Source organism: Colius striatus, chromosome 4 (assembly GCF_028858725.1).
Source record: "Colius striatus isolate bColStr4 chromosome 4, bColStr4.1.hap1, whole genome shotgun sequence".
In the NCBI taxonomy this organism is placed as follows: domain Eukaryota; kingdom Metazoa; phylum Chordata; class Aves; order Coliiformes; family Coliidae; genus Colius; species Colius striatus.
The window spans coordinates 56,561,608-57,127,508 of NC_084762.1; the positions used below are offsets into that span (position 1 = coordinate 56,561,608).

The 565,901-nt window shown below is 38.9% G+C and overlaps 5 protein-coding genes across 11 annotated transcripts; 3 read left to right on the forward strand and 2 right to left on the reverse strand.

Annotated features, from left to right (window-relative positions):
• The first annotated feature begins 7,206 nt into the window (after window positions 1-7,206).
• LOC133625347 (lipoxygenase homology domain-containing protein 1-like) lies at window positions 7,207-152,963 on the forward strand. Its single transcript, XM_061995648.1, has 44 exons — window positions 7,207-7,272; window positions 8,422-8,599; window positions 10,011-10,142; window positions 16,238-16,440; window positions 19,173-19,262; window positions 21,171-21,303; window positions 21,660-21,811; window positions 24,023-24,177; window positions 27,058-27,116; window positions 32,013-32,176; window positions 49,011-49,236; window positions 59,940-60,094; window positions 60,737-60,815; window positions 63,380-63,461; window positions 65,254-65,309; window positions 65,505-65,537; window positions 71,425-71,594; window positions 76,429-76,648; window positions 77,922-78,076; window positions 79,942-80,155; window positions 81,523-81,713; window positions 83,579-83,789; window positions 92,916-93,067; window positions 94,832-94,910; window positions 96,420-96,551; window positions 97,017-97,198; window positions 98,055-98,141; window positions 103,351-103,483; window positions 104,828-104,967; window positions 109,712-109,964; window positions 116,275-116,516; window positions 119,029-119,155; window positions 120,671-120,819; window positions 136,129-136,336; window positions 138,030-138,089; window positions 138,366-138,544; window positions 139,409-139,631; window positions 144,092-144,246; window positions 144,378-144,453; window positions 146,650-146,728; window positions 146,948-147,236; window positions 148,792-148,870; window positions 152,052-152,127; window positions 152,882-152,963. Exons 1-44 carry the CDS (start codon window positions 7,207-7,209, stop codon window positions 152,934-152,936), a joined length of 6,279 nt encoding a protein of 2,092 aa, XP_061851632.1. The 3' UTR covers window positions 152,937-152,963.
• Window positions 152,964-162,193: 9,230 nt separating this feature from the next.
• XKR4 (XK related 4) lies at window positions 162,194-394,446 on the forward strand. Its single transcript, XM_061995728.1, has 3 exons — window positions 162,194-163,032; window positions 314,133-314,332; window positions 393,500-394,446. Exons 1-3 carry the CDS (start codon window positions 162,194-162,196, stop codon window positions 394,444-394,446), a joined length of 1,986 nt encoding a protein of 661 aa, XP_061851712.1.
• A 28,556-nt stretch (window positions 394,447-423,002) lies between these two features.
• Window positions 423,003-446,160, reverse strand: LOC104553393 (transmembrane protein 68). 2 transcript variants are annotated; one of them, XM_061995688.1, is made up of 7 exons: window positions 446,024-446,160; window positions 440,863-441,193; window positions 438,495-438,659; window positions 432,700-432,893; window positions 430,577-430,637; window positions 428,613-428,752; window positions 423,003-426,592 (listed from the first exon to the last, which is right to left on the reverse strand). In XM_061995688.1, the coding sequence occupies exons 2-7, from the start codon at window positions 441,188-441,190 to the stop codon at window positions 426,488-426,490; spliced, it is 993 nt and encodes a 330-aa protein (XP_061851672.1). In that variant the 5' UTR covers window positions 441,191-441,193; window positions 446,024-446,160; the 3' UTR covers window positions 423,003-426,487. The 2 variants fall into 2 exon arrangements, with proteins under 2 accessions (XP_061851672.1, XP_061851673.1); XM_061995689.1 differs by lacking the exon at window positions 446,024-446,160 and adding an exon at window positions 445,817-445,988.
• Window positions 446,161-449,594: 3,434 nt separating this feature from the next.
• Window positions 449,595-470,807, reverse strand: LOC104551682 (transmembrane protein 68). 4 transcript variants are annotated; one of them, XM_061995362.1, is made up of 7 exons: window positions 470,734-470,807; window positions 461,793-462,123; window positions 460,424-460,588; window positions 457,077-457,270; window positions 452,134-452,194; window positions 451,613-451,752; window positions 449,595-449,704 (listed from the first exon to the last, which is right to left on the reverse strand). In XM_061995362.1, the coding sequence occupies exons 2-7, from the start codon at window positions 462,118-462,120 to the stop codon at window positions 449,600-449,602; spliced, it is 993 nt and encodes a 330-aa protein (XP_061851346.1). In that variant the 5' UTR covers window positions 462,121-462,123; window positions 470,734-470,807; the 3' UTR covers window positions 449,595-449,599. The 4 variants fall into 4 exon arrangements, with proteins under 4 accessions (XP_061851346.1, XP_061851345.1, XP_061851348.1 ...); XM_061995361.1 differs by lacking the exon at window positions 470,734-470,807 and adding an exon at window positions 470,507-470,597; XM_061995364.1 differs by lacking the exon at window positions 470,734-470,807 and adding an exon at window positions 470,296-470,362.
• Window positions 470,808-508,255: 37,448 nt separating this feature from the next.
• Window positions 508,256-534,556, forward strand: TGS1 (trimethylguanosine synthase 1). 3 transcript variants are annotated; one of them, XM_061995179.1, is made up of 13 exons: window positions 508,256-508,372; window positions 509,401-509,465; window positions 511,249-511,421; window positions 513,442-514,294; window positions 515,601-515,718; window positions 516,603-516,689; window positions 517,753-517,924; window positions 520,206-520,574; window positions 521,439-521,622; window positions 522,557-522,700; window positions 524,495-524,711; window positions 525,874-525,952; window positions 534,346-534,556. In XM_061995179.1, the coding sequence occupies exons 1-13, from the start codon at window positions 508,278-508,280 to the stop codon at window positions 534,460-534,462; spliced, it is 2,673 nt and encodes an 890-aa protein (XP_061851163.1). In that variant the 5' UTR covers window positions 508,256-508,277; the 3' UTR covers window positions 534,463-534,556. The 3 variants fall into 3 exon arrangements, with proteins under 3 accessions (XP_061851163.1, XP_061851165.1, XP_061851166.1); XM_061995181.1 differs by having other exon boundaries at window positions 520,206-520,548; window positions 521,449-521,622; XM_061995182.1 differs by lacking the exon at window positions 534,346-534,556 and adding an exon at window positions 526,156-526,326.
• The last annotated feature ends 31,345 nt before the right edge of the window (window positions 534,557-565,901 follow it).

Here is a 565,901-nt window from a genome sequence, read left to right on the forward strand (position 1 = left end):
GGAGAGAGTCCAGTGGAGGGCTACCAAGATGATCAGGGGACTGGAACATCTCTCTTATGAGGAAAGACTGAGACCTATGACTGTTTAACCTGGAGAAGACTGAAAAGGAACATTATCAGTTCTTATAAATACTTCAAGGGCAAGTGCTGAGACAATGAGGTGAGTATTTTTCTGTAGTGCTTAGTGACAGGACAAGGGTTAACATCCACAGACTGGAACATAGGAAGTTCCACTTGAACATGAAGGTGATGGAGCACTGGAATAGGATGTCAATGGAGGTTGTGGAGTCTCCTCTAGGGGTTTTCAAAACCCACTTGGACTTGTTCATGCATGACCTGATTGAGGTCAACCTGCTTTAGCAGGGCATTAGACTAGATGATCTCTAAAGGTTCCTTCCAACCACTGCCATTCCATGATTCTGTGAAGTGCTTGCTTTACATGTAAAGCACAAAAGGACCTCATACGGTTATTGTCATTAGCTTTCACTTAACAAATCGAAACTTCTTGTCATCTACAGTTTAATGTTGCCATAGGACTGCAATGGCAAGGACAGCTATAGTTTTTTTTGGTAACTAGATCCAGTTAAGCTAACAAGTTCAAATTTCCAGGTATAGTTCATTAATAGAGAATGTGTACTTTACATATATATACACACACACACACACTCACACACATAAAATTCATTTTATTCCACCCTTGTCATCAATTTTAATGATATTCTTCCAGTTCTTCCTCTTAATCTGTGTTACAAACACTTAACTATAAAATCTATCATATTAGGCATACATAGTTTTGGTTTGGGTTTTTTTTTTTGTCTTCATAGTGGTGGAGCTGCTCAGCCTTTCTGGCATTTTGCCAGGGACCTTACACACATCTTTTTTCAAAGTGATAGAACAGAATCTTCTTATCATAGCCTATAAAGGAACCTTAGGAGAGCTGCACTAGAAAATTCAAATGTATAATATAGAAGATCAATAGTATTACAAACACTGAAAGTAGATGTTACACTGTTTTACTAAAGCTCTGTTAGTTAGCAGATTTGGTTCTTGAGTTTGAAGTCTTTAGTGACTCAAATACTGAGTCACACAAATCTCCTATCCTTGGCTTTAGGATTTGCAAACATCTGAAATGTCTGACAGCAGCTGCACAGCATGCTAGTGTCCTTCCTCCAAGGAGACACAATTAGGATCAAAACCTGAGAATTACGTGGTGACAGACCACACTACCAGCTTGTAGGAGGGTGGTCTCTAATCTACACTGATGCAGTAAGCACATCTTTACTGCTTTTTAATGCTGTGACTTCAAATGATGGATTGTATCTGATTTTATGTAGACAAATCAGATCATTTAGACACTGCAGACTTCACAATTTTCTAACATGAAGAACTCAGGTGCATACTATTGAGTGTTATATGAATTCTGCACCTGAAACGTTGCAGACTGCTGAGTTTCATCTAGATGCATTTTCCTTTCTATAAATGAATATACTTTTAATGGTATTTTTTTCTGATATAAAAATGTGACATTTTACTGCATTCTGTACCTTTCTCTTTTTTGTACATTTTTGCATACCAGATGTAAAACTTATAAATGCCATCTTCACAGTTTTAAATGAGTAACATGTGTACTTGTGCAAGTATCAAATCTGATGGACAAGTACTAAATATCAGTAGTTACAGATGATAAATATAATTAAACAGAAAGAAAGATCAAACTAAAATTCATATAAAATGTCTGTTAATTAATTTAGAGTGAAAATCATAAAAATAATTAGTGTGATCTGCAGCATCCCAAGGATTTAGTAATACTTGGGAATTAAACTGTTAATCGAAAAGATTTTGATTTTTCTGAAAGATATGACAAAGTTGCCCTGATATCAGAGGAACAGTTATTGACACAGGAGTAACAATGTATTCCTTTTTTGTGGTTCAGAGTACAAAACAAACTACAAAATTAATGTAGACACCCAGCATGCAGCTCTTCTGCTTTCAGAACAGTACATTTCTCCCTTAAGTTCTTTCAGACTTGTTTGGTTTTCAAAGAATCTAGAATAGACATGTGCAACAGAAGTCCACAAGTGTTGGCTTGGGAATTATTGTTTAAATTTTCATTTAGGAACCCTGCTTCCTTGTGTGTTCTTTGGAAAAAAGTCCTCTCACATAAATTATCTACCTATCTTTCCTAATAGAAAACTACATTTCCAACACTGGTAGAACTGTTTATTTCTCTTCAGCAGATTTGAAACAATATAATTCAAAGGTCTTCAAAGCAGTGATGGCAAATGATATCAGATGATGATGTGGTCTCAGACTTTTTTAATTTCTCAGGAAGATTTATTTCTATCTGAATGCAGTGACAGTTATGTGTCTTCTCTATCTTGCCCAAGGATTAGAAGCAGTTAAGTAGACAGTAATCTCTAGATGCTCTTTCCTGAAGGAATGAGGCAATTCATTCATAAAAGAGGCTAAACTGTTGAGTTAAATACTGGAGTCATCCTTTTCTCTTGAAAATGATAAATCACTGGTGGCAATTAAAAGCAAATATTAATTAATATATTCTCATACCTCTAACTTTTTTTTGTTTCATTTAACTGTTAGGTCTTTTTGATGTAAATGTCAAAGGGAAAAATAAATTTATATTCACCAGTCATCTGATACCACAGCTTGCTCTTGCTCTTGTCAATGGCCGTGCAATTGGAAAGGTAGGAAATGTTGTTACTGATTTCTCCTTCCTAATTACATTTCATTGTCTGATTAAAAATGATGCTGTTTTTAATGTGTCTTATATTTGTCCTTCCAATCAAAGATCGAAGAATTGCAGAACTGAACCCAGGAAATTGCCAATGAACAAGCAACAATGTAGAGCTTTGATTGTTTTATCACAGTTTACTTTTTACATAGAAATGATCAGAGGTGTGGAAAACTTCTCCCATGAGGAAAGGTTGTGAGAGTTGTAGTTGTTCACCAGGGTGAAGAGAAGGCTCCAGGAAGACCTTACTGCAGCGTTTCAGTACTTAAAGAGGGCTTATAAGAAAGATTGGGATAAACATACAGTCAGGTTTGTTGTGGTAGGACAAGGGGTAATGGTTTAAACTAAAGGAGAGTAGATTCAGACTAGATGTAAGGAAGAAATTTTTTACAATGAGTGGTCAAACCCTGGAACAGGTTTCCAGGAGAGGTGGTAGATAACTCATGACTGGAAACATTCAAAGCTAGGTTTGACTGGGCTCTGAGTAACCTGATCTGGTTCAGTAGGTCCCAGCTCACTGTAGAGGGACTGAATCAGATGACTTTTAAAGGTTCCTTCCAATCCAAACTATCCTACAATTGCTATTTTTTGATAAGTAGAAATTCACAGAATCATAGAATGGTAGAGCTTGGAAAGGACCTATAAAGATCATCTAGACCAGCCCCTCTGCAGAAGCAGGTTCACCTAGATCTAGTCACACAGGAATGCATCTAGGTGGGTTTTGAAACCCGCAGAGAAGGAGACTCCGCAACCTCCCTGGGCAGCCTGTGCCAGGGCTCCCTCACCCTCACAGTGAAATAGTTTTTCCTTCTGTTTCAATGGAACTTTTTGTGTTCCAGTTCCATCCCATTACCCCTTGTCCTGTCACTGGATATGACAGAAAAAAGTGATGCCCCAGTCTCTTGACATCCACTCTTTGGATATTTGTAAATACTAATGAGATCACCCCTCAGTCTCCTCTTCTCTAGAATAAACAATTCCAGTTCCCGCAGCCCTTCTTCATATGGAAGATGCTCCAGTCCCCTGATCATCTTGGTGGCCCTGTGCTGGACTCTGTCCAGAAGTTCCCTGTCCCTCTTGAGCTGGGGAGCCCAGAACTGGACACAAGGCTCCAGGTGAGGCCTCACCAGGGCAGAGTAGAGGGGGAGGAGAACCTGCCTCAACCTGCTGGCCACACTCTTCTTAATACACCCCAGGATGCCATCGGTCTTCTTGGCCACAAGGGCACATTGCTGGCTCATGTTCAGTTTATTATCAAGACTCCCACGTCTCTCTCTGCAGAGCTGCTCTCCAGCAGGTCAATCCCCAGCCTGTACTGGTGCATGGGGTTGTTTCTGCTGAGATGCAGGAGTCTGTACTTGCCCTTGCTGAACCTCATGAGGTTCCTCTCTGCCCAACTCTCAAGCTGGTCGAGATCCCACTGAATGTCAGCACAACCTTCTGGGGAATCAGCCAGTCCTCCCAGTTTGGTGTCATCAGCCAACTTGCTGAGGGTACACTCTGTCCCCTCATCCAGGTTACTGATGAAGATGTTGAACAAGACTGGCCCTAATAATGGTCCCTGTGGGACTCCACTGGCCGCAGGCCTCCTATTAGACTTGGTGCCATTAATCACCACCCTCTGGGTTCTGTCATTCAGCCAGCTCTCAATCCACCTCACTGTCCACTCATCCAAGTCACAAGTTGGTCAAGCAGGATTTCTCCTTCCTGGGTCCTCCTTCCTGCCCTTTTTGAAGACTGGAGTGACACTTGCCTTTCTCCAGGCCTCAGGCACCTCACCTGTCCTCCTGAATGTTCAAAAAGGATGGAGAGCAGTTTAGCAACCACATCAACTAGCTCACTCAACACTCTTGGATGCATCCCATCAGGTCCTATTCACTAAGGATTGATTTTAAATTCCCATTTTTCGTTTTCTTTTTCTGACTAACCTGCCTATCATAAGCCAACTGAAATAAGCCAGATTTGTTTTGATCCATTTTGATTTGTTTCATCCCATCTTAAAATTGTTACTGTTGCCCTTCTTTCTCAGCACTTACAGTATATAAGTAGGCAAATGCAGTTGTATAGATTAGGTTTTCTTCTGATTAAACTCTGCTATTGATGAAGGAAGAAATTGTTTCCTTTCACTTCTTCAAGTTCATCCTCTTATTCATCCATTGAATATTTTCATAGTCAAAGCTGGTTTCATTTCTCTTTTACATCATATGCATTAGCATTAGTGGGAATAGAGCACTCTCAGTAGAGTTAGATTTCTCTGCGTGGATAGTGTTAGACTGCCAGACAAACTGCTGGACAAAGCTCCTCCCAGGAATTACTAGTGTCATGTTTTTTGGTATAATTCTGATCCAGAATCTTGTTACGTTGCACTATATCTTACTGTGGAGAGGTTATTAACTAGGTACTTACATTTGAACATTTTCTTTTCTGCTTTACTACTGACATACTTTATGGGTTTGAGCAATCTATAGAAAATCTGGGTCCCAATTTTGTTATTTCTAGTTCTGCAAGTTGTTCCTTCTCCCAGGGCATATGAAAAATGCTATCAGTTAAAACTTTTGGGGGTCCTTGTAATGAAGATATGTAAAACAAAATGACAATACAAATATTGCAATTGACCTTATGATACACAGTTAATTATGCTTTGAGGACGTGTTAACTCACTTGTTTCACAAACACTTCTGAAATCCACATAATTTTTCCTTTAGTTTTAGAAGCATGTTTAGTCTGACGGAAAGGGGTTTTTTTGAGTATGAAGCTCTTCCTTCAGAAGATAGGGCTTTGGAAATGAAAATTTTCCCTTGATTCTTTGAAGTCTTAAAATGCTGAAAAGATGATAGATGATGTAAACTAGAAGCCTTTTAATTAATTGAGCTGATTTTTAGAATTTTACATTTATTAAAATCAAAGCTTTATTTAAATATGAGAATGATGATGGATTTGATAAAATATTTAAATATGTATTTTGTATGTTGTGTCTTTTACACAATGGGATCACACAGTCTGCAAACCTGAACGGACAAGCATGGAAAGTATGTTGCTGTACTCCTTAATGTAAAACTTCTGACTCCTTAAGTGTTTTCTTTGAGAACAGTGTAAGTAAACGAGGAGAAATACTAAGGGAAATGAGGCAAATAGTGAGATGAGTATTTGCTGAGAGTTGCTGCAGTTCAGGTCTTGTCTACATTAGTTTTATACACCAACCTTCTTTGCCGTGTTTGTAGGCCAAGACTCTCGTCCTCTGATTGAGGCACCCAGATATCATCCATGTTATCCTCAGATCTGTATCATCTTGACATGATCTGTTTCTGTGTTTTGAAATTCCGTAGTTCAAAACTTTAGGGCTCTGGTATCAGGACTGCAAATCTGAAAAATATGAAGGCGCTTTCATATTAGACTGGTAAGATTGTGGAAACTTCAACAATACAGAAACTATATTTTGATAATTTCTGATCTGGATTTTGCTATATCTAGTAGTTATGTAATTTATTATTCCTCCTTTGACTTTTTTAGGGCAAAGACAAGGCTTGCTGTGAGCTTTACGTCCACCTTCAACCAAATGGCTGTGCCATTCTTGAGTCGGCCAGGAACCTGGGTCACACTATTGCGTTCAATCTCCAAGGAAAAGTAGCTGATGAAACAACAGGATATGCTGGACTTTCCAAAGAATTTGTTGTGCATGTCAAGGTAAGGTGGTCAAAGGGAAACGAAGAAGACTCTTCTAAAATGACTGTTAAAACCAGATGCCCTAGGATTGCAAGCTAAAGGAGCGATTCTCTTCCACGAGGTGGAGCTAAAGTACAGCTTAACACGTAGGCGGCACTTGAGACGCTTTTCCTAACTGCTTTCCTGGGGCGAGCCGTGCCCATAGTGCAGTTGGTATATGTTATATGCAAACAGAGTGGACTGTTAAGCGGAAAAGATGCATCTCAACTTTTTAGTAAACCTCTGAAAAGTAGGAAGGTAGATACACGCAGGAAAGCTGCATCAGAAATTTCCTAATTTGAAAAAAGAATGAGTTCCTTGCCACTTGTGCTCTGGATGTCCTGCTGTGCTGCTGAACAATGAAAAAGCAGGGAAACTGTGGAGTAGTAAGGGATTTCCACTGCCCAGGTTAGTGTCTGTCCAGCAAATGGCAAGTATTCAAAGGCTAGAGGTACACTTTTATTACCTGGGACTTGTTCTTTTACATTTTATTACATGGAAATGCAGTAATAAGTGCTTAAAGAATCAGTACGGACAGAATAAATGTCAAGGTTTAATATGGAGAAAAGCTGTGCCGTTCAGAACCAACTTCTTGTCTCTGATCTGAAGGGTGTGTTTCACCATGGTGCCATCATCCTGCTCAAAACAAATCTCTGCCAAGCGCTGTCCCTTAGACCTGATGGGAGCTGCAGTGGAGCAGGTCAGCAGCAGCAGGAGTCCTACTGGAAGGTGCATAAAATTGACTCGGGAGTCTGCATGTTTGAAAGTGTGACAAACCCAAGAATGTATCTGAAGATCAAAGATGACCAGTGTAATGGAACAGTAAGCAATTCTTGTTTGTATTTCCCTCTGCAGATAACTTGAATGAACTGTCAGTGATATAAGAGAGTATTTTTTTACTTGCATGGCTAAAAATGGGATAAAACATTTTTCAGATTTAAAATTTCTCTGATCTTTTCTTTCACTTGCCCAAGGAAAGATGGAAAAATATAGCAAGACAGGCTGTCATGTTTATTTAGCACTTGACTGTAAAGACTTGAGTATATTTTTAAACTATTGAGGATACGGATGTAGTTAAAATTTATTTGTTGCTAGCTAGCTGATGACTCTCTGCTAAGATTCTATTATGCTAATTTCTTTTTTATTAAACAAACATGGTTATATTGGTGTCAGTTTGGAAGATGTTGAGGTGATGTTAGCATTCTAGCTTTTACAAATCATTCTGTTTGGTCTGAAATTAAGCACCTGATTATTTTTTTTTTTTAATTTGTCAAACAACCTCATAGGGTTTACTGTTGAAATACCTGCCAGTAGCCTGTACATTTAGTAACAAAACTAGGCTTGGGGTGTGGTTGAAATATACTGATTTCAGGACCCATAACATTCTCCATAGGAGTTTAACAATTGCAGAGTCACATTTGAGAGCAAAAAAAAAAAAAAGAGAATGAGACATTAGTATTTGCTCATCAGACTCAATGTTTACTAATCCTATGTCTGTTTGCTGGTATGAACCGATGTAATTGTTTTGAATGCGACAGAGCACAAACATGTTCAAGGGATTAAAATGGCATTGAGTCTAGATAAATTGATTATAAACTCCAGTAATGAATAATTAAGATGTAAATTGATTACATCAACTTTCCCATTCAAGTGGGAAACTCCTTCAAATAGATCCTAGACTTTGCCTAAATCCTAACAGAAACTGGAATGATTTCATATGAGATCTTTCACTTACTCAAATTATGTGATTGGTCTTTTTGTTCACAAAGGAATAAGCAAGACCAAGATATATATATATATGCATATATAAAAAACGTGTTTGTGTGCAATAATGTAGGACATTGTGAAGAACCTAAAATTAATCTAAAACATTACTAGAAGTTAGTAATATTTGAGTCTTAAGAAACTTTCAACTTGCCTATCTATATAAATTCAGTTGTTGAATTCACATTTCGGTTTGCAATTTCCCAGGGCATAGGTGATGAATACTGTCACTTCAAAATTGAGAAGGATTTGGAAACTGGGTCTGTAAGTCTAGAATCAATGAGAAATAAAGGAATATATGTTGGACTCCTGCCAGACGGCCAGACTAAGCCAGTCATTAACACTGGAGAGAGAAACATTTTTTTCTACCCTCAGGTCATCAAATGTATGTGATTTCATAATATTCTATAGTTATCTTTAGTGATTAGTATTTCTAAATGACAAATTCAAAGTAAAAATGTTGAAACCAGATGAACACTACTCCCTCTGTTGTGTTTCACTAGTTTTAAAGAGGAGGAGCTTAGTGTGCCCATGCTTAATTTCTGTGTACCTAGTTAATTTTCTTAATTTCTTTCTAATAATAAATGAAGCAGAAGAAATCTGGGGGTTTTTTACTGAACAAATAAACTTTTGTGCCTAAGAATTGAAACAGGTGACATGTTAGGGATGGAGTTGACTTCTTGTTCCCCATTCTGGCCACAGGTTATGAGAGCCTAGGAGATGTGATCTTTCTGTCAGCTATACCACAGTCTTTCCTGATTTTATAGGGAAAGTAGTAAACTTTAAAGAGGACCTGCTTGGCAGTGTTCAGTTTCTTTCATTAGTGGTGCAAAATACATTGTACTTCTCCCACTATTATATTGATTATGTGATTCTTCTGTCCCATTGTCAGATTTGAGAGCTATTGCAGTCAGATGGGTTCCATTCTAGGGAGCTGACCTGTTGGAGTCAAGTAGACAGGACTCAGAAATTAAGCTTTCAGCATAACCTGGATCATCATCACTGGATTATCTGCTTGTCTCTTCTCCTTTAAGAGAATGAAGTTTTTAATTTGGTGAACAATTGGTTACCAAACATAGCTAGATTTGCATTGTAACTGCAGAAAATGGTGGAATTACAGTACTGGTATTTTTGTCTGGTGAACACAGTCACAGAGATCAAGAATTAAAGTATCTCATGAAAATGTTAAACTGAACACCAATTCAAAATTGAGAATTCTGTCAGAGTTTTGCCAGACAAGCAGAACAGCATCATCTTGAATCATCATCTTGACTAGCGAAGGAAAAGCAGCAAAATATAAAACCACTCTTATTGTTAAATCTTTTATGTGACCGAGACATTCGGAAGTATTATTAATTCAGTCCTTACTTGCTACAAAGTTACAAGAATATTTTGGTCACTGTTTCCTGTAGAAATGAGGAAAAGAGTTTCCTTTGTTTCCCACTCTGATTAAAGGAAACACTGGGCAGTGGAGAAGCTTATCTTGGGTAAAACTATATTTTAACAAGTAATTTTATCCATGCATCAGTTTTAAATTGTTACTTAGATTCACAAAGCAGTAAATGGGTTTTTATAGGTATACCAGGTTTTTTTCCATTTTTGGTGTCATGCTGCTAACAGTGAAAGCTAACGATATCTACTGGCTGTGTAATACATAGAAAAAAAAATTTTGGTGTCCACTGCATTGAATAGATGTGAGATCTGTATCATTGTTTGTCACTGAACACATGGGAAGCTCTCAAGCAAATAACAAATGATTTTTAGCTAGTGACAGAATTTATATTTCATTGTTTTAGTTGGCCGGGAAAAGCCCATGGGAACATCTGCAGCACCATATCAGGAGAGGAAAAACTTCAAAGAATCTCAGCACCAACCAGCAAAAGCCCAGAAGCCAATATCTGAAAGCCTTTCAACTTTTCTACACTCAAGTAAGCAACAGTTTACAAACAGTTGTAACATAACATTGTGTTGTACTTGCCCTTCAGGCACGTTTGCAGTTACTTGACTTGGGAAGGACAATGAGTAGCTTTTCTAGAGTAATGACTTATGCATACATAAAACTGAAAACATAATATCAATTATTGGTTTTTAACGGGGCTTTGGAACATGATTTATTGATAAGGAAACAATTAGCAATCACATTACCAAAGCTCACTAAAAGTAATGGAATATTTCTCATTTATGCTTTCTTTCACACTTATGTTTTCTATTTTGTAATTCACTGGGGGAAAGAGTAAAGTTTTGGTGCACTGTATGCTGCCTTTATACTTATATTTACTCAGGTAGGAATAGATAAACAACTTTCTGGTCATGCTTCTGGAGCAATGGTCTACCAGATATATTTACTAGACTATACAGCCACTTTCTTCTTTAGCTGCAGAAATTGCATAATTGGTCTAAGATGATTTCCCTAAAATTTAGAATCATAGAATTGTAGAATGGTAGGGGTTGGAAGGGACCTTTAGAGATCATCTAGTCCAACCCCCCTGCAGAAGCAGGGTCACCTAGATCAGGTTGTATAGGAACATGACCAGGCGGGTCTTGAAGACCTCCAAAGAAGGTCCTCCAAAGACTCCACAACCCCTCTGGGCAGCCTGTGCCAGGGCTCCCTCATCCTCACCGTGAAATATTTTTTTGTTATGTTTAAGTGGAACTTTTTGTGTTCCAGCTTCATCCCATTACCCCTTGTCCTGTTGCTAGCTACTATAGAAAAAAGGGATGTCCCAACCTCCTGACACCCACCCTTTAGATATTTGTAAATGTTAATAAGATCCCCCCTCAGTCTTCTCTTTTCCAAACTAAACAACCCCAGTTCCCACAGCCTTTCCTCATATGAAAGATGTTCCATTCCCCCCTGATCATCTTGATGGCCTTGCGTTGGACTCTCTTCAGCAGTTCCCTGTCCCTCTGGAGCTGAGGAGCCCAGAACTGGACACAGGACTCCAGATGAGGCCTCACCAGGGCACAGTAGAGGGGGAGAAGAACCTCCCGCAACCTGCTGGCCACACTCTTCTTGATGCATCCCAGGATGCCATTGGCCTTCTTGGCCACAAGGGCACATTGCTGGCTCATGGTTAGTTTATTATCAATCAGGACTCCCAGGTCGCTCTCTGCAGAGCTGCTCTTCAGCAGTTTGACCCCCAGCCTATACTGGTGCATGGGGTTGCTCCTTCCCAGATGCAGGACTCTGCACTTGTCCTTGTTGAACCTCATGAGGCTCGTCTCTACCCAACTCTCAAGCCAGTCAAGATCCCGCTGAATGGCAGCACAGCCTTCTGGGGAATCAGCCAGTCCTCCCAGTTTGGTGTCATCAGCGAACTACTTGAGGTTACACTCTGTCCCCTCATTCGGGTTGTTGATGAAGATGTTGAACAAGACTGGCCCTAATAATGATCCCTGTGGAACTCCACTGGCCACAAGCCTCCAACTCGATTCTGTGTCATTGATTACCACTCTCTGGGCTCTGTCATTCTGGGCTCTGAATTTGTAAAATTTCTACAAAAATATTCATCATCCCAGTAACCTAAGGTGTTAAAGAAAGCAGGGAATGATCTATGTCCTAAGGAGTGGGGATGATCATGTTTGCTTCCTGCCTTTCTTTTATTTCAATGTTACCCTGTCTGCACAGCCTGAATTATGTCACATTGCCATGAAAAGCAGAGGACATAAACAGAAGCTAGTGAGTTCCACACAGCACACTACGGGACAGTCACATGCTGGAAAAATATGTTGAGGGAGCAATTCATGTAGCAAATAATTCAAGTGAGTTGCTGATTTGGTTTTGAGCTTTGTCCTCAGACCATGATTTCAAAGTGTACATGAAAAGTCTGGCAATGTGAACAAGACATACAAGTTCATAGGATATAATGTGAAGTTTCGGGAGATTTAAAACAAAAACTAAACCAAATTATCCAAACCAAAGTATCCTGGTTAAATTCAAAGCATTGATGTGGGTTATCAATAATTGCTGTTTATTGTTTCTGGCAATGTTGTTTCCATTTTTAGCTTAAAACACCCACTTTCTATTTTTAGTCTGCCAGACTTAATGTTGTATCATTGTGTCATAATGCCCTCCCAAAGTGGTGTGTGTTACCAACAACTGGTGAGATATGCTTTGAAACCCATGGCAACCATACATAAGCCATCAAACCTATTTTCAAAGAAGTTAGATGTTTTCAGGGTTGGATACAAAGGATCCTTTTATAGAAGCAATATCTACTGTGAAATTGGTTACACAGAGTCTAAAACACTTTGTACGAAGTATTTCTGACATCCATAAATGTGGACTCTGCTTATGCAAAATGAATAGAAATATCAAAGTTACTCTGACCTTCAAGGAAGATCCTAATTTTTAGTAAGATATTTTCACTTAGAATACTTTAAAGGAAGCTGACTTTTGACATGTGGATGTGAGCCTTAATTTTCAAAATTATGTTCATTAAATACTGATTTGCTTTTTTCACTCCCAGTTAACATTTTGGAAAAGGGTGATGTTTGTATTAAGCATACAATCCAGCAGTATGCTTAGCGTCCAAACTCAGAGCAGATTAACCCTTAGGCTGACTAATCCATTCTTTTTTTGTGTCTTCATCTGCTAACCAGTAGCAGTGTTTTGGTGGCTCTTTTCAGAAGTAATAATTGATTTAGGATTAAAGTGAAAACTGCTATGGCACAACTCTGTTTGTCAAGAAACTTCTTTCACTGTAGAAGGATGATAGCAGGATCCACCTTCTACCTAACAGCTCACAGGATGGAGATATGAGAGTGAATATCAGAGAGAAGTCAGCTAAAATGCATGCAAGACACCATGTTATAGACTCAAGACCAACTAAATGAGCTGTCAAAAGCAGAAGGAAAGTAGTATATATGGTTAGAGGACCACAAAGTCTAGGAATAAAGGAGATGAAGCAGAAGACACTAAAATCTCAAACCAAAAATTGTGATCTTTTTTTTTAAATCCCTTTTTACTCTTCTGTTACCAGTTGGAAAAGCAAGCCAAAATCAACAGACCTGCTGAAACATAGACTTGTATCATATTATGTATCACCTGGAGACCATATAAAATCTTATGGGATTTCCCAAATGACTTGATACTGATGATTTCCTCTTTGCTTGTTCCTTGTGTTTCTCAAATAAATATTTAAATTTCAATGGTGAAAACTTGTTTATGTGTCCCAGTGAAAGCAAGAGGAGGAAAGTCATTAGCCTCTGTGACATAAAGGAAATCCATGATGTTGAGAACCTCTTTGTGGTTTCGTATTAACAGATTGTATCTCTGAGAAATGATTTCTACACCCTCCACGTTCCTTTTCTGTATATCTAGAATACACTTTTCTACTATTAATTTTTAATACATTTTACTTACAAAAGAAAACAGGATATAGATAAAATCTGATCTCATTTCCATTTGGTTTACATTGGAAATGACAATAAAAAAAGTGTAGTAAAAATGCATGAACTTTATTGTCTAAGCTTCTGTTCTAGACATTACTTTTTCTGATGGTTCATTCAAAGTGTTACTCAATCATTTGATCTTCTGGGATAAGATAATTTTCCTTTTGCTTTAAATTTAGGATAAATAAATAAAAAGATAAAGTTATTTTTATGAAACTGTGCAAAGGATTCTGACTTAATCATTCTTATGCAGGTCTATCAGAATGAATTTTTGTTGCAATAGATTTACAGCATGGTGTCACGAAATGTGTAAACTCCTATGACTAATGCAGGGTAACCATTAAATCCTCTTTTAAGGCTGGAATATTTTTAGCCTGTAGCAAATCAAAGCTGCTGACTTCCATTTGTAAGAAGAGTCAGTGAATTACAAAGCACAAACCATTCCAAACCTGTGTATTTTTTGTGCTTTATAATTGTTTTCAAGAGGTGGTAGTTTGAGGTTGCATTAGCTGCTTTGGGTAGCAGTTGTCTGAGTAGCGAATACGTGTGCTAAGCTTATAAACAGCCTGGGATTTCTTATGCTGCTTGAATACCTGTGCATTTCATGTAATTTTTTTGTCTCCCTGCTTTAAGAAAGAAGTGGTTTTAGATATCTATGAGGTGCCCCAGCTTTCAGAGTTACAGATGAGGAGCTAAGTAACTACAGTTACAGAAAATTATGTAATCAATTTCTCACAGATATTGATTATGTCAAAGTGACTACTTTAGTATAGTTCTGTTATTTCAGTCACTGAATGACAAGAGCAATTAAGTTTTTATCCAGGTAAACATAACATGTTTGCCTTTTACGTTATTTTTGGTGTGTAATTTTTTTTCTTTCAGAATAACTTGTTCTCAATCATGCTAAAGAATATAGTAAACCTAGAGGTATACTGTAAAATACAGTAAACTCAGACTATTATGGCACTGTTGCTTATTTCTACATTACTGTAACCATTCCAAAGTTATACTGCTACTATTAGAAGCACTGCTGCAAAAGACATACTCTTACAATTCTGAAATTCTTAAAAACTAATTAACCAAATTTTAGATTCTTTAGTAGGGTTGCAATTTCCCCTGATTCCAGAAGGTAGTCCTTATTTAGCATAGAATTTCTTACTGGATCCTAATTCCTTTGCAATTCCTTGAGCAATTATTTTACATCGTTAAGGATTCAATGTTAGTGAATCATAATTCAGGCTTGGTGATTTAGTTATCATGTTGATGTAACCTACAGGACAACCTGATGATCCAAGGAACTATGTAATTGATTTTGAGTACAACTTTTAAGAAAAAAAACCACTAATTTGTTATATTATAAGTGAAATTTGAGGAAATTTAAAGGGAAGATCAGGATGTCTCAGTATTGAGTCACCCCTTTTTCACTTACTCAATTTACTTCATCAATATTTCAGCACAACATGATATTTTTACTCATTTATTAAGAAATTGTTTTTCACTTTGCCTTCAAACTTATATTTTAATTCTAGCTCAGATACATTTTGCAAACTTCTGTCATAGGTATTCCTTTATTTTGTTTACTATTTGCACTGGGCTTGACTGGGATGAACTTAATCTTCCTCATGACAGTGCTTCTGTTGCTGTGTTTTAGCCTGGTGACCAAAGCAGTGATGATAACACACCAGTGTTTTAGCTGTTACTGAGCTGTGCTTGAACAGTACTGGGACCATCTCTGTTTCTTATCCTGCTCTCCCAGCAAATTGGGGAGGGGGAACAATGGCAGGAAGCTGGGAGAAGACAGAGCTGGGACAGCTGACTGATAAACCAGAGATATTCCATACCATATATTGTTCTGATTACCAATAAAACATGAGAGTTTTTCCAAAGCAGTCATTCCTTTGGGACTAGCTGGGCATCATTCTGCTGGTAGTGAGGGACTGTTTTTGAGTCACCTGTTTTTCTGTTCAGTTTAGTTTTGATGTTTTGTTGTTGTCCTTTGTTTATTGGTGGGTTTTTATTTTGTCTTTTTTTAAAAAATTTATTCATAAAGTGGTACTGTGCTTCTATTGCCTCATTTGTGCGGAACCAAATGCTACCACCATATGCATAAGCATGGTTGGGCAATGATATATTATAGGGATTTTTTTGGTATTTTACAGTACTTAATTGATATTTAACTTCAAGAAAGTTAATTTCCTGTATATTTTTTGTTTGTTTGACATGAAAATTGTCCCTGTTCTCTGACACGTGATTCTGCTAACAATGTCCCAACATAAGGCATTAGAGGAGTATTTATGACTAATTCTTCTTGTTTCTAAATGTCAGGTTAAGGAGCCAGAAATGTCAATTTAATGACCATAGCTCTTCATCATAGCCTCCTTACACTGTATCAGAATATGACAGTGAATGTGAGGGATATTTATTATTTTCTAGTTGATTCTTGTACCTCAACTAATCAGTACATTTTGGTCTAGACAAGAAACATAAATCAATCTTTTCAAACTATCTCACTTGCCATGAAAAAATACAATCCTCTCTCTGTTATGGTCTCCTTATGTGCTGAAGTTACAACAGCAACTGGCAGTTTCATGTCGATTTTCATCTCTCACTAATGTTCTGTGTTTCACAGAGGAAATGAGAAATCCCCAAGGTGGTGAATACCCCCTTCCTTCAGATGATGAATGGAAAGTGTCAGTGCTGACAGGAAATGCAGGAACTGAAGCAAATGTTGCTCTCTGGATATATGGAGACAAAGGAGTAGATGGACCAGTAACTCTCAGCAAGGACAACAGAAAGCATCTGTTTCTTCCTGGGCAGGAGGATGAATTTCAGGTAGCTAATGAAGGCTATTAACATTATTTTAAATATGTACCCGTGCAGAGATTATTCTGTCCTGGAAAAGAAAATAAATGTTTTTCTCCTACATTTATTGCATACAATAAATATCTAATCTCTACAAGTTCTGCATTAAATCCGCTTGATGCATATAGTTAGCAGTAGAGCTCTTTCTAACTTGTAACTCCCTCTCCCTCATATAGTAGCCCAAATGGGACAGTAAATGGATTTCTTTAAGGTAATCGATTTGAAACTAGCTTTAGAAACTATACACTCCTAAACAAACCGTGTCTGATGTAAGACTTGCATGTCATTTAGGGATCTTCAGTAATGAAATCTTCATGCATACAATTTTCAAAGAATTTATAAAATGTATGCATGGAACTAGTTCAGTTGAGGAAGAAAAGGCTTTTTTAATCTGCTGTATTATAAATAGCTGAAATGCAAGAAGCTTTGCCTATAGAATTACTAAGAGCCCAATAAAACCTACATGTTATCATGTCATGAAAACACAAAGAATTCTGCTATTAAGAACTATTATTAAGAATAACCACACCTCTGCTGTAATAAATAAATTATGTCTAGGTAGGCTGAAAGGAAATTACAGGGATAAAGCTCCTATTTTGTTTAAATTTTTCTGCCTGAGACGCGTATAACACATTTCTGTCTTCAGCTAACTAAGGAAGGACTAACATTTTGTGAAAATTTTTTTACTGCACTCATCAACTCTTCTAAACAATCTTGGCAAAAACAAGATTGTTACCATCAATAATATTAACAAGAATACTCTCTATGAATAGGGCATAAGCCGGAAGATAACCAATGGTAATGTTAGTTTTCTAAGTATGTAGACTATACATTATGATCCATGGGGAATCCTGTTCTCCTAATTAATGAATAATTAATAAGCAACTTTGGGTAATGGCATGTTTGCAATGTTAATCCATATATTCTTGAGAGATGGACCAATTTTTCTTCTCTAAAATAGATATCGCCCATTATGGCTATGTACTCTGGGTATTGATCTTGTGAGAGAGCAGAGTCTTTCTTTCAGCACCTGGGGCTACTACTATGATTCTTTACATCATGCTGACACTATTGCTTTCAGGCAGGAAATGTCACCAAAGTGCTTTTCACCTTTTTGTCTGCAGTAGATAATTTAACAAAGGAAAAGCCTATGAGTAAGAGCTCTTTCTTCTCTCTTTTTCTTTTTTTCTTTTTTCCCCTCCCCCTTTTAAACTTTATCCTGTACTTGTTTAGCAAGGTAAGTCTTGAAAAAAAGGATAGGAATGCAAGATTAAAAATAAATTGCATCTTCTTATAGTTTACATCTTTGAGTTTGATATGGTTTCACTGATATTTTACAGAAGACAATGAATTTTATTTTATAAAGCAATCAACTTAATAATAGGTCTGTCCAGGAGTTTGAGGAAGAAGACTGATTCTGAAAGCTTGTAACAATCAGAAGTCAGTTTTCTTTAACATTTCACTTTATCAGCAATATGCACAACTATGAAAAACTTGAGTAGAACTGTCTTAACAAATGAATAAACAGACAACATGACAGCACTATATATTCAGTGAACACCAGCTCTGTGAATGAACAGACAGTACCTCATATTTCTTGAGAGGTGGGTTGGTTGGTTTGGGAAACATGGGAAATGATAGTAGTTGTTTTTCTCAGTCAAGCTGTATACATGACTTTAATACTTTTTTAATTCCAAAATCTTCAGGTTACTTCTAACAAGGCTACTTGTTAAGTATTACTTGTTATTACTACCACCTGTAATACCTGAAAGTGCAAATGAATGCAAATCATGGTCAGAAAGTGAAAATACTATCAATGATTTTCAAAATTTTGCCAGCTTTTGAGAGCTTATTCTTGAAGATCTCCAAAAGTTTTATATCCTTCACTTCAGTGTGCTAAGGTTTACATTCATGTTGCTGTGCTGCAATGTGAAAAACTTGTGACATGTGGTTTAGTGGGTTTGATTTTGTGTTCCACATTTCTGTTATGAATGGCCCTCATCAACTTTCTTTGCTTTTCAAACTTTGAATAGTTTAAATATCTGCCATATCCCTGGCAAATATTGTGGCTTCAAAAGGCTGTAATCTGATCAAAACTGGGGCTCAGACAGATATCTAATCAGATAAAACAGAAGAAGTCTCTTTGCTGAATCCTATAATCCAAAATCTGCCAATCAAATGTTATGTGCTGTTCCTGTATACTCAGATACTAGAGTGGCTCAGAAAAACCTGGAACCACTTGTAAAGATAGAGATGTAGTTTTACACATCTCTCCCGCCCCTGCACCCATCACCTATGATGTAGCTATATTTTTACCAGAAATATAGCCCAAATTGAATGAATGGTAAAATAAATAAATGAGGATTTTTGAGTAATTTTACATGTGATGACAGAAAATACAGGGAAGAAAATGTTTAGGGTTTATTTGTTTAGTCGTTTTGGCTTCTTTGCAAGGTGTTGTGAAGGCTCTAACAGTTTTAAACACAGAATTTATAGGCCTGTGCTTGCCACTAGGATGCTGCTTCTCCCTTATGTGGGGGAAACTGAGACTGAAATGTCTTAATCATGGAATGGATACAGTGTTAGTTTGCAAGGCATGGCCTTACTTAATCAACATACAGCCTCTACTGCACAAGTTTAAACTGTAAATGATACATGCTTTTTACTGCAGTTATATGTTTTGTTGTTCTGGTTTTATTTAGGTTAAAATAAAAAACATTGGGAGTATCTACAAGATAAGAATTGCACTTGATGAATTACTGAATGAAAAATCAGAGTGGAACTTAGAAAGGGTGAGATTTTTTTATGGTGATATTTTTCTGCTTTAATAATTTTTATATGAACTAAAGGCCCATCTTTTCTTGAAGCAACAACTTCATTAATAAAATATGCTGATTGTGAAACATTTTTATTGCTTTGCTTTCTTAAGTTCCTTTAGAGATGACACAAGCACTGATACAGCGCAGCTCCCAAGAGCTGGAAATCTGTGGCATTATATTACAATTATTCCTAATTCATGTAGTTCACAGATTCTAATTTTAGGGTATTGATGGGTTCTAACAAGTTTTGCTTTCTGAAAGCTTGCCTGTGCTTTTCAGTGTGTGTTAGGGAGATTCTAGATATAAATTTCAGCTACAAAAAATTGAAAACAATGGAACCAATTGATCTTGATATTTAGAAGTGTTCACCAGATTAAATTTATACTCAATTCTTGCTAACACTGACCCCCTTATAAGGTTTCTTTTCAGAATTGCAGATAAGTATTTGCCTTGTGTTTCTGATTTTGAATCTCTAAAACACACAAGCTTGTCCTCTGGCCTGTGATTAATCTTAAAAAGCCTGATTTACTAGAATTACACAGTAATAACAGATTTTTACATTAACACAAAGGCCTCAACTGTAACTACCAAACCTGAATGTAAGTATAAATATTTCAGTTGTTCAAATGGTTGCAAGAATCCTACGTTCCACCCTGGTGGTTACAAAATGTTTCTTTAACATTTTAGTCCAAATTTTGTGGGGTGACCCTGGGATTTCAAATATTTATTTTCACAGAAAGAAATAAACTAGGTTGAAAGTTATATTTTCCTGACAAAGCAGTTAATATTTGCCATTGTGATGAGTCAGCAGGGGGAGCTCCGCCAATAAATATTAGAGATTAAGAATCGATGTTGCAGAAGTATTTTGTGTTAAATACATGCTTTAGTATTAAAAGAAGTGCTTATTTTACTTAAAATAATATTTTATTAGAAAAGTGAGATAAATGCACATATTGTCCCGATTTCCTAAATGTTTACATTTGAATGTGAATATTTGTTTTCGTAATTTTGTTTGCAAGGCTTATGCATATCATGCACACATTCAAAACACAACTGCAAAAAGACTATTGTTTGTCACTGGTATCTTTTTGCTAGTCAGGGCCTATGGGAAAAAACTGTGGTAAGGATTGTTATAATTCAAGACTGAGAATAATTGCTCCCATAAAAGAGAGGAACAACTGCTTTAGTTATAGGAAACAGGTAAGACATGACATAATGTATAGTGGAAAATAAGCTGAGAATTTGAATTCTAACTATATTCAGGGGAATAAATACAGGATGCCATGGCACCCAGACTGTCCTTTACTCTGTTTCAGAATAGCCAAATATGACACAAAATGATTTAATATTCAATATATCCTCTCCTTGCCAAACTTCAGAAGGATATAGATTATGAGTTTCATCTTGTTTTCATTTTAATTTAAAAATGTGCCAATCTTTCCACTTTTTTCAAAAGCTCAAGCTCATCTAACCTCACTTACCAGAAAGTTTTCGGTCTTCTATACGCCATACAGTGTTACATAGAGGTGGTTCACTGACAGAAAACAGAACTGGTGACATTGCTTGTGGAAAAAAAGGAAATTTCAATTACAGATTTGTTTTTTTCCAAGAAAAAGATAATTTTAAAGTCCAAGGCATATTCAAAGAAGAGAGGCTGGCAACTCCAAAGGTGTGAGTAAAGGTCCTCTCTAGTGAAGAGTCAAGTTACAAAGTAGTGTCCAAAATAAAAAGGTTTTCATGCTGCAATTATGTACATCATATTTACTGATTGTGTTATTTATTTCTGAGAGAGAAGAAAAGATATAGAGAACTATGTTTTGTTGTTGACAAGCAACGCACTGGAAAGAGCAAACTGAACCACAGCTGGATTTTCTTCTCTAGGTGACAGTGCAACATCTAAAGAGCAAGAAAACACTGCATTTTCCAACAAACATATGGTTGTCAAAGAATCGTGATGATAGAGATTTTCTCTGTGAACTTCCCGTAGTGGAAGCTGGAAAACCCGTCTATCCAAGTATGTGTGTACTTCACAGTTACGAATGTATCAGTTACCTGGGTATTGGTATTAACGTCAACGGAATTGTATTCTATCAGCTCTATATTCATAAATGTGGTCTTAGCAATCTTAAGACCAGATGGCTAGACTGATTTATGGAGAATATATTCCAGTAAATTAACTGCAAATCAAATCTGCTAAGTGAACCTGCTTCTGCAAGGGGGTTGGACTAGATGATCTCTGGAAGTCAATTCCAACCCTACCATTCTATGATTCTATGACTCTATGACATTGTTTCCATTAAGCTAGAGTGAGTCGTGAGTAAAATGAATTGTGATTACACTTGTATTTTCTTCTTTTGGTTATTTTTTAAGTTGTTTTATACCATGTTTACGTCTACACCGGTGACATGGTGCAAGCTGATACAGATTCTGCAGTATATCTATGCATCTATGGAAAAAGAGGAGATTCTGGTCTAAGACTTCTGCATAAATCTGGTATACCGGTGACATTTCAGAGAGGAATGGTAAGTATGAAAAACAATTTGCCTAGCCAAATATATATAACTTAAGTAAATTTTACTAGTCTCAACAGAGTCCTAACAAAAAATATCACATAGATTTAGAAAAATTATTTTTAAGAACAAAGGAAAAGAATTTTATACTAATCCAGGAATAATTAGAATGAGTAAAAAAGCAGGTCGGAAAAGGGGAGAAAAAAAATATATTAAAAACTCTCCTAGGATAACGGGACGATCTGCCTATGGATATAAAACATATTCTGTTAAGGTTTGATGAGTACAGCCGCTTCCAAAAGACTGCACAGAAATCATACCAGGATTTCAGATCTTAGTAGCACTGCTCATTATGCATTTCTTTTAATGTATAATATTGTGATTAATACAGGGATGATTTAAAATTAAAACCTTTCATTTGGCTACAATCTCCTCCATAAGTAAGACATATATCATCGTCATTTTCTCCAGTAGCATATAGATGAATTTCAGGAAATATTGAATTTAATCTTAGCTCTGCTGCTAGTCACCTTATGACCTTCTATTAAACCTATTTCTTCATTTGTGAGCTATTGAGAATTAACACTTGTATGTATAACAAATGGTATCAAGCTGTTGGTGGAATACCTTATTACAAAATAAGAAGCAGTATCTAAAATGCTAAGCATAAAAATAACCCACTGGGAAACTTAAGAGATATTTATACTATTTTAAAACAGATATTTTATACCACTGCTAACACATTAGATATAAAGTTCTATTCCAATTTGAATTAAGAATTTAAAGGAAGTTTTCTATGGGAATTATTCTAGCCAGACTGAAAGTAAATTCAGCATATTATTTACAGAGGGGCTGAGGAGGGTCGTTCGAAGTGCACTTTGTTAATGGAAATAGGTGAACGAGACAGTGGATTGTGTTGAGCGGCAAGGCAGGGCCTGGAATGGATCATTTTGTGACAGATGCAGTTTGGTGTTGATTTCAACATGTTAGTTTAATCCTTGACACAGATATGCTACACAATATCGAGCAAATCACTTACAGCCTCTCTGAGTGGGAGGATACTTTTTGTATCCTATTGTTTTGCGGCATAACCAGTCAGCTTTTCTGAGTAAGCACAGCTATAACTGAAGTTTGTTTAAAGAAAATTCTGCTCTGGACATAGTAGGCTCTTTGAAATGCTAAACGTGCCAATAAATTAACCCCTCTGTTTCTCAGTTGAGCACTCAAACTACTTTGCATTTTGACAGCTTTTGGCAATAACCTCTCTACGTGACCTATATAGGTAAAATAAAACATTACACAGACAGCTTTTTGAAAAATAGGTTTCAGTGTGTGCAGAAAACTGGGATAGTATGGAAAGAGTGCAGAAGTGAAGTCACTGGGGAAATCAGTTCTGCTTCACTGAACTATTTGTGTAGTTGTGGTAAATAATGCATAGAGTCATCAAGATAATGAAGATAAAAAGAAGTATTAAAAAGCTACATTCCTGCCTGCACACAATTTGAGGCAGAGATCCTTCAGAGAGAATAGCATGTGATCATATATTACATATACACAAGGGATAACTGAAGTTGTACAATCAGTCTCAATTCTGTTGTTTGCTGAGGGCTGAGAACTTCACAGATATCAATTTTCCAATACAGTTCTTTCCTTCATTTTCTTTTTACTGAGAAGTGTGACCTGGGCAGTTACATTTAGAGAGAGAAAGCTATCTGCCTTTTACCATGACAGAAAATTACCAGCCTGAACCTTTCACCTGATCGCTTCATGCTTCTATGAGAACAAACTTTGCCAGCTCTAAGCTCAAGCCTAAATGAATAACAATGGGAGAATGACATGTCAGATTCTAGTCTCTTCCAGCAGAATAAAATGTAAATGGAGGAGGTGAGACCAAAAAGAGAAAAGAATGATAAAGTCTGTATTTGAAATAAATATCAACAGAGGAAAGAATAGCTTTAAGTTGTTCTGACCTAGAGAAGAATAATTGTAAATGGTGAGATACTGAAACAACAGGGAAGAGTTGTATGCAGAGTTTTGGATAATGGATAGTTAAAAGATATTTAACGTTTCAGATCTGAACACTTTGAATACAGTCCAGCTGTCTCATTAAAACAACAGGAATCTTTGTACATTGTAAGAGTTAAACAGGCTTTTAAAATACTTCAACTTCCAGATTGACTTGGTGGTGACAAATGTCCAGGTGCTGTCTTTTCTGTCTTCTAGGTCAATGCTTTTGAAGTGGAAGCTGTATCTCTTGGTAAACTGCAGAAGGTGCTGTTGCGCTGTGAGGCTAATGCCAAGTCACAGTATTGGTACTGTGATAAAGTCATTGTCAGAGAAGCTGAGAACAACTCCGAATATATTTTCAATTGTGAAAGGTAGTTTTTACAACAATATTCTTAAGTATATATAATTAGCCACATTATGCCAGACAATGTACTAAATATGAATTTTCCAGAGAAAGACAAATTTGGATTACTTTGCAGTTTCATAAAATCCACAAAATACGTTGTCCCAAAACAGATTGCTGGAGTCAATGTACTATGTGGTCCGTAGCAAAGCTTAACTGTTAATATTGTGTCTGTTTTACTACAGTGCAAACTTAACATACGAGGATCGGTTATATAAATGTGACTTACCTTTTCAATAAGTGAAGATAAATCATACAGAAAGGTTCTAAATTAAGTGTATTTGTAAATGAATAAGACTTGCCATCCAGAAGTAGCATTTACTCTCTTTCACCAGCATTGCTGCAGAGACAAATGTGTTGCCGAAAAGGTAGAATTATTATGTGCCTTCTCCATTTGGGCTCTCCAACTCAAGAGGGACAGGAAACTTCTGGAGAGAGTCCAGCGCAGGGCCACCAAGATGATGCAGGAACTAGAACATCTTTCATATGAGGAAACCGGGGCTATTTAGTCTAGATAAGAGGAGATTGAGGGAGGACCTCTTTAATATTTACAAATATCTAAGTGTTGGATGTTAGGAGGTTGGGGCACCACTTTTTCTTATTGTATCTAGTGACAGGAGAAGGGGCAGTGGAAAGGAGCTGAAAAACAAAAAGTTCCATTTAAAAATAAGGAAGAACTATTTCACTGTGAGGGTGAGGCAGTCCTGGCACAGGCTGCCCAGGGAGGGTGTGGAGTCTCCTTCCTTGGAGGTTTTCAAAACCCACCTGGACATGTTCCTGTGTGGCCTGATCTAGGTGGACTTGCTTCTGCTGAAAGGTTTGGACTAGATGATCTCTAGGGTTCCTTTCCAACCTCTCCATTCTATGATTCCATAATTCTATGATTAAATGGGAATCTTAAAAGTCAATTGATAAATATTGTGGTTTTGTGTATTTGGAAAAATATTATGGTAATCTCACATTTGGAGTTTCCAATATTGCAGTCTATCTCATTGGTTTGTACATCATTCAAATTGAATGAAGGAATTGTAGAGAAACAATGTGACTATGTAACATGGCACTAGAATGAATAGTATTTAATCAACATTTAAAATTTAATAATATTTAATAAATGCATAAAATGTTTATTTGGTCTGAATTTGTATGGATTGCTTACATAATCATGAGCAATTTTTTCCAACTCTTGTCATAGCCTCAAAACCAGAAATAAAGATGCTCTCTCATCTTGATAAAACTTTAAATTTGAAATCTTTCTTCCATGAGTAAGATATTGTTAAACAGTAGAAAAAGACTGAGGATTTTTCTAGAGTAGATTTGGATGCAGACCAGCTGTTTTTGCTAGCTGTGGTTACTACTGTTCAAAAAAAAAAAAAAAGGTAAATTTCCTAATGGAAATGGAAGAAGTCAGGCCAGCTGCCTACTTCAGTCCTGAAAAATTACCACTGCATCATAACTGTTCTCTGATGGGTTACACAGCTTAGGAACAATGCATGTCAGGAAACTTTGCTGTATTAATTCTGTGATGACTAATACCAGATATTGATCAGCAAAAGTTACTGGCAGACATTGAGAAGAAGAATCAGAGAGGTTTCTTTTTTTTTCGTTTCTAGCTTTTCTACAAGGAAACACTGCCATTGAAACAAATTAAAATAGGCCAGCGGTGGTGGGGGTCAGAGGCAGATTCCGTACTGGCCAAAATGTAAACCTCAAACACTGTGCTCTATTCAATGACGGGGTATTTTAGGCTCTTCACAAAACTAATTTCTTAATCTGCAGCCTCACTGCTTTATTATACATTGATTTTTTTAAGATCCAGAGTATGAACAAAATATTGTATTTTTTCATATTTAGCCAAGGAAACATCAGCATTTTATCTGGCTTAAAAATCTGTTACTAGTTTCTGAGCACCCTACAACTTTCACTGGAATTCAATTATTATTTAGTTATAGCCTGATACTTTTTAGCATTTAAGAATGCAGAAAATACCTGTGTGGTGAGGTTTTAGCAGAAATGATATACACAAGTAGTTGTCTAGTAAGACAAAATTTATTTTTAGAGAGGAACTCATATATGAATTAGCCTGCTAATGTTTTTAAGGAAAAAAAAAAAAGGAACCTTCAAAAGCTCTTCTGGACCCATCCTGCCCAGCTTATACTGGATTCCCAATAGGCTTCATAGGACACTGAATGGTTTAGATTGCTCCTGGAGAGTCCATGGAAGTGGACTGAGTAAATAAACTCAACAGCTCAGAAACCTAACAAATTTTTTGTTTCATGTGAAAAGTTGTCTGGTTTTCTACCAAGCAGGAGGAAGCTAAAAGAGTTGGTAATCCATATTTTGAATGAAAAGGTTGCAAAATTACACATAGCCTAAAGTAACGTAGCTAAGAAACCTAACTGATATTTGCCTTAACTTCTATTTTTTCAGACTTATCTGTATGTCCTCAGTTTGTAGGAGGAATAAGAAAGAGCAGTACTTGGTTCCATCTTTTTTTTTTTTTTTAATTTCACAAAACACTGCATTACGTACATGCAAATTACACTTGGCACTCAATGCATAGAAAAAATGTTCTATGCCATATTCTTCTGTTTAGCTACACAAATAAGTACATGTGTCATATAAGACTTAATCTGACACAGTATCGTACACTTACACAGCTCCTATGTTTGCACAAACAAAATTGTCTGTTAAATAATTTCTACTTTAACATCTATCCAATCAAATGCTAAAATTTTAGAAGTAGAGACTGCTGTTTTATGTATTTATTGTGAAAATAAGATGTCGATCATTTGGTTAAATGGTAATGTAGTGGAGAAAATTTGATTCCTACCTTCTTTCTTATTCTTAGATGGCTTCCATTTATGTCCCAAGGTGTAATTTACTCAGAAATCATGCTGTACCCTCAAGGTAAGGCTTATTATAACTTTCTCAAATAAGATCAGTAATTTTTAATTTTTTCATCTGAGGAAATCTAAGATAAATTTACACTTTTAATTTACATTTTGTTGCTTCCTCTGTTGCATTTCCGAATGTACACACTTTGTGTGTGCATTGTGTAATATGTGTAGATGATAGTGAGAAAGTAATGAGGGAATGAATGCAAAGAAAATTTTCCTGTATTGGCTGTAATCACAGAAAGTCTTTTTAATATCTTCTTTTAAATTTTTCTTTGATGTTTAAGGATAGATCCTTTATTAACTACTTTATTTTTTTCTTTGTCAGAATTTCAAATAAATCAACAGTTGAAAATGCAAGAACAAGCAAATGGTAAATGCTACTCTAGTCTTCTGTCTTTAATGAAAACTCTGTTTCAGAACTAATTGCTTTACACACTTATTGCTGTTTGTGCAATATCTGAATATTTTAGTAAACTCTGAACTCCACATTTTAATTTAAACAATAAATCACTTTGTTCTTTCTTTCTATTCTGTAATGTTTCTTTCACGAATTTTATCAGGGAAACTTTACATGTTTGAAAATTCATATTTTTCTAGTACATAATTATTGGTGATCTGTCTTAATTTCATTTTTTTACAGTGAACATTTTAAACCATGATTCTTTCTCCTAGGCATATAGTTTTATTGTCATCATTGTTTTTTCTTTTTATGCTTTATGCTATAAGTTGAACAGTAACTGAGAAGTTGTTGGGAGAAAGTTTGAAAATGTTTATTCATAATTTATTATATCAATCAGGATATCCACAAAGATTGAATTTTTTTTCTTAAATACTGTCCCTATGACAAGTGGTTGATAAAAGTTGTACACAGTTATTTTACAAGTTATATTCAAATCACACTCTATTATTAACTTTATTTTGAATAACAAGTATTTTTGTCCGTCTTCCTTTCTGTGCCATTTTCAGAAGGCATTCATTTTCTACCCATTCATCACTCTTTCTGCTTTAGCTGTTTGCACAAGGCCTGCCACCTAGAGATCCTCCTTTACATAGTTCAAGTCAGTCTTGTTAGTCCTTTCTCCACATACAGCTGGATTTCTACACTGTTCAAGCTGTGCTTGTCTGGTTATACAGTAAAAGTTGCAGCAGTTAAAAGTTGCCCCATAAACCTAACAAAAGGTGACAAAGAGCATCTTTTGATGACAAAGTTGTATATCCAACTGGCTTATTTTCAGTGGAGATGGGCTTGATCTTGCAGAGAATAATTTGTTCACAGCACTCTCTTCCTGATTCTGTAAGAGAGATGTCTTTGTGCCGTCCAGAAGAGCTAATCGACTTTGTCATTCACAAAACTCACCTTCTGTCAAAACAGATATGTTTAATTGAAAAACAAGGTGGATTTGTGTCAGATATCTAAATCAGAGTTAGTTAGGCAAAAGTATATACACCAAGTAGCCTGTTGTTTGGGACTTACTGAAATATGCAACAGTGTGAAAGAGACTTGAAGATGGGTATCCCACACCTTCAGAGATTGCTCCAATTCTTGGTTGAGTGATTGAGCTGAGATTTTGTTCATTTACTTTTGTCCCATTAGTTTTCAAAATTTCTAATTTTCTTCCTGTACAGTTTTTTCTTTTTAAAGCTGAATTATTTTTTCTGTGATGTAGAACTTCCTAGTGTATTGCATTGTTTCTAATATTCTAGAAGAGAAGAATAAAAAAAAAAAGAAAATTTCTAGAAAGCCATCTGTGGTAAGGTACCTCTTTCTGATATCCCCAGGAATGTATTTCGTGTCAGGTTGTACCTTTCATCCAGGTATGCTAAGTGAAAATCGCCACATTACATATTCTTCTGTGTTCTTTTCTCCTAAATGTTCATTCCTTTTCAGTCATTAAGGAACAATAGCTCTTCTACATCATCAGAATAAACCATAGACTTTTATGCCAAAGAGAATGAGATTTATGCTTTTGTAATACTGTGCCCATTTCTATTTTGAAGATTGCTGGAATGCAATGAGGATTTCTGGCATCAAAGAGGTTAGAATTTATAGGATTATTCTCCTATACCCACATTATCCTCAAATCCTGTCTGTTTCCAGAAAAAGGAAAAGCCTTAACATCAATATAGAGGAGTCCAAACCAAAACTCCTTTTTGTCATGTTTTTGGGGAAGTTTGATTCCCCTTTTTTACTTTGAGAGTTGAACTTGTGTGAAAAATAGTTTAGTGATACTGCATTTATCCTTCGCAGGCAGGAGTTGCGCTAGCTAGAATAAACACTCTCAAGAGTACCAACTGCTTAGTTTTGAAACAGTATGGCTTAGCAAAAGAAAGACTCAGAGAGGATATTAAAATACATTATAAAAGGCCATCCATTTTGTCTGCTTAAAATGAATATTTGTTTCTGAATGACTTCTAAATTTTTAGGAGTAGTAAGTTATATTTTACTCTTTGTCTGCACTGTTCTTCCTAAGGACTTGTAAAATGATTTGTCCTTACTTTCCAGCCAAATGATCCAAAGAAACTTTGTGTTTAAGCAACTAATATTATGTTGTTTGAAAACAGAAGAAGATGGGGTTTTTTGGTAGTTGAGCTCTTCTGTGGGGCAAGTTGCTCCTGCGTTATGGTCTCATAGAATCATAGAATGGTAGGGGTTGAAGGGACCTTTAGATGTCACCAAGTCCAATGCCCCTGCAGAAGCAGGTCCACCTAGATCAGGTCGCATAGGAATGCATCCAGATGGGTCTTGAAGACCTCCAAGGAAGGAGAATCTACAACCTCCCTGGGCAGCCTGTGCCACAGCTCTCTCATAGTGAAATAGTTTTTCCTTATGTTTAAATGGAACTTTTTGTGTTTCAGCTTCTTTCCATTACCCCTTGTGTTATTGCTAGATGCCATTGAAAAAAGTAATGCCCCAACCTCCTGACATCCACCATTCAGATATTTATAAATGTTAATAAGATCTCCTCCCAGTTTCCCCTTCTCCAGACAAAACAGCCCCAGTTCCCACAGCCTGTCCTCATATGAAAGATGTTCCAGTCCCTTGATCATCTCTGTTTCCATCTTCAGTGTACAGAGGCTTTTCACTCTTCTAAATTTTGTTCATCCTTTTGTAGCCTGGTGCTATGGTTCTTTGGTGAATAAAGTGAGTCTATGGAGAAAACTGTGAGGATGCAAATTTTCAAAGGCACAAAAGAGTTTGTTACAAGCTGTAGTCTGCCAATTTTTAGTGGAAATTGAATGGTTCACTTCTCATAGAATTGTAGAATGATTTGAGTTGGAAGAGATCTTTTACAATCATCTAGTCCACCCTCCTCCCATGGAAAAGGACATCTTTCACTACTACAGGTTCATCAAAGCCCCATCCAGCCTGACTTTGAACATTTCCAGTGATGGAACATCTACAACTTCTCTGAGCAACCTGTTTCAGTGTCTTACAACCCGTATTGTAAAAAATGTCTTCCTTATGTCCTACCTAAATCTACCATCTTTCAGTTTAAAACCCTTCGCCCTTGATTTTCACCACAGGCCTTGGTAAAAAGTCTTTGACTTTCTTATAACCCTCCTTTATATATTGAAAAGCTGCAATAAAGTCTCCCTGGAACCTTCTCTTCTCCAGGATCAACAAAAACATTTCTTCACAGGAGTGGTGCTTCATCCTGCTGATTATTTTCATGGCCCTCCTCTGGACCCACTCCAACAGGTCCATGTCTTTCTTGTGAGTTCCCCAGAGCTGGGTGCAGCACTCAAGGTGGGGTCTCACCAGAGCAGAGTGCAAGAGGAGAATTGCCTCCCTTCACCTGCTGGCCAGGTTTGATTGATCAAATCAAATGAACTGTTGTCATTTTTCTGAATTCCCAGCTGTGTAGTCATGTGTATTTAAAAATCTATCACCTTGCAAAACTAGGTGTCATCCAAACCTCAAAAATTTGGAAAATAGGAAAGCAAGCTTCCTGTTCCAGTTCACTCTTATGGGGTAAATTACAGATGGATAATGGGGCTGGCCCAAGATAAATACTCCTGTCAAACAATAGATTTAATTCATGCAGGCATTACCAGACAGCTTTCTATTAATACTACTGCAGTGTACACTGTGGCATTTATTTATAAGATGACCGTGGGCTGGTATTTCATTTGTTTGCCTTGCACAGAATGAATTTAAGCCACTAAATGGAACTTGTTTTGTATAGACAAAAGCTGTGATCAAAAGAGGGGTGGAGAGCATGCAATCCCAGCTTTTCAGATGTAGAAATGTATTTTCCAATTAAGAATTATTCTTTTTTTTAAAATAAGATTTGTATTAAGCCACTTTCAGATATTTAAATAATGTGTGCATTGTATGGAAGCGGAGATGACATTTTAGCATCAGGGAAGCTTTATATAAAATGATTTTCTAAAGAGTCCTTCTCTAGTGTCAGAATTTTCTCCAAAATAATTTTTTTTCATGCTAATCTCAATGTCATGCCTCTATCCAGGCAAACAAAGCTCTTGATGATGTATCACATCAACATCAAATGAAAGGAAATTGTACTCAGTTGAGATGCTTTGATACTTTTTCCTATTGCCTTCGTTGATTATATGTGTTTTTATAATCCAAATTCTAGAGGTTGGGCTTTTTCCATGATGACCCACATGGTTATCACTAGAAATCTTGCTGGGGTTTTATGTGTTCGTATTTCAGCTTTACTATGGTGCAAATCTCCTACATCTTTAAAGTTACACAGCTTGTCTAAGATGAGTTTGAATGATGTACTGTTTATCCAATCTTGTCTCTCCCAGCATCACTATCTGTTAGGTGCATAGTAGTTACAGTTCCTGGGCTAAACTATGCTTTATTTATCCTTCAAGTAACTTACTACATATCAGTAACACTTATAAAAGCATTTAAAGTTTATCTTTTACTTTGCAGAAGGAGACTGGAAGATTACTGTAGTCACTGGGGATTTTGAAACAGCTGGTACAACAGCAACAGTGTCCCTTTATGCTTATGGAGAAAACAAAGCTTCTGGTCCTATCATTTTGGGATCTGGGAAACACCAGCTGTTTAATCCCAGCAGCGAAGATATGTTTAAGGTATAGTATGCTTGTTATATGAACACTGGAGAATTCAAAGCATATGCAAATTAGCTTTTCTCAAAACTAGGTAATGACAGTAATAAAAAGGGTTCAAAGCAATATGTAAGGATCATTAAGTGACGAGTGGCTGACCTTCATGACAGTAAATTTTGAATCAGCAAATATATTCAGAACTACAGCAAGCAGACATGCCTCAGAATCTACTTCATACCTGCATTTGCTTGATGTACTAGTTTTAACTGGATACTGTTCATTTGCAGAGGTAGAATACACTTTGCTCGTTCTTTACTGGCTATGGCTTGTGTAGCATATCCATCTCTGGAACTGTCCACTGTAAATCCTTCCATGGGCTTCCTCAGACTTGTACTAAAACACATGGTGTGTGAACCTTTTCTATGCAACCTGATTTAGGTGGATCTGTTTCTGCAGGGGGGTTGGACTAGATGATCTCTAAAGGTCCAATCCCTACCATTCTATGATTCTATGAAGGTAAGAAGGAAAGGAGAGATATCTAGGGACTAGAGTCAAATCACATCAAATAGGTTAACTCAGGTGATTTAGACTGTTGATGTCCTACTTCTCCAAGCAAATGGGGAGATTTCTTTCTTCTTCAGAGAAACCTGAGAGGTGCTTCAGAAGCATGACATTTCCCAGGGTTTCTCCAAGTTCCTATAAGAGTTCTTCAGGACTGTATCTGTTGCAATTGTTTAATCTACAATATGTCATTTAGATTGAAATAATTTATGCATAATAAACAGAAGATGGGGAATCAGTGACAGGAGAGGAAGTTTCTCAGATTTTTAAAATTTTGTTTTCCAATTTGAAGTATTGTCCTGATTTCTTCTAGGGTAGAGTTAATATTCTTCCTTGTAGCCAGTACAAAGCTGTGTTTTGAGTTTACACTGAAAGAATGATAATAACAGGAATGTTTTGGTTATTACTGAGCAGTTCTTGCACAGTGTCAAGACCTTTTCTGATTCTCACAGTGCCCTGGCAGCAAATGGGCTGGGGGGGGCACAAGAAGATGGAAAGGAACATGGCCTGGAGAGCTGACCCAAACTAGTCAAAAAGCTATTCCATATCACAGAATGTCATGACCAGTGTATAAACTGGGGGGGCCCAGGTAGGGAGGAGTAGATCACTGCTCAGGCATCAGTCAGGAGGTTGTGAGGAATTGCATTGTGTATCAGCTGGTTTGGGACATTTTTCCTTGATTTTTATTTTTCCATCTCTGTGTTATATTTATCTTTGTTACTGTTATTATATTATTATCATAGTTAATAATATAATCATTTATTTTCTTGTTAGTTATCTCAACCCATGAGTTTTACTTTTTTATTCCCCCAATTCTTCTCTCACTAGATGTATGGGGAAAGAGCTGCATAGTGTTTAGTTACTGGGACTAAACCATGACAAATATAAATATGTAAGTTCTTGTGAAGGCAAGTCAATGGTGGCCTTTCCTTCTTACGGGAAATTTAAGTTGGAAATAACTTGGCTAAAGTTTGCAGATAATGTGGATGTAAGATTATTTCATAACAAAACAGGAAGGTAAGATCAATGTTTATCTGAAGACTAGATTTCAATGTTCTTTTTCAAATCATTCTGGCTAGATGAACATGGATATTTATTCAGCTGGTTAATGCTGTCTGACAGCAAGTTTTTACTCATTTATTCAGTTAATTGAGGGAAGTGCTAAGAACATTTTTTTGTTTTCTTTGTCTCTGGAAGGAACACTATGTCTCTGAAAGAATCATTTTTATCCTCCCATCATCAAAGCAAGACTTGGTACCTAATCCAGTAGCTCTGATAATCTATTGCTATCCACACTAGCACCCAGGCTTAGATTTTCTACACCGTACCCAGATCTTTGTTCCTGATGTTTTTCTTTGGTGATATACCACTGAAAGTGTGGAAGAGACTTGGAGGTTAGGCACAGCACTTTGATACAATAAATCTGTACTGAGAAGTCAACAAACATTTAATAAAACTGATTCTGTAATCAAACTTTTAAATTCATGTGCAATAAGTCCTTTAAACTTCAAAGGTGCCTGAGGAAGCTTCTTACTGAATTCTAACCACACCATCAAAGCTTCAAGGTTGACTATTATCCATTATTTCTCAATACTACTTTTCAGTCATTGCTGATCAATGGTAAGAGAAAGAAAAAGTAAAGAAATTATATTTTCTTTTCCCACTTTTTTACTTAAATGTCTCAATTTAAGAAGGTAGTTAAGATTTTCTGTTAATTCAAAAGAGAGTTGAGTCCTACAAATATTCTAGCACTTTGTAACTCTGCTGTTTATAACCACTGTGTATCATAAAATCATGGAATGGTAGGGGTGGGAAGGGACCTTTAGAGATTCCCTAGTCCGATCCCCCTGCAGAAGCAAGTCCACCTAGATCAAGTCACACAAGAACGCATCCAAGCGGGTCTTGAAGACCTCCAAGGAAGGAGAATTCACAACCTCCCTGGGCAGCCTGTGCCACTGCTCCCTCACCTGAACAGTAAAATAGTTTTTCCTTATGTTTAAATGGAACTTTTTGTATTCCAGCTTCATCCCATTACCCCTTGTCCTATCACTAGATACAACAGGAAAAAGTGGTGCCCCAACCTCCTAACATCCAACATTTAGATATTTGTAAATATTAAAGAGATCCTCTCTCAGTCTTCTCTTCTCTAGAATAAACAGCCCCTGTTCCCGCAGCCTTTCCTCATATAGAAGATGTTCCAGTCCCCTGATCATCTTGGTGGCCCTGTGCTGGAGTCTCTCCAGAAGTTCCCTGTCCCTCTTGAACTGAGGAGCCCAGAACTGGACACAGGACTCCAGATGAGGCCTCATCAGGGCAGAGAAGAGGGGGAGCAGAACCTCCTCAACCTGCTGGCCACACTCTTCTTGATACATCCCAGGGTGCCATTGGCCTTCTTGGCCACGAGGGCACATTGCTGGCTCATGCTCAGTTTATTATCAATCAGGACTCCCAGGTCTTTCTCTGCAGAGCTGTTTTCCAGCAGGTCAACCCCCAGCCTGTACTGGTGCATTGGGCTGTTCCTCCCCAGATGCAGGGCTCTGCACTTGTCCTTGTTGAACCTCATGAGGTTCCTCTCTGCCCAACTCTCAAGCTGGTCGAGATCCTGCTGAATGGCAGCACAGTCTTCTGGGAAATCAGCCAGTCCTCCCAGTTTGGTGTCATCAGTGAACTTACTGAGGGTACTCTGTCCCCTCATCCAGGTTGTATTGCTAAAAGCTGATGAGTTTAGAAAAAAACAACAGCCCCTATTGCTTTTTATTACACTAATCTATTAAGTACATTGGGGAAAATCTTGACTAAGTTGTCCTTCATTTGCAGCCTTTGTACAGAAATGTGCTGCATAATTGAAAACTAAACTCCACGTATCCCCCTATTTTTTAAGACAATATTGACTGATGCATGGAGTTGCAAGAGTTCAGCATAATGTAATGGAAAAAACAAAGCACAATCATGTCTCATGGAAATAATTGAAGTACCATCTCATTTCAAAATCCCTTTAGTCACAGATATAAGAAATGGCAGAGAAATGTCCCACAGGAAGAGAATGATGCTGAACTGTACTGGATTATCTTAATAAAAATCAAGAATAGTAGTCTGATAGAAAGTAAAGATAACTGCATAGTAACTGAGATACCTAAAAGTAAATATTAAACATTCAGTAATGATAAAAATAATGAAAAAAGAAAGTTATTAAAACTTGAGTAAATCAATGGTCCTTCTCTATATACTCCTTAGATTTTGTTGCTGTTTTAGAACTGGATTTTGATACTGTTTGCATTGCTGTATACAGCTGGTGTAACTTCATTAAGTTTGGCTATTTTTGATTAAGATTTCTTGGTATTAGATTAAAACCCAGTTTGCCTCCAGTGTAATGCAGATAGAATGTAACAAGACTATTTGCCTTGAAGATTTCCATATGATGGTAGCACATAAAGTTCACCAAATGTGAGGACAGTTCTTAGTTTATGACTAGAGTCTTGAGTTCCAGATTCTCACAAGATAGCTGTATGTAAACTACACTAAGACTGCTTCTGTGGCTCATCAATTTTTCCAACCAGATGAGGAAGTCAGGAATGAACAACATGTGAATGGGAAAGAATAATTTAAATTTTACAGATTTCCCTTTCTGCTCTGTAGTTGTTCTTGTGTGATCAAAGAAACTAGTTCTAGACTATGCTTTTCTGCTTCTGTTACTGTTCAGGCATAGTTTTTAGGGCATAATTTTTCTGCTGAGAGTCATTTCTCCTCCAGTAGAGGGATATCAATCTACCGTAAGTTACAGCTTTCATCACAACTGTGATCTGTTTCCTGCATTTTCCTCTGGTGTCATCACAGTCCCTGAGTATTTCTCAGTATTTCAAAAATACTGATCTTGGCAGTATATCAAGTTGCTCAAGACACTGAAGCTTCAATTATACTGTAAATTATATTCTCCAGAGCCCTATATTCTGCAACATCATTCTTTGAAACATGGTGAATTATCTCTTATGAGTTTACACACTATTTGATAAAGAAATTCTTTTAATAAGTATTCTTTTAATGTTTGGTCATGCTAAATATTCCTTTCTGTGTCAGAGAACTTAGCAGAAGACTGTAAGCCTATTATCTTCCATAAAAGCCAGCTAAAAAGCTCTGGTTTTAATACTTCAATACAGAATAATTCTGTACCTTCGGGTACAAATTCTGCTCTTCTAGTAATAATTAAGTCAGTAAAAGCCTGGTTCAGTAGATCTACTTTCAAAATATTGTATGCTAGCCTTAGTAGGAGTGACAGGACCTAGCAGCTCTTAAACAAGAATTCTTGAATGCTTTGATTTGTGAGTTTGCTTCATTATGAGCTGTGCAATCTTTTTAGGGCAGTGTTGGTCTTACTGATCTCAAAATGTTGTCAAGTTTATCTTAACATGCATTAAGCTATTGAGTGACATTTTTTTCCTAGGAAATCTTCAAAATCGTCAGTTTATCCTTCTGTTATATTTGTAGTTGGTGACTGTCTTTGTAAGGATTATAGTCATTCCATGTTTGCAAGCATGTGACATGGAGTATGCATGTAGTTTAGGAGAACTGGAAACTGGAATCCATCCCTGGTGTGAGTTTTGCTGCATGAGCCCATTTCTCTAACTTGTGAAGCAGGTGCCGTATCCAGTTACACTTGTTAAAGTTTCTTCATGTGTACAAACAGTCCATTAAATGCTGCCATACCTATCAGAACAAAACACCAGAAAATAATATAGGTAGATGAAAAACAGGACTCCCACTAATTCTTGCAGAAGTGCTTGATCATAAAACTTAATAAATATTGTTCCTGTGATGAGATTATTACAGTGTTAAACTCAGCCTTTTTCTTTCCAGTTACATGTACCTTGTTTGTAAAGAATTGCATTCATTGGGTGTGCTTTTTGCTGTATTGCATCACATGGAGGCAAACCACATGATAAAGATTCTCTATTGTTTCTCATCTTGGTTTTCTCCTGTTAAATAAATTTATCATCCATTTTAAATAATCCATACATTAATAATTGACACTCCTTCCTTCTGAATTATCCCTGCACACTCTAAGAATCTGTAATGTTTCTCTGTATGTCTTTCATTCTTTTACTCTGTATCCATATTCATTCTTCCATTGGTCATAACTGAGATCTCTAAAGTGAAATGAGAAGCAGTGGGATGAAAATGAAGTGTAATAAAAATAGGTTGAAGTGAGTGAATCCATTTTCATGCTTTTCCTCCCATTGTTAAAATAAAAGAGCCTGTAATGAGCTCAGTGAGAATTACTCCCAAGTGAGGAGGTTGCAAAAGTGACCACAAACACTAATGCAGCTCTCCACTCTCTTAACCATGGGACTACCAACGCCTAAAAGCTGGGCATACCTTGTGCCCTACTATTTTCCAACTGTTTGTTTGCTGTAACATTTAGGTCCAAAACCATTTGAATAAAACTTAGAGAAACACAAGCTTTAGTCAGACACACTTAAGGCAGCATAAAACAGTCATACTGCTGATTGTCCTTTCAAGATATATGTGATAACATGAACCTCATTACTTACTTGATAGAAGACAGATGTAAACAACCTCTACCAGCTACAGACTTTGTGTGGAGAAAAATTTAGCTAGTTCCAAGAAAACAGAAGATTGAAAAATAGAAGAATTGTAAAAATCTCACAAACAATCTTGGAGAAAAACACAAATCATCTCATTTTCAAGAAATAAAAGAAGATTCTACTTGCTCATTAATTCTACTGTATTGAGTATTGCAGTATGGAGTGTGTGTGTATATATATATATATATGCATATACATTTCTCCCTTTTAAGGTAGTTTCTTGAGAGAACTTTATGTATTCCATTTCAGCCATCTACCTATAAAATTTCTTTTTTTTTTCTATCTGATGGCAACACAAGTCCAAGATGAATACATACTAAAAACTACTGTCTGTACCTCTTGAGTCACTCCTGTCTCACAGATTACCCTGTCAGTTCAGCCCTCTGCTAGGCCTCAAGTGGTTGTTTCTGAAATGTTGTGACAGCAGTTTCATTGTTAAGGGTCTCCCTGTTAAGAGCTCCCTTACCTTCCCATGTCAAATACCTGAATTCACTTTCTGCCTTCACTGATCTATGTTCATGCTTTGCCTTTCCTTCAGCCATTTTCTAGTCTATTCACATTCTTCCATCATCTCAGTATCTAAGCACTTTTCTGAAGTGAGTGGTGTGACTAATGTGAAGTTTTTCCTCCCTTACTTATTAAAAAATATATATATTTTTTTGTTTGGGCTTAGTACAACTCTATAAAAAGAATAGACACTTTATACAGTAGAGGGCTTATGCTTAACAAGATGAGATCAATTTATCTTGAAGATGATAAACTGCGAAATTTTGTTTGTCCTTAACTTTCTATAGCCAGTTATTTTGCAGCACTCTAAGAGTCCTATCTCCTGCAAAAATGTTTTCACTGTTGTAGTGGTTTTGTCTGGGTCAGGTTTTCGTAGCGGGAGGCTACAGGGGTGGCTTCTTTAAACAAAGAGCTACATGAAGCTTCCCCTGTAGCTGACAGGACCACTGCCAGTCAGTTCTAAAATGGACGCCACACCTGACCCAGGCCTGGCCAATTAGTGATTGAGCTAATGCCTCTGTGAATTACATATTTGAGAAGGTGAAGAAGTTGCTGGGCAGTTGGTAAACTGCAACAGCAACAGAACAAAGGAGTGAGAATGCAAGAACAACATCTTCTTAGACACCAAGGTCAGTGGAGAAGGAAGAGGAGATGCTCAGACACTGGAAGAATCCCCCTGTGACCTGTGATGAAGACCATGGTGAGGCAGTTGTCTCCCTGCAGTCCATGGAGGACCATGGGGGAGTAGAGTCCCTAGGAAGGCAATACAAAAAGTCTGATGTACTCACAGTAGCCTGGATTGCTGAGAGAAGATACCACTAGAAAGTTTGGTTTTTTGGATTTTGGTTTTTTTTTTTTTTTTTTTTGCAAAGCTGATGATTTCATGCCTGAATGATAAATACTGCTGTAAATCCATCAGGAGATCACAGATGTATATTGCAGAGGCTGGTTCATAGTCTGTCAGGTTATTATGGAACCAACAGTCAAAAGGAGAGTAATCAGAGACCCAGTCCTACACCTAGGTTGAGGACTGCACTGACTATTCCAGATTTTCTTAAATTAATCTTCATATGTCTTCAGACTCTTTGAAGCACTACTATATGCCCATTAACTTAGTCTTTCTTATTATGCATCATTTCTTCATGCATAACGTGTATTTGTCCAACCACAGGATCCTTCTTTTAGCTTCATGTGCATGCATATAATTCAGGTTTTCTTACATAGACTGACTTTTGCTAACCTTTCATATAGCCAGTGCTAAGCTGCATTCCAGTAAACATCCTCTGTTAGGCAGTGTTTTAGCTCCCCACTTAAGCACTGTAGAAACTTTTAAATCCAGTAAAATACTCCTGGTCTGACTTGGAAAAGTGCATATCGCTCAGAAAAATTGTCACACATGTAAGTGGCTGCATTATCCTAACATCCGAGTTTTGTACTTAACTCCAAGAACTGCCACCCTAGTACTATAAATACTTTGTGTCAGCATAATTTAACTAGCCTCACAGTAAAAGTTCTTCCAGAGCTTTTGTGTTGCTCTTGAAACATTTTCCCATTTGTTGTAGTTGGAGGTGGAAAAAACAAACTCTTGGTATCATTGATTTAGCAGGTGACAACAATGTGACATTTTTCTCTAATTAGCCTGGTAATAGATAAATGGCATTCACTTTGGTGAATAGTAGCACATTGCCAGCCTGTATAGGAAGGTCAAGTGAGTGAGCATTGATATTGAACTAGCCACAAGGATGAAAAGAGCTTGAGTGGACTGGAAAAGAAAGTGTTTAACTGTCACTGTGCAGTGGGCATTACTCAGCTTATTTTTGTGACCAAAGCAATTATGACACAGGAAAAAATAATGCCTATTTTTTGTGTGATCTTTAGTCTTATCCCTTACATGTCTATATCTGCCTTTTTCATAACACTGTTAAATTTCTGTGTGAACACCTGTGACATATTGTAATTCTTTGGTGAATGTGTACCTGTGCCAAGTTTGTTGGCCACACTAAACAAATTGGTTAAATTTGGACATCCTGAAAATACACACACCATAGTTGGCTCTGAGTACCTTACTGGTACATTAGTTACAATATTTTTGGCAAAATTTACCAACTGCATTCTCACAATTCAAAGATATCTTCTACTTCCAAAGATTTCTCAATTATATAAAGATGCCTACTAATGCAAACAGTGATTTCTCTTTCTTTTGGGAATCCAGCTGCTGCACATGATTTCTCTGAAGTTCTGCTAATGAGATGGCCTTTCTTGAAATTAATAACTGTCTGTCAAGCATAGCCCCTAGTGGTTGTGTTAAACATGGGGATTTTACTGTATCTGTTTCTGAAGTGTTGACTTATCTAGATGATTTTCATGCTAGCCTGAGTTTAATTCAAAGAGATTGCAGGATACTTTCTGTACAACAGAAATACGGTGACTTTTTTTGTTTATTCCAATATATAAAAGAGAAATGAAGTCATTACATATATTCTTTCCATCCTTTTACTGAAATATCTTTCCACTGAACAGTCTTTTGTTAAGCTAAGGAAACATTTCTTCACTTTTCACTTAGTTAAACATTTAAGTACCTGAAAATAGGTCATACAGACTCCAATCAAAATATCATAGGTTATGGAAAAATAGCAACTAACTCAATATTTCTGTAGAAAACTTTAGAGAAAATACAGAATTTTGGACTTGTGTCTTCTTCTGAGGATCTCAAAATTTATTGAGGGCTTTGCAGTGTCCGTGTGAGAGACATGTAACTATTTGTTGTATGGTTGAGAAAGTGAAGCAAAAAGGGCTTGTGAATGATGCAATATTTCTCATGAAGCCTAAAGAAGATCCAGGAATACAATCTAGTTGTCTGATTTCCAGAGTGATGCTTTAGTCCTGGGACGTGTCCTTCTTTGCATGGCCATTTATTGCAGTTTTGTCAAAAAGGTTATTTCCATATAAAATTGAAGGATACTCTTGCAGCTATAGTACAAGGATGTAGAACAGCTAGACTAAAGTTTTTGTAAGCATATTGTTTACAAGGGCAGCAAAATCAACTTTGCCCCACAACTTTTTACAGAGTGTTCTGGCTGCAAAAGTAGATTTATAAATGCCAGTTCAAGCTATTGGCAGATTCACAATCGTGAAAAACCTATCTACACAGCAATGCAGATAAGCAGGCACTTCATTATGCAGCACTGGGAAACACAGGGGATAGCTCCTTCAAACGTGATTCGTTATTAGTTACAATTTTCAAGAGTTTTGTACACTTCAAACAAATAGCTACATTTGCCAACAGAAGCATACATAAAATGTCCAACTCTTAATTTGCCCTTTAATTTGATTGGTTCCTAACTATTATAAAATTTCCAATATCATAGTGATTAGTTAAAAAAAATAAATCAGTCTCTTTGTTTTAGTAACAGCTTAGGTAACCTAACAAATACATACACCAGGGTTTTGTCTGAACAGGTCCCAGGGTCTTGTCTCAACAGGTCCTTATCAGGTGTGGTATGTAAGCCTTGCAGTTTGATCCTTATGTGATTCAAATGAATACTCAGTTAATCAATAGGTGATTGAGCTATTTGCAAGTGCTTAGCTAATTTATTAAACTATTACAAAGTGATTAACAAATGATTAACAAGTAATTAACCAGTTATTGTGATGTTAAGTTGTTAACTAAAATAATCCTGTATCTGTAACAAAACCATGCAGAACTTAGGCAATTTAGTCAATAGTGGAAATGAAGGAGCAACCTCTAGATACAGTGTTTATGTCAGTAAAAGAATATCGTTAGCTCTACCATGTTCCGAGAGTATTTTCATCTTCATTTCACTACAAGAACAAAATTTGATGTATATTTGACAGGATTCCGATTGGCAGAAATAACATGTTAGCAAGTCAATACCACTAAGAGACCAATGTGATACCTGATATGACAACAAGATGAATTGTTCCAACATTCAAAACTGCAACAGGACCTGCAACTAAATTTGTAATTATGTCATATTATAGAATCATAGAATGGCAGGGGTTGGAAGGGACCTTTAGAGATCATCCAGTCCAACCCCCCTACAGAAGCAGGTTCACCTAGATCAGGTCACATAAGAACATGTCCAAGTGGGTCTTGAAGACCTCCAAGGAAGGAGACTCCACAACCCCTCTGGACAGCTCATTCCACTGCTTCATCACCCTCACAGTAAAATAGTTTCTTCTTATGTTTAACTAGAACTTTTTGTGTTCCAGCTTCATCCCATTACCCTTTGTCCTGTCGCTAAATACAACAGAAAAAAGGGATGTCAAAAAACCTCCTGACACCCACAGGAACCCATATAGATATTTATAAATGTTAGTAAGATCTCCTGTCAATCTCCTCTTCTCCAGAATAAACAGCCCCAGTTCCCACAGTCTTTCCTCATATGAAAGATGTTCCAGTCCCCTGATCATCTTGGTGGCCTTGTGCTGGACTCTCTCCAGAAGTTCTCTGTCCCTCTTGAGCTGAGGAACCCAGAACTGGACACAGGACTCCAGATGAGGCCTCAGCAGGGCAGAGTAGAAGGGGAGAAGAACCTCCCTCAACCTGCTGGCCACACTCGATGCATCCCAGGATGACATTGGCCTTCTTGGCCACGAGGGCACATTACTGGGTCATGGTTAGTTTATTGTCAACCAGGACTCCCAGGTCTCTCTCTGCAGAGCTGTTCTCCAGCAGGTCAATCCCCAGCCTGTACTGGTGCATGGGGTTGTTCCTCCCCAGATGCAGGACTCTGCACTTGTCCTTGTTGAACCTCATGAGGTTCCTCTCTGCCCAACTCTCAAGCTGGTCGAGATCCCGCTGAATGGCAGTACAGCCTTCTGGGGAATCAGCCAGTCCTCCCAGTTTGGTGTCATCAGCCAACTTTCTGAGGGTACACTCTGTCCTCTCATTCAGGTCATTGATGAAGTTTTTGAACAAGACTGGCCCCAGAACCAATCCCTGTGGAACTCTACTGGCCACAGGCCTCCACCTCGATTCTGTGCCATTGATCATCACCCTCTGTGCTCTGTAATTCAGCCAGCTCTCGATCCACTTCACTGTTCACTCATCCAAGCCACACTACTTGAGCTTTCTGATGAGGATGTTATGGGAGACAGTGTCAAAAGCCTTGCTGAAGTCAAGGTAGATGGCATCCACTGCTCTCCCCTCATCTAGCCAGCTGGCTATGACCTCATAGAAGGCTATCAGGTTGGTCAAACAGGATTTCCCTTTGGTGAAGCCATATTGACTACCCCTGATTACCATCTTATCCTTCATATGTTCAGTGATAACATTCAGGATGAGTTGTTCCATCACTTTTCCAGGGATGGAGGTGAAGCTGACCGGCCTGTAGTTTCCTGGGTCATCCTTCCTGCCCTCTTTGAAGACTGGAGTGACGTTGGCCATTCTCCAGTCCTCAGGCACCTCGCCTGTCCTCTATGATTTCTAAAACATATGCTTTCTAGAACATATGGTTTCTAGAACATATGGTTTCTAGAACATCATATACAGTTGACTTATCTTCTGCCATTGACATTCTTGCCATAATTTCCACCCAAGAATAAACACTTTTTTTTTTTCCCCCAGGAACATCTATAAACAGTCAGAAATGGAAGTGTTATTAGGCATGTTATAAGTTTGTCAGTGTTCTGTGTTTTTAATTATTATTGAGACCTTTCTGTCTCAGAAATATGCCATGATCTGTATGTCCTGCACAACCTAACATTCCAAAAAAGTCATAATTTGGAAATCTATTAGACAATGGCTCTATACTTTTCCTCCCTGATATCAAAAGCAAGCAAATACATTTAACTTGACACTTTGCACAAATTCCCACTCAGCATAAAATTACCTAATTTACTTAATTTCATTATATTAATTTACCTAGTATTGTTATAGTGTCCTCCTTTAAAGAATGAAAGTTAGGGAGGAATAGGAAGTTTAGAAAGATTAAAAAGCAGGAACTTTTTGAGATCCTAAATAGGACTTTAGTGACTCTAATTTAAGTACTTGCAACTAGGAGCATCTCCTGGAGAAACCTAATGGTTTGGACAGTTTCCTGTTCTATACTTCTTTTTCTTGAAACTTCATTTGATTAGGATTGCTGAATTGCTGTGTTGCTTACCAAGTAACAGGAAGTCTCTGCATGGCAAAATGGTGGTGAATGGGTTCAGCATTTCTCTCTCTTTTTCAAAGTGATGTGCTTTTTCAGTTTTTCTTTCTTGGTCAACTATTTTACTTCTGATTTTCCCTGCAGTTGTACCAGTGGTCTGCTAAATATCAGCTACAAAATGGCAAGCATGTGGCCAGAGGTGTTTTTGCCTCTCTGTTCTGCTGAGACTCCAGCTGAAGTGCTGTGTCCAGCTCTGGAGTCCTCAGCACAGGAAAGACATTAACTGATTGGAGCGCAGAGAAAAGCTACAGAGATGATCAAAGGGCTGGAACACCTCTCCTATGAGGACAGGATGAGAGACATGGGGGTTGTTCAGCCTGAAGAAGAGAAAGCTCTAAGACGTTATTGTGGCCTTTTGGTACTAAGAGGGAGCTTATAAGGAAGATAAACATATAGCAGAGACTCTTGTGATAGGACAAGGGGTAATGATTTTAAACTAAAAGAGAATAGATTTAGACTAGGGTCGTGTTTTGGCCCAGCTAGCACAGCAGCACCACGATAGTCTCTCACTCAGTGCCCCCATTCACCCCACCCTCATTAGGATGGCAGAGGCCCCAGCGAAATGGGAGGAAAAAGATAACTAAGGTTGCTGTGGATTGAGACAAGGGCAGGGAGGGCTCACTGCCAATTGCGGTTCTGGGCAAAACAGACTCCAGTACTCGACTTAGAGAGGAAAGTAGGAAAGTTTATTCTACAAGAAACAGAACAGAATAAAAGCAAAAAGGGAGTAGGATGATGAGAAAATGACAACCAGCACTTTAAGATCTCCCTCCCCCATCCCTCCTTTTTTCCTGGGCCCAGCTCACTGCTCCCGATATCTCTACCTCCTCCCCCCTAACGGCTCAGGGGGGCAGGGAGTGGGGGATGTGGTCAGTCTCTTACAGACGGACTCTGCCTCTTCTGTCTTCTCAGATGAGGATGACTCCTGGCATTCTTCCCCTGCTCCAACAAGGGGTTCCTCCCCTGGAACACAGTCCTTAACAAACTTCTCTAGTGTGGGTTGTTCCCAACAGCTGTGGCTTCTGTTGATGCAGGGTCCCTCACATGGGACGCAGTCCTTGGTGAATATCTCTGGCCTGGATTCTTCACCACGGCTGCAGTTTCTGCAGTTACAGGGTCCCTCTCTCGGGACAAGGCCTCTTCTGGGCATAAGTTTAATGAGCTGCTTTGCCATAGGTTCCTCCCCACAGTTACAGCTGTGGATATTGGGTCCCTTCCTCGGGACACAGCCTGCTCCGGCCATAGTGATAAAGAAGAAAATCACTGCCCCTGGCTCGGGGTCTGCAGTGAAGTGGTTGGGTCCCTCCCACGGAACACAGCCTCCTCCAGCCATAGTCACTGTTCTTGGCTTGGGGCCTTTAATGAAGTAAATCGCTGCCCCTGGACTGGGGACAGCTTTATCAAAATGAGTCTCTACTGCTGATGTGGGGTCTTTAAAGAAATGAAAATAAATCTCAGCTTCACTAGTTATCTCCATAGAATGCAGGGGAGTCTCTGCTCCAGCACACCTCCTCCTCTCTTTCATCACTGACCTTGGAGTCCACATGGTTGTTTCTGTCACTGTTCCTACTCCTTGCACCACCAGCAGCCAGAAGAAAAAGAAAGGGCGGAAGATGGAGGAAGAAACCTCCCCTTCTGACTTCTTCTCAAAAAAGTGATCGTGGAGGCATCTAATTGGCTCAGCCCCAGAAGTGGGTCTGGCTCTGAGCTGGGGAGAGTTGTGAGCAACTTCTTACAGGAGCCATCTTACAGCCCCTTCCCCCTTACCAGAAAAGGCTGTCATGTCAAACCATGATAACTACATATAAGGAAGACAATTTTTATGATGAGAGTGGTGAAATATCTGAACAGGTTTCCCAATGCGGTAGTAGGTGCCTCATCCCTGGAAACATTCAAGGTTCAAGCAATCTGATTTGGTTGAAGATGTACCTCCTCATTGGAGGAAAGTTAGACTAGATGACCTTCAAAGGACACTGTCAAACGAAATCATTCTGTGACTCTATGATACAATGTTGAAACCCTTTGCAGGTTCACCTGGAAACATTTCCATATTAGATTTCCTTCTAAAAAAACCCCCCATATTTTAGCATAATATGATACATAAAATTAATATAATTAAGAAAGTTACAGCTTCACTTTTCAGTCAACTCATATGATACCCACTATAGGAATGCAGGATGTTTTATTATCAATAATGTTTCAGTTTGCTTCACGGCCAAATGACTGATTAGATTCTTCAGAAGAAAAAAAGGTGCTCTTTGACAGACTTTCCTGCTCCTGACCAGGAGTCATGGTACTGAATACTGCATGCAAAAATGACTATGCTGCTCTTTAAACAGGGGTTATGCCAAAATTTAATCATGGATTTGAGGTCACAAGATTTCAATGTTTTATTTACTACAATGCTCTTTAACTTCTCTGCACCACAAATAGCAGCCAGTGCCTAGACCTCAAGAGAGCATCACCTTTTTTGTTTACCAGTATTATACTTCATTTGGTTTACAATAAAGAGTGAGAGTTCTAATATATTGTTATATTTCTTTGCAATGCAATCTTAGCAGACACTTGCCTGCTGCAGAGGTCTTTGCCTTTTCTGAGTATCAGTTGTCTTATGGCAACTTAGCCTGTGCCCTGGTTACATTTGTGGTTAATTTCAGAGAGCTTTTTGTCTGTTGCTGTCATTCTTTTGTGAGTATTAGGAGCATATTTTTGATGTATGTGGTTTTATTGCATTATTGTTATAATTATACCTTCAGCTAGCACCTGTTACTTTAACATACTGTTTTAATATAAGAAACCTACTACTTTGGCCATAAGTGTGACACTATTCAGACTTTATACAACTAACACATGTGTCATGATATCACCCTATGAGACTGGTTGCACCAGGCTTGCCTCAGGGATGCAGTGAAATGCTAATCAATTAGGCCTACAAGTCTCTCTTCTGTGATTGTCCTCATGGGCAAGAAATGTCAGTGTGACAATAGCCTGTGTCATTATCTAGGAAAACATTTCAACAAAAGAGCAAAAGTGATATGTCTTTAGCATCTCTGATGTTTTCCAGCTCCATAGAGAAAAGGAACTTTGCCTTGTAGTCTTCCTTAAAAAAAAACAATGTAGGGGAAACACACTCTGGCAGAATCCTTAATATTACCTTCCAGGACAAATTGAATGGGCTTTCAAAGACAAATCTTGACGATTCAAACTACTGGAGCAACATCAGTGTTAAGCGTTTGTCAATCCAATTTTTGTTTGTTGGCTTTTTGGTTTTATGCTAAACAGTACAAAATTGTAAAAGAAACAACTATTTTTTTCCTCTCTTTTTTTTTTTTCCTCATTGATTTTGTTCCCAATACCATGAGCATTTAAACACATCACTGAAAATGAAAGTGATTACCCCCGTTTTTGTGTTTCGGTTCCTGCCATCAGCATTGCTCGAAAAACTTCTGCAGCTCGAAACAAAGCAAAAAAAGGACTGCGGTATTCAATGTGACATAGACATGTTTTATTGTTTAAACTTGCTGCAGTGTGGCGTCAGCACTCAGAGAAACAGTTAACCGTGACACCAATGCACATAAAAATAGAAGATGAAGAGAAAAGTGAGCCATAGAAGACTAATAAGTGGTAGGAATAGTTAATAGGGCTTTGCTGGTGGTAACTCTATGGACTGAAAAGTACATCATGCAGCAATGACTGAAGATAGTTCTACTTGTTAAAGTATTTGTCTAGAAAAAGAGATTTACATATTGGACTGAATTGTTTGAGTCCTTTAGTCACTTTAAATTATACAGTAATGGAGTCAATAAAATTATGCTTGCAGACTACTCCATATGCTTTTACTCAATTGCTCTGGGATTCATTGTATATTAAGGCTTAATTTTCTATAAAAACCCATTATTCTTGGTTATGTTAGCTGCACATTTAACTTGCATGTCCAGTAGAAGAAGGATTGGTAAAAGATAACATTAAAATGTGTTATTAAAATCTGGGAATTTTTTTTTTTTGTCGTTACAGATTGATCTCAGAGATCTTGGGCAGCTATATAAAATCCGTATTGGCCATGACAATGCTGGAAATGATCCCAGTTGGTACCTGGAGGAAATCAGACTTGAAAGAGTAGTTCCTCTTTCTGATGAAGAGATTTGTCTCCCCATAGAGTGCTGGCTTGCAGAAGATAAGGGTGAAGGTGATACGTGGAGAGAAGTGGCAATAAGAAATCCCACAAAGGAGCTTTTGCCATGTACGTGCTCAGTATGTTAGATGATGTGTTCACTAGACATATCCTGTGAGTCTATGACAGCTTTTCATGTTTCCTCCAGGGCAGACTGCCCAAAAACCCACGTAAGCATGAAACAATTGCTTCCAGGTACTTTCTAGTTTCACAAAAGTGGGAAGTGATCATTTTACTCCACTCCTTTCCTCCTCTAAATCAGAAAAATAGCTGTGGCCAAGGCACCTTACCCTTACAAAATACTTAATCTCTGAGAGCGCCCAACAATCGCTGGTGAAAACTGCTCTTTAGAGAAAGACGTCAGCTAGGAAATCAAGGCATATCAAGGTATGCAATATCATGTGATATCCAGCTCTTTTTAACAAGTTTGATATCATACTTTCTTGTGCTGTATAAAATATTCTTGACCAGAAATCCATGATCTGAATCATCACACATCTGCTTTCCAAATTGGCCTCAAGTCACAGACATTCACATAGAAGTTGTTAGCTGCAGAGTGGCACTTTGGTACTTGAAAATTTACCATAGCTTTGGTGCACTTTTTTCTCTTCAAATGAAGCAGGAAATAGCCCATCAAACAAAATTATTATTTAAAAATTCATGGACCTCTATGAAGGTAAAGGGAGACAGTATAATTATTTAGTATAATGGGTTTTTTTTAAATAGAATTCTCTGTATATTAGAATGATAATGGTGCAGCTGATAGACTATGCTGTCTGACAGTGTTATCTGGTGCTATCATTCATGCAAACTATATTCAAAATGAACCAATGAATGTTTCAAGAAATCAGTGATTAAACATAAAAAAGTGTCATCACACATTTAGTGACAATCAAAAAATTTCAGAAGAGAATATCAAACAAATGAAAAACCTCAATTCAAAAGAATAGAATTCTCTGAAAAAAATCAAGATGGGCAATGTTTTTGATGGATTTTAAGGCCAAAGGAAACTACTGGCCTCTATTACAGTGGCCAAAAGATGGTGAGAAACATGTATGATCCAGCTCACATTGCCCCTCTGATCTTTTTCTTAAAAAAATATTCTTCTGCATAATATTTAGTGACTTGAACAAGACATTTCAAAAAACTGGGACCGATAAGGATGAAACAGACTCTATAATCATTACTGTATGACGAGGTAACATATGCCACTTTGTACAGTGACACACATATCATATAGTGGTAACATGCTTAGAAGATGAGGGAAAGGCTGTGGATGTGGTCTTCCTGGACTTTAGTAAAGCCTTCAACATAGTCTCCCACAGCATCTTCCTGGAGAAACTGGCTGCCCATGGCTTGGGTGAATGTATTCTGCATTGGATGGAAAACTGGCTGGATGGCCAGGCCCAGAGAGTGGTGGTGAATGGAGTTAAATCAAGTTGGCAGCCAGACACCAGTGATGTTCCCCAGGTTTGGTTCTGGGGCCTGTTCTGCTTAAAATCTTTATCAATGGTTTGGATGAGGGAATCGAGTTAAGTCTGCAGATGACACAAAACTGGATGGGTGTGTAGATCTGCTTGAGGGCAGGAAGGCTTCAGAGGGACCTGGACAAACTGGATTGATGGGCTGAGGCCATTTGTATGAGGTTTAATAAGCCCAAGTGCCAGGTCCTGAACTTGAGCCACAACAACCCCAGGCAATGCTACAGGCTGGGGGAAGAGTGGCTGGAAAGCTGTCCAGCAGAAAAGGACCTGGGCGTGTTTGTTGAGAGCAGGCTGAACATGAGCCAGCAGTGTGCCCAGGTGGCCAAGAAGGCCAGTGGCATCCTGGCTTGTGTCAGAAGTAGTGTGACAAGCAGGATCAGGGAAGTGATTGTCTTTTCCAGTCAAACAGTTCTATGATTCTATGTTTAAAACATCACATTATTTACCTTTTAACCATTATATCACTGCATCTTTCTTTGCGTTTGCAGAACCATTATTAAAATATATGTCTCAAATTTGTAAGAAAGCATACTTTAGAAAAGATTTGGAAAATTCCTGATCTTGTAAGTTTTACAAATCACTGATCATCAATATAAACTCAGCAAAGCCTCCCAAGGATTTCCTATTTAGTTTCTCAAGAACAAATGAAACTCTGTTCATTTGTATTTCTCATTTAAAAGCTAATTGCTTACATGTGCTGGACAAACCACATCAATTCTCTTTCTCCAACAGGAGAAATATTGTACTTATTACTTACTGATAATCTGATATAATTCATTAATTTGTTTCCTGTACTTTAACTTCAATCTAGTATCTTCTAGCTGTATAAAGTCTCCTGAACTGTAAAAAGGATGTACTGTAAATTTTAAACAAAATAACGTATAAACTAAGCTCAGAAGGCATTGTTTTTCTAAAATTGCTGTTCTTTTAATGCTTATTTTATTGTTCAACTTCTCTCACAGAAGAAAGGGTAGTTTTTTCATTATCTTTTTTCTCCATTTCTCCAGCCAAACTCTTCTATGCACTTAATAGGGACCCAAAACCTCGGATCTGATTTTTGATTCCTTGTCTTTCTTCTAGCTTCTATTAAAATCCTAAGTTATTTCCTGATCCTGACAGTTTTTCTTTACCTTTGTGTCTGAAATCCCTTCTTTTCCATCCAAATTTCTCACCTTGGAAACCCCCTGTAGATTTTCTGACTGTCTCAGCCATTTCAAAAAGCTGACACAGATTAGTGTCAGCTTCAGTTCTTTCACAATCTCTCCATCACAGCAGTCTCAACTTCCATATGTAACCCAAGTTTTTTATGCATCCAATGTATGTCTGTCTTAGTCTCTGCATCCTTTCTTATTTTTTCCCCATTGCCAAGGCTTCTAAGTCTGTGGCTCCTTTTCCACTTCCTATTCCATCTTCTCTCTTGCTTTTCCTGGATATTTTAAAAACTTTACCTGCTTTGTCTTTGAAGTTTTCACTGAATTGAGCATGCTATTGAATGGGATGATCCTTAGATGTCTGCTCCAACCTGGTTTTGGTTTTTTTCCTGTGATTCTTCTGCTCAGTATTTTTTTTTCCAGTTCCAGATATTTTCAGTTTACCAAACTTTAAAAGTCTTAAACTGTTTTTTTATTACTGTTTTGATTTGGTGTCACCCCCTACTTATGTGGTGATGCACATAAGCAAACAAAATTTTTTCAACTATTTTCTAAGCAATAGATGTTGGAAAGAAGTGTTCATGTTCTAACCTGGCTAAATCTTAAGTGAAACTCAGTGAAAATAAGATAGAAACTTAATTCTGAATTCTTTTGGCTTATCTTTATAAAATCATTACAACAGAGGAACATTAGGCGAACCACACCAGATCTGTCAGGTCAGGTGAAACTGCTGCAGCTGCATGGCCCCAGGTCCAAGCAGCAGCAAACTGAGCACATACAGAGAGCTCTTGTGTATGCCACATATATATATGTGTGTAAATGGGAAGCCACTGCACAGATTATTCAGACACACAGAGCAGTTGCATAAACACAGCACCAACAGCCTCATCCCTCTCCCTTCTCTGGCTGAGTAGATTAGAAGTCCACTAGTGGGAATAGATATATATGTGTATGCATATGTACAAAGTGAGTGCTTCCAGAAGCTGGGCTCACACAATCTGTGCCCTTGGCAGCTACTTCTAGATCCGTGCCCCCAGTTGCTGACATCTGGACATAGAGACCCGAGTCTGCAGCACCACTTCAGCTACTGGTACATCTGACACATACAAGTGCACACAGAGCTGGTTTGCCCTTAGAGACACACATAAGCTACAGCAGGTCTCACCCCTAGAGACACCCATACCCCATGGTGTCTCTGGCAGCTGGCCAGGACTGCTGTGGTACTTCCAACAGTCACTGCTGATGTGGTCTTGTACTTAGAGACATGGACCTCTGACTACTGGTCCCATATTCTGACAATTTGACTTCCTGCAGTCTTTACACTTGTTTTCATGCAGGATGCCAGCTGAGTCCCAGTCCACTTCCTGGCACTTAGACCCCATACCCACACATGCATATAGACACAGAGAATAGAGAGTCCTTGACCCCCAAAAAAGAGTTAGAAAACAAATTAATAAGAAAATGAGACAGACTGCACTGATTAAGTGCAGGAAGGAGCCAAACATACTAATGAGAAAATTATTGTGTCCAGCCTTTTAGGTCTCCTGATCCCTCTATTTTCCCTCACTTATTCCTCCTCAAATCTAGATCCAGATCTAAATCTAGATCTCTTTCCCTTGATTCCTCCCTTAAACATCCCATAACAATTCCCGTGCAATCCCCAAATGCTCTTCTCTGTCCCGTATTGTGTTCCACACCCCTAGGCATCAAACCCCAGCAATCCAATAGGTAAGCCAGAATCTTCTTATTGTAACAGGATTCATACCTGGGCACTGGGACTGAGATTCTCCTGGGACAACCCTGCAGGGGCTGGGAGAGTGTCTCCCTTCCTCTGAGTCCTTGATATGGATTCCCACCTGCCTTTGTACCTCTGAAGTTGTGGAGATGGGCTGATGACTCCTGTGATGGGTCTGGGAGAAACCAGAGCAGAGTGTTAGTTGAAGTCTGCCCTGCTAATATCTGTCTAAGTCCAGGGCTGCCCTGCTAATGTTTGAGAGTGTTCAGAAGAGCTTTATCACATATCTTAACATGTATTGTCTTTAGATAAGTTTTGATCTGAAGAGATGCATAATATAAGAAGTGTTGAATTTTTTTTACTTTTCTGTTTCTGTTAACTTAAACTTCAAATAAGAATATAAATGGAGAATTTTGCCCTGGTCTGGTTCACCTCATTGAAGACATGAATGTAGTGATTTGAGATAAAAGAGAAATATTGAAGCTGAGGCAGGAAAAATTCAAGCTCAAAAGATTTCGATTTCTTTTCCACTTGGAGAAATGTGCAGGCAAATATAGAAAAGTTCAAACGTGCTCACTGATAGAAATAGTGCAAAAGACGACCAAAGCAAATAGTAATGACTCAAACATTTTCTCTTAAAAATTTGTATCTCTGTTTAATCATTCGGGAGGCACCAATGACATAGGTAAATAGTCAAGCTTCTATTTCCTGTTGTAAAATTTATTATTAAGTGTGTTTTTTCAAACCTGAGACATTATGCAGAATATTCCAGTATATTTTTTAGACTATTGCTCCAAATAGCAGTAGCAATTGGAAGTGGAGATTAGAAAGCCTGAGAACCATAGTTCCAATTGAAATGTTTTCACCTGATAGTGTTTTTGTATTTATGTCTTCTCAAATAATATATACAGATAGTCCCATTTTACCACAAGCAGACATTAAGAAACTGTTGCCTTTTAGCCTTAATGCCGCACCAGTCTCTATCTTTACTATTTACTATTTACTATTTCTGTCATGGCAAAATGCCAAACACTATTTATGCAACCTGGGTAGTAAATAGCCAGTGATAAAACCATGTGACAAAGATTCCATCTTGCTGTTTAATAAATCAAGCCAAAATGGCAATTTCACTCAAGCAGGCATGTCATACAGAAAAAAGGCAGAACCTGGAGCAATAATGTGTAATGCTGTTCTAATATTTTGGATCGCCATCATTCAGGAAGGACTGAATAACAACAGTTTGACAATTTTAATGTTTTATGTCATTCACTATCTTTCTAGGGTTTGTGTTCTTTGCTCAATTTGCGTGTTTACGCTAGCAGTCTGATGGGAGTGAATTTGAACAGTGAAGCTATTGGTGCTAAAAATCTAATGAGCTAAGAGTCTGATGTCCTCATTATATGCATTTAGAAGGAAGTTACTCTGGGTTTGTTCTAGCCTGTTCCCATGGACTGACTGTCAATTTGTGACAGGATCATCATCATTGTGTTCCTGGAACACATCCTCCTGTTTAGTTTCAACCAAAAAGAATCTAATTTTTTGTCTGTAAAATCACTCCATGTTGCAAATCAGAAAAATTAAGGAGGGCCAAGCAGGAAATTCAGTTTCTTGATTCAAACTAACTTGCTGCTGTAGACACACCGTTGTCTTGAGGCTCAGACAGCTGCAATGCGGAGGAAGCTTATATAATGTACTTTGAGTTATAAGTGATAAATACATTTATCCTGAATTCATCTGCTCTTACCTAAAATTCTAAAATAATGACAATACTTTTAGTAGAATTACTTTGAGTGGACCTGACAATGGGACAGTTGTTTATATTGTCAGCAGGAAAAGACCAATATTTCTCCAGTGAAAACTTAAATTTTATTATTTTCATTAATAAAGAATTCCCTAATTTTATTAGGATTATTTGCACAAAACATCCAAATATTAACTTAGTCTTTAATGCAAAGCAATCTGCGATGCTTGTTTACAGTTTATATTTTCCAACAGAAAATGTCATAAATCACTGAATTCTGTACATTATTTCTTCAATATGAAAAGAGAATTATACACTGTTCTTGCAGCCTGGGGCCAAATTATCTCTTATTATTGGTGAATGATCAGGAACATACTGACTTTCTGTATTGGAAACCCTGATTTGGGTACCCAGTCTGGAAAAAACAGTTCTCTAACTTGCAATCTTTTGCCCTTGGTATGCCCTTAGGTTACCTTTTCTTCATAACTGGAGAAACAAAACTTACTTTCTCTCTCCCCTTTATTCTAATTAGTTCATGCTCTCATGTTATCAATAGATACCAGAAGCTGGAGTTGGGACTTAAACACCTGAAGCCTTACGATAACATCTCAAGTGGTTAGCAGTAGTAGGATTTTTATGGACTGAGCAAGTATAAATTTAGTAATTGTACACTTGATTGCTCAGTGACTCCTATGGTATTTTTTATATATTCTGATATGTCATTTTTTAACAGGGTTGTTATACTGCTTTAATGTCTATCTCTCATGGACTCTTTTAGAAACTCCTCACTTCTGCCTGAAAACATTTTACCTCCCTTTTTCTAACTTTATTTCATGCATCCACATCACAGAGTTTTCTGTTTGATTATAGAGCTTATCTATTTTACCTTGTTAGCAATTTGAAGATTTCTATCACTTATTTTCTGAAAGGCCATTTTCTTCTTTAGTGAGTGCTAGATGAGATTTTTTTCCTGCTACTTTGTATTATTTAATCCCCTTACATCCCTCATCAAAGTTCTATAACTTCTATAACTTTGCTGTGCCCCACATTAGAAAAAGGCCTAAACGTGAGGCTAACACATGACACATAATGCTGAAACAATATTCCCTGATTTCTGTTGAGTGCTTGGTTTTATGACACGGTTTCACTAAATCAGTGTATAGCAAATTGAAATTTGCCATTAGGATCAGGCCATAGAGTTCTAGTTCTCAGAGCTTTGGGATGGCTTTTTCTTACTGCAGTGAAGTAGCCCTCATTTCAAGTGTGGCAGTAGTGGAGGCTTTAGATTAGTTCAGTTTCTCAAACAAAATGAAACCAGAGCCAGACAGGCGGAACATATTTGCTGAGGTCTTTTTATTTTAATCCATATGCAAAACCCTGTGTTTTGTGAAAGATATACAGAAAGCTACAAACAGGCAAGTTTCACATATGGTGAGTCTTGCTGTCTCAACAGTACATTCAACTAGTAGGATCATTCTCCAGATTTGGTTCTATCTGTCCTCTGTGTTCACCTAATCACTAGTGCACCTTGTGTTATCTGTTATAGAGTGGCATCATCTTTCTTGTTCTTGTTTTTATGCAACCTGTAGCTCAGAGGCCATTAACACTAGCACCTTTTGCAGTTGTTCTGAAATCTAAAGGAATTATTTGGCAAAGTTTGAAAAAAATGCATCCATTCAAGCTGGCCTATGCCTAGATTTCCTTTTGTACAGAAAAAGCTTAGCTTCCACAATCTACTTAGTGAATGTTTATACCAATGTCCAAGCATTTCTCCACAATGGCATTCTCAGTAGAGCTGAACAGTGTGTTTTGGAAAATATTTTCGTTGCTTAATTTTTTGGACATTTCCTATAAAATGCTTAGTAACAGATACTCAAGAGAAATGAACATTTTGCTCTTAATATAGCAGCTTGTATTCTTAATTTGTACAAAAAAATTAAAGCACAAACTGGTCTTTTTGTTAAGAAGGTTCATTTATAATAATGCAGACTGTGTAGCCTAAATAAGTGTCAGACCTAATGTTTTCCAGATGGTGAGAGATGTATAGACAGCAGAAGCTATGGAAAATCTTTTCCATTTCTTTATGTTTCAGCATTTGCTTGTTTTCTACTTCAGACTGATTTATGTAGGCTTGTAGTAATAGAAACCTGTAGTCGATTAGATCATTATCATCTCTCTGGTTACCACAGAGATGCACACTGCTATGAAAAGAACTGTAATTTATTTATCTGTTAATATCTTTGTGTTGTGTTATAATAATCTCTTATTCTGTTCCAATGTGTCCCATACTTAATCCATTTGATTTTGTCTCCTTTCAGAAGTGTAAGAACTTCTTGTTGGTATTTTCTTCATATAATTACTTATTGTTAAAGAGTTTCTTTAAAAAGCCTTAAATATAGTTTAAATTTGTACTTATCATTACTCAAATTTTGCAGCTTGGATAATGGAAATTACTTGTAGGTGTAAGTAATACAGATACCAATCTTTGCATATAAACATTCATAACATAAACAGTCTATATGCTTTCCCTAGCTCCCACAGATGTTTCACTTTTCTAAAACTGAGAAGGTAAATAAGAATGTAAAAGCACAGAAGAGACTTCATGTTGATGTGTCCCTGCTGTTACTAATCTGCAGTGTCTTGCTCTCTGGGAAGTCCACTCCTATTGAAATTATCGGTCACAGGTTAATATGATTGTTAGGTTTTCTTTTGGAAATACAACCTCTCTCCTTCCATATTCTGAAAGATTTTTCTTCTTCATGATCAGTGTGGCTCTTTGCTTTGTCACAGGTTTCTTTTCATCATATGCTATTACCCCTTATTCTTTGGCCAATTTCTTGTTTGTCTTATATTCTTCTGCTGCTAATCTGCACACAGTTATGATTATACTAAGAGTTATGATATAAAACGTCATTTAGATATATAGCTCAATTATGCTAATTATCAGGTCCATATATATCTTTATTACTTGACATATCTACCACTTGTTTTAATATGATGTTTTTATATTGAAAACCTTGAAATTAGTTTTTATAAGACTCTCCAAAATTTTTGCAAATGTTTATTACTGAGATCAATTATATGTCACAGGCTGTGTTGGTATGCTAATGCATGGATGTGAGAGCTGCTTGAAGTTACAGAACATGAAACTGATCAAGGGACGCCATTCCTATTTTTGGTGTTCGAGACACTGTCTTTGTCAGTTTAGGATAATTTTATACTGATAAAAAGAGCTATCCTAATTTGTTTAAGCATACAGTCTAACCATCAACACTGTGGGACTGTTTTTTTTCCCTTTAAGTATTTACGGTACTATTTTACTGCTCCTTTACCTTCTCCACTGGGAATCAGAAGTAGCTGCTCTCCGGTTATGGTGGATGATGTGATGTTTGAGTTTTATAAGCTGCCTTAGGGTCCAGTGAATTAAAAATTTGTGGAAATGACAGATTCCACTAGCTATTCAGTGGTTTAAGTGTATTAGTACTTAATATTAGTAATTAGTATTTATTTTAATTTGTTTTTTTTACAATACTGTCCTGTTTCAAGCATTTTGTTATAATTTTGTTTTATTAGTTCCTTCTTAAGAGTAGTGTTTAATTATGTTTCTTAGGTCTTCTACTAGCTTTCTTCACTCCCAGGAACTATTAAAACTACTTGTTGGTGGAAAAGTAATCTCCTCTACTACATAGTGACAGAAATGGCCAGCTGTGATTAGAACAGAAACACTACATGGAAAAAATTGTTATTAAGATGTAAACAGGATTTTTTTTTTTAAGTTATCATATGAAAAACTGAAATGAAATATAGATGTGTGTGCTAGCTACAAATACTTTTATAAAAAAAGAACTTTGCTTATCTGGATAATTATAAAGGTAAAATTACTTTGGTGGAAAATTTGTTAATATAGTAACTCTGAATTATATTCCACAGTTCTTTGAAGATAAGTGTATATTTTTTGTGTGTAAGACTTTGGTCTAGGTGAGGAGAGGCATTAAAAAGTTGTGAATATATTTTGACTGAAGATTTTTTTTAAAAGTGTTACCATGCATTAGTGAAAAATGTTGAAATCTTCAAAAGCAAGTTGAGCGTGTGCTTTTTATATATGAGAGAGCCTATTCATCAACTTCCCCACTATTGTATGTGAGGTGAAGATCTAAACCCCCTAGGATTCATTTTTGCTTATTCTCCTTTTAAGATAAAATGAAGGTTAACCACCCAGAAAATTCTGTTTTGCACAAATACGGAGATTTAAAATGCCTTGCTATCAATGAAATACAACTTTTGTTTGACACCATGGCTAGGCACAGATAGGTGGTGTCCAGATAACTTGCCAAGGAAGACTTTGAAAATTAGATCTCAAAATCATGAATAGTCAACAGGGAGTGAGAGAAGAAAATGGAGCACTAGGGAACCCTTGCTTGATGAGTGCTTTGCTGAGCAATATACAGTTATACTTAACATAATGTAGTCTTATAAGCTTAGTGTTTTCAAATTTTTGTGCAGAGAATGACAAAATTTGAACTTGGAAATGACAAATCCATGGATAGTTGTTGCTACTTCCAAACTTGAAAGTCAGTACAGTCTTCTGACAAAGTATTGTTGGGAAAGTTTTTGAATCTTATATAATTGCAAGGATAATCTCAAGCTTTTTCTTCTTCTAGTGTTGGTGTATGAGGTCCATGTATACACAGGTGCTAAACTTGGTGCTGAAACAAATTCTAATGCTTATATCAACCTCTTTGGGACAAGAGGAGATTCTGGCAAAAGGAAGCTCCATAGATCTAAGAACAATGATGTAAAATTTCGACATGGACAGGTGAAGTAAAAACAATGCTACTTCTGATCTATAGGAGTAGATTATGGCTAGCAAACGGTTTCTTCAACAAGTGTAAACATATTTTTATTTACAAGTTTTATTTAAGCAGTTTACCTTTTTCTCACGTTTTCCTTATTTAAAATTAATTAGATAATTACATCATATGAATAATTTTTCACTGTTGGATCAATCATTTACCGAGTAGACTGGATAGTAGAATTTGAGTGCTCTTGGATATTTACATTGCACATATAGGTAAAATGATAGCAAAGCCGAACAGATCATTGTAAATTTTAGAATCAGATTCTAATTCCTTATTCTCAATATGTTTTCCAGTCTTGGAGAAGCAGATAGGGCTAGAAAATGTAACATAGATATAACCAAATAATTCTTTACAAGTGATCTTTGTGTCATGCCAACAGAATCAATTGTTTTCTCTGTGGAGTAATTTTAAGATATTTCTTACCTTAGAAAACTTCAAAAGGTTCTTACTGACTGACCAGGACCAATATAAGACATCTACATTCATTTTGCAAGAAAAGAATAAAAACCTCACTTTTTTTATGCTGTTATATTCTATTGCTGTTATATAGCAATAGCTGTGCTCAAGACCTTTATAATTTTCCTTGTACGGTTCCACAGATGGATATTTTCTGCATAAAGGCTGTCTCACTGGGGGACTTGGAGAAAGTTCAGATTAGCCATGATGGAGCTGGTCCAGGTAGGATTTAACTTCCTAGAGACCAATCTGTTTTCAAGTCCTTTTTAAGCATAGTGCAATTTATTTATATTGCATCCTTCATACAAAATGTGACAGAAGGTCTTGCAGTGATAAAAAGTCTTCCCGCAGACTGGTCACTGTGATGGGATGGTGAAAAACAGTGTTGGTGGACAGCAAAAAGGACAAGAGTTAAATGTAAAATACTGTAATTCCACTCTTTATTTTCAAGTTTATTTATAAGAAAGCGATATTTATTTGCATATAGAAAACTCGTGAAAAAATTGTTCGCATAGGTAGAACAAGTCTTTCTAAAACAGATTGAAGACTGACCAAAACAGAATTAAAGCTATTCAACACATTGCTACCAAGTTGCTGCATTGCTACCAAACACATTTTGAATTGTAGCATAATGTCCTTACTGCTTTGGGCAACCGTAGAAGATATGGTTATTTATTTAATCTGTGCAAGTCAATGTGGAGTTGTACCAGTGAGTGACATTACATTCAGCTTGTAGGCTTTCAGAGAAAAGAGAGAAATTTGTGATGAGATAATTTTTTGGTACAAGCTTTTAAGGTGAGCATCTTGGGAATGATGTAAGGGAGAATGAAAGTTAACATTTCAAAGTACTGAAGATGTAAATAATGCAAATACATTTGCAGATTAGTAGCTAGATTAGAAGCTAAGTGAAGAGAAGGATTTTTAAAGCATTACAGGGCTACACTTGATACCAGATTAGAAAAATTCTTTTATTGTACTCTGTTCTGAAATGGCCTCAAGCAGCACCCGTCTTGCTGACTGTACTGTCTAAGGTTCTGAGCAGACTTGTGGCTATTACAGAAGTAGCCATATTAGTGCAGCCTTGATGTGGGGTGTAAACTTGATTCTTGTGTCTTCATAGTTCACTAAAGTTTGCTGCCATCAGCAATATGAATGATTGTATACCTGAGAGTTTCGTATCCTACTAGGCCAAGACATAACACAGAAGGTAGTGTGGTGGAGCCTACTTTCCCTCTGTCCTGCAGGACGATATGCCCTCTTCCCATATATCTCCTTTAAAAGGCCACATAGCCGTATGACAGGATCAGCGTATCAAATCTGTAGCCAGATTCAACTATCTTAAGCTATTTTTGACAAAAATCTGTGGTTTTAGACAATTGTCTGAACAGGACAATTATTTTAATTTGCTCTATAATATAAATGTAAAATTTATGCCCTGTAAAGATAATTGTTCACTGTATTCAGCACAGACAGATCTTTCAGACCTTTCCTGAATTGCATCCAAAACTAGCCCCAGATAAGCTTGGCCTGAGGTGATGAGTAAGGCTGATATCTGGAGAAAGATGGTGAGTCAGGAGAGAAGCCATCTAGCGACCCAGTCTTTTTTGGGTTGAAAGGGAGGAAAGAGGATTCCTAATCATATCACTTGCCTGATTGATAACACAGAAGGTCTTTAGACTTGATTTGGAGACTGTCTTGAAAGGATCATGGAATATGTGCTTTCTTTGAGGGTCTTATGCTGCAAGGCACAGAGTTTCTCCCACTGTGAATGAGGAAAGAAAAGGAATTTTGTCCTAGACAGCAGGGTTTTGGCATTAGTCAGGTATGAGTCACTAGATGATGTGCCTTGCTGACAGAATCTCCATAGAAATCTTCCATATACATCTGTACATTTACACAAGCAGCAACTTTCATCTTTTTTGGCCTGTTTCAAAGTGATTTACCTGATTGATGGTAAATCTTGGCCAGGCTAGTAGACATCTTCCAATGAAAAAGCATCTGAGGTATAGGAGGGTGACAGAAGCTTGCAGGCTGTCCTAATATGCCCATGTGCTGTGGGCGTGAAGTCTTGAAGGAAAAATGCTTTTGTACTCCATGCACTGAGTGGGCAAGCCCTCCTTATGGGACATAGACTGCTGCTTTCTAGGGGATTCCAGGCTCAGATGCAGCCAAGGAGGCAGAATATGAGAATTAATAGGCCAATTGACACTTTTGATCAAAACAACTCTCATGCAATTTTGCTACAATGTGCTGATAGACAATGGTGCAAGCCAGGCAAAACCTCATAGGTAACACGACAAGTTGTGAGTGGTGCAGATGCAGTGAGAACAGGATATTTGAAAAGGGCTTTGCAGGAGAACTGTACCAGTCACTAAGATGGTTATTGGAAGTGATATAAGAGATCAGTGTGGATGTGGCAGTGGTTATTGCTGTTAGAGATGAATTCAGCAGACTGACAAAAATGAGGCTTCACAGCTCCATGCCCACTGGCCCAATGACAGCAAGGCTGTGTATGTGTTCGTGGTTTGGCCCAGCTAGCACAGCAGCACCACGACGGTCTCTCACTTGGTGCTCTCATTCACACCCACCCTCATTAGGATGACAGAGGCCCCAGCAAAATGGGAAGAAAAAGATAAGCAAGGTTGTGGATTAAGACAAGGGCAAGGAGGGCTCGCTGCCAATTGCAGTTTCTGCTGGAAAAAAATAGTCTGGTCTTCTTTTCTTTAAATTTATCGAAAAAACTTGCACATTCTTTGACATGATAAACTTTTGCCATTTCAACACAGGCAGTGGATGGTTCCTGGATAAGATTGTCGTCAAACATAAAGAAGGAGAGGAAGCTCAGGAAGTTTTATTTCCTTGCAGTAGGTATGCCATTTATGGAGAAAAAGAATTGTTTGCATCTAAAAAATTTCAGAACAGAACTAGATATATGAGTAATGCCCTCAAATTTTTCAACATACAAAAGATGCAAAATTTTGCCATTGAAGACAAAGTCCAGACTTGAGGCATTGATGTAGAGGAAGCCATAGACTAACAAAAAGAAGCCCAAAACCAAATATTGCACATGAGTAAAGATGTAGTGATCTTTTTATAGTCTAAATTCTACAGAGATCATGTGAAAATAAATAAGCTTTCAGTTCTCAATAGTATTATGAGCATTATGTGCAAAGATCCAACTAAACTGATTTTAGTAATTTTCACTTTCTCAGTCACTAAAAACTTCATATACATCTTGGAAATCTTTGGAAAGGCCTTTAACTTTTCTCCCACAGGAGAGAGCTACGATATTTCCTTACATTTAGTAAATCTCTACTTGTCAGTTTTACTTATGTGGTCTGGAATGTTGCTACCATGAGCAAAAGTTGAAAATGCTCTCTCTCTCAGCTTTAACAAATTACTAAGTAGCCTGCTCTTCCAAATAGGTTTTTGATTTAGTTTTCCTTTCTGGCTATTAGGTTTTAAAATTGGTTTGGTATGCATTAAAGATAGTTATTGGAAGAACAGATGAATAAGAGAATTGTTTCTTTAATTTCAAGGAGATTTTATAAGACTTCTCTAAAGGTTGGGATACTTAATAAAGAAATCGGGCTCTCTATAAACCTGCTTTGTCAAAAGGAAACTGTTAAGCTCTTGGAAAAAAATTAGAAATATTATATATAGAACTAGAGGTGTTCTGTCATTGTTTGCGTGTTGTGTAAGCGTGCTGCCAATGTGTCAAAGTCTGCTTTCTATGTTTAGAAACAGCTAGTGTTCTTTTGTTTCTTGGGAGGGAGTGGGAATATAGGTCATGAAAGTTAATCAAGCTATTTATTGCAACAGTAGTTGAAATACAGTGGAGTTTACACTTCATGCATGAAGGATTTATTCATAGAGTTTTGTTACATACAAGAAGTAAAGTGTACTATGAATACTTGGATCTAAACAAATGCAACATACACATGGAGCCAATAGAATAAAGGCTGATGGTGAGCACATATTTATTTTTAAATAAGTGAGATTTTTAAGGGCTGCAAAGTGTTATTATATCAGCAAACGAAGTAGCATAGATGTGTGTGTGTAGTGAAATAATATTGCAGGAAAGATCCTTAAACTCTCCAGTATAAAACAAAATTAAAAAGAGAAGCTCAATTGCTCTAAGTATACAGAAGATTTAGAAACTTCCACATCTGCAGGCATTCCTATGTGACCTGATCTAGGTGAACCTGCTTCTGCAGGGGGGTTGGACTAGATGATCTCTAAAGGTCCCTTCCAACCCCTACCATTCTATGATTCTATGATTCTATGATTATATATATTTTTAAGTACAATGAATACAACTAATAACTGCAGGTTATGTACACCCCCCCAAATACAGTTGACTGTCTGATCCTGTAAATACTATTTCATATAGTGTACATCATATAGTCTTACAGTACTTCATATAGCTACCATAAAAATTCCTATTTGCCTGGAGCAGTGTGAGCTAAATTCTCCTAATATGAATGAGGCCAACTATGATGAATCCATAAAAGAAAATTCAATCTAGGAAGTAGTTTCAAGGCATAATTCCATTATAAAGTATATAAAAATTACTACTGGAGAGAGAAGTTAATTGTCAGATTACTTGTAATATACTGATAAATTTTATTAATCTTATTTTTTGTTTTTGCAATGAAAGGTGGTTAGATAAATATCAAGATGATGGGAAAACTGAGAGGGAGCTAACTGCCTACAGTAAGTACTTTGTTAAAGAAGATTTGTGTTATAACAATATATAACACACATGTAACATTATTGTGTTATGGCATTATATAACAATTAACTTAATGTCTCATTATTACTGAAGAATCCTTCCAAATAAGACTGTAACTTAAGAAGATAAGTGATAATAATGCTTGCTCACATTTTTTTTTTCTGTTAATATTTTAGAGGATGGCAATTCAATGAAGGCATTCTTCAGAGGTAAGAGTTGTTTTCTATACCATTGTTTTGGCTGTTTGAACTTATTCTACAAATCATTATCAAGTAACAAATATGTGAGCAGGTGACCTCATTATATATGTAAACTATCAATTGTGAGAGAAAATGAAGACAAGTTGATTGGCAATAGTCTACAGAAAGGACTAGGCCTTTATAAGCAATTGAGAAAAACATGCTGTTCATAAACCATTTCAGCTTTTCTTCATATTTCCACTGTTCAGTCCTGAAACTGTGTAGGAATTTCTCTCAGAAGAGATTCAAGTGTTGTTTTATTTCTCCCAATGTCACTGTCATTTAATAAATGGGGACAGGTCCCCTTGCAAATCTCAGAGTTGAAAAATATGTTGTGAAGTGTCATTGGAAGCATATTCAGGTCAAAAACCTTCAAGTATTCCTGAAGTAGTCAGAAATAATGCAGGCTTAAACTCAGTCCATTAGTGAAGCTAAACGTAGTGTATCCCTTCAGTTGATTAAATCTGCTTGAACTAACAAAACAATGTTAATAAAAAACTACCTGCCCAGTTTTTATATCTACAAAGGCAGTTGCATCATTGGAATATGCTAGTACCTCCCAAGTGTTTAAAATTTACTATACCGTCTCTTTATTTCCCTCTAACCAGAAAAGAGAAACACCGACACATGTATCTTTACGCATGTGTAAGTGTGTATTCTGTGTAGCTGTGTCTGACAATGGTATGGGAGAAACTCAGTAAAAAAAGCAACCTTTACATTTGTGTCTGAAAACAATAACTTGCCTTCTGTAAGGTGAGTTCTGATCTTTCAATCTAATTCAATGTTCAGTGAAAATTAAATCATTCACATTAAATCAAAGAGTTTAGCCAACAGCCATGGCAACATAACTCTGACAAAAGGAGACTGATTTACTCGGGGAAGTAAAGGCTTTCCCACAGAAATATTTGATTTTTACAAGAGTGATTTGAATTTGGTTTTTGCACTCTGCTAAGTGCATAGTTCATAATATCTATTTCACCTTATGTTCAGAAAATAGACTATATTTTACTACTAATCTAAGAAGTTTTTTTCCAGTGCAGCTTCATCTTATGCTGTAATAAGCAGACACAGATGCACAGACTGCAGAGAGCCTGTGCATGTCAAGAGCGGTTATTCACAATATATTGCTTATGAAGAGAAAAGAGTGGCTTATTCTTTATCAGTTTGTGAAACATAACACTGTCAAGATGTCCAGGAGGACCCAAAAAGTGTGTGTGTATTTCCTAGGTTTTGATCAGACATTCTGAATAATGAAGATATAAAAGAGAAGAACATTTTTACGAAGTATTCTACCAATTAGTCATGCATCAGTTTAATGTGAATTGCTCTTTAACTATCTTTTTTTTTTTACCCAGGGACTCATTCCAGTGAGGAACTGAGATAGGTGAAAGATTATGCATTTGTGCCTTATTCAAAAAAGATGATGAATAGGACTACTCTCAGGATCTTTCACAGTTTAATTTGTATTGTCATACTGGTTATCTCATAGACTTTGCATATGAAAAAAATGAGCTTGATAGGATGGTAACAATCACAAGAGGTTTGGAAAGGTGTCTTTTACTCAGGTCTGTGTTAATCCATCATGACATAGTACCAGGGTTAGACCTGATAAAAGAAAATTCCAGTGATGTAGAGTCTTGGAAGAAAGAATAATTGCTGTAAATTCTCCCAGTAGCTGTAGCAGAGAAGATTGCATGTGGTAGAGCAGATAGTAGCTATAAACAGTTCCATTCACTATGGAAGTGAAAATGTTCCATATAATACACATTTACTGAAAAAGAGTCAAGCAGCAGTGTTGATGATGCACTTTGCAAGTGGTCTTCAGGGAAAGTCATGAAAAGTTGATTGTCATCATTCAGTGTTTAGTGATTTTCAGGGTCAATATGTTTAGGTCTAATGCAAAGGCTACAAACTAAAACACTTTATAAGTCACTCTAAAGATCTGAAATCTCATTTGCTTTGGATAAGGTTAGTAACCTGTTCAACCACCTAGCCAAAGAAGAGAATTTGAAAGTCATCAAGTTACTTGAGGGAGTCCCTTTTCATCCAGGCAGACATTATTCCAGCTTTAACGAAGCATAAATCTCAGATCTCTGTAAATGCTGCTGCTGATTATAGATTCTGCCAAAATGACTGACAAATCAGGCATAGTAACAGTTTTGTTTGTATTCTCTTGATTCCACCTTGTACGTTTGATGCAAGACAAAAATATGTGTTGTCCTGATAGAGAAGTTCTTCTCAAATGATGGAGTTTTTTAGAGGGAGAATGGGACTTTACAGCACTTTACATTATTATCTAAAAGTGTCCTACATGGGACTTCACTACTTTACTACTTCAACTATGTTCTCTATTTATTTTCCTTTTCTGCTTCAAAATAAGTGGAGTATCATAATAGCACACAGTAAAGAATTTTCTTTCAAATCAAGAAGACATGAGATAGTATATTACAGTGTTGTCTACACTACAGTCAGTTAAAAGGAACTGAGTTCCTGGAACATGATTCCTGTAGGGTGCCCTGTGTTATCGTGGGGAATTGAATAGAATATGGTTCAACATTGATGAAGAGAGCTCAGTTAACAGATATTTCTAGGTTGATTCATGTTGTGAAAGGTTGTTGGTATTAAGATACACAGAAAGTTCATAAGAGAAAATATTCAGTAAATTCTCCCATGATTACTTTTGTTTTTAAATTATTCTCTGCCTTGCAAGCATTTGCTAATGGGGCAAGAATAATCACAGAATTCTCAAATAGTAAATTGATTTGTCCTGCATTTAAAAAACAATGACAGTATAATTTGCTGGGTGGAGGCTGAGTTTCCTAAGAAAATAAAATAAGCAGACTGACTGGCCTGCCTCAAGGCAACACAAGTTTCTACAGTCTCCAGGAAGTAAGCAACCTTCTCCTACGTTTAGCAAAATTTGAATGTCATAGAATCATCACAGAATCACGGAATGGTAGGGTTTTGAAAGGGACCTTTAGAGATCATCTAGTCCAACATCCCTGCCAAAGCAGATCCACCTAGTTCAGGTCATTCTAAGTCCTAAGATGAAAAAACACCAAAGTAAAAAAAATACAATAATGTATTGTAAAAACAATGGCAATAATCCTGTAAAAATATATTAAAAAATCCTGTAAAAATATATAAATTGTTTATATTTTAAAATCAGGGGGAAAAAACCCTTCCTTTTTCATTTTTCTGAATTACATTGCAAAATGTTGACTTTCTACTCTGTGCAGAAGCTGTTGCAGGTTTGATTTTCATAGTTTTACTTCAAGCATCTTTCAGGTTACAAACTAGTTGTTAAAAGACTTTCAGGAAGGAAATTGTTATGACTGATCCCATTTAGATTCTAGAAATCAACAAATGACCACTGCTTCTAACCTATCTCTGGATATGTCTGTAATGTGAAATCAAGACCTTGATTATATTTTTTTAGAAAAGAGAGAATTCTGAGTTTTTTTCCACAGAACTATTTTTTCTCCCTACTATTCATTTTACCATATGGATGTGTCAAAGAAAATGACAATCACTTTACAGGTAGCTAAAAGTTCAGTAACATACTAACACACTAGTCACTCTGAAAAGAAACTAAAGCAATTCAGTAATATCAGGAGAAAAGTCTTCTTTTTAATCTGGTCGTGCACATGAAACATGGAAGACAACCTGCTTAAGCCCATATATCTGATTTCCATAACTTCATCTTGCAAAGAGGTATAGAAATCACTGAACACACTAAGTATTTGTCATCAGTCTCCTGTCTGGTGTAGCCAACCTTACCAAGCAGCTTTCTAAGTTAGTATAATATTAGATAAAATATTTTTTTTCTTTTTCTTGCTCGAGTAGGTTAAATGAATTTGCTGAACTTTGCTGAACTGAGAGAAAATGCAGTCAGTCTGGGTTAGCTCAGCTACCAAACTGTAGGAGCATTAAAAGTAAATGTAGGAGAACAGACACAGATGCTAAGAGGCCTTAAATCTGTTAACCACTGATTTATTTCCTGGAAAACTCATTATCAGTGTCTTGGCCTTTCTTCTGAAATAACAATGAAAACCACAATTATGGATATTAATTAAATTAAATCACCTTGCCTGAAATAGTCCTCTAAATATGCTGCCCCTTCCTTTTAGCAGAAAAAAGGCAGTTATGCATCCTTGCTTTCTCTTAACTTGGGACTTGCTCTCTCCTGAAGAAACTGGATATTACAAAGAGAAAAAAAGCAGCTCACCTGGGAAACAGAGTAATGCAAAATTATCTTAATTTCCTCTCTGCTGTGTTCCTGGGACAGCCTTCAAAATGGGACATAGTTGGAAAGGATAAGAAGTTCAGGGCTATGTTGGATGTCTTTGTAAAAATTTGAAGCTCCTCATAAAGCTTCAGAGTACTCAGGAACAGCAGAAGCTCAAACAATGCTTGACTTCACCAAGTGTGACACCCTGAAGGGTACCACATGCCAACCTGGCACAAGGAGATAAAATTCAAAGTTGGCATAGATATCAAACAACAGAAGTTCCTCATTAGGCAAAGTGTGGATCTTTTACATGCTACATCTGACTCATTCCTGGAAATGACCTCAAAAAAAAGAGTTCAGATGGAGGGATCCTTTCAGCTAGTGCGTTACTCAGCAGACTGGCTGTGAGGTGTATTTGCCTGTTGTGTAGTTGGGCCCAGAAGAGTCAGGGAACAGTCAGATGTAATGCAGAAACAGCTTCTTTAACAAGGGGAAAATGAGAATCAGTTAAAGAAAAAAAAAAGTGAAAAATAGAGGAGAATTGGAAATTGAGAAAAACAGATCAGGTTTTCACCCAGTCTCTACTTCAAGCAGGTGAAGGAAAACAAAAGTTCTGAAAAATGCACACAGTAATGTAAGAGTACAGAAAAATAAGTATATCTACTTTATTTCTGACCATTCCAATTTATTTCAGCACATAGCATTGTAGGCTTACACATAACCATGAAATAATTGTCTTTTATATTAATCCCATTAGCAAATCATCATATTATCACAGTACTAGTCAGTCTAAACATAGGCTTTTGTTTTCCTTTCACTGTGATGTTCCCTGTGCCATGCAGGAACAAGTGTCTTTTATGCAAAGAATTAATTTGAATTCAGGGGAAAATTTACTTTGAAGCAGTTAAGTAACTTTCTAATCTATATTGTCTATCTAAGATACATTTTTTTTCCACACCTGAAATGGCTTTCTGTAGCTTTTCAGTTGCATTCTGAGTTTCAAATATAGGTATGAGTACAGGTTATCTACCACGAAAGAATCTCTGAAAAGCCCAAGCTGTGAGCTGTAGTCAGTCTTTGGAATTCCCTAAATTTTGGGTTCAACTCTAACGAATGATCTCTTATAACATATGAGCAGACTAAACATGACTAATTGGGTTAGGAAAATCTGAGGTAAGAGATTTTATTTTCATTGTTTAACTGGTTATTAAACAATTCATTTTTACAAATGAATCACATACTAGCCTTTCAAAATGTTAGTTTTCTTTTTCATGTTACTTGATAACACTTTAAGAATTGAAATGTAATAATTACTGTAATTAAAGCAACGATTTTGTTATAAAGAATGCAAAAACCTAAGCAAAGAGTCTTTTTCCTTCTTTCTTGGTGTTAAGTTCTGCTTTCATAACCACTCAACAACTGCCTTGTGTTTATCAAGTCTGATTTAAGTTGTAATTATCTTCAAGTGAAGGAATATTTGTCTGTTTTTAAAACCGAGATGTAAATTCATAATAATCTCTAAATTCTTTGTTGTAATAATAATGAAGGCATCCATTGCTCTCTGCCATTGATACTAAAAATGTTTAATTGATACATTGATACTAAAGGTGTTTTTATTTTGTTTAGCACACCAGTGGAGAGTGCAGGTTAAAACAGATGGAGATTCCCCAGAGCCACAAGAGTGTAAAAGGACCCTTGTGATTTATGGCTCAAAGGGCAAAAGTGATGAGCTTCTGCTTTCTCCTCAAAACCCAGGATATGTGTGCTTTCAACCCAGAGCAACAGATGAATTCACTGTAAGTCATAAATATGCAATACTTTACTGAGCTTATCATGACATTCCCCTATAGCCAAAAACAAAACCAAAAAAAGATGGAATGATATATCTTTAGATCTTGGGTCATCTTCTGCTGCAGTCCTTTTCTACTACAGCCAGATGCAGTGTTCGCTCTGAATTTTCAGTGCCTCCAAGTATATGGAGAAAAACAGTCCTGTTGTGTAATTTATTGCATTCGCCAGCTGGCCTTCTATTTTTTCTAGTTCTCTAAATATTCCTGAGTTTCAATTTATCTACAATAGGCAGTGTACAATTATTTGCAAATGCAGAAGTTGAAGGATTGGATAGTATTCCCAGGCGATAGAAGTGGGCTTTTCTTTTTTTCATTTCCGTCTTTGTAAAGCAGTACCCACTCTGCCCCAAAATAGTTCTGTCTCTCAGGCCAACAGGCAGAGGATTTTTGTGGATAATCATAAATCACTGGGGAATGCATTCACGCGTATCAAAGTGTGATGAACCCTGAAGCAAAATTGTCTATATGGTGAGTACTAAAATCAACCCTAACACAGTCCTGACTACCTGTACACCTGACACACATCCTTCTGCTTTGAGAAGATTCATCTGAGGCATCTTCTCAGTGCTCAAATTCTGTCCTGGCTTTCTAGGCTAAGTCACTGCAAATTCTGTTGATTGGCATGAAGTATAGCTTCTAGCCAGTGAGATTAGAGAAATAGCTTGCAATTCAAGGCAATTTTATAAAGCTCAGAAAGACTTTTAAATGGCTGCAATAAATATTCTGAAAACAATGGCCAAACTACATTTAGAAAATGTTGTAAAAGCTTAATTGTAACGACCCGATCCAGGCTGAATTTTTAATTTAAATAACAAGCTAGAGCAATTTAGGAACTTAACAGGGAGTAAATGAAAAGATAAATGGCACTTCTTCAATATAACAAAGCAGCTGCTTATCAGAAAACAGTCAGGACACACACTGAACAGCAGAAGGAGCTTCCTAAGCCATTGACATGAACTGAAGAGGTCAATAGAGGCAGAATCTGTGCATGGAGCAACCACACCTGCTGGCTGATTTTTGGCAAGCATTGTTGCATAAAACAGACCTCTACTACATGCAACTTGTTGGCAATTTCCCAAATGGCATATATGCCTTGTTAAGACTGTCTAATTTAAGTGACTTGGTACCATGCTAGGAAAAATTAGTATTTTTATTTGTCAGGCATGGTTGTCCTTCATAGCCTACTATCCTAGTAGTCTATGCATCATACTGGGCTTCTACCCCAATGACTTTCTGAATGCTTGTTCATACTTTGGATTGGCATTGGGTTAGTGCCTATATTTTTTCCTTAGCTATTTGTGTCCTTTTCTTTTGTCGCTTTGTATGAGGAATTTGATAGTACTTGAGCATTGTTTACTGTGCCTGTAGTTTTGCCTCTTTGCCACATAGTTTAGTGTGTTTTATAGGTTTTGTGACATTCTAAGGAAATCAGAATAGTGAGTCTTGTTACAAGAGAGCATTTAGAGATTCACAGATATCTCTTTAAATATCTTTATATCTTCTCTAGGTGGTTCAGCTAATAGACGTAGTTTCATTTTACTCTCACAGAATCACAGAAGCACAGAATCTTAAGGGTAGGAAGGGACCTCCAAAGATCATCTATCCTAACACCCCTGCCCGAGCAGGACCACCTAGAGTAGGTCACAGAGGAACTCATCCAGATGGGTTTTGAGTGTCTCCAGAGAAGGAGATTCAACAAACCCTCTGGGCAGTCTCTTCCAGTGCTCCATCACCCACACAGTAAAGAAATTCTTCCTTATGTTTCTTTGGAACCTCTTGTGTTTCACTTTATACTTGTTGGCCCTTGTCCTATCTTTGGGCATCATTGAGAAGAGCCTGATTCCATCCTCCTGACACCCATCCTTTACATGTTTGTAAATGTCAATGAGGTTCCTTCCTTTGCTCTTCCTAAGGCTATTCGGGAGAATGCAGAAGCTCTTCTCATGTTCTCCCAGGTTCTCACAAGGAGGACAAGTTGTGAATTCAGCTTTCCAACATGCAGGAGTAAATGAACTCTTAAACCCCATCAAGTTCCTGGTCCTAGACAAATGTACTTACTAATATGGTGCAGTAAAAAGAACAACAGATTATGGGCTATAAGCAGCTCACTTTGTTTTGAAACAGTAAGCCTAATTTGGATCTCAGTTACATTTATTGTACAGTGAGGATAGGAAGGCATGTAAATTCCTAATTTTTCTGTTGCTCTCACACAAATGTGTGCACAGATGTGTATCATATTCAGAATGACTATTTGATCCAAAATATTTCTAACCAATTCCTGTGGAAGAACAGGTGCAGTTTAATTGCACAGAACAAGTGTAAGGAATACACTGCTAAAAGAGACAAAATAGCAGCATGCTATCAGGTACAGTTGTTGGGTTTCAATGGTCTCATGCATTCTTAGTACAGTGGGTGAGCTGTTTAAATGAGAATAAATTTATTTAGAACACCTGAGTTCTAATAAATAAATTGAGAAATAAGTGAATGTGTCAATGTTATTGAATCTGTGAGTTCTAGCACTGAGGAAGAAACCATGCCATCTCCAATGCACAAACACATTGAAAAATAACTGGGAAATTTAAAGTAAACTGGCAGTGCAATGGAAGATTTTTTTTTCTTGATATTCCAATGGTTATAGGAATCAAATGTTGATCTCACATGCAATGAGTGATTTTGTAAAGTGTATATATATATTTTTCTCCTGTTCGTTAGTGTTTCTTGGTTACTTATAGAGTAAGCTTATCAGAGCATGCCTTTGGAGAGTCTTAGTGTATTGTGCACATTCTATTATCCAGATAATCCTGAAATGCGGAGATACAGCTACCCTCCAAAGCACTAGCATGAGTAGTATGAAATGAGCAACAGAGCTCTGCAAGTAGGGCTGTCTGTAAATCCACACAAAATACAGAATGTAAAAATTGTCTGCCACCCTCATAGTCCTCACAAAATGTATTTTGTGTTAAGGACTATGAGGGTGGCAGAAAATTTTCATTCATGTAATGCAGTACTCAGTGTGTTGTCTATAGTATGAGATAATGCTCAAAACAAGACGTAGCAAAATTTCTGGAGTTCCTGACAGAAAGCTATGCAGCTGAATATTAGGATTTTTTTATCACATCCTTTTAATTAAACTCATTTATGCTTTTTTTTTTTTAAATAACAGGGTAGTGATAAAAAATTATTTTAAATTTGCACCTAAACAGTAAATTTTACAAAACTTTAATTATATTAGGCATGATATCTTTGGAGAAGCCCTGTGTGAGTCAAAAGGGAAGAGACTTAAAACATGAAATTCTCTAATCTTATTCATCAATTACCTGTTTCTGAGAGATTCAAAACCCCAGCAGCTCTACCAGAGAGTCCTCTTGATGATAAGAGCTATGTTCCTTCCATCATCTAATGGAAAAAACCAATATGTTGCTTCATATATGACAAATCACATTCAACTCAGCTAAGATTTCAAGTACTGATTATTGCATAAAACTGATGAGAAGAAAGAAATGTGTACACATTCATAGAATGGTTAGGAAGTTGTAATAATGAATGAAAACAAGGTAAAATGTCCTCTTGCAAACATTTTGCAAGTTTAAAACTGATATATTCACTGGATATATATTTTGTCATGGATTATTTATCTGTCTCTACTTTGAAGGTCATGTTACATCAATTAATAGACATTGATGGCTAGAAAAGCCAGTTATGGGATCAAAGATAGTATATTGTATTCCAAAGGGAATCTGATTGTATTAAATTGCTTATAAAAGGATTACAAGAATGATGTAATGGCAATGCTGTGTTACAATTATGGAGCTGAATAGGAAGGCTAATAATGGCCAGAACTGTGAGGGAAAAACACCAAACTCACGAAAAGAAGGGCAATAGCTGTACATTTGACTAAAAAAAAATTGGTGTTACAATTCCACAAATCATAGACAGTATGACTACTAATGCTTGCTGGTCCGAAGGCAGTCATGGAATTAATTCAAAATGTGATTTTGGAAACAAAGAGAAAATAGCAGATTTAAAATAGCCTGTCCTGTGTTCTGAAATTATTTTCCAATATATCTCATCAGTCCATTTCCACAAGGATTATAATATGTGTCTTCATGACAATTTAGAAGCCCAGAGAAATGCAGAATTGGGTAGCAGAAGACAAAGTAAAATATTAGGTGCAACTTACCCTGTCATATATAAATAACCAAGTTCTGTAATGTTACAACTCCACACCAGAGAGATTTATGGAATAAGTTGGGTATGACATTTATAGTAGCTGGTATGATGCAGTCATAAGATCCATCTACAACAAGGAAAATCTTCAGGAAGTAATTTTACAAGTCAGTAAACTGGTTCTGAAAGAGAATAAGCCACAATTTCATTGCCTGTGAGGGTGAGGGAGCACTGGAATAGGCTGCCCAGGTGGGTTGTTGACTCTTCTTCTCTGGGGATATTCAAAACCCACTTGAATGAATTCTTGTGTGACCTACTCTAGGTAGTGACCTACTCACACTGGCAGTGTGGTTGGACTAGGTGATCTTTTGAGGTCCCTTCCAACCCTGAAGATTCTGTGATTCTGTGAACCATGGTGTAGATGGGTTAACAGCCTGTGTGCTCTCCTCTCAGTGAACAAAAATAATTCCTGTTAAGTTTGATAAGAGATGAATGCATATTTTAGGAGGAATTAGGCTGCTTAGTCTACCATAGCTAATGATATCTTTGGTGATATACTCTGCAAAATGAACCAGCCTTGACAGTATGATCTTCCTCACGATATTTGTTGCAGGTTGAGACTGGAGATCTGGGAGATGTATACAAGATTCGGGTCAGCTGTGATGATATGCCAGGCTTTGAGGGTTGGCATTTGAAGTCTTTTCACTTAGAAGACCTACACACAAAACAAGCACTGACCTTTGACTGCAACTGCTGGCTCTATCTTAATAGAGAAGACAAGGAACTGGTGAAAGAATTCCCTGCAGTCAATGAGGACCAGAAAACTTTACCAGGTAAAAAAACATTGAGAAGATATAAACAATATGAACTAACCTCTTGAAAAGATATCAATAGCAGAGATATAATAAAGCACTTTCTCTGACTTTGATATCTTTAATGGCTCTATTGCAACTGTTTTCAAATATGTGCTGTAAAAATGCTGACTACTTCAGAAATTTTCATTTTCCAGTTAACTCACATATGGGGCTTCACAGTTGCTAAATCTTCTGTGTGATTCTAAATGTGCAAAACTGAACAATGCAATTCTACTTTTTAAAGATAAGGCACATGTTCAAAGCCATAGAAATTATTTCAAGTATCCCCTCTATTGAATTATTTGGCTTATAACAGCTTTAGTTGCTAACACAAGTGACAGAAGTAAGCCCCGTTGTGCAAAGAATTTTTTAATGTGATTTCCCTTAAGGACTGTTTTTTGACACATTGAAAGTTTCAGAGATGAACTTGGAACGTGAAGGCCTGTAGAAGTACTACATTTGTTCAGACAGGTTGTTACCCATGAAATAACAATTAGAAATAGAACTGCTTTTCTAAACTGAAGTTCCAGAACTTATGGTCCCTAAATATCTCAAACTTATTCACAACCTTAAAAGAAGCTACAGCATTGCGTTAGTAAAATGTTAACAGGAATGCAGGTGAAAAAAATGACATTTGAAAAATTTTGGTTACTCTTTCTGAATGAATATTAATATACATGAAATTTAATGATCTTCTCAGAAGAAAATACAATCTGATTGTGTAGATATTTATACAGGAGCACTATAGAGGCAAAAAGTTTATATTTTCTGTCATGCACTGTAATGTGCGTTTTGTAAATTTTTATACTTGTCGTGCATCCAGATGCTGCGCCATATCTGTCTCTGCTATTCTAGTTTGTGTAAACATTACATAACGTCTTATTCTTTGATCTGTGATAGTTATTATCAGCTGAAAAAATAATTCCATTTCTAACAGTCCCTGAATAAACTCAGGTAAGGTTTTATTTTCCACGTCTTGGAATTTGTGTTGATTTTAGTAGCTCCAAGCTGCAGAAGTCCAAATTGCCCAAATACAATTTCCATCTAATTTCTAAGGTTAGCATGAAGAGATCAGATTAATAAAGAGTAACTTGACTATTACAATCACTTTTTTATTTTGATTTACTTATCAGGTTTTTTGGTATCTGCAGAAATAAAAACAAGCAGTAATCTCACTAAATATTCTGTGTTGCTCTTATTTCAAGTGTACCTTGTACTTAATCAGATTTATTCAAACTCTCTTTTTGTACAGTCTGTAAGTATGTTGTCTCTGTACACATTGGTGACCGCTGGGGAGCTGAAACTTTTGCAAACGTTTATATCGCTCTTTATGGCAAAAGAGGGGACACAGGTGTGAGGAAACTTCACACATCTTTAACAAAAGGAAGAAAATTTCAAAGGAATAAGGTAATGGCACTAAAATGCTTTCATAGGTGTGCAGGAGTTAGCACTATATTAAGTGTCACTGCCTGCTCAGAATACATCTTGCTACAGGTGGGCAGGAACTTGGAAACAGAATTTATCTCACAGATATTCACAGTAGACCAATGCCAATCTTATTTCCTTCTCATGCAACAACATACTCACATGATAATAAGGGCTCCGCATTAATACATAGAAAGCAGATTACTCGAGAGAACCTCTGTTGTCATGCTTCTTACTTCCATTCCAAATATAGGACAATACAGCTAGCAAAGGACGAAAAATCAGTGATTGAAAAGAAGTCACAGAAATTGCTGTGACACTTGTACTTTCAACGAGGTTTCTGTAACCAGAATCCCACAAGAAACACTAACTGAATGTCTAGTCAGTATGTTTAGACAAGAGACAAGCATTCCACTTAGATAAAAGACTGCATAGAAAAACAGTATTTCTTGATGACCAGTTTCCATAAATTTGTACTCTTTGCTTTCCTATGAGAGGTTCACTCACAGACATTGTTTGAAAAAGCTTGATACCAAGATGCAGATTGTCAAGGAGAGTATTAGATTTCTGTGACAAATACCACATTATTTTACAGGGTAAAATTGGAATTAGTAGCAAACAGAATTTCTACATTTCATTTCTGTGTATATCTCAAGGCTATGCCTATATACAGAAGATAGCACTCTACAATATTTATTTAAATTTACTTTCATGCACAGATTTATTTCTAAAAATATCTCTATTAAAAGATTAATAATTTCTGCTTGCAATCTGATGTTGGGTCTTGACTATTGTTAGAAAAAAACACCAGTATTTTCTTCATATGAAAATATTTTTAATATTAGTAGCAGAAAATCTACTTTACTAATATTTTTTATATAAAAAGTAGGAAGATAACACATAGGACCTTCTAAGTACTGATTTGTTTAGAGAACAGTTTGTTATGTATTAAGAAAAGATCATTTTTGATTGCCCTCACATTTGGTTTAGTAAGTTCCTGCTATTGTTTTATTGTGATTCTGGTGTTATTTATAATCCTAGACATTGCTCTTTAAACTCCATCAGTTCATAACCTTGTTGACCTTTATTAGATATCATTGGGTCCACCTGTCCCTAAACTGGGCCATATACAGCACACCTGGTTTCTTACAAAACAAGTCAGAATTTAGTGGGGCATATAATTTCTTGTTTGCATTTTTTATTCTTCTTTATCTTCCTATTGTTGTTGTCATCCCTATTTTCATGAACCGATGCTTGTGTTGACTTCTTTTGTTTCTGACTTTCATTTTGCTTCCTTTCCTTTTCTTGTCTTTTGCTCAATTTGCTGTTTCCATAATTGTTTTCGTTTTGTAAGAAAAACAAAAAGACAGGCTTTTCTGACTACTGGAGAAGAATTTATAAGCTAGTTTGAAGTGAACACATTCTCTGTAGGATTCCAACTTTTCTTTAGGACTATTAATACATAGGTTTGCATGATAAATGTCAGAAAGTAGAAGTATCCTGAAGACAGATACTTGACTAGAACCAAAATCTTGTTGCAACTGTTTGACTGTCAGAAGGCTGAGATATATGCACTATAATGTAATATAAAACAATTGATGAAATGATCCATATTGTCCAAAGATGATGTGAAGTTATAATGGATTGTTAACGATGAATGTGGGATTCATTGTTAGGTATAATCAGTGTATACTCTCTTAGATTCAGAGGGGAGATGTTATGTTAAATATTACAACAAACCAGACACAATTTAAATCCTCAGCTGAATTCAGGACTACATTTTCCCTGATGTTCATGCATATTCAGGTCCAAACTCTGTTTTAAATTAGTATTTCCCTTGGTTTTAGGTGGATTCCTTTTTAGTAGAAGCTGTTTCTCTAAGTCATTTGCAAAAAGTGGTCATAGGACATGATGGAGAAGGCTATGGGGCTGGGATGTATCTCAAGATGGTAACAGTCAAGGAATCACAAGACTCAGACAAAGAATGGGTCTTCCCATTGTGGAACTGGCTTGATACACATCTGGGACTATGTGAGACTGTTTGTGAGATTTTGACAGTTGGTAAGTTCTTGTGCAAAACTGGCCTGGTGGTTTTATGTGTGTGTGTGTATATATATATATATGTATATCTAGTGACAACTGTTCTCTCAGATCCCTATAGTATCTTTTATTGAAAATGTAAATTTTCAATTTGATTTTACTATTGTAGCAAAACCATATCTGATAAGATCAAAGTTAATAAAATTCTATCTTGTCGATGTCTTGTGTATGGAACACTTGCCTTTCAAATTAAATATAGCCTTGTGAATTAAATAAATGGCAATGAAAGATTTAAGTCAGATGAGAGTTTGAAATACTTGCCTCATGGAGATAAATAGCTTAAGTTTTATTCACTTTTCAGGGAGCTTAGAGTCTCATTTGAAATCCAGAGAAAAGTTACTTTAGTGAAATGAGCATAGGCTTTACCTGTGTGTTGTTCCACAGCACAAAGCAACAGTTCTGACATGCTCACTTTCTGCTCATTTCAAGCCTTTTACACCACAATTTGTGCAAATCTAAACCTGGATATATTTGGTAAAAGAACACTTACAGAAGGAGCTTTAATCATTTAAAATTAGTAGAAAAGATTCCTTCTTTCAATGCTACAAAACAACTCTATGTAAAGTGAATGAGCTATAAAAGTTTGTCTAGAGAAAGTAAGATGGCTTAAAAACATGAAGTGCCCATGATAGATATGCAAATATTCAGTTGTGCAGGCTTGTTTTTTTGAGCTGTAGAAAGTACATATTACTGAGCTGCTTCTTTCTATTAAATCATTTTCATTTCCATAGAATGCTTAAACCAGAATGAAAATGAAGTATAACAGCAATTAATGAAGAAAAAGAAAGGGAAACAGTCATATTGATCTTCTGAGGATCTGGCAAATATTTGTGTGTGTTTATTATAGGTTTATCTGTCAGTCTTGCTCTATTACAGTACATAATATATTGTTAGGTAAGATCTAGTTACAAGCTGAATTCGTTATTATTATTCATTTTGAATTGGGTGCTTACATGCTACAGATGGCTAGTGCTTCTAAATGATAAATTATTTTTAGTAACATTGATTGCTTTTTTAAGAACAATTAATTAGACCTCTAAAAGGTGACTGAATGTTCTCTTGGCAATTACATCTAAACACGACAAGGAAAATATCTTGGCATCAAGAAAATACCTCTGAAATGAAATTTTAACCACAGAAAGAACATTAAGCTCTTAAATTCTTGGCAAAAAGTATAATAAAGGTGTCAATGTGTTTTTCTTAGTGACCTGTTGCTATAGATACAACATAACCTGCAAATAGAGCTTTTTTGTGTACCATAAAGGTAACAGGATCCTGTTACATGACATGCTGTCATTTTTCTTCTTTCTCTTTGATAATTTTTAAAGGTAGAAGATTGACTTGTAGTCCTAAACTGCCTGAAATCAACATGAAATCATCAGGTCTCTGGATCATGGACATAACTGGATCTGACTTGAGTGATGAAGAGGATCCAATACACCTTTCTTTTATCTTCTATGGCAACCTGAGTCACAAAAAGTTGCCAGTTCAAGTTAAAGGAAAGGCAATTCAGATCAAAGTACTTACACCTTTCTCTATTGAAAGAAAACATATGAATAATGGAGCCAATTACTTAATTCTGAGATAAATTATTTCTTTAAACTAAACTACCAAGTTAATTTTGAAGTCCTTTGTGTAGTTTGGCACGGGTCATCATTTTTGTTTGTAGGTAGTAATGCTGTCATTTGAACAATGGTTCAGGATTTTTTTTTAATTTATTTTCAAAATATCTCATACTGGTAATGCTTCAGTGAGTGAATTGGTCCCTTGGTGCATATCATAGTATATAACACTCTGCAGGTACTGATTTACAGGTTTTGAGGATCTCACAAAAGGAAGTAATTTGTAAACATATAATATGTCATGGGATGCTATAGAGCTTCTGGGGCTGATGATGGAGATGGAAGAATCATAAATGAGACAAAACTTACAGAAAGATAATTTTTCTCTTTCATGTAATTTATTCATCCCTGCCACTATGTTTCTCCAAGCTAACTGCCTTCTCTTGCAAGATTTCCCTTTTTTATTCCTGTCATTTTCACTTTCTTTTGTCTTTTGATCAACGCCTTTTTAGTTTTCCCCTTCTTTATTCAGTTCTTTTGCCCTTCCATCATTTGTCTTCCATTCATCCTATTACCTGATAACTGAAACAGCAATAAGCATCTAAGGTCCCCTTTCACTGAATTGTAGCCTGTTTCTTTTCCCAATGTTCTTACTTCCATCTTGTAACTATAATTCCTTCCTAGTACCAACATAGTGTTACTCTTAACACTTTCTGGTTTTGCTCTTCATGAAAGATCAACTCAGTAAAATCTGGAACTGACCTGAAGGTAAACATTCAGACACCTCCTCTGTCTCAGGAAATCCCTGAGCCACAAAGTACCTAGTTTTAACCTTGATCGATTCATCCTGCAACTGCAGAAACAGATAGAAGGCAGGACTGAGGGAATGGGAACAAGTTGGGAAACTTCACAAGCCAGCTTTACATCAAAGAAATATATACACCAAGCCACATCTTGAAAGATGTTTCTTCGCGATTGACTACTGGAACCACAGAATCAGGTAGCAAGAGAAAATCACAGAGAAGAGAAAGAATATGAGTAGCAGATAAAAGGAAGAAGAAAATTTCTGTTTTCAGCCTTTTTTTCCCTTACAGGGGAAACTATTGGTTTAAAAACAATAACAATCACTATCTAACATCTCCTGCACTTTCACCTACTCAGACAATGGCATGTCATATAGATGCTGTACTATCCCCAGTAGAAGATTTTCTTTTCAGGCATGAACACTAGAAGGGAATGATTTTATTGGACAGCTTCTATATAAAAATATGATGTAGAATCTCTTGGGATGTAAGATCTCTCGGATGTTTCCTTAAAATCTGATTAATTCTCCTTAAAATTTATATGTAAATACACCATTTTTACGTGGTGTATTTCTAATAGTGCTCAGAATTTTTAAAATTGACTAGGAAGACATGGTTTAGTGGTAGAAGTGGCAATGTTAGATTAACAGTTGAACTCATTGATCTTAAAGTTCTTTCCCAACCTAAACGATTCTATGATTCTGTGAAAGCTTTTGTACCTGCAAATAGTCTACTGAATCAGTGTAATACGTATGAACACTGTGCCTTATTCTGTATACAAATTTCAACAGTGAATGCCATCACTCTTTCTCTGATATCAAACCTCAAACATTCAATCTCCTCATTCATGTTAGAAAAACAATTTTTTATTGATTAGAATGGGGAAAAAATGTAGCCGTTATAAATCTGCCCCAATTCTTTAACTATTGAAGTTTGTTCAACTGTTGCATACAGCTCTTAACTACATTTGATCTGGCACAATGAGAATGGGATCCATTCATCTCTTTTTCCTCACATAGGATGAACTGGCAGATATTGGCTCAATACACAAAGTTCAGGTAACTGGCCCACATAGCAAGCTAAAACAGCCATGGCACTTAGATTTACTGCATATGAAGCACACAGGCACAAAGGAAGACATGCATTTAGCTTTTGACTGCTGGTTCAACCCTAATGAAGACAAATGTGTGGAACTGCCAGCTATCTACACAGATCAGGATCCTTTGCCTGGTAAGTTAAGTCCTTTTTTTGTTACTGGGGTCAGGATCTGTCACTGGAATACGGTATATCTCTTCTGGACCTGAAATTCCATGTGAGGATTTCCACAAGAATTTGATATTAAGGAATATAACAGTTTTGCACATACATTTATCACAAAAGAAAACAAATGATAAATCATTGGTAGAGGGATTATGATAGATGCTGTAACTGCTGACACCAACATAGGATTTGAATTCTTTCATGTTAGGTGGTGTTCCAGTTTTAGCTCTTCATTATTTATTATCTCTTCAAATTAATGCTATATCAGCTAAAGATATATGCAAAATATCATCTCCTCTGTGATATTATCTACATCTTCCTAATCACAAAGAAACATATGTGACCTAGAAACACGGCAAATTTTTTAAGAATGAAGAATTGCAAAGAATGCTTACAAAATAGATAGAATTTTTAAAATGTGTTGCAATTAGCCAGCAAAGAAATATCCAGGATTTTCAACTGCACTAGTGCTTTATTGATGTTGATGAGAAATTTACAGCACAGCAGGTAATATTCCACAAAAATCTATAATAAGTTGCATGTTTCTCTGCTATTAGTAACACATGAATACTATGAGAGATAATAAAGCAGTTTCTCCAAACTCCTCAGGAATATGGAGAGGAATAACCAATTGCATACTGATAACTTGATCACTAGTTATTTAAGAACAGACTTTCCATCTACCCAGCTCATTAGAATAAAGAGGCTTGATGAGCATAGTAAAGATCATATGTTGAAGCTTTTAGTGACAGTTAAGAGGTTTATTGCTAGAGGCTATGGTACAAAGAGTGTTCTGCTTAAACAGAAACTAACAGAAAAAGATGGAAATGGCCCAGAAAAAGGAATAAAATAGTCCATGTGAACTTTTGCACATATTCTCTAAGGAGATTTTCTTAAATACTTCATCCCATTTAAAGTTGAAACTTGAACAAATAAAACAATAAAGACCTTTTAAATGCCTAGTTTTGTGTGGGATTGCATAATTTTAAACAATTAGTAACCTTGTGGTCATTTACTGAAAAAATCTTACCATTTTAAATAACACCCAAAAAATATTGGATATTGGATGTAATGTGGGTAGGATTTACAGTCATTAATATAGTAAATATAAAGCTTGATAAAAAGCTCTGTTTCTCCAATTTGTTTGTAAAACAAATGGGGAAAATGATAAGCAATTATTTTAAGAATTAAAAATTGCAGAATTTTTAACTACATGTAAAAGTTAGAGAAATGTAAGCAAGAAAAATGTTCTAGAATAATTATCTCAAAGCCTTTATTATACTAAGGACCAAATGGAGTTACTGTCAGACAGCATTATCCTGAATTATAAAGCAGTTCAGTTTTGATGTGCATTAGAAAGCCAAGATGTTCTTCTTGAAAATTTCTAGGAAAAAAATGCATATATATATTCTCCCTAAAAAGTTATTCCATAGATGGGTAGCAACCACTAACCTAGGAACTTTCTCACAAGCCAATTTGTGGAGTCCTGTGATCTACAACTGGAAATAGTAATATCAGTTTCATTCTTTGTAGCCCAAATACTAATTTAATCTAAAATTTCTGTCAGCTTCTTCATTTTGTATTGCAGCTTTATTATCTGAGACAAAACAAAGAAAAAAATATTTTCTCTGTTTGCTCTCACTTTTCTTTTGAAAGAGGTATCCATTTATGGAGATATCTGTAATGAATATCTTGATAGAATAAATTGAAAGAGAACTTCCCCTCCCCCCCATTTCTGAAGGGTATTGATCATTGTTATCCCAAGACAAAGCAAATAACATTTACCTGACTTTACAGGAAGCAAAGTAAAAACGAATGTTTCAAATAAACAGTAACCTTCAATGTCAGTTGCCTGGTTGTAATGAAGACCATACTAATATAATTACTTACTTTCTAAACTGAGTGATTCCGTGAGATTTAGCAAGACAAAAATATATGTCCATGCTAATTTGTATTTTTCATGACAATTTCAGTTCCTTTGTTAAAATAAATGAACTATCCCAATTTTTCTCTGCATCTACAAACATATTTGTTCCATGCTTTTTGATCAGTTTCTGAGCTCTAATGTATCCTCTGTCCATGTCTCCTGCATATCAAAACCCTCTGGTGGGACATGAGGATGATTTTTCATGCCCAGTAAATTCCATCACAATTATTAGGTATCATTGAATCTACTCTTAATAATTAAAAAAACCCAACTCCAAACTAATGAAATAAGCAACACTTAAACATGAAACTCTGAAACTGCTTTTTCTTCCAACTGTGGAATAATATATTCTTAAGAATGCTTGTCCAAGCTTCCCTTGGTAAGTTATTGTAGGTAACTTATAAAATTACTTTAAAAATAAAGGTCAAATAATTCTATTGCATCATTTTTTGTTAGGTTCTGTGGGATTATCTCAGAGCTGAATTTGTGTTCTGGATATTAACTAGTATCACAGAAGCAAATAATTTTTTAAAATTCTTTAATCTCTCTATCCTAGTTTTGTGAGCACAGTATTTTAGTCTATCCCTACCATGGGCAAAATTATTTATCATACACCTTTTTGGATTTAGGATTAAAAGACAATGATTAATTTTTTAAAATTAATTCTGTGATAATTCTGTGCAGGACATTAATTTATATATATACATACTGGAATTAACACACTGTCATTGCACACAATAACAATAACAATAATCATTTTAGAAGTTCCAGTTAGAGTCTATATTTCTTGGTGATTTTTAGAATGCCAGTATTTGTGACTACATTTGAAGGCATGCACCGGAAGTTATATAGCCACAGGAGCTGCTTGAAGCTACAGTAAGAACTTTGCAATATATAGCTGTCAAAGTAACTATTGAAAATCAATGTTGTCCTCCCTTTACTAAAGGATTTTTAATATAATTTGTGAACTGGCCTCTTATAGTTGACCTTAGGCTCCTGTGACACAAATAAAGTTGTGTTCTGGTTTTTTTTCTTCTGGAACCTACTGACATCATGTTCCTATTTCCTTTCCCAGTCAAATCTGTTAACATAAGAATGTGAGGAGTTTTTTTAATATCTGTAGTAAGAAACATCTATATAACCAAACATTGATCATTACTAAAATTCAGACAACTTAATTTTTTAACACTAGATACAGTATAACATTTACACTGCTTTGTTAATCACAATAGATCATTATTCCATAGTACTGTACCGTGACGTGTTTGAGCATGAAGTAGTTGCTTACTACACCAAAACGGCACAAACTAGGCTGACTTAAGTGTAGAGCTGGTGAAGTGAATCATGATGTTCCACTTATTTTTACGGATTCAAATTCCTGCTCACTCAGGCTTTTTTCTATCACACGATTGTGTCAGTTAGATGAAGTCTGTAATTTTGACTAGATTCATAAGATCAGATACTCATCTGGCATAAACTGATACTATTGTTTTGAGCAATTTAGCTCTGTGGCTATACCAACTTGTACTGAATCTTTAATTTCATAGAAAGGGTGATTTTAACTTTTTGAGACCTCTTTTGTTATATGTTAGCAAGATTAGACGTGAAACTTAGTTTTCTACTGTTTTTCAACATAGAACCAAATTGAACATTTAAAAAATAACTCTGCTTACTTGCCTTTGATGCTTAGCTGTGTAATACTCATTAAAAGCCAGAACAGATTCAATGGGTAATTAACGACACAAAACTTATTCCTCATATTGGTTTTTTGTATTAATTTTACTGTTTTGCAGAGTAGAATTTTTGCAGAAGTATTGGAAAAAAAAGTCTCTGTCAACTATATCTACTACCTCTGAGACACAGCACCCTGAACTGCCTCATTTGCATTCTCATCCCTACCATTTTATCTTTCACAGGGGACCTGATAAGACACAAAGGAGAGTAGTAAGAGAAAAGAAGTTGAGAGCTCCAACATGAGAACAATAGTTCATTTGGTAGTCCCCTTCCTCCCCACACAGCTTTTCTTACTGTCTTCTCCCCTATGAAAAAATTACCTACATTACATGTCTTCATTACAAAGTTAAAATAACAACGGTGTAAAAGATTTAACTATGCCGCTGACATTCAGAAAGAATGTAATTGTATCATTTAAATCATTCACTCTTGAAAGGCTGTCAAGAGTTCTGTGGGCCAATATTACTGAATTATCATAACAAATTATATTTAAATACACAGTAAATTCAACCACAACAAAAGGCATATTCAAAGCCATGTCTTCTGTCCATTCTTTAATTCTTTTTTTTCCTCCTTTTTAAAGAGCGTTAGGTGATCACTTTTAGTTTCACTCTGTTCTGGCTTACATCTGAAACAGCTTTTATAACTAGAATGCAAATAATGGCAAGGCTGAACAGAATATATTAGTTTAGTAGATTTTTGTTGAGATATGTTGTTCATCTGTTAATCATAATGGTCCCAAACTCACCCTAAAAGATTCTACTTCATTTCCCTGTATCCCTTTTGCTTTGTGCTTTCCTTCATAGGGGTTACTTAGAATATTTTTATTTTGTTCATACAGTGGAAGACATTTCTGTCATACAAAATCTTTGAGAATGAATGAGAAATATTTTCTGTGACAACAATGAATTTTAAATTAAGTATCAATGGAGTCATCTGATACAACTGAAAATACTCAGCAAAAACATTAGATACTTTTGTAATTTTTTCAATGGGTATGTCGTTTGAATAGCACTTGTGTGATTAAAGCTAAGCTTATGATTAATGATTCTGGACAAAAGCTACAAAGATGACTGTTGAGCACTGTGATTTCTATCTACCCTATATGAGTTATCAGATCTGTAGACCAAACTCTTTCAATTTTATTCACACAAGTAGTCATCTGGTTTCAATGACCTACTAGCTAATATAATTTCAGCTGTGTAGTTTTCCAACAAGAGCAAGTCTGTGTAGTGACGCTAACTTAAATGCAACTGTTGTCTTTCATCGGGTAGTGCATATTTAACTGCCTTGAAGAAAAAGGTGAAATACATTACAGCTTTAGTCTAGGAAAACTCTTGTTTTACTTCTTATCATCAAATGTGAGTGATGTCATCAATTACAAGTACTTCACTAGCTCTTGGTTTAAATGATTTAAAAATAAAATCCCAGAGTAAGCCCCTGAAGTAAAGCAGTGAAAGAAATCTATTTTTCAGAAAACAGAGTTTCTCAGATGTCATCCCCACATGGTAAAAGCTGAAGAGAAACAAAGACATTCCAGAAGTTTATTGCAATGAGCACATCTTTATTAGTGGACTGATACAGCACTTATTATTTAACAAATACTTTTAGATATTATCTTTTCAATCCATATTCAAACCCACTCTTCAGAACCCTTTTTCCATTTATTTCACCTTTTTATTTTAGACATATATAAAGAAATAGCTACATAAGATGTCACAATATTTGAATTCAGGCCTTCTGATTATAACACTCAATATGAATAGCACCAACTTGTGAAAAGAGCTATAAGAAAAGCTTAAAAATAAATATCCTCAGAACACATGCTTTTTTCCTCTCTGTTTTCCCATCACCTACGCATGAAAATAAATGACAACCTTAGCTTCTGAATTCTAACAGTCATTCTCAAACCTACCAGAAATTTCTTATAATTACATCTTTTTAAGGGATGCACAGTTTGGTTAAATTGGGCCATTTCTGTCTTGCAATAAATTTGATTCAAGAAGCAAACAGTACTGAAAATATCAGATCTTTGAAGGACATATTCTTAGATGTAATTTGTGTATGCTGTGATGTGCTTTAGGCTGAAATATGTATTTTAAACTTAAATAATATGTATGTCAGTGCTTTCTGGCTTGTGAACTGTGAGACTGAAAGTGCATCTTAGTTCCTCTTTGGTTTCATGTCTGTGTAAAGCACCATTTTTCTTCTTTGCACTTGTCATGGTTTAGCCCAGCTAGCAGAGAAGCACCACAACAGTCTCTCGCTTGGTGCCCCTCATTCACTTCCACCCTCATTAGGATGGCAGAGGCCCCACTGAAATGGGAGGAAAAAGATAACTAAGGTTGTTGTGGATTAAGACAAGGGCAGGGAGGGCTTGCTGCCAATTACGGTTCAGGGCAAAACAAACTCCAGTACTCGACTTAGAGAGGAAAGTAGGAAAGTTTATTCTACTACCTACAAGAAATAGAATGGAATAAAAGCAAAAAGGGAGTAAGATGATTGAGAAAATTACAACCAGCACTTTAAGATCTCCCTCTCTCATCCCTCCTTTATGGGCCCAGCTCACTGCTCCCAATATCTCTACCTCCTCCCCCCTTAACAGCTCAGGGGGGCAGGGGATAGAGGATGTGATCAATCTCTCATAGATGGGCTCTATCTCTTCTCAGATGAGGACGATTCCTGGCATTCTTCCTTTGCTCCAACATGGGGTCCCTCCCACGGGACACAATCCTTAATGAACTTCTCAGGTGTGGGTTGTTCCCAGCAGCTGCAGCTTCTGTCGATACAGGGTCCCTCACACGGGACACAGTCCTTAGTGACTATCTCTGGCTTGGATTCTTCCCCTCAGTTGCATCTTCTGCAGATACAGGGTTCCTCCCTCGGGACAAGGCCTCTTCTAGGTATAATTTTAATGAGCAGCTTTGGCATGGGTTCCTCCCCACAGTTACAGCTTCTGTGAATATTGGGTCCCTCCCACAGGGTACAGCCTCCTCTGGCCATAGTTTTAATGAAGTGAATCATTGTCCCTGGCTTGGGGTTTTTATCAAAATGAGTGTCTGCCCCTGATATGGGGTCATTATCGAAATACGTCTCTGCCACTGATGTGGGATCTTTAGCAAAATCTCAGCTTCACCAGTTCTCTCTGTAGAATGCAGGGGAGTCTCTGCTCCAGCACACCTCTTCCTCTCTTTCCTCACTGACCTTGGAGTCTGCATGGTTGTTTTTCTCTCTCTTCCCACTCCTTGCACCACCACCAGCTGGGAAAGAATAAGAGATAGAAGAAGGAAGAAACAGGAAGAACCCTCCTCTTCCCACTTCTAAAAAAGTGATTGTGGAGGCATCTAATTGGCTCAGCCCCAGAAGTGGGTCTGGCTAAGAGCAAGGGAGAGTTTTGAGCAACTTCTTACAGGAACCATCTTTACAGCCCCTTCCCCCTTATCAGAAAAGGCTATCATGTCAAACCATGACAGCACTTAAACCCTTTCCTGGTAAAGCAGACATTATCCAGCCAGACAGATCCCATGGGCAAGTGGTGGAGTAGGGCTGGTAGACTTTCTTCAGCATGTAACTGTCACATGGTCCAGATGTTGTCTATGTTAGCCAGTGATGAAAGTTGTGGGAGTTGAGGCTGAAGAGTTTGGAGTAGTCAGAGATAGTTTAGTATTTCTAAAATGTTGGAATTTAAAGGTGCTCAGTCCTTAAAAAAAAAAAAAAAAAAAAAAAATCTTGAAGCTTGTGACAAAAAGGTTCAAGAGAAAATATATACATTATAGAATCATAGAATCATTTTGGTTGGAAAAGACCTTTAAAATCATCAAATCGAACTGCTAACCTAACACTACCACCACTAAACCACGTCCTTGAGCACCTTATCTACACATCTAAATATCTCCACAGATAATGACTCCACCATCTTTCTGGGCAGCCCGTGCCAGTGTTTAACAATTCTTTCAGTGAAGAAATTTCTTAAATATATTCCTCATATGTGTGCCTTGCTTATTACCCACATCTCAAATGTGACTTTGCATTTTACAGTGAATAAAAATGTTTTTCTCCTTCTGAGAAGTATTAGAAGAATGTGTTTTACAAACCTGTGTAGCTGCAAGATGATACCTTTTTTGCTTAAAGTAATGATGCTTATGGTTGGAAGTAGAGAAAGATTTAGATGATCTAAGTTTAGGCTAAATTTTAGTGTCTCTCACTAGAATATATAAGAACCCTTCATAAGTGTTTTCTACAGCACCTGCTGACTGCACAAGGATCATGTTCCTAATATAGCCACCGAAGTTAGTTTCTTAAAGTAACAGGAACAACTGATTTAATATTGTAAGTGTATATTTACAACACTAGGAGCAAAAAAGTCAATTCCCAAAATACTCTTCTTACATTTTCCTGGGCTCCTTCTTGGTAAAATGATGCAAATAACTATGAATATTGAGATTGTGACCTGCTTTTGTTTAAGTGTTTCCTTGTTTCCATAATAAACTCAGGGAATAATATAGGTCATTTAAAAAATGAACATTGGAATTTTTCATTCAGTTTCTTTGGAATTAATGCAATCTGGTCTTGTCTGCATCTTGTCTTCATGCACTCCCATGTGCTTGCATCAGAAAGAACCAAAGTAGCAGAAGATCCATATAGTGGCCATAGGTGTCCCTTCATGGTCTGTACTATAACCACAGCTGAAAAAATCACGAATGTGTTCACTTTAACTCAAATTTCACTTAACTGATCTGTACTTGTTCATTATCATGCAGTACATGGAAGATTTTTTGCAGACTGATACAATAGAGGTTTTCCTATTTATGTGTTAAAGCTGATGTTGGAAGAATTTAATTCATTATTTCTGTTTCACATTAACATGTTTTAACTCAAGAGCATTGTAATGATATTATAGTCTGACTATGAGAATGCTTGATTGTCCTGATGCATTTATTCAATGTGAGATGATTACATGAGTTTAAAACTTGAGTCTGTCAAGTCCCAGTGTTCTTTGAAGCCACTGCATAAGTGTATGCTTCCATTTCATTTTAAGGAGAAAATACTAGACTGAGAGGAAAGAAAGAAACAAAGAAATATCAGTAAGCAATCTTAGAAAGCAGAAGTTAGGCTTTCCAAAGAGCATGCAACATGAAGTATTTCTTAGAAAGGGATTCCGTACCTTAGGGGGAAGGGGGCAGAACATAGAAAGTCCAGGTTACTAAACAGGGAGTTTTACAGTGGGAATGTATTTTGGTTATGCTTGTCACCAGGACTGAAGAGACTTGTGCTCCTTGTTCAGTGGCACAGTATGGAATTCAAATGAAATTTGCAGTGATTTCCCTCAGGGGCTGGTACAGAATGAAATGTTGGGGAAAAAGACAAGAAGCATTTTCTCCTGCTGACTTTCTGTTTTTCTATGTGTTTTTCTTTCTTTTTTTTTTTTTTTTAAGTTGTGGAATACGCTATCCATTTGCACACAGGAGATGTGAAAAAAGCAGATGCCACTGGTGAGGCTTATCTTTGTATACAAGGTGAAAAGACTGACTCTGGAAAACGATGGCTTAACTCAAGAAACAGCCTGATCACTTTTGCTAGAGGACAGGTAAAACAATGAGGAGAAGTGTAATTGAATCTCTGAGTGTCTTTTTGTTAAAACTTATGTTTGTTTAGAACATTTCATGGACAGAGTATCAAAACTAGTAATGTTTTATACTTCACATAGACACAATTTTATCTTGTAACTTAAGAGATGATTGTCTCCATAGGTCATATGCTGCTTTTAAGCATCAGCAGCATTGTGCAACAGTGAAACAGTTAAATGGATGAGGTAATTTTGAGTCAGAGTAAATATATTCTAAAAGTTCTATTTTAATATTCCAGACTTTTAAGGCCAGTGAGGTATAAGTGCTCTGTTAAAATATGCCTGATTGATAAAACTGATAATATTTCTGTAGGATATCTTGCCTTGGTATCTACTTTAAACCATGACCGTTTCTTAACTTTCCTGAACAGTAATGCCAGTGTTCTAAGTTGAGTTTTATTTTTTCATGTTTCAAATGTTTCCTTCCACTTACCATTTTTAAATATGGTAAACGTATTCTTGCTCTTTGAGGCTTAAAGGACTTTTCCTAGAAGAGTAATTCCTAGAGTAGTTATTGGCATAAGAACAAAGTAACTAAAACCAAATTTCAAGTCATAAGGAAATAGCAGTTTCTCATCAAAATGAAAAGTCTAGCTGATATTTACTAGACCGTACAGTTCTGAGTTTAGTTTTCAAAGTTGTTTTTAACATTTTGTTTTAAGGGAATCATAAAATCACTTCAAAGTAGATAGGAATCTTCTTTCGGGGAAGGCAGAAGAAAGTATTTCATTGTCACCAGCCAAACCATAGCGGTTCTCTGATGCAGAAATCTAGAGAAATCTGCTTGCAATATGCTTCATTTATTTTTTAAATGTGCCTCTGTTTATTTTATCTGCTTTTCTTTTCACTTCTAAAGTTTGTAGAAGACAATAATTTTCATATGAAACCAAAACTAAATCTTTATTTGTTCATTATATCCTCTGTATTCCTGTTTTGTTTTGTTTTGTTTTTTTCTGTTGCAGAAAAGACTATGTATGCCCAATATGTTTGTCAAGAACAGATTAAACTGCTAGCTCAGATTTCACAAAATAACTTTGAAAATAATGACAGGACTCATCTGGCTTTAAGGAATAATGTAGGAAATTCTACAGATTAATCTTTTTGGTGATATAGATAATAATTATATATAATATATCCTAAAGATAATACCTTATAGAAATCTCAACAGCAAGATTGCTTGTTACAATGGATAAGGCATCAGTACAAACTGAAAGACATACAGGTTCCTGTTTCTTTCAAAAAATATGAACTGTTCTGAGCTTTTTTTTTCTTTTTTTTCTTTTTTTGGTAAGACTATATGTTAATTTTTCTTTTCAAAGAAAAGCTTGTATAGAAAAATTTGTGAACAGAACAATTGCCTTCTCAGTGGATCAAAATAACTTTCAGCACAAGTAGTAATTCTTCTTATTTAGTTATTTCAGTCCATGAAGGTATGACTTTATTGCTTGCACGTGTATCTGATGATCCCACAATTAGTTTTTATTAAATACAACAGCATTTTGAAATTCCAAATTTGTAATATTAACTAGATCAGAAAATAGCAGTTATAGCATGTAATGTTTAGTTATAAATTCAAAGACAATAGAATGACATAAACAAGATAAATTTGCTTCCATTGAGATAGAAAGCAATGACCAGACATACAAAGCTAAACTGATGGATATTCAAAAGCAGGTACATATTAAGTTTAAAAAAAATATAATTTTGATTGTTTTCATATTGCAGGTGGATGTTTTCAAAATTAAAGCAGTGTACCTTGGCAAGTTGAAACAAGTTCTTGTTGGATTTAAGAGTCTAAAAAAAGGTCAGTTTTTTTTTCAGTTAATGTATGCAAATAATAATGTAGGTTATCAGATTGAGAAGATACTGAAACTTCAGAAATGTCTTAAATTTAGGATTAAAAAAGTCATAAGTGTTTTTTTAAAAGTTCTAGAAAATCTCCATTCTCTACCAGACATTATTTCTATTGGACTACCCAGTTTGATTTTACTAGTGTCCAAAGGATTCCTAGGAAATGATGGTGTAAAATGGTAAAATTATACATTAAACCTTTCTCCATAAAAGTTACTATGTATTTCTGAGTGCAATCAACAAAGCTTTTGTTTTTCAAGAAACAGTTTAACATCATACTTTTGCAGGTTTTGACCTTTTTTTTCCTTCCTGTTTGTTTTTAGATGATGGACCTTTTCATTTTAAAATACTTTTTTTCAGGACTAAATACTTCTAGGTAAAGATAAGAACAGAAAATCAGTTCATCAGATTGGGTAGCAGAACATGGAAGAAAGGCTGCTCTGGCCTCAGAACTTTCTTCTACTAACCCAGGAGAACTATAGGGATTCTGTGTGCACGAGATTGAGTGGCAGATAAAAAGGCTCTGCTTCCTGTGACATTTTTCTTGTCCTCTATCCAACTCCACAGCAGCTATAAGAATTAAAGAAATTCTTAAAAATAAATAGCAACAGCAAAGTGTCATGAATTGACATTTTCTTCAATACTTCGGCTATAATTTTGGCCCATTGTATTTTAGATGCAACAGAACAGAGATTTTACAGATATTCTCCGTCTGCAGATAACGTTTATAATGGAGATAAGATTGTTCCTGGGAATAAGCTGAGTGTCTTATTCTTTCATCTTTTTCAAAAAAGGAAGACTTAAGATGACTCTGTAGGTTAAACACACACTCAGAAAACCTGATTTGGAGACTATTTCCCATCTATTTAGTAGATGGTAACATTAAAATGAGTGCTGAAACTTTCATTATCTTCACCAAGAGCTGGACTATGACCAAAGTTATCAAGTCTCTAAGATCTCTGTCTTCAGTTTGTTTCCAGATAATCAACATAGTGGTCTCAATTAGGAAAAAAGTTTTGTGCCTTGTTACATGGAATAGAACCTCACCAGAAAGAAAGTTGTGTGTTCAGTGGATTTTCTGATGGCTAATGTAGTAGAAATACTGATTCTTTTTCTTTTAGGAAACTGATATCATTTCCTATGGGGAATATCTTGTGTCTACAGATTTCTTAAAGATGTCTTTTCCTCATTTGAGATAGTAATAGATCATGAAATCAAATCTATCCGTATATTTATTTTCAGAGACTTTTTTACTTCGTTGAGTATTTTGGAGTACAGAGGAAGAAATAAAAACACATGCACACACAGAGAGTGTATTTTCAGAAGTCTTATTTCTTTAACAAATCCAGCAAAAGAAAACATTTTATTGATTTTCTAAAGATAGAGACTTATGGCTGTATACACAGAACAATTTGTTGCTTAAAAGGTATAAATTAATAATGTCCTGTTTATTTTCAATCAGATGAATGGTTCTTGGAAAAAATTGTAATAAAAGAAATCCTCTACCCTTTTTCGGCACATATCTTTGTTCACAATGACTGGATCAATAAACGCTCCAAGAAAGATTTTGTAGAAGTATCAATTCCACTCAAAGGTAATACCATCAGAAGTATCCTTCATTGGTATGAATCACTACTTTGTGTCAGGGCAGAGCAGAACAGAACCAGTACAAGTCTACCTCACAATGCAGGCAGAACCAAGCAGTGGTACTCTAATGGTGAGGGGCAGGGACCTGGGCAAAGGTGAATCATGCCTGCTGTAAACAAGGAAAAAAAATTATGCCTGGGATAGAGGACATGGAAATGTCAGTATTGAAAGAGTCTCCTCTGGTGGCATGTATACTCTACTTGGAACAATACAGAGAAGACAGGTATATCTCCAGAAGAAGTGTGACAGGGATTCATGAAGCAGATGGCCTGGTTTTCTATATCTCCACAGGGCTGAAATGAGTTGCTCATGCTGGATCCAGCACTACCACACAAGATAATCTTGTATCTTTTGGCTTATACTGCCATATAACTTAGACATGGGCCTTTATATATGTTTGTTTCCATTGCAGAAACATCTGTAACACCTCTTCTCACAAAAAAAATTGATACCAAAAGCAGAGGACGATGGCAAACATGGGTGCACTGTACACAAGTGCTAGAAGATACTCCTGACATTCAAGTGGTTGCATTTGGAAGAAAAGGGAAATCCCCTGCCCAGAAAGTTCAGAATCTGAATAATAATCCATTTTTGGTCAGTTTCTTTTTTTATTTCAAGTAATTTCAGTAAAGTACGAATTGTAGCAAACACATATGAAGTTGCGTGGAACAGTTTTTTGTCAGTTAACGTTTACACTTCCATATTTTAAATACACAGCACTTGGAGAACTTCTCACACATGGGCTAATACATATAATTTATGAAACTGTTCCTGGACATATGCCAACTATGACATCATTCTCCTTCTTAACTTAAGATTAGTAGACCTTAACAGTAAGGCAATAAACAATGAATCTATTCCATACCTCCTTTAAATTCTAATTCTCAAACCTCAGCTAATCTGTTTGTAGTCTTAAACATGACAACAAAAAAAGTTATTACATATCTCTTGCAAAAAAGCTTAACTACTGAAAGATGGAAAGCTACAAGCAGCAGATGATGACTTATGGAAATCAGCTATCCTTTCTTTTGAGCACTGGAATAACAGAACAGAACCAATAGTGAGGGCTAAAAATCATCCTGATTTCAAAATTTCAGTTCAAGTTTGAGAATAAAGATCCGATGGAGAGGAGGTAAATAGGAAAATGAAGATAAATGAGTAGTATAATGCATTTGTCATTGAAATATAGAATGTATCATGCATTTCATTGCTTTTCATGTGTTGGCCTAGGCCCTGAAGCTAATTCTAACAGTTAGAAATAAAAATAAATTATGATACAAATATGAGTCTAAAATAAACTACAGTCTTAATAGGACTTCCTCATCCTAACATTAATGTCCTTGACTAGTATTTTTACCTATTTTATTATCTTTTTTCCTGGGCTAAAGTATGTAAACCAAACTGTTACATACAATGTATAGTTGTTTTTTTTCCTTTATTTTTCTAACAGTTGACTGTTGGTGATGTTGGAGACATAATGAAAGTTTCCTTTGTGTTATCTGGTCCATGCTTGGGAAGAGGAATTAAACTTCACAAGGTATTTCAAGTACACTACATATAAACTCCTAATATTTTTCATAGTAACAGTATCTTCTGTTAAGAGATAGATTGCTAACTTCACTTTATACCATTCTATCAAGGCTCTGCATCTTTTGTCTCCATTACCTGGCATCTACAGATGATTGCCTACCACTTCCAAATCTCTTTGTAAGCAGATCTAACTTGTTTGTGCTTGATGAAGTACATACAACTATACCTATTCACTGATGTGCAGATCCATTCTGCATAGCTCATCATGACAAGGAAGGTAGAATTTTCTGCTGATGTTAGGAAATGTTAATCCCTGCATGGAAATACCAGCAGTCTCCTGACACAGAGCAACTTACTTGTGGAAAACAGCCAAGCTGATACTTTAGTATTTTTTATTACCACAGTCATCAGTGAGCCTTAAACATCTTATAGTTGTGGTGGTTTAACCCACAATCTGGATGTCAAGGGCCCACAAAAACTGCTCTATTACTCCCTCTCTTAAAATGGATACAAGAGAGAGAATATAATGAAAGGCTCATGGGTTGAGATAGGGAAATCATTTACCAATTACCATTGCTGGCAAAACAGTCTTGACATGAGAAAATTAGTTTTATTTATTGCTAATCAGAACAGAGAAGTGTCACGAGAAATAAAAATTAAATCTTAAAACACTTTCCCTCCATCTCTCCCTTATTCTCAGTTCTCTACCTCCTCTTCCAGTGGTGGTGTGGGACAGGGAATGAGGTTTATGGTTAGTTCATCAGAGACTTTCTCTATCACTCCATCCTCTCAGGGGAAGGATTTCTCACACTTCTCATCTTTCAGGATGTGGTCTCTCTCATAGGAGACACTTCTCCACTAGCTTCTCCAATGTGAGTCCTTCCCGTGGACTACAGTTCTTCCCAACCTGATCCAGCATGGGTTCTTTCCATGGGGTGCAGTCCTTCTAGACTTGAATGCCTCCAAAGAAGAACTAGTCCTTGTGGTTTTGAATGTCTCCAGAGAAGGAGACTACAACTCACCTAGGTAGCCCATTCCAGTGCTCCATCACCCTCACAGTGAAGTTTTTCCTTATGTTTCTTTGGAACTTCTTATATTCTAGCTTGTACCTGTTGCCCCTTGTCCTATTGTTGGACATCATTGAGAAGATCCTGGCTCCATCTCCCTGACTCCTGCCCTTTACATGTTTGTAAACATTAATGAAATAAATTGACAGCAAACCTGCTCCAGCATGGGCTCCTTTCTCCACAGGTCCACAGGTCCTGCCCAAAACTTGCGCCAGTGTGGGCTTTCCACAGGCTCATAGCCTCCTCCAAACATCTATTGCTCTGGTGTGGGGTTCTCCCAGGCTGTGGGTGTATCTCTGCTGCCTCATGGCCTCCATGGTTGCAGGGGCAGGGCCTGCCTCACCATGGGCTGCACCATAAACTGCAGGGGAATCTCTGCTCCAGCACCTGGAGCAACTTGTCCTCTCCCTCTTCACTGACCTTGGTGTCTGAAGAGATGCTCCCACATTCTCACTTCTCTCTCTTGCTGCATTTTGCTCCTTCACAGTAACTTTCTTTCCCTTTCTCAAATATATTAATCACCACCATTTCTCATTGGCTCAGACTTGGCCAGCAGCAGGTCTTCCTTGGAGCTTGCTGGTATTCTAGCAGGTTTTCACAGAAGCCACTCCTGTAGACTCCTGCTATCAAAACCTTGCCACATAAACGGCATAAAAAGGGATGAAGAACTGACTTAATGCTGTCAAGCTTACATTTCAACCGGATTTTAAATGTGTACATTTTCCCCAGATGGTCAGGAAGATGGAATAGAAAGCCATTGGACCTGACTATATTTGAGCTTCAGGAAAATACTTGCAGGTTTATGCAAAGAAAAATTGTGTCAAAGCACTGTGCCTGTAGACCAGGGCTGAAAAGCATTGTGGACATAGCATTGCATTATTCTGAACTTACTAGAAAAATGTTTTACTGAACTGGGCCACACAGTACCTTAACTACTTTATGGTTTTAAAAGATCAAAAGGTGATTTCCTAAGTGAATAAACAGTCCAGAAACTGTTCTGATGGGAAATGCTAGAGACAGATGCATTCCAGGCTAAAATTTGAATGACTTTATGGCACTCAAAGGAACATTAATTCTGAGTTTATGAGATCCTCTGAGGTTAGAGGAAGAGTTTATCTTGTTTGTATTTTCTCCCCAAAGACGTCTGTCAGCTAATTTTGTAGTCTCAGTGTAGGTTACAAGAAAGGAAATAAAAGGTAAGCGAAACTATTTCTCATTTTAAATATGCATCTCCAGGCCATTTGATAAAGGATTCAAAAAAATCTGTTGACGTTACCCTCACTTTATCCACTATGTGATTATGTAAAATAGGATTTCAGTCTCCAGAACCAGTGGCTAAAAGTATGACAGGAAATTCATAATGTAATAATTTTCTTTCTGGTTTCTTTTCACAGTCAACCTTCTACAAATGACTTTTGTTCATAGTTGTAAATAATTCCAAAGTTATTTAATAATTGCTTTATTAGTAGTTATAAATTGTTGCAGTCTATATGTCAGTAAGTTGCTATACTACTAGGTAGTCTCTTTACTAGTGCACTCACAAGCCACAACATAAGCTGCAATAATATATACTGATTGTGCCAGTAATATGCTTATAACATCGATTACTGATTTATTAGTCTGTTTATGAATTATTTAGATATGCAAGAATAATCTAAAATGTAACAAGTTTATCTCACTTTAATAGGACTCTTTACAGTGCAGTAAAAATTAGAGATGCTGTGTAAAAATAGAAAGTCGACAGGAGACAATCAGTATGTGTAAACTCACTATGAACCAATGGTCGAGCCCAGTTCCAATTTAAAAGAATTCCCTTCCTTGCTTTGTCCTTAAAGGAAAGAAATAATAGCCAAAGCCTCAGAAATTTAATGAAAATACTATTGCTAATAAAACCGTGAAGGCTAAAGAGCAGATAAAATCTCACATTCCTTTTGCTACTTGTTTTCTCTACCCTAATAGTTACAGAGTACCAGACTTCTTCTTGTTGATCTGTGATTTTCTATGCACATCTGGAAGAAATGATACAACTTGAGCTGAAATGTATTTCTTTTCTGTAACATTTGAAGATTTATGCACTGTAGAATAAGTAGCTTTTTCTTGCTCAAAAATGTAGTTTCTGACTCTTTCCAAAGTAAAAACCAAAATTATTTTTACTTTTGTATGGAATATAGGAACCCTATATGATTTTGAGATGAAGTTCATACTTAGATGTAATCTTGCAACTAAAAAGAATTTGTCAGATATATTTAAATTTAAGGCTAATGCCTGCATAAAATTACACACCTCATTTTTATTAATCCAGTTTCTGCAGGTCCTCTACCTGCATATGCAGGCAGAACATTTACTCCAATTTTAACAGAAACAGGAGTTTGTGATACTTTATGATATTTAGTTAGGAGTGTTGATAAAATTAAGGAGGATATTTAATAGCAGACATTTACTGTGAGAAAATTCAGTTCTTGCAAGTACAAAAGATGGGTAAACAGCTGTCCGCAATTTTAGTGGAATTTAATAATATGTAACAAAAAACATTGTTTATTCCAGTAATTAATAGTTTGAAAGCCTCGTTGGAGTTGTACCTTGCAAGGGAGGTCAAGGACAAGAAGGACTTCTTCAAATATATTGCAGATAGAATTAATACTAGAGGCAATGTAGGCCCATTACTGAATGAGGCGGGTGCCCTGGTGACAGCAGATGCAGAGAAGGCAGAGTTACTGGATGCTGCCTTTGTCTCTGTCTATACTACTGGAAACTGTCCTCAGGAGCCCAAGACTCCAGAGGAAGTCGGGTCAAATAAGGAGTTTTGTTTAGTTGATGAAGACTGGTTTAAGGATCAGTTGAGCAATCTGGATGTACATAAATCCATGGGCCCCAATGAGATGCACCTGCGGATGCTGAGGGAGCTGGTGGAAGCCATTGCTAGACCACTCTCCATCATCTTCAGTAAGTCATGGAGAACAGGAGAGGTGCCTGAGGACTGGAGGAAAAAAAAAAGTAGAATTGTCAATTTTCTAAAAATTTAAGTTATATAATTAAATTATACAGATACTCATGATTTTCAAAACTTGTACTTGAAGTCTATGTAAGGAAATCTGTACTCAGGATGTTCAAACAGTGGTATGTTTATCCTGTACAATGAGCCACAAACATTTGTTGCTGGTGTCAGTAGTGTAGTAAGTTACCACAGTAATTTTGGGAATCCTTAGCTAAGAATTTCAGTTACCTAATGTCCTGAAGAAAGTAAGTTTTTGTTTCATTTTGTTTTGTTTTTAATATCTTGGATATAATACTTCTATACAGATAGATTCTAAAGGCTGAAGAAACAGTTTCTGCAAATGTGTAGTCATTAGCTATGTGTCAGGTTCAATCCTGCTTATAATAGTTCCCATAAATACTTCTACATATGTTTGATGTTTTGCCATTCTGTAGTTTATAACCTGTCTAGGATAAAGTTAATGATCTGAGTTGCTCTCTTGTGAATCTGATCTCCACATTGACTGTCTCAATAGCTAGAACAGACAGGCTCGCAAGGCTGTGCTTCCTCAGTCGCTTTGGAGAACTCACAAATTTGGAACCTAATTTGTTCAGTCTCCACTGACTATTTAAAGGCAGATGGACTGAAGTTGCACCTGAGCTCACACCTTCTATTAGTATTCTTCAAATGACTTATTCTATACAGGGAGCCCTGAAGGCCACTTAACTTCTGATAACCTAATTCTGACACCCAGTTCCTGACAACTTTGAAAGTCCTAGCTGAGATATAACAAGTCACAAATAAACAAATAAAAAGCGCCAAAATAAATATTTTTGCAAAAAGGATATATGCTATTAAGATTGATATAACTGTATTCATTCATTTGACATTCCAAAATTGCAAGTATATACAGATCAATTTAATCTGCATCCTCCACTGGTACTTCACAAATGGGTCCTACACCTGTGTCAATCTGCAATGAAGGGTACACCTAAAAACATCAGGCTGCAGAATTAGTGGCTTGCAGCAACTACTGTTGGTCTTAAGAAGAACCAGGCAGCTTTTACAAAGTGTACGTAGGTGTTAACAATAGGAAGAACTGTCAAGCTGTTAGGATGGAAATAAGAAATGAAATAATTCAGATAAATGAAATTCTTCTCTGATTTTGCTTGCAGCTTCAGCTAAAAGACCTGGACACTAAACAAGAATTGATCTTTCACACTGAAGACCAATATCTATTTGGAGAAGATGGATCTGAGACTGTGACAGAGTTGCCAGCAATCAGGCCAGACATGCCACCGCTCAGGGGTATGCTGTTGAACTAAAAAATAAAGACATTAAAAATGTACAGTCACACATAAAACTGTGAACACAAAGGACAAGACTGCAAAACGTTTAATAGATATTAAATGTTTTAATCTTATTAATAGTATTTTAAAAGTTATTACAAATTAAAAATATTGAAAGTAATTTAAAAAATTATTAATAATTTCATTATTGATAAAATATTAAGATATCTTTTTTAAATGCTTAAAATTTTGTTTGAAGATTCTTTCAATTTACTTGTGTAAACCGTGTGGGGTCTTTAATAGCATGCATTATTAAAGCATTTTTTTCTGTTTTAAAACAACCAATCTGTATTATTTTCACTAGGCCAATTACCAATTTGAAAGTCCGAACAATGAGTAAAGCCTCAGTAGTATATTTCTGTTGAAATTTTCAAAAAGCGACTGATTTACATGGTGAGGGACTAAATCAGAGATTTAAAAGGCCTGTGCAAAGTCATCATGGCATGAATCACTAAAAGAAAAAATAATTCCTTTGTTCTGATTACATTTTGTAACATATTTAGAAAAGAATTCCCATTCATTATATTCCATGATTTTAAAAGATTGAAAACTTTTTGCATTTAATATTTAACTGAAGGCTAGGATGCAAATGGAAATATATCTTAACAGTCTGTTGTAACATTTAATGCTTCACAGAGCTTACAGACCCATAAAAAAATTCTCTGTCATGCTGCCTCAAGGAATATGTACTGTAAAACTTGTTAGTCAAAAGCCATGGCAAGGCATCCTTTGTGGTGAATAACAATAATAACTATTATTATTATAAACAATTAGCTGAGCCATCTAGCATAAACATTAATTTATATTATCCATAATTATCAAAATGCCTGACTTAAACAGAATTCAGCTAATCCAGAACAATAAGTGGATTTCATCTGTTATATCTGTATTTTTTCTTTAGTAAAGTATTGTTAAAGTTGATAAATCCTAATTCAATTTAAGAGCTTTAATTCCTAAAGAATGTAAGCGTTTTTACAATGTCTGGTAAAATCAGCATGATTCTTTCAGTTGATTTCAGTGACCTCTGGATAAGACTTCAGTACTATGACTTTTTTTTTTTCTGTAATGTAAGCATAGATTGTTGCATTGATTCATAAAGGACATTTAATCTTTACTTTGCTGCTACGAAGTAGCTAGCAATCTATATGAAACTCAGATAGAACATTAATGTCAATTATTATCACTTCATTCCATGGTCTTGAAATTTAACATACTTAAAATACATTGTCTGTAATGTTTTGTAATTACACTGCTAAATAATCTGATTTGCTAATGTCTTCTTGTCACTGATTTTTCATGACAGAAGTTCTTTACTTGATCAGCATTCATACTGGAACATTGCCTGCAGCAGGGACTGATGCAGATGTATTTATCACAGTATTTGGAGAGCAGGGAGATTCCTGTAAAAGGAGAGTAAGATGCTCAAATTTTGAAAGAGGACAGGTTAGTACAGAATTGTTTTCTATAAATGTTTGCTAAATGTGTTTAATCTTATTACTTTCTTCCAATACCATATTTCTTTTCAATTATTGAATATAAACACTGATAGTAATACTGTGGTAATCTGTGGAAAAGGTGTGTTGCTTGTCAGGCAGCTATATTGGGATTATGGTTTAGGAAGAGTTCAAGTACCAATAAATCTAAAACTCACAAACCATCAGTAACTGTTCTTAGAAACTGCAATTGGAGACAATGTAACATAAAAATCTGTGTCTTAATATTCAGTTGTTTGTGAAAACAGCATAGAAGCATCAGGGCTCCTTCTAAAACCTGTATTTTAAAATATATAGTTGAAAAAGAGATCCATTTATACATAGAACTACAAACAAATAAAGCTGCCTGTAAGTGTACTGTGATTGCTCAAGATAAATCTTAGGGGACATTTACTGATCAGTCTTTGCTGATTATCATATTAATTATTATATCTACACAACATGTCCACATATGCCCTAGACTTAGCCTCGATATGACTAGACAGGATTTATAGATAGCTTTTAATTGATTAATTATTCTGTACAAGAAAGCAGGATCTTCTGTAATTACTTCGTACCATTTCTTAAGATCTCTTATGGCCAGATAGCAAACTGTTGTGATGAGCATCAACAATCTCTTGTGGTAGTATGGGTTGTTCTTAGTCTACAACCTGTGTAAAATTTCCACATGCTAGTTTCATCTGATTTCCCTTCTTTTACTGGAAGACACAACAAATGTGGGGTTTGTCTTTGTCAACTTCTCTTTACCATTCTTGCTTTTATAGACCTCTACTCTCTGGCCACTTGTTTTGTCCATGGGTTGTTCATTGTTTCTTGTGTGGAAGAATGTCTTTAATCATCCTATTTATATTTTCCTACAACTTTCTCTGACTCTTCAGTGCTACATTCACAACCTGTTTAAAAATTTGCCATCACCTTCTCTGCTTCTCTTTTTCCTTTACTGGGGCTCTGTTAGTTAAGCTCTAGGTACTATAATCAGGTGACTGTTGCCCTAAATGGTCTGTGTGATAAAATCTATAAAAACCTCACAGGCAGGATGTCTACATTCATTTCTAATCTCAGTCACTGGTTTACCTGATGATCTGAATGTATCATTTTACTTTCCTCATATTCTGCTGTAAAAATTTAGATAACCAATAGTTTAGGCAAGAATGAAAGTAGGTGAGCATATATTTTTTCAATGAAGTTTATAATCCTTTTCATTTACTACTGAGGAAAACTAAAACATCCTTTGAAAATGTGCTTGATCTCTCCTTTTCATAGCAAAAAATCTTGTACTAGATACATGAAAATATTTAGTGTCCTGGTACCTAGTGAAATTGCTATGTATTAGGTGATATTTAATAACATGGCAACAGAATTCTCACTCAACGTATTTAAGCATATTTTTCTTTCCTTTTCATAGTCCAAACTGTGTTATTAAAATATAGGAGAAGGCTTGTGATGTTGATTACCTGGATGATATTATTAAAAATACAAGTTAATTCTTGGCATTTTTGAGGTCAAGTGTTTATAGGCAATTAGAAGAGTTAATAAAAGACATAACGGTACATAGCCTGTGACTTGGAAAAGAGATCCAAAACTGAATAATTTACATGGCAGTTTCAAGCTGAATGTTAAGGCAAAGTCACTGATACAGCTGTTAGTGTTAAAGAAATCAGAGCCACTGTATTGAGCAGCAGAGTGCTGAGTCTCTTCCCAAGCAGATCTTTTGTTTATTGGGAATGTGTTTAGCAGTAAGATGGTGAAACGTTCTGATGATACTAAGTTATTTAAGGAAATGAATATGAAAGCTAGTGGCAGAGATTGCAGAAGGACCTCTTGCAGAGTGACTGAGCATTAAGATGGCAGATGAAATTCACTGTAGTTAAATGAAAAACAATGGCTATGAGAGGGAAGCTCCCTTAAATTTGCATGCCAAATGGTGGGCTCTGAAATAGGAAAGTGACCTTAGCGTCTGTATGATCTGTAATGATATCAGCCCACTGTTCAGAAGAGGCAAAACAGAAGGAAAACAGAACAGATCAAAAGTTTAGGAATTTTTAGAAAGAAGAAAAAAACCCACCAGCCACCTCAAAATAGAAAATACAGCCATACCCTCAGGTAATTTCTGTGGTACAGTTGCAAAATAGATGCTCTGTTTTGTTCTGATTCACTTGTCTTAAAAAGAATGACACTTGACAAGAAGAATGTCAAGTGACATGAAATATCTTCTATACAAGGAACAACTAAACAAACCAGTACTCTCTGGCCTGGAAAAGGGACAATGAGAGGAAGAGAGAGAGAGAGAAGAAATATTAATTAGCATAGATCGGTAATTCCAGTTTCTCATAAAATACAAGGGCTCGAGAGCACTAAATGAAACCTGCAGGTGGCAGAATCAAAACAAAAGGAGTTTGTTTTCTACATAGTGCATAATTAATACATTTTACTTTCTGGCAAAAGATGTGTGGACAGTAAAATGCATGTTGATGCAAAAAGCCATTGCATCATGGAAGATGACTAACTTTCCACTGAGGGCTGTTAAGTGCAAAGACACAACCTCTCTCTCAGGAAATCTGAATGACAAATTGCTAAAGCCTGAGAGGCTTTATAATCAAGAAACATCTCTATAGATTTACCCTGTTTTTCAACTCTTCCCTAGAAATCTGTTATTAGTAGATATTGGCAATGGTATACTGGACTAGATGCATCTACAGTCTGACGTACTGATACCAGTCTTACATTCTATTTACATAGAAGTAGATTAATAAAAAAGTTGGAATAATATTTTAGTGAGAGTGTCTAAGAATAGAAGGTGAAAGGAAAGGATGTAAAGGGTGACCTGTCTTAAGAAACAAGATTGTGTCAGCAATATCTCTGGAAAGTATGGAATGAGTAGAAAAAGGAAACAAAGTTAAAGAAACTTGAGATATGAAAAAAGGGATCTCTCTTGACTGATAAAGGACTGGAATATAAGAAAAAGCTAGTAAAACAGAAATTGCAATGAAGTGTAAGGAAAGAGAGTAAAGTTGATTTAATTACTGCAGAAAGTAAGCCTGGTTTATATTTATTTAAGTAATTCTATGTCTAGCTTTTTCACCAGTTCAATGGGTTAAATAAATTGAGATTGTAAATTTGCCTGGCTAACACTTTCTCTAAAGCAAGAAAATTTAAACAAAATCCTTTTGGCTTTCACATTAATTACACTTCCAGTAGTGTGTTTAACACAATTCCAAATGTCTTTATACTGAGGGTAAGAAAAAAAATAATGTAATGACATCAACCAAAAGTACATTCTTGCTAACACTGAGGGAGTAGGCATTTTAATGTATTATTATAAGAATTCATTGTTAACAATGGGTGATTATGACCACTGTTGTCTAATGACTGTTAATTATTATCACAAAGAATGAGACTAATGATAGGTCCCTTTTCAGACAGAGTTAGCTGTGAAGGAACATGAATATTAGCAATACACACTATTTCCTCTAAGTCAAGGGTCATGTAGACTGACAAGAAAATTATATGTGGCTTGGAACTACAAAGAATAAAATTAAAAAGCAATGAGTGCTCCCAAAAAGTTATTTGCAAGATGTTCCTCAAAGCTAGATCTTATTTTGGGCTACATATGTGTTACACGAAGAGGTATAACTTGCCATGGTAACTGTTTGGGGAGATCATGGATATAACAAGATAAGAATGCTGGAAATCCTAAGGCTGTGATAGGAATAATAACTCTGATGTTTTCTTTTTCTGAGCACATTGTGAAGAATAGTCCAGCACAGACAGGAGAATGGACCAGATGACATAATTCTTTCTAAAAACCATCTCTTCCTTTGTTGCTTTCTGGTCCTCAAGCTTTTTCTGCCTGGTGGCAAATTGGTTGGCAACAAATAAAAATTATAGCATCTGTTTCTGCTATCCATCTGGGTTTTTTTTAATGTCACCCACACACATACCCATGTATCTACCCACCCACTCATATTATCTCTTGCACGGAACACATTCATTCTCTCACTCACATAATTTATTCATCTCAACATGCACTTGTGCAGTTGCCATTTAGCTTTTGTTTACTGGTAGCCGTAGCAATATTTAAACAGATGTCTATTTACATCCAAAGAGCACATCAATTTTTGCCTGTATGCGTGCACAGCCTTAGTTATAGTTTCTAATGTCGGTATCTTCCTTTGTTTGCATAGTCATCAACAGCATCAGTATTTCTGTTCAGAGTAGAACAATATGACATTTCCCATTTGAAAAATAAGATGTCTTAGAATATAAAATACTTTGAAATACTTTCAAAATAAAATGCCTTATTTAAAGCAAAGTTCAATTTACAAGGCCTATTCTGATATTTGAAGCACTCCCTTTGTTTCAGTTATGGGTGATTGGTTGAGCTTAAATTTTCATGAGACTTCTAAGTAAATTAATTATAGGGGGTTTTTTTTCTACACAAAATAGTGGAATGTTTTTCATAATAAAGCCTGGGACCATGAACAAGTTAAAATGTACATATTCAAGGATCCACATATTTTCTGAAGAAGATCTCTAAATATGAATGTCAGCCTATAAGATCTTTCTTTACTATTAGAAAGAAAAATATACTTAAGCATTGAAGGGGATCTGTCCTTCCAAACATAATCTTTAAATCAGACAATAACATATATCGTTTAACAAGTTTGTTATTCACTTTGCCTTTACCTTCTCAGGTTTGTATATTTGAAATGAGATCAATAGACCTTGGACAGTTAAGAGAAGTGCTTGTTGAGCACCATAACGTGGGTTATGGAGCTGGATGGTACCTGGATCAAATCATCATCTGTGAATCAGACAAGATTGATGGCCAATATGCATTTCTTTGCCACCAGTGGTTAGATAGTGGAGTTGGTGATGCACAGATGGGACGAATGCTGAAACTTCTTGGAAAAGTCAGAAATAGAACGCTGACAGGAAAGATTTATGGTAAGGTCCAAAACCATTAAAGTTCCTTCCAGGTGTTGTAATTGTAATTCATATTTTAAGACTAAAACCAAAATATAGAAATAATATAGCTTAAATGTGTTTCATGTCTCACACAAATTGTCTCTCCACTTTCCAGAACTAGTAAATACAATTATAAAGTTCAAGGAAGAAGGACTAAAGCCGAAGTGAGATATTAAATAACAGAGGCAACAAAGAAACTATATTTTCAGTTGAGGCTAGAAAAAAGCTGAGGCAGAAAGAGATAGGTTGTTCCATATGGCACTCAATGCAGAGCAGAAGGCTCCTGCAACAGTGATGAAATCACAAGAAGAGATATAAAAACCGTTTTAGCAGAATGAGATTTTCCCTTATGTTCATATATTTGCAGAAAGCATTTGCTTTTATTTGCACTTTTCTTTTTTACTTACATCAGTGGCACAAGTTCTTGCAAACATCCAGTTGACCTAAGCCCAATATTCTATTCAAATTCTTTAACTAAGAACAGATCATAATTCAGAAACAACTCACACATTGAAAACATATGAAGTCTTCTGTTCTTTGGCAAGGTACTGGATTTCTTAGCTCTCACATATCATTTCTGAAGACGTGTAAAACGTAGATTTGGGTCCATTTATGAAATCTGAATCAGAACTGGTAGACCAAACTATGTGAAGTTTAACTAATCTGAAGGTGTGAATTTGCATTCTATATCAGCAGTTTTGTAAGCTGATCTTTATTAATTTTTTTGCTCATGGATATTTCATTTCGTGCTCAAAGACTTTTATATTATTCATAGTTGCAGACACTCTTAGTAGTGTGTATCCTCTTATTTAGCTACTTGTACTTGGTCCACTAGTGAGTATCTTATATCACCTAAGAAAATAGAAAAATAATGTTGCTGAGACAACAGAATGAAGAATACCATGGAAATACAACCATAGGATGAATAGCTAGAGTAGTGGCAATTTCAGAAGAAGGTGTAGCTGTATTGTACCATTACAAGTATTCCAAGTCTCTAAACAGATTCCATAGGTGCCCTACATAATCCACAGAGCAAGGCAGGCATGTCCTGAGGGTAATTCAGAGCAGAAGCCCATGGTTTGTGAAAGTGTGTTGCATCTTTCTTCATTGATAATATAAAAGGTGACAGAAATCTTGCATCCTTGTTTATGCGCCTTAATTAGTTTCAGAATATGGCTATGTAAAAACATTTTCCTTCCTCTGTTTCCCCTACACACATAGTCCTCAAAAATCTGAGTGCAGACTTTCTAATATTTTCTAGCCTATGATTATTAACACTCAGCTCTGTATCTATTGAAAATCAATTTTGTTCTGGGTGTGTAATAACTTTAGAAAGAATATCACAAGTAAGCAGTGAGTGAGGAAAGGAGAAATAAGAAATGGATCATTGAATCGTAGAATGGTAGGGATTGGAAGGGACCTTTAGAGATCATCTAGTCCAACCCCCCTGCAGAAGCAGGGTCACCTAGATCAGGTCACATAGGAACATGTCCAGGTGGGTCTTGAAGACCTCCAAGGAAGGAGACTCCACAACCCCTCTGGGCAGCCTGTGCCACTGCTCCATCACCCGCACAGTAAAATAGTTTCTTCTTATATTTAAGTGGAACTTTTTCTACCTCAGAGATCAGAAGATATGTAGATACAATGGGATTTATTAAATGTCAGACTGAGTCAGATTTTATAAAATAATTAAAACAAATAATAAAGGTTCTTCAGCCATTTACTTATAAAAAGATTCTGGAAAGATTTGTAATCTGTATAGGGACAATAGAATGCAGACTCAAGGTGATGTAGGTGAAATCCTTAAAGAAATAGAACACTAATAGAATAGCAATAGAACATTAAAGAATCATAATGTTGGCAAAGGAAGCAAAACCAAATTTAATAATGGGAATGATGTTATTGGAAATCACCAAATTTGAAATGCAAATAGAATTTTATGTTTCTTATAGTCAAACATTGACAACCAAGAAGTTGTTAGGCCAGAATATTGAAGGAATTGTTAAATGAAGTGGCAGATCTAGTAGCACAAATTTCAAATAATTTTATGAAGATAAAAGACACAATTTGTAAAGAGCAGAGGTAATACCTCCATATTAAATGTAGGTAACTACAGACCTAGTAGTCACACGCAAACCTCCACAATGCACTTTGAAAAAAAGAAGAGTTAAGGTAATAGAGGTGAATAGGAAACGAGAAGGAATGCATCATGGCTTTACCAAAGACAGGCTGTAAAACAAAGTTGATACTCTCTAGAAATATTTTCAGTATCTAATCTGTCTAAATTTTAGTACAGAATTTTATTTGTTTTATGTGAAGTTATTAGGTAAAAAGAGGAGAGTGATAGTAAAAAGAAGACTTGTAAAGAACTGAAGAAGAGAAAATGACTAAACTGATGAAATCTATTGCTACTAGAAAGCTGAGAGTAATATCTGGAGGTGAAGAGATTGTGTGATAAACTTTGAGAACTGGAGAGAAGCCATGGAACTGAATTTTGTAGTACAAAGCTTGAATACTATTAGCTGTAAACCCAACTAAATATTTGAGCTAGTTATTCTAGTATATGTTCCTAACTTCTGTCAATCTTTTGGGAAGAAATTAGGAATTAAGTAGTAGCTAAGAATCTAAAAACTGTATTGGATCTATATAGTCATTTCTTGAACAAGAGTTTCTCATCAGAATACGACTGAGAGAACACTTGGGTTTGTTATATGACTGCAGGATAATTTTAGAGACAGTAATGTGACATAGCCGTGAGTAAAGTGACTGTGATGCCACAATGTATGTAAGCATTATCAGTGGAAACTGAAAAGAATTAATGCTACTACAGAGAAGCAATGATATTTCACTGGGAATATTGTGTGAAATTGTGGTCACCTCTGCCCAGAAAGACTGGTTCAAGCTGTTATAGCTGTAAAGACATAATAACTGGAAATATAGCAAGTCTTTGTTCTGAAAAGGTACTTAAAAAACCTGATATATTCAGACGTGCAAATTAAATATTCATAATGGATAGACTTGTGATATATCAAACTGATGGTGGCTTACACGTCAAGGCAGGAAAAGAGTTATTTAAGATTACAAAGTTGTCATAAAAATCAATGGATTTCAGCAGTTCGTTAATGTCATTCTGAGAAAATTAAAAGATTTCTGAGAAAGAACAAATTAATTTTTAACATAGCTCTCTTTTAACCAAAGAGAAGGAAAGAAGCTTAATGTAGCTGCTCTTAAATGGGATCTTGACAAATTTATCAGATTATACAATATAGTTAACGTGTAACAGCAGCATATGGTACTGTATGATCCAATAGAGACAGTCCTTCCATTCAGTCTTCCTAGGCAGCTATATATTGATAGTTTAAAGGCTTAATATTTCAGTACTAAAGTGCTAAAAAATCTTGGATTATGTCACAGAGTATATGATAAATTTCCATGTGACTTCTTTTTTTCATTGGTATCACTGGTTTCATTTACATTTAATGTTCATAGACTTTAAAATATTAGCTATTTATTATTATCCATAAAGTCATAATATCTGAAGTTATTTTAGATAACTTATTAAAGATAGTGAGTACTAACTTTTTACCTTCGCCAAGTCCTGAATTTATGGCACAGATCCTCACCTGATCTAAAAAAGCTTTATTCACATTAGTTTATATGAGATAAAGATTTTGTCATTGTGGTTAGGAAGCTGAATTTTACAGGGATATGGACATAAACTCGGAAAATCAGTATTTCTATTACTTAAAATACCTTATTTAAAAAAAAAAAGCTACTTGAGATTATTAAATCCAATATTTTTCCTCACTTTGTATAAACAGAGATAAGTTACCTTAATAAAAATAAGGTCATGCTTAATTCTTACCAGCCAAGGTGACCAAAGCCTCTCTGTAGGAGCAATGATTTTTTTAAATGGAAAACGTAGTTTCGATAGCCCCGAATTTTCCATGTATTCTATGGAACACATTAAATTATTCTAGTATCTAAGTGAATTAAAAATGTTAAAACTAGCTAAATAAGTGGTATTTTTTTGATGGATACAAGTTCCCAATCCTGAAACTGTGTTGTTGATTGAAGGTATAACTAAACATCTCTTCAACATAGGGTTACAGAAGTTAGTCAAGAACCTGTCTGGCAGATGCCCACCAAATTGTTCTGTCACTCCCCCTCCTAAACTAGTCAGGGGAGAGTGGAATCTAATGAGAGGTTTTTGAGCTGAGATAAGGATATTAGGAAGAACTTTTTCACCGGGAGAATTATTAAGCATTGGAACGGGCTTCCCAGGGAGGTGGTGGAGTTACCATCCCTAGAAATATTCAAACAACACATAGATGAGGTGCCGAGGTATATGGTTTAGTTTAATGATGGGCTTGGCACTGTGAGGTCAGTGGTTGGACTTGATGATCTTAAAGGTCTTTTCCAACTGTAACGATTCCATGATTCTATGGCTACTCAGCAATGAGCGTCATGAAAAAAAGACTCAACTTGGGGAGAAATGGTTTGATTTGTTAAGGAACAATAAGAATAGACCAGGGAAGATGAGAAATAAAACCAAATCTTAAAACATTTCCCCTGCTCCTCTTCTTGCCAGCAAATTCTCTCCTCTCCCCACCAGTGGTGCAGGGGATGGGGAGTTATGGTCAGTTCATTACAGTTCATTACAGATGGACTTTGCCACTGCTTCTTCTCAGGGGGAGGCCTCCTCACACTTCCCACTGCCACAGTGTGGGGTCTGTCCCACAGGAGATAGTAGTCCATGAACTTCTCCAACGTGGGTCCTTCCCATGGGCTACAGTTCTTCACAAACTGTTCTGACACAGGCCTTTCTCATGGGGGCAGCTCTTCACATCTTGCCTTATGGTGAAAATAGTCCTTCAGGAACAGGCTGCTCCTGCATGAGTCCCTCATAGGCTCACAAGTCCTGACAGTAAACCTGCTCTGGCATGGGCTCCTTTCCCCACAGGCTCCCATGTCCTGCCAGGAACTTGTTCCAGTGTGAGCTCCCCATGGAGTCACAGCCCCCTTCAGACATCCACCCGCTCTGGTGTGGGTTCCTCCATGGGGTGTTAGTGGATCTCTGCTCCCCAGTGGCCTCCATGGACTGCAGAGGCACAGCTGCCTCACCATGGGCTGCACCAGGACTGCAGAGGCACAGCTGCCTCACCATGGGCTGCACCACAGATCACAGGGAAGACTTTCTTTCAGGGCCTGAGCACTTCCTCCCCCTCCATCTCCACTGACCTTGGTGTCTGCAGAGATATTCTCATATTCTCACTCATTTAGCATCTGTACAGCAACTTCTTCACACTTCTCAAATATTCACAGAGGTGTTACCTCAATCACTAATTGGCCAGGCCTTGGTCAGCTTTGGGTCTTAGAATTGACTAGCACTGGCCCTGTCCGCTACAGGGGAAGCTTCTAGTAGCTTTTTTTAAAGAAGCCACCCCTGTAGCTGTCTGCTACCAAAACCTGGCCCCTGCTACAAGACCTTATGAGCCTTCAGGTGACTGGCAATTCCTCTAAACTCTTGGAGCAGACTAAGTGCTCCAAACCTGATTTTTAGTTTCAGCCCAAGCTAGTTTTATTTTCCAGTATAAATTTTGCATTTAAAAAAAGACATAAAACTGATGGTTTTGAGCATTTTCTGGTTCACTAAAGTAGGCAAATGTGTGCTGTTATGTAGGACTATTTTTAATTTCTCAGGAAATATCACTTCTTCACAGAAGAAATGGATAAAGTTTTGTTCTTTGTGGATATAATTGTAGTGATCTGTGAATAAAATACCACATTTCAAGCTCTGAATGAGTTTGTTACATCAGCATCTTGTTATAGAATACATATAGCCAATTTTATCATGATAGTCTAAGTAGCACCTCAAAATGAACTCCTCTGACCAAAGTCAAACCTAATAACCGATTCTATCTAGTAGAAAAAATGTTGCTTTACAGTAGTGATTAATAAGAAAAAAAATTATCAGAGGAAGCCTTTATGAAGGGAAAAAATCAACAGATTGGCGTGGCTCTTCATAAGACTCTAATACAGAACTGTCAGTCATATCTGCATAGTGCTATTGGACTGGACCCTCTCTAAAGGGTCAGCTATCACTATAGAAGGACTGATGTCCACTTCTCACTAAATCAATGCTAACAAGTGAAACTGTTATGTGCCAATATTTTAGCTCAGTGCAAAGATGGAAATGGGTTATTTGTCACTCACTAACTCAGTCTGCTGTATTATTTTGGATATTCAGCAAACCAAATAATTTTCTTCTACTGTTTTGTTTCATCAGGGACTTGGGATGTCCTTGTCACAACTAGTGATATTTCTTCTAGCTGCGTGAATCCTAAAATGTCTCTGACTGTATGTGGTGAAAAGGGTACCTGTACTTCAGTCATATTCCCCAAAGGATCCCTTAAAAAATCCCAGGTTTATGAGACTTCAATAGAACTAAATAAGAAATTCAGTACTATATTCAAAGTTCGCCTAGAAATTGAAGAAGCTGCAGAAGGAGAGACTTGGCATTGCTGTGAGGTAAAAAATAAAACCTAAATTACTTATTGTGTACTTATTTGTTTCACAATTACTTATATGTTTCCCCATATTCTGTGGTTATTGCTTCCAGTTTCCAGTTCTGTCTGAAATTATATAGTTTTTAATTTACAAAAGTAAAGCATCTGGTAGCAACACCCGTAGCACGATAACTTCAGAGATTGCTCAAAATACTTACTAGGAAAGTATAACAAAATCTTGCAAACTTAGGTGTATTTCTGGGGGGCATATATACAGATTTGCCATCATCTATAGCTTATTCAATGTTGTCTTTTCAGAACTGTACCCACTGGCATACATTGCAGTATTTACGTAACTCCAAATTGACTGTTACATGTTGTAGGCCCAGTGATCCAAGGCAAATAATTAAGCCAGACACTAGAAATGCCTTTTGATGAAAATATCTGCCTTTTAACTTGGCATGTGCAAAAGAGAAGTGAATAGCCAAAGTGACAATATTTCTTCAGATGCCCAAGATGCTGAAGCTAAAATCTGACATCGCACTGAAATTGCTGTGGCACTTCACTGTACAGAAAATATCTTTATCCTCTTATACTAGCAAAATAAAAATAAGTCAAAGAATCATCTTATTTCAAATTGCAGACATGCTTTTGACCATTAATATTTGTATTTTGTTTTTATTAAAAACTGGAGTAAAAAAATAATTTTCCAGTTTGATACATGGTATTAATGATTTTAACTCCCTGGCATTTAAATGGCAGGCAGGTGGTTAATTTTGTCTTCATAGACAGATGAAATAGTTATCTAACAGATCTACTGACAAAATTGAATATTGTAGGAGAAAGTGGATTACAGTATAAAATTCAGAACAGAAACTTGGCAGTTGGAAAGTGACATCTATTAGCCTGTTTTATTTCATTATATCAGAACAATGAGTCAAAGCTGATTTAGAAAAAAATCAACATCACTTATATAAGTAAGGAAAGATGCACACGTACATTAGGTAGGTTTAGAAAGAGAAAGCTCCTTTTCTTGTAAAATTATTGGCATTTTAGGAAGCTATTTCCTCTGTTCTTCCATAGATTCCATAGCAGGGGTCCCTGAATCCATGTATGAAATAACTAGGTTGATATAAGGGGTTGTGGATAAAATCTGTTATTAAAGACAGGTTAGCAGTCTATTTACACTGCTGGTTAGAATCAGGCTGGTAATTTCTGCACTATTTTATTTTTATGTGATTGCACCTCATAGAGAGTCTGAATTTTCCCCCTTCAGTCACGAGAAAATACAGGTGCAGTTGGTTGAATTTCATAATTAGATTCAGAATTAATTTTTATAACCATAACGCAAAATAATTACCTTGATAGTTTTGAGGAAATTTAAATCATTATAAAATAATGTCCAGAACAAAATTAATTAAGATATGCTTTGTTTCTGAAGCATGTAATAGCTAATGTCTTTATTCTTGCTTCTTTCCCTTCTTGAAGAAATAAAGCATGATAAAAGAAATCTAATTTTCAAGAAACTGTTCAGGAACGTAGATGTTAGGATGAGAAAGAAGTTGTATTGACATTACACTGTATTTTGAAAAATCTTTTCAATGTGTCTGTCATAATGAAAAATAATAAGAGTCTTTTGAAGACAAGATAATGATACCATCTCCTAGTGACAATTGCTAACCTAAGATGGTTGAGTTTACTAGGTTAAGGGTTTGGCTATTTTAGTGAGTTATATCATGAAGAAATGCATGAATGAATTCCCTCTGCCCTTTGCAAAGCAGGATTATTTCCTGGAATGTATTTTCAAAGAAGTTGTCTGATCTAGTTTTAAATAATTTAGAAAATTGTACTTTATCTCTTAGTGTAGCTGTTAGTACCATAGCGTAAGGCAACCATATTATTAAAATATGTTTTCTTATAGTAAGACTTAAGCTGCTTAGCTCAGAATCACAGTTTCCCTACTTTATATGCAGAATTTCACAGAGATTCAAAATATTTAGTAATATGCCAACCCTACCATTCTACGATTCTATGCTTTATATGTTTGTATAATACATATGTACAGACATATATATGCCATAAAACACTTTTAATTTCTGATTTTAATTTTTTCCCAAAAACAATTTTCTTTCTTCTGTTACTTAGAATGAGAAAACATTCTGCACTGAAAAATATTGTGGCATATTGACATTTCTTAGAAACTAAAATGAGCTTATCAACACTTCTTTTCCTTCCCTATGCTGGATGAACATGAACATTCCTTTATGCAACCTTTTTGAACCATTAAAAATATTTTTCGCTTACTATAGTGTCTACAGTAATAATATTGACAACATTTTAATTATTTTTAATTACAAAATATATCTATTCCTTCTCTTTTAACAGGCTGCTCACAAAAACATTTTAGAAAAAAGTTATCTCCTTTTTTTAATATTGAGATGATGTGTCATAGCTGTTTAATAGTATATCTTTTGCTATAGTTTCCATTAGAGCACAACTGATGCTGAAAATATTTCTTTTTGCTCTTTACTAAGGTAAAGCTTCAACACAGAGAAAGTAAAAATGTTCTAGAATTTCCATTTTGTCGCAACTTTGCAGATGAAGAAGGAAGAAGAGTGGCTGAGCTTCCAGTTCTCACAGCTGGCTCTGCTTTTCCAGCAGGTTCGTCACAAATCAGAAACACTTTAAAATATGTGGTCAGTGATGATGGCTAATTTTCAGAGCAGTCCAGAGGATTTAGCAGATACTTCTGTTTAATTTTAGCTAATAAAGCATGGCTAGATCCAATCTACTCCAGTGTTTAAAAAAAATAAATGTCAGACCCTGTAACTGAGCATTGTGCATTCAAATCTGATTGGTATTAATTTGGGACAGATAAAGGAGCAAGCACACAGCATTGGAAATACTGTTTAAAGTTCTGAACAGTACTCAGAGTTCACCTTTCACTCAATAATATGATTTGGTTCTCTCCCAGAGGAAATAAGGGAAATCCAGAGGAAATAACTCTTGTACTGTAATTTCAGATAAGAAGGAGACTCGTGTCTCACTCAGAGCAGAAACTCATCTGTTTCTCTTTCTAGAATTTCAGGCATTCTTCTTCTGTGACCTAGCAGTTATATGTCATCAGACTCCACCATGCGACTTGTGCCTTGATCACCTTCAGATTGGATTTTTTTTTAGTTTGCTCTGTGTTTCTGAGAAGGTTTTATAACCAAAGCAAGTGAAAAATGGAAGAGCTCTTGTCCTAAATATCTCAGTCTCCTCCACACATTTCACAGGAGTTAAGGATTTAGGTTGATAGCCCAAATAATATGTGTATTCCTTGTCTTTTCTGCTGTGCTTTCAAAGCTAGTCTCAAAAAAAATGCAGTTGGGCAGGATCTCCTTGAATTTGAATTTGAGAAGTGTACTGCTGGGGTATACTCTGGGAAGATCCTTTGCCTTTTAGGGTTTTTTGTTTTTTTTTTTTTTCCTGCTTTACAAATGCTGCTTCTCTTTCTAGGGAGCAATTAACATGAGAACGGATACTGGTTTTTTTTAAAAATTCTCTAATTATTTTATTATATTTTTCAATTGAATTATTTGGGGATGTGGCTTCCTTCCTATTTTGGGCATCAATTATCTGAGAGATACTCAGTTGAAGAGTTGTAAGCTGACATGTTAGAAAACATGCAATGTTTATGGAAATCCTCTGCTGAGTCCAATAGCTGCAACCAATACAGTGTAGAGCAGCCAGCCACTGTCTGGACCAATAGAAACACAAAAGTTGCCATCTTTCTGACAGCTCATTTTAACTCTGTGAGACTCAGCAGAAGTGTGATTTTTGAGTAATTTAGTGTCATCCATCTCATAGGAATGTTGCATGCAAATATGTGGTAGAGTATTGTTTATATGTTTTTACATCAATTTGTAATGTGCTTATTTTTTTTTCATTTTCTCTTCCGCCTCTGTTTCAGGCTTGCTCACTCACAAACTGTTTAGCTTAATATTCCTTATAATAGCGGTTCTTAAATTTGACTTACAATGCTTCTATGTGGGTTTCTAAACATAATTGTATAGTTTGGCCTTTTGATCACTTTGGACAGTACCAAAAAAGAAAATATAATAACAGTAATTTTAAAATAACATATATTTTAACTGATTAAGCTTTGGTAAACCTTTGATCTCTTCCCAACAGTGAAAAGCTATGTTCTCTATATCACTACGGGAACAGCCCCTGGGTCAGGAACAGATGCAGATGTGTATGTCATGCTTCAAGGCCTTTTGGGAGATACTGGCAGAAGAAAGTTAATCAGAAAAGGAGATGATAATTTCACTAAAGGAAAGGTATACTTTTAATTTCTGCATGATATTTCACATTTTTAGAAGTCAGTCCGATTCTTGTGGACTTACCGGGAGTAGAATAGTTTATGAAGTCCAGTTTGTAATGCTCTGGGACTGTAAGTGCCTGTCTATATTAATATCTCTATCCACCTTATGCAGAAAATACTGATGCTTATATAGCTGATGTTAATAATACTCACAAGTGATAAAGTGGCTGTATTAAGTGCTTTTAGGTTTCATTTTGCAAATATTGAAGGTCTTATGTAACATGTCAGTGGTTTTCCTGAATGTTTGTTTCACAATACAGCTAGAAAGAGACTCAACTACTTTTAATACCTCCTTTCCTTGATTTTGCCTTTCCACAGCCCATCTACCTCTCAGTCCGACTTGATCTTTCTCCAGCCAGCTGCTACCCTCCATATTTTCCTTAGGTCTACAAAGAGTCATTCACTCACTGTGCCGGGATGTGCCTCACAGCTCATAGAGGTAGACCTAAGACTATCAAAACTGCCAGAGAATCATTTGCCCACGGCACTGTCAATATAAATAGAAAATAGAGGGAATTTATTAACTGAATGTGCTGCAGGAACTTGGGCAAATTTACAGAAAAATTGAGATTTTTTGACATAAAACATTGTCCCTATTTGGAAACTCCGTAAAGGGAGTGAAATTTTCAGCTAAAGAGTTTACTAAATTTTTAAAACATAAACTGTTTGTAATTTTTTATGGATCTTTGTCTGAAAATAAACGCGAGGATTAAAACAATTTACTAAATATTCTGAGATAAATTTCTGCTAAAGAAAATTTGAGTTTAAATAATTAAAATTTAGAAAAACAAACACTAGTGGCTCACAATCAGAAATGCTGACCATTTTTTACATTAGACAGTGTTACTTGTCTTTCTTATAGTGTGTGCACTCTTCTACCATTCTACAACCACAGTGACTATCACAATTATGGTATTCTAACCTGTTCCTCTTTTGGAAAGACCAAGCAGTAAATCATTTCCTTCTTCCCAGGTTGGCTGCCAAACAGTTTCTCTAAGGAAACAAGTTTGCAGATCATCTTTGATTGATAACTAAAGCAGAAGCTCAGCTCCTAATTACTCCCAGCCTCAATAATTCAGTGGGAGGTGAAGATGGTCATTATTTTACTGGATTTTACCTACTTGAAATGCATGTTCATAAGAAAAGTGACAGTTCAAGTCTTTATTTTTAAGGGACTAAATACTTGTAGATTAGGGTACTATTTTTGATAAAGGCACATTTGCCTTCCCTAATGTTGACATTCAGACAATGGTTTATCAATAAGCTGATTTAATTGGATTTTAGAGCTGCAATCCTTTTGTCTTCATAGAGTAAAGTTAATGTGAATTTTACCGGATTTCTCCTTAAATCATAATTCCACAAGTGAGCAACCTGATTTCTAGACCGATAGTTTTTAATGAAGAGGCAATGAATATCCAGAAACATTGCCTAAAAGAACAGAAATTAACTACAAATTCAGAAAATGAAAGGTGTTTTTATAGTATTTGTATCTACTTCAGTGTACAGCACAAAATCCCATTTTACAAAGAGACAGAGCTGGCATACATCCATCTCTTCATTACTTATTTGACATTTTATAGGCGCAGTGTGTGAATGTAACACAGTATCTTTATATTTCTAAAAGTAGACACCGGCATAGGAATATTTTATGGCCCTAAAAAGAACTTGCTTGTAGATAAGTAACAGAGAAACACAGAAAAGTCTTGATTTGCTCCCCGTTTGGTGAAAATGAAGGTACTTGGTTAATTGACAAAGTGTAAATTGATTCTGCAAGAAAGACCTCTGCCTTTGCCATAACCCTTCATTCATGACAGGTTTTGGAAATTTCCCAGGATTTTCTTCCCTCTATAAGTAACCTCCAAAAAGACTCTCAAGTTTACAACATCTCTTTCTATACCAACCCAATCACATATTGTGCTGAGCACCCCTGCACTCAAAGAGTGGGAACTTGGTGGTTTGAAGAATTTTGGAGTATTTGCATTCTGAATCCTAACAGTCATTCTGACATTTTAAAATGTGCTTTTCCTTGCAATAATTTTTCCCCTGACTGTACAGTAACAGCTAGTGAACTGGAACAGTGTTTTGGTTAGAAATTATATCAAAATGTGGTGTTAGTCTCACAGAATGTCAGGGCTGCTACAAGCAGTTTAGCAGCAACAGTTTAGCAACGCAGAAATACGTAGAAATGTTTAAGTAGTCAGGAGAAATTGCAGTGGATTGGAAGTATGCTTCTTGCATTTAACAGGTCTTTTATTTACATGACCTGGGTTATGTGATAGTAAAAGACTGAATTAGATTCTTATATCTGAAAGGTTACTTTGTGGCATTCTAAAGTCCTCACATCTGTGAAACCATTAGAGAACTGGTAGATAAAGTAATATGCATGATATTACTAATTAATGAGTAAGCTCCCTGTAGCTCATCCAATGTCTGAGAGAGCACCACTGTCACAGAGGGAGCTGAGTTTCTGATGATCCGCTCAGACAAATGAGTGTTAGGACTAGTGCTGCAAGAACTGTATTCTTTCAAATTGCTATGACATTGATGCTCTGTTTGATGTACTCCTAGAAACTGTAAGGATAGATAAAGCAATCTCAACACACTTCTTCAAGCAGTTCAGCTTTCATGAAATCCTAATAGTATTTATTCATACTTTATGAGTCAGCTTAAGTCTGATAAATGTTACCCACTACAAACACTTTCTTGAACCAAGTATACCTAGCAGAGACATTCTGTAAAAAAAAAGGGCCTGATTTTGTGAAATCCTTACAGTATCTCCATATTGCTTCTGGCAACCAAGATTTTTCAGCAAATTAAATTCTTTGTATGGTCTTTGATAGACTTGCTGTATGCTCTGTCATATGGCTGTGAGTTATCCAGAAATTTCCTCTCTGAAAATGTGTCTTTTTTTCAGATCAGTTCCATCAAAGCCAATAAAACACACTGAATACGTTTTGATGGATACTTAATAGTTTAATTTCAGTATAATGAAAGTGGCCAGTATTTTAAGTACTTTGATTTACTGAATCAGTAAAATCTCTGTGATTTTTTTATTTAATTCTATTAGATCTTGAAAAGATATATCCTTTATCCTGCCCTAAATTTAGACATCAGCTGCTCAGGTTGGTACCATGGTAACTGCAGCACATACAAAAATTGTCAGTGAGAGGTGATTGTTGGTGATAAGTTTCAGTATTCACAGATTAAGCATTGGCAATGTTAAAAAAAAAAAAAAAAACAAAACTTCAGGAAAAATTCCACGTGTACCAGAATCACTAAGGGTTAGAATGTGGGATGGCGTGTTGTTGCCATTAGTAGCAAGGCAATATTTGTCTGTAGTGTCCACATCCCATCACATCTAGAATGCTACTGTTTTGTAATTGCAGATAAACCTTCTCTTATGGAAAACATATCTAGCCTAATAATTAAATAATTACAAAATGCTGATGATCCAAATGTATTAATCATAGTGGTAAGCTGTTGGCCAAGGTATAGGGGTATGGAAGTGAATAGTAAAATGGTCTGAGCATCATAGAATCATAGAATTGTTTAGGTTGGAAAAGACTTTTAAGATCATGGAGTCCAACAGTTAACCTAACACTGCCAAGCCCGCCACTGAAATATGTCCCTAAGCGTTACATGTCTTTTAAAAACCTCCTTTTAAAAACTAACCTAAGTTACATGTCTTTTAGAAACCTCCAGGGACAGCGACTCCACTACCTCCCTGTGCAGCCTGTTCCAATGCTTGACAACTCTTTTGGTGAAGAAATTATTTCTTAATATCAAATCTGTACCTCACCTGGCACAACTTGAAATGAGTGTGCCTTTTCCTCTCATCCTATGACTTGCTACTTGGGAGAAGTGACCAACATCTACCTCACTACAACATCCTTTCAGGTAGTTGCAGAAAGCCATAAAGTCTTCCCCTACCCTCTTCTTCTCCAGGCTAAAACCCAGCGCACTCAGCTGCTTCTCATAAGACTTGTTTTCCAGATCCTTTACCATCTTTGTTACCCTTCACTGGACACTTCCACATCTCAGTGTCTTTCTTATAGTGAGAGGCCCAAAACTGAACCCAATATTTGAGGTACGGCCTCACCAGTGCTCAATGCAGTGGGATGTTCATCCCCCTACTTCTGCTGGCCACAGAATTTCTAGTACAAGCCAGGGTGCTGCTGGCCTTCTTGACTTCTAGACACACTGCTGGCTCACATTCTGCTGGCTGTTAACCAGAACTTCCAGGTGCTTTTCCACCAGGCGTCTTTCCAGCCACTCTACCCCAAGCCTGCAGCATTGTATGGAGTTGTTGTGACCAAAGTGCAGGACCCAGCACTTGGTCTCATTGAATCTCATACCACTGGCCTCAGCCTATCAATCTGTCGGTCCTGAACCCCCAGCAAAACCTTCTGTCCCTCAAGTAGAGGAATGCTCCCACCCAGCTTTGTATTGTCTGCAAACTAACTGAAGGTGCACTTGATCCCCTTGTCCAGATCACACCATTGATGACCACCCACCAACTGGATTTAGCTTCATTTACCATTACCCTTTGAACTTGGCCGTCCAGTCAGTTTTTTATCCAGTGAAGAGCATGCCCATCCAAGCTATGAGCTGCCAGTTTCTACAGGAAAACACTATGAGAAACAGTGTCAAATGCTTTACTAAAGTCTAGAAGACAATGTCCACAGCCTTTCATAGAATCATAGAGTGGTAAGGGTTGGAAGGGACCTTTAGAGATCATCTAGTCCAATCCCCCTGCAGAAGCAGGTCAACCTAGATCAGGTCACACAGGAACATGTCCAGGTGGGTCTTGAAGACCTCCAAGGAAGGAGACATCTTCTTGATGCATCCCAGGATGCCACTGGCCTTCTTGCCCACAAGGGCACATTGCTAGCTCATGTTTAGCTTATTATCAATCAGGACTCCCAGATGTCTCTCTGAAGAGCTGCTCTTCAGCAGTTCAGCCCCCAGCCTGTTGTTCCTTCCCAGGTGTAGGACTCTGCACTTGTCCTTGTTGAACCTCATGAGGTTCCTCTCTGTCCAACTCTGAAGCTGGTTGAGATCCCGCTGAATGGCAGCACAACCTTCTGGGGAATCAGCCAGTCCTCCCAGTTTGGTGTCATCAGCGTACTTGCTGAGGGTACACTCTGTCCCCTCATCCAGGTTGTTGATGAAGATGTTGAACAAGACTGGCCCCAGAACCAATCCCTGTGGAACTCCACTGGCCACAGGCCTCCAACTCGATTCTGTTGGATGCCATTGATCACCACCCTCTGGGCTCTGTCATTCAGCCAGCTCTCGATCCACCTCACTGTCCACTCATTCAAGCCACACTGCTTGAGCTTTCTGATGAGGATGTTATGGGAGACAGTGTCAAAAGCCTTGCTGAAGTCAAGGTAGATGACATCCGCTCCTCTCCCCTCATCTAGCCAGCTGGTTATGCACTCATAGAAAGCTATCAGCTTGGTCAAAAAGGATTTTGCCTTGGTGAATCCATGCTGACTTCCCTTGATAATCATCTTTTCCTTCATGTGCTTAGTGATTACATTCAAGATGAATTGTTCCATCACTTTTCCAGGGATGAGGGTGAGGCTGACCAGCCTGTAGTTTCCTGGGTCGTCCTTCCTTCCCTCTTTGAAGACGGGCCTTTCATAAACTCTCCTATTTCTTCCTAACTTCCAGACAAGCTCTCTGTTCAGCCAAGATTATTTTCTTCCCTATCAGCTTGTGTTACAGCACATGGAAATGGCCTGTTCCTGTACCTTTAAGATTACAAAGTCCAGCCTTTCAGAACTGCCTCCCAGGGGACTCTGTCAAGCAGGCTCCTAAAGAGGCCAAAGTCTGCCCTCCACAAATTCAAAATGCAGCAGTTTTGCTGACTCTCCTTACTTCTCCAAGAATCGAAAATTACCATTTCATAATCACTATATCTGAGACAGCCTCCAACCAATCATATCACCCATGAGTATTTCTCTGTGAACAGGTTTAGCAGGGTACCTTCTCTTGTTGGCTTGCTCACCACCTGTGTCTGTTTTCACTCCTCTGTTGTATTTCTAGCAGACATTTGTCAATTTGAAGTCTCCCATGAGAACAAGGACTAGTGATTGTGAGACTTCTCTCAGCTGCTTATAGAATATTTGGTCTGCATCATCATCCTGGTTGGGTGGTCTGTAACAGACTCCTCTGTAGACCTTTTCCCCTGATTCTTACCCTTAAGCACACAACCTTGCCATTACCATCACCAAGCTGCAGACAATCAAAATGCTTCTGGGCTACCTCACTGTCTCTCCTTCCTTGCCTATCCCTTGTGAAGAGTTTATAGCTATCCATTGCAGCACTCCAGATGTGGCAAGTCATCCCACTATGTTTCTGTGACCACAACCATGCTATCCTTTCCTGCTGCACATTGATTCAAGATCCTTCTGTTTGTAGCCCATGATCCATTCGTGTGGATGCACTTCAGTTGGGCTACTAATTCCACCACATTTTTGACAGGGAGAAGCCCTAATTCCCATGTGACCATTCTCAGGCATCTCTCTGTTTTTTAGCTCATTAATAACCCTTGTGCCTTTGCTGCCACATGGATCTTCATCCCCTACCTGTGAGATGGTAGACAGAAGGACCTGGCTAGCACACCAAACATTATCATGTCTCCCCCAGGCTTATCTCTAGTGAACCTGGTTCTTTCTCCCATTTGAAACAGTTGTTGCCATCAGGGCTGGTGTCATGTAAAACAACCCATGATCAAACCCCCCCAGATTCTGGCACTGACATCAATCTTGCAGCCAGGTATTGATCTGCTGACTCTTCCCATTTCTTCCCTCATCATTCCCTGCAACTGGAAGGATGAAAGGGGACACTCAATTGTGTTCCTGATTTCTTAACCCATTGTCTCAAGGCCCTGAAGTCTCTCTTGACTTTCTTGGACTTTTTGTTGCAACTTCATTGCTACCTGCCTGAAAAATACATAATGGATAATAATCTTATGGCCATACCAAGTTCATGTCTTTGAGCTATGACCCAGGGAGACAGTAGACTTCCCTAAGAAGCAGGTTGGCCCTTCTGTTCCCTTCAGAAGGGAATCTCCTAAGACAACAACTCCTTTTCTTTGTGGAAGCAGTTTCAACAAAGGGCATAGGCTGGCATTACCTCAGCAACACCTCCAAGCTAGATGAACCATTGTCCTCATAATTGTCCAGTTCCACTTGCAGAGCTTCACACCTGTTATGCAGGGGCACCGAGGAAGGTGAAATAATCACAGTGGAGATGTGCTCACTTGTCACCATTGCCCCTGTATCCTTTAGGTCACTGTGTTCTACCATGTGGAGAGAACACAGGAAATCTTCCATATCACGTGTCCTGACCTGTTGGGTCTCTCTCTAGGAAGACAGGATGTGATTTCAGTGTCTCTGTCTCTCACACTCCCTGATACCTCCTCCCAGAGCCCTGTCACCAGCAAAGGAGTTCCTCTCCCTGGGCACATCTCCCACAGTGTGCTCACTGCTGCCCTCTGGTACTGATGTAAGAGCAAGGCAGACCCTGCAACCTGGTACCTGCTTGCCAGCATGTTCCACTGGAGCTCTGTCTGGGCAGCTCTGTCGGTTGTGGTGGGTGCAGAGCTTAGAGAGACCATGTTTTTCTGCTGGATGGATACCATTGTTCCCTGGTTGAGCTGGCAAGGCTTCAGCACCCTTCCTACAAGCCTTTCTGTGCAAAATGCTGCACCATGCCCTGGTCACTTGTATTTCCTAGGGGATTTTATACCTGGGGAGGGACTTGGCTGCTGTTTCTCCTGGCCCTTCCCAAGTCCTGTCAGACATTGTCAAGTGAGATATGGGTTTCTAGTGGGTCTTTTGGCTCCCTCTGATGTTTCCCTCTGTTTGGGAACTCACCTGTGCACCATGCTGGAGCCCTCCACTGTGGATCATGCTGGCAGTGGAGCTGCTTGTCTCAGTGCCTGAGTGCTAGTGTCAGTTACATTGCATTTATATCCATTGAGCAGAAGGATTACTCAAATAGAAACATGGAAAATATGGAAAGTTACAGTGAAGGAAAGACTATAGGACATTGTCAAAAACTGTGAGAAGAAATACAAAAAGAAAGAACCCTGGGAGATAGTGGCAAAACTTGAGTCGTGCAGTTCTCAGTGATAGCTCCAGGATGTTATTGCCCAGTAAGTAGTTACAGTCAGTCGGTAATAGATTTATAGGAGGCAAAGCTATAACATACCATTGCAATCACCTTGTAGCTTGCCTACATAACGCTGGCCAATGGATGAGAGCTGCAGGAAAAATTAATTTTGGTATCCCGACATATTCTTATAGGGCAAGAAAAAAATGTAAAGCTATTGCAAAAAAAATTGGACTGAATTAATAGACATTAAAATTACTTAGTGTTCTGTCCATTTAGAGCTTAAAAATGAGTTACAAAATTATATTTCAAAAGCTCAAATATGTCACAGCTTTAGTTGCTTGTAATGCACATATTTGTTCTAACAGGATGATTTGAGTTTCTTCTGCAGAAAGGGAATGAAGTAAGAGCATCCAGGAGGTCGTTACCCTCTCTTCTTTATTTGGACATTTATCTTAAAATGAAATTAATTATCCTCTAGAGTTCCTGCTATCTTCTCAAAATTTTACAGGGAATGTTATGTGACTGAATTCCATGCCACATTTATTACATTTTTAAATAAATAAGATAATTTTAAAATAAAATGCAGCTGACAATGTTTGCTTGATTTATTAACAATCTTTAAATAGTTATAGTCAAACCAAGTCTGCATTTTTCAACAAATAAAGTATTCAGCTATTTTCCTCAATGCAGCAATAACTGAATTAACTTCAGTTCAAGTTAAATAGTTTAGAAAATGTTTCTAACTTCAGTATGAATGACTTCCAGTGGCAAAGCACCCATTTAGTTGGAAAGCTGTTACAAAGCTTAAATATTCCTTATCTATCTATCTATTTATTTATTTATAATTTATTTATTTATTCACACTATTTTCTGTTTAAATTTGTCAGACCTTAACTTCTAAGAACTATATTTTTGTCATGCTTAAGACTGTTAACCTGGATATCTCTTTAATACAAAATTTCTGCTGCCTTTGACAGTATTTATGCCAATAAGCAAACCAGTATGCCTTTGACAAGATAAATAGATTAAGCTGCTTGACTCATTGGAAGACAGGACTTCCAGTGGTGTATTAACTCTCACAAATCTTTTCGGAGTACTCTTCAATTTAGCACTCTGCTTCTTCAAGTATCATAACTAGCAAATGCTAGTCATCTCTAAAATCTTCTTTCAGTTAACTGATGAAAAAATTAAAGAGCATAAGCTTATTAAGTGCCTCACCACAATGAAATGTGCTTGAAAATACTGTCAGTTTATAGCCCATCTAAAAATTATTTAAATATTAGATTATGATGTTTTAATAAAAATATTACACATATACATTACTAAAGTTGAAGAAAATGATATCCTATTTTCCTTGCCTGTTAAACCAGATCTCAAACTCCAACTGTTATTATTTCAATCAAGCAATCAGATTGCATCAGATGGGTTTGAATTTGTCCAAAATTAAGCCTGGCCTTTTGTTTGGTTTTGGTTTTAATTTATGTCAAGTAATAAAATGCGTGTTTATGAATTTTCATTTGGGTGATGATACTGGTCTCTGAGGCAGTCCTTCTGCATCTTATTAAATACATTTTACTTGAAGTCTGATTGAAATGTCTTTTACAAGTTAGTTGAATGGTCTTAGCTGCTGATTATTATAATGTGCAACTATTCTTCCTTACTCCTGTTGCTGTTCTATGCATACAAATCCTGTTTCAAAAAGATTCTGTTCCAGTTATACTAAGCAAATTAACATAAGGTCAGTTCAAGACAAATATTATTTGAGTTTTCTTACTGCCCTTATTCTTTCATTTATTCTTCACTAATTTTGTTGAAGATGGATGAACCATGATAATTGTAGGTTATCAGAAACCTCTAATTATGCATTCACTGTAATTTAAAGTTGTGGTTTTTTCCATGTAAAGATAAAGTATTTAAATTAATTTCTAGATGAGAATTTAACAAAAACCAAAAATAGGCTTGCAAAAATATATGAATTGAGGAAAAATTTGGAATTGGCTTTTTTAGATGCATGAAAAATACTGTTTTTAAAGAAGCATTTGTGTAGAACAAACGTAACAAGATGCTGAGATCACATTCATATGCACCCTTTGGGCCACCAAGATGATCAGGGGACTGGAACATCTTTCGTACCAGGAAAGGCTGCAGGAACTGGGGCTGTTTAGTCTAAACAAGAGGAGACTGAGGGGAGATCTTATTAGCATTTACAAATATCTAAATGGTGGGTGTTAAGAGGTTGGGACATCCCTTTTTTCTATCGTCGCTAGCAACAGGACAAGGGGTAATGGGATGAAGCTGGAACACAAAAAGTTCCACTTAAATATAAGAAAAAGCTATTTTACTGTGCAGGTGACAGAGCCCTGGCACAGGCTGCCCAGAGGGATTGTGGAGTCTCCTTCCTTGGAGGTCTTCAAGACCCGCCTGGACATGTTCCTATGGGACCTGATCTAGGTGACCCTGCTTCTGCAGGGGGATTGGACTAGATGATCTCTAAAGGTCCCTTCCAACCCCTACCATTCTATGATTCTATGATTCATCTTTCCACTGATCTGGACCAAGACAGTATTGGTATTGGTGCTTGTCATCACTGCCACTTATCATCAAATACTTCACCCCTTAAGTCTGCTGGCACAGTGGCATACATTTCCTCTGTCTAAGTATTTAGTTTAAGCAATTCATACTGTTAAGACTTTGGGGTTTTTTGTTTGGTCTACCTTAATAAAATTTGGCGGGATTGAAGAAGCTGGTTGTGTGGCACAGATAAAAAGGTGACGATCTCTGTCTAAAAGCAGGTAGTGATGTGAAAAGCATTTGCGATAGAGTGGAGCAGTTGAGTTGAGCACAACTGGAAGAGCCTGTAGAACCATGGTCTGAAGAATGATGTCTCAGGAAAAAGTTATTTTTCTTGTTTGTATCCTTCTACAGACATTATTTCTGATTTGGGCTCAGGGTAGGGGCTTTTACTTTGCCTACCAGTGCTGAAACTCTTTTGTTTTCAGTGGCGGTTTTCTGGATTAACAAGTGAGATCAAAATAATCAGGCAGCAAATCAATAGGTTTGCCAAGCTTAATAGAAATGTTCCTTTATCTAGACACATAAACTCCTTTTCCAATAAAAGCCTATTAAAATGATATTAACATTTGCAGTATGGGAAATCACTTGTGCATATAGGTTGATGAAATTAAGCATATGGTGTGTCTTGACTTGCCATTTTCAGTTCTGCTGGGAATATCGTCATTAACCAGCCATCAAGTCTCAATACTGATCCTATAAAATGATTGGCATTTATAAAGGTAAATATTGCACAGTGACTGTTCAAATGCTTCTTCCAGTACAAGAGCTATTACAACTGCTACCGATAGTGATATGTTGCCAGTAGTGACATTGAAGTCAGTGAATAAAGTCAAACTGGGTCATTGATTCAAAGAAAATGCTCAAAACATGGGTCCAAGGACAAAAAGAAACATTTGAAGAAAATCTGAAAGGGAGTTTTAAAAAAATGTAAATAGTTTGAACAGATTGCTGGAATGATTGTTTTTAAGGATTTATTCAGTGCTTATTTTCTTATCCAAGAAACAGGAAAAGTGTCAATAGTGGTTTTGCTAGGGTAGCTCTTCTGGGTTGCGGAGGCTCTGTCCCTCTCACCCCATCAGTCTCAGATGCTCAGATTTTGAGAATATCTTTCATTCTCCAGTCAGTATTAGTTAAGACAATTTAGTGAGCTGTACATAAACATAAATTGTTTCAATACTGTTCAGAGAAAATCTAATATAAGTTCTGCCAAATTAGACAATGTCTATTGTTACCAATATTTAAGGTGACTTTTCTCCAAAAGTTCTACTGAATTAGACAATGTCTATTGTAATCAATATTTAAGGTGACTTTTCTCCATTCAAACTTAATCTGCTAACAGTAACTAAAAAAACAATTATTATTTTTTCCTAAGGGAAAACAAAAATTAAAAAGTTTTATATTCTGTAGATTTATCTATCTTCTGTATGCTTTCTCCATCTTTTTCTCCCTTTTTGCAGAAGAATTAAGCCTCCATTTACTTAAAAAGTCCTTGTTTATAACTCGGATAAGAGATAGAGTATCACATGACATACAAGATATGTCAACAATACCTGAGTATTTCCTTATGTTTTATGACTAATCTATAGTCTGAAATGAATAAAAAAATATTAACTCAATTATCAATAATTATTCTATTTCTGAAAATTATAATAAAATTTATGTCATAATCTATTTGCAGACAGTTTGTGAGGAGAAGAGTGGATTAAATTTTGAAAAATATCTCTAATAAATTGTTCATCTAGCTCTAACAATTATAATTGTTGCTCTTTCTCTACTCTTTTTTGGTCTCTTCACTACAATAAAGCTTATTACATCACATAGATTTTCAAATGTATGCATAAATAGAAAATATAATCTTGACTGTGAATTGAGTTTACCCCGTTGTCACAATTCTTAGTCTAGTTAACAGTTTTTCAACTCACAGCTTATTAGATGGCTGAAATGTCTTCAAATTTGACCATGAATTTCTGAGATTTTACATGCCTGAAAATGGGCTCATTAAAATTGCACATCAACAAATGATGAAGTAGGGTGTCTAATACAAACCAAACATCAACGTTTTCACAAATTATTCAGTCAAAATACACCTGCTTTCAGAGGAAAAAGGATTTGGGAAATCTTTCATGCATTACAAACTTGCTGCTACCTGTGGCTGGGTTACCCAGGTTATGACTAACTCATACTATATGAGGCACCTGAGTTATTAAGTGCTTTCAGAATCACTACCACTAGTGAAGATGGTGTAAAAATACTTTCTCTGATATTGCATGAAGATTTTCTAGCTTAATAGAGACTATTAACTGTCAAGCTTACTGTAAGTCACGCCCAACTATTCCTCTGGAATAGTACAAGTCTAGAAGTCTGCAGAATATTGTCTGTGTTTTTCCTTCATTCTTAAATCTCTCTCCTTTCTAAAAGTGGATCACTGACAACAGATTTTTTGGAGATGTTGATGATAGTTTTACTAAATTAGTCACCTTCTGGAAAACTCTTCTTCTCTGAAAAAGAAATATATTCTAGCAAGTATTCTAATCTGACAAAAGCTTCCTCACACATTTCCAATAAAATAAATCATGCATTAATATAAGCATATCCATTTGCAAGGACAAGCAGTAACTTTAAGGATAAATTTTCCCATTTCAGGAACTGAAAATATTTACTTACTAACAGAGATAGGAGTCTGTATGTTTCTTGCTTGAGTTTATCCATGTTTTTCACTCATGTTCTAGCCCTATGTATTTTTAATACATTTTGATTAATAAGTGTAATAAGCCATCTTATTTTATTCAAGCATGATGCTATAACTTTACCAATTCAATTAAAGGTAGAATAAAGCAATGATGAAACTCATATCATGATTAAGGTAAATTAAAAGTTGAGATTAATGGTATTCATCAAGTCATCAAATCACTCCAATAGGTAATACAATATAATTGTGGCGTTGACAATGTTACTCTTTGACTTAATTACAACCCTTCCAACGTATTCACTCTGCTGCTATAGGGCATTATTCTGAGAACCTTTAGTTTCATTTTATGTTTTTATCAGTCAAGTCACTAAGCAGCTGATAACCTTGAGTCATCATAAGGAAGTATAGCTATTCAAGTGCCTCTTCAACACTTTTTCCTTAAAATCAATGTCAGCTTGCCATTCTCATTTTCTCATTTCACATGGTAACTTAGGTGTGACAGTGCAGATGTAATGGTTAGATGATGCACTATAGCAGTTTTTGAATAATGCTACCTTTCAGTCTAGCGGAAGCCATGGAGTAATTCAATGACAAGTTGGTGAGTATTTTTAGGAAACTGTTAAAGGTGCAGTTCATATCTCACACATTCACATTCATAGGTATATATATTAATGAAAAATGAGAAAAAAAAGTTAAAGAAGAAAAACATTTGGTTTCTTGAAGGTTTTTTTATATGTATGGTCATATATTGTCTGCAATTTCAAGCTCGATATTTCAATTTACAGTGAATCTTATTAAGTTTCAATCTGATCAGGCTGGTCTTGGTGACACAAGACTTTTGTCAGCTCTTATATAACTGTGTCTGGTGGAGCAAGAGAACTGCGCTTTTCTTCATCTGGGCATAATCCTTTGAATGATTGCTGTCTCTTGCAGTGACTGATCAACTTCAGTGTGAATTAGGCAGAGAAGTCTTCTCAGGATTCAAGTGTTTTTGATCATTATTGCAATCCAGTCCCCTCAAAAATATCTTTATTTCTTTAATTCCATCACATATGACACCAGTTTTTACCAGTTATCAAATCTAATAGAAATGAGATAATAATTCATAAATCTATAAAGCAAAGCAGGTGGAAGATCTCTATGCCAAGAAATTAATCTTTGTTTTCCAGCTGAGAAAGTAGCTGTAAGACCCACAAAAAGCTAAAAATCACACATTACAAAAATGTTTAATGTCTGTCACCATTTTCTTTAGGGATCTTACTTCAGTGTTCTAAATGTTTTTAAAATACTGTGGACTTTTAAACTAATGGAGAATAGTAGAATCTATGTAAACATAACTTGATCTAGTATTTTCCTTAAATTCAATTACTCTTATTAAAAAAATCCTATGAGCTATTAAAATCTGGAACTAAGCCTGTCATTCTTCCCTGAGAATAAAACACTCAGGGAAGTGAGTGTTTGGAAGGAAGTTCTGAGATGTTCACTTCTGCCTTCTCCTTCTCTGTATTTCATCCCTCAAATGGAGGCCCTAGGAGTCTATTTTGTTGAGAATAAGAGATGTTTAAAACAGTATCCCTGTAGATTATTAAATGCATGATTTAGTAAGGAAAATCACTCAGGAACTGAGAACAAGCAACTCATTGATCTCTCTGGGGAAACAGGTGGTTTAGTGGTAAGTTGCAGAACCGCAAAGGGAATATTGCTTAATGCAGGAGTTTAGTATCTTTAAAGTTGTCATCTCTGGTTCTGTTCATAGTTATTGAATGAATGAAAAATATCTTGATTTTCTTCTCACTGTCATATTTCAAAACACACTGTTAATTTAGCTCAATGATTCAGTTTCCATATTTTTTTTGATTCTGAATTTTTCAGGTGGACATTTTTCAAGTGGAAGCAGTAGATGTTGGAACTCTGCAAGGGATGGTGGTTGAAAAAGGGAAAGGCTCTGACTGGCTTCTAGAGAAGATTATTGTGAAAGATTCAGTGGCATCAGGGACGGAAATATTGTTTATGGCTCAAACATGGCTAAAAGACAGATATGATGGAAAAAGATCTGCCTCAGTAACTCTGAATGCTACAGGTCAATAATATCTTCAAATATTATCTGCTAAGAAATCCCTTCCTAACTGCGAAATGCAGCTATGTGACTTGCTTCTATAAACAAGTTATGGCTTAAAATATTCCAATAGAACATTGTCATTATAGAGATACTTATTGTGTGTGAACACTGTTGGGTTGTAGTACCATTTAATAACAACTATTTGCCAGAGGAAAATTTCTACTTTGTTACTCCAGATTTACAGTGGCATAAATGGTAACAAATTTGGCTTATTCTCTTTACAAAATTGCTACCTCTCCAAGTCTTACTTCTATGTTTCAATTTGCAAACAATTTTTTTAAGCTTCAAAAATACCTCTTCTGGCTACTTGCTAGGCTTAGTGAAAACAAGATGAACAGTGGGGCAAACGTTGTTTAAGCAGTGGAGAAAATGTCTCCATTGTATTCAAGATGACTGTTTTACGTTATTTATGCCACATTGTCAACCAAAAGTATGTCCAGTTTCTGGCAAAAGCTATCCAGATTGACACTGTGTGGGTAGTCAGTCCACAGAGGATCAATCTGGACCTCACAGCCTGTAACTGCTCTCTTTGTCGAGACAAGAAGGGAATGGGCACCCTCCATCCCTGTGCTATGGTTTCAATAAAAACACAGTATGGTGTGCAAGCTGGGATGCAACGAGAGTACACCCCAATCAGATCAGCAGACAACCTAACCTCCATTTGTTCCTTTAAGATTGATATATTTCTTTTGATCCTGACCTTAGGAGAAGAGAACTGACAGCATAGATACATGTTTAGATTACAGGAAACGTTCTAATTCTTTTCCTCCTAATTCCCAGGGCATTTTTGCTTACTGTAGAAGCATTGGCATGATGGTGCTTGTCCAGCAGTAGCCTATTGAGACTGAGCAGAATTCCAGAGCAAATAATTTGTTCTGCTTCATCATCTCTAACTTTAATCATTTGAAATCCAGAAACGAAAGGAGGAAGCTGTCATTATGTAAAAGCAGATATTTTCAGCTTTGTTTTAGATTGTATGTTGGGACTTTTTATTAATAAAATATAGGAACATTTAGTGTATTTAACATTATATAATATGTTTTTATTAAATTATTATTATTAAGGATAAATATAACAATAATAATAATGTTTTTTGTTTCTACCAGAATGCCTTTATCTAGTGGAAGGAGAAAATGTTCCTGTGAATTTTTCATACAATAGTTGGCAAATCTAAACTTGATTGTGATCTCAAAAAAAGGCCTTCCATCTTTGATTGAGGTCTCTATCTAGTGTTTAGAAGTAGTTTTCATCTCCACCAAATCCCACTGAAATCAATGGGAGCTGATATCAATGGGAGAAACACTAGCTCCTAAAACGGGCATTTAAAACATCCATTAGTTCTCATTCATCCAGCGTGTAAATCACATGAATGAAACAGAAATGCTTTAAAATGAAAAAATACTTGAATCTTCATGTTACAACCATTTCATAGTAAAGAGCTAGCTCTACAGTCAGTTCATTAAATAGAATGGTATGTAGGACATGATGCTTAAGTAGAAAATCACATTATACACTTTCTAGCTAAATCTTTAGTCTAAATGATGTAATAGTCAATTGCCTCACTAGAGATGAATACAGTCATTTATTATCATTTAGATACTGTTCCACAAAGTATTCATTTGGTCTTCAATCTTTTTTTTTTTTTTTTAATTAGAAATTCGGGAGAAGAGGAACACTTCTGCCTGGCCTTTAAAAAAAGAACAAATGAATTCAGGTATAGCTTCAGCCATTACATCAACTGTTTTATGAATCAGTTTCAAAATAATAATGTGAGCATGTTTTCATTATGAAACTTCATTATACTTACTAGTACTGACGATGTTTACCCTTTTATAATAGATCTGATGAGCACCTAGATGAAGTGCTTATATATTAATGCTCCCTATGTAGACTAAGACATGTCTTAGGAATTTTATCTCAGGTACCTGAAAAGAGAAACATCCTTAATCTTTATGTTTTCCTCTTTATTTTCCTTATTTTATTTGTTCAGAAGGCAGATGGAGGATTTATTTCACAAAACAGCAAGAAGAAACAAAAACAGACTTTGAAAAGTTGTCAGAAAATACATCCAAGTTGGTTATGGTTTTTTATGGAAGTAACGGCAAGTCAAATCCAGTTTCCATGGAAAATAAAGTGGAACATCAGGCTAAGAACCAAATAACATATGATGTAAAATAATATATAGATTTCTATATGTTTACATTTTCTTTGTGTTTTCTTTTAGTGAAAAATAACTATGTAGTGTTACAAAGATAACACTTGGAGATATTATTTTTTAAATATTCAAAAAAAAACAACTGGAATTTTCAGTTGCATGCTAGAATTAATTTTTAATGTTTTGGGCTTTCTCAAGTTCATTATCATAGAATCATAGAATGGTAGGGGTTCGAAGGGACCTTTAGACATCATCTAGTCCAACCCCCTTGCAGAACCAGGTCCACCTAGATCAGGTCACACAGGAACACGTCCAGGCGGGACTTGAAGACCTCCAAGGAAGGAGACTCCACAACCCCTCTGGGCAGCCTGTTCCTGTGCTCTGTCATTCTCACAGTAAAATAGGTTTTCCTTATGTTTTAAAGGAATTTTTTGTGTTCCAGTTTCATCCCATTACTCTTTGTTCTGTTGCGAGATACAATAGAAAAAAGGGATGCTCCAACCTCCTGTGATCAAGCATATCCTTGATTTTCTTTTTTCCCCAACAAATAGTCATGGTTAATAATGCGTATCAATGTAAATGACATTAACATTAAGTATTCACATTTAGAAATCAGTGCAGTATGTAATTTGAATTTGATAGAATGATTACAATGAATGCCCATAGAATATAAAGCTAATATTTCTGTAAGTGCTTGGGGTCAACGTGGTGGTTCTGCCTTTGAACTGAATGGGACATTTAGCACAAAAAGTGATGTAAATGGAGCTAGGTCTGTGCTGATCCCTTTAGAGAAAACTTCCACTCTTCCTCTAAATTAACTAAGCATATATGTATATATCTCTGTTTGAATGCTAACTCGTTGTTTTGTTGCTTTCTAGGTATATTTACCATCTGATTTGGGAATGCTTTATAAAGTGAGACTTGGTCTCCAGAGTTTGGAAAACAGCATATCCCAGTTGTCTCTTCATCGCTTTAAAATGCAGAACACATCAACCCTAGATACCTTTAGTCTCACCATAAATAAAACACTTCCTTTTTCTTTTAATGGAGACAGATGGATTGAATTCCCTGTAGAGTGGCCATTAAAAGAAGCACTTTCTGGTAAGTATAAATCCACTTTAAAGCAGTAGAATGGTCCAGGAGGTTAACGTGTCCTAATATTGCAACTGAAACCTTTATCAAAACAGAAAATTTTATTGCCTTTATTTAATGATTCATAAAGTCTGGATAAGAGTTTAAAATGTATGAAGGAAAATACCATCCACTCAGCTTAATTTCTGTACCATAAAGTAGGAAATGTAATATTTGTTTGATTCTACAGAACCATTATTATATGCTAAAAGAACAGTTTATAAGAAATATCCTCTCCTTGCAATATTGTAATACTTCTGCTTTCCTTTATTTAGTCCTCAGCTGCTCACATTACTGACATTAACAACATGATTTTTATAGCTCATTTACTATTAAGCAATTCTTTTTGTTTGCACATTCCAAAGATTCTCCATAAATAACAGCTCAAAACTACGTATAAGCACAGCTTTCTTACCTTTATACACTCCAAATATTTATACCTGTTAAAATCTGCTTAACAATCGCCTTACATATGTCACCTTTGTTAAGCAAAATAAATCTTTTCATCAAAAACCCACCATATCTTCTGTATTCTTATAATGTGTTACTTACTGATTGCCACTACATGATGTAAACCTCCTTAGTTTAGTAAACAGACTAAATAATGATACTTAATATTCCAATCATTTGTGCCTGAGTTTTATGCAGAAAACAAATGAGTTGCCTGGGTAAATAATAAGTCAGTTGATCTGAAGAGAGCTGAAATAGGTGCTAAATGAACAATCCCAATATGCTTCCAAGTAGAAGTTATGGGCCAGTTTCAGTGAGTTGTTTCCAAGTGTCTAAATGTAAGCATACAAGTAACCTTGGTAGAATTAACAGGAGTTGAAAGCTTTTCTGCATATTTTGACTGCAACTGAAAATTTAAATTTTGTATTTAAGCTTTGGATTTTATATTGGTTACAGCTGTTATTTTCACTTGGAAACTTGCACAATATGAGTACAGAACAGAGCTTAATGGCTTTCATCTTCTATACATAAAACTGAAACAAAGAAGACATTTATATTAAATAAACCCCATAAGTAAGCCCTTTGCAAAAGATTGATCACTATGACATGTACAAATATTTAGAATACTTGTACAAGCACACAGAAACTATGAGAGAAAGATGCAACATGAGTGAACAATGAAACTAGAACCCTCATGACCTTGATTCTGATTAGCTCTGTGGCTGACTTCTTGGTTAAAAAAATAATTTCCCCATTCTTTGCCTTTTACTATTTTTTTTAATAACGTTTTCCTTCTTTGTAAAATACTTTGAGATGAAGACATAAAAAAAAATCACAAAAAAGGAATAGGTATTATATTACATATGTGTTTAGGTAAAAGAGCAAACAAACAGAATAGCTCATCTCTGTTGCATTTATTTCTTTCCACACGTGTTTTAGAAGTCTCCAAGGAGGGATTTCTAACCACAGTGAAGTAAAAACTAGGACAGTGAAAAAACATATTCCTCCAATCTTTGTCATTTTATGTCCAAGAGAGCTTTAAGCAGCTCCACAGCAGGTGGCACACATGGAGTTCAAAGTGATCCTTTACACACAAACTTACTTGCAATTTATTGTGCAAAACAATCTGCTTTTCTATCATCTTTCTAAATGTAATTTGTTTTCTTTTTCTCAGCTAAAAGCAAAACTAGTATCATATTAATTGGAATGGAAAGCAGCTGATTATAATCACCTTAACCAGAAGGCATGTGCTCTTAAATTTCAGATACAGCTGTCATTTATAGGGGGCCTTAATATTTCATCTCTTAGTAATCTTTTCCCTTTTTCATTTTGTTCTTGGGACTGTGATGAAGCATATGCTAATGAATAGTTGAAAGCATCAAAACACAGTTGATAAAATATAGTGCAGACCCTCGAGACCTGACCATGCACACATGTATCTCTGGGTATATTAATGGGAGAGGCCTCCAGCAGAGTACATACATAAATAGTTTTTCTTCACTGTACCTTCCTTTGAGATACTTACACTTCAGGAATCCCCATGGATGAAACAGTGCTCTCTCTCACACATACAGGGCTGTACAGAAGCTTAATTTTGCATTATTGTATCTTTTAAGGCAAGACAATTAAATAGTGAAAAGTAAAATAAAAATGTTTATGCTACTTTCAGATAGCTGATTATTTCCACAATGGTAACACAGAGCTATAATTCACACAGATTATTAAATCTATAAAATTTAATAAAATTAAATTAAATGGTTTTATAACATTAATATATATCATCCTTATTGTATGGAACTTCTTTTCAGAGATTTCTTTCACCTTTCCCCTCTCCAATCTATTCACTATACCGCAGAGATAAAAGCTTACTTGCCTTTAGTTGCTCTATGATGATTTGATCCCACTACCTGAACAAAGACCACCATTTAAGCATTTTATCTGTCTTCCCTTACCTACATTACTCTCCTTTAATTGACCTTCTTTGTACAATATACTCTGCCAGTTCTATCCAGTGTATAAGCTGATCCAAAGTTCATTCAACAAAATCTCTAGTTAACTACAATGTGTCAGGCTTATGATGACACACTAGATCATACTTGCCCTGGCCAGACTCACCTGGAACCTTCAGCCAGGATGGGCATAGGATGTTCACTTAAGATCATGCCTGAGCTATGTCTGATGCGTATCTGTTTCTAGTCCTCTCTCTGATGCTGTCTTCTGGCTGGACCTTGGACCTGTGTTGTAGCCTTATTTTCAGTCCTGTATCTGGTCCTTTCTCCTGCTGCGTCCACCTTGACTACCAGGATGGATCCCAGCTTTTTTTCTTTTTTTGCTGCATTTAAGACTGTTGATCACTCTGTCACATATGGATGCTTCAGGACTGTTACCTAGTCAGTGAGGGCACTGCCTGCACTGAGGTTGTGCTCCTGTCTTGTCCGCTATCATAGAGCAGGCCCAATGTTACTACCTTCTGACACAGTGATCCAAGACACAAGACTTCCAAATGCAATCCTTTCACTCTTGTTTTGGGCTGATCCAGCCCCACTTCTCAAGTTTCAGATCTGGGAATCTGTGGCAAAAGAGGGCTCAAGTAAAATAAAAAGACAACACTTAGAAAATCATAGTTATGGCAAAAAACAGCACTGAAAGGATTTCTTTGCTTTGGGTAGTGACTCACTGCATTGCATCCCTGACCAACTATATTGTTTCCTCTTGTAATTCTTCATCTTGGTTGTAACACTACCCATCATATTCCATACAGTCCTTGTATTTAATATTTTTTCTTATGTCTTACTTTGCCATGGTTTGTTTTTCCTTAGGCAGCATCAATTTCTGATTTCCATTTTAAACTTAGCTTTATCCTTTACCACTTAGTCTTTCACAAAATTTTACTTTTATAGGTGAACTAAAAAAGCTTTTTGGCACTACGGATTTCTTTCCATGCAACTCAACAGCAGTAGACATATAAGAAGCATCTGTCCTGTTGTTGATGCTGAGGAAATAGGCAATGCCCACAGAAGAGAGTTGTCTCTTTTACTAAACTCAGTGTTTTAGATGATCTAAAGGCTGATAATAACAGTTTGTTATCTGCTTTACCTGAACTTTGTCTTGTTGACTTCCAAAGGATGGTGATAATCTGTTTATACACACAGTCCTGTATGGGATATGTGTCTCACTGATCTAAGGTCTCAGCCTTCTGCAAGGTCAGGATTCTTCCCCTGCTATCACAGCATCTATAAGGATAAAAAGGAGATGATAAGTAGAGGATTAAAAGAGGTAAATATTCAGGACTGTCCCATAGATGATCCCTAAAGGTCCCTTCCAAACCCAACCATTCTATGATTCTATCATTTGGTTCTATGAGTAAAATATAAATGAATATAAACACATACTCTTGTGTATGTATTTTTTTAAAGGTTTTCAGATATTGTCATCTTGTCTTCAATTAAATAACGATAACCATTGCATAAATCATAAACAGCACAAATTCATGGGTGATAACTTCATCTGAGATAGACTTATGCTCCTGAGCAACCTCAGTGGATATGGTCCTTCAGAGTGAAGTGCAAAGCAGCTCTAAGTCAGATAAGGAGCTCTCTACATCTCTTAGTTGATGAAGTCTGAAGGACTAAAGTTAGTCTGTGTAAAGATCCCCAAAGTGATTGACAAGTCTGAGACTTATTATTTCATTTATTAGGCATTCACCTTTTAAAAGAAAAAAGCAACTGACTGCAGTAATCATTCCATAATGTGCTGTTATTACAAACAGTATAAAGCATAGGTATATTTTTCTATCATTTAATGTGCAGTTGTCAGCATTACCAGTGTTTATAGTTAGAGGAAAAAAATGAAAAATTATACTATCATTTTCAAGTGGTTTAATTTTTAATTACATCTAACTGCACATTGCTATGTTGTCAAATAGCTGTGCAAGATTATGGCATAGTCTTAACAAAATCTCTTTCTGTTTGATATTTCAGTGGTTACATATCATCTAACAGTATTTTCTGGAAATATATTGAGTGAGAGGAATTTAGTGCACATGACTGCGTGTATATATGGCACTTACGGTGACACAGGGGACAGATCCCTTCTCTGGTCCTTGCAGAATGTCCAGCAGGGAGAGAACAATGAGGTACTCTGTCTCAAAGTACTTTAAAATTTATCCTTAATCTATTCTTATGCTTCTCATATATTATTTTCAAATCTTCTTATGCACTTAAGTAATATATTTTAAGATTTAATACTGAAAAAAAAATGTTTTAGTCATTTCTAGTTATCGTGGATGCTGTTGAATTGGGACAGCTGGACAAAGTTATTCTCTCCATCAGCAGTAAAACAGGTAAAGTTCTTTTGCTGCTCTCTAAAGTCAGTGATGTGAATCACACAGCTAGCTTCCTGTTAATGGCAGTGAAATCACTTCCAGAGTTAAGTCTTCATGAATTTCCTTTGACTCTTTTTGATAAAAGGTCATATTTTGTAAAGCAAAGTCCTACATTTTGACACAACAAAATCCTTGGATCTAAAGGCTGTATCATTATTGCATCAAAATAGCAAGCTATTCCTTTCTATACAAGAAAGAAAACCAGAAAATTATGATGAATTATTATATTCTGCAATTAATGTGTAATCTATTAATAAGAAATCTAGTAGACCAATTGCAAATCACATAAGAAATTGGTACTGTTTAATTATCCTTCTGTGATTCCTGTGTTTTCACTGTTTTCTCACCTGTTTTGTTTTCTCCCTGTGACATTCAGGGGGGGATTTTACTCTTATTAGGCAATCAACAGTATTGTCACTGAATTTCTTTAAAATTGTCCATAATTTTAACATCTCTTTGACTCATCTGTGGGATAGCTATCATGCTACTAAGGAATATTTAACAACTTAAAGGTAGTTTTTTAAAGTCCTTGAATGAAATTTGCTTTACAATTGCAAATAATTAATTGCTGTGTATTACAGTTGATCATTTCCAGACAGTTTGCTAGGAAAAAACAAGGATTCTATTACTTTATTTGTTATTTTTGTTTGCCCATCTTTTAGATTCATCACCTAATTGCAACCAAATCTATAAAATGTGTATAGGTGTCAAAGACAATGTAAGTGTGTACATTCTGGTTGGCTGGTCAACACATCCTGTGCCACAGTACAGTCTGCCTTGGACACTGGGGGCTTCAGAGGGGGCACAGTGCAGAGATGCAGTTACTGTAGAAGGGGAAGAGAAGGAGACGGAGAGCCCCACCATGCTGCTGCTGGGGAGCAAGGTGTACAGCTCACTGTTTTTGTTTCCCACAGTTTTGGTTGTGAAAGCTATCTAGAGCCATCTGTCTGACTGGCAATTGCTGAATATAGCAATTGCATGTAGCCAAATGTCACCGCAGAGAGCATGACAGGCAAGATTTTCCTAGTCAGGTTTGAAAACATGATTCACAAAAGAGGGATTTTTGAGGCTCACTGGCTCAGTGTGTGCTATGAAGAGAGGACTGATTGGATGTATGATACGTTTCTTCCAAAGGAGTTAAGTGATAAAGCATTTTAGATGAACAAGGGTGTCTCTATTGTTTTCTAGACTTGTTTGTACTGAAATTAAGTTTGGACCAAGACTTTAAACTAAAATCCCAAAGCACAAAATCACTTTAATATATAAAGTCAGAAGTACCTTGCAGGACTAGTCAACCCAGGCAGAGTGTGACTAATGTATTTATGTTTCTTCCAGCATCTGAGCAGGTTTTTAAGATCATTTGGTTCAAGATTGCTTCCTGAAGCTTCTGACACTCCCCATACTCTAGGCAGGTCGTGAGTTCAATAGGATGTCCTGGATTCCTCCCAGGAGCCCAACCCTGTTAAACTACTATGGATACAATTAAGAGGAACTTGGACAGTAGTAGAAGACATTGGGATGCAGTTTGCTGAACAAGGTTGAAGGGACAAATAACAGTAGAAAAGTGGAAATGAAGAGTCTTCATGATTAACTAGTGACCAGAGATTCAGGCTGGTGTTACAGACAGCATGTAGCTTAAGCCCCCAGCAGAAAATTCAAAAGGAAGTGTAAAGCAGAGAGCCATCTTTCTTAAACAGCAGATGTATACAGTAAATTTCTGAACTTCTTTCATACTTGACACCTAACAAGATCCTCTTTGTCCTGCATGTGGAATGGAGCTCCAAACCTCTTTTTAAACAGTCATGGAGGAGGAATCACAAAATGTGTATTTCTACTCTTCTTCTTCAAATATGCCTCACTGAGTTGTGCTAAGTCTTTTCTGCATGCCTCTCCAAGGACAGTGAGGACAATACTCCTTTTCTTCACTAAAACAAAGGAAATGCTTACTTTTAGATTTCTGAGTTGAGGTTTCAAATAGAAAGAAAATAAGGAATGTTGAAATGATTCCAGGATTTTGAAGACATTTGTTGGTGTTCATAAATGAATTAATAAATTATGTTTTAATATAGTAGGAATTACACTATTATATGAAGAACAGACTCTACCTAATTCTTTGATATGCATTTTCACTATGCTTTGTTTTCTTCTTTGTAGATTGCAAACTGGACATTAAAAAATTGCATCTGAAAGAAGCTGATAAAGAGCACCCTATCTATGTATTTGAAGTGAATGAGTAAGTGTGATATAAAGCTAGTAATTTTTTAGTCATTTTTAGTATAATAGTTGAAAACACTCAGCAGTCACTGAATTAAAATGACTGTCACAGAGTGGCATATTTGGATGTTTTAAAAATAAGTCCATCTCTAGCTATCCTACATAAATTCATGGGATTTTTCTTGATTTAACATATGATTTAGTTAACACAAAAACATATGTGGTTTTTGTTTTCCAGAGCATTTTCCATTCATGCAAATAAGCCAGAAATACGGAGAGAAATCCCAGTATCTTTTGTTATTAGAGGAGGCAACAAAGAAAAGAATAACATAGAAAACAACTTACATAAAGAAGGATGTCAAGCAAGAAATCTGGCAGAGTATACTATTAAAGTATACACAGGTGACAAAAGGGGAGCAGGGACGGATGCCAATGTGCATATTATTTTATTTGGGAATGAAGACAAATCTGAGGTATTTCAACTCTCTCAGTCACTGGAGCATCAAGACCCCTTTGAAAGAGGAAAGGTGTGTACATAGATTTTGTAGGATGTGTCTATTTCTGGATGAGGAAAGCAAGCTTTAAATCTATGTGAGATCTTTATGAAACTTAAGGCATTATCCTGTTTTCCACATCACAAGATGAGATATAGTCTCAGTTACCTCTGTGTTTCGACTTTTCCCCAAAGTAACCAATGGACATTTGACTTCTGTCATATCATAGAATCACAGAATCGTATCTAGCTGACTCTGTTGCTCTTCTGTCTCTTCATCCAAAATACATCTTCATATTGCATCCACTCATCTGCCCAGTTATGCATTTCCCTGACTTGAAATGCACGAAGTACATTGCCCATGCATGTGAATGTACATGCAATATTCCTTGGCGTTGCACAAACTTTGAATATTGTGCTTGACAATACATCAGTCTCTTACATCCCATCATTTTACTTTGCCAAGAATGCTGACGCTGTGAGCCCTACTGAATGTATAAGCCTATAACCAGATATAATGGAACCATGCACATCAACCTGATTCTGGTATCCATCATGCTTTAGGCTATTCAGAGACGCCTATTTCAGATACAGATATTTGCATAAGAATGCTGATTCTCTGCATGATATCCTAGCACTTCAGTAGAATGTTCTCCTATGTTAATAAACATATTACTCGGGTAAACTGCTCCATTTGTTCACTGCCTGTGCAATGGAGTATAATGATGGTTACCCTTATTTAGCAAGAAATAAATATATTTTCCACATCTTTCTCCTATGGATTTCTTGAAAGGTAATGACTGAATAATTAAAAATCTAGTTAAAAAAAATCTTCCTTATGAGATCTACCTCATTATCCCCAGCAGTACTAAACATCTCTTTACTTGCACTTTGTGTGTTTCTTCAGCCAGGACATCTGTGAATATCTTCTAAAAGATCTTTACCCGTGTATTGTCTTCCATACTGAGAAAGTTAATAAATCTAGTTACCTATAGGCACAAAGGGCAAGTAAAAAATTGTCTTGTGCAGTTGTTTGTTTTTTTTTTTTTGCCTAGTACAACACAGGAAGTGTTACTGCTCTGTTAGCAATCCAACTAGGTCAACCAGTGATGTCAAATACCTTATGATAAAAGGATCACACTTTAAATAATCTTTAAAATAAAACTAGACACTATTTTAAATTAAATTACATAACATTTGAGAAATATTACAGTACATATAGTAAAAGGCTTAATGTTTTATGTCCTTGAATATACATTTATGTGTAACATACTGAAGACATTTTAAAAGTCTGTATTGAGACTTCATAAGAGAGTAAAAATATTTTTCTGGTAGATGAAAGTCAGGAAAGCAATAGAGATTGTCCTACTAGAAGTTGAAAAGTGAATCTCTCTTGTTTAAACTGAGACCTAGCAAGGGAGGATCTATACCACAGATAGTCAGCAATAAAAATAAACCATATCAGGTGTCAACCACCTATTTTGAATTGGTATTGTTATATTTGAATAGCCTCAGAACCGACTTTAACAAATGTATACATTTCTGGACATTGGTACATCATTTTTAATTACTGTTTTTTAATGTTAAAGGTTGATACATTCAAGATTAAGACAAAAAAACTAGGCAGCCTTCATTCAATTGAAATTGGTCATGATGGGAAAGGATTTGGTAAGTATACTGCATATATTCAATAGCTTTTTAAAAATCTGCTTAAAGATCTGCCTGACATTTGGAAAGACTTGAAATCCTGCTACTGCTACTGGGAGCTAATAGAAATCTGTATATAAATAGGGTCAGTTTGACTGCTCTTGCGTACACAACCCACTCACCACCACATTTCTCTTGACTTTACCTTGAAGAGATTACCTTAAAGAGATCTAATTAGCACAAACTTCAGAAGGTTTTATCCTTCAAACATTGCTCAGCCAAAACTCCTATTAGATGTCTTAAATAACATAGGATTGAATTTTCAAACTGCAGGCTAAACTTTTCACGCTTTGAATCATGTCTAAGACAAGTTCTGGCAACATTAGGACTCTGGTCAAAGCATGCTGTAGCTTCTTTTGACACATATACAGCTTTTCTTCTTGTGAAAGTTAAATATGTAGAACACTAGTCACAGAGATCATCTACTCCAACCCCCCTGCAGAAGCAGGTTCACCTAGATCAGGTTGCATAGGAACATGTCGAGGCAGGTCTTGAAGACCTCCATGGAAGGAGACTCTGTCACTCTCACAGTGAAACAGTTTTTTCTTATATTTAAGTGGAACCTTTTGTGTTCCAACTTCATCCCGTTACCCCTTGTCCTGTTGCTAGCTACTATAGAAAAAAGGGATGCCCCAACATCCTGACATCCACACTTTAGATATTTATAAATGTTAATAAAATCTCCCCTCAGTCTCCTCTTCTCCAGACTAAACAGCCCCAGTTCTCGCAGCCTTTCCTCATATAAAAGATGTTCCAGTCCCCTGATCATCTTGGTAGCCCTGCGCTGGACTCTGTCCAGCACTTCCCTGTCCCTCTTGAGCAGAGGAGCCCAGAACTGGACACCGTACTCCAGTACATATGACGATGAAAAACATTTTTATGTACAATATTTTACACATAACCTCTAAAACCTGTTTTGTTTGTCTTTTTTTAAAAAATAAAAGAAATGAGACATTAGGGCATATAATACTTTGAGCTTGCATTTAGTGTTGCTAAAAAACCCTAGAGATAGACAAATATATAAACAGAATTTTCAGGCAATGTACAGCTTGAATTGAAAAGGTCCGATTGTGTCGAGATATTCTAGTCAGGTGAATTTTGATTAACCAATCTGAAAGAAATAGGTTTAGGTTTCATAAAACTTGATTTATATAAGTGTATGAGTCACTATAAGGTGTAAAGGGTTTGTCATATTGAGGGTGAACCAAGCAAAATTCTGTAAACAGCAGTTCCTATTTAGGCAAAAAATGAATAGGTTTTGAAAAGGTGAAAAGAAAAAAAAACGAAGCCTGCTGAAATACAATAAATAAAGTCCTCCCACTGACTTTCATCTTCTTCTTGTTAACTGCTGTACATGGACACAATTCAACTTAGAATGGATCTGGGAAGGGAACTCCACACTGACAGACTTATAACACTCTCAGAGTTGCACAGAAGTCTGCAGAGATAATATCAATTGAACATTTATTTCCTGGATCACAAACTATCAACAATATCATTATCTTTCTTCTCAGTGTCGTGATCCATACCACACAGCTGCTAATACTGTCTTCCTGGCACAGCTGGTGTGTGTTGTTTCATCTAACATTCATGACTACCTTCCTCTAAATTTTTCTCTGAAATTATCTCCAAGTGTTTTTTGTCACATCAGCCAATACCCTTTACAAGCATCCTCAAATGTAACACCTCTTTGAAATGTTTCATCTGTTTGCTAATCAGTCCTAGCTGCCTCTAGATTTCTCCCTACCTGGAGATTTCAGTGAGGTCTGTTGGGGTTTTGTCAAAAAAGGATAAAGCATTAAATTTTAAACTTTTCAAGAGAGTAAACATGCCTTTATATTAATTTGCAAAGTGTCGTGTAAATTTGAGAGACTGTAAATTTTTATTGCTCATAATCTTGACTCTGAATTATAGAGATTTTGTGAAAGGTCATATATTCCAAGTAGAGTGTATTATATATTAAATCATTCACAAGAATTCATTAAAGAAGTTCCACAAGTACTTAAAAAGATCAGTAAATTACTCCTGTGAATTGAAGATGAAAAATGTACACACCTTTATGGCCTAGTTATATTAGTTAATTGTTTGAAAATATCCATGAAAAGTGAGAAACACCTATGCTTTTATGTTTTATCTAAAGTGATACAATTTGCAAATATTTTTATGTTACATTTTTAGCCTACTTAGAAATAAAAACATTTTTATTGGTTTTAGCCTACTTAGTACTTTGTCCAAATATTTGAAAACAAAAATAATTTGGCAAAAGACAGTATTTTATCTCCAGGACATGCAAAGAATTCCAAAAGCTTTTCAGCTACCAGCAGTATGATCCTGATTAGTTTTTTAAATGTTGTCATTATGTGCATTGGCATACACAATTAAAGATGTTAGCACAAATATTGTGTATTGATCATAAGGTTTTCTTTTTTTAAATCTTCATATTTTAATATTCCATGAAATAAAATTATATACTGCAAGAATGAAGGTATTTTTCACACAGCAAAATAGGAGATTATAGCAGAACATTAAATACATTAAACCAGATGTGAGTGTTGGCATAAACAGAGATGCTATTCCACATCACCACTGCTGGTTCACGAGAAATATCGATACAGTAAGCATTCAGACTCACTACTTGGTTTATATAACCATAAACATATTAATTAGAAAGGAGTACTAGAATTTCTTGTTTCCTATTGTTTAAGGGCTTGGGTTATTTTAAAAGAAATTACATCTGCTTATAAAGTGTATTTCATTTTATTGTTTTGGTGGATACTGAAGATCAAAGGTACTTGGTTTGCATTTCAGAGGACCAAATACAGCAAAATGTGATTTCAAGAATGTATTCAATATTACCATGCACTCTATTTCACTTGTCTTACTGCATGTTCTGCTCAATATGGAAAATAAGTTAAGTTGTAATAAAAATCTCCCTTTATATTTTCTGTCAAAAACATCAAAGACCTTCTCTGTAAAATTGAGAGAAGTTACTAGTAATTTGAGTCATCTACATTTCAGTTTTATTATTGATATTGAATATGTTTGGAAGTACTGAACCACACAGGATTTGGAAATGAAATCAGAAACTTTTCTTATGCTTTATTTGGGCTTTGGTTATATTAATTTTATTTTCCTTCTACAGCAAGTGGCTGGTTTCTAGAAAAAGTAGAAATCACAGATGCATCTAGGAATTCAGTGTATTGCTTCAAATGTAACAGGTCAGTAGATCAGTTCATAACCATTCCGTAGGTGCTGTTATCTTTTTAACTAGAATTAATAGTAGTGTTTTAATCTCTCAGTAGCATCTCTTCTGGTTTCCAAAAACAGTGAGCTGCTTCAAATGTGAACTACCTTAATGTTACATCAGCTAGAAATCCCTTCCATACTAACTTCTTAGTAGACATCACATCACATCAGATAGTCTATCATAAGCCTTGCAGGTGTCCAATTGTCTTTGGAAATTAGTGTCATCTAAGGTCTCATTTAAAAACAATATACCTGAGCTTTGGGCTCAGGATTTTTTGCCATAGATTCAACAGTAAAATCTCCATAGACTCTTAGAAAGAAAAGCAGGGATTCAGCTCACCATGGAGCTCAGTATTTTATGAACCAATAAGGAGATGTGTGAAACAAAAAGTCCCTGTAATGGAATACTTGGACAATGATCTGCTGTCACTGAACAGGTTTCATTACTCCCTCCTGATTTTCTGCCAGTCAATGAAACAATCTACTTGTCACGTACACGACCAACAAAGAAAATGAATATGTATTTCATAAATATATGTACAAAGTTAATGACACCTAAAAATTAAAAAAAAAAATACTATTTTCTTCAGGTTGGTTACTGCTTCAGTATAAACCAATATAAAACTCTCCAAGAAATCCAGTGGTACAGAATTAGCTTCTAATGATTTGTCTGTTAAGTTTTAAATGTGCTGTGTCTGTAACGAGTTTTTGTCTTTTTCTCTTAAGGTGGCTTGCTGAGGATGAAGGCGATGGCCGCACTGTAGTGCAACTTTATCTATAGCTGCTTGATTTCTGATTCTTTCTGAGTGTGTTGCTTCTCCAAATTCATGCTGATTTGATTTACTTGTATTTTAAAACTCTGAAGGTATTGTAATTACTGTGAAGGAATGTCAAAACAATGCATTAAAAACATCACAGTAAATTAAACATGCCTAATGTGAACACAGCATTCCAATCCTGTTAGAGATGCTCAAAAAACTTTGCAAAACCAAAATTTATAAAAAAAGAAACTTAAATCTGTAACATGACTCTGTGGACTTGATCTGAGCATTCATAATGGTAGACACATGTAGTAACATGCTCACATACTTTTTTTTCAGTAATAATTTGTGGGTAAATTAAATTTAGCTCTTGTGTCAAATCTGACAATATTTATTAATTAGATTAATGTTTCAATTCCAACATTTATTAAAATTTCTATTTTCTCAAAATTATTTTCCAATCAAACTGCACAGCTCTTAAGCCCCAATATATGTTGCTTCCTTTTCCTGTAAGACCATAAAAGAGACTAATAAAGATTTTGTTATTTGGGAGTTCATCCTGTGTCGGTAAGCTTCCATTGACATTTGATTGTAAAATCTTGTAGCTGAGCCAGAACCTCAGCTGAGAACCTTTAAATCCAAAGAGTCCCTTAAGAGAGACTGTTATCAGTAACATTGCAATAGCTACCAGGAAGCTTAGTCCACTCTCTCCTCAGCTTGATGACTTTTCCAGTGCCCACTCTTAGCCATCTGACTGACTTTCTACTGCTATTTGTGTGAACACCTTTACTTCCAACAAAAGCCCAATTCTTCTTGAAAATATGCTAGAAACAGAAACAAATTTAGCTATAAATGCACAAATTCATGTTTGGTTTGGTAAGCTTCGACATTGCCAGAATTGACTCAGGAAGCGTTTAGGATACAGATGAGTCTGAAACAAAATTATGACTTGCATATCAGCAGAAGTTTCATGTGTGTGATCAGAATACAAGTATTGTATATAACCTACATAAGACATCCCTCTGTTTACTCAAAGGCTCCACCTTTGATACCTCCAACATTTAAAGTCTGTATGAAGATCTGAATTTTAGAACCCTTTCATCCTCAAGGCACTACTATGTTTTCTAGCAGCAATGTGCTTTCTATAAGAATTAAATAAGTTTCCAATCTGTGCTGATGAAATGTTGTCTGGCTGTCTTTTTAATATGTTTAATGTTTATTTACTCACATTATTATGTGAATTGAGGAAAGTTGGCCAATATCTGCATGGATGATGAGATTTCAGCTGTTTGATGCAAAAAAAAATAATAAACACATACAATGTGTCTTGGCAGGTAATTTCATTTTTATCTACCTTGTACGTCATCAAAGGCAGAGCTCATGTAAGGTGTGGATGTGATCAGAGTAAGCAATGGAACAGTCAATTTCTTCTAAAAGTGCGTTTTTTGCTCATGCTGCTACCACGCACATTGGAATGGATTTGAAATTGTATCCCCAGAGCACACAGTTCACTTACTTAGTTTCAGTATTCATTACACTGAATCATTTTGTTGTGATCTATTATGTGATTTGTTTCATTATTATGTCTTTTATTAATAGTTTGTAATACTAGCTCTCGTTGATGCCATTTCTGATTTATCAAGTGTAAATGATGCCTTCCTAATCTGTTTTTCATTACTAACAGTGAATACTCTCCTTCTGCAGCTGCCTTCCACATTTGAAAATTATTTTCTCTACCTCTACAGTGTACAAATCAGGTTTTGGATTAACTTCCCTGGATCCAAAGCCACATAAACACCTTAACACTTTCACTAATAGGACCATCACAACAGAGGGCTTCACTCCAAGAGCACCATGAGTGCTCGCAGCCCATATTAACAGGAGATTACACTTTGATGAGAAAACTTGAAATACGATAAGAACCTCCTTCTCAGGTCTTGCTTGGAAGACATGCCAATTAGTGTATTTAGCTTGTGACTAGCGCCAACCCCCAGAAGTGTCTCTTCTGCACAGCACACAGTGTCTGCTGTGTTTGGCACAGAAGTCACTTAATCTCTGTCCCTTGCAAGTGGGACAATTTTCAGTCAAAATTGCTGGCCAAAGACAGAGCTATTACAGAGGTGCCACCTCGTGTGCACTCTGCTGTTGCTGCACAGCAAGGTTGATGCCTTGGTTTTTTGATCCCAGCACTCTGCACTGCCTGTGGAGAGCCTAGGCAGACACTGACACAAATGATGCATCCATTTGGATCTAGACATGCCACATGGAAAAGAGATTGCCTGGGTCAATAAGAAACTCAGGCATTTGGCACCCATGGGAGCCTTTTAAGGAGCAGTGAGATAGCTCTATCAGCTGGAAGAGGTACGACTCTGGCAGAGAGAAGGTTTGACTGCTGCTGCCTCTCCCTGCTGCACTCGGTCCTTGAAGATCTGTGCAAGACAGCAGTGGCTGAAGGATGTTGTTTTTCTTGTTCTTGTTCTTCTTCAGCAGGATTTTGCATTGCAGAGAAAGCCTGGAACTGGGTGCTCAAATAAAGACCCTGAAGACCATAACACATAAAAGTCTGAAAGTGTTCATTAAGTGTCCAGTATTATTTATCTCTTACCTTTTTCCTTATTCACTTCTCCTGATGTGGTTTTATATACATTATTAAGTTGATCTAGGTGACATATTTCTGCCCATTGAAGCCCTTAAACGTTCTAGTTTCTTTTGCCAATGATGTTAAGGTTTTGAAAAATATATGACCATATTCTGACTTGTTCATTGGACCATTTAATATTCTCCCAGCAACTTCAAGTATAGCCTTGCTGAAACTCATAATACAAAGGAGAAGATTCCTTCCTTTTAAGTACATATGAGCTGTTATATTGCGTCTATCCATCTTACAGTTTGTCAGTTGTGGAAACAGAACAAAAATAAGAAAAAAGAACGTAACAAGTGCTCCTCAGAGGTCCTTTAGGAGTCTTGAACAAATATTGCCTAGTTCTGGTGGGTTGTTGGTATTCATAAATGTGTTTGCATATATAAACATTCTCTGCTCACATATCAATTTAAAATGACCCCTTGGACATCTTCTCTGTGAAGAAAACCAGCAGTCTGGAAAAGTCCATAAACCCCTCCATGCTGACCAGTGCAAAGCAGTGTCACATTTTCTGTGCTGTGGCCTATCTTTGGTTTATTCTTTTGCTCAACTTGATTTCATATTAAACAGGTGAATCAAAAACAGGAAAGAATATGGAACTTTTCACTTTCTTCTTCAAACTCTTGAAAATTCTTAATCACATCTTAAATATAGTGTCATAGGGCACGTTAATATGCTCCTGGGCATTAATAAATGCTTTTCCATTTATCAACGTGTATGATTGTTGGCTTGTTTCTGCATGCACAATGGCAGTGAAAGACTTGCCAGCATTGTACAAAGCCTGGTTGCAAGCTTGCTTCCTGTGATGTCTTTCCATGTGTCTATGACTTCTGCTGTCATTCATTATATATTTATGTCTGTCTTTGATTATATTTTAAAATACATGATATGAAGCAACATGGAAAGTAACTGATATCTGTTTCTAAATAATAAATGCAAACTTGAGAAATCCTGACTTAAATCTTTTAAAAAATCTAAGAAATCATTTCTTTCATATATAACACTAAAATCCATACGCTATCATCAAAGCGGGTCTGCTCCCAGTCATTGTGGCTACTTATTTTATTTATTTGTTTGTTTGTTTAGAGTGTATAGTTGAATGTATTTACATGCTTCTAATGTTTAGATGTTCTGGAAACATATTAAAAGAAACTACAGTCACAATTCATCACAAAATTTAAAAATGTGCCTGAAAAGTTAACTAACCTTAGACCTAAACCGTAAGTATATAAACAGTCCCAGCAAGTCTGATTTATAGGCTACTTAGAGTTGTGTAAATCCTGTTACTTTACATCTCCTTCTCAGACCTCATGTAATAGGTGTGTATGTGTTGCCATTTCCACATGAATCTTCACATGCTACAGAAAAGAGATTTAAGTGCACAAAATATAAGTATCAGCATATTATTATTATTATAAAGGAAAATAACTTTTGAAACCAGGGAACATTCCAGAGCATTCTTTAAACTATAAAAGTGGGCTAACATATGGAGATACTTGATTGATGCTGCTTTTCTCAATTTTTAAGGCAAGTTTATAGGTCAAAGATGTTTCTGTGTGAATCTACATGTAGGCCTATAAATAAGATAAAATAATCTCAAGCAAAATTAAGCAAGCATTAGCTATCTATACTCAATACATTTCAAAAATATATTTTAATATTAATTTCCTAAACTGTGTACCAATTTACCAATGTATTTCTGATCTGTGCTTTTGTTAATTTGGTAAAATATTGGCTTCACTGAGAGGAAATCCCTGTTCACTTTGTAATGAAGAATCTTAGTTATCAGAGCATACAGTGGCATGGTACTGTTGTGAATTATGCTATTCTGGTAAAAAGGCAATTAAGTAATTTAGTGCATAAATATAAAACGTACATCCTGTATTACAACTTCCACTAACCTGTGTGTACAGTTTAAACATTAATCTATTGAAAACCTAAAACTTCTGAACAATTTTGTAGAATAATTCTTACTTGTTGCTTCTAAGTAATTGATTACATGTGCATGTGGCCCTGAGGGCACTGTTAAATGGTAAACCAGTTAAAGTCAGATGTATAGAAGACAGTAGTGAGTCTATGTCAGAGTGAATGAGGAAATAGATGTTCATCTTGTGTTCCACCAGGTCACCCCAGCTTTATATCACACTTTTTTTTTTGTTCTGTTCTGGTTTTTTCCTTACTTTCATCTCTAAGTTGAGTAGTCGAGTCTGTTTTGCCCAGAACCGTAATTGGCTGTGAGCCTTCCCTGCCCTTGTCTCAGTCCACCACGTTTTTGGTTATCTTTTTTCCTCCCATCTCGCTGAGGCCTTTTGCCATCCTAATGAGGGTCAGGGTGGATGGGGGGCAGTGAGCAAGAGACTGTTGTGATACTTCATTGCTGGCTGGGCAAAACCATGACACTACTTCATGATGTAGAAGTGCTTCCAAAAGGACTCACTAAGGTAAGAAGGCAAGCTTTTGTTGCAAAGCATTGTCATAAGGGGGCAAACCCAGGTACAATGATCTCATTCTAAAGCTTAGGTTACTCAGAGATAGAAGAAAATGCAGAAACATCAAGCACCAAACTGCAATTGGCAAAAGTATTGCCAAACAAAACTCCATAGATTTAGTAATCATTTGAAATGAATACAGAAATTATTTAGAATATAGTATTCTAATGGCAAAATGAGAGAACTACAAGCAAGAGCTTAAGTGTACTTTGATAAGTTAGTCTATACAATATATCTAAAGAAGACTGGGATAAACATCATTGTTAGGAACCTGACGAAATAAAAAATACTTTCAAGATAAGAGGATTGGAACCCAGAAGCATATTTCCCAGACATTTATGTTTGAGTTGATAACAGCTGACAAGGAAAAAAAAGACAAAAAAAGAGAGAAAGTGTGGACAAAGGTGATATGATATTGCAAGGGAAAAAAAATAGGAACAGGAGTTATAACTCAGAATAAAGCAAAAGCAATACTGGTGATATCCATAAAAATGTTTTCTTTAAAGAAATTTAGAGGAAAAGGAAGACAGGAATAAAATCTTCAGAGAAAAATTAGCTTTACAAGAGAAATGAATGTGCCTGTACTCAGTTTATTAAATATGTATTGATGTCTGTGAACACACTTTTGCCCTTCAATTATATTTTGTAATTAATAATTTCTGAGGTTTAGTAACAACATAGACTTGCTGAATGCATGCTGGTTTGTACACCGGCTGTATACAAACTCCTGTGGCCCTGATACAGCTCCATAGAAGCTATGCCAGCCTAACAAAGGGGAAATTTGGTTCTGTTTCTTGGAAGCAATTTCCTCAGTATCTACATATTCTTTGGGTCCCTTTCCATTTGTTATCTTGTAGGTGAGAAAACAAAACAGAAGACATTCCTCTGGAAGTACCAAACAGCCTTAAATTTAATTTAAGTTTAAATGTTTATCTATTGCACTGTCTTAATTTAACAGACAGCTACTTTTAATATGAAAATCAGTGGGAAAGATTATTATTCCCCTCACAAATGCAACTAGCTGAATCCAAGGAGTGAAAACCAAACCAACAAAATAAAAAAAAATAGGGGTGCGGAGAGGAATGAGGTAGAACAGAAAAAATGTAAGGAAGAAAGTGTAAAATCATAACAAAATGTCCAGCAAACTGAATACCTTTCACTTATGGGTCTGACCTAAAGCCAGCTATAGTGAACTGGAGTCTTTGTGGGCCATGAATCAATCACTTTGGCCAATTCTGACCCTGATTGAAGTGGCTGAGGGTAATATACCAGAAAATTTTTCCCTTATGTGGGGCAGGAAGGGCAAATGTAGGGACACTGTGCCTACTGTGTTACTACCTCCAGACTTGCTAGCAGTGGTACAAGCAGGGCAGCCTCAAGCAGGGTACCATGACACTGAGGATGTACTGCTAGACTGACACCATTTATGTTCTCAAACATCTGCTTCAATGATCGGAGCTACCTTCTGCCTTTTTAGGATCTTGGACCTCATTCCTCTCCATTTCATTCCCTCCATCTTGAATCTGACACTTTTGAATTACTCTCTTATGCCACCTGCAGCCTGAGCAGTTTGCATTAGGATATAGGCTCTAGGAGTAGTATAGTTGTTCCCCCTCCATATCCCCTCATGTGTCATACTGTAACCTCCACTATAAACTTGTAACATCTTTTAGACCTGTAATATGTCAAACAGACTCAATTAAAAGTGCACACTAAACCATTTTATTACAGATGTAACTATAAATAGAATAACACTGGAAACTTGTTGGTACATATAAACCACTAACCTGCAGCTAAATTAGGTTCATTATTAAGCACTTTCTCTGCTGACAAGGTAATGTTAAGTGAATATACTGTATTATACATAGGTGCTGACTGAATTATTAAAAGATACCTTGAGAAAGAAGCAATTTGCATTAAAAGTCTAAGGCAATTAAGATCATATGGATTGTAATGAGAACAAAATTAATATGGGGTTACAAAAGGAATAGAAAGTACAGCTATACTCCTGTAACAGCGATTGCAGAGCAAATGTGCATTATTTAAGAACCATTATGTGATGATGTAATTAAAGACTCTTGTAATGTGTGGTAACATGCAAAATAACAAGCCAAATTAGTTTTATGTGTGCTCTTCACCTTTCAAAGTTTGGGGTTTTTGTGTGCTTACACTCTTTGAATCCCACAGTAACGTGTGCTGTAATCTTTTCTGGAAATCTGGGGTATCTCATCTGTACAAGTTCATTTCCAGAAGTCGACTTTATACTTGTCATGTACATTTAACTGTTGGAAGGCAGATTTTTTTCAGCTGTCAATATGACTTCTTTTTAATTAATGAAGTTGAAGGGGCTATATTTAGTCATATATCTCAACGTAACTATGCCCTATCGTAGCTCACTGGCATTCCTATTAAGATGTTCCAGCAACGAGGCTGAACTATCTCAAAGCTCTACTTAAGGAAGGAGAGGGCACGCTTATAAAATATTCTGGAGGCGAAAAAAAGTCGAAGCGGTCGATCGGCTGCTCATCCCGTACGGCTGGAGATGTAGGAGGGCAGAAGAGCCAAGGATGGGAGGCAAACCACATCGGGGCCCGGGTGACTCCCGAGAGCAAGAGGCTGGTGGCTCTCAGAGACCGGGTAGCCACCCTACATCTGCGCTCCCCGTCGGTCTCCAGGGGCGGCGGAAGCTGGCGCGGAGCCGCCCCGGGGGTTCTGGGCTGCTTGCCAGAGAGCAGCCACCGTATCTCCCCGGGACCGTGCACCCCGGGACGACTCGTCCCGGTCTCAGCCGCCTCCAGTGATAAGTGCAGGCGGGGCCTCCGCTGCCACCGAAATACGCAGGCGGGCTTTGAGGAGCGACAGCGCTCCGGGGGCTGCCGGAGCTGCGGGGAAAGGAGCGGCGGTGAGGGGCGGTGAAAGGCATCGTGAGCTCGCCGAGTGAATTTGATGCACGGAATGCGATTTCTCCGTGTAGCGGAATAAAACGGTGTCTCCTCACCTTCCCCCAAACGCCTCTAATACCGCGTGAGTCACGGCGTAACTGGAGAACTGCACCTCACAGTCTCATTTCACAAAGTTAGGGCAACTACGGCGGCGTTTCCTACGGGACGGACGCGACAGCCTCCGCCCGTCCGGAGTGTGACTTGCCGGGCCGGGAGGGTCAGCGCAGCTCCACGGGTCCCGGCCGGCGGCTCCCGTTCGGCGTGCCGAGCGTTATGGGCGAGCACCACCGCCGGTACCGGCCCACCGAGTCACCGCGCTGGGGCGGCGGCTCTCTCCAGTCCGAGGATCCCCGCTCGCAGCGAGAAGCCCCGAGCGGATTGGGGGGGGGCCGCCACCCTCCTCACCGCCCCGTCTGCCCCCAGCCCCGTCCCCCCACTTGACCTCCACCGCCGACGGGGCGGGCTCAGCCCAGATTGTGCCGAGGACACCGGGGGCCACCAGCGGAGCCGCGGCCCCGGGGGGTCGCCGGACACGCCCCGCCGCCCCGCTTCCTCGCCCCGCGGAGCAGCTGCCTTCACGTCGCCGCCGCGCCCACCTCCCCGGACCGGTCAGCCAAGCCGCTGACCTCCCCGCCGGCTCCGGGCTGCACTCTGTATCCCCGGGCCCGCGCCGGGCGCGTCCCTCCCGGCGGCCGAGCGCCCCCTTCCCCGCCCCTGCGCCAGTGCCGGTGCCGGTGCCGGGCGGGGGGCGGCGGCAGCGAGGGAAGAGGGATGAGGTCATCCTCTTTAGCGGCGTCAGTCAACTGGGTGGTGGCGGCGGCGGGTGCGGGCGGAGGCGGGCGCGGAGGCGGGATGCGCTGCTCGGGGCAGCGCTGCCCTGCCTGCTCCCGGCTCGGGCAGAGCGCGGCGGCGGCGGCCCCGGCACCACCGGCGCCCGCGGAGGCGACGGCGACGAGGCGGGCGGGCTGAGCACGGCTCCCCGCAGGCAGGCGGCGCTGCGGGTGCGGCCGCCGCGGAGGAGCCGCCCGCGGGCGCGCAGCCCCGCGCGGAGCGGGGAGAGGGGACGCGGGGAGCGGCGGGTCCGCGGCGGCTGCGGCGGCGGAGGGCGGGAGACAGGAGGCGGAGGAGGAGGAGCAGGGGGAGGCGCGGGATAAAGGAGCACTCGCCGCTCCCGCTCGCTCTCCGGCGGGGCTGAGCGAGGCATCATGGCCGCGAAGTCGGACGGGCGGCGGAAGATGAAGAAGGGCGGCGAGGTGGCGTTCACGCCGCTGCAGAACTCCGAGCACTCGGGCTCCGTGCAGGCGCTGGCCCCGGGGCTGCCCGCCGGCGCCGGGCCGGGCGGCGGCAGCGACGACGACGAGGCGCCCGGGGGCGGGTGCTGCAGCAGCGGCGGCGGCGGCAGCGGGGACGGCTCGGGCGGTGGCTCCCGTTGCTGTTGCTGCTGCTGCTGCGGCGGCAGAGGAGGAGACGGCGCCGGGGGCGCCGGCGGGGGCTCCCGGGGCTCGGGTGGGGGCTCGTCCTCCTTGTGCCTGCGGCTGGGCAGGGAACAGCGGCGCTACTCGCTGTGGGACTGTCTCTGGATCCTGGCCGCACTGGCCGTGTACTTCGCGGACGTGGGCACCGACATCTGGCTGGCGGTCGACTACTACCTGCGGGGCCAGCGCTGGTGGTTCGGGCTCACGCTCTTCTTCGTGCTGCTGGGCTCCCTCTCCGTGCAAGTCTTCAGCTTCCGCTGGTTCGCGCACGACTTCAGCACCGAGGACAGCGCCGCCGCCGCCGGGCACTGCCCCGCCGCCGAGAGCAAGCTGCTGGTGAGCAGCGGCTCGGCGACCGCGGACATCGACGCCGCTCGCCCCTGCACGCCGCAGCGGCAGGCGTCCACCGCCAGCAAGAGCAACGCCACCAACAGCAGCAGCAACGGCGGCAGCAACGCCGCTGGCACCGCCGGTCCCCGCGCCGGCGGCGGCAGGTCGGCGTCCTGCGCCTTCTGCATCTGGCTCCTGCAGTCGCTCGTCCACATCCTGCAGCTCGGGCAGGTCTGGAGGTGAGCAGCCGGGACGGGGCGACGCGGGGTACGGGTGCGGCGCCCCGTCGCCGCGGGGGAGGGAGGGCGGCCGCGTGCGGGCGCTGCGCACGGCCGGCGGCCTCTCGTCCCATTTGTGGTACCTCCGCGGGACGGCGCTCCCGGGCCCGCCGGGCCGCGAAGGGGCAGGAGGGCGGCCGGACCCCTGCGAGGCTGAGAGTGGCCCCGAGTACGAGGTGTCCCGGCCCTCCAAGGATAGCTCCGACGGATCCCGGAGCGCCCGGTGCCTCAAGGGCGGCCGTCGCCCCCAGGAGGTGCCGGCATGCACGGGTTACCCAGAGTTTCCCGGGAAACCTGTGCCAGGGACTGATAAAACAAGGCATCAGGCTTGGGGAGAAGGGGGATACCCCGGTAATCTGCGGCTCCCGGTCTCTTCACGCGTGGCCAGCTCAGCGTTGCCGCCAGCGGGGAACTTTACCAAGAGCCAAGTTTCTTTCCAGAAGCCGTTGATGAACCCCACCATTACTGTGTTTTGATATTTATGTGTAAATATGATGCGTGCAGTCTGTTCCTCACTATGCCTCTGTGTTTTCTATGTATGCAATGTAGTACAGAAATGTCTTCTAAATCAAACTTTTGAGTAGCTGTTCTCAAAAATGTGCAAGTGATGCAATGTGCATTACAGAAGGAGACTGTGAAAGGCACTTACTGAAAAGGGAGATGACATCATAGTTTGCAAAAGTAATGTTCTCCTTTATTTTAAACACGTTTCCAGGAAAAGGTTTATGTGAAGGCCAAATATCTTGCAAATACATTTATTCCTGCTTGAAAAGTGCAGAGTTCAGAATGCATAATGTATAAGGAGTTGAAATTTTCACCTATAATTGTAGCAGATAGATGCAGTGTTGAAGGTCGTGCATTGGCACATGGCACTAGAGCAACAGCTGAAAATACTTTTGGGGTTTCTTGTGTGATGAGCAGAAATTTTTTCATGTTTCAGTTCTGGAAATAGCAGTTTTTCACAATTACTTCCTTAGAGAGTTTAATTCATTGTTGCTTTAAACTTTTAACTCTCTGGTTTTTAATCTCTGTCTTACCCTTTTGGACCTGGACTTTTGCTTTGTATTGATGTGATATACAACACAGCCCTGTTCTGCTTGTGGCCTTTTAAGTAAAGAATACAAGGAATACAAGTGCTGCTAGATAATAGACCAAAGTATTTGGGACTCAGTAACTAAGTATTTCTCACTTTCCAGATTTTTTTTTTGTTTATTATAAACATCTCTATAAACATCAGCTGTGAGAGAACTTGAGAGTGGAATAGAATTTTGAACAAAAAGCAATGCTTTGTTCTTGATCTTGTATGTTTCTGTGCTCTACCTCCACAGTTGAACAAAAGTTAGATTTAGGACTTTCTGAATGTGATGGTTTCATGTAATATTTAGTCCTGGTCCCGCAGAGGCAGAAAAGTAGGCTCAAACTGTACATAGAAATTCATGTTGATACTCGTCCATATTGGAGCTAAACAGGTTGTATCATGCTGAGTGACACAGAAGAGTTTTACAAAGTCTGGCATCGTGACTCTGTATTGGAAAACACAAAGAGGAGGGCTGTGGGTGGAGCAAGGTGCAATCTGATATTGTACAGCACTTCAGTCAGATGAGGTGGCTGGGGTTTAGAGCTCTCCAGCAGCTTGCTTTTCAATGAAGCACAGTCTCTTTTAACATAAGATTTCCTCCTTGTGAACACACCTAGTCCTCTCAATTTAAAGCTAGCTGAGCCCTTTTTTGTAGTTTTTCTTCGTGTGTTGTCACATAAGACTACCAGAATATTAAACTGACAAAGCCTGATAGAACATCTAGTTCTGTTTTAACCTGCTGTGTTTATAGTTTTTTTTTTCTTCAATGAAATAGAGACATAGAATAGTTTGTCAGTAACGTAGTAGTATTTATTTGCAGTTTTCCACAAACATACAAATTACGTGGTCAGTCTGGCCTATCTGCACTTCATAATTAATGAAAGTGATTTCATTTTCATTCCTTAGGTGTATGCCTCATAAGGGAGAGCCTTTGGAGTTTTCTAAAACTAATAATCATTGGTAAAAAGGAGGTCACGTCAAACTCTGAGAAAATCTGTAGATAAGCATGGTGTCACAACTAACACCATTGAGCACTAGCACAAGCTGACCAAAGAGGGTGTGCAGTTTCCTTCTCTGGAGGTTTTCAAAACCTGCCTGGACGCATTCCTGAGTGACTTGATCAGGCGATCAGGGCGAACTTGCTTTAGCAGAGGGTTGAACTAGGGGATATCTAGAGCTCCCTTCCAACCCCTGCCATTCTGTGTTTCTAAGATTCCATCTGTTGAAATTTTCTGGAAAATAAAGTCTCTATTTGGACACTTAATAGTCTAAAATTTTTGCTCTGCAGTGTAACATCTGCACTAGCCTGAGCAAACGTTTCCTGAGCACTTAGACTGAAGGATGATCTGGTGTTTTCCAGTTGCGTGTGTTTGGAGACTGACCCCTTCTTTGAGCAGCTAAACAGACAGTGCCAGTTGTGCTAGTGCTACAAGTTCCCACATGCTGGAGACACCATCCCCACAGTTGACAAGACTCATGTCACCCTTTATTCTGTGCCCTTCTGTGTATATTTACTCTCAGGTTTCAGTTCTTCCTTTTGTTTTTCTTTTGTCCCTCGTTAAAGTCTTCTGTATCTACATTTAAGTTTTCTGTTACTTACTGTATTGAATCCTGCACAAGTAAAAGTTATAGTAATATTTCTGTCATTTCTCTGATGACAAGGAGCCTTGGATAGGAGAGCTGAGGGCAAGAATATCAGGGAATGAGAAGAAAGGTTTGCTTGTGTCTGGTTCTCAATATACTGAGATTGGTAATCCTGCGGATTCTGCTGTCATTTGGTGTTCATTGACCTCTGTCTTCTCTTAAAATGTTGAATTGATTCGTCAAGTCTTTAATTTTTTGTCCCATTGCCTATGGTTTTGGGGTCCAGTGGGTCAGCTGCTTATTTAAAGAAGCCATCCCAAGGAACAAGAGATACAGCTGGCAATCCCTTGTTCTTGGATTTAAAAAAAAAAAAAGTTTTAAACTAACATTTTAATGATTTGTTCTGTCAGAAAGATTTTTAACAATTCCAAAGCCTTGTCTTACATTTGAGATTAATTTTTGTTTACAAATATATTGAAAGCCAGATCATTAAAAATGATTATGTGTTAATTTTAACTAAAACGTGCTAATGGGAAATGAATGAGATTTTTAATGTGGCATGGAACAGTGCTGGAAATAGGCAATCTAAAATTACTGAAACAATTTTTTTCCTAGAGTGTAAAGAAGAGGAGCTGCAGGAGCAGCTCATCTGCCAATCAATTCTGAATTAAAATGTATCTGTTTTTCTTTTGAAATCAGTGTATCTTTTTTTTCCCCATAAATTTGATAAGGCTGAATTATTTTGAAGAATAAGCTCTTTATTTTGGGTGGGGGAAGGGGGTATTCACAAACTTCCTGATAACACTGTCATTCAGTTAAAATTCCAGTGAAGTCTCTGAGGAGTTGCTTGCCACAGCTGACTGCAGCTACCAGGCCTCTGTTGGCAGCTAATTTAATATTAAAATATGATCACTTATGAGTTTCTGCCTTCAGAGATAGCTACAGATACATTTTCTTATCCATATTTCCAGTGTGTTCTGCCTTTTACCAATATAAGGGCATAGAAACTGCAGTGTGGAGCTCTATTCTCTGAAGTAAGTGCTGTGAGAGACATAGCATTTTATTAGCAGACTCTGGGGAGTATGAGGAGGTTGTAATGCATGGGATCTTTATATGCCATTGAAAGGGGAAAAAAAGGAACTGGATACTTTAATTTATAGTCTATAAGGACTATGTAGAGGTATATGGGCCAGTAGGATTCAGGTAAACTATTGCTCTTTGAGCCTGGCATGAAAGTATGTAAACACTGCCCTTGAGCATCCCTTTGATTCTCTAAGCTTCGTAAGCTTAGCCCTGGCTTTCAGATCTCACAGCAGTTAGAGGGACTAGGTGACTGAATGCTAGAGATAATGGCATCTGTGGAGCTGATTCAATTCCTTTAAAACTTTTTGTTGTTGTTCTGGTTGGGGTTCCTCTGAGCTGTCACGACTGGAGAGCCATGCTCCTGAAGCTGGGCAAAGGAGTCCTGAGAGCCAACCCTGAGGGAGCATGGGCTGTGGGAAACTGAGTAGGTGAGAGAAGGAGACTGGAGAAGTTGATGGTGCCCCTCTTGTAGTGTCTGGAAAGCAAGAAGTAAAATCCCCAGCACAACTGTTGTGATTTGTTGGGGAATTGAGTGAGCAGGCTGCCTTGGTGTTCAAAATGCTTGGAGGTTCCCACAGTGGCTGTCATTTTGTCTGAAAAGCTACAGTCAAAGTGCCTGAAAGGGAACTGTCAAGTTTCTGTAGCCAACAAAGCCAGAGGAAGGGTGAATCACTGGGAAGAAGAACACTGGAAATTACCCTTTAAAATTATTTTTGGGTAACTGAGATGATAGTGAGATGATTAAGTATATCCTCCTAAACACAATGAGATTTGCTAGCTGTGTGAGTACTCACCTAGGGAAACAGGCAGATTAATGCTGGTCGTTCTGAGGCACGTATCTTTTCCCTGAGAAGTTATGGTCTGGTTCTCTGGGAAGTGATGCTATGATTTAGCTATATCTATTTCTGTGTAATACTAAGAAATTGTTATCTTCCTTCTTCCTCCTGGTCCTTATTTGGAAAAAAAAAAAAAAAAAGAGTTAGAGACATGTTGTAGAGGTGATGCTGGATACTGGAAGCAGTGTGAGTTGCAGTCCTTCTGTGGCTACGTGGAAGGATTTTTCACAGGGCTGGATCATCCACCAAGGATATGTCATTGCCTGTGCTCATAAGCTTCACCTCTGCAATCAGTTAATGCTTTTAGAATTAAAAAAAAAAATAGTCAAAGGGTGTCTTCACTGTGTGTGAAAAGTCCTTATGACTTCCTCAGGTGTTTGCCATTAAGCGTGGCTGCACCTCTAAGCTGGAGCTATGAGCCAGGCAGTTCAAATTAAAAATGTCATCAGTCTTTAAACTGTCTCAACTTCACCCTTAAATAGGTTCATTTTCTACTTTTGCTCTACATAGTAGTTTTGACACTTTTGTTCAGTAGGAGTGTAGAAGTTTAGTGTAGTTAGGTGGTCAATAATTCCAGCTGCCATTGGACTTCACACCGGGATGTGATAATATCTCAATCTGACACCAGTTTTTCTCACTGTTTTGAAATCTGTCAGATAATTTGTCACATTGAGTCCAAATTTATGAATCATAGCTGTTTCCTAGACAAGATTATTGCATATCCTCCCCATCTGTCTCAGTGTAGCAAAATGCTGCCACTCAGCAATACCGTATTTCTTTTGTTGAATTACTGCAGTGCTTGAGTTAAAGTCATACTGACTAACTCTTTTGCTTGCTGTGTCTTTAGGACTCAAGGAAGGTGATGGACTGTCAGAAACAGAAGTTAAAGTTTTCTTTTTTCCTCACAAAACAAGATGAAAAGGGGCAGCCCACCCAGTTAGGTGGCCTAACTATGTTTAAACTTTTGCTGATACATTCAGTAGAATAAATAATCGATGTTTTCCCTTTTTTTCCTTTTTTTTTCTGAAGACAGTGATATGTAGATAAAGGCTATGCCTTTCAGAATTTTTTTGGAAACACAAAAGTGAAGCTTTACTATGTTCTTAAAAAGCTCTTACAAGTCTGTACGCAAATCTAATTTGGTATTCAGTTTATTCTAAAAACCTAAGATACATGTAAAAGATGCCGATGTATTTTAAAAGAAAGATACTGTACTTTAATAATTAACAAGTGTTTTCTCTGTAGAGAATATTTATCAGTTACATAAGTTTTCAGATTTTCAAAGGACTGCTTAAGCAGTAAAATTTCTGATTGCTTAACTGGCATAGTAGGACAACTAATATTTTATACACAGAATACTTTCTAGAAACCTATATATGGGAAGAATGTATATTTAGTTTTTTCCAAAACAGTGGAAAATCTGTATGATTTTAAGGGTTTGTGTTTCAGAGGATTTTGTGTCATCATGTATAGATATTACTCTAGAGTTCTCCAATGCCGTAAGGGAATGACTACCTGTATATACCATGAATTCAAAGAAACGTTGCACGTCATAATTTGTTTCTAAATATTGAAAACTTGCAGAAGGTTCTTAAAACAAGGCTTTTCTTTGCTAAAATGTCTGTGCGTCTTACATCAGGGAAAGTATTTAGTGCTGAAAGGTCGTTTGCATGTCTCTCCCATGAGAAAGAAAAATAGTGTAACATCATAGCATGATCTTGCAACTTCAGTTATCCTGGTCTGTTATCTTCAAGTTATTTACATCACAATTTACCTTGATCAGAAGAGGACTCTCGTGGTCGACTGGCTTAGTCCTTAGTAATTGTCTATAAGAACTGAGCTGGCTACAAAGATACAAAAGTTCTAGCAACATTGAAACGCAATCAATTCCTGTGTCACTTATAACAGTGTTAGCTTGTTCTTCCATTTCTGTGTTCCAATTAAGTAGCTTTTAATATACAGCAGATTAATCACAACAGGGACTTACAGTTTCAGTAAGCAGGTTTTTTGGGAGGAATTTATCGGGCACAGACAAAATCAATACCTCTTTTGCTCATGTTTCAAGATACATTAGAAATCTGTGGTTGCTAAAGTATATTTACAAAGTGGTGCCGTTTTCGACCATGTTAGCAGAGCTGTCAGTTATATACATTGTGTCAAGTACAGGTGTGGAAGTGGCAAATAGGCTATAAAAAGAACTGTTTTGATTTACTTGATTTTTAAAATGATAGGAGGCTGATATAAAAGAGGACATGAGGGAGGACTGAGGGAGCATATAAAAGGAAGCAAGTTCTGAAAAGACACAGGAATACCAGTTAATCCTTTTACATTGTGTACCTAACTCCAGTTTGTTTCCAGTCAGCCACTGGCCAAAGAGAGATTATTTGAATAATTTTCTAAGTGAGTGCTTGAGTGACTGGAGAAGGAGGTAGGAAAAAAAAAAAAGTTATATGTCTGGGCAAACTTACAGGAAAAATGTGAGATAAACTCTGATTGCAGTAAGTGGTCATCTGAAAAATAATAAATACAAATATGAAGTATGTTTGCAGGGAAGAGAAGTATCTTTTCAAAAATTTTAGAATTAAAAAATCATGGGTCTTAAGTATATATTTTTCCAAGAGATTTTACCCAAATTTTCTGACAACCATAACCTGAATTATCATCTCTCTGTGAGCCCTGACTGCTGAAGAGGTTTCTTGTCACTCTCACTGTTTTCCTCCCTGAAGGGCTGAAATGGGTGATAATGCTTTTTTTTCCCCCCAGGATAAAATAATTGCTATACTATGCTATTATTTCCCTTATTTTCCTTCGACAACATGCTTGTGGTGTTCACTGTGTTCATGGTACAAGATTTTATGGCAAGCCATATAAATCTTTTTGATTGGTAATGATAATCAGTGTGGGTGGTTAACGTTATCAGTTACAAAGGATTTCATATCACAAGTTGGAGCAAATGGAGCGAGACTTTTGCAGGGTGTTTTCAAATGAAGTTTGGCAGCCAATGATGTGACAACAAAAGTAACTTATTGTTCTTCTAAAATTGGAAGGTGTGACTTAGGCAAGACTAATGTATCAAGGATTAATATCAGCTGGTTTAGAGAAAGGTGCAGGTGTTTTAAGGTGAATAAAAAGTGAATTCATTTACAAATGAAAGGACAGTTGTCCTTACCTCTGTCAGCTGTTATGTATTAGATTGATTTCTGCCCTTAAGAATGAAGGTTAGTGGTGGCACAGTTGCCAACCTTACTCACTTTAATGGGATGGGTTTTTTGTAAATATCTGATCTATTCTAGGATCCTGCCAGCTTCTTTGAGTGGTGTTTTTCCATGTGTGGTGTATAGGATCAGTAGATTAGTTCCAGCAGGTCCAAGGAAAATACCTTGTAATGTCAAGTACTAGACTTGAGTTCTCTGTAGAGGGATCAATACATGCATAGAAAACAACAAAAAGGTGCTGTGCTGATACTTTTATGGTTTAATAGTGGCTGGTGTGTAATAATAAGCTTTGTCATTATAAATGTGAGGTCCTTTTTACCTTAAGGAGGGATATGAGTGGAGTTGTGTTTTCTTCTTATTTTAGTTTATATGAATGCTCACTCTTTATGGAAGTCTTTCTGTGAGGCAGGTATGAAATAAGACTTAGCTCTGAAAAACGGAATTTAGATTTTCTTTAGGCATATAAACCTGAAAATATGATCTAGAAAATTGGTCTCAACAGCCTTGATAGGAAATTTCACAAGGAACTGAAACATAATGGGCATACACATTTGCACTCTAGTTGACATTGTGAAGTTTAATTTTTGTAATATACTTTGAGATACTCAGGTGGTAAATGGAAACATTTCAAAACAAATTATCATTTCACTGTGCCTGCTTAAATATGTTTTAGGTTAAACATGTTGAAAACATGGACATCTATCCACCGTGGACATTATTGGGATACTAAAGCAAGCTTTAATATTTTAAGGATTTATTTTTTCAAGGGTTTATTATACCCATAATTTACTATACAGCTTAAAAAGTTCTGTCCTTCACCCTTCCTTCACCTACCCACTTTTGCTGCTTTAAGTTAGCTCACACCTTTTCCATTCTGTTGTTTTCCTTATTTGTTAGTTTGCTTTGTAAACTGAATCCATTATGCTAAGGAGGAAAAAAAGGCCTAGGGAACAAGGATTAGGAATCTTTTTAGACATAATGGAAATGCTAGAATGAAATTCAGCCTGCAGCTTCCAAGCACTGGACATATCAGCTTCAAAGAAATGACACATATGGGTAACAGTGTAGAGTATTTTCAGTAGTAATGGTGGAAACTACTTTCAACACAGAATTATTGGAAAAAGCATAAAGGTAAACAGAGTTCATAGTATATTTAATGAAGATGTTCTATAAGTAAAGACTGGGCAGTTAAAGAAGATTTACCCATGTGAAGCCAAATACAGCACAGAGGATAATTAATGTGACTGAGATAACTCAATAATAATGGCTTTGAACTTTTACAATAGTGTATTAATGCATGTGTCAAAAGGAGGGATTGCATTTGCCGTCAACAACCATTTGTTAGGTATTTTTACCACACAGGTTAATTAAGAACTCATGATAACAGAGTATAAAAATTACCTTACTGAACTAAGGGCTGTGTTTGGTCCCTAAGTATGCCATCCATTACTTTTTCTGTATCTAAAAAATAAAATTGGAGATGTATGTTTTTCTGTAACCTGTCTTCATTCTGTTAATGTCACTTTTATGGCAGAGCTAGTCCATTGATGGTCCAGCTGACTCTGAGAATTAATGAAATGCTAGATGTGTTCTCTGCATGCCTGGATTAAATCAAGAGGGCTGCTGAGAAAGCTAGAGAAGACTTGAAGCCATCCCACTATGAATCCTCAAGGTTTGCCTCTGAAGAGGATGACTCAGTCCCTTGTAGAGCCTACTATTGGGTTTGGATAAGCAAGGCATAAAAGCCCAGGAGCTGCAACAGCTGTGGTTGAAATGGACCTGTTCACTTAACAGGTTGAACCTGTTAGATGCTGCGTGGTAGATTGAGAACCTTAGAACCTGGGCTTATTTTATGAGTTTGGGGGGTTTTGCACTCATCAGTGTAAAGTATATCTCCTCTAGAGGGAGAATGTTGGTCTCATGACCAACCTGTGATTAGAGCCATGGAAGGTTCTTCATGTGGGACTTGCCTCAAACAGCCTAGAGCATGTCTGTAATATTTGTGTCTCCTTTCCTCTTCCTGTGAAATGCTTTAACAGTTTACAGCTTCACCCACATTAGTAAGGTTTGGAAGGATTTCCTTCCATTCCTTTGAAAACTTCATAGCACAGCAGGATTCATGTTTTGGGATATTTCTGTGCTACAATAGTGTAAAGTTGTTACTACTTGTAGTTTAAGTGCATTTGCAAAACAGAGTGATGTTTCAGAGCAGGTACCTTTCCTAACTCATCTCAAAGTAAATTCCAGACCCGGACTCGGTTCTTCTCCATGAGTCTAGCTATTCCTACACTGCCTAGGCAGTGTAGGGTTCTTGCAAGAGAAGCAACTCCATCTGTGATAAGAACTTTTCTACAGGGCTAACATCTTTTAACGTGGTAGGTACCAGACTTGAGTTATATCCTAAAGCTACAGAATTCATATTAATAAGTTATCAATGTTATTTCGGTTGTTTTACAAAGGAGAGATTTCTATAAAAAAATTTCATGATACACTCATAACTTTCTATTATTAAATATTGGTTTTATTTTCTATTTATTAAATGACTTGGGTTCTTTAAGTGCAGCAAGTATTGTATGAGAAGAACCTTTTGGAAAATGTTGACTGTCAGCTGAAATGAAGTATATTTCAGTAATGACTTTAAAAAAATATTTCTAATGAATTCCCTAGGTAAGAAATAGAAGTGTATTACAAGAAACAGTATAATATTTAAATCTAAAAGATATAATACCATGTCTTAAAGGATTTTAAATTTCCATAAAATGATTAATTGATCTTTGAAACAATTGGAATTTAAATTATCCACTTGTATTAATACAGAATATTTTCAATACCTCAGCAAAACCTATCTCCCTAATTTTTATTTTTATACCAGCACCTAAGTAAGAAAGCTGGCTAGTAGCTTTATTTGACAGCTAGCACTAATGTAGGAGTGCAACTTAAAAGGACACTATTCATAACCATCATCATAAAAAAAACCTTACAAGTATTCTTTTGAAGTTCATTTATGAATTCAGTTTGACTGTGATAATAACTTGTACTGATTTTTTGAGCTTGAGCTTTATTAGTGCAAATACTTATGGAAGGTGTATTTTAAGCTTGAGTGCTAGAATATTAATCAAAACCTTAGTTACATATTCAGTAGTAATATTCACAATTCATATGGGTCTTAATTTCATTACTCATCCAATCAAGGATCAGAAGCAATGACATATGATTTAAATAGCAAATTGTTTTGGATATTTCTAATTAGTAGACACAAAGGATTGGTTATTAAAGACATTACCTTTGGCATCTTGAAAACTGAAGAATAACCTTGAAATAAGAATAAACTCAACATTCAGATCTATTCAGAGAAAGTGTTCAGGAAGATTTTATTTATATCTAGTGTGTATAAACTATTTTCAATTAGAGAAACAATATAAATAAAATAAAAACTTGTCTTCTAATGGCATGCCACAAATCATTCTTTGGAAAATTCTTCATGGCTAGCAACATTAATAGTTGTAGGGAAGGAGAAAGGAAGACAGACATTACTTAGTTTCATTTCAAGTAATTGTTTTGGGTTCAAATATTGCAGCTGTCATTCAAGGGTGTACTTTACTGTAGGAATACCTCTTTGACCAGATAAATTTTAATTTGGTCATAATGCAGACTGTGTCACACTGGATTTATCCTATTATGTGGGAGTCTGCTGCTGCTTCATGTGTTTTTACTTCCTCATCCTCACAAACCTGTGAAGATTCCTGTTGAGGGGGCAAGTGTTTGAAAAAATGTGTCTGAGAACTTGAAGGACCAGTGGGACAACTGTTCCTACTGTCACTCTATGCTCAGTTAAGAATCCCTTATTTCCACTACAACCCAAAACTGATTCTGTGATGTACCACTGTTCATGCCAGGGGAAGGCTGCTCTGCAAGTCCTTTGAAGCTGCGTTTCTATAAGCAGTATTGGATTCTAGAGGCAAGGAAGCACAAAGCCGTAAGAACAGCCTAAGACTCCTATTGATTGCCATCACTGAATGTGTATGTAGTTGTGAGTAGTTGCAAGCAATTTCCTGACACAAACTGACCCACATCTTACTATTTTTTAGCATATAGATTTCATAAAGAGAGGAGATGCATGAAGGAGTCAGGTAAAATCTTGGAATTATCTTTTTTAATTTTCTTTTTCTCTTGGCAACTATTTATATCGGATTCAAGCATTAGCTCTGAGAGAGAAATAATGTTCACATCAAAAGCCACTTCCTCCTCAATAAATAATTCAGAGCCATACATCGTACATGAGGAAATATCAACACACTAGTAGTAATTTAATATACCAAGCAATCACATTCACTTTAGCCTGCATATGATTTAAATAGAATATGACAGTTTAGGGTCTCCAATTGCCCCATGGCATGTTGGGATCAAACTTGGCAAGTGATTGTAGTGTTCTCATATCTTCTGAAGAAGTGAATGAAAGTTGCATAATTCAGAGAGGATTTGTTAATTACATGCTAAATGAGAGTTTGCCTGCATGTGTTCTGAATCCAGATCATTGTAGAGGACCAGCTTTAGAGTATGTGAATATTTTCTGTCCTTTGTTAACTAAGATCTCACAGTCTTGTCTTTTTTAACTTGTTGGACTATTACTTTGAAGCACAGTTTCAGTATATTAGTTGCCTTCACTTTATCCTGTGGGTGAAAGGCTGTCCCTACCCTTCCTAAACTGCCTGACTCATGGGATGCATCTGCTGAGGACAACCTCCACTGCTTTTTAAAACAGTGTCTTCTATGTATTTATTTTCATCGTTTGCCACTAGTAGGCTGATGTCCTACACCATGGAGTATTAGCTACTTGTTGTACTGGGAAGGTTTATGTTTCTTTCTGTCTTAAGTACTTATGGTTAAAAATAGACAAATTCCTCTTTAATATCCTTGCCCTGGTGGTAGGTGAATTCAGTGCTGGGAGTACATCTATGATACAGGTACTGTGTGCTGTGAGAAGAAAGCTACAGATCTGTCATACCAGAGCTCAGGTTAGGACTTCTCTTTCACTGCTTCATTCTTTGTGGAGTGGCTCAGTTGTATTTGTGCTGGCTGTGCTTGCTGCATCACAAATATGGCATAAACTTCTGTTTTGGCTCTACACAAACAAAATTAATCTTAACAGTGAATGAGCATGAACATCCCCATGAAGGATTATGGCTATAATCAATTAATCCATAGCAATTTATCTCTGGTTCACATCTGTGGAAGTGGATTTGCACTGAAAGCAAGGGGTACCTATCATTGGGAGATGTTAAGTGCAATGCATAACTCTATGTATTTGTCCTTTGTGTCCTTTAGGGGGTGTATCTTCTAGCAAGCCTTTTAACCATAACATTGTTTATCCCAAAGATATGTAATGAAATCATGCATTGGGACATGTAGTTGTTTTGGTGATAAGATGCAGTCCAAGGCTGTATTTCTCCAGGAAAAGAGCAGATTGAGATTGAGAATTAACATGTGTTTGTGTGTTCTTGGGAATGAAATGATCATCCTCACTATTTCTATAGCATTCTCCAGTTCATCTGAGTAATAAGGGGAAGAGAGAAGAATCTCCTATACTTTATATATAAAATTTGTGCAAGAAGTGTAAAATGGGGAAAATGAGGACAGAACAGTGCAACAGTAACCTGGTTAGTAAAGAAGACTCTAAACTGCAGAGAGTAAAGTGTCAATGATGCATTGCTACTAGGATTGTGCTTAATCTGTTCAGTGGCTGAGTGCTGTCCCCAGGGAAACAGTGAAACATGGACACAGACCTGCCGAAAACCTCTGTGAGAAAATGGAAAAAATAGGACCATCTGTGCAGAACTTGCATCAGGTGAATTCATAACTGTAAATAGGAAATTGAATGTTGTATGCTACTGATGAAAGAGAACTCAAAGTAGAGACCTGCTGGTCTACTACTAGCAATGATTTAATAATTTGAAAGAGAGGGTTATACGTGTTAAAAAATTTAGGTTCTTTTAAAGATCTGCAAAGGTGCTTTCTCTGGCCTAGCACTGGGGTTTTGTAATGAATTGCTGGACTCCTGTTGTGTGAAAGGAAGGTCAGACATTCCAGAAATCTGTGGAAATGTTATCGTCGTGGGGGATTTTAGCTACTTAAATGGATACTGGAGGACACAGCCTATTATTGATCAGCATAGATGTTTTCATGTTGTAGCTCACAGTCTTCAAGTAGATAATGTATTAATAAGATGTGTTTGTGGTGTTCTGTTTTTCATGAGAATGCTTTGGAATTTTTAGACTTTCTCAGCAAGCAATGAAAACACTATGGAAGGCTGATAACACTGAATAACCTTCTATAGAGTGATCACAGGTATCTTCTGTTTCTTGAGGAAATAATAAAAGTTTTGTTTAGTTTTGGTTTTCTCCCCAAAATAGCAAGATTTCGTAACTGAGGAAAATGGCTAGGAGGAGAAATCTGCGGATATGTGTATGTATATAAATAAAGTCTAAATTTCTTGGAAATTAGTGATGCTAACACTGACAGGAATCTGAACATCAAAAAAAGGGGAAAAAAAGTTGGGTGTGGCTCTAAAACAACATGTATGTGTGCAACACCATTAGGGGTATGCAAGAGACACCTTCTACCCTTGCACTCTTTCTTTTCCAGTTGTCTGATCAGCACTAAGTCTCGGAGGTCAAGAAGTTTGAAGATACAGTCAGAATTTCCAAAGCCAAGCTGAGATGGACTTTACAGAAGAAATAACGAATAGCAAAACACTCTTCAGCTGTGTAATAGGGATAGGAAAAGGAAGAGAGAGGGCTGCTATCTTGTGAGAGTGGATATTAAAGATAATCTAGGTATGGTTCGGTGCTTTCCCTCATTTTTCGGTACAGATGATTATGTTAACGTGGTGGGAAAGGGAAGGCAGATAATGTAAATAATGGTATTAAAATAGGACTAACCACAGCTGTAGTGAAAGCAACAGTGAATGAGATTATCTTTGTAAAATCAAAGGGAATTAATAATTTCCATTCCAGGAAACTGAAAGAACTCGTGAATTACATCTATATTTTGAATCTGTTAAGACTGAGATAGTACCATAGGACCAGAGAACAACTGGATATTTCGGAAGTTGAGAAATATAATTATACAGCAACTATAGATCTGTGAATAAGTGAAGCTATATAAGCCCTTTCCTTTAAAAACTTTTCTCAAGACATACAATTAAAGGGGAGAATGGAATAAAGTGTAAAACATTTTTACTAAAGATCAATATTTCCAGACTGACCTGTGAACTTTATCAATACAGAGGACAACTTTTGATGCACCCTGGATGTCTTCATCAGAGCTAGACATAAAGAGAATTAGCAAGGCAGAGAAGAAAGGAACTGACTTGCTAGCGGGTGTATTGAAGTTCAACCCATACAGTTAAATTACTGTGTGGCCACAGCCATGGCTTCACCTAGTGACCCAAAGCTCATGGTGCACTATAGTGAGAACTTTCATACTTCTTAGCCTCTTCCTTCCATGCAAGAGATATACATTTAAATGTCATTGACATTTTGTCAGAAATTCCAACCTATAATTCCTTTTGTTTTCAAAACTAAGACTTTTATATTAGACAGAAGCCTGCATTTCACAGCCTGGTCTGAGTATGTTGGGATTTTGTTTATTCTCCAGGCATAATCTGACCAGATAAAAAAAATTGCTGGTAGGAATACAGTCAAAACAAATTGAGCCTTTCTGTATCTTGATTTTGCTCCATAGAGATGTATTGTCACATACTATGAAATCAGAGGATTTAAAAACTTCAGAGTCAATGATTTGAACTTCCACTAAATATCTTCTCCTATAGGATTAAAGCTTGTATATCTGTGGCATACCCTGAGACCACAGTTAAATTAGAGCTCTCCATATGTTGCAGCATGACAGAAGATTTTGCTTAGACTTTGCTATGAGGATATATATGTGGGACCAAGATTTTCCAAAAGGTACAGTTTAGGTATGTAATCTTGGTGAGAGTTCACTATCTGCTCAGCAGCCATGAGTATTCGGGTATTCAGTTAGGCGTATCCAAAGTGACAGAGAAAATGAACGGTTAAAGATGAAGACCGTGACTAGTTTTCTATCATTTCTATTCAAAGTGGAGAGATAAACTACTTCAAACAAAAGCTATCTCAGGGTATTTTACTTGATCATGTGCTTTGTACTTTATAAGGCTGCCTGCTTGGAGTTTTTAGAGTAGCAGTAAAAGGACTTTCATCAGTTCATCATCAGTTCCTGCAAATTGAAGTGGTGGTGGCTTTTGTGTTTGTAGTGGTTTGTATTATCCTTAAATCAAAATGTAAAAATAACATCATGTTACCATGGAAATGGCTTTATTTTAATTTTTATACTTTGAAATATTTTCACCTGCTACTGCAGAATAAGCACAACAACCAGAGAATAAGAAACAGAACAGTGTTGCTTGACTAAGCCAGATTATATATTCCTTGTCCAAAATTGTATTGCAACAAGTATGTGTTGAGTAGTGTTGAAGAGCTTTCTTTAGGCAATGTTTAGTAGTGTTTGTTGGTTGGTTCATACTAGAGTTTTTCTAACCTCCAGTGTGGCACTGTCCCTTTTCTTTGGTGTAACATAAATCTAGGCATTTCAGAAGTTAAAGTAGTCTGAAGAAAAAAAAAGAAAAGATGTTTTGGACTGAGTCTGGAATACATCTCCTCTCAGCACTAACTGGTTAAGTAATACTTAATGTTAAACCAGTTTAAAGTGAAAGAGGTAACTGGGCATGTTACCCCGTGTGCCTGTCAGCGGGCAGAGACACCCCTGCTTGAGGATCCACAGGCTTAATCATGTGTCTGGCTCCTTAAATCAGCCTACTGACTCCAGTTCAGAAATTCACAAAAGTAGTATCTTACTCATCCTAGGAAAAAACAAAGCAAAACAAAACAGAATCAGGCCGTTAGGTTGTATTGTAAGTTTGCTAATAATAGTTGCAAAAGGGATTACTCAGTCACTGTGAGCAGCAGCACTTTTTTATTGAAAGAGTTGGGATTTTTGTTGAGTGAGTAGTGCTCCAGCAGCTCTCACGGTAAGGAAACACATAAAGAGCTTCTGCAAGCACCACACCACCTATGTTAAGTACATATACAAGTAACTGAAGAACTAGGTCCAGAGCTTACTAAGCTCAAACAAATGCAGTTATATGAGTGAGCCAGAGAAATAAAAGATTTAATTAATAAAGTATTGTGTGTGCAATACAGGAAAATAGTTTTAGGCTTACATAACTTTTTTTTAAAATTATTTTTTTCACTTAAAAAGTATGTAACTACCATTTATTCAGAGGCAACAAAACACTGTTGAGCCAAATGTTCAATTTCAGCTGCAGATTTGGACTCATGAGAGACACCTTGGACAGCAGATGAACTTGCACTGCTAAAGCATCCAGAGAGATATATTCTGCTGATATTCTGTATTTGCATACTTCTTGAAATTAAATTTTTTTAGAAGTCAGCAAAAATTGTTCTGGTTGCACTTTATGGTACTGAAATTTTTGCTGAAAAACAGGTCACATTTCAATAGTGAGATGAGCTAGACTGTGAAATATTACCCCTCAGGGAATTTATAGGAGACCAGTTGCACGGATCATTTAAATGCAATTAGAAAAAGCAGCAGAGGATGGAGCCAGGCAATTTTCCCCTCCTTTCTTTGCTTCCTCCCCAAATAAGTTTGAAAAATGACATTTTGGGAAAAAAATAACAGATTCAAGTTGCATCTAGCAAATAGTTTTATCTGAAAAAGGGCAAATGAAGTGGTTTATTCCAGTAATTTTGTCAAAACATCTGCATGTTTGGAAAAGAAGTTTCATACTAAAAATGTGTCATTTTGAAATTTGGTACTTTCATTTATCAATTAGATCTTACTTGTTCCACATCGATGCAAAAATAGGTAATTATATTTTTCTTTTCCTGCTTCTGTCTTTCCCCAAGATTACATTTTAATTGAGCTAAACTTTCCTGCCTCCCCCTCACCTCTTCTCACTGAACCAAGGAATCAATTATTTGCACAGTTCTAAAAAATATACTGAGAAGTCAGTTTCAGGCCGATAAGACAGACTTCATGTCTTCTCCTGTGAGTTCTTTCATTTAGAATCTGTGTTTTACAGGTTGAGTTGTCTGCCTCAGTTTAAATAAGTGATGCCTTTAGTAGCTTTCAAGTTTGATTTTTCCAAAAATCTGGTGATGTGTATCACTGACTTCAGTTTCATTACAAGGTACACATTCTCAGCCCCTCTCTAAATTAATGTCTAAGTAGTTCAAATTTGGTGCTTAAAGCTGAAGCAGTTCTAAGTAGAAGTTGAGCAAAGACTAAGAGGAACTTTATTGGTTCATAAATCTTAGATTGCTTTTCTGAACAAAGGTGAATTTTACCCACTGAGCCCTGGAAGATTGTCTCCTATGTAACTTTCACTGTATGCATGTCAAATTCTCTGACAGATGGGGAAGAATTGAAACCAGTGAGGCTTCATAAAAATAAAAGTTTTGGGACTACTGGGATTGACACTGGCAATATTTAGCATTCTATAATAAAGCTACAGATTTATAATTCCATATACATAACTTCATTAATCAGTTTTCTTTCTTAATGCTGATAAAAAATAAATATGTGCTTAGAAATGAAAGTTGTCTACAAAAGCTTGGCTTTGCCTTTAGAAAGGTGGTGTTTTTTCCCCTCTGTTGCTGTCTGTCGGTAATTAGGGAAGTGGAGATGGATGTGTAGAATTAGGCTGCACATAATCTCATCTGAATATTTAATCATAAATGATTAAGATGAAGATTTATAACACAGATTTTGACATTCTGGCTCATATAGCAAGGTTAATAGAGCTATATGTTCCCCAGTTAGAGATTGCCTAGGAAAGGAGAAAAGACAATAGTGTCTACGATTAGAAGGCAATAAAATCTCCCAGAATGTCTTTTGCTTCTTCATTTTTAGAAAAACTTGTGCTGATAGTCTGATGTAACACTGAAAGTTCCATGAGAGAAAATTTAAACAGGAAAAACAAAATTGAAAGGAAAATTATTTTCAAATAAAACATACAGCAGTGATTCTGACAGAAAATTAAAATCAGGTGTGCTTTATCTGAAAGATCTCAGATAGTGTTTGATGGAATAAATAGCTGATGTGATATGGTGTGACCCAGGTCAGAAATTGTCCTGTACTTCCCGGTTGTACCTTTTTGGTTTAGAGACTACTGAGTCACAGGTTATACTAGCTCTGTAGAGTATAAAACTGTTGATATGACCAGGACCACGAGTTACATTCTTTTCGGTTACGTTCTTTAGCTATATAAATAACTGGAAAGTTATTAGGAAGTACAGTAGTACTGCAATTATTAGTACATTATTCATACAATATATTATAATATCCCAAACAAGAAAGAATGATTGATTAGTTGTAACTCTGTTCTGGAGGATATGAACTATCATTGGATAACTCTTGATTTGCTGGAAGAACTGAAAAAGATGCCAGAAAAATTAAAAACCCAAAAGGAAAAAAAAGGCACATATGATGGAAACTGAGTAGCTACACCCCAAATTCAATCTGAAATTCAGTTCAGCCACTGTCTCAATATGGAAATGTTCAAACTGTATCAGTATAATATCTTAGATTGCATTTATGTAGGTGAAAAAAGAATTATGTAGAAACATCTGAGCGTTAATATCAGTGGTCAAGTTGTTGCCTGTGTCAACCCTAGCTCTGAAATCTAAAAATTAAGCAGTGCTCCGTGCATCAGTTGTGGGGATGCACAGAGACAGTCTCCAAGGTTGCAAGTGAGTATTTCTGGGATCAAAACTCTGAAGTTATTAGCTTGGATGTTGTGCTGTTTTCAAGTCCTGTTCCTATGATTCCTACATGGTTCCTCTTGGCTTTGTTCAGGTTTGATACCTGCTACGAATCACTCTTTGTCTCTTTTGTCTGTGTTCACAGTAGGTCTTTGGATAGGGCACTGAACAAGTACTTAAGCATGGGAGAGAGTATATTGCCACTCAAGTCAGTGAAAATTTTTACCAAGGCCTTTGAAAAGAGAGTTAGGAGACTGACAGTTTTAAAAAATCTACATTGTGGGAATTCAAAAAGACTGAATATATCCTAGAAAACCTAATCTTGCATTCAGCTTAAAGGAAGGAGTCTCCACCAGGAGGGGAGTTGACAGCAGAAGACTGGTTATATATAGCTGCTTGGTGCTTTGAATTATTATGCTGGAAGAGCCTGTTTCCTCTGCTGCCCATAGGAGGAACCTAGGGAGTCTGGGAAGAAGTCATCCACTGTAAATATCTCCCCAAGTAGCTTTCCCTTCTGTCCTGCTTACTTCTGTCTTTCTAGCCTTAGGTTGTTACTGTCTGCTTCTTGCATCCTCTGATATTCCCTCTGCCTACCCCTATAATTCTTGATTCCTGTTACCAGTTTTCAGGTGAGAGTGCTACTTTTCCTGTTCACAGATGTCTTCCTTGTAACGTTGACTCACCTCTGGTGGTCGTATCTGTTTGTCTGTGAAATTTATCACGTAATTTGTCTCAAGTATGGAAGTATAACTGTTTGGCACCATAGGTAGCAGTCCTTTTTTCATTTTGTAGGAGATGGGGAGCAGTTTTTTTAACCAGACTTCACAACTTTGAGTAATAAATGAGCTATTTAAACCTTTTTGCAAAAGCCATTGTTCTCTTTCTGTTAAGTCAAAAGAATTGATGTATCTCATTAGTCTGATAAGCAGTACAAAGATAAATGCCATATATATAAGAATGAATACAGATGATTACACCAATTAATTGGTAGGCATCATAAATATAAACTGCAGTGTCTATGAAGGGCTTTTCCTTCTAGATTTTCATAAGGTGTTTTTAAAAAAGATTTCATATATGGTTTAAGTGTTTTCAGTAGACAAATACTAATCTGAGGTCATCATAGACTGTCTGTCTACAGTAAAACGCAGATCTTGTCTGTGCTTGTGTTTAACTCCTATTTGTGTGTGTTTCTTAAACAATTGAAGGTTTTGAATAGAACAGGTTTTCTAATGACTTTGTAAACAAGGCATGAGATAATTGAATTCTCATAGGCAAGTGGTGAGTTGTGATCACTGCTTCTTACTGGCTGTAAATTAATTATGAAGCTAATCCATGCTAAAATGTTTGAGGCTTCTTTCTGTATTGTGTTAAACTGGATAGTTATTTACTAGTGAAAATGAAGCTTGATAAGCAAACAAAATCCTGGTGTTTTTTACTCAAGTATATATGGGTATACATAAGGCAGAAAAATATGTTGTTAGCTCCCACATTGTTTGAAATTCAGCCTTTCTCAGCAAATTTTTCTTTCCTTATGTATTTGTTTCATTTACCTTCTGAGTCTTGCCTTAGAATATGTTTTTGAGGGTAATTACACTAAGTACCCCCATTTAAAAGGCTGCTGAGCAGGGCTGGACCTTTAACATGTAAACTGTCTCAGGCACAGACCATAACTAAGGTGCTTATAAAATTTGTGTCTTGGCAATGATGGCTAATATGCCTGGAATTGGAAAATGATAGCGGTAGCTAATGAAGGGATTTTCAGGAAATTAACACGATCAAGTAGGCCATCTCAGCCCTGATGGGAGAACTGCTCACTTTTGTGGTCAGAGCATCCTTTTGCATGGGAATTATGTGAGGTCTGTTGAAGGGGCAGCATATCTTAATGATTGGCTGCTTTTCTCAGCTGTATCAGCAGGACTAATAAAAGATATTTCCCCTTCCTACAACCCTTCTTCCCTGTTATCCTGAAGCCATCATGCTTACAACAGCACTACCAAATTACAGTCTGAGAGAGATTTGTGATGGTTGCTTGGGAGTGAGTTAACAGCAATGAACTGACAGTGACCTGTAACATAACCCAGGGTTGAAGGTACTGAAAGCAGGCAGAGGTGAATGGTAAATGTGTTAAGATACAATCTTTGTAGCAGCCCTCCCTGTGCAATTCCTAAAGGAGAGGCATAGTAAAACCAGATAATGGATATGCCTTTTTGAATGTACACCACTTTATTCATAAGGGAAAAGTAAACACCTTTTTATTATTTGTTTTCAGTGAGTTTGCAAAGCTGTAGGCAAGGGATAGTGTTGGTAAAAAATAAACAAATTACTCATCTGTGTTTCCAGTGTTAGAAGAGCGGATGTGATGGGTTTTCCTAAAAGAACTTTTCTTTCCTATACTGAAGTCAGGAAGAGCACAGTTGTAAGTTAACTGAAATTAAGAATCAGTTTTCTTATTGGCAGCTGTTGGTAAATGTCAGTACAGCAAAAAATATTTGACCACAACATGTACTTCTAAAATTGCTAGCTGCTAAATTTGCTGAGACTGGTCATGGCATTGTTTTGTGGGTTTTTTGCTACTAATGATTACATTTCCATTTTGAAGTAATTTTTATTGCAATATTTAGAAAATATTAAAAGAAATCTTTACTGATACTATTTGCAGGAAAATGATTTTTTTTTAAAGCCACTCTATTAAATACAGTAGAATTTTCTAATAGCTTTTGATTAAAATAATCTTTTGTAAAATTTCTGCATCCTATAAATGTTTTCTGCCAGTGCTTTATTGCATTATTTCAATTTTACTGCTGTCAGTGCAAAATTTCTCTTTAAGGGATGCATAAGTTTTGCAAATAGGCAACACATGCTCTCCTGTTCTGGATAATAATATAAATGATATTTCTTTTTTTTTTTTTAATTTCAGAGATAATTCTATCCAGAAAAATCTCCCTATAACAAAGTTTTTCAGAAAGGCAGTTTTCTAGCATCTTCTTCATAAGCATATACATATGTATGCCTGCAAACACATACAAACCTCCCATTTTCCATGCTATTTGATTGACATAAGAGATGGCATAAACATAAGGATCTGTGCATAGACCTACAAATGATACTATTAGCCATGTCCCAATCCATCCTTTCCTACTATTTTTGCAGGCACCTTTTTGGTACTTTACAACAACTCAATTTCAGGCACTCTTACAAATGCCATCCCTTTATACTTGGATCAGTTCATGACTGGTATAAATTTCCACCTAGTGATAATTTGAGGCCTAGCAGCAGTTTCCCAGCAGTAATGGCTAAGGTGGCAAGAATTGCTTAATAACTGTATATCATTTCAGTTGATGAAATGGGAATTGAGACGTCTCAGTAAGAATCTTATTAATCCTGTCCAATGTATATGAGGAGGGATGACATGCACATTTGTCATCGCAGAACAGTGTGCACTATGGTTCATGGGACCATCAAACTGAGCAACATCTCCCATAGATAACCTGTCTTTCCTCCTGTCATTTGATACAGCAGGAGGAACTTCACTGGGGCCTGCCTTAAATGAGAAATAAACTCTTTGCAAGATGACCTCTTCTGGTGGTTTCCTGGAGAGCTCTCTGGGACATGCATGCTCATGACAGACTCTGAATACCTTTATAATGAAAACTTTCAGACTATTTACTTTCAGTCAATAGGATCACATGTTTCAGATTGTAATGTCATCACAGTGTTGCGACTGTTGAGCTCTGCCTTGCAGGACCTTTGTGTAAGCAGACAGGGAGCCTGAACCTCCAGTTGCATAGTGAAAAATGACTAGACAAAAAGTGTGTCCAATTAAGTAAACAGTCAAGAATGGGGATGAGCAAAAATCAGCTGAATCTTATATAGCTCTGTTAGTAGTTTGGGTTACTATTGATGCCAGTAATAAATACATTAGTTTCACCTGAATTCAGTTCAAGGTTTTAAATATAATATTTCCATGAAAATGTTTATAAATGACTATACTTTCATTTTAATTCATCGAACTTAACATTTTATAAAAGACAGAAAAAAAAAAGTGAGGGTAGCTTTCTACCATGAATTTTATTTTTGTCACTGGACCATGTTTGATATTTTTAAGTGAAAAATTCTCATCCTCTGAATAGTCTGTCCCAAATCCAGCATCAGAGCTATTTTGTACTGGAACCCTTGAAAAAGGTGATCCAAATTAAATAGAAGAGTGAATCCACAGTGGATTAATTAAATGACATCCAACTCTCATGTGGATACTCTGAATCAGAATTAAAAGTGTCTTGATTCAATTTAACTTAATTTCCAGAGCAAATTAGTTAATTAAGTGTGCTGTAATTTTGAATGAAAGTGTCTACACATAGGTTTAATATGTTTTGACTAATCCACTTTAAAAATTAATTCAGATTAACTTTCTTGCGTAACCCTTGCACTGGCAAACCTTTGGTAAATGAGTAAAAAGTTGAAATGAGCAATGCTGAAAGGCTAGTGCTCAAAAAAGTAGAATGTAATCATGACTAGTAGCTCAGACTTGATTTTTTGTCTTGGAATTCTGTAACATCAAGAAGTGGCTTTATTTCTTGGGCCAGAAATTGTTCTTCATTAATAAAATTTATTCTGTCAAAGAAAGGGAAAACTGAAGTGCACGTGATTGTGCAATTGGAATTACCACAGGAGATTGCTATATGTGATATAGCTAGAAACAGGACGAGGGGCAATGGGATGAAGCTGGAACACAAAAAGTTCCAGCAAAAGACTATTTCACTGCGAGGGTGATGGAGCCCTGGCACAGACTGCCCTGAGGGGTTGTAGAGTCTCCTTTCTTGGAGGTCTTCAAGACCCACCTGGACATGTTCCTATGTGACCTGATCTAGGTGAACCTGCTTCTGCAGGGGGGTTGGACTAGATAATCTCTAAAGGTCCTTTCCAACCTCTACCATCCTATGATTCTATATGTTTTTGAACATCAGAGCAGGTAGATCCCAAGTATTTCTGATATCACAAGAACAGAACAGAGTAATAACATTTCTCAAATGGTAAGGAGGAGAAAGTTATGAAGCGTTAGCTGGACCTGGCAGGACTGAAGCTGAGGAGAAAGATATGCAGAGTGACAAACTTAACCTATGCTCATAAGGGTTTCCCTGAGTCACCATGTTCATCTGTTCCATGCTTCATGGCACTGCTGTGATGACATTTTTGATTTCTTGACCCTCTTAGCTAAATGCATGAAGAAGGAGATGTTTCCTTCTCCTTCATCTTATTATAAGGAACAACATATAAGTAGGAGCCAGCTTGATACTATATGAAACCAAAGCAGTACCAAGCAAAGGGCATGGGCCCCATTGGGATGAATGAGGGGAAAAAATGAGGAGAGAGGATTAAGGACTCAGCTGCTATCTTAAAAAAGTAACGCTTCCTCTATTAACCCAGAGACTAACATATTTATTTTGGTCATCTTTTTTTCTTGATTGATATTTTACTATAGTTTTTGTGGTAATTTGTGGACTTTTTAAGACTTCAGGACTCCATGCTTTGTAATGGTAATGTGATACAAAGAAGCTATAGAACTGAGACAAAATCAAATGCAGGCTTTTTATGCTACTTTCAATATTTGTCTGTGTTATTTATCTACTTTTGTTATACTGTGTCCATTGCAAGAGCCCTTAAGACCAAATATCAGCCTTTAGGCACTTACAGAGATCACAGCAGCTACTGCTAGTAAAACAGAGGAACAGGTGCATAAGAAAATGAGATTTTAAATGCCTGCTTCAATTTTACTGCAAGAATAAACTCTAGAAACAAAACCCTGATTGGAAAAGTGCAGAGAATCAAAAACAAGTTGCATGAGTGTCTTCACTACATCTTTTAATTATGAGGAAATTTTGCCACATTTTCATTCTGCATTATTATCAGAGCACAATTTTCATGCCTTTCATATTCTAAAAACTCCAGAATGACACACACATTTATTTCTAGTATTAAATTGTGCTACTAAAGCACATTCTTTTTGACATGACGTTCTTTCAGTTTAATTTTCTCCAAAAATCCGTTTCATCTTTTCAGAATATAAATGGCATACCATTGACCCTTCAACTTCCTGCTATTCCCTCCTGTCTTCAGTACTCAGATGACTAAGTTGGGAACGTGTTCAAGTGGTGGCATCTGGCTCTTTGGGGAGCTCTGTGAGCAATTATGTTGGCAGATTTACAGATTGCTTTTCATGCATTGTGGGGTGAATCTGAGCTTTTATCTTTTAGATATCTGTAATATGGAAGAACTTGCACACTGGTAAATAACTGCACTCTTCTCTTCTTGAGCACCCATTCAAGGCTAAACTAAATGTTGCCGCATTAAAAGCTCATTGCTTTATGAACCAGACAAAAATAAAAGCCATGCAAGTGGTCATCTAAGAAGTGTTTTTCAGAGGCTTGAATACATGAATAGCATCCTCCTCAAAGACTCTGTTCTTTGTCTTCCAGATAACAGGCATTGTCATGCTAGCCAAGTATTTTCGAACAGGAAATTTAAGTGCTAATCCTTGTAAGAGAAACTGTTAACACTTTCTAAAGAGAGTATTTTCTTAGTTTATAGTCCCCTTGAAAGATAAGTTGGTTCAGATGTGTCTGTTTTTTTAAAAAATCTGTATCTGGTAGATATATTAAAAAATAATCAGAAAACGGCCTTATAGAAAGATTCTGTCTTCTGAGAAAACAGTCAGTTAATCCTGAAGAAAAATATAGGGACAGGCTAGGGATCAAAGGACCACTGCAAAAGAGTGATTGCTTCTAAACTTTACAGATTTTAGTTTTTCAACCCAAGATAAATAAAAGTGTGGAGACCACTTTGGTTTTGTTTTTAGAGCACATCTGACATCTCAAGCAATTTACTTAATTTGGTTGGGGGGGGACATGGAGATGTGTGTAGGTAGGATAAGACTTGAAAATTTGTCAATATGGGTAACAGGATTTGCTTGAGCATATAACAGACATCAGTGTCCAAAGTGAGATGTCTTTAAGTGAAGATACCACATTTCACCGTCTTCCTTTCTTGAGTCCAGAGAACAGCAGATGCACACTTGAGAATGGCATGAGTGCACCTAAGACAGTACGCTCAGGAAATGGTACATGAAATCTGTGTACAGCACTGAGGGAGCAGTATGGCCCAGAGCTTTTCACTTGGTGCCTGTGAAGGGAATTGCTACTAGTGTTAGTCTGCTGATCTGCCTGCTTTCTGTCTGTCTGGAAGAGATGCATTTAAGCAAGCAAGAGGACACGAGAAATCTGGACACTGATTACATTAGTGATTCCAATAGATCGATAGATAATAATTTATTCTCAAAAAACCCCTGTCCTGGGTCACAGAAAAACATTTGATATTTAAGTTACTCTTCTCAGTGACCTACCTGGACACGTTCCTGTGTGACCTACTCTAGGTGGTCCTGCTCTGGCAGGGGGATTGAACTAGATGATCTTAACATTCTGTGGTTCTGTGATTGTTGCCAAGATTATGCATTGTCTGTTGGGATCTGACCTTGGTGAAATCAAGAAGCCTTTTTTTTTTACAGACAACACTTTTTATAGATGCACAGCTCCTCCTGGAGCAAAACTGTGGAATGTGGCAATACAGGAAACAGGCTCCCAGAAGTGCTGAGGAAATGTTTGAGGTGTATGACATAACCTGTAAAATCGTGGCATCGGGATGCTGTGTCATTTGAAAAAGGTCTGTAGAATTTTTACTTTGATTAAAACCACTTGATTATAATATTTGATTATAAAATGTTTTATAATGTATTCTTTATGAAGCATTCCAAGAATGAGGAGTTTTACACAGCATTTCTAATGAGATTGATTTTGAGCAAATGCACCATATCTGAGTTTTTATGAGTTCACAATCTTTTTTAATACTTAGAAAAAGCAACTTCTGTCTAATCTTTTTTCCAGTTGTAAGACTGGAATGTACTCATTTGAAAGATTAGCTGATATTTCGTAAGGATATATGAAGTAAAATGTGAATCAGCTTAAATGATTTAACTGAAAGATGAAATTCTTAAATGTCCTATAGAAGACTGGATTGCAGACTCGGAGGGTCCTGTGTTCACACTCCTCATCACAGCCAAGAAACACTAGAAATTGTTAAGGAACTGTGAAGATCGTATGACTTTCATATGTCTTAGCTGATTTGATGATTGAACTTTACCTGGTTTTAAAGAGTTACTTTCTGCCTGAGGCAAACGGCATGCAGAGGAACATGCCAGTGACCTCAGACAACCCTTCTGCTTGCATTTAAGAGAAAAAGTAGGGACCTAGTTAATACTGACAATGACTACAATCCTCCGTTCTGGCTCTCTGGGGAAAGGAGATGAACAAAACTGGCCAGACTCAGAAGGGCTAGACAGGAGCCTCAGGGAGAATGCTTAAGTTAGGGAAGATAAGATGTAACTTGTTTTTGTGTCAGTGTTTTCTCCACTTGCTTTTTCCTATGTTTTCTAAAGAAAGTGTTCTGAGTTACTGTATTTATCATCCAGAGAGATGTCTCTTGCAGATGTCACTTACTATGACCTATCTGGAATATTGTGTCCAGTTCTGGGGCCCTCAGTTCAAGAAGAACAGGGAGCTGCTGGAGAGAGTTCAGCACAGGGCCACAAAGATGATGGAGTAGAGCCATGTCCCTTGCAATGAAAGGCTGAGGGAGCTGGGGCTGTTCAGCTTGGAGAAGAGACTGATGGATGATCTCATTAATGTTTACAGATATGTAAAGGGTGGGTATCAGGAGGATGGAGCCAGGCTCTTCTCAGTGAAGTCCAGTGATCGAACAATGGGCAGTGGGTACAAGCTGGAACATAAGAGGTTCCAAGGAAATACAAGGAAGAACTTCTTCACAGTGACAGGGAACTGAAACAGGCTGCCCACGTGGGTTTGTAGTCTCCTTCTCTGGAGACATTCAAAACCGACCTGTATGAGTTCCTATGTGACCTACTGTAGGTGCCTTGCTCTGGCAAGGAGATTGGACTAGATGATCTTTCGAGATCCCTTCCAGCCCTTAAGATTCTCTGATTCTGTGACCTGAAAAATGAGGCTAGTATCCAGTGAAAACAGCTTAACTGGTGAACCAAGGGGGTTTGTGTTTAGGTGCACAACCTTGGAACTCTTCCTAATATTATTTTGTAATGGGTACATGTCCCTGGTGTCCCTGAAAATAAACCTATGTATATGAGTAAAAAGAGAAATAGGGTACACACTGGCAGATCACTTGATCTTTGTAAGAGCGGCCAAAACTTCAGTAAGTATTGTGATGTGACCCTGTGTGTTAGAAGCAGTTTGGCACTGTAGCTCAGTGAAAGGAAGATCTGTTGAGATAGGAGAAAAAAATGCATTTTGTACCATTAATAAATAAAATAATGTTTTAAATTAGTGTTTATTTCATCTTTATCTCATCTTTTTCAATTTATATTTTTTGTGTGTGCTTTACAATGTACATAGTATATTAGTATAGTAGTGTGTTAATACAATTCATAAATAAATCAAATTTATTTTGCTGAAAATGTTTTTACTGATAGATGTTCACAGTCAAAAAACCTTGGAGACCACCACTCTGTTTGATGTTTCAGGTGAAGGATTATTCGGACATCCTGCAAAGCAGGAGAAGGTAAACTGTCTGAGAGAGTATCCTTAGGAAGATACTTTCTGTAAACTCAAAGACACACCCTCTCTGCTGTAGATCTGCCAAGAACATGTAAGCCATGTCTAAGGGTAACATGTGACTGGCGACTGAAAAAGGACAATTTTTAGCAGCATGGAATAATCTTTGTTTGCGTAGTTTAACTGTTTATTAGTATAAGGTAGTTAAACTCTCATTATAAAAATTTAAAAATTACTACATTTACAAACAATGAATGACTGACTAAAGAGACGTAAATAGAATAATTAATCCTCTTAAGCAGATAAGTTTCTTGATGGAAATTCAATTCTAAATTCATCATAGTGAAAACCAACAAACTATCATTTTGAGATATTTTGTTGCTGATGCTATGTATTATTCTAGTGTATCTAGCAACAGGACAAGGGGTAATGGGATGAAACTGGAACACAAAAGGTTCGACTTAAACATAAGAAAAAACTGTATCACTGTGAGGGTGATGGAGCAGTGGCACAGGCTGCCCAGGGAGGGTGTGGAGTCTCCTTCCTGGGAGCTCTTCTAGACCCGCCTGGACATGTTCCTATGCGACCTTATCTCGGTGACCCTACTTCTGCAGGGGGATTGGACTAGATGATTTCTAAAGGTCCCTTCCAACCCCTACCATTCTATGATTCTAATTAGAAGTGTACAGTTGGGTTGTTTTTTTCTTAAAAGAATTTCCTAGGCAGATGAAGTCCTATGTTATGCATAGAGTAAGACAAAAACATACCTAGCTTCATGCAGCTTTATCAGTAGAAAAAATAGTATTAAAAACAAATGGGAAAATAAGGAAATCACAGAATCTCAAGGGTTGGAAGTGACCTCGAAAGATCAGCTAGTCCAACCCCCCTGCCAGAGCAGGACCACCTAGAGTAGGTCACAGAGGAACACATCAAGGTGAGTTTTGAATGTCTCCAGAGAAGGAGACTCCACAACTCATCTGGGCAGCCTGTTCCAGTGTTGCCTCACCCTCACAGTCAAGACATTTTTCCTTATGTTTCTTTGGATCCTCTTATGTTCCATCTTGTATCCGTTGCCCTTTGTCCTGTCACTGGATGTCACTGAGAAGAGTCTGGCTCTATCCTCCTGCTACCCACCCTTTACATATTTGTAAACATTAATGAGGTCACCCCTCAGTATTCTCGAAGCTAAAGAGCCCCAGGTCCCTCAGCCTTTCATCATAAGGGAGATGCTCCACTCCTTTAATCATATGTGGCCCTGTGCTGAACAGGGCCACAAGCACAACAGCGCCTTGTCCTTCTTGAACTGAGGCCCCAGAACTGGACACAATATTCCAGATGTTGTCTCACGAGGGCAGAGTAGAGGGGGAGAAGAACCTTTCTTGATCTATTGCCCACAGCCCTTCTAATCCACCCCAGGATGCCATTGACCTTCTTGGCCATGAGGGCACACTGCTGGCTTATGGTCATCCTGCTGTCCACCAGGACCCCCAGGTCCCTTTCCCGTGTACTACTGTCTTAAGAGTTCATTCCCCAACCTGAACTGTCTAGCATTAATCAGGAGGATCAGTATTGCAAGCTATCTCTCTGTACTTGCTTTAGAAAACAGTACAGAATGCCATGAAAATTCTGAAAACTACAAATACTTTGTTAGTGGTTAAAGTACTTCAGGTTCAGAAATTTTGCTTCCTTGCTGCTCCTTGACTAGTGCTGGAAAATGTCCAGTAAAAACTCTCTGTGCTCTGAGGTTTTATTATCTACTTATAAGAAAGAGAAAACGGTGGAATATTCACTTCTCATCTTCTTATTGGGTTTTAATTGTTGAGAAATTGAAATATTTGTAGCTTGTACATTAAAAATAGAGTGACAGTAATACACTAAAGTCTACCATAATATGTGTATATAAAGGCAATCAGAATCAAAGCCTATAGGCAATTAATTTCTAAACTCTCACCTCAATCAGCTCAGCTCAGAGAAAGAGATGCTATAGCCTGCAACATGCCCTGGATTTGGCAGAACCTGACAGAGTGAAAGCCAAGACCACACAGGAACTCCTGAGGGCACAGTTTATGGAAGTAGATGCTTTCAGATTATGCCTTTCATCTGCTCCCAGCTGACACTGAATCATTTGGAGAAGTCCATTTTCTGGTTATTTAGGGCCAAAACAATTCTATAGAAATTTCTATATCTAACTATTTGTATGTGCTATAGTACAAAATTCACATTCTTCATTGTACCAGCTTCATATGAGCGTATATTTGTAATATGCATGGTAAAAGCAAGTCCATGCTTTACTAATTTTTGTTTCCAAAAGACTTTGAGGTATGATGCATTAACTGTTTAGTCTGCAGAGTAATGGCAGGGATAGTTAGAGTAAGATACTTGCTGCTGCTTTGTTTTTAAATTAAGTGAACAGTCACATTAAAAGAGTTCTAGGAAATTAATGGTATCTCTTACCCTACTTGTTCTCAGAACAGTGTCATTGTACAAAGGATGAGTACAGGGATACACACATATTATTCTATTGTGTAGTGTAAACAATTTTGGGAGAAGTAGAGAAGCCTGTGTGGTAAATGCACAGCACAGTAGCAAAACTGCCACTAGCAATATTTGACAGATTCAAACTGCAAAACACTTTAAGTAGTTAGTATTTGCTGTCAGCACTGCTGTGCCCTAGCTCAGCCATGTAATTCTCCTTTGGACAGTTGAGTCAATGATGCTTCTCCCAGACCCCTCAGTGAGTTCTTTCCTGCCTCTTCTCACACTGTCAATCATTTGCTCACATGGCCCTTTCAATGGCTTTCCATGCTATTCTACTGCAGAGGGAAAATAAACACAGCTCTGCAGTCCTTCACTGGTTAGGCAACATCGTATAGTGTCCAGTTAATAATAAAATTAAATAACTCCAATTAAGTCAGGGGCTTGGGTTTTTTTTTCCTTAAAGACACATATTGAACTCAGCTTTTGTACCGAAGATTAACAAACTCTAATCCAGAACCAGTCCTCACAATATGTGGTGGAGAGGTAAGCAGAAAACTTGTACAGGAGTTACGGCTTGGAAATGGGATCATTAACTCTACTGACATTCCTGCAGTATTGCCAACTTGATCTTTAGGTGATCTCCATTGGCATAAAGATTGTGAAATTTTAGCTGTAATGAATTTCAGAATTCATTTCCTTCCATTTGTTGGCTTTTTAAGATCAAGGAGAACTTTAAGATTTTTCCTAAGCATATGGCTCAGAATTGTATTAGTTTTTAAAGATGTATTATTTTTATGTAATCTTATTATACCAGCCTTAGGGAAAATACCAATTATTGTGTGATTTGCATGAGTTGGCAACATTGAAACAGTAGCATGGTATGGTGCAGTGTATCTGCTGTGTTAATTCTCTGTTCTGTGGGGGATAACTTGAGAAAACCCTTCCTTGACAACGATAATCTCACTATTGACCCTTTAAGTATCTTACATTTTCTTAAAAGCTCATAGAGAATAATGTGACACTATTTTCTGTTCTCTATTCTGGATCTAATGAGAAGTGGTGAAAAGAACAGATATACAGCAGACAAAAGAAAACCTACAGGTTAATGCTTCTTTTGGATTACTTCATATTTTACACATTACCACTCTTCACAGCATTCTTTCTAGCAGTCTTTTAAAGATAACATTCATACCCCTAAAATAGGCACTACAATGTATCATTCTTTACTAGTTCTGTTAAAACTCACGAATAATGAGGTAAAACTCATTTTGCCATGTTCATTTAGTGTTTCAATTGCCATGTTGAAGATTTTATGGTTTTAGAACATGTTATGATTTATTGTCCTCATGGATTCATTGTCCAAGATCTAGACTGAGTAAAACAGTGGCATGCAAATTCTGATGGCATTTACCCTCTTGTAAATTTGAGGTAACTTTGCTGATTTTAATTAATAATACTGCAGGTTTACACTGACGTCATGTTCACATTCAAAAAGCTTTCCTGATTAAAGATAAACTGAGAGGGAAAATTATGATTTAATTAATAATCTGTAGTCCAAAAGTTTATAATTCAGCATATGATCTCCAGGAAGACTAATAGTTGAACTGGGTTCCTAGTCCACACAGTGAAAGTATTCATGTCAGCTACTTTGAGACTAGAGTTCAGGGCCTTTGGAATCTCCCACTGGGTTTGTGTTAGTATTAAAGCTTTTGCAAGAAAAGCTTCCAATACCTGGGTATTTTCAAGACAGTGTGAGGGCACATGAGACATTCTGAAGGTGGATATGACATGAAATTGTACCTTGTAATCCTGAGGTTGTTGATCCTGAAACAACAAAATTTGCCCATAATGTATTTGTTAACACATATTACTCTTGCCATGTTTCTGATTTTATTTCAATATTTAGTTCACAGAAATATTCAAGGGCCTTGTCAAATAAAGGAAATAGAAGACTAATAACTGTCTTCCAAATGGCAGAGTAATCACCTATTCTCAGTGGCTGAGTGAACCAAGAAATCTTTAAATTGGGATGCATATTAGGAAAGACTTCATGTGTGGAAGGGAGTGACTGAGTGGATAAGATTGCTTTGTCCAAGAAGTAGTGCATAGCCTTCATGGTGGTGTTATTTTGTGGTAGGGAAGCGGAACAGGAACTAGAACAAGTTAGGTGAACATTTGTTGAGGTGTTTGATCCCCTTGGAAGATCCTCATAGTATTACTGTCAAATAATCGCAATATTCTGATGTCATGATTTTGCCCAGCCAGCAATGAAGCACCACAGCAGTCTCTCACTCAGTGCCCCCCATTCACCCCCACCCTCATTAGGATGGCAGAGGCCCCAGCAAAATGGGAGGAAAAAGATAACCATGGTTGTTGTGGAATAAGACAAGGGCAGGAGAGCTTGCTAACAATTAGGGTTCTGGGCAAAACAGACTCCCGTACTCAGAGAGGAAAGTAAGGAAAGTTTATTTGACTGCCTACAAGAAACAGAACAGAACAAAAAGCAAAAAGAGAGCAGAATGATTGAGAAAATTACAACCAGCACTTTAAGATTTCCCTCCCCTATCCCTCCTTTCTTCCTGGGCCTAGCTCACTGCTCTCAATATCGCTACCTCTTCCCTCCTCAACAGCAATGGGGGACAGGGAATGGGGAATGTGGTCAGTCTCTCACAGATGGGCTCTGCCACTTCTCACTTCTTAGAGGAGGACAACTCCTGGCATTCTTCCCCTGCTCCAATCAGGAGTCCCTCCCATGGGACAAAGTCCTTAATGAACTTCTACGGTATGGGTTCTTCCCAGCAGCTGCAGCTTCTGTGGATACAGGGTCCCTCACACGGGGAATATCTCTGGTGTGGGTTCTTCCCCACAGTGACATCTTCTGTGAATATTGGGTCATACCCTCGGGACACAGCCTCCTCTGGCCATAGTCACTGCCCCTGGCATGGGGTCTTTAGCAAAAATGAGTCTCTGCCCCTAATGCAGGGTCTTTAACAAAATGCAAACAAATCTCAGCTTCACCAGTCCTTTCTGTAGAATGCAGGGGAGTCTGCTCCAGCACATCTCCTCCTGTCTTCCCTCACTGACCTTGGAGTCTGCACAGTCGCTTCTCTCTCTTCCAACTCCTTGCACCACCACCAGCTGGAAAAGAAGGACAGAAGAAGGAACAGAAAGAACCCTCCTGTTCCAGCTTTTTCTTAAAAAGTGATTGTGGAAGCATCTAATTGGCTCAGCCCCAGAAGTGGGTCTGGCTCAGAGCTGGGGAGAGTTGCCAGCAACTTCTTACAGGGCTGTAAAGCCCCTTCCCCATTACCAGAAATGGCTTCATGTCAAACCATGACATCTGATAAAAAGAGCTAGGAAGATGTCTTATTTCAGGCAGCTAGTACAGCAAAATATTTATGAGAAAATAATATACGTATTCCTGCAGTCTCTTTTCAGCTGAAGGAACAGTGATGCTGAATATGTTTAATTGGAAATTGGAATAGTAAGTATTAAAAAAGATATTCTGAATATCGGGATAGTGACAGTTCTAGGAGTATATTAATGAATCTATGTGAAGGAAGATAGGGCTGGAAAATGGCTAATCAAAACACAAGCTATTTTAAAGTTATTCCAATTTTATCTCATGACCTTCACGAAAAATGTGTATCAGTAAATACTGTGCTTTTTTTTTTCCCTTGCTTACTTAGTGCTTCTAAAAATATTTTCTTTATACTCAGGAAATAGAGAATACATAACGTTTTGGAATAAATAATGGTCAAAATACTTTTCTTATCATTACCTGTATTTGCAGAGTTCTGTCAATGGTTGACACCATCCTGATATTTTCCAGAAGGGTAGATTTAAGGTGACTTTAAATATTATAGAGTGGTTTGAGTTGGAAGGGACCTTTAAAGATCATCTAGCTCAAACACCTCTGCCATGTTCTGGGACATATTTTGGTATATCAGGTTGTTCAATGCCCCATATTCATGTTCCATTTATAGGTGATAAAATTAAGAGGGGATAAAGACCCTACATAATGTCTGTTAGAATAATTTTGAAACATCCTAAATAAAACTTTAAATATATTAGAAATTTAGTCTTATTTTATGAGCTTATGAAGCCTAGAATCATCATAATCTCGTGATTGGTGAGATACTGGTTAATATCCTTCTCAGTGTTCTCTAGGGATGGAATAGCAGTATGTTTAAGAGGTAAATTGGCATTTTTTGGTGATCCTAAATATGGTACTTCATGAATCCAAAGAGAAGTAGTGGTCTTCTGAAGCCTTGGAGAGCCTTTACCATAGAATCATAGAATGTTAGGGTTGGAAGGGACCTTTAGAGATCATCTAGTCCAATCCCCCTGCAGAAGCAGGGTCACCTAGATCAGGTCACACAGGAACATGTCCAGACGGGTCTAGAAGACCTCCCAGGAAGGAGAGTCTACAACCCCTCTGGGCAGTCTGTGCCACTGCTCCATCACCCTCACAGTGAAATAGCTTTTTCTTATATTTAAGTGGAACTTTTTGTGTTCCAGCTTCATCCCATTACCTGTTGCTAGCTACAATAGAAAAAAAGGATGCCCCAACCTCCTGACACCCACCATTTAGATATTTGTAAATGTTAATAAGATCTCCCCTCAGTCTCCTCTAAACTAAACAGCCCCAGTTCTTGCAGTCTTTCCTCTTATGAAAGATATTCCAGTCCCCTGATCTGAAATCCATAACTGGAAACTGAGATTGGATTATGCTCATGGTTAAAGGTCTTTATGGTATGCAAGATGGGAAGTTAACATAATTAACACAGATAGATGTTGGCTTTCATTGTCACCTCTCACAGATTCAGAAAACATGTGCCCCATGGAAAGTTTTGTATTCTGCTTAGTGCAATACTTCAAGTTTAAATTAAATTATAGAGGTGTCTGTGAAGAACTTCCTAGCTCATAGGTATTTTTTTTTTCTGTATATCATCGAATTCCATCAGATCCTAGTCAATGCAGTAGAAATTTGAAATATTCAGCACCTTTGAGAAATTCTCATTTCCAGATAGAAATTTCCTGATAGTGCTATTTTTGTTTGATTTGTTTTAATACAGGACTTCCTGGGTTTTTTTTAGTTCTGCTTTGATTTTGGAAATTGATCTTGCTTTGACTATTTGAGTACAACTCCATCAAATTTCTGATACCTTTGTCATTCTGATTATCTTTGTGATTCCATGGACAGCTCCAGAATCAATTGCATACCACAAGTTACAGTCAGGAGGTCTGGTGAATGAAGGACTACAACAAGAGGGAGATCAAATAATCTAAATTTGCTTTTTCTGTCATATAAAGTCAGCTATCAGGGAAAAAAGATCAGTTGCCTTAAGTTGCCTTGTATATATTACCCTCCATTCTGTTATGTCACTATTTTTAAATAAGCCTTGTCAGGAAAGACTTCTCAAAAAGGATTTTGATCTGAAATGCTGTTCTGGGGAAAGCTGGGATATTTTCTCAACCTGTTTGTTTTTTTAAAAAAAATACTCATAGGATTTTTCAATGAAGTCAAGAACAAAATTCCTGATTCAAGAGCAAGAAAGTATAGTAGCAGTAACAGCACAATGATCCAGATTCACTTTGTACATCAGTGTTCAACAGTCTGGCTTGAGTTAAACACATAAAAGGTTTATATACGTTTCCTCAATCAAAAAGAGAACTGAGAAGAGCCGAAGCATGAATCTGAGTCTCCATTATAGTCATATCATAGTATAAATCTCCTTCAGATTGGGTTTTTTTCACCCATTCGAAATTTTTGTTTCACTTAGCTAAATGCTCATAATACTGGGAAAAGGAATGGTGATCCTAGAAGTGGTGGGAAGATCCCACATGTTTGTTTTTGTCCCACTGAAATGTTCGTTTGGTAGTATGAAGCCAAATGGTTCCAACAAGAGTGACTAGGGGAAATTTATATAGTATCAAGTAAAACTCCAGGGAGATTATCACATGTGCCTTCTCCCTTTTCCTACCTCCTCTTGCCCAGCTTTCGTTTAGCAAATTTTTATTGTGTATAGATGTGGAATAAATATAATTTCTGAAATCTTGCATTTTTATGCACTTTTGTTTACCACCTAGTTTTAGATGTTAAGACAACAATGGAAAATATGCATGTGTTCTTGCATATTTTTAAGAAATGAGAATAAAAATAGTACGAAACTGATTTCAGAGTTCATCTCTTTAATGTCTAAGCTGGTTTTGCTAAGGCTGACTTATAAGGCACTTAACGTTTTATAATTCATTCTAATATAGTACTTTGTACTTTTATAACACCTGCTGTAAGGTCTTTATCCAATTCACAGAATGTAACAATTTCTGTCTTGTTCCTTTGAGATAAGTAATAACAAATATTTTCTTGTATAGCTTCCTTTTTCTTTTCCCACTGGAAGGTTGAGAAAAAAAGTGTCTCTCCTTCTCAAAGCGTTCACTCTCTTTGATTTCACAGTGGTTTGGTTCCAATAATTTGTTTCTTCCAGGCAGTGCACAGCAGGATCTTGAGCTTTAGGGTCATAAGCTGGAATAAAATTCAAGATCTTTTTAGCCAGAAACCACGGGTACTTCTCACTTGAAATCAAACAGAATTTCCATTAACATGTAATAAAAGTTTTCTTTTAGACTGAATACTAGGGGGCAGTATAGCTGAACCAAACTCTTAAATTTTACTAACATGGAGTGTAGTAGCCTATTCTCATGGACAAGGCAGAATAAACAGCAGGTCATAGTAGCTTTGCATATTGGGGCTTATTGAAGAGCCAATGAAAGCAGAACTCTTACCTCACCTGAGTAGCTCGCACATTTACGGGTCGCTCTCCCTACAGTGTTACACTCCGTAAGTCTTGAGTGTCCCTCAGAGTGGTCACTGCTGTCCTGGGAAGGCTGGGCAGAAAGTCATGTTGGTTCATGTTGTGTTGCTTCATGCATTCACCTGTTTCAAGTATCACCAGCCAAGGTCCTTGAGCATCCTTCTGCATCCATCTCCTTAAAATGGTCTGGCATTCAGGATCTTCTCTGGCTTCCAGGCTGTCTCTTTCCTCCAGCCAAAATCTTCCCCCTCTTTCCAGATATCCTTCTTCTTTCTGACACCAGCTCTTCTGTTCTGCAACCCTTTCTGGCAGCAGCAATTTTATCCAGAACCCAAACGCCCAATTTCCCAGTCTAAATAGTCTGTGCGGAAGCACAATGCGTGACCAGCCTCTTAATTGGTGACTCTGTCTCATGTCTCCTTATTTAATAGTAGGATTCAGGACATGCCACTTTAGATGAGATGTTATTGAAATTTTCAACTTTGCAGATAGTGAGCAGTAGACTCCCGCTTGAGGAGTCATAAGTTCAGTTTTGGACACTCACTGTCTGCACTCCCCGCCTTCCCCCCCACCAGCAATTATCAGTTGTCTGTTGGCATTCACAGTTTGAGCTATTGTTTTTTTTCTGTTATGAAAACCATTTACATTAGCTAAGATCTAGTATAAGAGGCCTCAGGATCCCCTTGGTTATTTTCACCCTACCTATCCTCCCAGCTGTTAGCTATAATATGCTTAAACCAAATTGAATTTGTATCTGCGGAGACTGTACCAGGATTCCTTATCTATAATCAAGCTGTTGTCTCTTCTTTTTCTTTTTTGTCTTCATCTCAACCCTTTAGAGATTATGACAGCATTGGAGTTTTTCTTATTCTCCTGGGCATATTCCCACACCAGCCTTCACATCCAATGTTTCTCTTCACTCTGGACACCTTTTGTTAATCTCAGCATTTAGCTGTGTTAAACTACCTTTTCTGGTCTGAGAAATTATTTATACTCTTGGGTGAGTTTTAATTGCACCATGCAAGGATGGAATCACGTGATTCCCATTAACATTTGTGGGAGTTTTATAATTAAATCCCTGTGCACCGCAATGAAAATTTACCCTTCTATCTCTTTCCCTTTGGTGGGAAGTTGAATGCCAAGTAGTTAGAAGATATTAAAAGAAATGTAGAAATACATCTCTTTCTTTCCTGTTTTTTTTCTTTCTTTCTCTCCAGAAATTGCCCCTTTGAAGGAGGAAAATTCTTAGGAAATTCTCCCTTGTCATCATGGAATATGCCAGAGTCAGGATGTGAGTTATGAGTATAGAAGGCTGTTGCAGTTATCTAGTGTTGTCATACTTCCAAGACTCATATAACTTGGATGTTCTCCCAGCAGCTGCCAGATTAAGTTGAATTTAGTGGCCCTACATAATGGAAGGAGGTCAAGGTTTTCACCTTATTTTGGTTGCTGATTTGAAGCCACCTAGGCTGACAGTAGCCAGAATCATTACTATATGATAAATTATCAATTTCTTATGAAACAAACCCAATATTCTTAATAGACTTCCAAGTGGATAGCTGTCTACATGGCAATTAGTAGTGAAGGAATTATTAGTGTTGTTGTAAAGAAGCCAGAGACAGAAAAAAAGCATTGAGGTTAGACAGACCTCTGATCTGAGGTTGTGGTTGCTCATGGTAAATGGTGAAAACAAAATAGTTACTGTAAAGGAACTTTTACTGTCATTACATATGCTACCCTGATATTATGGCTAAATTTGATTACTTTGCTGTCATGATTATGAGGTTTCAGAACAGTCACCTTTTTATCTGTATATTGCAAGGAAGACGAGTGAATAGCACTTACTTCCTTCTCATAAAAATCAAACTGGTCTCACTGTGATTTCCCCACTTCTTATTAGCTAATTGCACATTGCTGTGGCAAAAAGAAGAGTTTGTCCACTGCAAAAGGAATATTCCCGTTTCTCATCTACATAAACTATAACTTGTCTTCTGATTCAGATAAGCAATGTTTTAGTAATCATCTGCTGTTAAATGCTGAGTCATTTGATTGCTTTTTCTGCAGTCTTTTGCTGACTCCAGTAATGCTTCAGCTCTTTGCTTCCTGGTCTAACAAAGACCTGAATCAGAAGTGGCAGCAGCAAGTTAAATACTGCAAATGCACTTTTAATTTAGAAAAGCCCTCACTAAGAGCAAGTTTTCACATGTTCCTACATCAAAACAAGTTTGAGGGAATTTGGATTAATCTTTTGTTTCCACCTGATTGCTCAGGACTTTTAATACCTTTTAATACAGATGTGCGTGTGTATTTGTGCTTATCATAGAATCATAGAATGTTAGGGTTGGAAGGTACCTTTAGAGATCATCTAGTCCAACCCCCCTAAATCAGGGCGCATAGGAACATGTCCAGGTGGGTCTTGAAGACCTCCAAGGAAGGAGACTCCACAACCCCTCTGGGCAGCCTGTGCCACTGCTCCCTCACCCTCACAGTGAAATAATTTTTTGCTGGAACTTTTTGTGTTCCAGCTTCACACCATTACCCCTTGTGTTGTTGCTAGATACTATAGGAAAAAGGGATGTCCCAACCTCCTGACATTCACTGTTTAGATATTTGTAAATATTAATAAGATTCCCTCTCAATCTCCTCTTCTCCAGACTAAACAGCCCCAGTTCCCGCAGCCTTTCCTCAAATGAAAGATGTTTCAGTCCCCTGATCATCTTGGTGGCCCTGTGCTGGACTCTCTCCAGAAGTTCTCTGTGCCTCTTGAGCTGAGGAGCCCAGAACTGGACACAGGACTCCAGATGAGGCCTCACCAGGGCAGAGTAGAGGGGGAGAAGAACCTCCCTGGACCTGCTGGTCACACTCGATGCATCCCAGGATGCCATTGGCCTTCTTGGCCACGAGGGCACATTGCTGGCTCCTGGCTCATGTTTAGTTTACTATCAACCAGGACTCCCAGGTCTCTCTCTGCAGAGCTGCTCTCCAGCAGGTCAATCCCCAGCCTGTACTGGTGCATGGGGTTGTTCCTTCCCAGATGCAGGAATCTGCACTTGTCCTTGTTGAACCTCATGAGGCTCCTCTCTGCCCAACTCTCAAGCTGGTTGAGATCCCGCTGAATGGCAGCACAGCCTTCTGGGGAGTCAGCCAGTCCTCCCAGTTTGGTGTCATCAGCCAACTTGCTGAGGGTACACTCTGTCCTCTCATCCAGGTCATTCATGAAGAGGTTGAACAAGACTGGCCTCAGAACCGATCACTGTGGAACCCCACTGGCCACAGGCCTCCGCCTCGACTCTGTGCCATTGATCACCACCCTCTGGGCTCTGTCATTCAACCAGCTCTCAATCCACCTCACTGTCCACTCATCCAAGCCACACTGCTTGAGCTTTGTGATGAGGATGTTATGGGAGACAGTGTCAAAAGCCTTGCTGAACAAGGTAGATGACATCCGCTGCTCTCCCCTCATCTAGTCAGCCAGTTATACCCTCACAGTAGGCTCTCAGGTTGGTCAAACAGGATTTTCCCTTGGTGAAGAAATGTTAACTCCCCCGATCACCATCTTATCCTTCATATGTTCAGTGATAACATTCAGGATGAGTTATTCCATCATTTGTACATTCATACATGTGAGTATAGATATAATTAGTTTAATTTTTTTTTTTTTTAATCTCGGTGTTGACTAAAGAGGTTGTTTTATAAATCAGGTTCCCCATAAATAAAATCTGTGCATAATATAAAAAAAAATTACTTAATTCTAAAACTGCACCTACAATTGATTTGCTTAGGCAGAGCCACCATAAGGCAGGCTACATCTTGGTCTCTTGAAACTGCAGTTTATAATTTTTAAAGGTTGTAGAAATTTGTCTTTGCTTTCCTAATTAAGACTTGTTTCATTTACATTAACTACATACAGATTGCATACCTTGATGTGACAGTGGAAAAATCTATATGGACAAAATGTTCTAAACCATTTTTATTTTTTTATGAATATGACTTAAGATTTTGAAAGAATACAGTGTAAAAACTGGACTAATGCTGAAGAAATCTTTCATAGAGTGTGATAAAAACAAAATGTGAATTCCTGAATGAATACTTAAACCTGGAAACACTATTAGTAAGCAGATCTGCTTGCTCATTCCACATAGATTAATCTAAAAGTTTACATTATTTAAGTTCTTTCATGCAATCTTTTTCAAATTCCAACAAAAGTATTTATTGTCCTGATAATATGTCCTGTTTTTCTGTGTAGCCATCATTTGTTCTTGTAATGAATAGATATATATTAAAAGTCCTTCTTCAAGTACACAGGAACTTTATTATCTGTCTTTAATTTCTGTTAATTTTCTGTGATAAATTGCAATTAATTTTGAAGACTGAGACATTTATATATTTTAAAATGCTAGTGAATATTATTTGCTCAAGAGTTTGACTAACTAGTGGGAATCGTACTTCAAATACAGTTACTAAAATATTCTGGTTCTTCAGTGGAAGGATAGTACATATTACAACAATTAGTGTTGTTTCATATGAAGAACAAACCTTGCCCTGTGGTCCTCTGATGACAGTTTTATAATGACTTGATCATTTTTTGTTCTGTAATTCAGCAAGCCTTGTAAACATTTATCCATCTGAATTCAACTCTAAATAAATGAGCCTTTACCAATTGAACAGTGATCAGTGACCTGTACTTGGTGCTGTGTTTAGTCACACATACAAATCTTAAATTTTGGTCTTAAGTGATAGCAAATAATACTTCCAGTCTTTTTCTTGCTAATCAATCTCCCATTATATCAAATATATATCTTGTGTAAACTATCTTAATGTGTATTGTCTTACTTAGTATTTCAAATAGAGCTTTTACTGAAAGTTGTAACATCTGTCAAAGCCTGTTTTCAGAAGCCTCAGAGCTTAATTTTCAAGTCAGTTAATGATTTCAGGGCACTTAATAACCCAGTTGGTCACAGAAGAACAAATATACTAATTATTAGTAATTTTATTTTAAACTTCCTCTTTAGTTCATCTTCTGCTTTTAATAAAGTCAGTTTAGTGGGTTGTCATTGATATACAAAGCAATATTTGCTTTTGTTTTGCAAGTATTGCTGTAATTTTTTTTTAAGTCTCTTGCTAGAGAAGGCTTCTTCTGTCAAAAGTGAATTTTTACCCTTTGTGATTTTGTTTGCAGGATGCTGGAAACTAATACTCGTCCCCTAATGGACCAAAATGTGTGTGCTATTAACATAATGAGCTCAAAAAAACCCCTTGTAGTTGCATCTTCCATTATCACCCTAACTGAACACAGGTCAGCCATGATTATATTCCTACTAACAGAGGGGGAAGCTTTTTTGGTAATATCTTCATACTTAAGTAGTTATCCTTTTTGCATGTAATAAGGGATTGCATAGTGTGACTTGAGTTCCCAGGCTCTGGCTACTGATGGGAATCTGTTCCTATTTGCGTTGTGAGGAGATGGATGAGATGAAAAAAGCCTGGTGGCTCTGAGGGTATGTTCTGTAAACACGTAGACTTGTCAGAGCACACAAAGTAGGTAGTTTTTGCTGATTCACTTCTGTGTGCAGATGTCTTCTACAGTAACGCTGCCTTTGTTTTTTCCTTGAAAAAAAAGGTGTAAGAATGAGCTTATGCATAAAATGTGATAAAGATGAATTAATAGACTTGCTGCTTGCAATGCTGCCAGGACTCATCTGCTTACGTTACTGAAATAAATTTATGTTACTACAGTTTGTACTAGCATGGAAGAACTGATTAAACTACAAGGGAGTGCACTGAATTTTGTTCTAGCTGAGGTAACATTAATAGCTTTCTTAACATAGTGATACATAGCTACTCTGCATTGCAGTGGGGAGGTGCTTGAGCTAAATTAGCTAACTTGCATTAAAACAAAAAGAAATTCCAACAAAAAACCACAAAAATCCCACACCTGCACAATAAAAAACTATTTCCTCCTCATCTTGGTTAACCTGCTTCAGACCACAGTGCCATTTGGCCATGCTACACTCAGTATTTTACCCCTAGCTAGCTTGGTACATGAGCTACTTCATTGACATCTAGCCTGGGCATCTTAAGACTCTTCTGCAGACTGCATTGTGAACTTCAGATAAAACAGGGATAACATGGGGACCAGAAGACACTAAATTCTACTTTACAAACCCAGACTAACTTAGGAAGACCAGCACCTTTCCCATGTTATCTTCCGCATAAGTAATCTGGAGACACTTAGCATGCAACTCAATGCAATTTTCTGATTTAAAAAAAAATAAAAATAGTGTATGTCTTTATCAAAACAAGTGACTGTTACAGGAACTGAGATGTTCAATATATTTTATGGCAACATATTGGTTATTTAGTTAAAAAAATAAAGGAGACATTTACATTGCATGCATCAGAAGAGAAGGTACTTTGTTTTAATGCTCAGGTAACACATGATAGTCATCTGCTGAGCCCCAAAACTACCAGTTAGCTCACTTTCAGTTTGGCCAGAGGAAGAACGTGAACATCCAAGTGAGCTGGGCAATGCATATCACAGATTCTGTGCTAGACATTGAACAATTATAGAATCACAGGGTTTGCAAGGGACCTTTAGAGATCATCTAGTCCAATCCCCCTCCCAAAGCAGGTCCACCTAGATCAGATCACACAGGAATGTGTCCAGGTGGGTTTTGAAGACCTCCAGAGAAGGACAATCCACACTCTCCCTGGGCAGCCTGTGCCAGGGCTCCCTCACCCTCACAGTAAAATAGTTTTTTCTTATGTTTAAATGGAACTTTTTGTATTCCAGCTTCTTTCCATCTGGAAATGCTCAAAATTAGTGTTTTTAAAAGAAATATATATTAATAATTTGCTTTGTTTTACAGAGATTTAGGATTGTGCCAGATCCTACTTTCTCCACTGGGCATTGTCTTAAAACAAAAACTTAAAACTTCTTAAAACAAAAAACCCTCCATTCCCCAGTAATCAAAAATACTCCCACAGTAGCCCCTTCCTTTATGCCTGAGTTTCCTCTCTTTCACATGGCAGATAATAGTTGGATTCCTAATACTGGAAATTCATTTAAGCGGTGCAAAAACAGTCAAGAGGGCATCCTTAAGATTTGTTCTGAACTTCTTTCAAAAGAAGATATCATGTTGTGTAAAGGGAAGCCAAAGCCACATGTTTTGTTGGAGCATGGCTGGGAGGAAAGACATGTTGCTGCTTTGAGAGCTTGTAGAAATCTGTAATAGCAAACGGTGGAATACCTCTGATTAATCTATTTTAAGGTTTGGTTCATGATACATGCTAGAATAGAATGAGGTGAAACTTACAGTGGAAGAGATAACAACAACTATGCTCTTTTAAATGGATTTTATTTATCTTTTAATTCTAGATAACTACTTAAGCCCTCTGAGTTGTTGAAGATACTAGATAAGGCACAGATGAGCTTAATATAGCTTTAAGGAAATCTTAGATAGCCACTCCCTTTGTATTTATGTATACTAAATTTAACAATATCTAAACGGTATCATATGCAGCATTGGCTTAAGCTAAACTTTTTTAAGCAGTTCAAGAAACATGGATCGGTTTCCTAATGTGACAGATGTCTGAGTAAAAACTATTTCATTCTTTCACAAACAAAAATAAAGGTGATCTGGAGCTTTGTGTAACTTCCTCCTAACTCTGATGCTGCTTTCTGCCGGTGGAGCAGGCTGTGTCTTTTGTGACTATTAGCACAAATGAAGTTAACTCAAAGGCTTGAATTCTGTGAAACAGTGTGTGCATATTTAGTAACACAAATGATTTAGAGCTATTGTTAAATCCCCTGAAGCATGCAAATTTTTGTTAAGCTTGATTAGTTTTTGTTAGTTCCATATGTTGAAAATCTTTCCATTTTAGGACAGCTGTTGTTCAGTGAGGAATTAATTTCCAATTTAATCTTTCTATCTCCAGCCTGTCCTTTACTGGTAGAGCCCCAGAAGATAATTTCAGTGATTGTTAAAGACAGTAAATTGTACTATGCATATTAAAATACTGAATAATTTTCAAGATTATCAGCTACAAAGCTAATGGACTTCAACAAGAAGTAGATCTGCACTATCTCTACATAGATTTTAAGTAATATTCCTATGCTTTCACAAATTACATCTGGAAAACTTGTCGTTGAGGAACTCTCAGTGTCTATGGGCAGCATTTTCTCTCTCTTAGGAAAAAACTTTTTTTAAAGCTCCAGTAATGTAAACTGTAGAGATTAGAAAACTTATTTTGGCTTTTATTGCTTCTGATTACAGTCAATATCTCCAAAACTATAGAAGAAAACTATAGATCAAAAAAGTTGATTTAAATTTCATCTATGTGCCTACAGATATAGGCTCACTGTTATTGAGCATCTGGAGTTAGCCACATCTTCAAGCAGAATTAGTTGGTAATTTTAAGAACTCAAATCCTGATGTGTTCATCAGGGGGGTTGTGTCTGTACTTCTCCCTGTGTAGAATCCAGGTCTGTACATTGTTGGAGAATGTAGCTCATCTAGTATCCAGTCCTGTAGCCATTTACAGTTAATATGCAGTTGAGGAATTTGGGCATTAATTGCTAACTTGTCAATTGTGATTAACAACTTTGGAAGGAAGCTTCTGCCCACAAGTTATGAAGAGTTAAATTTAAGCCCTTTCTTATAATTAGCCTGTTCATTGATAGTAGGGGTTTGTATCTGTTAATTCTGTGCAACCAGGACTATTATTCCACTGGCCAACATTGAGAGCAGACCTAGGCTTTTTTGCTATAGATTTAATAAAAACAACAGAATTAATTGTGGGATACAATTCTGTTGTTTGCATTTTTTTTTTTTGTAATTGATAACATTGGGTAAACTTTTCTGTGTGTTGGACAAATAGGCTTTTTTTTAACAGAAATATTCAGTCCACAGTTACAAAGTGATTTAACTGAAAGGTCAGAACAGCAATTGCCAGATTTGCATGAACTTATAAATGTCAGAGGTTTGTCTGGTCTGGGTTCCTATTTGAAGATATTTTGTATGGGATTTTTGGTGTTAAATATCTGCATTTTTCACACACAAGGGGTCTTGGGTTGATTGGTTTCCTTGGTAACAGCTCTTTGCTCTGATTACATAAGCACATTGGAGTGGTGCAGAACAGATTACTACAGAAACACACTGGAAGTAGTCTGATGTAATGGGATGTTGTTTGAGCTGTTACTGAGTTCTTAATTCCATTATCCTTTATGTTATGTCCATTAATAGTGCATTGTAGTGAAATAACAAGTACCTTACTTAAGACTAATAAAATTTCCTTTAACAAGTTAGGTGTTGGCTTCTGAAAGAAGATTTTTAGATGAAGGAAAGAAACCTTACAAAACTCTGAATAAAATGTACTGTCACAATTGGTGCATAAGAACACTTAATTATTGGCAAGTTATCTTGCAAGACAAAAATATTTATACATCTTAAATTTGCATTGATGGATTGTCTCAATCATCCGTTCTCAGTCCATGGAAGAATTCCCTTGGGTATTTTTACTAAATTCTTTGTGTCAATCTCTGGTAATCTTCAGAATAAGTGTATTTTAATAAGAATGGCATTATTCTGGAGATTATTATTAAATCTCAAATAGCTGTTTCAATCAAGTGAGACACAAACACAGCAGTGGGATTCTTGAAATGATTACATTTGAAACTAAAGGACATTAGCTGCAAAACTTAGAAGAAATTGCATGCACGTGTTGTCACCTACCACATGCCAGGTTGCTGCCCCACTGCACTACAAGCTTTTAAGTTTTCTGGAGTCTTAGGAAACTGTTCAGGCACAGTCCCCAGCATTACCCCTGTGCTGAAATGAAAGTATCTATGATCAGTCCTAGGATCTCTGGCTGTGGAAATCTGTAAGGTGGTACTTGCAATACAGCATTACAAGAGGAGCCAGTCTCTGGAGTGAAATATTGCTGAAGTCCTCATGTCTGCACTGCCAGCATTTCCCTTGTCTCTCTTTGGACTAGCTCACTGACAATTCAAGTGGATTAGGTGCACTCTACAGCACAGCTCTAGAGGTTTTTATGTCCAAAAGAAATCCGGTTGCATGCCCTGAGACCTCTTTATGATCAACAGATAAATAAGCCTCCTTAAAATAAATGGGAACAGCAGGGAGGTTTGCTTTAGAAACACACTCCTGATCAAAGCCAGAACTCCTACAGAAGGACACCATAAACATCCCCCAGGCCCCAGAGATGTTCAAAAGACAGATGAAAGCTGAACTGACCAGAAAGAAAACGTTTGGGCAGAGAGAAAAGGAATCCTCTCTAACTGATAAAAGATGTGTATACTTTTGAACAAAGCAGCAGATCCTTATGTGTTTTCCTTATCTTCTTCACCTCAATTTGACTGTGATTAGTAGTAGAGAGAGTCATGCCTGGGATATGTGACTGGTCCTGTTGCTCTTCCCTTTTGAGTCATAGGACACTTTTTTATTCCACTTTGCAACCAATTTACTTTATCCATAGTCTGATAAATACAGTAGATGTTTGTATAAAGGCAGCAGAGCTGTCTTCATTTTTTTGTGACAGTTCTTTTCAAGTCACTCATGCTTTGAGGCCTCTGAAATCCAGCAATATATCTGGTCTTTGGTTTAGTTTTGAGGAAATTCTACTCCTCCTAGCCTGTTTCCTTCAGAGAAGCTCACCAAGTTTTGGGGGTGTTTTTGTTTTTTTTTTTCCTGAGTTATCTCATAATTCTAAGGTGTTTCCATTTAAATAGGTCATTCACTTTTTCCTGGTTAGGGAGACATGACACTCAGAAGTATTCAGTGAAATAGCGTTTTCATTAATACAGACAGGGTCTTTAAGCAATACACAGGTGTTCATACCACACCTGTCATCTAGGTGATCCTGAAAATCACTAAAGTTAAATATGGGAATGCTACTTTGAGTCAACTTCAGAGATTCAGACAGAATATTATCAATATATTGTATAATGTCAGCATATATAATAGCACATGTTTGAAGGTCAACACTTGGGTTTATTCACAAAGTTTCTTTGCAACTTTTAATACTTCTCCTGAATCATATCTGTGTTGCAGATGTTGGAAGAATGTTTTTACTCTGTTTAAGTTTTATGATCCAGTTTATGGAATAACTGGGGGCTGACCTGCTAGAGAGAGACCTGGGAGTTCTAGTTGGGAACAAACTAACCATGAGCCAGCAATGTGCCCTTGTGACCAAGAAGGCCAATGGCATCCTGGGATGCATCAAGAAGAGTGTGGCCAGCAGGTCAAGGGAGGTTCTCCTCTCCCTCTACTCTGCCCTGATGAGGCCTCATCTGGAGTTCTGTGTCCAGTTCTGGGCTCCCCAGTTCATGAGACACAGGAAAATTCTGGAGAGAGTCCAGCAAAGGGGCACCAAGACAATCAGGGGACTGGAGCCTCTTCCTCATGAGGAAAGGCTGTGAGAACTGGGGCTGTTCAGCCTGGAGGAGACTGAAGGGGGGACCTCATTAATACTTACAAGTATTTGAAAGGTGGATGTCAAGGGGATTGGGTAACACTTTTTTTCTGTAGTGTCCACTGTTAGGACAAGGGGTAATGAGCAAAAGCTGGAATACAACAAATTCCACTTAAGGAAAAACTTCTTTACCATGAGGGTGAGGGCGCCTTGGCACAGGCTGCCCAGGGAGGTTGTGGAGTCTCCTTCTCTGGAAGTTTTCAAAACCCATCTGGATGTGTTTCTGTGCAACTATTATCTAAAGGTCCCTTTCAACCCCTACCATTCTATGACCTGATCTAGGTGATCCTTCTTGAGCAGGGGTGTTGGACTAGGTTATATCTGGAGATCCCTTCCAACCCCTACCGTTCTATGATTCTGTGATAGAAGCAAGGCAAGAGATTGAGGCTCTGGCTGTCTACTTGTATATGCATATATATATAAAAGTCAAGGCAATTACATTTTGTGATTCCAGCTCAGGCTGTATGGTATTCAAGAGTTATTAGTTTTTCCAGAGGTACTTTGGTCAAATCTGAGTACTGAGTACTTCAATGCACACTTCATTTTGTTGGTTCAGCCTGAATTTTCACTGTGTATTCATACAGGGATAATCTTGAGAGAGCCTTGGTTTTATTTTGTATTTCTTGGTGATGACTTCATATAAATTAATAATGACATCATGAGACATGAGGAAGGGTGAGAAAAGTTAACCTTGAAAAATATTCAAGTTACAAACTCTATGCAGAATTGAGAAATGTCCAGCTTATAAATAATACTATAGTTTATTATTCTTATTGTTGCTTAAAGTGATGCAGCATCAGATGGAAAAATTAATTTTTGGCTACATCACAACACAGTCAGAAAATTGATCTTCTTAACTTTTGATGAATACATATTTTGTAGGAAAAATCAAAAGGCAGTCACAACTTTACAGCCAATCCTTTCCATGCCACTCGTTCTCACATCAGGCTGATACTACCACTTAGACCAATACAAATCCAAAGTAACAACAAGTCAGTGGACTTATATCTGCTTGAAACTTGTGGCTGAGAGTGAGGATTTAGCATATCTATCCCCACAGAGGGTTGGGAGTCTTAAGCTTCCTGCAAGCCATCCACAATACAGTTGTGTTGTTGAAAAGCAGATGCCTTATACAGCACACCATAACTCTGTCTTTTCTTCTCCTGTCAAGTGTAAGGTAGACATGGGTGTTGAAGCTGTAGGGCTGCAGTTCAATCATTTTCTGCACTGCCCAAGTAGAATAGGCAGGTGAAATGTGTTCTTTTGCATTTCTCCTGTTCTTTCTTGCTTATCTAATTTTACATCTCAGTTCCCAGCAAGTGGGTTAGGACTTTCTCTTTTTCTATCCTTCAGGGAATTTAAGTAGATTGAAAGACATTGTATATAATTTTCCCGATTATTTACCCTTTGTAACAATTCTGTAAAAATTAATATTAACACTAGGGAATGAGATCAAGGTTCACAGCATGTGAAAGCCAGAGTTAGGAAGAGAAAGAATGCGTAATCCACAGGAAGAGTGGGGATAGTTGTTGCTGCAGTGAACACTGTGAATTCACTGTTCTTTTCCTTCTGCATGAGTAAACTGTATTGCATCTTTAGAGGCAACACCAAGGTTTCTCTGAAGGGTCCTGAAGGAATTAAGTAGCCTATTCAGACATCTTGATGTTAGAAAAAAACACGAAAGCATAAAGAATATAAATGGCAATTGCACATTTTAGCTGTTAGACATACTTAAAAATGGGAAAAAGTTATGTCTGCAGCAGTGAAAGGAACCTGAAGAATTATTTATCAATTCCTTTCTAAAACCAACAAGGTCAGCCATAAGACTGTTTTGATTGTCACAAACTGCTGAAAAGCTCTGTTATTTATGGCTCTGAAGTCCGACTTTGTACAATGTTCCTAAATGAAGAACACTTTATCAATATAGTATGTGCATTTGAATAAAAATGTCTGACCAAATACTATTGTAGCTTGATGACAAAATTTGATAGTGTTGACTTCATGAACACCTTATGCTTCCATTGACAGGTACAGATTTTAACTGTTCAAAATAATACTGTTGCCCTTAAAACCTCTGTTGATATTGAATGCTGCCTGTTGAAATTAAATAGAAACCTATTGTAGCTGTTGTCACGCAGTGACTTCGAAATCAACTTTGGTCATGTTATGATTAAAATTTTTACCTTATGGAGTATATGCTGTCAACTAAATGCAGTTATTTCTTCCTCTGTCTTCAAATAAATTTGTCATTGGAGGACTCTTTAAAAGAACTATCCTTCAGGAAACCATTGCCATTTTTTAAAAAATCTATACCCATATAAACCAGCTCTGATGATGAAGCAAGAAAAATTCCATCATTTTCTTAATGCATACATTGCACATTATCAGTAATTATACAGTATTGTGATGGATTGACCTTGACTGGCTGCCAGGTACTCACCAAACTGCGCTCTCCCTCTTTCTCCTCAGAGAGATGGGAGGGGAAATAAAATGAAGAGCTTATGAGTTAAGATAAAGGCAATTTAATCAAGAAAAGCAAAGCCATACACGTAAGCAAAGCAAAGCAAAAAGATTTAATTCTCAACTTTCCATCATCAGACAATGTCCAGTTAATTCCTGGGAAGTAAGGTCTTGGTACACATAGCAGTTTCTTCAGAAGACAAACACCTTGATAATGAATGCCCCTGCTCCTCCTCCTTTCTTTTAGCTCTTATTGCTGAGCACAGAGTCGTATGGTATGGACCCCTTAGTTGCTTGGGGTCAGGTGTCTTGGCTACGTTCCCTTTCAACCTCTTGCCCACTCCCAGCCTGCTGGCCTTTTCAGGAGGTGGTTCGAGAGACATCCTTGATGCTCTGTGATCACTGCTCAGCAGTAGCCAAAACACTGGTGCTTTGTGGTTGAAGAAATATAGATTGGATATTAAAAAAATAATAGATTGGGATAAATTCCCATGTCGGCTCCTATAAATCTTCAGACATTCCCTCTGCTGTTATTAGTAATGTAAAGACAATATCATCTTTCCTGTGTTTCAGTTACCAGATTAGATGATGAACTGAGTGGCACAAGAGCTAATCTCTGTACACACAGGAGGGGCCTATAGGCCTCTGTGTTTCATTTAGGGCATCTCAAGGCGATATGGGGTGCTACCCCCATTTAGTGGACCTCTGTGCTAGTATAGTAACACGAGTACAAATGCAATTAATTATTAAAAAAAAATCATAATTTACAATTCTGAATAGATTGGTTGAAGAAAACATTGATTAAGTATGTGGCATTTTTACAAGTTTAATCTATATATTGTCTTTTTTTTACCTTTGTACTTCATCCTGTCCTCTGTCCCTCAGTTTCCTTGGCTGAACTGTATTGGCTTCTGGGCAATTAACAATAAATACAAACCACTGGTAAATACAACTTCACAGCTACAGGAAATTCTAAGCTATTTTTTTCCTGTAACTTTAACATTCAGACTTGCATACAGCGTCAAGCCCAGTCTTGTAACTATAAAAGAATGGAATTTGGTTTCTTGAAAGTAGCATATATATTGGTATTTAAAGTCTGCTACATTTGGTTTTGTGTATTTGTTCTCTACAACCGTTTTAAAAGTTATAAGGTATTACCATCTTCTCGTGAAAGCTGACCAGTATAAGACCAAAGGTCTATAATCAGAAGTCTATCTTAACTGTGTGTGCCGTATTTCATAGCTGTGCAGCAAAGATAGTTGCTTTCTGAGTGTTGTCCCAAAAGACATGTCTGTTTTCTTTCTCCTACCACTGCAATACAGAGTTGTCTCAGCCATGACCCAGCTCCTTCTGTTATTCTTAAAAGTGAGTGAGAGAAGACACCTGTGATTGTTTTGTATTATTTCAGGATTTGTGTAATTCAAACGACCTTTCTAGTTGGGGTAGCTTTTGGCTGTTTTTTGCTACTGGTCCACCATATGCAAAGAAAAGTTTTGAGGGAGGGAATACTGTCTGCAGGTCCTTCACCAAACATTCCACTGTCCAGTTATGTTATGAAAGGTACACTCCTGGTCATAAAGGTTGCAATATGACCTTCTGTAGTTAATCTGCTGCCAATTTTCGTATCTAGGGCAGCAGAAGAAGTGGAGAAAAAACCCATATTTTTGTCATTTTACATTTTTTAAAAAGCTGTTGTGCTAAATTGTGAGCAGTGTTTATTTTTCTAATGCACATCAGTGAACCTCCATGTAGCTGCTCCTCGGGTTCTTTCATGACACTGCTGTGGTTTCACAGTACTGCAGACTCATTGAGGACACCCTGTATTTAGAAGAATTTGTGAGGTCCTGCACTTAGTTATGCAGTGCTTAGTTATATATACTACTGTAATGGTGACTAAGTAATGAGGTGGAATTTTCATTATTATCAGAGGACATTTTAATAGAAAATTACTGGTGTTTGAAAACACCTTTACACAAGCAGCATAACTGTGCCCGTTTCTCCTGCTTGCTCCTGTTTCTGTGGTTTGCCAATACAAATGCAGGTTTAAATGCTTCTGTATTGACTTTGTTATTTTTTTACATATGTCTCCAGAAGTTATGGCTTTCTGAATGCTAATTATTAATTCACTGGCGATCAGAAAGAGTACTTGCAATGCAGGAAGTGGAAATAAGCTTGTGAAACTCCTCACGGGATGGCAGTGTAGGGAATGTACACATCAGGTTTCCTCCTCTCCTCTTCATATTCTGCTCACAATGCCTCTTGCATTTCACAGATTTAGAGGTTTTCTGCTGAAATAGTAGTATCCTTGGGAATCCTAAGTAGACTTATATAATTAGCTGCTCAGTTTAAGTAATTTTATTTGATACTAATCTTAACAAAGATGCTGCCAAGGAAGTAAATAGAGCTTTATTTTGTTGATTCTGTGCCATGTGGACTGATTAAAAGATATATTTTTCACTGATGTAGTAGATCCAACTCCACAGTCTACCGTATACGCTGTTAAGCTGTGGATAAATATTGTTTCTAGTTCCTTCTCTAAGTGGTATATTTTTTTTTCTTTTATTGTGTCTGACATATGAGATTGGTACATAAAAATCTTACTTTTTTGAAAAAATATATATTTTTTAAAGCAAAATGAACTTTGGAAAAATATCAACAGGTGCTGTTTGTAAAAGTTATGCTGAACTTGCAATTTACTTTTAGTTGTGAAATGCCATTAGTAAATTCTTTTGAAAATCAAATTACTGAGTTTTTAAATATTGGAACTGGATTTGGGTAGGGATTGAATTTCAGCCAGAAAGATGTAGAGAGAATGTGACTACAAATAAATAGCAAACATTTCTATATTATCATCAACTTTGTTTCTTTATTCTATATGTTATTTCCTGGTACTTTGCCCTATTGAAGTTTGTTTTATTCTTAAATAGCTATTGACTGTCCCTTAAATAAAGTGGACATAAAAATTTTGCCTATTAGATCTAACACCATTTCTTCTTAAATTTGTGTGCTAAATAATGCCACCAAAAAACATGTCAACATTTCCTAGTTAGCAGCAAAGGATGATCAATTGTTCTATGATAATTAGTATAGTTGACAGTCAATCAAAGTGATGAAAATAAAAAGCTCTGATCAAAAGACCTTTCTTCTGCAGATTTTAAATTAGCATAAAAATTGCCATCCCTTCATAATGCCAGTAAAACAGCAAATATTGCTCAGACATAAAAAGTATTCTTATATAGTTAAAGAGCAATGAATTTAATCCACTGCAGTAGTGTTGTTTTGGGTTTTTTTCCAAATTATTTTAATTTAGATTTGTTAAAACAATTCAAAGCAATTGTTAAAAAAATAGTTACCTGTTCAGGGGTGGGAAGGGGGTGAGGAGATGTATATGAGTCATAGAATGGTATGCTTGCATTACTTGTTTTTAATGGCTGGGATTAGCAGAAGAATGTGTGTAAAGCAGTCACCTATAAACCAACCAAAATTAGTGATGTTTTAAGAATTGAATTACTATGGCAAGAGCGAAAATAGATTAACTTAAAAATGTTTGTTTCTTACTTCCATACCCTGATCTCCGGGAAGCTGTGAGAGCAGAGCTTTGACAGGTGCCATAGATAACGCGTTTTTTACTTTGACACCATCTCTGTTTTCAGTGTAGTACCTGTGATTTTCATTTGTTTAAGTTCACTGCCATTAGTGGGATGACTCATAAGATTTGTAAGTACTCACATGATTGAGCCCTACTATCTAACAGTAGTTTGATTTTTTTATAATAATAATAAAGAAAATACCAAAGACAGAACCTTGTTATAAGACCCACCTTGGTGTGGATCTTCCTTTTAAGAATCAAGGGATGGATCTTTTATGAGCAGTCCTCATTTACATTTATCTCCCTAATGATTAGAGCTAGGCACTCAAGAGCTAAGAACATTAAGCATGGAAAAAGATTTGTTTTTCTTGACTTCTATTGATATTCAGTGCATTCCAGCCTATTACTTAAGTACTTCACTACACAGATAGATGCAGAGATCTTTAAAGAATAATCCTCTTTTGAATAACAAAGTATCTATTTCCTTTTCACTACAATAATATGAACTATTATTATTATTATTATTATTATTATTATTGATTGCTTATCACATGAGCTGACAAACATTGAAATAGTTTCACCAGTCTCCCTTCCTAGTCTTGTGGCCATTACATATTGTGATTTCCTTGTTTTTTGATAAAATACCTATAGTAAAACTGTTAGTATTTGGTACTTGAAAGCTGACCTTAATGGCAGTGATTTCCTATTGTAAAACATAAGGCATCAGTTACGAGTGAAGTAAGAAAGCAGGGCCATGTATTGGAAAATTGCCATTTACTTACTACATACTTTGCAGTATTTTCACTTGAGGGGTGGAGCTACACAATCAATAACAATTTTTGGATTTTTTTTCTTTCTTTTTTAAGTCAGAAGTAATGTAGTCGGATATGGTCAGGTTTTTATTTAATTTGTTTGCATCTTTCTACTTATGATCAATTTGCCATGAATTGTTTCTTTTGCTTGGAGCCTGATACGTAACTGAGCAGGTAATGAAAAGGGGGCATTTTGGTTGTCATCTAGAAAAATATAAGAATTAAGGTTTTTTTTATCTCAATGAATATACTGCGTGCTTTGAACTCTTCTTTTATGCCAATGAATGTATGGTCAGCACAGATCCTATGAGTTCTATAGTTCTGTACATCATTGTAGTCAGTTGGCTTCATGCCTGAAAAATGTGACAATGGTTTACAAAGCAGAGTAGAAAACATTTGATCCTCTGAATGTGATATTAGAAGTGTAATTTACCAGCAATTAAAACCACCCAAAATGTAAACTGAATTACTCTTCTCTTGGGATTCTTACCACCATTTAATTTGTGTTTGTTTTATCCTTTGGCATTTCATCTTCTAATAAGCCTTCAAGGGGGAATGGAGTATTAGCTTTCTATTTAAAGGAAAGGACAAATAAATGCAGAGTAAGTGCTCTCTAATGGCCAAAATGATTCAAGATTTTTGGCTTTAATGGCATACAAATAAATGTCCGTCGGCATTTACTGGGTTGGAAAGTTTTGTTTGTTCTACAAAATCGTTTTCAAGTGATTTACTTACAGATAGTAATATTTATTTACAATATTTTATCTATTTAGGTAGATACATATTTCCTTAGGCTGTTTGTGGAACACCAGCCGTGTCACTATACTTCTGATTCAACACTTAGTATTCCTGTGTTCCCATACTTCGAATATTTCTTTGATGGAGAAGCTGACACTAAATTTAAATCCTTCTAGTTTTTCATTTATCAGCTTTCCAATGTGTGACCCACACAATTTCATGACTTGGCCTGCTGGTGGTGAAAAGGGAATATCAAAATCCTACCAAAAAGTAGGATTTGTCTTCACATCTGCTTTTTATATGTCAGATTCTCAGAGAATGCTTTATCTTGTGTTATATACCGTCTTCTCTTTAGAGATATTTTCTGAACAGAAGACTTGCAAACACCTCATTAAAGCACCCAGCCTCCAAATATTTGCTTGGTACCCACCTATCAGTTGCTCTGTTTTTCTCCTAACAGTAGGATGAGGCATTTCCATAGATTTATGCTGAGTTGGAGTTTCCAGCCTGAACTCTCTTGATGACCCATGCTGATGGAGTCTGACTTAAGGCCATGATCATTAAGCCTAGATGGTCATCTAAGGTATAGAATATTTCTTAGCCTCAAATCTACATTGAGTGAAGGAGGTTGCTGGTAGGTTGGTGCTCTGCAATCATACGTATGTTTAAGCATATTTTAAATATGCTTACATGCTATAAATTCCTTCTGCTTTTATGGTATATCATGTAAGACCCCTTCCAGCATGGTTTCTACACAGCCATATGATATTCAGAGGTGTGTGATCCAGGGGCAGCATATATCTCCTATGCAGATGGAGGGAGCAAAGCTTCCACCTCACCAACATCCAGGAGTTTTCCCTGGACATGTGCTTAGAAATAGACTTGCACTGACGTACCAAGTTTGAGCTTGAGCTCTTGCAGCTGTTGCAGTCAAAATACAACCAGAATGAATTTTCTGCCTGTGAAGAAATTTACACAAAATAGTGCCTAATTATTGGCTTATGATGCTTATCTAGTAGAGGGGCTGGTATGGCCATTTAGGGGCTAATATGGCCAATGGGAAAAAATTCTGGCCATACAGAACAGCAGATGGGATGTGAGTGCATTTGTATCAAGTGACTACATGATTTTCCTGATACTGCTTAATGTAATTTTCTCAACAGAGGAACCAAACCTATTGCTGAGACCTTTGTGTCCTAGGGGATCTGTCATGGCTACAGAAAAATACTCTTCACAGCCATTACCTTCTCATAGTTATTTCTTGCCAGACCCTCAAGGATAAACTGTCAGTGCCCATATACAACAGATTATGTAAGATCATCATTTTCCACTCCATATAAGATGTTACTGTGAAAGCTGTATTCTGATGCGAAATAAAAATACTTTGTACTATATTAAGTCTTCTATTCAAAGACGTAAAAGTGTTCTCAAGTGTTAGTATCCATGTTTAATAGAAGACTAAAATGAGCCATGCAAGGGTGAGGCAATTTGCCCAAGGTTAGAGGGAGTGGTTATCTTGTCTGAGAACCCCTCCTGAAGTATAACTAAAAAATGTTGAGTGTTTCAGGCATGAGATTTAATGCAGAGTAAAGCCTCTCTACTCATGTGTAGTACTTGCACAGCAGGAGGATTCAGAGAGAGCCTACATGTCATTAACTCTGATCAGATTATAAAATAGGGCTTTAATAAGTGACTGTGATGTAAATCCAGTATACAACTTCAAATCTTCTTGTTGGACAAAAGTATAGTTAGATTTTACAGAATACGAAGCAGTATGAGATCTAGAGCTAGGCACAGTTTTTTTCAGTGGGTCATTTGGCAAAACCTGCAAACTGGGTCTATGTGAAATTCTGCTAATCCAGGATAAAATATTTTGTGCAGTTCACAGTAAATCCTTTTATTTTGAGCAGTACTATCCTCTCCTCAAACACTCATCTGAGACTGATGCTTGATTTTCTGTACTACCCAATGTTTTAGATCGCCAAACCAAAAAGCCGGGCTTTTTTTTTTTTTTTCCTTAGTCTAACAGCTTAGAAAAAAAGACAATAACAATTTTACTTGGAAGTGATAAAACGTAAATCATAGTACATTTTTGACTGGTAACTGGTATTACTATGTAGGTGGACTGTACACGATGTAAGTAGATTTATAACATTTAGAGATATACTTTGAGTCCCTTTCTTTGCAGTATTGTGAATAAAATCTGTGATATTGTAGTGATGCAATAATATGTGTATAAGCAAAGATGAAGACATTTTATGGGCGTTGGCTATTCAGTTTTGAAGATTATAATTGCCAGGAGCTTTCCACGTGTTTTTTTTTTTTTTTTTTTTGTCTTCTAAGTGTATATTCTCAGTTTACTTATTGCGTGAAATTGAACAGAGCTGATTCCAAATCCCCTTCCTTGCTCTTCTTTTGCTGGCAAGGAGCCTTGTCTTGCCCAGGAAATTGCCACAGCCTTCATCAGCCATGACAGTTGACAGAGCCAGAGTAATCCTTCACTGTGACCTTCCATCTTCCCCTAGGTTTCAGCAAAATAGGCTAGCAGGAAGAATTACTCAGTTTGGTAAGGTCATGCTTCCATCTCTGCTGTGCCCCCTCTCCCCAGTCTGCCATCCTGCTCAGAAGGGAGCCATCCTTACATATAGTTGTGCCCATGTGTGTTAGTTGACTTATCTGAATAGCTGCCTTCATAATTTAAAGTGACTTTCTGGGTTTGAGAAATGTCCGCTACATAGGATGCTAATCTAATGTGTTAATGTGAGTGATAAATTAGGGGTTTGATCTCACTCCACTGTCTGGAAAAAGACCTCTTCTGTGCACTAGGTGCATTCCTCTATACCTAGTCTTTCAGAGAAGCTTGCTTTGCAAGATTTTAATGATTCTGAATTTTTTAGGGCCGTAAAATTCTACACAACGCTTCTGCAAAGCTTTTTCTCCAGCCACCATAAATGTCCTAAATTTCAGGTTAATCCATCAATTTTATTGTCTTAGTACCAGAATGATAGCTACGAAAAACATGAAGGTTCTGTAGAAGCAAACAAGCAAAAGAAATAAAACTTCCTTTTAATGTTAGCAGACCCTGGCATCCACACAAGTATTTTGTACAACATAGTACCCTTACTCCTAGCAACTGCCAAGACTAGATCAACAGAGGAACTTGAATCTTTGTTATTGATTTAGAAATTGTAATTGGAGCATTTAGACACTATTGAGATCCATTAAAACTTCCTGAGCTACAGCTTAACATCAAGAAACTAAAACATTTGCATTTCTGCCACTGAGTCTGTCCTCCTCCCTAAGATGCTGGTTGTGGCTTGCCTGACATTTTGGAGGATTGTATGTGGACCCATCTGCAAGGTCTGATTTTCCTTGTATTTAAAGAGGTGTTAAAAGGGTAGTATTCTTTACTGAAGGATCTGAGTAATATGGAAATAAATATTTGCAGTATGCTTGCATTATGCTTACTTAGGACGCAGAGACAATTCTTTAAAACTATGTGATGATACTGCTTAGTAGCAACTAGCTTAAGTTGGTTTTTAATACTCTCACTACCACTGCAGTCTTCATCACCATCTTTGGCCTAGAAAGCAATATAGAAAGTAATCACAAATCTTGACAGACAACTACACGAGCCTAGCAAAATCTGTGCCTGCTGTTATCCTGGTCATTTCATTCCTCTCATTAACCCTCATGGTCTAGCACATGCTGATACGCTCATGGCAGACTTCATGGACTTGAGGAATACTGGTATTTTGCTCTCCTCTTCCCGTTTTCCATTTATGGCTTTGTTTTTTTCAGACCATGAACTCTTCAGCTCAAGAATCACCACATAGCATATGTAGAGGGTTAGCCAGATACTAGAACAGGCATACAACCTGTAAGTTTGTTAGGATATCATAGCATCATACTAATACAATTAGAGTGCATAGACTCAGATCAGATTTTGATCATTTAGCTTTAGTTTGGTATCCCTGCATGGGACTGTATTGTTTTTTCCAATGTCTGTCCAAATATCTTTGAAATAGCATTTTTATCTGATGTGATCATGACACATAACAAGAAGTTGACCATGCACACATTGAGCAGGTATGATTCATAGGATTTTTTTTTAGTGGGATGCAAGGCAAGATGGAGGCCAGCTTACTTTTTAAATTAATAGAACTTCAAGAAAGTAATAATAGCTACATTATTCTGTGTGACACTGTACCCATGATACTGTCCCTTGCAAAAGAGCTTGCCATATAAAAGCCCAGTCCTGCACACTGTACCGGGGAAGATGCTTAATAGTGGTTATAGATATTAGAACTGGGCTGTAAACAGATAGCACTGTGAGTGATAGTATATCACATATTAATTTCTACATTTTCTCGCTAGTAAGAAAAGACGGGGATTTACTGCATATTGATAAAATGAGGTTTTACAAGCTGATAGCTACTACTGTACACTGCAGTGCATTGGCATTATGTAGGACTAAACCATAAGGCATTTGTCAGTTAGAATATTCCTTGTATTACAGATTTTAATGCCTTTAACATTCGTGTGTTAAAAGTTACCTAAGCATGCTCCAAAAATCTAATCCCTGAAGGTGAGGTGAAAAGAGCTTTCTGCTAGACGTCATTCAGACAGAGCTGCAGAATGAAGGGTGACAGCATCCTGTGAGAGCCATTCACCCGAATTGTCATTTTACATTTCCAGAAGGAAAAACATTTAAACATTCAGTTTATATATATGATTGTTTCCTTTTCTTTTTTCTTCTTCTCTCTTGACCCTTCTTGAATATATTTTCTCTACTGTTTCTTTGGGGCAAAGCCTTAGCACCCTGTAGGTTTTCTGTTCACACTTGTGACCCAGCTGAGTGGACTGTGGAATGTGTAACAAGATAAAAGTCTTCATCCTCTCTAAATAACAGCTGCTCTCCACAATGCAAGTTGTTGAGACAGAATTACTGCAGGTCTCTATCAAAATTTGTGTTGGGAAGAAAGTTGATCTGAAAATTACCTGTGCCAGATTACCTGTTAGAATAAAACAAATGATATTAAATCTGTTGGTGTGTGTCTTACATCCTGCTCCTCTCTCCCTCTAGCCTGCGGAGACAGTTCAGATTGCAGAGAAAATGCAAAATTGAAATCTGATGGAGTTATGCTTTGGCTTGTCCTCCAAAAACACATTCACCTGGCTGATGATGGTACTGATGCCCCTCTTTTGGCATTTTAATAGTTCACAGTTTGGAGCAGCAGCACATATTTCTTTTGAGAGTGTGAGCTGGGAAGTGAGTCTGAAAAAAGTAGCTCTTATCTCTTTCCTACCCATGCCTCCCCCTCCATTATGTACACCTCGCTACATCTAGTTTATTATTGAAGCAGACATTCCGTACCTAGGTTAAGTACCTAGGACACTATGTACCCTCTCTGGTAGTGTTAAGTTGCAATGTGCATTGTGGTACAACTGCTGTGAGCCCCTCATCACCATGTAGATGTACTGAGCATGCATGATGTGACATGGAGCTGATTTAGTGGGTTTTTATCAAGAATGTTTAAAAAAATGTCTTTTAGCATCCCAGTTCTCAAGTTCTGCACAATTAATAAAAAAGAAATATACTTGCCAGTAGTCTATATTACAAAGAAAAATGATAATAGCATTCAACCTGTGTAATGACTTATAAAATGAAAGCTGCAGATTACATTTTAGTCACTGAGGGGGTTCTAAATTAACTGCTTTGACCAAACTGGAAAATTTCGACTTAAGTCTGAAAATCTATTCTAAGAGTCAGATCTTATCACTGACCATTCATAGAAACCAAAACTGCGAAGTAAGATTCATCTGCACAGCCTTTCGGTTTAATCTGAGAGCCTTTTGTTTCCTTTGTGTGTTTGTTGTTTGCTTTTCTTCAAAATAGAGTCTGGGACTATTACTGTGCAAGTTATGTCCATATGTAAAAGCCCTAAGCTGGATGCCATGTGTCTTTTAACCTGAATTGAGTTAATAAACACATCAAGAAGTATAGGCTGAAACTTGAGGTAGTGTAACTGCCCCGTGGAGTAGGCACCAGCTAATTCCAACTGTCACTGTTGCTTTTCTGTTGTCTTCCTGTGACTCTGTGGATGTTTAGGAAGAAGAGACAAGTTGTTCTGCAGGTAAGTGAGGGTGTGTGTTTAATTGAAAAAGGATATGATTTGGACCAGACAGATATTTCTTTAGTTTAAAGAAAGGTGGTGGTTGAATAAGCAAGGTATTGAATAAACAAGGGCGTTGATGCAGGGGCTGGTGTTAGCAAGGTGCTTCTGATCATTAAGAACAGGTGCTGCATGCTCAGCACTTGAAGATAGAGTAATCAATTGAGCCTGGTGTGATCACATGGGCAGAAGTAGGATATATGAGGAAGTACAGGGCAAAGAAAAGGTGGCTTTGAATCCACTTTGTTGGTTGTGCTATGTTGCATTCTGTGTGCATTCTGGCATGTACGTCACTTGCCTCACTACAGGTAAGTTGGAAGTAATTCTGAGAGCTTACCAAAATCTCAATATCCTTCAGGAACAAATGTAGTGCCAAAATGAATACAAAATGCTCATTGTGCAATACAGGTAGTCTATGAGAAAAGTACAGTTACTCCAGTTGACTTTGTACTAGTGGAACACTTTTGCTTATGTTGTACTGTATGTTTACTTGTATCATAGAGGCCAACAGAATGAGCATTAGAAATAGAAGCAGTAGTTAAAAACATCTTGTTTTTATATGTCTGATGTATATTTGAGTGGGTGCTGCAGCATATGATGTATGAAGGGAGAGGAGAGGCGGAACCTAATTTCCAATTTTGGCTACCCCATAGAAGAAAACAGACTCAGAGGTGTGCAGTGAAAGAATGGGAAACAATGGATGCAAGTCACAGCCAGGCATAAGGAACAAGTTCTTTGCCTCAAGGGCAGGTTACGCTGAAAACTTGTGGCATCTGTATTCTTGCAGACATTCAAAATGTGACTAGATAAGACCTGGAGGCACCTGATAACACTTCAGAGTTGGCCCCACATAGAACCAGATGATCTCCATTTAGGCCTCTCCTATAAATATTATTCTATAGTTCCATGATTTTAATTTTTTACTTCTTGAACGGATTTCCAAATTTCAGCAGACATCTCCATTTATCTCTCACTCAGCATGCAAGACTCATGTCATTATCTCTCACTCATGTATGCAGAAATGTGCACCAGGCTGTGCATGTGCATGGCTCGTGTGCAAACTCCCTTGATGAAGAGGGGTCATAATGTCAGGCTATAGCAGAGGAAAAAATCTGAATTCTCCCGGGGTTTCATCCGGCACAGAGCCCTGCCAGTATGCACTCTGCTTCACTTCAGGACATCTTCACACCTCTCCCCTAGAGCATGGCAGGATCCATCTGCCAGGTGCATGTGGCTTTGGAAAACATGGGTTATGGAGCATGAAATTCACTGAAGAGTTGTGTCTGGCATACAGGGTCCTTTGATGAGCCAGAGGAGAATTAAGTATTAGTACTTGGTAATAGGCTGAAGTCAGGGAGTCATTCTCAGCATAGCAGACTGAGGCAGATACCTTGCTTGATGGCTGGTGCCATGGTGGAAAATGAGACTGGAGAAGAAGTGAGTCTCATACTGAATGCAGATTGCATAAGACTTGGCAGATTTGCTCTGGCTGTGTTTCACACAGAAATATGTCACTCTCGGTTGATCCCAAATATTTAGTCCTGTCACTGAGTTCACTCTGGAGCAGCTCCATGGTAATTTTCAATGAAGAGTATCATGCTGCAAAGTCCTTAACCTCTAGCTACACTGGTTAATATATTTAGAAGAACTCTGTAGACACAGAAAATGCAAAGTTTGCAAGGAAGTTCAGCTTCTACTAGACATAGGAAAAATGGCTATTCTTTTCAAGAAAATTTGTATTGATGTTTGGTATCCAGCATGTATTTCATGTTCTATTAAAGTGTCCTTTCATTGTACCTTCACCTAGTCCTCTCTGAAAAGTTAGTGCTGAATGTTCTTACATTTCACCATTTTTTTAATGCTCTTGGAGTTCATTAAAAGAAGCAATTACACATCCAAGAACAGAGTGTCTCTGTGTTTTGTTGAAGTTGAAAATAGTAACAATCTAGTCTCAGAATACATTTATATTAAATTCAGATATTAGCCATGTCACTGCATTATATTTTCTGTGTTGAATTTGGAAATAAATACAATGATCCAACATGATATCTGAACCTGAAAAAAAAATAGAATAGCCTTCAGATTAGAGAAGTACTTTCAAAAAGGATTTAACATCTATTTGACAGCGAGAATAGTTTTCCAAATCTGTGTGTGATTCTTTTTTGTGAAGGCAATCCAATGTGTTACCAACCTTTTAAAAATTTTAAGTATGTGTTCCAACAATCATACTGTTATATTTTTAGCAGACTCATATATGTCTGAGCATAGATAACCTTAAGACATGCACAAATTTTCATTGTCTTCTTGCCTGTAGATTATATATTTTGGAGGGACTGGTATCAAGGAATACATGTAAATATTTAGCTATAGTATACTGTAGTTCGCTGGCACTAAAAAAAAATATGTGTTCAATTTTTATATTTTCAAATACTCTGAAGAAAATTTTGGTTCCATTTGACTACCAGATGGTTATTTCATTAAACATCTAAAATAGATATGAAAAATATATATTTTGTTATTCTTAGTTGAAACAAGAGCTTTTTTCATGGGATTTTTAATCTACATCAGATTGAAAACTCCTTGGAGTGCGAGCTGTCTTTAATAATGTCACAGAAAAGCTCTCATAGGAGTTTGGGGGTACTGTTTACAATAGGAATGAGATTAAACAACATTTGTATTGTTCAAGTGGGGCTCAGACTGCTATTGGTGTCTTTTTTTTTGTGCATTTTTAAATGATCTTTTCTTCATCAGTCTACTTTGTGTGTGTATTGAGAATTAAATTGCAGATCCTTTCTTTTAATGAGAAGAGTCATTCTTTGGGAAACCTTTTATCCTTTCAGTGATGCTGATAGTGATGATACCTTGCAGTATAACAAGAACATTGGTCTATCTTCTATCGCTAGCAGAATCATTTAATGAAGTTGCCGATGTCAAAGTCGGCAAAGCTGAGAAGTGATCATGAGGAACATAACTTGCTTTTCAAACTCCGGATTTTATTTACAGGTCTGACAATAAAATCTGTCTTTCTGACTATGATGTTCTTAATCTGTGATCACTGAGAAACAAGAAACATGGACAAGAGGCATCTTTTGAAATACTACAGGATTCTAAGTTTGAAACATATGCTAGAGTTCATTCTGTAGCTCTTTCAATGATGAAATACTCTAGGTTTCCAATACAGTTCAGCATGACTTGCTAGAAGCAATCTCTGGTAACAAATTCTTCTTAGATTATTATTGCTCAATTGTGAACCTACTGCTAAAAGATTAGACATTGTAATTCCCACTATTGTTCAAGTACAGCAATCCTCTTCTATAAGACACTATGTGTTTCTAGTTAGGAATTTCACAGGGCTTTCATTACTCTTTCAGGAAGTCTAAGAAGATTTCTGTCAGGGATGAATGGAAAGAGTATGATTTCTTCATTGAAGTTAAACGTCTTACTGCTTGGATAGTATCTTTAATAGTGCAGTCCCTTAATCGTGCCTTCTTTCTCCCTTGTATATTTTGCCAGAGAAATCAAAAAAGTCACTTTCTCCTGTGCTTCGTTGTCTCCAAGAATAGTTAACTATATACCAATACTGAAAAGTGCTTTGAGATTAAGCAATCTTTGGTTAATCTTTGGCTTTATAGTGAAATTATGTCTATTAATAAATAACAACAGTCAAGAATAGGAATATTGGTGTAATTGACAAGGAAATAAAATAATCTGGTTTATTTTCTATGGTATCTGGCAACAGGACAAGGGATAATGGGATGAAGCTGGAGCACAAAAAGTGTTCCATAAGAAAAAAAACTGTTTTACTTTGAGGGTGAGGGAGCCTTGGCACAGGCTGCCCAGGGAGGGTGTAGTCTCCTTCTTGGAGATCTTCAAGACCCACGTGGACACGTTCCTATGCAACCTGATCTAGGTGGACCTGGTTCTGCAGAGAGATTGGACTACATGATTCTATGTATAACTGATCTGGTGATTCCAAAAGGCAACCTCTAAGAAATCTGTGATAGTCTGTTACTACTTCGTACTTGAGCCACTTATATTCTCACGCAGGCAAAGATTCTTGCACCAGTGGGAAGCTGTGTATCTTGTTTCTATAACAGAAGGACATTATTGCCTTTTTCTTCTTAATAGTATCTGATGTAGTCTGTTTATCTCCATCTTTGAAGCCACTGACTTTAAAAGAGTTAACTTTGCTACCTTTATTTACAGTGACATATAAGTCTTAAGGTATACATTGTCCATGTGATAACCATTCCTGCTCAAAAAATATGCTTCACTTGTTTACCAAAAAATTAAATGTGGTCTATACAATCATGCAAAGACATTCTGGGTCTTGAAAGTAGTTGTTTCTCCAGTAATCCTTTAGAAAATATTGGTCACTCACAGTAGCCCTCCTTTCAGGCTTTCTAACCAATGTGGTATGCCATGTTAATGTCATTATGCTACTTCTGTTATCCCATTAAGTTAATTTAGGATTAGTGCTTATATCCATCTAGAGCACTACATTTTCACTTTGCCTTGTGATGTTGGGACTTAGATGGCGTCTCTTTAAACAGTCAATTACTTTATAGCTCCTGATCTGCTGTAGCTATTTGCTAATTTCTGGTTGAAGCTCAGGAGCTGTGTTGGCTGGGTTTGCAGATAGTCTTGATGTTCTTTAGACAGGAATTTAAAGCACTGGATTACTAACTAGCAAATTTTAAAATCCTTTTTCTTCTTAGTTAATAGGTCTTCAAAATGTTGATTACCTTCAAAGTATGCAGCCTTTCTGCTTTATTATCTTGTTTGGACAGTTTGTAGAAAATAGGAAACCAGAACATTATTACTGTGAGTAGTGTATCTTCATAGTCATTGCCTTTATCATGTTTATAATCATGCATTGTTCATAGTGCTAAAATTATACCTCTTATATTAAAATATGAATGCTTTTCGGCTTGTAATCTAGGCACTTTCTTTGTGGATCTGTTTTGTGCTTTTCTCATGTATTGGAATTGTAAGAATATTGCCAAGAATGACTGCAATCAAGCCAGTTGTGTCTGTCTCTAACAATAAAGAATAGCAGTTGTCTGTCATTCTAGCAATGGACTTTTTATCTCAGCATTTTACCTTTAAAGATAAATTGCTGTCCAGTATGTAATTAAAATTTTTGTTTTAGCAATATGGCTAAAGAATTAAAGTCACTTATAAACAAAAATGAGGCCAAAGTACAATATGCTTGATACTCTAGTTATTACCCCTAATTCAGTTATGTTAGTGGGGTTATGTGGCAATGATATTTCATTTGTGAGAATATGTTGCTTTATAATTTGTTCATAGTTTTACGCTGAAGTATTTGACCACTGAATTTTTCAGAAACTAGTTTGTCTTTTTCACAGAGGGAAAAATTAGACCTTGAACGTTTCAATGGCCAGCTAAAGAAGCTCCTATAGACTGTTATAAAAATATTACAGTTTCAAAAAATCCAAACACTAGTCAATTAAACTTCACAGGATGATGTGTGTTCATCTGAGAATTTGTTTTGGGAGCTGTAGAATGCATTTCCATGTTTAAAAGGAGCATTTATCTGTGATAATACTAAGCTTCCTAATTTGTCCTTGCCACCTCGGGTAGCACCTAACAGAACGGAACAAAAGGAATATTATTTGGCAATGCAACACCATGAGAAACTTCTGGCATTCAGTATTGCCTGACACTGTAAAACTTTTTTTTTTAATGTATTCAGAGAAGAGTGATAACAGAATTTTGGAAAGTGCTTCTCAGCTTGTGCTACAGAATATAGATAAGCCTATATATATACTTCTTAGTTTATTAGAATATTAATTTGAATTTTTCTGATTCATCTCTGGACTATGAATGTATGAACTGACGTTGAGCTGCTTTTGATAATGAACTATCCAACTCTTGAGCATCTATTCAGATATTCTTCATCTCTCTTGGGTTCCTGTGAGACTTTTTGCTTGAAATCCCATGTTTTGTCTTCAGTTTGATGCATATTTCTTTTGCATCACTCTTTAGAAATGAGTATTCCATTTCATCTATTCATCCAAAAGAGATCAGTAGCTCTTTCTAGTTCTTCCTCTCTAAAAAGTAGGAAATTTGACCTAAATAGTCCAGGTATCTAAAATACTTCCACTGAGGAATGATTCTCATAAAAGCATAATTCATTTAAAGCAGACACTTGTCCAATACCATATAACATGCCGACTGAAGAAAAGTGATGAAAGTAAATACTTGTAAAGTCCATGATACTTTTGATGAAAGATTGCAGTTTGGAAGAGAGAAAGGAAAAACCTGAAATTTCAGGAAAACAGAATTCTTTCTTCATTTCTAAATTGGAGAATGACACTTGTGAGTCTTACTACTGGCTCTGCTTTTGATGGCATCAGAAATCATTGGCAAATTTTAAGAGAATGATCAGTTTTGGTAGTTAAACATCCTAAAGTCATAGACTGGTTTGTCTATTGGCTCTTGTCAAATCCATCTCAGACAGAAACGGTTTCCTGTGAATCCTTGTTAAAAATTCTTGTGAACTCTTTAGCTAGTTTAGTATTAAAAACAAAATGGTAAGCCTCTGAATATTTATCTTGGAAGATTAATTAGAGTCTTAGCAGAATTTGTTGTAACAAAGATTTGTCATTCTGAAATTCTTTAATGGTTAATCAAATTTTACCATTCATATTCACCAGCTATACTAACTCAAAGATCCAATCCTGGCTTCCTCTCCTTTCAGATTTTCAGAGATAACTGTTCGATTTTGAGTCAAGAGGCAGTGGTGTTTCCCAGAGTACATTTAAGCAATACTGAGGTATGATAAAAGGATATGCAATGAAACTTTCCTAAAATTGCAATCATTCAGGTGAGATGTAAAACCATTCAGTTGGAAAAATTCCTGTGACATATATCCCATTGAATAAATGTGCCATCTATTGGTTTTCAGTCTATATTGCTTATTCTTTGCTTGCCTAATTTTTTTTGTAGAGTGCAAGCTGGGGGAAAGTGTTCTTTCCTAAATAGTTAATGGGTGCTAGTGAATCATCTCATTACACTGAACAATCTGTTTCTGTATCAGTTGGCAAAATAGTCTGAGAGAGAGAGGCATCATCTAACTCACTACTGTGGTCCAATAGATCATTTTCTTAACTGTATTCTACAAGTAGTGTTTCTTCATAAAGCATGTGTTGCCTGGTTAAAAGAGGATTCTCCTTGGATTCTTCTTGGATTTCAAAAAGGATAAAAGTACTTAGGGAGGGCTGAATTTGGCAGCTGTATTCCACCTTATGTTCTCTTATTTGAGGTATTTTAATTAGTAGCACATTAATGAATGACACTTTTAGAAAGATAATTTTTAGAAGTAGTCCATGTAAATTAGATTTTCTGTACAATATGTGGAGACGGGAAGGACCAGTTTCCCCTTGTGTGGCTGATGCTATTGAAGTAGCTGGAGTAACAGTGGTGCAGAAGTGACCCACCTCTTTAATATTCCATTGACAACTACAGATATGAGTCACAACAGCCAGTAGATGTCAGTAAACACAAATCGGAATGAGAGAGAACTGAAAATAGTCTGCCTTTTGGGGAGTTTGCCTAGTCAGGATTGAAGAGTGATTTACACAGGTGGTAAAAGGCAAACGTGTTTCCTGAAGGACTTGCTTATGGCATTTTTTTGTGTCAGAAGTATATGTGATAAGCCTTTTCTCTCTCTCTCTTTTTTTTTTTTTAGCATCTTGCCATGAGTAGAGGAGGAGTATTCAATTTATGCCTGCAAATTCAATTTAGCAAGTGGGCATGATTACTTGATTCCAGTGATTGACTTCAGTGGCAGCCCATATAGTGTGACTGGGAACGAGAAAGAGGAACTGCAGCATTATCTCCCAGGAGCTTACCCCTGCCCAAATCTGCACTGCATTGCTCTGTCCTTCCCTTGACAGACACAACAACTGAGGGAACCATTATAGCCTACATCACTTCAGAGCACTGATAAAAGTTATAGGAAGACTTGGCTCTAAAAATTGTTTCTTTTCACACTGAGCAATGATAGAATTTAAGATCAATTTTAATACTGGTGTCATTCATAATTGTTGTCTTCAGAGGGTCCAGTCTTTAATGCTTTTCCAGATGCAGAGAATGAGTATCATGAGCAGGTCTTCTACCAATAAGAGCATTTTAATGACTCTGATTATGGCAAAAGTACTTTTCAAAAGGCTTTAAGGAGTAGCTGAAGGTTGCAGCATGGTAATGCATTTGTAGTACTTCTACCACTCACAATAGGATAACTATAAAATTAAATAATAATGGATTCAGGCCCTTCACATGAAGAGACAGGATAGACACTCTTTTAAATGGACCCATCAGAGAAAATAATGGTGATACTTGTCTTTTACATAACATGCACATGTTTCAAGCAGAAATTGTGCTGGGAAGAAGCAGTCCTAGGGTCTTTACCCATGGTTCTGTGAAACCTCTATAGATTCATTCAGTAGCCTAAGCCTCAATAAGGAATGGGGGGTTTTCAGTCCCTTTTAACTTGGTGGTTGCAGCCCACTCTTAGCTTTAAAAGGCCTCATTCTGGAAGAAGAAAATTAAATGTCTTCCACGTCTGACTATGACTCTAATCACAAAGAGGTTACCTTACAGACTAGTCTCAACTAAGTATAAAACACGGCTGTGTTTTTAAATATAAGTTAAAATGCTCCTTTATTTGAAAAAGGAAGGATTTCTTGGGTTGGTTTTTGGAGGGGGGCAGGTCTTCTTAGGATAGAAGGAGGCTTTTATCTTTGGTGGTCTGAGATGTTTGCCTCTAAGCACTGAGTCAGCTGTTTTAGATGAGGAGAGAAATGGGATGTCAGATACATCTCTGTGCTAAGCATTTCCGCTGAGCAAGCTCTGGGCACTTAATTGTTTAAATGTATTGTAGTTTTGAATCACCAGTACTGAGATGTTTTCCCTTGTGTTATGCACTGCATGTGAAACCTCTATGCTTAATGTAGGTTTCTGAATACAACATTTCTGTATTGTCTATTGAGTGGAGTGGCTACTGAACAATGATGTGTGATTGAGGCCTTTGCACAATGGACTAGGTGCTATCAACTGTAAATGGACTTCTCCTGTGATGCTAATAGAAGCCAGCCATTCTTATGTGTGTATTAAATGGCAATGGGAAATGCTGGGAGAATATTTTTTTTTTCAGTTATTATTGTTGCTAATCAGAACTTTTAGGAAGGCTATTTTTACTGTACTTTAGAAGTGCTTCAGTGACTTTGAGTGAAGGATGAAAGAAATTTTTTATGTGACTTTTGAAGGACATCGTTTCTGGTGTATGCCTCTTTCACCTCAGTGCTCCACCTCAACTATCTGGGTTCTGTTTTTCGTAACTATGAGTAAATTAAAGCAAGTCAGAAGTAATTTATTCAAAACAGAACATTATTTAACTGCTTGTTTAAGGGTCAGCAAAGCAAATAATAAAAAGCAAGAGAGCTTCAAAGCACATCTTTGCTCTTACATAAATCTTAATCTGTTCTCACAGGCTTTGGGAAATGCTGTTCAGCTCAACTACTTCCACAAACAATCCACAAACTGCAGATATTGTGGTTTTTTTTTTTTCCCTTCCAGAACTCTCTCAGGCTTCTGGTGATAGTCCCATTCATCTTCATCACTAGCCTTTCTTTTTTCTTTGCCTGCTTCAAAAAGGGAGGAATGGAAAAGTATTTGCTACAGTAGATATAGCCAAGTAGCAACATTCTTCAATTAATTGTTCCAGGCACTGTTCAATGACTTTACCTCTGGTTTTGTTCAGTTTCCTGTTTGGTTTTCTTCATCTACTTCAGCCTCCTGTGCTTTAAAACTATCAGACCACATAAATTGGGGTGTATTTTTCATATATAGTGTAAATATTTAAGTGATGCAAGTATTGTTTTCCTTTCTCCACACTGCATTTCTCTTCTCCCTGAATCTCTTACTTATTGATTGTTGTGATGGAACTCATGCACTTTACATATATTTGAATTTACATACGATTCCAAAGATTTAAGCTTTATAAGAAAAAGTCTGGTTTTGGTCAATCAAGATTTATCATGAGAGAAAATCCTGGCCTTAGGTTTCCCATAATTCTCAGTAGCTATACTAGAACTGAAACACATAGATGTTGACTTCCTGTTATGTGAATGCAAAGACAATTCTTTCTCTTCTGCTTCTAAATTTTGGTTCATCTTAAAGGAAACAAAACCAGTAAAAAAAAAATATTACCCTTGTGTGCATGTAGATGGCTTTTGTATTTACATTGTATCTCTCATCTGCAATTTTCCAACAATTTGGTAAAAAACACCAGTAAGCTTCGCAACAAATTTTGTGAGAAATCTACAGACTGCAAATTGAACTCAGATAAATGAACATCATGTCAGGTAGAATTGTGTTGAACCAACTGCACTGCTGTGAGTGAGCTGAATGTGGTGCAAATGTCTGTATTGCTTCCGTATTACTTACTGCTAGTCAGGTGGAAACATGTATTATTGTGTGCAATATGTCGTGAAGTTGGAATGAAAGAACTTGGGACAAGGGTCATCCATTAGAGTTGCTGAAGAGAGTGAGAAGTAGATAGCAGTCCAAAGTGATTGAATGGTGTGTGATTAGGAGACAGTGAAAAAGCATCCAAAAAGATTACATTTCAGTCCAAAGAGGTCTGAAGTAATGTTGCAGCATAAAAAACAACTACAGCATACCAAACACAGGGAATGTAATACAGACTAAATTCACAACATTTTATAATTATATACATAATTATTGATCAAACTAGCTAGTTGTATTTGAAAAAAATATTTGTAGCTGAAGATTTGAAAGTGTCAAGTTAAAAGTATGTCTATCACTTTCTGAACTTTTCTATAAATTACAGGCTTTTTATTGCTATTCTTCCTTTATTTTTACTATTATTATTATTTTCCCTCAAATTTATATTCTAGGGACAGCACTTCAAATGGAAAAAAATATCTCCATCTTTCGTTGAAGCATGAGGAAGCTGAAATCACTTTGGCATTTGAGCAAAATGCAATGATATTTATTCAAACATGTCAACTTATCATATTCATTTTGCAGCTGTTCCAAAAAAGTCAACTTTTAGATCTATTTCTCACAAATCCATTGTTTAGTTCAAGTAAGTACCTTCTCTTTAGATTTAAATCACCTGCCTTTTTAGCACTTGTTGCACAAGCTGGTTTTCCATTGAGACAAGCAGCAAAGACAGACACAAAAAAGCAAGACTTCTTTGCTGCTACTAGAGAGTCACAGTGAAAATTAATTGTGTTCTTATGATATATTTGTCCTGAGGGAGATAAGACCACACTCTAGAAGTAATCAGTATTTTTTAATGAAGCAAGTTAAAATGTGAATAAAAGCTCCAGCTTCTTATTCAAGCACGGGAGATCCCATTATCTTTTTATTCTCTGTGGGGTGCCTCATTTGTGTGAGTAAGTCTTTATTGCAAAAAGTCGTCAGTGGAATGTGACCCAGATAGCCTCCCTAATGAGAGCCACTAGTTGCTAAAGACACAGCTGGAGGATGTACCTCAACATCTTCACCAGATGCTGCAAACTGATCTTACTCTCTGCTATGAGGCAGAGGTTTTGTTAGACAGCTTAAGATATGTGATTGGAGCCTGTTCAGGTTTGAACAGAAAGGTTACAGAAACATTCTCAAGCCAATTTTCCCTGAATTATATTCCTTTTGCTGCAGAGTTTGAGTTATGCAGTTGGCAGTGTATAATGATGTGATGGACACCTGCCCCAGAAAGAGGGTCATTCCTGACAGAAGTGGTGATGCTCCACTACATGCTGAATCCTCTATAGGAGATATCAACAAAAATATGGTTTTCTCCTTGAACAGCCCAAGCTGTGTCTGAATATAGTGCTCATTCACAGGTCTCTCTTTATTCACTCAGCACTTACATCTTTATGGAATACACAACTTCCTCCTGTGAATGCTGACAGTTAGTCCTAACCTCAGAAAACCTTCCAAGGACCTGTTACACAATTTTATGTTTCTGTCTATATGCTGCATAATACTATTTCGGAGTCTCAGATTTATGTGGTTCAGCCTTTAGTCCAGGGAAAAAAAAATAATATGCTGGAAGTCCTAACGACCGTAGTGGATGAGTACTCACAATCCAATTATTATTTTTACACTTAATGTATTAATATTGCAGCAGAATTAAAAGCTTTAATAAAGTGCTTTCTTATCTTCTTCTTTAGCAACTGTCTTCATTAGTACATTACTATTTACATGTCCCTTCTTGTCCAAGTCCATTTTGAACCAATATGTCTTCCATTTTTTGTCTTGTAATGCTGTGTTTCAAAACACCTGATCTATTTCTGCTGCTATCTTCTTGACACAATCTGCCTATCACTGTATACTATGGTTTGGGCAACAAAAACCATCACATTTCAGCTGTGTGGACATTAAGTAAGCCCTCCAGAGGCTTACTTCTGGATGCATATGTGCAACATCATCGTGATATTAGTACCTATTTGTTCATAATCTCTTCTTGTTCCTGGTCCTATTGCTGTCTAGCACACCATTACTCATATATTGATATATCTGATATTTGCCCAAGCATACTTGTGTATACTGAATTTCATAAGACTGATTGTTCCTTGAAACTCCTAGTATCACAGAATTCTGATTGTTCCACTGGAATATCTGCAATTCTTGTCTTTTCTGTTCCATCATCCATTGGAAAAGGAGAAACCGTCTCCATCTCAGGAGAAACCACACAAAACTATTTTGGAGAACCATTTCAATTTGACCAGACTCCATTTTTAATAAGTCTTTGATCTTTTTTCAATCAAAAGGAGCCCTCTTATGAGCATTTCATCTGGACCATGTTTTCAAAGTCTATGAGAATATCATACAGCTTTCCTTACATTCTGTTTTGCTTTCTATAAACCTAACCTTAATGACCTACTTAAGGGTGGATGTTATGTTTAGGAGATAGAGAATTCAGTCATATTTTGGGAAGGTAGCAAAAAATACTCAGAGTGCTGCAGTACTAAGCCATAAATTGAATGTTCTATTTAAATCTTTAAGCAACAAATCTCCTGTAACCCAGACCCACGCCATTCGTATTCCAAAACTTGTCAGGATCTGATTCACTCAAAAAATTTAAAACTTCTTTTAAAAATGTATTTTGGTAGTTGAGACAGGCTTCAGTCATTTAGAATTTATTCTATAAGTATTTCATGGAGTCTGTGAAGCAAGTGCCATGTTGCTATTGTGTTGTGTGCTGTACTGAAATAGAAAAAATACTGAATGCTGAAATCCCCACAAATCTGTTTTCTTGAACATATAGAAAACAAGGAAACTTCTGGGAAGCATTTTATTCAATGTTTTGAATAAAAAATGAACTGATCTTTTTTAAAGTGAATCTAAAAGCAAATGTAATTTTTCTTGTCTTGTTTTGATTTTTATGAGGCAAGTTTCAGTGATTCCAGCACAGCATTTTAGTAAATCCTTCTGTCAGTGAGATCTGTGTAGCACAACAGAGTTTAGGTATAATTTATAAATAAATCCAGCATTCAGCTGATAAAACCACCAGGTAGACTAGCAAATTGGCTAGAATTCCTGGATTCAGATCTCCTGATGAGGTAATGCTTTTTGGTTTGACAGTCTTTGCTGCAGAAGTTCCATTTTTGCTTTCACTGTATGCAGAGTTTTAGCTTTAATGTTTGCAGAATATTCTTACTCTTGTCTTTTAAAACTGTGCTTTAATTTTTTTTTTTTTTTTGCCAGGTCCTGCTTCAGACAATTTTACTAGGACTTGAAACTCAAATGTTTTGAGACTTTTGAGAAATATTTTCTATCAAAGGGCACGATGACATATTCAGAAAGTTCATTCATGGTTACATGCATCATTCATGGCTTTTATTCCTATATAATCTCCTACTTGTTTTGAGACCTTGCTCCCAAAATATTCAATTGTGTAGAAAATTCCCCAGAGCACATTCCTTTTACAAGTAATAGAGTCTTTTATCGGTCGCTTCTAATTTGGACACTTCACTGAACACAGCTGCCACAATTAGAGTCAAATTTGTGATTTTCTCCATTGTATGGTACCACTGTGAATGATACATAAACACAGCTGGCCTGAATGCAGATTTCTTCACATGATGATGCCTATCAGCAGCAGCAGTTCTGTGAGGCACTGACCCACAGAGACCAAATTAAAAATCAGATTAAGCATAAATGCAACTTCATTACTACTCACACTTTTAAAATCACAAACAGATACGATATATATAAGAAAATTGACCAAATGTCCCTGACTGAAGAAGTGCACAGGTCAATATAAGATTTCATCATACCACAAGACATTTAGTCATAAAATTGTCCTCAGCTCCCACAGATGTAAGCATTCTTTCAAAGACGCATTGTACCTAAAAAGATGATGTTGAAAGATAGTGTTCTTGCCCATGTGTGTGCTATAAAATAGAAATAGCAATTTTCCCTGAAATGACATGAAAATTGTGTTAAAATTCTATTAAATTTATTTATTTGTGCAGATGCCAGACTCCACAGCAACCAGCAGGAATTGCTTGTTCCTGGAACTTAATGTCAACAGAATCACAGAAAAGTAGGATTTGGAAGAGACCTCTAGAGAACATCCAGTCCCTCTGCTACAGTAGGTTCACCTTGATCAGGTCCCACAGGAATGCATCCAGGAGGGTTTGGAAAACCTCTAAATAAGGAGACTCCACACCCTCCTTGGGCAGCCTGTGCCAGGGCTCCCTCACCCTCACAGAAAAGAAGTTTCTCCTCATGTTCGAGTGGAACTTCATGTATTCCACCTGATGTCCATTATCACTTGTCTGTGCACACTACAGAAAAAAGATTCACCCCATCCTCTAGACACCCACTCTTTGGGTTTTTATAAGTATTCATAAGGTCTCTCCTGAGTCTTCTCCAGGCTCCAAAGCCCCAGTTCCCACAGCCTTTCATCATAAGGAAGATGAACCAGTCCATTTATTATCTTGGTGGCCCTGTGCTGGACTCTCTTCAGAAGTTCCTTATCCCTCTTGGACAGGGAAGCCCAGAAATGGACACAGGACTCCAGATGAGGCCTCACCAGGGCAGAGTAGAGGGGGAGAAGAACCTCCCTCGACCTGCTGGCCACACTCTTGATGCATCCCAGAATGCCATTGGCCTTCTTGGCCACGAAGGCACATTGCTGGCTCATGGTTTGTTGTCAACCAGGACTCCCAGGTCTCTCTCTGCAGAGCTGCTCTCCAGCAGGTCAGTCCCCAGCCTGTACTGGTGCATGGGGTTGTTCCTCCCCAGATGCAGGACTCTGCACTTGTCCTTGTTGAACCTCATGAGATTCTTCTTTGCCTGACTCTCAAGCTGGTCGAGATCCTGCTGAATGGCAGCACAGCCTTCTGGGGAATCAGCCAGTCCTCCCAGTTTGGTGTCAGTAGTGAACTTGCTGAGGGTACACTCTGTCCCCTCATCCAGGTCATTGGTGAAGATGTTGAACAAGATTGGCACCAGAACCGAGCCCGTGGAAACCTACTGGCCACAGGCCTGCAACTTAACTTGGCTCCGTTGATCACCACCCTCTGGGCTCTGTCATTCAGCCATATATGATATCTTTTCAAAATTTTAACTGGATTTTGAGTGTCCTTGGAATAAAATCATTTACCCACCAAAAGCGGTGATAGGGGGAGAGATTACAAGGAGAAGGCAATGAAAGTTGAAAAGATTTTGGTAAGAGCCTGACTGTGAAAAACAGGTTCAGAGACATGGATTTGACAAATGAGAGAAAGGACTAAATGGCACAGATGATAACCTGATAGTGATAGTGTAGAGACTTGAGTGAAAAAGGAGGAATTGAGGTAAAAGAAGGAAAAGTACATCATAGTAGTTAGGCAAAAAAAGATAATTTTGGGATAAATTATGTAAGGAGGAGAGACTGGAAAAGCTTTAAGCTTGGGCCTATGGTGTGGATCAAAGGGATAGTGAAGAATCAAAAGTAAGAAAGTTAGCAAAGGGGTAATAGGAGTCCAACAGTGATGCTGGAGGAGCATATTACCAATACAACCCAAATTTCTTAGAGTGAGAGAGGGACCAGATCAGACTATGCAGTAATGGGGCTCATTTTTCTGTAAAATGCCTTTTAATCTGCTGTGAAAATTGAAACTTTCTGAATGGCACAAGGCAGTTCAGAAAGAGTTTCAGGCTCAAGGCAGCTAAGTTTTCCTGTGTGAACTTAGATTCAATATCTGCCATAAGATTTATACATGAATACTAGATAAATCTTTTTAAACCAGATCTCTGCAAATGGGCGCTGATTTCATGTGTTCTTTCTTTTCTGAGTGCTCAGCAGAATTCATTAACTTTGGATTATGCCCACTCAAAGTGAGAAAAAGCTTTATACCTTAATTTCCAAATGATCCAGCTCCTCACATGCTAAATAAAAGTGTTGAGAGTATAAATGAGTCAATGTTTGTGAGCTATTTCAGTACCACGATGATGAGCACTGCTGAAAAGTGTAGGAGGATACTAATTCTGTTACTACAGCAAGGTTGGGCAGGAGGCAGTAAATATGGTGGCACAGGACCACATATCGACTCTGGAAGAAGGAACAAAAGAGAAACAGAAGCTTGTCCAACTGATTTTTAGCAGAGCACTCTTCCTGTGAACTGAATACAGCAGTGATTCTGAGAGGAAAGACAGTGTGTGAATGTGTAATTACAAGACTGTATCATAATATGTATACCCAAAGGGACTGGATTAATTTTGCACAGGCAACCTTTCTTCTGACATTGCCTAACTCTGAAATGCATGATTAGTGACTGTGAGCAGGAGCAGAGAGGCTGTTCTTTTGGTAGTTCTCCTGTGTTTAAAAAATATTCCCAATAACAGCTGTGAAGTATTAATTGTATTTTATATGCAGTAGCATCTCTGGTAATAATAAATTGGAGTTTTAGATTAGTTTGTTTGTTTTACTAAGACTATAATATTTGTGTTTAATGTAGGATTGTATTAATTATTTCAGCAACTTGAACCTTCAGGTTAAATAGGTATTCAGCACATAAGTAGCAATGTATATAGGACAACTCTGAGTAATGCACACACCTTGCTCGACAGTCTGCAGGAGCAGGCATAATAAAATTGCTTATTTAATATTCAAATCTGCTATGAGATACTTCTTCACAGTCCTTTCTTGAATGACTCCTAGAGCTTTCTTAGAGACCCAGGCTGCCCAGGAGTGGAAAGAGGTATTTATCTTTCTTTTTGTTCTGAGGCTGCAGTACTTACTGTGAGGTGACTAAGTCAAATGATGATTGTTGTCCTTAGGGGATCTGAGTGTGAAGCTCCTTCTGCAGAGCCTGTTTCTCTTCTGGCCTCCTTCTGCCTGTGGTTCTCTGCACTGAGATGATACATGGCATTTTCCCAGTCAGCAGTGCCAATCCAGGAAGACCTGCAAGGTCACTTGATGACTTTAAACAACCAAGTGACTGGGTTTTAGTTTATATGACTGTCATAGTGTACTAGTCCTTTAAATTCCTGCTGATTTACCGCAGAGTTTGGTGTATGGTTTGGCTTTGATTCTGTGTTTGCCTGTGTGGATCCTATGTAGCAACAGTGTTATCCTTGTCCAGTAGTATTCTCATACCATCATAGTATGATGAGCCAGTAAGTTCACTACAATCTGTCATTCTTTTGTGATGGTTACACCAATAAACTATCCCATAAACTATTTTATGATGATTTTCAAGGTTACACTTGAATTTTGGGCCAAATATTAAGCAGGAAATTTAAAGTCCACAGCACTAGAGTATTTAATGAGTCCACCTTGTATTTTGCTGGGTTGTTTCTCTAAGAGAGAAGTGTGTTTTCTTTTATCTCAATTCAGAATTAATTACAAAGGCTTTTCAATTTTTATCAAGGCAGTGGTATTAAAAGCAATTTAAGTCCAAATTGAGATATTTGTTTTAAAGCCATGTTTACGATTAAGTGAGATTTATTTAGCTTCCAATTTCAGTTTTTGTAGCTGTTGTTTTTTTCAGGGTACACACTTGAGCAGCTCCAGCAAGCAGAGTTTAGAGTAACTGTACAGCAACTGTTGCTTACAGTACTATTTAGTTTTTCTTACCTAAGAAAAAGAGGTGCACGAAGGCTCTCTTCTCACTATCTCATATTTATAGCTTAGATTCCTTTATTGTGAGGAAAAAATGGCATCAGATTACCAGAATGTCTGTTTTATAGCATTATCATAATGTCCAGTGATTTGGTTTAGCCTTTAAAAGGTTCTATTAAGAGTAAATTCAGCTAGAACGGAGAGTTTGTGACATATATGGTGAGGTTTGTGACATACCTGCATAAACATTACAGCCACTGTGTCATGTGGAGAGATGAACAGTATGTTCAGTCTTTTTCCATGTTGGGGGGATCTAAGATCGTGCAGTATAGTGTGTATCTAATGGATTACCTTTGAAATGCCTTTCAAAGGTGCTAAAATTTAGAAAATTCCTGTTTAAAATATAGCTATGTCCGAATCTCTTATTTTAGAGAAATATTTTTTTATTCTTACTAAGAGTAGCATTTCAACATTTACATTTATTAATGGTAACGCTTTGTAAAGTAGGGAAACTTGTCTCCTCTTATGGATAGAAAGGAAAAGCAAAATGACATGATTGCAGACAGGCTTGAAAACTGAAGCAGGATGAGAGATGTAGCAAGACAAAGTTGTGACTTAAATCTAATTCACTTTAGTGGTATAAGATTGCCAAACAAGATTGTATACTTAAATTATAAAAGCAAATGTGACTACAGTCTCAACTATTTTGTGATGTTCTGACTACAAATCTATTTCAGGTATTTGATGGATGGAATAAAGAGAAGAGCTCCTTTTATCATGAATAAATATTTTAATCGTCCCAGGATAATCTTTCCAACATGCTTCTGAAAAACCAGTTTCCCATGAGAGTCTCTTGAAAGCTATGCACTCTTCCTAATGGTCATACTTTTTTCTCTCTTTCCTTTTTTGTTTTTGTTTTGTTGTTGGGAGGAGTTGTTTGTTTGGTTTGTTTTTTAAGCTAATGGTCACAAAACAGAGAACTTGGCTCTAGAATAAAACAGCTCTGTGATTCTCGTTTGGCTGCTTGTACAGAGAGACTATTGAAACAAAATTTAGACTTGAAAGAATTTGACTTAAAATGGGCTAGAAGTTGTGTTTATGGTCTCTTTGACAACAAAATTTTGTGGGAATATTGTCATTTTACATCAGATTGCATGTTAAGAAAATGTAATTATTCTCAGACACTATCATGGGAAATATTTTCTGAAAAGGGATTTGAGAATTCAGTGAAGCACAAGGTGAAGACTATTTCCGGTTTCCTTCTGACTGATAGAAGTTTGACTTAAACCTTGAAATTTGAGAATCAGTGCTTCTGCCAAAAATTACACCATACTAATTCAGATTCTGTTATCTATGTAAATGTTTGTCTTTTCTTATATTCCTGACCTCAAGATTTCATGGGAGAAATTAATTCTATAGTTTCATTGCAGAGCATGACAAGAAAAGCATTTTCATATAACTTTTGAATATTCAGTGATACTTTTTTTCCAGTCTCATTGGGAACCCTTTAACTTCTTTTTTTATGATTTCTAGGGTTTTTTTTCCCTCTAAAATCATAGACTCACAGAATGGTAGGGGTTGGAAGGGACCTTTAGAGATCATCTAGTCCAACCCACCTGTCAAAGCAGGTCCACCTAGATAAGGTCACACAGGAATATGTCCAGATGGGTCTTGAACACCTCCAAGGAAGGAGACTCCACAACCCCTCTGGGCAGCCTGTGCCACCGCTCCGTCACCCTCACAATAAAATATTTTTTTCTTATGTTTAAATGGAACTTCTTGTGTTCCAGCTTTTTTCCATTACCCGTTGTTGTTTCACTGGATACAACAACAACAAAAAAAAAGGGGATGCCTCAACCCCCTGACACTCACCATTTAGATATTTGTAAATATTAATAAGATTCGCTCTCAATCTCCTCTTCTCTAGACTAAACAGCCCCAGTTCCCGCAGCCTTTCCTCATAAGGAAGGTGCTACAGTCCCCTGATCATCTTGGTGGCCCTGCGCTGGACTCTCTCCAGAAGTTCTCTGTCCCTCTTGAGCTGAGGAGCCCAGAACTGGACACAGGACTCTAGATGAGGCCTCACCGGGGCAGAGTAGATGGTGAGCAGAACCTTCCTTGACCTGCTGGCCACACTCTTCTTGATGCATCCCAGGATGCCATTGGCCTTCTTGGCCACGAGGGCACATTGCTGGCTCATGGTTAGTTTATTATCAATCAGGACTCCCAGGTCTCTCTCTGCAGAGCTGCTCTTCAGCAGGTCAATCCCCAGCCTGTACTGGTGCATGGGGTTGTTCCTTCCCAGGTGCAGTACTTGGCACTTGTCCTTGTTGAACCTCGTCAGGTTCCTCACTTGCCAACTCTCTAGTCGGTTGAGATCCTGCTGAATGGCAGCACAGCCTTCTGGGGAATCAGCCAGTCCTCCCAGTTTGGTGTCAGTAGTGAACAAGACTGGTACCAGAACCAATCCATGAGGAACTCCACTGGCCACAGGCCTCCAACTCGATTCTATGCCATTGATCATCACCCTCTGGGTTCTGCCATTCATCCAGTTCTCAATCCACCTCACCGTCCACTCATCCAAGCCACACTGCCCGAGCTTTCTGATGAGGATGTTACAGGAGACAGTGTTAAAAGCCTTGCAGAAGTCCAGGCGGATGACTTCCACTGATCTCCCTTCATCTAGCCAGCTGGTTATGCCCTCGTAGAAGGCTATCAGGTTGGTCAAACAGGATTTCCCCTTGGTAATTCTACGTTGAATTCCCCTGATAACCATCATTTCCTCATCTGTTTAATGACTACATTCAGGGTGAGTTGTTCCATCACCTTTCCAGGGATGGAGCTGAGGCTGACCGGTCTGTAGTTTCCTTGATCATCCTTCCTGCACTTTTTGAAGACGCGTGACGTTGGCCTTTCTCCAGTCCTCAGACACCTCACCTGTCCTCCATGAATGTTCAAAAATGATGGAGAGTGACTTAGCAACCACATCAGACAGATCTCTCAGCACTCTAGGATGCATCCCATCAGGACTCATTGACTTATGAGTGTTAAGCTTGACCAACAAGTCTAACCTCCTCATCCACCCAGGGCAAGTCCTCTGTTGTCCAGACCATTCTGTTGTCCTTGCTGGACTGAGCTTCTTGAGTGCCAGCCTTGGCTATAAAGATTGAAGCAAAGAAGACATTCAGTAGTTCATCCTTCTCTGCATCTTTGGTCACCAGGGCATCCTCTGTGTTCAGCAGTGGGCCCATATTGTCTCTAATCTTCCTTTCACTACTGATGTATCTGAAAAACCTCTTCTTTTTTCCTTTACTTTCCTGGTCAGGTTTAATTGCAGAAGGGCCTTAGCCTTAGAGGTGCCTGGCTGCATCTCTGCATGCACTGGCAATGGTGCTATATACTCTTCCCAAGAAATCAAGCCCTGCTACCACCTCTCATAGACAGCTGTTTTCTACCTGAGGTATCCCAGCAGATCCTTGCTCATCCATGGAGGCCTCCTTTTCCTGCTTTCCTACATATGGGGACACGCTGATCCTGGGCTTGGAGCAATTGATGCTTGAAGATTGACCAGCTCTCCTGGGCACTTCTGCTGTCTAGGATCTTATTCCATGAGCTCCGTCCAAGCAGGTCCTTGAAGAGGCCAAAGTCGGCTTGCCTGAAATCTAGGGTCATGGTCCTGCTTTGTGTCCTGCCTCTTCCACACAGGATCTTGAACTCTACCATCTCATGGTCACTGCAGCCGAGGTTGCCTCCAACCTTCACATACCCAACCAGATGACATCCTCCTTGTTTGTCAGTCCAAGGTCTAGCAGCACTCCGCTCATCGTTGGTTCCCCAATCACCTGTGACAGGACCTCTACGTCTACCAAAAATTATGTTTTATATGTGTATTCTGCTCTAATCACAGAATCTCAAAGGCTGGAAGGGACCTCAAAAGATCATCTAGTCCAAACCCCCTACCAGAGCAGGAATATGAACTAAAAAGAGATAAAAAATTGGTCATCCCAAAACAATTTTGTGTAATTTACTAGTTTTTGCAAAAGAGTAATTCTTTATTATACAGTAATTGAGAGCAATAGTTACCAAGGCATGGAAGATCTGGGCTTAAATCCCTGTTCTTGTGGGAGGATTTCAACCCATATCTTTTGCCGTTGGAAGAGAACACCTTAGCCACCAGGCTGCACAACAACTCGGGAAGAGCTTATCTGAGTCTTGGAAATTGTTTCCTAAATCAACCTGACATGAAGTGACAGGAAAGGAAAAGTGTAAGACCTGAATTCTGTCTGTATCAGTAGCAGAAATTGAGGAATGAATTGAGAATATAGGTCCTTACCTGTTTCTCAAGTCTTGCAAACGTAGCCCTTTGTTCTGCATGCAAAGCAAAACATCAATTACTTACATATTTTGTACTAGTGTAATTCCCATTTCTTTTACTAAGCTGACAGCACCAGTATTTTCCAATTACACTTGTGGACAGAAGGTTTTTTTATTTTCTGAAAAGCATTCTCTTTTCTTTTTCCTTGAACATCTCCATTAATTTAGCAATATTCTCTTTGAACAACGTTACAAGTTCTGTGTACAATATTGCAAGTTAGAATGACAGAGTTATAGGGCAAACTGAGTTTCTGATCACTTAAAAGTGCATGCCACTTATGTATGAAGCTTATTGTCTTCATTTCCTTAGGGTGAGTTCAGAGACTGAAAGAAATTCAAGCTCAGATCTTCAGTCACTTGTGTAGCAAAGATGTTTAAATTAGCAGGTTTATCATTTGATCATTTGATTTTGTGTTTGAGTTGTCTGTTTTGGGAGGTGGAATCAACAGCAAACACACTATGCCTTATAAAAGACAACTTCATTTGGTTTAATGAGTGTGAGCAAGGCATAATATAAATTTTTTTCAAGAATGATAGACTTTCATGTGTAGATCTGGTATATTCTCTTGTCTTTCTACACTGTAAAAGCTTAACTGCTCAAGAGCTCTGTCTCAGTAGACCGATAGCTTGCCTTTATAAAGAAAATTTTTCATTCATTTTTATCCTTTAGACATACAAGCTTCTAACCATGGCAAACATGCTCTGTAGCATAACCAGAAGAGTGGGAGCAAGTTGGTCATGTTTGATAGCTCTGGAGTCTCTTAACCCTTAACAACTTGTCAGCTTATTTTATAGGGAGCTTACATCAGATCTCAGCTGATTGTTAAGTGAACATATATACACATATGGAGTCAGAAACTTGGCTGCTGGTGAAACTTGTTACCGTAAACTGTTACACTACCTTTATGGACTGCAATTTGAATTATTCCTTGCTATATCTTGTTTGAAGGACATGAAGAAGTGAGACTATCATCCAGTCTGCTGAAGTCCCGCCTACAGTGGAATTAGAATACTTTAAATCCTGATGAATCCTAGACACTGATCCAACCTGCTTACTTAGTAAGGCTATTAAATCCATCAGGTATTGAAATTCATTAGATGCCTCCCATGTAGTCTTGAGTATTCCCTAGGCACTAACATTTTGTCAGTCTGTATGCACAGAAGAGCCTTTCTTTCTGGGGCATTGAGTGCTAAAAAGGTGTATTACAATCTAAGATGAGGCAGAAAGGTAGCTGAACCAAGAGGCCCCGCATACTTGACTGTGTGATGTCTGTGTCTGGCTTCACCTTGTATGAGGGCAGTACTGGAGGGAGAAAGGGATTTAAGTTTCTATCCCTGCTGGTAAAAAAGTATGTCAAGGACACAGAGGAGTCTGAGGGGGGACCTCATAAATACTTAAAGGTGTTTAAAAAGTATATATCAAGAGGATGGGGCAGCACTCTTTTCTGTATGTCCAGTGATAGCACTAGGGGTAATGAACAAAAGCTGGAACACAAAAAGTTCTACTTAAACATAAAGAAAAACTGTTTTACTCTAAGAGTGATGGAGCACTGGAAAAAGCTGCAAAGGAGGTTGTGGAGTTTTCTTCTCTGGAGGTTTTCAAAACCCACTTGGACACGTTCCTGTGGAACCTGATCTAGGTGGACCTACTTTAGCAGGAGGTTGCAGAGGTCCCTTCCAGCCCCTGCCATTCTATGATACTATGGCACAATTTAATGGGAAATGTGTAAATAAGTAAGTCCTCTCACAATTGAATGTTTTAACTAAGGAACTGGGCTTGAACTCTTGCTGCCCTTCAGGACATAATGACATGGTGTCTAAAAAGCTCTCGGTATCCACTAGGCCACTTCAGTGAGGCATGATCTCAGCTCTGATCAGGCTGAAGATAGCCTGGCATCCAGATCTTCCACGTCTTTCACACATTTATATTGCCAATGAAATCCTTTGAAGTGCCACTACTCTGTAGACTAAGTGAATGAAACTGTCTAAAATTTTCCTTTAAATTCCTGTGATCAAAGTTGAAAAGAAGAACCCCTCATTCAAGCAGACTGGCTTGATATTGTCTGAAAATACCCGACTCTCGTATATTAGCAGGAAAAAAAAAGGAGAAATATGTACGATAGGAAGACTGGATATACTTTTGCAACTCTTCAAAGATACCTGCATCTCTCCATTGACTTGTAGAGAAGCTGGGCATACTAAACTGCTTTCCCTTGCCAAACACATAAAACTGAGGTGATGCAATATCTAAATTTGAGCAGACTGGATAATACCCTGACAAACAATGTTCTGTGGCCAGATGGTTGAATGAAAATGGCATGAGTCTCCTGCGGTATGAATATTGCAAATGGCAAAATTTAATGTTACTCCTGCCAAGGAGAAATTTTGTATAACAAACCGTATTGCTGGAGGGAGGAGTCACATGTACAACCTTTTCTCAGACTCTACGTGAACTCCTTTGTCCAGAAGGTGTGACAGCCTACTTATTCCTTCTGCCCTGTTGCTAATGTACTGTTCTATCTGAGCAATACAGCTTGAGAGCAAATTGTTTTGATGGATTCAGATACATTTCTATGTTTTACTGACACTAGTTTGTCATGATGTTCAGGGACAAAGAGTGACAGATCTGTCTCTAACACATTTTGATATATCATTCCACCTCCTCAAGACAATGTTTTGTTTTGAATATAAATCCTAAACAACTGCTAACCTAAGGTACAGAGAAGTACTTGCTTAAAAGCGTTAATAGCTCACACATGGAGGGGGCTCTGGATTTGTAGTAGAGGAAGGAGGAGTAGTCATGTGTGTTTAGGAGTTGGGGCGGGAAGTATCTTGATTTTCTCCATTAACAATCAAATTTGTGCTTCCTGTTTTAAGGAAGTGGTCAAGTCAATGGGGTTGAATTGTATAAACTTTATTCCATTTGACCTGTTTGAAAAACAACATGTGAAGTTCACAAAATGTTTTTTCACAAAAGAGGGTTTGGTAAAAGCATATCGCACCCTACTGAATGTAGATTCCTTTGGAGTCCTTCAGTACTTGCCATGGTCACCAAATGCACTGTTACTGTCTGGAGTTGAGCTCGCAGATGCTACTTTGCCTGTGTTGAAATAATATTTAAATTACTAAATATGATGATCCTCCATATTACAAGGAAAAGCTTGGTCCTTTCTGTTTTCTGGTCCCTTGGATATGAACGATAGACATTTCTTTTATCTGTGAATAGTTATGTGCTGTTAAAAATCTGTGTCTTTTTTGTACAGAATTATCTGAATAGCAGTTGCCCTTCTGCAAAAGCATATATGTATTTTAGTTCATATTGTTTCTTTGAAGAATGAGATTCCAACCTGTGAGCACATTTATACAATCTCTTTTTATCCTAGCTAAATCTAACAACATTTTTTATTTCTAAGAAGGGAAATAAAAATTAATTATAATTTTCAATACACAATAACTTCTAACACTAAAAAATCATTATACTGAGGATCTTTTTCCATTCAGAAAAATTATTGAACTACTGCTAATCTGTGCATACCTTTCATTTTGGAAGCTGATCACTCTAACCTTTATCAGAGAGTTCCTCTATATTCTTTAAGATTTGGCCTTGACTTGACCTTATCGAGAAGCTGCACAAAAACTTTAAGGATATATCACTTCTATTTTTACATGTCTTCCTTTCAATGGTGGATATTAACTCAAAAGTTTTACTGTTGTATTTTCAAGACACTTAATGACACTGGTATAAAATATTTGACATCCCTGTTTGCTCCTGACTATTTGCTAATGTAAGATTTGGAAGAATGAACCTCATGCCTCTTAAAGTTAATAATATTCTTTTATGGTGGTGGAATTCATTTCTAATTACTGGTTAAAATAATAATATGTCTACACACTTCAAAAGAATGTTTTGCTGCTTTTTTGACTTTGTTTTGTAAAGTACTGATGATGCTGTGAGCCTTCAAGTAATTCTCTCCATGACTTCATTTGATCCTTAACCTTTTGATTTCTTATATGAAACAAATTGACAGTCAGAGAGGAATTATGTAAAAAGTTAATTGAATAGCAAAGTCACCTACTCTCTGCAGACTTCTCACATCTGGTCAAGAGCTTTTCCAACAAAAAGATCTCTTTCTGCTATTGAGAGTGAGGAGGAGGGACAGGGAAGGCTATTTGCTGAACTCCAGCGTTTTGAAGAATTGAGTCGGTTTTGTTGAATAACCCTCCTTTCTTCCCGGGCCCAGCTCCCAATATTTCTACCTCCTCCCCTCTCAATGGTCAATCTCTCACAGATGGTCTCTGCCACTTCTCTCTTCTCAGATGAGGACAACTCCTGGCATTCTTCCCCTGCTCCAACACAGGGTTCCCTCCCACGGGACACAGTCTATAACAAACTTCTCTGGTGTGGGTTGTTCCCAGCAGCTGCGGCTTCTGCAGAGACACGGCCTCTTCTGGCCATAGTCACTGCCCCTGACATGAGATCTTTAACAAAGTGAGTCACTGCCCCGATGCAGGGTCTTTAACAAAGTGCAAACAAATCTCAGCTTCACCAATCCTCTCCACAGGATGCAGGGGAGTCTCTGCTCCAGCACACCTCCCCCTCTCTTTTGTCACTGACCTTGGGCTCCGCATGGTCACTTCTCTCTCTCTCCCAACTCCTTGTACCACCACCAGCTGGAAAAGAAAGGGGCAGAACAAAGAAGGAACTGGAAAAAAAAAAAAAAAAGGAGCAGGAAGGACCCTCCTGTTCTGGCTGCTTCTTCTTAAAAAGTGATTGTGGAGGCATCTAATTGGCTCAGCCCCAGAAGTGGGTCTGGCTCAGACCTGGGAGAGTGTGAAGCAACTTCTTACAGGAGCCATCTTTACAGCCCCTTCCCCTTTACCAGAAATCATGTCAAACCATGATATACATACTATGTAATTCAGGCCAGATTTGTAGCTTTAGGTCAGCTTCATGCTGGCTACAGAAGGACAGATGTTAGCCTGCTAAAATGTTGAATTCTGTATTTTAGGTTTTGGTTGTTTTTTTTTTTCACGAGGAATAATGCTTCAGAGGCTTCAGTTGTTTGTTTGGTTGGGTTTTTTAATCAGAGATTATTGTGAGCTGTAATATCAATTTTTCAGAATTTATTGTTTACAGCATTTTTTAACTGAGGTCTTTATTTTTATCTGAATTTGGAAAAATCTGGCTAACATATATAGTCCTTTCTGCCTCCCCTGGTATTCATTCTGAGAAAGCACATCTACTCAGAAACATCTATCTTTCCAATTTGAAATGAAACTCTTCTTAAATACTGTCTTTACCAACAGTATGGGAATGATGAGTTCTTAATATCTCTGTTGATCACAGAATCTCAAGGGCTTGAGATGATCAAAAGATCAGCTAGTCCACCCTCCCCGCCAGAGCAGAACCACCTAGAGTAGGTCACACAGGAACTCCTCCAGGTGGGTTTTGAATGTCTCCAGAGAAGGATATTCAGTAACCCAGCTGGGCAGCCTGTGCCAGTACTCTGTCACCCTCAGACTGAAGAAATTCTCTGTGTATTTCTTTGGAACCTCTTATGTTCCAGCTTGTACCTGTTGCCCCTTGTCTGATCATTGGACATCATTAAGAGCCTGGCTCCATCTTCCTGACACCCACTCTTTATGTATTTATAAACATTAATGAGATCACCCCTCCGTCTCCTCTAAGCTAATCAATTTACTTTAGGGATGCCATGTCACTGGTTTTAAATGATGAAATGCCTTCTTGGAAGAAGAAGTAGTTACTGTTCTGTGATAGTGGGTGATTTTTGTTTTTTTTTTCTTTATTTAGTATAGTATGGCCATCCTGTGGTAGACTTAGAGAGACATGGCTCCAGCTGTGCTACTCAGCTTCTGTAAGCAGAATTAAAATTGCATATAAATGGTTTAATTGCCTTTCCATTCTCAATACTGTGGATTCAAGCTGTGATTAATTTTTTTAAAAATCTACAAATATAGGACCAATATTTGATAATGTTTCATCCAGAGCCATTCTTATTTATGATTGTGATTTCTGGACATTAAGATGAGGTGTGTACCTCAAAAGACCTGCTTTTGGTACGTGTAGCTTTATAATGTTGGCACTTGACATTATTTTCATACCTTGGATGAAGATTTTTATTAATGTTTTGAAAGAGGCCAACACTTATTTAATGTAGAGTAGCTGTTATCAAAAGCCACTATAAATGAACCCTAATGGGGGTTATTGAATTTAATTTTACATATCAGAAACAGCTGGTCCATTCAAAGTTCCTATTCAGCTTCTTACAGTCCCAGGAACTTGAATTATTATTTTTTTTAACATCACTGAGGGGTCCAGTCTCAAATTTTTCATGGGAGTAGAGGCCTCCTGGTGCCATCAAGGAAGCCGTTAGAGGTGTGCAGAATCAGGGTTAATAAAATATGACAACATGTTGTATCATATCATTGAATGGACTGTTTTTATTTTGTATTTACCAAGGGTTCTCCAGTGAGATGAAAAGGTGCAATCAAGCTCATCCTTTACAGAGGGAGGAGTCTGGCCCTTCTGTGGAGCAACACATCCTAGATCAAACAGATAATATTTTTCTAGTTTTAGGTGGAAGACATTTTAATTATTGTTATGAAGAAATAGTGTGCACATGGCCATGCCTACACGTTTGTTTTGACAGGAAATAATTTTGACTGCTAATCTAATTGAATTTTCTCCTGAAGAGAAAGGAGGAGGAGACAAACATCTACATTTTTAGTACTCACTTAAAGTTGAATGTGTATTCAGCTGTGGAACTCCATACTGCTGTGTCAGCAAAAAACAGTTCAAAGTCTATAACATTATGACTTTGTGTCATTTCATTGCCCAGGAGATATTAGTCATTTAGCATAATGGATAGATTGTGATTACTTGTGCTAAATAACCTAGACATCAGCCAGATACTACCAGAGAGTTAACAAAATGGTGTAGTGAGCATAATATCTTGCATATGGTTTTCATATTTATGTTTATATTTTCCATTTTATAGCTAGATGAGGAAAGCATATTTACTTCATCTTATCCTATTTGGGGGCTGAGATAAAAACATAAAAACATATTTTTCATGGAAAGAGGCAAACACCTGAGCAAATTATGTCAATATAGAAATCGAGGTATTGTGTCTATAGTTCAACAATGACTTTAAAGGACTCAGTAACTCCTCTCAGGGAATCATACTGTTTGCATACAATACTGTTATATTTTTTGCCGCTACATCTGCAATAATATATAAAGTAGTAGTATACTTCTGTCAAAGCCTATTGAAATAAATCCCTTAACTGCTAAAATAAAAGACTCTTCAAGAGGAATATAGCTGTAATTAATAATATTATTTACAATTGGAGACCATGGTTCATGCATGTCATGGTCATGTATGTCTAAAGAATGACAGTAAAATGTTAATTCAGTTTAGTCAGACCTTGATGTCATCTTATTTTGATGAGTCTAGAAGACTTTCTTCTTTTCTGTCTTTTTTTCTTCCTCTCTTTGTTGTGCTTTCAGAAACAAGGCATTAGAGGTGAGGGGTTTTTTTAAAAAGATAAAACTGCTAACAATGTCTCCCTGCTAGTCCTGTGTGTAATTTAGTAGCTTAGAAAATGCTTTAAAGTACATGCAGCATTAATTTTGCTTCTTATTCTAAATTGCCACTCAGAACAGATAGGCTTCTTATCCTTAAAAATGTATCTCTCTGTAGACTCCTAAGATCATAAAAGGAATACGAGCATGAGAAACTGATTACGCTTAAAAGGGAACCATCGTGCTATGTTCCTGTAGATAGTTTTAAAGCCTCCATCACACTGCAAGAGGCAAACTTGTGCTGTGCTTCTCTCAATTGCTGTATTTATGCAAAAACTGTAATGAAAATAATCTCCAGTGCTTTCAGTGAGGAGACTGTATCTCCCAGTAAGTGATTCCCTGCAAAAAGCACTGCTAAAGCAGACTGGTCAAATGCTTTTTGTTCCAAATATTTAATAATATCTGGAGTGCAAAATTAGGATGATAGCCATTATTGTATGCACAACATCCACAGAGCCCTTATAATATTTGGAATAAAAAACATCTCATATGTGTTTATGATGAAACATTAACATATAAAACTAAAGATTTGTTGCATGTTTATTTCACGGACATACACACAAGAGAATATAGTATATTGCAAACTGCCCAGGAACAGATGTTTTCTGATCTTGACACATAGTCAAGTTTGATGGCACTAGATTAATGCAAGGGAGATAAAAAGAGATAAAATGAGAGATAAGTATCATTCTTGGTTTATTTTCATCTGAAGATGTTTCTCATGCTAATGTGCTGCTGACTTAAATAGAAGTGCCCTTGTTAGGACAATTAAGTTATGAGACTCTTTGACAAGCCTTATTTTGCCTTCCAAGATAGGAGCAATAGAGGGCAACATTTCTCTTTATCTGTTTACTGCCCCCGTCTGCAGACCTTCCTGTGTCTACTTACATTCATAGGGCTTCCGTAAAACTCTTAATTTAACAAACTTAATCTAAACCAGGAACCAATTCTCAACCTCCGGGTAATGAAATGCTTTCTGGCACATCACTAGCCTTTGTTAGATATAAGGGCACTGCTGAGATGTAGCCCCTTTCTGGGTAGGCCCAGGCAGTGCAATCACCTTTGAAGAGTAAAGTTCTTCATACAGTGCAAATATACTCCTTCCTGATTACACTTCCACATTACCACATTAAGTCCATAGAAACACGTAATATTTCATAAATTGAGAACCTCTGATTATGCATAAGAGTTAAAATTGAGGTTTGGATTAGGTGACAATCAGCTTGCAGAGTTTAGGAGACTGGTATTTTTAAGGGTCTCATGACATTCTAAGCACTTCTGCTAACTCATTGCACCTTACTGTACAAGAGAATTCCCACTTATAACGACTATAAGCAAAAGAATGTCCATGAAAATACCCTTCTTGAAGGCACTGTCATGCATACTTAACTTGTCAAAAAGGTCAAAGGAAAGCAAAGGAAATTTTGCTAGTAGTGAGGCTTGCAGTACAAGCTAGAGCATGGAGTTGCTTTAGCCTTGTAGGAAATATAAAAAATTGAAAAAAAAAAAATACTTGGGCTTTGTAAACTCTCATTTTAAGCTGTCATCTCCTTATGCATTATATGCGAAACATCCTGCATTTTTCAAGAACAGATAGTATTTCAGGATCAAATTAACTGACAAGTATAGTACATAATTATTCTGTAAAAGTAATATTGATTGAAAAGTGACCAGATGAAATTAAAAATCTCAAGCAGAGGAAACAGCAGGACAACACATTTATAAAGGCAGAAAAGAAAAGCTTGAGTTCAGTTTGCTTTTGGCTGTAAATACTGAGTTTGGATCCTGATCACTGAATAAAGCTTCTTCCTATTCATATGACATAGCATTTGTGGAGTGTCTCTGACTACAATGTGAAGGAAATTTCTGATAAAACAAGGTTTCATCCTGAAGTGCTCATTCCTGGGGGCAGAACTCTGTGATTCAGAACGTGCTGTGTTTGATGAAATCTTCTATAAAACCAAAGCAGAGTTCAAAAGAGGAGCATCTATATCCCTGATGGCATAAGCAGTGAGTCTGATTGAAAAGAAACTTTCACCAAGCTCAGAGGGGATTCTGACTCTCTGGAAATATTGAAACATTTGCATTTAGTCTCATTGTGACAAAAAATGAGACTCAATAACAACAGGAAAGAAAAAATCCCTTTTTCTGCCATCAGGGAGTCCTACTAGTCAACCAGCTCTGTCTGTATCTCATGTGCTGGAGATGATACACTTCATGATGTACAGAGACTTGGCTGTGGGAAGTTCCCAAAGAGGAGCTGGACTCATCATTAGGCTTCCCTTTGAGGTTCACCTGTGCCACCTCCTGTTACTTGTGAAATACTTGTTTGTTCCTTTAAGGGGTTTTGTTTGTTTGTTTGTTTGTTTTGTGGAGGGAGCAGTGGCTCGTGAATGGAAGGCTTTGACTGATGCAGTAAGAGAAACCAAAGCTAGTAGGAGACAATATTTCAGATTTGTGCATACCTCCAATGTTTAGAGTGTAGGTTGGTAGCAGATCTGTGCTAATGTGAAATGGAATGAAAACCCAAATTTCAGTTTCTCATGAAACAGATATTCCTTTCTCTTCTCATCGTCTTCAAGATAAGCACTGATGATTTTGGTTTTTAGTTAATGGAACGTGATATATAAAACTTTAAAATTACATCATCTGTAGGCACTTAATTAGTATTAAAACTTAAGAGTTTAAAAGGAATTGATCAAGTACTATCAAAATTTGACTTTTGATTTTCTTCCATTGAAAAGCAACTTGTCAGTCATTGTAATCCATAAAACAGATACATTTTAATAGTTGCATTATTTTAATAGTTGCATTTTTAAAGGAAAGCTGGATTGGCCTATGATAACAAGTACTTTCTCAGCATTAAGTACCAGCTTTCCAAGTGCTCTGTTCCTAAAAGTTATACTTTGTATTTGGCCAAGATTTCTGTTTAATATGACTAGTGTTTGATTTAATTAAGATGTAAAAAAACCCTACTAAATAAATGTAGTTTTGGGTAGATATTGTCAAGAAATTGAATATTGGCAGAAGTATTAACAAGACCTGTCATTGCTATCAGGTAGCAAATATTATTTCCTTGACATGAATAGTGTTTGTGGAAATGCATTAGTTTGCCTTGTGTCATCTTGAATCTTCCTGCTACTGCTTTAACAAGTGTTTGTGTACCAGAGACATTGATGTAAAAGTGTAGCCTATGGTACAGTAAACATACACAGGAAAAAAGTAATTGTAATACAATCACTAACATGAAGAAAGCTAAAACATCTGGGCTCCCACTAGTAGTATACAACCTCAGGAGTAACGGATTCCTGATCATTTTTTAAAGCATAGCAGAACTTAGAGAAGGAAGGATGCAGAGGACCACACAGAAGTGCAAATATAAAGTAACTGCACAGAATAAGCAAGAAATTCCGGATGATGTGGTAGTGGGGTGGGGACACTTCCTTCCTTGAAGTACCAAAAGGAATGCAAGTGGAGAGGATGCATCAGAGACAGTGGAAAACAGTATGCATTCTGAAATGAGAAAGCAGTCTCCTACAGTGTTGAATGCTTATCCTATAGCATGGTGCTAAGTAACTCTTCCAAATCACTTCCTCTGACAAAGCAAATGACCCATTTCTTTCTGGTGGAGGTTGAAAAATAAAATCCGTAATGACAGAAGTATGTTCTACAAGTTCTTTGGTTCTTAAGCTTGTATGGAACCCTGTCCTTTAATGGCTAAGTTCTGTTCCTGGTGCCAGTTTTCATCTTACTCAACATGAGCTCTTTTTCTGTGGCTCCAGGGGTAGAAGTGCCCAAGTGGAACAATATTGAATAGTAGTCAACCTTTCTAAGATAAGTGCCAAATACACATTGATACTAAGGACTCTCTCACAGCCTGACAGAGGACAGTTCATTAGTATGTAGGGAAATATACCTACACCAACCTTGGAGACTTTATTTTTTTGCTGTCTAAAGGAACTTTATGTTACGTTTTCTCAACCCTGCAGTAGTATTCTCCGCTTTAATTAGATGATTGTCAACTATTCTAAGGTATTAATGACTTTCTAACAGCTAGTCTCACAACATTTCTTTCAAGTTGCAACCGTCTGTGATTTGTTGAGGGTCAAACTTCAATGAAGACCAATGCACAGTGATAATTTAGCTTTACATAGTAATGCTTCTCTGGCTAGAATCCTTCACTGCTGTAATTTGCTGTAGCCTTTCTGCTGTTCCCAGCCACCATGTAGAAGTTTTCTCTAGATGAACAGTGTATAATCAGCGTCAAATCTGTTTCTGTGGAGTCTCTAATCACTTAGTGCAACACTGGGCAAATACCTGCTCAGGTTTTGCAGGCAATATGGTCACAGTATACATGCAGCAGGTAACAAGCTCTTGCTGTCAGCCAAATTTGTTACCCTGGGGGGCAACACCAGAGCCACAGAGCTGCAGAGCAAGATCTCTTGGTGCTGTTCCACCCTTGTGCCTTTCATCCCCTGACAGCAGTGCAGAGGGAGGGAGGTACTAGAGGTAAAACAGAAGGGGGAAATTCATCCTGCTGGGAGCCTGCCAACCTAAAAAAAACCCCAACAACAACAACAAAAAAAAATCACAAAAAGAAAAAATGCAACAAATTGTGGAGTATATTTGCTCAAAGTAGTTTGAATGCTGTCCATGACTCTCCTGAGTCATGCAGCCAGACCTGGAGGCATTGGGACTTAATGTGTGCTCAGGTGCAAGATCTCTTGCCTCCAGGGGAGGTCTCTGACCTGAAAGTACCCAGGGAGCCCTGGTGTTGTCATATTAGAAGGCAGCTGTGCTGGAGTCCTTATTGGACTAAGGCTTATAAATGCTACCTTTTAAGTATTCTCTTTTAAGTCCAGTTTGTAAGTATTTCACTGAATATCTGTTCCAGCTTTTCAGGAAGCATCTGCCTTGCCTTCTTCCCTTGCCCCTGCCTCAACTTCCAATAATGGAATTTTGCCCATATAACTGTTAAAAAGCATAGCTGCAAAGTCATATGCCTGAATAGATGCAAGACGTTTGTTTAACACTGGCATGGTTGAAGATCTTGCACAATAATACAAACTGAAATAAGATAGTGACTTGTTTGACCAATGCAGTGAAACGGTACAGTTCAGATATAAAATACAGCAAATAATTTAATGATTGTTCCACAGAAGAAAAAAAGCATCAAATACATTTACATTTTAATTTGAAGGGAATTGCAATCTACTTGCACATATTTTACAAGGTAAACATGGTGCTACTTTGTTCCCTAAAGTTGTTCACTCAGTTGTAGTCATGGTCAAGAAAAAACCTTCTGTGAGGAGAATAAGTATTCATCTTAAGGAAGGCCTAAGTCACGGAGCCTATAAACCAGGTCAGTAGACTTGGGTGATAGAAGAGAACTACTGTTCTTTGGCACTGAGATGCTTCCAGATTGTATCAAATTATCAGAATTCTGCAGAGGGCTGAGAGGATGGCAGTGACCCTCAAGCATTTCTACATGTAAAATTCCAAAGCTTCTGGTATTTCTTATGATCTTTTACTGATTTTCTCTCACCTATCTCACAGGAAAAAAAAAGAGATCTAAAAAATGTTCAAAGAGGTTATTTTCTTTTCCTTTATGATAAATTTAATTTTGTATTCCTCTTTCAGTTTCTGTTATCAGTATTTACTGATCATCACTCATTTTTCATTAAATATCATTTATGCTAAGACAAGGCTAGTGGTAAGACTATCTATGTATGAACATTTTGTCAAACTGGAAATTGCTGACTGTAGCTCTCAGAGTAAATCAGAATTTATTACTAAATTAAGCTGCCCTGATTACAGTTTTACTTTGTGATCATTTTTGCATCCATGCAAGATATGAGGATAGCCTGAGTGCCACCATTTATATTTTCACAGCACAGATAGGATCTTAGCAATTGTTACATTAAATTGGGCACATATATGTACACTGATTTCACAACTCCTTGCAGGTTACCAAAGTCCGTATTTACTGGTATTTAACCATTATTCTACTTCTCGTTGTAACAACCTATTCTTCTTGGTTTGTACACAATGAGGTTTTCAGTTGTATGCACAATCTTGTGTACAACTTGTGCACAGGCTTCACATACCACGCACAGGAAGAATTTCAAAGAAAGATTTGTAGAAAATTGATAGCTGAGTGGGAAGCCGTCATGGTTTTGTGTGGAGCTGTTTCTGATAATGGGGAAGGCGCTGTAAAGATGGTTCCTGTAAGAAGTTGCTCAAAACTCTCCCCAGCTCTGAGCCAGACCCACTTCCGGGGCTGAGACAATTAAACGCCTCCAGAAAGAAAGAAGTTACCATGCAGACCCCAAAGTGGTCTTTTCTGGCATGGTGAAGCAGAGATTTGTTTGCACTTCATAAAAGACCCAGCACCAGGGACAGTGACTATGCTCAGAGGAGGCCATGTGCCGTGTGAGGGACCCCATATTTGCAGAAGCTGTAGCTTCAGGGAAGAATCCACACCAGAGAAGTTTGTTAAGGACTGTGTACCAGGGGAGGGAACCTGTATCAGAGCAGGGGAAAAATGCTAGGAGCCATCCTCATCTGAGAAGAGAGAAGCAACAGAGTCCATCTGTGAGAGACCGACCACATCCCCCACTCCCTGCCCCCCTGAGCTGTTGAGGGGGGAGGAGGTAGAGATATCAGGAGCAGTGAGCTGGGCCCAGGAAGAAAGGAGGGATGGGGGAGGGAGATCTTAAAGTGCTGGTTGTAATTTTCTCAATCTGCTCTGGTTTTGCTTTTGTTCTGTTCTGTTTCTTGTAGGTAGTAGAATAAACTTTTCTTACTTTCCTCTCCAAGTCAAGTACTGGAGTCTATTTTGCCCGGAACCGTAATTGGCAGTGAGTCCTCTGTGCCCTTGTCTCAATCCACAACATCCTTGGTTTCAGTTTCTTTGGTTTCTTCAGTATCTCATCTTGTTGGAGTCTCTGCCTACCTAACAGGGGTGGGGGTGGATGGGGGGCAGTGAGCAGGAGACTGTTGTCATGCTTAGTTGCTGGTTGGGCAAAACCACAACAGAAGCCCTGTCAGTTAGTGAAAGAAGTGAAATGGGAGAGATCTGTACAAGAGAGCGGGGAATCTCAGTATCTGAGGTTGAGAGGTTGGCTTACAGGCCAAGGTGAATGTCTTCACATTTGTCCTCAAGTATCAATAACTGCTGAAACTGAGCATCCAAAATTAGATTAAATATTTAAGTAGCCCATACTCTGTTTTCAAAACTAGTTCAATTTCACTCTCCCTCTTAGTTCTTTGCATTTATTTAACTGTATTCCCTCACCTGAACTGGGTTCCTCTTCCAAGTCTGCCTAGTTCTGCATGTCTCAAGACACAAGTGAGGAATATGGGAGCTGAAGTTTAAATGGCTTTTCAGATGATCAGTGGTAAAAATGTACGTGTCCAAGGACCCAGACCTAGAACTGCTGAATAGGAGGTAGGTGACAGCTGAAGTTGTCAGTACCATGTCATCGCCAGGTAACTGGACCTGGACACCAAGTTGCACAGTCTGTGGATGTAATCATAATGAATCAAGGCCAAAGCACTGGCATGTGATTGCCCTTACCATTAGCCTCATCCCTGGTGTAGCTTTGTCATGGGCCAGGTATCACTCTCATAGCAGATCAGAGATAAGCATGGGTGTGACTGGTCACTAGTGCCTTCCCAATGGACAACTGGCTTATAGGCAGGGTCTCAGCCCATATTATTTGCTAGTACAGTTGTGGCCACAGGGTCTCTGAAATGAAATACGGAAATGTTTGTAGACCTCCCAAGTCCTTCAACTCGATCACTTAGCTATAATCTCAAACTGTGCAGCAATGATACAGAGCTGACTGTAATGAGATGACCATGCAGTGTCTTTGATTTTATCCTGTGGTAATAATCTTTCTGGATTATTGGCCTGACAAGCTTCTAACAGAGTGGAAATGTATGAGTCACTATTGTTTAGCTGGGTCAATAGATAACGGGTTCCCCTGTTCAGCAGTTGTATTATTGAAGAGACTTTTGCTTATAGATTTTTCTCAGACCTGTGATTTCTGGGAAAATACAGTCATGGAGAGCAACTTCTTCAAAAGTAAAGTATTTTGCCCCATTATAGTACAAAAAGTAAGAAAGACCAGGTCAAAAAGGCAGCCTATTGTTTTGCCTAAATATACCATTTTTTTCATAGAACTAAGTAGCTTTGACTTAGCCTTGTTCCTCAGTGGCCCTTCAAGGTTCCCTGAGCATGACCTTTTAACTCCTCCTTGGACTTCTATTTGAGAAGCATCTACCAAGAAATTGTCAGAGTTTCTATTACTACAGTACTCATGCCACAAGCCTAGCTGCATTTAGCTCAAAATTGTCCTTTGAGTATCGACACAGCAACTCTCAACCATATAGCAGTATGAATTTTTTGTATCATATACACTACAATATTTGCAGACTCAAAAAGTATAGACATACTCTATCATCACTTTTGTCTCCTAGCAAGGTTGACTTTATTTTATTTGCATTTGGTTGTTGCTTGACTATCCATGCAACCTTTTTGAATTCTCACCCCCACCTTCATGAACTGAATAGTTCCACTGCTGAAGTTAGCCTGAGTGTATTATGCTCAGACTAACTCAGAGAAATTATACTGAGTGTAATTTTCCACAAAAGTTTTCCTGGCTCTCCAGAGGTTTATATGTTCTCTGAGCCAAATGCTGGGGCAGAAGGGAGATGCAGAGATGGTGAGAAGCAGGCTACACTACTTCCCATAGGAGTGTTGTCCCAGGAGTGTCATGCCAATCACCAAAGGTTGCCTGTAGGGCACAACTAGGCTGCAATCTTGTGCCATAGCAATAAAATGTTACCCAGCAGCCATCCTGCCAGGCATACCATTTATTAATCACAGGCTGTATCTCCCAAGCGAGAGCCACACTGAAGCTCAAGCCACATATAGCTCAGCCATTTCAGCTTGATGATTCTGAGGTGGGACACATTGTATAAGCTATATGCACTAACGTGTGTTGTAGGAATTGTGGAAAGGTACATGCATTACATTTGATTGTATTAGGATGGTGCCTATGATGAAATCTTGTCTGAGAATTTCTATTACTACAGGGTCTCCTGAACCTAGGTTTTCAGTGCTAGATACAGCTTCATGCTATCAATTCAAGGAAAAGTTCATCTGTTTTATAAACATACAGCAATATTTCTGTTTTCTTGCCTATAGGATGGTTTTCCAGACAGATAAACTGTTGAGGTTTTTTTTATCCAAACTGATCAAAATTTTGGTGACTAAAATTATAGCAGAGCTTCCCAGAAATCGATATGCCTGTTCAAGATTCAGATTTTGACCCATAAATAGAATAAAAGATAACATTGAACATAATGAAGAGTGCACGTATTGTCACATATTTAATATGTTAATGGTGGTGCAACTGGATAATTAAAAATTGGCAACATGAATCATGTAGAAATATGTTCTAAATTCTATGAATATTCTTATGGGCTCTTATAAAGTCAGTGTCAGTTAACGAGGGCACATGGGCTCCAAGATAAATGTGTTTGTAGGTATCTAGGACAAGAGCATTCTTCAAGTTAAATCTTCCTTCTTTAAACGCTCCCTAAATGAATTCCACATTAGAAAATAAGTTGTGCCTTGTGGATAACTATGCTGGGAAACTATCTGCTACTACTATGTGTAGTAGTAAATCTGACTGACCAGCTGAGGGAATCTGATTTACTTGCTTATTTATTTATGACTGCTGGACCCTTTGCCTGTAGATGCAGCTGAGGGAACTCAACCACTGTGAACATCAAGTTTAAATTAATACAATCTGATCCTCATGTGAGAAAGTTGAGTTAGTGTGTTCAGTCTCAAACTGAAAATACCTGACTCCATTCAGATGTATGTAGACATATATGGGGAAACAAGGTATGTGTGCACTCTGCATTGAAATATTAGGTTTCTTTTCTTTTTCAGAAATGATTTATACATCTGCCTGGGAGGTTAAGCACAAAATTCCTCTATGATTTAAATGGTAAGAGCTCCTGTTGGCAAAGTTGTCAGATGTGTGTTAATATATGGCGCTTTGGTGGAGTTATTGAGGCTTTGCTGCTTACTAAACTGTAAAGGATTTGTTTCTCAGTGGTCAGATGTCATCTTTGATCCAGTAAGATTTAGCTTAAAGACCTTTTCCTCTGTTCTTTGGCAAGTAATCAAATCCAGCTTTCTTCCATGGTCTTCTGAGAAGCATATCAAGATTATCAAGATTTCTAGTATCTCACATTTTTTCCACGGAATATACTGAACCTCATAGATTTCAACTTGTTCTGCAAAAATAAGTGAGCTGGAAGTTCATATTGCAAGTAAGAAAAAGTTAAATCAATTTAAACTAAAGTATATCTATTTTGGCAATTAAGCAACATGTCTGTGGAAATTTTCCAATGTTCTGCTTTCTGATCAAAAGAGCTGAATGCATTAAATGGGATGGAATAGAGTATGGGATGGAATCACTGTAAAGTGATACTTTGCTCAACATTTTGGAAGATGACCTGAAAGTGCCATGCTGTTTCTTCTCCTTTCTTGTCTCTTGATGGGCTCTTGCACTAGTGTGTTTTGGTTTTCTAAAGGCAAAATACTACAGTCTGTGGCCAATGTGTTTGACCTTATTAGCTCTTTAGTAACTTGAGTCTCCTCCTACAATTCCTCTTCTGTTCACTGCCCTTCTGAAAGGGTTCAAGTTCAAGGTTTCCATTTTAGCACATCTTAAGCAGCCGTTCAAGTTTCCAAATGCTTTTTTTCCCTCGTGGAGGCTTGTCCTTTTGCACTCTGATGTTTCACTTTCTGATATTAGAGATGTAAACTATATATATGGGCCTGAATGTTTTGACTGTCTTTCCATAGGCCAAAATGTGATTAGAATTTATTAAAATGACTTTTATTAAAATGAAAAATTTGGCTAGAAGTTTGGAAAAGGGATTTGATCTAAAAGGCAAAATGTGAGAAGACATTTGTCTCTGTGGCTCTATGGATGCACACTGATTAACTTTATCCCTCTGTCTACTCAGCAAAATCATTACATTATGTGTAATAGGCTTAGCAAAACATTCATTGCCTTTCAGATTCCACAGAATCCTCTTTTCTGATCTGTAAGCAGAAGGTGATGAGTACAACCAAAGGAGAAGTGTAGAAAGTAGCATAAAAAGCCAGAACATTTCCTCGCTTGTCATTATATGTTTCTAGCTAATGAATGACACAAAACTGTTAGGAGCCTGTAGCAAAGCTTATTTACAGCTCTATTGATTTTTGTTATCATGAGTGCCATTATTGCCTTCCCTAGCCTTAGGTGAATGATCAGTAATGTAATAAATAAAAACAGTGTACGTTCACGTTCAGAAAAGGAATCAAGCCTCTTTCTTGTAACTGAGGTAAAGTTGGCCTACACCCTATGTGGAAACTGCTTCCATAAAGAAAAAAAGAAAAATTGTTGTCATAAGAGACTCTTCTGAAAGGAACAGGGAGGCCAATATGCAGTCTGGGGACCCACTTAGGGAAGTCTTTTGCCTCCCTGGGGCCTGGGTTAAAGACATGAAGATTCCTACTCTTGTATGGCTATCAGATTATTATTACCCATTATTGATTTTTTAGATAGGCATTGATGAATTTGCAACAAGAAGTCCAAAGGGGAAAAGGATAAAACCAGACTTGCTAGGGATAAGCCTGGAGGCAATATGCCAATGTGTAGTTTGCTAGTGAGTTCCTTCTGTGTGCTGCTGCAAAAACACAAGAGTTATTAATGAGCTAGAAACCACAGAAGAGCCTGAGAATGGTCACATGGGAATTAGGGCTTCTCTCCTTAAAAAGGTGGTGGGATCAATAGCCCAACTGAAGTGCATCCACACCAATGCATGCAGCATGGGCCACAAACAGGAGGATCTGGAAGCAATGTGCAGCAGGAAAGTATAGCATGATTGTGGTCACAGAAAGACAGTGGGATGACTTGCCACAACTGGAGTGCTTCAATGGATAGCTATAGACTCTTCACAAGCGATAGGCAAGGAAGGAGAGGCAGTGAGGTAGCTTGGTATGTTAGAGAGTGTTTGACTGTCTGCACCTTGATGATGGTAGTGGTGGGGTTGAGTGTTTATCGGTAAGAATCAGGGAGAAGGTCTGCAGAGGGGATGTCATGGTGGGAATCTGTTACAGGTCAGCTAACCAGAATGAAGAGGCAGACCAAATATTCTATAAGCAGCTGGGGGAAGTCTCACAATCACTTCTTCACATGAGAGACTTCAACTTACCAAATGTCTGCTGGAAACAGAATACAGCAGAGAGAAAACAGCCTAGGAGGTTCCTGGAGTATGTAGAAGATAATTTCCTGACACAGGTGCTGAGAGAGCCAAAAACAGAAGGTACCCCACTAAACCTGTTGTTCAGAAACAGATGAATACTTGTGGGTGATGTGATGGTTGGAGTCTGTCTCAGGCATAGCAATGATGAAATGAGTTTTTGATTCTTGGAGAAGTAAGGAGGATGGTCAGCAGAACTACTATCTTGAACTTGCAGAGGGCAGACTTTGGCCTGTTTAGGAGCCTGCTTGACAGTGTCCCTTGGGAGACAGTCCTGAAAGGCAAAGGAGTCCAGGAAGGCTGGACTTTCTGATCTTAAAGGTGCAGGAGCAGGCCATGCCCACATGCCATAAAATAAGCTGTTGGGGAAGAAAACCATCCTAGCTGAACAGAGAGCTTGGCTGGAACTGAGGAGAAAAAAGGAGAGTTTATGACCTTTGGATGAAGGGGGTTTTGAGGTAATGCAGGGAGAAAATTAGGAGGACCAAAGCCCAACTAGAACTTAATCTGGTTACTGCCATAAAAGACAATAAAATATGTTTCTAGCAACAAAAGGAGGGCCAAGAAGAATCTTGATCCTTTACTGAATGCAGAGGGAAACAGTGGCAAAGAATGCGGGAAAGGCTGAGGTACTCAATGCAAGACCGGTTGTTTTCTGGGTACTCAACTACTTGAACTTGAAGACAGGGATGTGAAGCAGAATGAAGCCACATAATCTCAGCAGATATGGTTAGCAACCTGCTGCACTACTTAGACATACATAGGTATATAAGTACTTAGACACACATAAGTATATGGGGCCAGATGGGATCCACCTGAGGGTATTGAGGGAGTTGATGGAAGTGCTCATCAAACCACTTCCCATTATTTACCAGCAGTCCTGGTTAACTGGGGAAGGGGATGCACACACAGTTAACTAGAGGTTAGCAAATGTGATGCCCCACTACAAGAAGGGACAGATGGAGAATCTGGGGAACTACAGGCCTGTCAGCCTTACCTCAATGTCCCAAAGACTGGTGCTGAAAGGAATTAAATCCCCATGTCAGCTGGTCACCAGTTGTTTTCCCCAGGCTTCAGTGTTGAGACCAGTTCTGTTTAATATCTGTCGTCAATGATCTGGATGAGGGAATCAAGTGCAACCTCAGTAATTTTGCAGATAGCATCAGGTTGGGCAGGAACTTGACCTGGTTGAGGACAGGAAGGCTCTTCAGGGGACCTGGACAGGGCCAAGGCCAATTGTATGAGGTTTAACAAGGCCAAGTGCCAGGTCCTGCACTTGGGCCACAACAACCCCTTGCAATGCTACAGGCCTGGGGATGTCTGGCTGGAGGGCTGTCTGGCAGAAAAGGACCTGGGGGTGTTACTCAACAGCCAGCTGAACATGATCCAGCAGTGTGCCCAGGTGGCCGAGAAGGTCAATGGCATCCTGACTTGTATCAGAAATAGTGTGACCAGCAGGACAGAGAAGTGATTGTCCCCCTGTACTCATTCCTGGTGAGGCTGCACCTCAAATACTGTGATCAGTTTTGGGCCCCTCACTACAAGAAAGATGTTGAGGTGCTGGAGTGTATCCAGAGACAAGCAATGAAGCTGGTGAAGGGTCTGGAGTATGTGTCTTATGAGCAGCCACTGAGGGAACTGGGGTTGTTTAGCCTGGAGAAAAGAAGGCTCAGAGAAGACCTTATCACTCTCTATAGCTACTTGAAAGGAGGTTATGGCAAGGTGAGCATTGGTGTCTTCTCCCAAGTAACAAGCAATATGACAAGAGGAAATCAGTTCAAGTTGTGGCAGGGGAGATTTATATTGGACATTAGGAAACATTTTTTCCCTTAAAGGGTTGTCAGGCATTGGAACAGGCTGCCCAGGGAAGTGGTGGAGTCTCCATCCCTGGAGATATTTAAGAACTGTGTAGATGTGGTGCTTAAGGACGTGTTTGAGTGCTGGATTTGCTAATGTTAGGTTTATGGTTAAGCTTGATGATCTTAAAGGTCTTCTCCAACCTAAATGATTCTATGATTCTATAAGCTAGTGCAAGATGTATGACCACTGGCAATTAAAATAAAGATTTTAAACATTTCTTGTTAAAATTATATATCCAGTTTGTGAGCCCCAGCTGTTGATCTAGATTCTGTAATTAAGCAGCAGACAGTAAAAGCCAGTGTAAATAAATGAGGCAGAGAGATGAGATGACACAAGCCTGGACTAGAATGCCAGAGATCTAGAATCTGTTTCCAACTCTCCTGGCCATTTGTTCTGATGCCAAGCTGTTTAAATCTTTTTCTCTTTGCACTTTTTGTCTGCCATTACAAGCTTTTTTGTAGCATAGTTTTCTTATTACAGTTTTTAAAAAGTGATGAAATGCATCCCAGTTTCTGTCAGCATCAGGGGATGTTAATACAAAATTGAAAAAAACACACCTATTATTCAGATTTATCTGACAATACTAGATAAAATTGAAAGATAGAGTTCTACTACAATTAATAGATATGTATTACCCCTCTAACTAAGGTAGCACAATATTCTTTGGATATTTCCATTACATCCCTTAAAAAAAGACTTGTCTGGATTTTCCTATCTGAAAAAGTTTTCAGGACTGCAGTAGTTCTTTCATTTAGTGTTAGCATTGCACTCTTTTTCCAAAGGCATTCCCCCACAATGTTATCTAAAATCTCCATCTGAGATGACCCAATAGTTCTCTGGTTAGAGTCAAGGCTCCTTCTTGATAAAGTAACTTCTTAAAATGAGATTTTCCTGATCGTAACTTCTGTTCAAGTGAAATTTTTATTTGTAAAACAGGCTAAAAGAACCCCAAACCTGTTCGAGGAGGAGAAGAACGTCGGGCAAAAGACCCAAAATTAATTATTCTTAACCATGCAAATAGCACTATCAGAAAATAGTACTGTAGAGTAGAAATGAGTTGTTTCATTTTGAATGTAAAATATGTTTACATGATTATTTTAAGTTTGACTAGTTGCTAAATTTACAGATTAGGAAAATTATATCCCATAAAATGTAGTGAATGAGGTTTATTTACTGTGTGCCAATGGGCCTGGAAAACCACATACAATAAACTTAGAGCATTTCTTGTCCTGAATTGGCATGTTTCCTCCATAAAGTGGCAAGCAAATAAAAGTGGTGTTTAACGTGAACACATAGGAAACACTTTTGTTTTCATTCTTGCTGTGGAACAATTTCAAGGTCTCACAATGAACCTTGCACATTTTGGGGCTAACTTTGGCTGCGGAGCACAGACAGTCATTTGAATCTATGGGAAGCACAGTCACAGATTCTTCTTTCCAGGCAATATGGCACATTTAATTCCAGGCATCTCCAGCTCATCATAAAATCTTAAAAGGAGATGGAGACTATTACTGCTATGCTTTCCAAAATTATTTTCAAGTTTGTCCATCCACATGTGACAAGGACTGATAGAAGTAAAAATACAAAAAAACTGAATGTATCTTTCAGAAACATATGTAGAATAAATTTCTTGGATTCACTGTTGGATTTAGCAACTTTCCAGTTTTTAACTTGTTTCAATTAGTGAAACTCTTTTTGTTTTCCAGCCCTCATAAAAGTGTAGCATATATCCTTACACTTATCTATATGAGAACCCATAGCCATGAGAGCAATCTTGCCCATGATGACACAGCAAATGTAAATCTGAGACAGCCTCCATTCCATAGATGGTTGTAACTATTAAAATATGAGTTAACTAATGTTGCTGAAACAACACTGTTTTCCATGACTAAGCAGCAGGGTAGGAGTGTGGGAAACAAAGGTCCAACATAACTGTGCACTGAAAGGCAGTAAGTCCCCACGTAGATGATGTGGTTTTTTTTAAATCTGAGTTGTAAGAAGGTCTTCTGTCAGTAAAACACATGCTTAGGATTATGTGGTGCAGTACACTGGAATGCCTGTGAACAGTCACACTCAGAAATGCCTAGTGGCTTCTAAAAAGTGCAGTGTTCTGAATAATCCCAGCACACCAAGTACTATCAAGATGTAACACAAAATTGTGTCAGTTTAGGGCACAAGTACACAACATCAAAAATGCCCTGTAAATAAGCAATACTTAATCACAAAATAGTGTCAGCAATTAAGACAGACTTTTGTCCTCTTTTCCGGCTTCCAAGATGACTGAAACGGAAAAGATGAAAACAGTTTGAAAAGCATGGGAATCCAGCATTAAATCCTCAGACTGCCTGGTGTTACCTCTGAGGCCAGCTTTACTCAGGTAAAACTTTTGAATGCAAGGAGCTCTGAAAGGAAAAAAAAAAAATCCCCCCCCCAAAAAAGGAGAAATGCTAAGTCAGGAAAAAGCTTGAGAAGATCAAAGCTTTAGTTCTCAAAAAAGCTTAATTTAGTATTTTGCTCAAGGGGAGAAGTCTTTGTTTTGGTATTTCCCTCACATGTTGTGATTTACGTATTACTTGTAAATTTTCTTTGCCACTGATTCAGAGCTTTAGGAAATACATCCAACATTAGGTTATTGCCTTCTAGGCTATTTTACTAAAAGGTCATGTACAAAAATTTGCACTGGGTGCTAGGATGTGGTAAAAACAATTCCCAGTTATGGATAACAAATAGCATAGGAGGATGCTCATAGCACTTTTTAATAGAAACCATTAAATCAGATATTTACTTGGTTTCTCATTGGAAGCTATTCAGAATTATAGTGGCTCACAAATGGATTAGGCAATAAGGTATGTGATACAATGAAAACAACAAAACAGATTGAACAGAGACAAAAGTATACCTTTGTTCTTTTGGGAGCAATAAGGTTTGGGGCTTTTGATGTCTTTTGTCTCTGCTCCTTCTTGGAATTTCAAAAGATTTAGAATGGGTCTGGAAAGACTGTAGAGTTGTTACAGTCAACTTAGCAAATAAAAAATAAAGATTAACTGGTACATGTGTCCATAACTGCCTTGAATGGTCTCTGTAATTAGCTATTGCTTGCTGAAGGCAATCACTCTGCAGGGTATTGATTTCTGAGCTCTCTGGAGATAGAGTGTGCCCAAAGGACTATTGTTGTGGTGAGACACTCTTGTGGACTGCCTGGGAATCTGCTCTGACTTGCTGCTTCTGAACATCATTGACTCTCTATTCTTTCCTCCTCTTGGCTCCTTTTCTTGCCTTCTGAACGCCTTAAGATAGATCCCATTGCTACCTACCCTTGCTTATCCTAGCTCTGCTCCTTTTTTAGTATCTTCTTTCCCATATAAACTTCTGTGAAGAGCAGGTTTTGGCCTAATTGCTGACTAGGTTCCTCAACTTGGTTTATATATTGTGCTTATGAACCACAACAGCCTCTCTTTCTCATTGAGGAAGTTACTCTTTTTCTCTAGATCCACCTTAAGCTTATTAATCTTTCTGGATTTTTCTCCCCACTTGTTTGTCAGCAACTAGGGCAGTATCCTCAGCCTGATACTTCAGCAGGCATCTGGCCAGCCAGGCTCTGAGTTTCTCCATCTCCTACTACCCAGAAAGGACATCAGTATGACGTGTGAATGCACAGCATGATTATAGCACATTTAATTAAAATCAGTAATACAGCTGATATTTCTTTTTCCATGTATGATATGCAAACCTCCACCCAGTAGCAGAATTCAGATGGCAGTGGTAATGTGATAGTAGATTGCTTCACTTTGCTACAATTTCTGTGTGGCATTATAACAAAATGTTGACTCATGCTAATTCTACCTCGTTTCCAGAGATGCCTGTAAACATGGACATGTCATGCAGTTTTATATTTGAAGATGTTCCCATGAACATTGCTTACAGGAAGATGCCTTCAGCACATTCATGATGGAAAGGAGGTCATGTATGTTCTGTGACTCTATTAGCTTTCTGAATGATTCTGCGCTTTTGCTTTGGTCTCTTTTGGTTTATACGTGTGGTTTGCACATGTCATGCTTGTGGTTTAGCCAGGTCCACACCAAGTCATAATAACACTCCCCCTCCTAAACTGGACAGGGGAGAGAGATATATAATGAGAGGTTTGTGAGTCGAGATAAGGGCAGAGAGATCGTTCAGCAATTAGTGTCACAGGCAAAACAGACTCAACTTAGGGAGAAAAAGGTTTGATTTATTAAAGGAAAAATAAGAACAGGGAGATGAGAAATAATTAAAACAACTCCGCTCACTCCTCCCTCTTCCTGGGACTCTCCTTCCCTCCCCACCAGTGGCGCAGGGGATGGGAGATGGGGGTTGCAGTCAGTTCATTACAGATGGACTTTGCTGCTGCTGCTGCTGCTTCTCAGGGGTAGGCCTCATCACACTTCCCACTGCTACAGTGTGGGGTCCCTCCCCACAGGAGACAGTCCCTCATGAACTTCTCCAGTGTGGGTCCTTCACATTGGCTGCAGTTCATTACAAATTGCTCCAGCATGGGGCCTCCCACGGGGGTAGCTCCTCACACCCTGCCCCAACATGGGTCATCCACAGACAGAACAGTCCTTTAGGTACCGACTGCTCCAGCCTGAGTCTCCCACAGGATCACAAGTCCTGACAGCAAACCTGCTCTGGTATGGACTCCTCTTTCCCCACAGACTCCCAGGTCCTGCCAGGAACTTGCCCCAACATGGGCTTCCCAGAGTCACAGCCTCTTTCAGGCATCCACCCACTCTGGCGTGGAGTCCTCCACGGGTTGCAAGTGGATCTCTGCTCCCCAGTGGCAGCCATGGACTGCAGGGGCACAGCTGCCTCACCATGGTCCTCACCACAGGTCATCAGGGGAGTCTTTCTTCCAATACCCTTCTTCCCCTCCTTCTCCACTGACCTTGGTGTCTGCAAAGATGTTTTTATATCCTCACTCCCTGTTGCTACTGCAGTTTAGCAACTGCCCAGCAACTTCTTCCCCTTCTCCAATACGTTATTCACAGAGGCGTTACCTCAGTCACTAATTGACCAGGCCTGGGTCAGCTGCGGGATCCATATTAGAATTGACTTACCCTAGCCCTGTCAGCTACAGGGGAAGCTTCTGGCAGCTCTTTGTTTAAAGAAGCCACCCCTGTAGCTCCTCTGCTACCAAAAACCTGGCCCAGGCAAAACCACTACAGTGCTCCACACCAGAAGTAGGCAGTCCCAAGTTGATGCATATGCTTTTATTCCAGTAAAGTAACCTGCATAATTTTAAGACTTACAGATTGCAAATATGAAACTTAAAAGGTTGCCAAAGATGCTAGGGAAGGATGGGTCTGTTAATATAAAGTAATTCTACTTTTTTAAAAGAACAATTAACAAAGAAAAACTAGAAATTAGAAAAGTGGTGTGAATAAAAGTATGTCGTTTCCTTGTGCATTAAAGGCATCTTATTGACACTCCAGAGAATCTGCCTGATGGTATGTTCTTTTTTTCTCCAAGTAGAAGAATTTAAAGGGTAACATTTAAAAAAATATATTCTAACCTCATTTACCAACAATATAGTCTGTTCTGCACTTTGTTCGTGATTCCTAGTCCTACAGAATGTCATAAAAATATACCTGAGGAAAACATCTGGACTTTGCTTGTAAAATACTTTTTTCTTATTTACTTTAGAAGCACTGGAAACCTATTTCATTTGAACAGGTTGATGATGATAAGAGTTAACTGGCCAAACACTTGCAATGGAGACTTGTTGCCAGGTGAAGTCTTAAGTGCCCCGGTGTTACATGAACTGGTAGCTGTCCTAAAGTAATTGCTCTTGGTTGTATTCTCAAAGGGGCATCCCTTTCCCCAGCTGCAAGTATCCTGCAGCATCAGCACCTGCCTGCTCCTCCTCCTGCCTCTGAGCCCTAGTTACTACTGTGGCTGTTGTCTGTGAGGTGACCTGGACCACACTTTTGGTTTAAGCCCAGCCAGCAATGAAGCACCACACAGCCACTCACTAACCGCCCCTCGACAGACACACTCTTACCTTCCATAGGATGGTGGAGGCCCTAGTGAGAGGCAAAAAGATCACTAAGGGCCTTGTGGATTGAGACTGTCAATTACAGTTCTGGGCAAAACAGACTTTACTACTCGATTTGGGGAAGAAAATAAGAACAATTTATTCTACCACCAACTAGAAACAGAAGAGACAGAAAGCAAAAACAGAAAATGAGAAAAATACAACCAGCACTTTAAGATCTCCTTTCCTCACCCCTTCCCTCTTCCTGGGCTCAGCTCTCTGCTCCCCATATCTCTACCTATTCCTCCCTCAGCAGCGCAGGTGGACAGGGAATGAGGGTTGTGGTCAGTCCCTCACAGATGGTCTCTGCTGCTCTTTTCTTCTCAGAGGAGGAGAACTCACATTCTTCACCTGCACCAGTGCAGGGTCTCTTCCATGGGATATAGTCCTTACTGAACTTCTCTGGTGTGAGTCCATCCCGAGGTCTGCAGCTCCTCACAGATTCCTCCTCACAAGTGTCCTCTGTGGCAGCAAAACTCCTGGCACATACTAGCTGCCAGCAGATCTGCTCCACCGTTCCCCTCTACGAGTTGCAGCGGGACAGCTGCTGTCTCATCATGGGACACAGGAGGGTCTCTGCTCCAGCACACCTCCTCTTCTCTCACTGACCTTGATGTCTGCATGGTCACCTCTCCCTCATCCAACCCCTTTGACCACCTCCCAGAAAAACAATCCTCCTTTTCCAGCTTCTTCTTCCTAAAAAGTGATCACAGAGGTGCCCAGTTGGCTCAGTCCCAGAGGTGGCTCTGTCTTAGAGCTGGGGAAAGTTCGGAGCAACTTCTTCCAGGAGCCACCATTACAACCCCTTCCCTGTTACCAGAAACAGCTCCACACAAACCCAACACATCCCATTTGCTGAGTGGCTGACATGTCAGCAGCAGGGAGGCTGCAGGGAAGTGAACAGCACATCCTGCTCTATAAAGGTGCTAAAGAGGAAAAATTGCTTTTACCAGCAAAAACAATGCCACTGCCAAATAGCTGGCTGCAATCTATGAATAGTTGGGCAGAAAGTCTTGCTGTGTGTGAGAAGCTAACTTCAGACTAATAAAATAACTATGAGGGAATCATTGCAGTATTCAATGTGCAACACCCATGAGAGGAAGAATCAAAGTTAGTATGTAAAGGTTTTATTGAGACAACTGAGACTGCATCTGACATGCTACCTGGACTGATTCTGCTTGTGCAGGAGACAGAGAAATTAGTTTTAACATGAGATGAATTGTGCAATGGTGTGCAAGACTGTCTGAAACTTGTCACTTCTCCTTTCAGTAGAGGACTTGTTTGAAAATGCCATAGTAATTGAAATTGCAAACAAATTAGTCCTTATCATGGATGAACGAAATATTCAGGGACATGTAGGTTGTGATTCAGTAGATTGGTGAGTAGGACATCCATCTGGGTGGTAGATACACGTCTGAGGTTTTGCTCTAGGAAACATTTCTTTCACTTGATATATAGCTGAATCTTTGGATGTTATATTTTTCAAGGAAAAAACTTTCAAGTTGGTCCAAGCTGATCATTCCTTTTTATTTTTTTCAATGCCTAACATAAAAAGGGTTAGTATGTACTGTCCTAACTGCATATCTCAGCCTTTGATTTTAAATCACAGCAGATCTTGTTTATATTGTTGGTTCATTTTGTGTCCTGACGCAAGGTTCAGAAAATGAAATGAAAACCTTTCAACAAAATAGATTTGGAAAAAATTGAAATTGCAAAACTAAAACTATAAAATGTTGCCAAATTTTTTTCAAGATATGTTTAAGAAAATCTGTGTGCAAATGCAGTATTTTAAACCTTGAAATTTCAATTTAAATGGGCAGTATTTACTTATATTCTGTTAACTGCTCTAAAAGGCAGGTAACAAAGTGGAATCAAGAATTTTAATTTTTAAATTAGTATTATTAAAAAGGGAAGTAGCCTTAATGAATTTGTTATACTTGTCTGATTGGTCTCAGCTGGGTACAATCCACTTAAGCAGCTTCAGCAATGATCAAACCTCACCTCACAGTGCCCGTGGCAGGGCCCTGTATCTGGCTTCTGTTTTGTTGCTACACATGATTATGGTCCATGCCATGCCGTGCAGCCTTTCTAATAGGGGAGCTGCTGGAATTGCATTGATTCTCTCTAATAAATCAGTGAATGAAAAAATGTTTGCAACATTATCTATTTAACTGGTCTCATTTAGTTTTCTTCTAGACTTCTAAATGAAATGTTATTAAAATTAATGCAATTAATTTATCTTCCAGCCATTTAAAATTAGCTGCTTACCTAAAGAGTATAGGAATATAAGTGCTCTTTAATGAGAGCATGGCTCGGGGTTTCATTTGGACTTACATCAAATTAAGAGTATAATTAGAGTACTGATAACAAAGTACATGTTCCTCAAATTAAGAGAAGGCTTTTATTGTCCATCTTCTGTTCATATGAACAGCTTAGGCCCTCTTAAAGCTCTGTGGCCTGTATCTTCTCAAACCCTGTATGTACAGGTCTGGGTATGCTACCTTTGGTGCCATTACTGTGCTAAACTAGCTTTGGAGGCTATTATTCAGGATGTAGTTTCACAGATGATACAGGCTTAGCAGGTTTTGGTGCCATTTGCACTGCCATCATGTTGCCTCATGCTGGACAAGCTGTGTTCTCAAGTCAATCATGTGTTAATGATGAGGTACTGTGACAGCTGTTCCTTGTGAAAATCATGAGAGACCTGAGTTCAATGTGAGTTCACTGTCTGTACATCATATACTAGGAGAAAACAGTTCCTGGAGAAAAAAAAAACAGAGGTCTCAAGGCTAATTGTTGGGTGATACTGTTTTTTGTTTCTTTTATTCAGGAGATCAAACTAGGTGAGAAGAGTGGATTCTTCTGGTTATAAAATATTCATCTGTAACAAGGCTAATGGGTAGTCAGCACCTTTTATGGAATGATAAATGCTAAGTTTGATTTTTAAATTATGATATCACTAGGTTTAAAGTGTGGTGGATTATATATGAATTAAGGTGAGGATTGAAATGGTACAAGGCATAAGCAGAAGTCCACCTGCCACTGTGTACAAGTGCTAGCAGACTGCTGCAAAATCTACCTGGTTCATAGGCGTGTGGGGTATCAGAGAAAAGAGAGGTTGGTTCTAGTGACTCTCAACTGTCCCTATTGTGTTAAGGCAGAAGGGAGAGCTAGGGCACAGTCTGAATACTCCTGAGGGAAAACCTGAAGAGAAGCAAGCACGGAGAGATGGTGAGAATGGGTAAGCTTGCTGATGCTCCCCTGTCACTACAGCTATCCCTTTGTACTCAGTATGTTCAGATAGTATTACGATGTGTGGAGGGGAGTCACTAGACTAGAGTGTGCAGATGCCCAAAATCCCATTGCCTTTCTGGGACCTGTGCAATGAGAAAGATGGCAGGTTTTGTTTTCTTTAGACAGTGTAGTGATTTTTCCTTTGAATGCATGTTTAATTATTTTAAAGATGGGCACTACTATGCATGACTCAGCTTTGCAGTGCTTCAGAGATGAAATTTTCTTTTGTCTTCAAGATACTATCAGTGCCCGTTACGTTGCTAGTGAGATACTGTAACTTGTCAGAAATAGAATATGATTAAGCTATGGTGCAGCTAGGCAGAGGAGAGTGAAATCAGCCTTCATCTACAGCAATTCCCAAATTGCCATGAGACTCTTGGTTATGCAACGATTGAATTGCCTAAGATTTCATCTATAAAGTGCAGCCTAGCTCTTATGTATTAAGAAATCTCTTGCATTCACTTTATTTATTCTTTGATATTTATTCTTGAATCATTGAAACAGTCAGCAGTAGGGAACAGACAATTAGGGAGAATTACACTACTCAAAACTGTGTAGTGATAACTCATTCGAGTAAAAAGATTTTTTTTCCCCCCGATATATTTGTATTAGATAGTACAAATACATTTAACTTTTAGGAGAATATCACAGCTGAACAGTACATTTCCAAGATGTTCTTTGAAATTAATCTTTCTCTCAAAACTGTTTACAGTTTTATAGGTGGACTGTGAACCATCATCTCTGAATCTGTTCATAAATTGCTGTAGGCTTTATTCCAATATCTCTCAAATGCCTCATATTTTGAGGGTTGTTGCTCATTTTATCTCTAAATTTGCCCATGTTCCCCCAAACCTAGTATCCCTCTAGTATCCAAGTATCTTCTCTGTTATTGAAAACTTCACACCATAATCAACAGATGTCAAAGTTCATATAGAGAAAGCTGTTTATAAAGAATACATGTATTCTTCAGCTTTCATTGCTTCCTGCACTTTGTTTTATGTCACACATTGCTTAAACTGCAGGAGGGATGTGCCCCGCAGCCATAACCCCTGGCCATACAGATCTGCTGGGGCAGAGGGTGACTGTCCCCATCCCACTCACATCCTCAGCCTTGGGCTGACATAAAGCCAAGGTGCATAGACAGAGCTTGGAGACGAAAAGTGCTCCTGGGCTCAAAGTTCAGCTGGGCCTATGATGTCCTAGATTAAATTTTTTGACGTGAGATTTTAATACTTGTCACTACAGATTTCTATCTGAAGTTAAGTGCTTTTCCCAGTGTCTACTGCTGTCGTTCTATTTTTAGCATGTGCACAACTGACCAAACCAAACCATGACAGTCTTGGCAACATTCAGTGTGTTAAGAGCATCCCTGGCCAGCAGATTGTCCCCTGTGCAGTTAATCATAGTATGCACCTGAACATGTAGCCAACACAGATTGTCCTGAAAGGGCAGCTGTGGGTGCTGACTACACATGAACCATGGCTGGCAGCAATTTAGGAGGCACAGAGGTAATGAAGTCTATAAAAATGTGTTATCTGAATGATAGGCTTTCAACAGATTGGGACCTGTTCCGTCTGCTGATAAGATGCTACTGTGCAGTGGCATGAAATTATAACATAGCTAAACTGTCCGTCAAAGATCCTGGGATTTCAGATGAAATAGAAGGACAGAGGAGGGGAAGATGCTACAATGAAAGTTGGGGGTGTGTTGGTCCTCAGTCTGAGGATCGTCATGGTGAATGTGCAGCAGAACAATGTTACACAGTGATGACAGTGCAGAGTTAGGATTTGGGTCACACAGCATGAGAGAGGCATGCTTATATACAACTGTACTTGGACCATAACATGAGTGGATTTGACTGGTGGTGTGGTGGCAAATAGCACACAAGACAAGTATCTTAAGCTTGACATTTGCAGTATTTCTCATCTTGCTATTGGCAGCCACATTCATTGGGTGGTCATGCAAAGTCAGCCTTATCAAGGCAAATGCTGAGATGCACTATCTGTGGGTTGTGAGCCAACTGTTGGTCTGAGAGGGAAGCAGTCATATACACCAAGAGTGACTAGGTAGATGATTACAAAGTGAAAAGCATACATAACTATTTTAAAAGCATTCAGCAGAGTGAGCACCGTTTATGGTTGTATAGGATATAGCTGATAAGTCAGCATCAAAGAGGCAGTAAGTTCTCACAGACTGAGTGCAGGGGCAGAGTTCATCACTTTTAAAAAAAACAAAACCAATAAAAGCCACAACAAAAAGCACCTATAGAGGAATTTCAGGTGAATTAGGGAGGTAAAAGTTACAATCAGCAGATGATGAAGAAGATGATTGGGCTGAAATTTCTAAGAAGGAGCTTTGTGGACTATTGCACTTGAAAACAGCAGTGTGAAAACTTTCCACAGTGCAGTCAGCAATGTGGGGAATATTCTAGAGTTTCCCAAGCAGATTGCTGGGCCTCACCAACTTACCTGACACAGGCACTTACTGTCCAAAATTGCATTTGTTGCTCAGGTTCCCACCCTCAAGAGAGAATCTGCAGGAATGTAGGTTCAGTGCTTACGCATCCAGTGTTGGCACTGAAGGTGGAATGGGGAGCAACTAGCAAACTTGCTACTGGACCTTTCTTAGCAATCATTTAAGTGTCAGTTCTCACAATTTTTTTTTTTTTTTTTTTTTTTGTAGCTGCAGGCAGGAACATTACTGCTAATTTTCATCTCCCTGCTAACACTTAAATTAAGACTCTAGAGAGACTTGGTTTGTTTTTTTAGCACCTGAGTAGTCACTTGACAACTTGTGAAGTAGCAGATGAATACTGGTGAGGTTGAGAACTAGGTGTTGTCCAAGGGTAAATATGTGTGGTAGGGAGGCATGGAAAAATCACAACAAAAATAGGCTGTACTGACCTGGGAATGAGGATACTTGAAATAAAATTGCTGCAGGCAAGCCTGTTCTCAGACTATGAAGACCAAAACAAGCTCCCTTGCCATGCTGATGTGCTTGGAAGACCTTAATATGACCCTAGAAGAGTAATATGCTTAAAAAAGGGTCAAGAGACAAGGAGCTGGGGACTTCAGCAAATGCCAGGTTAGGGTTCAAACCCTGTATTTTAACCTTGTGTAACATGAAGCATAGATGCCACAATGGTACGTGAGAGTCAGGCAGAAGAAAGAGGATCTTTAGCTGTTCCAAATAGCTGTTTTGACCATGAGTTACCAGTGTCAGGAAATCGTATGTGTTTGTGTCCATGTTGAAAGCTACCCTGTTGCACTGTTAAAATGTTCTCTATTATGGGACAGAAAGATTTGCTGAAGTGATGTTCCAGAAGCTGTGGTAAGCAACAGACAGTAACACAGACTGATGGTACTGGGAAGCTAGTTAATTTCTGCATAGATTTTATATTAATACCTTTCACAGATACTACAGCATTGCATGCACAAATTCCACCAAACTTTGGGTAAAGTCATAAATGAGATGGGAGTTAATCAGATCTTTGCAAGCTGGGCCAAATGATGTGATAAAATTGCATATATTTTATAAATTTGCATATTCACTGTTATAGACTAGGGGTTTTTAATTATTTACTCTAACAGACACATATTTTAACCTTATGAAAACCACAGTGAAAATCCACTGTGTAAATTTGTGTAAATACTATAAAGCATTGAGAAACTCGTTAAATAAAGGCTGATCCAAACCAGTCATACTAACAGCTCTGTATATAACTGAATAAATGCTATTTAGAATTCTAAATCAGAAGCCAAAAAAGTAATCTATGTGTAAATCTAGAGATTTACACTGCTTTTCTAAAAAAATTTTTAAAATTTTAAAAAAATTAAATGTCTAAATGAAGAATTCCCCAGAAAAGCAAAATTTGTTTTTCTGCAGTCTAGCATTTTTAAATTCATTCAGTAGATGCCTAGAGAACTCAAGTCAGATGTTGCTTTGTCTTGGGCAGAGAGGAACATCATTTTCGTACACTCTTACAACATTTGCATAATGCAAAATGGGAAACATTGCACTAAAAGACACGGTTCATTTTATTTAAGTGAAGACCTATGTCATTTAATCATTACTGCTTGGCATAAAAATTTATAAATTACTAAGCAGTCTCTGACAGGGAATGATGCTTTCTTTAAAAGCATTTATTTTGAATTATTGTAAGCAGTTTCCATTTTATTCCTTTTCTAAATGAAGCCACAATTATCTCAAATCTGATCACAGGCTCTAAACTCAAATATTTAAGAGTACTAGGGAAAACTCAAGGCAATGCCGTATTGTCGTGGTTTGGCCCAGCTAGCACAGCAGCGCCACAACAGTCTCTCGCTAGATGCCCCCATTCACGCCCACCCTCATTAGGATGGTGGAGGCCCCAGCGAAATGGGAGTAAAAAGATAAGCAAGGTTGTTGTGGATTGAGACAAGAGCAGGGAGGGCTCACTGCCAATTATGGTTCTGGGCAGAACAGACTCTAGTACTCGACTTAGAGAGGAAAGTAGGAAAGTTTATTCTACAAGAAACAGAACAGAATAAAAGCAGGAAAAAAAGGGAGTAGGATGATGAGAAAATTACAACCAGCACTTTAAGATCTCCCTCCCCCATCCCTCCTTTCTTCCCGGGCCCAGCTCACTGCTCCCGATATCTCTACCTCCTCCCCCCCCCCGCAACAGCTCAGGGGGGCAGGGAGTGGGGGATGTGGTCAGTCTCTCACAGATGGGCTCTGCCGCTTCTGTCTTCTCAGATGAGGATGACTCCTGGCATTCTTCCCCTGCTCCAACACGGGGTTCCTCCCCCGGAACACAGTCCTTAACAAACTTCTCTGGTGTGGGTTGTTCCCAGCAGCTGCGGCTTCTGCCGATACAGGTTCCCTCACACGGGACACAGTCCTTGGTGAATATCTCAGGCGTGGATTCTTCACCGCGGTTGCAGTTTCTGCAGTTGCAGGGACCCTCTCTCGGGACATGGCCTCTTCTGGGCATAAGTTTAATGAGCTGCTTTGTCGTGGGTTCCTCCCCACAGTTGCATCTGTGGATATTGACTCCCTTCCTCGGGACACAGCTTCCTCCGGCCAAAATCACTGTCTCTGGCTCGGGACCTTTAATGAAGTGAATCGCTGCCCCTGGTCTGGGGTCAGCTTTAGCAAAATAAGTCTCTGCCCCTGATGCGGGCTCATTATCAAAATGAGTCTCTACTGCTGATGTGGGGTCTTTAAAGAAATGAAAACAAATCTCAGCTTCACCAGTTCTCTCCACACAATGCAGGGGAGTCTCTGCTCCAGCACACCTCCTCCTCTCTTTCATCACTGACCTTGGAGTCCACATGATTGTTTCACTCACCGTTCCACGTCCGTGCACCATCACCAGCCAGAAAAAAAAACAAGGGGCAGAAGAAGGAAAGAAAATGGAGGAAGAAAACCTCCCCTTCCAGCTTCTTCTCAAAAAAGTGATCGTGGAGGCGTCTAACTGGCTCAGCCCCAGAAGTGGGTCTGGCTCTGAGCTGGGGAGAGTTGCAAGCAACTTCTTACAGGAGCCATCTTTACAGCCCCTTCCCCCTTACCAGAAAAGGCTATCATGTCAAACCATGACACATATCTTTCTGTAAACTGCAATGCATTATTTCAATGTTTCCTGGCTCTTCACTGTATGTTAAAAATAGAAGTGCTGTTCTAAAGCAAGATGGTTTATAATTTGACTCAAATACCCACTTGGCACCCTGTTTTCCTTGTGATGATTATGTGGAATATTGTCCCCTTTGGCCTCTTCTGCAGCTTTGAATGCTCCCTTGCTGGGCTAATGTGACAGCTGCAAAAACAGATGCCAAACTCTGTATCATACCATATTTTTCTGTGTTTAATCCTTAAGCAGTTTGTGTAAAACAAAGCCACTCTGCCACTACACGCCCAGGCTATTTCCTCTGTGATTCAACAGTAAAAGAAAGTTGTTTCCATGTATGGGTGATATGATAGGAAGTGTTACTCTTTGCTTTTAATACTTCTTTCCTAATATTGCAGAAGGTGCTTTCTTTTCCCCAGTAAGCTCCTGTCTCTGCTTCTTGTTGTTTGAATTATAAAAGTATGTCCCAGAACTTCACTGGTACTTATCTGGTTTGTAACTGTCTTACTGGAAGTACAGGTGATTCACACTAAACATTATTTGGATTATGATCTTCAATTGGCTTCCTAAATGTTTCTGCATAAGTTGCATTTCCAAATATGTAGTCACTTCAGAACTGAAGTGGGGTCAACTGGAGGTAGCTACCATGTGAGAATAATTTTTGCTGACTTTGGTTTATACTTTTTTTTTTCCTTTCTGTATTTAGTAAAGTATTTAGGAAATATCCATTAGCATAAATAGGAGTTACATATCAGTATATCACAGTTAAGCTGTACTTACTATTTTAATGTACTTTTTTCCAAAGTACAAAAGTGGTTTTTATTTCTATGTATTGTTATTTAAGCCTGTTTTTTCAAAGAAAAGTCTCTCCTATTAACTCAGCATTTTCAGTAGCTGTTTGCAGATTAAATATTTCCAGACTTTTTTCTTAAAACATAAATTGGAACAGTGCTCCTAAGCTTTTCAACTTGGCAAAATCTTAATCAATTTTTAATGATTTCTTTCCACACTCTGTAAATGTAAAAACAAAGAATATATCCCTAGTAACAAGAAGGATATGTAAGCTTATGTTCACGTGTCTGTTTGGAGAGGTTAACGGATTGCTTGACCTTGAATGGCTAGGGTATGTGTGTAGAATTGGAAAACAGCATTCTCTCTGCTTTACAGTATAATAAAATCTACAGTACTTCATGTCACTCTGATTCTCTTTCACTGTCCTGCATTTGTGACCCTTTGGTTCAGAAACAGTGCCCTAAATCCTCATTAAAGTATCTTTTGTATCAAATTGTACTTGAAGGCCAAGGGACAAATCACATTGAACATAAAAGAGCTAAAGTGAAGAACAGTTTGGATTTGGACAATTTGCAGTGTTCTTGGCAAGATGTCTAACTCGGTAATGCTTTAAAGGCATAGCTCTGCATGCTTTCAAGAGGATATTCACTACCAAATGAAAAGGATGAAACTCTGAAGTCTACGGAGGTGTTACTGTAGAAGAGGTGGACTAAAGATAACTAGAGAGGAAGTCATACATCCATACTGATACCTTGCTTAGATCTACATGATGATGAGATTTAAGGAAAGATGAATTTGTTAGCTTAATTCCAAGCCCAACGTTATCTGGTCATGGCCCTTTTTCTCTGCCTTGGAGTATGGACAAAATAAGCAGATGTCTGCTTGCAGTATGGGCAGAAACAAACTTATATCTGTCCACAGAGTGTGTGAGCTGAACATGTTCATGAAAATCTACCAACCTGTTGAGACACACTGAATGAAGCACATCTCATGATTTCTGTGTCAGTGCTGAACTCTAACATGTGGCTTGGCTGTAGCTTTTTTACTAATTACAGCATCTTTTATCACAAGCCAGGGAACAAACTCTAAAACCCAAAAGCAGCTGTACAGATCTCTAGTTCTAAAGTCAGGAATCTCCTTTAGCTCGGGCTCATAGTGTGGCTGCTGAGACTTAATGTGAGTTCTTTGAACGTCACAGGTTACTGGGGGGATCTCCATGAATTAAGTGTAACTACTAAGACCTTTTGTGCGTAACCGATGTGTAAAAACTTGGCATTAGTCACGTTTAACAATGTGATGGCCACTGAAAGTACCTTTTCAATCTTCAGCTTCCTCATTTGTAAAACGGTATTAACTATATGTATCCACTTTAGAGGCCAAAGTGCAAATTCCTAATGCTACATTTATGCAAAGTATTATTAAGATGACCATCTGGCAAGGGATAAATTCTGGCTTGCAGCCCTTTGTTCTTTCATCTAGCCATTCTGTTAATAATTTTTAATATCTCTGAGTTCCAGACAGGTCTGTCTGCAAGCCCAGCAAACCATTTAACACCTCTGAAAGCTTGGGATAAGCTAAAGAGTTCTCAGCAACTCTTGCAGCAAGCAGTGGAGATGAGAAGCAAGAATCCCAAATTCTCTAAAATAGCAGGGATTTTGTTCCTGCTATCCCCCATTATTCCCCACAGGAGTGGATGACAGTTCATGGACCATTGAGTCTGGTTCCTGCAAACACAGCCAACTATGTAATAGATGTAATAGTCCAGAAGAGACCAGAAGAAAAGCCAGCCTGTCTGCTACACAAGCCACCACAAAATGCTTTCTTTCCCAGCATTCCTGCATGGAAGGTAAAAATCTCCCAGAATTACACAATGTCAAGTGAAGTGAAGTGTAGCACAGATGTCCTGTATACCCACAGACCATGGGCTTTGCGAAAGTGCCATGGCATTGCTGGGAAGTAGGCTGTGACTGTGGTACAGAGGGAGGCAGATTCTTCCACCCTTACTACCCTTCAAGAGATAATGATCCACAGCCTGACCTTTCCTTCATCCTTCAGATCTTGTCACAAGTATCTTACATATAAACATACAAACAAGTCACAGAAAGCAGGAAAGTGAGTTTTCTCAACTGTGCCAGGTAAATAGCAATCTCTGCCCCAAAACCCCAGCATCTTGCCTCTGCTGTGGCCATATCTTCAAAGGACGATTGCCCACATCCTGCAGAGCAAGGAAGAGAGTGAAGTTTTTGTCCCTCAGTCGAATTACTGAGTCAGAAGTGTATTTTCAAGAAGCTTGTTTATGACTTTGCATTAGTGCCTGTCATAGAAGACAATGCATACACTCCTACTGTAACAGTTGTTTTTGCAAGTGAGAACTAGGCATGATGGGAGATAAGATGTTAAAAAATGGAGCAGTAGAATGAACTAAAATTTGGAAGTCGACCTAGCCACTTTCTTGCAGAAATTATATGGATGTTTGAGAAGGAAGCAGCTGAACTGTTGTTAAAAATGTAGCTTTGTACTAGAGTCAATTACTTATCTAAAGCTACACTTCTCTTAAAAAAAAATTATTAGGGGTGACCTAAGGAACGTAAAGCACTGACCTTAAATTAGGATCAGGAACATTATTTGAAAAAAAGCAAGGTAGAGCCTATAAAATGTTAAACTAAGCATGATGCAATAAATGGAAACCAGTCTAGCTTCCATGAAAAAAAAGTCTAATCTTAATAATCTCACAGTATTTAAATTGTCATTAAAATAGCAGAAAGCATTTTGTCAACCAATTCTTTATCTAGGCTTTTGAAAAGACTTTTCTAAAATTCTCTAACAGAATGTATTTGACACAGTAGAAGGCTGGCAGGGTGTGCTGGTTTTGGCTTGTGTGGAGTTAAATTTTCTTCAGAGTAGCTAGTGTGAAGTTAAATTTTGGATTTGTGCTGGAAACAATGTTGATAATGTGCTGGTGTTTTATTCTGATCAGTGCTTACACAGCATCAAGGCATTTTGTTTTCCTCACACTGCCCTGCCAGCGAGTAGGCTGGGTTGACACAAAAAGTAGAGAGAAGATACATCTGGGAAAGCTGACTCCAGCTGACCAAAGGAATATCTCGTACCATGTAACATTGTGCCCAGTATATAAACTGGGGGCGTTTGGCCATGAGGGGTGGATTGCTGCTCAAGGTTTGGCTGGACATCAGTGGGTTGGTGGTGAGCAATTGTTTTCATTTACATCTCTTGTTTTTCTTTTTATTTCTCTTTGCAGTTTTCATTTTCATTACAACTTTTTATTATTACTCTTTTTTTCCAGTTATTAAACTGTTCTTATCTCAACCCATGAGTTTACTCACTTTTACCCTTCTATTTCTCTTCTCCCATCCTTCTGGGGGTGGGGAGTAAGCAAACAGCTATGTGGTGCTTAGTTGCTGGATGGAGTTAAACCACAACACTGGGGCAGGAGGCCATTTTGAGCACCAGATGGCTTTACCTATGTGTCATGGTTTAAGTCCAGCTGATAACCACCAAACCATGCAGCCACTCACTCCCTCCCACCTCAGCAGGATAAGGAGGAGGATCAGGAGGAAAAGGTAACACTGTGAGTTGAGATAAGGACAACTTGATAGAACAACACAAAGAGAAAAGGCTGCCATAAAGACACCAAAGGAATAGAGAAGACAAGCGGTGCCCAGTGTCACTGCTCACTGCCCGTAGCTAGTCCTGACAGGACAGCCATAGTGTTATAGACTATAAACTGGCTGAGGAAACAAAAAGAAGCTATAGATTGCTTACGGTCAGTATGGAAGTAGGTTAATTACAAGCTTTCTGCAGGGCATTGTACAAGGACTGATGAGCCATGTGTATATTAATGACCTAAAAGTGAAATGTGATGGGGTAAGATGTGAGAGTACCTGTTAGATTAATCCCAACCAAAAAGGACAATGAAACTCTGTCTCCTTTTTTAACTTATTGAAGGTCAAAACCAAATATAAGAAAAAATGGAACTAGTATGTAGCATAGGGATTTTTTTTCCTGTATGACTATATTAGCCTATCCTAAATCCATATCAAATATCATAATGGCTTTTCAAAGGAGATCATACATTGCAAAGACAGTGGAAGCAGCTGTCAACTCAGCAGACCCTTTTCCTCAATTTAAAAATGCTTAAAATCTTCATTTACCAAAGGAGAGTTAAAGTTGAATGGAAATCTGAAAAGCTATATGAGGTCAGCATGTGTGAGAAGCTGTGTATAGAGACAAGTTGGCATAGAAAGCACAGCAGAACTGGGCCTTTTTGTTCCATAAATGTGAAAAATTAAATATGCACACAATATGGTTTTGATGTTCTCCTCCTGGAAAACTTGTTTCTAAAGGTTTTCTAAATTACTTCATTGAAGGGATGATCTTCAGTCTTTGTCTCCTGTTCTGATTGTCCCAGAGGGAGCAGGAAAAAATATCTTGAGCCTATTGTACTCCGGGAGTGTTGAGATGATCATAAATGCTTTACAGAAGGCTGCTGTCTGGGTCTGACTGCTTTTACTTTGGGTAAAGGCACAATGACATGAAAACTAAAACCCCAGCAAGGTGCACTCTGAGACAGGGGACAGTAATGAGGGTCAGCTGGCTGGGTAAATACAGCACTTAATCGGAAGATTTGTAGCAGTTGAAATTCATCAGCGGCTTGTACAAAGTAATGTGTTTTGGAAGAGAAAATTGTACCAGCTCACTCAAGTGTATGAGTTCTTTGTTTTGGGTTGGTTTTTTTTTTTTTGGAAATGATGTCTTCATTAGCTGCCACAGAACCTTCTGAAATTTATTTGCAAAGTGCTTCAACAAGATTCACCAAAAGCCAAGAAAAGTGGCTTGTCTGCATGCATGGATTTTACTCTGAAGAAGAAGAAAAGGTTTGACATTGGATTCTGGTCAAGGCAGACAGATTAGACAGTCTAACCAACATGACAGTCTTTGGTGTATGCTCCATGTGCAACAGCTGGGCACTCTAGTAGTTTAAATATTTCTATCACAAAAAGAAATGAAACACAAAATCAAAATGCACATCAGTGAAATGAAATGCACATGGTCATAATTCCAGAACAAATAATATTCTAATAAAATTTGGTTCAGTTGTGATTAATCTCACAAAAGTTTTCTATCTGGAACATGCAAGGCAAATGAAACTTTTGACCAAAACAGTAAAACCGTCAGCAAGCTAATGGAATTCTCTGACAATACTTTTACAGGGAAAAAATCATCTATAAGTATAGTCTAGAAAGCCTATGGTCTAGAAAGAATTTAGAACTTGATTAAAAAAATCATGAATCTGAGTTGTAAAGTTAACGGTTGGTGTCCCTAAGATCTGAACACTGAGAAATGTACACGTGACATAGTCAAGTGCAAAAACCAGCATGATTTCTCATGCTCTCCCAGTTAATCAAACATAGAAAACTGATATGTTTTTTTCCACCTCACAAGCTGGAATAGTTTAACTAGTACCTTAGACTTGAACCAATAGCTGAAAATATGAAATTGACATTTTAAATAGAAAAGGCAGCTGCCTAAGCCATCCCTTTACTGTATTTTCTTGCTTGCAGGTGAAGTGCTTAAGCTCCAGGGTTATAACAGAGCAAAATAGAGGTACACTAGTTCAGACAATATTTTTATTACAGCTACCTGAATTTTCAGCTTGACCGTGTCACTTGGAGGAGGTCAAAGAGTGCAAGGGAGCACTATTTCAGTGGTGCCCTTAATCCACTGTCTTTATAGTTGAAGTATTTCTGGTATAAACTGAAAGAAATATAAAATTGAAGTTGGTCCTTTGAATGATCCATTTAGATTTTTTATATTCATCTGACCTATTGATGGCAATAGACATTTATGTGAGCTGGAAGACTAATCAGATGCGTTATGAGAAACATACATAATTGTAATAGTATTTGAATGAAAAATCAGGGTATTAACAGAGATTGCAAGCTAGGAATACATACATTAAAAGGTCACAGGTTGATTCTCCATTGAGATATAAAGATCTTGCATGTGATGCTAATGATTACCAAAAATAGAACTTTTGTTTAATTTGGGCTTAGTAATGTCATCTTAGGGCCTAGTGATACAGAGGTATGAAGAACAGGAGAAGGCAAGCTTGCACTTGGGAGTATAAAAATATTTAAAATATTTAAAATTTAAAATAGAAAGTTTGGATCTGGGATGTAGTTCTACTTTTACCCTGCTTTATGCAAGCGTAAGGCAAATACTGGTGTAATTGCATTGATATGGGTGGAACTGCTACAGATTTATCTTTGTATAGTGAAGTAGAACAGTGAGGTAGAACAGTGAGATTTTTGGTCTATTACTTTGCGTATAGATACTCTAATCCAAATTCTTCAAGTAAAAGCACTTGAGCAAAAATTATTTATAAGGAGATATTGAGCTTCTATAGCTCCTGATGATTTCAATTTAAACCTACTTTGCCTCTGAAAGACAGCAGCCATATGATGCATTAATGCATCTTAACTTTAGAGTACAGCCCCAGTTTAAGTCTGACTTACTAGGCCTGAGGAAACCCAGGAGAAAAACAAAAGACTATGAGGATGTAGCTCCCTGAAATTCTTACTCTGTATTATATGTATGTAGTAGTCTTCTCTTAATTTTCATGAGTGACTGCATTTTAGAAAAGATTTGCTCTTTTTGGTTCTGAACCTTCATTGTATACAATTTTAAGAAAGATTTTAATAAAATACAATAATTAAATAGCAAGAAAGATACTGCATTCAGGGGATTTGCCCATCCAATTTAATGAGTCATTTTTAAATAAGTCTTTTTAATATGCAGAGGAACCTATATATTTTCTGAATCTATCCACTCCAAAATGCACAATATCAAGTATTGAGACATACCCTATCCCCATAAGAATAAAAAATCCTAGATTACCATGGTAGTTCCTTTCAGTGTTTCTGTTAACACATAGCCATTCTTGAAAGGTATACAACTTCAGGATTTTTTTGTTTACTTTAAAATGGAGGGCTGGAGAGCTTCTGTATATAGTTAATGCTTCTATAATTATACTATATGTAGCTACATACATTATGGGGAAAAAGCTGTAAAAGGAAAAGCCATTTTTCAAGATTTCATTACATTTAAGGCATACAGTGACAAATTATTCAATTCATGAACACTGCAGTGCTCAAGTCAGTCTACCCTTGTCTACTTCTCAGATAATGCTTTGCAAGACCAATTTTTCAGGCACTTTCCTACTTGTTGGTATCTCAAAGGAGGTGTAATTCATTACAATTTTACAATAGTTTTAAAGGGCATTACATTAGTTTTACTACTTGTTCTGGATGACCATGTCATAGCATCAGGTATGAACTCAAAATTGCAAAAAAACCCAGAGAATATTTGTATATGTTTGTATTGTTCTGTGTTTGTAAGTTCTGTATCATATTCCCAGATCTTGCTAAGAGTGTAAGTGGAATTAATATTGTTTTATATATATATATATATATATATATATATATAACAAACAAGGAGTTTTTAACCTATAGTCCATTGCAAAAGACTAAGAAGATATTCAGCAAGATACAATCTCTGAGTCCAAACTGTAACTTGTCCTTTTTGAAAACATAAGACTTTTTTCCATATGTGCGTTAACAATTGGTTTTATTGGGAAGAGGCCAAATGTTTGCTGCAGCCAAGGCCTATGATGGTTTTGGATGAATGAAATTAAAGTATGCATAAAGGAAGTCTTATAACATTCATAGCTAATGAATTTCTCTGGTGCAAATTCAATATTAAGTACAGATTACAGCTGCAATGGTGCTTGGGGGAATTCAGGAGGATATTGCATCTTATGGGAGATGCTAATTTAAAAGAATGGCTGGCCAGGATGCATTTAATAGCCATTGAGAACTGTAACGTACAAGATGAGACAAGGGAGAAAATAATGCTTGATGTGATACAGATGGAGGATACTTCATTAGCAGGTACTTGAGATTGCCATGACGGCTTTTTTTGAATGGACACAGTGATGTTATTTCCTGAAATGTGAGAGAAAGCATGCCATTTTGATTTATAACCAGTATCTGCTGTGAAGCAATTATTATCTTGGTCAAAATTGAATTGATAAGGTCCATACCAGCACTCTACTAATTCATTTAATTTAATGAGAAGAAAACAAGGCTTAAAAAGAGTTTAAAGTGGAGGAATGAGTAAAAGACCCCAGTCATTTTTTCCTTTCTACTAAAAGAATATTCTGTTTCATTTAACCTATAATTGTGTTTGTGTGCATAAATTTAGCTATCAAGCTAAATATATGCATTCTACAATTCTGTTCATATGTGCGTTTGTGTATTTTTGTATTTGTATGTTTGGTAATGTTGGAAGTGTGAGAAAGAGATGTATTTTTAGCCCTAAAAAGAAATAAACATTTCCTGCTGCTTACTTTGATTCTTTTCCTCATTTAAAAATGCCAGGTTTTCCATTCTAGATGCTTCGAGGTGGCTGGAAAGAGTGGGAGGGGAAAGAGAGAGTTTTCGGAGGAGGGGTTGGTGTTGACAACTTGTTAATGAAATTTCAACTTGAAAACACATTGAGGATTTCTGTGAGATAATCTTCAGAAGAAAAAAATTCCCTTAACATGATGTTTTAAAAATAATCTCTTTCACTTATATAGCACCTGCCATCTCAGGGAGCTAATGTTTTGCAGATTCTAATTTAATTAGCCTCCAAATATACCTACAATGTTACTGAACAGTACCATTCCCACATAGAGATGATGAGAGATGTGCAAGGAGATAAAGCTATTCTATTAATGGCCTGTTTCGTGTTACCTTCTACACAGGAGAATACTTACTAGGAAATACTGGGTAGGTGTCTGAAATCTCATCTGCTTTTGGTTACCTACTGGATGATGAAAATTAGCTGCTAATTTTTGGTAATTGTATGAGAACTATAAAAGTTCTAACAGAGTCAGCCTACGGCATGGTGGGCAGTGCACTGTGCAGGGAGTGCATGGGCTTCCTGCAGGTCCTCTTCAGTCTGTGAGAGTTCAAGCCCTAGTTTCACATCTCTTGGGAATTACTTAACCAGAGGGCCACAGGAAAGGTGTGTAATACAAACACACCCAGCTTTTGAGCACTAAATGTGTTTGGGCCAGAAAAATAGTATGGAAGACCAAGGAACACTTTGCGTACAGGAGTGACTGGGATTGTGGCCAAGACTGAGGCCATACTGCAGTAGGAATGTAAATTTTGGTACATCCCATATGGATAAGAGCAGGGAGGAGATAACAAGCTGTTCAGATGGGCCAGTGGTAGCTCTGGACATTGCCATAATTCTGGAGTTACTTGTGGATGAAACTGGAGTTACCACAGCTTATTTGTCAGAGGTGTAGTCAAGATTTTCACTAGTCTCTTGACTGTAGTTGCTTAAATAGAATTGCATTCAACTCTTTGAACGCGCTTGCTTTTTGTGGATCTTTGTCATATCTTTTGTACTTACTATGTTGTTAGCCTATGTCAGCTTAAATGATTCTGCAAGCTTATAAGAGATATAAAGACTGATAATCAGGGCTGAATTTTCCTCACTCCTGATGTTAATAATTTAGAGTATTTCCTTCCTTCTTCTTGAAGTGTGTTCCCTTGTCACCAAGATGTGCTTCAAATCAAGTCAAGAAGATGGAGCTGGATGAAACCCCACAGGCTTGCCTTTAAACAGCAGTTTCAAATGTGAAAAGCTTAACAGGAGATTAGTAAAATTCCTCAGTTCATTAAAATTAATTTGGAGGTCTCAAGAATATCAGTTATCTCTTTGACTTTTGGCACTCCCTGTGCCTAGTTAAAGTCCCACCTATTGCAAACATAGGCCAGATTCCCAGAGTGCTGGAATTTGTCTCATCAGCTTCCAGGTCTGCTTGATATATCGAAGTCCAAGAGTTTGAGAAACCTCAATGTCAAAAATCAGCTAAATGAAGGGGTTTGGACTAGCTCATTCAGGGCTTTTTTGTTGTTGTTGTTATTTGCTTATTTGTTTGGGCTTTTGGGGTTTTTTTTTTTAATTAAGTGAACCAAGTTCACTTCTTTTAATCTACTCTTCTGTTAGACAAAGTGCTCTAAGTCTAGCTATAACAATTTAATGCTAAATGCCAGATTCATCCCTGTGGGGAAATGAGGTGTAGCAGACACATTTACAGCGAGACAGCAGATTGTAGCACGATGAAAGTATCACAAACTCCATTCAGTCCAGAGAAGTAGCACATGAGCCTGGGAACCATAGGGGAAACTGCATCCCACAAGGTGGGCTGGCACAAGAAGAGGCCTGGAATTTTGACTTTGGCTGAACTTCCCGGGTTTACCATTTTGGTGGATTTAGCTTGGCAAGCTTCTGTGATGTTGCCTCAGCTCTTTGCCTCCATTTCCCCCAAATGTTTTTGTTTAATCTCGTTCTGCTTCTGGGGAAAAAAAAAAAATTAGATATCAAGCATGAGGATTCCTTTAGAGTGTCTAGCAGACATTTAAGAGTGTGGTGTAGCATGTGAACATGTATATATGGGACGTGTCCATGCATATACTTGTATACCTGTATATATAATCCTTGTCCTGTCCCATTTTATTGATATGACCCAATATTTAAAGGAGGCTAGAGGTCTCAGTCCCCGTGTTTTTAGTAAGAATTGAGTCTCTGCCAATGATTTCTGGGAAGTGGGATATTTCAGTGTTCTGTGAAAATGTATCTATAATGTCCTTCTAATGTAAGGTAATCTGGAGTCAAGTTTAATCAGGTGCATATTAGCCAATTAAATGCACTCTACAAGTAATGAAATTCAGCTTGGACCACTCAGTACAAGATAAGAAAAACACAGCAGGTGCTACTAAAGCAAAGGTGGGAGTTGAGAGTAGAGACTGCCAGGAAACAGTAAATGTATTTTGCAGAAAACCCACTGATTTTTTATCAGTGTCTCTTTCTTTGCATGCCATCTCTTTGCAAATAATTTTCCCCTAGCAAGTTGTAAGGTCACTTCGACATGGATGTTCAAACCATGTGGTCATAAAGGGAAGAAAAAAAAAAAGATAAAAATGCATTTCTGAAAATACTTAAATAGTCAGTACCAAAGGAAACCCTTGTCACAGGAACAGGTTTTCTGCAGACTTTTCCAAACTAAATTTCAAAAGCAAATTAAAAGGGTGAATGGTGGTCTTTAGCTTGACCTAGGGTTTCAGTACTTCACAAGAGTATCATTCCAGTCTGTAGTTTGGTTTAGAACATGCATGATAATAAGGAGGAAAGAATCACAGGACCTTAGAGACGCTGTTGACCATTCATGTATTTTACAATCGGTATTCTTGTGTAAAGATTCTTTTTGGTCTTTTTGCTTTCACATTCATGTTGGCAAGATGGAAAAACAGAATGTATGGAGAAAACTATTCAGAAATATACCTCAATACAGGAATGTTTTTCTTGTCCTTTCAAGTAATTTATAACAGAAAAGCTTTAACTCTTCAGTTTAAATAAAAAAATATATTGAATTGTAGTTCATTGAATTAAACAATGCACAGAGAGATCTTTATTAGCATTGTATGCCTGGTATAAGTTAGTTAATAAGCAGACAGAATTCTCTGGAGTGCAGTGAGCCATACTTGACCAGCATGCCAGCTGAAATGCATTTAGATACCTGCCTTTCAAATGTCAGTAAAAGGCAGGGGGTTTCTAATTAGAAAAATAATCGAAGTATTCCCTGGGAGAATATGGCAAAGTAAAACTAGGTCTTTGGAGCCACTGAGGTCTTTCCAATAAGTGATGCTGCCCTGCCATGCAGGGCATACCTGCCAAGTGCAGGATGACGTGAGCCCACCTTCCTCCTGCCTTTGCCTGTGGTTTGCTGTTCTCTTGGCTCTCCCTGTGGTTCTGGTGGTCTGTGGTCCTCACAGAGTCATTTTAGCATGCTAAGATGACAGAAAACTAACCAAAATTAAATGAGAACAACAGGGGTAGTTCTTGACCCGCATAATATGTTGAAACAACTAAGCGCAGATTCAACCACCAACAGGAGCTGGCACAAAGGAATGGGGTGGGTTTGTACAGACAGGATTCATGTAAGGTTGGCATCAACAGATAGATCTTTGTGGGCTTCTATATAGCCATGGCTTTAATTGCTCATTTGATGTAGTCTTCAAAGCACAGGGTCAAATTTGTCATGTATCTCTGCAGGTGCAAATTATAGACAACACTAACTGTGAGCACAGAAATGGAGGACAGTAGCAGGAAACCTTTCAGATCATTATAATTGTCTTCTTGCATGAAGAGATGCCTTGAGAGAGCAAAGAAATGCTGCTAGAAGCAAACATGTCAAAGCCCTTAGAAAAACAATAGAATCAAACACCCTTGGAACTGATACAATCATCTTAAAAAGGTGCTTCACTTCCTTCCAGTGGTTTTTTCAAACTTAATTATCATTCCTAAGACATAAAAGACCTTCTCTGACATGGAAAATGGTAAAAGACATGTAGAAAGCAAATGCGTTACCTTAGCTACCTGTTTGGGGTGACATTTTAAATATGGAAAATGAAGCTGGCAGAATTACAGTGACCTTTCAGCCTGAACAAATAAAATAACATCTGTCAAATCTAAATGGCTGCCTCTAGCTGTAGGAAATGATATGCGTCTTTGAACACTAATACATAGGTCTCTGCTTGAGCTAGGTTTAGTAATCCCTCCTAGACCTAAACAATTTCTTTCCCAGCAGAGCGTAGATGGCTGACAATTCAGGAAAATATGGTGCAAGTGCCAAGGGACAAATAGGGACCAACTGTGGCTGTGAGTGTGGGGAATCCATCTGCATAGTCTTCCACCCTCTTAACCTATCACGAATCCTTCATTTTCTTTGGAGCACTTAGAAGTAGCTGTTCAGTGTATCCTTGTGTGTTTTCTTTACCCATCCTGTATGTGCACATTTCTGTGTATATAAGCAGTCCTCTCAGTTGTATTCCATCTTTTTTAATTTCCTTCTGGAAACCAAGGGCACATGTGTGTCCTGGGAGCCAGCTGCAATCACACTGATTGCTGTTAGAAGGGAAACTGGTAGGTCTAAAAAGGGAAAGCTGCTCTTTATTATATTCTCCATAGGAAAAAAAGTAACTGCAAAAAATTACCTTTTCCTGCTTCCCCAAGCTCTTTTAGCTTCTGGTCTCTCAGCTATGCCAGCAGATAGAGCAAGTTCTTAATTGTGCTCTTGAAAAACTAAGAGAAGTTCATAGTTTTCATTACCTCCTTTGTCAAGGTACACTTGTATCCCTATCCACCTTCACCTCAAGTACTTCTTAAATTCAGAGCTTCCACACCCAGTTCTGCACTTGGGTGATTGGGATCCACAGAGAAGGGAAGTATCATGGAGACACTGGTATTTTACTTAGCTAACACAGAAGGTATGCAGGCTTTATGAATTACAACCATAATTAGCCAAAAATACTGAATTTCTTAATGGTTTCCAAAGGTTAAAGGAAGTTCATGCAATTTGCTGTCTGGATTAATATAAATGGTTTTCAATGTAAGCAAATAATGGCAAACAGCTTTATAATAATAATTATTATTAACAGTAGTATTATTACCATTACTGCATAACTTCAGTTGCACTTTGCATTTTGAGAGCATTTTTCTTTAATATGCAAAGAGCTAGCAAGACATTAATCATATATTCTTTGAAGAAGTCATAATTTGTACAGTCTAGGCCAAGAATCAGACTTGTAGCAGGTGGCATTTTGGATATGGGGTGTCAATCTAAACCAGGAATTCCAGCTCTGGCAACTGCCATATGTCTGAGGGATTTTTGGGGTCAGGGATGGGTTGTTGAAGAGCTATCTGCTTTCTATACAGATGCTAGGATTGTATTTTTAAAATATTTAATTTACTTGTAAGAGTTACTTTTTTTTTTAACCAGTGCTCTACTTATAAAATTCTGCAATACTGATCTCTTCTTATTTTGAGTACTAACCTTCCACGATGAAATGACTATCCCGGTAGGCGTGGGGAGAGCAGAGCATATTGTGTACCTCGACTTCAGCAAGGCTTTTGACACCGTCTGCCGTAAGATTCTCATAGAGAAGCAGATGAAGTATGATCTGGAGAAGCAGTCAGAGAGATGGATTGAAAACTGACTGAACGGTTAAGCTCAAAGGGTTACGACACTGTTGTGAAATCTAATTGGAGACCAGTAACTAGCAGTGTACCCCAGGGGTTAATGCTGGTTCTGTTCCTAACATCTTGAGAGATGTTACATCCAGGATCTGGATCACAGCACAGAGCGTACCCTCAGCAAGTTTGCTAATGTCACAAACCTGGGAGGAATGGCTAATATGCCAGCGGGTCATGCTGTCATCCAGAGGGACCTCAACATACTGGAGAAAGGGGCCAACATGCTGAGGGGCACCCAGGTGTAAGGCAGCTTGATGGAAAAGGACCAGGATGTCCCAGCAGACACTGGGTTGAACATCAGCCAGCAATTTGCTCTTGCTGCAAAGATGGCTAATAGTGACCTGGGCTATGTTAGGAAGAGTGTTGCTGGTAGGCTGATGAAGGTGATCCTGCCCCTCTATTCAGCACTGGTGAGGCCCCACCTGGAGTACTGTATCCTGTTCTGGGCTTTCCCAGTACGAGTGAGACGTAGAGCTATTGGAGAGAGTCCAACAAAGGGTTGCAAAGATGGCACATCCCTCTCTAGAGAAAAGGCTGAGAGCTGGGACTGTTTAGCATAGAGAAGGCTCAGGGATGATCTCGTACATGTGAAAGGAGGGTCCAAAGAGGACAGAGCCAAACTATTTTCAGTGGTGCCTAGTGAAAGGATTAGAGACAATGGGCAAAAACTGAAACACAGGACATTCCTTCTGAACCTCGGGAAACACTCTTTAACTATGAGGGTGACCAAGCATTGTCACAGGTTGCTCAGGGAAGTTATGGAGACTCCATCCTTGGAGATATTCAAACGCTATTTGGACAGGCTCCCAGGGAACTGTGCCTAGGTGATGGCTATGCTTGAATGAGGGTCTTGGACTCGATGACCTCCAGAGACCCTTTCCAACTTCAGTCATTCCGTGATTAAGACTGTAACGGAGAGGTAAAGCAGAGCACTCTAAGTTTGCTGTCACAACAAACATATGACAGCCAAAGTAGGGTTTGGAGATACCTTTCAGAGCTCTTTTAACCTGCAGTGTGGTTACAGGAGATACTGCTAGGGAATGTTTCCTGCCCAGGTAGAAAGCGATAGTGATGTATGCTTTGTAGGGAGCAAGCATTCCTTCCACAAGTCCTAAATGAGCCTTTCAGCTCTGGCATTTTCTCCTTCATACTGGTGAAAAGCAGATGACCCTATGGCTCCTGGCAACTCCCTGCCCAGTTTTACCCTCTTGAAAGCTTTCCTGTGCTCCATCAGGCTCTTAATTATACCGATTTTCAGGGATGGCAATGGATTCAGACTTGCAACTTAAAGTACTGCTTTTTGTTTATACATATATGTATAACATTTTGTGACTTACTTGCCCACAGATTTTGTGTTTCGTTAGTTATATTTGTAGCATTTCAACAGTATGGTCTCCCAAGTTTTACAAGCCTTCTATCAGATGTTATATCCTTCTCTACTGGAATAAGATGCCTAAACTGCAGGGGAATGACAAGCTTATACATATGCATCTGTATGCAAATATGATTGTGATTTGTGTTGCTAAACTTCACCGAATTTACACTCAACTAGAAACAGTATTTAAAAAAGTTCAGAGGCCAAACCTTAGCTAAGTTTTTTCAAACCTTGGAGACTAATTTAGTGCTACTGGCTTATTTCAGTTTACCTTAAAACACCTATGAATCAATCCTAAACCAAAGCAAACCACATATGAGTCAAGAGTTTAAGTGCTTAAATTAACCATTTTAAATTTGTATTTTCAATTAAATGGAGGTAACTGCCCACAAAGATTAACTCATATGGATCACACAGATTTTTCTAAAGTAATTTTTTCTTAAATAGACTTTTCATTGGAGTTGCTCCTGCTGCACGTGAATAAATCTTTTCTGAGCTAATAGTTAGCACATAATATGTATAAGTCTCTGATCCTCCTGACTGTTTTGTGCTACCTCTTTCAATGGCTATTGTGCTCATCTGAGCCTTAGGTTGTCCTTCCCAAAATACAGTGTAAATGAAATTGATACAGTCATGCCTTTTCTCCTGGTTGTCCAGGGAATTCCTGATGCAGCAAAAAAAAAAAAATCTTTCTTCATTCTTGTTGCATGCTGGTTTTATGCCTGCCTTCTTTTCTGAGTAACTTTATAAATGAAGTGGCTGTGGAATTCAGAGTCAGTCTCAGCATTTGTTATAAATTCATGCCCTTTGATACAAGCTATTCCTTGAAGCATTTGTTCTTGTAGGCTTTTTACTATCCTTCAATGCTTCTTGGGTTTTGAGCTGTATTTTAAGGTATAACTAATATTGGAATTGAAAATTCCAATTAGGCTAAAAACTGTAGATTTTTAATGGCCACACTTTGCTTTCAAGTTTTAAATGTTAATTGCTGTCTTGCCAGCTCATGTTATAGTCTCCTTTGGCTTGTGTGTTGCTGCCAGCATGTCATCTCTTAGATTCCTTAATCTTTTTCTATAATATGTTGATAAGGGGGTAAACTGGGAGGTCTCTGATTTGGCAAAATGCCCACTAGATTCCTCCGGGTCTTTTTCTCACTGACAACCTTTGGATATGGCCTATGGAAATTGATGAATGGCTGAAATGAAAATGCTGTCATTTGCCCTAGAGCTTTTCCCCTAGGCAAAACCCAAGCCAGAAGCTTTGTTCCAAGGTTTCTGAACACTACATTTGCAAAGCACGCAGATATAGCGCGTGGTGCGGTGTTCAGCTTGGTATTCAGGACCATTTCTATGTGAGATGCTGTTCAGCACTTCTAACACTATTAGCTGGCAAATTTGGTTTTGAATTGAATCTTACATAAAATTCTTCAAGCAGGCAACATTTAAAGCACATTCTCCATTAGTCAGTACCACTTATAAGCACCAACAGGAAGTCAGTCTGAATTCCTATTAAATAACACTGACAACCATTTGAATATCACATAAAGATCACATGAGCACTGTCTGTCCATATCTTAATGAGTGACTAATCCCACATTTCTTCCTAAATGCTTATAGATTGCTCCATCTAAACAACAAACATTCAACTTATTAGATGTTTTATGTTGGAGGATTAGCTAATAGCTTTTGCTGAATACTTCAAAAGAAAAAGCTGAAGCAGAGACTGCTATATAAATAGGATGAATAAAAAGTTATTTACAGCATAGATTATTTCCAAACAGAATTCTCAGTTGTGTGTTTTCTTTGAGCCAGAAAGAGCAGACAGGTCCTATAAAAGCTCTTATAAGCAATTCGGAAGGATTTTTGGAAGAAGGAAGAGGAAGCTTGGCAATAGTTCATTTTTACTGGTTAGTGGAGGCAGCTAGCTCCTTCTGTTTCACAGTGTGAGATTACATGCTAGGCCCCCAGAGTGACACAGCCCAGATTCATCCTGGCACACACCAGTGCCTATGAAAGAAAGAGGTGTGTGTGGAATGAAACACATTATTTTTTTTTTCTGTGGGGACAAAATATAGCCTTTACCCTATCCATTCTGATTCTCTAGTATCTCTAGTATCTAGTATTCTGATTCTCTTGACTTTTGCAAAAGATACTGCAGGCATCTTCTCTGCTTTAAAAATTATTCTTTTTTTCCTTTCCTGGACCAAGGAAATGACAACTGTTTGCTCTTGTTCTGATGAAAGTTGATGCTGAAAAGATGCTTATTCTGCAGGCAGATTCATCTACTTAATTTATCAAAGGCATCATAGAAAGCAAGGAACAATATGGGTTCTTGTGAATAGTGGCGTGAAGGTATTCCCTCTTCCAGATGGTGAGTTTAAGCATGAGTTTGAAAGCTCAGCACTGAATGGTTCCCTATCAAAGCCAGCCATGAAGTGTCAGGGGAATGCTCAAGGGTATTTACCCTGCCAGCTGCTCTGGCTCTCCACCTCCATGTTGAACCCTCCCTTGTGGACTGTTCAGGTTGATAAATAGCTCATATCACCATGGAATTGCTCTGAGAGAGGATGCTGGGAGAGATTGGCTCCCCCAGAGGGGCCTGAGAATCTCCCTGTCTGTGATACAAATAATAAACACTGTTTCCCAGGAGAAGAGCCTATCTCTAGACTGTAAGGTCACCAGCGGTGAGACACTGGTTTTTGGAGTGTGCCATTGTACAGTTTGCTCCTGTGGAAACTGGTATGTGGTAAGGTAGACAAAAGGTTCTCGATGCCTTATCCTGGTCTTATCCTTATGTGGTGATGGCATGCTGCCTGGCTGCTTCTCCAGAGAGCTGGGAAGTACACCTGGTACCCCAAGCTGAGAAGAATCCAGAGGCACTGTTCTCCAGCTATGCCCGCTTCTTAACTCTACAAGTGGTCCTTTCAGCAAGTGCAGTCAAATAGGTGGTCGAAAGACAAGTGCATCTGCCTCGTCAGTCTCATGAGGGGGGTCTTGGGACCACTTCCAAAGGCTATCATCATAAATCTATCAGGGCTGGGAAGGAACAAGGAAACTATTCAATTCCTGCTGCAGCCCCAGGGGCTGGTGAAGTGAGGATGCCTATGATAATTATTATATTCCTGTGACAGCTGCATGGTACAGATCCTTGGCCATGACTAATTGCCTTTCCAGGGAATGCCTGAAGCTCCCTGGAGGTTTCTGTGCTTTTCTACTCCCTGATTCTTCTTGATATCTCCAGACTGAGACACAGAGGCAAACCAACATTCAGTTCCCAAGGTGCTTTGGGATGACAGGCAGATAGGCTCAGAAGAAAATGAAAATATGACATGGGAAGGAAGAGAGGAGAAGAAGAGAAAGAACTTCAGAGTAAACCACTATTCGTTGGGAATCTCAACTCTTGCTCATAGGACAGAGACAGCCATCCACTTGGGCACCCTCAAAAGTGTGTAAAGCTTCAGAGGAAAACCATGAGGAGCCAGTCACATAGCAAACTGAGTCAGGCTCTTTGGAATGCCCTGGCTTTTATCAATAAACTCATGTTTTCCTAATAGTTTCAGTTTAGTGTTGTTGCTTCAAGAAGCCCATATGGACCCTTCCAACATGGTAGAAAAGCCCTCAGCTTCTCAGAGGACACAGAGCAGAGCAGATTTCTGCTGCCTTGGGAAGATGCGCATCCTCGGGGGGTCTGATCTCACAAAGGCATCACTTCCAGGACTGCAGCTTGCATGATACGTAAGAAACTTCAGTGCTTCACACAGGCAGAAACCAAGCAGCCTCTGAGGTCCAAAGCAATTTCATCAGCAGTGGATGTGTTTAAGGAGCACGCAGGTGTGCGGTGCTGTACAGGAAATGAGAATGCAGTAGAACTTTTTAGTTGTGCTGCTGAACACGTCTAAATGGCCTTCTTCCCTGATTGAATCAGGAAAAGCAGATGTTATGCAGCAGCAGTGGCAACACCTTCTGAAGAAACTCTGAGATACAAAGCTATAGAGAGCTGCAGCACACTATGGGTTTTGGGTTTTGGGTTTTTTTTTCCCTTTTCACTTCTTTATTCTCCTTTTTAATTCTAGTCTGTAGCTGATAGTGTGAAAAATGTAGTAGTGTTTACTCTTTCGCGGTATCGGGGCAGCATCTTGAGGAGCTGCAGCCAAGGGCTATATTACACCCCATGACAAGGTTAAGCCATCCCTGTCGCCATCGGTGATACCATCAGCTGCCTGCCTGATGGATCCACAGCCACTGAGTTCTGTCTGTCCCTGGGTGCCTGCAGGACAGAGGGGAAAATTGGCAGGAGGCCGAGCACTGCAGGCATGGCAGGGGCAGCCTGACAGCCCGTCAGGATGCCACAGAGCCACTGGGCCTTTGGGGAGTCCAGGGAGGTGAGCACATGCTGGGAATGCCCCAGGTTTGGAAACAGAAACACAGAAACGATTGAACTAAATGGCAGTTTGCAAGGGTAGTTCTGTTTCATGTGGTAGCATGTGGCTGGCATGGTATGGGGGTATCACTTTGCTGTGTGCATAGACAATGGGTTTGCTGCCTGTCTCCCCTGAATCTACAGGATGCAGAGAAAAGGAAGAGGCAGTAAAATAGTGTAAAGACAGAGGTGTCCTAGCACAGGACAGCCTGTCATTTGTGCCATTCAATGTAAGCATGCAAGACGGACCTCTCTTCCAACACAAGGAGTTTGTTTCCTGGATGGGAGTTTTGTGTCATGCAGGGTTGAGTCTCACAGAAGCCTGAGCAGCAGGGCTGAGCAGTCATACCTCACAGGCAACGGGTGTTAGTAGGGGAGCAGGAGGCACCAAGGATTTTTTTAGACCTCTCTGCCTTCTCCTTGTTAAACCTGTATCTAGTCCTACCATCTCTCTACACCGGTGGTTCACATACTGTAGTTCTGAAGTTTGGCCATGTCAGGAAAGTAAGGAAGCAAAGTTCTGGGGATGACTGATTACATCTAGGGAATTCAGATAGCAGCTAAATTCATATGGCCATAAAAATTTAGAAGACTATAAAATGTTGCTGTAACATGACTCTTGGCCATTTGGGAAACATCACTCAGTCATGGAAGATGCTGGGGATTGCTTGATAGGTCGTATTGAAGCAGAGTTTGTTTATGCTCATAAAGTGCTCTGCTTTGTGCTGAAGGAAGTAAAGGAGATGTTTCTTTCATATTTTAAGGGGAAATTAAACAGAAGAAGTTGTGTTTTGGTTTTTATCTTTGTAATGGAGGCATATTCTGGAAATAAGACTTCTAAGGTCTCTTGCGATGAAGCATTTCCTGATGGGATCTGTCTTCACATGGATCTCATCTGAGTGACACAGATGAGGATGCTGCACTGATAATTTAAAATAAATTAAGCCCAGACTTTTGACTGCTGGTAAATTGCCAGAACTGTGCCTGGTTGGACAAGCTTTGGTCACTGCTGTGCTACAGAATGCATTTCAGTTTCCTTTTGCACATTAAACCTTAATGCTTCCATCAAAAATAATTTGATTGGAAAATTAAAAGTTGGCTGCTTGTTCCTTCCTAGAAAAGGGAATTAAAACTGAAGGGATTTGTCCATTTCTTCAGAACAAAAAGAATAAGCATTAGCACATACTGATAAGGAAGTAACTATTCCTGCTAAAGAAACTTTTTTTTTTTTAAAGTTTTCAGCACACCTAATAAAAAGGCAGATAAGAAGCAAAATAGAACAATCTGTTGTTATTTAACACAGAAAATACTGTTGAGATACAAATACAGTTAAATTTTCTCTGGTAACTAAGCAACAGAAGAAAATACCACTTATCTGAATTGCTGTTTATTCTACTGCTTTTTAGCTCTGCAGTAGTGATTTTTATTCTCCACACCTCAAACACAGAAAGAACAACTGTTTATGGTATGGCTAAATTGTTTAATGTACTGTTTGATACAGGGAAAAATTAGGCATCAGAATGAATGTCTAGGACTGCTACAGCTCGCCATTAATGACTTTCAGTCTTCTTGCAAATGTTTCAGTAGATTATGTAACATAAGTAAATGTCCTCTACTGACTTAGGCAATTGTGATAAGTAAGGACTACATGAGGCATGAAATCAGAAAATTTTTATTTTTCCAGAGAATGCAAATGGTCTCTCACTCATGTAAATCATCCTAAGGACTTTTTAGATTAAGCACATGGTAGCAACGTAGTCTTTGATACTTCTAAACTGAAGAGGTTTTTCTAGAGCTGTGTATATTAGCATCAGATGGGCGGTTTCATTAAGGTGAAAATCTGTAGCAGGAAGTGCTTAAAGCCATAATCAGACTGGACTTGCATATGGCTCTGCTCTTCCATATGCACATACTTGTGCACTCTGTCTAAATGAAAAGCAACTGAACATAAATCTTCCTAGTCTCCAAAATTCTCAATTTGTAGATAAAGATAAATTGAGGAACTGGAAGAAAGGAAGTAAAGGCAAATAGCAGACTTTGGAATAGGAAGCCCAGAGGAGCTCAGAAGACTGAAAGACATTGTCTGAGCCAAGCTACGTGCAGCAAGAACAGTTCAGTCCCACAGGCACGGGAATAACACGTTCACCAGCAATCAAGATACGGTTTCTCTGTTACACTTATTATAAGGCTCAGCTGTCTGTAATAAAAAAAGAATAGTTTCTGTGATGCACAATGGAGCAGCTTCTGAAATCATTTTGCAAAGTAATGAGCATAAATGTTGCTCAGCTATTATGAGTTAAACTGTAAAATCACTGCCAAAAGCCTCTTCATTTTCAGTGATATCACGGTATTCACTGTATAAAAGAGTGGATCAACTGTAGTCACGTTGGAAACCTTTAGCCCAGATGCCAGTGGCACCTCAACTCTCCCAGAATATCCAACTTAGGAACTGCCTCCCATTTCAAAAATATTCTGACAGCCCCACTGCCTACCTGTATTTGAGCAAGAGGTGGCAGAGGAGGTTTCTTAGCCACAAATTCAGGACAGAATATCACATTCCTAAAATGAAGGGAGAAAGGATTACACAGAAAGTGGCATCTCATCCCTATCATGGGCTTATGAAACCTCACCTGAATTTGAGTCTGATGAGTAAAAGCAATACCTTGCTCCTGCAGGAAAGTTTTAGGTTGGTCAGCTGCCAATTCCTGGGGAATTAACCCTGTGAGATTATTTACATTCACACCAGTTAATCAATTAATGTTTGTAAAGCACTTTAAAACACTCCTATAAATATTTGGTATTAACACATAATTACACTACAACATCTCATGCACAGTTGAGCATGCTTTAATCATGTAATGAAAGTGTCATAAGAAGTATTTCAAATATAGGTATCTCAATTTCTGCTGACCAGGGTTGGTATGTAAAGTATGTAAACCTGGAGCAAAATGAGGACTCTTGATTTTGAAAACCCTGGAGAGTCACTGTCTGATCAGAACAAATGTCAGATTTTCTAGAACAGAAATATGGGTTTTTTCCACAGCTAAAAATATAGGTAATTTTTTTGCTTCTGTGTCTTGCATCTTGAACACTTCTTGTGGGCAGCTGAAGGACTAACTCGCTTTTCTGTTTGTTTTTTACTTTACTGCTTTCCCTCATTAATATAATGGAAAAAGAATGTCACTTGTGATCTTGTCTCAGATTCATATCCTTCAGGGTTATGCTTTATCAATAGTCTGTGTGCTGTGCTGTGTGATGTACTGAAATAAATTAAAACAATAAAATGCTGAAGCATTCTCCACTTCTCCAGAGGGTAAAGAAGACATTATGCCTCAAATAATGATATATATGTTGCCATCTCATTATCAGTGATATAGGAAGTATTGCTTCCTAGTCTATTTTCTTCAGTCTGAATACTAAACTTGTTTGTATCAATGTTGACAACCCAAGCAGTGGTCTGGCTTCAAAACAGAGTAATTTTAAAATAATAAAGGTTGATACTGGTTTTTCATAATCCATCTTATAGTCTTCTAACTGCAAAATCTTTAGGAAACTCAGTTACTTAACAGTTTTTTTGTGGGGGATGGAATTTCTTATTTATGAGGGGTTTTTTTACTTTTCTAATGGAATCAGAAACTTTAATGGACTATCTCAATTTAGTAGATGAAGTAGTAACTTTACTAGATTGCAGTATTGTTACCATACTTCCCATTTCTCCATTTTTTCCTTTCTTCCTCTGGTGCTCTAACTTTCACTTCTTTGCTACTTGTCATTTCAATTAAATACCTTTTAGAGAAATGAATAGGCAGCTTTTGTATATTTGTACAGCATCTGCACAAGACTGTTGCTGAAGTCTCTGGATGCAATCACAACCAAAATAATAACATTCACCTCTGCTCTTTCAGGTTTATTGGCATCAGTTTATCCAACAATGGATCTAAGATATTTTTCCAATGCAAAACTGTTATTACTTCATATTATATTTTTCAGGAATACCTATATGTAAGAGCCACAACTTGGATTCAAGGAAAAATATGAGTTTCCACAGAAAAAGGATACCAGAAGACAGCAATATAAAAATTCTTCAGGGCAGGAACTACCTCTGAGTGTGTCTGTATAGCATTTGCTGACAATAGGACTCCAGTGAGGGTGTCTAAGATGCAATTACATAATGCATATAAAATGGAATGTGTCATTACTGCAGTGTTAAGCTATATTTGGAAACCACAACAAGAAAAGCACTTTTTCCCTTTATTTTTTTTCTTCTTTCTATTTAACTGTGAGAAGGAAAAAAACCCGTCTTTGATACATGAAGCATTTTATGAGACCATTTTTTAATTTTAATAACTGCTAATTTGCACACCTACCATCAACTGCTGCTGCAATTAATTGTGGATGCAAATGAGAATGTTTAGCTGTCTAATCACCTGATTGTGCCTATAAATCAGTGACAGTGATTATGTGTGTAAATGCTCATTTCAGCCTGCAATTAATCTGGCCAAAATTGACGGGACAGAAAAAAAATACCACCTTAGGCTGAAATTTGGTCCCAGGTGTGTAAAAAGTATCTTCCTCCTCTGTCTCTGGTGTCTAAATTGCAGAGAGCTAAGTAGACAAAGAGCAATGATTCCCCAGTCCCCAATAACTCACTGCCAGTGTTTCACAATAAAGTGCAATGGGAGAAGAAATATTTCCATAAGGGTTCATTAATCACAACATATTTGCCATGCACAACCACTCTGCAGAGCAGGTAAAGAACCCTAGGGGACATTGCCTGGCACACCATGTCATTTTCATAATAGGAAAAGTATTTTTTGCACAAATGCTGTAGAACTGAAGTTGCAGATGGCTCCACTGGCAGAGCTAGAGCCTCCTGGCACGACCCTCCGCAACCAAAACTACTTTAGGTATTTCATCTCAAAACAAGGATGCTGAAGATGCTGTTTCCACACCTCCGCCCCCCATGCAATATTGCCAGGTGTGCCCCTTGGGAAGAACCAAAAAACTTCACCCAAAAAACAAACTGCAGAAAGAAATAAAAGTCTTGCCTATCCCTGTTGTGCTGCAGGATGCTAATGAGAGGTCTAGGAACAGTTTAATTATTAGTGACAGAGAATCTGGGGGTCCAACGGACTTCATTAGCAGAACTGTGTAGCAAAAGATTCCTTTCTAGCTCAGTGGCTTCTTTCACATCTGAACAGCAGGCCATTTCACATCACCTACCCCTGAGGACACCGGAGGGCCCCTGTTACCCCATCATGCGTTGACCCATCTAGATCCGTGCAGTGTTTTGCATGAGACATAGAGTTGGTGTCTTATTTACTGTAATCCTGTGATCTCAAATCTCTGAGTGGTTTATTGCTGCCTCACTCCCACGTGGGACTTTGATAAAATTCAAAGCCACCTGGTGTGATTTTAATTTAAATGTGAATTTAATGTGTTTTGCTTTTATATTGCTATGATGTGCATTGTCAAGAGAAATGCTGCAGGCTCAGCTCTGGCCTCTCAGCTGTTTCTCTGTGCTACTCCCTGGATTTGTTTGATGCATATTCCTGAGTAAAGCTGTTGCACTGTGGTGGTGTGTGCATTGGGTACAAGGTTACATTGAGTACAAGCACAGCAGTGATTATTCAAGGGTGCAACTGAGTCTTGGGCTGCTTGCCAGTCAGAAGTCAAAAATCTTCTCATCAGCAAAAGATAACTCTAGAGTTACAACTGAACAGAAAAGGGATGAAAGATTGTGTGCAGCCTACATAAAAGGTTCCACAATTCACCACGCTCCACCAATTATGAAAAGGGTTTTAAGACAAGAGGTATGAAAAAGAGAAGAAATGCCAAAATGTTTTATCTTAATCAATTAAAACAATTTATATTGGCACTGGTTAAAATTTACTAATTTTTTTATTAGAAAACGTAATGTCATTTTAAAAAAGTTATGAAAACGTTAAAAAGATCATAAGGAAACACTTTCAGGACCACTGTGTGAAAGATACATTAAGAAAAAGAGAAACAGAGATCCACATCAGTTAATAGCCTGACAGGGCACTCTGGTAGGATGCAAGGCACCCTGATGCAAAGCAATATCTTAATCTTTACAATTTTCCATCGTGAGCTATTTTTTCAGCCAGCCTTAATTAGTTTTGAACTAAAACTATAGGAGCAACATGGGAGCCTAGCCTTTTTGACACAGAATAACAGGGAGCAGATCAGAATAACAGAGGAGATCAAAGACCACCCAGAGTGATCATTGTGATGTGACATAAGTGTGTCATAGGAGATAGCTGCAAACCCTGCAAGGGTCATGAAAATCATCACAGCAACCAGGTGACTTAGCCATCAGAAAACATCCCTTGCTTTTGAAAACCACTCATTGCTCCAGCACTCACCAAAATCTATTTCATTGTCTGGTCACCAGGTGTTTTTCCTGCTGCTTGCACAGGCCACCAGAGTTGACGTGCTTTCTGACCGTTACTTTTCTCATCTGCTGGTTACTACTGCCAGCAGTAGCAGCCCGTAGGGCTCCGTGCTCCTGCTTTCTCTTACTGCTGCTGCTGCACGGGAGCTATTGTAGTGAGTCATTTCTAGTCACCAAGGGAACCCACAGCCAGATCTCTGCTCGTCCTAAAATAGGAACTCACAGCTACGACTTCTCTCCTCCTAGAATAATCAAACTATGAGGAAAAGTGCTATATATATGGCATTATATGTCTGAAATATAGTTCAATTCATTAGATAGGTGGAAAAGCAGAACAGTAAGCTCAGACATAGCAAGGCCCCGGGCAAAGACCACCCTAGGTTCGCAAAGTGAGTGGTCTTCCAAGACTGACAGAGCCATACAGAAAGGAGATCAGTTCTTTGCAGATTCTGAGTAGAGATGATTGCAGAATCAGCTCTTTCCCCCCCCCAGCTATTTGAAAAAGCTCTGAGAGGCCGTGTAATCGCCCTTACATTTCAATTCGGAAAACCAGGTCCTTGAATGGAATACTATTTAACAAATAACACAATACTAAACCTTTAGAATGGTTTTATAAAGGCAAATCTTGTCTTCTGTTTCATTTACTCTTAATCCTATCAGCAATTTTAAATTGCAGTACAGTAATACTTTAAAATAATTGCTCATCATTTTGAGGTACATTGAAGAAATAGTGGTTGTCTCAAAGCAGAAGTGTTAACTATAAAGTATCATTCTGCCTTTCTATAACTTCAGTATCTCTTCTTTCTAGGTATTTCCACACAATATACTTGGGTATCCGGAGTCGCCAGAGTGGAGAGAATGACAGATGGCGGTTTTATTGGAAAATGGTGTATGAGTATGCAGATGTGAGTATGCTGCATTTGCTAGCCACGTTTCTGGAAAGTGCACCACAGCTGGTCCTGCAACTCTGTATTGTTGTACAGACTCGTACACTCCAGGCTCTCCAAGGTAGGGGTTCATTTAATATATTTGGTTTTTTTCATCTTAGGAAGATGTAGTTTCTATACATACATATTTATCCTTCTTTCAAACTGCTGTGTGCCTTGTACTCCTAGATGAAGTGCACATCTTGCCTGCTAGCTGCTATTAAGCTCTTAACAATGACTCTGTCAAAAAAGCTTGTGTTGTTTTTTCAGTCCTTCTTCCTAGCCCTGGGTTGTGGCTAGGATTTATAATGTTTTGCTTTCTGCATGTTCTTGTAATAGAAGAGCTCTTCTGATTATCCACTGGGCCAATGTGAAAATTCCATCAATCAAACTATTGCTCATCTATTGATGCTTCTTCCTGTGAATGTTCAAAATCCTCCAAACTGCAGTAATGAGGTTCATATGGTATTATGCAAAACAGAAAACAGGAAAAAAAACGGCTATTCTGTGAAGAAAATGCCAGTGTCTATGGAATACATGTTCATCAGTTCTCAGCCATGTTCATCTGAAATAATAGAAGCCAGCTCCTGAGCATTGCAACAATACTCATGCCTCCAAGCTCTGGGTTTTCTTCTAAGGTTGATGCTTTCAGCAAGCATGATTTCTTCTTTAAAATAGTAAATGAATGAATAATGTCCTGCCATAGGCTTTATCAGTCAGTGGCACAGATATAAGAATTTTGCCTTTTCTACTGCTCTTTTGATGCTACTTTTGGTTACCTGACAGTTTTCCTTTTATATTGCACCAGTTTTGCCTTATGGATGCAGTTGGGCAGATATTATTGGCAAGCGAATGAGATGAACGAGAACTTGGGATCCAGAAGGTGACGCAAATGTCACAAGGCATTGAGGAGTGAAGGGAAGAGGAGAGGAGTTGTAAAAGGACAAAGTGGGGAGAGAAATGCAGCATTTTAGCCATTTGTTTTTAAGAAATGACTCATATGCTTGTCACTGTACAAGGTAAAACTGCGACAGCACCTTACTCCCAGAAGCTCTTCATCTAGTTAGCTTCTTATGAGTAACATACAGTGAGACTGATCAGGTGAAAAAGGATTGGGAACAAATCAGGTAAAAGAGGGACTGGGAACAAAGTAGGTAACTGAAGACCTTGATGCTGGGCAGTTTCCTGTGGATACATCAGGGGCTTTTCACATTTACCTACCTTTGAACTGCTGTCTAATAACAGCTGTCCTGCTTCCTATGGGTTTTGATTTTGTTTCTTTAGATCTAAAACTCTGTCACCTTAAGGGGAAAAGAAAGCCAAAGTTTCTATTTTAATTAGTTTGTGCTTTGTAGAGAGAAGATTGCCTAAGCATTTCCTACAGCTATTTCTTAAAATGATGCTACCCCACACCAACCAGTCCAAACCATTATCAGTCAGGAGAAGATATTATCACTTGAAGAAGCTTTGTCCCCCCTAGAAAAAGACTCCAGAGAGAGGCTTAGAAGAACATAGCCAAAATACTGTATGGTCAGCTGTAATTTAGCTATCTTCATAAACTATTAATACAGAAGGTCTCTCACCCTCATTTTATTGCAATAACAGGTCTGTCTATGAGAAATATGGATGGTGGGTGAGTAGACACTAAGCCTGTGATGCACTCGGCAAGTAGTTGTTAATTAGAGAAAATCTGCAATGCTTGAATTTAAAAAGCAAAAATGATTCCTGAAGACTGCATGCAATCAGCTCTGAGAAAGCTATGTATCACAAACCAGAAAAGAATAAAACTATAAATATGGATTTCAACTGAGAAGACTGGAAATATTTACTTATCCTCTCTTCTCTCATTTTTTCCCCATCCTACAAGATGAAAAATGCTCCATTAAAAAAAAACCAAGAAAATTAAACAAGGTTGTAACATTTTCTTAAGCAGTAGTACCATTGTATTCTCCTGATGAAAGCCAGTATGTTTTAGTATATTTCCAACTGTGAAAATCTCTTTTCTATTCCCTCTCCTTTGTAAAAGAAATGTTAAGGATAGTGCTTTGCACTATAGGATATTAAATTTGCTGTGAGTCTGCATAAGGAGAGCGTAATTTCTCAGTGGTACCATGTTACAACTGGTAGCTTCAGCTAGATGTCCACTCATCGAGCCTGTTACAGAGAGTTCTAACATGGATCAATAAACAGAGTGTTCGATCAATTTTCTTTGTTTAGAGGATGCTACCTGGTTTTTATTATTGTTCTTTTAGTTCTCTATCCTTCAGGATAATATTATCATGGCAATTGATAAGTGTTGTCACTGGTCCATATTCTTAAAAGTACACTTCCCTCACAAATCATAGATTTAGCATGGCAAGTGAATGATACTGAAAATGTCTTGGTCTATAAGCAAGATATTTCTAATATTAAGCCATTAATGACCACAAGAAAAACTGTAAAATATTTTACTTATGAAAATGTATATTTCGTATTCCAAATACACCAGCAGGAGACTGCTGTCAGTGTGACTGAAGATTCCCTGTTTTGTTATGGGTGTTGGCTAGATGTAGATTGTTTCTTATTTCAGCCCTTAAGCCCTGCTAATCAAGGTAAGAAACACATACAGTCATGTACACATATCCTATGAAAACCAAGAAAAGTATTGCACAGTGTCCCTCTCAATCTTCCATATACTGCAGTGAGGACCACTTCAGAAGACCAGAGAATGCACCAAAAGGATCCTTTAGCACTTGCCTGAGCTCCCCAGGCATGAATGAAAAAACTGACATGTAAACGTCTATCAAGGATTGTGTACTGTTGTACCAGGGCTGCTGCAGTAGAACATTGCTTATGGGCGAGGCCACAGACAGTCATTGTGGAGTGGAATCCCTCTTCTGTGCTGACACCCAGAGAAATCTGAGTATTGCTAAAACAGTGTCCAAGAACCTGATTTTTCTTTAAGATTTCACCAAACCTGGCACAATTACAAGCAATGAGTTTCTTATTCTGCTTACAGCCAGCAGCCAGGTCCCTCCGAGTGTGGCTGGAGTGGAATGGCTTAAAATAAGTAAGTCTTCAGTCTTTACCTCATGGGAGTCTGTTCTCCTTTTCTCTTTATGTGCTCTGAGTGCAGCACTCCTACAGCAACTTTTCTTTTGACCCAGCTACATCTCTAAACTGCATTGCCTTTGTTTGAATTTGATCCACTCTCTTAGTTACTTGGTAGAAAAGCCACGTCCTAGGCAAATCTGTGGTAGGAGTCACTGGCTTCACCAGTCCTATTCTAAGTGGGAACTATATGAGGAATGGGGCAGCTCTGCATGCAGGGAGAACAGTGGCAATAGATCCACTGAAACAGCTACTGTGCACCCTGCATCCATCTTTTTGCATAAGGGCACATTCTGAAAGGAAGTTGTAGTAAGGCAGGTCTCCATCTGTTCTACCTAATAACAGAAGAAGCAATAGAACAAGAGGAAATGACCTCAAGTTGTGCCAGGGGAGGTTCAGCCTGGATATTGGGAGGAATTTCTTTACTGAAAGGGTTGTCAGGCATTGGAATGGGCTGCTCAGGGAGGTGATGGTGCCACCGCCCCTGGAGGTATTTAAGAGACAGGTGCATGTTGTACTTAGTGAAATGGTCTAGTGGTCGATAGGGCTAGGACAAACGTTGGACTTGATGATCTTGAAGTTTTCTTCCAGCCAAAACTATTCTATTATTCTATGATTCTACATGCAAACAGAAGTGTTTGATCTGTCTGCAGGTGAGCTAGTTCAGCTACCAAAACCAGCCTAACAGCAGAATATTGTTGGCCAGGGCCAACTGATCTCAGGGCCAGCCTACATACACCAACCACCTGAAACTTCTTGTGGACTTGGACCTCTTGCCACAAGTTTTCAGTTCTGCTCCCAGGGCTGGGCAACCAAGGGTGGTACTAGGTCTAATTCTGAGTGACAGGGACTGTAATACCACAGTTGAATCTCTAGGTTATTAGATTGCCCCAATAAATTCAGAAGGCTGCAGGTAATTCCCTTAAAATACCTCCACCCTTCAAGCCATTTAGTAAACAAGCAGAAGTTTCACAGTCTTTGCTATAAAAATAAACACTTCCACAATAAACTGCCATAGACCAAGTGATAGGCAAATTTGCTAACACGTTAAGATCAGTCTAAAGACCACAAGACTCTTCCTTGGTTTGGGCTGCAGACATTCAGCACGATATGACCATGTCTCACTACATTTGTTCTGTTGGCTCAACAGGTCTTGGGACCATCAAAATGATAGACAGACCTGGACTGGCAAATTGACTCAGGAGGGTAATTGCACAACCATGTGAAGCCAGCCTACCTGCAGGCTGCCCCTGAAAATCTTTGATTTATTCATGGAAAGTCTTGCTGGCACCTCAGCCAAGCTACACGTTCCAGTCACATCACTGGCATTCCCATGGCTGCATGCTGGCTCCCTCAGACATTTTTATTTTCCCCATTGCTAACTTGATTGAGTCTCAGTGAGATCCAGATGGACTCCCTGGGGCAGAAGAGTGTTGCATGACTGATAGTACCAGCCCTGGGGAGGCACGTGGGACATAGCATCAGGGTGGGCAAGGGAGGTCAGGCCTATCGCTTTCCGTGGCACCTGGTTTTGGAGTCATGCCTGCAGACTGACAGTTACCCCATGACATTCTCCTTTCACTTCCTTCAAGTTTTGTACTACGTCATTTGATTTTAGAAAGACTTCCCATCTGAAAATTCATAAAAGCCAACCAGCAAAAAATCCTGCTCAGCATCTGATTGGAAAGGGATTCCTACCTGTTAGCATACGTGCTATACCATACAATGCATACTGTCATTTCGCTCAAGGGCACGGTGTTCTAGCTGCTCCTAGATGAGTAGATAAACAAGATTACTCCCTGAATTTACCACAGATTTCATTATTTATGCTATATTAATTAACACATTGTTTAAATTATAGATTAGATTCTCTTTCCTATTTACTGCATATTACGCTGTCTAGTCAGCACTTGACACTTCTTTCTTCATCAGCCCTTGGGGGGAGTTTGTTCTGGCTTCTCCATACGTTACTATTAATCAAAGTCTCTATTAAAGTTTAATCAAAGTCTAATCAAAGTTTATATCATACAAACTTGCAGTTCTTAATATAGACTGACAGTATTGCAGAAGCAAAATGAGAAGTTCAGAACAATTTATAAATTCATCAAGTTTCAATGAAGTCACCACAGTCCCATAGAGCTGCTGGATTCTGCTCAAACTGCATTTCCATGAAATCTCCCTGGCCTACCATTTTCTCATTTTCTACCAACTTTGTTGGAAACTCTGACACTGTTCATATGCTGACACTGCAGCCAATGTATAAAAGTTCACAGTGGCACCAGGCATCATTCTCCAGTCCTTCTACTCCAAACAAATTGCTGTTCCTGCCTGAGCTGAACAAGATGTCCAGAGACTTGCTAGTAGTTTATGACGTGGCTGATAGGTCTTAGCTTTATCTGGCAGAAGGAAATTATGTGTTAGCTTGTTCATTAAAAAATCCTCTAGAAAAGTTCACACTCATGCATCAGGAATTCAAACTTTTTTCATATCAGCACATTAAACTGAAATTCATTTCAGTCTTTACAATTTTTTTGTGAGGAAAATGCTACGCTTGTACATGGCTTTTCTTTTTTTGTTACCTTCACAGAAATTTTGGATTGCTCTGTAAAGTGCTGCCTACGTTTGCAGTGCTATTTAAGTTTTGTTGTTTTTTTTTTTTTTTAAAAAAAAGAACTGTGATGTAAAATCTCATACAATTCAATGTATATTTGTATGGAAATAAAGTGCAGCACTTGAGTTCTGGGCAAGTTGCCGCTGCGTTTCTCTGTGCTGTCAAGGCTCTGCACCACTGCAGTCCAGCACCCAGCTGTTCCAGCGAGAAAGAAAAGCAGAACAAGCAATAGTCACAGATTTTGCCTGCAACTTGGCAGCACAGATTTTCAGTGACAAGGACGAAAAGATATGATATGATATACTGCGGAGTAAATGTGTCTTCTGCAAATGACTTTTAAACTGATCTGTAGGCCCCTTTGCAAATCTTAAAATGTAATCTCACACTCATTAGGATAGAGCCATCATATTAGCACACCCTTGTTTCTGATAGGATGGGAAAGGACTTCCTGAAGGCGATCATGTCATATCATCCATTTCATAACCTGATTACAGTCTTAAAACTAGTTATACCCTTTCCATCTAATATACCAGTTGGAAGTCTAATTCTCTGATTGATAGAGACCTGCTACTGCTGTCCTGCCTTTTTAATTTCATCAGCAGCCTCTCCATATTTATTCCTCTGCCATCCCTGTTTTTACACTTGCTCCCTAAGGAAATGAGGTTCATGTGATTATGTAGTCCATTTCTATCCTTTAGTCCTGACTTTTAAGAACTGCTCCATTGCACTATTTCAGTCAAATATAAAAGCCAACAACTCAAAGATAATTATGTTTATTTAAATACTATGAAAAAAAAAGCAGCCATGAGAGTTAAAAAAAGAAAAATTAGTCTCTAGTAAAGGGAAAAACAGGCAGACTTCAACCATTATTCTCTTTGCTAGGCACCAGCCACCAGCCAGTCCAAATATGCATCCTTCCAGACAAGGCATTGCACTTCTCTTTCCCCTGCCTAGTGGGACTACTACTACTAAACAGATGGGATTAGGGAATAAGAGACAATTTGATAGGAAAGTAAGAAGTATTCCTCTGGCTGCTCATTCTCTCTTCTGATGAGAGATTCTGCATTCCCTTTATTATCTTCATAGACTTTCCCTTCATTAGTTCCAATCAGAATTTGTCTTTGGTGAATATAGATGACCAAGACTGTACAGAGTACTCCTGATTACTTTTCTCCAGAGCTTTGATATTTCTCATGGCAATATCTCACTAGATATGATCTAGGATAGTAATTCCCTGTTGACTCAGGCATTGCGCTGGTTAGTCCTAGTTACTTCATGGTTCTGATCTCATTTCTGCTTTTCCATCCTGAAAGGTACTCCTGATTTTTCCACATATTACTTCCCTTTTCTACATTAAAATATATCTCTCAAAAGCTTAATAGTATATTGCTTTTTTAAAACCAAGGTCGTTAAGAGAAATATTCAAACTAGATTGATTCCAAGGGTAATCAGTACTGAAACAGGTAATAGTAATCCTAAGGGGTTTTCAGTAACACTTCAACATAATCCTACAGTATCTTTCTTCAACTATTGCCTTTACTCGCCTTAGCTATCTTCTAGTAACCTCCATCTTCTCAAGCTTCTCCAGTACTTTCCCATTAGCATGAGAATCCTCATTCTATCAAAGTTTTGATAGAGAAGATAGGACTCTTTTTCATAGAATCATAAGTGTTTGGAAGGGACCTTATAGATCATCTAGTCCAACCTCCCTGCCAAAGCAGGTCAATCTAGATCAGGTCACAAAGGAACGCATCCAGGCAGGTCTTGAAGATCTCGAAGGAAGGAGACCACAACTCCTGGGCAGCCTGTGCCCAGGAGTGCAGACTTTTGTGCAGACTCCTCCCTGGGCAGCCTGTGCCCAGACTCCCTCACCTGAGTAGTAACATAGGTTTTTTCTTATGTTTAAATGGAACTTTTTGTGTTCCAGCTTCATGCAGTTACCCCTTTCCTTGTTGCTAGATACCACAGAAAAAAGGGATGCCTCAACATCCTGACAGCCACTATTTAGATATTTCTAAATATTATTAAGATCTTCCCTCAATCACCTCTTCTCCAGACTAAACAGCCCCAGTTCCCTCAGCCTTTCCTCATAAGGAAGATGTTCCAGTCCCCTGATCATCTTGGCGGCCCTGTGCTGGACTCTCTCCAGAAGTTCTCTGTCCCTCTTGAGCTGAGGAGCCCAGAACTGGACACAGTACTCTGGATGAGGCCTCAGCAGGGCAGGGTAGAGGGGGAGAAGAACCTCCTGTAACCTGCTGACCACACTCTTCTTGATGCATCCCAGAACACCATTGGCCTTCTTGCCCACAAGGGCACATTGCTGGCTCATATTTAGTTTGTTGTCAACCAGGACTCCCAGGTCTCTCTCTGCAGAGCTGCTCTCCAGCTGGTCAATCCTCAGCCTGTACTAGTGCATGGGGTTGTTCCTTCCCAGATGCAGGACTCTGCACTTGTTGTTGAACCTCATGAGGTTCTTCTTTGCCCAACTCTCAAGCTGTTTGAGATCCTGCTGAATGGCAGCACAGCCTTCTGGGGAATCAGACAGATTTTTAGTTGTTGAGAATTATAAAAGAACGATACCAAGTTAGCCTAGGTTCTGTGACTATTTTGATCTCCTGTTTTGCAGATATCTGTTATTTTTCATCTTCTTTCATATTTACCTTCACTTTCAGTTATTTTTTCCTTTAAAAGCTGCTCTAAAGTTTTGTATCCTATTGAAGCCTACATTTTAGGCCAGATACTTGTGAAATTCATCAGATTGACTCTTTTCCAGTCATGTGACACAAGTTCTGAATTGAGACTTACTTAAGATAATTCTTAAGTAGCAGGATTTTATATGCCATCTTTCCTTCTAATCCTGAAACAGAGGTTTTCTGGTTGCACTGGGTGAAAACAAGGAGCTTTGAGATTTGCTTCCATCTACACTGCTGCAGATTTCCTTTCTGTTCTCTTTTCTCATCATCTGTGTCTGTCTTTGAGCTCTTGTTTCAAGAGTCTTTATTGAAAATTTACCTATAGAGTACAGCCTTTATTGCTGATTATCCTTTTCCTATTTCCATCTAGGTCCCATTTTTCCAGTGAGTTTGCATACAGCTACACTTTGAAGATTTATCAGACTTTTTTTTTGCTTTGCTGTGTTTAAAAGCTCTGGAAATTCTTCTGTGTTTTGCCTTAAAGAAAATCCAAGTCTCCTCTGCAGAGAAGACCCTGAACAATTAACTTCTACTGCCTTCACTCATTTCTTTTAAATTCTGATAAACAGATTTACTAACAGATCTTTGTTTATCCCTCCATTTTATTTAAATTAGACCAAGTCACATGATCCAATGCTATTTTTTACAATCAACTGTCTTGTAACAATCTCAATACTCTTCATATCTAAGTTTAGAAAGAAGCTTCTCTGCTTTCTGTCAGAAAATGTCAGTTGTCACACTCCATAATATCTGGGCTGACTTCAGCAGCATTTGTTCTCTAGTCAATATCTGAGAAATCAGTCTGCCACGATAAGACAATTATCTGCTGAACTTCTCTCTATGATAACAGTTTTAACATCTCTATCCATATCCAAATTTAACTCTGGAATTCTACAGCAGGCTCTAAAAATCACCCACTATCTTTCTCCAAAGTAATTTTGTATGCAAACAGATAGGGATCTGTTTCTGAAACATCAGTCTGTTGTTCCATTCACACACAACACTTTTACCTTTATCTCCTGAATACCAGCTCCCTTTCAGTACCTCAATCCAGAGGGTGATTACAAGTCTGTGAAGTTTCTGTAACCCTATAGTCCTCTTTGAAATTCTATAGTGTTTTATGTCCTGCACCTATGGCTTTATTTCCTGTGCTTCCAGATGTCCTGTCCCTGTCAAATCATCTATCTAAAGGTACGATACATCAATACAACTTGTAAATTTAAAAGAGGTAATGTACACAATGTGGCAGGTATTGTCAGGAAGATAAGGAGTTGGCAGTGATGATCTTTCTTAGCACATATATAACAAGCCCAGTGTACAGGACCTCAACTTCTTAAAGTCAACGGGAGAAAATATTAGTGAGCCTTTTTTCCTTCTTTCTGCTTAAGTACAGTGATAAAACCCTGTTTCCTCCAGCAACATCAGGAGCAAGAGTGGAACTGCCTCCAACATTTTTTCCCAAATAATAGATTCTTGTGACTGTCTGTCTTTTTTACTGAGTTTGTGCTGGTATCTTTATCCTTGTTTAGTTCCTATTAACTGATCATAAAAAGACCACAGGATCAGATGGCACTATATAGAAATGACAATATTTGCGATATTTGTTTGTGGTATGATGCAAAAAAAAAAAAAAAAAAGTTTGTGGAGCTTGGCTACTCATTGCCCATTTTTTGGTGCTCAATAAATCACAGGAAAAAGGAATATACTATGCAGTTCATTCTGAATGAACGGCAATAAGGCCATTCCATAACATACCAACATGAAATCTGCATATGTCATTTTAATCGGAAAAAAGTAATTAAAATAGTATCGGGAAGATTCAATGTGCATTTTACTGCTACTCTTTTTTGTTTTCTTTCTTCTGAATGTGTTACATATCATAACTACATTTGCAGATAGAGATGTCTTCTGTTAAGCTTCAAAATATTATCGAAAGGCCTCAAGAAATCACCTGATTACCAAAGATAGTGTGTTCCTCCTTTGCTAAGTTCTGGTTGGAGGTTCTTCAGGGGAACACGAAGTTCAAACCCTGCTTGAAGCAGGACCATGTTTAAAGATGGATCAGGTTCCTTAGGGCCATGCCTCTTTGAGTTTGATGTACTTTGTAGATGGAGATCCCACAGCACTCCTGCTTGAACAGTACCTATGCTCACCATCCTGGATAAAATATCTTTTCTTACAGCAAATCAGAACTTCCCTGCTACAATTTGTGAGCATTGCTTCTCATGCTTTCGCTGTGCACTTCTAAGATAAGTTCATATGAGTGTTCTTAGAGAGAATTAGATATTCTCCTCTAGGCAGGAGAAACTAGCAATCAGATCTCTTCCCTTCCTTCACACTCATCTCTAGTAGCCCTCTTGCCCTTGTATGCTATGTACTTGATCCCCTAACCATCTTGGTAGCCCTCAACTGGCCTCACTTCAAGTTTGTCAAAGTCTTTCTTATACTGTGGGCGCCAAAATGGTATGGACATGCAAGAGTTTGTCTTTGTCTTTTTACAGCTCCTCTCAGCCTGCTGAGATCCCTCTGCAGAGCAGTCCTGCCCTCCAGTGCACCAGCTGGTCCCCTCTGATGGATCCACGCTTTAAGCCTTGAGTTATTGTGAAGAGAAATTCCTTACCATTGGGAGGAATAGCAAAAAAACCCAACAACAACAACATCAAACAAAAAATAATTACTTTCAGATTATCTACAGGTTTTTAAATTTAATAGTGGTTCCACAAAGCTTCTAATATATACTTAGTGGTAAAGACAGCCCGAGGCACAAAGTAGCACATTTAGTTTCTGCAAGTGTGATATATTGCCTACACACTGAATTTTATCTGGTGGGGAACGTCAGAAAGTTACTGGCATATCCTTCTGCTCCCTTTTTGATATGCTAAAAGCACATTTGCCAAAGAACAAAGTCCTGGTTTTGTTTTGGGTTACTGTATCTTCTGGTACTTTTGTTCATGGGTAGAGAAAAAAAGTGATGCATGCTTGGCACAGAAAAAGCTTCCTTGTGTCTAATACAGCAGAGAAAAGTTTCAGTCATGATTGTATCTTACCCAAAGACTGCACAGTATTGCAAAGCTAAGAATTAATGTGAGTTCTTCACCACACAGTGGCCTTTAAAGCTTCAGTCAGAGATCCAATGTACATGTCCAGCTTTACTCCAAAAACATAGATCTGAAATTCTCCTAAACCATTTTCTTTGTTAGTGCTCATCTTGCACTTTTTGGCCTATCTGCAAAATAACTTTTTTTTCAACAAAATTTACCAGGAAAGAAATCCTTTCTGTTGAGAGCGGTTTAAGCTGAAAGTTGCAGGTCAAAGTTGCATGTGTTAAAATGTGTTTAAAGTTCAAGTTTCGTTGCATACAGATAAGCTACAGATGATATATCACCTATGGAAATTAGTATCTATAAATTGTTTTATCAGTATTAGTGTTTTTCTGTTGTACCTATGCTAGATGAGCATTGAACTGCAAAAATAACCAAAACCTATTACAGTTTTTCTCTGTGCTCAGGATTTTGCAAGTATCAATGAACAGGCAGTGCTACAGTGAGACTAAATGAGACTTAAGTGTAGTCTGGCATAGAAGAGTCACCCCTTTGGGCACCTTCTCACTGGAGTCAGTGGGACTGCTTTCATAAGTAAAGACTATTCACTGGGCTGCGGTTTACAGGACCATTGTGTACAAAAAGGTATTAAAGGCTTTGACAGTTCTACCTAACCTAATGGGGTTACAAACCTATTAAACACATTTTATTAGTTTTTGGTTTCTCTAACTAAATTATAATGAAAATAACTTTCAGATATTTTTCTTTTTCCTAGGGGTAATTATTTCTCATAGTGTGTCAGTTAATATAGTGGTAAACTATATTCTGTTATCTGTATGTAATGATGCCATTTACAGACAAATCATTAACAGCTTTTGTGTTACAGTTGAAGAGAGAATTTCTAGTTTTAAGTTTTGACTGGGGCATTTAGTGTGTCATTTGTGCAAGAGTGGCCAGTATGCTCTTGTTAGTTAAATAGCCTGGGCATGAAGAATCTTATGAGGCTACTGAATCACTATTGATCCCAGTCTGTTACATTTAATAGACACCGCATCTGCATGCTCTTTCCCACCCAGAGGATATTTCAAGGTGCAGAGGAATTTCTCCATTCTCATGTAATTGAGTCAAAAGTGTGAACTGAATCCTCTCTCGATGTGACTTTCCTGGCACAGTCACAAATAGTCCTCCTTTTCACCCTCCAGCAGCCATCTGGGACTGTCAGAGGGTTTTGCGGGAGCTCTGACACCTTCCTGGAACACCCACATAGTGTCACCGGGAGGACCCAGCAACCCCATGGCAGGGTCAGAGAGTGGCCAAGGGACTGATTGGGAGGATCCTGCAGGTGCTGAGCACTGAGGCATTTGGGACTCACATGTAGCAGAGATCAGCAGCAGCAGCAAGCCCCTTCTGCCAGCTCTCATATCACTTCTGCCATGTCCTCGGCAGTGGGGATAACTGAATGATTCACAAAACACCTCCTGATTCACTGCAGTTTCCAGCCTGAGAAATTAAACAAACTAACTCCCCGTCTCAGCTTAGTGTTTTATGCTGTGCTAAAAACTGCATCAGCTCACGGGCTGCTTCGTGAGCTGTGCTGTCGTCCCCGTCACAGGGGCAAGCAAACGATGGGGTGTACCCCTCCTTCAGCCATCTGCTGCCACCCCTGCATCAAAGCCCTCGAGCAGCTTATGCAACTTCAGGCTGTTTTCAGGTTCTAACGAGTGCCTTCAGTGATTTCACATTCCCTTTCCTGCACTGTGGAAAAATGTATTGAGCAGTTCATCATCAATTGAAAGGTGAATAGATATGAAAGAGCTGTTTGTGCAGTATCTAGTAAAATTGCATCTTTTCTAGGTCTCCTGTGCCACAGAAGGGCATTCAGAGCACATTTTGAACTCCTAGGTTAGTCATTCTTGGTAATGAAACATACTAAGTAAGATCCTCCAAAGCCATAAAAAATTGCGCTCTGGTGATCTTCTCTATCCTGACCCTAAGTGCATGGTAGCATTTACTCTCTGGGTGCGCACAGCAACTTGTCATCCTTACTACTTAGATATAGCACAAAACATAACTGCTTTCCTAGGTAACTGTGCTTTTTGCTGGTTTTGCTCAGCAGAAAGCAGATTATGTACAATGTAAGTCTAAGGGAACAGTAAACTGAAAATGGCTCCCTGTGTCCCTGTGTCTTTTTTTCAGACTCACTGTATCCCCAGCAGATCTCATAGGCACATCATGAGAGGAGGACTCTCATCTAGAGTTTTTAAATACAAGTATTTTCACCTGCAAACACAATAGACACTAAAGTCATTTGCAGCAAAAAGTGATTCTTCTAGGTGATAAATATTGCCATTTTCTTAAAAAGCATTATTTTACTTTGCACTCCTATGGAGTTGTTTTGTTTTAAAGAGCTGTCGCAGAAATACCTTAAAGTGTTTTGAATGGTGATTCAGCAGGAAAGAAATGGGGTTACAATCATCTGCTTGAGGAAAGAAAAAAGACAAAAAAACCCAAAAATGTTTTCAGTTTTTGATGGGTGTTTTTTTTAGGCTTTGAATTTCTCTTCCCTGATAATAAGGGTATCAACAAAACTGAGAAAACAAGTTGGAAAGAGGGTATGATGTAGTCATACACCTGTCTGACTCCATCTTTACACCTGCTCTGGGCTAGTTCACTTTCAGCTACTTCAGTGCCATTCCTTGAAATGTAGAGCAGTGCAAGCAAGGGCAGAATCAGGCCTTTGGCTCTGCAACAGCAGCACGTCTTGTGGCAGCAGCCTTTGGAGCCAGATGGGTTTTCTGAGCATAGCATAATGGATTGCAATTGAATTGATATTTTAAGCTAACAAATGTTTAGATCAGAGTGGTTCACAACACAGACACTTACAATACAGAGCTGATTGCAGCATGACAGAAGCAGCTAAGTGCTGTAATGGGGAAGGTGGTGTCAGCATTTCATTTCTAAATTTCAGTTCTCAATGACTTCAAGCAGCTGTAAAAATTCTCTATTAGCTGAGGCTTGAACAAGGACATGGGCCAAGACCCAGAGCAATCTGAAAAGAGATCCCAGTTCATCCCTGTGTGAAAGGCTTCCCAGTTTGAGAAACCTGAAATGTAAGAGGATAGTAAAATCTGCTTCCCTGCAGATCAGGTCCTGTGTTTGTTTCTGAAGCTGAGACACAAGTGAGGCAATAAGAATGATCAGAGCTGAAAGAAAAAAGCACTTCTGAAAAGATCAGCTGGGTAACATGTACAGAGCTGCAAATGACTTCTAGAAAAGCACATCAGCTGTACTTCACCCAACATGAAAGCTAAAGAGCTAGTAAATTGAACAGTAGTGAAGTCAAAATTGTGCATTCAGAAAGTACTCTCTTTAAACCATTAGGCTGTATAAAGTATGTCTTTGTCATAACATATCACTGAGGCCAAACAACTAGTAAGGGTGACCAAAGATTGAAGAACATTTATTAGTATTATTATTATTATTATTACTACTACTACTTTGTTGTTGCTGCTGCTGGTAATGAAGTTGTTATTATTCCTGTTATTATGGATAATCGGAATTCTAACAGCAAATGCTTTACAATCCAGCCATTCTAGAGGTATCTGCATGCTTGTATCTTTCAGAGATCTGTTTCCTGAGGTACAAAAAGCCCTTTTCATAGAGTCATAGAGTCATTTCAACTGGAAGAGATCTTTAAGATCATTGAGTCCAGCCTTTGTCCTAGCCCTATCAACCACTAGACCATTTCCCTAAGTGCAACATCCAACCATCTCTTAAACACCTCCAGGGACGGTGACTCCACCACCTCCCTGAGCAGCCCATTCCAATGCCCGACAACCCTTTTCTTCATGGCAGGATATTTTTAACCGTTTATTGCAGAATTTCTTATACCTTTCAGTGAAGTGTCTTGCACTGGTTATCAGCAATACAAATGAAAAGCTGGCCTGCAAGTCCAATGATGCTAACTTGTCTTACTTTCACCTGTTACTATACTCGGCAAACTGTTCTGCATCATGGGCTTTTTTTCCTCATACATGAGGTTTCATGAATAGGGACCAGTCACTAAGAGCAAGTCTTTCATATTATGCATTCAGAAGTATTTAAATTGATTCTGCAGAACAAATTAATAAGATCAGGCTCTTTAAAATATCTCCTGTTTTGATAGTCTTGATAGTTGTACACACTGTGAACCAATTTCCGGATTTGATGCTAACTATAGAGTTCTTTATGCAGCCTTAAAACAGAAGAGACAGATTACTGCATCTACAGGAGTCAAAAGTAAAATCGAAAGGTATTGTAAAAGATGGTTAGAAAAGTATCTTAACACAAAAAATTTATAGAACAAAGTCCTCAATTAAGAGACAATTCCAGTTAGAGACTTTCACACATTTTCCTGTGTATGAGCCATACCTGCCATGAATTAAAATAGCCCTACTGGCAAGACTCTGGAAAGATGGTTCTCAGATACCAAAATTCTGGTCTCAAATACTGTATAAAAAACTTTGCCAAGTATCTCCACTGCCAAGTGTGGAAGGAGAGAAGATAAAGATCTGAAGTCTGAGCAAAGCTGGAATATAATGAAGAGAACATCAGACTTTTAGATCAAGACATAGGGATGCTATTTTGGTTTCTTCCTGTAACACACCAATAACCTGTTACTTTGACAAACACTTTAAAAATCAGCTATCTAAGTTAGAAAAGAGGACCCATAGTTAAGCACATAAGTAGGTAATTACAGAATCACAGAATCTTAAGGGCTGGAAGGGACCTCGAAAGATCATCCAGTCCAACCCCCCCTGCCAGAGCAGGGCCTCCTAGAGTAGGTCACACAGGAACTCACCCAGGTGGGTTTTGAATGTATCTAGAGAAGGAGACTCAATCTGGGCAGCCTGTTCCAGTGCCCTGTCACCCTCACAGGGAAGAAATCCTTCCCTGTATTTCGTTGGAACCTCGTATGTTCCAGCTTATATTCACTGCCCTTTGACCAATCATTAGACATCATTGAGAACAGCCTGGCATCATCCTCCTGACACCTGCCCTTTACGTTTTTGTCAACATTAATGAGGTCACTCCTCAGTCGCCTCTTCTCCAAGCTGAAGGGCCCCAGCTCCCTCAGCCTTTCATCATAAGGCAGATGCTCCATCCCCTTCATCATCTTGGTGGCCCTGAACTGAACTCTCTCCAGCAGCATCCTGTCCTTCTTGAACTGAGGGGCCCAGAACTGGACACAATCTGCTTTTCAAGTGGGTCAACATTTCTTACTTAAAAAAAGTTTGCAGTTATGTGTTTGCAAACATATTATGGCAACAGAGGAATTGTCTAAAGACCTGTTGACCCAAACAATAGCCTACCCCACTAAAAAACCTGAAATCATATAATGTTGAAAGCCATGAAAAAAAAAAATATATATATATATAAGTCCTCTTATAATGTCCCGTGAAATCATTACTATCTCGTAGTTATGTGACTAGTAATAAATCACAAGATATTTTGCAACTTATAACACTTTCTTGACCCCTTAATAAGCACCATAAAATCATTACTGGGGTTTTTAATATATATTTCTTTTTTAGAATAGAGCTGTCTGGAACACCATTAGGTTTTCTTTAGTTTTTGCTCTGTTGTTGAAGTATCCCGTGCCCATCAGACTGTCAACTTACTTATTAGAGGGTCTACATTTTTTCTGCCTGGTAAGATGGCCAAGGGGAACAAAATCTTCCTGAAGGATAGTATTCATTAAGTAACTAATATTTAAGTTTTGATTGCTTCCCCCATATGGATGCAAAAACATAACATACAAATTCATTAGCACGTCACCAGTGAGTGCTAAAATGTTCAGTACTTTTTCTCAATGACTATTTGATGCTGGTTCCAGTTAAGCACTGCTGCCCAAACATTCATTCTTTGGCTTATTGATTCACAGTGACAAATCTTATTTCCTTCTCCCTGTCCTCCCCTCCATTTGGCCTCCCGAACACACTTTACCTTTCCTGGCATTTGCCAAAGACACTAGTTTTAAAGACAATATCATAAATTTTGAAGAAAAGGGAGATGATACTTTCAAATAATATTTCTATTGTCAAAGACAGATGCTTTAGTTGCTGAGTGTCTTTGTATACGATCATTAAAATATGTTCAGCCCTCCAGAACCATTACAAAGGTTGCAAGTTTTTATCATGGCTTTTCCCACCAGTTAAAGAAATATCAGTTGTTATATGAGAACAGATGTATTTGTGTCACCGAACTCACTCTCCTATAATGAAGCACAAAGAAATTAATTAAACAATACTACGCTATAAAGGACAAAACAATAGTCATCAAAAATTAGCATTATGTCATCTAATTGTGTCCAAAGTGAGGTAGGAATAGGTAAACTGACTGAAATTAGTGAATCCTAGACAAACAGACACTAAATCTGTATCATTCTCTAGCTGGGGCACAAGAAATGTGCCCACATCTCCTCACTCAGGATTGAGAATCCACTTTGCACATAGATATCTTAAAACCTTAATAGGTTTGGCAAAAGTCTGCATCTCCTCTAACATTTTCTTAAACAACTGCCAGGAAAAAGGAGTTAAAAAAGCAGTAGTTGTGTTCATGACTATAAATTTTTCCAGCCTGTGTATTTCCACGTCCTAGTAATCTTCAGAGTTTCACCATGGAATGCAAATTAAAACTGACTGCAACAGTTGGCTCTAGATCATGTTGTCAGGGAGCAGTGTTCATTTTCTTCAGTGCCTGATTTCTGTTGCCTTTCTGCTTAAGAGAAAAAGAACAAAGAGAGGTAAGGAGGCAGATCGAGACCACATGGCATAAAAACTAAAATATGCTAAAATGATACCTTCTTGCTGCTGTGAAATGTGATAGCCCAAGGATACTGAAAAAGCTAGATCTAAAATAGCAGAAATGTGCTGCTCTAAGAGGAGAAGAAAGAGGCAAACAGAGTGGACACACACAACTGACCTGTAGGCACAAATGTGGCTTGGACCAGACAGCTTGAATAAAGATGGTAGGGACAAGTTAATGCAGCTGGCAAGCTACTTCCAATTATCAGAAACAGGTGCTGCAAGTTAATCAATTGGGCCCTGGGTGATCACATGGGCAGAAGCAGCATATAAGGAGGTAGCTATGTTATACTATGTTGCCTGTGTATGTCTCTGCAGGTGCATTACCTAGATTCTCTACATCCTTGCATGAGTATTGCTTGCACCACTACAGCACTGACGCACCAAACTTAACATACATTTTAATTCTCATCCGTATGTAAGCTTCACCCAGAGCTGCTATAAGACACTGGGAGGCTAAGTTCTTCTGCAGTGTTATGCTGAAGAAGAGCACATGGACCATCGCTTTTCTTCCAGAGGCAATAGCTTATATGACCATCACCGGGAGTGGTACCCAGGCCTGGCAGCAGCTTGTAGAAACATCACTTTCACCCCTGCTTAGCATTGCCCACAAAAGTCCCAGCCACACAGGTCACCTCTAGCTGAGCCCTCCTGGTGTAACTCATGTTGTAAACCTGCAGGTCTCACAGACAGTCTCACCTACCCATGTAGGTCAGTGGCAATGCTGCTGTGAGCCTTGATGAACACACGAAGCAGATCTGCATCCTGCAGGAAAACCAGCCTTGCATCTGCTCTGTGGCTGCTCCCACCCTGTGTGAGGGCTATATGAGAAAGCCCCAGGATACTGGGACCCTGGCACAGGCATCTGGCACTGGGGAAAGCACAAGGGAGTTCTACAAAGATTTCACACTACCAATTTGGGTGTGTTGTTTCTGGATAAACAATGATTTGCTCTGGTTTTGCCCCAGGGTCAGTTTCAGTTCAGCTCATTGACTTTGAGTTACACTTCTCAGACATCATCCGCTGTGACAGAGTTACTGTGAGTGATTATTTTAGATGAATTCTGGTGGAATATGCCAATGCTACCAAACATCATTGATCATCTGGCTCAGGTTCTTCTTCTGACTTGTATATTAAATGAGCTGACATTTGGTTTGGCTTCTTTTGTCTTCTGCCAGAATTCAAGCTGTCTCCAGTGAGCTTGTTTTAGCAATATTCTCCTTTCTGCTTTCTGCTTAGATGATGGCTTGGTTTTCCATTTATTTCAGTGGACTTTTGATCCATACCTTCTTATGCATACTGTTCTGAATATCCGATTCTTCATGTCATCACTGGGAGTTTTATGCAAGAACATGTATAGTTTGGTCAACAAGAGAAAAAACTGTCTTAACCTAGATATTCCTCAGCCAGTTGTAGAGGAAAAGTTTGCCTGAAATAAGCATTACACCAAACACAGAGACATCAACTCCCTTGTATATTCTCCCTAGATTGTCATGTGAAGAAATTATTTGAAGTTGTTCAAAAAACATGACAAGTGTTTTTTTTATTTTTAATTGGGAACGTCAAGTGTCAACAATATCCTGCTTACACAATACTGATAGAATTTATGCTCCAGTACTGTAATCTCCACCATCAATTGCCATGGGAGCTGCCTGAACAATGAGTCTTTATTATGTGTGGAGCATTTCATACCATCTGTGTCCCAGAACACTTAACAGAGTTAGATAAAACAGTCTCAGTAAATAACAGCAGAGAAAAAATAAATTTAAAAGGTTTAGGCAAAGGAAAGCAGAAATAATTCAAACTCTTAGTCAGACATGCAGCACAGAGAGTGGCAGTAAATGATGCCATGTATTTCTTTTGAAAATACCAAGAAATTAGAACAGTTTTTTCCCATTTGCCCTCTGAAGTATCAATGTCGCTGCTCAAGAGAGCTAAAAAGAATTAGTGTCATAAATAAACAGCCTGGAGTGTGTTAACAGAGAGAGCCACTCTGAGTGTTAAGCGTTCAGTTCAAGAAACCATCAAGTCCTAGTACAAGAAGATATTTAAGCCAGTCCATATGATTACAGTTATTCAACTGTGGAAAGCTGGGCATGTGTTTAAATACCTTACTGAACTGTGAAGATGAAACTAAGGAAACTGCTTGTTAAGCATGGGATAAATCTCATTGAACTATAGTTCTGTTTAAAAGTTAGATGTCCTGTTTAAGCTACTTTATAGCAAATTAAATGAAGTACACCTGAAGAACATTCTGTCATTCCTGAGGAGCATTGAATATAGGCAAGATGACTTACCCTGCAGATATATTCACTTTTCTCTATGGGAGACTTTGAGGTAGTTAAAATCAAGGAAGATGGACACATATTCACTTTTTCTACGTCTTTCACTTCAAGACAGCTGCAAGAAAAGTTTGCAGAGGTAGTTTTCACATGGCACCATGCACATGCCAGGAGCTTGCTTTCAAATCTCAGAAATTTTTAATTCCTACGTCACAAAAAATTTGCCTGTATTATCACCCAGAACTAAGCCAGAACAAAAGTTGGTTTAGAAGGAAAAGAGGACATTGCACTTTAAAAACTCATGTTTGAACTCATGGCAGTTGTGTGTCAAACATGCAGCAGTGAGAGACACTGCAAATGTTTGTGACTGCTGCAGGTTATACAGTGAGTTATAATTATCTAGGTTGCCCTCTAAAATGACAGAGTGCTGCTCTTCACAGAAGGAACAGCTTGTTCCACCTGCCAGAAGATCAGCCTTGCAGCCTTCTACAGAAAATGTTCCACTATGATACCTTGGGAGTATCCTCATACAACTGGTTTGTCTCATTCATACTGGCAGACACAGTCTGAATTCAGTGAATCAGAAGATACGTGAGATTTCAATAGTGAGATCATTCGAGTAGACCAACTCAGGCACCACCAACGTCCATCAGTGGCTTCAGAGAGCTGTTGGGGCAAAGGAGACAAGTCCAGAGGCCAGCCAAGACCACTTGATTGCAAGTGCCTGTATTGCCAACACTCTGTTGAAGAGGCATGTATAGGCAACTGTTTTTCAAGGGGTGGAATATGAAATACCTAGCCTATTTATAAAACCTGGTTGAATGGGTTCTCACAGGCAGAGGTGACGTTTGCAGGTCTTGCACTGCATTTTACAGTTCTTGTTCTAATAAAGATAAATGCCTCTTGTAGTCTCAAGATGTTTCTTTACTGTCTCAAAGATCTTAATAACGATTGAGTAACGAAATCTAAACATTATACTTGTTATGTCAGCATAAACAAAAAAACAATTATATCAAAGGTCCTGCAGGTATTGCTCATTTGTTATAACAATTCCTGCTTTGCAATCAAGCTATATAAGATGCCAAGTTAATTATTTTAAACCCTTTTCACCACTTGGCACTTATTTTGGACTGCAAGTGGGGAGGTGAAGAGAGGAATAAAGAGCAGGGAAATGGAAATTCCTTCACCATCAAATAATTGAGGCATATGATAGAAGAGACTTTAGGAGAAAAAAAGCCCTAAGCAGAGTTTTAGAGGTTTCACTAGTTTGTTTAATGGTGAACCGTCCAAAAATGAAAGCCTGAAAAGCTGGAGGCTCAACAATATGAGATAAAACTCACACACAGAAACATTGCAGTGTTAACTGCTGGAAGAAGCATAAATTATGCATTTCTGATGTGTCTCTATAGGACTTGTAACCTTTCTTGCCCCTTGGGGTGCTCGTTAGTTATCTGCAGGAGCAATTAACAGATAGTATCTAGCAGCTAGCATGATTTCTTACCTTTAGAGTGATTTCAAATAAAATCAAAAAGAAGGCTAATACAGCCAAGGAGGCCTGAGCTGTGAAGTTGTTTCAGAAGTGTACTGGATAGAAATAATCAGTAAATTGAAAGTGCATGGTGCCAGGGAGCCTGGATTATGTCTGGCTAGTTTTGCTTATTGAATCTTTTATGTTTCGGATAGATACTGTTGTTACAGTGAGAGATTATGTAAGTGACACAAATAATGTAAAACACCATCATTAAGTAATGCTGAGAGGCCTAAATTCCCTTACTTCAGCAACTTCAAGCTGATTAATCAAAAGATCTGATTTTTCAACTACTGAGAATAAATTACAGACAAAGGAGGTAAAAAGCACACTCAAGCCTGGTCTTGAAAAAAGGAGTTCCGATGACTAGCAATCTGCTTAATTCCCCAAACTGAGTGGAAAGTTTTCAACATTTCAACATTATGAATAGCTTAGAAAAAATAACTGATCAAATGCAAACCAGAAAATTCTAAGGTAAAATTTATACAAAACTAATTATTTTAAGTCTTCAAAAAAATTTAAATGAAATGTTTCTTATCTGAAGAAGCAGATTGTTAAATACTAATCAGTCCTGAGTTATGATACTTCTGGGTCCTATTTGTCCTACTGCAAAATAGAAATCCCTGAAAATATTTACTTTATAGAGCCTGTCACAGTACTATATGCTCCTCTAGTACTAGATGTGAACCACCATCTTTTTTTTCTTACTGGTAACATAATTTCTTTTCAGCTCTTCTGTAATGAATGAAATTCAGGCTTACCCCCTTATATACCCTAGAATACATTATAGAAGCCATGTAAGTTTTTAAAAAGAAATTACTAAATTTCTGATTCAAAACAAAAAATCCAAATCAAAGAGAACTGTGCAATATATGCCAAAAGGTTCATCCCTTTAGCCCATGAAAGCCACCAGTGTCTCATACCACCTTTTTACTGTTTCATCATGAGTGTATACCGAGTCTGGAAATGGAATTTGTGTAGATTCCTATACCATACAACCTGCTGATTTCTTTGAGGGTCCATGTGGAGTCAGGGGTCTGTCTCCCATTATAAAATTGAAGTTTTAAGTCTCATGTTCTTGGGACTGAGGGTATTTTTCTCAAAGTCTGGAGCATTATAAAAAAAAATTATTACAAAAAACTTTGATTTTATAATAGTTTTTTGATGACTTGTTAGTGAACTGCATATTCAAAACTTTACCTTTTATTACATTAAAAATATTTTAAAATGCTGCAACTATTAATATCAGGCTTTTAAAATCATCTAATTACATTTAAATACATTGGGAACCGTATTAAAAAACTTACAGGGAAAATTATTGGAGTCATTTGTTTCACCTGAAGTTTATCATCAGTCACATATGTCACCAAGATTTCACTCCCAGGAGAAGCTAAACCAGTTAGAAATAAGACTGGATGGGTAGCAACATGGTTTTATTTTTCCCCAAAATATAAAAATAACTATTGAGCATGAAAAGTATGTTTAAAATGTGATAAAAAATAAATTTAATCTTGCATGTAGGAACACCAGTAGATTTATTATTTTGTAATGTGCAAAATCGTACCTAGATTTCAGAAGCAGAAAACGAAAGGATGCTATTGAGCTTTTAAGGAGGGGATATATTTTGGCTGACACAGCAGAGGCAGGCTGGTTAGCATTTAGGACAACAAAGCCAATCATCTGACCCTAGATCTTGCTATCCTCCTCTACAGGAGTCAAAGAAAGTAGATCAGGAAAGAGGGCAGTCAGAAGGTCACAACTTTGATCTTGGAGGATTTCAGTGACTCACGTATTGATTAGGATGACAATTATAGAAAAGCTATAGAGACGAACACATTTATAAAGATTGCCCAGTAATGCTTTCTTTAGACATTATTTGAGATGGCTATATAATGATAGCTTATTTTAAAACTTAACAGTTGTGCTGTTAAGCACAACTTTGCTCTGATAAATTAGCAGAGTTCAGGAAACTGCGAGACCTTTCTAGGGTCTGCTAAAATCTCTCTTGGGGTAAGGAAATGCAATGCTACTTTCACAACTGCCACCACTCCTTCCAGAAACTCCACTTCTTAGTTCAGAATATGTCTCTACCCTGACTAAATTACTTAAAAAGGTTTAAGGTTTAAGTCACACATATACTACCAACACAGGCTCGCAACAACACATGTATCTGCACACGTGTGTGTGCAAATACTAGGTCATTAGCCTAATATTAGAAGTTGGGAGTGATACATTATATTCCTTCAAAAGAAGATCCATAATTAGATGGAACATCCTCAAAAATTACCATAATGGCAATTCAATTTCCTATGCAGTATGGATTTTAAAACATCTTTTCATAGTCTTTGCCAAAGAGATCAATAGAAGTAAAACCTCATTCAGTCAGAATACGATCCACCTCTACTATCGAACTGTTTACTCATCATACACAGAGAGTGCTTCTTAGATATCACAACAAAGGCTTTCCCAGGAGTTTCATTAAGCTGAGGACTGCTTCTAGGCCAAGGAGCCCAGGTCACGATTTGCAATTAATCCCATATATTTTTCTAATGCTTGTATTAATTTATAATTCATCTGAGGGTTTAATGCTACCTTCAGATATCCAGGCTCAAAGCCTCACTACTGCCGCATGTTCTAATATGCTCAAAGCATCACTAAGAGCAGTTCTCCACTTTTTGTAAGTGGATTGTGAAAGGCTGGTACCGCCTCCAGCACCATTGTTTACTTAGCATCTCTGTGCCCCATTTTAGCCAAAGGTGATTCCTCTGCAATTAAAATGGATTTTCAGCTGTTTCCAGCCTGTCTTTCATGCAGCTTCTCTGACACAATCTGTAATGAGCAGATTGTGTCCATCTGGCTTAGTCGTGTGCTGAATCAAGTCATTCCAGCCTCTCTCTGTTTGCATCAGGGATGCTGTTATGTGTCAGGTGGTGTGCTGTGCAATATGAGAGGGGAGTTTACAGAGGCTACAAGGGCTGCAGGACAGGTCAGCTCTATTTTGAGGAATTTTGAGAGGTGCAAAGTATCTCCGAGTGCAGGGACTTCCTAAAATACTTTGATATAACTCTGGTGTGCAACGCAGAGTCGAGGCAAGTGCTGTGCGGAGCGTGGTTTGCCACGCCAATGGACCACGCAGCCTTTGATGCCAGAGAAACCACTGGTCTCTACATGCCTGCTAGAACAAACAGCCCCGGAAAAATGCTTTCCGATGCTCGTTATTCATTGCAGAGGAGAGAGCGGAACCCTTCAGCCGCCCGACCCCGTTGTCCCCAGTGGTCGCCCGTCCGGGGAGCCCTCTCCGGCTCCCTCAGACCCCAGCGCTCCGACCCGAGGCGGGAGCAGGGCCGGGTGAGTGGCGCCCCCCGCAGCGGCCCGGCAGCGCCACCTAGTGCCTGTACAGCGCCGCTGCGGCGGTGGCGGCCGGCCCGGCCAGGGCAGGCTCCGCGTCGTTCGCGCGGGCCCTGCTCCGGGTTCTGCAGCCGTAGGCACCCCGCAACTGCCTTTTGGGGGAGTTGTCCTTGGAGGAAACAGTGCTTCGAGCGAAGCGCCCTCAAGGTGGTGACCTGGGTCCTCCCTGCTGTCTGCGGTGCCGAGAAGTTTGCTGGAGTTGCACAGCTGCCGAGAGCAGCAGTAGCTGCTTGCTCCGGGGAGCATGAAGGAGGGAGAGAAGCAGGGTCGGCTCTGGCAGTTCAAAGCATAGATTCTGGCGTTTTGAACACCACTTCAGGCTTGTTCTTATAGGAGGAGACAAGGAAGCACTCTGGTGGCTTCTCCTCTGGGAGTCAAATAGATGGGTGTTCATGAAGCTGAAAAAAAAGAGGAGAATTCAGCTCAAACTTTGTTCCTCACATCTGTGATAGTAAATATACTACCAGAAATCCACATCAAGTAAATATGCTACCAGAAACCCAACACTGAGTAAATATCCTACCAGAAGTCTACATCAAGTAAATATGCTACTGGAAACCCACATTGAGTAAATATGCTACCAGAAACCTATAGAACAGATAGGTGAAGGGGAAACTGGAAGCAACGGGATACAGAGAAGAATGAGCAGGAGGCCATAGCAAAGGATTAGTCATGTAGGCTTGTAGTGGCTGGGCTGCTTTACTCATCCCTGATGGCTTCTTTAGCTTTCTTGCTGGGCCTACATGGTGTGCATACAATATAGTTCCAAGCTGCTAAAACAAAACATAGAAAGGTAGATTTGTTTAATTTCTTGGAAACAAAAAATAACTCCACATATAATAAATAGTCAGTGCATCAGAATTAATATCTATTATTTAGGAAAAGATATGCACATGTTTATTACCAGTTTTAAAGTCTTCATAATATCAACCATAGCTATAGCCAACCCCAGAGGGACTCCCCTGCAGAAAAAAGGAAATATATTGCATCAGTATTTCATTACACAGTCCACTGATCACAAAACACATCCACTCTAGGTTTACCCCAGAGTCCCTACCCAACATGCTGCTCACTCGAAACAAATGCACGCTCCAGAGTCTCAGAAGAGGGAGTTTGAACCACAGTATTTTGTTGTAGCATCTCGTCCCCTGTGGATAATTAACACACTTCACAAAGCTCTGATGAAAGTCTGTTTGTGTTTTGGTTGGGTTTGGGGGTTTTTTTTGTCTTTTAACCTTGCTCCAATCATCTATTGGTCCTAATACTGCAAAAATGAAAATGCATTCACTGAGTTAGTGATTTTGTGGACAGGGACTCAATATCTCCTGTATTTTCTGTCTTCAGCATTAAGTGCCTCAGGAACCAGCTGGTGTCTGCCATGTATACACATTTTGGAATGTAGGAACATCCATCTTACCTGTAAGAGGCTGAGTGTAAGTGGTCTAGGGGCATGCTGGCAGGGTATCCCCTCAGCCCCAGAGGTGCCATCTGGCCTATTTAAACTTCTTTATATTCTTTTTATGATGTTAATGTGGGGAAAAGAAGATGGGGATGTGAAAGTCAAGTAAGTTAACTACTTTTAAAATGCCCATTTAATGCATCAAGGCACTGGTTCCTGACATGCATGTGGGAAAAAGAGGAAAAAAAAATGGCAGATTTAACAAGAGGCTGTGATGTCTATGGCCAGAGACAACTGGAGTGACATAAGTCTGTTCTCTGCATCCTGTGCAAAGCAGGTATGAAATATGATTGAACCACGATGGTATTTTTAAATACCCACTTTACACAGCCATAAACCACTTCAAGAGGCAAAAAGCAATGAGAAATCAAGCTCCCAGTGATGAACAGAGCAGTGGTATGCAGTGACATTACACCATTCAGCAACAAAGTGGTTACAGTACAATGTAAATTGTTCACTTTAAAATTCAAGTTGCTTGAAAACGCTCTTTCTCCTGGTTGCATAACAAACTCAAACTCAAATACTGATTGCCTTGCAGACTCGAGCACTGTTCAGCTAAAAGATCACTATTGTTCAGACTTTTTCAGGAAATTTGGAGCAGTTTATGCTGTTAAATCAAAATTCTAGTTTCCCAGTTTGATTCCAACTGCATGAATTCAGAACACAGCAGAGCATTTGTGTCAGATAAGTAAGTGAAAGCATCCTGTTTTCTTCTCACAAATGGTCTGCTACAGCTACAATTTCAACAATGTGTCTTTCATGATATCTTGTCTTTTGAAGTTGAAACTCAAAGGTGAGACTTCGAGAGCATAAAGATGAGAACTTAGAATCAGAGGATGTACTGTAACAATCTTCATAGGAAAGAAGCAGAAAGCTAAAAAGCGTTTAAGTAAGATGGGTTCTGTCAAGGTACCCATGGAAATATATAGAAAGTACTCCAAGAATTTCCTTACTTCTCTTTAATTGGTATTATTGTTCATTGAGGTGCTGTGTGCCATCCTTACGTATACATCCTTACATATAATGAAAACAACAACACATAGGGAGCTACATGGAGGACAAAAGTAGGAACATTTAAAAGTGGAAAAGATGGATTAACAATCTGGGTGCTACCACTGAGTATAACAAAGAGCTTCATAGGTGTCAGCTGCCTTACCTATAACATAATATTTATTCAAGGATGATTGAAAAAGAGGACAGTTTTGTTCTGAATTTAGGTATTTTGTTGTTAAGTTCTTACTGTGAGTGAAAGAGACCAGAGAGACTACAAAAGAGCATTGAAAAGATGTGGGCTCACGGACAATGGAGATCTGTATTTTGGGAAAGCAGAGGCAGAGAGGGGATCAGAAGACTGTAAATGAGATAATTGTGATGAGAGTTATGAGGAGGAATGTGGCAAGTCTTGTCCTCAACAAGATGGAAAGTTCATTCAGTCAGGGAGCAGGGTATCATGGGTTTGCAGGGTTTGCAGTTAGTATAAGTAACAATTACATTGGCCTTCCTAAAAAATACTCCAAGCCATTTTACCATCTGCTCTCTTGTCTGGTGGCTAGAGCTGACTGGCACTGCAGACTGCTTGACCACAGCTTAGCAGGATCCAGATAAAGGAACAGTAATGAAGAGCCACTTAGAAACTCAGCACTGTGAGGACTGAAGAGCTCAGTGCAAGATCAAGTGCTTTGGAGTGCCTCCCCCTGTGGCATGAGTACTGGCACAAGGGCAGCTTCCCCACATTTACATTTATTTATTTAACCTCAACAGCTTTAGGTTTCCCTTCATCATACCTTGGTAACACAAACACTTTTGCTTTTGCACATAAAGCTTAAGACATCTTTGCCATCCAGACCCTTGTGAACCAGAAGCTATCTGTTGCTACATTACACCTGGGTCACAGATGTGAAGCTAGTTCTGCAATATTCACCTAACTGGCAGCATGGCTTTGTAGCAAGCATCTATCCTCTTCATGATTGTTATTTTCTCTTTGTGCTACTTTTGTGAGTATCATGGTTCAGGCAGCTGTGGGCTGAACAGAAGGAACTCCTCTGCATCTCTTTTGTGTGAAGCATTACTGCCCTGCATACAAGAGGGGAGAAGGACTGGGAAATGTCCCTTGACATGTCATCGACCTAAAACAATGGGCAGAAATGCACCACCCTGGTCATTTCACAACCGACACACAGCCTGGTGCCTTCTGTCCGCTTGCGCTGGGCTGACTATTAAAAGTGTACAGGATGATATCAGCTAATGCTATGAAGATGACAAGCTAGGTGCTATTTCTGTGCATTAAATGCAGGCAGAACAGGAGTACATCATCTATGGTATGTGGCATGAATCGCTAGATGAATGGGGCAAAAAGACAAAATCAGCAGAGTGACCAGATTTGAATGTGATCTGCAAAGTACTGAGAAGCTGCAGGTGATGCTCAGGGATAAGAAAAACAGAGTTTGAAACAGGAACATGGATGTTTGGAATCATCCATGCAGAGGGTCGGGAATTGATCCATGGGGAGAAACTTTGAAAATTTGATTTCTAAAGCAAGAAATGACTAAAGCATCACCAAATGATTTGGTTTTGAGAGCCAGAGTCTGGCAGGTATCTATCAATAGAAAGCAACAGCAAGACTTAATCATGGCTGGAAAGTAGGAGATGAATGGGACAGAAACATTAAAGTTTGTCTTTAAGCTGTCATGGTGATAGTGAAGCAAATGACAGAAGAAGATTTAGGAGGAAGAAAACCCTAAGGATATTTTTGAAGGCTTTGCGTGATATAGTGGTGAGCCTTCCACATTGAAAGGTCTGAAAAGCTGGAGGCTGATCAGAGGAAGACAGACTGTGCACGCAGGAAGATCTGTTTAGTGCAGCAAGTAGCACAGCTGTTCAGCTGCAGCCAATCCAGCTCCATTGGGACCAGATAACATCTTACAAAGGCAACAGAAAATACATCTTGACATTGACATGAAGCAGTAGCACTGGTGGCCAAAGAACTTTGTTTCATTCCATTTATCCAGGCACAAGCCAGCTGCACCGAGCCACTGGATCTGGCATCTGCAGGGTGGTAGAAGATCACTACTGATACCAGTCATGCAGATAGAGTTAAAACACTTCCTGAGGGGTGGAAAGAAATGACTGAACACAAGTCAGGCCAAGAGATAGGTATTTTGCCATTTCCAGTGGTTGTTGCTACAATGTTTTGCTATAGTGTGTTACAGTGAATCAGCCAGAGAGAAGGATCCAGAATGAGCAGAGAAACAAAATCACAGATCAAAGGAGGATGTAAGAGACCTCTGGGGATCATCTAGTCAAACTCCCTTAGTCAATTCCAGAGCCCATTGCTCTGTACCATGTCTAGTCAGTTTTTTAATATCTCCAAATACAGAGACTCCACAGCTTCTCTGTACAACCCATTCCAATGTTCAGTGGTCCTCACGGTAAAAAATGTGAGGGTTTGTCTTCAGAGGGAGCCTCCTATGTTTCAGTTTGTGTGAAGAGTTTTGTGAGGTGTGAAATCTCTGAGGTTGTCGTAAGCCTGCATAAACTCTTCATAAAACAGCCAAAGACTGGGGACGGGGAAGAGCGTTGGGTTCGAAGAGGGGAGAGGAAGAGATCTTTGCTAAGACAGTCTTTACTCCTGCACCTGTGAGCAGCAAATGGATAAAGCAGGATAGGAAGAGGTAGGAAGAAGCAAGAGAGGAAACTCTACTCACTTCTTTGTCTTTGGGATCTGCCTCTGCAAACTGTGCTTCATTGGTTCAACAACAGTATATTTGTGCTCCAGCGCAGTGGCCCTGAAGTGATGGAGGCTGGTTTTACTAACACTGAGGGCAGAGAGAAGCAGGACTACTGGGCCAGTACTAGATGGGCCAGTGCTCAGAGAGCCCATATTCTCTGATCTTGTACTCACTGCCACCACCAGAATTGTGCATTTTAGGGAGGGGAATTTCTTTGTGGAAGTGCACATTCAAAAGAAAGTGTTACATTAAAAAATCCTTCTGTGCAGATGACCATTATGAATTAAATTCATAGTTACTTTTGGCCTTACAAAAGGAAGCTTCAGAAGATATTTTTGGTGTTATAATGGCTATCACACAATGTATGGATATCTGTGCAATGTAGCATTTCTTTACATTTTTCAATGCATTTTTTCCTGAATTGAAAAGCTGATGATGAGTTCTTATTCCACTACAGCTTGTTTAAGGAAAAAATCACCAGCCATAACTACCTACATTGCAGTAATAGAGAGAAGTGATTTCTTTTCTAAAGGCTTTTTACCTTTCCTAATCTATTGTCTGGGACATTGTTTGCATATGATGCTTGTTTGTTCTACCACATCATGTACAACCACAGCGTGTCACATTGGGACAGCACTCCAATCTCATTCCAGAAATCCTTACCAGAACAAGGCTTTAGAAGGAGAAAATAGGATTAATATAATTGCTGTATATTAAAGACACAGTTGAGAAAAAAGTATATTATGTGCAGACTTAATTTCACAAAGATTATTAAAATATAAAGATGCCCAATAAATATACTCATTCCAAGAAGCAAAATTTTCAGATAAGGAAGGATGTTCATTTTCTCTGTGTTATGCTCAAGTCTTTAAAGCAAGTATCAGCTGGAGAGAAAATTTATTTCTGCCTTTAGATATCCAAGATTTTAATGTCTTTTGAAAAAAAATTGTTTCAGATGGGTCACTGCAAGATTTTTCTGTTCAGTCATCAAAATAAATTAGATATGTTGGCTAGTGTTACTATCATAAAGGTAGAGGGTTGGTTAAGAAATGTAGCTCTTCTGTGGTGTATGCTTATTTTAAATGTTGGGATATAATTGAAGACAACTTTAGTTAAAGGTAGGTTAAAAAATTAAGGTTTTCAGTCAAGCTGGCCATTAAATCATCTCTCTATTCTTCTATTAAGAAAATACTGTTTTAAATTTATATTTTGTGTTTTGTAACAGAAAAAAAAATATGCATAAGAAATTCCTTCCATTTGGTAAAAGTTGTACTAGGCTGGGATAAAATCCTAGTATAGTGGATTGGGTCTGGCCAGCAGCCAAGCACCCACACAACCACTTGCTCACTCCTCTTTCCTCCTCCAGGAGGACAGGGAAGAGAATAGGAAGAGCTAAAACAAGAAAATACCTGACAGTTGAAATAAAGACAGCTTAGTAAGTGAACAGGAAAAAAAAAGAAACCAAAAAGAAAAAGGCAATTCAAAGGATGCAAAGGCAATCACTCACCAGCTTCCCTCAGATTGATACCCAGACAGTCTCTGTGGAATGGCCACCTTGGAAACAAATTTTTATTCTTCCTTTACCACTGTTTTTGTTTCTAAGCAAAACATTATATGATATGGACAATCCATTTGGCCAGTTCACATCAGCTGTCTCAGCTATGCCCTCTTCCAGCTTCAGCCTGCTCACTGGGAGAGGTAAGAGAGAGCAGAATAATGAAAAGAGAAAGCCTTGGTACCATGCAAGCACTGCTCAGCATTAGTCAAAATTTAATAGTCAAAATGTTGGTATGTTATCCAGCCACATTGCTTTGGCCACAAATCCAAACACAGCACTGTACAGCCTGATATGAAAAAAGTTAATTCAATCTCAGCCAGACCCAGTACTCTCTGTTTTACTGAAAATGGAAAGGATTGTTATTGCCTCTCTTCAATAGTAACCTGCACCTCTAATTGACACTACAATTCTGGACTTACATTCTAGGATGGAAAAGTTAGTTAGCCTTCATTTCTTATCTTGTTCATAACCTCAGTAAAAAGAAGAAGCCCAGTAGAGGTAGACAGGGGCACAGATACATGCTGAGAAAGCACAGAGAATTTTTTCATGAACTCTATATGCTTTATAGCATGTAAATTCTGTTTTAGTGATCTGAAAACTATGTTATTCACCAATGAATGATGGTTTTGGACCATGACACAGTGACACACACTGCTCACAGAAAGTCGCAGGCTGCTGAAATGAGCAATTTGATCCTCCTTGCTGCTTTCACCAGTGCCAAGGTGAGGTGTTACAAATTTTAGCAGCATTGATTTTGCTTAACTTGTTATCATTTCAGTTTTAGAATGAAGATGAGAACTTCAAATCTGTCTATGGTCATTCCAGGTTCAAACTTCAACAATAAGTTAACCCATACACATCTCAGTGGCTTCCTTGTGTCTTGGTTTAAGGCTGCTTTGTTTTTCTATGCCTAGGTGGGGATCTACCTTGCTGCCTTACTGCATCCCACAGCAATTAGCCTGTATATAAAACTGTCCAAATAATGCTTTCTCCTGCTTTTTCACTGTTCCTGATTTCTATGATCCTCCACATCTGTTTGTGGTCTGTATTCCCCTCTTCTTTTGGCAGTTACATTCTCCATATGTGTATCTATATTTATATGTACCCAAGGACACAAAACGGAACTAGTGTGTGGAGGATGTTGGTATACAGTGCTCCCCCAGGCCACGAGTATCCTGCCAGGCAATGGCTAGGCTACACAGGGAATTAGCTCAGACCTGGGATCTGCTTCCAGAGGGTGATTTGAATGAGACTGACCTGCTTGTCTGGGTTTGGGCTCTTGGGGAGGAGGTGAAGCAGGAAGAAGACGGTAACTATAGAGATGCGAGTGAAGTTGCTCTCAGGGCTAGCCAACAGCTCCTGTCTCAGTTTATCAAACAGTCTAGACATTTTCCTGTAGTGCATCAAGGTTTTTTCTTCTATTTGCCTTATATCCACCACCATTCTTGCTGTCCATTTGCTTGCTCCTTTCCACCATCCGGTGCCATCTTTTCTACAGTTATTTGTATAATCCCCAAACAAATGTTCTCTAAGGCCCTTCTGTCTCCCTGGAAACAGTGGGAACTGATGCTCATTTTGCAGCAGCAAGCACAGTCGGTAGTGCCCACATCTTGCCTCCTCTGAGTGGGGACTATTCTGAAAATGGGGATTTTTGCAAGACTGAAATAGAAGTGTTGTTTGACACTTAGAGTGGTCGGATTGAAATATGTATCGTGATAAAACCAAAGGAGCTGGTCACACTGATAACATATCATTTTCCAACAAGTGCCTGTAGGTAAGGTGGCAGCTCATCTTGCCACCCTGATATCCAGAGAAGTGACTCACAAGAGGGAAGTTCAGGGTGAGACATCCTTTCACATCCCCATGCTGTGAACTGCCACCTTTCTCTGGTGAGATCTGTGTTGTATGGCTGTGTGTTAGAGGGACGATATGGGAAAACGGCAATGGGCAGGTCCATATTGACAGAAGCAGGTGCTGTGATGGAGCCCCGGAAAGGTGACTCCTAAGTTTTTGTGGGGAACGGCAACACTGAAGCGACATTTTACCCCTGTGACAGGATTAAATAGGGGGAGGGGGACGAAGGTGCAGTAGTGCTAGAGACCAGGAGAGGGAGTCTGAGCCCAGAAGAAATAAAGGGAGCACGGAGAAATCCTCCTCAAGTGTTTCTTTGGTGGTGGGATTGATGGGGCACATGGTGGAAGGAGAGCAGAGCCAGAATCAGGTCAAGTCCACGGGGAAAGAACCTGCCTGAGTGTGACCTTGCACACTTGCCTACTAGTCAGGTTGGAAAGCTTCTGTATCTCACCTAAAACCAGAAACATTTGATAAGGGGCTTTCCAATGATATCATCAGCCTGGCAGCAGTAAGCGGGTTTTACACTTGGGCTTGTAATTATGGTGATCATTTTGTTCTGTAAACATCAGGTATGTTGTGTTTGAGTGCTTGCAAGCAAAACTGTGTGTATATATATAAATTCTACTGAGAATTTTCAATCTATAAATATATATACTTTTATATATATATATATACACACACATGATGAAATGAACTGCTGACTAAATAAATCTATTTTTATCCAATCTCATGATTCACCGGATGTGTACCCTCGGTTTCCTGCTGACACACACAGCTGTAATCAAAATGCCATCCACTCTTTTCCCACCTTTATAATGTGAAGATGGTGCAGGATGTGAACATATGTAATTTTTAAACTGCATTTCTTTACTTTTGTGTACTCTAGCTATGAAATAATGTTTAAACACTCCTCAAGTTGCAAATAATATGCATAATGTGGTAACTTTTAAAAAATCAGAACACAACTAACCAAATCAGGCCTCAAGGAACAGTGATTTGTTTGCTTGTTTTGTATTTGTCTTAAACTGAACTATCCTCAATGGGTATACTTTTAAGTGTTTAAAGTTGAGGCCAGAGTCTGCTTTTGAAAACTCTAATTTGGTTTTCAAACAGGTAGCGTACTTCTGTCAAATTTATTTGAAGCCTTGAAATGTTCATGCATTGATCTCTGAAACTATTTTCTTTTTTCACTCGTCCTACCATTCCTGTTCTTGAACACTCAGAGATAATATCTAGAAAGTATCCTCCCTCTTTTTCCTGGTATTCGACACATGGTCCCTTTGAAACTATGAGCAGATTAAAAATTTTACTGGAGCCTGGGTGAGGGTAGGAGAGGTTTAACCAAAGACAAAACACTCCTAGGACTTGTTCTGAGAAATAGCTGCAACGGGTTTTTATTCAGCTGCTTCTTGTCCTGCCACAGACCTCTTGTTAGATAGCCATCGCCTGAGTGCCATAAGCATTTCCTAGCAAGGGCTGTAACACCACCATCTCAGATAATGAGTCTGACCTTGCTTCAGCCACCCTTGTGACCACGCTGTGGGTTTGTTGTCAGTAGCTCTGACCTGGCTGCAAGTGGATGCTGAAAGGGAGCTCAGAATGGAGTTATCTACCAGAGCCCTCAGTTGCCTTTCAGACAGGCCCCTACTGCTGAAATTGCTGGAAGGAGCTGATCTAAATTGATCTGGGAAGTTAGTAGTGTGGCTAAATCATAAAATTATATCACTTCATTTGGGGAGACTAGGAATCATGATACTTAATACCGCATTTCACATTTAGTCTTACTGAATGGCCCCAATCAAAATCAGATCTCTTCCTTGCAGATTGGGAAGTCAGGCACCAAGATGTGGATTAAAGAAAGAATTCATGTCTCAGATGTGCCCTCCCCTTCTAAATATGGAGAGTAACTCTCAGTTGAAGACTGGGTGCACAGAAACAGGTTAGGTTGCTCCTGGCCTTTGTAGTAGCCAGGTGAAGTCAGCATGAAGATAGCTTTTCTTATTTTATCTCGATGTTACTTCAACTGAGAAGGAATGTATAACATCAAGATGAGTGTCAGCTTCAGAGAATTGCCTCACTGCTGGATTTCCCAGGATTTCCATGACTTTTGTTATTGTTTCTTGCCCTTCAGGTATGACAAATTTTCCCCATCCCACGCCTTCACCTCACACAAGGGTCAGCTGGATGAAATTTCTGTCTTCTGGGAGCATATGACCCCCATTGCAGGCTTATGTTGTGTCACCTTAGAAAAGTAGTGACAGCAAAGTTTTTAGGAGACTGATGTACTTTTCCTCGACTCTGTTTTTGTTTAATCTCTTTTTCCTTGTCTATCACGTCCCACAGGGCAAACCTCAAAAAACCTTAAACTTGTTATTTGCCCAGAAGGGGCACTCTCAGTTGAAAACACATAGTAAACCTTCTGTGATTATGATGAATCATGGAGCTGAGAGCAGACAAATGTGCACATAATGTTTCCATTATATTGTCCTCTTTAAATTAAAGCTTGATGAGAATCAATGTCAGTGTCCTTGCCCTTGCAAGAAGAAAGGCAATACTTCACCCAGAAGTATGAAAGTAGTCAATAATTCTAAATGGGAAAAGTTACCAATGGAGTATGTATGTAAGAAATACTGAACCTAAGGCAAAGACATGTAGTGCTCACCCACTGTCTGAACATCAATAAAGATGTGATTTTTTTCACCCCTATTACTTTATTGAAAGGATGTAAAAGACTTTCATGGGAAGGCAGGCTGAACTGGCTTTGCAAAAATGAAAGAGAGAGAATGAGCAAAGTACATCTACAGCAGAAAGGAAAACCAAGGAAGAGATAATTATATGAACTTATCTTTCTCCATTAAATTAAACTTTAGGGGTTTTTTCTTGATTGACTAATCTCTGCAATTTGTGGGATTTTGAGCGGGTATTTTTTAATACCATAGTGTAATGGTATCTGTTCCTCTCAATATGTCTATTTTTAATATTTCTACTGAGTAGATTTGAATCTTCTTGTAATGCAAATAGTTTACTTTCTGCTGGATACGGAGGTATCTATACATGATGTTGAGTTTCATTTGAAAATACAGGCTTAGAGAGAATGTAGAAAAGTAAATCTCAGATTTCTTTCTTTATTGTTATTCATAGAATCATAGGATGATAGGGGCTGGAATGGAGCTTTAAAGATCATCTAGTCCAATCCCCCAGACCAGATGGCATAGGAACATGTCCAGGTGGGTCTTGAAGACCTCCAAGGAAGGAGACTCCACAACCCCTCTGGGCAGCCTGTGGCAGTGCTCTGTCACCCTCAGTGAAATAGATTTTTCTTATGTTTAAATTGAACTTTTTGTGTTTCAGCTTCATCCCATTACCCCTGTCCTGTTGCTAGATACAATAGAAAAAAAGGACTGCCCCAACCTCCTGACACCCACCATATAGATATTTATAAATGTTAATGAGATCCTCCCTCAGTCTCGTCTTCTCCAGACTAAACAGCCCTGCTTCCCACAGCCTTTCCTCGTATGAAAGATGTTCCAGACCCCTGATCATCTTGGTGGCCCTGAGCTGGACTCTCTCCAGAAGTTCTCTGTCCCTCTTGAGCTGAGGAGCCCAGAACTGGACACAGGACTCCAGATGAGGCCTCACCACAGCAGAGTAGAGAGGGAGCAGAACCTGCCTTGACCTGCTGGCCACACTCTTCTTGATGCATCCCAGGATGCCATTGGCCTTCTTGGCCACAAAGGCACATTGCTGGCTCATGGTGAGCTTATTGTCAACCAGGATTCCCAGGTCTCTCTCTGCAGAGCTGCTCTTCAGCAGTTTGATTCCCAGCCTGTACTGGTGCATGGGGTTGTTCCTTCCCAGATGTAGGACTCTGCACTTGTCCTTGTTGAATCTCATGAGGTTCTTCTTTGCCTGACTCTCGAGCCGGTCAAGATCCCGCTGAATGGCAGCACAGCCTTCTGGGGAATCAGCCAGTCCTCACAGTTTGGTTTTATCAGTGAACTTGCTGAGGGTACACTCTGCCCCCTCATCCAGGACGCTGATGAAGATGTTGAACAAGATTCATGTTCCAATTTTTCTATTAAGTTCAAAAAATCAAGTTATAAATGTTTTAAACTATCAATGAGATATGACATCTTAAGAAAGAAGTTATGACAGTTGAAAATAATTAAATAAAAGTAGCATTAACTGTTCCTATGGTAGTGCCCGTGGTAAAAGTCTATCTATTCTGGAAGGAAGTTTGTAAACATTTTGCAAGAGCCTAACATAAAAATAACATAAAGCTGCTCCATGATGCACTTTCTATCCTATAGTGCCATACAGTATCTTGGGTGCAATTTTTTATGTATTTACAGTGACTCATGCAATAAACTTTCCACATTTCGTATGCCAAACACAAGTTTGTCTCCAGAAAGTTCACTATACAGGGTCAGGCTGGCCTGTGTAAGACCAGACTTAACTGTTACTATCAGTCTTTGCTTTCCATATTGTAATTTTTCTAATGCAACTTGGAAATTATAGCCATAACTGTAAAGCTGTTTTGCATTTTAGTCCAGGGTAATACATGGAATTAGACATTGAACAAAGGTAGTTCAGTTAGTTCTGTCAAATGTATTTAGTTAATACATATATTCAGATATGCCTGTGTGATCTTTTCTTCTCCTCTTGCTATGCTTTCTTTTTTATTTATTTTTTCTTCTTTTCTTCTTGCCTTCCGTCTTCAACATCTTTTACTTCTGATTTCTATGTCTCTCCTCTCTTCCTTACTACATTTCTTTCAACCATCATTTTTTTTCTCTCTCCATATTCCTTTCCATCTCTATTGTTCTTCATTGTCCTTCTGCATTCTCCATGGTGTTCCTTTTCTTTCCCTGCTTTCTCTCTTTCTCTTTCCTTCTGTTTTTTCTCATACAAGGCCAAACTACGAGAGGAGAGCAGAATTGGGTAGCTTCATTCCAATGGCAGATACCGCCTATAAGGGTGAACGTGGATATCCACATTTGTATAGAGGTGATATGTTAAGGAATAACATCGGTAGTAAGGCAGATTGTAATTGGTGGTTCACAGGCAGATAAGAAAACAGCTTCTCTGACTCAGGAACCTTGTAATTTAGCATTAAAAGACAATGAAAGATAAGCTTGGAAAGGCACAGGACATACTGCCCTTAATATGTGGGATTTCTTTGTGATTCCATCATGGATTTAACACATGATCCTGGGCAAGCCACTCAATCTCAGTGCATCTGTTTCTTCATCTGAAAAGGAGAAGATCACACATGCCTGCCTTACAAAATAATGTGAAAGACACAATAGTTATCCATGTCTCATATGTTTTGGATGGACATGATGAAGGTCCTTTCCAACCTAAGCCATTCTATGATTTAATACAAGGATCTATTAGAATTGTGAATCATTGATATTTATTTTTCTCTTAAAGACAGCGTTGTATCCATCTCTTGAAGCACAATGCACACAAGGACAACAGGACAATTATTTCCTAATATATCCAAGATAGTCTTTTGCGTGTATAGTACTGCAATCACTCAGCACCAGCTTCTGCAGAGATCAGCTTCGTTAACTATCTGATTTCTGATAATCAATGCTGCATAATCTGAACCTCTCCACACCCTTATAACCAGTTCTGGCCCTCTAAGAGCTTCTGAAAGATTTAACTCTCAGTGCTGTTAAGACAGTTAAGAAATGTATGCAATACAATAACAAACACTATGCAGAGTAATCTTTGCTTGGGCTAAACCTCTTAAGTGATATCTTTGCATACTTATAGAGATAAACACACAAAAATAGAGACTATGTAGAGATGGAAGAATAAACACCGACTCTGGTAGTGAAGTTCTTTGTCTCACTTATCCAGTAGTTATATACCCAGGGTGTGATATAACAGCATTCATTTTTCATGTGTTTTTAAGGACTGAAAGCATTGTGTTTCATTTGCTGACATAATGTGTCCCAACTGCTTGATCCTGGGGATACATCGCACACTTTCATATGTGTTTGGTTCATAGCAGAGCTAATTCAAGCATTCTCTAACTCTGCTGTGAATCAGAGTCAGTGGGGTTGGAAGGGACTGCTGCTTGAGGCAGGAGAAGCAGTGTGCTCCTCAGGCTGCTCAGGTCTTTATCCAGTCAGGTCTTGACAATTTCTGAAGATGGGGACTGTACCACCACTCTGGACAGTCTATGCCAGAACATTTGTGTATTGTTTGAACCTCACTTGTTTCGACTTAAGCCCATAGCCTTCATCCTCCCACCTTAAACCTCTCTGAAGATGTCATATATCCATCTTACTGATGTCCTCATAATTTCTCCAGGTTGAACAAGCCCTGGTCCTTAGGCATCTCCTCACAGGTCAGGTGCTCCAGCCCCTGATCATTTCCTTACTCTCTTGGTCCATGTTCTACTCTGCCTTCCTTTGGTAGGTTATAATCTCTACTCAAGTGAAGATGGGAACAGGGTATTAGACCTTTTAAGTATTTGTTCAGAGTTAAAAAAAGGAAGCTCACAGCATAATTGTGAAATCTGTGGAAATTTTACATATCCTAGTTCCTTAATGATTACACTTTTTTCTAAATGCAAAAACGTATGTACTTCCATGAGCTACCTCAATAAAAGCCAAAACCCACACTACTGTATCTTTTATAAACTAAATTTTAAAATTAAATATAAGGAATTAAATTTAAAAAGAGCAAAAGATCCCTCATGCTTACTTTAATCTTCTAAATGGTATTTACAACTTACTTGATAAGGAACAATGATTTAGATGTGCATTTGGGCATTCTTTGAACATGAGTAAACATTCCAGCAACTTTTTTTGCGTAACATTTACTTCAAATCTTTTTGGTGAAAGTGCCAAGTGAAGACTGCTAGTGTATGGGTTGACAGAGTCTATGAGGATCCCAGATCCAAGAATGGCATGCAGTGTAAGTAATTTGCAAATAGTAATGTAACCATGACGTTCTAAGGATATAAGTGAAGTTGTTATAATAAAAGATATTGCTTCTTCTTCTACAAACCTATCCTATAAAGTAAATTATTTTTTTTCAAAGAAGTAGCAGGTTTTATAGCATAGGCTAAAAATCCTAAGCACAAAGGAGAGGAGGGCAGAGGTTACAAAAGAAAATGAGTGGATGAACAGCAGTGCAACAGTTTCTCTTTAAGCCTTAGTAAAATAATCCTGGTGCATCATGTATTTATGTAACATAAACTCAAAATGAATTTGACATATTAAATAGTACATTCGAGTTTCAAGTACACTCTGCTAGTTTATGTGAACTTTGTGTGAAGAAATCAGGAGTGTGTGCTTGGATCATAAACTTAATGGCAGCCCACTTTAATCCCTGATAACAATTATGTTTGAGTAAGTCCCATTGAACCAGTCTTCTTGTTACGTGATAGTGCTCTGTTGCATTACCCAAACCTTTATGGTACACACGCTTCAAGCTCATCTGTTAACAAACCAGTCAAGTCACTAGTTTCAACAGCTTCAACACCACCTCCAAGCTGTACTCCTACAGGTCTGAACCTGTTGCTCCTTTCAGCAATGCCTGGGTACCTCCCAGAGTGGGGGTGGTGGTAATCATGCATCCCCTGCCTCCATCATCCTGCTTGTAGTTTGTTCTTGTACATTTATGTAAGAACAGAAGTGTGAAAGTGCTAGAGCAGTGGGAGACTATACTTTCCAGTTTGCAGTCAGAGTGACACATTTGCTAACAAATGCACATTTGGCACCAGCGCTTTTTTTGTGTGCTCCTTCCCAATGCTGTTTTTTTATTCCTAATCCCTGCTCCGTAATTCACCGCATTCTGTTGTTAAATTATGTTTCCCCATGTGTTTTTTTATCAAGAAAATGAAATTAAACTTTTTAAATTACAACACGTAAGGCATTTAATTCCTTAAACAACTTTTGTAATCTCTCTTTGTAGATCAGACCCTTATTTGCTGCATGTTCTATACATCAGTCATTGCTGAGCAGAAGTGTTAAAAAAATAAACTAGTAATTACTATTCAGTGGTCTATATAAAAAAGAAGTTGAGATTCTGTCATAGGAACATGAGGCACTGCACTTCAAACTAAAGTTTCTGCTAGACTTTTTATTTCTGACAGCAGCCAGTAAGAGAGATACTTAGAGAAAATGCGTAGGAAATATTGCTCCCTCGTCTTGGCACATTCTTCTCTGTATTGTACTGCTGCAATATGAGGACCAGAAATCATAAATTGAAACAGGAGATGTTCTGACTATATATAAGAAAGAGGAAAAAAATTAGCAATAAGAGAATTAGTCATGGAACATGTTGTCCAGAGAGGTTATGAACCCTTCCTCCTTGGAGATTTTCAAAAGCCCTGAACAGCCTGACTTGTTTTCAGTGTTCATCATGCTTTGAGCACAAGTTTGACGAGGTGACCTAGGTCCCTCCAACCTCAGTGATTCATTGATTCTAGAAACTCTATAGGAATAATTGTCCTTTCTGCAATCAGAGAGCTATCACATCTCTGAGCGGTTCTCACCCTGATTGCATGTATCTAAATCTACTCTTCATGAAATGAACAGCTGCAGTTTTGTCTGTTCTAAAGGCAGCAGTATTTAGACTATAATTTCATAGAACTTTAGTCTGTCTGAAGCCACGATTATTTTTGTTCAAACATTGGCTCAAATGCCCTCCTTAGATGCATGGATTAGCAGATGTAGCTATCAAAAAGAGATCAGCACTTTTTGCAGTACACCTACTTCTGTGTAAATAAATAACCTTGATTAAAAAAAAAAAAGTTTTAATTATGGCCACATGGGGCAATGCTTTTGAGTATATCTGATGTGTTTTATGAGGTACATCTGTTATAGGTATCTGCCCTGCTTTCTACAATAATAGTGCAACATCATTCCGATGCTAATATGAACATCCAGTAATTGCATCCTGTTTATCTCTTTATCCACATGTTCATGGACGTTAGTAACAATATGAGGTACTTAAGTATTACTAAGTTCATTACACATACAAACTAATATATAAACAGCTTGAGTAGTTTTTGTTTGTGTAATGCTTTGAATTTGTAGAGCAAACTAGAAATTAACCCTGCAAATTTGTGTCTTGGCGGTTACAGCCAGGACTAAAAGTCCTACTTAGTCCAAAAAAACTGGATGTGCCCCATCCAGTAGTTCTGGCAAGGGTAATGCAGAGCACAATTAATTAGCATGTAAACAGAGGATGTTGTCTCTAGACATAGAGATGATCTCTATTCCAGTGGAGACCCCTTGAAAACATATTTGTATTGTGAAGAGACTAATTTAACAAAAGGATTCTGTAAATATATTGATTTCAGTCTCTGTGAGTGAAGATGTGCATTTTTGACTATTGTTTCTGAAGACAATTCATGAAGCTAAAGGCATACAATGCCTGTCAGACCTCAAGGGATACAAGCCCATTGCCAATCCAGGCAAACATACTGTCTTTTTGTACAACTTGACTTGAAATTCCTAAACTAAAATATTTCCTGTTATGTTTGATGAACAGGATGCAAAAATCATTTGTCCTTTACGATGTCCTAGGAGGCAAAGAAGAAATTTCAGAGACTATTGAACATGGCTTTGATGAGAAAGTAATTAAAGTCACTGACTGAACTGTCCACGTGTTTGAGTCAGATAACAATGTAATTGACCGTAATGGTCCCTGTGCTGAAGGACAGTAATCAAAAGATAAATGTGACTGAAACCAAATTTACTAAGGGAAATTTTATTGACATTTCTAACTCATAGTAATAAGTCAAAAAATTAATTTTACTATACACAAGAGTTGAGTAGACTATGCTAGGATGATTTTTTAAGAGAAAAGGAGAACATAATTCAGTGTCTAGATTATTTTCTTTTTTTCATTGTAACAGCCTGCTATTCATAATTTACAGTTACTATTATCATCTCCTTTGTCTTGCAGTGGTTATCACATGTGCAACACATATGCACCTCAGCAGCTCTACTCAACAGCAACTGACTTAGCAAATACTGCTGATGGGCCCAGCCTACATCACAGTCTCATCACAGCATACATTAGTTTTAGTAGTTCATCTCCTTCCTCCCCAAGACGATTGGAAACTAATTTTAACTACAGATAATTTTGTAACTTGCAGGCAAAAAGTCAGTTTGACATACTCCTCTTAGCCTGACTGAATTAATTTTAAATGCTTTGGCAGCTTTTCTCTGTGCTACTGTTAAAAGAATTTTAGATAATGACACATCTCACAACTGATCTCAAGTCTTCCTCTAAAGGAAGAAAATAGCAACCCCTACAGAAACCACAGCCAACCTAATACTTTTTGGACATCATATGGCTTGAATTGCTTCTTTCCTTTTCACTGTTGTGGGTTTGTTGGGTTTGATTTTTTTTTTTAAATCAATTCAAGCTCACGTGGTTTTTTTGGAATATGAAGTAACCAAGCAGATATATTCTGATTTTTTAACTGGATTAGGTTTTCTGCATATGATTAGAAACAACTAACATTCTCAATTTCTTATGTCATTTTTCACAAGATTTGATGCTCTGAGTTACATTGTGAAGCTCCTTCACTGTACTCCGTAGATTGTTCATTTACTTCTGCAAAAGATTCTTCCAGAGGAGCCAAGGTGACACAGTCTGACTATAAACCATTAGTCTCATTTTCTTTCATTGGAGCTTCAAGCAGCTGTTATTCGTGACCAAGTGGCTTAAGCTGTGCAAAGCTGAACACAATACCCAAGTACCATGTTAGCCTTTACCCAAATGGTCCATGATCTTCTAACAAACCTGCAAAGGGTGTTGCTAAGGCTGAGGGAGCTGAGGGTTTTTAGCTTGGAGACTGAGGGGTGACCTCATTAATGTTTACAAATATGTAAAGGGCAGGTATCAAGAGAATGGAGCCAGACTTTTCTCAATGATGGCAAACAATAGGACAAGGGGCAATGGGTATAAGCTGGAATACAAAAAGTTCCAAAGAAATACAAGGAAGAATTTGTTCACTGTGAGGGTGGTGGAGCACTGGAACAGGCTGCCCAGATGGGCTGTTGAGTCTCCTTCCCCAAGGACATTCCAAACCCACTTGGATGAGTTCCTGTGTGACCTACTCTAGGTGGCCCTGCTCTGGCAGGGAGATTGGACTAGACGATCTTCTGAGGTCCCTTCCAGCCCCTGAGATTCTGTGATTCTGTGACTTTGTGCATTTTGTGCATAGGACCACCTAAATGATCAAGGGATTGGAGCATCTTTCTTATGAGGAAAGGCTGCAAGATCTAGGGCTGTTCAGCCTGGAGAAGAGGAGAGGGGACTGAGGGGCGACCTCATTAACACTTATAAGTATTTGAAAGGTAGATGCCCATGAGATGGGACAACACTTTTTTCTGTAGTGTCCAATGACAGCACTAGGAGTAATGGACAAAAGCTGAAACATGAAAAGTTCCACTTAAACTTAAGGAAAAACTTTCCTGTGAAGGTGAGGCCCTGGCACAGGCTGCCCAGGGAGGGTGTGGACTCTCCTTCTCTGGAGGTTTTCAAAACCGACCTAAACGCATTCCTGTGCAACTTGATCTAGCTGGACCCACTTTAGCAGCAGAGTGGACTAGATGATCTCTAGAGGTCCCTTCCAACCCCATACCATTCTGTGATTCTGTCATCATCTAAGTAATTGACAGCTCTTGCCTCAGTCTTCAAGCGCCTCTAAAAAATGCTGAGCACTGCTGAGGAAGGAAAAGTCACATCTTTCCATTCTTCCCTCAGATCATCTGGGAGAAATGTCTAGCTTTGCCCCTAAAACTCAATGCATGTTGGAGTATGATGGCGATGGTTCTCTGTCAGTCAGCAATGAGTTAGTCCTAGAGAAGTTTTTGCTCCTTACTTAGTAAAAAGGTCACCAAGAGACCTTTCTATGAACCAGGATTTAGCCCTGAATTTCAGGTACACAATTGTCATAGTTGCTGAAGTAAGATACTAGAGTCACTTTTAAGAGTGTCTTGAGTTTATATTACTGGCAGAAAAAGCAGTGCACCTTTTAAGTTGTATGTTAAGTAGATTGGATTTGAAAGAACAAACCCTCCTCCATACTTTTCTTGAAATATTGTTCTTCCAGTAGCTTTTCAGCAAAGAATTGTGCTTAAGGCATCAATTTTAAAGGAATCCACAGCCAGCCTTTAATTTGCATGTAAACTAATCATTTGCACACCTAAGCAGTTGAACGGCACACAAAATTTTTTCTATCCATTCAATGATGCTGACAACTTCTGAGCTCTAAACTAGTCATTCACATTCAGCCTGTAACCACAAGTTTCAAGGCAACCTATTTATTCCTGTCCCATCCTGAAGTTGACCACTTGCACATGTACTTGTGCAGCTTCTTAGGGCATTACCTTCTAAACTGGGTAACTTCAGTGTTCAAAGTTCTTAAACTCTTTTTCTCAAGGGTGTCCTTAACAGTGTAGATGTTTCTGAAGATCAGCTGAAGTTTAGGGCATATGGGTGTGAGAAAAGAGAAAGAAGAAAACTTTTTAAGCCAGTATTGCTCCTGAGGAAAAAGTACGTGGGACCACACCTTCAGCTATTAAAAATGGAGCTTTGGAAAATATAAACCAATTAAAGAAAAAAAATTTAAAACAATCCCTGGCCCTCCAAATCATATTGATCAATTCTTTGTAGATGACTGTAGAAATGCTTCAAGGCTATGTGATTGTTTGAAATTAAGCATCTTTCTAGGCATTAAGCTGAATCTAGGCCATTTAATTGTTATAGAGTCCCTGCTAAGAAATATATAGCTGATAAACATCTTTAAATGTATCTTATGAAAGGTGTACTTTTCTTGTACAAATCATGTTTTTCAAGGTAGCTGTTCATAAACTTTAGCCCTGTTGAAGCAGAGTGTGTATGTATCTCAGATAACAGTGGCCTCTGGTCACTGAAATGAAATAGCTGAAGCCACGGAAGATGCTTCATGCAATGCATTAATTCTTTTCAAAGCATTTTTCTATCTAATACTTGCTCAAAGTAGGAAAGCAAAAGCAATTGTTAACTAAAATTCATTTTTAGGGCCAGTATCACAAGGCACTTATGCCAATTCAAAGATTCATTACTGAGTATATGGTCAGCTTTCCCACCCTCTTCTTGGTAGACATTTCCTACCTTTCTGTTGTCAAGTGGTAGGCCTTTTAGGGTCACACAGAGCCTGCTGAAACTAACCCTACACAAAAAAAATGTGTAAATTTTCAACCAGATCATCTTGACAAACCACCAACTGCAAAAATTCACAACTGCTGCTACTGGCACAAGGGATGTCAGGGAGTAAACAAGGTAGAGCAAGAGCCTAGGAGCCCTATGGAGAAAAGGAGAGGTGGGCTGAAAGACCTCATCTGTGTTTTGCTGGAGGACATACTCCCACTGTCTACCTAAAAAGCCTTTTTTAATCAGAAAGCTGTTTGTTAAATTGAAAATTTACTTAGAAAAAAATCAAACATAAAAAGTACAGGGAGAATATTTGTATATGCCTGAATGAATGAAACCAAATTCTTATATCTTAGAAATGGTTTCGGCAATTTTGCTGTCATTATGAAAAAAAACAATAAGTTATTCAGTCTTCAGCAACAGCTCTTTGCAAGGTCAGGACAGGAACTTGTTTTATGCTTTTGATATCTAGAGGCAGTAGAATAGATGCTGAGATAAAATCAAATCATTGCTTGTATTACATTTTTTCCTGTTTTTCACACAAGAATAAATGGTTTCCAATGCAAAATTCACATACATAATTTACAGTGTGAGCATTAACAAAAAGCAAGCTTTGACTGGTATAGTCAATCAGCAATTAAGCTAAAAATCTTTTTATGCTGTTTGAAGAATAACCCTAGGTCTGGTCTGAACAGGAGTCTCTATTTTATTCTTAATGGGTAATTATTTAGTTTCACTAGGCTTAAACGTTTAAAATCTGAATCCAAACATTCTACTGTGTTCTCTTTTTGCTTTATTTCCGTTTCGAGTAACCTGAATCAGCTAGGGAATAGAATAATGAAGTTATGCACAGTGGCTCCAAAATGTCTGATTTTCTGTGTAGTCTCAGTATCTGAGTCACTGCAAGACCTTGTGCTCATTTCCTAACTTCCTCTGTACCTTCTTTGCACCTCAGATAAAATTAAGACAGTAAATTTCCTTACCAAAACCTGCATGGTGTGCTAAACTCAGTAGTGACTGAGTAACTGAACATGCTTCACAGACGCTCAGCAAGGATTACTTATTTTGAACAACACTCCGAAGATTAAAATGCTTTCTTAAGCTGTAAGGCATAGTGTAGGCGTCTTGCTCCAAATGTTCAGTTCACCAAAACAAAAGCAAAAAACCTACAAGCCAGGCATGCTGTCCTTAACACCCTGAAGATTCCCAATCCTTGCTGTCCTGACTGTGTGGACCCATCTCAGCCTCATGTGGTTGTAAATACCGGTTTCTTCATAGTTCATAAACTCAGGAGGTTTTATAACTCAGCTCTTCCCTCAGCATTTCAAAGTGGTTCAAGGCACCCATCTCAGCAGTGGGAATTGCACTGCAACATGCAGCATCACAGTCTTTGGTAACTGTGGGTGAAGTTATCAATATAGTGTGAGCTATGTTCTCTAACCAGTTTCTAACAGACCTGATTTCCTTCTTTGAAAGAATGAAGCTCTCATTTTTCAAGTTAGATCTACAGAGCAGCCCTGAATATTTCAGGTGATAGCATGAGCTTTGCGGTCTTTTTTTCTTGTCAGATGAGGTAGCGCCTGTTTGAAATTACTGTCTAGCAGTTTTTCAAGTTGATATATTATTTACTGTGTCAGGTACAGAGCAAGCATAGAGTACACTCAAAACACTGTCCTTACAAGCTCCTCTGGCCACACAAGTTGCCTACTTCACTGTACTTGGAGAAGTAAATGATGTCACATGTTGTTCTCAAAGAAGATAATGTCACTGCTCTTGCAGCATCTACCCTTCCCAGCTTTTTAGAAGTTTTTCTTGCTATTTAAGACTTTAAAACTCTGGCATAAGTCTTGGATCCCCTAGGTACCTGTAGTTATAATCCATGACACTATCTTTACTTGCTTCATTTTAGGAATGAGCTATTTCTATACTTGCTTTTCATCCACAGTTAACTATGCTTAGCTTCTTATTATTACTTTCACTTTACATTCAGGGAAGATGATTTCAGCTAAATAAAGTGAATATCTCATTTTCATCCAGCACAAAATCTAAAACCTGAGGTCCCTAATTCCTAGTTCAGCACTGTCTGCAGTACCTAGAGTATTTCTAGAGGCCATTAGCTGGAGTCCTAGTGAGATACAAGAGAAAATGAGCAGGACTATTCTATTGCTTAAGTGGCCATGATACTAAAGGAAGGTGAGAGAAACCTTGGAAAAATGCGGGAAATGTGCATTGAGAGATGCCTAAGCACTTTTGATCATATAGTACAGTATATGATCAAAGCACCTTGGACTGAGATTTACTGTGTCACTGAAGCCCTACTAAAATTCCTAGAGCTACAGATTTGCAGCTGCTTTATTCATAAGGTGTCTTTAGAGAAAGCCTGTACTAATGATGCCAGTCTGTGTAAGCAAATTTTAATTTAGGCTAAAATGATCACCAGTCTTTCCCTCTATTTCTTCATGGCTGCTTAATGCATTTGTTTAATGTATTTGGAAGTCAAAATAAATAGGTTCACTGAATTTTAAATTCAGGTCTGAAGTCTCTCTCTGTCCACTCTTCTTTTTCATCTATGTTAAATGTGAGCATGCTACTGTCTGTTGGAGATCCTTATATTTTCTTTGAAAGGCTTTTGTATCCTTGGGAGTATTAATAAGTTCTTTGTTCATTCTTAGAGATATCATTTTTAAAGGGAGCACAAAACAGAAAAGACAAGACCTTTTTGATATCAGGAGGCCACCAGTAACCTTTCTAATGCTGTAGCCTGATAAAAGTATCCATAGTATGAGAATTTCTCAGGCTGTGGAGAGTATCAACAAATCAACATTTGAAATGCATTTAGATGTGCAGATGTCTGTTACCCTAAAGAAAATGTAAGTGACATAGTCTCTGATGAGTAACTTGTTAGCATAAATGAATTCATCACTTAAGCTTTTATCAGAAACTTAATATCTGTGGTGACCCTGATGTGACTGCAAACTGTCAAGTCTATCTGTAAAGAGCCTGGTTAATCACAGTATTATTGGCACTATCAAAGAAGCTCTTAGAAACAAACCTGACATTCTAGATGAAAATGCACTAGAGAGATTGAACATTACCTTCAAATGGTGTAACTTTTGTTTAGCATTCCACTTGGTGGTATAAGTCCTCTTAACAGCTGCAACAGCAGCAATGAAACAATTCATGCTATACCTATCTAATCCACTCTCAACAAACAGATTTGAATTGTTTCATATCCATACAGCATATACATAACTCAGTTTACATCAGCAGGATCTGACAAAATTGAGGCAACTTCTCTTGCTGCCTTTCCAGAGACAACAAAAGGCTTTCCTGTGCAATTGTGTTGCTAACCCACAACATGCAAGGTACAAGGAAATGGGACGAAGTAGAATTAACTGGTTTTGGTTAAGACTTGGATCAATAATATTAGGGAGTAGGTAGGAGGTCTTCTTGCACCTGTGCCTAGTTTCTTACAGTGCTACCTAGGAAACATGCCTTTCTTAGCTCAGGCTGTAGTATGTTCATTTTCTTTTAGCTATAGAGGTCCCCAGTTTAATCTTTCAAGTTTTGGCCAGCATGGACATCTTTGTGGCAGTATTGAAAGACCAGCTTCATAGCACTTCAGTGATAGATTTCACATAAAACTTTACCATTATGACACATACAACTTACATTTACTTCAGAAACTGAACACAACATAAAAATGTAAACAGAACTCATGCACAAAGCCATCAGAAAAACCTTAGGTGAATTCCGATTTTGCTCACTAAAAAGCTAAAATGAGTTTTCAGACTCTATGGTCTTTCACTGAATAGACTTTACCACAGATATACCTATCAACTAATAAAAAATGAGCTGTTATTTTAAGCATACGTGTTCCCGACCCTAATTGCTGTCTAATAGCCGGGATCTAAATCAAACAGAGCTTTGCGCCTTGGGCAATGCCTGCGTAAACCTTGCCGTTTAATTAAGCAGCTCTACCAGAGATCATCCACATTGTACAAATACAGTATTACTTCTTTTAAATGCTTGCCTGGTAGCCAAAGAACACTTGGGAGTTTGTGAATAAAAAAAGAGTCGGAATTAGAAATTCAACATTCCCAAGGAATCTTGAAGTTATTGCTTCCTTAATTGCTCTTCACATTTAACTCTTCTTATCTAAGGAGCCATTTGGTTGTTAAAATTTGCCTGGACTACAAGATTAAATTAATCCAAAACAGAGAATAATAATACAAGCTGCTACTGTATGGTTTGAGTTTTTTTCAGTAATATATCTTTTATGCTTTTAGATGGGACCACCCTGGTATGAATATCAGCTCCAATTTCCATTTAGTATTCCCAGCGAATGTTTGCAATTGCTATAATTCTTCTGCTATCAGACCATATTGTATTTTGGACAACCAGAGCCAAAATTTTGTGAGATATGATGCTTTTTTTCCCATAATCTATTTCATTTGGAAAGTTCCAAGTTCACTGGCTGTGAACTACATGATTTATCTGTTTATCAATTTGCAATTTTTTACAATGGCACATGGAAACTATTTTGCTATTACCATTGTTTCAGTAGTGGGCAGTATGTTGTTATCTTGAACGTTTCTACAACTCATTACTGTCTTTTATTCTTCCTCATAGACCTGCAGATAAATAGTCAAGGGAAATATCATGTGCCTCGTCAGTTCACAACATCGAGAATGTTTTCTTTTTCTGCTCACAGACAAACTGACTAAGAAGACAGCTCTGAGTAGTCATTAGCAGGGTTTTCCTCATATAGTTATTTTGTAGAGTAGATATCTTGGATCTATGTTGTCCTGAAAACAGTACTGGAAAGACACCAGTCACTGAGTCAACTTTTGAGTCTGTCAAAACATAATCTAGAATGTCTTTCACCTATCAGACTGTGAAGACCTCATGCCCGTGGTGTTGGAGAGCGACAGTGCTTCTCCTGAAAGAGAATGGATCAAACTGTTCAGCTTTGCATAGAAATTCTTGACACTTCACAGTGAAAGTTTTGACTATTCTCTGAATTGCTCTTCCTCCACTTTTTTTATGGAGGTGTTTTGAGAGGAGTTACCAGGGTAATTTTAGCTTTTGGTTTTCATTAGCTTCTTTGATTGGAATCTGAATGTGGAAAAGAAGTTGCATGACCTGTTTATCCATTTCTGGCAGCAGAAGGAACAAGTTGCAAACTCTGATTCTTCTACCTCTCTGAGAAGTTGTGAAGTATCATTATGAAATAGGCATTGCGGGTCCAAACAGGTGAATGATCCTGTCCTCAGATTGTTCTGGTTTGGTTCTCTGGCAGAACCTAATGAGTAGCTGTCAGTTAATTGCATTCCTGTCATGAGGTCTGCTTAATATGGATTATGAATAGATGTGATGTACTCCCAGCTGTGTGGTGTTCTGTAGGAGGGATGAATGAATCAATCCAGACTGAAAGGTGATAAATGAAGAAAAGATGGCAGAGATAGCAAGGAATCATACTGATATTAGCAAACAAGAATGGCATGATTTGTATCACAGGTGTAGATATCAGCGTCCTTTTGGTCTGGCTACCTATAAACAAGTGCAAATCCTTTCACTTCTAGGTGGCTACTCAAGTGCAATCTCTTGCTATCATTGCAGAATTGAGTCTCTCACCTCTTGCACACCACACATCAGGCATAGATACCAAAATAACTCAGGAAATGAGCCTTTTACATGTTCTGTCTTTCAAGCAACATGCCAGAATAGCAGCTGTTATCACTTCTAGGCTGAGTAATTTGGTGCAAGCCATTTTTTGCTGTTGCAGCTGGTATCGCTGAGGCACTGCAACTGCATTGACATGAGTATGTGCATTAGGCCAAATACTCTTCATGAAGAACTTCCGAACTCTCCTCCATGATCCGTTAAGGCCTGTATTAGTTAGTTATCTTACAAACTCGCTGGAAAGCTCATCTTTTGCATAAGGTATTTATAGAGGGAGCGAGGTGTAGTGCCTAGGATTTTATTTAGTTTCATATTTGTCAGAGCTTTTATTGTTGAGAGATGAGGGGGGATGACTAGATTGCTTGTGAAATTAAATGACATGAAAATACTCAACCTTGGGCAGAAACTTATTTACGTCATGAATTTAAATAAGGCAATAATTAATAATTCTTCATAGTAAAGCAATTAATCTTACATATGTTTTTGGTATAAACATGTCCTAGCAACGGACTTAAAGATGTATTTATGACTCATGAATCAGAGTTAGCCTGGCAATGAACTACTGACAAACAAGGAAGCAGAACAAAACTAACTTTTCTACAAGATAACTTCAGTGAAGTTATATTGAAATGTGTCAGGTCTTGTCTGATAAAGAAGCTAAACCTGTCTTAGTAGAATGGCTCCAATTGCCACACTTGGTCAAAAATTTCAATGTCATCTGGCACATCATTCAGTCCATGCAAGTAGATCAGAAACACAACACTTCCCCTTGATGAATAATTGTATTTCTTTATGAGAATAAAATTGATGTGTTGAGCAACTGGCTGCCACAACTAAGGTGAGCATTGTATTCTATTTAAATAGCAAACCCTTCAGACTCCATACAATGGAAATTATTAAAATAGATTCTTTCAGGTTGAGAGGGTTTTTTTTCCTGAGTTACAGACAAGGCTTACTAAGTTAAAGTTTTTTAGTGTTCATTACTATGTGCTGTAATAGTACATTGTACTTTATATATATGTTATCTGTATATAATTTCATCTGGTAGTGTATAGAATGTCACCTGTGATAAAGTTCTGCAAAACAGGGCAAGAAAGCAACAAGCTGGCTCTCAATGCCAATAGAACTGACAGTCACTATGTCATATATATATGTAGCCCTTCTGTGAACCTATGGGGAAGTTTCCAATACAATCCATAGAAATATGTGCTTGGAATTGCTACAGGAAAATAATAGTTGTTTGCATGGGTCCTAATGCAAAAGTACAGGTCACCAACACTTTCCAAAGCCAACTGGAACTACTGGTTCAGAATATAACACCATAACAGGTCTAGAACCAACACTTAAAAAAAATGCCTAATTCTCAAAACTAATTCTAGGACAATTGTCCAAGTAAGAAGCATTTAGGGACTTTGAGGGCAGCAGGTCTTATGCACATTCTGTTGACTTTACCGTGTTCTTCAGCCAATTCAACATAATCACTACTCTTACAAGCAAACTTCAGTTCTCCATTCTTATTTTCTGGTCCAAGCAGGAAAAGATAATCTAGTAACAAAAGAAGTTCAGATAAGCAGGCTTAATAGCTTCTTTTTGCCTTCCACACAAGCCTGTTAGAAAGGTAGGTGTTAAAATTATGTGTTACTTTTAAACTGTTTTCTTACCTTCTTTGATTTTTCCTATAAATGACATCAGCAGGCATGATGCCTCAAACTTTATTGGCTCATAAACAGAGTTACTGAGCAACACTGAGCGACTGATATGTTGCAGGCTTCCATTCTATCTTTTTATTTCTTGTGTCTATAAGAAGAAGTACATAAGGATCTACTGACTTAAATAGACCTGATTCTCTTCCAATATCTTCCCTCATCAACAGGATGGGTCTGATGTATTAGTATACGCTGTGAGAATTGTACAGACTCAGAAACTGAGAATAAAGTGAGAAAAATCTCACATTAAAGCTTCTTCTGCTCCTGCCAGAAGCTCAGTTCAGACGAGTTGGAAGGTAACTTGCTCTTGTTTGAGGCTGACATTTTGTTCTCCAGAATCTCAGTTCAGTTATTTCTAAAGTTCCTAATCCCTATAATTATCAAGTAAATTAAAGCAACTCCAGGTCAAGACAGTGATGTGTGCCTATGTTTGCATGAAGTCTGAATAAATTATGTTGAGCACTGTGAAGTATCTCCTTTATGCTAATGCATTGTCATATGTTTAGTGGTAGTTACTGAACTGAGACCACTGTTAACTCTTTCACTGCTGATTACAGTGTATAAAATTTAAGATTAGTAAATACATTGAAAAAAGTAAATACATTGAAAATGATCCTTACTGAAAAGCAGGATCATTTTCTCCATCTTTTTGACTGAAGCAATCCACTATGTATCAGAAAAAGCTAGTGTTGGTTTTTGTCTACCCTCCACCAAGGATAAGTCAATCCTACAGCGCCTTATTCAGCTCTGCAGTCTCTTCTTTGCTCTCATGACAGTTCCTCTTCTCTTCTCTGAAGGACAAAAGTAGATGTGTTTTACATCAAAGACATTAAACACATATGGGCCACATTTTCAGCCTTTTCTGGAAACAGAAAGCTAAAATTATGTATATCAAATAAGAATTTGTGGATGCATTGAGGAGTGACCAGTGGATTGCAGTTTGTTTTGCTATGAGGTCTGATGTCTAAGAGGGAAATTAGCAGATCATAGAATCGTAGGGGTTGGAAAGGACCTTTAGAGATCATCTAGTCCAATCCCCCTGCCAAAGCAGGTCCGCATAGATCAGGTCACATAGGAACACATCCAGGCGGGTCTTGAAGACCTCCAAGGAAGGAGACTCCACATCCTGCCTGGGCAGCCTGTGCCACTGCTCTGTCACCCTCATAATAAAACACTTTATTCTTATGTTTAAATGGAACCTTTTGTGTTCCAGCTTCATCCCATTACCCCTTGTCCTGTTGCTAACTACTATAGAAAAAAGGGATGGCCCAACCTCCTGACATCCACCATTTATATACTTATAAATATTAATAAGATCTCCCCTCAGTCTCCTCCAGCCTAAATGGCCCCAGTTCCTCCAACCTTTCTTCATAAGGAAGATGCTCCAGTCCTCTGATCATCTTAATGGCCCTGTGCTGGACTCTTTCCAGAAGTTCTCTCTCCCTCTTCAGCTGAGGAGCCCAGAAATGGACACAGGACTCCAGATGAGGCCTCACCAGGGCACAGTAGAGGGGGAGCAGAACCTGCCTTGACCTGCTGGCTACACTCTTCTTGACACATCCCAGGATGCCATTGGCCTTCTTGGTCACGAAGGCACATTACTGACTCATATTTAGCTTATTATCAACCAAGACTCCTAAATCTCTCTCTGCAGAGCAACTCTCCAGCAGGTCAATCCCCAGCCTGTACTGGCACTTGGGGAGACCCAGCTTTTCCTAGAGCATGCATTTAAGTGTCGGAGCTCCTTGCTAAAGGGTGTTCTGGATGACAGATGTTACACAAGCTCAAAGGGAAGCTGGAGGCAGTCATGGAAGAGAAAGAGAATTGAAGTTAGCTCAATCAAATCCACATTTGGGGAAAGAAAAGATGATGGCTATCCTGTTTGTGTACTTATCCCTGGCCCTGATCTGGACCACTGCCAGAGTAAAAGGTTCCATGCACCTTTGCCTGAGTCAGTGTAGCAACTCCCATGTTCTTAATCTTTCTTGGTATTTATGTATGAGAGGTTTTTCTTTTACTATGCTATTAATAAAAAATAATGAGTCATCACCACTGTTCTTTGCAGGTAGTCAGGTACTTTAAAAAGACTTTAACAAAGTGGGAAATTATCACAAGATGTTGTATATGTTAAATTAGCCTCCTAAATATTATATGGTTTCTAATACTTCTATCAATTCAGCAAACATTGACTCCTGCAAGACTCATCAGTGCTTATCACATCTCAACAGCAAGGCCTAGGTTTCCATCACCCTAATTCCCCTAACTAAAGTACAGTATGAATTCCTGCAGAAATTACATCAGCCATCTTAAATATAGTCCTCTCAGGACCATTATGTTTGAGGATGCTCCCTCAACACCATCATGGAGTCGGTCACACTCATGTAAAGCTGGATGAGCCAGCATAGCCTGCCAGATGGATTAGACCAAGGGTAAGGGGCATGGATACACAGGGAAATGCTGCTGCAGAGCTGCTCAGCCTCAGCTGTATCCTGAAACAGAGGACCACACACCATACTGGCTAGTCTGAGAAGAAGACACTAGAGATGACTTAGCTTCATTGGTAAGCCTGCAGCTTCCTGTAGGCAACTGGTACTTCTGTTTTGTTGTGAACAAGGCAGAACATCTTTCTTTTGAACTTACTTTCTCTTTTAGCAACCCTCAAGGGCAACATTTTCTTTCAAGGCTTCTTTTTGACAAGACTTCCTTCATTTTCAGACTGTTTACAGAAACATTCTATAATAAAAAAGTGTGTAGATTTGAACATGAGTGAATGGCTTTCCCTTAGTTTGGTATTTTTAAATCAATGTCTTTAACAATAAGATAGAATTGCTATCACATTTCTATACAATAAGCAAGTTGCACAATCTGGTTCTGCAGAGAATTAACATGCCACGGACAGGATGTTTGCCTCTTTGAATTGTATTGTTGTGTCCACAGAATCATAAAAAGTTTTAGGTTAGAAGGGATCTTAAAGATCATATGTGTGAAGGGAGCCCCTTCACACATATTCTTAACCCTGGAATTATCCGTGCTTTTAATTAGAGAACGTTGAACAGGGACATGAGATATAGGAAAACGGATTAATCTTGCAAATTTTCCCAGAGACCATTCTATTAGTTTGGCCAGTTGCAGTTTCATAGAAATTAAGGTTCAACTGTCTGTATATGTTTGTATATGTGTATATATATGTCCACAGTTGTACTCCATGACCTTAAGGGTCCTTTCCAACCTAAATGATTCTATGATTCTGTCCATTAAGTTTTACCTAGATATCTTATAAGAAACACAAAGACTCAAGACAGATTGCATTTAATTTCTAAAAATACCTAACCTGGCTACGTGGAGAGAATGAGATCAACTGATGGTTCATCAGTCCCCAGAGCATTAAAGAAACTGCTTAAATAAGCTACATTTCTTAAAGGAGTCTATGTGTATCTCAGTTTTAAATTTATAAAATGAGAATAAAGATATAATGATACTTTGCAAGGGTGTTTGAGGTTCAACCATAAATATTGAGGAGACTTTAATTGAGAGAATTGTTTGATAGTGTAGGCTCCATTAGCTGTAAGGGGAGTACATCAGAAACTGGATTTACTGACACTCAGCTCATATTTGCTTAGGAGATTGTCTCAGGACAGCTGTGTGTGAGACATGTTTATTTTAAGTCTGCAATAAATTAGACCTTGACAATCTTTTGGAGAATTTTTGCCTGCTTGTCTAGGGTGGCTGTGCTAGATGCTTTATGGTTTTTTTAATAAAAAAAACGTATTTTAAAACATATTTACAATAAATATACTTACATACTATCTAATATAAATTATTGATTACTTAGAATAAATATTCATGATCTCAAACCTAAAGCTCACTCAGGATTAAATCAGTTGTGAATGAATTCCTAGTCTTAATATCATTGACTTTCCTACAATACCCTGCAGATTTTCCATCCTAGCATTTTAAGCTGTAAATTTTTATCCAAATAAGCAACCATCTCCTTTCCTGACATACCCACAGTTCTTCCTCTCTGGTGTTGAGTGCAGCCGGTTGGCATCCACAGGATGTCAGAGTACATCACAGCAGAGAAGGTTTAACCTTTCAAAACTGTTTACCTCCGTATGTGACCAGTTTTTGCAGCACTGCAGTATTGTGACATAACCTCTAAGTATAGCCTTTAGAAGTGTTTCTAGGAACACTGACTTATAAATAAATACAGTTGACAGTCCGCTGGTCAAAAGACTATATTTACCACAGAGAAGCTGACATGGTGTCATGTAGGATTTGACAATTAACCTTGAAAATTCCTGAAGTGTGTTTGACATCTTTAGAATTTTTTCTGAAAAAAAACCCAAAGTTTTTTAAAAAATAAACTTATCATACAACATTCCTTTGGATTGCAGAAGGTAATTTCAAGCAGTAAAGGGGAAATAACAATTTAATCTCTGTCAGAATTATGGGTAGGATTTTTAAATGTTTTCTGGGTTTGCTATTTGATGTTTCATCTCTCTCATATGTTAGCGAAGCAGTTTGCTGTATTGCCTCTTCCTCTATTCCTCTGTATTCAGTTAATTCAGAAGAAAAGTTGGCCATGTCTGCTTGGGTTTTTTTTTTTTCTATACGCTATGTCTTTGCCAGTAATATATCTGGTCAGACAGGGGATTGTGCTGAGTTTTTGGCAAAATGACCCTGGGAGAATATGCCAGAGTGATACCTATGCTGGACTTGGAGTACATGGTGAATGAGTTCCTCTTTGCATTGGCCTGGATTTCATGGTAAGTGGCTACTTAGCCTGCAGCACTTGTGCACTTGATGATAAATAGAATAAATTCTTCTGTGACTGTGCTTAGGTCTTCAGCAGTTGGAAAGAGTCCTTACATCTGTTCACACTCACTTTGCAGGCCTTAGGGAAAACCACGGACTGCTGCAAGAAATTAGTAACTTGTCACAGGACTCTCCCTCTAGAAATAAGTTGGTCTCTGAACGATGATATGTTTTCCCTTCTGGAAGGCTGTTAATGGTGCTTTACCTTATCTTGTCTTTTTCATTGATTTTTTATTTTGTTTAAGTAGGAGCTTCAGCACAGAAGAAAAGCAAGTTCAAGTGTGCATGACTGCCCAAAGACAGAAAAGGATACAGAAGTGTCTTAGCTAGGTGGAACCTCCTGTCTGCCCCTGGAAATAGCAGAGTAAGGCTGAGCATTTAAAAGTCAGCAGAAGAAAACTATCACTGAAAACATAGTTCAACTCTTGGTGAAAGTGTAATTTTCCCAGACAGGCAGTGAATATGTGCTCAGCAAGGGACCAGGTCAATGTGCCCTCAGGTAGTGTTTCCAGAGCTATAACTGAATTGGAACTGGCACTGAGGATTCAATGTAAGGGTTTATTTTGAGCTGTAGTAGGGGTCTTATAGCAAATTTAAGGTCAATGTTATTTTAAAATGTGGAGATCTTGGCCTGTAGGATATCATCTGAAGTGCTTTAATGTCTGATTCCTACTGACATCAGGGGAGTTAAGTACCTAAATACTGCCAAAGATCCAAGTTTAAGTTCCTTTTGAAACCAGAACCAGGACTTTTCACAAATTTCAAAAGCTTTCTTACTTTGGATTTAACATAACTCAAATCCTACTGTGTTAACGTGTTGCTTTGCACTGTGTTGTACCATGAGTCACCATTCAGCAAGCAAAAGTAAAAAGTTTTACTCCTCAGGTGAAATGCTGGCAAGTACTGTCAGCACAAGGGAGAGAATTGTGTTAAGGAACAGCTCTTCATGTTTGTTTTCAGTACCCTTTTCTCTCATGTGACTCTGTGCCTGTACAGAAAGCAGTTCTGGTGAGCCTTACAGGTGTTTTCTAGTTGCTTACAATGCATTAAACCTTTACTCAACTTTCCTCCCTCCTCCACCCTCATTTCTCTCAAACATTTAGCTTAGGTGGTTTTCTGGGACTTCGATGCTTTCTAATTGAGAGAAGAGCCTTGCATTGCTTAGCAGGTTGACCTATTCCACAAACATAGGCAATTACTCCCACTACAGAGCAGCCCTTAATTCACAGCCAAGGACTGCAGGAGAGTTTTCCAATGTGCAACAATCTCCCAGTGCTCTGGAAAGCGAGTACCTGTTTCCCACCTGTGCAAAGAGCATGGCCCCAGGAAAGGCGACGTGGCTACACTCCTCCAAAACTCATCAGCTGAATCAATAGTCCTTTACAATTGTCATCAGCAAAGGCAAATGACAGCCACCTTCAAACTGTCCGGATGTTAAGACATCCTGTGCTGTTCTGTGGATGCCTGCTGCATGCAGCTCACTTGGATTGACATCTCATTTTTCCTCAGTTCTGTTATCATGCATGCCGTATAAAGTAATTTATTATACAAATTGGCTACTTCAATTCCTTTAAAATGATGGTGTTTGCATTTTAAAATGCAGTGTGGGGTGTTTGCTTATTAGTCAGTTTTCTTCAGCTGTCACTCAAAATGACTGCACCAGTTGATTCCCTGCAAGTTAAAAAAAATAATAAATTAACAGAGAAGCTGCCAGTCAAGTTTATCAAACAGACCAACAATAGAGAAACTACAAGCCCAGAATATTCTCCAGTTTCTGTAATTATACACTGTGCAGAGTAATAATTGTATGATAGCCTGGTATTCATTATGTGAGCTGAAGTGCTCGCATGATAGATTTCTATTTTGAGGATATTATTACCATGCAGTAATAATTCTGTTCAGGTTGGTGATACCTAGTATGTATTAACTTTTATAGAGTTAGGGAAATTTGTTAATATTCTACTTACAAATATGCCAATAAAATTGCTGCTTGATTTCTGTTCTAAAAATGCGAGACAGTTTTTTAAAGACAAGTAGCAAATCTTTGCCACCATTCATCATGAATATTTCAGAAAATATGGATTTAAGCCATTATCCTTATTTAGCCAGTACTGCTATTAAATTGCTGTTTAAACAGTGGAGTATATACCCTATGGCAACAAGTACAGCAGTACCAGATGTGACTGTGCTGAAATGTGCCACTGGCCAGAAATAATAAATTCAAGTCACAGTATTTGATTGAATAATTGTAGTAAGTATATCAGAGAAGACATTTTTGAAAGGCCCATAAGGATTTAGTGAACTAAATTCCACTAATGATCCATAGAATTTATGCCCATAAATATTTGGTCTTCAAGTCTCTTTCAGATGAGGAAAACTATTAAAATTTTACACCTCTGTGAAACTATTCTAAGAGGAATTACTTCATCTAAAGTTACTACCAGTAAATTAGCATGAAACCCATTAGAAATTTGTTTGCACAAATGTGAAGTCCTAAACAAATCTATCATGATGTGATAGTCTTGAGAATGGCATCTAAGACTGGAAAAGCTCCAAGACAATTTCTTTCAAGCTTACCCAAAGGCATGCCAGTGTTTGTAACAGGCATTCTCAGCATGATCAAAAGATAGTGGTTAAACACTGTCTTGGATGAGCACAGTCACAAAACTTCACCTGCAACTGTAAGAAGATGAAAGAAGCCCTTCCTGATACAGAATGTAGGAAGCTGGTAAGTTGATAAGATGGTTTTTTTTATATAGTTCTTGAGAAAAGCTAATCATGGGTGTTCTGAACTGTAATTATTCTAGCCATGTGCTTGTAAGAATGAAATTCCTGTCACTGCCCAGCACTGATAAAGGGTAATTTGAAAACTTTTTCTCCTTGTTGCTTTGACCTCTCTTCAAACCCAGTTGCTGTTGGTAGATTGAGTGGGACTCAACTGGTTTCCCAAATATACAAGTTTTTATCTTTTTGGTAACCTGATCACCCAGGAAACAACTTTCCAAAGATCCAACTCCATGCTGGTAAGTTAGTTTTTGTGGTGCAGGCACAGATTGTAACACTGGCTCATGGATAATGAAGCTCAAGTCCACTGAGAAGCACAACACCAGTGAAGGCAGATAATTTGTTATTAGACAGTTTGACTAAGGAGTCTACTACAAAGTGGTACTGAAGTGTCACTGAAGGCATGTTCCTTGTGGCTAGGATAATGGATTCTGCTTTAAAACTCCTGGGTTCCTCCTCTTGAAAAGGCATTTCAAGATATGTTGATATTTCAGTCAAATAATTCAGCTCCTCTTTCCCTGGTTCATCAGTCAGGAAAAAGGATGTCTAGAGACATTCTTCATGAGCTATTTTAAGAACAATGTAATGACTATAGAGAATACTAAAATATTTTCAGAAAAGGTGTTTGATCTGCAAAGGATCGTTAAAATATCCCATTCACAGGAATGCACATATTCTGGGAGCCAATATGTTGCTCAGCTTGAATAGCTTAGACGAATACAATGGAGCACTAAGGGGAAATTTCACCTTTTCAGCCTGGCAAGAAGAGAGAGAATCTTATACTAGGGACAGAAATAATGTGTTTTACTAACTGAATATTGTCAGACACATCTTCTGCACAAACATCACTCACATTTCCTATAAGCTTCTGAGATGTGCAGTTTATTAACTCTTGCAATTGCACTGAGAATAGGATGTATTGAAATTCGTGGCTATAATTTTGTCTATTTTAATGTTAAATTATGAATTTATGGATCTAGATGCTCTATGAATAGCATAAAGTATTTTAATGCAGATAGAAATACAATGAGACAGCAAACAATTACAAATATATTCCTTCATTCTGTGGAACTTTACCTTGATTACTTGACTATTGTATTCAGGTTTTCCTCATCTCATGATGAGGAGGAGAGGCAATAAAAATGAATAGAGGCACAAGGCAGGAGTTATTCTGATAACAGTGACTACTCTTGCGCACTTGCTAGTTTCTCACATAAGAAGACTGTTGTCCTCAGTATGACATCTCTTGTTAAAATATGAAGCAATTAAATAAAGGTAATGCTTCTTTACAATTAAAAGGAATATTAGTTTACTTTGGAACTCATCCCTGTAGGAGGATCTTTAAAATAAAATCAAACAAACTACCAGTTGTTTAACAGGGTTTTGAAAGAACTGTCTGTTTAAAGAAAGCAGAAGAGCTGACCTGGTGGGAAGGCCTGAAGGACAACAAATAGATATAACCTGTCTGTACCTACGTACAGGCTGGACACCAAAGCAAGGAGCTGCTGGTCCAGCCTGCTGCCAGGAGAAGTGAGCATGGGATGGTAGCTGTCTAGGTTTTATGGTGGAGCACATTACATTCCAGAACCAGACAGCTATGATCTCAATGCCTCAGCCATCAAGGTGTTATATCTAAAAGAAGAGTTCTGAGCACCTTGTCCTGGTGCCAGGACAGCCACAAGATTGTGAATACATCAGCATACAGGTTTTTTCTGCAGGCTGAATGACGAGTCATTCACTGTTTCAAATCTAAACAACTACCGAAGTTGAAGGGAAATAGTATATCCTCACTCCTGTCCCCACAGTCATTGGCACAGGCTCTATGTTGTTTCCCTCCAAATCAGGGACCAGAGTAGAGGCATTTTGTTGGTGTGATGTAGAAGTACTGCTTCTGAGCTTTTATCAGTTGTTGCTACTGCTGCTGTTGTCGAGAAAAGAAAAGATTTTTGTCTCAAAATGTTTAGTGTTGAGTTACTAGTGTAGACCAAATGCTTTGTCATTGTTATTGCATTTGTAAAAATGTGCCGGTGATGAGAATTGATAACTTCACAATCATCTTCAGCATCAGAAAAAAATGCCTTGCTAATCTGCTGTCACACCATATCAACAATCCAATAAATCAAATAAATATTAGGTATGCAGCTGACTACCACTTCCTCATTTGTGTCAGCGGCGAACCTGATTTAAAGTTACATTGCCATAAAACCTTTTCTTTCTCTTTGGGATCAATGCTCAGTAATATCTAAAACATAATGTGAGTCTTTGAGCTCTAGTTATGGGGCTCTATTTGTGTTCTACTTCCAGATTGAGTTATACCATCTCCAGCTTAGAGGACCCTCTTGCAATTGTCTATATACAGTGAAACATTCATTTTTAACAAAATATTGGAGAAGCAGGTGAATTCCAAGAAAGCTGAGTGTCTATTAATATAATTTCATAGGTTCCTCAAGCAGCAAAAATAATGAAGCCTCATTTCCTACTGGCTTCTTTCTATTCCTGCTGTGGGAATAAAGACATAATGTCTTCTACTCTTGCCTTGCCCTTAGCCATTACTCTCAAAACAGTTTTTCCTCAAATCCGCTGTATTGCCACACTGTACTGTTCACTCCCTGCCTTGTTCCCAGTTCTCCTTCATGACTGTGTTTGGAGCAGTAAGACACAATACCCGCTCAGGTTATCTCAAAGTTATATCTACATGGATTTGCCATCTGCCGGGACCACATTTATTCACTTACTAATTGGTCCTTGGCTTTTGGAGTAAAAATGCCTGAAGGTATAAAAATGCCTAAAATTTCATAGAATCATAGAATGGTAGGGGTTGAAAGGGACCTTTAGAGATCATCTAGTCCAACCCCCTCAGAAGCAGGTCACCTAGATCAGGTCGCATAAGAACATGTCCAGGCAAGTCTTGAAGACCTCCAAGGAAGGAGACTCCACAACCCCTCTGGGCAGCCTGTGCCACTGCTCTGTCACCCTCACAGTTAAATAGTTTTGTCTTATATTTAAGTAGAATTTTTTGTCTTCCAGCTTTAATCCATTACTACTTATCCTGTTGCTAGCTACAGTAGAAAAAAGAAATGCCCCAACCTCCTGACACCCACCATTTAGGTATTTGTAAATATTAATAAGATTCCCCCTCAGTCTTCTCTTTTCTAGAATAAACAGCCCCAGTTCCCACAGCCTTTCCTCGTATGAAAGATGTTCCAGTCCCCTGATCATCCTGGTGGCCCTGTGCCGGGCTCTCTCCAGAAGTTCCTTGTCACTCTTGAGCTGAGGAGCCCAGAACTGGACACAGGACTCCAGATGAGGCATCACCAGGGCAGAGTAGAAGGGGAGCAGAACCTGCCTTGACCTGCTGGCCACACTCTTCTTGATGCATCCCAGGATGCCATTGGCCTTCTTGGCCACGAGGGCACATTGCTGGCTCATATTTAGCTTATTAGCAATCAGGACTCCCAGGTCTCTCTCTGTAGAGGTGCTCTTCAGCAGTTCGACCCCCAGCCTGTACTGGTACAGGGCATAGAAATATAAATTTGGGCATAGAAATGCCTGAAGTCTGCTTTCCTTTCAGTAGGAACACTTCTTTGGGTCCTTCTTTAACTGACGTTTTCCCTGAACTTCACAGCACTTGGCATCCTTGAGAAATCTATTTCTGTGTCAAATTCTGTGGAAGTCAGTTGGTAATTCTTAAAAAGTTACCATGAACCAGACTGATGCACAGATGTATAAAGAAAGAAATCTGAAAATGATAAAAGAAAAGATACCGAGAGCTAAAAACAAGTATAGATTATCCTGACAATATTTCAGTATAAATTAATGGAAAGGTCAACTGTGTACTCAGGTAACATGAATTAGAAGATAGATAGTGGAATTTTGCAAACTATTCTTGACTGAACAGCATATCTTGTTACATAGACATGTTATCTTTCATTGTCAAGCTTACAAGTTAGAAGGACAGCAGTAGCTATGATGAGTAATGCATTAATTTATTATTTTTTTAAAGTTCAAGAAACTTAAAGTCACATGAGAACTTGAAGTAAGAGTGTGTAGGGCTCACATTAAGTGGACTGAAAATCTGTCTTACAGATGGATATGAAAATTAGGAAAGAATGAGTGAGGCTCATGCTTAGCAGCACCCAATACCCGTCCTTGCGCTCATCTTGGTTGATAGGCATATGAATGATGATACATAACATTTGCTGACTGGGTTTCCAGTGATTGGTTAAGTTTTTCCAGGCTTTGCACAGAGCTGTAAGGGTAGTTAATAGTGCATAGGACAGCTGTCACCACAAATTGATCTGAAACATTTGGTCAAAATTATGACATCCAGCTAATTGTATTTTAATACAGTGAGGTGTATTTGGCAGTCAGAAATACAGACTATACCTATAGGATGAGAAACTCTGTGTCTTAAAAAAACGGTAATTCAGAAGACAACATAGCAGTCAGCAGAGATAAGTAATTTTTTGAGAGATCTCATTGTCAAGTGGTGTGGCTTTTGATCCATGGGTATAGGAGAAGTAAGATACACAGTAGACACATTGAAGTTCTATGCCATTGTGGACACTATCAATAAGACCACTGTTAAAAGCCTTGTTCTGTGACTTGCACCCCCTAGGGGATGGAGCTACTGAAGAAATTCAAAGGAAGGGAACAAAATCACCCAAATTCAAACAAAGACCAATGATCAACCATTGGGATATAATTCTTTAAGAAACTGATCAGCCCAGAATATTGGGAAAAGGTTGAAGCAGTAATTCAATCACTCTCTCTGAGTGCTTGTACATGAAAAAAAGCTTGTTGGCAGGAGCCAGGGAGGCTTTTTCAATCCTCTAGACAAGCACCTGAAATTGAAATTAGATTCATTTAATCTTGCCACAAAGTGCTTTGTTGTTTTGGGGTGGTTTTTTTGGCACAAACCACAGATAAAATTGGAAAACCTTTTCAGTGGAAATGTTGAGTCATTGTTTTGCTTGGTGTCTTCAAATTGTGCCAAGTTTTTCTATATATATTCATCTAAACGTATATTACATACATAATGTGCAATGTACACAGATACCTACATATATCAATTGTATATATTATGGCTATATCAGGTAGATATAAAGCTCTAGAGCTTCCTTACTGATAAGTAGTAGGTTTGTAACTAATATTGAAGACAAAGATATAAGAGATCTAAAATAATCCAAAGTTGGGCATAAGCTAGAAACAAAATTAATCTCCAGACTCCCCAGAATATTCTTCAAATGAGTTCCTTAGACTTTTCTTCAATTTACATCATCTGCACAGTGGGTGAAAATATAGATTTTCTTTTGGAAAGGAAGAGAGGAGATCAGTGATTGCTTTTAGACTAACAGAAAAAAAAAAAAAAAGTCTATTTAATGAATTACTGTGAAAATGTATTTAAGATTTTTCAACAACAAAGACTGAGAACTATATTATTTCTGTTTGATCCAAAGGAAACTTAAATAGCATCATGTGCCAGACAAAGCTAACAGCTCCAGTTTTCCTTCTGCTGAGAAGGATTGCTAAATCGATTTCCTTTTCATAGTGATACTAATTGCCTTTTGTCCCAAAGCACCACATCAGGCATTATCCTCAGCATCTTTTCAGAGATGAAAAGCTTAGAGAAGCTTAAAAGGCAAACACAGAAAAATGCTATATTATAAAATATTTCTTAGACAAATTGTGTCAAATATAGTACTAACTTCAGGCTGACTTTAATGTGCAATTGGGAGAAATATCAGTTGCTTAATGATGCTGAAATTTATCCCCTTTCAGAAAGCAGATTTGATCCTGTGAACCACTGAAAGCCAATCCTAAACTTGTGGCTCAGGGAGATTTAAAGCCTGATGTTATCTTTCTGCATAGAGTCAGTGTTTTGTTGCCAGTGACCTGGTCACATGCTATTGATTTATAATAAGACTTAGCATAAGGTATTTGGGATATTTGTCATGACAAAATATATCTTGGCTTCTAGTCTTTTCTATGTTGGATGCTGGCCACTACAAGTGCAACATCTAAAGAAAATAAATCTCTGGTGGATTTGAAATATTGATTTAGCCCTTCATCTTCCAAATCCTTAACAGACATTTCTACAGCCAGTGTGATACAGCTGTGTGTATTTCATAACATTCAGCATCTCCAGAAAAAATACTTAGAAAAGATAGTTTGGATCTGCCAGATACTATTTCTAGCATGTTCCACCATATTGTTGCCAGTATGATAATTTCAAATTGTTTTGCTTGTGGAATACTGGTGGAAAACACATCAGAAAGCTTGGTGAACAGCAAGAATATGTATCTTTCAGCAACTCATTTCAGGCTTAGGAAAATTACCTTCAGATGTTTAAAATTTGCTTTAAAGTTGCTTTGTCTATGCATGTCCACAAGCAGGTCCACACGCCCACCCAGCTTGGTGTCATCAGCAAATTTACTGAGAGTGCACTCAATCCCCTCATCCAGGTCATTGATAAAGATGTTAGAACAGACCCCAGCACTGAGTACTGGGGAACACTACTGGTGACCGGCCACCAACTGGATTTAACTCCATTGGCCACCATTCTCTGGGCCCAGCCATCCAGCCAGTTTTCCACCCATCTCAGAGTAGCTAAATGCAAGCTATGGGCAGCCAGTTTCTCCAGGAGGATACTGTGGGAAATGATGTTCCTCTGCTCCAGTTTAGGGTCTCTCCCATGGGAGATAGTTCCTTCACAGTAAATCTACTCCAGAGTAGGCTCTCCACAGGCTGCAGTTATCAAGAAATATCCATGGACTGCAAGGTGGATATTTGCTCAGTCATAGTCCTTCACAGGCTGCAGAGAAATACCTAGTCCTCCAGGGTCCTCTCCCAGGGGCACCTGGAGCACCTCCTCCTCCTTCTTCTCTCACCCTAATGCTTTTTTACCCCTGCTCCTCTGTCTATTGGGTGTATTTTCGCTTTCTTAAATATATTTTTCCTGAGACGTCACCATCTTATCTGACGGGCTCAGCTGTGTCCTGAAGTGGTCCTGACAGATGACCATGGTGATTTTGCAGAAGAAACAAATGCTAATACTAACTTTCTCCCTATTTGTGCTCATACACTACTGTAGACTGAAGAACAAGAAAAAGAATTCCAGTTGATCTTTACAGTGAGGAGCTCTGGAGTGAAAACCTGTATGGATGGTTCCTCTGAATCTGTGTAATATACCAAGAGAAATTCTGTCCACAAGTTGCATAGAAGCATATGAAGAGTAAAATCACAGAAAAGTGGAATGACAGAAAGGTGTTTCCTTAAGACTTGTGTTTTAACAGGATTTTTATGTGTCTAGTAGACTGCATCTTTTTCCGTTTCTCCTGTTGGGCTGCAGGGAGAAGTGCTGCTACTTCTGCCATTGACTTTGTGAAAAGTGTCCATGTGTGCAGTGCATTGGGCCGAGCAGTGCAGGTGAAGCCTTCTCCCATAGATGGTGCCCTATGTTTAGCTTAACATTATGATGTTGTTCCTCCTCACGAGCTAAAGGCAGGGGGTTTGTTCTGCTTGGGGTTGCTGCAGCCTCCAAATTATCACTTGATTTCAGTAAGCTACTTACAGCAACCTAAAGACATCAAAAGCACTTTTTACCTAAGAGGAAATGTACAAATCATGGAAATGAACCTGGATGAGTTTATGCTGCACATACTTCACTGGAATATAAAGATATCAAGTTACCTAACAGACAAGGAGTCTAGCTGTCAAAGCACAGAAGTCTAAGTTTAGCTTCCTAATAGGCTAAACAATCTCATACCGTCTTGCCAAGTCTGGCAGCTTACAGACTGCATGACATACATGAGTATCCAGTGGTTGTCACTGCCTGTGAAGGACTCAACTTGGTTAGTGGCTAACAAGGACTCCTGAATTATAAGTTAAAAAAACTAACGTGTCTTTAGTGGAACAAGAACCTAACAAATATTAGGAAAATGTGCCTATGAGGGATGAGAAGATATCACGCAAGATGCCCACTCAGATAGTAGCTGGCCTTAGCATATTCTGGCAGTGTGACTTTAGTTCGAGTATCTTAAGGAGTCAGTTACTTTTACAGATTGATGAGAAGGAAGCAGAGCTTTTGGTGTTTTGCTCCAAAACTCTTTCATCATTAGCCGTCTGTGAAGAAAGGCCTGAATTGCTGACTGGTCTCTTGAACAACAGAAGTCCAACTTTCATGTTTCTTGTGGTCCCTGCATACCAAGTTTATCTGTAGTAGATTTTATTCATAGTTTCCAAAAGAACTCCTGAGACACTGACAACAAAATTTGGGTAAAAGACTTAGTTTGGATTTGAGGTAAAGGCAAAAGGAAATTGTTCTTAATTTTAGCTTGAAGTAAAATTGTTACTGTCATTCAGCCACAGAACTGTGTGAAGCTATGACCAGGATTGCCACTCAGCAGAGTCATCTTAACAGTATGTCTGACAGTTGTATTTGCTAAGGTGGACATGACCTTGTGGTGGTTTAGCCTGATGTCCACCCAGTCATAAAATCACACCCTTTCCTAATCTAGACAGGCAAGAGTGAGAAATATAACAAATGGCTTGTGAGTTGAGATAAGGATGGAGAGATCATTCAGCAATTAGCATCACAGGCAAAACAGACTCAACTTAGGGAGAAAAATGTTTGATTTATTAAAGAAACAATAAGAGCAGGGAGATGAGAAATAAAACCATCTTAAAAACACCTCCCCACACCCCTCCTCTTCCTGAGACTCCCTTTCCTCCCCTTCCAGCGGCACAGGGGATGGGGGATGAGGGTTGCGGTCAGTTTGTTACAGATGGACTTTGCCACTGCTGCTTCTCAGGGGGAGGCCTCATCACACTGCTACAGTGTGAGGTCCCTCCCACAGGAGACAGTCCCTCATGAACTTCTCCAATGTGGGTTCTTCCCATGGGCTGCAGCTCCTCACAAACTGCTCTGGCATGTGGCCTCCCACGGGGGCAGCTCCTCACACACTGCCCCATTGTGGGTCATCTACCCGGAGAACAATCTTTCAGGGACAGACTGCTCCAGCCTGGGTCCCTCACAGGATCACGAGTCCTGCCAGCAAACCTGCTCCAGCGTGGGTATCTCCCCCACGAACTCCCAGGTCCTGCCAGGAACTTGCTCCAGGATGAAATTCTTACAGAGTCAGGGCCTCCTTCAGGCATCCACCCTCTCTGGCGTGGAGTCCTCCACAGGCTGCGAGTGGATCTCTGCTCCCCCTTAGTCCTCCATGAACTGCAGGGGGACAACCTGCTTCACCATGGTCCTCACCACATATCACAGGGGAGCCTTTTCAGTGCCTAAGTAACCTCCTCCCCCTCCTCCACTGACCTTGATGTCTGCGGAGATGTTTTCACATTCTCCCTCCCTGTTGCTGCTGCAGTTTAGCAACTGCGCAACAACTTCTCCTTCTCCAATACGTTATTCACAGAGGTGTTACTTCAATCACTAATTGGCCAGGCCTGGGTCAGGTGCAGTGTCCAGCTTAAAATTGACTGTCCCTAAGCCTGTCAGCTACCGAGGAAGCTTCTGGAAACTCTTTTTGTTTAAAGAAGCCACCCCTGTAGCCTCCCTGCTACCAAAAACCTGGCCCAGGCAAAACCACTACGGACCTGGAGTACAGCAAGAGCCAATTCATTAGGCAGGTGTCTGATACAGACCCTAAGAATCTGCTTAAGGCACATAAGTAAGCAAAACTTCTGTCAGTTGACTTTGATCCAGAGTCCAAACCACTGCTGGAAAAAAAAATTAGGGGTAAATAAAATGAGTAAGATTGAAAGTAACGTTTGATATATATGTTTCTAGACTTCTAGGGCAATGATAAGTAGTTATGGAGAGTCAAATTAAAGAAACAGCTGAAAGTTGTCTTACCAGAAGTGTCTATAGAAAGCAGCTGAAATTAATCTGTATAGGCTAGCATATTCTCTAAGCATTATGTAACACTTAAGTAATATCAGGCATAAATCTGAGTAACATTTCAACAAGGAGGAGCTCCTGTCATCCTTTATGCTGTGTTAACACATTCTGGTATGGTGTGGGAGAAAGTTAAGCCAAATGTTGGCAGATAAGCTGATGAAACTATTTATATTTACTTGGATATCACCAGTTGTGTATGCAGCCTGGGGCAAACACTGGAAATATGAGCTACTAGAGACTCATTCTCACACATCATCGCTCCCTTGTTTGTGGGTAGCAGTGAAGCCTAAAGCAGCCTAAGTCTGAAACTACAGAAACAGAGTATTTCAGTAAGGTGCCATATCAATCTAGGCATGATCAGATCTAGTTGCACCTAAGAAAGAAGTTCCCTCCGACCTCAAGCAGGTTGTTTCAGTTATACAGAAAGCCTTTGACTGTGATTTAGGACAGCTATTGTAAGACAATCTTGCTGATGTGGGAAAGTAATAGGATTATCTTGGCAACATGCTTATGGAGAATGACCATAGACAACAAAGCTGCAAACTTTGGAGTACAGAAAAATACATTAAGATCAGCATGCAGAATATTTTAGGGGGTTGAACCTGGCTGCTGACATTAAATTAGTGATGCTTCCCTCTTCTGAAAAAAGAAATGTGCCAGCAAAGACTGTGTGAAGAAGGAACCTTCTGTGTGAAGTGTCCCTAACTATGAAACTTAATGAGAGGCTGTAAGCATTCCAATATGGATACTTTCGTACAGTGCTACAGCTTACCTCAACAGGCTATTCAGGAAAGGAAATAACCTAGGTGAGGGCAAGAGTTTATATTGTTGTCCCTTTAGACAATAGGAAAGCATTAAAAGGTAAGTTCATCTTTAGATTTCCTCTCATAATATTGGTCAGGGAATGTGACCCATGAACATGAAATAAATACTGAGAATCTGGACACATGGTCCCTGATGTGATCAAAACCTGCCCCTGCAGCATGCAAAGTATGCTGTGTACTAAACTACATCTGGAAATACGGTATGTACATCATATCGTACATTGCCATATTAGTGTATGGGAATAGAAGACTTAGTGGAGTCTTTTATTTGATATACTGTTTCCTACAGGCTTAAGGCCTGAAGGGGGACTATGAATGTGAGAGATCCTAGTCTTTGGTTCAGAGAAGTACCTGGAAAGTTGGATACATGTAATGTTACTTCTCCATCTGAGTAAAAAGCTTGTAAAAATAGGCTTTCTTAAAAAAATATTTCATAGTCCAGGATGCCAGACAATCTTATTTTGCTCAGATATCCTGCTGCATTTCGTTTTCCTGCTTTTAGACAAATTTACTCCTGAAAACGCTAAAATGAGTACAAGTTTAAAAAGGAGGATGAAGCAGAAACAGAAGCCTTGGTGGCAGTTTGATTTCTGAAATCAGGTTGAATGTCAAAGAGTACTTTCTCTGATCAGCTCATTCATTTGTAGGATTTCCAGATGATCAGTTCTGTACTTATTCTGAAGAGGCTTTATGGACAGATGTGATTAGAAAAAAAAGGAGCTTATGGACCTGAATATGCCTTTACTCTTTCAAGTATAAATCAGGAGTAAGATAAAATTAGTGTGAGAATAAGGTCCATATCTTTTTCAGCTCCTCCTCAGTCTAAAGATTATATTGTGGGATGGGAGAAAAATACAAACTAGTAAATAATTTATGTTGTGTAGACATTGAATTGCTTTCCTCAAAGTCAAATAGATTAGGAGAACCATAATGCAATGGCAGACGTGTCAGGAGGATGCAAGTAACTTTGGATTGCCAAACAGAGATGAAAACTCCTTTATCTGTTGTGAGTAGTTCTATTTAGATTACTCATGAATGAAATGTTTTCGTCAGATTTCTCACTAACATCATTGAGGAGAACTTTGTTGGCTCTCTTGTAGCTATTTGAACTTGCTTCCCTGAAATAATATTACATTTGTGAATGTATCCATCTCTGTATACATTCTCTTTTCCCTCATACATGTTTGCTTTCACTTCTGAAATTCATGTTCATGTTTTTATCTTGTCTTTAGTGACCTCTAGCTTGTTGCAGTGCATTATGTATTGTATTTAAAGTACCAGTACAAATACACTATGCTCTGTAAAATGCAGGACCATCTCTCATATATGGAGAAATTAATCATTTCCAGGGAAAGAAGTTAAAATTTAAATTCGGTCAAGAAAATTCTGTTCTTTGGTTTGAGGCAAGAAGTGCACTATGCAAAGGACACTGGAAACTCATCTGTAATTACGAAATCGGCATTCCTTTACACAAATAATGTAATTAAGTAATTCAAACCTTTAGCAGAATGAAAGAGGTTAATATGCCTCTTTCCCCCAAAGCAGATTCTAATTAGTTCCTGTCAGAAAGTTTTCACAATACAATGCACTATTGGCTAGTCTCATTGTTGAAACTACTGGCGATGGGCTAAGCTGTAAAGGCTGGAAGTGGGTAGGTACACTCCCCACTAATTGCTATTCAGAGTTTTTCATGCGTCCATTTTAGAAACAAACAAAAGGATTGTTTGTCTGACATAATATGTGACGTGATCTTTTTTGTGTGCAAAGCCTGCATTTCTTTTCTGTTCAGCACAAAAATTCAGAGACCAAATCATATACTGCAGAAAAAAAGATTTGAAGGTTCAGCTTTATAAAAGGGAGAAACATAAACTTTTTCATGTTTCCTGAGGCCATTTTACAGAATTCCTTCTTTCTTGGACTTTTAACAGTCTGTAATGGATGAGCATATAGTTTCTTGAGTATATATTCACTGAAAATGGCTAATTAATCTTAATTTCCAGGATCAAGACCCTAAATACAAGACTCTAATAAAAAAGACTGTCAAATACATCAGAAAGCTTCTGTGGCAACCAAAGAGAGTGCAGGGGATGGTTCTTGTTCTTCATAAACAGTGGTTCCACAGATCACAGTCCAATCTTCTCGTTTCATTCCTGAATGGCAAACAAGCCTTTCCTCCGATAAGGCTAACTTCCAGGCTCTGTACTTGGGCCACAACAACCCCATGCAATGCTATAGGCTTGGAACAGAGTGGCTTAAGAGCTGTCTGGCAGAAAAGGACCTGGGGATGTTAATCCACAGCCAGCTGAACATGAGCCAGCAGTGTGCCCAGGTGGCCAAAAAGGCATCCTGGCCTGTATCAGGAATAGTGTGACCAGCAGGACCTGTACTCGGTGCTGGTGAGGCCACATCTCAAATACTGTGTTCAATTTTGGACCCCTCACTGCAAGAGGTACACTGAGGTGCTGGAGTGTGTCCAGAGGCAAGCAACAAAGCTGATGAAGAGTCTGGAGAACAAGTCTTATAAGGAACATCTGAGGGATCTAGGGATATTTAGCCTGGAGAAGAGGAGGCTGAGACAAGACATGATCACTCTCTACAGATACCTGAAAGGGAGTTGTAGTGAGGTGGAGACCGATCTCTTCTCTCCAGTAATGAATGATAGAACACGAGGAAATGGATTTAAGTTGTACCAGAGGAGGTTTAGATTGGACATTAGGAGGAACTGTTTCACTGAGAGAGTTATTAGGCATTAGAATGAGCTTCCCAGGGAGGTGTTGGAGTCACCATCCCTAGAGATATTCAAAAGATGAATAGATGAAGAACTGAGGGATATGGTTTATTTTAGTGATGGCCCTGGCAGTGTGAGGTTAGTGGTTAGACTCGATGACCTTAAAGGTCTTTTCCAACTCAGACAATTCTATGATTCTATGATTCCATGACTGTGGAAATTAAAACACCTGTGTTGTTGCAAATTACCTTTTTTCCATTAGCTCTACAGGACATCCTTTTTTATCTAGTGACTTTAAAGTTTTGTTTTGATAGTAATAGAAAATTATTGTAGTTCTTCTTTTGAAACAGGGATAAAGACACATATATGAACACATACTCAACAAATGCATTAATAACTAATGAGTTATCTATTCAGTGCTACAAAAATTCACTTTACATCTAACCATTCCCAGTGAATTATTTCTATAGTGACATTTATTAGCAAATTGCCATTTGCATCACTTTTAAATTATTGTTCTCATTACTAATTGTACTTTTAGTAATTCTTTAGTATTTAGTCTCTTCAACAAAGAAAAATGGATGGTGCTCATGAAGCATTTAGCCTTATCTTAATTCCATATCCCTAACACCATTGCCAATAGCACAAGAAGATGCGTAATACTTTAACTGGCAGTTCTTTCCTTTTGTATATTCACTTGTCTCCTTTTCTTTCCTTTATGCCAGTATCCCTGAGTTTGTTCTGTAAAAGCAAAATACGTGTCCCTATTAATGACCATTTAAACAACAGGATTACACTGCTATTGTATTTGCTTCTTCCCGTCCCAGACGACGACTATGAATTAATTAGCATTAGAACATTGGAAATCCCTATGAATTTTTAACATTTTATTTTAAACATTCTGTGTGCATTATTGAATGATTTTATGCTTCCAGATGCAAAACTGATGATATCTCTTCAAACCTCTGGGGAAGCGTGTGTGGTCAATTAAAGTTAGATTTGCAAAGAATATATACGGATTTCTCTCTCACGTTATTCTTTCCTATGCTGAGAATGCTATTTTTGGGCTCTTGTTCAGAATGTCTCATTTGTATTGAAAGGTACTGTTATCCTTTATCCTATTCATCTACCTTTCCAAACTTTTCATTTCATAAGGGAAATGAACAGTGTTTTTTCAATACTTAAAACATGCCTACAGGAAAAGGAGAACTTATATTTTCAGCTGTTGGTGTTGTCTCCAGAGATAATGGTCAATGAAAAGCAACCCAGTGTGAAAAGCAAATATGTATGTCAGAAATGAGAATAACAATTTATACCTTGTCTTCATACTGTCTTCATTGCTGATAGTTTATTCTCTCTGTGAAGGAGAATTCCAAAAGTAACATTGGTGTTTTGTAACCAAGGCATCTGCATGGGAAGAAAAATGGTGTTTTATTAAAAATTCTCCCTGGAATCCTAACTTTGTTTTATATTTCTGATGATTGTTTATCATTATTTTTTTTTCAAAACAAAAAGGGTTTAAATTCATGGCTTCATGGGAGGTCACAATATAATTAGCACCCTGATGGTGACTGAGAGAGAAACAGTGGCAAACACAGCCCCTCCTGAAAATAATACATCTCTCTGTACTGCTTACTGAGCACAATCTTATTGTGTTAAGCCAGGTGGATTGCTTAAATAGATTTTTTTCCCCCCTTCAGAATCTGGTATTATATCCACAACCCACATTTTTCTGGTTTAAAATAAAATTTTTCCAAACATGAATAACAACATGTATTTAGGCTTAAACTTCCTCTTCTGTATTAACAAAAACTGCATAAAATTTATGGTAATTGTAGTATATTCTTGATGGTTATTTTCTAAAGCAAATCATTGAATGGGGGAAAAAATAGTCTATGCATCCAGAACCAAAGGTTGTTGAAATGATTAAACAGCTTTTAACAGCAGACAAAATAAATGTTTTCTTCATTGCAATTTGATTCAACTCAGTAACCAGTTCAAAGTTAAGGAGTTGCTTAGAAATAGAGTATGCTGAAGCACCATTATCTTTAAGTGATCTCTGAATAAATTCTCAGCCTGAGGCAGAGGCTTATGAATTCATTCATTAACTGTATATATAAATTTGCTTTGGTAATAAATCTGTTTAAGCTATAAAATGTTTGATACATTTTTCTTCCATATACAACATATCTGTTAAAATTTCATTTAAATAGTAAATACACTTAAAAGGATGGGGTTCTGCATGCCATTTGAATTCCCATATCCATCCAAAGCAGCTTGAAAAAAGCCATATGCAAATAAAAATTAATCTTCTGGTAAAGAAGAATCATCATTAATTTCTAACAGAATGCTATTTAAGTGTTGAGCATTTGAATAATTACGCTGAACTATATCACTTCTTAAGTATGAGTGTAAGGTATTTTTCTGGTAGTCTATGGAAGTAACAGATGAGTTTAAAAACTAAATTCAGTTGCAAAGCAACTTTTTAAAAAACTTACCTACCAACAACAATCTGACTCGTCTGATGAAAAAAAAAATTCATACAAATTCAAAATAATCGTGAGGAGGTTTTAAAAAAATAATTGTATTACCATTTTTGTATTTTCAAGTGAATGGGAATTAGTTTCACAAAAAGAATGTTTTAAAATCTCATGTGAAAGAAAAATACATGGAATTATTTTTGTGAAAAATATTTGACATTTTCTAGAAACATTGTAGTTCAGGGCCTTGTAACTAGGCAGCTCTGTGGTATATCGGAGACAAAATAGCTTAATGAACATTAAGTCATAAGTCCCCACTTTAGGACCATCTATACTCAAAATTTTAATTTGGTAGAAAATTCCAACAGTTCTAAAATTAATCTAATTTCCAATTGTAAGAGAATAAAGTGTTGACGTATTCTACTTGTTAAAGTTCTGTTTAAAAGTGGCAGAAATGTCAAAACAGGAAATATTTTTCTTCCAGCAAGAGTGACAGCTTAAACTTTGATGTAACAAAGAGTTACATTAATTTCTTTTTAAAATGTAGATTTATTCTTACAATGTTATTGATTCAGTTTATATGTATATGATGCCAGTATTTTAATTAGAAAGACCTGATTGCCTTATGTTAGTCTTCTACAATGACATAGCAGAATTGGAAAATTCATGTTCTTTCTTTAAAGTAGTAGCTACAGTGGGTCCTGTTAAATCACACGACCGACAGACATCCATTCCCAGATCCCTTAAAGTTGTGAACGAATGAATGTTTCCAACATAAAATTGCTACAGAAGCGTTTCAGAGTGTGGTTTGCTGCCCAACCTTGTTCGTGTGTATCCAATATTCCAGTGTGCCTACAAGGGTTTCCCCCTCTGCTCAGCAGCAGAGGTCCATTTCTAAGTGCTAGCTGAGCTACAGGAGACATAAGAGATTTTATGATGTGAGTGGGTAAGAGCACATTTAAAGCAGCAAGGATCTCACCAGTTTCAACTAAGTACTGATACACTAATTAAACCTTAACTGCATCTCTTGTTTTCTTCTAGGTCTTACTGCTGCAGCGTCTCTCGTATCGCTGGCTTGGGCTTTGGCTTCCTACCAAAAGGCCCTCCGTGACTCCCGTGATGACAAGAAACCCATCAGTTACATGGCTGTTATAATCCAGTTTTGCTGGCATTTCTTCACGATTGCAGCAAGGGTTATTACTTTTGCCCTGTTTGCCTCGGTTTTCCAGCTGTACTTCGGGATCTTCATCGTGCTGCACTGGTGCATCATGACCTTCTGGATTGTCCACTGCGAGACAGAGTTTTGCATCACTAAGTGGGAGGAGATAGTTTTTGACATGGTCGTTGGGATAATCTATATCTTCAGCTGGTTCAATGTCAAGGAAGGAAGGACACGCTGCAGGCTCTTCATTTACTATTTTGTGATCCTTTTAGAAAACAGCGCCTTGAGTGCTCTCTGGTATCTGTACAAGGCCCCACCAATCTCTGATGCATTTGCCATACCAGCACTATGTGTAGTGTTCAGCAGCTTTTTAACAGGCATTGTTTTTATGTTAATGTACTATGCCTTCTTTCACCCCAACGGACCAAAGTTTGGGCAGTCACCAAGCTGTGCTTGTGAGGACCCTGCCACTACCTTCACCCTACCCTCAGAAGTGGCAACAAACACTCTACGGTCCATCTCCAACAACCGGAGTGTCACAAGCGAGCGGGATCAAAAGTTTGCGGAGAGGGATGGGTGTGTGCCTGTGTTTCAGGTGAGACCCACTGCACCATCCACACCTTCATCCCGGCCACCAAGGATTGAGGAGTCGGTCATTAAAATCGATCTGTTCAGGAACAGGTACCCAGCGTGGGAGAGACACGTGTTGGACAGGAGCCTGAGGAAGGCTATCTTAGCATTTGAATGTTCCCCTGCTCCTCCACGGCTACAGTATAAAGATGATGCCCTTATCCAGGAGCGCCTGGAATATGAAACCACGTTATAAACAGAACTATAAACAGCTTGAAGAAGCTCTGACGTTACAGTCCAAGTTAAGGGTTGATAGTAGGGCTGTAGGAATAACTGAAATGTGCACTACAGGTAGAGCAGCAAGCTGTAGTGTTCTTTATCTGGCTATCATCATGATTATCATTTGATCCACTGTGTGCAGTCTGTCTGCAGGACACTGATACAGCAGCATCACCTGAAAGCCTCAAAAAACATCAAACACTGACCCACACATGCAGATCAGTTACTTCAGCTGGGGAAACTCACCCACAACTCCTTGCTGCTATGAAACTTGGACTGCACAGTACTTGCAATCAAACCAATAAAGAAGGCTCTGACCAGAGCTTTCAACTTGAGCCAGTAGTACATTTTATTTTAGAAATTAATGATTGATATTTGCGTAATTAATAGCAAAAACAAGCAAACAAAACCTTTAAAAAAAAAGAACAGATCTGTAGCACACAGTGTTGCTGTTATGAAAACTCTTTTCTGGGGAAAAAATAGGAGCACAGTAGTCTTCAACACACCCATAAATCAACCATTCAGGTTAGAATAGGTTTGCAAAATAATTCTCAATTAGAAGGCTACATCATCATGTTTGTAAGGCTGTCAATGGAAAAGAAGCTAAATTCTGATTAATTAGGTCATAAACATTAATACTACCAGACTGTTTGTTTTCTGTGGAATTTCAAGTCTTTTTAAATGCAGTTTAAGTTTTTCTTGTGACTTTCAACAGAAATCCTATGCAGCTTACTTCTGGTTTTCAGGAGAAATAAGGATCTCTAGCACGTAGTGATGTAAATTAAATGATAATCATGATTCAGTGTTCAATTTGCAAAAAAAAAGAAATATTATATATATATATAAAGGAACAGGGAAGTATAGTTTTCATATTCTAAGCTTTTTGGAGGACCCCATTCAGATATTTCAGAAGAAACTACGAGGAGATGAACACACTGAAACTTCTCTGTTTCAGGACTGAGAATGCATGATTCAGTGTGTGAATGTACGCAGGGGTGACAAGAGACTGTGACATGCCATACCCTTCTAGTGCCAAACATTGTATAACTGCAAGGTTGATACTGCCTGAGGGACAGATGGGTGGCACAAGCGCTACCAGAAAAAGAAGCAGGAAAGACCAATCAAGTTCTCAACATGTAGAGACAGCTCTGATTTTTCCCGCCCAAGGTGAAAGTGATGTCTTTTAAAGGCTTTCAGCCACCTCTTAGTAAGTATATTCACCGAAGTATAGTACAAGCAAGTTATGTGGAAGACCCTCTTCTGCCTGTTCAAGACTTGTGTCCAGATAGGTCTAAAAATTACATTGAGTCTCTTGTAATAAAGTGCTTTTGCTGCAAGCTTTTGGGTTTTAAATACTTCCCTAAATCTAGTCAATGATATCCTCCTTTAAAGGTATCCCCTGATGGTGCTTTCAGATGCATTAAAGGTGCAAGTCAAAATTTGATAGTATTTTTTTTAAAGCTGGTGCAGAGTGAAAAACTCATGAATTATTTCAATATTTTTGTAAAGTAAAAATATGGTGTAAAAGGGTTACTTTTTATAAACCTCAAATCTTTTAATACATTTCATTCTCTTTATAGCTTAGATTTTAAGAATCGGTCCATGAATTTTATCAGCTGGCTTCTGCAGGTTGATATAAACCCGGTTTTCTCACATTATGGATTTGTTTTGCAGTGTAATGCCATATGAAAGCCTACACGGGTACTTTTAGAATACTCTATAACTGTGGATCCTGCTTCAAACCTAAGTGGCTTGTAAAGACACAAAGTGGTTCCATAAGAAACAATTTGCTGTAACTATTTCCATCCATTTTAGGAAAGTGAAGCAGAGCTGAAGAGTTACTGTTGTAAATGAGCTTGTCAGGATGGAGAGGATCTGATGTTTGGTATTGTAATCTTCGCTGTCAGGTATATCCAGTATGGTCACTGCTGTATATGCTGCTGGGTAAATTTCAGTCTTTCCTATTATTAATATTTTTACTATGAAATGGCCGAGGTTGCACAGCCTATGTTTATTTGTATATGTTCAATTAGCCATTTTTAATGTTGACTTTTTTTATTAGTGAAATGTTCAATACCTGTTGTTCTTTGCTGGGGCATGTTCCTCAAAACGAAAGGTCTGTGAAAGTGCAGAAATCTGCAAGGCAGAGGGGACTTCACACAGATCAGAAAACACTCATGCTTCAAGGGTTTCTTAGGTATTTTCAAGTTAAGCAGTAGCCAGCTGCCTCTATGATAACTTTTTAAATAAAACAATTCTTTGATAGTCCAAACCTGAAGCTTTGTTCAACATGATTGCTCTTCCCTCTGTGGAGATATAGCTAATTATCAAGAGAAAAACACTCATCTTTCGTCAGAAGATTTACCACTGAAAGAACTGCTAAAAAAAAGACTTTTGGAACAAGTCCTTTGTCCCATTAAATTCAGTAGAGCCTTCACTCCAGAATCAAATGCTAGCTCGAATAAGGAAATTGCTGTTTACAAACAAGGCCAATGTTAAGCTTTGTAAGTCAAGATGTGAATGTTTCTTTTAGAAACAATTCAATGTGTTTGCTGCTGCTTTCACATCACGAGTGAGGCACAGTGGGCAGCTCAAGCTTTTGCCTCCCTCCAGCACCTCCTGGAGATAGAGGCAGCATTGCAGCTGTCAGCAAGGCTTTTCTTCTGAGGTCCCTCTCCTCCGGTGTTGCTCCTCCTTGGAGCTGTGAGCCCTTTGGTCAGGGCTTAAAGAACTGAAGAAACATGGCTTCATGCAGAACTTAAAGTCAGAACTTAAACTGTCTGGACCAGTGCTTGAGTTGCAAGGTTTCTGAAGAAGGTTTGGGGTGAGTTTGTTTGGTTTGTTCCTGTTTGGTTTGGGAAGGAAAGACGCAGAACTGTTTTTTATCCATGTGGTTTTGATATCTAGCATTTACTTTCATTACTCTCCCAGCATTTAAATTTTTTTATTATATTTGTAGAAATATTTGTCTTAAGCAAGCTACTGCAGAGTCTGAGTGCACAGCAGCATACCTCGCAGTAAGCATATATGCCTTCACTTCAGAATTCAATGTGGCTGTTTCAGGAGACTCCCTCAAGAGAGAAGTCATTTTACACCAAGTCAAAATTTGCTCTCCAAAACCTTGCTCTTGTCATATTAATTAACATCAGTGATACTTGCACTGAGAATAGGGTGGCCAATGAAATCTTTAACACTCAGATTACCACATGGACATTTTCTTAGTTTGCATTGCTGTGATTAGTTGCATTAAAAGCTGTCAGAATTTTTAATAAAAAATTGTCAAGATTAAACATAGCTCGTGTTGAAATTCCATGATGGCCTTGTGGACAGTCAATAACCAATATGCACTGTTCTTTTTATCATGGACAGTTTTAAAATCAATAAAGTTCAGTTAAGAGAGCAATAGCAAAAAAAAGAATTGTAAAGAAAATTAAATCAGGTTCTGCTTTTGAAATCATGAAAAAAATCAGGTCTTTTAAATTTCACTCCAGAGGATAGGAAAATAAAAAAGTTCATAAAGCATTCACATCTCATTGTTAGAAGTAGGAATTGTGAAAGTGTTGTTCTAATGATCCAAACAAATTGGCCAACAGATTTCATGGTAATTTACATGGTTAAAGACTTGGTCCTAGAATTTTGAGAGTTGTAGATTTGTATGTTATAGACAATTTAAGTAATATTCACCACTCTAATTAGATAAAGGAGAGACAATTCATACCTGTCTTCATTCAGAAAACATATAAGAAAGTGTAAGATAAACATTTTGTCTTATTTTTAAAGGAAAATTATTTGTTCTAGAACAGGATAATCTTTTCTAAAAAAAAAAAAAAACCAAACAAACATGTGCAATACTTTTTTCCTGCAGATTTAATAATGAAAAAAACCCTCATCTTTATTCTTGTTTATGTCCATTTAAATATGCTTCTTGTGCTAGAACAATGCTTCTGTGCTTGGATTTTATGGGCTTGACGGCATATAAACAATGTTTTCATTGGCAAATTTACAAATTTTCTAATTATTCCTTTCTGTAACATTGGAGAAAACTTTCCTTTCTAAATTAAATGCCAGAGCTCAGCTGCCTGATTTTGGAAACTTTTAAGCAGAGAAGGTAAATTAAATGAATATGTGTGAATAACTATTAAACCCAGATTTGTTTAAAACATATGATGGTCTAGTCAATATATCATTATGTCCCCAGAAGCGCAATTCATGAGCAGTGCTAAAAGCAAGAGTGCTGCTTTATTTGGAAAGGGACTCCCAATCATGTAACATATTACTTTTTATTGGCCAGCAAATATTCCCAACTAGCCCGTTGCTTTTCTTAGAAGCCAAATTAAACAGTTTTGAAGCATTTGTGATTCGATCATACAATTCCTTAGGAGCCTTAAAAGTGACACTGTACTGACTTTCAGTTGGCTCTGACAGAGACTCAGCTCCCAGAGCCATTGCTCTTCTTCATTCCTGAAGTCTCGCAAGCCGGAGTGACTGAGATGCTATGATTTACTCTGCACCCCCTGCACTGGTGCACAATGCCAAGGAAAAGACTTCAGCGGGTTGCTGGAGTCCTACTGCTGCCTCTCTTGCTTCTGTGCATGTTGGGAGGCAGAGTAAATTGCATTTATGCATCCATCTGAACCAGCTTATTTTGGTTGAGTCCCTGCGAGAAGTGCGTGGTGAAAATAATCACAACACGTGTCCATGAATTTAGAAGCCCAACACCATAATTAATAATTTTGTAGTATAGCAATGTAGAATGCGAGAAGAATTGTCTGAATACACAATAAGCCATTTAATTTTGATAATTGTAGCAACTTGACTAGCTCACATGAAGCCCGTGCTCTCAGCGGAAAGCCAAACAGAGAAAGTGGCAAATAGCCATTTAAATTTCAGAGACATTATGCTATTAAATCCTCCCTTGATTGTTTATAGAACCAGATCTCTTCATTACAACATTGAATCCATTCCTCTTTATTCTGATAAAACAGATAAAATGCAAAATAAGAACAGATTCTTTTAAATATGTGAATTTAAAAAAAAAAAACAACTGATTACTGCAGTTCACATATGCTGACTTTTTGAATCAAATTCCATCATCTTTTCCACTTGGTTGAAGATTGCTGAGGGATCTGCTTCTGAAATGATTTCTCACATCTAGTGTGAGCAGATTTCATTACAGGAGAAATGGATATTACCTTGTAAAGCCATGCTCATGCAAGGATAGGGGAATACTGTCACTGATCTACAGATCATTTATTTACAAAGCTTTCTTAACATGTGAGGAGTACCCTGAGACTATTTTTGTTTACCATAGTGATCTCGCTTCAGGTATTTGGTGGGATTTCTTCACAGTTATGCTGGTATGAATATAAGAAAATCAGACTTCTGGCCTTGAGTGATAAGTGCGTGAATTCAGACCATGGTAGTGAAAGTCTTCACCTCCTAGCTCCTCACTGAAGTCATCTGGGGACCTGCTTCATACCAAAGAGCCTGAATGTCTCTTGGCTCAAAAAGAAATACATATTCTAAACCTAGTACTAACAGGATGAATCAAAACATTTTTTTCTTCTTTCCTTTTTTGTTCAAACATTTAAGGATATACGCATTTTGATCAAGTTGCCATTTTGTGATCCTTTTAAGGAGACTTTTAAATATGTCTCTGAAACCACTAATTTTCAGTGATCTTTACAAAAAGCCAGTGCATTCATTAAAAGGAACTCATCGTAAACATGTAAACTTGGCTTCTGTACTTAAGTTTTGTTCTAAATGCTTAGCTTTGAATTCTTATACAGAGGATCTTTTAAACTCACTAGTAAGCCATAGGCCTACTCTGAATCCTGAAGCACGGAGGACAGATATACAAGATACAGAGCATAAAAATCCTCTTCAGCACATTTATGGGATTATTTGCGTGAGCTAGAAAGGTAAGGGAGAAATTATACACAACTCTGTTGTGCATAACTACAACAGAGTTATAGATACTGTATTCATTGATAGAGATTTACAAGAAATTGTGAGATAAGTAAGTGGACAACTAATGGAAAGGTCAAATCTGAACTTTTACATGCAAGGTATTGTAAAGTAAAAACAGCCAAGAAACTTTTAAAGAGTAACAAAAAATCTTGTTTCCAGGAGTGGTTGGGATAAACTTAAAAATGTGACAGATTTGTCAATGTAACTAGATGCTACATTCCTAGGAAGAAAGACATGACTGCTATAGATACAAACATTTGCTGTATCTGTAGGCTTCAGCCTCTTAATTCAGATATCTTTGGAAGCAATTGCTTCTGGATCTTACTTCTGGGCATGCTGTAGCCCTAGGCACACTAGCAGCTTTTCTACAGAAGATCTGTTCTGTCACAGCAAAGTCCACATCCTTTTAATAAAGCACTGGGTTCGGGATTTTTTCACACTGAACTAAATCTCACAAAAGCCTTTCTAATGTGAAATAGATGTGTCCAGTTGGCCACCTAGCATGTAAAAGGTACTGCAAAACAGAATATCACCAATAAGTGATTTCCTTGAGGTAAAAAGGCTGCTAGATGAATGTATGGGAAAGCTTTTGGAGATGTAACGTAGTGCTAAGGGAAGATGTAGGCTGTCTTTGGGTGCTATGAGTCCACTCAGGGCAAGGCCTGGTCATAGTCCAGCACTCTCTCCCCCACCTCATGTACCAAAGAGCCCATAGAGAGGAGAACCATGTGCATGGCCTGGATGAAAGCCACAACACACAGAGACCAGGTACTTGGCTTGCTACAGCACACACACAGAGGTCAGTGCAGGTACATCAAGGTCCTCAGGCTAATACTGTGATCCTCTAAACTTCACTCACCAGGAGCTCCTGAACTCTTTATGTGAGACATTCAAGCACCTAAAATTTGGCTCCTGGACTTGGTCAGATAAACCTCAGTTTTCACAGCACAGAGTAGCTCAGCTCCTATCTCCCACAGAAGCAGGCCAGGATACTCTCATCAAGTATTCTGCTGCTTTTACCTGAAGGACTTGGGCCCTCCAGGATGCCATCAGATGGAGCTTTGCACAGAAGTACTCATGCCTGCTTTTCCAGCAGCAGATTTGCATTAAACAGCAACCAAGGGGTTGGTTATCTCTTCAGCTAGCAATGATTCCTGTCTCTAGCTGCTATCTCTCAGAAAAAGGCTGGAGGGCTGCATGCTACTTCAGAGAAGGTCATGCTCCCTTCCTCTTATTTTGAGACTGTTCTTCCTTTTTGTGGAAAATGTAAAGGTTATGCTGTGCAAGGTAGACATACTTCTAGTATTTTGATGTCTTCAGTCCCCTTAGTGTTGAGGACTTTGAAGTTGTTGTGCACGTCCAATGCCATTGCCTGCGTCCAGCTAGAATAATGTCTACAGCAAAAATTTGGGGCAGATGCAAAATCACTATGCTCATCTTCCAGCCTGACCAAAAGCTGTATGAACATGGTTAGCACTGTGACAAAGCCTGAATCTCTCACGCTGCCTTGAATCAGGTCTATTAATGCACTGTGTGTGCTACTCCAGCCACGTTCACCTGGTTTCTCGTTGCAGTTCAGGCAGACTTTGTGTGTGCACCAGAGCTACACAATGAGGCTTATCCATAATTCCCTCAGCCCCTGGTGCACTCCCTTTGCAGTCCCAGTTCTTTTGCCAAACAAAGATTGATTTGGGCTGAGCAAAGGGCAAACAGGCTCTGTGCTGTCATGGAGCAGACATGATTTCTCTGGACAATGCATCTGAATCACAGTTGTGTGCAAATTAGTCAGTTTATGGTGAATGCAAGAAGTAAGTTCAGTCACTACAGTTAGGAGCATCTTATAAAGAGTACTCTGTGAACGGGTTTGCTTTTCTCACAATAAAAATAATAGGCTCATGTCTCATATTTGGCAGCAAATTTACAGTATCAAATGCATTTCTAGATATATACATGTGTGTGTGTATATATACGTGTGTGTGTGTATAAATTTGACAGTGAGTCCTGAGATTCTATTAGGATTCAGTCTTATCATTCATTTAAATTTTGAGCCTGAAAAAAATGCATCAGGAGCATTGTCATCTAGGGTAATCATCTAGGGTAATCAAGTGATAACTGCAAAAAGAAAAGAGCATTACTGGAAAATGCATTACACACATTATTGGAGACAGCGTTGTGATATGTTATGCCAGTTCTTTAATGAAAAGTCATGGAGGAAATATGTCTAATGCCACATTTCATCATCTTAAATATTTTGGTAAAATAATAGAGTAGGGGGGAATGTACAAAATAAATATTTATCACATTTAGTTTATCAAGGGAAAAAAATCTCATGTAGGCGATATAACATAGGGATCAATTAAACCTTTGTTTCAGTTAATATTTGTTGTCTTTGATTCGCTATCAGTTACTGATGCATGAAGGAAATAACTGGCAATAATTAGAATAGTTTACTTGAATTTAGGCTGAAGAACACTAAAGTGTGTTTGTTATCCACCACATATGAAGCTGCTGTCAGAAGGAAAGATTTGCTAGTTCGTAGATTATGTTCTGAAGATGTTTCAAATGCGTGTGTTTGAAAATGATACCCCTGGCAATTTAAATGTGCTGTGGATACATGGGAGCTTGCAAATCTGAAATTTTAATTAGTGATGTGCTTTTTTTCAGTATGTGTTCTGCATTATTAACTGTGTATCCCAGATTTTTCCTTAGACAATGTTTGATAAGGATACATTTAAAATTTTCTGAAGCTGAGGAAAACATCACCAGCCAGCAAAGGTACTTGCTGCACTCAAGTTCAAATACATGACTTGAGTTCCTGGGCTGAGTCACCACTCAGCATTTAAGGCTAGCATTTGATAAATACAGTAACTTTCCAACAGGATCTGATTTGTGGACAGAGATCTAAAATGGTCACAGTGACTGGGTCAGACAATGGCAGCAGCTACAGAGGGACAGTTCAAAAGTAGTCCCTAATGTCTTTCAACTCTATTCCCTGCATTTCCATTTTGGGGCACACGTAGCCTTCCTGCTGGGAAGCATCCGCACATGCTGTGGTTAGTACTGGCACTGGCACCGTTGCCATTCGTTCTAGCCAAAAGAGAAAACAAAGTAGGCAGCTTGTTTCCAGCTCCAGTTTCCCCAGGTTTATCAGGCTGACCCACAGGAGATATTTCACTGAGAACACTTTAGCCATTGGCGAGATTGCCACGTGGATCTCAGCAGGATTTAGCCTTTAGAGAGCACTGTATGGACAATGAAGAATCTTCCTTTGTCAGCAGAGAGGGCAGCTGCCACTATTTATATTTGCAAAGTGCCAGCATATTGTCATGCATTTGTGGCTGCTATCGATTCCTCCTTTTTTATTTTATTGGAACAGCTTGGAACTTGTCAAGCTTTGCTTAGGTTGATTTGCAGCTAATTAATTCAACAGACATTTTTAATCTTGCAAATTTGTGACTTGTAATACAGTAATCAAGCTCCTGTGAGCAAACATTAATCTTTTTTTTTTGGGGGGTGGGGAGGAAGGAAGACATTGTTAGTTGTGTTCAGTGTGGTGCCCAAACTGGAAAGAGAGACCTAGAAGAAATGTGACAATAATTAAGTTCATCCTAGCTAAGCTTTCATCATTCATCTTATGAATCAGTCATCCATTTGATTTGTTTTGTACAAATTGGTCATCAATTTCTGTATCAACCAAAGTCATCCAACCCAGCAGCAGTACAATTTTGTTTCTGAGACGACTGTGCTCATTGTGAAACAGTTTATCCTGGAGAAATGACTGTAACAAAATACATACCACATTTAGCAACAGCACTAAGAACTGGGTGAATGAACAGAGAAAATATTTTATTTGTTGCTTTTAACATACAGATGGATTGTAGGTACCTTGACATGATACAGAAGGGAAAAAAAATGTAATCTTGCCTGTACCAAACCTGATATTGGAATAAAGAAAGGCTTGTGATCAGCAAAGCATTTAAGTCTTTTCATAAGCAGGAAGGATGTAGGTTAGTACACTTGCAGTTTATAAAAATCAGTAGGAATGAGTGGGTGGTACTTGGAAAAACAGAGTTACAGCAACATGAGACTCAGTAAGAGCTCATGGCTTGACTATACTCCCTCCTGGTACAGAGTTTCCAAGCAGGGTCTTGTCACAGCCCCTCCCTTCCATCTGCACAGGGTGCACATGTATATACGTCAGTGAGTAATCTGTACATACTTTTTACTGTGGAAGCATCTCCACTGGTAACCTTAGCAGGGAGACCAGAGATCAAAAAATTACAAAAGCAAAGATATTATTCCTCCAGCCAGGATTAAGAGATGTTTGTGAAACACTGTGGAAAAGCTGCCCTTGCTGCTTCAGTGGATAAAGAGAGGAGCAGAGTCTTTGAACTGCAAAAAAAAACCCAAAACCCACAAACCATCAAACCTTCGTGCCAAAATACTATTTATGGTGCAATTACTCTCTCCTCTAAGAAAGATGTTGACTGAGAAAATTCTAGATATGTTACAAACTAAGTGGAACACGCAGGGAGACAATGAAAGATGCTTCTTAGATATAACTTCATTGCTATTGACAGGAGTTGTTTATTAGCAATAAGATAGAAAGGTGTCTCAAAGTAAGGCCTGGGAGACAAGGATTTTGTATGACTGTTACGCCAATGATTGTTAAATTTAGAAAGCATAGATCTCTATAACGGATTATAGATCAAAGAACTTTTTTATTATTATTTTCTTTACAAATGACTAATCTCATGGCTTCCACGAAAACCAGAAGGTTTCAAATAGGCTCAGAGGATGGGCTTTTCTATATATCTACCATTATAGGCTTGGTGTTGTTCAAGTGCTTGTGTATTTTCTCATGCTTTCAGGTTTTTAACCAGTACATCCATAGGTAAACAGTGGACTTGCAGATGCATCTTCCTTTAGTGCTAATAACCTTCACATCAACTTGTTCATGCACAGCTGAGGAGCATATGCATTGGGAGATATGCACTTCTAAAAGTGTAAAGCAGGAAAAAAAAATAGAGAGGATGGAGATCAATAGATGATGTGGTAGAAGCCTTATTAGAGTTAGGGAACAAGTGTGATTCTTTAGCCCTCATTTTATTTGTTCATGCTCAGGTATTCTGTCGCTCAGCTCGTCGTGAAAATCGCTGCTGAAAGACTTTCAACTGTATTAGAATTTACTATTAATTCTTGCTTGTTTAGAAGCAGGAACAGTATAATCCTAGAAATCACTATAGAAGCATCCATAACTTCATGAACCACCTGGAAGTGTAGCATGTCATGACAGGCCTGCTTACTTCCAAGATTCACTCAAACAAGTTTGCAAAATGGATTAGATACCATTCTGATCTTTTTCCTTTCTTTCATTTTCTTCCTGGGCTTATGAGTATCGTGTGCAACCACCACCAATGAGAGAAGACAACACTGAGGTTATCTCACAGACTTTCTTTTCTCATTTCGTAGTACAAAGCTGAAAATTTCATTTGCACAATGTATGACTGTTGAGGTGATAATCTCTATAATTAGAGAAGGAAAACCATGGTAAAGATGCAAATACTGAAGTAATTTTTTCAAGTGCCAAGCAGGAACATTTTTAACAATATCTGTCATATTTTACTGTTCAACTGATCTTACTTCATCATTCTAAAGCCTTAGTGTATGCCCATAGCAATGTAGAAGTACATATCTTTGTGTTTCTGAGATCATTTCTGGCACTCAGAATGGTCACTATCTAAAGACCATGTTGGATTAGCAAGCAAAGATCCTCCATCCCACTGCAGTTCTTCTTTAACAAGACTACGGTTCCTGTAAATCAATTCCCATTGATTCTCAAGGAAGAAACTGTCCCCCCTGTAATATGTTCTACTTGAAAGGACAGATATTTTGCTGTCTATTCTTTGAGTTGTGTATTGTTAAGAAGCTAATGTTTATTCTAACAAATGAGCATTACTGCATTTTCCTGCTGGTGCCATTCCATGTGCGATGCTGTCTCAGTAGTTGAAGCTAGCTCTGTTCTTCTTCCCATGGTTGCTTATCTGCCTCCTGAATCAAATGCTAACTTAGCAATCATTACTTCTCATGCTACAGAACCAAGAAAAACTCAGTCTGACTTCTGAACTTGGTCTTGTGGCATTAGCAAATGAGAGAGTCTTCTCATTGTAAGCTGAGTGCACTGGAAATGGTACCCGTTAGGACGCAATAAACACAGTTCTTTACCATGTTGATTTCACAGCAATTTTACAGTAATTTTCCAGAGTATAGGTGTGGTTTAAAACTTTGTGCAGCTTTCTAATCTTCCTGTATTAAAAAAAAAAAAAAAAGATGTAAATAAAACCAACTTTAATTGTTCTTCCTCAACTTTAGTTGTTCTTCCTCAGTTCTCTTGAAATTTGCAGTGTGCAAGTCATTACAGAAAAATGAGTACTCCGATAAGGCTGGTTAATTTGTACATGCTTCTACCCTTCATCTCTTAAGATACAGAACTCAAAGCTTGTTTTCAGATTGACTGCTGAATCTGATTTTTGGGGAGGAAATGAGTGCAAAAGTGATTCCAGGTTATTAGTAAAACAGGTGAGCCTTCCAAAGCAATTTAATGGAAGGCAAATGATCCTAAAAGACAGACTTGATAACGGTTGTGCTTATAAAATCTTCTTGAATGGTCTACAGCTAAGCAAAAAAACCAAACCAAAAGACATTCTTAAAGGACTAACAGAGAAATTCTGCCCAGTGAACACATCCATAAGTCATACTTACACCAGCACTCTGGACAGGACCATTTATTATTCTGGGATTTGCTTTGATTACAGGCAGTTTATAATCATAAAGGGCTTCCCTGAAGATCCACCATAGCAAATGGATTACTTTCTTTTGACTTTAACGGAGTCCAGTAAGGCCCAGGAGTAAGCACGTGGGCATTTTGCTTTTAAATTTGACAATGCCTCTCTTAAGTAAAATTTATTTTTAAGGAATCTCTTTAATAACTATTTTATAGCTCACTTGAACTTTACTACTGAGTGAAACTGTCGGTCTTTGTGCTCCCAATACTGATTAGGCTAAAGCAATGAAAATGTCTGAGGAAGGAATATCAGCCTTTATATGAAGAAACAGTCCACTGGAAATAATGCTAAAGGTTTTCTAGGTCTTCCAATTCTGTTAGTCACTGGAATAGGCCAAGATACCTGGCTGGATGCCAGGAAAAATTAAAAAACCAGTTTAAATTTTCAAGAGATTTATTAAGATACTATTTATACTTAAATTTTCTCTGAAAAAAAGTATGTTTTAAGCTACACATTTAAATTGCAAGAAAAATTCACACTTATTGCTAAAGTTTGAGTCACAGGGCTTCAGGGCGGCAGAGGAAGAATTGAACAAGTTGGGGAGGTGAAATTTTATCCTAAGCTCAGACAGTAGTCCTCCCGCTTTGCCCACCAGCCTGCCACTCTGGCCCTCCACAATACTTGCCTGTCATGCTTCACCACTGAAACTCCTGCAATTGGATCTAGAATTTGGATCCTGACAAATCTCATCCCTGTCTTTAGTGCTGCGTGGCACAGGAAGGGGTTGGAGGCACCTCAGCACAAGGGTAGGATCAAGCCAGTGCAGGTAGATCCAGTTTCTCAAATGGCTACTGCTGACACAGCTCAACTGGTAATGAGACGAAGGACTGCTTCTTTCTCATGCAGACATCTGTCAGTAGTGAGGCTTGGGAATATTATTTGTAGCATGCCTCTGTGAAAAGAGAAGGCAGCAAATAGAAGTTGCAATGCAATGAAGAGGATGCCTGCCTATGTCAAATACCCATAATGCCAAAACACTGAAACATCTAGCTAGATGCCTAGGATGTAGAGGTTAGTGCAGTAAGTACTAGTTGGTTAGAGCTAAATTTATTAGCTGGGGCAATTCAGTATACAAAGATGCAGTGTGTAGTTTTCTGTTCTTTGCAAAGTGATATGCATAGGGCAAACCAAAGGATTGCCTTTACTTGTTGTTTTGCATGAAGAGAAAGATCTTTACATCCATTTCAAAGCTGTGCCTTTTAGCATCTTTGTGTTTTGTGAAATAAGGCCTGAAAAATACTTCTCTCCCTTTCAAAATCAGACTTTCTTTTTCTGCTTAGATTTGCATAAAACTATAAAGCCTTGACTTCTCTCAGAAACTGAGATTCTCACAGTCCCGTTTCCTATCCCCCTTAAAAAATATGAGCAACTGAGCAGGAGTTCCTGACAAATATTTTGAGGAAAGCTACAATACTGTGCCATGCCAAGAAATCTAGTCGTCCAGTTTTCCAGTTTCCCACTTAGATCTGTGGCAAGAGCAGGAAAAAGTGAAGGCCACGATGTGCAGGATGTAAAAGTGTCATTTGCCATTATCAGTGGCTCTAACACCATAGCACAAAAGTTCAGCACTCTGTAAACACCAGTGACTCTTCATTTTGGGCTGCCGGAGATTAGGATGGTCAAAGCCACACATCACTTTTGAAAATCATGATCAAAATACAGGGAGCTTAGAAACATAAAATCAAGCTTTTTAAAAAAAAAAAAAAAGTTTCATGATGTCCTTGTTTGGTAGAAAACAAAACTGAAAGAAAGCATGAATACATTTTTTCTCTTTCATAAGTTATATGGAAACCATATGTACACATTTCAGAAGTACAAACCTTGTGTTTTCACAGGCTAATCAGAAAAAAAAAAAAACCAAACAAACATAAAACAAACCACTTCAAATGCTCCCTGCTGAGATTTGTTCAAGCCAGGTGCCTAGTGCACAATTCGTGATACCAAATTGCATGTGCCCATGTTGTCACTGTCAGCAGAAGAATCTAACAGTAACAGTAATAGTAAGAAGAATCAGCACATTGCATGTTCAGTAATAGGATGTATTAGATTGCTACTGAAGACAGGAATACGTCTCCAAATTTGTCTGTCTACTAGAAGTGGGCTTTTTATGGTGAAATTAATTCCCAGAGCCTGAAGTCTTTTCTTGCACCCGCACATCCAGTTTGTGTGTTTTGGTAGAGAAAACTGCCTGCTCCTCTTTCTAGACCGAAATGGAAGGGAAAGTTGGGTCTGCCTCTGTGGCACAGGCTGTTAGCTGGAGTTCTGGGACCATGATGTGAGCCCAAATCCCTCTCGTCCGGAGTGGGCTCAAGCCAACACTTTTTTGGAGAGGAGGGGAATGCTCTCCCTTTCCAGATGAGAAAAAGTTACTGTAAGGGCTGACATGCAATGGTGCTGGGCATGGCCAGAAATGCTCAAGAGGAGCTATATCTCTGTGGTCCAAGGTGGAGGCTGATCCTTTCTTTGGGGACTGCTCAGAGCATGGGGCCTCTGCTTGGGCTGCGTCTGTAGACACAGGCTCTGCAGGAACGTCACAAGGGGGATCCCCATGACAGGGGCACATCCCACGTGGATCCAGATGTGTGGGTATATTCCAGGCAAGCTCTCAGGGCATCTATTCGATCAGTCCCCAGGAGACATAAGCACGGGACCCGTGGCTCTATGACACTCAGGTGGCCTCACCTGAGGAGGACTGGGTGTATTGAAGATCATCCAAGGTGAGATGGCGGTGCTTGTGGGGACACATGGTGGCACATTTTGAGGCAATCAGGGTGTATTTCTGCCTGCCAGGAGTCACAGTCCCAGAGTTAGACCAGGTCTCATGCAATGCCTGATAAAAAGTAAATGACTTCCTAATGCTATAAAAAGCCTGTAAAAAAAAAAAAAGTACATGCAAATAGACTCAAATACTTGAAATTCAAATTCCAATAGTACATTCTGTGCTCATTCCTATGTTGTTACTACTGAAATAATTTTCTTTTTTTTTTGTTGTTTTTTAAGAAATCATAAAGTTTCCTGATTTAAGTTGTTGCATGGTATAAAATTAATTCCAAATGAGTGGATTTTTACTGTATATGTCCTGAGTCTAGTTTTTCAGTTATTTTCGTAAATACATTTTACATCTAACTACCTCAGCTGCCTTTTGTTTTGTTTTGGCGCATATGAAGTCATGCACTTTCTATATTTGGGGATTTTGGGGGGGAGGGAAAGTTCTTTCCATTTTGAATAACCAGGTTCAAAGCCATGTTGATCAATTTATAGAGAAGATCAGTTTAAGGAGACCTAATTATTGACAGTTGCAGAACATACATTTTAGTTTTAGGTTCTGTTGGGGTATAGTTTAACAAAAAAAACCACCATAAGCTGCTTATTAATTTGCCTTAAAAATGTGTGCTCTTTCCTATTCCAGTTGTGTTATTTAACTCTTCTCTTGTACACAATTTATGTGAAAAAGACTAACATAACAGTTGGCAGACCAACAGCAAATCGAACAGAATGGACCAACAGTTTCTCAGTTCTCTGTTGTAAACCGTTGCATTATACACTGATTGTGCTAAACTAATGGTTACTGTGCTTATACTCCTTAGTCACCGTTGCGGAAATGAAGTGATGGAAGATCACATTTGTGTTTATGGAACAGCGTAGATATCCCCCCAGTACAAGCACAGTGACTTGAGGTGAATGATAATCATTGCAGAACTTGTGCTTTGACTTGTAAACATTGTAAAAATGTATTTGGTATTTTATTTGAAATGAAGAAGCAGAGTAGTTATTAAAAAAAGAAGAAGAAGAAGAAATCTTCCTGTAAATATATATATTCTAAATCCATGTATACAAACATTCCTTTAGAGTTCAGATTGTGAAGAGTGTCTTTATTGGCTAGAGACCACTGCCTTCCTCGGCAGAGGTTACATGTGCTATAGTAAAGAACACAGTGTGTGAAGTATTTGGTGTACTGCAGTACCATAGTTCTTTTGGTCTGTTAAGTAAGTTGCAATTTGTGATGAAATGAAGTTGAAAGTAGTGCTTCATACTGACAAATTTCCTTGGTTACAACTTGATTTTTTCTTGTAAAACTTAAAAAGAAAACTTGAAAATTTTATATATTTGGATTTTGTAGATTTTTTTTATTTTATTGCAACACAAGGTACCAAAATCATTAAATAAAGTACACTGTGGTCATTTTACCATGGCTGTAGCATCTTTCTTAAAACTCTTTTATCCTGGTGGATCAGCAAAAGGATGTTAACTGCTGAGCTTCTGAAATTATTACCAAACAAGCCAAAAGTTGGCCCAGCTTAGACGATGGTTTAGGACAGATAAACTCCAGACGTTCTTTCCACTCTTAATTATTCTGTGACTCTAGGCAGTATTATTCCATGAGCTCCCATCCCTGAGCACAGGAGTGATGTCAGTGCCTCCCAGGCTGCCTCTGGGACTGGGAGAAGACTTGGCGTGGAACTTGGACAATCTGATAGGTGTTGTCCCAGCAGGGACCCTCAGGAAACCACCCAACAGGCATTTCACCTGAAGCAGCAGAACAGGCTGCTCTGGCTGCTGTGCCTGAGGCCCCGAGTGCTGCTGTGAAGTAAGACCTCCAAAAAAGCTGCCCTTTTTCACAGAGCAGGCAAGCAGGTCCTTCACACTCCTTGGCCTTTCAGAGCCACAGTGCTGTCCGACTTGGGGTCACACTCCTCAGCTGATCCACGGCACCAGGGAAGGGAGAAACAAGAGGAGCCTGTTCCCGTCACTGGAAAGTGGAATTTCTGTGCTCTGCTCTCAGGGCTGCCAGGGGAGTGCAGAAACCTAGGACTCCTCCACCACCCGAGAAGGGCCCTGCTCTCAGGAGGCAGAAGAAGATGCTTTGTTGCCTTTAGTTCCCCTTCAGACTCCTGGAGGCATCTCCATTCAGTGAGTCCCATCAAGCAGCAGGGAAGCCTCCCCCTAGTCTTATCCTGAGCCCATTCATTAGGAAAAACTCTAGGGAAGATGCAGCTCTTTCCTTGATCTTACTGTGTTCAAACCCCCTCGGGTTGAGGAAGGTTTAGTTTCTTCTACTTCTGCCTCCCGGGCAAGTGCTTTAATCTTTAATCTATTGCAGAAGTTGTTGATGTCTTTGGCAGCATCTCCAATGACCTTAATAGCCCTTTTGGACTTCATTGCCACATTTGCTTGTGCAATGTCATCCCAAGCAGCACTCAAATTTTGTGTAATGAAGGCCAGTGCTCAGATATCTCTGCATGTCTATCCTATAGCCATGCTCCCACTTCTTCTTTAATGCTGCTTCTTGGCCTCCCTCAGGTGACCAAGAAAGGGAGACAAGAGGAAAACAACCTACCAAACAACAAATAAAGAACATTAGTTTGAAGGAGTAAAGAACATACATGTGTGTTTTTTGGGTAAGTGAATTTGACTGCAGGTAGGGATAATATGTGACCGACCATTTCTTCAAGATTTTGTTTTTCACATGTATCTCTGTTTGGCTAAGAGTATGGAGGGAGGGACTTGTTCTTGTAGCTTGGCAAAGCATGATAGAGGGAGCAGCAGGCCAGAAACACTACTGGTAGCTGTCTTATTTTAAACAAGTCCTAAATTCTCAGCCCTTATAATCCTGTGATTGCCCACCAAAGGCTCAAAAACCAAAAGGCAAGTGCTAGAACTACACTTTTAAATAATTTTCTCAACCATTCATGTGAATCAAGGGGCAGAAAACATCAAAACCATGATCTTGAGCACCAGAAAGTCATTTCATGACACACTATAAGTAGATAATCAGTCAGGTGAAACAGTATCCCCCAGAAAGACAGCATTTTTTCTGTCAGTGAGAGAAGACAGTGGTCTTCTCCACTGAGCTGGATTGTCCCACACCCCGAGAGAAACATTTGCCTTGAGCAAGTTGGGCAGCTGGGCTGACCAGCCTTTCCAAAGCCAGGAGTCTCCACCTAAAATTCTTGTTCTTGTGTTTAGATGTCTCTAAAAGGAGTTGGAGAGCTCTAAGACAGCTTCCTACTCCTGTCCCTAAATACGAGGCTTTGTGGAACACATTAATTGGGTGGTTAGATGCCACGGTGTGGGACTAGTTAGACTGAGAGAAAAGGGATTTTTTTGGAATGTTTTAGGCAAATGATTAACCCCTGAGATAAAAGCTTTCTGCAGGGACCTTTTAGTGTAAACATTCTGCATGAAAGAAAGAAAGCAGGGTTTTTTTTAGGCTGACAGTTTAAATAGATTCTTAACAAAGGAAGGAGAGAAAAATTTTGTGTCTTGAAAAGTGCTTATTCAGAGTAATTCTTGTCTCTGCTGCCTTAAAAGAAGACAGAAATATTCATAGTTCCAATAAAAAGAAAAAAAAAAATGCTGAAAACCTAAATACAGGGACTAAAAGCTCCAAATCTCTTGGCAAAATTATTCAAGCAGGTTTTTCTCCTACTTCACATAGCTTGAGCTAAGAAGTGTGACTTAATCCTGCTAATAGCACATGTAGATATCTGTGTGCATGGGAAGGAACAGTGTTTTCCTCCCACTGCAGCGGGAAACTTGGAAAGGAAAATTAGAGATAAGAAGTTCTTCTCCTGAATGTTGCACAGGTATAAAATGCATTTGTTCAGTAACTTCAGAAATGAAGCTGGAAAGTACATACATACTGATATTGTATAGTTCTTTCAATGTGGGAGCATTTCATATCCATAGTCAAGCACAGAACCGTCAGCGAATTTGATGTGGAAATGGATCGGAAACCTGCTCTCTGGCATTTTTTTGGGCTGAGCGAATTCTGAATTACAGTACACTCTAAAGCATGACATCCACAGAAGAGAGCATATTTTAACCTCTTTATATCAATGCTTGTCTAGTGCTCATCTGCACGTTTTTTTCACTGGGAGGAGAGCTAAATGTGCTGACAAAAGTATTTCCAGAGGATGTAGAGCCATCCTGGCTGACTGGAGAGGTGGCTTTAGCTGCTTTTGCTGCCACCTAGCACACCAGGCTGTGCCTATCATAGGCTTCACTCCTGTTTGTAAGCTGTGGCTTTTTCCAGGACGGAATAATTTGGTATTCACAGGGGGCTACACAAAAAAACTGAGGACAAAGGGATGCTCACACTTACTGTGTCTTCTAACAACTAAGTTGCTTATTTTTAATCAGGATTTTGTTAACTGCTGTGAGCATAAACTGTACTGCCATGGTGAAACTCAAGAAATATGGGGTGTTTCCTGCTGCTATGTGACAGCTATGTGTGCTCATAGGATTTATGTTATTAATCAGCTAGACAAGTTTATGGAAAGCAAGATCACTGCTAATGTCCCAAATTCATGGAAGGATAAGCTTTAAGTATGTTACCATTATAAATACTGGAATTGGATTATTACTGACAGTGGGTTGCTGCATAGAATCACAGAATCATAGAATGGTAGGGGTTGGAAGGGACCTTTAGAGATCATCTAGTCCAACCCCCCTGCAGAACCAGGTCCACCTAGATAAGGTCACATAGGAACGTGTCCAGCTGAGTCTTGAAGACCTCCAAGGAAAGAGACTCCACACTCTGCCTGGGCAGCCTGTGCCAGGGCTCCCTCACCCTCACAGTGAAATAGTTTTTTCTTATGTTTAAATGGAACTTTTTGTGTTCCAGCTTCATCCCATTACCCCTTGTCCTGTTGCCAGATACTATAGGAAAAAGGGATGTCCCAACCTCCTGACACCTACCCTTTAGATGTTTGTAAATATTAACGAGATTCCCTCTCAGTCTCCTCTTCTCCAGACTAAACAGCCCCAGTTCCCGCAGCCTTTACTCGTATGAAAGATGCTCCAGGCCTCTGATCATCTTGCTGGCCCTGCGCTGGACTGCAGTTCATCTCCAAACTATCTTAGTTTTAAGCAAGTTAATCCTATAGTAACTTTAAATTTCCTATAACTGTAAAGACTATGGCAGTCCAAATTTGCAATTTCATCAATTCATTAAAATCCATAGGTCATGTACATATTGACTAAACTTCATTCTTAACATCCATGACTACCAGGGCTCTGGAAGTAGCCACTGTTAGTAATTCCTCTATATGTTCGCTGACATTGCCACTACTTTATTCTGTTAGCTTTGTGCACATTTCTGGCCAGGCCAGGGGATCCACCATTAGAGTGGAACTAACGTAGTTTCTCTTCCCTGGGCTGATGTGAGACAAGAAGTATCATGACCACCCTCAGCTCAGCCACCCACTACAAACCAGCTATTTCACAACTTGTAGTTATGAGAGAGTAAGTGGGAACGTCTGGAAGCACCCTCAGACTGAGCAAACAGTATTATGCGACTGTTGCACTTTTGTCCCTACTAATCTTTTTTTCTTTTGTCTGATGATTTTGTAACTCTTTTCCCCTTAAGGCATTTTCTTTTTATGTTTGTTTGTTTATTTTAAATGCCCGTTTGTTTCTGGTGTTTGGTTATAGGTTTTCCTTTGGGGACTTGTTTTTGCTTTGGGCTGTGCTTGCCATCTGTTACGTTGAAGTCTACATTTCAAATGCTGGCACTTTTACATGCAGAGATAGATTCCAGCTGACTGTGTTGGTGCAGCCGTGGGAGAGGAGCTGTGTGGTTGTTACAGGTGTGTGGCATTTTGTCCAAGGACTGATATCCTGAGGAATGTCCTAGCAATGACCTGATAAAAGCAGGAAAATTAATCCATCTCTCAGCTTTTCTGACTGGACAGTGTTTTGTTAGGTACCCCGTGCCATCTTCTGCCTCCAATTTCAGCTCTGATTGGCTGGGAATTTCTTTGGCTTTTGCATGTGACTCCACCTAGCCCATATTTTAAAATCTGGAAAAAACAACCCAAAATAATACCCTTAGTTGGATATCCTGGTTTGGGCTGGCTGAGAGTTACATTTCTTCCTAGTAGCTGGTACAGTGCTATATTTTGGGTTTAGGATGAGAATAATATTGACAACACACTGATGTTTCAGTTGTTGCTAAGTAGAGTTTATATTAAGTCAAGGATTGTTTAGTTTCCCATTCTTCACCAGCTAGGATATACACAAAAAGCTGAGATGGAGCATGGCCAGGACAGCTGACCCAAACTAGCCAAAGGGCTATTCCATACTATGGAACAATATGCACAGTATAGAAACTGAGGGGAGTTGGTGGGGAGGGGTGATTGCTGCTCAGGGACTGGCTGAGCATCAGTAAGCAATTGCATCAGTGGTGAGCATTTGCATTGTGCATCACTTCTCTTTCTTGGGTTTTATTTCTCTCTCTTTTTGTTATTCTTTTCATTATTACTTCTATTAGTATTATTAATATTGTTGCTAGTATTATTACCTTTTTTATTAAAAATAATCAAGTCTCAAGCTGTTCCTATTTCAAACCATTAATTTTACTCTTTTTTTTATTCTCCAATCCCATGAGGGCAATGGAGTTGGGAGGAGGAGTGATCAAGTGGCTGTGTGGTGTTGCCAGTTGCCAGCTGGAGTTAAACCACAACACTAATGTCACAGAGAACTCATCATTTCCAAGGAATGCAAATAATTGCCATGTGTGTAAACTCTGCTATAGCATAAAGCATATACCATGCCTTCATGATACCCCTCAATGGGTATTTTCAAATATCATACCTGTGTGAGCAGCATAAACAGTGCAGTGCACTCTGTGTTTGTAAAGCAAAAATGACGTTGAAGCTTAAGTCTGTTGTGCTATAATGACAGAAAAGAGATGGTTTGCTCCTGTGAGAAGCACTGGTGCCCACACAGGGGTTACAGGTCTCCCCTGTGCCTCAGCTGGTAGCAGGCAGGACATTATTGGCAATTAAGAAGAAATAGGTTCTATCTTTCTTTAAAGTGACATGAACTCTTATGTGACTCCTACATATGACTTGTAACTAATAATTAATCAAGTTGAGCCTTTATGTGGGCTTTTCTTCTGCATCTGATCCACCTGATCTTTAAAGTTGTAATTTTCCAACTTAATTTGTGTAGTTAGCAGTTGTTTTGTATCTGGGCATATCACCTTACCCCAAGCTGTTACTCCGTGCTGGTAAGACATGACATTTCAGGAACAGCAGCTTCTTCAACACCTTAATGGGACAGGATTTCATTAAAGTGCTATATTATCTTGCATATAAATTTAATTTACCTTGCTTATAGAGCACCTCTGTGAGGCTTTGTTGCAGAAAGAATTACAGGGTGAAACTTCTGTCTTTGACTTCCATGGATGAATTGCTAAAATCAGACATCTTCAGAAAACATGTGATTAAATACGAAACGTTCCTGCAGATACAAAAAGTGTAGTCCTCAGGATTCATTCCCAGTGCTCAGTTTTATATCTGACACACCTTTTGTTTTTCCTTATCATGGTAAGGTTTTAAAATGGGGTCTGGGGAGCAAGGAACAGAATGGACCGTTTCTGCTTCTGCCTCATCCCACTACCCAGCCACCTACATGATGTTACGTGTGGTTGTTACCTCTCTGCAGCCCTATGGAATTGCACAGGGGCAAGCTGTCTGGAAGGAACTTGTAGACCACACCAGTGCATGCCTTGGTTTAGATGGCAATAGGGGCTAATGATCTGATCCAGTGTGGCCCGTTAGCGGTGACTGAGAAGTTGCTGCACTGTATTTCCAGTCAGGTATGCCATTCCCCTGGTAGTGCACACAAGTAGGACATGAGAAACCTCAATTTTAAATTTAACTTCTTTCAATGTTGTTTTGAAAATAGATCTCATAAAACTTTTTCTTTGATTTTTTTTCTGGCATAGATAATTAATTTTCACCAGCAGTCTATGCCACAGGATGCTTCTGATTGTGCATAGAGATAATATGCTCTCTATTTCCACCTGAAGCAGAATTAAAATAGGAAGGCAAGAGTTTGGTTGCACTTTTATTCCTCAGCCTATTTTTTCCTGTGTGCACACATGCAACGTCTTTTGAGATCATAGCTCTTATCTTTCCTAAAGGAAGAAAAAAACCCAGGGCAATCTTAGAGAAAAACAAAAAATCTTGGAAGAACATCAAAGTCTTGTGTTCATTACACTTTGCCTTGAAGATTTTATCTGACATTTCTCTGAAACCTGAGTTATCAGAAGCAGTAGTTTGCTCTGCATTATCCACTGCCTCAATTCAAAAGACGTACCAAAGAGGTGTCATCCGAATTCTAACAGGAAGCCAGATCTCAAGAGAGATGCTCTGCCTCTTCTGAAGGCAGATGGTGTAAGGGGAAGAAAGCAGAGAAAATTTTGAGCTCAGGATCTCTCTGTTATTTATCTTGCAATTGGCTGAAACAAATATACAAAGACTCTTTGCCTAGGTGTCTAAATGTAAACGTACAGATCAGATTGTGTAGCAGCAGCAGGCAGAGCCAGCAAGATCTGAGTAGTGAAGCTGGGCACCATCACCTGCTGCCTTTCCAGAGCTGAGCTTTTATCCATGGCAGGACGGCAGTCCAGGTCCTGGCACTTTGCAGGACCCACATGTCTGTTTTTTAAGCTGAAATTGCAAAGAAGACTTTTTTCGTCCTGGCTTTTTCAGACCACATCAGGCTGCATGACTATCTCTCTCCCTGTGTGCCACCTTGCATTGCTCCTGTCTTAGATAGCTCGCAGCACCGAGCTGAGCAAGCTGTCAGGATGCAGATGCAAGATTTGGTGTGAGTGCTCAGAGGGCCTCAGCTGAAGCGTTCAGAGAAGTAACCTCTGCTTCAGCAAAGTGGTTTTCCAACTTGTGCCAAGGCAGCAGTTCTTTGAAATTCTCCATGCTCTTATTGTTTCTGACACCAGAAACCCTGGCTACAAGCTTCCAGCCAATATACATGGGGAAAAAACAAACAACACATGGGCTAAAATAACATTTTAGCAACCATCCTTTCTCGTGCCATAAACTTCCCCATGCCAAGATCCTCCCTTTACTTGCCCTCAGATGCCAGGAGAGGCGATGTTATGTTTATTTATTTCCCTGCTGTGCATTATGGTACCTGTAAGCGTGAAACGAGCAGACCTAAATCCAAAAGGTGGGTAGGCAGGGATACTTTCAGGCTGCCCAGAGCAAGTGTCTTTAGGGATAAGGCATGCAGAAAAAAAAAATTCCTTTCACTTGAAAAGGGGAATAAATGCACCATCTGAACAACCCTGAGCTGTCTTGCATTTTGACAATTTTTCTAAACTTATGACACTCAACACTGCTTACTAAACAAAAGGGCAAAATGTATGTGATGAGAAGGGCAAAAAACCCCAGCACCCTGTGCAGGATCAAACGTTTCCATTCCAGATGGGCTGTTGTAAAAGAAGTGGATTCTTGGAAGAAATAAATCTTCAGCTTTTCTGCTGAAATGTAAGATGACCCCAGCACAAGTACAGAGCAGTATGGGATACCAGGAGGGGAACTTGGGTCATAGGCATGCGAATTACCTGAAGTCAGTCATGTTTTCTTCATTTGATTTATTCATTTATTTCATGAAGCTGCCAACACTTGCTGCACCTCTTAAAATTGACTTTGCCCCACCCCAGCAGCAGCACATTTATATTGGGATGAATCACCATCTTCTCCTATGTAGCCTGCCTGTGCCTAGCCAAATGTCTTTTCCTCTCCCCAGTTGCAAAATAGTAGCTCTTATCAGCAGCTAAGTATTACATCTGATTAAATTTGATGGAAGTGGGTCCCCTTCAGTCCCAAAAGAGCCCATACTACAGGCTCACGTGTTTGCCTGCCTGTCTCCTCTGATGTCTTGCCTGGCACACTGCCCAGAAAAGTGGAGGGACTGTCAAGAACAGACAACTTGCCAAAGAAATACAGCTCCTTCTGAAGAATAGCCCTGACACAAAAACTTCAGTCTTTTTCAGGATTTCCCCCCTCTACTGGTGAAACTGGATATTCATATTGGAATGTACCAGTTTCCACTGTTGCCAAACCCGCTTATCCTCTGTGTTTTACTCTGCAGCTCAGGAATATCAGTATTGCAAAGATTCAGTGAGGTAAGAAATGCTGTTCTGGAACAGAACTGTTTTTGGCTCCGTTTGCCTCAATGTGCTGTCTCCTATTTTAGACATTGAAAATGGGGCCCAAATCCTCAGAGGCAGGCAAATTTCTCAATAATGAAAATGTTACTACAGACTTAGTTTCTACACTTACAGAAATCTGCATTAGGAGCTTGGGCTCCCAAAATCATTATTTGCTTGCGACCCATGTTTTGCAGCATGGTTTGAAGAGACAGTCTGCTAGAACTCAGCACATCTACAGAAACTATTTGGTTCACTAGCTAATAAAAAATTATTAAGCATCATAATGACAAAGCAAGCATGAACAATATCATCTTGACATTTGCCAAGCTCAGGTGGATGGAATAATAATGGCCTATTTGCCTTGCAACAACAGCTAAAGTAGGTTCCACACTCCTGTTTATACCAAAGAAATAGGGTATCACATATACATGCATGTACATATACCTGTGCTGTTGTGTATAAACAAAGGCAGTGTCTGCTCCTGTAGCCCTTGATGGTCAGAAGATGTTAAAAAACTAAAGAAAGATGGATTCATGCACTCCAGTTGCTGAGATTTTCTGGACGCCTTTTTAGGTCAGTGCTCTACTCTCATTGCTCCTCAAAGAGTGTCTTCCGGGCTTCCGTGGGTGCTCAGCCACCCACATGATGAGTTCTGACTCAACTTCCTGCGGACAGCAACAAAAGCCATCCTCTAAATTTAAATGCATGTCCACTGGCTCAGGAGGAGAGCTTTGCAAATGAGGCACTGGGCACAGAGTAACCAAAGCAACGTGAAACTGTTGTGTTCAGCACAACTTCAGTTCTATGCACGACTCAGTTGCTGGAACAGAAGGGTGCCAGAATAAATTGCACAGTGTAAGACTGTCTGATGGTTCATTTATTATAGCTGCTATGCTGAAGGCTTATTGCCTCCCAGAAATGGTTCTTGTGGATACTGTATGTACGACAGGAAAACACCAGAGGCTTTTTATTTAAAAGCTTTCTCACCTATTAGAACCAGAGTCTTCCCTTATAAGGTTTGCTCTCTGTGGGGATCTTAAAGGTGGTGGTGGGATGCACACAGGGGCTCAAGCTTGCTTCACTCCCCTGCAAAGGCAAAGCTCTAGTGGGAGTTAATGATCCCAAGTATCAGCATGAACAATAGGGGAGTCTTCAGGAAAGAACATAGACCAAGACTAATTATGGAGAGAGGAACTACTTAGCAAGCACAACTGCTAGCTTGCTTTTGAGGGGAAATAGCAACCCTTGATGTGCTGCAATCTGATAAGTATATCTAATACACAGTTGACTACTACATATCTTCCACTAGTCCACTGGCTTACAGTTTGCTCCAGACAAGCCCCAATGGCTGCTGCGGCCTTTCTCCAGAGGCTGTTCTGCCCAAATAAGCACCTCCACCACTGCTCAAATCAGGTGGCAACTCTGGTCCTGGAAACACCAGCAGAGCTGCTATGTTTCTGTGCTGGTGCCAGGCCTTTGCAAGGAGAAAAAGGTCTCAGGAAGTTTTGTTTTTATAAACATGACTCAAGACTGTGCAGAATCAGGGTTTGGATGTGCTTGTCTCAGTTGTGAGGCTTGGTTTACATTTTCATTAACACTTTCAGAGGCCAAGCCAAGTTGCAGTCAGCCTTTTCCCTCAAGCTTGTTCTCACAAAGCGAGATCAAGATACCAAAAAGTCTGTTTGGAATGTAGAAACATATGGAAAAAAAATAATAATCCACCTAGCAAGCCTACTAGCTAGTAAAGAAAAATAATCCACTACACAACGGGCAAATGGAAATTAAGCCATTGATGAATGGGCAGGACATTTCAAAAGCTATGGTGGATCTGTCAGGTGAGTGCTTTTTATATGGCAAGGAGAGAACTGATCAGTACAGAAGTGTTTGGAGAGTTGGCAGCTCCATCACAGCAGCTGAAATAGGAGCTCAGAAAGGTACCTTTGGCAGACTTCAACGGTCAGGTAGACCTGATCATAAGAAAGCATGATTGGCAGAAGAACAAGCTCGAGTTTGGAATACACAAATAGTCAAATCTGCAACAGGACTTATCCTGGTTCACCTGCCATAAATTCACTGTGAGGATGACACAAACTTGTCAGTTCCTCCCTGATGTTTGGCACATTCTGTTTCCATTAAATGGAATTAGGTAAAATCGTTCCATTTCGTCCTTTTAAGGTTTTCTTCTAAGATCTTCTCTGAATAACACAATACTCCCTTCTGTATTTTGTTAGAATTCTGCTACCTCATTTTTCGAGAGCATGCAGTGGTTTTAGCTACAAAACGAGCCAAAGGTGAGTGAAGAATCACACTGTGCTCTCCCATTATAGTAACCACTATGAGCAGCAGGGAGTGGTGGGCTTGCTCTCACATGATGGCTGCAACGTAAGGTCTGGAGGAACAGGATCCATTCTACAACAGTCAGCTGGGGAAAAAAAATGTTGAGTCTACCATATATATGTAGCCAGATGTTAATTCCAAATGGCATCTTACCTTCTTGTAAAGCTTGAGAGGGACATACACACATGCAGAATTGAGGAGTGTGAGCAAACACTTCCATTAAAAAAAAAAGCTCCCTTCAGTTCAAAAGTTTATCACACTTTTGTGACCAATTTTCTGACATGAAGAGATTGTTATAAGGATTTTAAAATGTTTCAGGAGGTAACATATGGTATGTACTCAACGTATGCTGTGACAAAACTCAGGATAGTAAGTGGTAGGTTTGTAATCATCTGTGTAAAGCAAAATTCAGTGGGGGGAAAAAAAACAGACAAACAAATGCTGCAAATAACCCATGATGACCACAGTCATTTGTGTTGAGACTACCATTCATTTGGTATAGTTCTGGAAAAAAAATACACAAAAAGGCATTAGCATCATTGATCCATGTTCTAGAAACACACCATTTTTGTTGCTGGCAAGGACTCTCATAGACATAAAGTGAACAGAACTAAGAAAGTAAGCGACATCAGGTTGTCTCATGAAGTCTCAGCAGACATGTTTTGGGGGATTATCTTACTTAGCATGTATTTGCCGTGCTATTACACTCAACGTGGCATTTTTCTGCACATCCATGTTTACTTCTGGTAGCATAATGTCTTGGCGCAAAAAGAACACCAAAAAAAAGGCAGTCAAGTGTCTATGACGGGTTTAACAAGGATTAAGCACTGTAAAGATAACAGATTAAGTGTCACCAGAGCTGCACCTTTCTCTATGGGCTAATAGGATGAAGCAACATAATGGTATACTTGTACAGCAAACCCAATACCGGATGAACCACACAATTGCGTTGACAATGCTGACTAACTGCGCTGCCTTGCATTTGCAGTGATTAGTTTCACAGGAAAGCATCCTAATAATAGATGTTCGGACTGAGATCTGCCATTACACAACAGGACATTAAATCGGCCAGTACAAGATGTGGGTCTTGCTGAGAGGCAGTGACAAATAACCTGCCAGTACAGCAGTTTGTCTATTTCTACTTCCAAACAACCTAAAAACATATGCCATGGTTATGCTGGTTGCATAGAGAAACATGGAATGTCTTCAGCGTACCCAAAGGCCGACCAGGCAATCAGCAGCCTAGTCTAATGCTGCGACATTGACTTTAAACACTCCCGCATGACGTACAGTAGACCAAATGAGCTAAAAGGAAGCCTGGTCTGCAGCCTTACTTGTAAGTCTCTCTCCAGGTCAGCCTCCTTTCTCAAGGAAATAGACCAGGTAATTATTCACACACCAAATATGTATAAATAAACCTTTTACTACTCAGTATCCATGACACTTTCTGTTGTGGAATCTCAAATGCAGCTGAAGTGGTATTGCAGTGCCCGGTGAGGTCTCCTCAGTTGCAGCCCTGATTACAATTACTAAAACTCATTCCTTATTGTTTATGTGACTTATGTTCTCAGTTTCACTGTTGTCTCAATTATTTTTCCTTTAATTCATTCCTTCTGGGGCTTTGAACCTTCCACCCCTACTCAGACACTAGGCAAGAGAAGCTTCTCAAGGGTATGAAGTGCTGCTGAAAAACACTGAAGGTTCGGCAGGCCATTGAGTTCAAACACAATGCAAAACTTCAGAACCCAGTTCCAGTTGCCAATTTTATTCGAAAGGTGCCTTCTATATATTTTTTCATATATATAGAAATAAATATGAAAGCCCTATACAAATATGAACACTTAAAAGAGTACCAATACTGCCCTTCACTTTTTTTATACCCATCTTTCAATAAAGGGACAAAACTGCACAAATAGCCCGTATGTTTAGCAAAGTAGATCATACAAAATCCCAGATCACAAATGTCTGTCCATGTCTAACAAAACCTTTTAGACTGAGTCCTCTTCGACATATATATGCAACCTGGACACAAAATGTGTTCAGCTGCCTCTGTCATTTTCACAATATAGACTGATGTGCCTTTTCCTCAAGTTGGACAGTAAAGACAAAGTCACACTTAAGCTATGCTCTGACGTGGGACTTTGGCATTATCACTTTTAATGATGTACTGGGTTAATATTTTTTAGTAACATTCTGACAAATTTAAAAGAACGTAATCTTGCCTTCAAATTAAACCCAAGTAATTTACAAACTCCAGAACGGATATTTGCTTTTATATAATGTGATTCTTTCCCTAGCTTAAAAAAATGTAACGCACCACCACACAGAATGGTTTTGATACAAAATAACATCACAAAATAAGCTTTTTATAAACCATACTTTATAGACTCTTTCCAATAAAGTGATATTTTTCTACCACAGGGCATCGGCCACCTGCATTTCTGTATCATTAATTTACACATTTAAAGAGTATACAGCAAAGCCTGTGCTTAAAGGATGGGAGAGATGGATACTAAATTGAATAGAACCGTCATTTCAAAAGTTGGGATTTTTTGTTGTTGGTGGTTATTTGGAATGTTTAAGAAAAGGTGAAATCCCACCAGTGTTGAAAGGGGACCATGTAATATAGCAAAAGCCTTTTTTGCCTTTCCTTAAGGAATTTGTATCATGTCAAAACTAAAGAGTTCCCAGATGTTCATTTCAGGTAGATTTAACTTTCTGGGAATCAGAAGATATATTTCAAATATTTCCTATTTAGACAATAAAAGCATAGGCTTTAGTTCAGAGAAAATATTCTGTAATTTACCATAAGTGCATAAAAGCCCACTCATGTAACTCTTTCTTACTCATTCAATTGTTTTCACTTAAGGAATTCCGTCTCAGCCATGATTTAATAACTTACGTAGACAACTATGAAGAATATAGATGCTTAACAGCTGACACCTACACTAGATTTAAAGGCTATTTGGGAACGTCTATCCTGTTTTTCAAAAGAACTACTACTTTTAAAAGGAGTGTTGTACTAATTTTTTCTTTCATTTACAATAAAGCTTTATGAGCTCACATCATTAAAGAGTACTGTCATTTCCACTTCTGAAAGTTTAAATGCTTGGCTCATTCTTTCCAAGGAGAATTTGAAGATTCACTGAGAATAGGGCACAACTCTCTACTCACCAGCAGATATCCAATATGGCTCAGCTCAGAATAGCAACTGTGTTCTAGTAGGGTTCTCATTCATAACATCAGAGTGGTTTCTATAACTGATTTCCTTGGTATGCTGCAGTTCTCTGATTTTCACTCCTCCAAACTCTTTCTGAGCTCACTCAGTAAAACTAAACACTTTCCACTGTTGGTTTTACAGGCATAGCTACAGCTCCTGTAGGCCAGAGAAGGCTGACTGTTTGCAGGCAGCACAAGGGTAACAACCTAAACAAAATATTCATAAATGCTGTAGGGCATTAATCTGGGCTGCAAAACCTACTTAACAGTAACAATGATCAGGACAGTAAGACACTATCTCTACAGCAGGTCTAACATTGAGGTTAAGGAGCAACTATAGGTAGAGGGAAAACAAAAGAAAACAGACAAGATACCACGTACATAAAGATTTGCAATGTCATTTTTGGAACAAAACCAACCAAACAAACAAAAGAAATCACATTCAAGGTAGGAATGCATTTATCAAAAACTAAGCTTTGCTTCATTATGAATGATTTGAAGTTTGGGTTCCTGAGCTTGATATCAGATAGTGAGAAGGGCAAGGGGAGTGTCTTGTATCTTAAATTATACAGCAGTACCATTAGGACAGTATTTAAACCCTATTATTAGAAGAATGAATAACTTAAAAATAGGATTTTAAGAACATTATAACCAAATAGTAGTTTCTTCAGAAGACCTTAATCTTCTTTCTTTTGTGTTTGAAATCGTTCCATTAAAGCCCTAAATATATTTCCTGGTATTTTCTGATGTTTTTCTATCAGAGCTTGGATTGCTGCTTTTGTCTGTAAAGAAAGAGAAAAGTTTTGCCTCAGATTAAGTCATCTTTATATTGTTCATACATTAACACAATTTCTAGGCTCTTTTTCATCCTTTTAACTGTGACAGAGATACCGCAAGTTCAAAACACCATTTTTCCACATCTAAGGCCACAGGATGTGTCTATGGGATCACCACCAACAAACAGACTGACAAACTAGTACCTTTTATCTCTGGTAGCTGTGTTCACAAGCTCTATTAGTAATACGCAATAGTAAAATGACAATGGAGTAAATTAATGAAGAGACCTAGATCTCTAAAGCATGTCAGGGCCTGTGTGCTGTACTGCAACCCAGAAACTTTGCCCGTGTCTGGCTTTGCATCAGCAACGCTCCGCCAGTACACGAGAGCTTTGCTTCTACACGTGCTCAGAAGCAGCTCTGGAAAGACCTTTGTGCCTCAGCATATTTGGCTCCTGCAAAGTAATCATCTTCACACTTAAGTCCCCTAAAGGAGCTGGTCCTGTAAAGCATGCCTAGGCCACACCTAGAGTACTGCACAGGACACCAACACTCACTGAAAACCACAGCAGGCCAAGAAGTTCATAGCCACCCTTCTTATACATAAGCTCTATAGGGAACACTGGAAACCAGGGCAATATGCAAAAGCTGTGGTGAGGACATGCCATGACCTCCCTGCTCTGCCTAGAGAAGCATAGGCTACTGAATTCCTAAGGCCAGAGACAAAACAGAGAACTATTTGCCTCTGTAAACCAGCGGTAAGCAAGGGGAAAACTGATCCTTGGTGCAAGTTCCCACTCTTCACATGACGCATGTGATCAACTGTTGAACACCAGGAGAAGGTTCCTGCAGACATCTCTTTATAGAGCTGGTCCAGATACAAAATTTCTATTAGGTAAAAAATTTGAACTCTATTTTTTCCCATAAATTATGGGAAAACACACACTGTACCACACATGGCCTGAAACATGAAATAAAACTTTAAAAATCACTCTAACTAACTAAGATTCTAGAGGATTCACATTCTAGGGGCCTTATCTAGCAAAACTTGCATTAAAGTCAGAAGCAGGTGAGGGTTGACACAAACATAACATGCAAAAGCACATCTGAAAGTCATTTAAACACACATTCTCTCCTGAAAGCCAACAGTTCTGAAGTCCTGTCATACTGAATCCCTGACAGAAACAGTCAGTTCTCCATATACATGTCATAAGATAATGCAGATTAATACTTTAAGATGTCATTTTGCAGAGATCCAATCAGAGGGTGAACAGATAAGGAAAGTCAACTGAACTGACACCTGAATGGTCAAGAGGAAAAATCTTTTACTCAAGTGAAGTTTTCAAAATGCTAAAAGTGATCATCTGTGGAGCTTTCAAAAGTGGCTATTTCAGCCCCCTCCATCTGACTGCTCCATCACTTAACTGGTGTATGTCTCTCAACTGTGAAATCTATTAATAAACTGAATGAACATGAGGATCTGACAGTCTTCTCTACAAACCACCTGCATTTGAACTAAAGGAATGTTCAAAAGTTAATTTGTTGGCAAGAAGTTGGAGGAAACAGAAACACACTGTACAAAGCAGGTACCTGAATTTTTGTTTACTGTATGGAACTTCAACAGCTTGTGACCACAGACTTGCCCTATTTCAAAAGCTCCACTAGTACCTTCCCAAAAAGGCCGAGAATGAGAACACTTTCTCTGGGTAAAGTGCTTGCAACTTTCTCTATTAATTTGGAGTTTTCCTATCTGACTGAACTTCTTCAGATCCTAAAGCAAGTTGTTTCTCAAAGTAAATACAGGGCACAGTATTGACTTTAAAGGGCCTAGAACATTTTCAAGGTGTAATAATAAAAACATAATGTTTAAGGAGGACATTCAGTGTTAAGCAAGTCTAAAGTTTACAGTGATTGCACCAACTTCTGTGACTATCTCCAAGGCAGAAATCACTCTCTTGAAAAGAACATTCCAGTGTTTTCTATCAGAACAGTTAATATTTTTAATATATATGCATATCTGTCTTACCTTTTCAGTCAGTTCCTCAGCAGTTGTATTTGGTTCGTATAGAATGGGTTCTCCGATGAACGTACGAAGCTTGACTGGAAACCCACCGTATAAAGGAACTAACGGCAATCTATAACGTTCATACAGTGACCTAAGTATTTCTAATGTGAAAAAAATAAGGGTAAGGGGGGCAAAGTAGGAGAAGGAGAATGGGGTGGGGAGGAAAGAGAGAAAAAAACCAGAAAGAGTGAGACACTAAGATTGTTCTGTAAAGTGCTTTTTTTTCCAGTCTATCTCAAAACTGAAACTGGCTTGACAAGTAATCCAGTCCCTGACCCAGATTCTCAAACTACATGTCATCTCAAGTGTTATTCTACCCTTGACTTTCATTTCCTAAAAGCCTTTTCATCTCCTAAAGCTTTTACTTAGCGTTAATGCTAATGTCAGACTTTTTTTCACCCTAACTTGGTGTGAAATCTCTCCTCCAACAAGTAGCTGCAACGGGAGGGAAAAAAAAACAGCAGCTGCCTCTCTGGAGAAGAAGAGAATGCTAAACAACACGGGTTACAGTTCAGACCATTTTACACGTTAGCAGGAGAAACTGGCAGTGCAAGACCATTCTGTTCAGTCCCGATGAAGTCTAGAGGATCAGAAATAGTCTTATCTGTCTAAAGGCAACTCATACTAAAACGCTGAATTGCTCTCTCAGATCACACACTGGTTGCAGTTAAATATAAAAGGGAGAAAAAAGCAGGTATTTCTTTAAGCTCTAAGAGGACAAGTCTTCTTCCTCACATGCCACCTTCCCAGCACCCAGCCCAAATGCAACCAGAACAGATTCCTTGTAGAATGGGTGCTAATATTCTCTCTCTCCATTTTAGACAAGAAATTTCTTTAACTGAGGTGTTGGCACATGTGTAGTTTTCTAGAAGAGCAAAGACTATTCCAGAATTAGTGGAGTAGTAACAAAATTATTGGAGGATTGACAACTTCAGTGATCAAAAGAATTCAATTCCTCTAGCATTTCTGCCGCAGAATATAAGTAGCATGAATGATTTTGGGTTACATTTCTGCTTATTTGGAAACATTCCCTGAACACAGCAACAATTAAGTGGTGTTTATTTTTGTACAACCTGACGATAGTGTGAATTATTCTGCACACCTACACTGGATGTCTCAGCTTTCTCCATGCAATATGTAGCTCTAATTAGAGGAGTGAAATAGAATTGTTTCACCCTGCAGTCCTCTGATGAAGATGATGATGGCAAACTTGAGGCAGAGCATGTGGCACGTAGGAGACTATTTAGACCTTTCCTAATAGAAAGTTGGAGAATATTAAAAAAGGGGAGTTAACACTAGCAGCTAAGCAGAGAGGCGGGCATCTAATCATCCCAGAGGTGGACCCTTCAGACGCAGACCCATCTATTTGTGTGCCCGCTTGAAGTCCCACAGAGATGAGGCAGGAGAGCAGGCAAATGCAAGGCTTTGTGAGGAATCACAGGCTTAGTGCTGAATAGTAAACCAGTTAAGAGATTAAATATATTTCAACCACCCAAAGTTTAAGTACAAATAAAGGTGTAAGCACAGAGCATTAGGAGAACATTTAAAGAAATTACATGTCAGTTGCAAACCCGTTGGCTTTGTTTCCTAACAGTGGAAAATCTAGAGTTGGCCTAGCAGATATAAGCAGAGAGGAAAAAAAAAATGAAAAGGTGTTCAACATCTATCTGCCTTTCTCTGGCTTCTTTTCCCTTTCTTTTACTGCTTTGGTGAAGGCACATTGTTATGTCGAGAATAACTTAGACAAGCAAATACCACATCTAATGCTGACATTAAATTCTAATGACATCTCTGAACTCTACCAGAGAGAAAACCTCCAGAAATAGGGCTGTGTCAAATCTCAAATTTATATGGGGATTACTTCTACAGAGATTGGCTAAACACATACGGGAAAATAAACTACAAAGTAATAGAAAATATCTTACTTATTCCTCCTAACGTCCTAACGCCTTCTCGAACATTTTGTGTAAACATAGGAATGATGGGCTAGGAGGGAAAAAAAATAAGTAAGAATTTGATGAAGATATAGCACTGTCTAAAAATCTTCTACCTCACTTAAACTCAACAAGCAAATTAGTTTCAGAAGTGCTTCTCCGTCAGTGACATATTTAGAGTAAAACAAGTATTCTTAAGTTCTTCTGCAAGCCCCTCCCATGAGGCATCAAGCTGAAGAATACCATGAGAATTCAGTTTCTGTCTCAGATGGTCTATTTCCCCAAAGCAGTCCAGGACTTCAGAACCTATGGAGCATTTAGGCATCCCCTTGTTCAGCGGTGTTGCACAATTGTGACTGAAGTGGTTAAACCTCTTTCTTAATTTGTAGTTTTGCTCAAAGGGGAGAATTCACAGGACTGGGACCATAAACTTGTCTGATTAATCTCTGCTATGCCCATTGCATTGCTTCACACGCGACTCATTGTATCAATACATGTTGTCTATGACTTATTTCTGCTGATGAATATTTGGAATGGTGTTGAATATTTCCAGTTTTTATTGCTGTTTTTGAATCTGCAAGCAGCTGTCAAGATTTACAAGAACCAGGAGGGGGGTGACTACCACATTAGGTTCTTTAATATTTTATGATATGTACTGCCTGTACACAGCATCATCAAAAACACAGAACTCTATAGGACTTTTAAACACTCAGATTATTTCAGACTTTTTTTAAACAAGTCTGGAGATGAGCTAGTAAATGAAACCTTTCAGACAGGTATCAAGTTGGCCAGGGTAGGCAGCAGAGGGAGCAGAAAAAGTCTGCAAATAATCTAGTGCAACTATAGAGAATAAAAAGAAATGCAGTTGTTTAAACTGAATAGTAATAAACTTCTTTATTCTAGAATTGTCTTATTTGGAACACGTTACTACTGACAAAGAGGTAGAGATTTTTTATGTACCAAGTTGGTTTAGGTGACAAAAATTCTGTCAAACTGCTGAAAAATGATAGCTTCACTAGGTTGGAAGTCGCAGTTTTAGACACATACTTCTTTCCATGAGGAATTATACTCACACTTAAAGATTATTTAAACTTCATCTTTAATTTAAATAGAAGTATTTTCCCCACTTTTAGCCTGCCTCTGACACTATTCTTATTCTGTCACATCTCTCATTGTTTGGTTTTTTTTTTAGGGGGGGATGAAGCTGCAAGATCTTTGTGAATATATAAAAGGAACTGAACACATATTCAATAAAATAAATATAATTCATCTAACTATAGTTGAATTCCAAGTATGGTCTTTCATATGCTATTACAATACATTTTTTAAATCTAAATCTGTTGAAAATACTGTTTAAACTTTATTCTCCTCCTGAGAAAAGTAACACACACTTAAAATTGAGTCTTATAAGTATTCTATTTCTGTATAAAATGCAGACATTTAACTAGTCTCTCTTCGCCAGTACCTAAATATAAAACTCTTGGTGCGAGACTTACTTTCAAACTGGGTATATGCAGACCTCCAGACATATGCACACATCTTTCAAGTACAAATATAGAACGAGAGGGACTCTGAAATTACTGCTATACTAGTTCCTATTCAAATGCTATATATTAGATTGTTCAAGTCTAATATACAGTTCACACTAGGGAAACGGCATCTCCTGATGCTCCTGAATGCCCTAGGTATCCCTTACTACCAGAAAATGCCATACATAGTGCCACTGAGTCTATACTGTGCTGGGTCACAGTATATTTCAGCAACAGAGGAAACAGAATTGTTAATGTATGGTTGCTTCCCAACCATCTGGTCACAGATTGGGCCATCACAATTCTGACCAGGTACATGTAAGACACCACAAGCTTGTAATTCATCTGGATTTCATCTCTCTCTCTCTTTTAAACTCTGGACTTCTTCATCACACAATTCCCAGCTGACTCTAAAGCAAAAGCAACAAGAAAAATCTTGAAATGTAGTTATGAGAGCAAACAGACCACACTCATGACACTCAGGAACATCGCATCAAATATATGATAATCAAAACAGCTCTCCCTGGAAGAAAGTACTAATAAGTTAGCATTCTTTGTTTCTCTTCTGTGATCTATCATACTTACCACTTTTCCATCAATGGCCACCTGAGCAAAGCCCTTCCGATTACCCCAGATAATAGTATACATTTCATCACTAAAGAGTGCTTCCCGAACTCCACCCGGGGCAATGGCTATCAGGCGGCCCTTCTTCAGAGCATTGACACATTCTTCTTTTGGTCCATGCATAACTCCATGTACATCAAGTAATATTTTAAAACCTGTAGGATAAATATTAGTTCATAACATGTTAACTCACACCTAATTAAGCACAGATTCCCAACACAGAACACAATGGCAAAACTTACTCATCTACTAAGCCGTAAACCCAAGACAAAGACCCTCCTAGAGGGGCTGAAGCATTATGTCCTGCTTGTAAGTTTTGGTCTAACAAGTTAAAGATTATGAGGTTTCACTGGCTTAGTGTCATAGTAAAGTCAAGTGCTATATCTCAACCAGGAGTAAACTGGAAAAAAAATGATGAGCACTTTTGTGACATCTTTCCTGTGTCCCTCCAAAGGAGCTGGTAACTCGGCTCCAGGGCACTGGCTTCTTGCTCAAGCTCTACTTTTCAAATATAGCACATTCCTAATAAAGTGCAACAAGAGCAAATCGTCAGCAAATTGTGGTGGGTTTTGACTTTTTAACTTTGTCAAACAAAGAGCAATCTGTGGATGAGAAGAACAGCAAATAAAATACAGCATTCTCTGTGTTGCAGATCATTGCAGGAACTGACTCCCTGGATCAGTCTAGAGGTACCCAGATGGCCCTTCATGCAAAGAGGCATCTGGCAAGCCTGAACTTGGTATATTTGTCTTAGGTTAAGATTTTTCATTTACTGAAACTTTTAACTATAAATTTATATAAACTGCTGATGTCATCTTGAATCTGAAATGTCATACTGACCCTACTCTTCAAGAAACAGAATAATATCAACATTTGCTTACAAGCAGCAAATGGGCATGTATCTGACCAATTTAGACAACTAGTCTCATGTCAAAGACCATAACCAGCACAAACACCTGTTTGCTTCAGTAAATCTTAAATTTATACAGTATTTATGAGTACTGCGGACCAAAATGGAAACTTTAGATTACTGAGCAGTATGGAAAAGAATACTTCTCTTTCTTGAAGTTTCTCAATGAGGCAAACAGCCTTACCAGCCGTAGACAAGGACACAGAACTGATCTAGTTGAGTCTGGCCCTCAACAACAGATCTTGATTTTTTAACCTCAGGTTTACAAATGAATAGTTGTTACTTATGAACACACATTTGTTACATACACACACACACTGAAGAAGAGTCCAAATATTGATAAGAGGACAGATTTGTCTTCTTGTACAGCTCTCACAAACTAGAGGCTTAGGAAGGAGAGATTGAGGCAGCATATTTATTCTTAACTTTCATCTCTAACTAGTCTTTGCAGTGTGAGCATAATTACTGTAGATTTGTATCTATACACAAGTGGTACCTGTCCGTAAACGTGACAACTGAAAACAAGTTCCATTAGACCTGTCTCACACTCTGCTGTGTCTGCACAGAGAACATCTGCAATCATTTTATTTTAAAGTAACTTGTTTTCTCTCAGGTACTTTGTTTGTGGGATCTTAAACAGCTGGGTTTTACATTGCCAAACTAACTATTGCTCTCTGGATTTTACCTGGTGGTAGCCTGTTTCTAAGTCCTTTCTGTCTGTGAGTTCAGGAGAGAGACAAAAACCAGTAATAAGAAGTGTTGAGCAGAAAAAAAGACTCCAAGGAAGCAGAAGCTGTGATGAGTTTTCCTCTCTACATTGGACGTGCTGCGGAAGGGGGGTGCGGGTGGAGAGTGGTACATGTGTGATAGAGCAACACTGTAAGTCTAATTCATAAGTCAGACAAGAAAAATAAGAGTATAGACAGAATACAGACAAAAGTTTGTAATACAGACTAGTGGTGGGGTGCAGTTTCAAGTCTTCACAAAATTTCTCAGTCGTATTTCCCCCTCTGACTTTTAGTTGAACCTTTATATTCTGAGTTGCAGCTCATAGCCTAGCCAGCAGATCACAGAATCACAGAATGGCAGGGGTCGGAAGGGACCTCAAGAGATCATCTAGTCCAATCCCTCTACTAAAGCAGGTTCACCTCAATCAGGTTACACGGGAACTTGTCCAGACGGGTTTTAGATCGTATATTACTGTCAATATCTGTGCTCCAGCCACCAAAAGGAAGAAATTGGCTCCACTAGAGGGACAGAAACTCAGGCAGTGGCCCTGAAGGGACAGACATGCTACTCTGTGCCCAAGGCAAAGGTCATAGTGGAGTTAGAAGAAACAGTGGGGTAGTACCTGGCTGTTGCACTAAAGTGACAAAATCTATTTTTCCACTTTAAACAACAAAGCAACTCTCCAAATTACCTAAACACAGCTTGCCAGCCTTGCGGAGTGTGAATGGATGGTGATTTTCCCCAAATACAAAGTAGTACAAAATTAATTTTATTCCACAGTTCAGCCTGGCCTCTGCCCTTTGCCCCAGCACACTCTTTTCCTGTTTTCCACAACATGGTGTCCACACTGATGAAAACCTGGAGAGTATCCAGTACCGCATTTAACACTTACTGAAATAAGACCACTATATACAATCGTCTCACCATGCCCCAGTGACTGTAACATAAGGGCTGTCAGCTACCTGGCACCAAAATGGCAAGCATGTCATTGTTTTCCTATGGTTTACCTTTAGGACCACACACACAGAGTAAGGAATAATTTAGACTACTGAATCCAACTTTCCACAATCGTTGGTAGCCATGAATGTGTTTCTGCAGAACATTTAGTCCACTTTGCAACATCTTGTGCAACATGTAATACACAAGACGCCACAGCTCCTTTCCTGTGGGACATTACAGGACAGCAACTCTCTTAAATCCCTAAAATGGCAGGAAACTTTTACAGGAGGCTCCCAGATGACTCTGGAAAGCAGACTTGGCCCATAATAGAGGGTGACGGAGAAGAACACAAGTGAATTCTCAGTCTTCGCTGCACTTTTGGGGGAAGGATTTTCTCTTAACCCAGCCTTAGAGAAATCAATGTCTGTCTGAGCATGACACAGCTAAGTAAATAAAGGAATCAAAAACCATCAGAGTGGATTTTTTTTCCAGTGACTAACCTCCAGGATTTGAAAGAAAAAGAGAAAAAAAAAAAAGCTACAGGACTGTACTTCATATCCTTCTGACTTAAAATGCAAGCAACAGAAGCAAGCATAGCATTGATACAGTATAAATTGAGACAACGAAATAGTTTCCTTTTGCATTGACATGAAAGACACAATAGACAATGTTCAACAGGAATCTCCAGATACATATAGGAGGTCTCCTAATAGGTTAGACTCCCTTCCATAAGTTATCAAGCTGCATCTTTCAGGACTAAGTGTGGTTCAGAGAGGCCCCTTGCAGGCTCCTGCATTCCTCAGGAGGCACAGCAACACTTTACAAACATACTTCAGTTAATTGCAGTTAATTCAGGACAGTAGTGCCCAATGCAGAGGAGTCAATGAGACTGTGCTCTAGCAGCAACTGTGTACTAGCACAGACCTGAGATTCAGATTCATGAGACAAGCCATTCCTCACAGCTATCCATACTAGATTTAATTAACATAAAAACAGAAGAATCATTAAATCATCTAATCCAAGTGTGTGTAACAACCTACAGACTCCCCAAACTCACCCCTCACCCCACTCACCCATCCATTTCTCCTATATTGAGCGTAATATTTTTTTGTTAACTAAAATACCTTCTGAGAAGGCATCTATTTTAAACTTAAGACTTCATCAAGATCAGGCGGTCTTAGAACTAGTATAAAATTATGGCAGTCTTTCTGGTTTGATTTACAAGAGAAGTGACATCTAACTGGGTTGTCAGTCATAGGGTATTGTGCAGATTTCGAAATACGATCCAGAACATTATCTGGGCTCTTTGGCCTTATCTTCCCTAAAGAGTCTTAATTCAATCACAAAACGAGAGAATTATGTAGGTTGGAAGGAACCTCTGAAGTTCACCTAGTCCAACCTCCCACTCAAAGCAGGTCCTACTAGATCAGGGCCTCACCCAGGAGAGTTTTGAAAGTCTCCAGGGATGGAGATTCCCCAACTTGTCAAGGCAATCTATTCAGGTGTCTAATCACCCTCATGGTAAAATACTTTACAAATGTCTAATCAAAATTTCTGTGTTGCACTTGTCTCTGCTGCCTCTCATTCTACCGCTGTGCACCTCTAAGAAGAGTCCGACTCCCTCTTCTCTGCATCCTCCCGTTAGGTCACTGAAGACAGCAATAATACCTTCTCTCATCCCTATGAGGTTCAGAACAAACAAATGCAGTTCCTTCATCACTACGTGCTCCAGGCATCCATCATCCACTGAATATGCTCCAATGTGTCAATGTACTGCAGAGTCCAAAATTGGACATCACATTGTAAAGTGTGCTTACACAGGTGCCAACCCAAGGCAAAAAACCTCTTCACTCAACCTGCTGGCTACACTCATGCTAAAAATGCTCAGTGTGCAGTTTATCACCTTTGCTGCAAGGGCACACCACTGACTCACGTTCAACTCATTGTCCAGTAGAATGCCAAAGTCTTTTCCTGCAAACCCACTTTCTACCCAGGGTACTGTCACATGGGATTGTTCCATCCCAGATACCGAATTTCACGTTTGCTGAACTCTGTGATGTCTCTGCCGGTTCATTTCTGTGAAGGCACTCTGAACACCAGCTCTAACCCCCAGTGTATCCCTGCAGTTGGGTATCATCAGTGAACCTCCTGCAAGCATGCTCCAAACCCTCATACAGATGTGCAATACAAACATGAAGCAATGCTGGTCCCAGTATCAATCCTCAAGAAATGCCTGCAGAAACCACTTAGTTGCAAGATATTGTACTGCTGAACCCAGTTCTTCAAGACCAGCCATTCAGACAGCTGTCTCTGTGATGGTACCAAGTGATATCTGGGGAACTCCTAAATATACACATACTTGGAACCTTAAAACAGAAATGGAGAAAAACAACATATCTCCCATTTGATAAACTACTGCATGTAAATATTAATAGATACAATATGGAGCCAAAATCTAAATTACAAAATAGGTTACACAGTCAGCTCTATGCACAAGATTTGATAATCAACTGACAAATCCTAGTCCATTGGCAAAAGCAGTTGTAGAGGCAAAGCCATGCTCTCATCAGTATGAGAAAGTTCAGTGTCCAGAGATTAAAGATGAAATAAAACTATACTGGCAAAGGGAAAGTTTGCTGATACGAGTTGTTTCCACTACAGAACACTCCTTTAAATTGACAGAATTAATAACAAGCTTTTTAGTCACAGGACTTGAGAAAAGACACGGATATTACCGTATTTCACACATGCAAAAACCAAGCCCCTCACATAAGTAATTTCACCAATCAGTAGTGTTCTTCTCTAGGCTGTTTAGCCAAAATCTTGCCCTAAACATATTTTTCATTTTCTTCACGTTTCACTTCATGTTTAAGTCAAACTTGTTGGACACTTGTTCATCTTTCCTTTAAAAAAAGATTCTATTTGGAGCAGTCTTTTTGGAGACAGGTTCCATCACCCTCCATACTCAGCTGGGTGAGACATGAAAATATACCATCAACCCACAGGCCAGCCTCATAAACTCATTCTTGTTTGTCAAGAAGGTGATGGAGACAGCTGTACCTCCACTTTTCACTAAATTTGTCTGTTCTGAGAGCTAAGTTCCTGTGGCACAATTCTAAATAATTACACTGAAAAAAAACCCTCAAGTTTGCAAACTGATTGTTTATAATGAAGTTACCTGGTAATCTAAAGACGAAATGGTCAGCTACTACGTGGCAGTACCTCTTCCTTTGTATAAGAAGTCTAGCCATGAAATAGATATAGTCAACAGGAGTAGCTCCATGATAAAACACAATAAGCCCTGGTCCTTCAGGAATATTTTCAGCACCATGAAGCTCATAACCTGTAAGAATTTAAAGGCAAAACAAATATCAAAGTTTGAGACAATTCTACCCTAAAGAAACTTATCTGTGCCCAGTTGGCAAACTGAAATCAATAGCTATAGAGAAGCAGTAATAGCAAAGTGACCAATAAAAAGTCAAGAGGTGACTTGCAGCATTTACTAAGTGGCTTTCACAGGAAAAATACAAGTTTCATTTAAAGTAGAAGAGCCACATTTAAAGAAAGAAGAGTAACAACGAAAACCCTGAAAACAAATCACCCAGTCTCATTGTCTTGAACTATATACTCTTTTCCTAGTTTTCCAATTCACTGTCTTCAAGGCTGCAGAGTTCTCTGAATCAATCATTCAAGAGAAATAAAAACAAGGATTAGAGTGGTGAAACTTAACTATTTCAAGCTATTGTTTATTTATTTAAAGTTCATTGCCACCAGTAACTATTTAAGAAGATTTGGTATGACAACATCCATTTAGATGCCTCCTTTTACTCCAGGGTAAGAAGCTTATCTTTGTTATTTCTCACAGTTATACTTGCTCCGTTTTCCCATCACTAAGTATCAAAAACTGTTTGGGGCTTTATATACTTCATTGAAAACACAAGAGATTCTTCCTGAACTTACTTTTCCAATTAAATTTACAGTGCAGAATACGCTCAGCACAAAACACTAAAACACATCGCTGCAGAACATATGCAGTTAATACTGAGCAGTATTGTTACAGACCCTTGTCTTTTTATAAACAAACAAAAAATCCCAAACCCTGTCACTTCTTCCAAAGTGATTCAGGTCTGCAATGCCCATTTCATTATTATTATGTTTTTAATTCTGAAGATACTTTTGTCTCTTCTCCCTCTATTTTACTTTCTATACCTGTGGAGCTACAACATACTGCAAGCATATCATCTGTACCATCCCAAGTGATGGCTAACTGTACTCCATGCCAGCCAGTGCTGTGATATTTTGGGATGAAAAGTTCTTCCTATGATACACTGATTAATCACACCAGAGGAAAATAAACAAATAAATGAAATACAAAACATTCCATTCATTAGCAAGAGAAGTGTATAAAGAACATGGAAGCAGCTGTCAGCGCAGAAAAAAAGTCATAACTGTCAATGAAGGACTGGGTAAGAACCTCTCCTGTGCAAATAAAAAGTTAGACCTCATAAAAAGAAAAAGTTACTAAGGGTGAAAAAAGTCAAGGCCTTAAAAAAAAAATCCTGAAAAAAAAAAAGTAAATAGCTTTTTATTGTGAAGTGAGCATTTTGAGCTCTTTGATAGAGCTGTTGATTTTGATCTAGTGTACTTTCCTAGATTTTAAAGTTACATCTTAGTCTTACAAAGCCTATCTGATGCAGCCGCTGCACCATCTGGTTATCAATGCCTTGAAAACCGGCTTCTCTTTGACTAGAGAACAAATAGAGATGATTTTCAAGAAGGATTTCTTCTTTATGTAAATTGCTCTTAACATCTTTCTCTCTTAGCTGCATCTAGACTGAATGGTCTTGAAAGAGGCTTATGATTTCCTTAGAAAGAAAAGCCAAATCATTTATTAAGTCTGTCTTTATAAAAGAAATAATAGTAGAAGGACAAGGAATAGAGCCCTTAGTTTTGACATTCTAGTAGAGAAAGCAGTGTCAAAAATACATAGACAGAAAGAAAATAAAAAAGTAGGGTTCTGTAACAATTTTGGGCTATAAAGTCGATTTGAAGTAGCAACTGGTGAGTGAACTGACTCTAAGTGCTCCTTTTAGTCATCATCTGGCATTATATGTAAAAGACTGGTTAAAATGCAATCAATTTATGCTAATGTGCTGACATACTAGCTATCAGGGAACTGGCATTTAACTGCCAGTGTTCACATATTGACTCTGAAATAACATAGTTAATTGGTATAATTTTTAAGATAGCAAGCATTTTCAGGTCCTTCTGTATTGAGGAAATCCAGGAGTAGTTAGAAAATGTAAAAAAGTAAACTTACTTTTTTAAATGGCATAAATATTCCACTGGATGAAAGGTATAAATGCTTCTAACAAAAAAAGTTTACATCCAAAAAAGTCTCAATGGCTTTTTTACTCCCAAGCACCAGTTGCAGTCATTGATAACATGGAAAAAAAAAACTGCATGAATCTTAGATTTCATTCAACAGCAGCAACAATCGGATATATATTGATAATCCTGAAAGGTAAAAGTCAGATCTCACTTACCGTGCCATATTCTTCCATGTCCATCCCATAGGGTCGCCAACATTAGTTTTGCACCATCCCAAAAATCATTGGAATAAGCTTCCTTTAGTTCATTCTTCCTTTTATAAATATGAAGAAAGAGAATGGAAGTGTAGAAGAGGATGACGAGAACTCCCGGAAGCAGAAAAACTACCACGAGCGGAAAGAGCAGCCAGGTAAGGTAGACAGCGTAACTCAGATAATCTTCAATGTGCTCCACACCAGTCCATTCTCCCAGAATGTCAGTCAGGCAGGTTAAGTAGGACATAGGTATCGGCCCCGCAGTACAGGATTCATTTCCACCTATCATCTCCTGTTTAATTAAAAATAGAAACAACCATAGATGAATAAATCCTCGTAAAAGACAGACCGGCCCACAATGTTCAACCATACAAAAAACTTCTCTGCTGCACTTCATTCATACACCATTTACCCTGCATCTCAGCAGCACCCATTGGAAACACCATGGTTCATATGGCAACACTTCTCCTTGGCTTTTTTCAGTCCTTTGCTTTTGTGTAATGGAAAATGCTGACAACTAATTGAGAAAAGATAGTGCAATTGCTTAGTCTCAGGGTAAGATTTTATTTCATTAAAAATAATTCAACTTACACAGATCCACAACATTTATGCTGTTACTAACACCAATTCATACAGTATTTTCAGTTTTCAGAAAGCTGCATTGATTAGTCCAACTTATTGTTCTACATGACACTCAAAATCTTCTCCCAAGCATTTAAAACAACAGGATACTGAATCATCTCAAAACCAGGTCTATAAAAGACCTCTCCTCTATCCACAAGCATATGATGACTCAGGAAGAAGATGGTCGCAAACAAGCAAGTCTCACTCTTGCAGAGACATTTGACTGTACCTGGAAATGTACAGATGGTACAAGTCCCATGAACATAGAGTGGCAGTAGAAAGTACAAGGAAAAAAGATTCAAAAAATTCCTCTAGAAGTTTTAACTCCTCTGGCTTTACTCTGTCCAACACCAGTTCCCAAGAAGTTTCACAGCTTTGACCTCTCTGAGCTGACATTTCAGGCTTTCTAGAATTCTGGAGCAACTTTTTTTCTTAGTGCTGTACAATTTAGGGGAAAACTTGCTCTTCCCATCATCATCTTACAAACATGAGATCACTGTATGCTTGGCTCTCTTAACTGTAGTTATGAAATAACACCTCAAGAGGGTGGGAAAAAAAAGCCATCCTAGTCAAGAATTAAGTTTCAGTCAAGACTTGAAGTAACTGTTAGTCAGGATCAAGAAAAAAAAAAAAAACGTTGCAACTATAATATAGGTTTGTAGAGAGAAAGAGATTAAGAACAATAATTTCTGAAAGAATCTAAGCTTGGGATTGTTGTGCTTTGTTTTTTTACTAAAATATGGCTTATGGCATGTATGACTGCAGAATTCCTATGCTTAGATAGACGTATATCTATTGCTCCTTTACTCTTATTCTGGCTTTGCAAGCAACAAGTGACTGAAATTCAGATGATAATTTTGCTCATATTATCAGAACCCCAATGACAACAAAATTTACACAGTGGATCAGGTTTACATTTGCTATGAGATGTTGAAATATGTACCAGAGCTCAACTCATCTCACTTATTTCCTGGTCTCAATTTTTCTTTCCATTCTGATAGAATAAGGATGTTCCTTTTCCTTCTGCTTTCGAATGGGCCTCTAGCCACATTGCTCAAGATAAATCCTTTTAATGAGAAGAAAGTTGATCTTGTGATAAGGATTTTGCTCCCATGATCCATGCCTGTTTCACTAATTCAGGTTTACAACATTTTTCTCCTCAGCATGTTCTTGAGGACAATGTGACAAGCTGCTGATTTGTCTTCAGCAATGCACAAGCACATAGGATTAGTCACATGCACTTCAATGGCTTCATGCACGTGTGTTTGGGGATATGAATCAGGGGGAAAGGATAGGAAAGAATGTGTGAGTGCAAAAGAAACTCGCATTCCAGTTGCTAGAGCTGAACTCCAGAACCTCTCAGGCAGCAAACCTGCACAGCAAGAACAAGAAGCACAATTTATGAACCCAAAGAGGATACAAGAGTAGCATACAACACTACAATATTTATCACACAGAATCACAGAATGGTAGGCTTTGGAAGGGACCTTTAAAGATCATCTAGCCCAATCCCCCTGCTCAAGCAGGTCCACATAGATCAGGTCACATAGGAACGTGTCCAGAAGGGTTTGGAAAACCCCCAGAAAAGGAGACTGCACAACCTCCCTGTACAGCCTGTGCCAGGGCTCCCTCACTCTCATAGGAAAGAAGTTTTTCCTTAAGAGGAACTTTTTCACTGTGAGAAAGTATCTGACTGTTATGCCTGGGCTTTTTCAATGTTTGCATCTACTAGCTAGAGAACAACATGGATTATGGCACAGAAACATTTTTAAAAACTCAAAGGTGATTACTTAGTTTTAAAGATTACTTCAAGTTACAGTCTCCAACCTATTGTATTTTTAATTGTTTATGGCTTTCTCCAAAGGCAAAACTCTCATCAAGTAAATTTAAGGTTCTGTCAGTACATGTCAGCCTTGCAAAATATTACTTGTTCTCTTGCCTGTAGTGTTAGATGCAATACCTCAAATGCAATCACAACAGTTTTATAAGTTTACTTGCATATCTATGCACCAACCTGCAACAGAAATTAAAATCAGACATCTTTGCTGCCAATCACAATGGTAATATCTAAAGCACTGCCTTCTCTTCAGGCCAGACAACTGCTCCCAATGCACTGTTCCCTCTTCTTGAATCATGGAGCAATTTATGTTGGAAAGACACATTAGACAGCATTTGTCCAACCTCTTGCCAACTAAGGAGTTAGATCAGGTTCCTCAGGGCCATGCCCAGTCCCGTTTGCAATATTTCCACGGATGGAGAACCCAGTGCTTCTCTGGACCCTCATTCCAGTGTCTGACAGCCCTCATGGTGAAAGTGTTTTTCCTTATTCCAGTTAAAATTCCCCTTACTGCAGTTTGTGCCTGACGGCTCCTGTCCCTTTGCTGAGAAGAGTTTAACTCTCTCTCTTTAACCACTCATTATGAGCAGGTGTAAGATCCCCTTTAAGCCCTCTCTTCTTCAGGCTGAATGTCTGTAGCTCCCCAAGCCTCCCTCCTGTCACTGGCCCTTCGCTGCATCTCTTCCAGTTTGTCATCATCTTTCTTGTACCATGGAGCTCTAAACTGGACTTGTGACCTCAAAAGTGCTGAAAAGAGAGTAATAAATACTTCCTTGATCTAACAGCTATGGCCTTGCTAACGTAGCCCAAAATGTAGATAGCCATTCTCCCTCTTGTTTGACTTACCATTCACCAAATAAAGGCCTTCTCCAGGCCTTCATCTCCTGTAATTTTGCTTCTCCTGTAACAAGTCCAGGATTTGTTCTGATCACCTACGGTATGTCCACAAAAACAATCCATATCCGAGATCAAGTATGATTTGTGTTATTGCCACACCAAACACCTTACCAAAGGCACTGGCAGTGAAGAAGGGAAGATAAGAGACTGTCTCCATGATCAGAAAAAAAAAAAAAAAGGCACAGGATGCTCTACGTTGACCAAAAGTACAACATAGTTCATATATGCTACTAACAGATAACATCATTTTTGGTCCATTCCAACTTTACTGCCATCTAGTCTGTGACTGCCCAGAGCACTTACAATTACAAGACTAACCACACAAACACCAGCAATGTCACTATAACTAGGACCTCACTCAAGCAGATAGACACTATCCTGCATCAGAGGTTTTCTGACATCTACCACCATCCAAACCTAAAAACTACAATGGGTAGTATAGTAACACTAAGTCTCAGCCTTAGCCAATTCCCAGTCAAAATCCCTCTGTAATACAAGCATACCCTTAAAGGACTTATTTTAACCAACATCACTAACACTCCCTGTTGTGCAGTGCAAACTAAATATTTTTAATTTTAAGTTCTAACTTCTTAATACAGCAGACTATGTATTTTTTCACTAGATGAAAAAGATGCCATTTCTAATTTGACTAATGAACACAGTGTCTAATTTGACACTGAACGCCAACTTATGCTTATGCTTAAGGCTCTATGTTGACAGTGAAATAGAAGTAAGACTAATATGCAATTCCTTTTGCTGACTTCTAGCATATGACCCAGAGGAGTCCTCCACTAAACTACTGCAGTGGTCATCAACTGTCGTCAGCAGACACTTGGTGAAGTGAGACCCTACTGATCATGCTAGAAGCAGTTGCAATTATGGAAAGCAAGAGGTACTACTGTAAACCACATACAGTGTGACTTCAGCATGGATATGAAGTGTGTGAAGTGGAACTTCTGGAGAACATTCCAAACTAGAAAGATAGTGAAAAGCAACAGCTACAACATGTCCCTACAACAAAACACACCACTTTCCACCGCATCCATCAGTTACAGAGATTATTTCCACCAGCATTCGCAATGCCACCAGAGAAACACAAAAAGCAGAATCATTTTGGTTGGAAAAGACCTTTAGGATTATCAAGTCCAACCAGTACCCTAATGCTGCCATCACTAAACACTAAACACTGTCATCCCTAAACTAAACCATATCCCTCAGTACCTTATCTATGTGTCTTTTGACTAGCTCTAGGCATGATGACTCCACCACCTCCCTGGCCAGCCCATTCCAATGCTTAACAATTCTCTCGGTGAAAAAGTTCTCCCTAGTGCCCAATCTAAAACCCCCCTCGCACAACCTGAGGCTGTAAGAAGACCCTGATCACCCTGCTAACGGCACCTGCAACTGGAGAGACCGTAGAAGTCAGGGGGGACTTCCTCGTTGTTTTGAAACAAGGACCACCCTGTGTCTTGCTTCTGTGAGAGCAGAGAGCGGTTCTAAGTGCAGGAGGCTGGAAAGGGATCAAGTTTCTCTTTTCTGTCAAGAAGGACACAATACCTGACCGGCTGGGCCACTCCCGCGCCTGCCCTCACACCGGCCCGCGCCGCGTCCGGCTCCGGCCCCAGCCCCCGTCCCGACCAGATTCGGAGCAAGGCCTCCAGCTTGCCCCAACGCAGGCCTCCTCTCGCCCGGGGTCCTGCGGGGCGCAGCGGGGACCAGGCCCCGGGCGGGGACCCCCTAGCCCACCCGGCAGCGCCCGCTCACCTTCCCCCAGCGGCGGCGGCTCCAACTCCGGCCCCGCGGCCCTACCAGGGCCTGCTTTTACTTCTCCGCCCGCCGCCCCCGCGGAGGCCGAGAGCCCGCAGGGCGGCCGGGCTCGGGCGGCTCCCCGCGACGGGAGGCAGGCGGAGGCGGGCGGGCACCGCGCCGCCGGCGGGCGGGAGCTGAGGAGGAGGCGGCGGGGCGCGAGGGGAAGGCGGAGGGCAAGGGGAACTGCGCGCCGCCGGGGGCACGGGAGCCGCCCGGACCGCGTCCTGCACGGACCGCGCGGCTCTTCCGGCAGGGGAGGAGCGGGTGCTGCTAAGGAGTCCATGTTACTCGCAGGCTGCTGAGGCCAGGCACTGGCACCGGTACCCGACCTGGTACTGCACCAGTACTCGACCGCACTGGCCCGGCCTAAATCATCCCCTGCCGCATACCGTTTCGCGGTGTGCAGCAGCCGCTCAGTTTGGAATAGATGGGTTCCACACCTTCATCCTTCTGCTACCATTAGCAGGTTACCGCAAAGCCGTTTTCTCGGTCGCTGCAAGCACTGCTCCCGGGGTCCAGCTCCCCTTTCCCGGCTCCTCCGGGTGCGAGTCATCCCGCTTTGGGTCTGGAGCAGCGCTCGGGACGGGCACGTACACAGAAAGTCAAGCGTCGGGATTTCCAGCACTGTTCTTTGGGCAGGAACCCGAAAGAGTCATTAATGCTGCCTACGCTTAGAGGAAGGCTGCTGGTTTTCTTGTTTTTGTTCCAGGACACACAGGCTAGAGAGAATGTGTTATCAGGAGTGATTAGACCTGCAATCACAATTCTGCTTGTATGAAAGGAAACTCCAGTTTCCACAATACCACCTTCCAGTTCTAGTTTCTGTAACACTGCTCTAAAAAGAAAAAACAAATAGAGGGAGGACTTTAAAACAATATTATAATAAGTGCTTATTAGAGCAGAAGAGATTCTGAAAAATGTATTTTTTAATGGAAAAATCACTGTCATAATTTAAAACTACTCACATCTCTCAAAAGTAGTATTGTCTATCACCTTGAGATCCCAGAAAATACTTGTAAGACAAATGACAGAAGACAACTAATAGAAATTAATTTACTGGCCACTTCAGCTAAACTGCAGATAATACAGGGACGCTGCTGTAAGGTGAAATAGCCCAGGAAAAAAAAAATGGGCTTTGTTCACCAACTGATAATGGTTGTCTGAGATATGTGAAATCTAGGCTGCAGTCACTGCTTTGAAAGATAATCTGTGCTCTGATTAAAGTGCTCTGACTGCATCCCCCTATCCAAGTCTGGTGCTCTATTCTGAGTTTTAGCACGGCCCCTAGCGTCAGGTATCAGAGGGCATGGAGTTTGACAGGTGTAAATTCAGATAATTAAAGCGTTTTACTCAATCATAAAATTATTTAGGCAGGAAAAACCCTCTTAAGATCAAGTCCAACCACTAACTTAACACTGCCAAGCCCACTACTAAACCACGCCACTAAGCACTTATCTACTTGGGATTTTAAATACATCCAGGGATGGGGACTCCACCACTTTCCTGGGCAGTCTGTTCCAGTGCCTGACAACTCTTCTGGGGAAGAATTTTTTCCTAATATCCATTCTAAACCTTCCTTGTCACAATTAGAGACCATTTCCCCTTCTCCTATCACTTGTTACTTGGGAGAAGAGACCAACACCCACCTCGCTACAACCTCCTCTCAGGTGGTTGTAGAGAGTCATAAGGTCTCCTTTCAGCCTCCTTTAGTCTCCAGACTGAAAAAGCACAGTTCCCTCAGCTGCTCCTCATCAGATTTGCTCTCACCAGCTTCATTGCTCTTCTCTGGATACATTGCATGATGACGGTAGAGTGCTTGAAAAAACAGGATACAATAACCAGAGAATTATGCTGTCTAGTCCTTCTGCATAGTTTCTGTGATATAAGGAATGCTTTCAGATCCTGGTTGCTTTTAATTCCTCGTTTCTTCATCTATGTCTGGTTTTTTTATAACCTTTTGCTTTAGTTCCTTTCCTCAGTTAATTTGAGCTCAGGCTTTCCATTTTAGCTTGTATTGTTGGAGTGCACTATCTAAGACTTCATGGCTTTGATTCTTGTTCATGTCCAGGCATATCAATCAGCATCTTGGTTTGCCTTAGCCTATCATCTCCTACACATGCTGAGTCTCTGCTGGGACAAAAATCTTTCTGTCCATATACAGCAATTACAGTTAAGGTGCTCAAGTGGAACTATATGTTAGGTCAGATTTCAATTTTTTTTTCCAGGACAGGATTCTTGTCTTTTTGCTCCAGGGAAATAACTTACCTGCTCCCTTCTTCAGATGTGCAAGAGGAAGAATTTATTTTCATTTAATGAGCAGATTTAGCTTTCTAGTGAAAATGGGCAAACATATATATTTCCTTAGATGCTACAAAGTTTTAGGATGTCAAGAGGGATGATTATATAGGTGTTTAAAATACAAGAAAAATGAGGCACAAAAATCAACCTTTCTTGGTGGTTGAAGTAAAGAGACTTGGTTGTATTTAACAACCTACTGAATAGATTACACAAAGTTCTTCCACTCCCACCAGTAACAACATCCCACAGCTTGCAAAAACACGTTCTGCTTTGCCGCAAGTTTCAGCATTCTGTGAGTTGTGTTAGGAAGGCAACAATGCCTATGTCCACCTTTCCAAACAGGCATTTAGGTTTGATCCACATGGGTATGGCAGTGTTGCAGTTCTGCATTTTTAGGCAAACCACCAGTGATGATAACCACCAGTGATGATAAGTGTGCAAACACACTATGATGCAGGGACTCCCAAGCTGGGGACAGCCTCATCCAATAAACAGTATGGTATGGTGCAATAGTGCATGAATGTACCAGCACAGGCTTGAAACTACTTTCTACATGTATTTGCATAGCGCTACACTTAAGCTTTTTTTTTTTCTCTCCCCGGGAGACTTTTTTATGTCAGGACAAAGTCTTGGGTGTAGCATTCCTACTTTCCAGGACACCAAACCACTGAGCTGCTATGTTTGTAGGAGTCTAATATTGGTTTAATGGAATTATTTCTCTTTGTATAGTCTCTCTAGAAAAATGGCCTAAGCAGTTGATCATTAGCTAAAGAGTTTCTCTTCTGACACTGTCTTCGATGGGGTCAAACAGGGAAGGCACCCACCAAGCTGTGGGCTCTGCTTGGACAACACCAACCCTGAGGTTCTGCTCTGAGGCTGGACCATAAACCACTCAAAACATAAGACCACAGAGCCAGAGAAAACTTCTGAGGGTCTCAGACGTATGTACAGACTTGTTTTAGGGACCAGGCAAGTCCTGGCTACATGATTTCCTTTTGGGGAATTTAGTTGTTGCATTGGTATCATACGTATCATGATACGTATCATTCTTCAGGCTTTCTGACTTCAGAAAATCTTCAGGGACACAGAGGAACCTTCAAGAGGTTGTTTCTTCTGTTGAATCTGTAGAAACTTATAAATTAAACTGGTTGAACACCAATTACTAGTCACCATTATCATAGGACATTGTTTTTTACTGTTTGCTGTAAAAACAACGAAACACACATAAGCATTCTAATCACGTTTAAGATGTTTATCAAATCGCTCCAGTAAAGCCTTCCATATGCTTCCTGGGATTGTTTGGTGGTTGTTTATGAGAGCTTGGACAGCAGTCTTTGTCTGAAAAGAGAAGAGAAAACTTGCCCTTAATGACCTGCTTGTGCAAGGAAGAACAGCATAATCACTGACTTCTTCTCAGAGGTTCAAGAGGTATTTGGAAATCCACACTTAAGATCTACTTCAAGAAAAAAAAAGCTATCTTTCATATTACCTAGTTGTCCTAATGACACTTTCCTTGAAAAAGAAAGGAATAAAAACATCAACTGCAGTTTGGATGGGATGAAATTATAGAGACTCATCAAAGCCAGGCATTACAAAGTCAAAGTAGCTCTTAACACCCGCAAACATTGTGTGATCTCTGTCCCTGAAGGTTTTCATCAAATCTGCTGGATAAGGCCTGACTAACCTTGTCTGATCTCATAGCTAACCTTGCTGTGAGCAGAAATTGGAGTAGGGACCTCCATGTGTCCTTCCCAATGTAATTCCCAATGTATCTCCATCATATACAGCATGCATATAATAGAATTTTTATCTAAATTCTGTTCTTTTTTTTCATGATATTCAAATGCATGTTTGTGAAGAGAATGCATAAAATATTCTGATTTTCTGATAAAATATTTATGAATTCTGGATAAAAAAAATTATCTCCCTTGCTTTTTCCTCATGTATTTAAACTTGAAATAAGGGTAGCTACATACTCCAGTGATCTACCTCGGAATGATGGTAGAATATCACTGGGTATATAAGAAAAAAGTAGCCAAACTTTTCCGGATAGATTCAAGTCCTGACTCCTTTCCAGGGCAGGATCAGATAGAGGTCAGCCAGGCCGCTGCTCATCTCAAACCTCATTTAAGCTCTTGTAGGGTTTTTAACTAATATAAGCCACAGGAGACCTAACTGTATTCCCACTGAAGTGAGTGGTCAAAGGTTTGACTTAGTCAAATAAATCACTGTCATGGGAAATTTCAGTTTCAGTTTTGCAAGCAGACCATTGTTCCTGGAAAATACAAGTATATGGATTTTATGGATATTAAGGACAGTCTTAGCACTAGTGTTGCTTCCAGCCTCTGCTAAAATCAAACTCCACAGCTTGCTGGGGCAGTTCTCTTCTAAAACCTGTCTTTCCGGTTTCACTGCTTTGAAGCCCAGAACAATCTGAAGTAAATCCTTAAAAAAGGGAAAAACAAAAGGGAAAAAAAGGGGGAAAAAACCCCTCCAACCAAAAACCTAGCCTTCTTATATCTTTTGAGGGGCAGTAAAGTATTTTTTATATCATTGATTCCTCACAAGTGTTTTAATCTGTGTATTCCTAGGCCAGAGAAGAATTTTTTCTTTTTGCATGAAGCCCTCCTTTCATCTTCTATAAAAAGTATTTTTTAAAGTGCATTTTCTGTACAGAGTATTTTGAAAAATGCCTAAACACTGGTTCTATAAATATTTTTATGCACCTGGGCACCACTGATTTCACCAAGCTCTAGGTACCAAAAATATTTGTATATTTTGGATTAACTTTTTTTTAACATTTTGTTTTGACAACATGGCTGAAGCTCTTGTGAAACTTTGTTTCCAGAGCCCTACACTATTTAGAGAAGATTCTCAAAGGTATTTGTTATATATTAAATTTATTTTCCTAGTTACTGAACACTGAACTTAAAATACATAGTTTATATGATTATCAAAGTTATCAAAGTTATCAAAGGCATGGGAGAAACAAAGTTAGCATTCCAAGAAGGCAGAGCTTTCATATTCTGAAAGGATGAGGGCATCCCAATCAACTATTACTACATCAATACCTACTTTTAGATATCCATACTTTAAATAATCCTGCAGCTTAACTGTCCATTGCTTTAACAGACTAGTAAAAGTGTATTCACCTTTACCCAAGCATCAAAAAAACCCCTAGTTTCAAATGCATATGTAATAGAGGGCAAAGCATGTAATTCAATATTGCAAGGAGAGCTAACTTACCTTTTCAACTAATTCTTCTGCAGTTATATTGGGATCATAAGGGATTGGCTCCCCGATGTATGTGCGAAATTTAACTGGAAGTCCTCCGTATGGAGGCAGAAATGGCAATCGAGTACTTTCATACAACTGTCTAAAAAATCCTGGAATAGTTGATAGGAGGTAAAAGTGAGATTATAGTAAAAAAAACCCATAATCCAAACTTGAAATGTTTAATACAGAAGACTTCTTAAAAATCCATGCTTTACCTGATAGTCCAGAAGAAAATGTAGGATTTAGGTAACTGTCCAGCAAAACAAAGCTCAATAGACTTAAGAGATCCCCAAGATAAGACTGCCTTAAAGAAGCAAATCATACAGCACAAACCAGTTATACACAAGCTGTTTCCATATTTGAGATACCTTTGACCCACAACAAGCATGTTAAGAGACTGAAAAGGAAAATCTGAGAGAAAAGTGAAAGAAATCTGAGAGAAAAGTGGAGAAAACATTCCAAATACTTAAAATACATTTTAAAGTTCTTACTTCTTTCTTTCAACATCCTATATCCTTCCCGGATATTTTGAGTATACATTGGAATGATGGGCTAAGGAATCACAAAAAAACCAAAAAGGTGGAAATGTTATACCAGGTTGGAATTTATGTTTTAGTGCCTGCAGAGGATAATTATCAGTCAGTTAAGTAGCAAACAAGGAATATCCTTATAAAAAATAAACTACAGAATAGAAATAAACTTGTTTCTCAGCTCCCACGAACATTGCTGTTTCAGTCACCATCTGTAAGGAAAATTACTGATATTGTATTAGAGGTTTATACTTTTCATTTTTAATTACATTATGAAAGTTCACTGAGATTCTAAAAACATATCTTGGATATTGTGTATTTATTGCAGTATTGCTGATTGAAACAAAATGAAGTTTTGGAGCTTCTCTGTCTAAAGTTTGTATCAGTTGTGGTGAATAGGAAAGTATTCAGTTCATGTCCTCTTGCAGAAAGCAAGGAGACATCCACGTCTGGCTCATCTCATCTGCTTCTCAAAGTACAGTCTCTCTGAAGCAGTAATGTTTGGATAATACTGGAAAAAACTTTGGCAGATTCCTCAGACAAATAAGGCAACTGTATGTCCTCATTGACCTGGACTACATGCCTTCTGGCGGGCAGATCCTTAGGCAGTAACAGAACAAGTTCACTTCATTATTGGGACTAAAGAAAAAGACACTTGAGATACGTGAACTTGAAACTATCATCTCTTATAGCTTGAGGTGAGATTTCATAGTTTGCAGACAAACTAACAGCAATTGTATCCATACATACAATGACTTGTTTCCCTTCTAGTGTTCCTTTTCATTTGAAACCACTATTTCGAGCATATTGTTGGAATTACTAGTCCAGAACATAATGAAATAACACCTTTATGCTGTTAGGAATGACTACCACAGAACAGAAACACCAGGATGAATAAATTAAAAAAAAAAAAAAAAAGGCAAGAAAAAGACCTAACCACAGCCTAAAAAAAGAATTCAAGGTGATGGAAACTATTTAAAGGGAAAAAAAAAAACCCTGACAAGTAACAAAAAGATCAAACAGACATAAAGTTGTAATATTAAAACCTTCAGAATAAGAAATTAAGGGAAATTACTAGAAAGAAACCCTTAAAATAATGAGTAACATCTTTTAAAAGCATATAACCACTGGAAAGTAAAAATATACCACTTAGCTTCAGCTATTGTTTGAATGCTGTATCTCTAACATTTAAATCTTTGAAACCCGCCTATCATACAGACAAAGCACTTTCAATTTTAAGGATAGAGCAAGAGAAATATACTTTAGGCAATAAAGAAATCTGGCAACTACAAAAGTTTCTCCCATACAATGATCAGCCAACAAAGGACAAAGTGTGTAGCAGTGTTCAGTCTCTAAGTTGATAAAAATGGGTGCACACATAAAAGCTTGTGTCTGTAAAGCAACACAACCAGATCTGCAGTAATTTAGATTTACATTTTCTTTGCTGGAACTGAGCTGGATCACATCCAGCCAGCTTGAAGATAACAGAATCACAGAATAGTTGAGGTTGAAGACTTCTGGAGATCACCTAGTCCAAATCTCTTGCACATACAGAAGAATTTTATAAACCATAGTCCTTGATTATCTTTTTCCTACCTAGACTTTAACCAATTTTTCGGCAGAGATAAAATGCAGGGATCATCAGAAATGATATTTCTTCCCCATTAGCCTATCAACTCCAGCCATAGGCAAAGGGAGCTCAGGCCCATGGCGCAGATAAATTTGAATGAGATACACATATGCCTGTGAAATTCATTGAGCCATAACATTAAATTGTTAACTCTATCCTTCTCTGACCCACAGTAAGTGGAGTAGTTATATAAGACAAAGTGGAAACTGAATGTGGAAACCTGTAGGCAAGCACTAAGGCTGAAACTGTTCTTTACTTTTCTTCAGCTTTTCCCGTGGAAGAACTATTGAACTTCTGTACTATTATAAGAAACCTGGGAATGTCTAGTCATGGATAAAGTTGGTTCTGTCTTGAAATCCCCATTCAGGTAACTTGTGGCAAGTTATGAACCACCATGCAGTTATTTTGAATACTGTAAAGTATGTATGGTTCGTTGGTGATGGCTACCTTGTATGTAGAATAAATTGAAAAAAGGCACTTACAGTTGTACCTTGCCTTCACCCCAGATCCAAATAGATATTAACAAAACATATATGAATTGCTACACTATAGTGCAAGTTCTGATAGTTTAGACAGGTCTACCCTCTGTCTTCAGTCAACCTACAAGACTGGCTTGGCCAGTACTGAAAAAGATGCAGCAAGAACAAACAGAAACAAATAAACTCCAAATTGTCAAAAGATGGAATGTGGTTACTGCTATGGGCCTAACCTCTATAAGAAATTGTATATAAGGTTAATATTCCCCCCTCTAGTGTTAAATGCACAGCACCTCTTTATTTAATCATTTTGTTATCTGTATCTGATAACAGATTTCCAGAGAAAAATCAAAGATGTACAAAATTCAGTGGAGCCTGCAAGCTAATTACTGCCAGAAACAGTCAGAATTCTTGATCATAAAAAAACCCCAAAACTGGATGAGTGCAATATTAAGTGATACAAGAGCCAGTATCAGTGTAAAAAAGAGCTTAAGCTCATAGGTGACAAAGGAGAAAATACTCTCTCTGCCCTCCACATAACAGATAACCCTACAGAGTGTCTGTCTTACCAAATTTGTTATACAAATGACCACAAGAACCTTTCACACTACAAGAACCTTATCCTCAATGAATACCCAATTAATTAAATAAAAAACCCACAAACCTTGTCAATAGAAGAAGCTAGCAATTTTAGGTACTACTATTCAGCTATTTCCACATGCTTCTAAATTTTGGAAAATAAAGAGGATTAAGAGGATTGCTAGCAAGGATTTTTGTGATGTGTTTTGATCAGGGTGGCACTCTATGTTAAGGACACTCGGAGTTTTTAAATTCAATTTTTATTTTAAAAAACTGAACTTATAACATTGTCGAATTACATTATAAAGGTCCAAGGGAAGTAAAAACATCCAGCAAAATGAACATTGTTCAAATGTTTGAAGTAGCTTGAAAGACAGATATGAAAGCAAAATGATTAGAGATCACTGAAGTTGTTAAAAGTGAAACCTCTTTCTGACTGTTGAACTGTATTGTTAAATGAATATGGAAGACTATAAGGGAATTCAGAATGTCCACATGAATTTGACTGGGTTTATCCTATTCACATTCTAATATTTTCCTCGTAGTGGTGGTGTACAGGGCTACACAATACATGAAGTTCTGTGACTTCATTTACTAATCTGTGCTTTTGAGAAAAAGGACAGGAGAGGGAACAGAAACACATAAAACGTGACTTTTAAAAAGGCAAAGAAAGAAGTGGATATAGGACTCCCAGCCTAAAATGACTCTGTCCATTGGATAAATGTCCTTATATTTATTCTAGTGTTTGGTTATCTCCCTACAAGATTTCAGAGACAGATAAAACTACAAAGACGTTAACCCAAAGCATGCATTTTGCAATCCTAGGTACTCTGTGCTAGGAGCTAAGGCACAAGAGACCAAAGCAAAGTTTAAGAACCAACAAATTGCATGGGATGAGAAAGAGATGTAAGTACACAAAAAACCTGAAGGGCATGGTAAGAATTTCAGGTTTTGTGGGAAGGACTCAACTGCCTGTACAGATTATCAGACAGAAAAGGATTAGATTTGTGTGGAAAACCAAAGAGCACTACAAATTATGACATAGTCATAAGAATATAAAGAAAAAAGATGGTTGTGCAATTCATGACAAAGCAGCAGAAAGCTCATGGCAGAACAGATGAAGCCTTGTTGTGTACCAGTATTGTCAGACACAAAGAATGCTAGGTATGCCAAGTTTAAATTAAGACAGAAAACTTGTCTCTAGTGGGGATGATAATAAGAAGTGGCACTTAGAAAAACCACAGGGTTACTGCTCTTTCAGCTCTATGCCATCCCAAATAAAAGTATTTCCCAGAGACTGTATCAACAAACAGTCTCACATGTGGAATTAAATGGAAGAAGTCAGAGTCAGTGGTACAAGTTTGTATTGACAGATCATCATCCATATGGAAAATATAACTGAAACTGTGGCCGCTTGTAGATTAGAGGAATGCAAGATAATAGAAGCATTATTCTAGAGGATGCTGAGAGTATGATATCAACACTGAACACATTTCAGTGCTCTTGTTTTTATGTAGAACTAATTCTTGTCTGCTACTATTGACTGAATTCTCATTTACAACTGGACAGTATTGGGTTCCATTTCTGGTTTAGTTTCAGCCAAAAGGAATGCAGCTCAGGTATTCTAACACTCTCCACGCTGTGAAGGTAACCATGGTAAGTGAGGGAGATGCAAAAACTTCTTCAGAAGTGCACACATAATTCAAACTCAGACACTGATGTAGATAGACCTTGTGTTACTCAATGCAATCTTTCACAAACATGAAGAAAAGTAAGGGTAAGAAGAAAATCCTGGACTCTCTCAGAACACACGAGAAGAAAGAATCAAGATAACACATTAAAGAGCCATATGAAAACGAATGAGTATGTAGAACTAAGAAAAAGACACTAAGTCTGTCTAGTAAGATGAGGAAAAAAGAATGAAACCTTATGCAATATGGAGAAGAACTACAGGGAAGATTCCTGAAATAAAGTCAAGGAACAGGATGCCTGCACGATGGAACAGTGGACATGGAGCTGCAGAGATGGATACCTTGCAGCAGTCAAGAAAAGGCTATACAGCTTCATAAAACCCTTGCTCTCTACAGATTAATGGGAAAAGAAATCTTACTCATGAACCTCTTCTCTGGAAGAGAAGATTTTCCAACAGACACTCCCAAACTGCATTCTGTAATGAAGCATGTATGCAATAAGCATAAACTGGGATTGGTAATACTCACCACTTTTGCATCTAGAGCAACCTGAGCAAAGCCTTTTCGTTTTCCCCACACGAGTTGATAACTCTCATCACTAAATAGTGCTTCTCTAACTCCACCTGGTGAGATGGACACCAAGTATCCATTCTTCAGTGCAACAAGACACTTTTCCCTTGAACCTGGCATAACACCTGTCACTTCCAATAATAACCTAAGTCCTGCAATAAATAAGAAGCAAATACACATTATTACAACAAATATATCACAAATATTGCTTGCATGTGAAACAAAATCACAGCTAAATGAAAATCTAATAGCTATATACTTAGCCTAAGGCAAATTTGTATAAGGGAAGTATAACACTGACAGAGTAAATATTGGCAAAATGACAAATACGTGGCAGTGTTTTTGCCCAAATGTTATGATGATGAACCAGCTCATTAGAAGCATTTCAATAAACTAATGCCTCCACATGTTATTTTCCACTACTATAAAAACACCAGACATGCAACTGAAACTTCTGCATCACAGCTAGGAATGTGAAAATAAACATCTATTCCTTCCTCTTGCTTTCAAAATATTTTAATACAGAAAAAAATCATTCTTAGTGCAATAAAGATTACTACAAAAATAAAGGCTTGACAAATAACTAATTTGATTATTATATTAAAATGTGATGTGATCATAAATATTGAGGGTTTGAGTAGCTAAATTGATTATTTTGTGGTTAAATTACAAACTATGTGGATCAAATAGGACTCTTTAAGATGTATGAAATTATCAAGGCAGTTTCAGCATTGCATGAACAGTTCATTGAACCCCCTTCCTTTGTTCCCAAAACTGGTATTTCTCCAAAATACAGATTGCGAACCAAAGGAGCACTCTGTTTCTTACATTATCTTCACATTTTAACTCCAACAGTCTGGAACTCCCATACAGAGCTTCAGCAAATAAGACTTTCTAATGGTATGGTTTGAAAATAAATTGTTTTATTAATAAATATAAACAACTACTATGGACTGCCAGAACTGGTGTCTAGCACTGCAACTTTGACAAAGGTCTACAGCACAAACTTAGGAACACAGTGGAAAACAGAGTGAATTATATTAAATCTTATTCAAGGCATCGTGTCTGATAGATCTTTCTGTCAAAGACAGGCATGTATCTTTTTGTGAACTCATATGTACTCCTGCTCTATCCTGCAGCCAGAAATGCCATATCCTTATTGAGTCAACAGGTACTTCCTTTGCTTGACTTCAGAACTTCTGCATGTTAAGCATTATGGTGTGTCACATGAACATACTATCATTTCTTATTACCCTTTCCCAGGTAAAATAGAATTTAATATCCCTCAGTCATGCAAAATTTCTGTCCCATGTACTAGCTCTTCAAACAGATCCATCCTTGTGCTTTTTTTATATCTTTATTACTTTTCAGCTCTCCTGAGATGGGGAGACCAGAATTCCACACCATATGTGGGCACCATATGCATTTTGAGTACATAATGGCATTTTCTCTTTCTTCTTTTTCATTATAGGCCTAAAATTCTGTTTGCCTTTTAGTGATTACTGAGACTTAAACTGACGTATTTCTAGGTAATCTAGAAAATGTAAAGCCTGATTCCATGTTTATGTGTCTAAACTTGTTTTTTCTTTCCTTCTGCACTGCATTATAACTGAGTTTCACCTGCCATTTAATCAGCCAATGATTCAGTATTGGTAGATATTCTCCGTGTGGACTTTTATTGCCTTGAAAAAAAAAGCCCAGTAAAGCTTTGTCACTTCACTACTCATCTAGATTATGCTTATTTTGAACAATATAGGTGCCAGCACTGATCTTCAACGGTATATCTAGTGAATTCTGCTTCTCTGTGAAAATGAGCTACTTATTTCTGCCCCATATTTCCTATCTTTTAACCAGTTATTCATTCCCAAGAAGACTTCTCCCACAACTACAATTAATCCTACAGACTGAGGTTCAGCATATGCTCATGAGCACTCTTTAAAGAACTCATCTGTGAAGTGCAACATCTACAAAAAGCAGGTAAGTATGGTAGAGTAAAAGACGGCTAGGGAGAAGTTTCACTCTACGACTTTTAGCCACACTTTTAACTAATGTAGCACATGGGAATAGGTCTAGTCTCTATTATATGTGATCTTTTTTTACCAGATGCCTTTTTGGTAGCCTTTCTATAGGTTGACAATGTATTTGTCACCTTCTGTTCCTCTAGCATCAGAGTAATTCAAGTAATATATTATGCACACATCAGTAGTCCAGGTATTGCAAAGCTGAGAGCATTTATTGGTTCTGACAATAGTTTACTATACATTTGTAATAAAAATCTGATACAGACACTTGAGTTTTAAAGAGTGCCCTCTCATTTATCAACTAAAAAAGATATCTCCTTTGCAATATTCTGCTATGCTTTATCTTCCTTTGAGGGCCTCTTAAAATCCAATCATCTCTTAATGACTTCATGTCTCTAATGTGTTTAGTATTATATAGTATTTACTAAGTATGCCTTTAGTGAATTCATCCTCATCATCTTTCTAGGGATGCCTTAATATGTTCTTGCATCAAACCTGCTTGAGTTTATGCTCTTTGTTTCCAGTATTTGGACACAACTGAAGAACGTCTATCTACTTTTGAATAGCCTCCTTTAATTATTATAATAATTTTTAATATAAGTGGTGTAAAGGTGCTTTCAAATAATCTCCCTGCTAATCCTTCTGGATGTTCCTTCTTTATATGCCTTGTTTTTCTAAAACCGAATAAGGTTTCCTTTCCTGTATCTCCTCTCTTTCATAATAGAATTCTTTGTTTCTTTCTCAGTCTACACTGTGTTGAATATATTGTGGTGATCAGTATTACAGAGCTCTCTTTTTTTAACACTGAAATGTTCAAAGAAGTTGTGTATGCTGCTGCAGGCTTTGATCAAAAGATAGATTTAATGTCACACCCCGTTGCAATGGCTACCCAGTGTAAACGGCAAATATGTAATTGATATTCTGCCATTTCCTGGGCTGTTCTGCACTCATAGCCCATTGCTGACCAGCCAGCACTACGTCAATAATACAGCCCTACCCTGTACTTTCTACTGACACATGATATTTCATCCCAAATATATGTAATGTTTATTTGTTGACTTTGGAGGGTCTAAACAGTATTTTTATGATCTTTCACTTAAAAGACAGGATATTCTACCCTGTTTGCCCTTCTGCATCTACCAAGTCTTTTGAGTTTAAAAGACTAAAAGTAGTGTTTTAGCTTAAAAGCTCTATTGAAAATGTAATAAATGTAAATTTCACCAAAACAGGCAACAGCAGCTTGTGTAATCTAGAATGCTTAAATACAACAGAAAACATTCTTACCTGGTAAACGAAAGACAAAATGATCGGCTACTGACAGACAAATTCTTTTCTTCCAGAGAAACAGCCTAGACAAAAAGTAAAGGCAGTCTATAGGAATAGCCCCATGGTAATACACAAGAATGCCTGGTCCTTCTGGTAGATTTTCCACACCATGAAGCTCATAACCTGTTTGGGATGGAAAGCAATACACTGGCAATGATAGCTGTAAATAATTTGGCAATTTAAAGAAAACTGTTTACTGTCCTTTGTTAAATGACTTTCAGACAGTTGTGAAAGCCTCTGCAGTAGCTTTTAAAAGAATTAAGTTCTGGATAGAACTTTTGGTCAATAGCAAAGAAAAAGCCCCTCAAACACCACAGGCTATTGGTGGACTAATCTTTTGGTCAGTTTAATCACTAGATCAGACTTGAAAGTGACATTTTCCCCAGTGACAGGACTAGATTATTTATTCCCCATTAGGAACTTTGTCCAGTCCAAAGTGTAAGAACGAAGTAGGGAAAAAAAATTACTGTACTATTGTGAAACCGCTTTGTTTGCAGAATGAGAAGGAAACAAGATGCTTTCCTGAAATATAGAAGTATGAATCTTCATTCTGTGTCAGGCAGAATGAAAAGTCTGGGATTTTACACAATCAAAAGTTTCTCTGGTTGAGATGTTTATGTCTAAACCAGAATCTGTAAGAATGCCAAAGACAGGTTCTCTCCACGAGAGTTAAAAGTATTCACTTAACAATGGAAGCGAATTTCCTCACAGAAATAGACTTCTTTAAATCTCTCTTCTGACTCATCCTGCATTTGATTTAGATTTTATGTGGAGCCTGAGTTAGGAGGCTAATGCAAAGGCTTGGGAAAGCCACAGCCTCTACCAACTAAGAGCTCAATTCCACCTTGTCTGCATTCATCTGCACCCCCGTTGCAGCTCCTACCATGATTTGTTCAGGGAGGACAACGCAGCAGGCAGAGTCCTAGGAAGGGGTGCAGAAAGCTTCATACTGCAGGATGTTCAAAGATAGCAATATCAATAACAACCCATTATTCTTCATCCTTAGGGCAGCAAAGTTAAGTCTTGCTGATAGCCTTAAACCACATCTGTGGGAAGAGCAAGAGCCTAGCATGCAGCTGAGGAATCTCCTAGGAAGCAGGGTGTATTGAATTCACCCTATATAAACTAATTTCTTCCTTTCGTTACGCTTAGCCTCTATTACAATCAGTATCTGAGACAAACTTTTGGGTTAAATGCCATACATATATAAGAAATGTCATTTCTTGGCGTCCACTTGGAAGAAATTAAAAAAAACCCAAACTTAAAACTTATATGTATTTACTATTTATTATAATTCAGAGCTTCATACAAGTCATGTCATACTTACCATGCCACACTCTTGCATATGTATCCCAAAAGCTTGCCATAATTCTCCTTGCACTATCCCAAACATCACTCAAGGGATCTGCTTTTACCTCACTGTTCCTCTGATATATTAAAAGAAAAACATTATTAAGGTAAATGAACAAGAGGATTAAAAAAGGAACTAAAAAAGCCACTAATATTGCACTTATTGCCAGTGAGACGATGACCACATAAACAGAGTATTTCTTCAGGTACTCCACAATAGTCCATTCTTCCAGTACATAGGCAAGGCAGCTTAGGTTGGTCATGGGTACCTGTCCTGAAGCCCAGAATTCTTTTCTGCCTATCATGTCCTGCATGGAGGAGAAAAAAAAAAAAAAAGCACTTTAATGTCTATCATCATGGAAGTCTCCCATTTCACGAAAAAAGTTTTCTGTAGATATACCTGATGCCTATTTTGGTATAGCACAGAGTCAAGCATCTTGTCTCACTCACATCCATAGCTGCTAGCAATTGCCATTAACTACTGTCTGTAAAGTATGATGAGATTGTCCTATGTATTACTGATCTTTTTTTTATACCGTCAGATAAAGGGATGTGGGCTAGAAACACAAGGAAGCCTCAAGATTGATGCAACATGCCTGATCAGATGAATTTTCTAAGTATGGCTTTTTAGAAGCTCAAAAGAGGGTATCACAGAATCACAGAAATGCAGGGGGTCCAACCCCACTGCAGAAGCAGGTCCACCTAGATCAGGTCGCATAGGAACGTGTCCAGGTGGATCTTGAAGCCCTCCAAGAGAGGAGACTCTACATCCTCCCTGGGGTTTTTTCTTATGTTTAAATGGAACTTTTTGTGTTCCAGCTTCATCCCATTACCCCTTGTCCTGTTGCTAGATACAACAGAAAAAAGGGATGTCCCAACCTCCTGACACCTACCATTTAGATATTTGTAAATGTTAATGAGATCCCCCCTCAGTCTCCTCTTTTCTAGACTAAACAGCCCCAGCTCCCACAGCCTTTCCTCATAAGGAAGATGCTTCAGTCCCCTGAGCATCTTGATGGCCCTGTGCTGGGCTCTCTCCAGAAGTTCTCTGTCCCTCTTTGCACTGGGGAGCCCAGAACTGGACACAGGACTCCAGATGAGGCCTCATCAAGGCAGAGTTGAGGGGGAGCAGGAGTTCCCTCAACCTGCTGGCCACACTCTTCTTGATGCATCCCAGGATGCTGTTGGCCTTCTTGACCACGAGGGCACATTGCTGGCTCATGTTCAGTTTATTATCAACCAGGATTCCCAGGTCTCTCTGTGAAGAGCTGCTCTCCAGTAGGTGATCTGAAGCCTATACTGGTGCAAGAAGTTGTTTCTCCTGAGGTGCAGGCCTCTGCACTTGTCCTTGTTGAACCTCATGAGGTTCCTCTCTGCCCAACTCTCAAGCTGACTGAGATCCCACTGAATGGCAGCACAGCCTTCTGGGGAATCAGCCAGTCCTCCCAGTTTGGTGTCATCAGCCAACTTGCTAAGGGTACACTCTGTCCCCTCATCCAGGTAATTGGTGAAGATGTTGAACCGGACTGGCCTCAGAACTGATCCCTGTGGAACCACAGGCCTCCAACTTGACTGAGCTCTGGGTTCTGTCATTCAGACAGTTCTCAATTCACCTCACTGTTCACTCATCCAAGCCACACTGCCTGAGCTTTCCTATAACGATGTAATGGAAGACGATGTCAAAAGCCTTGTTGAACTTTCCAGACAGCTATGCTCTCATAGAAGGTAGTCAGGTTGGTCAAGCAGGATTTCCCCTTGGTGAATTCATGTTGACTTCCCATACAATCTTCTTTTCCTTCATGTGTTTAGAGATGACAGCTGGGATGAGCTGTTCCATCACCTTTCCAGGGATGGAGATGAGGCTGACTGGCCTGTAGTTTCCTGGGTCCGCCTCGCCCTTTTTGAAGACTGGAGTGACACTGGCCTTTCTCCAGTCCTGAGGCATCTCACCTGTGCCTCAAAATGATGGAGAATGGCTTAGCAAAAACATCAGCCAACTCCCTCAGCACTCGTGGGTGCATCCCATCAGGATCCACGGATTTGTGGATGTCCACTTTGCTTAATAGATCCCTAATGTAATTCTACTCAAACAAGGGGAGGTTTTCCTTTCTCCAGACTTTCTATTTTCCAGTGATTTGGCTTCCTGAGGACCAGCCTTAGCAATAAAGACTTAAGCAAATAAGACATTCAGTAGCTCCACTTTCTCTGCATCCTCTGTCACCAAGGCACCCACCTCATTCAGCAGTGGGCTCAAATTCTCCTTAGTCTTCCTTTTGCTGCTGATATACTTGAAGAAGCCCTTCTTCTTGTCCTTTATATTTCTTGCCAGATTTAATTTCAAGAGTGCTTTAGCCTTCCTTTTTACATTCCTGAATACTCTGACAACATTCCTATACTCTTTCTAAGTGACCGAGCCCTTTTCCCACAATTCTTAGACTTCCTTCTTCCATCTGAGTGGTTCCAGAAGCTCCTTCTTCATCCATACAAGCCTCTTATCTGCTTTACCTGATTTCTTTCTCATGGTGATACACGGATCTTGGCTTGGAGGAAGTGGTACTTGAAGATTGACCAGCTTTCTTGGACACCCCTACCTTCTAGAGTCCTAGCTTATTAAATTCTTCCAAGCAGGTCTTTGCAGAGGCCAAAGTAAGCTCTCCTGATGGACAGGGTTGCAGTCCTGCTTGCTGCCCTGCTCCATCCATTCAGGATCTTGAATTCCACCATCTCATGATAACTGTAGCCAAGGTTGCCTCCAGCCTTCCTATCCCCAACCAGCCCTTCTTTATTCATTATCACAAGGTCCAGCACCATACTTCTCCTTGTTGGTTCCTCAACCATCTGTGCGAGGAAGTTGTCATCAACATTCTGCAGGAATCTCCTGAACTATGTGTGCTCAGCTGTGTGGCCTTTGCAGCAAATACCAGGGGGGCTGAAGTCCTCCATGAGAACTAGGGCCTGAGACCTCAGCTGTCTGTGGAAGGCCTGGTTGGTTGACTTCCTCTTCCTGATCAGGTGGACTGTAGTAAACTCTCACCACAGCATCACCCACATTAGCCTGCCTCTTAATTCTCACTTATAAACTTTCATCCCACTGTTCCATCCCTGCCTAGGCTGAGCTCAATACACTCCAGTTGCTCTCTACATAAAGAGTAACTCTATCACCTCTTCTCACTGTCCTGTCTTTTCTCCATCCATGACTGTAGTCGAGTTGGGTGAGCTGTCCCACCATGTCTCTGTAACTGCAATGATAACATGGCCCTGCATTTATACCCACATCTCCAGTTCCTCCTGCTTATTCCCCAGGCTGTGTGTGTTGGTGTACAGGCAACAGAGGGGCTTACTGGAGCACACAGGTTTCCCTGGATGGGTGCAAGAGAATTCTCCACAGTTAAGACACTTGGGGTGGTTGGTTTTCTGACTCTCATCTTGGCATGCAGCTGAGGAGCTGAGGGTAAGTGATAAGTATTTTCAGCAGTGTTACCCAAGAATGGTACTAGAGGTCTGGGCTCTCCCAGTCCTCTGCAAAGAGTCCAGCCTGGGCTTCTGGACCCTCACAGTTTGGCAGCAGGCAGCACCAAGGGATAAAAACAGCATGGTCATCAGCTGAAAAGCCAGCAAGCAAAACAGAGACAGCTCCTCCCCAAGGAAATGCCTGGGACAGTGTTTGATACAGCTGGTAGCACTGGGAAAAGCAGTTCTTTGCCCCTCATCTACACAACCAGGACAACGTACCCTCCTGTCAGCTTTTCTAGCTTTGGCAAAGGCCAAATGCGCACCATTGCCATAGTGATACATCTGCCACATGCAGCTCCCTAGTTAAGTCAGTTCACACAGCTGACTGGCTGTCTGACAGCAGGTAGTGATCTCTCTGGAATGCAAGAGCACTGCAACACCGCTGGCTGATTTTAAGATTCTTGAGCAAGATATTTAAACGGTGCTATCAAGTTTAGTAAATCCATAACTGATTATAGCTTTTATTTATCTCAATCAGGTTACTACTTGTTTAATGAGTTAACTTTTCTGCTCCAACACCAGAACAAGTATCTACAAGAAAGAAATCATAATTGCCAGAGTCTGTTCCAAGATCATGAAATACATCATGTCCAGACTTTTCTGACTTTATGTCTTTAGCCATGTACTTACATTAGCAAACTTGTTATGCACTACTCACTCCACTTCTGTTTTTCTTCTTTGAAGCCCTGGATAGAATATGAGGGGTGTACTGGCATAAAGCACAGCTCTGTTCAGAATTGTGAATGACAGGGAGTACAGCAAACAGCAAAAGCCAAATGCAGCCATGGACAAGCACTAGGCTCTAGCAGGTGGTAAGGCAAGCAAGCACCACAGCGAGCCCTACTGATGAGTAGCTATGAATTTGGTCTTGCACACTCCAGTCAAATCTGTCTTATCTCAAACCCTTCTAAGTCCACACTGGGCGCCAAACAAGACTGTCATGGTTTAACTCCAGTAGGCTGCTGAGCATCACACAGCCACTCACTCACTCACCTCTACAGTGGGACAAGGGAGAGAATCGGAAGAGTAGAAGTTCAATAACTCACGGGTTGAGATAAAGGCAGTTTCATTGGTAGAGCACAAGCTGGAAGGATAGTGAACTAGGAGCTCATAGGAAGCAAGTACTGTATTTAACGACCCTCAGTACAACGTAAACAAACAAAATCAATGTGACAGAGAATGTCACTAGAATTTGTTTAGAATTGTTTATATTCTAATGACTGGTGCCTAAGTTATACGAAGACCTGGGAATTGTCACTGAAAAGAGATTTTATCAATAACATTAAAGAAAGAAAAGGAACAGTCTGCATTATTCAGATCTTAAAATTCTCTGCTTAGAATGTGTTTAAGAAGGACAAAGATACTGTGGTCCTACTCTATGGTAAAGAAGTTATTGTTTAAAGTTGCTAAGAGCAAGGACTACAAAATCCTCAATGCCTGCAAAGCATGCTGTGCTGACAGAGCCCAGGAGAAGGTCATGTTACGGGCTTCCCTCACACTACCGAATCAGAAATACTGAGTAATACTTGGACTAGCTCGATCAGCCTGCAACATCAGGTGAAGAAAGCGAGTGGATTTTGCATCGTTATGTGGGCTTCAGACTGGGAACGCAGACTACTACAGACAGCAGCAAAACTGACTTAAAATTGCATATGAAATGTCCATACTCATAGTAAATGGACCATAATTAACCCCTATATGATATGGATATTAATTTGGATCACTGACAGGAACCTGGTGATCAAGAGATCACATAATCTACCAACATTTTAAGATTAACAAGTACAGGTATCTTTTTGTACCTGAAAAAAACCCAACCCACCTGAAATCTCCTCTGGCCTCTTGATATACATTTTTAGTAACTCTTGAAAGCCTAGGGAAAATCCAGAGGACTTACACTGAATTAAGATTATTCCATAGTCCCCAAACACAAGTAACTGCAGACTCAGCAGCCAGATAAATCACTGGCAAGATTCCTGAAAAGCTGGCATGTGACAAAGGTAACTGATGCCACTCACAACAGTTTTGTGGGAAACAAAAATGCATCTCCATACTTTGAGGAAATCAGAGTTTTAATAGCTTGTGCAGGTGGCATGTACGCACAGTTTTACTAGGGGCTTGACGAAGAGGCAATTTAAGCCACATGTGAGCCCACATGTGAGCTGCTATTCGGAACTCGTCCTTCCACCAGGCCCTGTTCTCACCACCAGCCTTGTCTCCAACACAATCAGTTGGCTCCCTGCTAACAGGATCAGTGTGAAAATGCTGGCACAAGTAAAACGACTCTTGGGAACAGCCCAAGCTTAAAATTGGCCTACAGGGATTATGAAAGTATATTACTGATGCCACTTGACATTTTTATGGAAAAATAAAGCTTTTTAGCATGCAGCACATATGAAATTAATGTCATCAACATGACAAAAAAAAAATCCATCAGTGATGCAATCCCCACCAAATGAGAATTCCATCTATTTCCTACATTATTTAGCATTTCCAGAATTTTCTCCTAATAACAGGACGTTTACACTGATACATGTACAATATCCCACTGATTCCTCTTCCTCCATCCCAATTTCTATGTAACAGAATTTTTTTTTCCTGTCTGTTTAAGGTACTAGTAATACACCTCAGCCTTGCTGGCAGCACAGTTCACCACCACCACCAAGGATTCTGCCTGTTAGAGGTAGAATCCTTGCACTGCACATCCCGCTGTCTCAAGATATTCTGCTTCTGTGCATGCGCCCGGGCCCAGGGTCAAGGAGCTGCAACCCTCACGGACTTTTTGGGATTTTTCAAGACCCTCCTGGACCCTCCAGAACTTTCCAGGACCCTCCAGAGATAGTACTGGGTATGCACCAGCAAGAGGAGTGACTATAAGAACAGGACGAGCGGAGGCACGCTCACTCTTCTCTTTTTTCTCTTCCTCTCACTGGACCGTATGCAGCAGCGGAGCTCTCAGACAAAAGGACTGCTGGGGGTGCTCCACATGGACTCGTGGCGGTGGCTAATGTGCTTTTTTCCTCTCTTTCTCTCTCTCTCTCTCTCTTTTCATTGTGGATTGTTGTGGGTAAAATAGTTGGGCACTTGACTCTGTTTTGAGTCTTAATTCTGTTCCTGAGAATATACGAAACCTGATCACGATAACCTGTTTGATTGGATATCACTCAGGAGTTAAGCCCAGCTGCCCCCAGCCACCCAGAATTGTCTGAGGTTGGTTGGAAAGCAAGGGGGTTTAACTTCTGCTAAATTAAACCCAACAGGGGATTGTGACAGTCTGGAAGACCACTACATTTAACCTTGTTTGCTCACAGAGTACAGCATAAATTAACATCATAACTTACTCACTTCTGATTTTTAGTTCAATGTAGACACCAAAATGCTTTAGAAAGAAATTAAGACATGCAAATGTGCAAAAGTATTTTTTTGTTAAACCCTACAAAACAGCTATTAATGGTACAGATTTAACTGAGGCATATGGAAGTAGTTGTGTACACATGGAGTGAGTTCACTTTATATCAGATAGCTGGGTAATTCAGCTAGCTAATCCAACATCATTCCAGTTGAATTCAAACCGGAGCAAAGAAAGAATAAATCACTGACAGTTAAAACTAGAAGCAGCATGGCTTTTTTCTGGAAGTTGGGTGCTCTAACAGGTTTTAGTTCCTGTTCCCACACTTCAGTTGGGAACAGTTCCAACATGTGCTGAGACCACAAACAAAATTTTGATGCATTCTTTCTATCAAACACCATATAGGAAATTATTACATTCCTATCTGAGTGCCTATTGCAAGGCTATTACTAAAGATGTGCTTGATTATGCACCAGAAGACAATGCAAGAGTGTTACCACATATTTACTTGTAACTGCTCTGGTTTGCCCCAAGTCTCAAAATTGAAGAGATAAATTTCTCTTCTGCATTTATCAAATCTGAGCCAAGAGAAGGTGCCATGTTCTGCAATGCTGAATATTCCCACCAAAAAGGTTAATAAATTGATATAGTGTTTCATAAACAATCATTTTTTTTCAATTGTCTATACTTTCCTCATCTTATCTAGTGACAGACTTGAAGTGCCACTGTTCTGAGTGGTTTCATTGTTCTAGACATCACCACTTGTGTTGACACGCAAGATGTTTGTTTGGGCTCCACCTATAAAGCCTATCGAATTCCAGAGTAATAGCCACAATGTAAAATTACAGGTGATGGCACAGGGAGACAGAACTAATGCCTCCTTACTGAAAGGCAAGTTCCCCTTCCAACAGAAGCCCCCAGAACAACACGTCATTTAGATCCTGAACTCTTGCTGAAGCATCCTTTGTTGGTAAGGATAACCTTAGCAATGCCACAATCCCGGGAAACGGAAATGCGACAACCAAGTGACCTATGGCATCAAAATTAAACCCTGGCAGCTGGCTTTCAGCCATGACTAAAGAGTTAATAATCTTGGCCTTGCTGCTTACAGTTTGCTCTTGGCAGTAGGTTTACCTAAGCATCGTGGGAAGATGAGAATAAAGTAGCCGGAGACTCCTGTACAGTAAATTTGTTGACACCTGCTTTCTTGTGGCAGGCTCCTACTTTCTCTTCTGTCAAACTCAACTGCTGTGTTTCACAGGGCAGTGATATAACAGTTGCAACTCTGTACCTTGCCTTGCAATGTAAATGAAATTCCAGTTTTATGTTTCATGGATTTTTGCTGTGGCAGTTCCATGGAAAATAACAATTTTGCTGGTCTCACAAAGTCACCACCAACTTTACTTGCCTCCACAAATCCACCCAGCTTGTTCACTGCTGTCTTTCTACAGCTTTCCCTAACCTCATGGGCCATCAGCACATCCATCCCAAAACTGAAGGGCATCCCCCTGAGACAGGAACCAGCCGCAATTACAGTGCTCAGTCCCCCAGCTTTCCATGGCTATTCCCTCTTCCGCACGCCCTGAGAGTACCCAACCCGGAGTATGGTTTCTCTTACAGCTTCAGACAATAGGATTCACTGAATCCCACCGGGGTTTGACGATTGTACCGCTGGCGGCGGGCAGGGCCGCCCGGCTCCGCTCCAGCGAGGTGGCGGGTGAGAGCGGGATGACGGTGCGTGAGGCGCGGGATCTCCACCCAGCGGCAGCTTGTACTCACACACAAGCGGAGTGCGGCAAGTGTCCGGCACCCACACTTTATCCCTTTACCTTCATGTGGAAACGCCACTAACGTTTTTCAACGTCACTGCTGCCATAACTCAAGGGTCTTCCTCGATTTCTGGCGTCAGGAGCCCAGAGGAAGGACGGCTCTCGGCCGCAGCGGCCTCCACCGCCCGCGTGACGTCACGGCTGCCCTCCGCCCCGCCCCTGCCCGGCTCGCCAGCCCGGTGCCCCCACCGCCACCGGCCAGGGACTGCAGCGCTGGCCCCTCTCACCTGTCCGCAGTGCCGCGGCCGTAGCAAAGGACCCTGCGGACGGGGCCCGTCCCGGGATAAGCGCGCGGCCGCCCCCGCGCCCGGGCCTGAGGAGGCGGGGCTGGGCCTGGCGGCCTCAGTGGGTTCCGCGCCCACGTCTCCATGTCGAGCTCTGCAACGCTGAAAACTGCGGGACGGGGGAGCAGGTGTCCTCGGCCCCTCCGCGGCACCGCGGGATGGAACCGCCGGTCCTTGTCGCACGGGGACGAGGACAGGGGACGCGCAGAGCCCTCGGAGGCACCGCACCGTCAGCACCTTCTGCCGGCGCTGTCCTCTCTCCGCTGTCCGCGACTCTCCTCAACACTGCTGCGGCTTAGCGGCCGCTCCCGCCCGCCCTGTCGCCCGAGGGTCGGGGCGCCCCTTACCACTCGCTTGTCGGTGCCGGGAGGGAGTTGCCCACGAACAATCTATCCTGGCAAGATTCTTTTTACAGCGTGATGATTACTTACGCCGAAGCAGTTCTATTATAGATAGTTTACATCACATTGATGTCATAACGTCAGAGTTTTAAATTTTCTACTGATGGAATCGACTTAGACTCTAGTATGGATCAAAAATTAAGCACAGCACTTGAAAAACACGGCTTTTGTTGACTTGCTCTCACATTTAATAACAACTCTGTAAGTAGTTTTATTGAGACTGAGTAAATACCACTCTCTGGCACAGAAACACTGGGCTTAAGGGCGCGCTGCTTGCTTCAGTGCGGCTGCCCACCGGCATGGAAATCTGCGGCTTAGCCTCGGGTGGCAAAGCGGGGTTTCCCGTCCAGCTACTTCAAAACCAACAGGCAGTTCAGTCAATCTAACGGGTTAGATGGGATTTAAAGCAGCTGCAGGTAGTGGATTTCACTATTTGCGCGACTTCCCATGCTTCATCGCTGGTTGTAAGGGCACAAGTACCCACACTCCGCTTGGAAGAATAAAGCCTCCCCAGGATGTGCCTCCAGTCAATTCATCTGTACATCAATTAAGGAAACCTGAGTTGAGAAGGTGCATTGGTTTTGCAACACAAATAATCTCTTTAAAAAGCTTAAGAGAACTGTGTGTCACACAGACATGGGGTATAATTTGAAGGCTTCTAGACCATGACATTATGGCTAATTTAAACTAAGGAAACACAAAACATAATACTCTTAGGCAGTACTCTTGTTCACCCTATGTATGGCTAATGTGTCAGAGATCATATTTAGACTGATAAGACCAGTAGGTACCAATTTAAGTTCAGAAAAGGATTAATCTGACCTGTTTAAGACAGATAATAGAATTTCATGGATTTGATTTTATTTGTTTTGATAGGGAAGAAGAAATTGAGGAGAGGAACCTACAATCTAGTTTCCCAGATGAACACCAGAAGAAAAAAAAAATTAGACCTCTTCTCAAGAATGAAAAGGCTTCTGAGAGAGAACATGGAGTATATGTCTTTGAGGATACAGCATACTGATTCAGCTGATAAGTGAACCAACCAGGGAGGGTGCCCTGCTGGACCTCTTGTTTGTGAACAGAGAAGGTCTTGTGGAGGATGTGGCAGTTAGAGGCCACTGTTAGAACAGCAACCATGAAATTATTAAGTTCTCTATTCACCGAAACATTAGGAGGCAGGGCAGCAAAACTGATACTTTGGACTTTCGAAAGGCAGACTTTGATTTGTTTGGGACGTTACTTGATAGAGTCCCTTGGGAATCAATTTTGAAGGGTATAGGAGTCTAGGAAGGCTGGACACTTTTTAAGAAGGGAATCTTAAAGGCCCAGAAACGGGCCAGCCCCATGTGCCATCAGACAAGCTGGAGGCAAAGAAAACTGACCTGGCTGAATAGGGAGATTTAGCTTAAAATCAGGGGAAAAAAAGAGAGTTTATGTCCTCCAGAAGAAAGGCAGGCTACTCATAATGAGTACAAGAACGTGATTAGGTTATGTAGGAAGATAATTAGAAGGCAAAGTCCCAGCTAGAAGTCAAACTGGGTTTAAAGGTAAAGGATAATAAGAAAAGTTTCTACAAGTACATTAACAATAAAAGAAAGACCATGGAGAGCCTCTATCCCTTATTAGATCCTGAAGGAAATTTGGTAATAAAAGATGAGGATAAGGCTGAGGTGCTTAATGACTTTGCCTCAGTCTTTAGTAATAGTAGCATTTCCACTGGGGAATGTCAGACCCCCCAGGCCAAGAGACAGGGGCAAGGAGCAAATTGTCCCCCCTACAATTCAGGAGGAGATGGTCAGTGGCCTGCTGCTCCACGGTGATGTGCACAGATCTATGGGGATGGGGTACATCCTAGATTGCTGAGGGAACTGGCAGGGGTGCTCACCAAGCCACTGTCTGATGTTTATCAGCAGTCCTGACTGACTGGGGAAGTCCCACCTGATTGGAAGTCAGCCAGCATAACACCCGTAGGTAAGAAGGGACAGAAGAATGAAATTACAGGCCTGTCAGTTTGCTTGAGAAGCGGATGGAGCAGATCATCCTAACTTCTATTATGCAGCACATGCAGGACAACCAGGTGATCAGGCCCAATCAGCATGGGTTTATGAAGGGCAGGTCCTCTTTAACAAACCTGATCTTCTATGACAGGGTGACACGTGATGAAGGAAATGCTGTGGATATTGTCTACCTTGGTTTTAGTAAGGTATTTGATACTGTTTTCTACATAATTCTCTAAGAGAAATTGGGTGTTCTTGGCTTGGATGTGCAGATACTTCCTTTCACCTGGGTGAAAAACTGGTTAGATGGTCAAGTCCAAAGAGCTGTGGTCAATGGAGTTAAATGCAGTTGGCAACTGGTCATGAGTGGTGTCCCCTAGGGCTTAGTACTGGGGCCACTCCTGTTTAACATCTTTATTAATGATCTAGGTGAGTGGATCGAGTTCACCTTGAGTAAGATTGCAGATGACACCAAACTGGGTGGAAGTGTCAACCTGCTTGAGGGTAAGGAAGCTTTACAGAGAGATATAGATAAGCTGGATGGCTGGGCCAAGGCCAATGCCATGAGTTTCAATACAAGAAGGACAATGAGGTGCTGGAGAGGATACAGAGGTGGGCTACCAAGCTAGGAAAGGATTTGGAGCACGTCTCATATGAGGATCGGCTGAGGGATTTGGGGCTGTTTAGCCTGGAGAAAAGAAGGTTCAGGGGAGACCTTATTGCTCTCTTCAGCTACTTGAAAGGAAGTTGTAGCAAGGTGGAGGTCAATCTGTTCTCCCTAGTAACAAGCAGTAGAACAAGAAGAAGTAGGCTCAAGTTGCACCAGGAGAGGTTCAGGCTGGATATGAGGAGGAATTTCTATACTGAAAGGGCTGTCAGGCATTGGAATGGGCTGCCCAGGGAGATGGTGGAGTCACCATCCCTGGAGATGTTTAAGAGGTGGTTGGATGTTGCACTTAGAGAAATGTTCTAGTGGTTGATAGGGCTGGGATGAAGGCTGGACTCTTAAAAGTCTCTTCCAGCTCAAACAATTCTATGATTTACAGAAGATTGGCTTACCACCTGCTCTTCAGAAGGTGCAGAGGACAGCAAGCAGTGCTCCAATCTGAGCACCTCCTCTTATATGCACATTCACCCTAGTTGCAGCCCTCATATGGCTCCCCTGAAATAAAACGCATGGCTGCAGTACATTTCTTCCCACACATATATTGTGCTGTAGCTGCAGTTCAGGGGAAGTAGTCACAAACCTGCAAAAAAACATCCACCAGTGATACTTTTCTGCTGGCTTTTGGCTTTTACAGATCAAAGCAAGTGCATTCAATAACAGTTTCTTTTGTGATGGAAGTTATTTAGGAAAAACTTGATGTTCCTTGCCTAGTATGAAGCAGGAAAATAATTGGACGTGTTTTTGCTAGTAGAGAGTGGAATGCAGATATAAAGCATTTAAGTGGCAAAAGTACATATAGACGATCAATGCTGACAGAAAAAGGGTTGTACACAGCTCTTAGTGACCAACACCAAATGTATGGGAAAGAAAGTATTTTGGTTTGTTTACATGTGTTTTGTTTCCTAGTGTTTGCATGATGGTATGCTGTCATGCAAAGAATCTGGATAGAAATAAAAGAACTAAAACTCCTATTGAAGAATAGAACTAGGATCAAATAATAGTCATGATAACACAAATATTGAAAAATGCATTGGAATAAAGAGTATTGAGAAGCATTTTATGATTAAAAAAAAAGGAATTGCATTGTGATCTTTGCTTTCCCTTGTCATTTTTTTTATTTTCTTTAAAGTTGTCTTGTGGAAAAGTGGTATGAGTCATTTTCAGAGTATTTTAGGAATCTCTCCAGCAGCAGGTTTGGATATGAAGGATAAAACTCCTCTGAGGATCTCATGTCATTACATGAAATCAGAATTTAGGCATTTGGATCTCAGAGGGTAGGAAAAGATATTGAAGAGATGCAAAATTTCAACAGTCTGGAATTTTTATATGAAATAAAAGGCAAAAATTTTAGAAAGAAGGTTGCTAAATAATTGTAAATTACAAATTATAATTGAAAATTACAAATACCTACTGTACAAAAGATTCTATGAGAAATGGAGAAAAAGTAACTAGTATAGTAAACTGAATCTTGTGAATCAGGACCACATATTAAACGGGGGAAAAAATAACAGTCAAAATTTTCAACCTTCAGATAAAAATAAAAGTAGCAATCAATGAAAGTAAGATAGAAATAAGTAATTGGGCTGAAAAAGTTTGTTTCAATTTTGAATATAAAGCAATGAGATGAAGCATTGGCAGGTTGATAATAAAGATGAAGGAGTATAAATTACAGAGCTAGAACAAAAAAATCAAGGTTCAGAAATTGTAAGGATAGAACCTGTTGGTTTTCTCAATCTATACTTAAGTCCATCAGATGTAATTGCAGAACTAGGAGTAAGAATGTTTTAGTAGCTTCATGTACTAAAGAATACCAGAATACTGAAGAATGGCAAATTTACTACCTGTATTTGAGAAAGCAAGAACAATTAGGAGTCTCCTGTATTCTGCACTGCACAGTGTGTTCCAGACCAGTACGTGTTAAGAAAATAATAGATCAAGATGTGGAGAAATGGTACTTATATTTGGTTTTCTAATTCTATGAGGCAATCCTGCCAATGAGATGAAGCTATGGAAGGGGTAAGTAAAACCTTACGGTTTATCTGACAAGAGTTCCTGGTAGGATTAGTGAAGAGTTACAGCCAGCGTAAAAGGCATTACTGAGCTCTTCTATGAAATATTGTATTTAATTGTATTTCCTTCTTGTTTAAGCAGATTAATTTAGATTGAAATTAGAACTGAAAAGAGTTCAAAAGATGACAGAGATGTAGATGTTTTAGGAGAATAAAACAAAGGCACATGGCCTTTTTTTTAACTTAGTGTCTTGGTTTAGCAAGGAGCAGCTTTTGCTTGGTAACAGGGGGAGCGGGTTGCAGTGAAGACCTGGTAAAAAGTTCTTGGACTCTTCCCCCGGCTCCTGGGTTCAGACCCACCTCCAGCCTGGCTGGGCCAATCTGGCGCCTCTGTTTAGGGATGGGAATTTGAAGAGCTGGCAGGAGGTGTAAGAGTGGTATAAGATGGAGGCGATCATACAGACCCCATAGTCAGAGAAGGAGGAAGAAAGGAGGAGCAGCAGACCAGAGACCCCTCTGCAAGCCGTGGTGACAATGCACGTTGCACCCCTGCAACCCATGGAGGGCCATGGCAGGACTGAGAGTCACCAGCAGCTTTGAGTGCACCTGGACAGGCGAGAGACTGTGTGAGGAGGCGGCCATGGCACAGGCCATGCTGGAGAGCCTGTGCGCCACAGAGCAGCCCCACATGAGAGGCAGCTTTTGGGATAAATGCACGTCGGAGCAGCCCGTGCAGGGCTGCCGTGTGTGTATTGAGGTGCCCCACGGAGGTGCAGGGAGGACTGGTGCAGAGCCCACTTGCCCTGAGGAGAGGCAAACAGCAGAAGCTATCGGGAATAGACTGACTGAAACCCCCACTCCCTGCCCCCCTCGAACTGTTCAGGGGGAGAGGAGGTAAAAACACCAGAATCAGGACTCTGAGCCTGGGAAGAGGGAAGAGGGGAGAGGTGAGGAGAAGATGGTCTTAAAGAGCTGGTCAGATTCTTCATCATTGTACCACTCTGTGTTGTTTATTTTTGGTTATGTTTTGGGATTTTATAGTTATGTTTTAGTTGGTGTTGCATTAAATTATTTTCTGTTTTCTTCCCCAAGTCAAGTAGCCTGGTCTGTTTTGTCCTGGACCTTAAGTGGCAATTAAGCTCTCCCTGCCCTTTGGCAATCCTCAGGTATTTGGTACTTGAGGGTAATCATGGTCTTCTGTCCCCTGATGGACCTAAACCACATCACCTAGCAAAATGAAATTTCAAACGGGATGTAACTGTTGCTGGTAAATAATTTCAGGATTAGAAGGGAGGAAAAGTGGCTCAGTTAAAGATCAATCAAAGCACAGAATAAATGAGTTTTAGTGGCCAGTCTATAACTTTACAACATTTTATGTTCAGATAAGATTTCTAACAAGAAAAAAAGAGGTTCTGAAACCATTTCTGAGAGATTAAACAGCATTTCTACTGCTATCTGGAAGTTGAAATAAACAGGTTACAGAGTGTTGGTCATCCCAGTCTGGTATTGCTTGCAGGTGAGTTGTACTCAGAGCTGTCTCCCTTTCACTGGTTCCAGCAAAACATGGAATGATTGATGTATTTGTTGGCCACCATTGGTGTTCCCCAGGGCTCAGTTCTATTTAACATCATTATCAATGGTTTGGATGAGGAGATTGGGTGCACCCACAGTAAGTTTGCGGATTTCAACAAGTTGGTCAGGAGCATAGATCTACTTGAGGTCAGGAAGACACTTCAGAGGGACCTAGACAGGCTGGATCATTGGGCTGAGGCCAGTTGCATAAGGTTCAATAAGGCCAAGTGCCGGGTTCTACACTTGGGCCACAACAAACCCCATGCAATGCTACAGGGCTGGGGCAGAGTGCCTGGAAAGCTGTCTAGCGGACAAGGACCTTGGAGTGTTGGTGGACAGTTGGCTGAACGTGAGCCAGCAGTGTGCCCAGGTGGCCAAGAAGGCCAGTGGCATCCTGGCCTGTATCAGAAATAGTGTGACCAACAGGGCCAAAGAGGTGATTGACCCCTTGGTACTCAGTGCTGGTGAGGCCACACCTTGAATAGTGTTTTCAGTTCTAGGCCCCCTCAGTACAAGATGGACACTGAGGTGCTGGAGCGTGTCCAAAGAAAGGCAACAAAGCTACTGAAGGGTCTGGAGCATGTGTCTTATGAGTGGCAGCTGAGGGAACTGGGATTGTTTAATCTGGAGAAAAGGAGGCTCAGAGGAGACCTAATTTCTCTCTACAACTGCCTGAAAGGAGGTTGTAGTGAGGTGGGGGATGATCTCTTCTCCCAAGTAACGAGAGATAGGACAAGAGGAAATAGCCTCAAGTTTACACTAAATATTAGGAAAAATTTCTTTGCTGAAAGCATTTTGTCAATGCTCGACAAAAGCATTGGAACAGGCTGCCCAGGGAGCTGGAAGAGTCACCATCCTTGGAGGTATTTAAAATAAATATAGTTGTGGCACTTACAGACCTGGTTTAGTGGTGGATTTAGGTTAGTGGCTGGGCTCAGTGATCTTAAAGGTCTATTCCAATCTAAATGATTAACATAAAGTGACCCACTGCATTTGGAGGCTGGAAAGTTCCTTACTTGAACTGATTACTTGGTGCTGATTCAAAAAAAAGGTCCTTAGTCTCGCCTTGTGTCTCTTAATACTTGCTTATGCATGAATACCAGGAGCTATACAGAATTAGCAATTGCTGCTGTGACCCCATTCTGAAGCAAGTTTCTTAGGTTCTTAGAAGTGCACCTTGTTTTACCCAGTAATGTTGTAGGGTGATGGGAAGAGATGGCTGTCTTGGAGATTCCAAGTCTCAGGAAGCTGACCCTGAACCTTTTTTTTTCTTTAGAATTGTTATTTTATACATACCAATCACTAATGCTAAAAGGTGGGAATCAGAGTGATACCGTAGCTGTGGGATTGTTTGCAGGCAGGCTTAGAAACAGTAGAGGTGGGAGCTGAGATAAAGAATAACTGTTTCTTATTTTCTAGGACAGGCTCTTCCCTGATGAAGAAAAAGAAGCAGATAAAGAAAAGGATACTGCTTTTCCCTTAGATCCTGAAGGAAACATTCCCCAATAACATTCTTGGAAAGCTGTTAGATGGATTGAATTTGCTGGCTGTAGGTGATGTGAGAAGCTATATTGTCCAGGCAGGGGAATATGTAACATTATGTGTGAAAGCTTATTCTCTTTCTCCATGTTTAAAATGGACAGAGTCAAGACAAACTCTGTCAAGGCCAAGGGCTCAAGCTTTAGCCTGTCCTAGCAAATAACATTGATAACCTGAAAGAAAACAGGAAATCACTTGAGATTTTGTGGCCTAAAGGCTAATTACATTTATTTTCTCTGAAGCAGATGTTGACCTGAGTACACACAGAGTACTTACTCCTAGCTTCAGGAAGAACTCAGTGGTCCAGATACAATAATCTGTGTAAGCCATTCCTCTTACATATGTGAGACCATGAGAGCCAAGGCTGCTGGGTTACTCAAGTCTCTTTTTCATATCCTCAGTCTCTTTATTCTTCCCTTTCACAGCTGTCAATGTAGGTCAGTTGGCTCCAAATTCAGTGCAGGGACTGTGGTTCTCAGCCCACAAGTCTGGAGGCCTTCTAACCAGTGCAGCTGGAGTTTGCCACTTGAGGGAACTCTAACTTTTCAATATACAATATTTTTTTATCCTACCTTCTTGTGATCACAACCTGCTGTCAGAAAGTTTTGAGAAGAGGGAAGAAAAAAACCCAATTCTTCCCAAATACACACAGATAAATGTTCTCAGTAGTTGCACACTGTTTTCTGTGTTGCAACAGTCATGTGGTACCTCAGCAAAAACACACATACATAGTTTCTCCGATAACTTAGCATCACTCTGGGCAGAATAAACTATGCCTAGTGCTGATGAGAGCAGTCGAAATACTAGTAATGACTATACATGTACATCTTTTAGATGAACTGTAATGTATTCATGGCTATTAACTGTTGTGGTTTGGCCCAGCTAGCAAAGAGGCACCACAACAGTCTCTTGCTCAGTGCCCCCTGTTCACCCCCACCCTCATTGGGATGGCAGAGGCCCCAGCGAAATGGGAGGAAAAAGATAACCATGGTTGTTGTGGATTGAGACAAGGGTGGGGAGGGCTCACTGCCAATTACAGTTCTGGGCAAAATGGACTCCAGTACTCGACTTAGAGAGGAAAGTAGGAAAGTTTATTCTACTACCTACAAGAAACAGAAGAGAGCAAAAGCAAAAAGGGAGTAGGACGATTGAGAAAAATATAACCAGCACTTTAAGATCTCCCTCCCTCGTCCCTCCTTTCTTCTCAGGCTCAGCTCACTGCTCCCAATATCTCTACCTCCTTCCCCCTCAACAGCTAAGCGGGGCAGGGAATGGGGAATGTGGTCAGTCTCTCAGAGATGGGCTCTGCTGCTTCTCTCTTCTCAGGTGAGGACAACTTCTGGCATTCTTCCTCTGCTCTGATATGGGGTCCCTCCCCCGGGACACAGTTCTTAACAAACTTCTTTGGTGTGAATTCTTCCCAGCAACTGCAGCTTCTGTTGATACAGTGTCCCTCACATGGGACACAGTCCTTAATGAATATCTGTGGTGTGGATTCTTCTCCACAGTTGCAGCTTCTGCAGACACAGGGTCCCTCCCTCAGGATACCGCCTCTTCTGGGTATAATTTTAATGAACTTCTTTGTCGTGGGTTCCTCCCCTTAGATACAGCTTCTGTGGATATTGGGTCCCTCCCACAGGACATGGCCTCCTCTGGTCATAGTCACTGCCCCTGGCTTGGGGTCTTTAATGAAGTGAGTCACTGTCCCTGACACAGGGTCTTTAGCAAAATGAGTCTCTGCCGCTGATACAGAGTCTTAAACAATATGCAAACAGAGCTCAGCTTCACCAGTCCTCTCTGTAGAATGCAGGGGAATCTCTGCTCCAGCACAGCTTCTCCTTTTTTCCCTCACTGACCTTGGAGTCCGCATGGTTGTTTTGCTCTCTTTTCCCACTCCTTGCATCACACCAGGTGGAAAGAAGAAGGGGCAGAAGAAAGAAGGAACAGGAAAACCCCTTCTCTTCTGGCTTCTTCTTAAAAAGTAATCATGGAGGCATCTAACTGGCTCAGCCCCAGAAGTGGGTCTGGCTCAGAGCTGGGGAGAGTTTCGAGCAACTTCTTACAGGAGCCATCTTTACAGCCCCTTCCCCCTTACCAGAAACAGCTTCATGTCAAACCATGACACTGTTACATGCACCTGTGAATACACGGTTATTTTCTAAACTTCTGTACATACAGACACAGTAAAATATGGCCTTATCTCATTAGACACTTTCCTTTAGGTAGAGTTGTACAGCTCATACTATGATTGGACAAAAGTCAGGACTGAGGTCTCCACTTCAGAACTGTCTAGTTGGTAGTCTCATTGCTCCTGAATTATTTTGCACGACTATCAAGCATTTATAAACCATATTCACCATCAAATCTCCAAATAAACATTGTAATATAATTCAGGTGCTGATTGTCAAGAGGTTAGGCAGCCTTGCTCTAGTTATTACTTCAGTTAAGTACTGTAATAATAGCATTCTTTCTATTGCAAGCAGTTGAGTGGGTGTATATGTAGCAATTACCTGAGTGGGCAGAATTTGCACAGATGAAAATGAAGTAGATGAGCTGTAATAAGAAGTGTGGGTGACATGCCTCCTTTATATATCCTTTCAGCTTGCCCACACAGGATGCACACACCAAACAAGGCAGCGTTCTGAAGTCCTAAACGGTCATAAAACCTTGCAAGAGCATGGATCTTGCTGAATTGATCTGTCTAGGATACTTTATGCTTCAGGAATTTAAAAGAAAAGTTTGTAACAAGACATGTTACAAAGGCTTTGGTTTTGTAGAGTTCTTTTCCCTAATGTCTTCTCTCGACAATCAAGCAATTTTTATTTGGACATTTGGGAAACTTCAAATACTCTGCCTAAAATGCAAATTTCATAAATGTTTTCTTCTGCATCGTGAGGAAAAGACTATACAAATTTCAGACTTGATTAAACCACAGCAGATAGAAAAGGTTAAAGCTTGTTTGAGTTTTTGATAATCTGAATGTTAAGGTACACAGTTGTTTAAAGACAAAGGAGAAAATATGGTAACCTTATTTCAGATTGCAGGAGTGTTTCATTCTTAAATAAAACCAGAAAACCCAAACAAATGTGACAAACCTGAGCTGTAGGTTGATTAGAAGTCTGAAGCTGTAATCAGATTTCTTATGTGAACAATTTTTTCTTCAGATACAAAGTCCAACAGATTAATGCGTGCATAACATACTTAGTCCAGTATCACTAAAATACTTTAACCATTTGTTCAGTAAGCCAAACTTTCACACAGATAATGGCAAAACATTTGGACTATTTTATGTTTTAATGTATTTGAGATCAGGTTTTACCATCACTGGTAGGCCAGATTTTTTTGTCTTTGATCCTGATAATGCAAGGAACGGAATTGAACCACACCTGATAGATTTAACTGTAGAAGGGCAGGGACAATGTCTGGTATCAGTTCACAAACAAAAATGTTGCACAATTCTTCTATTCAAGGAAGTAGAAAGGCAAATCTCTATGGCGAGAGCAAGACTGGAACGGAAAAGGTCACCTCAAGAGGTGATCAAGTCTGTTCTATGCTTAAGGCAGTGTCTTCCATGTCTGTGTCTTCATAGATATTTGTCAAAAAAAAATCTAGTGGTAGATATCATCTCACAATGCTACAAGGTGATGATGATTATTAATAATAAGAAGAAGACCAATTTCAATAACAGTAATTTGTTCTGAGTCTTCTGTAAAGCAAACACGTTTCAGAAGATAAGAGATTGGCTTGTTTGGAGGAATTGAAAGACAATGAATTAAAGCACTTCAATATTGTATTGAAATTAGTAGTAATCACAGGTACACATCCTTTTTCTTTATTGCAATTTTTGTTGCACTATTCAATTCCTGGCATATTAAAAAAAAAAAAAAAAAAAGCTCTTAAGGGGTATGTAAAATGAAGTAATCTTTGCAATTAAAAAAAAAATCATTATTTCAAGGATTTTCTCTCAAGAAATATTATTAACTGAAAGGGATCTGAAAAATTGGGGGAACAAAATAAGCTTATATTTTAGTAATAAGAAATTGAATCCAAATTGTCCTACTTTCTTAATTAGACTGCTTGAAACCATTTTTCTCCCCTGCATGTTTTTCAAGCCTCTTTTCCTTTCAGAAAAAGTATCAAAGTGCTTCTTGAATTTAGTTCTTTTTTTTTTTTCCTAGATTTTCAATTTCTAGATTTTCAGTAATCAGCCATACTTTGTACTTGATGAAACTGGGATTTTGCAAAACCTTGCTGACTAGTAAGGAATTAAATTGCTGATTTACAACACAGTGACATTATCCTATCTTAGACTCATTGGTCTCTAAGGTTACATTTACAACTGCAATGGTTATTGAGAAAAACTTTTTTTGTTAAAAAATTAACTCAACATTTTTCTATAGTAGAGCCATCTATGAAGGAAAAAGTACAATTTTTTGCACAGTCATGTTTTAGAATAGAGTGTGAATCTCAATTTAGTAGACATCTGCAATGTGTTAAACTATGCTACAGATCTTTCTAATAACTGCAGATTCTACAGAGCAGAATCCTTGGTTTTCATCCACCTTTGAGCTCATTTTACACTACTTTAAAAGTAGGAGGACATTTGAAGTGCTGCTACTATTTATGTATTTCTAGGGCTCCTCCATAGCCTTAAAGATGGGTCTAAAATAAGGATTTTTTTTAAATATGCAGTTCATATTTAAAATGCAGTTTGTGTAATGAAAATACAATTCATTTAAATTGCAGTTCACTTTTAAAATATGTCTTGCATTTTCACACATTTCATTCCCATGCCTACCATGTGAATGTGCCTCTGCTCAGCCACCTGGAGTCAAATAACATAACTGGAATCACAAAAATCATCCTTCATCTTAGATTTTCTTCTGAGTGTATTCTGTAATAAGTACGGCTTCCACCTATTTGAAGACTGAACTAATTTCCTTTTCCCGTCTGGATAACTAGAGGTTTTTAACAGAGTTCATTCTGTATAAGAGGATATTTCTGTATAAGGAGTCTGAGCCACCAAACAGTCTATTGAAGTTGTTATCAGGTGCTAAGATGGTCTTAAAGGTCTTTTCCAGCCTCAATGATTCTATGATATCTCCAGCTGGCCTTGGACTAGACAAAGCACTTTGATGTAGTTCTGTTTCTTTTGTCCTTATCTTTACAGGAAGATAAATAGGAGGTAATGAGCATTGGCTAGAGATTATCTCAACACTGATTGCCATCTTTGCCTTTGAGAAAATTATAGAATCTTGGTCAATCCCATCTGTTCTTGTATGTCATGATTAAAATTGCACTTTATAATTTAGCATGTATATTCCCAGAAATTTTATTGTGGATGAAACAGAACAAAGAATTAAATAAGTAGTTTTCATATGAAATTTCACTGTCTTTTTCACTGAGAAATCACAGGAGTTTGCCTTTTGCTTCCCAAATTACTAGCACAGAACTCTGTGGTGCTCTTCCATCTCAACCTACAGATGCCTGTAATAATGGCTCAAACAGCTGCTCATCTGCATTCTTAAAATTCTTGTTCTGTTCTTGTGAAAGAAGTGCTCACTGACTATAAGAATGGATCCATGAAACTTATTTGACAAAATACAGCCATTTATCAGTCTATTCTGTTCTTGGACTTTTCTATCTGCTGGTTGGTTTTTTTCTTAATCATCCCAAATTCTTGGTTAGAATTGGAGGAATTTTTTTTAGGTCAGTCAAGAACTATATAATCTGGGAGCTCATCTGGTATTTAACTTAGGCCACTGCACAGAATTTTTGTGTTTCAATATTTCCACAAAGATATCTTTTTTCATGTCTAATCAAACAGAACTTTTTTAAGGGATTGGCCAAGTTGTTCCCATCTGTAAATGACTACCATGTAGTAAGGCCTGATATCCATACTGGCAGCCTTCCAGTGATGGCAGCTTCCATAAGGTTGGAAAAGATCAAGACTAGTGTGGCTGCTTCTTCAAATGTAGCATTCTTTTTTTGCTTGAGTACCTCTGAAACAATTTTTTCCCAGATGTTAAAATCTAATCAGAGAATTAAATTGTGCTCTTCCCTAAACCTTGAAACTCTGAAGCTGAGGTGTGTGCTGCAGACATCAAGGAGGCCATCTCTTTTTACCTCCTCAAAACTCATTTCCTCAGATGGCCTGGGAAGCTGTACACATTAGAAGCCAAGAAATCCAGACCTGTAGTCACCTCCACACCAAGAAAGTGTAACTATAGAGCAGATTGCGTTGAGGCTTGCTATGACACTGCTAAGGTGGATAAAAGTGTCCTTCTGTCATCACAGCCCACAGCATCAGAGTTCAAGCTGTACCTGTGGCCTCAGTGTTCTGCCATTCCCACGTTGCCTACAACCCATCTGTAACTGTATCCATATTGCATCCAACCACCTTGGCAGTACTGAGCCCTCCAGAAGGATTTCTACTAGGGAGAAAGGCTTCCACATTTCTTATTTTCCTCAGGGATTATGAAACTCCTCACTCAGTAAATGTCAACAGCTCCTGAACATCTCCCATGAAATTAACATGCATATAAACAGCCACTTGAAAGTAAAAAAGAAAGTGGCTTTCCCCAGCTGCAGTCCTTTGAAATGTATTGCATTTATGGATATTTACTTCTTGCCATTCTTCCTTTCTTTTCCAGAATCTACTAAGAACATGGATTCTGGGATTTTGGCATAAGGAGAAAATCTGGCTGACACCAGATATTTTATGTTCCACATACTCATGCAGTAGGCATAAAGGGAACAGGAAGGATCATGACCTATATACTCACTGTAAGAATGAAAACTCTTCAAGCTCTGAAGACCAGGCACACCAGTGTGCAAACCCGCACAGGAATAGCACACCTTCAAGACTCCAGTTACTTTGCTACTGAGAATAACTAACTGATTGCATAATCTGGCTAGTTTTTGATTCAGTAGCAGCTTTGATACAGGATCCAGGCTCAGGAGTGTCTCATGTCAGAAATGGTCCTAGTTTACTGACCTTTGACAGACAAGAAAAGATTTGTTAATCCCTAAGGAGTGAAATAATTCTGATGGAAGATTATAAAAGAAATATGTGGTTTTAAATGATATGTTATTACCTCTAATTGATAGGTAAAAGACGAGTCCTAAAGAGTACACTCCCTCATTTTTTGGTCATGGCATTACAGATTTTATCTTGAATTAAGGTCCTCCTCCAGCTGCTGCCCTAGGCCTTGTGACTGCCTGTCTTCTCCGTGACTCAGTCCTATAGCTGAAATCATCCTGGTTTCCAGCCGTCAAGGGTACTGGTTGTCCACATAACTTCAAACCTAGCAACTGATATTGTAAACATAACACCATTGCTTCTGGTTATATGTCCTTAGTCCTACTATCCTCAGGTAGGAAGCTACTGAAATTTTTACAATTTAGATTTGAGAACATGTGGTTGAATTAATGAATCAAATAGTACCTTAAATAAAAATTTCCTTTTTAATTCTCTGAATCAGGACAAATACACTAAAAATATATTTTCTTACATTCTTTTCATTTCATTTTATTTTATTCTTATTCATTTTCTTTACATTCTTAGAACAGGTTTCTTAAGGTAGGCTTAAAAATAGAGGCTATTTTATGAGAAGTGTCTACATTTAAGTGCAGCTGTCATTACACTGACATTTTGTGTAAAATCATAAACTATAGGTAAATTGCTAGACAGCCTATTCTGGTAATAGAAGTTTCAAAAATTCTGCTTTATAGTAATATAATCCAAAGGCCCAGAACAAAACATTTGTCTACTATACCCTGTAGCTTTATCTGCACAGTGTCTTTGAATCATTCACTCAACAAGACCCTTCTGCTAGATTTTCAACTGAAAATAGATGATTGGGAAAAAGAGAAAGATTTTAATAGCTTTTCATTTTCTTTGTTTTCTTGCCTCAGTGATGTGCCTCCCTGTGATAATGCCTCAGGGAAAAAGCACCTCCTGACCATCACAAATGTGGCCAGTTTGAGAAGCTGTTCAAAGGCAGAGACTTCAAGATTCAAGCTCCCTTTGTATCCTGGTTAGATCTTCCCAGGACCATTAAAGTAAAAGTGAAAGAACAAACCACTAATTGATTTTATATCTATGGGTCAAGATCATCATTGAAACTGAGTGTCATTTACTTAGACACTGTAAATCATAGAGCTGATACTAAAGTTGTATTTCATAAACAGTTTAATCAATAATTAATAATAATTAACTCTTCTATTAACACCTCCCAGGTGTGGAAATAATCTTACTAACCATCCTGGGTAGAGCAGTGCCTGTAAATAATGTTGCATAACAGTTGACATTGTCTGGAGCCTTTCTGCATCAATATTTTTCCTTTTCTTTATGTATTTTATGTATGTCTAGATACAGATTGAGCTTTTGTTTTTCATTCTCTTTCTAAATGAGTTTCATAAAAGACCTTAGATAATAGTAAATTTTCAGAGTAACAACACTGATGTTAAAAAACAAAAGATTTTTAGTACCTTTGATGCCTTGTTGCATCTGCATCCACTTGTACCAACTAATATGTACATCCTGTGAGAGGAAAATTATGCCACTTTTCTCTACAGCTAACATTGCAGTATTTAGCCTAAGATTGGCAATATGTGACTTCACGTTAACAAACCTTAATCCTTAATCTTTAATCTTTCCTATTTAATACTTGTTTGTAGAAATTACTTTTAAATTATACGAAACCAAATTAAAAGTTCCTAAGAGTTTCAAATGTGTTATAGATGCATTTCCCTCCGTGTAATAGTGAGAGTTCCACTGTGTTGAAATAACTGGCCAGAATTCAAGAGGTTTAGATGTATTTTAATACAAGATTAGCACTTCATATTCCATTCCTTCTCCTTGCTAATGAAGATTATTTTTCCTCGTCTTGCACAAAGTCGTTTCTAATCCTCTAAAAAAAGACATCAGTTGCTTAAAGATGTGGCACTAGATTCAGAAAAGGTACCCTGCCTCACAGTTAAAGCTAGAGAAAGCAACCAAGATGATTACTGCCAGCATAAATGGGAGTAATAATAACCTCCCTTTGAGGAAAGTTAAAGGCAATTTCTAACAAAATTCATTAGAGCACAACAACTGGACATCTGGTAGGTTAGAAACTCCTGTTCTATAGACATGTTACTATTACTCTGTAAAGTTTAAAAGAGCTCCTCAGGCATAAAAAATGTGCATATGAGGATAACTGCCACTTTTCCCAATTGATTCTGAAAAGAAATCTGAAGTTTGCAGGGCAAAATGTCTTTTTCATCTCTGCCATTGTATGTCATATCTCCACAGAAGGGTCATTGAGATTTTGAAAAAAATAGCCAGGTATCGCAATAATGGTCTGAAATGTTCAAAAACATTTGCTGCTGAGACTCATAGCATCTTGATCTCAGAATATCCATCCTATTATCATCCTCCTAACTTATACCATATCCAAATTCTATGCAAGTTCACATAAAATTCAGCAGAATTTCTGTGAAAAAATACCAACTGTGTAAAATTTTAAAAATACAATGCAAAGAGCCTGACTGTCATCTTGTCCATCTCTGCTTTAAAAGCAGTTCAGCCATCAGTACTTATCTCTGACTGACAGTCATTTCACATTTTAAATGAGAAAGTGGGCAGCTCTGCAGTCCAGAGGGATCAGGGTTTGTAGTGGTTTAGCCCTGCCTGGGTGCCAGGTGCCCACCAAGTCTTTTTATCACTCCCTCTCCTAAACTGGAGAAGAGAGAGAGAGAGATAATGAGAGGTTCCTGAGTCAAGATAAGGACAGGGAGATCGCTCAGCAATTAACATGATGGGCAGAACAGACTCAACTTGGGGAGAAATGGTTTGATTTATTAATGAGCAATCGAAGTAGAGCAGAGAAATGAGAAATAAATCCAGAATCTTAAAGCACCTCCACCCACTCCTCCTTCTTTCCAGGACTCTCCCTCCTCCCACCCAGCATAGGGGGATGGGGGCTATGGTCAGTTCATTACAGATGGACTTTGCTGCTGCTTCTTCTCAGGGGGAGTCCTCCTCACACTTCCCACTGCTACACTGTGGGGTCTCTCCCATGGGAGACAGTCCCTCATGAACTTCTGCAGCGTGGATCTTTCACACACTGACCCAACGTGGGTCACCCATGGGGAGAACAGTCCTTCAGGTACCGACTGACTTATGTTCCCCACAGGGTCATAAGCCTCCAACAAACTGCAATAGAGTTTTGAACAAATAAACTCAAGTAGAAAAAAAAAAAAAATTGGCAAAAAATTTGATCTAGTTGATAATTTTTTCTCCTCAAGGAGAAAACATAAGCTCAGTTGTGCTTCCTCAGTGGTTTTCTTTTTGTATTTTCTCTTGGCCTATAGAGAAACTACAAGAGACATGAGGCTGCCTGAGTCTTCAGAACTGCTTCAAAGCCCAGTGCATGGTCATCTTACCACAGAGAATAAAGACCATGAAGTACAGCTAGTGATTTTCTTTACTTAAGCAAGAGGTAATGTCTTTGATGGAATGCTTTTATCCCATCCAGTCTTATTCAATCAGGAGAAAAATTGCAGCTAGTCCAGAGCAGATGTCTCTTTAACACCCCCAAATCTTATCACTGTTACATTCTATATTCAAATTCAGAATTTTAGCCAAATCGTATAAAGATTATGGAAAAGCTATTGGTATTTATCTGTATGGAAGAATTTAAAAACTATGGGGATCAACTATGTAGAGAGTAACACACTTTAACTTCATCTCTCCTTTTCTTACTCCTTGAAATATGCCATTTCATTCTACCTCTTTTTAAAATGTATCTGTTTCTGGCTGCCCACTGAATTAAATATTCTTCTCTTAATTCTATTTTCAGATGCCTCCTTTCGATTGTCCAAATCTTTTTTTATGGATTCACAATAGTAGTTTACAGCCTTTTGGATTTGGCCAGATAATTCAAGCAGGAGATCTTTCAGTAGCCAACCACAGTTAGTTCACTAGGTGACATCCTTCTTGAGAAAAGCAAGATGTCCAAAAGATAGGCCTGTATGCTCAAATCAAACTTGCTTTATTACAACATCTTTTTCTCAAACCTTCCCAGTGGTTAAGTTTCCTCAGTCTGCTTTATCAAGGAGAGCTGGATCAAACACATCTAAACTTGTAAAATTAGATAGGATAAATATTGTTGGTTTTACTGTGTCATTTCCATTTGTGGACAGATTAAGGGAGTTGTCAATAACAAAGTTATCTGCAACAAAAAGGAATTTGTTCATGAAAGCTCTCAGATGGTGGGGAAAAAATGTTGTCCCCATGAGACTGACTTAAAGAAAAAATATCTGTTGACTTTAATTCTGACAAAACAGATTATATGCGAAGTGCATTTGCAGTATGCACCACAAACCACCTTGGCAGCTTTAATGTCCGTAAAAACACAGAGGTTTTGTCCTGCAAGCCCAGGGTAAAGAGAGGGAGAAATTAGGAAAGAGAGGGGAAGAGCTTCCTGCCTTGCTCCAAAGACAAGCAGCAGAAGTGAACATAGTGAGCAATATAATGTTTGCATTCTGTCACATAAATATAAATAAAAGTCTCTATTGCTTGCCTTTTGGAGGTAGTAACAGTAACACATCATTCCCCAAAAGGATCTTCTATATAATCTTTAAAAAATATTTCAAATTCAGTTTTAAAACCCTTTAGGTTTTCCACACTCAAGATTCTGTTTAGGACATTATTCCAGAACTTGATTTTCACATACGGTTTCCAGTTTATTGGTCTATTACCAAGATAAGTATTTTATCTTGTGCCAATACTGTCCATTAACTTAAACAAATTTCCTTCATATTTAACTCTATATGTGGGGTATTTTTCCTTTATTTATTCTAGGTCAAAAGGTCATGTACATTAAGCAGATGAAATGCAATTCCTCACGCTTCTGTTTTGATTTTAGCCTCCCTAGTGATAACCAATATACTGCAATTATCTGTAATGATCACTTCAACCTGTATATTTCTAGTAGATTTTTGTTATCAATCTCCATGCCTACCTTATGGCAGATGTTGAGGCAACATTGTCTATATTTGGTTAGAATATGTTTCTTGAAATCAAGGTGAGATCTCATCTGATCCTTTCCCAGCACCTTCTCCACTCATACCTGATGCCATTTGCCAGTGGTGTGTTCTACACTACCTCTCTCTGTTTTTTCTCTTTTACAGAGTCTGTTTTACCCTGGTGTAAAACCTAAATAGTGTCTAAAAGCACAAGTGTGAGAACCCAGTTATGCTAAGTACCAAGTAAACACAAAAAGGTCTGCACCTGATCTAAGAATCATAGAATCATAGAATCATAGAATCATAGAATCATAGAATCATAGAATCATAGAATCATAGAATCATAGAATCATAGGGGTTGGAAGGGACCTTTAGAGATCATCTAGTCCAATCACCCTGCAGAAGCAGGTTCACCTAGACCAGGTCACATAGGAACGTGTCCAGACAGGTCTTGAAGACCTCCAAGGAAGGAAACTCCACATCTTCCCTGGGCAGCCTGTTCCAGTGCTCCGTCAGAGAACAAGTGGAAGGCATCCTCAATAAAAGCAGCAGGGGAAGTAATAACAGTAGTAGACCTTTAAGAAGGCCACATTAAATGCTATATATTGTATTTCAATCCAGGATAGGCCACAAGGCAATATTAAAGTAGAGAAAACCAAAGGAAGTGGCTGTAGGCAAGAACTGTAGAAATGGTGGACTTTTCATCTCTGGCAGAAGTGACTACAGGGTGGAACACTGGACTGGTCTAGATAACCACAGAATAACAAAATTAACTTAAAGTTAGATCTGATTGCCAAGGTAAGATACGACCAGTTACGTATATCTACCTCCTCTACTTTTAATGCAGTTTCATTTAAGTAGAAAGATTATAAAGGAAGGGCTTTTCGTTGAGGCACAGCTCTCTGGTGTTTACTTTAATACTCCTGAGCCTTCATCCTCCCTCCTGGAGGTGCATTGAGACCTTCAGTTTGCATCCTATTATCTTGAAGTTTAGGCAATGTTTATCCCTAAGAGAACAGCCTCCTGTATATGTTTCTTAACAACTTAGAGTGCATACATTTTCAGTATTAAAATTCCTATCTATCAATTAAATTTTGCAATGTTACTAGGAAAATAATTTTCTTCCTGGTAACATTTGTACTGTTTTAATTTATTCCCTGTTCTAAGTGGATATTTTCAATAACAGCATTTCAAAATCAGTTCTAGAGTCAGTTCACCTGAATAATTCACTTAACTTGAGTAACCACACAGCTCATTTTATGGATATATTACAATGACGGAATGCTGTTTTTTGTATCTATTTGCAAAGTGCTTTTAGAAGAAAGTTATATTTGAGCCACAGTTCAAAAAAGAGATCTCAGCATTATCATTGAATTGTTTGAAATCATTAGCTGAATGTTTAGTGGCAATCAAAAAACAAGACAGAGGGTAACATTTTGTGACCATACAAAACTATGGTGCACACAAATCTTGAGAGGTTTGTGTGGTTTGGGTGGCCACATCTCACAAAAAGAAAGAAGTCTTTTACTCTTTTGAAGAATCACAAGACAGAACCCACACAGCTTTCTAACAAATCCAGCTCCTTGGAAGGACTTCAGACTGCCTCATACATATACAACAGATTATAGAGAGACATTCAATAACTCTCTCTATACAGGTTTGGTCATATTTCATCATTCATAGAGAAATTTTACAAGCAGTTCAAGAGTATTCAGCAATGATTTATTGGCTAGCACAAAGGATAAATAGCTGGGACTAACATGCAACTAAGCTAAGCATTAATATGTTCACCATTGTCTTCCAATTCTTTTGTTGTTGTTGTTGTTGTTATTTTCTCCCCTTCAGTTACCAGAAATTACCACCTTAATAATTAAACTGTGTCTGTGTTATTACTAATCTTATCTTACATGGCTGTAGCTCAGGTGGTGTCTCGCAGCTCAAAAACAATCTTCTCAGAGATCTAAGTCACAGATGTGATGCACCAAGCTGGACTCTAGGTCACAAAGAGATGAATCAGAATCCCTGGGCTAAATTAGATCTCCTTGTCTGGGTCATTCTTTGAGTAAATTGGCTCTGGACTATCGTTGCTTCTTCCAAAGCAATGTTATCCTCCTATTTTCTTCACACTTCTTAAAACTTGTATTTGCCTTTTCTACTTCTACACAGCAGCATGATGTGATTTAATTAATGTACATGAAATCCATTTGTCATGCTGATGTAAAAGGTTATTTAAAACAGTTCATACTTTTGCTTGCAACCCTGACATCAAATGACTGTAAAAATAATTAAGTAATTAATTCTTCCAGCTGCCAGTTGCTGTGTCTGAACCAAGAATACACGAAATGCTGATCATAAAAATGGAAAATCCATTCTGTATATTGTGTTAGGGAGGCTGGGCTCTGAATTTAGATTTCAAATTTAGGCTCTAAACATCTTATTTACCACAGAAGTATTTACCCGGTGTCCTGCTGATAAAGTGATTAGTTGCTGAGTGGCAGAGCCAGCCTGTGTTAATGCAGAAATCAACCGTAATCTATAACAGCATTCTGGTAATAAACAATAAGCCAAGGTCCTTCCAGTGTGGTTTCTGCATCACACTGTTCATAAACAGTCAGGTGCTCAGAATGCAATACTTCCAATAATAGCTTCAGGCAAGGCATCCTACAGTGTTAACTCCTCACAACATGCTGAGGACACAGTAAATGAAAGTACACATTAGTCAATATTCAGTAGGCAGTCAAGATTTAAATATTTCAGCAATTATCATTGAATCTTGGCAGTCAAGCATTTCAGAATGCCAGTGTGGTCAAAATGCTGTGAAGACAGACCAAAAGCATAGCATATGGCATGCCTTGCTTGTGTAGTGTTCATTTTATTACAGAGGTCTAAAAATTGTTGATTATATTGCTTCTATAACACTTGTGTAGTTATAACAAGCCAATTCAATAACAGCTTTTTTAGCACCAGCTTGTATAACTTATGAATATATGTACCATGTTATCATTTGGAATTTAAATTCACACTTAAAAATAACACCAAAACAAATGAGTACATCAAGGAAGTAAGAATAATTCTGAAGTTAGAAAACTGACAAAATGATTGTGACATCATCACGTGGCTGAGCACAAGAGATTGTCCTAGTGATAAAAAGTCATCCATTTTTATGATCAAACTTTTCATTACACTTTGCAAAGAAGCCGCTCAAGAAATCTTCACTTGAGATTTTATTTGTCTTAGCCTGTGCACAACATGCTTTTTGTGCATACAATGCAATCAAGTGCAGATAGCTTCTTCCTAGTAGAGATATTAAAATTCATGTTTTATTTCTCTGGTCATTGTGATTAAAAAGAGGCAAGCATTGCACATGCACGTTCACAGAGGTAGGTAACCAAAAAAATTTACACTTCATTCAACAATATGAAAGCAAAAGAAGATCTCTAATAAAAAAGGACAATTCTAAAAGAAAAACACACATAATCTCAACATCCTTTTTTAAAAAAAGTATAATTGGTAAAGAAAGGCAATCTATCTATGGACTGTACTTTTGTTTCTTTTCTAGGTATCACTGGGACTTTCATTTCCTGTAGTCTGAAAGCCTCATTTGAGATTGTGCTTCCATTTTCAGCTCAAAAAACAAGAATTCTCACAGACTTCCTGCAACATCTTCTGAAGTGAACAAAGAAGTCTGAACAGTCACAGGCTTTACATTTTTCTTGGATTTTGTGACATTTTAGCAATATTCAGTAGATGCAGAGGCTTCTGCCAGCTTGAAGAAATACCTTTTCCAGATACAGTAACTAGATGATACTGAACAGTCCCATTTGTACCAAAAAAAATCAATTATCAGAAAAAAAATCTCTTCATATTTAATTCCTAATAAAAACCTACTGTAAAGATCAGGAAATTTTTTTTATTTTTAAACAAAGAAAGACATTTTAAAAGTTGTATTTCGCTCATTACTGGCTGCTAGACAGTCCAGAAGTATATTTGGCTTTAAAATCAGTTCTGGTCTGTTGAAGTTTTGGAGTATGAAACAACATACCATGAACTCTCTTTTTAGCAAAAGATTGCACTTTTTAAATGTTTGTACCCACATCAGGAGAAAAAAGAAAGATAGAATTAAAGTAAAATGTAAAATAAATGGTGAAAGTGAAAACCTATTTTCTCAGCAGTTGGGGTTTAAAATAAGTAGCAAAATAGACACATCAATATCAAACAACAATAATATTAATTTTAAAATTTCAGGTCAAAATTACTCTGAACGAACTCTACTAACAAAACCAGAGGGATGTTGTGAAGCGGTATCTCATGGCAGGATGTTACATCCCAGTGCACTGTAAGCTTCTGAATACCAAGTTCAAAGCCACATCCTTCTCTTATAAGTGCTTTTCCAAAATAAGTGAGGCTGAAAGTAGCCTGTGAAGGAGCCCAGGACTGCTAACAGAAATTACAACTAAGCATGTCATTAATAAACAGTAGGATTTACTGTGCTGAGGAGCAAGGAGGAAGATGTGTAAGAGAAAAATATAAAGCAAGTGACAATAAAAGAAGATGGCAAAGGCTTTGATGGGTAAAAGAAGATGGAGTAAATGAATCCCACAGGGAACAGATAAGCAGCACAAACTACGATCATTTCCCTGCAGTCACTGTGGTTACACCCGATATTATTCCACTATCGCCAAAGATCTTTGAAAGCCATTGTCAAAATACCTCCTGCTTGCAGACTCACGAGCTACCTGTGCTGTGGTACAAACATCCCTAATCCCACTGACTACAGCAAGGGAGTTGAGTGAACTCCACTGTGAAAAATCACTTTTTCTTTGAGTGCTGAAAATGAAATATCTGTATGCACAGAACTGCTTTGAAAGGAAGAATAAATTCATGAACTCAGTGCATCTGACGACTGGCTTTATATCTCCTCTTATTCTGGCATGAAAACTACAGGACTTCTTGCAAAATCTATCAAAATGCCATAAGGATGGTGTTTCCATAATAGTCTGCTCATCTGTGGTTTATTTTCATTTTCAAAATCAGTTTGGTAGTCTAATCTCTCATCACTTACATATGAATCCCTGAAGATTAGCAGGATGTCACTTGCAGGCTATGAGGTTCAAAAGATGTTACTTGTTTTATCTGATACCATAGGTTCAAAAGATACCTTCTCTAGAGTGTCCCATGCTACCTGCAGACATTTCAACTCTTTCCTCTCTTCTTATATGCCCAGGTGCCACTGTCTCTCTTTTTTTCTGCCTGCTACCCCAACCACTTTCTACTCAGCCAACAGAAAATCTCATCCATGCTCATCACTGTATCAGAGCTCTCTCATACCCTCAGAGTTGTTATTAAGCAGGGATTAATTAATGCAGTGCTGGATGCATAGGAGATCCTTCAGCCAAAGGTGCATGCCACAAGACAAAAGTACACTCTTTTTATACACTAAAACACGAATATTCAATCCCTTTCATGGGGTTATTTTCCATAAATTCCAGGAAATAATTACCCACTTCTACAATTCATGATTTTCTTTCGTGATCGTTCATTGTTTGTTTTCAGTGATTTGCAATCACTGGGTTGGCGACACTATTAACTCGTTGAACTTACATCTTGTACATCTGCCAGTTTTATCTTGGGCATTCTCTTTCTAGACAATAGTTTGTTTTGTTGAGTCATACAGGTCTTGAGAAACATTTGGTGGACAGCAGGATGACCATGAGCCAGCAATGTGCCCTTGTGGCCAAGAAGGCCAATGGCATCCTGGAATGTATTAGAAGGGCTGTGGGCAGTAGGTCAAGAGAGGTTCTCCTCCCCCTCTACTCTGTCCTTGTGAGATCTCATCTGGAATACTGTATCCAGTTTTGGGCCCCTCAGTTCAAGAAGGACAGGGAGCTGTTGGAGAGAGTTCAGCACAGGGCCACAAAGATGATGAAGGGAGTGGAGCATCTCCCTTGTGAGGAAAGACTGAGAGAGCTGCGGCTCTTTAGCTTGGAGAAGAGTGAGAGGTGATCTCATTAATGTTTACATATATGGAAAGGGTGGGTGTCAGGAGGATGGAGCCAGGCTGTTCTCAGTGATGGCCAATGATAGGACAAAGGGCAATGGGTATAAGCTGGAACACAAGAGGTTCCAAAGAAATACATAGAAGAATCTTTTCACTGTGAGTATGACAGAGCACTGGAACAGGCTGCCCAGATGAGTTGTGGAGTTTCCTTCTCTGAGGACATTCAAAACCCACCTGTATGAGTTCCTGTGTGACCTACTCTAGGTGATCCTGTCTAGCAGGGGGGTTGGACTGGATGATCTTTCAAGGTCCCTCCCAACCCTTAAGATTCTGTGATTCTGTGATTAACAGTCATAAGAAACTTTAACTACACAAAGGTCCTGAGGCCTTTAGAAACGTTAGGAATCTTAAGAAATTATGTACAAAAATTCAGTAGTATCAGTCCTAAGAAACTAAATTGAAATACTTAAATAATTTAATGGCTCCATTTCAAGTAAGTATTCTTGCACAGTTCTTCTGCAGCACCTACACTGCCATCAAAAGTCCCCAACACTTAATGGTACTGGATTCACATTCAAAGTGTGAACTGAATGACCTTCTGAGTCCTAGCTAGCCTTTCTTCCCCAAATATGATGCCTGCTCTGAAAACTCCAAACACTTCATATGGCAGTGTAGGTGCTATCTTACTGTTCACTGCTCTCAGGGGAAAGTCAGGTGGGTGGAAAGCTCAGGCTGCTTGCTGCAACAGACAGTGGGGATTCAGTCAGGCTCCACTTTAACCAGTGCCACAGCATCTTCCACAAGGCAGGCTGGACTGAGATGCTTGGCTCTGGTAGGACACTGGGCTGAAATGCCTGGCTCTAGTAGGATGATGGACTTCCTGCAAGACCTATGTTCCCAGACTCAATAAAATCTCTGTAGTTAGGCTTACCTCTTGTTTATTTGGGGACTCGTATCATCCAGAGTTCCTACCCACAAAGGTATCAGGCTGACAACAGAAATGGGTTGAGTATGTATGACGCACTATTGGGCTACTTTCTGTATCCTTATCACATCAGAGACACAAACCCAATTTGTTAACATTGTCATTGCACACTATCACTAAATTGATCTATGTTCTACTTTACTCTTTAATGAGTTTTCTTCCAGAGCCTGATTTTGATATTTCTTTCTAAATATGAAGCAAGGCAGAAGTTTGATATATATGTCTTTTCTGATCTGTGGCTGTCATCTCCAGACATCATCTAATAACATAAGGATTGTATTTCAGGCATTAAACCACTTTGTTTTTCTATATCTATGTTTTATTATCAGGAATAATGTTCTCATTTGAATGAAAATTCTTTCCTTTGTACTAACTGTGCTACCTCTAGTTATTACTTATTGGTCTTATTTATTCCTTTCTTAGGTTTTCCAATGACAGAATTAATTCCTGTAACAAATCTTCTAGTCAAAAAAAAGGGTAACTCATATTTACAACTTCTACTTTTTCCTTCTGAAATAAGTGGTAGTTCCTTGGCCTTCAGGACAAAGGGTCCTTATGTCCATGGGACATAAATCTTTTCTCTCTCTCATAGCAAAGTAGCCTCAACCATTCTGCCCAATGGGATCTATCAGAAACTATTGCTGTCCCTCAGACTGTGCTGGGAAATTGCGAGGCTGCTAAACAGTTTATAGTTGCAGGCAAAAAGCAGTTAGAGCCTGTTTCACATGTACACTCTGATGCACATCAGACCATAAGAGAATACCTGTTTATTGATAAAAGACTTTTTTTCATAAAATATTTCACCTATACGTCTTTGCTGGCTTTCTGCTGGAGGCAAGAGGTCTTGTGGAACAGGAAACTAGGTTCTTCATAGTATATACTTATGTGCATACACAGCAAGTATTTTACCACACTGAATGCGAGACTTTTTGAAGGCTTTCTTGCCTCCCAAGAGCCCAATGGAAAACCTTCTGCCCCAGCAGCTGCAGCTGCCTTTCGGCCAGGAGCCATTGCTTTTCCAGCTTGGCTGGTGAAGCAGCTCATGTGGATGCTCCAGGGCAGTTTCTAACTAAATCAGTCTGCTTGGTTGACTCTACTGATTCACACATTAGACTAACTGAGCTCATTTTTACTCTGGTGAACTGAATAGTCACAAATGCTCTCCTTCCTAAGTTGAGCTGTGGGGATGGTAATTCCCAACAGTGGAGCATCCTTAAACCAGAGGGCACAGTAGCATTCTTCAGACTCATCCCTTGCTGAGTCATCACCTAGCCACAGCTACAGAATCACAACATGGGGTTGGAAGGGACCACTAGAGATCACCTAGTCCAATTCCCCTGCTCAAGCAGGTCCACCTAGATCAGGTCACACAAGAATGTGTCCAGGAGGGTTTTGAAAACCTCCGGAGAAGGAGACTCCACAATCTCTCCAGGCAGCCTGTACCAGGGCTCCCTCACCCTCACAGGCAAGAAACTTTTCCTTGTGTTCAAGTGGAACTTCCTGTATTCGAGCTTGTGCCCGTTTATCCTTGTCCTGTCACTGGGCACTACAGAAAAAAGACTCACCCCACGCTCTTAGTACCTGCCCTTTAGGTATTTTTAAGTGTTGATAAGGTGTCCCCTCAGTCTTCACTTCTCCAGGCTAAACAGCTTCAGGTCTCACAGCCTTTCATCATAAGAAAGATGTTCCAGTCCTGTGATCACCTTAGTAGCTTTGCTCTAGACTCTCTCCTGAAGTTCCCAAAACTGGACACAGGACTCCAGATGAGGTCTCACCAGGGCAGAGTAGAGGGGGAGCAGAACCTCCTTCAACCTGCTGGCCACACTCTTCTTGATGCACCCCAGAATGCCGTTGGGCTTCTTGACCACCAGGGCACATTGCTGGGTCATGCTTACTTTATTATCAACCAGGATTCCCAGATCTCTCTCCACAGAGCTGCTCTCCAGCAGGTCAATCCCCAGCCTGTACTGGCGCATAGGGTTGTTCCTTTGTTGTTGAACCTCATGAGGTTCCTCTCTGCCCAACTTTCAAGTTGGTTGAGATCTCATGAAATGGCAGCACAGCCTTCTGGCGAATCAGCCAGTCCTCTCAGTTTGGTGTCATCAGGAAGAAGGCTAGAAGAACTATTTTACCATTTGAGAGGCAAGAATTAAAACAATTGAACAATGCATTATTTAACCTATGTTATTTCTAGGATGTCACCCAACATTATGCTGTCTCTCATGGCAAGCCAGGTTTAATACATCCCCAGCCCTTGCTTCCATGTCCCCATCACGTGCTTCTTTGCTTCCAGCAATGCTTAAGAGAAATTGCTCAGAACTGAAAAATTAAGGTGTGTGGAAAGAGGATGGAAAGGACATTTCATGGATATACCTTAGACAATATGTAGTGTTAATAAGAGAGACACATACCAGGAGAAAGGGCACTGCTTTTCTTCACGTTAATAATGCTCAATTAACGGCTTCAGAAAAGCTATGCTCTGTTAGCAATTGTAAGCAATAGGACACCACAGATTTCCTAAGACACTATTTCTGTAATGATAAATAATCTCAGTTTGAGATAGGCTGTGAGACCTAATCACGAAATAGATCCAAATCTCTGAATAGATATTTCTGTGAAAATGTTATTCCTGAGTCCCGTGCTCGGTTATGGTCAACAGCAGATCAAATGCCAGCAATTGCAAGAAAATATATAGAAAACAAAACAGTATATAATTCAAATTTATCTGAGTAACTACCATAGCATACATGGCTTGTTCTTTTTTCTCCTTAGCCTTGAAATTACCAAGTACAGAGCAAAGAAGCTTGTGCCTCTGGCTGGATGAGCCAGCAATGAAGTACAAGGGATGGCTCCATGGTGAGTGATGGACCATCTGGCATTTCTTCCACCCCACAAAGCTCCTTACCTGTCAAAAATACAGAATGTTATAATAGTAATTTTCTATCACTCAAGTCTTGAGGTAACAAAACCTCCTGATGGATCTGTCCTGGTAACATGGTCTGCATGCATAATAACTGGTCATATGGCAGGAATGTGAGTGGAAACAGCCTGTGAGGACAGGACATCCAAAACTACCTGGTCTGAGAAGAGGTTACCCCAAAGCCAAATGAAATCAGGAAATGAATAATGACATTTGCTTACAATAGGCATCCATTAGATTAGGCACCAATAAGAGGATTACCAACAGGCTTTTGAGAAGGAAGGAGGAGGAGATGTATAAAAGACAGAGGAAAACTTGGGACTGTGGGCTGAGCCATGGGAGTTGGGAAGGCATGCAGTGCAGCAGACAGACCCCTGCCTCAGGTGCTGCCAGGAGACCCCACTGCCATCACACCCCTGTCTCAGCCTGAAGTGGCATCCTGCCCATTCCACACGTAGAGTAGGGCTTACAGGACTGGTGCCACTGCAGCAAGGCTCATAGCTCGTGGTGTGTGCAGGAACTTAGGGGCTGCCTTCTTGGACTGGCAGGCAGCAGGGAGTTGCACTGGTACACACAAAGGCAGAGCAAAAACCATCTCCAGCAGGAGAGCATGCATGGACAAGAACGTGGTTATGATTGTCATCCCCCATCCTGCACTTGAGTGTGCTCCTGCGGGATTAGAAATGGTGGGGATTAGGATGTTTAGAAAATTCTAAGTGCTTATCAACATCTTGCCAGTGGTTTGTCCTCTGGTTTGTCTGTTGGCCTGCTGATATTGATCCAGCATGTGAAGTTCATTGACTGCAAACTAATTGCATGTCATGTCATTAATAAATCAGTAAACCACTTTGATCCTGATTTGAGTTAAACCACAAATTGAGTGAGTCTTCCCTGCCACACTCCTTTGTGTTAAAGTTGTTAGAGATTAAAAACAGTAACCAATTACCTTAAGTATTCCTGAACCACATTTGAGTTACAATAGCTCTTTAAGTCAGACGATTGACTATTTAATTTCCTAGTATAAATGTAGTTAGAAACTAACAAGCTTCTTCCTGATCCTCTAATTATACTGCTCATCGTCCCAAAGAAAGTTACTGGTTTGGTACATTCCTGTGCCATTCCTCTCTATATGTGGTTACCCTTTGATTTGAGCTTGTAACAGAGAAAGGAAATTTCTTACTTGTAAATTATATTTCAGTAGGCAGTCTCTCCTTACATACATCAGTGCTCTTTGCAGCCAAACTGTTGAATCTGGGGAAGCATCTCCCAGATGAACTGTCTGTAATTTCTCATAGTCATATGCTATAACTAAGGAAATTAAAAATACTTGATCGGCTAAGAGACTGCAAAGAGAGCAGAACAAAATAAGTTTCTCGTTCAACCAAAACACTGAAAAGAAAAATGCAGCTAAAGCCTTTGGATCCTCAAATATGAGCAGGGAAGCAAGATGGTTCAATGATTAATTAAACAACTGATTCCCTAGAATTTTACTGAAAATACTAATCATGAAACATGCTATATAAATTTAAAACATATAATACAAATGTACTATGAAAGAAATACACATATTGTTGTTATGAATTTAAACAGGAATAAAATAATAAAGTTATTGGTCACTTAAAATTTTAACATAAAAGGAAGCTATAGCAAGTGGCCAGCCTATTACTGTGAGAGCTTATCCCAACCTCAGACAATAAAGTTGAGAGTGCAGGCATCTTTGCACCTGCGATCAGGACCTCGGCAGGAAAAAGTTCAGTGTCAGAGGAAAAACCCTGTATGGAAGACCTTCTCTTTATTATTGGAAGCACTAACATTAAACAGCTTTACTGCAGACAAGCAAGGGCACATCCCTGATTTGCCACCCTGTTTCTTGGGAGGCTAGATCCGTTACATTAATTTAATTGCCCTGCAGTTACTCAAACCAGTGGGATCTTGTTTTGTGGTCAATGGTGGCTGTCGAGGTGAAAAATCAATTGCTTCTAAATGCTCTTGGCTATGACTGTATCCTTTCTCTTTTTTTTGACATCACTTCTTGTCCTGAAAGCATACCACGCCTTGCATTCTTCATGCAAAGTTGCTACCTGCTCTTTAGATTGAAAACAAATCTTTTCACACAGTATGTACGTACTATTTAGTATAATGGCTATTTAATAGGGTCTCTTATACAATAAGTCCACATGCTTGCAAGTTGAAATTAATAAGCAGCAGAGAAACATAAAGTTCTTTTCAGAGCTACATTGGGAAAATTAAGCTGTAATATAGCACTATGTCAGTTCCATATAGGAATTGTCACAAAAGGCTGCACCTATAAAAACTAACCAAATTCAGAGAGAAATATACCTTATGGTAAAAAAGAATTAAAGCTACACCTCTTCAAACTAATTTTTTTAAGATGTGTCCAACATGTTCGAGGGTTCAGCAGCACTTCCAAAAGTGCAAACGAATAGTGTCTGCTTGTAAAATAAATGGTCTGGCCCATTATCTAGGACGATGTAACTGGATATGATTTATCTGCCTGTACTACTGTACAAAAGAAAAAAAAAAAAGAGAGAGTAGAAAAAGTTAAACCAAAGACTGCAATGGACAGAAAAAGAAGTAATAGGTTAACAGTGCCTGATAACTGGCAAGACCAAACAGGTACTGTGCTAATTAATTATGGTTTCCACGGGATTCAAAGGTGCTTTGAAGACAGCAGGCACTGACAGTATTCATTTGGTGAAATGAATGTGAAAATATATGGATCCAGGGACAATCAAATCCATGGTATGAGCATTATAAAAAAAAATCTGCTATCTTTCTAGTCTTTCTGGCTTTTGCCTCCAAGCATGAGCTAGATGATTCTCTATGTAGGAATTAAAGGTACCAGCAATAACTGACTCCCCAGTGCTGCAACAAACTTGTTATCTATTCTGTGGCAACTTCTCCACTCTGGTGAAATGTCACATATACTTATTTGGCTTGAATGTACAGAAAAAGAAACACCACCACCATAAAAAAAAAAAAAACACCCAAATCAAATAAAAACATACACAAACAAAACCAAATGAAAAAAATCAAAACCAACCAAACAAAAATCCAACAAATAACACAAACCCCAGTGTTCTTCACAATACAAAAATAAGAGTAATTCAAATTCATATTCTGTTCTGAAATCAAAGGACATTCATGAATGACAGAACAAGAGGAAATGGGCTCAAATTACACCAAGGAATGTTTAGATTGGACATTAGGAAGAGCTTTATCACCCAGATGGTTTTTAAGCATTGGGACAGGCTGCCCATCACCATCCCTAGAGATATTCAAAAGGTGCATAGATGATGTGCTGAGGGAAATGGCAGTGTGAGGTTAGTGGTTGGACTCCATGGTCTTTTCCAGCTGTTATGATTCTGTGATTCTGTGACATGAAGCTGGTAGCAAAGCACCTCTTGATAGCTTGTTTTCCAATATGCTTTCTCTTAAACACCTTTGCTCTATTCTATGAAAGTGAATTAATTACTGTTTAACACTGTTATTCTTTCACTGTAATTGCAAAAGCTAAACAAACTGGAATAGCTAAGGAAACCACAATGATTACAAGAACTTGCATCTGCCACAGATTTGTCTAATGACACAAGCTCAGTACAGCTACAGTGTAATTAGAAGATTCTGGCCATTACTAGAAGGTCAAGAATGAAGGTGTCTTTAAGAAGGCAATTAGGTGATCAAAAATGCACTGTACTGTAAGTAACAGACATAAATAACATGCCTGGATACCATCTTTACTTTGGATCCTTTTAAATAATTGTTTGGATCATCAACCACTCAAAGAAAATACCAAATCTAGCTCTGATGGCTTCATATATTTCAAAATAAAAATGAAAGCAATGTTATATGGTGAACAAGAATTACAAGTGCAAGTTTTTGGGGCCTATAGGAGTTTGTCACTGAGGCAATGTTGTCATATAAAATTACTTTCTCATGTGCCAGATCACTCATAGCTAAGTGTCAAAGGAGACTTTGCCACATGAAAAAAAATTCTCTCACGGATGGTCACAAAATCACGTCAAACTACCCTGACCATGTGACTTGCATTTGCTTAGTGGACTCCAATCTTTACCAAAAAACGTGAAAAGGAGATGATAGTGAGAGATTTCTAGTTCTGCAAGTCACAAACAATATTTGAATATCTGGTCATTTATATATTGGCAAATACCTTTCTAGAGGACTGGAGCTCTGAAGCTTAAAGCCAATCGTACATTCTTCTGTGTACAGCTGGAGAAGTGACATTTTCTCCAGTTCCTCCTTGTTATTAGAGACTATTTTCTACATAAAAGAAAAAAACCACACTTACTATGACATAATTTTCCATACAAGTTACACAGACATGTCACCATTTCCCACCTTTTGTCTCATAGTTCATTGGAATAATGTCCCTTTAAGCTATCCTTTCTCTTGTAAATCTGAAGCAAAAAACTGAAAAGGTACAGAACACCGGGCAGAAAAACCTCAGGTACAAAGAGTGCTATAACTCACATTTGGATCAGTGAGAACCAGGGCACTTCAACTGAATCAATTCTTCTGATATATAAATTGCAGAGACTAGAGAGTCTCATGTGTGATGTTTAGACCTACATGTTCCTTCCTGCTAAGAGAGAATAGAGAACTATGAGTTAAACGCTCACAAATAATCTCTCAGCTTATCCAAACTTGTCCACTAAAGAAACATGCTAGAATTATTTGTCTTTTGTAAGACATAATTTAGAAAATTCATCTCTGTTTAAATACTGTTCTTAATCTTATCATCTGCTTATAAACCAAGATATTGATAAATGACATGGGTTTTCATTATATTCAGATACATATGTAATCCAATCATTTTACTCCAACAAAACAGTGAAGGTTTGTTTATATAAGTTCTTACATAAACATATAATAAACCCCAGCTTCACTGAGAAATATTCTCCATATTTCTCCAGCAATTCTCATACACAGTGAGGAGACGTACATGTAAGGCTGGAGCTCAGAATTACATGAGAGGGTAAAACACTGTAAGAATATCTTCCATTTTATACATGTTGCTTGTATTTCCTTTTGTTTTATTTTTAATAGCTAAGATTGCTACTCTCTGCATCGCTCAGCTTATCACTGTTTGGTCAGTATCTGTGATGGAAGTTAGCCTTGAAAAGGGATTTAACAAAAAAGAAATTATTAAAAGCTTTAGAGTCAGATGAGAGGAAATGTCCCATTCTGAGAAGGACAGTTAAAAGTTTCAAAGCCAGAATCACCAGGAAGTGGAGGTCTTCACTATCACCTAAGATATAAAACACCCCCAGCAGTGAATAGGTCCAAGACAGGCTTTGAAGCCGAGGCCAAGGATGGTGTGTGAGAGCAAGGAGCAGAAAACAAGGGGGGGGAAACAGAGAAGGAAATCTCTCAGAACAGAACCTGCCAAAGGAAAACAAGGGCAGGCAGAGGAAGGCAGATAGTTATGGGGAGCAGTCTACAGAGCCACTAGTCGCTTTGTCTTTATTCCTGTGGATCAAATAAATCACTTCAGGTTCCAGCAGAAGGACATATCAACCCCATACCAATTCATTGTGAATGAGTCCCTCAAGACATACTCCTTGTCAAGAACAAAATTAAGCCAGCTTCACTACATATGACTTTTTAAATAAGTAGCATCTCATCAGTGGATATTTTTTAAGGATGGCTTGTTTTGCTTTAGCTTTATTTCATGAGTGAACCCCAGCCAGCAACTACCCAGTCAAATGCCTCCCTCACCTCCAGTGGGACTGGGAGGAGAATTGAAAAAACAACGGTAAAACTTGTGAGTTGAGATAAGATCAGTTAAATAACTAATATGAAATAAAATATAATCATAGAATCACAAAATGGTAGGGGTTGCAAGGGACTGCTAGAGACCACCTAGTCCAGTCCCCCTACTGTCCTTCCCTCAAACTTTCCTTTGCATATTTCCTACATGAAACATCTTAAAAATCCTGAGAATATCTTGCATCCTCAGAAGTCTGGATAGCCGTTACCCAAAATGTACTGATGCAAATGGAATGTACAGCAAACAAACCTCACAGCATATCATGAGTTGAACATTGCTAATGCACAGCCCAGTATCTGCACTTGTCAAAGACAAACACCTTGCAGGGGGGCTAAAAGCAGTGCAGGAACGTATTATACACTTCTTTCTAATACTCTCCCAGTGTCCAGTAGGCAGGCTAGCAGGTAAAAGGAGATCACAAAGTCCATGATGATTATCTGAGAAATTCTGTTCCAGTGATGTCTGGGAAGGCTTTGTAATGATCTTCAGAGGGACCTGGATTTAATGTGTTTCACAGATAAATTCTGAATAATCTAAGCAGAGCTGAATAATCCATTGCTCAGTGTTTTATGCAAGAAATATCACAGACCTTGTACAACATCATATACATTCTCTGAGTAGAGGCAAAGATAAAACCTAATTCTACAGGGCAGCATCCTGCGGTCTGCTCAACACCACACCTTCCCTTCTCCTCTCAAATTCCCAAACACGGTCTAACTCCACGACAGGCCAGCAGGTGTCTGTCTCCTGCTGACAAAACGGTCTCACTCCACAGTAATGATGTCCCAGGTTATGTCTGATCCAGTGCCTGCAGGACTCCACTTGAAAGAAGTCTGTAGGTAAAACACAGTTACCTGTATCGCTGTACCATATCACACAATGCTGCTTCCCAGTGCTTTCCTCCCTTCCCATTCAAACGCTGCCTTTAGTGCCTCACTCTCAGCTTGCCACCTCACCCTGCCTTCGCCCAGCACCCTTTGCTCTCCAGGCTTTGTTTCACACTCCCTCTGTCCACTCTGTCCCCATTTTCTCCTCATTTTAAGCTCTTTATTTAAACTACTTCTGCTCCACTCACTACTCAGTACGCTTTCCTCGGGCTTTTCACTCCTGTTTCCATCTCTCCGGTTTAGCCAAATTTTTGCAGCACTATCATTTCTGCAGATTTTTGTTGCTACGTCCTTTCCTCCCCACTCTGAAATACCGCTGAGATGCAAGTCAGAGTTCCTCGCAGGAAGGGAAAGCTCAAGAAGTCACACCCCCAGCATCCCCAGCTACAGCCCCCCAAAGCTACTCTGCAGCCCGGTGGGCTCGGGCTCGGCTCAGCTCAGCTCGGCCCGCTCCCTCGGATGCAGCCCGGCGGGCTCGGCTCGGGCTGAGCTCGGCCCACCCCGCTCCCTCGGCTGCAGCCCGGCGGGCTGGGCTCGGCTCGGCCGGGCTCGGCTCGGCCCGCCCCGGCGCGGCCCGCCCCCCTAGTCGGCCGCAGCCCGGCGGGCGGGCTCGGCTCTCACGACAGTTCCGGCGGAAGGCGGCGGTGGGTCGGTGTAGTGGTGTGGCGTGGGTCTTCCCGCGGACATGGTGCAGGATCCGCAGGGGCGGCTGGTGGCGGAGCTGCTGCTGCGGGCGGGGACGGACCATATAGTCTGCCTCTGCTCCCGCGCCTTCGTTGAGTGAGTAGCTGCTTCGCCTCCGGCACCGGGCCAGTGAGCCGCGCCGCGTGTTCGCATCCCCCCGTGGCCAGGGGAGTTTTCTGCTGGGGAGGTGCGGGAAGGGCCGTGCTACTGCGGCCTTAAGCAGGGGGCGTGCCCAAAAGGGCCCTTATAGGTCGCGTTCTTATAGAACCGGTTCCTGTGGGGGGTTTTGCCAGAGCGGCGAGGCTCAGCGTGGGCCAGCGGCAGGAGCGGTCCCGCCGATTGGAACCCTCACCGTATTGTTCTCGGCTGGGCCTCCCTCCCTCTCTCCTTCCCTGGCTCCCTCCCTCTCTCCTTCCCTGGCTCCCTCCCTCTCTCCTTCCCTGGCTCCCTCCCTCTCTCCTTCCCTGGCTCCCTCCCTCTCTCCTTCCCTGCCTCCCTCCCTGCTGCGGCCCCCGGCCTCTTCACTTTTCCTCAAACGGGCGCGGACGGACCCGGAGCGGGGAGGAGGAGCCCGTGGGCTTTCTGTCGCCGACGCGTTTTGGGAGAAGAGGTTGTGACAGATGTCGGAGCTGCTGATGTTAAGCGCGCTCAGTGCTTAGCCAAGGCACTCGCAGAGATGAGGTGGCTGAAGCATTTGGAGTTTTGGACTGAGCATGCTAAATTCCATTCGATTGCACAGAATGTTTTGCGGGCCAGAAGTTTAGTTGCCGGGTATTGTGTGTAGCGGTAACACTTTCTGAACGTCTCTCGTGTAGACTTTGCACACCGGGCTTTGAAGTGCTGCTTGCCTTTTCCCTGGGTTTCTTTGCTTGTTATGTTTAAAATCACAGAACAGCCCAGGTGGAAAAGGACCTCAAAAAACCACCTGGGCTAGAATTCTGTGGGAAAGGGAGCCCAGACACAGATATCTAGTACCTTGTCCAGTCACATCTTGAAACCTCCAGCAATGGGGACTCTTACGACATTCCTGGAGAGATTGTTCCGCTGAATTACTGCTTTTACTGTAAAAAAAATATTGTTACAGTGATAACCTTCTGTATCAATGTCTCTCTTCATTTTTACAGAGATCGAAAATTATATAAGCTGGGCTTAAAAGGATTTTATATCAAAGGTGACAATGACAGTACAGGTAAGGTATTAAAATGTACTGTGGAATATGATGTGCAGTTAAAGTGAGTTATGTGTGTCTGTGTAAGGTACAGTAGGACTGTATAACTGCTAATCCATAGTTATGTTCCTATTTCTGGCTTTTCCATACTTTACAGGGATGGATGTAAATAATGACTTAGCACTTGAAAAACTTTCAACTTACCACACTCTTGATTTGGAAGTTTCTGTCAAACCACATGCTTATTTCTGTTTTCATACTTAACAGCACACATCATATCCACCTGGTGCACACAGCAGATTAGCTCACAAGTGCCTGATGTGCTCTCAAATCATAATTTCAACTTCCCTAGCTCTAAGTTAATTATATTATGGAGGTTCTTCAAATCCTAAATGTTTGCCTGGGAGTAATACTGTGCTGCTTCCTCTACTGCAGCCTAGCATGTTAGCTGTTACTGGTTAATCTGCTGGGCCAGAAGATGGGAGAAAGGATGATTTGCACGTATTATGAGGAGGACTAGAGGAGTAAGTCCTCCCTCTGCTTGTTTGTATATTAATAATCATGGTGCATACTCTGGCAAATTCAACAGCAGTTGCTTGCTCCATTCTCCCAAATTCCCCACACATGCCTGCCTTAACATTATTCTTTTGGTATGTGGGTTTTCCATTGCTGTCTTGCTAGCCCCAACACCATATAATAGCTTGGTTTGAAAGGAAGGAGTCTGAAGAGAAAGGAATCTCCATAGAAGCTGAAAAGGAATAGTACAAATTAGATGGAGGCAAGGTAAATAGAGTGAAGAAGGAGAATGTGAACCATGGTTTTGTTAGTATTTGACTGAATTGTAGTAAGATTCATCAGTTAAAAACAGAAGACTCGTGCTGTGTGATGATTTGGCAGTATGTAAATCCTGACCAAAAAAAGAAATCTTAATTTTTTTGGTATTGTCAACTGTCTCAAGAGCTTTTGTACTTCATCAGTTTCATCCATAATACAGTTCCTACTTTCTCAGTGGTTTTTGTAATTTAATATACGTATGTTGCTTAAAAATGTCATGAACGTGCAAGCGGTGCTTTGATAGTTGATCTGTTATTTCTGAGATAATTACATTCTGTAGTTCACACATGACATTTTTGTAAAATCATACTATCTTTGCTGGTATGTTTTTGAAAGACGTGACAAAACCAGCCATTTTTTTGTATTAAGATACATCTGATAGATGCCAAAAGAACTCCTGTAAAGAATTATCTTTTCCTAATACTAACTTTCCTGTTATTTGCTGGGCGTTACTGTAGTTTGCTCTGAGTTCTTGAGGTGGATGATTGTGTTGGGTTGACCTCAAGCACCCACATCCTCTGTCCCAGTTTTTTTTATTGTTGAGCATCACATTACGTGGTGTTGACTATCACTTCAACAGTCCCAGCTGTGTCTTCCTGATCTGTCCTCACTGAGGAGGGCGCAGTGAGGAGAAGAGGAAGTTATGATGCTGTGCAAGCCCTGTTCAGCAGTAGCAAAGACATTGGTGTGTTATCCACACAATGTTTTAGCTACAGATACAAAATGTGGTGCTGTAAGATCTGATACAAGGGAAGTTAACTCTGGCACAGCCAGATCCAGTGCAGTGGTTTCATTGTCAAAGTTAGATTTTGGTTCCTGCTGACAGTTGTGTGGAAAATAAAATGCTTATGACAAAAGTTTCAAATGGGAAAGGAGGCTTATGAGGCAGTTCTGCTAATATCTGTAGGCCTTACTGTTGCACTGAGGTGTTAGAACTATATTATATTCTCTTGATACAATTTGTTCACAGGGGATGAACAAGCATCTGAGGAGGAGAACTATTGCCCTAATGTGACATTAAAGGTGGATGCTAATCATGCTCTCGAGCTGGAAGAAGTTGAACTGGACTCAGAGGCCGAGCTTATGAAGAGCATGGGGTTGCCTCTTCAGTTTGGTGGGCAGTCAGCTCACAGGAACTTTGTGGTAACTCTTTATTTGCTGCATTTATTTTGCTTATTTTGTGCTTCCAGGTGGAGGGTCATGTCTGTTTCTCAGGTATTTTTGAGATTGCAGTTCATGGAATTGTACCCAAACTGGCTTTAAGTTGCCTATAGTTGTATCAGCATACTGTACCATGGTCTCTGCAATTTGCAGAATCCATCTGTCAGTTTGACTAAACAGGGTCAGGCCATACTGTGTGCTTCCATATCTATATTCTTCGTGTTACTAGAGAGAGATGGTTTAAAATACCCATGGTAATGGTGTCACTGCATCAGGACAACTAGTATGCTTCAATCTGAGTATGTGTGTTCACAGTGTCCACTTTAACCATTTAGCTTTAGACACTAATAAAAAAAGCTAGCTTCTCAGATTCCCCCTTGCCAGCTGATAAAGCCAGGCTCTTCCAAAGGGAAGGAGTGAGGCTTGGGTACTCTGGCTCCCATAGGGAACAAATGGGCTTTAGAGGAAGACAGAAGTTTTTCGTAGATGAGGAAAAGACAGTGGGATACCCACGTTGTATGCTTTATGGAATACAGGCCTCCTTGGCAATGAGAGAGTACTTTTGTGGAGAGCACTCTGTGGTTCTGACCTGATTAATTTGTAAATAAATAGGAAGAGCTTGCACGTGGTTTTAATTGATGGCATGTAAATAGACCTTATGGACATCCAACTTCAAGCCCAGAGTTTTTGTTCCTGTGTAGTAATACTGCAAATAAGTTGAATGAGAAAATGAATGCTTTTAGTAGATTGTTACTAAGCATTGTGCTTTGCATTGTGTATATTAACAAGACATTGAGGGATGTGGATGAAAGATTAATGCCAGTTCTTTGAAGACATTGAGGGATGTGGATGAAAGATTAATGCCAGTTCTCTGAACCTAATTTGTTTATAGTCCAGTTTCTGCATTTGTCAATGTAGCAGGACTACAGATTGCAGCTGATGGGACATTTGAAGTAATGTCTGTGTATTTGCATTCTTTTGACCACATGAGTTGTAGTCCCTCATCACTGCTGCCTTTTTACTTACCAAACTTAATTTGGCAGTTTACAAAAAAAAATTGGCAGCCTTACCTAATTGAAAAACTTAATTTTCTTGGATATTTTTATCTGTAAGCACAGGAAGCCCCACTGGAACAAATGGAATTGTATTTGATGAAACCAAGAAGTTACTTGGGTGTTTCCTTTCAGTAACTAGATGACTGTACTAGTCTGAGTTTGTTATAACAAGGGAAATGGTTGTATTGCACAAATGAAAGGACCACCTGTTTGGAGAGGGGTCTATATCCTTGTGTTTCTGTTAACCAACTCGGAGATCAGTATGAGATGGGGAGAATGTTACATCTCTCTTTTAGATCAATATCTTCAGACATAGAGAGATGCATCTACAGGTTTTGCAGAGCTTATGAGTATAAAGTGTTGCATTTTCATTTAAAGCACCCAACGATAGTGAGGATTTAATGTTCTATTAGGCTGAGTGGTATATGGTCACTAATAAAACACCTGAACAGTGTTTACTGGCCAGGCAGATACCAGGTGACAGTAAGGGTCAGCCTCCGTGCCCCCCTAAAACAGATCCTTGGTGTTGCTGAGATACTGTCTTACTGTTGAACTCAACCCAGTAACCTCTCAATTCCTGACCAATCTCTATTTAGTATTTGACAGTGTTTCATGTTGATATCTCTCCTGAATACTTGAGCTACTAATGACTTCACTCTCTGCAGCCCCACTTCTGTCTGTAATTCTGTCTTTTTGTGTGTTATATGTCTTTCTGTAGGCTTTCTCACTCCTCTTTCCCTCAGCTTCCTCAGAAATTTCAGCCAAGGTTATTCAGTGGGGCCCTGTCAGACCCATAAACCCTGCAACCTTTTGTGGGGAGAAAGCTAACAGCAGGGTTGCAGTGAGAGGGAATGTTACAGTGGAAAAGAAATGTGCTGGGACAGAGAGCAAGAAAAGGCTGCATATGTGTTGTAGTCTCAAAGTATGTTTTTTCCATTATATTTTAGGCAAGAGCAAATTATAAAAAGAGAAGTAACATGAAGGTTATGAAGAAGAAAAATAATAAGAAAAAAGAGTTACAGGAAAAACATGAGGATAAAGTGAGTGAGGAATGCCAGGATCGAGCTTGTGATGATCATACCCAGTCTGTTTCTGGAGAGTTGGCCCAAGCTACAGAGCAGTGTGAGAAGGGCAGCAAACCTCAGGTTGTAAGTGAAGGGAACTGTGAAAGTTCAGAAAGTCTTGCAAATGAGACTTTACATGGTGGACTTCAAGAAAAATGGGAGAAATATTGGAGTGAGTACGGAGAGGGCCTTCTTTGGCAAAGTTGGCTTGAGAAGCATCAAGAGGACTCATCGTCTGAGGTCACCACAACATCTGAGCCTTGGAATAGTCCAGACAGCAGGGAAGAGTGGGAGCAGCATTATAGCCAACTGTACTGGTATTACTGGGAACAGTTTCAGTACTGGACAAACCAAGGATGGACTACTGAGAGCTCACACAGTGACATGGTGGATGCTAATGGGGTTACCCAGGAGATGGGTAGTTTGGGAAAAATGGACTTGGTTAGCCCAGGGACTGAACACGGTGAAGCGCTGAGCTTAGAGCTGTCTCCCACTAACACCAGAAGTGAGGAAACACACCCTTCAAGTGCTGAGTCCCACAGTGAAATAATCTCTGGGATGTGTAATTTAAATCTCAATTTGGAAGAAGTGGAGCAGAGCAGTGCAACTCTAACAGTATCCCACCAAAGTCCTCAAGAGTGCAGTTCATCTGACAGTGAAAGCCAGGAGGAGCCCTGCGATGGAGGAACCAGGAAAAGGGATGCATCTTGTCAAAATAAAAGTATTAACCAGTCAGGTAATACTTGATTCTGTTTCCTTCCTTCTGCTTCTCTGGATGCTCTCTCTCTAACCTCTATATTGAATGTGTTCTTCAGGCAGAAGTGATTTTAACAGAACATGTACTTCGTGTACAACAGAAAGTGGTGAGAGACTACTATCAGTGCATATTTATTTATTTAGCTTGGTATTGGTGTTGCACCTGTGTCATTCAGCTGATGTGTCTTTTCTCACTGATAGTCTAAAATGAATGAAAACTCAGGTTCGTGTTCTCATTATTCTGACAAATTTTAAGGAGATCTTTTTGAGAAAAAAAAATTAGTTCTGCAGTTCTGGGATTGGGGAGGTGGGGTTTGCCTTCTGTCTAAAAATACCATACTTGAAAACAACCTCTTGCTTTGTTGTATTACTGTAAAACAGATATCTTCTAGAGGTCCTTTCCAGCATTAAGTAATCAATTAGGTGGTGAGATGCAGTTATCTTTACAACCACAAATTCACATGTTCATAGCTAGCGCTAGGAAGTGCAAGACAGGGTATGTATAGTAGTATGTATATGTATGTATGTATAGTAGTATGATGAAAACTGGTGGCTGTGTCTTGCACTGCTGGAGGAGCGTCTGCAAGGGAGGTACATGATTGGGCTGGAGACTTTATTGCCAAAGAGTTCAACGTGCAGAGAATAGAGAGCCATCTCATTTGCCTGCCAGTTGTTCCTGTCAGCACTGGCTGTAAGCAGCAGTGTAAAATCTTCTTGACTGGTATTTTTTTCCTGCTGAAGAGGAGGGATGAAGCATGTGACTTCAGTGTCAGAAGCTTGTGACTCTATTTTAGGAGGGGAAACCTTAGAGTCTGCCACTAGTGAGTTTTTAAGGAAGGAAGAAGCACGTGCAGTCCCATCTTGATCCTACAGTAGAGTTGGAATGGGAGAAGTGAAAAGAAAAATCTCCTTTCTAACAAGAATCCTGTCTTATTAAATGTGTGTGAATATCTTTGCATAGCTAATGAAATGGAAACAAAATTTGCACACAAGGAAGAGACTGGTTTGAATTTGTACCTTGTAGGCATGTAATTTTTCTTGGAGAGCTGAGATAATTTGAAGTTGGTCTTGCTTAAGGTTATTAACTATACAGTGTAACTAATACTAGAGTCTTGTATTTGTATGTTATCTCTCGAAGACAGGTAGAGAGATGTGTGTTTGACACTTGTGCCTTATTGTCAGATTCAGGTATGTACCTAACTGTAGCTGCAGATGTACTTTGAGAACAGGAAGATAAGGAGTTGATTTATGCAAAAGGAAAGTATGATCTCATCTGTCTTTTTTAGTTTCACAGGGGTCGTGTAGCTTGAATTCAAATAGCAAAAAACAGTTGCTGCTTCACGACCAAGATGAAGATGAGGATGAAGAGCCTCCTGAGTACAGACATGCCAAAGTCAAGAGAAGGCAAGTCATGAATTTATATGAGCTTTTTTGTCAAGAAGCCCAGGTCCAGAAGCCTTGGTTTATAGCAGCTATTTGTTTGACATGATGAGTTAAAACTTCAGTACAAAACCACATAATCTTCCATTACTGCTTATCACTTTACCTGACAACAAGCAGCGGATATTTCTTCTTTTTCATTGCTTTATGAAAACAATGTGTGGCCTTGATGACTCTGCAAGGTGCCCGAACTGTTCTTGTGTCACTGAATAGTGTATAATACAGTAAATAATTTTTATTGTTTAACTGAATGTTATGCTGCCAGTACAGTGCTCTGTGCTTTGGCAATCTATAGAACAGCTAATACCTGCATTGTCGCAGTCTTTTTCTTTCATGTCTAAAAATTTGTAGCCTCAAATGAGGGGATGATTCTTCCTCTCTTAATAAATTTACAATCTCAAAGGTGAAGGGATGGATGGAGTTATTATCTGCTAATGAAATAGCTTTGGTTTTGTTCTAATATTTTTGCTGTTGCCATGACATTAATAATATAAATAACAGATGATGAAGGTAATGTGGAAATAGAATGAACAAAGACTGTTTTAATCTGTTCTGTGTAAGGCTTGATATTAAATATTTTAAGGGGTTATTCAAAACAGTTGCAATATTATAACCCCAATAGAAGTACATATGTCTCTAGAATTGAGTGAAAAAAAAACCCCAAGTATGTGCTCCTGCATATGAACAGGCTGATGTTGACTGCCTTACTTGGTTTCAGCAGTGTGTGGAAGAACTTGCTGAAGCCCACATTTAAATGTTTTCAATGTGTGAGTTTCTTAGTGTATGTCTGTAAAACAAGAGTGGTTTTTACAGTAAGTAATTCTTGTCACCTGCGTGTTTTTTCCTAGCCATGAACTGGATATGGATGAGAACCCAGTGGAAGATCCTGAGGAAACCTGCTCTGTTTTGGGTTTCAAGCGTGGCACAGGACAAAAGTAATTGTCTATGAGAAGCTTGGGGATTTCTTTATAGCAAATCAGCTTTCTAGTTATTACTCAAAAGGACCATTCATCTCCATTCCCATTTTGTTAAACTTTTGAAGATGATTCTCAAAGTTAGTCATTTGCCTTAGTAAAACTGTCATCCTTTGGCTAGAAAGAGAGAGATGCAAAGTTACAGAGATTTACTAAAAAAGAGGAGAAGTGCTTTGAAACAGAAGTGTAACTCATAAAGTAATTGCAGTTGTGTAAATGTTAAACAGCTGGTCACCTACTCAAATTAGAAGTTAAAGGCTCTGGTGATGAATGATCCTCTCTTTTGGAGTCCTGTGAGCTTAGATCATAATGTATAGCTGTTTCATATTGGAATGGGATTGCTTTACAGTACTAAAATGTTACTCTACTAATAAAGTGTCCCAAAGGTGTTTACCAGTGAAATTTTTGTTGATGTGACCTAAAGATATGGTGGTCAGATAGAAGTAGCCCCCCAGGGCACAGGTGCGCTGTGGCTTAGCTCTAGTGCTTTTGCAAGGTGCAAATTCTTTGGTACATATACGTTTCAAAGCAGAGTGGTTTTTGTAGTTTACAGTTTCTCATCTACTTTGTAAAAATTATTTAAGTGAATTACCCATATTTCTTTTTTTTCTTATTCTTATTTGTAATTGTATTTGCCAGGAGACAAAAGTAGCTGGTTTGGGTGTTCTTTTCAGCCACCATAAAGATTTTTTTTCTCCTAATCAAGATACTTTTTCAATTCCTGTTCTTCAGAGCAGTCTGGGAAACTGCTTCCACCTAAAATTAGACACCTATTAGAATGAAAATTTAAAATTAAAAATCTAAAACCAATTTGGGAATACATCAAATAGAAATATTTAAAAGCTTTAATGAAGGTTCATTATTTTGCAGCTTCATCTAGTGACATTAAGAGTGGAACGAAAGTCTCATAAAGAAATCATTTAGTCTAATTCATTTTCTATACATACCAGCATTCACTTTAAAGCTTCCAGAGTGAAAATAAATCAACTAAGTCTTTTGGTTTTTTTCTTCCTTTTAATTGCAGGTATGGTGGAATTCCAGATTTCACCCACCGAAGTGTGCAGTATTTGGAGAAAAAAGCAAAACTCAAGTCCAGGTTCTTGGATATGCGTAAACCAAGGAAGAGCAAAAACACACACATCTTCTTTACAGAGGAATCTGAAGTGTCTTGCAAAAAAAATAAGACTTTGAAGAAGGTAGGTTTCATTGTTAGTGTTGCTGTAAATCATAGATTTAGATTTATCTACTCCCTTAGCTGTTGTTGAATTATGAAAATGAAAAAAAAAATAATTGCCTGGAGTAACTGGCAGTTTTAAAGTGTCAGTCCACTGCTCTTTATTCTTCTTATTTAAACTTTTTTTCCTGCTTAGATGAAGAGTAGTTAGGTCAGGGTGGACATGAAAAGGTGTTGGTGGACTCTTGTCAGTCTGTAGAGGACTGTGAGCTTAATTGGCAAAGTCATAGAATCATAGAATGGTAGAGGTTGGAAGGGACCTTTAGAGATCATCTAGTGCAACCCCCCTGCAGAAGCAGGTCCACCTAGATCAGGTCGCATAGGAACATGTCCAGGTGGGTCTTGAAGACCTCCAAGGAAGGAGACTCCACAATCCTTCTGGGCAGCCTGTGCCTGTGGTCCCTCACAGTGAAATAGTTTTTTCTTATGTTTAAGTGGAACTTTTTGTGTTCCAGCTTCATCCCACTGTGTCCAGTTCTGGGCTCCTCAGCTCAAGAGGGACAGAGAACTTCTGGAGAGAGTCCAGTGCAGGGCCACCAAGATGATCAGGGGACTGGAACATCTTTCATATGAGGAAAGGCTGTAGGAACTGGGGCTGTTTAGTCTGGAGAAGAGGAGATTGAGGGGGGATCTTATTAACATTTATAAATATCTAAATGGTGGATGTCGGGAGGTTGGGACATCCCTTTTTTCTACTATAGTAGTTAGCAACAGGACAAGGGGTAATGGGATGAAGCTGGAACACAAAAAGTTCCACTTAAATATAAGAAAAAACTATTTCACTGTGAGGGTGACAGAGCACTGGCACAGGCTGCCCAGAGGAGTTGTGAACGTCATTCCTAACATCTGGGTGCGTCATTCCTTTGGAGATGTGTGTAGGTTTCTATATTTATGAAATGTATCTCTGATTTTAAAATACATGTGAGGGCATTTGTTAGTGCTTGAGTTTCAGCAACAGGAAAAAAATGTTTGTTCAGGTTAGAGTATTTCATGTAATTCCATGTTCTTAGTAATTTGTATCAATGTTTTTATTTACACCTTGATAACTTTATAACTTTTTTTTAAACTCAAAAATGTTAGTAATGAATAGAAAAGCTTGTTCACTGTAGATTGTTTTTCAGTTTAGTCTCTTTAAAAATCCATTACCTAAGATTTTCAGTGTTACTTTGCCTTCTGGGATGCTTTGTCATCTCTTAACTTCCAAGTGCAAACAATAATCTTCTGGTGGTGACTGCACATGTTGTATTGAATCCAAGCCCACTGCTATGATTTTTAATCAATGGCTTGACCATTGCCATCTTGTACCCAAGGCCAGTGTAGCTCAAAGGCAACTGTAATCGTGTGAGGAGAAAAGAAGTTATAAATGTCCCCTGGCTTTCTGATAAGAGGCTGCCCCAGACCTAGTGCTGCTCAGAAGAGCTATAACTTACATGTGAGCATCCATGTGTGCCTTTGAAGAGTTTAGACCAGTGTCTGCACGTTGGTTAGGATGTAATGTTGAGCTCTAAACTGTGCAGCAGAACCCTTTAGCACATGTAGTATTTGCCACATCTTGGAGATGAGACAGGTAATGTATAAGGGTAATTTTACCTGTTTATGCTAACCGTAAAGATAAATGTCCTAGGTTTGACTGGAATAGGGTTCATTTTCACCAGATGCTGGCATTCTTTCGCTGCTGTTAAGGCTGTTTGTTCTCTCCTTGTGCTGTTCTATTAAATTGTCCATATATCAGCCCACAAGATGTTACCTCTTCCTCTTAATTCTTCTCAACGTCACGCTGAGGTGAGGAGGAGCGAGTGAGCAGCTGCATGGTTTAGGTTTAAACCATGACGACTGGGAAAAACTTCTCTGAATGCAGACCCAAGAAAAGATAGTTAATTAAAAATTAGTGATCTTAGTCTCCTGTGCAGTGTCAGGTCTGACTATTTATATTTCAGATACTACTTGAGAATTATTTGCTGCATTTGTATGTCAATTTTGTGGAGTTTTTCTTTTACAAGTAGCTAGTATCTAGTACCCAAAGACAATTTGTTTCCAAATGTTGTATACCATTCTATGATTCTATGAAGCACAGGTAAGGACCTCCTGAGTGTTTTGTCTCTGGATATTGTACTTCTTTTCAAACTGCGTGTGGTAGAGAGCGCATGCATGGCGGGTACTTTGGAATCATAAGGCTTTTAAACTGTGCTCCTGGTGGCTGGTTAAGAGCACCTCTAACTGTTTGTGATATTTTACAATTGCAGGTGGAAGAATTTTTAAAGCGAGTTAATGAACCTGGGCAGAAAGCAACATCCCAGGCAGCCTCCCCTCAGGGTACGACGAGGGCACCGTCTGTGAGCAGCAGTGACCCGGAGGATCGGGACAGCATTACTGTGACACCCAACACTGAGAGCCAAGAGCCACTCTCCTCCAGCATGACCATCACGGCGCCTGGAAGGAGTAAGGGTGAGGAGGAAGCAGAGGAGGCGGTAGCAAGTGGCCCAGATGGACAGAGTGCAGAGAGACTGGAAAGTGGCTGTGGGCGGCAGCTGCTCCCTCTGGATATTCCCGACTACCTTCAGGCAGAGGCAGAGGATGTCAGCCAAGGTACATCAGTTTCCTGCAAACTGGAAGTGAGTCAGCAGCAGACTTCATTCTGCCTTCCCAAATTACAGCGTTGTGTGGGATTTATTTATTCTGTTTAGTCAAAGGGACGGAGTAGGCCCCAAGGGGTAATGAGGCCAATTCAGAGCTGTGTGAGTGGAAATAGCCTATTCCTGGAGCACCAAAATCCCAGCTCTTGTCTTCAGTATTAGTAGTATTTCTTTAAACAGTCATTATTGATCCTAGACATGATCCGACAGGTCTCAAATTCACACCCTTTTTGCCCTATAAGAATGAGGGTGATTAATGTCAGGTAGATACAGAGACCGTCAAGTTTTGAGCTCAGATGCACGTTGTTGAACTTTAGGGAACACATTAAAATTGTTTTCTACGGAGGGGAAGAAAAAGGTCTATATTACAAACTTTTCCATGTAACACTTTAAACAAAGGAAACCAGGATTATTTATGTTTCTACATATAGTTTAGTCCTTTCTACAGTACTTCAGTTATGTTAAATTTCTACTGTAAAACTTGTCTAGATTGATTCTCACTTCTTATCTATATAAGGGCATTAAATTGGTCTATGATCCCCATGTTTACTCACCATGTAGAGGTTATTGCCATCAAAGATGATGACAAGCCTATTAAGGTTTTTAAGTAATGGGTGAAGTGTTAGAATTTTTAGGACTGTGACCAATACAAGTCAGGTAAGTCTTTCCTTGAAATGTAGGATATTATTTCTTTAACCTAAACCACTAAGCTGTACAATTTAGCAAACAATAATAGAGGACATTTAACAGTATTGTTGAATGTGAGTATCTTGTATGTTTACTCTCACTTGCCCATGGATGGTATTCCTAGCATACAAGAACAGTGATTGTTAGCTTTGACAGTGTCTTCCAGCTGTAGATGAAAAAATTACCGCCAAGAAGAAGGGGGGAAAAAGGAGAAAAAGGAATAAAATTGCACTGAGAGCTATACCTGCTGAGATTGCTGCTGATCCAGAGCTGGCCAAGTACTGGGCCCAACGCTACCGCCTGTTCTCTCGATTTGATGAGGGAATTAAACTAGACAGAGGTATGTTTAGTACAATATGTTGACTTGGTGGTATATGATGTAGCCAAACCTTGCAGTTTATTACTGATTTTCTTAAAAGAGGAGCACTACTGAGTGTGCATTTGTGCCTCTGGATAAATTCCATCCCCTTGCAGGCAGGTGAACAGAAATATTGGACTTCAGGAGAGCTCTTAGCATGGGACATACCCATTTGCATTAGTCTTGATATTTGATGAAGAACATACTGTACCTAAATTATATTTGGTCAGTACTTTTTCAGAAACCCTGACATTTTTCTATATCCATATTTTATAAAATATTAACGTGAAACTTCCAAGTATGATGATGGATCTGGGTTTGTTCTGACTTTCAGTAATCACTTTCAAAGTTATTTTTTTTTCACGTTTACCTGGAAATCGCTTCCAAATCTTAAATTTATATGTAAAGGAGGAATTAGAGCTACTGCTTTTTTGAATCTTGGGATTGTTGGTTTTGTAATCTTTTCACTTCTAATGCTCACCCACATAAACACGTAGTTTATTTGAAAGACCAGACATTGCCATAAAGAAAATAAATATGTTGAATAAGAGATAATATATGTCTGGTTTCATTTACTGTGGAGTATAATCATAATGTATACTGTTTCTTCTATCTGTCTTGGTGGATTTATCCTTGATAAGCCAGAATCCTCAGCATTGTATTTCAACAAAGCATTTACCAGGATTCAGGCATAACTGTTTGCTTCAATTAGTCTTTGTTTGTTTAGCTAGGCTGACTGGAATCTGTAGTCTTCAGAGTTTATATTTCCTGGTCAGATGTGCTAAGCCAAAATTGTTGATATTAGCACTAAACCTTCAGTTGTGTGTTGGAGGTGGCTTGGTTGATTGGTTGTTTTCTATGTAGAGTGACCTTTGAAATAAGAGGCTAAAATACACTTCTTCCCTTTTGTTTGCAGAGGGTTGGTTTTCTGTGACTCCTGAGAAAATAGCCGAGCATATCGCCGTCCGTGTTAGTCAGTCGTTTGACTGTGATATCATAGTGGATGCTTTCTGTGGGGTTGGAGGAAATGCTATTCAGTTTGCACTGACCTCAAAAAGAGGTAAGGAATATGTGTATAGCACATTATTTTGTTCCTTCGATCTTTTCCCCTGAAAATTTGGGTGTGCACTGAGTTTGCTGATTTTTACCTTTTTTTTTCCCATGCTTCTGAAGCAAGAGAAGCTCTTTTGCTTCATCGTGCTGACAACATGAGCTTTTTGCTTTTAAGGAGGACCTATAAAACTGCTTTTCTTGTTTAAGTCGGGGTTGGATTTCTGTTGTACTAGTCAGTTATTTTTACATGGTACAGTAATTAGTGTGTCTCTGAAGATTGCTGGTAAAGGCTGAGTTCTATTTGAAGTGCCAACCTGCAGAGACACCACAAAGCTGTCGCTTTTCCCAGTTGTCACACCAAGTCTGTGTACTCAAAAGCAGGTTAAGTGCAAATAGTACGTGAAGCACTTGAATGGGATCACCTGCAGGTGCAGCAGAACCAAATATGGAAAAGTGGTGGTAACAATATCAGTCTAAGTTCCTGTTCCCAGCTGATGAAATAGCAGTGAAAGTGCTTTCTGTGAAAACATCAACTACTTGATATTCCTCTGCTCATCAAACACCGGTAAAATACCAGCTCATCTAACACTCACAAGATAAATGGTAGTTTCTATTGCATTAAATTTGATAGGCTGTGATCCATTCTGTATTTCTATATTTCATTTAGCTTTTTGTATTCTCGTGCTAAATTTTTATTTCTATGATGCTGTACTGCCCTTGATTCACCTCTCTTGGCTGTCTTGGGTGAGTTTAAAAAAAACCTCAATTTTCAGTACAACGTGATCAGCCACAGATAAATGTTTAACAAAGGAGAAGAATAAGTTTCTAATCAATGCTGTTCAAGCTGTTGGGCTCTTGCAGAGAATGAAGCAAGTAGGACTTCCTCCCTGTCAAGCAGACAGCCTTACCTGTCCAATAGTTGACCTGACATGGAGTCTTGTTGTGGTAGTAGATGTAGTCTACTGTGTCCAGTTTTGGGCTCCCCATTCAAGAAGGTCAGAGAACTTCTCAAGAGACGCCAGCAGAGGGCTACCAAGATGATCAGGGGACTGGAACATTTCTTGTATATGGAAAGGCTTTGAGACCTGGGACTGTTTAGCCTGGAGACGGGATTATCTTATCAACACTTAGAAGTACCTAAAGGGCAGATGTGTAGAGGTTGAGGTGAGTCTTTTTTCTGTAGCACCCAGTGACAGGACAAGGGATAACAGACAAAAGCTGGAAGACATAAGTTCCACTTGAACACAAGGAAAACCTTGTTTCCTGTGAGAGTGAGGGATCCCTTGCACAAGCTGCCTAGACATGTTGTGAAGTCTCCTCCTCTGGAAGTTTTCCAACCTGCCTGAACACATTCCTGTGTGACCTGATCAAGATGAACCTACTTTAGCAGGGAGGTTGGACTGGATGATCTCTAGAGGTCCCTTCCAACCCCTAACATCATGTGATTCTGTGATCCTGGATTACCAAAAGATAAAGCTTCCTAATTTTGTGTCAGTAGCTTAGCCTTCCCAGTCTTTTTTGCATGGCTTCCCTTGCTGGTTTGTAATTGCAGCGGTTCTGTAGTTGGTGGGAACTGCTGCTGCCATGCAAGGGCAGGTCCTTCCCCTCTGAGCACCTGTAGTTTCATGTCTACCGTGACCAACAAAACTGAAGTAGTCACTCACCGCACAACACTAGGTTATAGATGTGACTTGTGTCTGGTGGCTGCAGAATAACACCTTTCTTCTGAAACATGTGCGTGGCGGTTGGGTGGTATTTGCCGTTCATGCTGACCTGTGCATTTGCTCCGGCCTGTCCGCAGTGATCGCCATTGACATTGATCCTGAGAAGCTGCGCCTGGCACATAACAACGCAGAGGTGTACGGCGTGGCAGACCGTATCGAGTTCGTGTGCGGGGACTTCATGGTGCTGGCTGCTGACCTGCGAGCAGACGTCGTGTTCCTCAGCCCACCCTGGGGAGGGCCCGACTATGCCACTGCCGAAATCTTCAACATCCAAACCATGATCTGCCCGGATGGATATCCTTCCCTAGTTAAGCCTTGTTGTGGTTTTTGGTTGTTTACAAGCAGTTTGCACTCTGTCTCTTGTCCTCCCTCTCTTGACACGGGCTTTACATGTTCCATTGCCTGACTGTGGGGTGACATGACCAGCAACTGAAGCCTCAGATGTGCCTCATTTGTTTAGTCGTGTCCTCACGCCCCTACCCGAACCCTGGCTATATGATTTTAAGCACCTAAAATTAAGTATTTTTATTATAGCTTTTCTTTTTTAAATACCAATCATAAAGAGATATTGTTAAAAATCCTTTAGACAATTATAGTAGCTTCTTAAGTGAAAGAATTAATGTTGACAGAAGTTGAACTCCTTTTAAAAAGGAGTTTAAAAGGAGTTTTGAACTCTAACAAAAGAATACAAGGGAGTTAAACTTCTTTTTTGAAAGTACCTTGGAGTAATCAAATAACCCTGAGAGGTATGTGTGTATATATAGTCTTACGAGCTATGACTTTGTCATTAATTCCGCTTTTTAATTGAGCCGTAAAAGGTATATCTTATTTAAATATCTTAAACCATTGTCATTTGTAGCACCTGTCTATGACTTTGGAAATCACAGAAGAGTGCAAGCAAAATATTAACCCTTTACATTAATGTATAACATTCCATACTAACTTACTAACAGTAGTATTAAGTACTTATTCATCTGGGAAGGTATTAGCAAAATAGTTTCATCAAATGTAAACTCTAGTGAGTTTCCTCCCCGCCCTGCCCCCCAAAATAATCTCAATTAGTTCCTTCTTGGCTAAAACGTAGTCATATTTGTAAGAGTAAGGAGGTCTTGTATGCATGTGTTGAGAGGAATTGTACAAAATGGGTTAAAAAAACCAGTATCAAACCAATGTACCAGCTGTAACCTACATTCAAGTGTCTCAAATACTTCTCTGCAGCGCAGTTAGATTTTTCTTAAAGTGACAGGGAGTGTTCTACCTTCTGGATCAATAATGGTGAAACAGAGTTTCTGCATTTAGACAATACTAATTCTTGCATTTGTGGAAGAGTATCCAGCTCACACACCCAGAAGACTTAACTGTAATTTTGTTGCATAACTGAATTTGGGACACACTTTCAAAATGAAAGAATATAAAGCAACTTCACCTTCTTGTTTTTTCCTTTACCGGCTTTTACATTTGAAATTTTCAGGCTCTCCAAGAAGATTACCAACAATATTGTGTATTTTCTGCCTCGGAATGCTGACATTGACCAGGTGCGTGACTGGGTAAAGGCTTGGTAATTACAGAAAGCTCAGCTAGCTTAAAACTTCAAGTCTGTTCAGCTGAATGTGAGGTGGTTTTTTACTTGTTTTAAGTTTGAAACTTAAGTGATTTCTGTGTTGACAGTAGTTGTGATATATTTAGAAATAGGAGTAGTAGATTATTTCTGTGATTTTAATACCATTCCTTCATAAAGCCACAGATCTGAGGTTCTCACAGAAGCCAGTAGATTCTTCAGTGCCAGACAGATGCATCACTAGAAACAAAAGAGACTTCTACTATTCTGATGGTAAAAGATTTTATTATCTGACAAATTACTGAGTCCTAAACTTTGCTGGCTTTCAGTTTATTAAGGAGTTGCAGGAAATCCCTGTACAGCCTGCAGTCACTACTGTCACCAATTAGCAGCTCAGAGGCAGATGTGATGCCACTAGAGGGTGGTACTGATGCTTCCACACAAGTAGGTGGGTCCATATGGGCTGCTTGCATTGCAGTGATTAGATAGTTAAATGCATCACTGACTTGAAAAACACACCAAAACGTGTTTCTCTGCCCTGAGGTTTTTATGCATTGGAGGTTTTTGGTTTGTTTTTAAAGTAATTAGATGACTGTAACAATTCCCCTGAGTGTCTGGTTTAGTTTCCTCTGTGTATTTTCTATGTTAATTACGTCTCATAGCTTTTTGCAAAGAGGAGCAGTGGCATGTTCTCCTCACCTCTAGCATGCTGCAGAACTTCCCAGGATTACTTCCCGCTTTTCCAAAAGCTGTGTCTGGCTTAAAACAGGCAAGGTCTCGAGCCACGTAATGGCTTGCAGAATTGTTGGTGACAAACAGCTGGCATGAGAAACAGGCTGCAGTTCACATGGCCCGAGTACCACAGCACGCTCTGAGCTCACACTGTGTGAGCACATGACCATTTGTACAACAGGTGGTGGTTCACTTGTGTTTTGCATTTCAGGCTGGCGAAATGTCAAAGTGGCTTATGAATCTTTGAATGGGGACCTTAATTTTAGGTAGAGTTTCTCTAGTTTCAGCTTCTAACCACTCCATTTTATCAAATGTTTCATTCTCATGATGAAGAATGGCCTTACCATATTTCTGCTTTGCTCATGAGTGCTTTTTTTCTGGACTTATTAAATGGGCAAGGTATTCTTACTTTCCAACAAAAGCATCTAAGAGTACTGTCCACAGGCCTGCGCCTCTTCCTGCAGAATTGCTCAGCACCTTGATGTGGTTGGGTTAGGTGACTTGCTGCCTCTATGTTTTGGTCTGATTGGCTCTGAAGGTTGATGTGTGCTAACTGTTCCTTGAGGTACTTCTGCTGGTTTGCCTTTGCAGAGACGACGTTGGCTCCTCTTGCCTTTCTCTATGGATTGTGCCAGTATAAGGGAAAAAAAAAACCCTTAAGGTTGATGATCTGAGAACAGGGAAAGAGAACATGAATCTAGCCCATTGTTTAGGGACACGTAGTCTTAATCCTGTGTGGACAGAGATGTGTCAAATGTGACCTTGGTGGATACTCTGCTGCATAGGAGACTGGTTAAAACAGTTTGGGTGCCATCATCTCTGGCTGAGGGAAGTTTCAGAATTTACTGCCACTACATTTCTAGGGCTGTGCATCTCCAGGAAAAAAAAAAAAATGTAATTGAAGTTCCTTAATGGTTAGTGTGGGCAGTTGTCTTCTAGGTTTTGTTCATGGTTTTGCCCACAGTTCTCATCCATCTTATTTTCTCATGGACCAGATATGGTGGCTTCTGCTGCAACAGCTGTCTTGGCAAGGGCCTGTGGACACCCCTGCTAGGGTGTAGCGTTGCAGCTAAGCTTGTGAATGTCATCCATAAACTCTAGGGACCTACTAAAACTGGATGAAGTAAATCTTAGAACATTTTTTGCAGGAGATTAATACCTAAAAACTGAGTAATTTGAATAAGGTAATGCTTGAATAGAAACTCAAAAACCTAAGTTTATTTTGTGATACCATTGCTCAGGCGTACAAGACTTGCCTCTTCCGTGTCCTCAAAAACCACCTGTATGTTCGTACACATATAGAAGGCTTTCAGAGATCACTTGCTCCTAGAATTAGTGATATACCATGCTCAACATACTATAAGGTAGCAGTTCTTAAAACCTAAGTACTCTTCCTTTTGTCTCTTGCTGACTGACTTGAATCTACAACCAAGGTGTGCTTATGTCCTTTGTCAATTAAAATTGATTTAAGCTGACTTAATTGCTATTGCAAACCTCCATGGAGATGTTTACACTGCCTGTAAGCCAGTGCATCAGTGCAAGTTTGTTTGTTTGACCATGGATCTTGAGTGAAAATGGAAATAAATGCTCAGCAGTTAGAAGCAAGCTTACAAGAAAAATGCTGTTTAACCTTTGGTTAAGGTGATGCAAGTTTAGTGGGAAATATGTGCTGCTTTTCACAGTTAGGTAACTAACATAGAATAGGAATTGTGCTGCTGGTGTGAAAACAGATGGTAGCTGACCTTGACCTAGCCGTCTCCGAGGTCTTGGTGTTCATTGCTTTAGTGGTAGACAGATGTCCAGCCTTCTTCCACATGGTTTTATTGAAAAAACAGTGCTTATTATGTCTGTGGGCACAACCTTTTCTCTGTAGAGTTAATCTTGTAGAGAGGGATAGGCATCTTTGAATTGACTTTGAAAATTTGCCAAACTTAGATGGAAGAAAAACGAACTTTTGTACTTCTGCCTCAAGAGGGAGCAGCAAGCCAGGGGAATACAGTGGTTAGATTTACAAGAAATGTGAAACATCTCCCTTAATTCCATCAAATCTTCTTGTTTACAAGCATATACCTGTTGCAAAATTTGTAATGTAAGCAGGTCCATTTTTGGGGGGATATCTCCTTTTCACCTCGTTGCAGAAGACATACTCAGCTACATAAGATACCAAATCATGCCTTCCCAAGTGTTCACACACTAACATAGTGATGCTCCTGACTCTTCTTGTAAGCCCTGTCAGTGCTGCTGTTGAGATTTTGTTCTCTGCTGGTGGAGTTGGGCTTGGAGATGGCTTCTCCCAATACACTGATGAGCCTAAAATGTTGCTGACATGGTGTGTTGTGAAACAGATTATCGCATCAGCATCTTTACCAGCATAGCCAAGTTTATTGAGGCATCAGGAGTTTATTACTTACCCGACCATGGATGGATAACTGTTCAGATACTATATTGTGCCTCAGTGATTATCTTAGACTTCATTGTTATTTGAAAGCAATCATATTGTACAAGTGTAGAGATTGTGGTTTAATGCAGAAACAGCTTTTTATCTTTTAGCGAGAAGACAATCTATTATATCTATTTACTGTGGAATTTAAGTCTTTCTGACTCTTACCTGCTGGAAATGTTGTGTACTTGGTATGTCAGGCACAGATTAGTGCAAGTTGTAATTTTGGACTGTGTGTTAGTATATCAAAACAGCGGGATAATTGAGGCCAGTTTTCAGATAACAGGTCAATCTTTATGACCCTTACAGCAGAGCAAATAAATCCATTAGAATAATGTAGATCTACTCTTAAAACAGAATATAAGTTAAGTGATTCTGAGAATAAAATGTCTGATTAGTATATAACTTGAGAGCTGTCTTTGAGTTAGAGAAGTTTGGTCTGTCCAGGGTTCAGCCTGTGACAATGCAATTTGAGAAAGCGTTGCCAGTGTCCAGAAGCTTTTCTTGCTGTGTAGGTGAATTGAAGCTTAAACATAGATCCCTAGAACGGATAGGGCACTGTGGCTCTGCTCGGAGTGTTACAGTCACCATGTTTTGAAGTCACATTATAGATCTTATTAACTTGCTCCACAGTCTTTACACTACCAGGCTGCTTGGTGGAGTGGAGGATGAGAAAAGATCTAATTTTTAAAAAAAATAAGTGTCAAGAACTTGTCAAAAAAAAGAGACTGAAAAAGCAGCCCTTCTTCAATATTTCAGTATACTTCGTAGTCAAATGTTAATGTAGTTCAAGTTTCATTTATTGAAAGCAATGCCTATTCCTGTTAGAGTTGCTATTGAACTTCTGCAAAACATTCCCTCTTTCAGCCAGCTATTTTTGGCCCTTACAATAGTTATAGGTAACACAGAGAGAGGAGCAATGCTGCTTTTTGGGTAATATATATGAAATCTTTTTTGGTTTTTAACCATGTTTGTGTTGTATTCCTTCATCAAACCATATATGAAGTTTTACACTTAATATTAAGTTTTGAAGTAAATTCTTAACCACGTCTATGATTAAGGGAACTGTTAATTGTCTGTTGCTCACTGTGTCAAATTCTGAAATGGGCTGTCAAATTTACAAACTCACATCTCAGTCCTTAGTAAAAGATAAAGCCAGAAGATAACCACAGCATACACCAAGTCAGAGGGGCACTCGTAGACTTCAGGCTTCCTAAAGCTCATAACGCTTGAACACAGCATTGTAGTTTGCCCACCACAACTTTAAAAAAATAAAGATTATTTCTGGCCTGTCAAAGGGTGACAGCCCCTTTGTGGGAGTGGTGTCATTCACCTGGAGATCTGTACCCTGTGAAAAATATGGCCATGAGAGCATTTTGTTATATTAGGATTAAAGAATACCATCACTTATTTGTTTTCCAAGTGGGTTGGTTAGCCTTTGGGTTGGTTGTGGGGGGAGGAAGTTCCTCTTTTTACTTGTTGTATAAAGTGAAATGAATCACAGTGTCCTTGTGTGACTGCTTATCAAGCCAAAAAGCTTGTCTTTCTCATACCCGAGAGAAGTTGGTTGGATGGGGAAAAAATGATGATAAACTTCTTATCCACAGTTACCTTAGTTGGTGGCTGGAACAGATAGGAAATTACTAAAGGAATTTCAGTATGATAAAAAGGAACTCAAAAGGCCAGCAGGAAAGCCTTCAAGCTCAAAAATACACTTGAACAATATAAGGCTAGTTTGCACCTTAAGCAAATTGTTCTCCAGAAGTTATCTCCCAGGTTCATTTCCCTTTTCATATTTCTTTTCTGATTTCTCCTGTTTTTAATCTTGAGACCAAACCTGCTGTCTACTTTTTTTAGTGCTGTGTGACTGTGTCTGTAGCTGTGGGTTATTTCCACCAACAGTCACTGAACTGAAGGAGGAAGTAACCAGGTGTGAGGGGTGCAGGGAAGTCTTAAATGGAGCTGCATCCTTTACCTCTGCCTGGGGAGGCATGTGGCTTGTGCAAAATTTACCCAGCACAGCAAAGGAGGCAAAATCTGTCTGCATGATTATGTGGGTCTGGGCTGGAGAACAAACCAGGGTGAGGAGAGTTGCCAGCACAGTTGCATTTGCACGGAAAAGTGCAAAATAAACAAATTTTGAACTAGTCCAGTTTTTAAAAGAAACTAGTAAGCCTTTCCGAACTCACTGTTGTAGTTAACTGCAAAAGCAAGAGATGTGTGTCAGCGTTCCTAAAAATAGGTGAGCAGCTTTTGTTTTTCTTTAAGCATCGTTCCTCAGCCTGCTGTTATTTTTAGAGGGCATCCCTCCACTAAGCTGGCACCTTTCTGAAGCTCGGTGTGTGGCAGCTTTCCCTCGTTAAGCTGTCAGGGTTGATTGAACTCTTCTGAGGAAAACTTGGCAACTCCTGTGTAATTAAATTTGCAACCTCCAGCAGTTTATAAATAAGCATTGTCACAGACGATTTGTGTGTCCTGCCTCTGAGTATTGGGTTGGGAGAGTTGAGGAGCATGTGGTGCGGGATCCATCCCTACGGAGCTTAAAACCCTGTGCTTATTTAATTCTTGTTACGTTTGAGTTTAACAAATACTTTCAGTAGTCATTTTAGATTAGTCTTAAGTATCCTTGAGGTCAGGGGAGATTCTCCTCTCCCTCTACTCTGCCCAGGTAAGATCAAATCTTGAGTACCGTGTCCAGTTTGGGGCTCCGCAGTTCAAGAGACAGGGAACTTCTGGAGAGAGGTCATCAGAGGGCTACAGAGGTGATGAGACTGTGGAACATCTCTCTTAGGAGGAAAGGCTGTGAGACTTGGGACTGTTTAGCTTGGAGAAGACTGAGAGGGGATCTTATCAACACTTCCAAGTACCTAAAGGGTGGATGTGTAGAGGTTGGGGTGAGTCTTTTTTTCTGTAGTGCCTCGTGGCAGGACAAGGGGTAACAGGCACAAGCTGGAACACAGGAAGTTCCACTTAAAGAGAAGCTTCATTCCTGTGAGAGTGAGGGACCCCTGATGCAGGCTGCACAGAGAGGTTATGGAATCTCCTTCTCTAGAGGTTTTCAAAACCCACCTGGACATGTTCCTATGTGATCTGATCAGGTGAACCTGCTTTGGCAGGGGAGTTGGACTGGATCATCTCTAAAGGTCCCTTCCGACCTCTGTCATTGTGTGTGATTCTGTTATCTTCGATTTAACACTTAGAGACTAGACACGTGTGTAACTTCTTGCCTGTGTTAGTGATGAAGCATTTCACTTTGCTTTGTTCTCCAAGAGAAATACCAAGTAAACACTTGTGTTTAATATCAGTGTATTAGTCATACTTAGAATACACTAGTGACATAGCTTGTGTCCTGAAAGCAAGAGTATGTAACCCCAAGACAGTAATTTCAGTATTCTTATATTAAGTTGACTAATCCAGTTAATATTCCAGAATACTTAAACAACATTTGCTATAAAGTGCAAAGCTTCTAATGCTTTTTGGAAGGGAGATTCCAGTTTTTGTTCACAATAAATTAAAAGTACAAACTTAAAATCTGCCTAGGAAAAAAAATACATATTGCCCAACAACATTAACTGCTTTTAGGATTTCAAGTAATAAATGATAAGTTGTATGATTAACATTCTTGATCACTTGCCAATGTCAGATTCTTGTGCTATTTATAAGCTAGACAGCTTCTGCTTTTTTACTCAAGTGGCAGGTTCCTCTGTGATAAGAACGTGGAGAATTTTTTTTTCCCCTATTGCCACTAAATTGAAGGACAAAAAAACCACTCATACTTTTTTCTGCATCAACAAAAAATGAAAGGGAAGAGAAAAAAACAAAACAAAGGAGAAGAGTAAAGGCTTGATTCAGATAAGTGGTCATTTTCTGGGCAAGTCAATCAGGGTTCAGAGTATAATTTAGATTAATCTGTTATTTCCACCTAATAGTAGGCTGGGTTTTTTACTTACAGTAAAATAGAGGAAGTTCAGTATGTTTATATTTAAACCTGTGCTACAGAGTCAAGTCTCAAAGGAGTTTAGAAGAGTTGCTAATGCAACCTGAACTTGTAAGTTTCGACCACTAACATCACAGACTTCTCTGTTTAACCATCAGTTAACCAATCTTAAACCTGCAGTAGATTTTAAAATCTATTGCAGGCAATGTAGACCCTGATCACTTTTATGACTGCCTGGGAAGTTTCCCTGCATAGGAAATTATAGTAGTAGTTTTCCTGGAGCACAGAGAAGAACTGGCGGTGGAGCAGGGCCTCCCAACACAGCAGAGGTCCTCTGGATTCATGGTGAGGGGAGAAAAGCAGTCCACGCTGTTTTGATGTCCTTATCCTTCTTACAGCTGTCATCCCTCCAAGAGGTAGTACTAGGTATCATGAGGAGGAAGTGGAGAGGAGAGTGTATTGCATGTTCCAGTCCAAAATGCAAAGTCCGCTGCACAACTCTTTGTCTGTAATCATTGAGGATTAAAGGTGTGTACTGGACTCAGCGGAGCATGAACAGTGACATTTTCACTCCAGTGATCATAAACATGAGAGATGCAATGGGTGCTGCCCCATGGGCTCACCCTGCCTGCAGGTACTCATCTGCCCTCAGCCTTACCCTCAGCACCGCCCCAGACTCCAGTGCACACAAACAGCTGCTGCTTCTTCTTGTTGCTATTGCAATATCAAAGAAAAGGTAACTGTATTTTGTGAGCTTCTCTGCCTGTTTGGGGTTCTTGTTTAGGTTATTTCCCACACACACACACACACACACACACAAACACTCCTTGGTGCAACCTTTATGCTTCATAATCCCAGGATTTGGTTTTACTCTTCCCCCAAAACGTGGGATTTTGACACCTTCAAAGTACAGTTTAAAGCTTACTTTTTTCTGCTACTGAGTGTCTCAAATGCCAGGTACTCAGCAAACCAGTGTCTAGCATCTCTGCCTTAGCACAGCATATGAAATGACAATTGTATCTCTTATTCTGGAGTCCTGGCTTTGGGGTGCAGGTGATTTTTCAATGACAAGCCACAAACCACTTCTGTGAGTAAAAGGAGACACTGAAAAAGAGCCAGAGGCATTAGGTGACAGGAAATGCTGTCACCAATATTAAGAGACCCAAAGATGTGTTTTATGTGATTTTTCATGAGACTACAAGGTTTGGGGTTTTGCCTGTTGTCCCGTGCATTGATTTGCTGCTTCTTTTTTGTTTTTCAGGTGGCTTCTTTAGCAGGGCCAGGAGGGAAAGTTGAAATAGAACAAAATTTTCTCAATAACAAACTGAAGACAATAACAGCTTATTTTGGTGATCTAATAAGACATGACATCTCTTGAACTCAGCCTGGATTCTTCCAAACCCAGCCTCCCTGACTGCTGCTATGCTTCAGCTTTTGTGCAGCTGGCTGGTCAAAAATGACTTAAAGCCATTTTCCACTTTGATTTTCTGTTTACAGAAATTTGTTCTGTTTATTGCTACTGTCAATAAATGTTTTATAATTATTTTGACAAAATTGTAAGCATAAAAGAGCTGTGACTGTAGGAAAAAAGGTCTTTATAAAATTCAGTCTTGCAAGGTTCAAGTCCAGTTGAAGAGGAGATGAGGATTTCCTTGCAACTCTCACGTGTGCCACTTTTATACTCACTCTGGTTTTGAGCATTCAGAACGTCAAAAACGGTTGCCTGAAATCTGCTCAAAAACTCAAGTGTGTCAATAACTGCTGTCTGTGCTTCAGAAACTAAAGCATCTTAACACTATTCTATGATGAGGAGCAATGAGAAGTTGGGTCCTGCACTTGGACCGCAGCCCCATTCAGCTCTACAGGCTTGGGGTGGAGGGGCTTGAGAGTTGTGTTGTGGAAAAGGACCTGGGGGTGTTAATCGACAGCTGCCTGAACGTGAGCCAGCATTGTGCCCAGGTGGCCAAGAGGCCAAGGGCATCCTGTGTTGGATCAGAAATAGTGTGACCAGCAGGACCAAGGAAGTGACTGGGCCCCTTGCTACAAAAAGGACATTGAAGTGCTGGAGCATGTCCAGAGACAAGCAACAAAAGTAGTGAAGGGTCTGGAGAACAAGTTGATGAGGAGCAGCTGAGGGAGCTGGAGATGTTTAGCCTGGAGAAGAGGAGGCTGAGAGGAGACATGATCATTCTCTACAACTACCTGAAAGGAGGCTGTAGTGAGGTAGGGGTCGATCTCTTTTCTCCAGTAATGAATGGGCTCAAGTTGCACCAGGGGAGGTTTAGATTGGGAAGAACTTTTTCACCAAGAGAGTTATTAAGCATTGGAATGGTCTGTCCAGGGAGATGGTGGAGTCGCCATCCCTAGAGATATCCAAAAGATGCATAGATGAGGTGCTGGGGAATATGGTTTTGTTTAGTGATGGGCCTGGCAGTGTGAGGTTAGTGGTTGGACTCAATGATCTTAAAGCTCTTCCAACCATTATGCCTCTATGATACATACTCTTTTTGATAACCTACTTTAGCAGGGTGGTTGGACTAGATGATCTCTAGAGGTCCCTTCAAGCCCTTACCATTCTGTGATTCTGTGTGTGATCAGGTGGATATGTACAGTCAGTTATAGCAGGTAGAGGGTAACTCCAGTTCACCTCTGGCTTATACTCGATGGGAAGCCTTCTAAGCTTTTCTTTGGAAGATGAAGGTCCACATGTTTCTTTCAGTTAGTACTCCAGCCTGTTGCACCACAGGGGGAGAGCAGGGCATGTTTGTGGCTGCTGGCCAGGCTCTGCTCTTTGGGATTCGTTACTGATTTTGTTTCTTCCATCCTTGCCAGCCAATCTTCATTACAAAGATATTTTGAAGAAAGCTAACTTGGAGATTTCTCTAACTGACTGCAGGGGTACATGTCCCTCCTTTCATTGAGGCCTTTTGGGTTCTTGCACAGGCTTCAGGGAGGGCAGAGGGAGCTCAGCTCTCTGGAGTGAGGACTCTCTCTTGGCATTTGCCAGCCAAGAGTAGCTTTTGAGCACTTCAAGCAGAAGAGGAGGCGAGTGAGAAGTGTGTGGGGCATGGATATGACACTCACAGTATGGCACTTACAGTAAGTACCCAAGATCGATTTCAAGCCTGTTGTTGAGGTAGGAGTGTAGGAATATGATTTTTGAGACAGAAAAATAGTGCTACTTCTCCTCTGCCTGGAGTATAGCAGGATGCTAAAGGCAACAGAGGCTGAGCAGTAAACTGTGCTTACAAACAAAACTCTTTAGAATAACTGTAGAGTAACTAAATAAGAGGATTTTTTTTTTTCACTGCAAGGAATGAAATCCAACTTTTCAAATCAGTTAGGAGATCAAAATGTATGGATGTGTATGGGGTGTCAGAAAACATGTATGGAAGCTGATGCAGCGTCGGTTCACAGTACAGTGAAGTAACACTTGGGAAATCTTTCCATTTTTCTAACTTTACTGTCCATCTAGTACCAGACAAGTGATGAGCTGTTGATTTTTACATCCATGCTTCATGTAAGGTATTTTAGATTACTTTGAAGATCATTTAACTGATTTGCATCACTGCATTTTGCTGTTGTACTACACTGAGGAAGAAGTGCTGTGATAGTGCCAGCCTGTGTGTCAATATTTGAAGGTAACTGTAAAAGAAAGAAATTATTTTCTCTTCAATATTCCTTAGAAGTTTGCTACTAAGAGGCAGGGGAGGGTGCAAGGCTACTAATATTTCAGGAGGTCCAAATCTACTGCAACAGTGAATTTAACAATGCTGTTAATTTTTCACTACAAGCTACAAAAAAAAAAAAGTCCGAGAAAGAGTAGGCCAAATGAAGAATGAATTAATTTATACTGAAGATGTCACAGTATTCTGTGCACTAAAATGTTTGGCTTATTGCTTCTTAAAGAAATACCCTTGTGTTGTTCTTTGGTCTTCTTTTCCTCCCTAAAGTTAAGGAGTAGCTTTAGAAGCATTTTGAGATCTCGCTGATGTTGCTTCTATAAAAGGAAGCTCTAAGGAGGAAATAACAGGGAGTTTACTTTCACCTTCAGGAAAGTGGTCAGATTTTGTTCAGCACCCAGGATGCAGAATGTAGAAGCTGACATAAAAGATACAACATTTCCTATTCAAATGTTTACCTCCAATATAATGAATTTACTGGTAATAAAGGAACAATTTATCAAAGGTCTCTGCTGAGCTTTGCAAGCACATGAGGCACTAGAAGTGGAAGAATATCCTTGTTTTGCTGGTTCCTCTCTCTAACCAATTGCAAAATGTCTTCTTTATGTTTGAGTTATTTTTTAAATACAACTTGAAGTACAAATACACTCTGCTGGGTTGTGACTAATGCTGCCCTCAGCTTCTCACTTGGACAGAGCCAGCGAAGTTCCCTGGGGCCGTGAATCAACCTTTTAAGCCTAAAATACGTTTACAGGTATTTTTACTTTGTTGTTAGTAGTTGAAACCAAGACACACTTCACAGAGGACAGCTTCATTCAGGACACCAGTTGCCGTAAAATATTTTTTCACTTCATGTTGTAAGAAAGAAGTTAACACAGGCTGCTGAGATGCAAGTAAATTTCCAGACATCTTATGCCCAGAGTTTTAATACTTCTTTGCGATTCAAGTAGTATTTTGCACGTGGTATGTTAGAAGTTACATCACTACTGTGAAGTAAATACTTGCAGAGGTTTGGTCTTCTAGCAGTTTTTTAAGCCACAAAATAAGGTCTGGGGGGAAAAAAAAAAACAGATTTGGGGTTTTTTTTTAACTAATATTTGGACTAGAAGCAATAAGTACATACTGTTCTATACTTTCCACCATGCTCTTGAGCTCCTAATGCCTTAGGTTTATCTTAATTAAATCCAATATTAAACTAATCCCACTGGTTTCTTTGTCTGGTGCATAATACGGAGAGAAGTGATGGAGCATGCACTTAAAAGAAGTGTGTTACAAGGCTGAAGCCTAATTGCAGGCTCGAGGAAAAGAGTGTCAGTGGGGCTGAGCAACTGTCTCTTCATGATAGGATACTTAGTGATGTTGTGCCTTTCTCTGAAGGAGACCCCCTTAAGTGTTAATGGTGAAAAATCACTGTTCCATGAAGTTTTAAGGTATGTTTTATAAAATCTTTCCCAAGTGTAGTGGCTCTGAAATAACATCTGAGTCTATATGTGCAACTCATGTGTTACATAAACAAATTAATGTTAAACTACAGTGACTATGGTAACATTTAGAAGAGGGAAGGCCCATAAATAGCAGAAGGAAAAAGTTAATTGCAGTAATTCGTTGAACAAATTGGTAGAAAATTGGGTTATTTTCACTTGCTTTATTCTCTCTGCTTTCTTATGCTTCATACTCACTCTTTGCTTTAACTGTCCTCCCATCACATGCAAATTTCCCCTCCTCCAAATCCCAAGGAAGGAGGGCAATCTTAACATACAGCATGAAGTAATTCACACTTAAGTAGCAGAGCCTTTCCCACACAGATACTTTGGTATTCCTGCCACTGGAATATCTTTGTGCAGTCCAGAGAACTAAAATTTTATTTCCAGTGGCAAGGAAGTGTTAGAGGGCTGTATGAAAACAAAGTGTTTTGCAAGTGTGTGGTATAGTGGTGAAGGACTGGGTGCTTTAAAACCAGGCTTGAAGGAATCAATTCAGACCTTTTCCTGTTTCAGCTGTCCGATGGTGAAGCTGCCAAGTGGTCCAGACAGCTCCATGAGGGCAGAGTATTATCCATATACAAACTGCACGGAAGTACTCACAGGGTGAGGCTGTGTTGGTTCAGCTAAGTCCCCCAAACACTCAAATCATACCAAAAAAAACCCTCTCAAACAATCAGCATGTTACTTGGAAGGGTGCAGAAGTCATCACTAGCTGAAAGGAAATAGCAGCAATGGCTAAAACCAGCTGGAGGAATTGAATCAAGAACATCCTAGCTATGACTATGCGGCAAGGAAGCTGGGAAAAAGGCTGAGTCTGCAAATAGGGCTTGTCCACTCTAGACTTTGGTTTCCATCCCTCCTCAGCATGATCCTGTCTGTGTCTCTTGAAGATGCCCAAGGCTTTGCCGGTGCCTGGTGGATGCTGTGGGCAGGGCTGTTGCCCAGGGCTGGGCTCTGCTCAAGTGTTTCCCTATGCACAGGAATTCCTCGATTGGGCTGCACACAGATATAGCTCTGCAAAACACCGCTGCAACCTAAGATTCAGCCACAGATTTCTATATATAAAGACCCAGGGATCGGTGTCTTTTTAGTGTGTGTCACAGCAGCTCTGTCTCTGGGTGTCAGGGAGCGGGGTTTTGCCATCAGCCCCTTGTGTACTCTTCTTCTAGCCTCATGCAAATGTGCTTTACGAGCTCTTCCTTTTGGCAGGCCTCTGAGGTCTTGGCCTGTCGCCTCACAATGTTCCAGAACCAAAGCAGGTTTCAAAGGTTTCTGGTTCTCAGATAACTGAGGAAAAGAAAGTGCTGTTGGAGGCAGTCTCGGTTTGATGACAGCACGATCCTTCCTGTCTCTCTGGCTCATCTCATTTTCTTCCTTTTTTCTCAAGGCTGCGCTGCAACCTTCTCATGAAACTCCTGTGGTTTATTAGAGGAGTGCAGTGGCATCAGTGGAGCTTTAGCACTACATAACAGGAGTAAAGAGGCTCACAGTGTGTGTCATTGGCGTGTTGGGAGTCATGAAATGCCTTTCCTCAATTTTTAACCTAAAAATGTGGATGGGCATCAGAGAGGATATTCCTCTGCAGTTACTGCAGGTCGATGCAGGTTGAATAAATACATTTATCACATCAGTGCACTGCTACGTAGAGCTCTGGGGGTTCTTCACATTGTCTCAGTGTCAGACACAGTGACAGCGACAGTGGCAAGAGCTTTTGTGCAAGGTGGCATTACGATCTGACAGCGAAATCCACCCTAAGGTATTCATTAAGTTGTTCTTGGTGCAGGGACAGCCTATGATTATGTCAGCAGGGGAGCAAATTGTACGCTGTGCTCTTCTGGTATATGCGAACCTAGTCTGGAAATCTGCCTTGGAAGGTTACACACAGACAGCTTTGCCTGAGAAAACTCCCAACTGTCTGAGCCTTCATGCCTGAGAGTCTCTCTGGGGGCAGCCAACCGTGCCAAACGTCTGTGCTGGAACAATTTCCAGGGGGTGAAAGCTGTAGCTGGGATTATCCAAGTGGTTCCCTTGAACCTCGTAGCATTTAGATGTTCCCAGCTGACATGATGGTATCTGCATCTCAGGCTCGGTCCTGTACTTCTGGAAAGTGGTGGTCCCCAAAACAGGAAGCTGGAGTTCCCCAGGAAGCAGCTGTGGGGAACCCCATGCCCCAGCTCCTACTGAAGGAGAAACAGCGCTCTGAGAAGTGCTTTTAGTGCTGGGGTTTGTACTGAAAAGCCCAGTTCTCCCAAGGAAAGCAAGTTTCGTGGAGGTTCTTCACCTAATACAGAAACTACCAGCCAGGGTATTCATTAACCCTGTGTAGAAGAGGTGATGTTAAGAGTCAGGTTTGAGAACAACCTTTGTGGTCATGCAGAGTGGGGTGTTTTCTACAAGCAAAGTCTCCTGATGGCTCAGGAACGAGCTCAGTTCTGGGAGCCGGACAACGGAGCTGAATGCCATGGTGCCTAGACTGTGGCTTCTGCAAGAGACACTGCTTGTGTCTACTATTGCTCCTTGCTGCCAAGTTTTGTGACTTCACAGGCAGTCTTCTGTTCTTTTTCTGCAGCTTGTAAAGAGCATTGTCTTAAACTCCAACCTTTCATCTAAGAATAAATCTCTAGTCCTTGCAGTTAAAACAAACAAAAACACCTGACACAAAAACAAGACCTGGATGCATTATAATGGCTCAGAAATCAGATAAAAATGTCCAAAATGTAACTATTTTGCAAGTGTTTCATAGGGAGGTCCACCTCATGTTTTGATAGAGATGGAGAGAAGCTGACATGATTTTTCAGCATTCGGGATTGACCATGCTACTTGTCTCTGCTGCTGCTCTGGCTTTTTGGGTTGTTTAAAGAATTGAGGACATTTATTGTAAATAAGTTAAAGTAGGAAACAGTCTGGCTTCTTGCACATTTATTTCCCTGTAGTGAGAAGAATGACCTAGTCCAAAAATATTGTCATTTGTTATAAAAATTCAAAACGGACAAAACATTTCATCTCTGCGAGGAGAAAACCAGCTCACAAACAGATCTGGAGGCTGAAAAATCAAGGTCTTCCAAGAAGACCTTCCATTTGGCTGATTTAACAAAATTAATACTGTGCAGTCAGCTAAAAAAAAAAAAAAAAAAGCTATGCCAGCACAGAAGACTCAAAAAACCCTGGAAGATTCGTGATCTCAACTCAGCCCAGAGGAGGAACCAGCGATGAGCAGCTGTTTGGCAGCTATGAACCGTGAGAGAAGTGAACCTGAGCTTTTGGCCAGCCCAGAGCATGTGGACAGATGTAATAAGCACTGTGGATTAGGAACCTGGTAAAACTGCTAGAAGAAAGTCCAAGGTGAATTGGGTCCTAGCTTAGAAGCCAATTTATAGATCACAGTTTATAGGTAGCTGATCTTGCAGAAAGTTCATGAGTTTCAAGAGAGAAAGAAAAAACATATCATTGTGCCCAGGCTAGTGCAGGTGTTTGAGGGAACGCCTGGGAACAGACCTGGATTACTGCACGTGTTTACTGATACTAAAGATGCTGCTGCCTTGCACAGCAGGACCATCATCAGCAGAGAGGAATGGTAAAATCCACAGCAATTTGCCATAACTTGGATAATGCAGCGTTAAGATCAAATTCTTGATGGAGTCCAGGTGGTGATGCGCAAACGATGCCTCTTCCTTTCCTCCCTTCATCTGCAACGTGGGTTTTGTTCTGCCTGTTGGGCCATGTAGACAACTTCACTTTTCATTTACACAAGAAAAGTGATCAGATGACCTCAGTGACAGGTCTCAAGTTGTATTTTTCAGAATACATGCTCAGCAGCCATACTAGGATCCCCACTAGCAGTGCCACTTTGCACAGTGACCACAGAGGAAGGAAATGCGTGAGCGGCTCTGTGCTGGCCACAGCAGGACTACCAAGTGCCGAACCACACCAGGCACGCTGCATTTTAAAGAAAAATACCCTAGATGCTCCATCTCGTAGGCCTGGGAGCCAGCTGACCTGTGCTGGGGTAAAGAATAACTGGCTTATGTGACCTGAATAGGCAGCAGGGTGGTATCAGGTACCCTCTTCACAGCACCTGAAACACTTCAAGCTCTCCATGAGCCTCTGAAAGAAAGACAGTGGGAGGAAATAATGAAAACAATGGCCAGCCCCTATCGTTGCAGGAAGGACCTGGCTGTCCTTTCCTAGCTAGTTTTTCACTAGAAACAGGTCAAAATGAGTCATTGGCCCGAGGCAGTGACACTTAGCTGCTGAGGTGTGAGAACTGTTGGTTCTCTGGTCATAAGAGCAATGCTGGCAATGCTAAGACCATTGGGGGATAACACAAAGAGCTGTGAATAAACAATATATGTAATAAAATACAGTAGAAGTTTTGAAGTCGTGACTTTTTGCTTATGTCTGGTTACTCTAGCTTAATGCTTACTTGGTACCATGGATGGCATGAGCCCCAAACCCCTTCCTTGCAGGCGAGGAGAGATTTGCAGGTTTTTTTCTGACGTATTGCTTTCTCACCAGGGCAACCCAGATTACAGTCCCAAAATCAGTGTCCAGCCATGCAGGAGAGATTACTACAGCTGGATCCACATAAGCGAGTCAAGCAGCACCCTGGGAAGGGAGCTACAGAGGAAAAGAGCCAGTGCAGAGGGCCCATGTAGCACACATAGCTGGAATTTTATCACAGACCAGCTCTAATCCGGTCCTGTGGGCTCAGTGCGCATCGGTGGTTGAAGTGATCTTTTGGCTAAGCTTCCCCTGGCAGTAATCCAGCCTACACGCCTCTGGACTATGTTGCAATGTGAGCCATAGCAAGGGGGCCAACAAAATGAATTTTAAGAATGTATTCTTGATCCAAATGAAATTATCAGTCTAGAGATACCTAGAGGAGACAGGTACCTTTCCCAGTGGCTGAACCCCAGCTCACCCCAATACTCTCTAGCTGGAAGAACTGGGGGGCCAGCTGGACCTAAACTTTTTTTATGAATCACTGCAAGCCATCTGTGCAGGTTGTCCTTATTGCTCTGTCTGTCTCTACAGACAGCAGCTGAATGCTTCTACTTTGCATGTCAATATAATTTCACTTTGCCTTCACTTAAAATTCATTTCAGTTTGAGACGAGAAATTTCAGGCTGGCTGGCAAACTACCAGTATCTCATTCTCTAGGGAACAGCAGCGTGGAAGCAAGGCCCACCAGCTGCAGGCAAGGCTCCTGCCAATGCAGGGCACAAGGGGCTGTTCCTCCACCGAGCTGTGAGGGCTGGTTTGAAGCAGCAAAAGTCAGTGAGGACCAGGAGTATCACTGGCATAGCACAGGCCAGGGAACAGCTAAATCCTGTCTGCCACTCCAAAATTATCATTCTTTCCCTTCCACGGCATTTTCTGTGCGCTAGAACTGTGTGTCGCCTCCCGTGAGAGCTGCAGAGATGCCCCACCCTTGCAGGTGGTGGCTCAGAGACTGATTTATTAATAAACACGATTCTGTTAATTACATACTACTATGGGTTTTCCTAAAATATCAGATGCTGCTATGTAAAAAACACAGTTACCTAGACGGTTATCTCACATGCTGCCTCCACTTCTTTCCCATCCCTCTCAATCTTGGGAGCCACTGAATGCACAGGAGTGCCATCTGTTCCTCCACCTGTGGGTGCTTGGGACAGGGCAGCTCTGGAGCTGCTGGGTGTAACTCAGACAAGAAGTTAGGCAACTCAGTCTAGGAAATTAATGAAGTGGTAGCAAATAGGGCAATACTCTTTCAAAATAAGAATCAATTATTATGGTATACCAAGCTGACTATGCATCCAGGTTGAGATGTAGAGGATGGGTGGGCTACATTATAGCTGGAAGAAGCCAGGCACACAGCCAGCCCCACACAATATGTGTGTTTGTGTGGCTGGTGGCAAGCAGATCCATCACCCTCTTTGGAGAGAACTGCAAATGTGAGAGGGGTCTGCCAGATGGCGGACATCCAGAAAGACACAAGGAAGGTGCAAAGCGTAACAGCAATGTGCATGGCAGTGAGCATGCTGCAGCTGTCCATGGAGGGAAACTTTGCAAGTCACAGCCCTGGTGCAAGCTCAAACTAAAAACAAAGTCGGGCCCCAACTCCACAACCTCCTTTGTGTAACTGAAAAATCAAAATGAGGGTTTCGGATAGATCTCATCTCCTAAGGCTGTGCAAATCTGGAGGAAATGGCAAGCCTGGATGGGGCTGGGCTGTTCTTGGGGCAAGGCACACAAAAGGGCTGTAGGAAGACAAACTGACTTGTGCTTTTGCAGCTCATGAGCTCTGGTGCTAATTAGAGACTAGATAAACCTGTAGATTATATCAGAATAAAATTCCAAAATCAGAAAGCACAAAGAATGCAAATATGTTCCTTCTTCCTCCTCCCACTTGTCACTTTCCACGGGCAGCCACAGGCTAAGGTATCCTAGAGCTGCTAAATGCCAGTGTGGAATAGGGAAGGGGAATTTTTATGTAGCTGTTTTCTCAGTTGTGTTATGCTACTGCTTCCAAAAACTGAATTCCATGAAACAAAGACAAGAATGGCTGTAAGGAAAGAAAGACTTTTTTTTTTTTTCCTTCCCTACTGTGCCCAGTTTGTATTTGACTGAGTTTCTTGCTTCTTTGCAAGATTTTTTTGTCCTCTTTTCCCTTTCAAGGCAAGCTGAAGAAGCAGCAGCAGAGGGCTCATGCCTACATCCTCTTCCTTTTCCTTACCTGCCTTGATTCAGGAGGCATGTGGGCAAAGTCAAGCTGCAGCTCTCTGGGAAGAGGATGCTTACCTGAGACTTAAGGCTCAAGCCACAAGTCTGTTTAATGAGTTGCTCCTCTGTGTGATAAACAGGACCAGTCTTCTAGCTTCTGGTGCTTCCAGTGTCTAAGTTTTATTCTTATCCCATATGACCCCTAGTAAGAGAAGCCTGAGACCCCTGTCTGGGTCCAAGTGAAAACAAATAGCTCAGAAAAGTTAATTTGATTTACATTAATGGTTAAACCTGTTTGGACAAACTGAGGCATGCTTTTGAAGCCAGCTACTGATACAGCTTTTTTTGAGTTCCACCCTCCTCCAGTAACAAAAAGACTGAGCAGAAGCACCACGCTTTGGGTGTTGGGCTGTGACATATTCTAACATCTTTTGTGCAGCATCTCTTTAGAACAGATTGGGGTGTGTATATTTGTCAAGGATTGATTAGAAGAGTGATTTGTAAGAATGGGAGGGTCTTCCACATTGCTGTGATATAATGGGTTGTTAGTGACTTGTCAGTTCATGTTTTCAATTACTGTTATTACTATTATTGTAAAACTGTAGGTGCTTCTAAAATTGTTTTGTATCAGATAATAGGTACATTCATTCTTCAGTTACAGTAATTAACATTCTGAGTTTGATTCTGCCACCTTGATCGCTCCATGAGCTGGAACTGGTTACTACATACACAAAGCTCTTAGCTCTTTTCCATGAATAGATTACAGCCTCTGAGTTTTAACTCTCGATGTCCCAAAGACTATCCTTCCCTACTCCTTCATTTCCATTGCTCATTGCTGTCGTTTCTTCAGAGTTTCTTTCTCACCAAACGATGTGTCTCACAAGGGAGTGACTCTTTCTGACTGAAATAAAAATGCAATCCTGAAGCAAATCTCATCCCTTGGCATGTTGCTGTAGAGCAGTTACCCAAAGCATCCCTAAAGAACAGCCTCCATATTAGCCTCTCCTGGGCCACTTTTAACATTTCCAACCAATTGTGCACATATTCCCCAGCCCCAGGAGGGGACACTTATGACCGTTCACTCTGGAGCAGCCTGAAAATGCCACATATGCCCATCTAGCTGAATGCAAAGCTGGTGAGCAGTGGGCAGGGCAGAGAAAAAGCATACTTTTAAAAACTGCCTTAAAAAAAACCCTCTGTCTGACCTAAAAAGAAGCAAAGAAGCAGAGCAAGTCAATAAAAGCAAAGAGAGGGGAGGATTTGATAGTGTGTCACTGTTGGATGCAACGATAGCTTAAGGTATGTTATTAAACCAGAAAAATGTTTTCCTTTAAAACTTATGGTATTTCACTGGAGAAAGCTCTAAAGGAGCATTTCAAAGGAAGATAAAACCAAAGAAAGAAAAAAAATCCAGACCAGATGAAACTGTGAAAGACAGTCCACAAGGACTTGCATTAAACCAAGGAAAAGAGATAATCTAATAGAAGTCATTGAATTTCTTTCAAAGCCTAGTTAGGAGGCTGCATATGCATTTTATGATCCACCTGCTGCCTGGGAAATATCATTTTCTCAGAGATAACAAAACTAAATGCTTATTTAGTGACTGGGAGATAACCCGGAGTCCTGAACCTGTGGCACAGTCAGCTCTATTTATCAAGTAAACTGTTGTCCTCCTGACTGGACTGGACTATACTAAAGCCTGTTTACCATCTTACCCTGAAGTTTATTGCTCTCCTGTCGCCAGACACAGATTCTCAGCTGATTTTCTTACAGTATGAAATTAAAGGAGCTGCTGACAGATATTCATTATGACAAGTTGCTGGGTTTAAAGCTTGCTCTCCACCTTTGGTTTGCCATCAACCAAGTCTCCTTACCTTCCAGGCCCACTACAAAGCCTGTATTTTTCTCAACACTGTTATGAGGTTTTCTATCTGTGTGATAGCTCAAATTGTTCAAATGGCAAACACATCCTCCATTGAACTGCCAACATGGGGAGAGACAAAATGGCCATGTTGTAGCTCAGGACAGAAGTAGGTCTCTTGATTGTTGGCTGGGTATATTTGGACGCAGGACATCTCTCTCTGACAAGACAACAAGATAAAGCTATGAACTGGTACAGGGCTTTACAAAAGGTGCAGGAAGAGCCAAAGTGACTTTTTGTTAAACGTGGCAAGGTTAGATAGAACACACTGGCTTTATTTTTAAGGAAAAAAAATACACAAATGGTCCTTCTTCTAGCACACTTATTTGATTTCTAACAGATCTGTCTGTGTTAAGTGTTTCCAACAACACTAGGAGACAGCTCCCTGACCTTACCTGCCAGTGGGCCACTTACTGCACAAAGCCAACACATCCTCCTCTCTGTGGTAATGGGTGTACTAATAAAGCAAACAACAACCAAATAATAAAAGTGAGCTCAAAACCGTGCTCCTGGCTTGGCTGCTGCCAGGGGACACATTGCAGATGTGCTGAAATCAGATAGATTGTAGATGTGCTGAACTCAGACATTTCCCCTTTTTGTTTTTTTTTTATATGCAGGGGACACCTGTCTCAGGGTGCCAGAAATGCCATGGAAGCTATTTAACTCTTCCCTGAAGGCTTCATCCCAAAATAAATCGCTTCTTCAGGATAACAGTGCCAACTCATTATGCATTGCTGTTGAGGGAGATTGTAGCTCATTAAGATGCAATGAGTAATATGTTTGAAAATGTGACTCAAATGTTTTTCAATCATTCATTAAATCCCTTTTAATGCAGTATAAAACTTGATAATGTCTGTGGTCGTGCTTTGACCTGATGAAAGCTCTGAATGGAAACTTGTACAGTAGGTAATATTTACTCTGGCAACATGTCAGTAGGCAGTGTCTACTGCTTTTATTGCTCTGTGGAATAAAAGTTTTGAATTTTGCTCTGTACTGAACCATTTATTGTCTTGAATTTGGCAGCAGTAGCACCCAGCTGGATGCCGGTATGTTTTGTGTTTGCGAACAGACTGATCCATGGGAAACAATCTAGCAGACAAATCAACTTATTTATGAATTAAACAAAATCTTTTACTTGAGTATGAGGCATTTGAGCCTGAGGGAGCTATTATTTTGGAAAAGGCCCATAAAAGGACTTTTTAAGACACAGACTTTGTGAATCTTAAGTATGATATTCTTAGACTGCCTTTAGCTATGCCTTGCTTTGCATAACCCAGTGGACTTTTATAAAACAATACCTTCTGTGTAAACGGTGCTGGGGTCCAAAGCCCTGAGTTGGAAGTCAGAACAGAGCTCAGTGTCCAGCCAAGCCAATGAACTGCTTAAATTGTTAATTTTCTGCCTTCCACCTTTTTTTTCCTGCCTGTACCTAGGACAGGAGCTGTGATTTCCTAGTTTCTCTATTACGGAGCACCAAAAAAAATCTTCTTATAAGCAAAAGAGAGAGGTAGAAAGGTTACCCAGAAATAACCGCCTGCCCAGTACAAAAAATAAGCATAGCATATTGAGATGATTCTGTGTGCTTAGAGCTAGTCCTACCAAGTCTCACAATCTTGTGAATGTCATGAGATCAGATGTTTTCTTATTTCTCCGGCTGATGGTAATCGAGGAACCACATGATAATCTTGACTTCATTAACACAATGAAAAAAAAATCACATGTAGATTTTTACCTTTGTGGATGCTGAGAAAATAAGAAGCAAGATAGTCTTAAATCCTGAAGGTAAATAAAATCATCTGATGGTCATTCTGACCCTTTATTCACGCCTCCTGGGTGGATGCCTAATGTAATTCTCGACTGCTTCTTAGACACGACCACACAAAACACTGGTTCATAGTAAAATATCCTGTACAGTCTTTGCTCTCACCTCCGGCCAGACACTTTTATGATTTTCTTTTCTCCTTTACAGGTCCAAAAGCATGTGCTGGCAGTCAGCCTACAGAAATGTGCATTGGATATTCTCACAATTTACACATGGCACGTTCTCTCTGTAGCTTTAATAAAGGACTCGTGCTTTTCTTCTTCCTTAAACCCTGTGTGCTCAGGCTATTACACCGATATTCAGTGCAAACAGGCTCCATGGTCACAGACTTCCTGCATGAATTTGGGAAAGTCACTGGAACAGCTCCTCATTTTTTTTTTATGAAATGAGGATAATCCTATTTTCCTTCCTGATCTGTTTTGGACTGCAGACTCTTCTGGACAAATAATTTCTTATCCCAGGTACATACAAGGTCATGCCAAAACAAACTTTATAACCAATCTCTCTACTTCATACATCCCTTGGAGGTGGGATGGATTCAGGTTTCTCCCTTCCCAGGCTGGTCAAGGGGAGATGTGACAAAGGGAGGAAGCAGACACCAAGCATCCCTGCAGCTGTGCACGGGCCATGTGCCAGTGATCTACAGGCTGGACACTCATCGGGGAGTAACCTTGTACTGAGTTCCAAAAAATACAAACTGGGAACAGTTTAAGGTTGTCAATGCTGTTGTGAATTGTGGCTGTCATGACTAGCCATTTACGGATCTTTTTTAATTTAGGAAAAAAAAGAATTAAGTGAATAAATTGAGTCTACAATCCATGTCAAAGAATATGCTCCGAGCAGGACTTTTTCCAGTGATTTGGATGACATCATTTGTTTTCTAGTAGCACAACTTTCAGAGATGAGCCAGCACAGTTTTGTCACATGACTTTTTCTGGATTATGATAACCTTTCAAAGGTAGATTCAGTTTCTTTCTTTTTTTCCCCTTTATATATGGCTTTAAGATGTCCTTTAACAATGTTTCAGAGTTTGAATGCTTGATATTTTCAGGAAGAAATGTGAGAAAGAAAGAAAAACAGAATAGTTTCCGATCATCAAATATTTTGAGTGAGTCATTCCCCTGCATCGCTAGATAAATGCAACAGGACATCCTGTAACCGTTGTGCAGTTTCTTTAACTTCTACTTCTTTTTTCCCTATCAACATAAATAGTGAAGTAGCGAAGAAAGTGGCAACAGAGTCCTGTCTGGGCACTTGACTTGGATCCTCTCTCACATCAGGAGATGGAAGTCCATCACCTGTTGGGGTGACTACTGATCTCAGTACTGAGATCTACAGATGGCTTGTGGTCTCTCCCTGGCCAGCAGCCAGCAGCTCCTGAGGGTGGTTAGAGAAGCTGAAGTTATTTTTCTGAGCATTTTGCCTCATGGAGGAGTTTCTACCAGAAGGAGAGCATAACTGTGTGTCTTCACTGGAGCTTTCCTGGAAAAGATCTGGAACGGGGCTGTCTGTGCCATCAGTTCTTTTTCTAATCCACAGTCTTGAGATTAATTTACTCCCAGCCAAATTTTTAGCTCTTGTATGCCAGTACAGGAATTTCTAAGACATTTCTTGCCTTTCCTTTGGATGCTGATAAAGAGATACAGCTGACCACGAGGAGTGGCATAACTGAAGTCAAACAAATCCCTTTCCAAGCAAAGGAAAACAATAAATCATAACACAATAATTCTGGTCATAGAGTTGGCATATTTAAAGGTAACAGATAAAGTTGAAAACCTGACAAAAATAATACACTTTCTTCTTTCTACTCTATCTGCAACTACAAACAGAGCTTTGAACCTTGGATCTATCAAAAGTCGATCTGACCTTACCCAAAGGCCTTGGGAAAAAAAAAAGTATCTAAAACCAGCTAGATAAATATCTAGTCAGAAATCTTAGAGTAAGCCTGAGAGACAGTTTGCATGTGTACATGTATGTGTACATATACTTATATAATCACCAAAAAATAAACAGACAGCTTTATGATGACAGACTAGGAAAAAAGGAACTAGTGGAGAGATGACAAATGAATAAAGCCTAACTCTCAGTAATAATTCCTGACAGAATTTCTGAGGCATGACTTCACATGAAATAACTGAAATCTGAAATTCATTCTCCTCCTCCTCAAAACCCTTTTCAGGACTTATCCCTACTGTGACATTTAGAAGCTGATAAAACTGGACTGGTCACATGTTACTGAGGTACAAAGGATTTTGTTTCATTTTTCATTGCCACTTAATACATATTCCCTTTATTTAGGGTTGGGAAATGCCTTTCTGTGTGTACACTGTATGCAGCACAGTGGTCCTCAGTCATGGTCATGGTTTGAATAAACACTATTAATAATTACCAGGAACCAAATGTGTCAATAAATAAGTCCCCTAACTTCATGATCTGACAGTGAAATGAGGAAAAGTCAGGGGCCAGCTGCTATCATGCAAGTTTAATTTTGGCACTACTCCTCCTCTCTTTCCCATACACCCACAGCTTCAGGAGGCAGAACAACAAAAAGGAGGCTCCTTGGTTTCATTTGCTGTTTACATCAACCTTTTTCTCTAGAGTGAGAAGTTTCTTGTAGTTCTTTTACACACCTCTCATTTGCACTTCTCCCACTTCCTCATTCTTTTCCTGATCTGGTCAAAGGTATGTTGTCAGCAGCCATTTTGTCTTTCTATTGACATTTTTTTTCCACTTTTCAATCACCAGTTCTCCTGTCCTTTTCTGGTTTCATCTATTTCACAACAGCTTTTGTCAGAAAAAAAACACTCTTTTCCACACCCTATCTGCTCTTCATCAGAATCATGCCTTAAGTCTAGACTGGGAAGTCTCTGAGGCAGAGACTGTCTCTAGGTTGACATGTATATATGTTTACTTATCCTCAAAAGCCCCAGCTCTAAACCTCAAAGTCTTATTACAGTAACTAATGCTAATGTGGGTGAAAAAACCCTTAAACCTATTCATTCCAGTAATCCCTCTAAACACTACTTTCTAGTCTTGACCAAAAGGTAAAGTTTACTGTCAATTTCTTCATGGCCTTTTTAATCCTTCAGCTCTTCTTTCATCCAGCTTCAGACTCTGCAGCCTCTGTTGAGGCTGTTTGACACTAGTAGTGTAGAGACTTTTCTTTTTCCCTCTTTTAATTGTGATAGCCTTCCTGAAAAAATTGGGGTTTCCCTGCTTTTCTTCAAATATTACCTGAACCTTATCTTTCTGTCCCAATTGTTCTCAGAGTATTGTTTTCTAAAACCTTTGGTTTAGTGACTTGACATGAAAAATGTCACAGGAAAGAAACCATTGCTTCATTCCAGATGACATTTTTACTTTTGTAATAACTGAAAACTCTTTAGTTTACCCACTAACTCGCTTTTAGTGTTTGTTGTTGGTGATTGTGGTATCACTGTTCTCTCAAGGTTCACCCAGTCTTCTGTAATCACTGTAATCCTTTACTTCTCTTTGTATGTCAGAGGACACCTAATACGCCAGTTTAGGGCTGTGATTGTTCCTTTTATCTTTGGTGACTAACACAGCTGAGAGAGTTCACAAAAATTGTATTTTCTGAGTAGTTAACTGAAAATTTTTTGTTACAGAAAATAAATAGTGAAGCTGGGAAGGGAAGAAGAGTTTGTATTATGCTACGGTTAGTTTTTACATTTACATTGTGTTTGTTTATTTTCGTAAAGCGTCCACAGATAGGACAAGGGGCAATGGACAAAAGCTGGAACTCAGAAAGTTCCACTTAAACATAAGGAAAAACTTATTTACTGTGAGAGTGAGGGAGCTCTGGCACAGGCTGCCCACAGAGTGTGTGGAGTCTCCTTCTCTGAAGGTTTTCCAAACACACCTGGACATGTTCCTATGTCACCTGATTGCGGTGGGCCTGCTTTAGCGGGAGATTGGACTAGATGATCTCTAGAGGTTCTTTCCAAGCCCTATCATTCTGTGTGAATCTATGATTCCAAAGCCTGTTTCTGTGTAACCCATGTACTGAATAATGTCAGGAAGCCTAACACAAAGCACGAGCGGCAGCATGTTCAGAAGCAGCATGCTGGATTTTGCATGAGAGAGCGGGTAATTCTCTGCCCACTGCCCATACTTACATCTAGCCAAATGCATCTCTGTCAGAGAACTGGTGGATGGCTTATGTGGGGCCCCTTCCTTTACAACAGCACAAGCCATTCTCAGGGTTTATGTCATTTGCAGTCAATGCAGGAGGATGATAAGGAAACAAAGGAAACTGTCCTTTCATGGACTGGCTTTTCCCCAGTCTACTGGGGCAGGACAGCCTCTGTGATGGAGCCTGAAGCTGCAGAGCAGCAACGTCCAGGGAGGAGGCACAGAGCTGCCTCTCAGAAGCTGTGGCCTGTGCCTGCAGTTGCATGAGGCTCTGGCAGGGGCTGCATCCCTCCTCTGTGCAAGAGTTTGATCCTGGTTGATGCACTCAGCCTCTGAAGGCTATAGGAGCTACTGGCAGCAGTGAGCGCACAGTGTGACTGTCCTGTGCAGGTGCTTCCTGACCGCCCTGGAACCAGGGTCAAACACCCCTCCTGTGCACAGCCTTCTCTTCCCCCACACAGCCAGCTGAATGACAATCATCTGGCTGTCCTACAGACAACTTTGTACCTCACAAACATCTGCCTCTGCCTTTCTTCACCTTTGTGTCCTGCCACAACACAGTGTGACAGACATATGGCTCCTGGGGACTGTGACACCCACCCTTTCCTAAGTGGTCCTGGGAACACGGCTGAAGCTTCCCCCCATAGCTGGGTGCTCTGGCTTCGCCCTAGACCTCATCACATTCACTTGCTCCCCATCTGAGCATTCACATAGTTTTGAGAGCTCCTGGTCAGCTCCTCGTTGGCATAAAACACCAAAATGTGGCTGCTCGGCTTGAAGACCTCCACTCCACCAAATTCTTCTTTCCTCTGACTGTCTCGTTCAACCTGACAGTTTATTTGAGTAGTGGCAGTCCCATGGGACAATTTCATGGAGATTTTCTGTGTTTTTTAAAGGAGTAGCCCATGCTGGTTCCTGTTTATCTTCATTTGTATTCTCCACTGCATAGATAAGAGGGAAGACACAAGGTCAAAAGTAAATGGGCTGCTTAGTCTTTGAAGACCTTATCTGAGGGATAAGACTTAAGACTGAGAGATATGTCTGGCCAATAACATTTCTAGGTGTTATAATTTAATATTTTTATCATTCTAAGCAATTTCTATTCTGGGCTAAGTCTTCCAGGAAACACCAACTTGTTAGGTTTCTTGGTGTGCTTACAATTAGCAAGTAGCCTTAACTTTGCTCTGTGTTCCATAACAGCAACTGAATAGTGTTGGTAGTCAAAACCAGGTGCTTGCCAAAACTGCTATTCGTAAGTTGCCTTTCAAGAACAAGAGAGAGCTGGCTGATCTTCAAGCGTCACTTCCTCCAAGCCCAGAATCAGTGTGTCCCCACATGTAGAAGAGCAGGAAAAGGAGGTAGGAGGCCTCCATGGATGAACAAAGATCTGCTCAGATCAACTCAGGCAGAAACAGGTGGAAACAGGGGCTGACCTCTTGGGAAGAGTATAGGAACATTGTCAGGGCATGCAGGGGTGCAACTAGGAAGGCTAGAGCCCCTCTATAATTAAATGTAGCCAGGGAAGGTAAGGACAGCAATAAGGCATTTTTCAAGTACATCAGCAGCAGAAGGATGGCGATGGGGAATGTGGGCCCACTGCTAAATGCTGAGGGTGCCCTGGTGTCTGAGGATGCAGAGAAGGCTGAAGTACTGAATGCCTTCTTTGCTTCAGTCTTTATGGCCAAGGCCGGCCCTTGAGAAGCCCAGTCCAGCAAGGATAACATGATGGCCAGGACAGCAGAGGACTTGCCCTGGGTGGAAGAGGTTAAGGATTTGTTGGGCAACCTTCATGCTCATAAGTCAATGGGTCCTGATGGGATTCCTCCTAGAGTGCTGAGAGAGCTGGCTGATGTGATTGCTAAGCCTCTCTCCATCATTTTTGAACAATCATGGAGGACAGGTGAGGTGCCTGAGGACTGGAGAAAGGCCAATGTCACGCCAGTCTTCAAAAAGGGCAGGAAGGACAACCCAGGAAACGACAGGCTGGTCAGCCTCACCTTCATCCCTGGAAAGGTGATGGAACAACTCATCCTGACTGTCATCATTAAACACATGAAGGATAAGATGGTTACCAGGGGGAGTTAACATGGATTCACCAAGGGGAAATCCTATTTGACCAACCTGGTAGCCTTCCATGAAGGCACAACTGTCTGGCTAGATGAGGGGAAGGCAGCAGATGTCATCTATCTTGACTTCAGCAAGGTTTCTGACACTGTCTCCCATAATATCCTCATGGAAAAGCTCAGGCAGCATGGCTTGGAGGAGTGGACAGTGAGGTGGATCGAGAGCTGGCTTTCAAACATCAAGCAATGAAGAAGTTTCACACATGGTAAGACAATTGCTCTTCTGTGCAAACACTGGATAAAGCAGCTGGCTGCAATCCAGACGGGTGGGCTCAACCTCGTATGCCACAACCCAAGTGTGACTCTCTCAGCAGTTTTCTTATTGTTCAATAGATTTCTTCTGGCTGCTACCTGCAGAGCAGTTGAGAGCTGAAGTAACTTCTCCCAGTTCAAAGACGACTGAGGGTAAGAGAGCATGATGAAAAATTGCAGAGGGGAAAGTGTGCACACAGATCAAAAGCATGGTCTCACTTTGGAGGCAGCATTGCTGAAAGCTGACCAGGTAGGGCAGCAGGCCTGAGTGGAGTGGGTTAAAGGAAAGCTTATTTGAGAAGGCCTTAAGAAAATGGAGATTAGGAAACCAAAGATATTTGAGAGAGAATCACAGAATAAGTCATGTTGGAGTTCAAACTCCCACTCAAATCAGGGCTAGTGACACAGTTAAATCAGTTTGCTGATGCTCCTGAATAACAGTGCTGAGTATCTCCAAGGATGGAGATCCTATAGCTGTCACAGGTTTAGTCACTCTTATGGAGAGAATATTTTTCTTTAGATCCATCTGGAATTTTTATTGCTGTAACTTTGGCCGTTGTCTCTTGTTACTTCACTCTGCACCTTCAAGAATCTGTCACCTTCTTCTGTATAACACACCTTCAAGTAGCTGAAGGCTACAATTAGACCTTCATCAAGTCATCTATTCTCCATAATGAACAGAGGTCTCAGCTTCTCCTTATACATCATGCGATCCAGTTCTCTAATTATTTTTGTGGCTCTCTGCTGAACCTGCTCCAGTTTGTGAACTTATCCCTGGTAAGGAAGAGTTAAAAGACGATAGGACAGAAAGAAGGAGACTGAAGAGAACAAAGAGGAAAACTTTTGAAAAGCAAAGCCCAGGGCGATTAGGATACTGTATGCAAATGAAAATGCAAAAGGTAGGAAAGAGCATCTCAGAGCATCTCAAGAATTCTGCCCAAAAACTTTTTCCCCAAGAGCTGTTGTTCCACTGATTCATTTTAAAGGTTGGTGTTGACGAGGATTTCTTTAAAAAGTGGCTTACTAAAAATGTAATGAATTTTGCAGCAGTGTGCATAAATTATGGAGAATATGAAACAAGAGGTTATTCACTTAAGAGAGTTACCCAGAAAAGTGAGTGGTAATGGGTTTTGTGTTAGACATTCTCTCAGAAACATGGATGTCTAAGATAGACAACTCTGAGACACAGATTTTGGGGTGGCAGATAGTGATGCCCCGACTCTGATTTCATGATTTTCTTTATTACATCAGACACGTCCCTGAGCTTTCTGTGCAACTATATCCTCGTTTGTGTCAAAGTACCCTCATCTTCTGGAAGCTGCTTTCTATCACTTTTTGTGTTGTGAGTCACTTGGCAGTTTTTGCTCAAAATGGCCGTCAGGGTTGTAGCTGTCACTAATAGAGATTTCTTCTACTGCATTGGGACTGCTGTGAACCAGTCCTCTGATTATGAGCTTGACAGATCAAGTGACTGTTGCTCAATGACCCCATCACCATAGCTGGCAGATGCTAATATGACACATCAGGGGAGACAGCTACTTTGGAGGCTGGGTAATAGTGCACTACATTCGTGCAGAGGTGATGGCAAAGCAGAGCAGCATTTTGAGTGATGTCACCAAGCAATGGGACAACAGCTACCACATTTTAAAATATGTTCACATTTGCCTTTTTAAAGAAAGCATCTGTGTCATTATCTACAAATCTAACCCAATACAAGGTTTTAGAGATTGTCTGATAGGGTTTTTTTTTCTCATTTGGTGTATTACCAAATACATTTTGTATTTGCAGCCACACCTACAAATTATGAAGCAGATACCTATCTCTTCTGTGGATGGGGTTTTTTCCGCTTTTTAAAATATTTCTATGACTAATCAATCTGCTTAATCATCAAAATAAATGTCAACAGTTCCAGAAAACTGTGATCTATGCTGAAATAATAATGTTTAAACAGAATTAGAAAATTCACAGAAAGAGCTAAAAATTTCACACCTCTAGACATTCCTATCAAGTCTAAATGCCAAATTGAAGAGGGAATCAGAAGTCAGAGAAGCAGGAGAACACGCAGGGTCAGGTATGGTCAGTTGTGTCCCATTTGAGTCCGTTTAAGAGCTTGAAAGAGATGGAATCCAGGTGAGCAATTTTGCTGATGATATCCAAGGTGTTGGGAGTCCTTTAGTAGCTGCAGTTGTTCTGGATGGTTTTGATACCTTCCATCTCCCTGTAGCTCACTCTTTAGTAGCCTTCCTTTGGAGGTGAAAGACTTGGAAAAGACAGATCATCTTTCTGGTTTCTTAGACCCCAAATAATATTTTTTCTGCCTACTACCAGCAGCCTTACTTAGCACAAATCATAAGGCTGGAAAAACTGTCTCTACAGTAATTTAGGTAGTAGATTAGAATTAGATTACAATCTGCTGCATATCGGATATTTTTCTTAAGAACGTTAAAGATTGGTTTAATTCAATTTCTCTCTGAGCTTCCACATTTCACAGGCACCCTGAAGAAACAATGGTACATATGCACAAACAGCAAATTAGCCACACTTAGCATGAGGCAATTCTATTTAGTGCACCTCTATTTCTCTTTGTGGACCATCTTGAATTACTTCAGAGTGCCAGCTCACTTAAGCTTAATGCTTTATGAGCAAGAGGGTTGCCTTTTTGACAGCAGTGTATGCACACGTGTGGAACCTAGTTGCAGGTTGCACTAATAACCTTGTGTTAGTAGTGTGAACTGTTTGAATTGTTCATGGAAGCTGTTTAATAAAATTGTAAGTTACAATACAGACCAAAGGAAAAATAAATGACCATACACTTGCCATTTTACTTCATATGGATGAAATTTGACTTAGTTAATCAGACATCTCAACGTGCATGCCATCTACAAGATTAGGCTATTCCCCTCAGAGCTCAGTCTTAAATTGCCTTTGACATTTGAGTTGTATTTATAGTTCCACACTTGCCTCTAAGGCTGTGGTCCAATAGAACAGCAAACCTCATTTTAAATACCGAAATTGCAGTAGCTGTCTAATGCAAAGCACTGCCCTGAAACATACAGTAGAAAGCTTTGATGGATTAAATTCTCAGCAATGAATTTTAAACTGGCTTTGCTGTATTATAAATTCAGTGGCTCTCTCACAGCTAGCACCATCCCAAGAGTCTGCCCCAATGCCATCATGCCTTTGTCCCATTCTTTCTTTTCAAGTGTAACAATCCTGGATGTCACCTACAAGCTTTTGATCTTACATGTGTTGGCCATGTCTAATGGATGCTCAGGAGTCAGGCTTCTTTGTCATAGCTCTTATCCTAGATCCCTGCCTTGCATCAGGTCTCTTGATCAGATCTTTTCTTTAACCCTTGCCTTTGCCTCAGCATTTGTACATCCAGTCTGCCAATACAGCATTGCCACTGACTCATGGCCAAGCTAAAGCAAGCTATATGTATAGGTGATACTCCTCAGAAACCAGCCTTTACTGGTGGTTACAGCTGCACACTGCAGACCTTTATGGGCAAGACATAGATTCATAGAATCATGGAATGGTAGGGGTTGGAAGGGACCTTTAGAAATCATCTAGTCCAACCCCCCTGCAGAAGCAGAGTCACCTAGATCAGGTCGCATAGGAACATGTCCAGGCGGGTCTTGAAGACCTCCAAGGAAGGAGACTCCACACCCTCCCTGGGTTTTTTCTTATGTTTAAGTGGAACTTTTTGTGTTCCAGCTTCAACCCATTACCCCTTGTCCTGTTGCTAGCTACTATAGATAAAAGGGATGCCCCAACCTCCTGACACCCACCATTTAGGGATGCCCCAACCTCCTGACACCCGCCATTTAGATATTTGTAAATGTTAATGAGATCTCCCCTCAGTCTCCTGTTTTCTAGACTAAACAGCCCCAGTTCCCACAGCCTTTCCTCATAAGAAAGATGCTTCAGTCCCCTGATCATCTTGGTGGCCTCATGCTGGACTCTCTCCAGAAGTTCTCTGTCCCTCTTGAGCTGAGGAACCCAGAACTGGACACAGGACTCCAGATCAGGCCTCACCAGGGCAGAGTTGAGGGGGAGCAGGAATTCCCTCAGCCTGTTTGCCACACTCTTCTTGATGCATCTCAGGATGCCACTGGCCTTCTTGGCCACGAGGGCACAATGCTGGCTCATGTTCAGTTTATTATCAACCAGGACTCCCAGGTCTCTCTCTGCAGAGCTGCTCTCCAGTAGGTGACCTGAAGCCTATACTGGTCTGTGAAGTTGTTTCTCCTGAGGTGCAGGCCTCTTCACTTGTCCTTGTTGAACCTCATGAGGTTCCTCTCTGCCCAACTCTCAAGCCAGTTGAGATCCCACTGAATGGCAGCACAACCTTCTGGTGAATTAGCCAGTCCTCCCAGTTTGGAGTCGACAACTTGCTGAGGGTACACTCTGACAACTCATACAGGTTGTTGATGAAGATGTTGAACAGGACTGGCCCCTGGTTCCCCTTGTAGAACTCCACAGGCCTCCAACTCAATTCTGTGTCCTTGATCACCACCCTCTGGGTTCTGTCATTCAGCCAGCTCTCGATCCATCTCAATCTCTGCACTACCATCCTTTGTGTTAAGTTGAATTGGATGTCATACTTTAGCAAGCGTTCCAGGTCTGTGATCCCAGTATGTCCTGGCATTTCTCCCTTATCCTCAGCAGTCTCATCCCTTGGGAAGAGTTCCTTGCCACGTTATCAAGACTTAGGCTTGTCTGCAAAGCAGAAGAGGTTTCACCAGTGGAGCAGTCTATGCTCACTGCCCTCTACCTAGTTGCAAGTCCACTTGCTTTCTGTCTCAAAGACAGTATGTACCATGCTATGCATCCTTTGGAAATTTATATTTTGCTCAAGAATAGCACCAACATAGGTCTGCCATCCCTCACTGATTCCAGTCCACAGTCCTTCATGGCTTAGGAACAACCTATCCAAAGAATATGCTGTGGAAGCTGGCAATGGTTGAACTTAACCAGGCAGGGCAGAAGTTCCTGGTGTAGACCTTAAAGTAACCTTTGGAAAAGTTAACAACCTGTCTAGCTAAGGAAAGAGCAAGGATTACTTTTTTTCTCTTACTAAACCAATTGTGTTGTATCAGAAAACAGAAATGCAAGCGTGGGGTGTGCATGATAGCCAGTGAGCTCAGCAGTACTGCGTCAGCAAATGTGTGGATGTAGGATAGAGGCGGTTGTGATGATAAGAAAAATCAGACTTTGTCCTCAATGAAATAAAGTAGCCTAGGACATCTAAAGAGCCGAGCCAGATGACAAATGTAGCTGCTGTTGGGATCACCAGCGCTAACATAGACTCAGAGTAGGTTGATAGTGTCCATAATGAACATCAGTAATTCCTACTCCCTCAGAATCTTTCCCTACCTCAGACTTGGCCTTTCTGACCCTTTCATATCCTTGTCTAAACACCTCCACATCAGACAACTTACTGAAGTCTGGGGCTACAAAGGAACAACTCTTAATACATGCATTCATACAGCTCCTAAATAATGCATTGCCTGCAGGAGACATGGTATGAGATTCTTGCTATGACCCAGTCCTGCAGAAAAAGTTGGGCAGTGCCCATCTTCTACACTTCAAGTATATCTGCAAATAATCACTATATCCAGTTTTGTTCAAGACTTTGTTTTCTTTTTGCATTTGTTTTTCAATTACTTCCTACTTTTCATTTCTCTCTGACTGAGAGCATTATTTGAGGGCTTTCACAGCAGGGCTGGATGGCATCAGAAATGTTAAGGGTTGAAATTTCAAACACTTCAAAGCCTGGGGCAAAGAACTGCAGAACTGCAATGGATGGGATAACACAGCTGGGATTTCAAAGCCAGTAGGGCCTGGCTCCAAGAATAGGATACAAAGAGCTTCAGGGGGAAACAGCAACTGGGAACAGGAAAGTCAGAGAAAAGTTGATTTACTGCTCATGTCCGACATGTGCGTGATTTCAAGTTACAGCAAACAGCTGTCAACCACTCAGCAAAAAACAATTAGTTAGGTTGTCCTGACAATGTGACCCTCCCAGTATTCACAGGAAATGAAGGAGCTGCAGCTGGTAGAGCAGACTGGCTGTAGCTCCACTTGTTACACTGCCATCCCACCACCATCTGCGCTTTTGGCTCTCTGAGTTTTTGTGAAGCATGTAAACAGGAGCCTAGTTCAGAGGGGCAGTTGAGTAGCCCTCCAGCACCCTTTTAGACATATTGCACAACCACTTTGAAGCCCTATCCTGAGGCAGTAATGCAAGAGGTTCTAGCAAGAGCTCAATTGCTCCTATATGCAAGAAAAGGTGAGCAGGCTCATCCACTATGAGGGTGATTCAGCAACTTCACTGCTCAAAACAGGCTCAGCAGCAGATAGGCAGGAGATACGAAAGATGAGGGCCATATGCCTTGCCAGCCTGAGCTGACAGCAGTAAAGTGTCTGTAATGGTTCCCAATGGCTCCTCTTGGCACTCCTGCTAATGGAAAATTGTGCTAGATCATGAGACAGAGAAGAAAGAGATCACCCTCCCACGTTGCTGTTACAGCTAGCCACAGCCTTCAAATATGTCCTCCGTGTCCACAGAGGGTGGAGGCTGAGACCCTTACAGGTGGCAGGTGTCACCTTCCCAGCCCAGGCTAATGGGTAATGCACCAGCAAAAGTTAGGTGTTTCCAGGTTTCATACAAGGAAGGCAAACTTCTGGGATGCTCAGTGGTACTCCAGTGATAGCTGTCTTCTACCTTAGATAAGAGTACTTCTCACAAGCCTTGTGCAACATGAGGAGGGCTGATAACTGTAACTACTACTAAATGTTTTCATCGGTGCTACCAGCTCTGGCTTCATTAACTCAACATCCACATATGTTGCCTGATGTTCTGTGCTGTCCCAGAGGAAAATGTACACTGCACATGCTACAGGGATGCCTCATGCTGCTGTATGGCTGTGACCAGGAATGGGACTGCCTTTCTACTGCCACTGCAGCTGTTCCAGAATAGCTTGAACAGTGCGCAGCTCTTGCCCAGTAGTAATGCTAATGATGGTCCAGTGCCCCTCCATAAGGAAATTTTCTGTAGCAACCATCTGATCTTGGAAAAGGAAAGCTATGCCTTGACAGCCTCCCATTCTGGAAGCTGCCCCAAGAACCACCATGTTTCCTCTGAACTAACAATTAATGTGGTGCAGGACAAGCATGATGCAGGCTGGATGCCCACCCAGGCTGGTGACACTAGGTGTAATGCCCAGAGTACGAGGTGGCAAACAAACAAATTATCTGATCATACACCTGCCCCTGAACTGGCTCACATCTGTTCTTTCAGGTAACCAAATGTTTATGATCACAGAACTGTGTACTAAATTAAGCATAAATTAAAGACATCCTTTAACAGTGTGGGCAGCGCCTTCAGACCAATAGGAAAATCTGCAAACGGTCACAAATCTTTGAAAGCAGCAGGCTCCTGGAACCACTATGTAGTCAGTTGACCCTTACCATTGTCTACTCGAATGAGCTGTGAAGAACAGATCGGTCCAGCTGCTTTTCTCAGCTCTGTAAGTAAGATGATATTCATGAGAATCAAGACGACCCTTTATCTGAGCTGTCATGACTGTAGAAAGGCAATCAGGATATTCTGTAGTGTGCACATAGGCTGTTCCAGTCTCCATCAGGATACTCACCAGTGGTGTGTGAGCAACACAGCCCAGCTCACTGCAATCAGTTCTCAAATTGGCTTCCAGCGTTGGACACATTTTTACTCACTAACTAGCAGTTTTCCTGCTCATGGCCATGAAACAAGTTGAAAGAAAATGATAAAGATTCCTATGTATAAAACAAAGTGTAATGGCAGGCGAGTAAAATATTTAAAATCATGAAAGGACACAGAAGAAGCAGGTTTTATCAACTCCCAAGGCCAGAATACTTCAAGGCAAGCACTTCTATGGGCTGTGTTATTACAAGTAGTTCATGGGAATTAGAAGTAACAAGATGAAATAAAAAAGGATGAATTTAGGATTTATAGCCATAACATACCAGTGTAATAAAATGTAAGCAGCTGTGTATTAGGCACACCACTGTCTAAAGGAAAGATGCCAGTTTTCTCTAATCTAACCTACCAAGTATGTGTAGCGCTAGTCTGAACAACAGGTCATATGCAGGTCGAGTCAGTAAAAGGATTTATGCAGTAAACTCTGAAGTGCTTTTAAATAATTTCCAAAATTCTAGCCTTAAAATTAGTCAGGACTGTAAATTACGGTGTGATACATTTCAATTAATCACAGTGAAACTACCATTAAAAATTAAGATTTTGGGGTTTTTTTTGTCATTGCTCTTTGTTGTCACAAATCTCTTTTTCCCAAACTGGAAACAAGAACAGGAAATGATGAATATCCACACGTAAGAGCACACTAACTTGTTGCTTCATACTTGAAAGCGACATTTATTTCCTATATTATTTTTCTTTGAACAAACAAACTAAAGCAAACCATCTTTATCACACTAAGAGCACATTTCTTAGAATAAAATTTGTAAATATTCTTCTTACAAAGGTCAATAGGACTTTTTCTAAAATCATAGGTTACAAAAAGAAAGGAAACAATGCAAAAGGAATGCCAAAACATGCTGCTTTTATTTTCTGGGGGGTTGGGGTGTTTTTTTTTTCTCCAGCAACATTGTGTGAAAAATGACTGTATGACTTGGATCTCATTTTTTTATAACCCACTCTTCACAACTTGTTTAAAAAAGTAGGTTAACAATTTGGACTTTAACTACTTAATGATAATCTCCTGAGGAAGGAATAAAATCCAAAAAGGCAATGCAAGCAGTGACCGTGTAAATGCTGGAATTTCTAGTGAAAAGACATTTTACCGTGTCAACAAATTGAGAATGAGGAACAGTCTCCTTCTCTGGGGACATTCAAAACCCACCTGGATGAGTTCCCGTGTGACCTACTCTAGGTGGTCCTGCAGGGGGGTTGAACTAGATGATCTTTTGAGGTCCCTTCCAGTACCCTTAAGATTCTGTGATTCTGTGTCTCATCCAAAAAAGCCAGTTGTCTCAATGTTTTGTTTTTACATGTATCTTCACTCTCTTTTTCCCTGTTCTGCTCAGAAGAATTAAAATCCTTGTAAACCTGTTTTTGAACAACGTGAACTTTTCCCTTTTTTTAATTTATTTGTTATTTATTGAATGAACTCAGGTGTTCTTTTGGATCTCTCTCAAATCACTGCTCTGGCTGTGCCACTTGTACTTTCATGACTAAGTGGTATTCTTCTGTCGCTGCCCTGCTTCTGGCTTCAAGCATATTGTAGAAGGTGTTCAGCAATGATGAGATTTAAGGAACGTGTGAAAACACGGAGTGGTCTGTTTTCACTGTCTATGACAAACTCTGATTTACTGCCCAGAGCCACTGTCCCCTAGAGTCTGTGTCACTTCATGGTCCCAGACATAGGCCAAACAATGACCAGCAGCCATCTGTATGGATGCACGGCTGGATTGGTCTTGATTCTACAGGACTATGTATAGGCCAGTAACTAACTGTGCCCATGGAAATATTGCCAGACATTCCTCTGAAGTTACTGACAGATTGTTGGATTGAGCCCTGGGACAGGCCACTTAAAATACTCAAAAAAATCCCAGAGCAGATGTGGAAGTTAACCAGGGACCATTCAACCATGCATTTGTTGTAGTCCCAGTGTTCTGAATGCTACGAACACCAACATAATCTCTTACAGCAACAGCTGGCCTCAGCACTGGAGCACTGTCTTCAGCAGGAGAGACATAGTCTGTGAGTGAAATCTGCCCAAAGTGGAAATTCAATTGCTGAGCATGAATGCTAGCTGCCTAAAAGGACTCACAGTTCTTCGTACAAGGATTTTCACATCAGTGACTGGCTTGAAGTTTCTTTCTTGCCCAACTTCACACTGCTCCACAAGTTCCTTGATCTATATACAAAGACATTTTAAAACATGTGACTAACAGCAGATCTACAGATGCAGAGAGGCTGGAACCAGCTTTTTTTCCTTCCCTCTTGGTAAACATAAAATGACAGTGCCTGTCCTGCTTACACTTTCCAAGGTAGATTTTGTACATATTAATTCTATCAGTGGGAACAAGGATGCCTAAACCATGACATTTCAAGCAATACTTACAATCCATCTTGTTTTTTTCTTCTTACAAAGCACGCTGTATTTATTTATTCTACTCCAGCCCTTCTTCCTATCAGTACTTTTGGAGCAGAACTGATGACTTTGTATTATATTTCCTCAATCTAACATTGCACAGCAGCCTACTAAGTGTAATTTAACTTCTTTATTTTATCAAATGATTCACATTATAGATACAATTTGATTTTACTAGACAGACTCTATTATGAATTTATAAAAGTAATTTTTATTTACATTAATGCTTTGGTAAGAGAAGGTGGATTTTAAACACAACAGAATCATGAAAAGAAGAAATAAGTTGGAAAGGAGGAAGGCTGAGAGGTGTGGGGTCTGTGCACCATTTCTCTGCTCCAAGAAGAAAGATATAAGATCAAGGTACTTACACTATAATGGCAATATGTGGCACTAACAGTACATTCTCTTGAGCCTTTGTGATAGCACTTCCAAACAGAAGTAGCTCGTTGTACCTTTTGGAACCTCAATTTCCAACCAAAAAAATAAAAAAGTTTTAAATCCCCCAAAAAGACAAG

What these genes read in the sequence shown, in the direction of transcription:
- LOC133625347 (XM_061995648.1), top strand. Translation starts at nt 7,207, where the DNA reads ATGTTTGAAAGTGTGACAAACCCAAGAATGTATCTGAAGATCAAAGAT. An exon ending in TCACTTTTGCTAGAGGACAG is followed by an intron (nt 93,068 to 94,831) that starts GTAAAACAATGA and finishes TTCATATTGCAG; the next exon opens with GTGGATGTTTTCAAAATTAA. An exon ending in CTCCATCAGCAGTAAAACAG is followed by an intron (nt 144,454 to 146,649) that starts GTAAAGTTCTTT and finishes TCTTCTTTGTAG; the next exon opens with ATTGCAAACTGGACATTAAA.
- LOC104551682 (XM_061995361.1), bottom strand. An exon ending in ATATGCAAGAGTGTGGCATG is followed by an intron (nt 460,589 to 461,792) that starts GTAAGTATGACA and finishes CATCCCAAACAG; the next exon opens with GTTATGAGCTTCATGGTGTG. An exon ending in CAGAAGAATTAGTTGAAAAG is followed by an intron (nt 449,705 to 451,612) that starts GTAAGTTAGCTC and finishes TTCTCTTTTCAG; the next exon opens with ACAAAGACTGCTGTCCAAGC.
- LOC104553393 (XM_061995688.1), bottom strand. Translation starts at nt 441,190, where the DNA reads ATGATAGGTGGAAATGAATCCTGTACTGCGGGGCCGATACCTATGTCC. An exon ending in TTTCGTCTTTAGATTACCAG is followed by an intron (nt 432,894 to 438,494) that starts GTAACTTCATTA and finishes TTTATCCTACAG; the next exon opens with GTTTTAAAATATTACTTGAT. An exon ending in TGGCCATTGATGGAAAAGTG is followed by an intron (nt 430,638 to 432,699) that starts GTAAGTATGATA and finishes TTTCCCTCCTAG; the next exon opens with CCCATCATTCCTATGTTTAC.
- TGS1 (XM_061995179.1), top strand. Translation starts at nt 508,278, where the DNA reads ATGGTGCAGGATCCGCAGGGGCGGCTGGTGGCGGAGCTGCTGCTGCGG. An exon ending in TAAAAGTATTAACCAGTCAG is followed by an intron (nt 514,295 to 515,600) that starts GTAATACTTGAT and finishes TGTCTTTTTTAG; the next exon opens with TTTCACAGGGGTCGTGTAGC. An exon ending in AAGCGTGGCACAGGACAAAA is followed by an intron (nt 516,690 to 517,752) that starts GTAATTGTCTAT and finishes TTTTAATTGCAG; the next exon opens with GTATGGTGGAATTCCAGATT.
- XKR4 (XM_061995728.1), top strand. Translation starts at nt 162,194, where the DNA reads ATGGCCGCGAAGTCGGACGGGCGGCGGAAGATGAAGAAGGGCGGCGAG. An exon ending in CAGCTCGGGCAGGTCTGGAG is followed by an intron (nt 163,033 to 314,132) that starts GTGAGCAGCCGG and finishes TCTTCTTTCTAG; the next exon opens with GTATTTCCACACAATATACT. An exon ending in TACACTCCAGGCTCTCCAAG is followed by an intron (nt 314,333 to 393,499) that starts GTAGGGGTTCAT and finishes GTTTTCTTCTAG; the next exon opens with GTCTTACTGCTGCAGCGTCT.